This window comes from Eumetopias jubatus, unplaced genomic scaffold (genome assembly GCF_037043125.1).
Source record: "Eumetopias jubatus isolate StellerSeaLion01/CBP00866 unplaced genomic scaffold, mEumJub1_p1.0 scaffold_13, whole genome shotgun sequence".
In the NCBI taxonomy this organism is placed as follows: Eukaryota; Metazoa; Chordata; class Mammalia; order Carnivora; family Otariidae; genus Eumetopias; species Eumetopias jubatus.
The window spans coordinates 6084961-6606712 of NW_028274819.1; the positions used below are offsets into that span (position 1 = coordinate 6084961).

The 521752-nt window shown below is 49.1% G+C and overlaps 25 protein-coding genes, 3 non-coding genes and 1 pseudogene across 54 annotated transcripts; 12 read left to right on the forward strand and 17 right to left on the reverse strand.

The window, feature by feature from the left end:
• Window positions 1–14163: 14163 nt before the first annotated feature.
• CTSF (cathepsin F) lies at window positions 14164–19178 on the forward strand. The gene is made up of 14 exons (XM_028118306.2): window positions 14164–14474; window positions 14693–14791; window positions 15082–15166; window positions 15259–15320; window positions 15449–15524; window positions 16112–16225; window positions 16348–16493; window positions 16581–16677; window positions 16758–16838; window positions 17575–17694; window positions 17785–17849; window positions 17949–18039; window positions 18470–18528; window positions 18610–19178. The coding sequence occupies exons 1-14, from the start codon at window positions 14265–14267 to the stop codon at window positions 18682–18684; spliced, it is 1380 nt and encodes a 459-aa protein (XP_027974107.1). The 5' UTR covers window positions 14164–14264; the 3' UTR covers window positions 18685–19178.
• Window positions 19179–19448: 270 nt separating this feature from the next.
• ACTN3 (actinin alpha 3) lies at window positions 19449–32275 on the reverse strand. 2 transcript variants are annotated; one of them, XM_028118188.1, is made up of 21 exons: window positions 32129–32275; window positions 28386–28500; window positions 28086–28205; window positions 27683–27769; window positions 27514–27601; window positions 26952–27030; window positions 26786–26867; window positions 25962–26047; window positions 25544–25636; window positions 24864–25094; window positions 24591–24738; window positions 23318–23468; window positions 22633–22741; window positions 22396–22536; window positions 21966–22148; window positions 21356–21490; window positions 21080–21259; window positions 20532–20678; window positions 20378–20443; window positions 19691–19849; window positions 19449–19607 (listed from the first exon to the last, which is right to left on the reverse strand). In XM_028118188.1, exons 1-21 carry the CDS (start codon window positions 32273–32275, stop codon window positions 19449–19451), a joined length of 2706 nt encoding a protein of 901 aa, XP_027973989.1. The 2 variants fall into 2 exon arrangements, with proteins under 2 accessions (XP_027973989.1, XP_087874152.1); XM_088018026.1 differs by lacking the exon at window positions 32129–32275 and having other exon boundaries at window positions 20360–20443; window positions 28386–28410.
• A 730-nt stretch (window positions 32276–33005) lies between these two features.
• ZDHHC24 (zDHHC palmitoyltransferase 24) lies at window positions 33006–38733 on the forward strand. The gene is made up of 3 exons (XM_028118322.2): window positions 33006–33469; window positions 34743–35020; window positions 38176–38733. Exons 1-3 carry the CDS (start codon window positions 33189–33191, stop codon window positions 38469–38471), a joined length of 855 nt encoding a protein of 284 aa, XP_027974123.1. The 5' UTR covers window positions 33006–33188; the 3' UTR covers window positions 38472–38733.
• Window positions 38734–44281: 5548 nt separating this feature from the next.
• Window positions 44282–62710, reverse strand: BBS1 (Bardet-Biedl syndrome 1). The gene is made up of 17 exons (XM_028118202.2): window positions 62649–62710; window positions 62233–62309; window positions 62099–62133; window positions 59424–59696; window positions 59263–59309; window positions 59082–59120; window positions 58890–58962; window positions 56744–56875; window positions 56131–56237; window positions 54490–54610; window positions 54167–54325; window positions 52766–52835; window positions 52172–52330; window positions 49555–49688; window positions 48459–48593; window positions 47728–47814; window positions 44282–47505 (listed from the first exon to the last, which is right to left on the reverse strand). Exons 1-17 carry the CDS (start codon window positions 62693–62695, stop codon window positions 47419–47421), a joined length of 1782 nt encoding a protein of 593 aa, XP_027974003.1. The 5' UTR covers window positions 62696–62710; the 3' UTR covers window positions 44282–47418.
• A 691-nt stretch (window positions 62711–63401) lies between these two features.
• DPP3 (dipeptidyl peptidase 3) lies at window positions 63402–100426 on the reverse strand. Of its 5 annotated transcripts, none has more exons than XM_028118207.2 (18): window positions 100375–100426; window positions 98821–99095; window positions 88801–88890; window positions 88119–88256; window positions 87527–87601; window positions 86830–86923; window positions 83881–84011; window positions 83638–83768; window positions 83504–83562; window positions 80227–80421; window positions 79935–80047; window positions 79526–79618; window positions 78083–78145; window positions 77860–77984; window positions 77624–77744; window positions 76123–76302; window positions 66799–66961; window positions 63402–63949 (listed from the first exon to the last, which is right to left on the reverse strand). In XM_028118207.2, the coding sequence occupies exons 1-18, from the start codon at window positions 100424–100426 to the stop codon at window positions 63777–63779; spliced, it is 2271 nt and encodes a 756-aa protein (XP_027974008.2). In that variant the 3' UTR covers window positions 63402–63776. The 5 variants fall into 5 exon arrangements, with proteins under 5 accessions (XP_027974008.2, XP_027974007.2, XP_027974009.1 ...); XM_028118206.2 differs by having other exon boundaries at window positions 98821–99098; XM_028118208.2 differs by lacking the exon at window positions 100375–100426 and adding an exon at window positions 100066–100174 and having other exon boundaries at window positions 98821–99098.
• A 3291-nt stretch (window positions 100427–103717) lies between these two features.
• PELI3 (pellino E3 ubiquitin protein ligase family member 3) lies at window positions 103718–111408 on the reverse strand. 2 transcript variants are annotated; one of them, XM_028118259.2, is made up of 7 exons: window positions 111260–111408; window positions 110651–110722; window positions 108486–108615; window positions 107738–107839; window positions 106754–106948; window positions 106263–106451; window positions 103718–104937 (listed from the first exon to the last, which is right to left on the reverse strand). In XM_028118259.2, the coding sequence occupies exons 1-7, from the start codon at window positions 111406–111408 to the stop codon at window positions 104368–104370; spliced, it is 1407 nt and encodes a 468-aa protein (XP_027974060.1). In that variant the 3' UTR covers window positions 103718–104367. The 2 variants fall into 2 exon arrangements, with proteins under 2 accessions (XP_027974060.1, XP_087873585.1); XM_088017459.1 differs by lacking the exon at window positions 110651–110722.
• Window positions 111409–122411: 11003 nt separating this feature from the next.
• On the forward strand, window positions 122412–125443 carry MRPL11 (mitochondrial ribosomal protein L11). Its single transcript, XM_028118187.1, has 5 exons — window positions 122412–122608; window positions 122972–123067; window positions 123633–123726; window positions 123813–123972; window positions 125154–125443. Exons 1-5 carry the CDS (start codon window positions 122486–122488, stop codon window positions 125257–125259), a joined length of 579 nt encoding a protein of 192 aa, XP_027973988.1. The 5' UTR covers window positions 122412–122485; the 3' UTR covers window positions 125260–125443.
• An 11122-nt stretch (window positions 125444–136565) lies between these two features.
• On the reverse strand, window positions 136566–141332 carry NPAS4 (neuronal PAS domain protein 4). 3 transcript variants are annotated; one of them, XM_028117837.2, is made up of 8 exons: window positions 141158–141332; window positions 140291–140442; window positions 140004–140106; window positions 139624–139885; window positions 139333–139442; window positions 138850–138985; window positions 137293–138728; window positions 136566–136594 (listed from the first exon to the last, which is right to left on the reverse strand). In XM_028117837.2, the coding sequence occupies exons 1-8, from the start codon at window positions 141330–141332 to the stop codon at window positions 136566–136568; spliced, it is 2403 nt and encodes an 800-aa protein (XP_027973638.1). The 3 variants fall into 3 exon arrangements, with proteins under 3 accessions (XP_027973638.1, XP_027973639.1, XP_087873945.1); XM_088017819.1 differs by lacking the exon at window positions 136566–136594 and having other exon boundaries at window positions 137243–138728; XM_028117838.1 differs by lacking the exons at window positions 139333–139442; window positions 140004–140106; window positions 140291–140442; window positions 141158–141332 and having other exon boundaries at window positions 139624–139795.
• Window positions 141333–162203: 20871 nt separating this feature from the next.
• On the reverse strand, window positions 162204–162554 carry LOC114220222 (developmental pluripotency-associated 5 protein pseudogene; annotated as a pseudogene).
• A 12143-nt stretch (window positions 162555–174697) lies between these two features.
• On the forward strand, window positions 174698–181736 carry SLC29A2 (solute carrier family 29 member 2). 2 transcript variants are annotated; one of them, XM_088017679.1, is made up of 12 exons: window positions 174698–174726; window positions 174981–175062; window positions 176538–176698; window positions 176936–177075; window positions 177482–177616; window positions 178278–178375; window positions 178589–178673; window positions 179248–179384; window positions 179626–179731; window positions 179859–179944; window positions 180699–180928; window positions 181625–181736. In XM_088017679.1, exons 1-12 carry the CDS (start codon window positions 174698–174700, stop codon window positions 181734–181736), a joined length of 1401 nt encoding a protein of 466 aa, XP_087873805.1. The 2 variants fall into 2 exon arrangements, with proteins under 2 accessions (XP_087873805.1, XP_027974133.1); XM_028118332.2 differs by having other exon boundaries at window positions 180729–180928.
• Window positions 181737–191056: 9320 nt separating this feature from the next.
• Window positions 191057–191138, reverse strand: TRNAS-GCU (transfer RNA serine (anticodon GCU)). Its single transcript has one exon. It is a non-coding gene; the product is annotated as a tRNA-Ser (tRNA).
• A 460-nt stretch (window positions 191139–191598) lies between these two features.
• B4GAT1 (beta-1,4-glucuronyltransferase 1) lies at window positions 191599–193866 on the forward strand. Its single transcript, XM_028117842.1, has 2 exons — window positions 191599–192764; window positions 193007–193866. Exons 1-2 carry the CDS (start codon window positions 191709–191711, stop codon window positions 193196–193198), a joined length of 1248 nt encoding a protein of 415 aa, XP_027973643.1. The 5' UTR covers window positions 191599–191708; the 3' UTR covers window positions 193199–193866.
• Window positions 193867–194158: 292 nt separating this feature from the next.
• On the forward strand, window positions 194159–201393 carry BRMS1 (BRMS1 transcriptional repressor and anoikis regulator). Of its 5 annotated transcripts, none has more exons than XM_088017628.1 (10): window positions 194159–194268; window positions 196855–197000; window positions 197074–197164; window positions 197328–197455; window positions 197651–197730; window positions 197822–197918; window positions 198492–198584; window positions 199719–199783; window positions 200447–200486; window positions 200850–201393. In XM_088017628.1, the coding sequence occupies exons 2-10, from the start codon at window positions 196862–196864 to the stop codon at window positions 200855–200857; spliced, it is 741 nt and encodes a 246-aa protein (XP_087873754.1). In that variant the 5' UTR covers window positions 194159–194268; window positions 196855–196861; the 3' UTR covers window positions 200858–201393. The 5 variants fall into 5 exon arrangements, with proteins under 5 accessions (XP_087873754.1, XP_087873755.1, XP_087873756.1 ...); XM_088017629.1 differs by lacking the exon at window positions 194159–194268 and adding an exon at window positions 194275–194407; XM_088017630.1 differs by lacking the exon at window positions 194159–194268 and adding an exon at window positions 194425–194534.
• A 960-nt stretch (window positions 201394–202353) lies between these two features.
• RIN1 (Ras and Rab interactor 1) lies at window positions 202354–208331 on the forward strand. The gene is made up of 10 exons (XM_028117849.2): window positions 202354–202514; window positions 202654–202834; window positions 202943–203057; window positions 203157–203229; window positions 203376–203467; window positions 203590–204327; window positions 204544–204849; window positions 205136–205267; window positions 205412–205563; window positions 206492–208331. The coding sequence occupies exons 1-10, from the start codon at window positions 202429–202431 to the stop codon at window positions 206963–206965; spliced, it is 2349 nt and encodes a 782-aa protein (XP_027973650.2). The 5' UTR covers window positions 202354–202428; the 3' UTR covers window positions 206966–208331.
• A 9205-nt stretch (window positions 208332–217536) lies between these two features.
• Window positions 217537–219864, forward strand: CD248 (CD248 molecule). Its single transcript, XM_028118416.2, has one exon. The coding sequence runs from the start codon at window positions 217537–217539 to the stop codon at window positions 219862–219864; it is 2328 nt and encodes a 775-aa protein (XP_027974217.1).
• Window positions 219865–225185: 5321 nt separating this feature from the next.
• On the reverse strand, window positions 225186–225315 carry LOC114220566 (small nucleolar RNA SNORA18). The gene has a single exon (XR_003611591.1). It is a non-coding gene; the product is annotated as a small nucleolar RNA SNORA18 (small nucleolar RNA).
• A 10660-nt stretch (window positions 225316–235975) lies between these two features.
• TMEM151A (transmembrane protein 151A) lies at window positions 235976–239642 on the reverse strand. The gene is made up of 2 exons (XM_028117917.1): window positions 239568–239642; window positions 235976–237307 (listed from the first exon to the last, which is right to left on the reverse strand). Exons 1-2 carry the CDS (start codon window positions 239640–239642, stop codon window positions 235976–235978), a joined length of 1407 nt encoding a protein of 468 aa, XP_027973718.1.
• A 2516-nt stretch (window positions 239643–242158) lies between these two features.
• Window positions 242159–246483, forward strand: YIF1A (Yip1 interacting factor homolog A, membrane trafficking protein). Its single transcript, XM_028118252.2, has 8 exons — window positions 242159–242371; window positions 243062–243273; window positions 243438–243542; window positions 243666–243744; window positions 245216–245273; window positions 245442–245597; window positions 246081–246174; window positions 246274–246483. Exons 1-8 carry the CDS (start codon window positions 242341–242343, stop codon window positions 246418–246420), a joined length of 882 nt encoding a protein of 293 aa, XP_027974053.1. The 5' UTR covers window positions 242159–242340; the 3' UTR covers window positions 246421–246483.
• Window positions 246484–246848: 365 nt separating this feature from the next.
• CNIH2 (cornichon family AMPA receptor auxiliary protein 2) lies at window positions 246849–252938 on the reverse strand. Its single transcript, XM_028118253.2, has 6 exons — window positions 252612–252938; window positions 248798–248866; window positions 248335–248382; window positions 247965–248077; window positions 247692–247835; window positions 246849–247497 (listed from the first exon to the last, which is right to left on the reverse strand). The coding sequence occupies exons 1-6, from the start codon at window positions 252690–252692 to the stop codon at window positions 247470–247472; spliced, it is 483 nt and encodes a 160-aa protein (XP_027974054.1). The 5' UTR covers window positions 252693–252938; the 3' UTR covers window positions 246849–247469.
• Window positions 252939–253647: 709 nt separating this feature from the next.
• RAB1B (RAB1B, member RAS oncogene family) lies at window positions 253648–261274 on the reverse strand. The gene is made up of 6 exons (XM_028118154.2): window positions 261088–261274; window positions 259347–259419; window positions 258968–259063; window positions 258760–258855; window positions 255196–255327; window positions 253648–255100 (listed from the first exon to the last, which is right to left on the reverse strand). The coding sequence occupies exons 1-6, from the start codon at window positions 261099–261101 to the stop codon at window positions 254906–254908; spliced, it is 606 nt and encodes a 201-aa protein (XP_027973955.1). The 5' UTR covers window positions 261102–261274; the 3' UTR covers window positions 253648–254905.
• A 708-nt stretch (window positions 261275–261982) lies between these two features.
• On the reverse strand, window positions 261983–272137 carry KLC2 (kinesin light chain 2). Of its 11 annotated transcripts, none has more exons than XM_028118175.2 (17): window positions 272041–272129; window positions 271319–271514; window positions 270943–271217; window positions 268016–268246; window positions 267798–267867; window positions 266941–267163; window positions 266198–266285; window positions 266005–266106; window positions 265735–265908; window positions 265551–265650; window positions 264826–264875; window positions 264652–264719; window positions 264089–264197; window positions 263829–263987; window positions 263631–263755; window positions 263334–263391; window positions 262280–263222 (listed from the first exon to the last, which is right to left on the reverse strand). In XM_028118175.2, the coding sequence occupies exons 3-17, from the start codon at window positions 271168–271170 to the stop codon at window positions 262938–262940; spliced, it is 2070 nt and encodes a 689-aa protein (XP_027973976.1). In that variant the 5' UTR covers window positions 271171–271217; window positions 271319–271514; window positions 272041–272129; the 3' UTR covers window positions 262280–262937. The 11 variants fall into 11 exon arrangements, with proteins under 11 accessions (XP_027973982.1, XP_027973976.1, XP_027973978.1 ...); XM_028118177.2 differs by lacking the exon at window positions 272041–272129 and adding an exon at window positions 271898–272029 and having other exon boundaries at window positions 270943–271180; XM_028118172.2 differs by lacking the exon at window positions 272041–272129 and adding an exon at window positions 271898–272029.
• Window positions 272138–283059: 10922 nt separating this feature from the next.
• On the reverse strand, window positions 283060–426638 carry PACS1 (phosphofurin acidic cluster sorting protein 1). Its single transcript, XM_028117843.2, has 24 exons — window positions 426107–426638; window positions 325319–325406; window positions 313261–313350; window positions 311845–311970; window positions 308684–308828; window positions 308314–308405; window positions 308138–308218; window positions 305034–305093; window positions 304009–304169; window positions 303551–303644; window positions 298347–298427; window positions 296658–296773; window positions 296342–296477; window positions 295034–295138; window positions 294214–294320; window positions 293333–293487; window positions 293086–293196; window positions 292199–292301; window positions 291706–291748; window positions 289461–289503; window positions 289052–289187; window positions 286272–286498; window positions 284666–284785; window positions 283060–284512 (listed from the first exon to the last, which is right to left on the reverse strand). The coding sequence occupies exons 1-24, from the start codon at window positions 426454–426456 to the stop codon at window positions 284397–284399; spliced, it is 2886 nt and encodes a 961-aa protein (XP_027973644.1). The 5' UTR covers window positions 426457–426638; the 3' UTR covers window positions 283060–284396.
• Window positions 426639–428183: 1545 nt separating this feature from the next.
• SF3B2 (splicing factor 3b subunit 2) lies at window positions 428184–442187 on the reverse strand. Of its 2 annotated transcripts, none has more exons than XM_028118072.2 (22): window positions 442022–442187; window positions 441796–441842; window positions 441430–441507; window positions 440442–440690; window positions 440173–440223; window positions 438889–439006; window positions 438490–438590; window positions 438050–438146; window positions 437769–437860; window positions 437169–437384; window positions 436899–437036; window positions 436646–436726; window positions 436205–436432; window positions 434995–435144; window positions 434259–434348; window positions 434042–434149; window positions 433182–433289; window positions 432765–432907; window positions 432580–432681; window positions 429051–429150; window positions 428775–428960; window positions 428184–428430 (listed from the first exon to the last, which is right to left on the reverse strand). In XM_028118072.2, the coding sequence occupies exons 1-22, from the start codon at window positions 442152–442154 to the stop codon at window positions 428359–428361; spliced, it is 2688 nt and encodes an 895-aa protein (XP_027973873.1). In that variant the 5' UTR covers window positions 442155–442187; the 3' UTR covers window positions 428184–428358. The 2 variants fall into 2 exon arrangements, with proteins under 2 accessions (XP_027973873.1, XP_027973872.1); XM_028118071.2 differs by having other exon boundaries at window positions 441796–441845.
• An 8562-nt stretch (window positions 442188–450749) lies between these two features.
• GAL3ST3 (galactose-3-O-sulfotransferase 3) lies at window positions 450750–452594 on the forward strand. The gene has a single exon (XM_028118247.2). The coding sequence runs from the start codon at window positions 450750–450752 to the stop codon at window positions 452028–452030; it is 1281 nt and encodes a 426-aa protein (XP_027974048.2). The 3' UTR covers window positions 452031–452594.
• Window positions 452595–474148: 21554 nt separating this feature from the next.
• CATSPER1 (cation channel sperm associated 1) lies at window positions 474149–483515 on the forward strand. Of its 2 annotated transcripts, XM_088017818.1 has the most exons (15): window positions 474149–474315; window positions 474370–474613; window positions 474830–475070; window positions 475155–475556; window positions 476586–476798; window positions 478043–478156; window positions 478330–478480; window positions 478773–478864; window positions 478998–479141; window positions 479307–479370; window positions 479550–479622; window positions 479765–479825; window positions 481033–481108; window positions 483214–483328; window positions 483489–483515. In XM_088017818.1, exons 1-15 carry the CDS (start codon window positions 474149–474151, stop codon window positions 483513–483515), a joined length of 2184 nt encoding a protein of 727 aa, XP_087873944.1. The 2 variants fall into 2 exon arrangements, with proteins under 2 accessions (XP_087873944.1, XP_087873943.1); XM_088017817.1 differs by having other exon boundaries at window positions 474149–475241; window positions 475377–475556.
• Window positions 483516–486081: 2566 nt separating this feature from the next.
• Window positions 486082–487500, reverse strand: CST6 (cystatin E/M). The gene is made up of 3 exons (XM_028118260.1): window positions 487261–487500; window positions 486621–486746; window positions 486082–486272 (listed from the first exon to the last, which is right to left on the reverse strand). The coding sequence occupies exons 1-3, from the start codon at window positions 487498–487500 to the stop codon at window positions 486186–486188; spliced, it is 453 nt and encodes a 150-aa protein (XP_027974061.1). The 3' UTR covers window positions 486082–486185.
• A 6143-nt stretch (window positions 487501–493643) lies between these two features.
• Window positions 493644–495618, reverse strand: BANF1 (barrier to autointegration nuclear assembly factor 1). The gene is made up of 3 exons (XM_028118194.2): window positions 495262–495618; window positions 494418–494555; window positions 493644–494167 (listed from the first exon to the last, which is right to left on the reverse strand). Exons 2-3 carry the CDS (start codon window positions 494538–494540, stop codon window positions 494021–494023), a joined length of 270 nt encoding a protein of 89 aa, XP_027973995.1. The 5' UTR covers window positions 494541–494555; window positions 495262–495618; the 3' UTR covers window positions 493644–494020.
• EIF1AD (eukaryotic translation initiation factor 1A domain containing) lies at window positions 495305–500020 on the forward strand. Of its 2 annotated transcripts, XM_088017647.1 has the most exons (7): window positions 495305–495947; window positions 496399–496509; window positions 496776–496954; window positions 497097–497205; window positions 497306–497414; window positions 497586–497633; window positions 498139–500020. In XM_088017647.1, exons 3-7 carry the CDS (start codon window positions 496868–496870, stop codon window positions 498281–498283), a joined length of 498 nt encoding a protein of 165 aa, XP_087873773.1. In that variant the 5' UTR covers window positions 495305–495947; window positions 496399–496509; window positions 496776–496867; the 3' UTR covers window positions 498284–500020. The 2 variants fall into 2 exon arrangements, with proteins under 2 accessions (XP_087873773.1, XP_027973992.1); XM_028118191.2 differs by lacking the exon at window positions 496399–496509 and having other exon boundaries at window positions 495306–495947.
• A 13806-nt stretch (window positions 500021–513826) lies between these two features.
• On the reverse strand, window positions 513827–513934 carry LOC114220570 (U6 spliceosomal RNA). Its single transcript, XR_003611594.1, has one exon. It is a non-coding gene; the product is annotated as a U6 spliceosomal RNA (small nuclear RNA).
• Between the last annotated feature and the right edge of the window lie 7818 nt (window positions 513935–521752).

The following is a 521752-nucleotide window of genomic DNA, read 5'->3' on the forward strand; positions in this document are numbered from 1 at the left end:
GATACCCATCGACAGATGACTGGATAAAGAAAACGTGGTGGATATATACACAATGGAAGATTACTCAGCCATCAGATAAATGAAAACTTACCATTTACATTGATGTGGATGAAACTAGAGGGTATTATGCTAAGCAAAATAAGTCCATGGGAGAAGGGGAAGAGAGGAAAAAATAAAACAAGACGAAATCAGAGAGGGAGACAAACCATAAGAGACTCTTAATCATAGGAAACAAACTGAGGGTTGCTGGAGGGGAGGGGGGTGAGGAGATGGGGTAACGGGGTGATGGACATTAAGGAGGGCATGTGATGTAATGAGCACTGGGTATTATATAAAACTGATGAATCACTGACCTCTACCTCTGAAACTAATAATACATTATATGTTAATTAATTGAATTTAAATTAAAATATATATATTATTATGATGCAGTGTTTCCATACCATCGAATGCTATTCAGCAATAAAAAGTCACCACGCACTGACACTATATCATGGATGAACTTTGAAGACATGATGTCCAGTGAAAGGAGCCAGGCACAAAGGGACACATCCTGTATAATTCCATTTATATGAAATATCCAGAATAAGCAAATTCATAGAGGGAAAAAGTAGATTAGTAGTTGCCAAGGGCTGGGGGAAGACTGGAGGAAGTGAGGAATGACTGCTAATGGGTATGGGGCTAATTCTGGAATGATGGAAATATTCTATTTTTTTTAAAGATTTTATTTATTTATTTGAGAGAGAGAGACACAGCGAGAGAAGGAACACAGCAGGGGGAGTGGGAGAGGGAGAAGCAGGCCTCCCGCGGAGCAGGGAGCCCGATGCGGGGCTCGATCCCAGGACCCTGGGATCATGACCTGAGCCGAAGGCAGACGCTTAACGACTGAGCCACCCAGGCGCCCCTGATGGAAACATTCTAAAATTATTGGGGGTGATGGTGGTACAACTCTGAGAATATACTAAAAAACATTGAGTTATATACTTTAAATGGGTGACTCATATGGTATGTGAATTATATCTCAATAAAGCTGTCACATAAACAAAAAAATAAGTGGTAGAGATTGGGCAACTCCAGAGCCTGTGTCCTTCTGTTACTACATGGGGAGGGGAGAATGAGACACCTGATGATCCCTTTTGACATTGGTGCCCCCTTCCCTCTACCAGGGCCCGGTACTCATTGACTGTCTAGAGGTCCCCACTACCGACTGCGTTCCCCTCCTCCCCCAAGACTCTCCTCCAGTCTCCTAAATTTGTGTCAGCTCTTACCTCTGAACTCAGAGAAGAGACTAGAGCACTGGTGTGCGAGGGAAGAAGAAAAACCAACCTTACCGAGCATCAACAATGTGCTGGACAAGTCACTGTGTCAGGTAGGGAATTTCCCACAATCCTCTCATTTAATGCTCACGAGGATCCCCTAAGTCTCAGGGCTCATATTCTTTTCGCAGAGCCATGCGGCCTTGAAGGCAGTGACCTGAACCAACCTTATTTTTAGGTCTGCCATTTAGGAACTTGGGCAGATCACTTCTCTTGGTTTGTATCTGTCAGCTGAAAGGGTGGCTGGGGACCAGCTCCAAGGTCTGCTCCGACTCTGACATGCTCAGTCTCTATAAACGAGTCAATAAAAGCTACTCATGAAAGTGTGATGGATTCATAAAACAACAACTAACGTTTTGAAGGGTTCACTACATGCCAGGCCCTGTTCTGACAGTATTTCGGGCATGAACTCTATTCGGGCATGAACCTGCGTCACACCAACATCAGCCCCTGTTTTAGAGATGCGGAGGAGAGGTACCATGGTTGGGTTCCAGTGTTCATAGCACGATTCAGGGCAAGAACACAGGCTCTCAGGGAGCTTTGCTCCCTTAGACAACTTAATCTCTCAGTCTCAGAGGCCACGAGCTCAGAAGAGCTAGGCTCTGGTGACAGAGGAGCTCTCTCTGAAGCCCAGGACTGGCTCAGGTGTTCCTGGGAAATCTGTTTATAGAAAGACACCTGCTGAGGACCAGGATTTGGCCCTGGGGGAAGGAGGCTGCTGCCTGGAGTCTGGAGCCAGCCGGAGGACAGGGGCAGGGAGGAGAATGGCCAGAGGGCTTCCCAGGGAGGGGGGGGGAGGAGGCTGGCACTGAGCTACACTGTGGGCATGCAAGGGACCCCGGCCCCCAAGGCTCTGGACCAGGACTTGGGGATGGGTGTGCTCTGTGCTTCTCCCCAGCAGATGGAAGCCAAGTGACTGTCATTTTGCATGGGTCTGTATTCCCCCCGACCCCAGGAGAGTCTCTATGCCAGCTAACCCCACACCACCTGTGGACAGCTTGGCCTACGACCAGTCCCACCAAACTGTCAGATGCTGGTTTTCCTCGGACAAGCTGGTTTCTTGCAGCCCTTGCACACAGACTCCCACACTTGCTCCCCCAACCCCCACCCCACAAACGGTGGTACTGGCCTAGACTTGGGTCTAGTTTCAGATTTTTTTAAACTTTTTTTTTTCTTCAAGATTTCATTTATTTGAGAGAAAGAGAGAGAGAGAGAGCATGAGCGGGGCGGTGGGGGGGGGCAGTGGGGAAAGGGAGAAGCAGACTCCCCGCTGAGCAGGGAGCCCGATGCAGGGCTCCATCCCAAGACCCTAGGATTGTGACCTGAGCTGAAGGCAGGCGCCCTAGTTTCAGATTTTAAAATTGCTATACTTCATTTGACCAAATCCTCCAAAATAACAACTTGCTTAAAGCAGAGATTTAACTGGTTTCCGTTGAGGAAGTCTTAAGATGTCAGCCTCTCCTAGGCCTGAAGGCCTTGGATCACCTGCAGATGACCTTTTTAAATTAAAAGATAATTCCTGCGAAGGATGTAGCACACGGCACCGAGTAAGCACCAGCTCTGCATTATTTTTATTTTTTATTTTTTAAAGATTTTATTTATTTATTTGAGAGAGAGAGAATGAGAGATAGAGAGCACAAGAGGAAAGAGGGTCAGAGGGAGAAGCAGACTCCCCGCTGAGCAGGGAGCCCGATGTGGGACTCGATCCCGGGACCCCAGGATCATGACCTGAGCCGAAGGCAGTCGCTTAACCAACTGAGCCACCCAGGCACCCCCAGCTCTGCATTATTATTGTTGCTGTGATTGGATGACTCTTCTCAGTTCTACAACACTGAGTTAAGGTCATTCTGGGATTAGGGTGTAGCAGGAATCTTTTGAGGCTCTTCAAAGCTGCTGTAGCCTGGGATTTGGGCCACAAAGCAGGGAGGATATGAATCAATTTATGCACGAAGATCTGGAGCACTTGGGGGTGGAGGCAGGAAAGGTCGGTACCCTGCCCCTTAGCCTGATGATTCAGCCAGGGAGACCTGGAAGTGGACCGTAGCTGCTCACTCAAGGCTGAGAGACAGTCCCTGAGATAAACTCACCTCCAGGAAAAGAGTTGGGGCTCAAGACCTGGGGCCCAGAATCGCCAGCCAGCCAGCTAGCCAGCCAGCCAGCCATCTGGTCATTCAGCAAATACCAGAGCAAACCCACTAAGGGTCAAGGCAGCATCATTTTTTGACCCTTGTTGGTCTTAGTTCCTCACCTCATATCTTGTTACATCTGCTCAAATGCACCCATGTCCCAAATTAAATAATATTTTGCTGCAAAATTTTTTGAAAGGAATGTTATAGTTTTGCTTTTGAAATTATCTGATTTCACGTAACTTGTTTAAATTATGATTTGCTGTGGTGTTTTTAAGCAGTCACACTGTATATTCCAGATGGTCTTGGGTTGAGAGATTATATCTAACTCAAAAATCCTTCTTGGTTATACTGAAATATTTATGAATATCAAGTTCAGCAATATGGTTCACGAAATGACTTTATTCTATAGGCATTCAGTTAAATAGAAAGCAATTTTTACTTTTCAGAAAACTTTGGATTCAGTAAAAGTTTCTGAGATGGAGGGGGGCTCCTTTAGACGCGGTGGTCCTACTCTGAAGAAATAGTGTTTAGGTGGAGACTGGACAGTTGGGAAGGAATGTGATGTCTACAGGGCAGAAGTCTCTCCAGGTAGAAGGAACAGACAGTGCAAACGGGGAAGCACTTAGCTAGAGGACAGGGAAGGGTGACTTGTGGCAGGGGCATAGTGAGGGGTGGCAAGAGAGGCATGAGATGAGTTCAGACAGGAGTGAGGGACCAGATCATGCCCAGCCTAACAGGTCATGGGATGGAGCTTGGATTTCATTCTAAGTGCAGGATGTCACCTAGGCTGGGCTCCCCAGGGAGCAGATTCTGAGATGGATATTGGCAGGCAGGATGTCTGTTAGTGGGTGCTCTCAGGATCAATACCAGGGAAAGAGAGGGAAAAGAGGCAAGACTGGGCAGAGAGTGAGGCTGAGCTGCTATGCAGTCTCAGTGGATACTATTCCTGACCCTGCAGGGGGTTCTGAAGCTAGGGTGACCCTTCAGATTTGTCATTAGGTGGCAGGTGCTTGGGGCCGGGGAGCACAACCATCCCTGAGGAACTGACAGGGAGGGAAGCACTCCCAGTAGCTGGACACCAAGTTCATTCACAAAGGGGGATCTGGTCTGCACATCATAGCCCACACTCGGTCCCGTTTATGTTTAAGGAGGTCCCTCTGGCTGCCCCATGGAGAGTAAATCACTGCGGGCAGGAGCGGATCCAGTCAGGCTAGCCAAGATGGTGGCTTGATCCTGAGCCGCCGCCATGGAAATGGAGGTAAGTGGATAGATTGGGAGATATTGGGAGGTGAATCCAGAGCACTTGAAAATGGGTTAGATGTGGGACATGAAAGGGAAGAATCAAGGACACTTCCCATCTGTGGACTGAACCACTGGGGGAAGAGTGATGCCCTATGCTAAGAGGGCGGATTCCGGAAGTGTGGCGGGATTAAAACGATATGCAGTTTTGGCCAAGTTTGAGACCCAAGAGTGGACGTCAAGAAGCTTAGTGTGAAGCTCAGAAGCCAGAACACTGCTTTAATTTTTAGACGCGTGTAGGGGATGTGAATTCGGGCTAATTTTCATCCAGTGATGCCAGACTCCCCTCTGGCCTTGCCTCCCTCGCTCAGGGATTGTACTTTGGAAGACAGTGGCTGCGTAGGAGGTGAGCGGGCACAGGGATAGTGTCCCGTAACTTCTTGTAGGGATCTCGGCGCTCGCAATGTCCTGGACCAAACCTCAAGAGCGCCACCGTGTGGCGGTGATGAGTCACAACGGCAGTCCGAGACTCCAGGTCCCTGAGTGGGGCGGGAGGAGGTCGGCCCACAGCCAGAGCCTCACACGCCCAGCCCCCATCACTCGCTATTTCGGACTGAATAAATCAGTGAGGATTCTGGACAACTTAGAGCCGGGAGGGAGAGGAGGAGCCTCAAAATACAGACATAGCTAGGCAATGGAGTTTGAGGAATTATTTAAGAAGGATACAAGGGTTTTAGTATAAGAGTGCCATACAGAAATGGATTTATGTGGTAAATGAATTTGAAGCTACCATTCAAGGAGCGCGTATGAGAGGCTGCATGATCCCATGCAGTCTACAAGGACGCTGAGCCTCAGAGAGGTGAAAAGATGTGTCTCAAGTCACGTAGTAGTCAGCTTAGCCTACCAGTGGATCTCAACGGAGTCAGATCCAACAGGCCATTTAACAACAGATATTTTGCGGTGCCCTGTCTACACCCCCAGCATCTAGATAGTGCCTCGTGCATGACATGCATTTGGCCTATGTTTGTTAAATGAACGAAATGAAATTTATAGATAAAATCCTACCTACCCACATAATTTTAAAAATCAAGGGAAAATAAAATGGAAATAATTTGTGCTATAGAAATCTGCATTTCGGGGCGGCTGGGTGGCTCAGGCATTGAGCGTCTGCCTTCGGCTCGGGCCCTGATCCCAGGGTCCTGGGATCGAGCCCCGCGTTGGGCTCCCTGCTCCGCGGGAAGCCTGCTTCTCCCTCTCCCACTCCCCCTGCTTGTGTTCCTGCTCTCGCTTTCTCTCTATCAAAAAAAAAAAAAAAAAAAAGGAAGAAATCTGCATTTCCACATGTACATGCCCAGTCAGGATCACAAGAGAAGATATAACTGAAGCGATCGTTGTGAACTGAGTAGCTCCAGAGACACAATCTCCTGAAACGGTGAACGCCCTTTGTCAAGATCCGGACTCATACAAGGAAAATTCTCTTGATTTACCCTTCAGTAGCATTCTTGAATAATTCAGTGTATACTAAAACACATATAACAGCATTAAGGTACTCGGTGCAGATAATTAGAAACAGGTTTTTCCCACTGACTTAAATGACTGGTAGTACATTAGGAAGTTGTGTAGGACATGGAACAATTCTCGGTAATGTGGATCCATCCCAAACATCGAAGGACGTTAGGAATCTCTGGTCCCTATCCGCTAAAGACCAGAAGAGCCCCATCAATGTGATAACCAAAAATATCCCTACAAATTTCCAGTTCCAAATTTCCAGGGACAGCAGATGTCCCTTTGAGACTTCTGGTATGTTACAAGCCCAAACGTCTACACTTTGTTCTGTTGATCTTTCCCTCTTTCAGAGGCCCTCCCAAAGACCTGGGCTTCTACCCTCTGACTTATCCTTCCCTTTAGGATTCTCTCTGCAAGTGGTTTTTGGTTTTGTTTGTTTTTGTTTGTTTGTTTGTTTTTTGTTTTGTTTTTGCTAGAAGGTTAGAACTGATGTGATAAATGATGTAGTTTTGGAACATAGGTGAGGTTTGGTGGGGTGAGGTCTGGAGTTGACAGCCAAGAAAGAATTCTTGAGATGTTCTGGGTGCAAAATGGTGTTTTTTTTTTTTTTTTAGATTTTATTTATTTATTTGAGAGAGAGAGAGAATGAGAGATAGAAAGCACGAGAAGGAAGAGGGTCAGAGGGAGAAGCAGACTCCCTGCTGAGCAGGGAGCCCGATGTGGGACTCAATCCCGGGACTCCAGGATCATGACCTGAGCCGAAGGCAGTCGCTTAACCAACTGAGCCACCCAGGCGCCCCAAATGGTGGTTTTATTAAAACACGGGGACAGAACCCGGGGGGCAGAAAGAGCTGCTGCACCGGGGTTATGGGGTGTGACTGATTAGATACCTGGGAGTTGGGGCTAAGGAAAAAGGGAGTTTTTCAAACAAATTTTTGTATGCTAAAGAGGACCTACAAAATATGGGAGGCCTTGCCATGATCAAGTTAAGTTTGTGGCTCTCTCTAGCAAAGCATTAACATTAAAGACAGTTGGGAGTTTCCTTCTGGAAGTTAGGTTATTGATAAGAATGCTTTTTTCTTGTAAATCACGAAGACATTTGTAAACGGAGGGAGACACAGATCTTGCAGGACTGTGAGCTCTATGAGTTAATCATTTGTTTTTCCTTCCCTTAGCTTTAGGGCAGCCAGGAGTGCCTAAGAAACATCAAACATATCCCGCCGGGGAGGGGGAGATTGTGGGGTGTCAGCTTGTGCTTTGAGCTCAGCTTGCCTCCTGCTCCCTCATCGTAAATGAGGTACAGTTCTATCTTCCTGTTTCTACAAAAAAAGAGAGGTGAAGTAACTTCCTCGAATTCATGAGGCCAATCTGAAGTGGCAGAACTAGAATTAGAACCCAGGTCAGTCAATCTGACTCTGAAGCCTGGGATTTTACCATCTTTTCTAATCCCTTGTCACTGTCTTCCGTTTCCCAGTCCCAGAAGATTTCTGTTATGGCGGGAACCAAGGCTCAGAGGGGTCTGGAATGTGCTCAGACCATACAGTTGTTAATCATCATTCTCATAAATCAGGTCAGCATTTGTGGAAGGAAACCCCGCTGTTTGCTCCCTTGTCCTAGGAAGCTCGGTCCCATCTGGCCGTGACTTGGGTATTGCTTCATCTCCTGGATATTTTCATTTCTGGGCAGCATTTGCCTCAGTGTAAATGGTGCAGACCTTCTCAGACCCTAGGGGCAGAAGAGAGTGAAATAAACCCCTTAGTCTGGGACTTAAGAATGAGCTGCAAGCAGCTACCACTTCATTGAAAACTCAGGTCTTAAAAGACGTGCTGCAAATTGTACACACCATCTCAAATATTTTGGGGGCATGCCCTAATAGAACATAAATTTAAAAAAATGAAAAAAAAAGGGGGTTTCCTGGGTGGCTCAGTTGGTTAAGCATCTGCCTTTGGCTCAGGTCATGATCCCGGGGTCCTGCTCAGCGGGGAGCCTGCTTCTCCCTCTCCCTCTGCCCTTCTCCCCTGCTCATGCTCTTTCTGTCCCTCTCTCAAATAAATAAGTAAAATCTTAAAAGTATATACATAAAAATAAGATAGAAAAATAAATAAAATGAACTTCATCCCAGCGTAGAAAGTCATGTACGAAGGCGTACTTTTCCAAACACGAGTGCTCCTAAGATTCATCACATATTCCAGATTCCTTACCTAGACCTCCTGAAGCCGAACCTGGGACCTTGCATTGTCAATTCCTCTCCCACCCTTTCCCCCCACCCCATTGCTCCGAGGTGACGGAGCCCTTAGTCCATTTAGCTTGCTTGGAGGAACAAGGCTCCCTTTATGCTCTGGCTTTCAATAGCCCTGGGGTCTGCAGAGGCCAGTTTGAGAAACAGAATCTTTATTGGTATTAGAACTGGATTCAAACCCTGCTTCCCTTATTTACCATTTCTGCAACTTAGGGAAGTTACTGATTGTCTTGTTGCCTGTGTTTCCTGTCTCAAGGGGGCGGTTGTAGGGTTACATGGGCTAATGCAGGTACATAGTGAGGACACTGAGGGCCTAGCACATAGTTAGTGCTCACTTAATGTTAGCCATTATTTTTACTGTTAATATTTTGGTGTGCCGGGCACTCTTCTGGGGAACGCCTGTGGCAGGCAGACACTAAGGTGACCCCTACGATCGATCCCAACCTCCTGGGATTCACATCTTTGTGTAATCTGCCCTGTAGAGCCGCTTTTAGGCAACAGGCTTGAGCAAAGGAATATAGATAGATAGAAAAGGCCCACGGTGACCACCACTGAGCTGAATACACCCACCTCCATAGGCCCTAACTGACCAACAGGCTACTTACAACCAGGCACAGTTACCAAAAAAGGGAGAAGTCCCTATAACCCCTCACCTTCCCCCCGCCCTTTTTTAAAAAAGATTTTATTTATTTACTTGACAGAGAGAGACAGCGAGAGCAGGAACACAAGCAGGGGGAGTGGGAGAGGGAGAAGCAGGCTTCCCGCTGAGCAGGGAGCCCGATGTGGGACTCGATCCCAGGATCCTGGGATCATGACCTGAGCCGAAGGCAGACGCTTAACGACTGAGCCACCCGGGCGCCCCCACCTGCCCCCTTTAAATACGGCCCCCACCCACGGCTTCATTGCAGTTTCTGCTTCGCTGTCCCACCCTCCGCTCCGCTGCTGTATTCATACACTTCCATCTCCTTTGTTCTGCCTCGGGTTCACCGCCCACACCCCAGCTTCCTCCCTATCCAACAGGGAGAGACACCGCATTCCCCCCTCCCCTTGGGTGTGAGAGGGATCTGTGGCTTGCTTCTAGAACCCGTAAGAGTACACCACAGCAGGGCAGAGGTGAGACATAAGTGATAACATGTACGTGATTATTTACAATCATTACAAGATTGTAATAGCCTCACTTCCCCTTACTGGCTTTGACGAGGGAGCAGAAGGCTAGCTGAAGACAAACCACAAGCTGACACCCTGCGACCTCCCCCCCTCCCACTCCTGGGTGGGACCTGTGTCACATTCTTCCAGGAATCTCCCAACTATCTTATTGTTGAGGCGAAAACAACCTTAACTTGACAAAACGGCAACGCCTCTGATATCTTGTAGGTATCTTGTAGGTTAGTCCTCTTTAGCCTGTGAAAGTTCTTTTGAAACCTCCCTTTTCCTTACTTCCCAACTCCGAGTATGTAATCACCACTCCTCAAAACCGAGGTGCAGCAGCTCTTTCTGCCTCCGGGTCCTGTCCCGTGTTTTAATAAACCACCGTTTTGCACCAAAGATGTCTCAAGAATTCTTTCTTGGTCGTTGGCTCTGGACCTCACCCCACTGAACCTCACCTATATTCCAAAACCACATCAGCATTGAGGAAGCAAGTCCATGTTGGGAAGGCTCACGTGGCAAAAAACTGAGGACAACTGATTGCCAATCAGACAGCAAACAACTGAGGCCTCAGTCCGGCAGCCCTCAAGGACCTGAAGGCTGCCAATAACCACTGAGCTTCCAAGCGGATCCTTCCCCAGGCCAGTCTCCTGGGACACTGCAGCCTTGTGAAGCAGGCTTGTGATTCATTTTGTAATGTTTCACACAGTAACAGATAACTAATACACCACCCCTCACCTTCCAATCTCTTTGCTCCTGCAATTCTATCCCCTTTCTCCTGAATCATTAGTATCTCCCTTAACATTTGGTCACTAACACCAACCCGTAAGCATGCTCTAGAGTCTGCCATCTTTTTTTTTTTTTTTTAAGATTTTATTTATGGGGTGCCTGGGTGGCTCAGATGGTTAAGCATCTGCCTTCGGCTCAGGTCATGATCCCGGGGTCCTGGGATCGAGCCCCACATCGGGTTCCTGGCTCGGCGGGGAGCCTGCTTCTCCCTCTCCCTCTGCCTCTCTCCCTGCTCATGCTTTCTCTCTCTCTCTCTCTCTATCGCTGTGTCTCAAATGAATAAATAAAATCTTAAAAAAAAAAAGATTTTACTTATTTGTCAGAGAGAGCACAGCGGGGGCGGGGGTGGCAGACAGAGGGAGAAGCAGGCTCCCTGCTGAGCAGGGAACCCAATGCAGGACTTGATCCCGGGACCCTGGGATCATGACATGAACCAAAGGCAGCCGCGTAACCGTAGAGTCTGCCGTCTTAAACAATACTCCTCCAGTGCCTTTTACTTGGCTAGTTATCACCTCGTTTCTCTACTCTCCTGCATGGCAAAACTTCTTGACATCCTTGTCTCTAGCTGTTGTCCACATTTCTCAAATTCTCCCCTCAACCCACCACTCTCAGTGAGGTCTCCAGTGACCTACATGTCACCCAATCCGAAAGTCACGCCTCTCTCACCCTACTTGCCTTCCCTATGGCATTTGACACAGCCAGCCACTTCCCCTTCCTTGAAATACACCCTCCCCCACTTTGTGGACATGACCTTCTCAGTCTTCCCCCCCCCCACTCAATGTCCACTTCCTCCCTGTCTCCTCTGCTACCTCCCTCTTTCCTACTCAGCTTCTGAATGTTGGCATGCCCCTGGTTTTGATGCAGATAGGCCACGTCCAAGGACCCAGAGGGGGGGTCCCGCAGAACCAGCCGAGAGGGTCCCTGGCTTCACACAGGATGTAAATCAAACGCGAGACAGCTGGAGGTGAAAGCAGAGTTCACTGAAGATACAGAGGGAGCAGATACAGGTGGAATGTCCACGAGTCTCGGAAAGGAAGAAGCATGAGTCTTTGTTTGGAGGTCTGGAGTTTTTATTGAAGATGGCGTTCTGGTGTCTTCCATAAGTCACTTACACCCTGGAGCCGGGGGTCTTGGCGTCAAGGTATTTGGAGTCAGGGGTCTTGGAGAAGTTTATGACCCCGCCCAGTCACTCCTTAGATGTTATCTGTTGTGCTGGAAGACTCCAAAGAAATTATTGACTCCTTGGGCGCCTGGATGTTCAGTCAGTTAAGCGTCTGCCTTCAGCTCAGGTCATGATCTCAGGGCCCTGGGATCGAGTCCTGCATCAGGCTCCCTGCTCAGTGGGGAGTCTGCTTCTCCCTCTGCCTCTCCCACCCCCCACTCCTCCCACCCCCACTTGCGCACGCTCTCTCACAAAAATAAATAAAATCTTAAAAAAAAAAAAAAGGAGGGGCTCCTGGGTGGCTCAGTCAGTTAAGCGTCTGCCTTCGGCTCAGGTCATGATCCCAGGGTCCTGGGATGGAGCCCCACATCTGACTCCTGGCTCAGCAGGGAGCCTGCTTCTCCCTCTCCCTCTGCCTCTCCCCCTGCCTCTCCCCCTGTTCATGCTCTCTGCTCTGTCTCTCTGTGTCTCAAGTAAATTAAAAAAAAAAAATTAAAAAAAAGAAAATGTTTAAAAAGAAATAAAAAAAAAAGAAAAGAAATCACTGACTCCTTGACCTTCACCCAGAGGACATATATTAAGACCTGTGTAAGTCAGGGGTGCAGGAAAAGGAGCAAAGAAAAAAGCCCAAGCTTTTTCTCTCCTGGGGTCCCTTCAGTTTCCCTGTCTCGGTTTCAGTTTCCTACTTAGAAGTTAAGTTGTGAGAATTGCCCAAGGTAACATGTGCACCTTAAAAAAAATATCCCCTCTCCCCCACCGCTTCATTAATTATCATTACGCCTCTCCCCTCACTCCGGTGACAAAATGAGCCACCCTCTTCCCCATACACTCTTCAGGTGGTTCCGGCATTCAGGGGACAAACTCTGAGAAAGATGACTGTTTCCCACAAAAGCCAATGTGGATCTCCAGAAACCTGGATCTAGGAAAAGTCCACTGCCTCTGCTGGGGACTCAGGAATCCGTTTTTAATTCATTCAGCTTCAGACCTTTCAGGAGATGAAGTGTGTGTGAGCGTGGGTATGTGACCTGCCACAGACGCTGGTAGGGGGCCTGGGTTAACGATAGCAGGCATTTCCGAAATGCTTCACACCATTTATCTTTCTAGAAAATGAAGCTGTGCGTGCGCACTTCGGCAGCACATACACTAAAAAAAAAAAAGTAGAAAATGAAGCTGTGCATTAAATAACAGTTGGGTGACATCATGTCCACTCCAGGACATGGAGTGGACATGATGTCACTCCAGGGCATGCCGAAGAAGTCGTTAATTCATTCAACAAACATCTATTAAGCAGGTATTAAGTGTGTTGGGCACCATGCTAGATGCCGAGAAAGCGGCAGTGAATAGGACAAGGTCCCTGCCTGAGCAGCTCCTGGCCTACCGGAGGACAGCCACAAGTGAAAAGGAAATTGCAGCCCAGTGTGAGAGGAAGTTCAGGAGCTAGGCATCTAGGAGTACAGAGGCAGTGGCAGCTAGCCCAGCCAGGGGCAGTGGGGGTAGGTCAGGGACGGCTTCCTGGGGAAGTGTCCTCTACACTGTGAAATGAAAGGTGTCTGGGTATTGGGCAGAGGGAAGAACAGTGTTAAGTTTCCGAGGTGTGCAAGAGCTTGAACTTCTGAGGAGTTAACAAACAGAGGGAGACTGACATTTCAAGTGCACAGCACAGGGTGAGGACCGACTGGATGGCACTCAAGAGGCTTTAGACGGCGCATTAAGGACCTGGGATTGTCTCCTGTAAGAGACACAGAGGGTGCCCAAAGAGCTTAAACTGCATAGCAGGGAGAAATAAGCACCTGCTGGAATCCTTCAGGCCATCCCGTCCCAGAGCTCAGCCAGGATGGAGCTCAAAGCCGGCTCTGGTCTGGCTCCAGCGCTTATTTCTGAGTAGATGGAAAGTCACTTCACCTTTTTAGACCTCTGCTGCTGTAACAAGTCAGGTTTGGACCGGGTGACATTTACCATTAGTTCTCCGCACTCTCTAAGCCTAAACTAACCCTCTATCCCCTTCTGGGATTTCCTCAATTCCCTTAAACGTCCTCTTTCCTGCTTCCCTCCCCAGCTGGGAACACCTTGCAGGCCCAATTTCTCTTTCTCATCTGTCTCTCCACTACAGTGCGAGCTCCAAGCAGGCAGCACTATGCCTAACGCATCTATTCATGTATCTTCTTGCTAGGCCCTGGAACGCAGCTGTGAAAGCTTGAATAAACCAAAGCACAGTCCTACACCCGGCACCTTGCTTTAGTGGTTACCGAATGCTTTCGTGTTTGCGTTAGATCCCCACAACAGCCAGAGGCACTGCCAGTCCAGGGGATATTACCTGCCATCTTGCTGATGAACGGAGGAGCCTCTAAAGCCAACTGTGGGTTACTATTGTCATTCCCAGGCCAGCATCCTTTCCCCTCCCTAAACTTTAGTCTCTAAGACCTAAGAGGATTATTCCAAGACTGCAGCTCGGCCCGCGCGTCCACAGACCGACCCAACTGCTGCGAGGACGCAGGGTACCCACCCCACCCCTCCCCCGCTTTGGCGAGGACTCGCCTGCGCCGCCCGCGCGCCCCACGTGCCTCGCGTAAATAAGCGAGTGCGCAGGCGCGCCGGGCCCGCGTCCACTGGCCGGCGCCCCGCCGCCCCGGGAGCAGGGGGAGGGACGCCGGCCCCTCTGGCCACGGGCTGCTCCGCCCCGTCAGTTGGTCCGCGCGTCTGTCAGTCGGTGTGTCCGGGCCTCCGGCTTCGCCCTCGCCATGGCACCCTGGCTGCCGCTGCTGTCGCTGCTGGGGCTGCTCCTGGGCGCCGCTCCCGCCCCGCCCCGCCGAGCAGCCGACGCTCAGGCCCGGGAGGTGGCGTACCCGGAGCTGCTGGGGCCCGCCCGCTTCGCCCTGGAGATGTACAACCGCGGCCGGGCAGCCGGGACGCGGGCGACGCTGGGGGCCGTGCGCGGTCACGCCCGCCGGGTGAGGACGCGCCGGGGGTGGGGGTTTCCCGGTGCCGGTGCGCGGGGGGCCCTGGTCGGAGGGTTGGGAACTTTGGCCTGGACCCCGGGTGGGGGCGCGGGACGCGGGAGAGACGAACTTCTGGTGCTCGGGAAAGGGAGGGGGGATAGGGCGGGGCTGCGGGAAGGACGGGCTGAGGAGGGAGTGGATGTGCCTGCCTCACCCGCCCCTCCATCCAGGCGGGCAAGGGGTCGGTGTATTCCCTGAAGGCGACCCTAGAGGAGCCTCCCTGCAATGACCCCACGGTGTGCCAGCTCCCTGTGTCCAAGAAAACGCTGGTGAGTGATAGGGCTCTTGTGATTACCCCGCTCCCATGATGAGTTTGGGTCAAGTGATGCGGAGGCAGCAACTACCCTACCCTGAGTCATTTCCCAAGGCTCTAAGGGCCAGAGACTAAAATGCCCTAAGAGTGGGCACGACAGGGTGCTGACTTTGCCTCACTCTGCACCGTGGGGGTGATTGCCTTGTTCCTTGGAGGTGGTCTTCACATGAGGCCCTTCCAGCTCCATCTTGCCAAGGCCTTGCTCCCATCCCAGCCCCCCAGAATGGCTTCCTCCTCTCCCTTCAGCTCTGCAGCTTCCAAGTCCTGGATGAGCTAGGAAAACACATGCTGTTGAGACGAGACTGTGGCCCAGTGGATACCAAGGTTACAGGTGCTGGGAGAGCCCAAGGAGGCTGGCATAGTTCAGACCAGACTTCACGCAGGGTTCAACCTTGATTTCTTCTCTGTTCCAACCCTATTCAGATGACAAAAATGAGACTTTGAGTTCAGTCCTTCCACTGTTGAACAAGGAACCCCTGCCCCAGGTGAGGCGCCCATCTCCATCTGGCAGCTGGCGGCTGCTTTATTTCCTCTTTTCTTTCCCTCCCCCTGGCCTGGGCTCCCTGATGGATCTGTGAAGGATTCCTTGTAAAGACCCCTGTGTCCTTTACAGGATTTTTCTGTGAAAATGGCTTCAATCTTCAAGGAGTTCGTTACCACCTATAATCGGACATACGAGACGAAGGAGGGTGAGGACCCAGCCTTGGCTGTACCTGGCCCAATCAGATCAGGACCTTCCCCCCACTTGGTACCTTGGTGTTGGGGAGGGGAAGGACACACGAGGCAGTGCATCCACTCAGGGACCCCTTAAATCCCCAAGTTCTTGCCCAGTGTCACAGGAGTAGACCGCTACCTCAGGTACCTGGCCCCTTCTCCCATCTGTTTTTCTTGTCAGAAAGCATGGGTCTTCATCATTCTGGATAGAATGGGAAGGGATAAAGGCCAGATTTTCTCTGCTGGTGCCCCCACCTCCCCAGCATGGTAGTCTTTTTCCCATGACCCCCTGTCTGAGGATGCCCTTTGGAGCCCATTTTGGTTATGCCTTCACTCCTGGGATACCATAAATTCAGTCTGGCCCCAAAGTTGTTCCCACCTCCCCCTCATCACTTGCGGGTCTGGACCTCTCCTCACCTCCAGCCCTCCCCAGAGTTCTGTCCTTGAAAAGAGCTTCAGGCCTGATCCAGAGCCCACCTACTCCCCAGGGAAACCCAAGTGCCTTTCCTTTTATCATCTGCCTGGGATCCAAGCCTTTCCTCTCCTGCTCCTTGGTTCTCAGAAACCCAGTGGCGCATGTCTGTCTTTTCCAACAACATGATGCGAGCACAGAAGATCCAGGCACTGGACCGTGGCACAGCTCAGTATGGGATCACCAAGTTTAGTGATCTTACAGGTAGAAGTGGTGGCCAGAGCCCTCATGGAGCCTGGAAGAGTCAGGGTCTGCTCCCAAGGCCCCTGATCAGGGCTGCCTTATACTCTCCCCCGCCCCCATCCCCTGCCCACCTTTGCCCACAGAGGAGGAGTTCCGTACCATCTACCTGAATCCCCTCCTAAGAGAGAACCGCGGCAAGAAGATGCACCTAGACAAGTCCGCTAGCAGCGCTGCCCCACCCGAGTGGGACTGGAGGAGAAAGGGGGCTGTCACCAAAGTCAAGGACCAGGTTGGACCCCTAAGAGGCAATGGTGGGACATGAGGACTGCACTGGGGTTGAGAGGGGACCCAGCCCGTCTCTGCCCCTCTCTTGCAGGGCATGTGTGGCTCCTGCTGGGCTTTCTCAGTCACCGGCAATGTGGAGGGCCAGTGGTTCCTGAAACGGGGGGCCCTCCTCTCCCTCTCTGAGCAGGGTGAGCATCCCACTGTACACCCTTACCCCCCCGCCCAGCCCCTCCAGAGGGCTCCTCAGGACCAGCTTTCTGTCTCCTAGAGCTCTTGGACTGTGACAAGGTGGACAAGGCCTGCCTGGGTGGCTTGCCCTCCAATGCCTACTCAGCCATAAAGACTCTGGGTATGCATTCATGGGATCGGGGGGGCAGTGGGACTTGGCACGAACTGGGTTCAGGTCTTAATGCTGACCCTTAATGAAGACCTCGAGCAAGTCAGCTCTTTGACTTCATCTGTGAAATGGGGCTCGCCTTGCCCACTTCATTCATAGAATTGCTCTGAGTATCAAGTGAGGAGGTAATACATAAAGTCCTTGGTGCATAGCAGGGGTTTTGGTGTTTTTGCTGCTTGGAGGTCCATATTTCTGTAATACCACTAAGTCAGGCAGCAACACACCTCACCCTTGAGAGGAGGTATTGACTTAAACTGGCAATTCAGTTCAGTGGTGGGCTTCAGCGGCCATGGGATGAAAGGCTGAGGGACTGGGGTGGCTGTACAGAGACTGGGAGCCTGGCGGGTCTGGGCCACCCTGGGAGCGGACTTGTGTGGGCAGGACAAGCAAGCCAAGATGCAGAGCCCCAGGAGTGCTGGGATGAGTAAGGATCAGAAGTTGGGCATCGAGTCCCATCCCCTGCCATATTTCTCCCTGGTCGTCCCTCAGCCCCCTTAGTCTCTGTTTTGTCATCTCTAGAGGGAGGCTGTTGTTCAGAGGGCACGGCCTTGGTCCGGGGTGGGCAAGGACCTTAAGACCTCACAGAAGGGGCTGGGGGTAGCCCCTGGCCAGGAGAAGACAAGCGTGTGGTACACAGGGGTCCGTATTTTCTCTCCCACCCCACCCCACCCCCACTACCCCCCCCCAGGAGGCCTGGAGACAGAGGATGACTACGGCTACTGCGGCCACGTGCGGACCTGCAGTTTCTCCGCAAAGAAGGCCAGGGTCTACATCAACGACTCGGTGGAGCTGAGCCGGAATGAGGAGAGTGAGTAAGGGCCGGGGTGAGGGTGGGGCACAGGCCACCAGGTGGGGCTGGGGCCTGGCTGTCCCTGACGCTGTCCCTCGCCTTTCTCAGAGCTGGTGGCCTGGCTGGCCGAGAAGGGCCCCATCTCTGTCGCCATCAATGCCTTTGGCATGCAGGTAAGGCCCCAGCTCGGCTGCCCCCGCCTGTCCCTTGCCAGCTCCCTTCCCGCTTCTCCTTGGAGGTGGCCCCCTACTCTTTATTCTCCCCACCCCCAGTTCTACCGCCACGGGATCTCCCACCCACTGCGGCCCCTCTGCAGCCCTTGGCTCATCGACCATGCTGTGCTGCTCGTGGGCTACGGCAACCGTGAGTTCCACTGACCCCCTTTCTGCCCATCCCTCTCAGATCACGGGCAGAGGTTGAACCACAGCCTCTCAGGACCTCTGGAGAGGGAGATTGAGGGAATTCCGGGGAACCCTGTCCTCACCCCTGCTGCGGTCCATGGGCCAGGCAGGAGTCATCTGTTCCCTCTCTGGATGGGAATGCTGAGGCAGTGGGAGGTTGAACTCTTAGAGATAAATGACCTGCTAGAGACGGGGGGGGGGGGCGGTGGCGCTGGGTGCCCTCCCCCACCCAGAGCCACACCAGGTCTCCAGGAGGGTGGCAGGTGGGCCTGTCTGCCTTTCTGCTCCTTTCTCAGTAGGCCACAGCAGATAGTGGGAGAGTGCAAAGGGCTGGGGGTCCTGACTGGAGAACTGGGGACCCCTGACCCCCTGCACTCTGCACTGCTACCCAGGCTCTGGCATTCCCTTCTGGGCCATCAAGAACAGCTGGGGCACTGACTGGGGCGAGGAGGTGAGTCTTGTCTCCTTGGCCCCGGCTCTCCAGCCCCACCTTGCCCTAGCGCACTCACCAGCGCACCTGCCTTCCCGCCAGGGTTACTACTACTTGCATCGTGGGTCCGGGGCCTGTGGTGTGAACACCATGGCCAGCTCGGCAGTGGTGAACTGAGGAGCACCAGCTCTGGACCCAGTGCTGACCAGAGCAGCCCCTTCCTCAGCCTGACCTGCGTGTCCAGGCCCCTTCCCAGGAGGCAAGCTGGCTGAGGGACAGGCACCGGGTACCTCAGGGTGAGCAAAAGGCACTGGGCTAGGGCAGCACCCCTACCCCTCTCCACCCACCCCTCTCCTGAAGTTCCCCAACGGCACCTTTGTTGACTTGTGGTGGCTAGAAGGCCCTTGGGGTAAAGGATGATGTCCTGGCAGCTGAAGCTGGCTGGGGCAAGAACCTCGGGCTTGGGTAAGGAGCAGGTGGGAAGAAGATATTCTGGTCATAAACCCAGCTTTGTCCTTAGCAAGCTCTGGCTTCTTGCCCTGCCTTTTCCTCTGTCTGATGCTATAACTTTTCTGGTTCCCCCTGGATTTGGGGACTGTTTCCTTCCACATCTAGAGAAATTATTGTAACTTCCTTTTTCTAACAGCAATAAAGAGGTGTCCTAGGCCCCAGTGTGGTGTGAGTGCTTGGTACCTAAGGGCAAAGAGGGGTGGTAGGGACTCCTGGAGGGTTGAGGTTGGGCAGCTGGTCTTGCCCAGGAGCACGAGAACCCAAATTCTGCTTCGGGAACTGAAAAGAGATGGAGAGAAGCTCATGGATCGGTCTTTATTCAGAAGGACGTGGGTGGCCGTCCTCTGAGGCCCTTGCTCCAAGAGATGGATGGGATCAGCCAGAGGGAGCTCCCTCTCTCCGACTCATGTAGAGAACCGTAGGGGTTGAGGTCAGAGGTCACTTTCCCCGTAGAGGGCACTGGAGAAGGCCATGTAGTCCAGGGCTCCAGCTGGAGCCCCGGAGCCCTTGTAGGGTGTCATACGACGGATGCAGTACTCGGCCTGCTCGGCGGGGAGTTCCCGCCGCAGCTCCTCGGGAGTGATGTAGTTCTGGGGGAGAAAAGGTTGTTGAGGACCCACAGATCCTGTTCCCTGTCCCAGCCCGCCAGCCCCCTCCACCACCTGGGACTCACCTTATCTCCTGCCAGGATCTTGAAGGAGGCCACAACCTGCTCAGCTGTGTCGGTCTCAGCTGTCTCTCGGGTCATGAAATCGATGAAGGCCTGGAAGGTCACGATGCCGGCTGCGTTGGGGTCCACCATGGTCATAATGCGAGCAAACTCCACCTCTCCCTGCAGGGATAGAGGCCAGGCACCATGCCCATCGTGGGTGCTAAAGCCAGAAGGCTCCTCATGTCCCCTCCTGGGGACTGTCCAGCTTTGGCCTGACAACCCGGGTTACAAAGTGCTCTCTTCCCTCCATAGACTGCCTCAGCCTTAGCTCTGGCTTTACGGGGAGTCCCTTCTACTAAACTGAAACCTGCATCCTGCCCCTGGCAATACCCCCTATTGCCCTTTGATCCTGATCTTTTTTTCTGGAGCTCTCTGTAGTGCTGTTTTCTCCGGGTAAAAATGTTGCAAGCTCAGGCTTTCAAGTCACATACAACGAAGTCCCAATCCTAGCTGTGTCCTTGAGCAAGTTAATTTACTTCTCTGAGCCTTTGATAGCCCCTACGTGAAACGGGGTCATTCTGCCTCGCCCCAGTGGGCGTGATGAGGGGGAAATGCAATGCATGTGAAGGTGGGAGGGATACAGTAGGTGCTCACGGTGTAGGAGAGAGGCACTGATGGGCCTCCCGCGACGCGGCTGGGGGCACTCACCAGGTCATAGCCCATGGAGATGAGGCAAGCCCGGAAGTCGTCAGGCTCCATCATCCCATTCCGCTTCTGTGGCGCATGAGTAGTTGTCAGACTTGGTCCTCCAACCCCACCAGCCTCCAGGTCCACCACCCCACAGAACCGGGCCCCTGCTGACCCGGTCAAAGTGGTTGAAGGATGCCCGGAACTCGTTGAGCTGCTCCTGGCTCAGGCCCTTGGCATCTCGGGTCAGTACCTGGTTCTCCACCTCATTGATGGTGCGGGCGATGGAGGTGAGCAGCTGCTCCCAGCCTACACGGATGTGCTGGAGAACGGGTGACAAGCCAAGCCAGTGGGTGGCCGGTGCCTGGCCCCTAGTTCTAGCCTCACTCCCAGTCCGCTGTGTGACGCTGGGCAGGCCTTCCACCCTGTTGGGCCTTAGTGTCTGCCAGCAGCCCTTCCTGCCTTGACGTTTGATGACTTACTGTGTATTAAGCGTTGATCACCCAGTTGTGGCCAATCCTGGCCTGGCTTCAGTCGGCTACGTGACTCTGGATGGGTCACTTTCCCTCACCTGATCTCAGTATCCCCATGGGCGCATTGGGAGACCTGGCCAAGCTGAACCGGGGCCCCTCCTGGGGCAGACGTGCCAGGTCCGGCCATGGCTGCCCCAGGCTTCCCCAGCCAGCGCGGCCTCGCCGCCCCTTCTAAGCAGGTGCCTCTCACCTCCATGCCGTAGACTGTGTGCTTGTTGTCAAACACCAGGCTCTCCTGCAGCAGCTGGTGGTCACCCTCCAGCCGGTCAATGTTGCTCTTATAGTTGATGATGTTCTGCTCCTGTTGCCGCAGCCCAGCCATCTGTTCTTCCAGAGAGCCAGCCATCCCTGTGGCTAGGCGCCCCACCTCCTGTCGGGGGACCCAGGCAGGATGAGAGCTCCCAGCTCCCTGTGGCCCCGGCCCCGGCCTCACTCCCCCAGATGGGCCCCACCATCCGAGCCGTACCTCCACCTTCCCCTGGATCCAGGGCCCAACAGCATTGGCTTGAGCTGCAAACTGTCGCCGGAGCCTCTCGTTGAGCTGCTGCCGGGCGAGTTCTTCCTGTAGTGTCTGGTCACGGCTGGGCACCAGCTTTCGGACCTAGGAGGAAGGGTGCTTGTGCCTGGGGCAGCTCTGGGAGCCAGAGGATGGCTTTGAGGGGACATGGGCTCCAACCCCTAGCAGAGCCCCTGCTACTCTGAGCCAAGATGTCTGGGCTTACATGGACAAGCTCTTGGGCAAGTCACACGACCTCTCTAGGCTTGTTTCCTTATCTGTAAAGTGGGGCCGGTGATACAACTGGTAACTTACTGCGGTGGTTTTATAAAGACGTCCACACCCCAGGTTTAATTTCACTTCACATCGGGCCCGACAGGAAAATGCTGCTGTTATGGCCATTTTGCAGCAGAGGCCATGACAGGCAGGGTGACTTATCCAGTGCCCCACCAAGGCTGCGACAGACCCCAGATCCAAAGGTGGACTGGAGTCTCCATAGCTTGGGACACGTGAGGTTCCGGGGTGGTTAGAAAACACAGCAGTGGGTGAGAAGCAAGGAGAGGTCACAGGCACCACTGACCATGTCCCACTTGGTGTTGATGTCCTGTGGTGTGAGGCTGATGTAGGGATTGGTGGAGCTGGGCCGCAGTCCATATGTTTGGCAGATCTTCTGGATCTCACCCTGGATACCCAGGATGGCTCCTCGCTCTCGGTCAGCCTCTGGCAACGTAGCCTTGAATTGCTCATGTGCAGTCAGCAAGCTCTGGGAGCACAGGCGAGACCCATGAGCCAGCACCCTCCACTTCCCACGGGCAACGACAAGGGCAACAGTGTGCTGCAGGCCACCCAGTGGGTCTGCTGCAGGCCTCCTGTCTGCCAGCCCAGCATTTGGGAACTGCGGTTTCCCAACCCCATTCCCCAGGAACCCAAAGAAAGAGCTGATGGGATTCTAGGCCCACTTCCCTGTCCCTCCCCCAGTCTCCCTCCCCACTTGGAACCCCCACATCCACCTGGGTCTCCTCCACCGAGTGCACCAGCCACACGTCTTGCAGGTCCTCCACGGCCCCATCCAGCCAGTTGTTGAAGGGTGCTGCCCGCCGGGCAAACTCCAGCTGCAGCTGGTCGATGGTCTCCAGGAGCTTCTCCATCCGCTAGGGGCCACGGGGATGGCGAGTCAGCAGCCTGCCCAGCGGGCCCCTCACCAGCCTCTGGTCTCCAGCCCCCAGCTCCCTGGCGCCCAAACCCACCTCCAGCGCGTCCCTCCTCTTCTGGGTCAGCGTGCCCAGGTTGTCCCACTGGTCACAGATGGCCTGGCAGCGGCTATTCACTGAGGCTGCCTCGTGGTAGTCCAGCTCACTGGGGGCAAGGAAGGGGATGACAAGGGGGTCAGGCCGCAGCCTAGATTTCCTCCTGACTGCCCTCCTGGGACTGGAAGCTGTGCCCCCAGACGGTGAAGGCGCAAGGCAGCCAGAGCAGGTGTGGGTGAAGCAAGGCATTCCTGGGGGGTGGAGGTGGGGGTTCCAGGGCATTTCTTGGGGAGGGGGCGCCTGCGGGTCCTCAGCTCCAGTCCTCTGGGGAGCTTCAATAGGGAGGGGGAGTGGAATTGTGCAAGAGGGGCGGGTTTACAGGAGGAGGTGGGGAAGCTGAGGCTGATGGGGAGACTTTGAGCTAGCAGGCCAGGGCCGGAAGCTGAAGGGGGCGGCCAGGTTAGGGGTAGGCCACGGGGGTGGGGCAGGCCGAACACGGGTAGGGAAGAGTGTCCCGCTATGGGGACAGGGTTACTGGAGGAGGGACAGAGCAAGTGGTGATGGGGAAAGACGTGGAGGGAGAACTGGGGAGAATGAAGTTTGCGGAGGGCAGAGGGGAGAAGCCAGGTACGGTAGTTGTCCCCCGGGGGGCGGGGGGGCGGGCCCAGCAGCGGGCCACGCCTACTTGAGCTCCTGGGCCAACGCGGCGATGTGCTCCACGCGGTCCTGGTGCGCGGCCAGGTCGCCTTCAAAGGCTTCGTGGCGCCGCAGCAACGCCCGCACGTCCTGCAGGGAGGCCGACTCGTAGTCGTGCTGGCTCAGCATATCCTCCTTCCCTACTCAGAGAGAGGCCCGGCTCGGGTCACCCACCGGGGGCCGCGTTGGGAGCTGGGCTCGGCTCACCCACCCGGGGCCGCGTTGGGAGCTGGGGTTCGAGCTGGGTTGGGTGACCTTGCAGAGTCCTCCCTCATCTGTGAAATGCAGGTGATTACACCTGCCCAGCCTATCCTCAGGGTCTGCTCTGCGATGCCAGACTGATAAAGTTAAGTGAAGCTCCTGTTCCTGGGCATGGCCTGTAAATGGCTTCAGCGTCCCTGATCCTGCACGTCTCAGGGTGGCCCTGGTACAGTTTGGATCTTACTGGATCGCAAACTACCTCCCAAGGACTCTGCGCCCAGTGAGCCCCCGACCTGGTTTCCTTTGCTCACCAGTTTCCCCAGAGCCTGGCACAGTGCCTGGCACTTGGGAGACCTTCTAGGAATATTTGTTGGATGAATGAATGATGAATGTAAAAGTGCTTTGAGAATGAATTACATTACACAAATAAAACCATAATAATAATAATCTCAGCCCCTACTACTTATTGAATGCCTCCGCATTTTGCAGAGACGCTAATAGGCTTAAAGATTCAGAAACCTCCTCAGAGTCCCATAAATAGCTGTATATTTAAGGAATTCTTGCTATATCAAACCATTGTTATCCTTCATGCCCATAATCCATTATTAACGTTTGTTCATTATCTTTAGGCAGGGCTCATTTATCTGTAGGATTAAAATCCCTGATAGAATACAGAATGAATGTTTTCATACAGAGTGATATTATCTGACTTATGCGGTATTCTGCCATCAATATGCTCTGAGTCCAGCATAAGTGCTGTTAAGGTTGGGGACTCACCGGCCACAGGTACAAATAAAATGCTACATGTCCAACTAATCAGAGCAGACCTACAGAAGGCCAGAGCCAGGAGACAGGGGCCGGAGTTTACAGATGAAGAAACGGGGGTCCAGAGAGGAGCAGTGACGGCTACACAGCAAGTCAGGGTGGTTCTAGAAAAGAGGTCCCCACCTTCCTGGCAGAACACCTACTCCTAACCTGTGCACTTTGCCAGGACACCCCCCACCACCATACCAGTCTCCACCCACCCCAGGACAGACTCAAGCCCCATGAGGTGTACCTACCCCGGGTCCAGGCTTCGTGCAAGGAGGCCTTCTGTTGGAATTTCTCCGCCAGGTGCTGGAGCCGCTGCAGGCGCCGGATCTCCGAGAGCAGCCAGTCCTCATAGCCCTTCTCCACTTGCTCCAGCCCACGCCATGCGTTGGCGATGTCCTGTGGGGCCAGCAGAGGCACCTTCCATCATGGTTTGCCCATTGTACAGATGGGGACACAGAGCCCCATGTCATCCGGAGAATGTGGGCAGAGTGGGGGAGTCACCCCTCCCTGGCCTGGCTCACCGAGACGAGCTTGCCCTCGGAGGGCATGAAGGCGGGCCGGTGGCTCAGCCGCAGCTTGGTCTGCAGCGTATTGAAATTGATCTCCAGCTGGCACTTCTCCTGCACTCGGGGCGGCTTGTGCAGGCGCCGGTAGTCCCGAAAGTCCTCCAGCTTGCGCTGCATGGCACTCATGCTGGGCTCACCCACACGGTTCTCCAGCCATGGTATGGTGCGGCGGATCCATTCCAGCAGCTGCCAAGGCCAGGCAGGGGCAGCGCAGAGAGTTCTGAGCTGGCCTGCTCACCCCGCCCACCCCTTGCCACCCACACCCAGGCTGTGGCCAGAAGGCCAGGCCTCAAGCAGAATGGGGGGTCCCCACTAATCAGGGAAGGAGTCAGATGGTCAATGTTTGAGCCTGGTCAGGACGCAATATAGGCTGGCACAGAGCAAAGGGCCATGAGATTGCCTAAATATGGGTGAACAGATAAAGGAACGAGGGAACACATGAATGAATGAGTTCATGAATGAATGAATGAGTGAATCCGTGAATGACCAGGAGCTTGGATAGGCAGAAGGGGCAGGAGATGTGAAGATTGCAGGAGGAGGCAGGAGGCGGCCAAGGCCACTCTGAGGTGAGGGAGGCTCCGCAGGGAGAGCACAGGTACAGGAAGGGGAGGGGCCTTCTTAGGCCTCAGACTCACCTCACTGGCAAGCTTCTCGTACTCCTCCATCAGCTTCTCATTCTCCTGGTTCACAGCCAGCACCTTGCAGATCCTATTGGCGGCCGTCTCTGCCTGTTGTGGGAGGTGGAAAAGATGCGCACTAGAACAAGCCGCTGCAGACACCCCAACCCAGCCTTCCTCTGTAAAGCCCTTAAAACCTGGGTCCGTGCAAATAGGGCAGCACATCTTTTTAGTTGAGGAGGGAACTTCCAGGCCAGAAGCCTCTGCTCCTGAGTTCCCCAGAGACTGAGTATAGGCAGATGGGACAGCGGCACTCCCACCCACGTGGGACCCAGCACCTCCAAATGTTGGGATGCTGCCACGGTTGGGCCCCTTGGTCCACACGCCCAGCCCAGGCAGCAGCAGCAGCGGGGAACCGGGGGGCGGGGGCCCTTACCTGCTCAGCCCCGGCGAAGGCATGGTAGAAGCAGGAAACGTAGGTCATGATGGCCTTCTCATCAGGCTTTGGGGTGTTCACGATGTCTAGGGGACAGCAGTGAGGTATTTATTGGCCAAAGCCAGGCTTGGAAAATGGGCTCACGCCCCTAACCAGGCAGAGAGCTTCCTCGAGATGGGAGGGGTGGAAACATCTAGTCACAGCCAGAGATGCCAGCTACCCCAAACCCAGCGTCTGCCTCTTCCCTGAAGCCCTCTGTGATCACCCCAGGGCCCAGGAATGTGTTCTCTATGGGGTGAGAAAAGCGCGAGGGAGCGGGTGAGTGAGCAGATGCTGCAGCCCCCGAGAAGCACCAGCCCACACCGCCTGGTGTCTCTAACCATCCCATCACTCTGTGGGTCCATCTGTCTGTCTTTTCCCCAAGTTCCCATCCATTGGCGCCCACACATCTAGGGCACCAGACACAGTAGGTGCTCAGAAAACATTTGCTGCCTCAGTTGACTAAAGCCTTGCTTGGGCAGAAGGACAAGAAGCAGGACCTGCCCCTAAGGAGCTCCCATGCTCCCACGTTACCCAAGTAACTGAGATATGAGGCAGAGGGTGGTGCCATAAGGGAAAAGGCAGGAGAGGCTGCTTCCACTGGTTGGCCAGGGGCAGGGGAGCAGGACAGAGGGCTCCTGGAGAGGGGGGCCTGGGACAGGAAGGATTTTTACTAGAGGGAGGTGGAGGGGGAGAGCATTCCAGGAGGAGGGAAGAGCAAGGGCAAAGAAGTGAAGGCTGTACCATGCCTCTGGTCAGTAAGTGGAGTCCTCGCTTCCTCTCACCTTCTGCATCCAGCATCCTAGGGATGTCCAAGTATTTCTCAGCCACCTCGAAGGCAGCGTTTAGGTTGCCAATGGGGTCATCCTAGGTGGGAGGGAGCAGGGAGAGGTGAAATGTCGGCCACCGGCAGAGGCTGGGGAGTCGGGGCTGGGGGCGGCCGAGGCCTACCTTGCGCAGTTTGGCGTAGTCGATGAGGTCGGGGCGGTGTCGGTGGATGAGAGCACAGAGGGCCAGGCCATCCTTCCAGCTGGACAGAGAGAAGGGCAGTCAGGCCTGGATTCAAGCTGAGGCTGTGTCCCACCCTCACTGCAGGAGCATCCCCATCAGGACAGCCTCGTCAGTAAAATGCAGTAGTCTAAACTCCTTGGCTTGGCATCGGAGGCCCTTCATTACCAGATCTAGACTGTCTCCTCCAAGCGCATCATGATTCCTTCCCATACCCTGTGCTTGGGCCACACCAGTATCTGGGTGTTTTTGGCCGCCAGGTTTTTGCTCACAAAGTTCTCTCTGCTGGAATGCCCTTCCAGGGATGTCTCCAATGCGCGCTGGCTCAGGGATCCTCCCTCCCCCTCCCGGATTCAATTCCTCGTGGGCTGAGTCCTCCTATTCCCGGACACCGTTCCAGGAGCCTGGCTGTGCCGGGCCCTCTCGCGGGGCGCGCGGCGCGCGGCAGGGAGAGCCCAGCGGAGGCGCGCGCGCGTGCACGCGCATATGCCGGCTGCGGACAGACCTGGTGTGGAAGTTCTGCACGTTGACGTTGCGGTACGGTGCTGTTTTCCGCTGGCACCACAGAAGCAAGCCTTCCTTGGCGGAGGTTTCTGGGTGGGGATGCGGGGAAGTGTCGGCTGGGGAGGGGTCTGGGCCAGCCCTCTCCCCCGACCAGCTTCCCTGCCACTCACCCTCCACAGAGATGTCCTGAATGGCGAAGCGGAGGATGATGGTCCAGATCATGCCCAGGGTCATCTTCAGGTTCCCGTCGACAATCTCTGTAGGGTAGGGATGGGAGACAGGTTCCATCTGGTGTTGAAGGCCCGTGCTGCCCCAGCTGCCTCCCTCCCCTGCTCCATTCCTTGGCCCTTGACCCGCACGCCAGAGCTGGTACTTAGTCATTGTTCAATCATGGAACACCTGCTACTCCCGGGTCCTGAGCCAGCACTTGGGGCGCATTTGCCCCTTAACAGTCCCTTCTATGAGGCATGGACAGTTAACCCCACAGTTGAGAAGACAGGCTCCCAGAAGTGGCTTGCTGATGTCAGGACGACCCTTCCCTGGCCCCAGGGCCTCCCCCTGCCACCCCCTCACCTTCAGCACCAATGGACACCAGCTTAACCCCCTTGCTGGCAATGAAGTCCAGGGCCTTGTTGACATTGGCGATTTTGTGGAAGCGCATCTTGCCTTTGTCTGGCCTGGGCAGCCTCTCTCCTGGGTGTAAAAGGAGGGGCCGGGGTCAAAGGTCACAAGAAGAAGCTGAAGACATGGTCCTCAAACTTCCCCCTCCCCCACCACATCCCCTCCTGGTTCTCCCGTGTTTCCCCGTGTTTCCCCAGCTCCCTGGATTCCCCTAGGTCCTGGGGTCCCCATGCCCTGATTTGCACTCCTCACCTGAAATGACCTCCAAGAGCAACATGAGCTTGAGGCCATTGCGGAAATCCTCCTCGATGTTTTCAATCTGGGTGCCAGCCTTGCGCAGGTGTGAGTTGCACCAGGCAGTGAAGGTCTGGGGGCAGAGACAGCACTGAGACCCTCGCTCTGGGTCTGGGGGACATCAGGGTAGATCTCAGAACCCCCGCCCCAGAGTCAAGTCCTGGTTCAGCCACTGACTTGCTGTGCATCCAGGACCCAGTCCCTTGTCTCCCTGAGCTTTCGTTCTCCTGGAAAAGGAGACATGGGTTCTAGGGCCCGCACAGGTCCCAGTTTAGACTTGGGGCATGCCAGCTTTAGCCCGTCTCAAGCACTGGAGGGGCTTTTAGAAAATTGTAAAGCATATGCTCCAAAGTGTGGGGACCCTCTGACACACAAGGGCCAATGCAGGGTGATACTGCCCTTCTAACGCCCGCAAAGTTCTAGACCAAAGCCTACCCAGTTCTGAGGGTTTTGCCTGAGGGATTGTGCACCTGTATTACTGTCCTCTCAGCCCCACTGACCTCCCAGGGCTGTTGTGAATTGGCCTCCAAGTAGAACTCGAGGGTACAAGAGCTTTGCAAGTCATGGAGGACCAGCTGGTCCTGGAGGTGACTGCCTTCCCCTCTCCCTAGAGTCAGCCTCAGCCTCAGCCTCAGCCTCCATCTGGGACGGGAGGGCTGCTATGCAGCTCTGTCTATATTGGGGGTCGGGGTGACCTGAAGCCTGATATACATTTCCACCAACCTATGAAGCCCTCAAGCCCTGCATTCTGCCATCATCTGTAGGGTCCTTGGTAGAGTCTATACTTGGGCTCCAAGCCCAGCTGAGATGCTCACTCACTGTGACGTGGAGTATGCCCTTTGCCCTTTCTGGGCTCAGTCTCCCCATATATATTAATTAACTGGCCAGACTTCATGATGTCCCAAGGTCCTTCTTCCTCCAGTCTGGTAGGATTCTAGAATTCAGAGCATTCCCCCCACCACAAAGCAATTAATCCTGGGAGATGACCCTGGAAGTTATTTGGAATTATTTCCCTCACCCAGCCTCCCTTCCCGAGACCAGGTTTTCAGCTGCCCTAGAAGCTGGACATGAAAGATGATGCTTTAAATACGTGAGGGACTGTCATTGCTGAGGAAAGGGAGTGAGCTTCCTGTCACTGGAGGTGTATAAGCGAGTGCTGAACACTACTCGATGGGGCCCCAAGCACAGGAGAAGGTAGTTGGATTCTCTGTAGTTCCCTCAAGCCCTGGAGTCTGGGATGCTCTGGGTCTAGATGAAGCAGGGGGAAAGGCGGGACTGGGCGGGGCTTCCATGGTGGAGGAAAGGGCATTCTTCCGTTTGACAAACACTTAGTAAGATGTAGTCCCTGCCCTATGGGAGCTCACAGTCAATCAAAGGGTCGTGTTGGTCTGAGAAGTGCTGGGAGAGACTAGCGTCAGGGAGAAGAGGGATTCAAATCAGGTGGGGGACCTCTTGGGGAAAGCTAATATTTGATCTGAGCTGCAATGGAAAAGCGGAATTATTCGGACAGAGAAGGGCAGGCAAGGACATTTTGCAGCCACACAGGCAAATGCTCAGCAGTGAGAAACAGTTGCTAGGTCTGTGGGGTTACAGCTATCTGGGTGCCACTGGAATGAAGCTGGGGGTGTTGGGGTATAAGTGGTGAGAGGCAGGCCGGAGGGGCGGCAGGGGCCAGGTCATGCACGATCTTGGGTGCTAAGCCAGGGAGTTTCAACTTGATCCTGAGGGCAACAGGGCATCAGGGAAGATTTTGGGCAGAGGGAGGTGGGCAGAACCATGTTTTAGAAAGCTCTTCCTCGTGGCAGAGTGGAGGCAAATGGCTTGGCAGAGCAGGAGGGAGAGGTGAGAAGGTGGCGGCTGGGATGGGGTGAGGGGGTGGGGGGAAGAGGCGGGGAGGAAGGGTGTCAGGAAGGGTCAGAGGAATGGGATAGAAACACTCTTCTTGCTGAAGTGTAAGCTTCCTAAGGCAGAGGATTTATTTTGTTTCCTGCTGAAGTCCTGACACCTAACACAGTGCCTGGCCCTGAGCAGGAGTTCCCTAAGAAATACTGAATGAATGTTTTGGAATGAGGTTGAATGAAGAGGACTCAGGCATCAAGCAGGAGCAGGAGGGAGTGCTCCGAGACATGGGGGGGGGGGGCAGGTGTAGGGCGGGGCTAAGCTGAGTACAGAGATGCTCAGGCTGGAGGAGAAGGAAGCTCCGGAATGGCCAACTTCCAGGGATGCTGATTAATTTACAGAGCATCTACGTTGTGCAGCTGTTGAATGAATGGATGAAGTGGGTGGCTGTGGGTTGGGTTGGAAGGGTATTCCTGATATTTTGTTAAATGATGCAGGCAAGTTACAGACTAGTGCGTGCCTCATGAAGGGCATGTGGACCTGGATCTGAAGGAAACCTGGTGGGTGCCGAGCAGATGGCAGCTGGAGCCAGGGGCAGGGATGACATCACTGGGAGACTGCCAGACCCAAGGACCGCAGCCCTGCCTGGAGACAGGTGCAGGAGGAACCAGAGGGGAAGCATGTCACCCAGGGCACCCCAGCCTAGTCAGCTGAGCCTCCCGGACTCTGGGGTCATCTCCTGTCATCTAACCCAGCAGAAGTGCTCTGATTCTAAATCCTGGGATTCTCAGATCCTGCAAATTCCCCGGAGCACTCCTGTTCCCTGCCCTCTCCTGGAGTTACACACTGTTGGCAAATGCTCAGCAGGGTCCAATGACTTCACATGGTCCTCCCTCCCCCTGGCCGGCCACTCCCCAAAGTCTCCTCACTCCAACCCGGATCATTTTCTCTTTTGGGAACCCAGGTGTCCTGCCCCCTCCACTTGGGAAAGTCTGGGAGTGAAAATAGATCAGGGAGGGGGCCCCAGTGCCCTACAAGGCTGGGCCTGGGCAGCAGCTGCCCATGTGCCCCACTCCAGCTCCCCCAAGCCGCTGCCTCAGCACAAAGTGTCCATCTGGCCGGAGAGTCAGGTTACTGTGTAAGGGGACCCAGGCTCCCCTCCTCCTTAACCTTGTGGCCTTTTCAGCAGACTTAGGGCCCCTGAGGTGGGGAGGGGTATCTTGGGAAGGAGTGGGGGTGGGGCAAGCAAGGGGCAAAGACCCTCAGGTTGTCGGGGGGGGGGGTCCTGTTTTCTGACAATATATGATTTGGGTCCTATCTCTGCCCCTTCCTGGGCCTCAGTTTCCTCATTTGACAATTGGGATGGAGTGGCAATGAACCCCAGGGTGGAGAGAATAGAGAGGAGAGAGTGGGGAGGGGTCTGGGATGGTTCTCTCCTCTCCCACACTCCCAAGTCCACTAGGTGCCGGCTGCAAGTCCTCAGGGTGGGCTCTAAGATATTTAACTAGAGAGTCAGGGGCCTGGGGAGAAAGATTATTTTCCCGACACCCCCCAAACTTGGATCTCCTGGGCTTCACCCAACCCCTTTTCGCCAGCAGAAGTGGGACAGTGGGCCCAGGGTAATGAATTCCTGGGGGGTGGGACCCCAGAAACTCTCCTTGTTATCCTAAACCCCTCATGAGGGCTCCCAGCCCTCTCTTCCAGCTCTGGGAGACAGCGGAGGACTGATGGGCCGAGCTCGGGCTAGGCAGTGCCATTCTGGGTCTAGACGGGCTCTGCCCCCGACTTGCTCAGTTGCCAAGGACAAATCGCCCGGCTTCTCAGGCCTCAGTTTTGCCATCTGGAAATGGGTGAGCACTCACTTTCCGCTGCTGCTTCTCCCAGGCCGGGTCGAGCAGTAGGTCGCGGTCCCAGTCCTCCTCCTGTTCCATGTACTCGCCGCCCCCGCTGCGGCCCACGAAGGGCCCCTCCCCGACCCCCAGACCCTCGGGCTGCATCACCATCATCATCTTGCTCGGGCTTCTGGCTCCGCTCCGCTCGGCGCTCTCCGGAACACCCCGGCCGCGTTAAGTAGCGCCCGGCCCAGACCCGGATCGGATTCGCGCTAAATATGGGGGAGGAGGGTGGGGCCGGATGGGGGCGAGGGCGCTCGGGTCGGGACTAGGCAAGAGGTTGCCCTTGGACCAGAGGACTGCAGGATTTGGGGGCGCTGGGGTGGATCCCAAGGCGGAGATTCGGGGTTCCCGTTCTGGCTCCGCCTCTTGGGCGCTGTGTGACCGTGAGAAAGCCACGGCCCTCTCTGTTTCCTCACGTGTGCAACGGAGATAACGATAATAGTAGAGGCTGTAGAACGCTCTAGAAGCTGTCCCTTAGGCCTCCTCCTGACCCTCTCCTGGCGCCGCGCAGGTGGGAAACAGAGAGCCCTATCCCCATTTCACAGTCAGACACACCGAGGCGCCGACCTGTTTGAATGTTTTCTGGGGTGATGGAGACACTCGAGCATGGGGAGGGGTTCCAGGCCAGCTGGATGAGGCGATGCAGGGCTATTAATACAGGGGCGGCTGGGGGCTGAGGGGGAATGTGCTGATCCGGGAAACCCCGACGCCACCGAGACTGCAACTCAATCCTCCAAACCAGCCAGCGGGACCGGAGGGCGGGGCTTCTGCGGGAGGGGCGTGGCTCCGCGGCTGGGCGTGGCTACAACGTGCTGCCCTACCCGGCTCCAGCGCCGACGGGATTCCAAGCTTCTCCGTGGCTCATGCGGCCGTCCAATCACATGCCTGCATCTGCCGGCAGCTCCCGGTGACTCAAAACTCCCTTCGGAGCTTCTAATGGTCGTAGCAGGCGTCCGTCTGCCACTATCCCCGCCCCAATACGGAAGCGGAGGGGTACTCGGGATCCGACAGCCGGTGGGTCCAGGCCATGGGGCAGCCCTGGGCGGTGGGGAGCGCGGAGGGGGCGCCCGCGCGGCTGCCTCTCGTGCTCACTGCGCTGTGGGCCGCGGCTGTGGGCCTGGAGCTGGCCTATGTGCTGGTTCTAGGTCCCGGGCCGCCCCCGCTAGGACCTCTGGCTCGGGCCTTGCACCTAGTGCTGGCCGCCTTCCAGCTGCTCAACCTGCTGGGCAACGTGGGGCTCTTCCTGCGCTCGGACCCCAGCATCCGGGGCGTGATGCTGGCCGGCCGCGGTCTGGGCCAGGGCTGGGCGTGAGTGGGGCGCGGGATCTGGGGGTTGGCGCGGGGGTGGGGGGAAAAGCAGGAGCTTTGGACAGGGGGAGGTGCCCTAGGACCAGAAGATATTAGAACCAAATTACAATAGGATCGGCTTGTTAGAGCCAGAACACTCTTTTACAGCCTGGGATGGTAGATCCAGAAGAAATATCATTCATTCACTTAGAGATATTAATGAGCACCTACTATGTGCAAGTTACTGTTCCGGCCACTGAAGGTTCCATAAAATAGATTCCTGACCTCCTGGAGCTGATTTCAGTGGGGAAGGAGGCAGATGATAAGCTACAGCCATAATAAATAAGGAAATTATATAGAATGTTAGACGGTGGTATGGAAACAAAAAGTAGAGCAGGGTAAAGGGTGTGCAGATTGCAGTTTTAAGTAGGGTAGTCAAGGTAGGCATTTGAGCAAAGACTTTAATTTAAGGATGTGGGGGAGTTAGCCATGTGGGAATCTGGGGGAGAGCATTCCAGGTAAAGGGGACAGACAGTGCAAAGACTGAGGCAGTTATGTGCCTTGCATGTTCAGGAACAGCAGGAAGGCCAGTGTGGCTGGTGTGGAGTGAGAGAGGGTAGAGATAGAAAGACCTTGTAGGACATTGAAGGTTTTGCTTTTTACTGGCGGTGAGATGGACAGCCGTTGTAGGGTTTTGACTTAGTTTTTTTTTTTTTTTAAGATTTTATTTGTTTGAGAGAGAGAGGGCATGAGAAGGGGGGGAGGGTCAGAGGGAGAGGCAGGCTTCCCACTGAGCAGGAAGCCGGACATGGGACTCGATCCCAGGACTCCAGGATCATGACCCGAGCCAAAGGCAGTCGCTCAACTGACTGAGCCACCCACGCGCCCCTTGGCTTAGATTTTTAAGGATCAGCCTGGCTGCTGGGGTGAGACCATACCAGGAGGAACCAAAGCTGGAATCAATCAGGGAGAGTCATTAAGAGTCTCAAACAGTAATCCTGGGGAGACTGCATGGTGATTGGGAGGAAGTGAGAAGTTTGTCCTGGATGTTAGAGGCCAGAGAAAGGCCTTAGGACTTGGATGTCTGAGCTGCAAGAGCCCTCGGACCTGCAGGGCTAGAACTGGAAGGGCCCAGGAAGGGGTGTTCGGCCTGCGTTTATGTATGATGGAGCTGAGGCTTATTGAGGGCAGTGGCTGTGCCTGCTTCCCCAGGATGGGCTCAGAGGCCGACCGGGCATGGTAGGGGGCACTCAGAGCTGTTGGCAGAACTGACGCTGTGGTTCCTTCCCTGCAGTTACTGCTACCAATGCCAAAGCCAGGTGCCACCCCGCAGTGGGCATTGCTCCTCCTGCCGCGTCTGCATCCTTCGCCGGGATCACCACTGCCGCCTTCTGGGCCGCTGTGTGGGGTTCCGCAACTACCGGCCCTTCCTGTGCCTGCTGCTTCATGCTGCAGGCGTCCTGCTGCATGTCTCTGTGCTGCTGGGCCCTGCCCTGTCAGCCCTCCTGCGAGCCCACGCGCCCCTCCACACCGCCGCCCTCCTCCTGCTGCCCTGGCTCATGCTGCTCACAGGTGGGGAGCTTGGGAGGCGTCCACGGAGGCAGAGGCGCTTGCAGTGGGCCATTCTGGTGGGGGGGTGAGATTTCCTGCTGGTTCTCCTGGTGATGTCCAGGGATCTCAGTTCCAGTGTCATTTATGGAGGGTGAGGGCAGCCTGAGATTCAACTGGGTGTGCAGTACAGTAAAATACGGGGCCTTGACCCAGGTACAGAGTTCTGGCTAGGAGAATCAGGCAAGGATTCTAGGTGTTGGCAGAGAAGGAAGGGCTGGTGGGATTTGGGGGGGTGTTGGGATGGGGAGGGAGCATTCTAAGTGGGGGTACATTCTAAGTGAGGGTTGCAGACAGAACAAAGGTGTGGAGGTTGGGCAAGGAGTAGGTTCAGACTGGATGGTGGAGACCCTCCCTGAATGCTGGTGTGAGGAGAGAGCCCTGACTTGACTGGACAGTAGGGAGCCCGTGAAAGCCACAGGCAGAGGGAAGCTCCAGTCTTTGGAAGCTGGGAGGGGAAGACATGCATCAGGAGGCTGACTGAGAGGCCGTGTTCTGGATGACACGTTTATTCCTCTTTCTTCTGACACCCTCCCCTCCCTGAGATAAAAGCTCCACTGTTTTTTATACTCTTTGTTGTCTCCCCCTGAAATGCCTTCTCTCCCCTGACTCCTTCCTCCTGACCCCTCCATGGTCCCCTCTGTAACCTTGTCCTGCAGTTACTAAACTCTCTGAGCACTGAGTAGTCGCTGTGTCTCCTCCTATCCACGCCCGGCTCTGTCCCTACAGCCCGGAGGGGTGCTGGGGGAAGGGCCTCGGGAGGCCCAGTGGGCTTGTCACCGTCTCGCTCTGACCACACCGGCTCCCTGAGCAGCCCCCCTCCGCCTCCTTGATGACCCTGTTTCCACTGAGACACAAGCTCTCCAGCCACACCTTCCTGCACCCCGCCCCTCTGCAGCCATTGCCTTCTCAAGCCCTGGGCCCTGCTGAGATCGTGGGCGTCTGGAAGTCCGGGCTAATGGCCCTCTCGTTGCCCAGTTGGTCAGCTTTTGACCTTCTCTCCATTTGACTTCCTCCACTTACTCCCACATCCACCCTACAACTTGTCAGAAGCCAAGGCGTGTCACCTCCCAAATCACGCCATGAGCCATTCACCCCTCTCTGTCTGCTGCCCACCTCCTCTCCTAGCCAGCTCTCACACTTACGCTCCGTGAGCTCCGGCCCTCACCTTTCCGTCAGCACCTTCCCTCTTCTGCCCCCACATCCAGCTTCGAACCCTCATTTCTGCCATTCTCCTGCCAACATCTTAACCCTCTTGGCTCTCTGTCTTCCACGGTGCCTTCCCGTCTTCTCTGAGTCTGCCGCTGGTCGCTGAGAGCTAGGACTTGGTGGCGGTTGGTCCCATGCCACCTTCATGGCGCTGCTGACCCCAACGGGCCCTCAGTCACGTCTGGCCATCCTGGTTTCTCATGAGCTCGCTCCCCCGAATGACTGCAGCTCCAACCTTCCCACTCTCCTGTTCTCCAAGCCCCCACCTCTCTTGAAATCCATCACAGAGACAATGAGATGTCAGTTGCTACATCCAGAGTTGTCTCAGCCTCAGGTCCGGAAGCCAGGCTGACTGCCCCCAGCTTCTCCCGGTGTCTGGCCCTTCCTGCTTGGAAGCCTCACCATGGCCTGCTTCTCCTCCTGCTGACCCAGCCCCTCCACCGGCTTTCTTCAGCTTTTCCCACCTGTACAGACCCTCTCTTCACCCCACATCTTCCTCCTCCCTATTTCTTACCTCTTGGCTCTTCTCTTAGCAGCCAAGCTTCTTGAAGGACTTCCCCGGGCTCATAGGCTGCTTTTCCTCACCTCCCACTCACTCCTGTACCTGCCTGCTCCAAACTGGCTTCTGGCCCCTCCCCTTCCTGAGAACGCCTCGGTCGCCACAAAGCCCAGAGGACCCTTTTGAGTTCTCTTTGCTTCACGAGACCTTACTGCTGGCCTTCAACCTCCTGGAAAGGCTGTACCCTGGGCGTCTCCAACAACTCATACTGCAGGGTTTCCTCCTAAAGTTTTGGTTTCCCTCTCTTTTCTTGACCGGGTCCCAAAGGACCCGGTTTCCTGATGCTGAGGTCGTGGCGCTGCTCCCATCCCACTCCACACTCTGGCGGGTCTTGGAACTGCCAACCACCTGCAGATCTGCATGTTGGGCCTGGGCTTCTCTCCTGAGCTTCCAGAACCATCCACATACTCATCTTATAGGCACCTCTCCATCCTGCCTCAGGACCTTCAAACACAATGTTTTCTCCCCTCTTCACCTACCAAATACCTCCTTCAGATGCCACCCAAGATATCACTTAATTAAAACAGATGAAATCCACTTCCTTTAGCCTCCTAATAAGTCAACTTGGCATTTCCTCACATAGCCTCTCTTTTTTAATGAAGTAGAATTCATATAACATGAAATGCATCATTTTAACCACTTCCTCATATATCTATCATTCAGTGGCATTTAGTACATTCACAATGTGGTGCAACCATCACCACTATCTAATTCCAGAACATTTTCATCACCCCAAAAAGAAACCCTATTATACCCATTGGGCAGTCACTCCCTACTCCTCCCTGAGGCCCCCAGCTCCTAGTAACCACTCATCTACTGTCTGTCTCTATGGATTTGCCTGTTTGGGACATTTCACAGAAATGACATCATCTATGAGCCCTTTGTGGCTGGCTTCTTTCACTGAGCAGAATGTTTCATGACATCCTGTAGTTCATTAGTTCAGCAGATACTTAGTAGCTGCTGTGGGCCCAAAGGTGCTGTACTTTCCCATTGTAACACATATCACATCCGTAATTAAGTAACTGAGAAGTCATCTCTTAACTATCTGTATGTGAGCTCCCTGGGGTCAGAGCTGGTGTCCACCGTTCATCCTGGTGCCTGCCACTGCGTCTGGCATGTGGGAGGTGCTCACAAGTTTGTGATGAATGCAAGTCGGATGTTGGGCAGAGGGCTGCATCTGCCCAGGTCACCGGCGTGGGCTGGCCCGGGAGTAGCCATTCAGTGTTTACTGAGTGGAGGAAATGAGCCCTGCTTTGTGGTGGAGGGTAGGGAGTGGAAGAAGGGAGGGAGTTGAGCTTTGGGAGGGCTGAGCCCACGGCTGCTCCCTGACCCTCTTGCTTTCTTCTTGCAGGCAGAGTGTCTCTGGCTCAGTTTGCCCTGGCCTTTGTGACCGACACGTGTGTGGCAGGTGCACTGTTGTGCGGGGCTGGGCTGCTCTTCCATGGGATGCTGCTGCTGAGGGGCCAGACCACATGGGAGTGGGCTCGGGGCCAGCACTCTTATGACCTGGGCCCTTGCCACAACTTGCAGGCGGCCCTGGGGCCCCGCTGGGTCCTCGTCTGGCTCTGGCCCTTCCTGGCCTCCCCATTGCCTGGGGATGGGATCACCTTCCAGACCACAGCTGATGCGGGCCTCGTGGCTTCCTAACTTCAGGAGGAGCCGGAGCTGTTCAGGGAGAGGGTAGCAGGAAAGGGGGCTTCTAACTCCTTTCAGGCCCATCCCCAGCCTCCCGTCCCATCCTTGGCCTTGCCCCTGCCCAGCCTGGACTCCCAGTGTCCAGGGTTTGGGTCCTGCAGCTCTGCCTCTATTGGCCCCCCGAGTAGAGTGGACAGTTGGTAAGGGGCTGCTTGGCCAGCCTAGTCACCCCTTTGCCGGGTTAATAAAGTGCCCACTTGGTTCTTGGACTCTCTCCATCTTTCTGGGTTTCTGGTCCCTCGCTGTTGCCCAGGCTGCTGTTTCTGGTTTCCTCTGATTGTCACGCATGGGAACCACAGAATGCCTGAGGGCTTAAGGGGCCAGGGCTCTTCTGTGGCTTTGGTGTGGGGGTGCTGGGGCACCAGCAGACCAAGGCGGCGTGTGGTGATCCAGGGAATGAGAATCCAACATTCTTTCCCAGGTTCAGTGCTTTATGGTTAGAAGCCTCTCCACAACACTCACTGTGTCTCCCTCTGGCTACTCTGGTACCAGGGGCAGCAGTTATGAGGGTTGATGTGAGAAGATCATGGGGCAGTGAATGGAGGAGGCAGGATTTGAACCCAGATCTTTGTGCTTTCTCCTTCACCCTTGCACGGCTGAGGAAAGTGAGTAGCAAAATCGAGGCAGAGAAATCAGGTGGATGTTCAAGCATCTGCAGGATGGTGCTCAGAAGGCTAAGCTCTTCCTCTCTCGACTCTTCAGGAGCTACCTGTTAAACATTTTTATTTAAATATAGTAAATAGACTTCCAGTTAAACTTAGCAGGTTTAAACACATGGGTTTATCTCTGTTTCCTTTTAAAATCTGATAGTAAAGACATAAAACATATAAATTTACAAGGACAAAGAAAATAGAAGGGAGACAGGAATAGATCAAAGAGCCTGATGACATTCTGAAAGATGGGAAGTGGATGGGGGCTCATTTCCTCTCAGCAGAGAATTAGAAGTTAATTCCTAGAGGGAGGGGCCAAGAGGCAGCCAAACTGCCCCTCGCCCCCAGAGCCCTGGAGAGGCTCAGGAACTCTCCTGGCACCATGGAAGGCAGGGTTTGGGACTGACAGCAGGGTTTGGGACTGACAGACCCAAAGTCTGTATGAGGAGCAGCTAGGTTGTCCCTTACCCCCCAGGGCAGGGTTTGGGACTGACAGCAGGGTTTGGGACTGACAGACCCAAAGTCTGTATGAAGAGCAGCTAGGTTGCCCCTTCCCCCCCCCCCAGGGCCCCCTTGCAGCCAAGCAGCTACCCCTCTGAGGTACAGATGGGGGCTATTCGAAGAAGCTTAGGGTCTCAGGGGAGGGCTGGGGGTGAGGGGCTGGACCAAAAATGGGGTTAAGTGAAAAAGTCCACAGATGCTGCCTTGGGTGGTAGAGATGTCATCCAGTGACATGGCAGGCTTGTCACCCAGGAACCCTCAGAGAAGCCCATCCTTCTGAGAGGCGCTGCCCCTACCTACAAACCTTTGAGCTGCTAGGACTTGTTTTCCCAAATGGCACGTTCAACTGCTAGTTCTTAACAGTTAGGAAAGTGGTGTGCCTGGCGCTTTGTGCTGTACGGAAGCATGGGCAGACTTCTTGTCTTCTCCTCCGCTTTCTATTGTTTTTATTAAATAGTAAAGAGATGCAAGAAAATATTTATAAAATAAATTCCCTCCTTCTCCCTATTTAAGAAATGGATACCACTTCCTTTGAAGTCCCCACTGCCCCTCCCCGGTGGAGAAAACACTGTACTGTCTGAATCATTCCCTTGCTTTGCCTTGTAATTGTATTACCTAGGTTTGTATTGGTTTTGCATGTTTTTGAATTTTATATAAATGGAATCATACTGTTTATTCTTCTGTGACTTGCCTTTTCACTCAATACTGTTTCTGAGATTTATCCAGATGAACGTGTAGAGCTGTAGGGCATTCCTTCTCCTTGCTGTGTAGTGAGCCATTGACTATATACCACAACGTATTTTTCCACTGTCACCCCTATTGTAGGACTCCCTATGATCTATTCTTGGTCCTTGCTCTTTCATATAGATTTTAGGATCCACTTGTCAAGTTCCACAAAAAAAAAAAAAAAAATCCCGTTGAGACTGTGAATGAAACCCAACTGAATCTAAAGATCAACATCCATATGAAATTGAAATTGCATTTTTCAGTTCATGAACATGGTGTGTCCATTAAATGTTTTCAATAAAGTTGTATACTTTTCTTCATAAAGATCATGCCTTTTTTGGTTAGATTTATTTTTTTAAAGATTTTATTTATTTAATTAATTGACAGAGTGAGAGAGGGAACACAAGCAGGGGAAGTGGGAGAGGGAGAAGCAGGCTTCCAGCCGAGCAGGGAACCCAATGCTGGGCTCAATCCCAGGACCCTGGGATCATGACCTGAGCCGAAGGCAGTCGCTTAACCAACTGAGCCACCCAGGCGCCCTAGGCTTTTTTTGTCTTAAGTATTCTGCAGTTTACTGTGATGTGCACAAGTGTGGTTTCCTTTGTCTTTACCCTGAAGAAATTCCTTGGGTTTCCTGATTCTATGAATTGATCTTTTATCAGTTCTAGAGGATTCTTAGTTGCACTACACAGATTTTCTCTGTCCCTAGTGAAGCTCTGATGAGACCTTCCTATTCTATCCTCACATTTTCTATCTCTGTTTCTGCAGCTCTATCTTCTAGTTAAGTCTTTCTTCAGCTGCAAAACCAATCTATTGAGTTTTTTTCTTTTTTAAGTGGTTGTGCCCATTCATCTGTGAGTTTTACATGTCAAATATTTTATTCTCGTTTCTAGTTCTGTTTGGTTCTTTTTCAGATTTGGCCATTTTATATTCTCTCTTCTCTCTACTTATATTTCAGGGGTTTTTTGTTTTGTTTTGTTTTGTTTTTGCTTTAAATATATTGAAGACACACATCTTACACTGTTTAGTAATTCCAATATTTTAAGTCTTTGAGGCCTGAGTACGTGGGCTACTGTTTATGGTGGCTCCTCTTCACAATGTCTTTTTTTTTAAGATTTTATTTATTTGACAGAGAGAGACACAGTGAGAGAGGGAACACAGCAGGGGGAGTGGGAGAGGGAGAAGCAGGCTGAGCAGGGAGCCTGATGCGGGGCTCGATGGGATCACGACCTGAGCTAAAGGCAGACGCTTAACAACTGAGCCACCCAGGCGGTGCCCCCACAATGTCTTATTTTCTTGCAGTTTGTGGGTTTTGACTGTGAGTTCCTTTTTCTTGGCATTTTATCAAGGGGATTGTTTTTGAGATTGGGTCAACAGTAAATTCCTCCAGAGAAGATACGTTTCTCAGTCATCTGATGACAACCAAATCCTGCACCACTTTAAATTTCAGCTATGGGTCTTTTGGACCACCCAGGTATTGTCAATTTAGGTGTAAACTTATTCAGGCTGGCTGTGGTTAAAAAAATCTCAGGAGAGGTTTTTCTCCTACTTCTACCTTGCAATTGGCTTAGAGATAGACAATTGCCCTGCTGGTTCTGATGAGATTTCCCAGAACCAGCTTTTGGTTTTGTTGATTTTCTCTGCTAATTTCTGGTTTTCAATTTTAATTGATTTCTGCTCTAATTCTTTTTTTTTTTTCCTGCTTACTTTGTACTTATTTTGTCCTTACTTCCCAAGGTGGAAACTTAAATTACTGATTTTAGATCTTTCTTCTTTTCTAAAACATGCATTCAATGCTATACATTTCCCTTAAAGCACTGCTTTTGCTGTGTCCCACAAATTTGGTAAGTTATTTTCGTTTTCATTTAGTTCAAAGGATTTTCAAATTTTTCTTGAGATTTCATCTGTGACTCACGTGTTATTTAGAAGTGTGTTGTTGGGATGCGTGGGTGGCTCAGTCGATTAAGCGGCTGCCTTCAGCTTAGGTCATGATCACAGGGTCCTGAGATCGAGTCCCACATCGGGCTCCTTGCTCAGTGGGAGCCTGCTTCTCCCTCTCCCTCTGCCTGCCTCTCCCCGTTTGTGTTCTGTCTTGCTCTCTGACAAATAAATAAATAAAATCTTTAGAAGTGTGTTGTTTCGGGTGCCTGGGTGGCTCAGATGGTTAAGCGTCTGCCTTTGGCATGGTTCATGATCCCAGGGTCCTGGGATCGGATCCCACATGGCACTCCTAGCTCAGCGGGGAATCTGCTTCTCCCTCTCTCCCTGCCTCTCCCCCTGCTTGTGTTCTCTCGGTCTCTCTCAAATGAATAAATAAAATCTTTTTTATTTTTTTTTTAAAGATTTTATTTATTTGACAGAGACACAGCGAGAGAGGGAACACAAGCAGGGGGAGTGGGAGAGGGAGAAGCAGGCTTCCCGCTGAGCAAGGAGCCCCACGCGGGACTTGATCCCTCCCAGGACCTTGGGATCATGACCTGAGCTGAAGGCAGACGCTTAACGACTGAGCCACCCAGGCGCCCCATGGAATAAATAAAATCTTAAAAAAAAATAGAAGTGTGTTGTTTTGTTTCCAAGTATTTGGGGATTTTTCCAGCTATCCTTCTGTTAGTGACTTCTAGTTTAATTCCATTTTGACCTGAGAGCAATGTATTATTTCGATTATTTTAAATTGGTTAAGGCATATTTTAAGGACCAGAATGTGGTCTGTTTTGGTGACCGTTACATGTGAGCTTGAGAAAAATGTGTTTTCTGTTGTTGAAGCAAGTCTATAGAGGTCAGTTGTTGAGTGATGGTTTGCTGGGCTCAACTATGTCTTTGAAAAGATACTACAGTTAAAGATTGAACGAGAACAAAAAGAGTTGAGAATTAAAATAATGGAATTTAAAAAACAGTTCCAGGGGCACCTGGGTGGCTCAGTCGTTAAGTGTCTGCCTTCGGCTCAGGTCATGATCCTAGGGTCCTGAGATCAAGTCCTGCATCCGGCTCCCTGCTCCGCGGGAAGCCTGCTTCTCCCTCTCCCACTCCCCCTGCTTGTGTTCCTTCTCCCGTTGTCTCTGTCAAATAAATAAATAAAATCTTTAAGAAAAATAAAAACAGTTCCAGAGAAGAGGTGAAAGACAAAAATCCCTCAGAAAATAAAAAGACAATATGAGAAGAGAGAAGAAAAACATGATCAATCCTGTTCTCTCTGGAATTAACCATTTATCAGGTGCTGGGTTCAATGAGAATTCCAGAGAGAACAGAGAAAATGGGAAGAAATCACTCAAGAAAACAAAATTTCGTGGGAGTGAAGGATATACATCTCCACCCAACAGCACAACGAATAATGGCACACAGTCAGGCACGTCCTGACATTTCAGAACCTCAGAGAAAGAGAAGGTCAGGAGCAAAAATAGCATGGAACTTCTCAACAGCATTACCAAAAATGTGAACACAAGGGAATACTGCCTTAAAAATGATTTTCTTGTGTGAAAATTATTTTCAACTTCAAATTTTACGACATGCTATCACACGTGTATGAATGGAATAAAGATTTTTTTAGACCATGTTTTAAAAATTTTAACTCTAGTGACTTTTTAGAGAAGGTACTTGTGCGTATGCTTCACCAAATGAGGGGTAAAAGAACTATGAACGGTGAAGACGTGGGGCCCAGGAATCAGAGGATCTAATCAGGAGAAATGCTCTGCAGCAGTTCCAGGGAGCAAACAGTCCTCACTGAGTCAGGGGATGAAGGAAAGTGTCCGGATAAAAAGAGGAACTGTAAGACTGGATGGGGGAGGAATTAACAATTGGTATGTACAGAAAACTAAGCAAATGAAACAAAAAAATGTGGCAATTTTTAACTCCACAAAAAATTTAAAAGTAATTTAATTATATCCCAATTTTGACTCTGCAGTGGGTAACTTTCACATAGTAATAAAAATAGCAATTTAAACAGTGAGTATTGGTTTACCTAAAAATGGGGGAGAGAAGGGAGAAAGGTCCTGTCAACAGGAGAGCTCAAACCTCATCTGTTACAACAGAAAGCCAACAGGTGGTGTCTAGAATGAGAAATCAAGCAAGAGTAGTATAAACAAATGTATTTTTTTCCTTAGCTAGAGAACACGAGCAGGGGGCAGAGTAGGAGTAGAGGGAGAGAGAGAATCTTTTTTTTTTTTTCAAGATTTTATTTATTTGAGTGAGCGAAAGAGAGCACAAGCGGGGGGAGGAGCAGAGGGAGAGGGAGAAGCAGACTCCCTGCTGAGCAGGGAGCCCGATGCGGGGCTCGATCCCAGGACTCTGGAATCATGACCCAAGCTGAAGGCAGACGCTTAACTGACTGAGCCACCCAGGCGCCCAGGAGAGAAAGAATCCTAAGCAGACTCCTCAATTAGCGTGGAGCCTGACACAGGGCTCGATATCCTGACCCTGAGATCATGGCCTGAGCCAAAAATCAAGAGTTGGATGCTTAATGAACTGTGCCACCCAGGTGTCCTGAAGCATATTTTTTAAAATAAATAGCTAATGGGGAACCTGTCTGGCTCGGTCAGTGGAGCATGTGACTCTTGATCCTGGGGTCGTGAATTTAAGCCCCAGATTGGACTCAGAAATTACTGAAAAAAATAACAGCTAAGAGAACTGAAAATGATTGTAGCAAGAGAGCAGTGGTGGGGAATGGGGAGAGGCTGTTTTCTTGTTATAAACTAACTCCATAGTACTAAGTAGGTACATGGAAAAGATACCAACTCCCCTCATCTCTAATGTCCACAATCTCTTGGAGCTCCAACTAGTGAGGGCACTGGGTACCATGCACTGTCCCTGGTTTCATATTGCTTTACGTATACTTGTCCACATCGACGCAGTTCACATCGGTATGTAGTATTACGTCATACAAATTCTCACTGGGCACTGGAAGTCTCTCCACTTTCATCATCATGAATAGCTACGAACAGAGTCCAGATCATACTTTTTGTTCCAAGTCCACACAGTCATCACTTGATTGGGGTAGAAGAGATTCTACGGCCATGTGGCCCAGCCCCAGGGACAAGGGGCTCATTACCTTGTAGGGCAGGCCTTTCCACCTCTGATAAGCTCTCTCAGGAAGTTCTTCAGGTTAAGTTGCAATCTCTCTGACTGACAGTGACACTCCCTTTATTATTCTTTCCATTTCCAGGTTGAACCTCCTGCTTGTTCCAACTGTGCCTCACTTGGCTTGATCTAGAGACCCTTCACCATTCTGATCCAATTGATCTATGTCTTCGAGTGGCCAGACTGTGCACAGAGGAGGGGGGTGGGCGCTTTCTTTGGTCCAGACCCCATGCTTTTCTCTCTCTCTCTTTTTAAGTAGGTTCCACACCCAGCTCGGAGCCCAACGCGGGCTTGATCTCCCCACCCCGAGATCAAGACCTGAGCTGAGATCAAGGGTAGGACGCTCAACCAACCGAGCCACCCCCTCCCCCAAGGCTTCTCTTAACCTGGCCCCAGAATGCACTCCTTGGAAGAGTTAGGGAGTGGGCTGTGAGCTGTGTCACTCCAATCTCTCACTGGTGTCCTGGACACAGAGGCTATTGCCTGGCCACGGCAGTTAGGGTGGGGCCCTTGGTATCAAGGGCAAAAGCTCTGCAGTTACTCCTGTCAAATATCCCCTTTCTGGAGCCGTCTCCTCATTTCCTCCAGAGGGGCTGCCCAGCTCATAGGATGCTAGAGCTGAATCTGGCCAAACTGCCTCATTTTACATGTGGGGAAACTAACCCAGAAGGATTTGGTTACTTCCTACAAGCCTGAGACACCTACCACATGCTAGGCTGCACCTGGTCAGAGGAAGATACAGGTCCTCAAGGAGCTGTTCCGGGCTTCTGCTTGCTGTGCAGGGTTCCTGGCTCACAAGTGGCTCAGAGTGGCCCTGGTAGCACGAGCCTAACAGAGGCTGAGAGTGGGCCAGGCAGACCGGCCAGGGCTGCAGGAGGCACTGAAGGCCAGGACTGTGGGTCTCTGGTCCCTGTGGTCTAAACATGTACCTTCCCTCAGGGTTAAGCCTCACTCAACGCCTCTGGTCCATGCCTTTCCAGCTCATTCTCTCACACTATGGCCCTGCCCGGTGAACGTCCCACTTACGTGACTGATCTGGGCTCCAGGGCATAGGAGAGCTGTTCCGGGCTTCTGCTTCCTGTGCCACTTCCCCAGGATTCCAGAAACACCTCTCCTGTGCACCCTAGCCCCACCTCTGCTCTAACTGAGCCTTCCTCTCCGGGGACGCCCTTTCTGGGCATAAAATCCAAGTGAGGGGCAGAAGCTGTGTGGTCTTCAGAAGTCGGGGGGGGCGGGGGTCACGAGCTCCCTGCACGGGCACTCTATGCCTTCCTGCACCAGTTCCTCTCCTGGCAACCTTCATGGAGCATCACAGGCCTGAGACCTTGGTGGAGCCCAAATTTCAGGAAAGCCCCCTGTGGGGAGGCAGCTATTCCCTGGGCCCCCTGAATAGCAAGAGGGGGTCCCTTGTTTAGCTCACAAGGAGAGATCAGAGCATGTGTTTTGCCTGTAAGCTGAGCTAGCATCAGCCAAGCCTCTGGAACCCCAGGCAGCAACAGGGGGCTCAGTCTTGCCCAAGAAAAGCCTCTGATTGCCCCAGGTCAGGCCATAGCCAATTCTGGCCCGGGCCTGCAGCCACACACGAGTAATGTAACAAAGGAAAGCAGCAAAGGAGAAGGCTGGGCCTATGCCCCTTATCACACATTAACCACTTCAGAGAGCTTCCTTCGGACCTGGTGTGATTTCTGGAGAAAAGTGGGGAGGATGCAGAGAAGTCCCCTGTGATTTCCTGAGGGGGAAGGAGCTGAACCTCACTGACCTGCTTCTATAGGTCACCCAGCAGTCAGGGTGGTGAGAAAGGAGACACTTAGAGGAGAGGAGAAGGAAACTGTAGCCCCAACACACTGCTGCTCGGGGAACGGGCCTGGGGCCACTGGCTCTGCCGAGCTCACTGCAAAGGGCTGGATCTTCCTGGTCCTGATTCCGCAGGGGCTTCAACACCAGTCCGGGGGTCAGGCAGCTGCCAGCCCCTCGCTCACAGGCATGTTGATATGGGCGCTCAGCAGGGGTGCGCTCTGGCCTTCACGAAGCACGAGCACCTATGGAGGAGGTACCCACGGCAGTAAGGGCAGGCCCCCTGTCCTCCCTGCTCCCTGCAAACACAAGCCTGGCCTGGTCTGCACTGGGCCCAGTCACAGGCAACCAGGGCTCTGTCAAAGGGGACAGGGCTGCAGATACCCACTCTGAGCCAGCGGCCACCCGGGGACCTCGTCCACCTCACTCTCACTGTCCACCCCATGTAGTGCCAATGGGCCACCTACCTTGATAATGTCTGAGATGCCCTTGTCACTGAGACTCTCCACAAAGGTCTCCAGGGGGTAGATGAGTCCTGGCACCAGCAAGGGGACCTGAGTTTGGGGACAAAGAGGTAAGGAAATCAGCCCTCATGCCTGGACAGTGTTTAGCAGATTCCAGGGCACTCTCATGCCTGCTACAGAAGCTGAATAATCCAGGGGGCAGGCGGGCAGGGCTGACAGGCCCATTCACGGGGCGTGCAGCTCAGTGAGAGGAGTGGACGCTCCAGGACCAAATGTATGTCCAGGATTAAACCCAGACGTCTTGACTCCCAACCAAGTCCCAGAGTCTTTCTCAGTTTCTGGTCCTCCCAACTTAGGGTCAAATCTGGACCCTGGTGGGAAAGCAGGCCCTTCACTGTGGAAAATTCTCCTCGGGGCAGAAAGAAGCTCCCATTCCTACTGCAGGTATGGCTGTGAGGCAGGATGGGCTCTGGGATCCCTGAGAGAGGCACAGGTGGGAGCCTGACTCTGGTTGTTCTCCTAGAACCTTCTGTGTGGCTCCCCAAGACCTTTCTCAGGCAGCGAGGCAAGGCTTGGGCATTCTCCCCAGAGATCTCTGCCATGCGCCAGCCTGGTCTGGGGCTGTAGCCACCTGCCAGTTCCCTCACTACCGATCTGTTCTGGCTCTGTGGGCACCTCCTCAGGCCCCGGCCTGGTCTTTCTCACGCCATGTCTCAGTGAGGTGGGCCCAGTACCTTGAAGAAGGCCCGGGGCAGGGCATAGAGCACCTCGTTGTACAGGAAGCAGACCAGGAGCCCCAGGATGGGTCGGGCTGCTGAGGTGTTCTGCAGGTGAAGTGTGAGCTTAAAGGTGGGGCCCAGGCCCTGAACCTGTGGAGAAGGTGGGGTGGGTGGAGAAAGCCCTTAGGACCAGCAGCCCTGGGCACTGAATCTGATGTGCCCTGGTCCTGCCCTCCAGCTTTCTCAGCAATGTCCTTGTGTCACCTTCTTCCCCACCTGCTCTAATGGTTTGTCCTGCCCCTCACCAAGGGGCCCCTCGGAAGCCCAGAAGGCTGGCTCCTGCTTGTACGGGGATCAGCAAAGGCCCAGAGAGGGGAAGGGGCTTGATGCAGGCCACTCAGCAAGTCGGTCAGAGGCAGAGCTGGCCTGGGGATGCATGCCCCAACTGCCACCTGTGGCCTCACCACTGTCCCTGCCCCTGCCTTCCCAGGCTCTCTCCACTGCCCACTCTTGTCCTGTGGTGGCCACAGTGACTTCATTTTCCTCTCTCTTAGCCTTGGTTGCTCTGCAGCCTCTTCCTTTCTCCATCCACTTCCTTCATGGAAAGAGAAATCGGAAACCCAGTGGGTCAGACAGCACACCTCGGGGACCCACTGAGCACTGGCCAGAGCCCAGACGACCTCGTGGTCACTTGTGTGTGAGTGCAGGGGCTCCTCCTCCCGTGCCTGGGCCAGTCCCGGGACTTCCCTTCCCTGTACCAGGCGGTCCTAGCACCTCAGGCTGCCCGCGGTTACTGGAATGAACGGCTTTCTTCCTCATACCATAGCTGTGAGAGCCCCTCCAGTCCTGGGAAGAAACGTCCCAAGGCGACTCCTTGCGTGCCCTGCCCGAGATCTGGGGGCTTGTCTGAGGCACGGCACGGGCCAAAGGAGCTGGAGAGTATGGCCCACTCTGCGGCTTGGTTTCTGGGCCTAGGGGAGGTGAGAAGCAGGCACAAGGCCTAGTGGGCTCAGAATTGGCTCTGGGACTGAGGGGTTCCTACTCACCCTTGACCTCTGGCCCTCTGGCCCTGAGGTGGCCTGATTCCCCCCACACCAGGGTGTTCACTCACCACAGCGTGCAGCTTGAGGGGCTCCCGGGCCATCACAGACACAGGGTTCAGGCTGGACTCGAGGGCCCGCACGTAGGCACGGGCGGCCCGGAGGCGCAGCAGGTAGAGGTCGGTCTGGAAGGTCCGGTGCATGGCTGAGGAGAGGGACACAAAGGGCTGGTGCGGGGGGGTCAGGAGGGTAGGGGGGCAGAGGTGGGGGAGGAGGGTCTCCTGCGTGGGCGGCTGCTCACACACGCAAGAGGCAGGCCGGGTTTGTGGGGACGGGGAATGTGGGAAAAGGGAGGAATGAGGTGCAACAGGCTGGCTCTCCAGTGACACGGGCTGCTGTGGGCCACAGGCTGCTCCCTCCTTCCTGATTTCCTACCACCGCGCTACCCACACGCACGAGCCCAGTCTCCCGGACGGCTCCTGCGACTCTGCCTGAAGGGCTGGCACCCCCTTGAGTCTTGTCCCCCATCCTCCGCCTCTGCCCTGCCCCAGCGCGAGCACCCCAATGAGGAACCACCTCAAGCTCCCGAAGGCGGGGACTCGTCACTGCCGAGTCTGCAGTGCCCCACTCGGGCCCGACCCACGTCCACATCGCAACACAGACGCGCTGCATCTCCGGCAGCTTGGTGCCTGGGCCCGCCTCCCGCTTCTAACTGCCCAGTGGTCACCTCCATCCGGACATCCCACCGACACCTCACACTCAGCACTGTGGAAACCCACCTCATCGCCTTACCTCCGTCCCCACGCCCCAGCCACCAAGTTAGCCAGGTTCTGCCCTCACAGCTAGTCATCTGCCAAGGCCTGAGGCTTCTTCCCCAAAGCCGTCTCCAGAGCCTGCGCCCCCTCCATTCCCGCCGGGACACTTCCAGACTTCGCACCCTCGTTTCCCAGCCTGTTCCCGCTCCTTTCCTTGTGTGAGGGGCCTTCTGCCACTCAGAGGTTTTATGTCTTTATGGTACCCCACCCATTAATCTTTCCTTTTTCCTCTGGTACTTTTACAACTTATTTTGAATTTACCCAGAATGAATGTTTGTGCTTGGTGTGAAGTAGAATTCTGTTTTTCTAGAAGTAAGTTGTCCTAATCATGCTTTTTGGACAGTCTCTCCGCTCCCTGCTAATCTAAAATGACACCTTTAACACATACGGACCTCCCACATGGAGGAGGGTCTGTTTTTGGACTTTCTAGACGTGCCCTGGATCGGCGGCGGTTCCTGCAGTCCTACCACACCTGCCAATTCCTACGGCTTCATAGGTCATTCTGCTGACCAGCCCTCATTCTTAAATCCCCCCCAAATTTCTTAGATTTACTTAGAATCAACTGGTCAAGTCCTCAAAGTAAACCCTACTGGGATTTTCCCTGTAACATCACTATGTTCCTAGATTAATTATAGAAGCTATTAATTAATTAATCAACAGCTTTAAGGCATTAGGTCTTCCTACGCTGAGACTTGGGAAGTCTCATCATTAAAATATTCAGGTGGTCTTTTATGTCCTAGAGAGTTCTGTAACTTTCTTTCTTAGACTGCCATTTTTTTTTGTTAAATTTATTTCTACGGGTTTTGTTGCTATTGTGAATGGAAACTTTGCATTATATTTTCTGACTGGTTACAGTTGGTATATACCAAGTTATTGATTTTTTGGTATATTTCACATTCGGTCACCTTAGAGAAGTTCCTAATTATTTCTCAAATGTTTCAATTGCTTCTCTTGGATTCTCTAGGCTACAAGAGCCTGCTAGCTCTTTTATCCTCATAGTTATCCCTGAAAAGTATAAGCAAGGTCCCTTTATGAGACAGAGCTGGTTGAGTACTGTATTTTTCTGTTCGACATCTTTCCCAGCCCCCACCACCTAGAATCAACCAATATCCTAGCTTTGCATTCCAGGCCCTTCCAGAGCCAGCTCTGACCTGCCTTGCCAGTCTGTGCTTTGGCCATCCAGCCTTCCTGCACGGCACCTGTCACTACATGGCAGATGTTGCTTGAATCCAGGTAGGGTCCTGTGCCTCTACTCACACCTCGGCCTGGATCTCCTTTCCCCACCCCTTTTTGGCTGGTGGACTTGTAATCATTTCAGGGCGAAGTCCAATGTCACCTCTCTCTGAAGCCTCTCCCAGGCTCCCAGGCCAACTTCCTCACTCCTGTGAGCCTCACCAGAGACCTCTTTGCAGAGACCTCTTCTACACCCATCATGCAACGTGAAATTAGCGAGGGAGACTGAGCCCCTCAAGTCGGGCCTAGCCTATTTCAAGGCACCTGGCAGAACGCCTGGCATAATCCCAGGTATTGAGTGAATGGAAGAATGAGTGCAAGAGCGGAAAAAAACGAGTAGGAAAAGGCAGAGCCCTGGTCCAATTCTATTTCTCTCACGAGAATTTCTGCATCGAGAAGCAACTGTTCTATCCTCTGCATTCATAGGGTGCTCGCCTTCACCCACAGCATCTTCTACCTTGAGGCAGGTATTGTAGGCAGAGTACACCTCCTCGGCTGTCTCTGGACTTCCAGAGGCAGGAGACCTGCCTGGCTGCCCAGGTCTCCCAGTGCTTAGGGCACGAACCAGGGAGGGCTCACCCGTTTCTTGCTGCTTCAGAGCCACAGAGAAGGAAGAGGAAGGACCTGGTCTGAGTCTCACCGGTGCCAGCCTCCCGCTCTCGCAGTGTCTGATCCACATAAAGCCGGGTCTTTCGGGGCACACTGAGTTTCATCGCCTGGGCTGGTGGGGGGCCCACCACACCTCCTGCTTCCACAAACACTGCTGTACGCTTCAGGATCTTGATGATCAGGCCACCGCCTAGGAAAGTGGGCAGACAGAAATAGATCTGTCCTTCCTAGTTCTACCCAATATTCCCAGTCTCTCCTCCCCAAACCATCTGCCTCAGATAGAGCCATCTCTGTCCATGTCTGTCTTCTTGCCGAGATTCTGGGTTTCTAGAAGGAATAAAGTGTGTTTTAACAATGTCCTACCATTCGTTCAGCAGTTACTTATTGACTGTGATGTTCCTGGCATTGTGGCAGGCTCTGAGACTGGGGGGAACTGGAGACACTGGCCCGTGGGTAGCGCAATCACACCGATGATGAGCCAACCTCAGACAGGCCATGTGTCTGCAGGCCTTGCTTTCCAAACCCAGGCCTGCCTATGCTTCACAGCCACCTCTTGCTTCCCAGGATCTGGCCCATCACCTTGGTGCCTAACTCAAAAACCCCTGCCAGGTCTGAGTCTGCTCACCCCGAGTAGTGATGATGAGGGTGTTATCCTCCCGCCCGTAGCGGCCAAAGCAAAGGCTGGTCACCGCATCCTAGGATGGAGACACCAGAGTTTAGGGGGGGAAATATCTTGGAGAGGAGAGCAAGACTGGAGTGGGGTGATAAGGTTGAGAGACCCCAGATATGATATGATGAAGAGATGTGAGGTAAGGCCTGAGGCAATGCTGCCTCCAAAATATTCCCTGTATTTCTCATCTGCCTTCCGACCTCACTGCTACGGCCACAGTTCCAGAATAAATGTCACCGGGCTTCTGGGGTCAGCTTTCTAATAGGCCCTCAGCCTAATGTTTCTTCCCAGTCTGTCTTTCGCATTTCTGCCTTTCAAAAATACAAACATGATCATGTCTACTTTCTGCCAAAGAACTTCCAATGGCTTTTGTCCTCCTTGTTAGAAGAGTTCAAGGCTTTCCACATCTGACTCCAACCTGCCTTTTCTGTTCTGCTCTACCATTTCCCCAAACCCCACCTCACCTGTCTCCCAAAAGCCTGCGGTCTAAAACCAGCGGCTTTCAAACTTGATACTGTGACATAGGACACTTTATACATACATACACACAAGTTCACATGTGATATACTCTGAGCTTTCTTTTTTCTTTTGCTGGTTGTGACCCATTAAATTAATTTAATGACTCAGAACTTAGTGTTCGAAAAACTAGTCCAAACTCATCGAGCCACCTGGATTCCTTAATCAAGAATACTCATGCCCTTCAGCCTTTGTTCATGCTGTTTCCAGTCTGGAATGTTCTTCCTCCATGTATCCACTTGGCAAACTGTTTCGAGGCCCAGTAGAATTGTCACTTGCTCTCGGAAATGACTCATGAGTTCCACCCCCTTCTATCCTTCACCACTTCCCCAGTCACCAGGCCCTCTCTGTGCTTTGTCAGTATTCTGCTCTGCTTTAAGTCTTGGTTGTATTTGAATTAGCTGTGTCTCTGTCTGGCTGTCACCTTAGATTATAAATTCCCTGAAAGCAGGATTTAGACATCGTTTTTATCCCTCACACAACAGTGACTTGTGCTTACGAGATGCTCAACAAATGTTTCTGAAATACATCAAGGGGCGCCTGGGTGGCTCAGTTGGTTAAGCATCTGCCTTCAGGTCAGGTCATGATCTCGAGATCCTGGGATCGAGCCCCACATCGGGCTCCCTTGCTTAGCAGAGAGTCTGCTTCTCCCTCTCCCTCTGCCTGCACCCCCTCTGCCCCCTACCTCCGTTCATGCTCGTGCTCTCTCTCAAATAAATAAATAAAATCTTAAAAAAAATACATCAGAAGTCAAGGTTATCAGGTGGAGTGGGATCAGAAGAGGCAGCTAAGAAGCCCCAGAGGTGGGAATGGGGGGGCGAAGAAGAGTGAGCAGCTCACCGGGGTGCGGATGACATTGAGCAGGGCCTTATCATGGTAAATGCGGACTTCTCCATTGGCCAGCCCAGCCATGACGGCCTGCAGGCCCCGCGAGCGCTGCTCCAGGAGGTTCATGGTCAAGATGGCTGCTGGCATCTGCACTGTCCACAGCTTCTTACCCTGGGAGGGAAGAGCTTTTTACCTTGGGAGGGTTGAGGGCACAGCGTGGAAAGGGTGGCTGGAGTTTTCAGGGAAAGGGACACCAGAAGGAATCCCTTGCTAAAGGGGAACCAGGGAGACATACGTGGAGGGGGTGGGGGATGATGCTTGCCCGGAAGCCGCACCTTGTGGGTGAAGCCATGCAGGCTCTCTTGGGTGCTGCCCACCACCAGGACCTTGTGTACCCGGACAAGCCCCACAGGCTGGGCACTCAGCTCGATGCAGTACTTGGGGTGCTTGGAGTCTCTGTGGAATAAAGACATACTCTCCAAGCCCCAGAGAAACCTTCTCTCCTTCCCTGGCTGACCCTCCTCTTTCTAATCCCCACAAACTATCCCAGAAGGAATCTTGGACCAAAAGTAGATGACCATAGTATTATTTCCACCTTTACCACTTAGCCCCTGTGTGACCTTGGATAACATGAAGTGTGCTTTCTTTCCCGGTCTCCCTGCTGCCTTTACTGCAGTGATTTGTGTGAGAACCTGGCATTGAACAGTTTACAGTGAGTGTACCTTAGGCTAGATGAGGTGCTAGCGGACTTAGGCAGTTTAGCAACTCATCAGAAATGCACGAGAAGTCTGCTCTGTGTAAATGCACTGTTTTCAGTTTCCTGGCTTCTGAATCTTAGATTCTCTCATCCAGAAAGAAGGGGTAATTCCAGCCTACCAATCACAGGCTATGGCTCCCCTTTCTTCATAACCAAGTCTGATGATCATATCCCATCTGATGACCCATCTGAGAGCCTCCCTCTGGTCTCTGGGCCTCCTTCCAATCTACTCTCCACCCAGCAGAGCAATCTCTTAAAAATATAAAAGGCTCACATCATTCTTCTGATTAAAACCCCATAATAGTTTTCAAATTCTAAATCCTTACCATGTCCTAACAGGCCATGCATGAGCCAGATCTCGTCTCCACACACCTCTTTCCGCCCTCCTCCTTGCCCATCAAGCTTGAGGAGCACACATCATTATCTTTCCCATCTTGAATTTGCTCAAGTTTTCTCTGCCTACAACACTTCTTCCCCACTTTTATTTTTTATTATTTATTTATTTGACAGAGAGAGACACAGCGAGAGAAGGAACACAAGCAGGGGGAGTGGGAGAGGGAGAAGCAGGCCCCCTGCAGAGCAAGGAGCCCAGTGCAGGGCTCAATCCCAGGACCCTGGGGTCATGACCTGAGCCGAAGGCAGACGCTTAACAACTGAGCCACCCAGGTGCCCCTTCTTCCCCACTTTTAGAACAACTGGCTCCTTCTTAACCTTCCACATCATCTCCACAGACAGGTGTTCACTGATCACCCTGGCCCCGTTATTTCTACCCATGGAGCTTGTATTTTTTCCAAAGCACACAGGGACTATGTTTATGTCATTTAACAATACATCAATACACTCCTGATACCTTACATAATGCTTAATACATAGTGGGTGCTCAAAGATATTTCTTGAATTAGAAGATGAATGTTGTAAGGAGTATCAACCTAATGCGTAAAGAAGTGTTACATACCTATAAAGCCATACAGCAACAAGAGGCTATTTTTACTTCTTCCCATCTCTGACTGCACTGCTCACGTGTAATAGCCACTCTGCCCAGTCTCTCACTTTGCCAGTCCCATCACGTAAGCCTCCAGATGGCCCCCTAGGCACGTGAGCTCAGCCTTCTCTATGAAGTTCCCAGCTCTTTCCACTCCCAAATACCAGCTCCAAAGCCCCTAACATCACCCGGGTTCTGAGATGTTCCTCCTGGCCCCAGAGGCCACGATGCGGCTACCTTCTCAGGATATAGACGTTCCCGTTGCGGCAGGCAGCGGCAAGCCGGAACTCTACATCGAACTGGCCAGAAACCTCCAGGAAGACGGGCACACTGGGTAGGCTCATCTGCAAAGGAGAGGCTCAAATATCCCAGGTTTTCTGGCACCCTTGTCCTTCCTTACCTTCAAGTAACTCCTCTGAGTTGGTTCCTTGTCCAAATTCCCAATCTCCTGCCTCACTGTGGGTCGTAGTTCAAATTTGTTCAATTTTTCTGGAGGGAAACTCAGCAACATGTAGCAAAAGCCCACAGTGATGGGCTACTAGTATGTAAAAAGAGCAGGTTACATGATCCTCTAGCATTAAGTCATTTTTGTAGAAAAAAAGTGTATTTATAAGTTATATATCTGTGTCTCAATATGAAAATTCTGGAAAGACACACCAGAACTTTAATAGTAGATATTGTGGGTGGTGGTATTTTCTTGGACATATATTTTTTTCTTTATGCTTATCTACATTTTATAAGTTTTCTACAACATGTATTACCAAGAACCACGGGCAGGAGATGTGGGGGAACAGATGGAGGGAATGCAGCCTGGGCCTCAGCTGTGCCGAGGGCCAGGCCCCACACTGACCTTGGCCAAAATGGTGAAGGCCTCCGGGTCCAGCACCAGGAGCTCCTTGTTCTCAGTGCCCAGCACCAGGCAGGACACAGCATCCTCGTCAGCCAGGTTCTTCTTTAACGTGGTCATGGTTGTGATGACTGTCTGCAGAAGGACTTCAAGAGTCACCCAGGAGATCCCCGCACACCGTCCCCACAGGCATCCCCAGGAGACCAAAGGAGGGAAGAAAGAGGGCAAAGGAGGAGGAAGAGTACCAGAGATGTGACAGAAGTTTTATGTACAAAAGTGTTCATTGCAACAAACCTAACTTTCTAAAAAAGAGGCTTAAGTCAATTACAAATTTCCATTTGATCAAAAGCCATGTAAAAATCACATTTTAAAAGAAGCTTTTACTGGGGCGCCTGGGTGGCTCAGTCGTTAAGCATCTGCCTTCGGCTCGGGTCGTGATCCCAGGGTCCTGGGATCGAGCCCCGCGTCGGGCTCCCTGCTCAGCAGGAAGCCTGCTTCTCCCTCTCCCACTCCCCTGCTTGTGTTCCCTCTCTCGCTGTGTCTCTCTCTGTCAAATAAATAAATAATCTTAAAAAATAAAGAAGTTTCAGCTTCTAACGTTTTGCAGAACACTTCTAATGTATTAAGAAAAAATAGGTAAAATGTTAGAATAATCCTAGTTCAAAAATATATCTGAATAAAAAAACATGCTGGAAGGCATAAATAAATACTCATAAATACAAAAGCTGGTTATCTCTGGACAATGAAATCACAGGTGATGTTTAATTTCTTCATTGTGCTTTTCTAGAATTTCTACAGTGGGCACATGTTCCTTTTGTGACTGTGACTGGAGAAAAAAACAGAAGAGAAGAGGATGATCCCTTTTTTAGGAATTTCTCCTACGAAAATAATTTAGCAGGACCAAAATATTTCTTTGGATAAAACTGCTCATTGTGTGATTATCTTTAAGATTAAAAAAGAGGAATCATTCTCAACGCTTAGAGGAAAGAGGTTACAGAAACACGGATAGTAATGGTGTCCAATTATATAATCATGACATATGTATCTTGGAAAGATTTCCTCCCTCCCCCAAACTGCATCTTTTAAGCAATAATTAATTCACTTCATGATTTTGTAAGTACTCAAAGATGTTGATAACTGTGGATCTGAGCTGCTGATCAGCAGAAGAGAATAGCACTGGTCGAAGGCAGCCAAAAACTGAGGCGTGCATTGGCCCATGCATTTGGTTCAAGTGGCTTCTACAGGAAGTGGAGGGTTCCCATGAGGCTTCCTAAAATGCAAAGAGCAGCCCTGGGACTAGACTGAGGGTCAGCCCCCAGGTCAGTAACCACCAGAGTTTAATGAATAGGTTCATCAATAAAACCATTAAAATTATAACTAAGAAAAATATGAAGTGAATATAAAAGGGATACATTTCTTATCCAGTACACAAGAATAGTTACATAAACTATGAATGAAATAATTAATAATCAGTGAAATAATTAGGGGGCCATTAAGAATGGAGCTCTTTTTTTTTTTTTCCACTTTACAGGCACTTTTATTCCCAAGCCCAGTCTTTCTCTCCTCATTCCACAACAACTCTAACAATAAACTGAGAATCATTATGAATTCCTGATGGAAGTACCTCCACATTTTAATGCCTTATGGTCACGTGGTGGGGAGCCCAGCGAAAAAGAACATTCAGATTAATGACAGGGAAGAAACCTGAGGGAAAGAATGGAGTTCTTAAAGACTGTTTAAATGCTCAAGATATAACGTTTTGTACTCAAGGGAAGCAAATTATAAAGCATATTTATCAAGAAAATGTACCAAAATGGTATGAACGAGTACCTCTGGGTGGTAAGATTATAGTCATTTATACTTCTCCTTTATACTTCCCTTTATTCTCTAATGAAAATATGTTACCTTTACTCTTAAGACAATAAAAGTTATATAAAATTGTATATATATCAATTCAAAGCTGCACTGTCAACTGGAAATGTAGAAGGCTCTGCAGCTTTGTGACCAAAATGTGTGGCACGGGCTGGAAAGGAAACTGCAAAGTGAAACTAGTCACGTTTGGTTGTAGAATCTACCACCGATGTTACATTGTCTATTTCAAAAATTGTCCATATTTTTAACAGGGAGATAAAGAGAGAAGGGACGTTACCTGCCGCTTGATGGACCTGGACTTGTGCTGGCTCACAAATGCCTCCATTTCACTCAGCTCCAGCTGTAAAAACCTGCACACACAGACAACTGGCATCTGCATGGCCTGGGCTACTTCCCTCCACAGGCCGCTCCTTAGCCACTCCCGTCCCCCTGGAGCTTCGGGAGCCCTGGCCCTCCACAGGGCCCTTACCTGAGTGACTGCACAGACAAAGGCACCTCTGCCTTCTCCCTGAAAGGAGAGGGGCAATCACGGCAGATTTAGTTGAGGAACAGGACCCTGGGGGTCAGACGGAGAGCACTGGGATGAAGGAGAGGGGCTGGGGGACTGCAGGAGGCATGGGAAGCATGTGAAGGGATCAGTGGGTTCTCACCGGATGCCTTCCAGCATCTCCTTCAGGGTCAAGGGGTCAATCCGGTCCTATGACAGCAAGGAAAAAAGGTAAGCCTGTGAGCTCCACAGTCAGGCAGGGAATGAGGATGACTCGGTGGCCACCATTTTTGCCTTCTTATTCCCATCCCCGACATCACTTACCTCCTTGGCCTGGTTCCAAAGATCTTGTTCCAGGGGGTTTGGAGGCAACTGGGGCAGGCTGAACTTGAAGTAGGGCCTAAGATTCTTATACACGTACACACAAGGGCCTGAAGCGAGTGCGAGAGCTGGTGTCCGGGGCTCGTGCTGCTCCATGAGGAAGGTGGCGGCAGCAGCTGGCAGTGCAGGTAAGGGACTTTCAGTCAGCACTGTGGGTCCTTTGAGCACCTTCAGGCGGGGATGCTGCCCACCGGGGCCAAGGTCCCCCACAACCAGCTGTGGAAAGAGGCTGGCTTATTCCAGGCTCAAGGTCTAAAGACCCCTCCACTGACTCCTTTTCACTAGTGCACATTCATTCACTGCCACACTGGTGCACCAAGCGGGGGGCAAGGAGACTTTGTAATAAGGCTTGCAAGATGTGTGACCTTGGGAAAGTTGATTAAACTTGCTGACCCTCAGTCTTCCACCCACAAAATGGGAATATCTACCTCATGACACTTGTAGTGAAAATCAAATGAGGTAATGAATTACGGAATCTGGTGAGTGCTAGTGAGGAGTATGTGGCAGATGATGTTTTCAGTATTCATTCAGTAAACATTTCTTCAGAGTCTGCTCCATGCCAGGCACTATTCTGTACAGTGGAGAGTGGCTGAAGTCAGTGGGGTGCCGGAAACTCCTCTCTGGGCCTCTGAGGCCTGGCTTCCAAATGGGAACAGAGCTAAAGAAGCACACACACGCATGCAGATTGGGATGTGATCTGTGGACAGAGAGGAGAATCAAGCTCCTCGGTCTCTCTTTTCCGCCCTCTAATCCATCCTCCAAGCCACTGTGGCTGCCATGCAAGCCCATTCTCTCGAGTGAGGCTTTCAAGGCCTCTCTGATCTGGTCTCCAGCTTTTTTTCCATCACCTTCCCATCCATGGTATGCTCCAGCCAGAATGGGGGCTGCCACAGAATGTCTGGATTCTGAGAATGCACGGTGTACCAGGAGCCACACCAGGAACTACAGGCATCCTTTCAACAATTTATGAGATAGGTACTATTATTAGCCCCATTTCACAGACGGTTTAAGCTGTGGCTCAGAGATGTTAGGTAAAAGTCATTCAAGTAAGTTGGGGAGCTGGGACTGGAATCTAGGTTTGTCTGAATCCAAGCCAGTAGTCTTTACTACTATTTTATATTGGTTTTCACTCTCTGACTCCAAATTACTCTTTCCAAATATGCTACAAACTTCTAAGCCTCTGTGCCTCCACTTGTGCTGTTCCCTCTGACTGGAATGCCTTCTCCCTCCTTCCCTCCGTACCTTCTTGATACATTTCATTCATCCTTCAATACCCAGTGCACGTATTACTGCCTCCTGGTATGTCCAGATAGATCTCACCGTTCTCTCCCTGCGGCTCCCATACTTTTCATATATTTGATTTTAGCATCCACTCTTTTACTCCACAAATATTTACTGAGTACCTAATTTGTGCCAGGCACTGGGCTAGATGCTGGGAATCAACAAACTAGTCATTAAAAAAGTTATTACACAAAAGCATCTTATATTTCATGCTAGTTATTGAGGCTGTGATCTCTATACCTTTCACTGCCAAGCACACACTAGGTATTCAGTCAATATCATGGATAAACTAAGGCCAGTGTCTGTATCTCCTCCCGACTGTGTACTGATTCATTTCTTAGTTTTGTGTCTGTACAATGCCTGACACACAGTAGGGTTCGCTGTACGCTTGCCAAATTGCAGAATGCTTTATGGACAGGAATTTGGAGGCAAAAGTCCACTGAATTTCATTGTACTCACCACGAAGGGTACGATTCCAGAGCTATCTTCTAATGGCCCAAATAGCATGCCCACTGTGGGCTCACTGCCCACGGCTGAGCAACAGTGGAACAGACACATGACTGGGAATGTGACGGGCCCAGGTCTGCCCCTTTTTACAAATTCACTAAGCTTACTCATCTTCTCTGAATCTATTTTCCCATTAACAAATTGGGAATAAATAATATCTATGTATGTGAAAATGCTCAAAGAGAGTCTAGCCCAGAAATGGATACTAAATATAGGTTTAATTCCCTTTCTGTAAGCCCAAAATATTTCTTGATCTTTTAAAAACCTGTACCTTTAATTTTTAAATTAATTAATTTACATTTTATTTATCTTTATGTTTTAAACTTAAAATTCAACCTTTTTATTATGGAAAGTTTCAGTCATATACAAAAGCAGAGAGATTCATATAATGAACCTCCAAATACCTGCCATCCAACAACGAAGATTAGCTTCATGGCTAATCTTAAATCTTAAAATCTATGCCCTTTTAATAAACATAAAACTTTCACTTCCCTCTCTTCTACTTTCTCTCCAGATTCCAGTCCCCCCCGCCCCCCCGCACCAAGGGATGTGTCCTTCCAGCAAAGAATTACAAGTTAACAAAATTAAGAGGCTTTGTCTCAGTAGAATTCCCAGCAGCATTTGTTCTGCTTTCCTTTCTGCAGTCTGTATTACGGAATCGACAGGTTCTCTTCACCATCCACATAAAAATAAAATTTAACACTAAATGTACTTTTTCAGGGTACACATGGGTTCCAGATGATGCTGAACTCCTTTGGAGCCATCAGGAAAGCTCACTTCTGATGCTTCCTCGCGCCCCAATTCTCTTTCTGCCGGAGTGATATGCTTACCTTGTACTCCCCATCCCCATGCAAATCTGCCAGCGCTGGAAAACACAAGAGGGCCATAAGCCAGGGTTTCCCAATCCTTGAGACTTCGCTACAGAACCGTCATTTGACTCCATCTCCTGGTCCCAGAGACTTACCCAGGCAGGAGGAAAAGGTGTGGATGTTGGCCATGGGGTCGTAGTGTGCGTCCAGCCATTTCGAACTGGCCTCATTGCTGGCAGAGAAGGGAAGAGTTGGCGGCTGAGTCCCAAGGGAGGGGAAGAAAACTTTGCGGGAGCTAGTCTCTGAGAGTGAGGTGCGTAGGGGGCTCTGAAATGGGGGTACAGACGTCTGGGGCCAAGTCCAGGCTCCACCATAAGCTCACTGAGTGTCCTAGAGTCACTCACACACGCACATTCATTCACTCCTTGGGCCTCAGTTTCCCTGTTTGAACCCTCAGATCCCTTCAAGGACTGCCAGCGCTTTCTGAGAAGCGCAGGAGCCCAGATCCCGGGGCCCAAGCCTCCCTCTTTACATTTGTAGGAAAGGAGGCCTCGAGGACCCCGGCCTTCACCTCTCAGCTCTGCCGCTGTCGGAATCCGACGAAGACGCAGCAGCCATCTTTGCAGGCGTCGCCTTGGCAACCGGCTCCGGCCAGCTGCTGCGCAACGCCGAAAAGAGCCCGGGCTCTGGGAAGCGGGCTGGGAAGAGCGCGTACAAAGGTTCCGGGCGCTCGGCCTTCCGGCCCAGGGCCAATAGGCCGCGATGCGGGATATGCTGGCCTTAGTTGGGTTTCTGCCTGCGGGGGCGCAATCCCTCATCCCAGCTCGTAGGATTTATCTTTGCTCCTTCCCAGCCGGAACTTCTGGGCCCTGCACCTCTGGATTATTGGCAGGACCCTCTGGCCTGGAGAGCAGCCTTTCTAGTGTTTCTGAGGAGCAAAACTAATACTACACCCTCTTCCTCCTCATGGTTAACCCGGTTGAAAAGGGGCCATGTCCTTTCTTCCCACCTTATTCTAGAGGTCTGGGTTCAGAGAAACAAAGCACAGGGTTAAGAGATTAAATCCTAGGATTGACTGAAATTGAGAGTTTCCAGTGTTTAGGTTCCTGGAATATTTTAAAATACAGGAAATGCCACAAAGGAGGACTGTAAAAATTGTGCCACGTTCCTCCTTGTGGCTGTGCCCCCTCGTTTAGAGGTGATACCAAAATCCTGTTGTAGAGGGGAACCTAAAACTGACCTTCCTTCCCTTTCCCAGGCCTTAATCCCATTACACCCTGCTGAGAAGTGAGGCAAAGGCAAAGATTCACACAAATCGCAAAGATGGTGGTGATTTCTTACGTTTATTTTCTGGTTATAAAAGTAATACATGAAGAGCACTGGACTGGGAGAGGCTTTGAGTCCTGTAGCATCTAGATAGGTCACTTCTCAGAACTTCCATTCCCTTATCTGGGAAGCAGGATAAGGAGCCGGGCCTTGCCCACTCTACCAAGGGCAGTGCAGACCAAATGAGATAACACAGGAGAAGCACTCGGTAAACTGGAAAGTGCCGACAAATGGAAGGGGTTAGTGTCACCACCCTCGGCTGAGGTAGCACCAAGGTCCGAGCTCCTGCTCCTCCCCTAGCACACACAGGAAAGGGGGGGCCCCTTGCAGCCCTGGTTTGATGAAGTTGGGGGAGGAGCTGCATAAATCTGTCTCAAGCCTGGCCAGATGGGGCCTCACTGGGGGACTTCCAGAACCGGGCATCAGCTGTGGCCAGCTGGGTGAGGACCTCCTCCAACTCGGGCCCGTCCTCTGGAAAGCGCTCGGAGAAGGATCGGATGAGGCCAGCAGCCGAGGCCTCATACTCGAGAAGCTGAACTTCTGAGCCTGGGGAGACAGAGAAAAAGCAGCAGGAAAAGGTTTTAATAGGAAGCAGAGAATCACAATCATAATCATAGGTGCAGGTAGCTCTTCCTGAGCTCTTGTGCAAAAAATTGTATTCAGTGTTTTATCATCTAATTTAATCCTTACAATAACTCTATGAAGAAGGAAGCATTAAAGGGAGGATTCAATGAACTGTTGCATTCATTCATTCATTCATTCACTTAATAAGTATATACTCTGGTGCCATGTTAGGTTAAACACACAGTCCTTGGCCTCCAGGAGCTTACAGTCCAACAATTGCTTTATATCTATCTACTGTGGGACCTTGGGCAAGTTTCACAACCTAAGCCTCATTTTCCTCACCTATAAAGTGGGGGTGAGCACAGTATCTACAGTGATTAGATACAGTAATGCCTTGAGTGAATGCTCAAGTGCTAGCTATCACTGGTATCATTATCTCGAGCACCCAGCAGAGCCAAAAGGGTACCAATTTAACTCATGGGCTGTTCCAAGGGTCCCTTGAATACTCACGGGAAGCATTTCCCTCCAACATACTTCCACTGCTCTGCCCACTCACAGAGCCTTGTTGTGCTCTGTGGCACTGTGGGGTGTATTTAGCTAAGAGCACAGGCTTTGGGTTCAGACAGTACACGTTCAAATCCTGGTTCTGCCGCCCACTAACTGTTGACCTCAGGCAAATACATGGCCCCTCAGTGTCTCAGTTTCCAGCCGAAAAATGGGGGCAATAACTTCCCCCTGGGGTTGTTGGGAGTTAATCCATGCAAAGTTTTACCCAGTGACTGGCACACAGAGAAGTCCTCAAAAGTTACTCATCATCTTTACCATCATCACCATCATCACCACCACCACACCTTTGAAAACCCCACCCGCTCTTCAGGCTTAGTTTAACCACTTCCTCCTCAGAACCTTCCCTGATTCCCTCAAAGGTGAATGTGATCTTCCCTTCTCTAAGTGTTCTGACCACCATTTGGGCCTCTTGGGTGCTTATTAACGCTCCCTGGGTGTGATCATTTCTCCCTAGGTCTTATTCCTAATGGACTGCGGCCTACTTGAAGCAAGGGCCTGGGTCTGATTCACCTCTCCATCCCCAAGGGCCCACACAGGGCTGGACAATCAAAGCCATGATGTTGTAATGAGCACTTACTATGTGTCTGGCATGATTTGTCCATTTACTCATTTGACATGCATTGAGCAGCTCCTGTGTGCCAGGCCCTATGCTAGCTACTTGCTGGGGATATGCTAGCTAGTTTCTGCTAACGTGGAAGCAAGGCAGACAGGAAAATAGCAGAGTGACAGTGCATGAAGGGATTGCTTGAGGTTGAGGGGTCAGGGACAGCCTCTCCCAGGAGTTGTCATTTAACAGAGACCAAAATGACAGGAAAGACCAACCAAAGATTGGGGGAGGGCTGTGCCCAGCAGAGGAGACAGTGAGTGCAAAGGCTAGGGGAGTGGGGCGAGCTCAGGGTGTTGGAGAAATGGAAAGGCCATGAGCCTGGAGGCCAGTGAGCCAGGGGTCCCTGAGGCCTGGCAGGGGTCAGGGCCAAATCCCCTGGGCCTCTGGAATGCAACATAAAGAGTTGGAAATAAGCCTTTCAAATGTGTTTTCCTTGCCTGTAGGAGGTAATTATTTCATTTAACCTTCACAACTGCCCGTGACTGTGGGAGTGAGGAGCGCCCTTAATCTGACTCTAGGCTCCTCCGGTAAAGAGCTGTAAGCCTCGAATGATTCTGTCTCTGTGCCTCAGTTTTCTTAACTGTAAAATGTAAACTGTAACTACCTCATTGGGTTATGGTGAGGATTTATTTTATTCTATTTTATTTTTGTAAGTGAGCTCTATGCTCAATGGGGGGGGGCTTGAACTCACGACCCCAAGATCAAGGGTCGCATGCTCTGCTGCCTGAGCCAGCCAGGCACCCCTGTGGGGAGGATTTAAAGAGTGAAGCCATGGAAAGCAGTAAGAGCTTGAAGGAAGTAGCTAATTGTCAGCACACAATCCACACTGGCTTTATGGATGAAGACAAGGTCACGGAGCAGCTGCCTGGCACCGCCTCTGCTCAGGTGCCTCACGTGACAAGCGTCAGGAAAGATGGGTCAGGAGGTGAGAGGAAAGTGAATGCAGCACAGGCCTCTAATACAATGGGTGCAAGTGTAGGGCAGGCAGGGCCAAGGCTTTGGGAAAGAGAGTCATCACTTGAGATGGGAGGGGGCCCACGGGGCTGCTCATCTCTCTCCCGGGCTCTGCAGTCACATCGTCCCTTGGGTTCCACCAGCCTGCTGGGTTCCAACTCATGCCTGCCCCTCACCTTGTCCCCAGGCACCGAAAGGCCTGATCCTCCAGGAACATGCCTGGCCGCCCCATAAGCCTGGGGTCTGTCTGTTCCACTAGCCCCTGCTCTGCGGGTCTTCTGCAAACCTCTGGTTGCTGTCTTTTTTTTTTTTTTTTTTTTTAAGATTTTATCTATTTATTTGACAGAGCGACACAGCGAGAGAGGGAACACAAGCAGGGGGAGTGGGAGAGGGAGAAGCAGGCTTCCCGCGGAGCCCAATGCGGGACTCGATCCCAGGACCCTGGGATCATGACCTGAGCCGAAGGCAGATGCTCAATGACTGAGCCACCCAGGCGCCCCTGGTTGCTGTCTTATAAGCAGCACAGCCCTGCATGTGTGGGGTGGTGGTAACAGATGCCAAGGTTCGGGGCCTAGGGTTTGGCATGGGGAGGCCTGGGGCAGGGAGGGAGAGAGGCAGGAGTCACCCCAGGTAGCCTTTCCTGAGCCCAGGGATGGGTTCCAGGCGTCTTTTGTCCATCAAAGAGGGCTCGGGTGTCCATTACCTTCAAGGCGAGTGTTGGGCTGAACGATGAGCTTCCGAGATTCCTTGCGGAGCAGCACTGTGTCCCTGAGGGTGAGGAAGCACTCAGGGGACGCATCAGTGACCGCTGCGTACCCCTCATACAGGGCCCGGCCTCCGGCCACATCTCCTGTGGACTTCAACACCTGTGGGAAGGCAGAAGGAATTAGTGCCTATCATGGGCACCCCTCATGCCTCCATGGGGCTTTGCCAGGGGCCCCAGCCGGTTGTGCTCACCCTGGACGGTATCTGCTCTCTCACTGTGTTACTGTGCTGAATATGGGAGAAATACAGATCAAGGGCTTAGCTCATAATAAGTGCCTAGTAAAGTGAAGCTAATGTTTCTCATTTGGTTGTCTCATTTGAACTGGAGACAGAGCAAGCATTACCATCATCCTCTTTAAAAAAAAAATTTCACACATACAAAATATATAATATATATATATTAGGTTATAATATATAGGTTATAAAGAATATAATACATAGGTTATAAAAAACAATAAGACACCCATATAACTAGCACCCAGCTTAAGAGTTAGTTCCTTCCTTTTTAAAATTAAAAACATTAAAAAAAATTTTTTTAAAGATTTTATTTATTTATTTGAGAGAGAAAGAATGAGAGACAGAGAGCATGAGAGGTAGAAGGGTCAGAGGGAGAAGCAGACTCCCTGCTGAGCAGGGAGCCCAATGCGTGACTCGATCCCAGGACTCCAGGATCATAATCTGAGCCGAAGGCAGTCGCTTAACCAACTGAGCCACCCAGGCGCCCCCAATTTTTATTTTTTTAATTAAGTAGGCTCCATGCCCAGTGTGGGGCTTGAACTCACAACACTGACATCAAGAGTTGCATGCTTGGGGCGCCTGGGTGGCTCAGTCAGTTGAGCCTCTGCCTTCAGCTCAGGTCATGATCCCGGAGTCCCAAGACCGAGCCCTGCATCAGGCTCCCAGCTTAGCGGGGAGTCTGCTTCTCCCTCTGTCCCTCACCCCCCCCAAATAAATAAAATCTTTTTTTTTTAAGATTTTATTTATTTATTTGAGAGAGAGGGAGAGAGAACAAGCAGGGGTGGAAGGCTAGAGGGGGAGAGAGAGAGAGAAGCAGACTCCCCGCTGAGCAGGGAACCAGATGTGGGACTCGATCCCAGGACCCTGGGATTATGACCTGAGGCAGACACCCAACCGACTGAGCCACCCAGGCGCCCCTCAAATAAATAAAATCTTAAAAAAAAAAAAAGACTCGCATGCCCTACTAACTGAGCCAGCCACCCGCCCCATGTTAGCTCCTCCCTTGACTGCATCCTGGGGCTTCCTGTCTGAGGAAATAAATAGTCCTCGATTCTGTGCTTATCATTCCCTTATGTTCCCTGAATTCTGCTCTGGACCACGTTATTTTAACTTTTGCTTGTGTCCTGTGATTTGCTTTTTCTGCTTGAGGTATGTGTGAGATTCGTCTGTGTTCAGGCATGCAACCATAGTTCACCCTTCTCACAGCTGTCCACTGTTCCACTTATAAACACCCCACAGGTGAATCCCCTCCCATGATGGGGGCAGCTTGTGCTGTCTGCCATTCAGCAGTGCCATGGACACCCTGGATGCCTCCTGATGGACAGAAGGAGAAGATGCAGGTTTCTCCGGGAGAATCAATGGTCTGGAGGTCAGGTGAATGTTCCACCTTTCACAGGCCCACATTGCTCTCCAAAGTTGTTGCACCAGCTGATGCTCCTGGAGGCAGTGGCTGGCAGTCCTCACCGCTCTGTATGCCAGGTGGTGTTGGCAGTTTTCCATTTTTGCCAAGCTGGTGGGTATAAAGTTCATGTGGTAAGCTGTGCTTTCCTGATTGCTCAAGAGGCAGAACGTCTTCCCAAAAGTTGATGTGTTATTCATTTTCCTCTTCGGTTCATGAGTTTTGCTTATTTTTCTGCAGGGTTGTCTTTTCTTCCTCATTTTTTTTTTTAAGTTCTTCATATATTAAATACTAACCTTTTGTTCACACATTATGTGGTAAATACCCTATCTTAGTTTAAAACTTATCTTCCCACATTCTTTATGGTAACTTTTGATGAATAAAAGCTATTTTTATTTGTATTTTTAATTTTATTTATTTATTTTAAAAAGACTTTCTTTTTCAGTAATCTCTACATCCAACGTGGGGCTTGAACTCACAACCCCGAGATCAAGAGTCACATGCTCTACCGACTGAGCCAGCCAGGCACCCCCCAAAAAGCTATTTTTCATGTAGTTAAAGGGACCGATCTTTTCCTTGATGGCTAGTGCTTCCTGTGCTTAGAGAAATTTTCCTTCACTCGTAGGTCATAAACATATTCTCCTCTGTTAAAAATTTTGCCTTTTCTATGTAAGCTGTTAATCCTGGGATTGACTTTGTGTATGGTAGAAGGTAGAAATCCAGTTCATCTCTCCATGAGGATAACCTGTTGTCTCAGCATGACTTATTAAATGGTCCCTCCCTCCTTTAGGGGTCTGCAGTGTCCCTTCTGTCACATACCAGAGTCAATGCTGCTTCTTGATTCTGTTCCACTGGTCAATTTGTCTATTCCTGCCCCAGGGCCACACTGAACTTAATTATCTTAGAATAAATTTTGGTATCTGGTGGAACGAGTCCCCCAACTTGTTTTGCTTCAGGAGTGTCTTGGCTCTTACTGGTGATCCTTTAGGCTTCCATCTAAATTTCACAATCAGTGCACCTGGGTGCCTCAGTCAGTTGAGTGTCCAACTCTTGACATCGGCTCAGGTCATGATCTCAGGGTTGTGAGATCCAGCCCTGCACGGGGCTCCACACTCAGGGGGGAGTCTGCTTGGGATTCTCTCTCTCCCTCTGCACCGCCCCCCTACTCTTGCACACTCTTAAATTATAAATAAATAAATAATAAATTTCACAATCAGACTTGTCAAGTTCCATGAAAAACCCTCTTAGGACTTTTTTAAGACTTTAGAGAGAGCAGAATGAGCAAGAGAGAGCACATGCGTTGGGGGGTGGGGTCGGGGCAGAGGGAGAGGGAGAAGCAGGCTCTCCTCTGGACAGGCAGCAGGATCCCAGAACCGTGGGATCATGACCTAAGCCAAAGGCAGATGCTTAACTGACTGAGCCAACCAGGCACCCCCCTCCTGGGACTTTATTCAACCTTTGATGAAATCAATGTGAAACTTTTATTGATTTCATCAATTTGTTTGTAGATTCTTTTGACTTGCCTAGTCATATAATCTGCAACATGAAGAGTTTTATTTCTGCCTAATGCCTAAACTTTACATTTTTTGTCTTGTTTCCTTCCAAAAGCTAAGCCCTTCAGCAAACTGTCAATCAGAAGTGGAAATAGGGAGCATTTTTGTCTTTTTTTCTGATTTTAAAGGGAATGTTTTAGTGTTTGAACAGATGACAGTTACTGTACTTTCGATTCTGAGACATTCTTTATCAGTTAAGAAAATTCTTTTTTTGGGCGCCTGGGTGGCTCAGTTGGTTAAGCAACTGCCTTCGGCTCAGGTCATGATCCTGCAGTGCCAGGATCGAGTCCCACGTCGGGCTCCCTGCTCGGCGGGGAGTCTGCTTCTCCCTCTGACCCTCTTCCCTCTCGTGCTCTCTGGCTCTCATTCTCTCTCTCTCAAATAAATAAAATCTTTGAAAAAAAAAAAAGGAAATTCTTTTTGGGGTGCCTGGGTGGCTTAGTCAGTTGAGTGTCCGATTCTTGGTTTTCGCTCAGGTCATGATCTCGGGGTCATGGAACTGAGACCCGAGACTCCGCACTCCACTCAGCGGGGATTCTGCTTCTCTCCTTTTCCCTCTCCTGCTGCCCCTTCCCCATCTTTATTTTTTTTAAAGGTTTATTTATTTTTATTTTTATTTATTGATTTATTTATTTTTGAGAGTGAGAGAGAGAGAGCAAGCACAAATGGGTAGAGAGGCAGAGGGAGAAGCAGACTCCCCACTGAGCAGGGAGCCCTATGTGGGACTCGATCCCAGGACCCTGGGATCATGACCTGAGCTGAAGGCAGCCACTTAACGGACTGAGCCACCCAGGTGTCCAATGTATTTTATTTTAGAGAGAGAGTGAGTGAGCACAAGCAGGAAGGGCAGAGGGAGAGGGAGAGAGAATCTTAAGCAGACTCCAAACTTAGTGTGGATTGTGATGCAGGGGTTCACCCTCAGGACCATGAGATCAGGACCTGAGCGGAAACTAAGAGTCCAGCACTTAACCAACTGAGCCACCCAGGGGCCCCTCAAATAAATAAATCTTTAAAAAAAAGTTCTTTTCAGTTCTGAGTTTTCAAAAAAGTTTTTATCATAATGGATATAAATGACTTTCAAGAGCTTTTCAAAAATCTATTGAGATGATCATGGTTTTTCTCTTTTAATCTGTTAATACGGTTACTTTCAAAAATATATTTTCTAATGTTAGATAAACCTTGCATTTCTGGGATAAACCCACATTGGTATGTTCTGGATTTGGTCTGCTAGGATTTTGTTTAGAATTTTGGCATTTATATTTTCCTTTCTGGAACTATCTTTGATTTTGGTATCCAGGTCAAACTAGCATAATAAAATGAGGTGGAGAATATTCTCTCTTCTTCTATTACCTGGAAGAGTTTATGTAAAATTGATACCATCTGTTACTTGAATATTCTGAAAGATTCACCTATAAAACTCTGTAGGCTTAGTATCTTTTGTATGAAGACTTTAGATCATTGATTTAATTTTTTTTTATTTTTTAAAGTATTTATTTATTTGACAGAGAGAGACACAGCGAGAGAGGGAACACAAGCAGGGGGAGTGGGAGAGGGAGAAGCAGGCTTCCCACCGAGCAGGGAGCCCAACGCAAGGCTTGATCCCAGGACCCCGGGATCATGACCTGAGCTGAAGGCAGGCACTTAACGACTGAACCACCCAGTTGCCCCCACTGATTTAATTTCTATAATGGCTATAAACTGGTCAAGTCATCTATTCATGAGTGGACTTTAACAAGTTTTATTTTTCTCAGGAATTGTCCAGTTCACCAAAGTTGTGAATTTTATTGCCGTAAGTTACTGTTATATTTGTAGTTATGTGCCCTTTAAGTTTCTACTCTTATTTGTGCCTTCACTCTTTTTTTCTTGACAAATCTTGTCAGATGTTTGTCGATTTTATTATCTTTTCAAAAACCAACTTTGGGCTTTTTGGTCTTCTCTATACTTCTATTTCAGCTCCTATGTGTCCGCTAGTATATTTGTAATTTTCCTCCTTCTATTTTCTTTTTGTTTTTTTAGGTTAGGCTCCTTGCCCAGTGTGGAGCCCAACATAGGGCTTGAACTCACAACCCCAAGGTCAAGACCTGAGCTAAGATCAAGAGGCAGTCGCTTAACCAACTGAACGACCCAGGCACCCCTCCTCCCTCTATTTTCTACTTAATTTCCTTCTCTTCCCTGAATTCTTAAACTTGATGAATTTATGAACTGGGCCTTTAATCAGCTCTAGGAAATTCTCAGCCATTTTTTCTTTTAATATATGCCTTTTCCTACCTTCTCCCTCTCCTTTCATTTGGAGCTTTGTTTACATACCTTAGACTTTTCCACACTGTCCCCCACGACTCTTCACCTCTCTTAAATTTTCTACCTTGGTCTCTGTGCTACATACTGTATATTTTCTTTTATCTTTAGCTGGATCTCAAACCTGTTTATCCTGCCTATTTTTAGTTTCAGTGGTGTTACAGTTTATTTCTGGGAGTTCCATTTGGTTCTTTTCCAAATATCTGACATTTTGTGGGTCTGATCCTTACCTCTACTGATTTGAAGGTGGCAAAGTAGGACTCCTACTATGGCTCCCTCCAAGTAAGACCCAGGATTATAAGGATTCTTTTTTTTTTTAATTTTTTATTGTTATGTTAATCACCATATATTACATAATTTGTTTTGGTGTACTGTTCCATGATTCATTGTTTGTTCATAACACCCAGTGCTCCATGCAGAATGTGCCCTCCTTAATACCCATCACCAGGCTAACCCATCCCCCCACCCTCCTCCCCTCCAGAAACCTCAGTTTGTTTTTCAGAGTCCATCATCTCTCCTGGCTCGTCTCCCCCTCTGACTTACTCCCCTTCATTCTTCCTCTCCTGCTATCTTCTTCTTTTTCTTTTTTCTTAAAATATGTTGCGTTGTTTCAGAAGTACAGATCTGTGATTCAACAGTCTTACGCAATTCACAGTGCTCACCGTAGCACATATCTTCCCCAATGTCCATCACCCAGCCACCCCATCCCTCCCACCCCCGACCACTCCAGCAAGATTATAAGGATTCTTCAAGGGATGGGGGAGTCCTCCAGAGGGACAGTTAAAGAGAACATCTCTTCTTTCTCTCTTCCCAATAGTACTGAGCACACAGAAAGTAGTGGAGACACATTCATCAAGCCGACACATTAGATCCCACCAGCTTAAACCAGAGAGCTGGTAACATCAATGCCAATGGGAGGCAGGACAGATAATAGGGAGCAGGCTGGCCAACTGGAGAGTCATGCCATGCCCAAATGCCCAAATGTGGTGGCTGCTGCTCAGTTTCAGCCAGTTGTTTACATGGGATTTGAGCCTATTGATGCCAGTCCTTCCAAGAAGCCAGAAATACAGATTTATACCCAACCCTGCCAATTTTCACAATACAAGGTGGGCCAAAATGGACCGTGTTTGTGACCTTGACAGAAGCTTCTCCTCGTGGAAATTGCCTTCACCTTCCCTACTTGCTACTTGCTGTCTCATTGCTGTGCTCTTGGCTTTGGCTAGGGGGCTGATAAGACAAATAGCCACACCAACAACGCTTCCATATTCTGTATCTTCTATAAAAAAGCTATTGCTGAGGTGACTGTCCTGCTGAATGATTCCTCTCATACAGAGACCCAACTGGTTCACTCCCTAGAATGGAACATTCTGTGCTTGTTCACTACTCAGGCACAGTTCGATACTGGACTAGGATTTGGCAGATTTGATTCCTTCATCTAGTGACTTATTATCATTAACAAACTAGAATAATTCAAGATAGAAAAATTGCAAAGATAGAACAGAGAGTTTGCCTATGCCCCTTGTCCGGTTTCTCCGGTTAACGCTGTACAAAATTGGCACATTACTATCAACTAAACTCTAGGCATTTTTAGATTTCACTAGTTGTCCCATTAATGACCTTTTTACTATTCCAGATCTAAGACCCATATTGCATTTTGCATCTAGTGATTTTTTTTTAAGATTTTATTTATTTATTTGAGAGAGATAGAGTGTGCATGGACAGGGGGAGGAGCAGAGCAAAGGGGAGAGGGGGAGAATCTCCAGCAGACTCCATGCCGAGTGCAGAGCCCTATGCAGGGCTCGATCCCAGGACCCTGAGATTACGAACTGAGCTGAAATCAAGAGTCAGACACTTAACCGACTGAGCCCCCCAGGCCCCCTACTGATTTTTTTTTAAGATTTTATTTATTTGTTTGACAGAGAGAGACATAGGGAGAGAGGGAACACAAGCAGGGGGAGTGGGAGAGGGAGAAGCATGGACCCTGGGACCATGACCTGAGCCAAAGGCAGAGGCTTAATGACTGAGCCACCCAGGCACCACTACTGATTTCTTTTTTTAAGATTTTATTTATCTGAGGGGCTCCTGGGTGGCTCAGTCGTTACGCGTCTGCCCTTGGCTCAGGCCATGGTCCCAGGGTCCTGGGATCGAGCCCCACATCAGGCTCCCTGCTCCTCGGGAAGCCTGCTTCTCCCTCTCCCACTCCCCCTGCTTGTGTTCCCTCTCTCACTGTGTCTCTCTCTGTCAAATAAATAAAATCTTAAAAAAAAAAAAAGATTTTATTTATCTGAGAGAGAGAGCATAGCAAGAGAGAGAGAGCACATGAGTGGGGGGGAGAGGCTGAGCAGGGAGCCCAACGTGGGCCTCGATCCCAGGATCCTGGAAATCATGACCTAAGCCAAAGGCAGAAGCTTAACTGACTGAGCCACCCAGGTGCCCCTGCTTTTTAATTTCTTTCTTTTTTTTTTTTTTAAAGATTTTATTTATTTATTTGACAGAGAGAGAGAGAGAGAGTGAGCACAAGCAGGGGGAGCAGGAAAGGGAGAAGCAGGCTCCCTACCGAGCAGGGAGCCTGACGCGGGACTCGATCCTGGGACCCTGGGATCATGACCTGAGCTGAAGGCAGATGCTCAACCTACCAAGTCACCCAGGTGCCCCTGATTTTTAATTTCTAATTTTATTGTATTTTAATGGCCAAACACATATCTTTTATTAAAAAGTGCCTTAAATCCTTTCTGGAAATAGGTGGGAGTATAATCATGGAGGTATTTGCTGAATTGAAGGCTGGGCCTTTTATCAATTGAAAAAGCTGGCAGGACCCAGTTCCACTGGAAGGTACTGCAGTGAAGAGTGGGCCTTGAGTGGTTCTCAAACTTTGCTGAATGTCAGACTCACCTGGCAGGCAGGTAAACATGCAGATTCCTGGGTCCTGCTCTCACAATTTCTGAATCAGGTCTGGGGTGGTGGCCCAGGAATCTGCATTTGGAGGCTGCTTCTGGGTGATGCTGATGCTGCTAGTCCATGGACCACACTTAATGTCACATGGGCTTGGAATCACAACATTCTATTTGCTCAGTATGTCGTGTCATTTGCTTTTTGCCAGGTGAGGCAGGCGATGTATCCCATTTAACAGATGAGAAAAGTGGGGCCCAGCAAGGCAGAGTATGTTACCCCAGTTACACGGCTGGTTAATACTGACATCAGAACCCCAAACAGTCCCGACTCTAAGCATCCCTACGTGGGAGGGAAGCCGAGGCCACGCTGACCACTGTCTTTCACTTACTAAGCTCCAGGCTTCCTTCTGTCCCTCAACCCACAAAGCTCAGTCCAGTCCCCAAACCAGACTTTGTGCTTTGTTTCTTCTGCTCTCAGACCTTCTCATAGCTGGTTCCTGCCTGGCACTCAAATTTCAGCTTAAACGCCATCTCCTCCAAGAAGCCTTCCCTGACCACCCAGGCTAAGGAGGCTCTGCATTCCTTTTCCCTCCAATTTCACTTGCTATCGTATCACCAAGTTTTATTGTCTTTACAGCTCTGGTCATGATTTGAAATCATCTCATTCGCTTATTGTTTACATGTTCACTACAACATAAGAAACTGCTTACAACTTATGCTCAGTGCCTGGCATATGGTAACACTCAGTATACATACTTGTCTGATGAATGAATGAATGAATGAATGAATGAACAAACCAACAAACACAAGGACGATCAGAAGGTTACGAGGCAGTACTAGAGGGGAGGAGACAGGGTGAAGCTGGAAGGCAAGAGGGCTCCGCTTACCTGAAGTTTCCTCAGGAACCGCTCCAGGGCGGGCTTGCCCACAGGCCGGATCTTGTTGCGGTCAAGGCGGACCTGGGCATCTGGGCGCCCATCAGCGCCTGTGGTGGGAGTGACAGTAACGAGTCCCTCGCCAGCCTCCAGCAAGACCCTCAGGATCACAAACCGGGCCTGCATGTGGGCCTGCAGGAGCCAAGAAGAAAGGAATTATTTACATCCCTGAGATACGACATATCAAAAGCTTGGTCCAAAGCCTGATATACAGTATGTGCTCATTAATTGTCAGTTATTCTTACCCCTTCATTCTCCCTCACCCCTGTGGGTCTTTTTCTGCCTATTCCTCTCCCCTTAAATGTATCCTCTCCTCTCTGCTCATAAGGGAAGGCAGGCTGCCCTGGGAAACAGGAAGGCCATTTCCAGGCAGGTCTCAGAGCCATGTACCCCCCTTGCCAACCACCATGCCCTTTGCTGCTCCAGACCCCACCTGATGATAGCAGATACCCCCAGGGGTCCCCCACAATCCAGGTCACCAAGCACTTTCTCTTCTACAATCTTGTTTGCATTCAACAGTGGGAGCAAGTGGGCATCATGAACCCCAGTTTACAGATGACAAAAGAGGCCCAGAGAGGTGAAGTGACTTGCTCAGGGTCACACAGCTGTTAAGGGAGATCAAGGACTCAGACCTAAGTTTCCTGACTCTAAAACGTGTATTCTTCTGATGACATAAGATTGCGTCCTCGGGCGCCTGGGTGGCTCAGTTGGTTAAGCGACTGCCTTCGGCTCAGGTCATGATCCTGGAGTCCCGGGATCGAGTCCCACATCGGGCTCCCTGCTCAGCAGGGAGTCTGCTTCTCCCTCTGACCCTCTTCCCTCTCATGCTCTCTATCTCTCATTCTCTCTCTCTCAAATAAATAAATAAATAAATATTAAAAAAAAAAAAAAAGATTGCGTCCTCGAAACAGACTTGTATGACTTTTAAGAACATTCCTGTTGTTTACCCTATTTCCAAAGTACATCTCATAACTGAGCAGCCTAGCCCAACAGCTCTGGAGGTAGACTGCTTGGATTTGAATCCTGGCTCTGCTACTTAACAGCAAGTTACTCAATGTCTTTGTGCCTCAATTTCCTCATCTCTAAAATGAGAGTAATAATAGCACCTACCTCCTGGGGTTGACAAGGGGAACAAAGAGTTAATTCAAATAAAGTGCTTAGAACTGTGTGTTGCAGAGTTAAGTCTGATGCAAGTCAGCTATTAGCAGTCCTATAAAATCACCTCATCTGATTTCGCCCTCAGAGGTGGGCAGGGAGATTATTATTCCCATTGCACAGTCAGGGACACTGAGGCTCACAACAGTGTGACTTACCCCCATAAGCAGTGGAGTCTGGGATTAAACCCACTTCATGTGCCTCTTAGGTAGATAAGGTTGTCCCATCCTTACACCTAGAATCCTGACCTTGGCCCCCCCTGCAGGCCTCCCCCTGCCGGCTCTCTGCTGGCTCCCACCTGTCTCCAGCTGGAGGTCTCAGGGGTATAAAACTCCAGAGCAAGCAGCCCAGCCCGAACCATGTTGAGCCAGTTCACATAGATCACGTCTTCTGCATCAGCCCCCTCGAAGCCAAAGATCCTGGGGGAGGGACAGGGAGGTGGCAGGGGCAGTCAGAGGCTGCCTGGGTTCTGACCCCCGCCAGTACGCCTTCTGTCCACAAGGGAGGCCCACCCCCCATGCCTGCTGCCCGTACTCCAGAACTTGGCGGTTGAGGCAGAGGTAGAGGCCCACACTTTCAGCCCGGCATTCTTCGTAGCTAGAGGCGATGGTGCTGAACTTGCTGTCCCAGGTCTCCCCACTCCGGTACCAGCTCTGAATCTGGGAGGGGAAGCCCGGGAAGTAGGCTTAGGAGTAGCTGCCACCCCAGCATACCCAGCCCCCCCAGCACCCGGGGGCTCCGCCGAGGCCGCCCTCACCTGCTCCCCCGTCTCTGGGTTGATCACTGTCTCCTGGTCAAAGTTAAATGCTCCTTTCTCATCCTGTAGAAGGGTCAGGACATAGGGCAAGTGAGGGAAAGGTGCCTCTGCCCCAGCCCAGTACTTCAGCCTGGGGATTTGAGCGCCATCCTCGTGCTGCCGCCTCCAAACCAGAGTCCTCTGACCCTGGCTGCCCTCTCAGAGCCCCCAGCCACGTGAAAACCCAGACCCACGGTCTCTGGACCCCAGATATGTGCCAGTGGATGGGCTAGAAGGTGGGATGCTGCTCCCCTACGCGCTTCCCAGCCCCTCTCCCCATGCTGGCAGCATATACCTTCAATAAGCATCAGCCTCGCTATCCACTCCACATGCCAAGTGTCTTTCATGCTCCATCCATTTATTCCTCACAACCACCTCCCCCCAGGAAGGTTCTATTACCCCACTTCACAGAGGAGGAAAATGAAGTCCAGAGACTATGAGCCCCAACGTGGAATCAGAGCACATAACCTCCACGCACACTATCTCTTTACAGTAAACCCATTTCCAGAGGGCCTACGGTGTCAGGCAAGCCCTAGGGCTTTGCTTTTATTCCTCATGATGGCCCATAGTAGGAGTCAGGGTCCCTGTTTCACAGATGGGCCAACTGAGGTTCAGTAAGGAGAACTGACTTGTGCAAGGACACAGAGTGGCCACATTTGTCCCCATTTCCCTGTGACTTCAAAGCTTGGACAAGGACAAAGTTTGCCAGGCTGCTGCCCCCATTAGCTGCTCTCTGAATCGCCCTGACCTCCAGCCCCTCCTGATTCAGTGACGTGCCCCACCTCACAGGGAGCATACCCAAACCAGAACCCCGCTCTCTCTGATGCCCTGGCCCTACCCCCCACCCCCCACCCCCCGCTGGTCATCTCATCTGTGCAGCTCCGTGCTAGGGGTCCATCATGGGCTCTCCTCAGCCTGGCAGAAAGGCTGTCTGTCTTCTTTGTATTCCCTGAGTGGGTGCCCCAGGGGCTCCAGCCACTCTGATTGGCTGGTAGGAAGGGGCTGACAAGAAGTGACTCACTCCCTGTTAATACCTGGAAACGCACAGGTTCTAGGGAATAGTAGTCCAGAGACACACCATGCTTCAGCCTCAGGACTGGGAGCCTGCACAGACTGCGCCTCACAGCCTCCCTGTCCCTGGGCTGTCTGAGTCCCACCTCCAGGGCAGGCTTCCTTGGCCTGAGCCAAGCCACTCTTCCTGTGAAGGAGACCTCAGCTGGACTGTCCTGAGGACCCTGTACCCTTGGGGCTCCTGGGACATCTCGGGGGAGGGTGAGATAGGAACTTCCCTCCTTTAGGGGCCATTTTCCCCACCTAATCCAAAGCCCGTGAGGACAAAGACGGAAGCGGCTTCACCCTGATGGGGTTGATCATGGGGGAGGGGAGCTGCGGGCGAGTTCTCACCTGCACGAAGAGCTTGCCGCTGCCATGGCCCAGCAGCTCATGCAGTCCCACCTGCACATCAAAGGAGGGCCCCTTCCAGCGGATGTACAGGTCCTGCCAAGACAAGCAGAGGCCCATGCTGCCTACGGCCCCACCACAGCCACATGGCCTGCTGATGCCCCTGCTGCCAAACCGAGGGCCTGTGGCCGCCTTCCTGCCAGGCTCCATGGGGGCCCCCCGCTTGGCCCATCCCATCCCAACCTGGAGGAAGGGACTGCCTCCACAGTTTGACAGGTGAGCAAACAGGCCAAGTCTCAGGGCCACCAGGCCGGCTGCCGTGCTCTTTCCTCTCCCTGCACTGGGCCCCCTGACTTCTTGTGTCAGCCATCAGGCCAGGCCCGCCCCGAACCCGTGGGCTGCTGGTGCCCACCTTGTCCTCCTCCTCCAGGAAGGTCAGCTTCTCCCGCTGCGTGGCATAGGCCACAGCCAGCACGTTCCCCAGTGAGACATTCTTGAAGCCATCTGTCTGCCTCAGGTCGTCATCTGGAGAAGGTAGGGAGGGAACCAGGGAGAAGGGGCAAACATCAAGGGCCACAGATAAGGAGTCCAGACAAGAGGACCAGGCTGGGATGGAGAACTGAGCAGGGCATGGGGCCAGGGCAACTGTGTGCAGGGGGAGGGGCGACCCCTAGGGGACATTGTTGCAGCTTGAGGAAGCTCACAGTTGGGGATGTTGATGCCAGCAGGGATGCCAGAGCCAGAGAAGGTGAGAACATCCAGGGAGGTGAAGTCGGGGGTGAGGAACTTGTCCTTCTCGAAGGCCGGGGGCCAGGGCAGTTCCTTCAGCAGCTGTTCTGCACTTGCCACCAGACACTCAAACTTGGCACTCATGGCCTTGTTCACCATGGCCACAAAGCCTGTAGGGAGAGAGTGGGCTGTGGGCTGGCAGGGTTTGGGAGGGGTCCCGTACCCCACTCAACTCCGTGACCCCTCTGGCCATCATGCAGGCACTACATGTCTGCTGTGTGCAGTACCCTTTGTGGGCCAGTGGGGAGAACAGGGACCCAGGCCTGGTCTCATCTTCATGGAGGTCACTGAGGTGGGTGAGATATAGAGAAGGCTTCACTGGGTAACATCTGAGATGGATCTTAAAGGAGATGGCGGGGAGCACATAGAGGGTGGTGGGTGAAGATCAGATTCCCAATAGAAGGGACTGCATGAGCAAAAAACATGTTCTTTTGGGGGCAACTGAACTGTCCTGCAAGGCTAGAGCATCTGGCTTGAGAGGTGGTGACTGAGGCTGCTATGCAGGAGGCCTGGGACTGATCCTTTTAGGTTTAATGCGGTTGGAGATCCTAGCTTCCGGTTTCTGTTTCCAAAGTTGCACTCTGTAACACGTAGTTTCTATGAGAGCCTTCATAAAGAAAGAGCTTCCTGGTCAAATAAGTTTGGATAATACTATATGCTCTATCCCTAACTTCTTAGAGATTCTTAATGTACATTTGCATATTAGAGGTACTGAAGAGTCCTGCAAGCAAGACCCCTTACTGCTTAGCACTGAACCCTTCTTGGTGTAATTCCTGTGAACCCTGCATGAGCTATGCCTTGCAAAGGCCTGGCCTAGACTACTGTGCGGTCAGGCTCCTGCAAAGAATGGATTAACTTGGCCAAGGGTTACACCTGGCAAAGCTTCCCTGTCTGGAGCCACCGTGTCAGGTGGAATTGGCATAGCAGGTCAGGAAGATAAGATGATTAAAACAGCAAAGAAGAAAAAGCAACCTCCGGGATTGTTTAAATAAATTAGGGGGCAGCTATATGATGGCACGCCATGCAACTGTTAGTCATGTCGTACAATAGCAGATGTCATGGGAAATTCTAATATTACGCAGCTATTAAAAAGAACATGGGGGGATGGCATGCCTGTGCCTGGGTGGCTCAGTCGGTTAAACATCTGCCTTTGGCTCAGGTCATGATCTCAGGGTCTTGGGATCGAGCCCTGCATCAGGCTCCCTGCTCAGCGGGGAGTCTGTTTCTCTCTCTCCCTCTGTGCTCTCTTGCTCTCTTTCTCTCTCCAACAAATAAATAAAATTTTTAAAAAATAAAAATAAAAAAATAAAAAATAAAAAGAACATGGGAGAGTCTGGCTGGCTCAGTCGGTAGAGCATGTGACCCTTGATCTCAGGGTCATGAGTTCAAGCTCCAGATTGGGCATGGAGCCTATTTAAGAAAATAAATAAATAAAAATAAAAAGAAGATGGTAGGTCTATACATATTGATATGAAAAGATACCTAAAATATTCAGTGAAGAAAGCAAGTGGCAGAACAATCCATAGAGCATAATCTCACCTACCTGGATAAATTAAAAGTTTTGTGTGTGTGCTTAAACAAAGCTCTGGAAAGACCTGCACTCAACTGTGTGAACTGCGGTGACCTCTAGAGGGGAGTGTCACAGGGGACCAATTTCACATTTTATCCTACATACTTCTGTATTGTTCCAATTACTCAAAACAAACATGGATTTTTTTAAATCACACACACACACACACACACACACACACACACACATATTTTTAAGCATTTATAGCTCTATATAAAAATAAAAAAGAGGGGCGCCTGGGTGGCTCAGTCGGTTGTGTGGCCAACTCTTGGTTTCAGGTCAGGTCATGATCTCAGGGTCCTGGGATCGAGCCCCGCATCGGGCTCCCTGCTCAGCCTGGGAGGCTGCTTGTAGATTCTCTCTCTCCCTCTGCCCCTCCCTCTGCTTGCACTCTATCTCTAAAATAAATAAATAGATAAATCTTAAAATAAATAAATAAAAACAAACCCCCCCCACAATGTACACTCCCAATTTTAACCTTGAGGTGGGAGGAATCACGGATGATTTCTTTAGTATGTTTTCCAAAATTTGTGACTGTGAACACGGACTACTTTTCCTCTCTTTTTTTAAGATTTTATTTATTTATTTATTTTTTTAAGATTTTATTTTTAAGTAACCTCTATACCCAATGTGGGGCTCGAACTCACAACCTTGAGATCAAGAGTCACCTGCTCTACTGACTGAGCCAGCCAGGTGCCCCTGGACTACTTTTCTAGTAACTACAAGGAGTTAGGTAAAGAGAGGACCTCTGAGATCAAGGCCGCTTAGGATGGTCTGGGGTCCTGGCCCTCAGAAAGGCCTGGAGAATCAGGACCCAGGCAGGGAAGCTGCAGGTGTGCACACCTGTCCGCCCCTCTGGCCCCTGTACCACCTGTGCCCTGGGCCTGCATCTTTGGGCTCAGATCTAAGCCCCCCACCAGCTGTTGGGGCTTTCCTCTCTCCTCCCAAGCTAATTTCTCTGGCTTCTAGCAGTTGGATTTTCCAGACTCTATCCCCATGGGCTGGGGACGATAAGGCCTGGCACAGAAGTCTAAATCCTCAGGCTGGATGCCCTGCCTCGAACGGGTGGGGGTATGGGTATAGGCATGGGGGGCCAAGGCGGCCTCCCACCTGCCCTGGGATGACAGTAGCCAAGTCAAGTTCCCAGGCATGATGTTAATTATGCTCCTATTTACCCAGGACCTTTTATGTGCCTGGTGTTGTGTTGAGCAGCCGGCCTATAATACCTCACTTCCCACGACACCCAGAAGGGAGTGACCGATGCTCAGATATGGGGTTTACCCAGCTGGGGAGGTCACACAGCCTGTGAGTGGCAAAGCCGGGCTCGGAACGGCCACAGCCTGTGCCCGGATGAGACAGCACAGCAAAGTGGCTCAGAGCCAAGGTGCCAGGCTCAGCCACTCACCAACTATGCCTCGATAACCACTTCCATAAAGTGAGGACAGTAATTGTCACAGGACAGTGTCCAAACAAGCTCCTATAGCTAAGTGCCCAGTGCCTGGTAAATCATCAACATTGGTTCTGGTTATTTGTAGTATTATTGCCAAGGGGGGGAGGGGAGAACCTTCAGGGGGTACTGGGGTAAGCGTTTGCAAGCTGACCCCCCTCCTCCCAGGAGTTACCTTCAAACTCTCCACGGGAACCAAAGGGGTCTCGGTAGCTCTCGATGAACCCGATGTAACTGGGGGAGTAAAGGGCAGAGATGGAAGAGGGGCAGGCAGGAGGGGGGCAGCCGGGGTGAAGGCTGGTGCCTCACCTCTCCACGATGGGGCCTTTGTCCTGTATCCAGAAGCGGGAGCCCCTCTTGTGGGCCTCGATGGAGCCCTGGGTGAAACTTTCTATGTACTGAGCCAGCATCTGTTCCTGCTGGCTGTTGGCTGCATACGCCTGGGGGTGAGCAGGGGTCGGTCAGCCTCAGGCCACCCACCTGTCCCAACACCTGTCTTTGCTGTCCAGAGGGATCTGGAGCTTGCACCCCTCAGCCCCCAGCCAGCCCTACCTTGGCCTTCTCCAGGTGCTCCACCACCTTCTGCAGGATAGGGGCGTAGTCCCCCCGAGTCACCTGGAAATGGCTCCCCCGGAATTCGTAGCTCTTCAGCTTGGAAGTCATTTCAGAATGCAGAGCAGGCTCTGAGGGAAGAAGGATTGCTCAGGGAAAAAGCTAGCGTAAGACACCCCAGCAAGCTTCTCACCATGACACTCTTACTCTAAGATCTTCAATGACTCCCCACTGCCTACAGAAATTAGTATAAACTTTCATTTTCAAAAAATATGTATACAGTTAACTCATTTAAGCCTCACATCAACTCTGGGGGGAGTTATCTCCATTTTACAGATGGGGAAACTAAGGCACGGAGAAGTAAAGTAAGTTTCCAAAGGTCACACGGGCAGCAAGTGGCACAGCAGGATTCAAACCTAGGGTGGCAAACTGTATTTAGAAAGACAGTGAACCCCGAAATGTAAGGAGCCTTATAAAGAGATGAGACGGTGAACAGGAAGTAGGAGGTACGGTGAGAGAAGATGCTGGGGGGGGGGTTGGGGGAAGGGGACATGAGCCAAGGAAAGCAGGCAGCCTCTAGAAGCTGAAGCTGAGAGAGGCAAGGAAACAAATCACCCCCTGGAGGTCCCAGAAGGAACTGGAGTCTTGTTTCAGACTTTGGACCCCCAGAGCAGTAACAGAATAACTTTAGGTTATTTTATGCCACTACATTTGTGGTGATTTGTTGTGTTTTGCTTGTTGCCGCTGAGCAGTAGGATATATTTCTAGGTTATGTTGTAAAAGAAAAAAGAGAAACACAGTGTCTCCCACCTCCCAAGGTGACATCCCCCATCAGGAAGTGGGGGCTCTTGGCCCTCCTCCTGACGCTGGGCAGGCTTGTGACTCTAGCAGAAGTGATGCCACGGGACTGCCAAGGCCAGGTCATAAAAGGTGACACAGCTTTTGTCCACCCAAGATGGCTCTCTTGGGGTGTCCACCAAGCTACCCAAGGTGGCTCTCTTGGGACGCTCACTGGTGGAGGCCAGCCAACATGGGCAATGTGAAGAAGCCATGTGAGGCGTTCTGGCCCATAGCCCCTGCTGAGGTCCCAGCTGACAGCCAGCATCTTTCATCGGCCGTGGGAGTGTGCCTGCAGGTGATTCCAGCCCCTGGCTGCTGATGGCACCCCAGCCTCCAAGTCTCCCCAGCTGAGGCCTCGGACACTGTCACCAGGCACAAGCTGTTCCAATTGTGTCCCATCCCAATTCCTGACCCGCAGAGTCTGTGAGCGTGAAGAGGTGGGCTTATAACCCTAAATTTGGGGGTCATCTGTACACAGCAAGAGATAACACACCAAGTGCACTCAGGCAGCCTGGCTCCAGAGCCTCACTCTCCTCGGTCAAATCCAACAATGTGCCAATCCCTAAACTTTCCCTCCACCATGCTCTGGGGTTCACACCGTTCCCTCCATCAGAGGGTGCCATCTTCATCTACCCCCACACCAAAGATCTGAGCTTCTACCAAATGCTAGCCACTGGGGAGACAGTGGTCAGTGAAACACACAATTCCTCCTCTTGAGGAGCCGGCAGTCAACAGCAACAACAAAAAAGCCTGGGCAGTTACTGGGTGTGCTGACGGGAAAAGAGAAAGTCATGGAAGGACAGGGCAGGGTCCTGGAGAAGGTGATGAGCAGGTGTTCATCACGAGAATGTGTAGATGAGAGGGAGGACTTCGATGTGGGAAAGGGGACAGACCGTGCAAAGTTCTGGACGGCATATGTGACAGCACGGGGTTTTCAGTAAACTACCAAGTATGCCTGGGGCACAGAGTCTAAGTGGGAGGTGGGCAGGGATATGGGGCTGGGGGCTGGCAAGTGGAAAAGGGAGGGCCAGGTTGCAAAGGTCCTCATAGGGGTCTGGACCCCAATTTTCCTCTGAGAATCCTCCTCTCCCCACCTCCAATTCAGGTGCATGGGAGGGGCTGACCTCATCATCACCCGGCTCTGAGGCAGGCTTGGGATCAGGGTCCAGACAATCAGAGATCTATCTGTCCCTTGGCCACAGGGATTGGTTCACAGATAAATACGGGACCCAAAATAGAGAAACTAGAGCCACTCCCAGACCTTATTGAAGAAACTTCTGAGAGAAAGGGGCCCTCTTTCTGCTGGAGTGGCCAGGCTGGTGTCTATCAGGGCCTGTGTGGGAGGAACACGCCATGGATGAAGTGAGAGAAAGGACCCCAGGCACAGAGAGAAATCTCTCGGAACACGGTCCGAGCAGCTGGGTCCAGCTGTGCTTGAAGCCATCCTACTCCGGGCTTCTTAATTACCCAAGCCGGTTAAGTTCCCTTCTGGTTTAGGCAAATGTACAATAGTCTTCACCTGTGAAGAGTTCTGAGTGCTAGAGCCCGCGGAGGTGGATTTGGGCTTTACCCTGAGGGTACTCTGGGAGATATTTAAAAAGCAGACTATAGTATGTTCGCCACCTCCCCCTTTCTACGTTCTCCCGAACCTCCAAGACCCATCGGGTCACCTCTTCCACTAAGCCTTCACTGATGGGCGGTTTGGATTTCTCTTCTAGCCTGCCACGCGGCAGGTGGCCCAGGCTCTGCTCCCATTGTTCACACGGATTATCTTTTGTGCCACTGCCTGAAGGATGGGGACCGTCAGAGGCTTGTCGCCATAACATCCACCAAGTGGCATGGAACCCCTCTCCCTGCTCTCATGTCTCCCCCTGTATCTTTACTGTCACAGCCAGCCCTGCAGCTCGTGTCCCCCCCCAGGTACCACCGGACGCAGAGCACAGCAGGGAGCACGGCGCCTAGTAAGTCTGCAGTCAACGTGTGCCGGAACTATTAAGCCTGTCCCTCCCTGCGGGGCCCAGTAACCCCCGTCTTCAGTCCGGCCCCCTCCCCCTCCCTGGGGCCAGGAGTGCTGAGGAGGGAGTAGAAGGGGTGTGTGAAGCAGCTCACCCATGCCAAGCACAGAAGCCAGCCGCACCTCGTAGCAGGGCTTCCCATCCTGGCTGACGCCCTTGAAGAGTCGCGTGTTGTAGGCACTGAGGTTCTGGAAAAGACCAGGGCAGGGGTTTGGGGAAGAAGAGTAAGTCCAGAGGGGGCCGCAAGGTGGGAGGAGGGAAACGGGTTCACACCAGGGAGAGAAGGTACAGAGGCAAAGCAGGCTGGGGCGTCTGGGGTATCGTGCCTGAGTCCGCAGTGATGGGGAGAGAGCAGGTGGGCAGGCCAGGCCGGGCTCCCCGAGACGCTCTGCTCTATACGCTGAGCACTAAGTTTACTGAGTGCTGACCCCACTGTGTCAGCTGACCCAGGCCTACGCAAGGCAGTGCACGTGGAAACTGTTGCTGGGAGGTGAACCCCATAAGGGACTCCAGGACCTAATTGGAGCAGCTCTGATGTCTCCACTGTCCTGCCCTCAGGCTGTCACGAAGGCCTTCGGCCTGGGGCGGGCAGGGGCAGCTCCATCACTGGCACGTGTGGGAACGTCTTCCTCGCTGGAGCCAGGCCAACTCTTAGACAAGGATTCCCAAGTCTTTTCTGCCTCAAATGCCCAGGACGCCGTGTCTCCGGACCCAAGCTGAGATCTGGGAGTGGGTGCCAATGGCGAGGAGGCCCTGTCAACCCACTGTCCCAAGTTCCCCAACCCTCAAACCTGTGAGTCCAGAAAGTCTTGGGCCAGTTTGGCATCTTCCATGGTGCAATCCCCAGAGAAGTAGGTGGTGATTCCCTGTCGGGGAAAGGGACAGATGGGAGGAGGAGCTGCCGAGGTCGGGACACATTCCCCCCAGCCCCTGGCTTCCTGCACTTCCTCCCAGCAGCCTCCACCCTGCCCCCTCTCATCTCTTTCTCAGGGGAGAAAACCGTAACACAAATCACACACAGAGGCCCATCCCCAGCCTTCCTGCAGCTCTGCTCCACCCTTTTGCGGGCTGGCCCACCCTGAAGGCTCGCCATGTCCTTCACACCACGTGGCTGCCAAGGGGCCTCCAGAGGCGGGAAGCCTGGGCTCCCTCCTTTCCCATCTTCCCCTCCTCAGCTCCCTTGAGCTCTCAGCTCTTCTCTTCTTCCCTTCTGCAGGCTGTCAGAACCGGAAGGGCATCCAGAAAGCATTCCATCCAACTTGCTTCCTAGTTTACAAATGACAAAACTGAAGCCCACTGCCTCCTTACGCGGTATCCTTCCCTCCATGCCAGGTGACTCCAAAGGATGCCCTCCACTCTCCTGTTAAGGTTGGGGGGCCTCACCTCTTTCCCCAGCCCAAGGTGTCGAAGCCTCGGCTCCAGAGAGAACATGAGCTCCCTGCAGGTCTGCCAGAGGCTCCGGACTTCTTCCGGGTGCTGCTGAGCCGCCTTAGTCCCCAGGATCACACGTTCCAGCTTCTCCTGCAGGGGAAGAGGCCATAGGCTCGGCTACACCGACCAAGGCTGTCTTCTGGACCTTCTACACCCACCCCCCAGCTCTTCTCCTGCAGTCTAAGACCTGGCTCAAAGTGCGGCTGATGGACTAGCAGCATCGGTATTGCTTGAGAAATGTTGAACCTCAGGCCCCACTGCAGACCCGTTTGGTCAGAAGCTGCATTTCAACAAGACGGCCAGGCAACTTGTGTGTGTGAGTGCTGAGAGCCCGGGTGTAAGAGCGGCCTCTGCCTGAGATGGGCCTGAGCTCACAGTGCCAGTGAGGGACTCACCATGCCCGGGCCTCTCCACCATCGCCAGTGATGAGATGACCAGGCTCCATTTTCGCAAGCACTTAAGTTCATACATTCTCCCCTTGTATGCCCTCAGGTCAGCACAGTCAGGAAGAAACACTGCTTTCCCTTTATATGTGACAGGCATGGCAGTGACAGGGTCAAGGTTCCACTTAGGCCCCCACTCCCACCCCTCCGGCCCCAAATTCCTCACCTTCCCCAGCCCTCCCTCAACTCACCTTGGGCAGGTTGGGAACAAACTTGGTGTCGCCAAAGGACTTGTAGTTGCCCATGTTGGAGTAGACACCCGCAGCATACACCAGGAACGCCTGGGGGGGAGGTGGGCATCAGAGACCCGGAAACACAGAACCCCCCACCAAACTGGACCCCACCCCAGGGAGGTTCCCTCCTGAGATGTTAACACCCAGAGGAACCAGTATAGGCGAGACTGGGAAATCTGGGGGCAGGACCCAGATCCCAGCAGGCCCCAGTCTGGCCCCAACATACTTTCACAGACCAATCTTCACACACCCAGTGCCCAGCCAAACCGGTCTTCTCAGCAGCCCCCAAACACACCCACCTTTGTTCCCGCTATGCCCAGCACCCTCTCAGCCTCCCGCGGCCATTCCGTATGAGCCCTGAAGCCCAGCTGAAACACTGTCTCTGCCTCCTTCTGCAGAGAGTCTGTCTTCTGCCCCCAACCAGCCAGGCAGCTGGAACTGGAAGCATCCAATGTTAGAGTTGGAGGGGCCTTGATCATCTGCTCTATAGCTTTTGCAGGACAAAAACTTAGTCTCCCTTCCTCTGGCAACAAGACCTCAATCTTCCTCTTGGGAAGGGGGAATCTCCCTTCCCTGACTCCGGGGGTAGTCCCAGGCTCAAGCTAGACAGTAAGAGCCCTACCCAGGCATTTCCTAGTGGCAAAGAGCCTCTGTTTTTATACTAGGGATCATGGAGCCTGGAGCCCCTGTAGCTCCCCTGTTGGAGTGAAGAAAGAAAGCAGGGCTGAGAGATGAAGACTGCATCAAAATGGTATCCCTGAGCCCCTGAATCCAGCCGTGACTGAAGCCTGCGCGCTAGCCCTGGACTTTTCAATTATGTGAGGCAGTAACGCTCTCTTTTTTAAAATAGACTTCATTATTTAGAGCATTTTAGATCCACAGCAAAACTGGGCAGAAAGTATACAGATTCCCCATGTACCTGCTGCCCCCCGACATGAACAACCCTCCTTATTATCAACGTCTCCCACTGGAGCGGCACATTTGTGCCAACTGATGAACCTACCTGGCCACATCATCACCCAAGACCACAGTCTACATTAGGGTTCACTCTTGGTGTACACGCTATGGGTTTGGACAAATGGATGGCATATATCCCCTATTACATACGATACATTACTCTACACTATAGAGTCGTTTCACCGCCCTACATATCCCTCCCCTCAATGCCTGGCAACCACCGATCTTTTTTACTACCTCTAAGGTTTTGTCTTTTCCAGAATATCATATAGATGGAATCAAATGTATGTAGGCTTTTCAGATTGGCTTCTTTCACTTAGTAACATGCATTTGACTTCCCCCTGTCTTTTCATGGCTTGATACCTCATTTCTTTCTAGCACTGAATAATATTCCATTGTCTGGTTGGATCACAATTTGTCAACTCAGCTAGTGAAGGACATCTTGGTTGCTCTCATTGTTGGCAACTGTGAATAAAGCTGCTACAAACATCCATGTGCAGGCTTTTGTGTGGACATAAGTTTTTACCTCATTTCAAGATTTCACCTCAGTAAATAGCAAGAAGCATGACTGCTGGATCATATAGTAACAACAGATTTCTTTTGCAAGAAACTGCCGAACTACCTTCCACAGTGGCCATATGAGTTTGCATTCCCACCAGCAATGAACAAGAGTTCCTGTTGCTGCACATCTGCAACAGCATTTGGTGTTGTCATGTTTTGGATTTCGGCAAAGCTAATGGGTGTGTAGTGGTTATCTCATTATTTTACTTATTTGCAATTCCCTAATGACATAGGATGTGGAACATCTCTTCACATGCTTACTTGCCATCTGCATTTCTTCTTGGGGAAAGTATCCATTACTGTCCTTGGCTCATTTAATTGGGTTGCTTGTTTTCTTACTGTTGAGTTTTGAGAGTTCTTTATATTCTGGCTAGGAGTCCTTTATCAAATATTATCTTTTGCAAATACTTTTCCAGTCTGTGGCTTGATTTTTTATTCTCTTGACAACGTCTTTCACAAAGCAGGACTTTTTAATTATATTGAAGCCCAGCTTATCAACTATTTCTTTACGGATCATACTTGATGTTGTACCTAAAAAGTCATCTCCATACCCAAGGTCATCTAGATGTTCTGTTATCTTCTGGGAGTTTTACAGTTTTGTATTTAACATGTAAATCTGTGATCCACTTTGAATTAACTTTTGTGAAAGATGTAAGGTCCATGTCTGGTCTAGATTCTCTTTCTTTCTTTTCTTTTTTTTTTTTTTTTTTTGCATGTGGATGTCCAGTTGTTCCAGAACCATTTGCTGAAAAGACTATTTTTACTCCATTGTGTTGCTTTGCTCCTTTGTCAAAGATCAGTTGACTGTATTTATGGGGGTCTATTTCTGGGCTCTTTATTCTATTGCATTGATCTATCTGTCTACCCTTTTGCCAACACCACACTATCTTGATTACTGTAGCTTTAGAGTAAGTCTTAAAGTTGAGTGGTGCTGATCCTCCAACGTGGTTCTTCTTCTTCACTCTTTCCCCAATATTGTGTTGAAAATAAAATAACTTGCTGGGATTTTTAATCACATTGCACTGAATCGATAGATAAAGTTGGGAAGAAATGACATCTTTTTTTTTAAAGATTTTATTTATTTATTTGAGAGAGTGAGAGCACAAGCAGAGTGAGGGGAAGAGGGAGAAGCAGATTCCCCACTGAGCAGGGAGCCCAACATGGGGCTTGAATCCCAGGACCCTGGGATCATGGCCTGAGCTGAAGGCAGATGCTTAATGACTGAGCCACCCAGGTGCCCCTTAATTTCAAATCCTTATGGTTCCTTTCTGGTATATTAAAAGCAACTGACTTTTGTGTGTATATATATATTTAAAAATTTTCTTTATTTGTCAAAGGGGGTGAGAGAGCACAAGCAGGGAGAGAGGCAGGCAGAGGGAGAAGCAGGCTCCCCCCCCTGAGCAGGGAGCCCAGTGTGGGACTCAATCCCAGGACCCTGGGATCATGACCTGAGCTGAAGGCAGACACTTAACTGGCTGAGCCACCCAGGCATCCCCTGACTTTTTCATATTAACTTTGTACCCTGCAACCTTGCTATAATCGCTTATGAGTCCCAGGAATTTTTTGGTCAATTCTTTTGGATTTTGTACATAGATGGTCAATCATATTTTCTGCAAACAAAGACAGTTTTGTGTCTCCCTTCCTAATCTGCATACCTTTTATTTCCTGTTCTTGCCTTATTGCATTAGCTAGGACTTCTGGTACAATGCTGAAAAACAGTGGTGAGGGGACTTCCATGCCTTGTTCCTGATCTTAGTGGGAAAGCTTTGAGCTTTTCACCATTAAATATGATGTTAGATGTAGAGCTTTTGTAGATAGGCTTTATCTTTATCAAGTTGAGGAAGCTCCCCTCTATTCCTAATTTACTTAGTTTTATTGTGAATGGGTGCTGAATTTTGTCAAATGCTTTTTCTGCATCTATTGATATGATCATGCGGTTTTCTTCTTTAGCTTGTTGATGTGATGAATTATTTATTTCCAAATGTTGAACCAGATTTGCACACTCAGGATAAATCCTACTTGGTCATTGGTTTTTTTATACATTGTTGGATTTGATTTGCTAATATTTTGTTGAGGATTTTTGCATCTATGTAAATGAGAAATAATGGTCTGTAGTTTTCTTTTCTTGTAATGCCTTTGTTTGGTTTTGGTATTAGGATAATGTTGGTCTCGTAGAATTAATTAGGAAGGATTCCCTCTGTTCCTCTCTCTTTTTTTAAAGATTTTATTTATTTGACAGGAGAGAGAGACACAGCGAGAGAGGGAACACAAGCAGAGGGAGTAGGAGAGGGAGAAGAAGGATTCCTGCGGAGCAGGGAGCCCCATGTGCAGCTCAATCCCAGGACCCTGGGACCATGACCTGAGCCGAAGGCAGATGCTTAACCGACTGAGCCACCCAGGTGCCCCTGTTCCTCTCTTTTGAAAGAGATTATAGAGAACTGGTATAACGTTGTCCTTAAATGTTTTGGTATAATTCGTCAGTGAACCCATGTGAGCCTGGTGTTTTCTGTTTGGGAAGATTATTAATTATTGATTCAATTTCCTTAAGGCCCATGGGATTTATATTGATGTTTCATCTTTCATTTCTGATATTAATAGTTTATGATTTCTCTCTTATTCCCTTAGACTAGTCAGAGGCTTATCAATCGTGATCTGAATGTTTGTGTCCCCCATCCCAATTCATACATTGAACTCTAACCCCCAAAGTGATGGTATTAGAAGGTGGGGCCCTTGGGAGGTGGTTAGGTCATGAGGGCAAGAGCCCTCATCATTGGGATTAGTGCCCTTATAAGAGACACCAGAGAGCTAGTTCATCCATTCCACCATGATAGGACACAGTGAAGTCAGCAGTGTGCAAATTGGAAGAGGGCTTTCATCAAAACTTGACTGAGCCGGCACCCTGAACTTGGACTTTCATATGAGAAATAAATTTCTGTTTATAAGCTACTCAGTGGTATTTTGGTTATAGCAGCCCAAAGAGACTAAGACATCAGTTTTGCTGATCTTTTCAAAGAACCAGCTTTTGGTTTCATTAATTTTCCCCACTGATTTCCTATTTGCAATTTTATTGGTTTCTGCTCTAATTATTTTTCTTCTGCTTACTTTGGATTTAATTTGCTCTTCTTTTTGTTTTTTTTTCTAAGGTGGAAACAGACGATTGATTTTAGATCTTTCTTCTTTTCTAATATATGCTTCAATGCTATAAACTTTCCTCTAAGCATTGCTTTCACTGCATCCCACAAATTTTGGTAATTTGTTTTCATCTTAGTTCAATATATACCTATATATATGCATATATATAGATCTTAAAGATTTTTTTAGAGAGAGAGAGAGAGCATGGGGGTGGGGGAGGCAGAGGGAGAGGGAGAGGGAGTCTTAAGCAGATTCTATGCTGAGCCCAGAGCCCAACATGGGGCTCAATCTCACAACCCTGAGATCCTGACCTGAGCCAAAACCAAGAGTTGGATGCTTAACTGACTGCACCACTCAGGTGCCTGAAAAAAACACATATATTTTTAAGTAGTCTCCACGCTGGGCCATCAATGCAGGGCTTGAACTCACAACCCTAAGATCAAGACCTGAGTTGAGATTGAGTCAGCCGCTTGGGGGTGCCTGGGTGGCTTAGTTGGTTAAGTGTTTGCCTTCGGCTCAGGTCATAATCCCAGGGTCTTGGGATTGAGCCCCAAATCAGGCTTCCTGCTCAGCGGACAGCCTGCTTCTCCCTCTCCCTCTGCTGCTCCCCCTTCTTGTGCTCACTCTCTCTCTCTGTCAAATAAATAAATAAATAAAATCTTAAAAAAAAAAAAAAAAAGCCTGCCACTTCACTGACTGAGCCACTCAGGTGCCCCTTAGTTAAAAATATTTTTAAATTTCTCTTGAGATTTCTTCTTTGACCCATGTATTATTTAGAAGTGTGTTGTTTATTTTTTTAAAGATTTTATTTATTTATTTGATAGAGACACAGCAAGAGAGGGAACACAAACGGGGGAGTGGGAGAGGGAGAAGCAGGCTTCCCGCTGAGTAGGGAGCCTGATGCGGGGCTTGATGCCAGGACCCTGGGATCATAACCTGAGCCAAAGGCAGACGCTTAACCTCTGAGCCACCCAGGCACTCCTAGAAGTGTGTTGTTTAATCTCCAAGTATTTGGGGATTTTCCAGTTATCTTTCTGTTATTGATATCTAATTTAATTCCATTTTGATCTGAGAGCAGACATTGTATTACTTCCATTCTTTTAAATTTGTTAAGGTGTGTTTTATGGATCCGAATGTTTCTATCTTGGTGGATCGTCCACATAAGCTCGAGAATACATATTCTGCTGTTGTTGAAGTAGACTATAGATGTCTTGATACCCAGCTGATTGATGGTGTTGTTGAGTTCAACTATGTCCTTACTGATTTTCTGCCTGCTAAATATATCTGATAGAAGGGTGTTAAAGTCTCCAACGATAGTAGTGGATTCATCTATTTCTCTTTGTAGTTGCATCAGTTTTTGTCCCAAATATTTTGATACTCTGTTAGACATACACATTAAAGACTGTTGTCTTCTTGGAGAACTGACCCTTTTATCATTATGTAATGCCCTCTTTATCCCTGATAACTCTCCAGGCTCTGAAGTTTGCAAAATTAATATAACTACTCCCACTTTTTGATTAGCGTTGGCATGGTTTCTCTATCCATTTAAGTGGGCTTCTTGTAGACAAGATATATTTCAGTCTTGTTTTTTGATCCGTTCTGACAATCTCTTTTATTTTTTATTTTTTAAAGATTTTATTTATTTATTTGACAGAAAGAGACACAACGAGAGAGGGAACACAAGGAGGGGGTAGTGGGAGAGGGAGAAGCAGGCCTCGTGTGGAGCAGGGAGCCCGATGTGGGGCTTGATCCCAGGACCCTGGGATCATGACCTGAGCCGAAGGCAGACGCTTAACGACTGAGCCACCCAGGCGCCCCAATCTCTGTCTTTTATTTTTTTTTTTTCAATCTCTGTCTTTTAACTGGTACATTTAGACCACTGTCATTCACAGCGATCACTGATATGGTTGGATTAGTATCTGCCATATTTGTTACTGTTTTCTATTTGTTGTCCTTCTTTGTTCCTATTTTCGTCTTCCATTCTTTTTCTGTCTTTTGTAGTTTTAACTGAGCCTTTTACATGAGTCCATTTCCTCTCCTTTCTTAGCTTATCAGTTATACTTTTTTACTTTTTAGTGTTGTCCTAGATTTTGCAATATGCCTTTATAACTAATCCAAGTCCACTTTCATATAACACTATACTGCCCCATGGATAGCATGATACCTTATAACAAAGTACCTTATGATAACCTTATAATAACAAAGTAATTCTAATTCCTGTCTCCTCTCCCTTGCATCACTGCTGTCATTTATTTCACCTATATAAAAGCACACATAAGTTTAATATATGTATAAATATGTAAATTACATATAATGTAGATAAACATAAGCATACATAATCAAATAAACTGTTCCTATTATTTTGAACAAATGGTTATCTCTTAGATTAAGAATTATTTTACCTTCACTTTTTCCTTCTCCAATGCACTCCCTTTCTTACGTAGATTTGAGTTTCAGACCTCTATCATTTTTCTTTTCCCTGAAGAACTTTTAACCTTTCTTGCAAAGCAAGTCCACCGGCAACACATGACCTCAACTTTTGTTTGTCTGACAAAATCTGTTTTTCCTTAACTTTTGAAGGATAATCTCACAAGGTACAGAATCGTAGGCTGGTGGCTTTTTGTATTAACACTTCAAATACTTCAATCTACTCCCTTCTTGCTTGTGTGGTTTTTGAAGAGTTGGATGCAATTCTTATCTTTGCTCCTCTAAAGGTAAGATCCATTTTTCCTCCAGCTTCTTCTTCTAGGACTTTTACTTTGATTTTCTGTAGTTTGACAATATGTAGTTTTTTGGGGCATTTAATATTCCACTTAGTGTTCACTGTGCTTCATGGATCCATGGTTTACTATATGACATTAATTTGGGGAAATTCTCAATCATTATTGTTTCAGATATTTCTCTGTTTTCTCTTTCTTCCTCTTCTGGTATTCCCATTACATATATGTTATACCTCCTGTAGTTGCTCTACAGTTCTTAGATACTCTGTTCTGTGTTTTTCAGTCTTTTCTCTCTGCTGGTCAGTTTTGAAGATTTCTACTGAGATATCCTCAAGCTCAGTGAGTCGTTCCTCAGCTGTGTCAAGTCTACTAATAGAGACTATTAATAAGCCCAGCAAAGGCATTCTTCATTTCTGTCTTCTGACTTCTAGCGGTTTGGGTTCTTTCTTAGGATTTCCATTTCTCTGCCCATCTGTTCTTGCATGTTGTCTGCTTTATCCATTAGCGCTCTTAGCATATCAGCCATAGTTTTAACTCCTGGTCTGATAAGTCCAACATCCCTGCCATGTCGCAATCTGCTTCTGGTGCTTTCTCTGTCTCTTCGAACTGCGTTTTTTGCCTTTAGTATGTTTTGTAATTTTTTTCTTGATAGCCAGATATGATGCACTGGGTAAAAGGAACTGCTGCAAATAGGCCTTTAGTAATGCGATGGTAAGGTGTGGGAGCAGGAGAAGCATTCTCCAGTCCCACAATTAGGTCTCAGCAGTCTTTCAGTGAGCTTTTACCTCACTGAACTTTACATGTGCTTCTCAGTCCCGTGTCCTCACCTTCCCCTTTAGGTGGACAGGATGACGAGAACTGTCTGGAATGGGATATTTTCCTCCACCCAGGTCAGTTAGGCTCTGATAAAACCCTAGCAGGCTAGGTTCTAGAGATACAGTTTCTCCTGAGAGCAAACTGTGAAGAACAGAATGTTCTGGCATTTATTCAAAAATGATTCCCTTTCCCCTCCCCCTGCCAGAAGCACAAGGGGCTTTTTCTCTGAGATTCACTGTGAGGACCAAGATCCTGGAGGTAAAATTCCCCAAATTCCCAAAAGTGTGCAGGCCCCTCCTCTACATGGGTCCTCCTGGAGTTTTTAACTCTCAGAGCTGTCCACACGGAGCCTCCAGTGATTTGTCAATCACAGTTCAGGTTTTCCAACTGCACTACCGGTTCTGGGGGAGGCTCCTGCTCATGAATTTTTACGCTGGTGAGTCGTGGTTCTCTGTACCCACCTGTCTGTCTCTCCAATTTGGGGGCAACAGTTAGCCTTGTGCCCTCACTTCTCTTAAGGACATAAGAAAAGTTATTGATTTTTCCAGTTTGTTCCACATTTTACTTGCTTGGATAGACTGGTGACTTATAAGCTGCTTACATGCTGGACTGGAAACTGGAAGTCATGATTTTCATTTTCACTTAAGCCAATTTGAGATGGATTTCTGCTATTTGCAAGCAAAAGTATCCCACTGAGAACAGTAATACTTAGGTTTCACTTTCCCCAGCTATTAACTCTTTTAATGAGTAAGTCAAGGTCTAGAAATGGGATGTGATTACTAAGTTAAAGGGAGAAGAAACAGCCTGGGCCTCAGCTCAGAGATAAGCAATCCAATCCCTTTATTTTACATGTAGAAACACAGGCCATTTTCTCATACATTCTTGGTGAAACTTTTGTAAAAGATGGTTTAACAACATCAGTCACTTGTAAACGTACAGAGCCTTTGATCCAGCAATGCTACTTCCAGAAATAGATCCTACTCACACAGGGGCACAAGTATGCTCACTGTGGCACTATTTCTAGGAAGAATCAAGAACAATCCAAATGTCCAACAATAAGGAAAAGATTAAATTGATTATGGTATACACTGCAGTGGAGTGCTTCACGGTCAACAAAAAGGATGAACTGGATTTATGTGTACCCCATGTAAGTTCTCCAAGACATGGTGTTCAATTAAAAAAAAAAAAAGGGGGAAAGAAAAAAGCAGGACTCCTAAGAACATGGAGAGCATGATCTCATTTACATAAAAGACAAAATGAGGAACCAGTGCACGTGTGCATGTACCTGTGTAGGAATGCAATACACAGACAGAGGACTCAAAAGGCTGTACACCCCACCATCCAATGGGTGACGTTTGTGTTTCGTTTTGTGTCTTTCTGCATTGCAGCAATGCACTACAAACACATCTAAGTATTACTTGGCCAACAGACCCACAAACAAACAAAAGCCAGGGGACAGGCAGGGACCCACAACACGGCAGAGGAAGATCTGGTCCGGATCTCAGACCTCCTGATTCCTACCCTGGACTCACTCCTCTACCATCTCTGAGTGTCCATAGCTGTTTCCTTTACTCACAGCGGACACTATTTATCTTAGAGTCAGGTCACTGCAACCCTAGGAGGTACAGACCCTCATGCACATTTTCTAGATGAGAAGGCTGAGGCTCCAGGAGAGGTTCCTGTATTTGTAGCCCTTGGTCTAATCTATAGAGAAAGACCCTTGTACCTGTGTTTGTGGTCCCTCATACCCAGAAGCCACTCAGGAAATGCCGGATGACCTAAAAGAACTGACCTGATACTCCTCCTCGGTAAGGCCCTCAGCCAGGGCATGCTGGCGCAGCTGGTCGGGGTCCTGGGCACGGAAGAGGCGGCTGAGCAGCGCGTAGATGTAGGGGGCCTCAGGGGAGGTCTGCAACAGCACAGCCAGGCCTCCATACCAGGCGGCCCGTGACAGATGGTGGGCATAGAGGCGCTCTGTGGGCGACAGCAGGCGGAAGGCCTCCCGGCAGTCCAGGCTAAACACACCGATGTCATTGGGCAGGATGTACTGGGCGTCCGCCATGGGCCCTGCTGAGAACCATCACCATCATCACAACCATCATTTTCCACACACCAACTACACACCTAGCTAAGCACTCTCATGGTCTCATTTAATCCTCCCCCAAACCCATTCACAGATATGCTAACTGAGGCTCAGAGGTTAGGTGACTCATGCGAAGATATGACAAAATACACTGGTGGGTCATATTTGGCCTGGGGCCCCTCAACCTTAAAGACTGAATTCAACTACCTAGTATTTTTTTTTTATTATTTTTTTTTAAAGATCTTATTTATTTATTTGAGAGAGAGAATGAGAGACAGAGAGCATGAGAGGGAGGAGGGTGAGAAGGAGAAGCAGACTCCCTGCTGAGCAGGGAGCCCGATGTGGGACTCGATCCCGGGACTCCAGGATCATGACCTGAGCCGAAGGCAGTCGCTTAACCAACTGAGCCACCCAGGCGCCCTCAACTACCTAGTATTACAGATAGGGAAACTGAGTCCCAGACAGGCTAGGAGCTTCGCCTACTAACACAAGGCAGAGGTCAGAAGCAGAGACCTGCATCTCTAGACTCCCAGCCCAGGCCCTTCAGGCTCCCCTTCTCCTCTGACTTCCTAGCCTCCTCTTCGGAATTCTCCTGTAAGTTCTTCAATTCCACCCACCACTGTGTTCACAAGGATAGAGTTCCAGGCTACCAGCTGGAAGACCCAGGTTCTGAACCTGGTTCAACCCTAGACTCCTAAAACCAAGTCAGGTTTTTCACTTTTCTGTGCCTCAGTTTCCACCTCTGTAAAATGGGGGTGATAATAAGGTCAACCTCACCAGGAGGGTGTGCAATCTGTCTCACTCTCATCCTTCTGAATGCCTTTCCTTTGGCCCTCCATCCTCCTACCGTCTCCCTGTGCTTCGCCAGGGGAGCTACAGAGCCACATTAGTTCGGAGCTGGAAGAAAACTCATTTTACAGACAGACTGAGGCTTAGAGAGGCCACAAAACTTACCGAAGTCTCACAGTTCCGCTGGGACCCGGGATCTCCCACCCCAGCGCATTTTCCACACCACCCTCCCTTAACCGGAATGAGTGCCCAGCCTCCCCCACCACTCCGGATGCTCCGCCCCAATAACACAACCCTCGGGGTTAACTCTTTGCTGCCCGGGGTGGGGGGGGTTCCTTGGCCTCGGGGCCGCGATGAATGTGGAAGGGGTACTGGATGAAAGGCAGAAAGGAAAAATCTTGCGTTCGGTCCAGACTCGCCCTGTCCCCCGAGGATGACGCATTGTGACCCCGAAACCCGGGCGCCGCTCCTCACCTGCAGCAGCTGCTCTCATCGCAAACTCACTTCCTGCTTCCGGCTCCCCCATTCATTGGGGCTCCACGAACTCCGCCCCCCGCGGCCAATCGCCGGGCATCGGGGCCCGGATGGGCGTCAGCTCCAGCCAATAGGCGCACCTCGGCGCGCTCCGCCGGCCCGCGGCTCCCCGCTCCCGGGCCCTACTGGGTCGCCGGCGGGACGGCCCCTGCGGCCTTGGTCTTTGTCAGCGAGGGTGCAGGCTCGGCGGCCGGAAAACTGAGTGGCCGGCCTGGGCGCGGCCCAGTCCCGGCCGACCGGGCTGACAAGGTCCCTTCGAGTCCGGGCGGGGCGGCATGGGTGTCAGTTACGGAGCGGCAGGGACTTCCCCACAGAGCCCCAGCGCCCCTCTCCTTTGGGTCCCCGGACTTCAGTTTTGCAGGTGGGAACCTGCGCTCTGGAAGTGATGTGACTCCCTCTCTCTCACTGGATTCGAGGGTTAGGGGTGGAGACTCTTAGGACACTGCGAACCTACAAGGCCAGCTGCCGGGCCTGAGCTGAGGCCATCACACCCGTGCGGGGACAAGTGCTTCACCGCACCGCCATCGATTCGCCGGGGCTTGGAAGGCAGCCGCTAAACATCTCTGAGCCTCAGTTTCATCAGCACAAAGGGGCGAGGGGCCTGGAGTTGGTTGGTGCTTGCCCGATACCTGATGGAAGGGAGAGCTGCCTGTGACCCCAAGAGGCTGCCCAGGACAGAGCTGGGCCTGAGGTCCACCTTTGCACGTCTGGATGGACTCACAAGAGGACGACCTGGGTGGGGCATGGCATGTTCAAGAGCTGGCACCAGGCCCGGGCTCAGTGGGGACCACTGAGAGGGGCCTGGGTCAGCGTGGGCAGAGGCAGGCCATCTAAGGTCCATTCAGGCCCCCATCATCTACTGGCTGTGTGGCCTTGGGTGGGACACTTTACCTCTCTGTCTTCCTCAGCCAGAAAACCCAGCTAACAATTGTCTCCACTCCGAAGGATGCTGTAGCCCTGAGTGAACTGATGACTGGGCAGTCTGCTCCCTAGTGTTATGCCCAGAGGGTTTGGAGAAAGGGAATACCTGAAATCCACACACTCTCTTTGCCCTACCTTTGCCACACGTGTGTCTGGGCTCACAGCCGCATCTGCCCACCATTGATGCCAGTTTCTCATTTACGAAAGTGCCCAAAGCCCTGCTTGACACAACAGTGCTGCTGTGGGCTCCAATGACGTTTATCATCAAAGGGAGGAGCTCAATAAATTGTGTCCTTAGGAAAGTCCCACCTCTTCTTCCTGTGCTTCAATTTTTATTGTCTTTAAAATGGGTATACTCCCCTGACTTGGGTGAATTTGAGATGGGCACCAGTAAAGGAGGTAGTGCTCTCTAGCCATCAATGGGCAGCTCAGGCTAGCAAAAGATCCCAGTATTCCTGGCATTCTCAAACAAGCAGCGTTTTTATGTTCACAGTTAATACACGAGGTCCTGTGTTAACAGCTTGACATGGAGGATATTTCATTCTTGTAACAACCCTGATAGGGTTTCATTTTACCCATTGTAGGAGATGGGGAAACTGAGGTTAATAGGTTCATTGACTTACCTAAGGACACCCAGGCTATCCTCAGGTGTCCCTGAACTGGGATCTAGCCCTCCTGAGACCTTCCACCACACTGTCCCCTCCACTGGCCCCAGCGCACACACGCATATAATCATACGAAGTCTACTCACTGGAGTCACGACCATCCCTAGCCTTGGTTCTTCCCCATGGAAATGCAGGAAGGGTAGGTGAGGAAGTAACATTAAATACGTACTGTATTATAGGGCTCTCAGTACATTCATAGCCATCTGGTGATACAAGAATTGCTATTCCATTTAATAGGTGAGGAGACTGAGGCTCCAAGAGCTGGAAAGGGGCAGAGGTGGGCCAAGATCAGGGCTGTCTTACCCTCCACCACTACCTCCAAGTTCTCCCTGGGGTGGTACCATGCTCTTTGCTTGTCTCTCCTCCTTCCTCTCCTTGCTGGAAACAGAAGCGGAACATCCCCTACCTGGCTCCCAACAGGGTCAGAAGAGAGAACTGGATTCCCAGTGGTATGTGTGTATGTGTGTAGGAGTTGCAGTATTCTCACATCTGCCTGATCATGCATCCCCATCTTGGCTCCCCCACTGTGGCATGTGATGCTCCGGGAGCAGGAATCTCATCACATCCCCTGTTCACCACCCACATGAGCCCTCTGTCCTCTTGAGAGCCCTGGGTCTGGTCTCTGTGGCCCCCACCACCTCTGTGACCTGCAGCAGGCCCTCCCCTTGGAATCTATACTCCTTAAGACTCTAGCGGCTGTCTTCAACTGGGGATGATGCCCAGGTCAGGCCTGTACTTAGAAGCCTCTTTTTCAGAAATTTTTTATACTCCAGAACCTCCATCTGCCGGTCTCCCTAGCTTGCTCCCCCCCAGGAATGGTCTGAAAGCAATCCCAGCAGCACCCTGAGGCTGCCTTGGCTCTCAGGGAGAGGCGCCACTTAGCCAAGATGAGTAAGGGTCCAGTTTGGACTTGGTCTCCATGGCAACCGAGGGCCACCAGGCCTCAGCCCAATGTCCTCACCCCGCATGTCTCTTTTCTGCCCCTCCAACCTGGCCCCTTGGTCGGTCAAGCATGTTCCCTGCCACATGTTTGCACATGCAGTTCCGGTGACCTGAGCTGCCCTCCCCATTCTCCCACCCCCGTCCAAGGAAAGCCGCACGGTGTAATGGAGGAGGCCAGGCTAAGGCCAGGCAGGCAGTCGCAGGTTTGAATCCCAGCTTGGCCACTTTCTAGCTGTGTGACTTGGCGCATGTGCCTTAATCCTTCCGTAAACAGAAATGGTAACACCTCCCCTGCCCCCCGGGTTACTATGAGGATTAAACAGCAAAGCCTCCTGGTTCATGCTCCATTAACGTAGTTATGAGCAGAAGTAGCACCGCGCAGGGCATTGTGGGCACTTGGTAATAGCAGCCCTTCTGTCACACAGCCAGCACTCTGGGAGCACGAGTCCTCTCTTCTCCCTCCGCTCCTGACTGTCCACAAGCGAGGTTCCAAAGCCTCCATCCAGCATCTTCCCCATCAGCGCAGCCTGTAACCTCTTGCTCCAGCCTTCTTTCTGCCCCACTACTGCCTCTGCTCCAGTCGCTCAACCCCTCACTCAGGTCCCTGCTTCCTCACACCTGAGCCTCTGCTCAGCCTCCCCCCTGCCCAGAGCGCCATCCCCTTCGGTGGGGAGTTCCCACGCGAGCCCCCCCTCACTCTCCTGCCCGCTTGGGAGACCTGCTCCACAGCCCTTGATGACTCTCTGATCCTGGTATGCAGGAAACTGTGTTGTCGTCCGGCAATTTGGTCTGTTGTCCGCTAGACTGTGAATTCCACCGGGCAGGGAACCAAGTCTGATCGTCTCTGTGTTTCCAGAGCCCACTTGGCACGGAGTCCAGCCCATAGTGGGTATCAGCAGATGCCGGCCCCAGCCTGCTGCCCACCCGTCACTCATGCAGGGGCTGGCGGCACTGCACGCATGCTGGACACGTGGGATTTGTGAGGGCAGCTGAGCAGCAAGGTTTATAGAGGAACCCAGGGCAGCAGCAGGGTGAATATCTGGAGCTGGGTCGGCAGGCTCAGGGCACAGCCAGCCTAAGCTGGGGGTCAGGGACCCATGGCCCCTTCACTCCCCCAGGGACACAGTGTAGGCGGCATGATGTGGGACACCCCAGGAAGGGCCAGGGCATAGGGGTGGGCTTCCCTCCATCAGCCCAGGACAGAGCTGGTGCTGAGGGCCCCGTCATTCTGACTGGGGTAGGGGTTTCAGGGACCAGAGTTAAGAGGGGAGGAGCACAGCCCGTCCAACACGTCCATCTGGTGTGGCTATGCACCCGCGGGTAGAGTCCCACATGCAGAGCTCCCCTGGGCTGCAGGAGGTGGGGGACCTAGGTGGGCAGGTGGGCAGCCGGGGCCTGGGGGAGCCTAGTCCAGCGGTCCCTGGAAAATGAGGCGGACGCAGCCATGCTCGCCGGTGAGCCAGGCCCCACAAAAGGGGCAGGCAGCATGGAAAGCGTGGGTGCCATGGGGCAGTGGTGTCTGGGCCCAGTAGCGGGCAGTCTTCTCAGAACAGACGTGGCCGCAGGGTGCAAAGGCATGGCTGGGTGGCCCAGGGTCCAGACAGAGGCCGGCCTCCTGGCCAAGCCACAGGGGGACATAGGGCCCCACGAGGCGACAGAGAGGACACTCTCGCTCCTGGGGGCCCCGCTCTCTCCTGCAGCCCCAGCCGTGGTAGCCGTGGACGTGGCCACACCGGACGTAGACCCAGGGTTGCTGCTTGTCAGGCGCTGTGCGGCCCCGGGCCGGACTGGGGAAGGCCAGGGTGCTGAGGCCCACAGGGCACTGGGGCCGGGCCGCGTTCGCCTCCTGCCGCTGGGCCTCCAGCTGCTTCAGCGTGGGTGCCCTCAGCAGCCCCGCTGGTGTGCGCCACAGCAGAGTGGCCCCACACAGGTCAATGAGGGAGCCGTCCTGCAGCACATTGGACTCGTTTTCCACCTGCCAGAGACAGCAGAAGGGCCTTACCGCTCAAGAGGACACCAAAGCCCTGGCCGTTGGGCAGCCATCACCCCAGCCAAGCCACCTGTCCATCCTACCAAACCTCCCTGGAGAGAACACCCTGGACAGGGGGCTAGGGCAGAGGAGAGCGGAGGGCCGGGGCAGAGGAGTGAGGACGGAGGCAGAGGAGCCAGGAGGGCTGAGAAGCCACGTGGGAGGGCAAGTCAATGCTCCCAGGCATGCGCTGTCCCTCACAGTGGGACGTGGGCCTTGGTCACTTCATCTGTCAAATCAGGAGATCTGGACCAAAATGAGGTTTTCCCCAGGCTCTCCTCTAAGGGCACAAGTGGGAAACTCTTCTATCTGAAACACTGGGGACGCGGCCCACAGCAGCTGTCCTCATGGCTGTGGTTAAAAGCAGGACTCTAGAGCTAGCCTGCCTGGGTGTGAATTCTGGCTTCACTGCTGACTAACTCTGCATCCCTGGTCGAGTAACTCAACCTCTCTGTCTTAATTTCCTTGTCCTCAGGATGGGTGCTACTTCCCATGCTTCCCGTTATCTCAGGTGGTTCTCACGAATCAACCATTGCCAATGCTTGGAACGGAACCTGGAACATAGTAGGTACTCCACAAGTGGATGCTAGTGAAATTCACAGGCATAGCTTTTAAAAATAACGTTTCCCCAACTCTCCCGGTAGAATCGATGGATGCTCTGGAGAGAAAAGGCGTGCTCTTCCCTGAGATCTCGCCTCCACTGGCCCCATGTGCTCCTACGCTGGAAGGGCTCTGCATTGGCCCATTTGAGCAGCCTGGCCACATGACCCTGGGCTGGCCCCGACGTTTCTCTAGGACTGTCTCCTGGCTCCGAACCTTGGTTCTCTGATCTGTGCCATGCGGAGCCTTCACTGTCACCTCTGTCAGAGCTCCTCCAAGGGCCCCTCCCCGCTAGGCGAGGATAATAAGGCTAAATCCGTCTGAACGTGAAAGACACGTTACGGACCGTCAACACTTTAGGCTATAAACTGCTCACACATGGGCCAAGTGTCATCCTCGTAAGAGGCTGTGATTTTTTTCAGCTGCCGGCATCCCTAAAGTCACTTGGTACCTCAGTGTTTATGTCTGCTCTACCACACGCCACCCCACGGACCTCCAGCAGTATGTGGGCTATGTTTTGGGGACTATGGTCTGGCCCTCTCTGTGGGGCAAGTGGTGCATGGCCCCCAGACGGAGCCTGTTGGGGCTCCCTTGTGTAGGAGTGCAGGAGATCAGGGGCAAGGGCCCGGGAGGGATGAGGGGAGGGGGTGGGCATGGAGCAGGCCACCTACCAGCTTCCCTCGCTGCTGTGCAGAGCGGCTGTCCCTCAGAGTGTACACGTTCCCACAGACCGATATCTCCCTCCAGACACCAGGGGCCGAGTCCTCAGAGAAGCCGCCTGCTGGGTGCATCACCAGGACCCCATTGGTGGTTAAGCCGTCCATCAGGCCGTCGGGGGTCCGCCACTTGGCCGCCCGCTCCTGGGACCACATGTGGGATCAGATCATATCCCCGAGTGGCCCCTGGCAGGCTGTGAGCCAGGGATGCTGCCCCTTTACCCTCATGGTCAGAGGTGGCCCAGAGAGGACTGGAATGGACGCTGCATGGCCATGGGCATCACCTGAACTCTCGGAGCCTGACGGTGCTCATTTTTTAAGTGGCATCGCTAATGCCAGCCCAGGTCATGGTTAGGATGACTGCAGGGCGCTGCCCCTCCCTACCCTACCCCTCTGCTCACTCTCAGCTGAGGTGCTGGTCCCTGCCTGGGGGTGGGCTCACTCACTCCAAGGAAGATGTTGCTGGAGGCGTCGAAGCCAGCAGCATAGATGCGGGCAGTATAGGGCGGCCTGCGGTCACAGAGGATGCGGCAGGCATAGCGGGAGATGGTGCTCTGGGCTGAGGGGCCCTCGGCAGCCCCTCCTCCGGGGGATGTGTCTGTTACCACAAAGTCGATCATGTTCTCCGTGGAGCGACCGATCTGTGAGGAAGGGGAGAGCAAGTACAGGGATGCCATGTGTGCAGACCAGTCCCATGGGCTTCCCAACCCTCCCACCGGGTTCCCAGCAGCTGCTCTGCTTGCAGGGTCACCAAACAATGAGGAGGAGCCCTCTGGGCTCTCAGCTGGAGTCTCCAAATCCAGTCACTGGGGTCTGGGGGCTTCTCTGTCTCCCCCACTCAATAAAAATGAGTTGATTTATTTGATAGACCAGTGAAAAGGTGACACCCAGTCTGGGAGTGCCCAAACATTAGCAGCAAATAGCAAATTTTTTGTATGTACCAGATACCATGCCAAGCACTGCATGTATAATATCTCTGCTAATCTACCTGATAATTCCATGGAGTGGGTATGTTATCGGCCCCACTGTACAGATGAGGAAACTGAGGTCCAGAGTGAGTACATTAAGTGACTCTTGCCCAAAGTCACCAAGCTGGTAGGTGATGGAGCTGGGATCTGACCCAGGCAGTATGACTCTCATGCCACACTCTGAAACCCTAAGCTGCATGGCCTCCCGTGGCCTGGGTGTCTGGTCCTGGGTTTTAAATGTTGATGTAGCCACTGATTTGCTGTGTGACTCCAGGAAGTCAACAGCCTTCCTTGGACATCCCACTTCTTCATCTGGAGTGTAGTCGATTACACTGAATGCCCCCAAAGCAACTTCACCACGGCCTTCAGTCTTCCAGGTTCACCCTGGAATGCCTGCAGAGCTGCACATCGAGGCCTGGTGGCCCAGTGGCCAAGAGGCGTAGAGAGAGCCCTGAGCCATACCTGGAACATGTCCGTGTCACTGTCATGTGTGTACTCGACGATGACCGAGTGGCTCCGGGACAGTGTGTACGAGATGCTGTGCTGGCCGCGGTTACTCAGTGCCTGGTGGGGAGAAAGGAGAAGTCACTTCCCAGGGCATGTGGCCAGGAGAAGTGTGAGCCTCGGAGCCAGAGGCTGGAACCCAAGGCCCACTGGCCAAGCCCAGCGAAGGGGCAGCTCCACCCTTGCCGAGAATGTACTGTGCAGCCGGCACTATACGCAGGTTACCTTATTTGACCCCTATAGCCACCCCAAGGAGGAGACATTGTTATCATGCCCATTTTACAGTGGAGGGAACCGCAGCTCAGAGGGGAGAAGAAACTGGCCTAAAGACACAGAGCTGGACACAGGAGAGCCTGTATCTCAACCCAAGTCCTCTGAAGCCAAAGGCTTTTCCTTTGTCATTGCTGTGTGATTGTCACGTCCCTTCTCTGAGCTGTGGCTGCCTCGAAATAATGCTGATCATTTCCATTCAGTGGCTGGGGTCTGGTCATCAAAGAAACATTCTGCAAACCGTGACGCATAGTACATTACAAGGGATCTCCCCTCGGCACCATTTCTCTGGCAGCCCAAGGCAGCGAGTGAGGACACGGTGGGCTCCCCTGTTCCGGTGGGGCCGTGGGTGGGTAGGACCAGGAAGGCCGAAGACCTGGGACTTGGGCAGGGAGCGCAGGACCTCTGTCCAGGTCCGCTGGGACAAGCTGCTTGCCTTGGATACGAGCGGTGTGGAGATATGGTGCATGACGTCGGGCTTCACGCCATTGGCATGGGGCCGGCGGCTCAGCGCCAGGCGGCTTCTCCGGCGGCCCTTGTCCCCACTTGCCAGACACCCATTGTAGCTGTGGATGTAGGGGTTTAAAAAGAAGGGGTTGCAGGGAGAAAGACAGAGAGAGAGAAAAAGTGAGCCCCTGAGAGATTTGGAGGAATTGCCAACTTCTGGGCAGAGTTTCCCTTCATAAACAAGCCCTACAACCACCTGAAACTAGGAGACCCTACGCTATCAAATCAGTGTGCTTGGGGAGTAGGGTGAGGGGCAGAATATCTTCAAAAGGGCTTTCATTCAATTATCCAGTGTTTCCTGGACACCTGACTGGTCAGCTGCTGGGCTCTGGGGTGCCACAGAGGGCACACCGCAGGTCAGTTCTGTCCCCTCAGTGGCAGAGAAGGGGTGTCCTAAGCTTTTCAAGGAAGCTGAGCACCAACTGCACCACAGGCCCAGAGGCAGGAGAAAGGAATGCTCAGATCACGTTTCTGAGAGGGGTAACACATTTACTAGACCTTGAAGAACTGGAAAGGATTCACCTTTACAGCACACTGTCATTTATGACACCACAAGTACGAATGGAAACCAGTATGAAAGAAAAAACAGACCCACAATGCCACCACCTCCACATATCCATACATGTCAAATTTCTACCTTCCTTCCAGCTTTTATCCGGAGGGACTGACTGTGGAAGGCAAAGATGGGGTGAGTCACAGCCTTAATCACTGCCATGTACTGGAGCCTCCCGTGTTCCTGGTGCTTCACGTTATTAATTACCTAATGGAATCCATGCAATGTCCTGCCAGGCAAGTATATTTCTCCCCATTTTACAGATGAGGAAAATTGAGGCTCAGGGAGGTAAAATGACCTGCCCGAGGTCCCAGGCTAGTAAGTGAAAAAGTCAGAGATTTGAACTCGGGTCTGTCTGACTCCGGCCTCTCTTGCAGAAGCCCTTCCAGAGGGAAGGCTCACCCCAAGCGAAGGGCCTGAGGCTGGCAGGGTTTGGTGAGATCAGGGAGTGGTGACTTGGGTGTGAGCTTAAGTAGAGGCAGATGAAGCTAGTGGAAGGGCCCTAAACACCAAGCTTAGGAGTCTGGACTTTATTCTGCGAGACTAGGGAGCCACGGAAGGTTCTGGAGCAGGGAGTAGCAGGATGAGTCTGCCAAATACAGACAAAGACCACTTGAATCAGTGTTTTCTCGTGAGCTTGTTAAAATGTAGATTCCCTGGCTCCACCCATGGAGATTTGGATTCTGTAGGTTGGGGATGGGACTGTCAGCGGGTCTTTTCAATATGCTCTCCAGGTGGCTCTGTAGCCAGTGTGGGGCTTCACTGCTCTACTGAGAAAAAACAGCTGCCAAGAGGGCCTCCACCCTTAGGTCTGCACTTTCCCTCATCGGTGGCCTTGCCCTCAGCTGGAAAGTCTGCCCTTCCTTTGGGACCCCAAGCAGCTGTTTTTCTCCTGCGGGCAGCCCTGAGAGGGGCAAATCACTTTTGCCCTTGGAAGTTCTTCCCACTTATAGGGTGTGGGGCAGTTCCGGACACAGGCTCGGGGCTCAGATGGGCCTGGCTTAAATCCCGGCTCTTCCACTTATCACATGACCTCTGTAAAATGGTGCTAATTAATCAGGACCTACCTCGCAGGTTCATCGTGAGAACTAAATGAGATAAAACATTTAAAAATGCTTGGCACAGGGCTTGACATATATATATAGCAAGCCCTTGATAAACGTTAACTTTTTAGGAAAAAGCACATGGTATGTACATGTCAGCAAACAGTGGCCATTATTATTTCTAAATAATCATAATCATAGCATAGCTTATCAAATATCTTCTTCCGGGCAGATGGCAGAGAGAGAGGCCAAAAGGAGGTGTGGATGGGGGAATAAGAAGAGGGATCTGTGCCTGGGGGCAGTGCTACTGGGTGATGCAAGGATCCTGGTCGGGTGGAGACCAGGAAGGGATGAGGTCTAGCCACCAACTCACATCACTTCCCCTCTTCTGGCCCCAGGTTTCTCATCTGTAGCATGAGAGTCAGCTGCGGGTTAGTCAAAGTGCACTAGACCTAGAGTAAGAAAGACCTAGGTCCAAATCCCAGCCCTGCCACTTACCAGCTGTGTGCCCTTGGACCAGTCACTTCCCCTCTCTGAGCCTCGGTTTCCTCACCTCCTTCCTCACAGCATCTTTGTGAAGATTGAAATGAAATAATGTCCATGAAAGGGCTTGGCACAAGCCTGCCTCCCAGAACACTTGATATGTGCCAGGCACTGTCCTACGTGCTTTACAGAAATCACCTCATTCATTCCTCTGACAACCCTCTAAGGTATTATTATTGTCCCTATTTGTAAGATGGGAAATGGAGGCACAGGAAGTTAAGCAACTTGCAGAGGCAGGATTTGAGCCAAGCATTTTTGCTGGAGAACCAGAGTTCTTCACCCCAGACTACGTACGCTAGGTGCTTTATGAAAGGCAGATGGTGCTACTTTTTTTCTGATCAGAAACTTAGGTGGGCAGTTAGTTTTCTCAGCAATTTATAATTTATAAAAAATGGGAAAATAAAATAACAGGAATTGAGGTGGGTTTGGTCAATTCTGTCTCTCAGTTGGGAAGGTGAGACGGGACAAACAGCAGAAGGTCATACGTGGGGAGAGCTGGGGCCCTTGCTCTGGTTGCCCTGGGGGTGCCTGGTGCCCTGCCCCACCTGGACCAGTGTCACTCACCCCAGGACTATGAGTTCGCCATACTTGATGGGCTCCTCGCCTGGCTGTGCATCTTCACCAGAAGAGAGGACACAAGAGCCCTGGCTCCCTGGATGCCGGAGATCTGAGGTTCGGGGAGACCCCACTTCAGGGTTTCCTTCTAGCACCATTCTGGGCAGAGTGGGAGAGGAGAAAAAGAATTTTGCAACCTCCCATCCCAACCCCCTCAACGCCAGCTCAGGCCTGCTGCAGGGCCACCTAGGCTGAGGCCAAAGTGACCTTTCACCACCTCTGTTGCTATGGCAACTGCAACTGCTCCACCTCTGCCTCCTTTAAACTGTCCCGGGGTTGCTGGGATACCAGGGAAGGGAAATGGGTGGGATGGAACCAAGAGGAGAGGGCCCCACATTCAGAGGGTCAGGATGTTTGGTGGGGCCAGCCGGTGGACCCACATGGGGTGGCCAGAGGCTTCTTTCTGGCCAGGACACCAGTCTGGGATCTGCTTGGAAGGGGGACACCTCAAGAGTTAGAGAGGACCCTTATTCCTCATCTTAGACTCAGTTCCCGGATTTGGCTCTTGGCCCTGGTGCCTCTGAGTAACCCTTCTGTCGGGTTTTGGGAATCTATCCATCTTAATCATTCAGCCCCTTTGCAGGTCTAGGCCTCTGTCTGTCTGTCTTTTTTCCTCAATGACTCTCTGTCCTCCTGGGCTGTCCTTTTCGCCGTCTCTCTTCCCACCCTCCTCCCCATCTCCGTCTGTCTGGCCACATTCCTTTCCCCATACATCTGCCTCAGTCTCCCTACCTTGGCCTCACCCGGCGGGCAGGCCTCTGGACCCCTCCCGGTTGCGCGCCCCCTCCCTCCCCCAGGTGTCTGTCTGCAGTCCCAGGGCCGCCCGGGTCTCTGGAGGCCTGTGGGGGCGGCGCTCCCCCCTCCGGCTGGGGCTGCAGCAGAGCCCGTCTCCGCAGGAAGCCTGTTTGGAAAACATCCCCGCGCAGGAGGGACTGCGCCGGGGCAGGCCCGCGCCCCGCGCCCGGGGCAGGCACAATGACGGCCCAGCGCATACGCAGATACACACCCGGCGGCCCCTCGCCACAAACACGCGCGCGCACGCACACAGTCCCGCACAGCCCGAGCCCCGCGGGCAGTGCCCGGACGGACGCCAAGCCCACCCGGGACCCGAGAGCGCGCAAACAGCCCCCCGCGCCCGCCCTGGGACCCACTCCCCCTGCCACCCCCAGACACGCAAACACGCCCCCCGCGCCCGCCGAGGCCCGCCCGGCGCAGCCCCCGCCCCCTCCGCCCCGGCGGTCTCACCTGGCCGCGCTCCCGGTCCCGCTCGGCGCCGCTCCCTTCGCGCCTCGCCCCTGCTCGGCCCCGGGGCCGCTGCGGCGGGATGGGCCCGACCCACGGCGGCTCCGCTCTGCCTCGTCACGGGGACACCCGGGGCCGGGAGAGGGGGCGAACGCGAACCGCCACACTCCGCCCCCGTCCCGATGCCCCGCCCCGTTGGGCCCGCCCCCAGGAGCCCCGCCCCACCCGAGACTCCGCCCCTTGCGGCGAGGCTTAACTTTAGTCAACAGAGCCCTGCCCCTCTGGGGGAGACCACGCCCCCTCCCTCACCCCGCCCCAGACTCTGGGAAGCTCCGCCCACCACTGTCTCAGGAACTCCCTAGCCAGTCTTCGCCGGTTCGGGGACTCCCCGGTATCTTTGAGACTCTTCCCCGGGTTCAGGCTCCCCAGACCCCGCCCTCATTTCTGGGGACTTCCGGGTTGTCCCAGAGACAGGGGCGCCCCCTCCCTCATTGCAAGCCGGAGCCTTCGCACTGGGCGGGAGGCCCCTTTCCCCACCTTTGGCTGGGACTCTCCACCTCCAGTCTGAGACCCCGCCTCCCAAATGGGAACCCGCGGAATTAGAGGAGAGAAGAGGGGGCTGGAAAGAGAGAAGGAAAATACTAGAGGAATCGGAGGAGGGGGGTGTCCGTTAACAGGGAGGCCGAGGAAAATGCTGCAATTGACTCGACTCACAGTCTTCAGCCTAGCTCGGCCACTTTCTCGCTGGGTGACCTCTGGACGGTTCTGGGTCCCGCGGTGTCCGGGAACACCTCCCTCCTTCCCTCTAGCACGCACACCCTACCTGAGAAGCCACAAAGGGGATGGAGACCTTTGGGAGCACGCAGCTCCTTCTGGGCCTGGGCTTGCAAGAGTCTATCAGTCTATGCCAGGTGCCATGCCCCGTGCTTTGAGTAAAATAAGGCCTTTAATTTCTGGGAGGCAGGCACGATAATCCTCCATTTTACAGATGAGAAAACAGAATTGTACAAACCTAACTTGGACGTGGTTATCTTGCTAGAAAGGGACCAAGAGCAGATCTCAGCTGTGTGACTCCAAAATCTGGACTCCTAACTTCTATACCTTGTTACGATGAAGAATGGCAGGATGGGGATCAGAGGTGCAGAGCAGGAGGGACCCAGAAATGCATCAGATAAGATCCCTACAGCACGTTATTTCTCGGTATGTTTGGAACCATAACCAAGGGCTGGGGGAAGACCAGAGGATAGACCCTTAAACTGAGTCTTTGGAGTATTTATTGAGGAAATCAAGGAAGGTTGTACAGAGGAGGTGTCCTTTGGCCCCAGTCATGAAGGAGAAGTGAAAGTTTGCCCATACATTCCTGAGAGAGAGCATCCTTCCTCCTCTCCCCCAATCTTGTTGCTTGTGAAGCTCCCTTTCTCCTAGACCCCCCTGGGCCCCACCACATCCACACACCCCACTAACTCCCCCACCTAAAAATAGTCCATGATACCAACTGCTTTGCCAACTGTTTGGGGGCCCCAGCAGCCGGATGAAACAAGAAGGCAGTTAACAGCACGTCCGTTAGGGACAAAAGCACTCATTAAGCAAAGAGAGGCTCCCTGAGAGGCCACCACTGAGGAGGCTGGACTGCTGGGCTGTCAGCAGCAGATCATACAAATCCTACACCACAGGAGAGCTCCCATCCCTGAATGCCTGCTGTGTGCCCACCTCCATGCCAGGTATGCACAGCCACCGTAGGACACAGGGACAGTGGGACAGTCTCACTCCCCTTTGCATTCCCAGCTTCCAGCACATTGCCTGCCAGAGCAGGCCCTCAGTGAACACGTGCTCAATGACTATTAGAATCTCCAGTTTACGGAGGAGGAAACTGAGGCTTGGGGAATAGGGGAAGAGATACTTGCCCCAGGTCACACAGTGATGCAAGCACGTAGCTGAGGATTGATCAGAGCCCCAATGCTACCATCTGATTCCAGAGTGCAGGGAGGAAGGATTGAGAGAGATTCCCGGGGTGGGTACTGCAAGAGGCAGAGATTTCTCCTGTGGTATAGTGCACAGGGACCAGAGCTGCATGATGAGCACGGCCAGACCACAGGGGGCCTCTCGAAGCCTGGGGTGAGCCTGGTCCCAGCATTGTCCAGGTGGGGGAGAGGAAGGGAGAGTTGGGACACCATCAACAGACACAAGTGCCCAAGTTCCAGCCTTGACTTCCGGCTGTCTCAAGAACTCCAGCTTCTCAATCTCTCTAGACCTCATGTTCCTTATTTATAAAATGGGAATAATAAGGGGCACCCAGATGGCTCAGTCAGTTAAGTGTCTGCCTTCGGCTTGGGTCATGATCTCAGGGTCCTGGGATGGAGTCCTACATCAGGCTCTCTGCTCAGTGGGGAGCCTGCTTCTCCCTCTCCCTCTACTTCCCTGTTCCTGGTCTCTCTCTATCTATCTCAAATAAATAAATAAAATCTTTAAAAAAATGGGAATAATAATAATAGTGCCTACCTATCGTGGGATAAAAATTTGCAGTATTGTTCAACCCCTGCCTTCTCTCTCTTCAATCTAGATCTTGCAAAAAAAAAAAGGGGGGGGCAACAAAGAAAGGAACAAGAAACAACCTTTATTTCTTCAATTCTTGGGTTCAAGTGTCTGAAGACCAGTGGCTGGCATAAACAGTTTGGAAGAAGATTTGTGTATCTATTTCAGAAAAGATTTTGAAGGAAAACAACAAGGAACTCTCTGGGCTAAGAGATTTGGAGAGAAGAAGGAAGGGCTAAGATGCTGGGCTCTGCCTTTGAGGGCCTTGTAAGTGGGAATGGGGGCTGGGAAAAGATTGAACCCTCAGGTAGATTTGGGGATCCAAACCCTATTCCTTTAAAGAGACCAAATTTGATTGGATCAGTTTATGGAGCAATTTATGTCCCAGGACATTGTTGAGAACAATAGAGGACTCAACTAGCCTTGAGTGGAACTTAACAGCTAGGTGTGGCCAGGGAAAGAGTCAGTCAAGGAGAGCCCTGCCCAAACCACTGTCATCCCAGGGTGACTGTGGGCATATTCAAGGCTGCACTTCCTGAGGATCAACACAGAGGCTTTATATTTAGACTGGGAAGTTGGCGGGGGGGAGATAGACTTCACTAAGTAAACCCAGCCAGTCACTAATCAGACAAATGACAGTAACAAGCCTCAGAGGGGTAGACTAGTACTGAGTTGCTACAATATATTAATTAAAGTCTTCAATTTCCCACAACAAAAACTATAATTCAAGCAAAGAAACAGGAAAGGATGACCCATAGACTGGGACAAAAGCAGGCAGGCATTGTCCGGATGTGGGGAATTTGGCACCCTCACACACTGCTCAGGGAAATGTAAAATGGGGCAGCCGCTTAGGAAGAGTGCCTCATGCAGTTAAACATAGAGTTACCACATGAGCCAACAATTCCACTCCTAGGAGTATACCAAGAGAAATGCAATGTTAGAAATAAAGAAAGTCAAAGAAGTTAATAGCGCAAAAATCAGGAAGATGGTCATAATTGTGAAGGAGCTCGTGGGGGAAAGCATCAGGGTGCTGTCCGTGGTGCTGTTCAGTTTCTTGACTGAGTGGTACTCACCTGGGTACTTGTTTTATGATAGTCAACTGTACATTTACGTTGTGTAGGCTATTTGTTTGTTTATGATATTTTAAAATAGAAATGTTTAAAATAAGATGAGCTGGTTCGACCAAAGCCTTACACTCTGCAATTTGAACAGGCAAGGACTTGTTCCAGCTGAAACTACAGGGACTTTCTTTTTTTCTTTTCTTTTCTTTCTTTTTTTTTTTTTGCCCATGAGCATTAATAAGAAAGACATTTTTATTATGATCCAATGCACACACAGGCACACAAGGGAAACACCAGTGTGACAAGACAATACATATCTTTACTCCTTGTGATGCACTTGGCTATTTTCTATTCTGTTCCATTCTATGTATTAAAAATGATAGTTGAAACCCACTGATAGGCCACAGTGATAGTTTTTAAAAAGTCTTGTCTGAGATCAAGGTGTCAGCAGGTCTGGTTTCTTTTGAGGCTTCTCTTCTTGGCTTACAGATGGCCACCTTCTTGCTGTGTCCTAATGTGGTCTTTCCTCGGTGCATGTCTGTGTCCTGATATCCTCTTGTAAGGATATCAGTCAGATTGTTAGGGCCCAACCTAATCACTTCATTTTAACTCACCTACCTCTTTGTTTTATTTTATTTTATTTTAAAGATTTTATTTATTTATCTGAGAGAGAGAGTGTGCAAGAGAGAGAGCACAAGCATGGGAAGGGGTAGATAAAGTGGGAGAAGCAGACTCCCTGCTGAGTAGGGATGGGGGCTTGATCCCAGGACACCAGGATCAGGAACTGAGCCCAAGGCAAACACTTAACTGACTGAGCCACCCAGGTGCCCCTCACTTACCTCTTTAAAGACCCCATCTCCAAACATAGTCACATTCTGAGGTACTGGGGGTTAGAGCTTCAAGATATTACTTCGGAAAGGAGAGAATTCAGTGAATAGGCATCACCTTCCTGAGGGATAGGGAGGCAGAGGAGTCAGGAGGAAAAGGGAGAAAGAGTGTCCAGGTCTGTACATCTACAAATGGGGAGGCATTCGGGGCAGCAGGGAATGTACACTCTGGTTGGTTGGACAGTGAGGTAGGGAGTATGAGGTTGGAGAAGGTGGCAGGGGCTATGAAGTGTAGATTTTAGTTTGAAGAGTGATGAGCCCCAGCAGGATCCCTTGGGACACTGGAGGGAGATCCCAGAAAGCCGAACTTGATGAGTGTTTTAGATGGACCAAGACCCACACTCTGGGAAAAGAAGCTGTAGGTGTCACTGACAAGCTTCAGATGGGGCCTGACACTGGCTGAATTGGAGAGGATAGACGGGAGGGGCTAGAATGGAGGCAGAGAGGGCATAGTGGGGGCTGTTCTGAGTGTCCAGCTGACAATACTAGTAGTTAGCTTTCATAGAGTGCTTACTCTATGCCTTAGTCAGGCCTGAGCTAAGTACCCTGTCTACGTAATTATGTTAAATTCTCTCAACAGTCCTGTGTGGTTGGTACTTTTAATTCTTATTTCACAGTTAAGAAAACTGAGGCCCAGGGCGCCTGGGTGGCTCAGTTGGTTAAGCGACTGCCTTCAGCTCAGGTCACGATCTTGGAGTCCCTGGATCGAGTCCCACATCGGGCTCCCTGCTTGGCAGGGAGTCTGCTTCTCCCTCTGACCCTCCCCCCTCTCATGTGCTTTCTCTCTCTCTCATTCTCTCTCTCTCTCAAATAAATAAATAAAATCTTTAAAAAGAAAAAGAAAAAAGAAAACTGAGGCCCAGACAACTGTAGGGACTTGACTCAAGTCACACAGCTAGGGAGAAGTGTGTGTTTTGGGATGACAATCACAGAGGAGGTGGCAGAATTGGTGAGAGCCGTGACGACATAAGTGGGCGGGATTTGGGACAGATTGAATGCGGGGGATAAGGTAGAGGGGTGAACTGTATGTGGGCACTTCTAGGTCCCTAACTCCCTATATCTGCAATCAAAAGTGGAAGGGAGCTCAGCTTACTCCTTCTCCCTCTGCCTCCCTTTTCTCTGCCTGCCCTTCTATGCTGCTCCAGGGGACTCCCAGAGTACCAGGAACAGGGCTGAGCATTGTTTGTGTGACAGGTACAGATCTTAGTTCATACTTCCTGCATATAAGATACAGAACTTTACTTTTCTCTGACTCAACTTCATCTGTTTCCATTGGTGGAAATTTGGAGTTCCTTCCTCTTACCCCAGGAGGACACAACTGGCACCCAATGCTGTCTGTTCACACGGGTCCCTGATGAGATGGCCCAACTGGACCTCCAACCTAGGAAGGCCTCTGCTCAGGCAGCCTTAATCTCCAGGGCTGGCAGCTTCTCTGCTCTCTCCCCATTACACTTCAAACCATAGGAGCCTTTCTGCTGCACAAGGGCACAAGATTTCTGCCAAGCATGCCTTGGTCACTACACAGCTGTTCCCTCTTAAGGTCTTGCTGCCTCCTTGGGGAAGGGGATTAGCCACCCACTGACTCCTGGCCTTAGCTGCTTTTCTGGGATCCACTACTCACCCGGAGAGCTGGCTGCAGGCTTTGCAGCTGGGACCTCCTAAGTCTCTCTCCCTGTCACTCCACATCCCTCTTTGCTCCTCCTCCTTGCAGCCCAGTGAATCTTTTATACTGTGTACATTGGAGGTCACAGTATAAAGCCCCCTACTTGTAATGTATTGTTCAGGCTTCTTCATTTTCTGCTGGGTGCAGGCTGTTTTAGCTTGATTTCTACTTCTTCACTTCTTTTTCTCAAACTGTTCTCCTGCAGCTTCAGATGCCCCATCTCCTGGCCTTCTAACCTGCTCCTTCTTGGTTTCCTTTGCTCACTTTCTCTTCTCTTCTTTCCCCTCTTTATTTTTTTTTTAAGATTTTATTTATTTGACAGAGAGAGACACAGCGAGAGAGGGAACACAAGCAGGGGGAGTAGGAGAGGGAAAAGCAGGCTCCCCCCCGAGCAAGGAGCCCGATGCAGGGCTCAATCCCAGGACCCCAGGATCATGACCCGAGCCGAAGGCAGACGCTCAACGACTGAGCCACCCAGGTGCCCCATTCTTTCCCCTCTTTAAATGCTGACTTCTCTTCTTTCCTCCTTGGGTGAGCTCACTCCTGGCCTTGGCCCCAAGGACTATTAGTCTCTATGCTACAGATGCCAGCATTTCTGTGTGCAGCTCAGGCTTCTCTCCCAGACCAGGCCCTGTGGCTGGGTGGCCCACGGGCACCCTTGTTGTGTGCTGGTCTCAGTTACTGACAACCAATGTTGTGGCTGGACTGGCTTTGTGGGGTTTTGTTTGTTGTTTTTGAGAGAGAGAGAAAGAAAGCGGGGGAGGAGCAGAGGGAGAGAGAGAATCCTAAGCAGGCTCCACATCCAGTATGGAGCCTGAAGTGGGGCTCGATCTCAGGATACTGAGATCATGACCTGCGCTGAAATCAAGAGTCGGACGCTTGATGGACTGAGCCACCCAGGTGCCCCACGTTATGGTTTGTGAATGCAAGATGCCCTCAGTAATAACCATTAGGGAACTTTGGTTTATTACTCATAGGTCCTGGAAATTGCGTGGCACACCTGGGACCACACAGCCAGTTTGCAGAGGGAGAGAGAGAAGGGGGAGCACCATGGGTTCTGCTTTTATTGGGGTCCAGACTGGGGGCCTAAAATTTCACAGGCTCACCATTTATTGGTGAATTTAAAACAGAAGAGATGGAATTTAAAGCACACGAAGAGTAAAATCAAGCAGTTCGAGTGCTCAGTTACCAAGATCTCTAAAACAAAGGAGCCTCAGGGGAAGAGGGACTTGAGCTGAGCCTTTTTATCTAGACTTGTGGCTGGCAATGTATTTAGATAGCCATCTCTGACATGGATGTCTCTTTGAAGAGGATGCCTCTGCAGTGAAAGCTTAAGACAGGCCCTGACATTACAAAAAGAGAAACCAACTGTCAAAGCTTACACTATACTTCCTAACACAACTCACAATCTTCTACCTGCACTTATAGCTCCCATGTTCCAACACTGAAAGTAAAAGACCTTATCATTGATTTGCCCAAACTCTCCATGCCAGAACCCAGAGCATCACCCTGGATGCCTCTCTCCCCCTCCCCCAACCAATCACCCCCCTAAGCACTAAGTTCAGTTGATTGGCAAGGCAGCCTAGGGAGTGGTTAGGTGCGCCAGAGCCAAAGGTCTGGGTTCAAATTCTGACTCTGCCACTTTCTAGTAGCATAAGTTTGGACAAGTGATTTGACCTCTCTGGGCTTCAGTTTTCTAGTCTGTAAAGTGGGGAATAATAATAGCACCTACACTTGATAGGATTATAATGAAGTTTACATGAGTTACTATTCGTAAAGATGGACACAGTACATATTGCACAAGCATTTCTTGACTAAAATATATTTCTATCTTCTGAGTATCTCTTGAATTGGTCCCAAGCCACCAACATCTCTCCACTGTCTTCCTGCCCTGGCCTGATGGGTCTTCCTGTATCCAGGCTTGCCCTCCTCCAATCCCTCTACATACCCAAGCCAAGGTCAGCTTTCAAAATGCAACTACTTAACCCTCTCCAATGACTTCAACTGCAAGCCACAGCCTTATAAGGGCTGACAAGACTTGCATGATCTGACCCCCACTCACCTGTCGCACCGCCTTTTCACCACTGAACACTCTGACCTCACACATTTCCAAAGCTAGACTAGGGAGTTGTTTCCTTATAATCTGTAAGAGCTGGAATAATCAAAACTATCCTTTCATTGACAGAAAGTGGAAATTGGCAACAGAGCCCAGTGTCCCAGGGAGCATTCTTGGCTCTCTGAGCACCTGCCATGCCCATCTGTTTCCTGATTCCTTCATTTAGGAAGGATCTATGTCTTTATTTGCAAATAAATTTGTAAATAAAGGCTGGGCATTGTGGGGCACCCAGAGATAAATCATACCTAGCTGGGCATGTTCTGGGCCAGGCTCTCTTCTAAGTGCTTTACCTGAATTAACTAATTTCCTGGGATGTTGGTACTATTATTAGCCCCATGTTACTAGCGAGTAAACCAAAGCACAGGGTAGTTAATTACTTTGCCCAAGGTTTTACCACAAGTAAATCAAAGAGCCAGCTTGATTCCAGAGTCTTGCTAAGGCTAATGAGGTAGAGTGTTATAAAGAACTTGATAAACTTCAAAGGCAGGAACAATCACATTTAATTAGTGGGAGTTCAAAAATATTCGTAATAAAAAAATCTCACAGTTTACAGTGTGGCTTAACACAGATTATCTCTTTTTACTAGATGAGGCAATATAGAATCATGGTATATGGCACAAGGTCTAGAATCAGATAATATCAATATTTATTTCCCAGCCTTGTCACACACAGGGTAGGTATTTTTAACCTCCTTTTTGTGCCTCAAGATTCTCGTTTGAAAAGGGGTATAATAAAAGAATTTACTTCATGCCATTGTGAGGATTAAATGAGATAATAATGCCCTTCAAGCGCTCAGCACCGTGCCTGGAATGTAACAACTGCTCAAAAAAAAAAAAATTAAATGACGTAATAAGATGCTGGCTTATTTTTATTTTGTTATTTTATTTTATCAGGCATGATGTATCAAATATGTTCTGGGTTGTTAAGCCTCACAACAGCCCTGTGAAGGTTTTGTCCTAGTTGTACAGTTCATAGCACAGGCTTACTAGGTGCCAGGCATTGTTCTAACACACTTTGCTAACAATCCTCCCAACAATCCCTAAAGCTATGTCTACATATTATAATCCTCATTGAACAGGGGTAGGAAACGGAACATAAGTAATTTGAACAAGTTCACAGCCAGCAAGAGGAGCACCCGGGTAGTTGCTTCCCGGGTCTGTACTCTTAACCATAGTGCCTTTCAACAACAGGTGAGGAAACAGGCTCAGAAAGAAAGAGATTCTCATGCCTGAAAAGGAGCTCTATGTTCCTTTCAAACCCAAGGATTATAATCATATCCAGCAGATGGAGCCCCAGAGCATAGCAAGCTGCGAGATTTGCATAAGCGGTCAAAACTACCATGCCAACAATGCTGTGCGGGATTAAGGTCCTCCTCCTCCAGTTTAGCTGTCCGAGGTACTGCCTAGATGCTCTGGAGGAGGAATGTGTGTATCTGAACCATTGGGCCTTCCCCTATCTGCATATCGCGAGTTAAAAAGATTTTTTTCCCCTTCATATTACTCGGCTTGTCTTACTGGTTGGAGGATAGAAGGGCCGAAACAACGCTTCTTTTTATTGGCTTCGCCTGCCCATACCTAATGTGAGGACCCTTGACCTCTGACCCAGGATGGCGGCGCCCGAAGCTATCGCTCTTGCTGTCGCCTCGAGGTGAACTGAGGCCAGGAACCCCGCGTCATGTCGAAGCTGAATCGGGCCACTCGGGCCCTCAGGAAGCCTGAGGCCGGCGGCGTAATCCGGACCATCGTGCGGGCAGGCCAGGCCATGTCCGGGCCCCCACTGGGTCCCATCCTGGGTCAGGTGCACCCGTGGCTGGAATCCCGAGCGGGAGGTGCCGTGGGGCGGGAGCTAATAAGCGGTGGAGGGTGCGGGCTCCGGAGCCAGGGAGGCTTCGGTTTAAAGCGCGGCTGTACTGCCCACACGGTTTTTGTCTTTGCGTTCGTTCCATGGCCTCTTCGGGGCTCAGCTTCCTCGGTCCTTCCTCAGCGGGCTGTTGGGAGGATAGGGGGATGATGCATACAAGTCATCTGGCGCGTAAAGTGTTAGTTGGATCTGGGTAGCAAAAGGAGGATGGGAACGTAAGGAAGTGAAGACGGGGGAGGAGACGGATGGAAGAATCTCCTGCATATCCTCCCCACACTAACGCCTGTGCTTCCCACCCAGAGAGGTGTTTCCATCAACCAGTTCTGCAAGGAGTTCAACGAGAAGACAAAGGACATCAAAGAAGGCATTCCTTTGCCCACCAAGATTTTTGTGAAGGTGCACAGTCGGGACTCTGATCCTGTTTGGTTTTAAGTTTTTATTTTAATTCCAGTCAGTCAGTATACGGTGTTACATTAGCTTTGGGTGTACAATATAGTGATTCAACAATTCCATACATCACCCGGTGCTCATTGCGACAGGTGCACTCCTTAATCCCCATCACCTAGTGATCCTGTTTATTTTTCTTTCTCGTTATTCTCCTTAGTTCCTGAGGGGCTGGTCACCTGGGGTTGCTACTCTGCTTCTAACTTTGGGCGAGGCTCTTCCTATTATGAGTACCACTTTCTCCGTTTACGCAGTGGAGACTGGACCATATCTTTTCTGAGCCCATCCTGCCATATTGCAGTTCCTCCCTTTGCCTCTCCATTTCACTGGGGCTTCTAGAGCAGAGTTGGGCCTGGACTAGAGGTGACAAAGCTGTTAGCTACAGATTTATTTTCCCTGTGGTTTCGTGGTCTGTTAGAGGGACACCATTGGAAGATGAGTCAAGGGAAGGGAGGATGCTGAGGCAGTGTGGGTTAGGGGAGACAAGACATATTCTCATATTTTCTTTCCTGTTAAGCCTGACAGGACATTTGAAATCAAAATTGGACAACCTACTGTTTCCTACTTCCTGAAAGCAGCTGCTGGGATTGAGAAGGGGGCCCGGCAGACAGGTAAGGGTCAGGATGGGCACCCGGGATTCTGGGGTCTCTGGAAGGAAGCAGGGACACCTGAAGGTCTACTTGTTTCTTCCTCCCAGGGAAGGAAGTGGCAGGTCTGGTGACCTTGAAGCATGTGTACGAGATCGCCCGAGTTAAAGCCCAGGACGAGGCCTTCGCCCTGCAGGATGCGCCCCTGTCCTCTGTGGTTCGATCCATCATTGGCTCTGCCCGTTCCCTGGGCATTCGTGTGGTGAAGGAGTGAGTGTCTTGGGAAGGTGCAATGCGAGGGGAGGGCTTGGAAAGTTCTTGACTCTGGGGCAAAGCTGAGAGGGCCCATTACAGTGGGAGAGCCAGCTTCTGAGTCAAGGACCTTAGATTTTGGGGATGGGGAGCCTTATCCATTTGGAATAAGAATATTAAGTACTTGTTATGGGTTAGACATTGTTTCGGACATTGGATACAGCTAGGAATGAGATAGCCCTGCTTGGCCCCACTCTGAAGGAGCTCAGAGGTCAGAGCTGGAGGCAGATGCATAAGTGGATCATCAGGCTGCTGGATGGTCATTGTTGACAAAAGGAACTGCAGGTGTCTTGAGAACAGAGATTAGAGCTCCTGATTTGGCCTGGTGTTTCAAAGAGGACTTCATAGAGGAGGTGACATCTAAGCAGAGACTTGGAAAAGGAGGTCAAGGACTGGGGCAAGCATTCCAAGAAGTGGAAAGATCCTGTGAAGGACAGAAGGTGACAAAGTGAAGCAAAGAAGTGCAGTGAGCTCTGGCGTATGGTGTTAGAAGCGTAGTGGGGAACAGGAAGAGGTGAGACAGAAGGACCAATGGGAAGGCTGAAGGCCGTTTCCAGCTGCAAGTTCAGAACTGATCCTGAGGCCAACAGGGAGCCCTCTCCTAGAGCTTAGGATGACCTCAGGAATTATTTCTTTGAAGTGAGATGCTGGATGAGGGGGGGCATCTGACACAGACAACAGCGGGGGCAGCGCTTGGCCCTTTATGGGCCTCTTGCTGCTGACGTCACATCCCATGCTGAGGCCAACGGTTGTTTCCAGAGAAGTGGGGGTTAAGCACGGTACAGGGATAGACTTGACTTTTTGCAAATCTTTACTTTTACTAGGAGTGCAGAGGTGAGTCAGTCTGACTCCCGCTTGTGGGGAGGCACAGGGACACAGCCCGATGACTTCTTTGTACAAAGTGTTTGGGGGCCAGAGGAAGGGACATTTAATCTGGACTGGGGTATAGCTGAGGCCTCAAAGGACCGGTGGGGCTTTGAGAAGGGAATATAAGGTAGGGTTGGGGGCGGGGTGGCAAAGGGATGGAGGCTGGGGAGTCCAGGGAGGGAGAAGGGGCTCTGAGACAGTGGTGTGGGCGCTTGTGAGCTCCCCAGCAGTGACTGGCCACTCACTCACTCTCTCTTTCCCTGAACCTGCAGCCTCAGTTCAGAAGAGCTGGCAGCTTTCCAGAAGGAGCGAGCCGCATTCCTGGCTGCCCAGAAAGAGGCAGATTTGGCAGCGCAGGCAGAAGCTGCCAAGAAATGACCCCTGTCCCCCACACTCCAGGATTTTGAAGCTGGAATGGAGGCCAGTTGGAAAAGCTGTACCAAAGGGGCAGAAGGGAGGCGACACCAAGCTGATTATTATTTCCCTGACTTTAAATTATATATTTTTACATGTATGACAGTCTCAAGAGATAAAGCTTAAATAAACAACCTTTTGTCACCCACCCTTGGCTTCTGTCTTGGGACCCAAGGGGAAGACGACCAATGCCGATGGTAGCCAACGTGGACAGATATCAGCTGCCCTAAGGAGGCCGGGTCTTCATGCTGCTCTTATTCTGTGTAATCCGTTGCTCAGCCAAGCAGAGCACCTTGCCCAGGTTTTGAATTGGGGGCAGAGGTAGGAGTTAGAGCTCCAGCCTTCTGATTCAACGTCCTATGTGGTCCTCCCCAGGGGTGAGAGAACAGGTGGGGGCATGGATGCCGAGGCTTAGATGTACAGAAGCCGCAGAGGTTGCTTGTCCCTCCTTCAGAAATCTCTCCTATCTCTTTGGGACTTAGCACTTCCACAGAAACAGACTGCCGTGGGCACTAAGTCACAGCCCCAAGCAGACTTACTGCACAGGGCACCTTAGATCCCAAGGGCTACTTCAGCCCCCTCTGCTAAGCTGACCCTTGTCCTGGGGCAGGTGGTAGCTGAACATGAACTCTGGTGGAGTTCATGGCTGCGGACCCACAGAAGAAGCAAAGCTTCAGGAGGCACCTGCCCAAGTTGGGGGAGGTCTTTGGGAAGCCCCTGGCCTTTTGTTTTTCTCATTATCCAGAACGTCAAGGGTTCCTGTCTTCTCAAAGAGAGGAGGAGATGGGGCGGAAATGGGATTCACATTCACTAAGCATCTGTTCGGTGCCAGGCACTTTGTTTTACACTGAGATTTGGAAAGCATAGAAAAACACCTACAAGAACTAAAAACCTCATGTAATCCCACCACCCAGATAAGACTTCTGCGAATATTTTGGTGTATATCTTTTCCACGGTGTTTCTTTGTGTGCGTGTGTGTGTGTGTGTGTGTGTGTGTGTGTGTGTGTGTATACATATATATATATATAAATTTATATGTAAATATATAAGGTACGTAAATATGTAAGACTTTTTTAGAGAGAGTGCATGAGTGAGGGTGGGGGAGGGGCAGAGGGAAAATCTTTTTTAAAATAAACATGATTTTATTTATTTATTCAACACACAGAGCACAAGCAGGGGGAGAGGGAGAAGCAGGCTCCCTGTGGAGCAGAAAGCCCAACGTGGGGCTCAATCCCAGGACCTGGGATCATGACCAGAGCCGAAGGCAGACGCTTAGCCAACTGAGCCAACCAGGCGCCCCGAGAGAGAATCTTTGCAGGTTCCACATCCAATGTGGAGCCTGTTGCAGGACTTGATCTCGCACCCTGAGATCATGATCTGAGCCAAAATTAAGAGTTGGATGCTTAGCCAACTGAGCCACCCAGGCACCTCTATATATAAGACTTCTTAAGAAAATAAATTGGGGTCATACTCTGGATACTGTTTTGTTCTACTTTTACTTTTTAAAAATATTTATTTATTTATTTTTATTAAGTAAGCTCTACCCAACATGTGACTCAAACTCAACCCTAAGATCAATAGTTGCTCTACTGGGTGAGCCAGCTAGGTACCCTTATTCTATTTTTGCTTTTAACTTGGCAATTATTTAGAACATTTTCTGTTATTATCTTCCTCAAATGACTTATTTATTTATTTATTTAAATTTTATTTATTTATTTGACAGAGCGAGCACAAGCAGGGGGAGCTGCAGAGGGAGGGGGAGAAGCAGGCTTCCTGCTGAGCAGGGAGCCCGATGTGGGGCTGGATCCCAGGACCCTGGGATCATGACCTGCCGAAGGCAGACACTTAACAACTGAACCACCCAGGTGCCCCTCAAATGACTTTTTTAAAGATTTTATTTATTCCAGAAAGAGAGCAAGAGCACAAGCAGAGGGAGAGGGAGAAGCAGGCTCCCCACTGAGCAGGGAGCCTGATGCGGGGCTCGATTCCAGGACCCTGGGATCATGACCTGAGCTGAAGGCAGCTGCTTAACTGACTGAGCCACCCAGGTGTCCCCTCTAATGACTTTTAATGACTTCCTAGTATTCTGTCCTAAGAGGACCATAATTTATTTAACCAAGCCCTTAACTGTTGGGTATTTTATCATTTATGTCAAAAATATGTATACACCCAGCCTGTGGTGAACATCATTTGGGAAACAGTTTTGAGTGGCTTATGTATCAGGCACTGGTTTTTTGGTGCTCTTAGGACTGAGGACACAAGAATAAATGTGACAGACAGTTCCTCCCTTCAGAGATGGCCACTTAATAATAATTACACTCAAAAAATTAGTTATGGTCACCACTGTGACAAAAGAGAAGTATGACAGGCTGGGAGAGTGTCCAAGGGGAATAGCCAAGTCTGGGGATTCGGTGAGGAGCTCCCAGGGGAAGTGATTTGAAACTGAGGGATTGAAGACAAGACCTGAAGGATGACTGGGGCAGCTGGGAATGAGCGTAGCATGGGATCTCAGGTAGAGCTGTGTAGAACAATATTAACACACATCTAGTGGCTTAAAACATTGTAGGTCAGGAGTCTGGGCATAGTTTAGCTGGGTTCTCTGCTTCACCGTCTCACAAAGCTGCAACTGAAGTGCTGGCTGGGGCTGTGGTCTCATCGGAGGCTCAACTGGAGAAGGATCCACCTCCAAACTCATGTGGTTGTTGACAGCATTATTTTTTTTTTTTTCTGGGCAATAGGAGTGAGGGCCTTAGTTGTCAGCCAGAGGGCATTCCGAGTTCCTTGCTATGTGGGCCTTCCCACCATGGCCACTTGCTTTCTAAAAGCAAAGGAAAGAGAGTGTCTCCTCCCAAGAGGAGCATTAGTCTTATGTAACATGGTCACGGCCATATCATCATGTATATCCTGTCACCTTTGTCATTCTGTTGGTTAGATGCAAGTCACAGGTCCCACCTACACTCAAGGAGAAGGAACTATACAAAAATGTGAATACCAGGAAGTGGGGACCCTGGGCCACCTTAGGGTCTGCCACAAGAGCCAACAGCTTGTGCATAGTGGGGACCATGGTTGCTGAGTGATGCTCTCGATGTTTCTGCTCTTCCTCTCCCCTTGGGCATTGCACTAAGCTGTCTGAAATTCAGTGAGGCTATTTGACTTGCTTTGGCCAGTGAAATGTGAGCAGAAGTGATGTGTGCAGAATTATTTACTAGACAGCATGAGACTGCAGTGCATTTCCCCCCTGCTGCAGGAAGCAAAAGCCCATGTTGATGTGGCGATGGGGTGGGGGGCAGCTGCACTGGAGGTTTGCCTGTACCTCTAGCTGTTTTTGTGTGAGGGAGAAATGGACCGTGTTAGTTTAAGTCTGATATTTTGGGGCTTATTACAGCAGCAAAATTTAGCCCATCCTGATTGGAGACAAGCTTGTTAAGTTGAAAAAAAAATGGAATGATGAAACCCAGTGCAGTACATCTCTGGTTATTTCCTTTAGGGTAAATTCATCTTTCTTTCCTTCTTTCTTTTCTTTTCTTTTCTTTTCTTTTCTTTTCTTTTCTTTTCTTTTCTTTTCTTTTCTTTTCTTTTCTTTTCTTTCTTTCTTTCTTTCTTTCTTTCTTTCTTTCTTTCTTTCTTTCTTTTTCTTTCTTTCTTTCTTCTTTCTTCTTTCTTTCTTTCTTTCTTTCTTTCTTTCTTTCTTTCTTTCTTTCTTTCTTTCTTTCTTTCTCTCTTTCTCTCTCTCTTTCTCTCTCTCTCTCTCTTTCTTCCTTTTTTTGGGTAAATTTTTAGAAATGGAATGGCTGAGTTGCTCTTCGTTTTTAATTTCCTCAGGAATACTCTTATCTCCATTTTGTAGATGAAGAAAATGAAACAGTGGTGCCAAGTGCTGCCCGGGATCACAGCTGGCCCCTTGCTTCACTTGAGGAAATAGAAACCATCAGATGGAAAACTCCCAGAGCTTTGACCAAGTCTACAAACCTACCATCCTTCTCTTCTTCCTGCCTGTGAGAACGGACTTTTTTTTTTTGCTCCATCAGAGACAAATCCCTTCACCTCTGCTAAGGGCCCTCTCTTTCACATCTTACCCCACCACCCTCTGTCACCAGTTTCTCCCAGATGCAGCAAGGTGTGATGGTTCAGGCTGCACAGGAGCTTGTGCTCCTTAGCTGTGTGGTCTTGGGCAAGTTACTTAACTACTCTGTACCTTAAACTCATCTGTAAGCACAGGGAACATTGTGCTGGTAAGCACAACGAAAAGGTTGTTGTAAACATTAAATGAATTAATGCACATATAGTATTCAGAACAATGACTAGCATATTGTAAGTCCTCAATAAATAGTAGCTGTTATTATTCCTGGATTATTTTCTTGAGCAAACATGCATATTCCAGTATTGTTTTTTATTTTTTTAAAGACTTTATTTATTTATTTGACAGAGAGAGACATAGCAAGAGAGGGAACACAAGCAGTGGGGTGGGAGAGGGAGAAGCAGGCTTCCTGCTGAGCAGGGAGCCCGATGTGGGGCTCGATCCCAGGATGCTGGGATCATGACCTGAGGAAAAGGCAGAAGCTTAACGACCGAGCCACCCAGGCGCCCCCAGACTCCAGTATTATTTAAAGAAACAAGCGATTTCTCTGGTTTCACATCTCCCTTTAGCTACTGGCCCATTTCTCTGTTTTCTTTCACTGTAAAACCTAAAAGAATTGTCTAAATGTGCTGTCAGTACTTCGTCTTCCATTTACTTCTTAAGTTTTGTAACGCAGGGTACCCGGGTGGCTCAATCGGTTAAGGACAGACTCTTGATTTTGACTCAGGTCATAATCTCTGCATCGAGTCCTACGCTCAGTGGGGAGTCTGCTTCAGGATTCTCTCTCTCCCTCTGCCCCTCCCCCTGCTTGTGCATGCTCTCTCCCTCTCTCTCTCAAATAAATAAATAAATCTTTAAAAAAAAAGTCTCGTAATGCTTTCTGTCTTAAAGCCTCTTGTGTCTGTTATTAAATTTATCAACACTAATCTCTCTTTTGGTTAGCATTAATATGACTACTCTTTTTTCCATCATCTCAACCTTTTTCTATACTTTAGATGTTCTTGTAACACCTTTGTTGGTGTGGTTAGTCACCCTCCAAAACTGTCCCCAAAGATTCCCACCTCTTAGTCATTAACACCCACCCACATTGTTACAGGGTTGGCCTATGTCACCGATAGACTATGGCAGAAGTGATGTTATGTCACTTCCAAGATTTGGTTATAAAAGACCCCACAACTCTCATCTTGGTTGCTTTCTCTCCTTTGTAGTCACATCCTCACCCCCCTCCCCTGCTATCCCTGGTCCTTGCCACTACTGATCTGTTCTCCACCTCCGTAAGAGGGAGGTCTTTGTTCTCATTTCTAGAACGTTATGCAAGTGGATTCATACAGTATGTGTTCTTTTGAGATTATCTTTTTTCTCACTCAGCATAATGCCTTTTTAAAAAAAAAGATTTTATTTTTAAGTTATCTCTACACCCAATGTGGGGTTTGAACTCACAACCCCAAGATCAAGAGTCACACGCTCCACCAACTGAGCTAGCCAGGCACCCCTCAGTATAATGCTTTTAAGATCCACCCATGTTGTTGTGTGTATCAGTAGTTCATTCCTTTTTATTACTGAGTAGTATCCCAAGGTGTGGATGTACCACAGTCTGTTAATCATCCATCTGATGAAAGGTGTTTTGTTGTTTCCACTATCACAAATAAAGCCATTATGATTATTCCTGAAAGACATAATTTTCATTCCTCTGGATAAGTGCCCAAGAGTACAATTGCTGAGTTGTATAGTAAGTGTATGTTTAGTTTTTTAAGAAACTGCAAGATTTCTTTCCAGAGTAACTGTATCATTTTACATTCCAAGCAGCAATATGTGAGTGATCTAGTTTCCACACATTCTTACCAGCACCTGATGTTGCCATCATTATTGTTATTATTTAGTTGTTCCGATAGGTGGTTAGTGATATCTCAATGTGGTCTTAATTTATGTTTTCCTAATGGTTAGTATTGTTGAGTATCTTTTCATGGGCTTCCTATACATACATGTTCTTTGGTGAGATGTGTCTTCATGTCTTTTGTCCGTTTTCTAATGGATCATTTGTTTTTTTTTACTGTGTGTCTCAAGAGTTTTGGATAGGAGTCTTTTGTCAGATATGTGATTCACAAATATTCTCTCCCACTGGGTAGCTTGTCGTTTTATCCTCTGAACAAGATATTTCACAGACCAAACGTTTTGAATTTCAAAGAAGTCAGTTTATCAAATTTTTTTTTCTTTTTATGGATTATACTTTTGGTGTCACAACTAAGAACTCTTCATCCAGCCCCTGGTATCTAAGATTTTCTTTTGTGTTTTCTTCTACAAGTTTTATATTTTATATGTTGTTGTTTTGTTTTGTTTTGTTTAGCTCTCTGTCCACACCATAAAAACTTAATTTACTATGGCCGTGTCCTCTTAAACCATATCCAGAGTATAATTATGTTTTACATTTAAAGCTGTTATGATTATTCCTGAAAGACATAAATTTCGTTCCTCTAATTTTTGTAAAAGATGTGAGGCTTAGCTTAAGGTTCTTCCCTCCCTCACCCGCCCCAGCTCTAACGATACCTTATTTGTACCATTTGTTGAAAAAACTATTCTCCCTCCATTGAAGTGCTTTTGCGGTTTGAAAGGCCTATTTTTCTTTGGCTCTGAAAGACTAGGGGAATTCCATTCTGCCCCTCAGAGGGTTTGAGCTTAGCATTCTTCCCCATGCAAGTTTGAAATCTGGCAAATGTCTTGATGGGGAGACTGATCACGAGTTTGGGCAGGCTCTATGCCTCTTAAGGGTCTTTCTTCTTTAGCACCATGGGACCAGGGGGGATTCTCTTTGTCTTTTATCTTTCATCTCAGTCTCCCAGTCTTCCCACACCCTAGTCCAGAATTTAGCAACAAATTTTAACAAAAATTTTAACAAAACAGACCATGCATTTGGGGGCTCATCCAATTTCCAATCCACTACAGCAGCCCCTGATGGCCACCCCAAAACTCACTACCAATGGATTCCCTCTGCCTGGACTAAACCAATCCACCTGCACCCAGAATAGGAAAATTTCTCCAAGGAAGAAGATGATGGGATCATCAGCTCACACATGAAAAGGCTCTTTCCTCTCTGGAATTTTAGTTCATCTACTTCTTGTTTCTACATTCTCCACACAATGGCCAGAGGGATGACTTAAACATGTAATCATGTCATTCTTCTGCTCAAGAGTACTCAATGGATTCCTATTGCACGTGAAATCAAATCTGAGTTTCTTACCATGGTCGAAGGCCCTCGGTAATCTTTTCCCTCCTTTTGCTGACTTTGGTTCAGCCACACTGATTTCCTTGCTATTCCTTAAACAGGTCATATCCTTTCTTTTAAACACCTCTACTCTTGCTTTCCTTTGGCCTGGAACATTCTTATTCTATTTCTCACGTTTTAGGACATAGCTCAGTGTTACCTCCTTATTTTTTTTTTAAGATTTAAAAAAATTTTATTGTATTTAAAATTTTATTTATTTGTTTGAGAGAGAGAATGAGATAGAGCATGAGAGGGGGGAGGGTCAGAGGGAGAAGCAGACTCCCTGCTGAGCAGGGAGCCCGATGCAGAACCCGATCCCTGGACTCCAGGATCATGACCTGAGCCGAAGGCAGTCGCTTAACCAACTGAGCCACCCAGGCGCCCTGAGATTTAAAAAAAATTTTAAAGTAATCTCTACACCTAACAGGACGTTCGAACTCACAACCCTGAGATCAAGAGTTGCATGCTTTACTGACTGAGCCAGCCGGGAACCCCAATGTTACTTCCTTATAAAGGTTTTCCTTTTTTTTTTTTTTTAAGATTTTATTTATTTATTTGACAGAGAGAGAGGGGGGACACAAGTAGGGGGAGCGGGAGTGAGAGAAGCAGGCTCCCCGCGGAGCAGGGAGCCCAATGCGGGGCTCGATGCAGGCCCCAATGTTATCTCCTTATAAAGGTTTTTCTGACACCCACTCTGAGTTAGAAAACTCTAAACATGGAAAAATGAAGCTGCGGAGTCAGCACTTGAACTCAGTCTTTGATCCCAAAACTTGAGCCCTTTCTCCTACATTCTGCTCCCAGGGCAGAGTTGGTATTGGCGGAAAGGGACCTGGCTGAGAGTAGAGCTGGCTTCTACAGTGACTCTGGGAGTGCCATCGGGCAAGTCCTTTCCTCTCTCCCAGCCTCAGTTTATCCATTTGTTCTTAGCTGTGCTGCTCTGAGCCACAGGGACCTTGCTGGTGAGAGGAACAGAAACAGATCCCTCTCTTTCCAGCAGGGGGAGCAGTTTGCTTTCGTATTATTTTCCTCTGTGCTGGACCATGGTTGTGCCTCCTGGGGATCTCGGGTTCTCAATGATCCCTGGTGCCTCCTCATAAAAACGCACAGTCTACTATCACCCGCTACCACAAAAAGCCACCAGTGAGGTGCTTCTTTTTTTCTAATATGTTTTCACTTTTAAATTTTTCATTTATTTGGTTTTACTTTTTTAAAAACTTTTAATTTCAGAATAGATTTAGATTTCTAGGAATGTTAAATATATTCCATGCCTATTATGCCCCCCGTTATTGACATCTTACACTTATTGGTACACTTGTCACAATTAATGAGCCAATACTGATACATTATTATTAACTAAAGCCCATAATTTATTAGGATCCCCTCTCTCTTTTTTTTAACCTCTGTCCTATTTCTGTTCCAGGATCCCATCCAGAATAACACTGTGTATTTTGTTGTCATTTTTCTTAGGCTCCTCTTGCCTGTATACAGCTTCTCAGATTTTTCTTTCCTTTTTGATGACCACCAGGGAGGTTTTTAGATGGGACTCCAGTAGGTGTCTTGAGCTTATGTTTGCTTAAGATGCGAAACTGGGAGTTAAACCCTTTGCCTCCTGGGGAACTCAGGAACAAGTTGCTGGGGGTAGAAATTGATGACTTTCCACTCAAACCCTCGGGCTGCTCTTCAGAAATTGTCCTCTCCATCAAATATTTCTGGTGTGCCTGCTCAGCCCTGTGCATGGTGTCAGCAGGGGAGTGGAGCTAAGACAGGGTCCTGGGGCTTACAGTTCAGTTCTTCTGTCCAAGTTGGAGGACAGAGCACAGGAAGGCAAAGGGCAAGACTTCACTTTCCTGTTTCTCCCAAGGATTGATCCAAGGTGGAAAAGGGGTGACAAGTCCCTGGAATGTCTTCCTTCCCGTGGGACCCTCTCAAGGGGATGGCCCTGGAGCTGGGGGATTTTGAATGAGAGGAAGTTTAGGGGATTCTCCGTGTCATGACCTCAGCTCCTGGAGTCCCGCCCCATATTTCACTGGAGGAAGATTGGAGTGTCCTTCCTCTCCTTGAGAAAGAAACTTCTCTGAGACTTGGTGGTCACCAGTGCCTTCTAACTCACTTTAATAAGTTAAGTCTGTTCTGTTCTCCTCAGCTTATAAAGACCCAATTGAGTTCTAGCAGCAGCTTTGAGAGGTTAGCACCTTTTTCTTCAGTCCCGTTTTACCCGTGAAGAAACTGAGGCTCAGGTCTCACTCAGCAAATAATTGTTGGAGGTGGGATTTGAACCCAGGTCTTTCTGTCTCCTAGTTTTCATTCTCCCACCCCCCCCCCACCATACCCTGTGGCCATTGGGCCCTCAAGTTTGGAGGAAAACAGCATTTTGAAAGCTTTTTCTAGTTAGTTATATTCCATTCAGAAGTTGGGGGTTTGCTCTAGCTTGTGGACCTGGAAGAGAAGGGGCCCCTGCCCCAGCCCAAGCCTGACCTTCTCATGTAATCTGGAATGGGACAATTCGAGATGGTGATTCACCAGCTTTGGGAACAGTGGGGACAGCCCAGAACTCGGATGCAGATGATATAGGTACGTTGCCCACCTGCGTGGGGCAAATCACTTGTTACCTGAGATCCTCAGTTTCTTCATCCCTGAAATGGTGCTCATATGCCTGTCTAGTGGCTTTATGGTAGTGAACAAGGGATGTAAAACTGTTTGTCCGCTGAAAGCCCCATGCAGACATAACGCAGGGGGTTATCATTTCCAATGAGAAGATGCAGGGTCCCAAAGGGAAGTGGCTTCCCTGCAGGACCAGGCTGAAGACAGACTCATGTTCTGAAACTTCAAGCCCATGTCCCCGAAAATATCAGGTTGAATCCCCTGCCCATCCCCAGGCCCTTCTGCTCCTTCCCACACTGTGAGCACTGCCAGCCTGGAGCAGGCAGGAGACTCCGATACCCTCTAATATTTTATGCCAGAGCACCTTGAAGGCAAGAGGCAGCATTCTGCTTTGGCTCCAAACTCTCTAGCTTCCAGCACAGAGTAGGCCACACCCTGCACGCTCGTGTTGAGTGAAGGAATGAATGAGTGCATGAGTGAAGGAAGAAACCCCAGGGCTGTCAGTTGGTCCAGACTTTGCCTCCTGACCCGCAGGCTCCTCTCGGGGCCTCCCAACCTTCTCAGATGCCCACTCTTCCCTTTTCACAGCGGTGCACGACACCAGTGGTACCAAAAAGGCGAACTGGACTTTATTATAAAGTTGGCTACAAAGTCACCGCAGCACCACGCAGTGGCCACCTGGGCAGGCCCAGGCAGTCTGGCAGCCGGGTGAGTCCCGCACCAGGTACACGCACTCGTGCAAGCACACGTGTGACAGTGGCAGGTCTGCCTTCCTCCATCGGAAAGGAACGTAGCGTCTCTTCGCGCCCCCCACCCCAGGCGCGGGGCGCAAAAGTCACAAGAAGGGCCGCCAGGGCGGCAGAGTCCATCGGAATTGAAATCCCGTTACTGGTGTGTAGAGAATTCTACGTGGGTGTCAAGAGCCCCTGAGGGCACTGGCTGGCCCAGGTGGGCGCTGCCTTTCCCCCACCAAGGCCCAGGGGTGGCTTGGCCCCCAGGAGTGGAGAACTGGCCCAGGCCCATGGGGTAGTGCGGGGGGTGGGGAAGTGAGACTCCCCCATTCTCCGCTTGAAATCCCATTCAAGGAAACTCACTACGAGTGAATACAGATTGAAATGGAAACTGGGATTGCTTGAAGTCTCTAAATTTTAAAAAGAAGCTCCCCTCCCTTGCCCTCCCACCTCCCCCCCCCAAAATCCTGCAGGGCCTGGGGAATCAGATATATCCCCCTCCGGCCCCCAGAATCCCCCCAACAGTCCCGGGGGGGTGGAGAGCGGCTCCACGTCTTGATGACAATATGCCATACTTGACGACGTTAAGTCACAGACTTATTCAAAACCTTGGTTCCCCTCCACTTCCATCTGCAGAGAGAGAGAGAGGGTACAGTCAGTAAGTTCATTAGGAAAGATAGGTTGAGGATGTGGCATGCTGTTGGCACATAGCACGGCTTCAAATATGTTGGTCCAATGACTGAGTGGTCACCAGAGGCTCAGCAAGATAAGGGAGCCATCTGGGTGGATGGAATGAAACTATGACTCTAGTTCTGGAAAGGAGGGAGCCATGGGCAAGGAGCCTCTGATGGGCCAGGGCCTGAGTTTCACTTTCTTTCTTTCCCAAACTCTTACAAACTCTTGCTCTGTATTCTCTTTAGGAGATAAGAATACTGAGATAGAACTCTAATCCCTCTTCCATCAACTTGTTGTATGACCTTAAGCAAGTTTCTTTAACTCTGGGACTTTGATTTTCTTTATCTGTGAAATGGGTGGTGATGGCTGATCTAGGTTCCTCACAGAGTTAAGAAGCACAAGCCACTAACCAAGGATTCTCTTGCACTTTATGCTGCATCCTTGACCCCTGCCCTCTAGGCCTACTTGTTCAGAATGTCTATGCTAAGTTTTTTTTACTAGTTCTTATCTTCACTGCTATCCTGGGCAGCAGGTGTTGTTATCCCATTAATAAAATTAAGGTACGGAAAGGGGAATTTTTACTCATCTAATTATACAAGCATCTCATTGGCAAGACAGGGACTTGAGTTCCTGAACATTTTGGCTGGACTCACCTTCATGGAAGCTGTCTTGAACTTGGCTCTGGAGTTGATGCAACTCATCAGTAAACCCATCGTAGGGGAATGCTGAGACACCTGTCTCAAAGGCGGTTTCGTATGTGGCCAGGTCCTCCAGGAAGCTGTGGTCTTCTGGGGACAGGTTGTTGCAAGGCGTTGAGGCCCCTCCTGGGACCGCTGCCTCAGGATCTCCTGAACTCCATTCCCCATTGGGGTCTGGGGTAGAGAGATCCATGAAGATGTCTTCCACGGGCGTCTCTTCCAGGAATATGTTATCAGGGTCAGCCAGGAAATCCAGCTCCTGGCATTTCCAGGGTTTCAGGTCCAAGCTGAGCACAGGGGGACCAGCCCCCGGCAGGGACAGGTTGGAGTCCAGGGGCTCCAGACCTCCAAGTGGCTCCAGCCCACCCGTGCCAGCCTCAGCTGAGAAGGGCCTGTCCATGCCCTGAGCCAACTGGCTGATCTGCTGGATGAGGCGGTCTATCTCATTCTGCTCCTTCTCAGAGTAGTGGAAGAAACTCTGCTTGACTGGAGAGGCCTCAGGTGTAAGCAGGCCTTCGGGCACCAGAGGGACGTCCACAGAGAGGGGGCCCCGCAGCTGGGCTAGGGCCAGGAGCGTGCAGTCCCCATTACCAGGGCTGCTAGGACTTGGGGGCAACTTCTCATAGAGAAAACTGCATCCCTCCTGGGTGAAGTAAGTCTTGGTGGGATTGGGACTCAGTTGCTCTGGGAAAGTTTGGCTGGGGCTGTTGAGGTGTGCTTGGAATGCTGTGCTGGGAGGAGTCAGCTGCTCATGGGCAGGGCTGCCCAGAGACTCTGGGAAGGTGGCGGTGCTGGGAAGCAGCTGGTCTGGGAAGGCAGAGGTGCAGGGAGTCAATTGATCTTCATAGCTTCTGGCTGAGGTTTCGGTCAGCTGGCCTTGAAGTGGGCTAGTCAGTGGATCTGGGAAGGTTGCACTGCTGGGCGTCAGTTGATCAGAAAAGGTTGCAGTGCTTGGAGTCAGCTGTTCTTGGAGAGAGCTGGACGGAGTGGACAAGTGAGTCTGGAAGGGCTCGTGGAGGCTGAAGAGGAAGGCACAACCTCCTGGCTGGTGAGGTGTGTAGGGTGGGGTGCACACAAGATCCTTGCTCAGATCTGCTTGAAGAGAAGGCTCAGAGCCAGACGGGAATGCCAGGTAACTAAAGCCCAGCTCTTTTTGGGATTGGGGAAGCTCTTCTGATGTTGAGGCAGCACCCAGCTCTGGAGCGCTAGGGAAACTGGTGCTTCTGGGAGCCCCCAGGGCTGGGGTGAAGAGTGGGTTGGGGCTGGAGCACTGCCCTTGGGAGAGGATGTTCTCAGGGAATGAGGGCAGCATGTTTGGGGTGCCCAGGACATAGGCTGCTTGGGTGTTTTCAGAGTTCAGCTGCTGGCGGAGGCTCCAGGCTTCCGTGTCACTGGAAAGGAGAGAAGAGGCAGATGGTAAGGGTCTGGTGGTCTTTCCCAGAGAAGTTTCCTGATTTGTATCTCCTCTATGTCCACCTCAGCTGTCCTCCAAGCCCCTGCCTTGCAGCTCACCTGATTGGGTAGTTATTAGCAGTAATAGGGCCCTCTGGACCTTCTGAGTATAACAGGCAATAAATCCATGCCCAGCCTCCAGGCTTGGCCTGCAGTCTCACGACCATCTCTGCCTGAATATCTCCACTCTCAGCCACTGAAGGGAAAGAAGAGATGCAGAGTTAGGATGTCCTTCAGGCAACAACACTTAAACTCCCCCCTTGCTGACCTCTCCACTGAACTGGGATATCGATGACATCTCTATTTCTGACTACCCTGACCTGCACCTCTCAGCTCCCCACCTTGACCTCACCACTTGGAGTCCCCCAGTTCTGATTCTATTCTCACTTTGACTCCTCACCCTAATGTTCACCCTGTAGTATCCAAAATTATTGGCCTCTGGTATCTCCCCAGCTTAAGTCTTGACCACAGCCCTTCTTGGTTGGGCCTCCCATCACCTTTCCCAGCTCCCTGTCTTGTCCCCCAGCCTCTCTGGACACTCACACAGACGGTAGTGTTGAGCAGAAGCGTGGGCCAGGTCCTCGGGGTGCAGAAGTCCATACCATGATTTACAGAGCAGTTCACTGCGCTCAAAGCCCAGGTAGATTAGGACACTGGGAAGGTGGAAAGGGTGAGGTCAGCTTTCTGTTTTCCCTGCTTTATACCCAGGCATCTCACTCCCTCCCAGGTCCTCTGTCCCCTTACACCCCATCCTCCCTGCCCCTGACTCCAGAATCTAGGGTCCCCTCATCTCTGGCTTGCCTTCTTCCTGGAGTCTGAACATTCTGGGCTTACCTCTCGGATATGTCCAGTAGGGCCAGGTCCTTAGCATGACGGCTCTGGAACATGGCCAAGAAGAGTGAGGCAGGGCCAGGGCCAGGACCAGGGCGAGGTCTTGGTTCCAGTGGGGCACAGAAAGCTGTGAAAACAGGGTTTCCTGCCCAGTAGGCTCCAGGTGGATGAGCATGGAATCGGCCTCGAATAAGCACTAATTTGTTGCCTGCACTCTGGCGCCTGAGAGACTTGGAGGTGTTGAAGCGACAGCGGAAGAGGCGATCTAGGTAAATGGAGAGAAAAACTGATAAGAGAGTGGATGGTTGAAAGACATAGCACATAGGGAGGATCAGGGAAGCAGGAAGGAGGTTTGACTGAGGGAGGGAGAAGGGAGTTCTTACCAGTGTCCAGGGCAGAGGGCAGGGTGAGCTGCTGGCGCACAGTTAGGTGGTCAGCTGGGTCAATGATGTCGTAGATACTGTCACCCTGGGCAACCAGGTCCACCTGGAGAAAGGTGAAGAAGAGATGAGATGACATTTAGTGAAGGCAGCAAGAACCAATCCTTGGCACACAGCATCTGTCAGGGTCTAACCTCCCCTCCTCAGTAATTCTCAGATTCTCAAAAGTGGAAAGCTCATTGTGTCCCATATGTGCCCCAGCCCAAACTGAGAGGACCCTCACCACTCACCATGGAGTGGCCCAGATGTTCGCTCACACTCTCAGACAGATATAGCAGCTTCCCCTCAGCTGTGAACACAAGTAGAAATCCAGGTAGTGCCGCCACTATGTCTTCAAGCTCTTGAGATGAGAGAAGTCCTGTGGGGCCTGCCAGAGGAGTGCCTGCAGGTTAAGAAGATATGGTGGGTCAGGAGTAAAACTGGGAGGCAAAGCATGAGTGAGGAAGCATGGACTGCGTTTCAGAAAATTCAGAGGAATTTTTCATGAACCTGCCTTTACACACACCTGTTGACCCGTTGCCTACAGCTCTTGCCCAGGGAACCTGTTGCTGGATCTCCCTAGCCCGAGAGCCCTTTGACTTCTAAGTCGGGGCTAGGTCTTTCTTGGCCCCGAATTTCAGACCCACGGACAGCGCTCAAAAGCCGACTGGGCGTTCAGCACCGCGAGCAGCGCCTTGCAACCCGGTGGTGCTGTCAGCACCGCGGACAGCGCTTCAAAGGCTGAAGAAGCGCCCAATTTCAGCGCAGAGATCCATGGATGCACTTGCCCGGGTTTTGGTGACTCCATCCCCGCAACTTCCCAGGCTTCCCTCCCCGGGCTCCTGGAAAGCCTCTGCGCTTGTGGGAACTAGGGCCATTCTGTCCTGGCTCTCCTCCTCCCATGATTCTGGCACCGAGGACCCTATCCAGGCTCCTACCCTCATCCAGAACTAAGGTGAGGTCTGAACAGAGCTCGTGAGGAAAAGTAGGAAGTCCTGAGTTCCTTAAGTCTCCCTTCTCTCCCCAGCTCTCCGCCACACTGCCCTAGACATGCAGCAGTCTCCGTGGGTTCCCTTAGCTCCATTGACCCTGGTCTCCAGCAGCCCCAGTTTGCTCACCTCCAGCGAAGAAGACGCCCTTGCGGGTGTAGATGCAAGCAAGACTCATAATGTGCAGGTAGGACAGCCGGACCTTGTCCGCTTCGGCCAGAGGCAGCAGCTCCTTGAGGTTCCGGATCTCAGCGTTGATCTGGTCGCGGCGCGCCTTGGAGGCGCCCTTGGTGGAGCGGTACATGACTAGCGGCTGCAGAGCTCCAGCTCCGGTGCTCCGAACACCTGCGTTCCCGACTCGACGCACCGGTGGCTTCTTGCTTCTTGCTTCCCCGTCTCTCGCTCAGGCTCTCTCTCTCCTTCTCTCTCCTCTCCTGGGCTCCGCTCGGCTGCGCTGCCCCCGTCGCCTGCTTCGTTCCGCCTTATATAGCTCCTGCTAGGCGTGGGGGGCTCGCTTTGGAGAAAGGGGGGGCGGGAAAGCAGGAGGCTGGGCTAAGCAAGCTGCAGCGGGAGCCGCTGGCTGGGGAGGGGGGAGAGCTCCTCCTCCCTCCCTGGCTCCCGACGTCATCCCATGACGTAGAATGAGAGCGGGAGGGGGGACAGGAGGAGGGGGAGAACGGAGGCTGCGGAGGGGGCCGCGGCTGGCGGCAGCTGAGCCGAGAAGCAGGCGCTGCATTAGGAAAGCCTGAAAGGGGGTGCAGGGACCCAGGGGTCCAAATGTGTTCAGCTGAGGGAAGGGACAGGGCAAGGGTTAAGGCAGTCTGAAGCCCCGGGCAGGAGAGTCTGTAGAGAGGAGGGAGGGGCTGTTTCCAACATCGATTTTTCTCAGAAGATAAGGAAATGGGGGAGGAGCAGGTAGTCTACAAATTCCTCCTTGCTATTTGCCAGACAAAGGTCACGTTCACATGTGGGAGAAGTACCCTCCTCGGCCTCTGCGGGATAGGTCGCAGCTGGGGTTTCTCTCTAGGGATTACTCAATCTGGGATTCCCTTAGTCACTTTCAAAGAACAAATCTCCTCCCCCCACCCTTTCAAAACCCAGGCCTTGGCATTTAGCAGGGGGCATTACATGGAAGTCTAAGTCTCTAGGGTGGGGTGAAAAGGGGGTCCTGAGGGAGAGGGACCCCCTGAATTTGGCCTTGGTTCTATTTTCCCACAGCCAAGAATAGGAATACCAACACCAACGCTGTAGTCTGCAGTCATTCTCGGTTTCCCTGTCAACTAATTAACTGCAACCACTAACAAGGGAAACTGAGGCAGGGGCCCAAGGCACCGTGAGGATCTGGGTCTGCACCTAGGTATCCCTTCCCCCACCCCGTTGCCAGCCCCCAAAGCGAGCGGTTCCCCCCGCCCGACTGCAAGCCTCGGTCTCCCGGCGGGCCGGGGGCGGGGGCGGGGCCGGGGGAATCCCAGCTCCATATTAGGACAGGAATCCTCCGGCGGCTGCCGCGGCGGCGGCGGCGGCGGGCGGGGCCTGGCTGCCTCCGCACCGCTCCGGAGGGCTCCCCCCGTCTCTGGCGGGGAAAATAAGGAAGCAGCAAAGAAACGAGGGGGCTGTGCTGCACCCTCCGAGATCCCCGCACCTGCCAGGAACCCCGTAACTCCGTCGGGCTGTCCGCCATACCCCTCTCCAACCCCCTCCCCATCTTCGGCGCTAGGACTCCTTGTTCTGTCTCTTAACCTTCAACCCTCCACATCCTCCTCCTTCGGCCCCGACTAGTTTCTGAACCCCATTGCCTGCTTGGTGGTCTTTCTCAGCTTTGTACCTCCCCCAAAACGTTCCCCCTTCTGCTCTCTCGAGACTCCCTTCCTCTCTTCATCAGTTTTGTCTCCACATCATGTCACCTTTGCCCTCTATCTCCTTCTTTCTTTTTTTTTCTTTCCAGCACAGATGATTGATCTCTACAGGGGCTGAGGGGCGCCTTTCTTTCCCCTAGAATCCCATAAAAGAAGAAGAAGTGGTCTACGGGACATTTTATGTGAAATCTTATGGTAGAATAAGGATCTGTGTGAAATCACTAAGAGGCTGAAAATAAGACCACCTAAAAATTGGAGGGAGAGGGATTGGCCTGATTGTAGAAAGTCACATAGGAAGGGTGGGGATAAACTTTGACACCAAGAAGCAAAATTTGGGTTCAAGGACCTCCTTGTCCCCATGGGAAATGGTGGTGGCAAGAGAGGCAGAGTGGGAGCAGAAGACAGCTGAGGAGAAGGGTTAAGGCACCCTCAGAAGAGGGTGACTGGGCATCCAGTCGTGACCTTTTGTACCATTTTGGCAGAGGTTGGGGCCATCTCCATCATCCATCCTGTGTTCAATGGCACGGCTGAGATGAAGGGAAGAGGTGTTTGTGTCTGTCCGTCTGCCACTGTCTCTAACCCTATTTATCTGGATTACAGAGAAATCCTTCCTTCAGGAAGTACATCTCTGTTCCACTCCCATCTCTATCTGACCCCTGATGTACCCACCCACCCCTCCCTCAAACTTCTGTTTGGACAAGCCCTTGATCTTTGGACCCCGTTCTTGTACGAAAATCCAGGGCAGCGTTCCTGATTTCTTCACCCACCGATGCTTTAGCCCTGGCTGGGAGATAATCTTAGTACCCCTTTCCATGATAAGTACTATCTGTTGGTGGGGCCCAGCCAGTCTCCAGCGAGCTGAATAGAGAGGCAGTGAAAGAATGGGGCACTGACCACTGTCCATGGTTCTGAAAAAAACAAAAGAAAACAAAACAAAAAAACCCGGGAAGTAATTTGGCCATGGTCTGCCTGGACATCAAAATAGAGCTTGAGTTCACACAGGCCTCAGAGTGAGGCCCCAGTTAGCAGTCCACTTCTCCTCCAAGGACGAATATGGGAGGAGGTTTTAGGGGCCCAAGGTTTCTGAGCTGGAGGAGTAAAATAAGCATGAGAGAAGAATGAGCTCAAGGGAACCCCTGCATTTTTCCAGAATGGGCTGGAGGGAAGGCCCTCTGGAAGGAAAGAAGGGTCTAGAAAGGGACAAGGGAGGGGGAAGAGAAGGGCTCATCCTATTTCGCCCACTCTAATTCAAGTTGAGAAGCTCTGTATGCCCCAATGTCTCCTCTCCCTAGGCCAGCTCCCACTCCCCTTGCCTCCCACCTCCGTGAAGCTATTTTTAACTGTGCAGAACCAAAAATAGCTTGGCAGCAGCTTCAGGCCGTGGGAGAGGAGCTATTTATATCACCAGTGACGGTTCCAAAATAGCAAGCAGGAGGAGGGGGGCGGCTGGCAAGCTAGAGAGCTCCTGGCCGCTGCTAAAAATACTGGCAGTGTGAGTCATCCTGGCCTGGCTGAGTCACCCCACTCTCCCCCTCCTTGAATCGGCAAGCAGCAGCAGCAGAACAGAACAGGATAAGAATTGGAAGCTTGAGATGGGGGAGGTATCAGAGCCCATTGGCTATGGGAAAATGGGCAAGAAGTGAATTGAAAGAGGGGCTTTGACTGTGGTGCCTGGGTGGCTCAGTCGGTTGAGCATCTAACTCTTGACCTCAGCTCAGGTCTTGATCTCAGGGTCATGAGTTTGAGGCCTGCATTGTGCTCCACACTGGGTGTGTGGAGCCTATTTAAAAAAATAGGGGCTTAGGGGTGAATGTCTAGGAGGAATGGGGGGAAGAGGGGCCACCCAGTTAAACCCACGGTGTGAGCCTGCAGTATTCTCAGCTATGCACTGCTGTTTAGGGATGCTTGGGCAATTGAAGGGAGGGAGCCAGACTGAAGGTGTGCGTGTGTCTGTCCATTTGACTGTGACTGTATTTGTATGTCTGTGTCTGTGTGCACGTGTCTTTGTAGCTGTGTGTCTGTATCCCTGTATATCTATGCATTTGCCTATGCCTGCATCTATGTCTGTCTTTGTAAAAAATGTCTACCACTTCCTGTGTTGTTTGTAGTTCTATGTTTGTGTATGTGTTCATGTTTGCAGTTTTCTGTGTGCCTCCCTGTCCATGTGTGTGTTTGTGTCTGTATGTGAGTCTGCTCTCTGCCTTTCTTTCTCAGCCTCCAATGGAGAATGTATGCATCCCCAACCTCAATGCACCTTCCTTTGCCCTCTCTGATGTCACTTGTTGCCCTCTTGCACAAACTATCCCTTACTTCTCTCCACCCAGCATCTTCTTTTCTATCCAACCATTGACCCCCAACCATTTGTGAAAGTCTGTATTACATGCAATCTCTAGTAAAAAGATGGAGGAAGGGAGCCCCATATGACCTCTCCCTTTTCTCTTGAATTATCCCGAATCCTCCCTGGCCTGCAGGAGTAAGTGGTTTTCCATCGCTCCATATTTGGGGAGCTGAGGGAAGAGAAGGGCTTTCTTTAGTTCTAAAAAAAAATTCCTGGTGTGGGCACAGGCATGCGCAGCGCACACACACACATACACACACAACTGAGAGAGAGAATGAGAGAGAGAAAAAAATATCAAGGTCCCTTCTTTACTGAGACAAGCTCTTTGCATCTGTTGCCATGGCAACCCGCCCACTCCTTCCCCGAAAAATCACCAAGAAGAGGTGATGGCATTGAGGACGGATTGGCTGATTTCTTTCTTTATTATTTTTTTTCTGAAAAAAAATGTCTTTTTATAGCAAGAACAGGCCGTGAGATCCCCTGCCCCTGTCTTGCATAGCTTTATTGGGGACCTAGAGAGACATCACCCCTCAACCATTCTAAAAGAGAAGTGTATCTTTTCCAGAGATTTTGGGGATGATGGCCTCCTGAGAGGGAGATGGAGGGTGACTGGGGATGGGGGGTCTGCTTCTTTAGAACAGCATGGAGACTCCTGGTTAGGGCTACTTTTCTGGATATTTGGGCAAGGATCTTTCTTGACAGAGGGTTGTTGAAATGTATCTTGTCTTACCCTGGACAAATGTGTTTATGATGAGAAGGAGAAAGAGAGAGGAAGTGAAGGAGGGAGGGAGAGGAGGGAGTGGGAGGTAGAGAATCACTTTATGGGTCTTCAGAGCAGATGACAAGAGAGATGTCTAAGGATGCAAGATCTCAGTGGTAGTCAGACCAGACAGGTGGACAAGATGGCTCAAGAAAGATCCATTAATGCAACTGATGGTGCTAAAAGTCACCACCAGATTATAGCTGTGGCTACTTGACATGCACCTCAGGGAAGCTGGGCCATAGGTAAATGATCTAGGGAGCACTGAAACTCACCTTTCCTAACTTTGAGTCTCAAAGGCCTCCTCTAAAGCCTGGCCACCAGCCACTGCAGCCACATCACTTTCTCAAGTGAACTGTAGCCTCCTGCCAAATGACTGGATGGTGGAAAAGAAGGGATTCCTTGTTTCCTCCTGTGCTTGGCTTGCTACAGAAATGGGGTCACTTGAGGCTGGAAGTTGGAAAGCCAGACTAAGAATCCGACTCTAGAGAGAAACACCTCTTCCTTCCAGTGGACTGCTGCCACCCTTAGCAGGCAAGGGCACGGCCTTGGGAGGGGAGTTAGCTCTACTTGAAGTGACGGAACAGAAAGATGGAAAGGATTGAGATTTGCTCTGACCTGTTACACCAATTCTCATGGCAAATCTGACTATATCAGTCAGATATAGTTATAGTCATTTGATAGATGGTGAAACTGAGGATCAGAGACAGACAATGACTTACCTAAAGTCACACAGCAAGTCATTGGTGATTCTGGGCCTTAAGCCTAGTTCCTGCTCCCAGCTCTTTCTCTTGCACCATGGGGTACGGCAAGGGTCTGCAGACTCTGGTCAGCATGCCAAATCTGGCCCACTGAGTGTTTGTGTAAATAAAGCTTTCCTGGCTCACAGCTACATCCATTTGTTTATATATTGTTTATAGCTGTTTTCACCCTACAAGGGCAGGGTTGAGCAGTCACAACAGAGACAATATGGCTTGGAAAGCCTAAAATATTTACAAACTGACCCTTTGCAGAGAAAGTTTTCCATCTTTTAGGGTAGGATGAGTTCACACTAGGAATATCTTCACCTGTCTCTCTTTCTCAGCCAGAAGCTCTCTGGGCCCAGGGCATAGTAAGCTGTCATGTTATCTCCCTTTACTCTTCTAAAACCCAGAAAGCAGTAATGTCCCTACACCCCTCAAGGGAGGAGAGATCGGGAAGCCCAAGGGGCTAGGCTCCTTACTGGCTTCTAGCCCCCATGGAGCATCTCCATGCAGGAGTGATCGTCCACTTCCTGTTGCCATGGCAACAAGAGTTAGAGTTGGCAATGAAGAGTCAGGATACTCCATTCCATCCTTACCCCAACCCCAGTCTCAGGACTACATTTTGGGAAGGGGGGGTGTCTGATAGTTGGTGATTAAGGCATTCAGCAGGACAGAAAGTCCTGGTGGGAAGAAAATCATGGTATTATGGGGTCTTAGGCCTCTCAGAACCTTCAGTCTAGCCAAGGGGAAGAATCTTTATGCAACTTCTCAGAGAGGTTTGGTAAATTGCCCAGGGTCACACAGCTAGAATGAGAAGATTCTAAAATTAGAAATCAGGTTTCTTGATTTCTACTTCTTTCTACTTTTTAAAAATATTTTATTTATTTATCTGAGAGAGGGCACAAGCCGGGGTGGGGGGCGGAGAAGAAGACTCCTTGCTCAATGTAGGACTCAATCCCAGGACTCTGGGATCATGACCCAAGCCAAAGACAGATGCTTAACCAACTGAGCCACCCAACATCCCTACTTCTTCCCATTTTTACCAGGCTGTTCTTGGGTTTAAAACCACACCAAAGTTTTCTAACAGATTCCCAAGTACCTCCCCAGGCCCAGGTCTAGGGTTCGCCAGTCTGTCGAGTGAAAGCATAACCCTTATGTAGAGCTGGTCTGAGCAATGGCTGTCTTGTCTTCATCTGCATCTTAGCAGCCTGTTTTCTTTCTCCCAAGGCCTTTTCATTATGTGATCACTCCCCCAATCTACTTGCACAGGGAGATATTCAGAACATTTTATCTATTTATGGTTATGAAATCAACAAATCTCATGTGAAGAGGGTACATGCTGACACCCACACACTGAGACGGTCAGAGCTGGGTGAGTGGGCTGAGCCGAGAAGGTGAGGGACATGGAACCATGCAGTGGGTGGGAAGAGGAGAGTGTAGCCAGGTGGGAAAAGACAAAACTGCTCTGGGCAAGGACCTGGAGGCAGGGCTGAGAAAAGGGGCCACAAGTAATACAATGAAGAGCATGTCAGACCAGCCATGTTCCAAGGGGGTGGGGGGAGGAAAATCAATCACCTAAAATGTTTTTTGAATGCAGAGCAGGGACCCAACACTCCTGTAAGCTCCAAGGGGTAGACAGGAGTTCAGGACACTGGCCTTGCCCTTGAGGAGCTGGAGGTCTGTAGGAGGAGACAGACCCTCCACTGTTCATTTATTAGTTCAGCCCAGTTTCAGAGTCTTCTCCACCATCATCACCCCCCCCACACACACACACACACACACACTGGTGAATTCCTCCTTGCTCTGCTCGTCCTCTGGTTGGGTCTGGGGCCCTTCCCCAGTGCCCCTACTGCCCCCCCATTTCCTCATCAGTGCATTTCTCATCCTGTCTTGTCATTGCTTGTTTATTTGTCTATCTACCCACCAGCATCTCTGTCTGCTCTCCATATTCTCAGCATCTAGCATAGGACCTGGCCCAGAGCAGGGCCCCACGTATGTGTTTCATTCATGCACACACATCTGAGTGCTGGGTTTGTGCCAGGCTCTGTGCTAGGCACTGGTGATACAATGTGTGGAAACACAGGCCTGGTTTTAACTTCATGGAGCCTCCAGGCTGGTGGGAAAGTGGGAACTCCATGAAGTCAGTGAAGCCACAGCCGTGAAATGGTTGCTGTGAAGACAGGCAGAGTGTGTGGGGAGAAGTCAAATGAGGACTGACTGAGCCTGGGGAGTTCTGGGTGGCCTTCCTGAGGAGGTGTGATTGAGCTGAGTTGCTGAATGTCTGGTCGAGCTGTGCGGGGTGGGGTAGACAGAGGAATGCAATCATAAATGAGATCCGAGACGGGGACAGGTAACCACAGAAGAAGCCATCACAGCTGGGGTCTGTGTTAACAGGTGTGGGGAGTGAAGGTGAAAAGGGGGCAGCCTCTGCTAAGGACAGCTGAACCCCCACCTTGACCAGGAGGCTTGGCACCTGTTCTATGGGCAGGACTGCGAGGAAAGAGCCAGTAAGTCCTTTGTGGAAAGCAAGGTGAGTGGGAGGGTTCCTGAGGCTCAGAGAGGCAGGAGAGGGTGGGGGTCCAGCGAGAGGCTCTGGGGTGAGATGCCCATGTGGAGTCCTGGCTCCTTCACATTGGGCAAGTGACTTAATGTCTCATGACTCAGTTTACCCATCTGTTAAATAGGTATGTGAGGAGAAGAATATCTCCCATATCAAAGGATTGATGCAAAATTTTAATGAATTAAATCATTAAAGCACTTGGGAACAATGCCTGCCACATAAAAAGAACACAATAAACATTGAATGAAGGAATGTCAGTCATCATTATTTCACCTTTATGAAAAATAGAATTTTGAGCAAGGCTCTGAAGACATGGCATGTGCTGCTTGGGGAGATAGCACAGGCTCTGTCGCTGTAAATGTAGAAACAGAGCCTGGGCACCCACTGGCTTTTTGTAGCCTTGGCCCAGCATGGTCTGAGAGCAGCAGATGGGCTGGGCCAAGCTAGAGGCTGCAGCAATTCCAAAGAAAAAGACAAAGATGACAGCTGAGGGCCTGGGAAGGTTGAGGGATGCACACAAAATCATCCCAAGGGCTCTGGCCTGGGTCCCAGCACGATCCTTCCCCGGGTACCACTGGCTCCCACAGTCCTCAGCAAGTCCAGGATGGAGGCCCAATAAGCCCATTCAGTGCTCAGAGACTGGATTTTTCTAGAAGCCAACCTAACCAAGTTCTTCCCCAACTTAAAACACTTCTGGTTTCTATCACTCCCAATTACCCCAAATTCCTCCTGGCCCCCTTCCTCTTCTGCCCCAAGGTGCCTAGGCCACCATAGGCACCACCTTCAAGGATCTCCTTGTTATCACCTGAACACACCTTGCAACATGAGAGTTCACAGATGCAGCACTTATCTGCACCTTATATACCTAATGCGTGCATTACCTCACTCAAACCTCAGGGCAACCTGCCACATGTGGGCTCTTATTATTCCCTCTGGCCCTAGGCCCAGCAGAGAGGAAGTCTCCAAGGAATGGACACAGGAGCCCAGGAGAGATGGATGGGGCTCAAGGCTGGGGTGATCATGGGAAAGCAGTAGGCCTGGGACTGGCCAATGACAGAAGAAAAGCCTGAGGAGCAACCAAGAAGAGACTTCCAAGAGCAGGGGGAATGATGGTCCCCATTCCTGGAAATGCTGGAGCTGCAGGAACCACGGCAGGAAGGGAGTAGCGGCAGTTATGGCTTGTTGATGGAGCAGATTCAGGAAGCAGGAAAAGAACCCTGGGCAGATGGGGAGGAAACACCAGGAAGCTTTAGGAGAAAGGACCATCCGGCTGAAGGGAAAGCTCTCAAATCACCTAGCATAGACAGGGGATGAGTTGGAAGAGTCTTCTGTCAAGGATTGTCAGGATTGTTAAGGTCCTGGAGAATTGGAGGTGGGCTCAGCCTAGATCTCAGTGGATTGTGTTTGATGCCGGGGAGAGTCCTGGAGAGGAGACAGATTCTGGTTGTAGCTCTGCCACCAGCCTACTTGGGTGTTATGCAAGCTCCTTCCCCTCTCTGGGCTCAGTTTCCCTGTTTGCAAACTGGCAGTGGCAGTGGATTGGACCACTTGGCCTGGAAGGGACATCTGATCGCTGGCATTTTGAGCATCTCTGGGCCCAGGGCCCCGCTGACCAGTGCCTCTCAGGCTTTGGAGGTTGGATGCTGCTCCCCTGAGACCCAGTTTCAGGTGGGAAGAGCCCATGTGCCTAATGCTAGGGTCTGGGTGGACCTGAAGTCTCCTGGAGGACTAAGTCCTCAGCCCTGGACAAGTAGGGCCACCTTGGGCCTTGGAGGCCTGGCCTCTGTGGACATGGATGGAAGCAAGTACTGGCACCGACCCTGTGGTTTTCCTCCTTCAAATCCAACCCATCAGAGGCTATTCTTACAGGTCTGTGCCAAGTGCAACAGGGAACTTACCGTTGGAGGGATCCAATGGGCTCCAAGGTGTGTAAAACAGACCCCCAGGTCATCCTCAGAGTGGTCTGCAGAGCCCGTGGCTGAAGCAACTACTGTCTCCTTACAGTAATCCTTAGCTTCAGGCTGATGGAAGGAAAACACCCCAGCAGTGTCCCACAGACTGCCATAGAGGGATGCCACAGCCTGGAAAAATACCACATTTCATAGAATCCCAGACTCCCAGTTGGACTGGGAGCCCCTTAGTCATCCACCTTGGGTGACTGAGGCCCCAGTACAGGGAATGGAGTGGTCCAAGTGACACAGCCATCATTAGTAAAGGCAGACCCTGAACCAGGTGCCTGGCTCTGTGTGCCTCTCAGAGGCTGGCCGTGGGATCAAGATGCAGAGAAAGAGCCCAGGCCAGGAGGCAGCGTTCTGGGAACTAGTCTCAACAACGCACTGACTTGCTGTGTGACCTTGGCATATATAGTGTCTCTCGGAGGGATGACTCAGTTTCCCCTTCTGTGCATTAAAAGCTTGGCTCTGGCAATGGATACCCCTTGGAAGAGCTATTCAGGATTCCAGAGCTAACTGCTCCAGAGCAGGAACCTCTCTCCTTTGCCAGACTTGGTGCTCACAGCCAGGCTGGGTCAGATCCAGCTCTGGGTCCCCAGCCCTGGTCCAGAGTCAGGGCCCAGAGATGTCTGGAATGTATACAGCACCTTGGGTATGTAGAGTAGTACTTCACAGCTGTCTTCAGTGAGTTCTGGTCAAACACCCTTGTGGGTGCTACAGGGAGAGTGCAGGCATCATCAGGATTGGGCACGGGAGTCCAGAGAGCTGGGTCCACATGGCTCTGGGTAGCCTGGCCATTAGCCTGCAGGCCGTGCATCCATCCAGAAACTAACAGGTGCTTTTAAGCGATCTGGAAAAGGTTTGGCCCCAGAAATGTCCAGAGAGCTGGTGAGCTGTAGGAAGCCTTCAATGGAAGCAGACATTTGCAAGTAGCAACATGGTTGGTTGGCCATAGAGTCCATAGGGATCCCGAAGCTTGTCTAGAGTGATCAACGATCCAGAAAGCCCACCTAGGTCTGGACTGTCCTGGGGAAGAAGAAGCAGCTGATGCCGTGCTGGAAGAGGAGCTTTCTAGCTCTGCTGCTGGGTACAGGGCAAGGGCCAGAGGCTGGCACACTATGCCAGCTATTCTCAAGGTTAAGGAACACAGGACTGACCTCTGGCTAGGAAGTCTGCATCACTGGCTCTGGCTCACAGCTCTCCAGGAACACGCCAGGTGGCCCTGGTCAAGTCACTACTCTTCTCTGGGCCTCAGTTTCCCTTTCAGTTTAATGAGTGGGCTGGAGAAACTGGTAGGGACCTTTCAGTAAGATCCTAATCCGACCCCGGGCTGAGCCCGAGGAGAAAAAGGCTAAGGCAGGAAGCTGGAGGGGGCGTGGATCTCCAGAGACCCGGGGTAGCCCCGCGGGCAGTGACGTTCTCACCTGGTGTTTTCACTCTGTGGCCTTGTCCAGAGAGGATCCCCAAACGCGCTAGGCCTGGCATCTTGTTTCCTTCCAAGGCTCCTAAGGAAGAAGAGTCTCCCCTGTTGGAGGGAGGAAGAGGGGGGCGAGGGGCAAGGGCAGGACCTCCTTTCTCCATGGTTGAAATTTCCCTAAAGTGAGTGGAGGGCGCTAGAATGGGGGTGGGGTATATGGCGCGGGGGGCTTCCTGGGCCCAGACTCCGCGCAGGGCTCGCGGCTCAGGGGCGGGGGCAGCTCCCGGGCTCTAGCCGAGCCGCCACTCCGCCGGTTGCCTTTAAAAGGCGCCAGCGCGCGCGCATCAGCAGAAGGGCTGCGGCTCTCTTCCAAAATAGGCAAGAATTGGGAGGCCGCGGGAGACAAGTTGCTAGCAGCGCAGACGTCACCCGGGGCCTCCCTCCCCCCCCCCACCACCCCTGCCTGCATCACGTCTCCATGGCAACGGCGTACCGCGGCCGCAGATGAATGAGCTAGAGCTAGGAGAGGAGGAGCACGCAGAGACAAACGCTCCCCCTTTCAGCCCCTAGGCTGCCCCAGAGAAGGGGATGCAGATCTGGCGCTAGGAGGAAGGGGGCGCCCTCATAATCAAAAAGACTCCAAAACCCATTCATTCCCAAATGATCCTTTGTGTCCCTAAAATCCGGAAGCTACATGGTCCAGGGACCCCTGATCCTTTGGTTTAGGGCTTCTCAAGTCTCAGGGTTCCCCTTTACCCCCATCTCCCCTCTCATTCCGTCAGCTCTCTCTGCGTCTCAAACTCTGCGGAAAAATCAGACATCATGTGGCTTAGCGCCACCGCGTGGCCACTGGTGGCGCTGCGTCAGGTGTGCCTGTGGCTGGGGTCCCGCCGTCTATGTCGCCCTCTGGCGTTTGATAGTGGGAAGATCATAAACTATTTCAACAGTCTTCACACAAGGACCTCTAACTAACGAGGCATCATTGAGACCGTTGATAACGTTTGGCCAGTGCTCTTGATGTGTCTAAGTTGCTAAGTGCTTCATTTCATTCCCACAGCAACTCTGCATTTCAGATGATGATGATGATGAGGAGGTTACTATTACGATTTTACAGGTGAGAATAACAGGCTGATGAGAGAAGTCGAGACTTGCCTAAGATCCCACAACTGTTAAGGGGCAGAACTGTCACCTGAACTCATGACTGAAAAGTAATTGTGACACTCACACTTCCAAATGCATTGTCTTTGTCGATCCACCCCATAGTCTCTTGAGATAAACAAGACAACACTTTTTAAAATTATTCCCATTTTACAGGTAAGGAGACTGAGACTCAGAGAAGTGAAATGTTCTGCCCCAAGTTTCAGCAACTATGGATAGAGTCCAGGACTGTAGACCCATGATTTAGGGATTTTTAGGCAGTTGGATAATGGGGAATCCAGCACACCCTTGTGAGACCTTACCCCTTAGTAAGAGAGACTGAGGAGATAGCTCATCCAGGGTTACTCCTCCATTAGCAAATGCCCAAGGACAGGAGAAGAGCAGGGACCCTCCCCCACCTCCTAGAATTTTGAGAGTTCATAGGAGCTAGATGCTTGTTTATTTCCACATACATAAAAATGTATTCTGTGCATCAAATTTTAGTGTCGTCTTCTAAGATAGTCTTCCCACTTATGCAGGACCATTTGCACTTATCCAGTATTGGGCTGAGAAAATGCTTCCTGGTTTTAGCTTGCTGCTCTTAAATTCACCTGCCCTATTTTCCAGTGCCTAACTGTTCTCAGGCCTATTGTCTTCTTGTTTTTCCTGCAGAGATGCTGACTCCATGCCAGGCTCTGGTGGCTGTTGTTAGTTTTTTCTTACTGGTTTGTATTTTGGAACTCAGGGGTGTACCTTGTTATCTAGTTTTGTTGCAAAACTTTGACCATGTGATTTGATTTTATTATATAGTTACTCTGTTTTAAATGGAGATTCAAATCTGTGCCTCCACTGCTGCTGCCTTCCCCGTTATTCTTAGCTAGCCCACTTGGGGATGCCAAGGGTTTGAGTGTAAACCATTAAAGGGAATCCAAGGGGCTGGTAGTCACACTTTCTAAAGCTCCAGTTTAAAGGCACTGCTGCCAGTGTGGCTTAGATCTTTCAGGAATTTACAGTGAACCAGTCAGCAAAGAGCATGTTGTCCGCATATGGGTGACAGTAACGCCACTTACCAGACCCTGGATTTCCAAGGCTTTAATTAATGGCTTTCCTGTTCCCATTCAAGGGGAACCAACTCAGTCAACATCTTTCCTTCATCCTGGATGGTTCTGTTGTTTCCCCATGAGCTTCTTGACAGGATTTGCTGTCTTTATGGCAATCTAGAAAGGGCTGGAGAAATCCATCCAGAAGTGACCTTTACTTAGATTTACCCAGATGCGTCTGCAAATAGCTTCTCCTAAATGCTTTCCTACTGTTTCCTCCAGTAGGAAATGCTGGAGGGTATTGGGGTGTTCCCTGTTTTTGACCCCAAACTTTTTCTCCCAAGGTGCATTTACAGTTGCCTACATAGACCCACTCTGCCTCTCCTGACACGAATGTCCTCTGGAACAGCCAGTAACTCAAGGAAGTCTACAGGATTGGGACAATTTGGGACCAGTTGGCAAATTCCCTATGCACTCACCATTCCACCATTGGATTATAACCATCCATGTGTAATTTCTTAGCCATCCCATATCTGCCCCCAAGTGGCTCCCAGGGATGTGCTCCAAGCCCAGGGTTTTAGTGTCATAGCAGTGGGGGTGGGGATAGGCTCAGGGATGTGTCCTCTCAGTTGGTTTTCCACAACTGTTCAGTTCTGACTTCTACCATGCAGAGCCAAGAACCATCTCATGAGCATTTTCAATTGGAACCGTATCTAGTAAATTCTCATAAACCAAGCATACTTGGGAACTTTTTCACAAATAAAATCTCTGGTATTGGATACTTTCCATTTGCACCTCCAGACCCAGTTGCCACCTTCTCAAGCTTGCTTCGAGTGCTTCTCTATGATGGCATCCCGCCCCTCATCTATGGGTATTCTCTATGATGGCATCAGGGAGTTCCTTTGCCCATTGGTTGCCAGGTGATGTGGCCAACAGGAATCATTGGCAAGAAAATAGAAGGTTGGAGGAGAGTGAGGCAGAGGTATCTGAACTTCCTAGCTCCATCTCTGCCGGGTGACCACAGACTGGTGGCATTTCTTCATCAAAGACTGAAGTCCTGGGGCACCTGGGTGGCTCAGTGGGTTAAACATCTGCCTTTGGCTTGGGTCACGATCTCTGGGTCCTGGGATCAAGCCTTGAGTTGGGGAGCAGGGAGCCTGCTTCTCCCTCTCCCTCTGCCCCTTCCTCCTACCCATCCCTTGTGCTTGTGCGTGCTCTCCCACGCTCTCTCTCAAAAAAAAAAAAAAAAAAAAAAAAAGACTGAAGCCCCAGTCAGGCACTTCTCTCCCTGCAGCCTCCCTCTCTAGGTTCAGACTGACATGTGGCCCTCTGCTACCAGTAGTCTGACCCTTGTTTCTCTACAGCTACATCTTTGTTTCCCCAGGTTGCATGTGCCATCTGCTTCTATCTCAGGAGCCTGACAGATAGCCTCCCCTACACATCTTTCCCAGTGACTCATTGCCTTGAATTAAATTGCCTATTTCGGAACCAAAACATAATAGGAAGGAACAACAATGTAAAATGATTATAAGAAGGTAATAGAAGATTCATAAATGAAACCTAACATAACTGGAATTCCCAATGATGAGATTAGAAAAAAAAATGCAATAGGAAAAATATTAAAAGACACAGTATCACACTTTCTGATCTAAGAATTAGCCTTTATTTATATATAAAAACTCATAGGTTGAAAAAGCATGCATATCCTGGAGGAGGGGGGAATGGCATGAAAGGATAGAACAAAGCCTCAGGTACTAGATTCATGAAATCTGAAGGTACTAGATTTCATGGATACAGTCAGATTCCCATTGGCATTCATGGCGGGGGGCGGGGGAAACTTGTCATATAAGCAAGTAGGAAAACATCATTCATTCATTCAACAAATATTTATGCTAGATCCTGCTGGAGACATTTGGGATACAGTAATGTACAAATTAATAGTCTCTCCCTTTGTGGAGTTTACAATCTAGTGGGGACAGAGACCAAACAACAGACATAATGAATAAGAAAATTCAAAGATGTTATGTTTATGGAAAAAGAAAATGTGGAACAAAGTTGTGGGATTGGGAAATCTGGGGGTTGGAATTTTAAATAGAGTAGTAGGGAGGACTTGTTGACAAGTTAGGAGCTCTAACGGTAGGCCGTGTTATACTGTGGCAACAAATATGCTCAATTCTTCACTGCTTACAGCAACAAAGGGAGATGTTGAGGGGCAAGTTGGGAACTAGATATTGAGTTCAAGAGGGAGGTCTGAATTGGATATAAATTTTCGGGGAGATGGTATATAAGTGGTATTTAGAGTCACGAATCTGGAGTGAGCATGACAGAAAAGAGAGGGGTCCAAAGCCAGAAACCTGAAGAGATCAGGGAAGAGAGGGAGACTGAGAAAGAGAGACCACTGAGGCAGGAGGAAGAGGAAGGAATGTGTCCTAGAAGGCAAGTGCAGAAAGGATTTCCACAAGGAGAGAGCGGTCTGTCAGGTCAATTCTGAAGTGAGAATAGCTGAAGTCAGTAGATGAGAACTGAGAATTTAGGACTTGGATGTCATGGATGACTCTTTCCATGGATGGCCAAGCTGAAAGCCAGGTTGGGATGGGTTTAGGAGGAAACTGAGGAGAAATTGGAGATAAGGAATATCAGCAGGGTTTTTTTTTCTGCAAAAAGGAGCAAAAGTAGGGGTGGTAGTTGGCAAGGGAAGTGAGATCAAGAGAGTGTTTATATGTTTTTAAGATGGGAGGAATGACAATATGTCTATATACTGATAGAAAGGATCCAGTCAAGAGCAAACATTGCTAGAGGGGAGAGAGTGGAGACTTGCTAGAGCAGAGTCCTTGAGAAGGTGAGAGCAGATTGAATGTGGTGGACAAGGGGGGAACTGGCTTTGGACAGGAGCTTGGGTGCTTCAGAGAGCAAGAAGAGCAGGTGTAGGAGGGGTGTATGTTGTAATCAAGTGGGTGGAAATTCTGATTGCTTCTATTTTGTCAAGGAAGTAGGAAACAGAGTCATTAGCTGAGAATGAGAATGAGGGAAGAGGTGACAGCTTGTGGCCTCTTCCCCATCTTCAAAGCTAGCAGGGTAACATCTCCAAATCTCTCTCTGACCCACACTACTGTCTCCTTGGTCTCCCCCGATTTAATTTAATCACAGCTGCAAAATCCCTTTCGCCCTGTAAGGCTCTGGAGATTAAGACGTAGATAACTTGGGTTTCGCCTATCGCACTTGGTAAATAACTCAGAGCATCACATTCATATTGCATATGGTGCCATCAGAGTAAAAAAAATAAATTGAATTCTACTATTTCCAGATCTTTTCTGTGGAATTTAGGGCATTGATTGGGAAAGTCTGGGAACCTCAAGATTTCAAATGATAATATTTAGAAGAAATCAGAGAATGCCAAGTATCCTGAGCCCCCAAATCCCATGCCAACTGAAGCATGTGCTGCCCTTCCAAGGGAATGCCCATTCTCTTCGTGTCTGATCCCTACCTTTCCTCACTGACTTCAGACTTAAACTAAAACCCTGTTCCAGGATGCCTCAGAGGAACAAGTACAAAGTCTGATGCAGAAGAAAATACCAAGCTTTTTGGTTACCCAGTGGTACATATTATATAAGCAAGGCAAAATAAGTGCTTAAATCATTTATTTACCAGTTTTCAAGATAAAGAATTGGCATCTTATCATAATGCAATGTGGCCAGTTATTTTTTTTTTTTAATTTATTTGACAGAGAGAGAGACAGCGAGAGCAGGAACACAAGCAGGGGGAGTGGGAGAGGGAGAAGCAGGCTTCCTGCCAAGCAGGGAGCCTGATGTGGGACTCGATTCCAGGACCCTGGGATCATGACCTGAGCCGAAGGCAGACGCTTAACGACTGAGCCACCCAGGCGTCCCTGTTTTTTTTTTTTTTTTAAGTAAACTCTATCCCTAACGTGGGGCTTGAACTCACAACCCAACCCCAAGATCCAAAGGTGCATGCTCTACCAACTGAGCCAGCCAGATGCCTGCAATTGTTATTTTTTTTTTAGATGTATGTATTTATTTGAGAGAGAGGGAGAGAGAGAGTGAGATAGAGAAGTGCAAGTAGGGGGAGGGGCAGAGGGCAAGGGACAAAAACAGACTCCCTGATGAGTGCAGAGCCCGCCTTGGGGCTGGATCACATGACCCTGAAATCTTGACCTGAGGGAAAACCAAGGATCAGAGCTTAACCAACTAAGCCACCCAAGTACCTGCCCCCACAATTGTTATTCCTTTTTTTTTAAGATTTTTTTTTTTATTTGAGAGCGAGAGAGCTCAAGCATGAATGGGGAGAGGGGCAGAGGGAGAAGCAGACTCCCTGCTAAGCAGGGAGCCAGACGTTGGAGCTCCATCCCAGGACCCTGGGATCATCACCTGAGCTGAAGGCAGACACTTAACAGACTGAGCCACCCAGGTGCCCCATGCAATTGTTATTCATATTAAAACTCAATTGGCCTTGGGTGCCTGGGTGGCTCAGTTGGTTAAGCGACTGCCTTCGGCTCAGGTCATGATCCTGGAGCCCCGGGATCGAGGCCCGCATCAGGCTCCCTGCTCGGCAGGGAGTCTGCTTCTCCCTCTGACCCTCCCCCCTCTCATGCTCTCTCCATCTCATTCTCTCTCTCAAATAAATAAATAATATCTTAAAAAAAAACTCAATTGCCCCATCTTTGGCCTCTTCACAAAGGCATCAGAGATCTTTTGAGTGTGACCTTAGCAGCCTTTGGTAGCTTTTTACTATCTGGTGTGATAAGATATTCCAGCCTCCCGGTATTTCTGGATCAAAGATTATGCACCTTTTACATTTAAATTTTTATGAAATCCAATTTATCATTTTTCTTCTTTTATAGATCATGCTTTTGTGTCCTATCTAAGAAAACTGTCCCAACCTGAAACTAACGCCACATAATATGTCAATTACACCTCAATACTAATTTACAAAAAGAAAATCGTCCCTAACTTAAGATCAAAATTATTTTGTTTTCATTTTATAATTTTCATAGTTTAAAGCCCTTACACTTAAGCTAGCTGTTCCATACTCCATGATTTTGACCACAGGTGTGTGCAGTCTAGATTAGGTTTTGTTAAGAGAAACATGCACAGAGTTTTAATTAGAAATGGAAAAATGTTATTTTTATGATTTTAAAAAGGAAAATATTCTTGCTTTGATTTTTATTTAGTTTTTAAAGTTCATTTATTTGTCTTTTTAGTAATCTCTACACCCAACATGCAGCTCAAACTCAGGACCCTGAGATGAAGAGTCACATGCTCTTCCGACTGAGCCAGCCAGGCACCCTGATATTTATTTATTTATTTATTTATTTATGAGAGAGAGAGAGAGAGAGCACACATGCAAGCGTGAGGAGCAGAGAGAGAATCTCAAGCAAGCTCCACGTTCAGGGCAGAATTCAATGCTTGATCTCACAATCCTGATATCATGACCTGAGCTGAAATAAAGAGTCTGATGCTTAACTGACTAAGCCACCCAGGCGCCCCAAGTTTTATTTATTTTTAATTACACAAATGACACAGGAGAATAAACTGTACCCAAAGAGCAAAAGTACATAGAGTAGAAAGTGAAAGTCACTCTTGCATACATTGTTATTCATTCATTCAAGAAATCTGGGTTAGCTGCCCATTCACACATTACTTCCACAATCCAAGATTCATTAGTCTACATACAAAAATGTTGTATACAGTATGCTGTTGACATATTATGGCAATAACTTTACCATTTTCCCATAGCTACATTCTCTTATTCCAAAGACAGTAAAATGGAAATCTTTGTATCACGACAGACTTTGTACATGCAGAGGGTAACTCAGAAGATGCAGGTTCTGGAGACAAAAGAACCGTATCTTGTTGTTCCCCAAGACTAAAATGAGAAGGCTTTCCAGTGGTGCTGATGTCTTTCAGATGTGTTAAAAAGAAAACTGAAGTTGCAAGACAACTCAGGGGCTTTCTTGTTATGACTGCTTCCTAAAGATGTATGTAGTAAGAGTTTAGTTGTGTGTTTTTAAATCTAATTTCAAATTATCATCATCATGGGCCAGCTTCTTTTTCACTCTCCCCAATTAACTGAACATGGAAATAACGAGAAAGACACATATGTTTTTGACATAAAATCCAGAACGGAGATGCTAACAGCTCCCAGTGAATCACCAATCTTGATTTCATCTGAAGGGCAATGGGGTATTTCTCATCTGCTTCAGCTGAAAAATCATCTTTTTTTTTTTTTTGAGAGAGAGAATGAGAGACAGAGAGCATGAGAGGGAAGAGGGTCAGAGGGAGAAGCAGACGCCCCGCTGAGCAGGGAGCCCGATGTGGGACTCGAATCCGGGACTCCAGGATCATGACCTGAGCCGAAAGCAGTTGCTTAACCAACTGAGCCACCCAGTCGCCCTCACCCATTATTTTCTTACTGTGTCTCTGGTGTACTTCACAAATTCCTGCAGTTTTATCTCCAAAGGCAAAATAGATCAGTGTCATTTCAATAGATTTTAAGTCATCAAATACCAAATCATTCTGCATTGAAAGAGCTGTGCTTAAAACAATGTAACTTTATTTCTTCTACCATCTTCAGAACCTAGAGTTGTAAAATTAAGCAGAAGCTTACTTGAGGATTCCGGTCCACTGAGTGGGTCTTCCTTCTTTGGCTGCAGGATCTGACTGGTAACTACACACAGTCCTAAAACTACTATCTCCATGGTTTTATTAGCCCGTGTCGCTAGAAATCCTGTCCTTATCAATAGAGGGCGCTGAAGAGCCACTGAAGGAAGAAAGGGTTTTCCTGGTTCTGATGTGTCTCCCCTGCCAGTCTCTTGCAGAACCCCTTTCTCTAGTGCTCATTTCTCTCTCTCTCTCTCTCTCTCTTTCTCTCAATTCCAGTGGGAGGGCGCCTGGGTGGTTCAGTCAGTTAAGCATCCAACTCTTGATCTCAGCTCAGGTCTTGATCTCAGGGTCATGAGTTTAAGCCCTGTGTTGGGCTCCATGCTGGGCATAGAGCCTTACTTAAAAATAAAAAAAATAATAAATTAAATAAATTCCAGTGTAGTTAGCATACAGCATTATATTAGTTTCAAGTGTACAATATAGTGATTCAACAGCTCCTTATATTACTCAGTGCTCATCGTGATAAATGTACTCTTTTTTTTTTTTGCTATTTATTTAAAATTTTATTTTAATTAGCAAACCTGGGAGGGGGAGCCACATTAGAACTCAGAGACAAAGGTGGAGACCCAAAAATCAGCTGGTTTTTCCTTGTCAGGCTGGAGGAGAATTTCAACCAGACCACATCCATTCCAGCTCTGGAGACAGTTTACTCTTTAAATCCTGATTCCAGGTACGTTGGTTGCAAACTGGCTTCACTTCATCCAAGGACCTAGCTCTAGGGCTTTCATGGCATCCTCAAGTTTGAGCATCCCTCGTTCCGGTCGCTGGCGGTGCCATTCAGCCATGGACTGGAGCATCCACCTGGCCCTGAGCTTATACAAGTAAGAGCCATAAACCACGATCTCGGTGAGGTCCGAGGATTCCAGAACCTTTAGCTCGAGCATGACTTTGCTCACTTGCTCGATGTACGGGATTCGAGATCCAGCTGGGCCAAACATAGCTTCCAAGAGCTGCGTCTGGACCTGCAACACCTCGGGATCCTTCAAGTCTTTGGGAGCTTTCACACACGGTGGAATATCTTTTCGTTCTGGTAGCGTCCCCATCTGGACTGCCTCAAAACTAACCACACTCCAACCTAGGCTAGGCCTGAGTCGTCCCTGATAAATGTACTCTTAATCCCCATCACCTATTTCACCCATCCCCCCATCTACCTCCCCTCTGGAGGTATCTATCTTTGTAGATAACAAACTGTTTTTTTGGTTTGACTCTTTTTTTCCTTTGTCCATTTGTTTTGTTTCTTAAATTCCACATATGAGTGAAATCATACGGTATTTTTCTTTCTCTGACTGGCTTATTTCACTTAGCATAACACTCTCTAGATCCACCCATGTTGTTGCAAATGGCAAGATTTCATTCTTTTTTATATTATAAATATAAAATATTCCATTGTGAACATTCCATTGTGTATATAGACCACATCTTTTTTATCCATTCATCTATCGACAGACATGGGCTGCTTCCATAGTTTGGTTATTGTAAATAATGCCGCAGTAAACATAGGGGTGCATATTTCCCTTCAAATTACTGTTTTTATATTCTTCGAGTAAATACCCAGTAGTGCTATTCCTGGGTCTTAGGCTAGTTCTATTTTTAATTTTTTGAGGAACCTCCATACTGTCTTCCACAGTGGCTGCACCAGCTTGCATTCTTGCCAGCAGTGCACAAGGGTTCCTTTTTTTCCACATCCTCACCAACACTTATTTCCTCTTTTTATTAAGATTTTATTTATTTATTTGGGAGAGAGAGAGTGAGAGTGAGAGAGAGAGAGAGATCACGATCAGGGGGGAAGGGTAGAGGGAGAAGCAGACTCCCCACTGAGCAGGGAGCCCGATGTGGGACTCGATCCCAGGACCTCGGGATCATGACCTGAGCTGAAGACAGACACTTAACGGACTGAGTCACCAAGGCGCCCACACTTGTTGTTTCTTGGGGTTTTGATTTTAGCCATTCTGACAGATGTGAGGTGATACTCATTGTGGTTTTGATTTGCATTTCCTTGCTGATGAATGATGTTGAGCATCTTTTCATGTGTCTGTTGGCCATCTGGATGTCTTCTTTGGAGAAATGTCTGTTCGGGTCTTCTGCCCATCTAATGCTCAGCTCTCGGGCAGGCAGTTTTCTCACAATAGGTTCCTCATGGGCACAGCTTCCTTGAGCATCTGCGTCATGCAGACCAGTTTTTCCAGTGACCAGCTCCTGCTGAGGTCAGCTTTCCCAGCTCCCAGTTCCTGAGCAGGTGGTGGCCAGCAGCACACAGCAGCCAGCATCTGCCCCTGGCACATCCTCCGGACGGCTCTGCAGTGTTGCCAGCAAGGCACTTCAGTGACTCCTCATTGTCCTCTCCAGCGAGGTCTGGCCCCCAGTCTAGGTGTGGGAGTGCTCTTCCGCGGGCACTCTATCTCAGCCCTACAGGTGGGGACTACTCCCTAGATCCACTATCCCTTTGTTCTTCAGAATTCTCTGTAACTCCTACTAGTAAATCTCCCATTATCCCAATCCCCTGGAAATAATTCTTTATATTAAATTTCCCCTATTCAAATTACTATGTGGATCATGTCTCTTGGCTGGACTCCAACTCATACAATAATGTCATAATATCCTTTGGTAGTCTTTCGGGCAAGTCTGACTTCCTGGTTCTTTTTCAAACTGTCGTTATTTATTCTCCCTCATTTTTTCTTTACGATGAATTTCAAAAATCAGGGTATTTTTTTAAATCAGTTTTCAAATGCTATGAAACAATCCTTAAAATTTTAATTAGGATAACATTGAAATAACATGTTAAATTGTTGAGAATGGGCATCTTTGTGATAAGAATAAGTCTTCCTATCCAGAAACATGAGGCAGATCCTGAGACAGGTAATGCTCTCCATTGTTGCATCTCTTTATCCTTGCTCGTGGAAAATTGTTTCTTCGTTTGGCTGTGATTTCCTTAAGAAGGTCTTGTATGCCACCAAAGTGGTCCCCTGGTTGCTACTGCTGGGCATCCAAGATACGGAAACAGCTTGGGATTATTTTTTTGATAATTTCTCAGCTTGAGTTTAACACCCAATAGGCTAATTCAAGCTCCACGCCTGCCTGAAGATGAAAAAAACATTTTTTTTTCCCTAGCTGGGTCCACAGCTGAGACAAGCTTTCTAGTTGTCTCCCTGGCCCAGTGGGAAGCTTGCTGGTCTTCCTAATAAAGTGATTGCAGCCTTTAAGGGTCCTAGCTTTGTGCAAAGGTCCCATTTCAAACTCATCACATCTCAAAGCCTGAGGGTTCATTTTTTGTTCTTAAGCGAGGTTAAAAACCAAGCTTTCTCCCTTGGAGAGCCTGTAAGCAAGTGTTAGGTTGCCCCCTTGTGGAAACCCCAGACAAGGTTGAGATGGGCTTTTAGGTCCCAGCAGATAGGACCCATTAGAATGGTTAACACCTCCTCCCCACCACTGAGCTATCTATAATTATCTGAAAGAGCTCCTTCCTATGCTTAAGAGAGAATACGTTTATACTCAATGACACGAGAGTGACTCGGGTCGGGAGGACCCCTAGGATGCGAAAAATGTAATGTTCCTCGTTCCTATCCCTCTCTGCTTAGGTCATAACTACAGCTACAAGAAGGGGAGACCTGGACATATTGCCAACAGCAGCCCAGGTAGCTGCTCCCCACTGACAGCTACCACCCTGCTGGTTAACGGAAGGGCTTCCTGTGATCTGCGGGACACGGAAGACTGTGGCGCTGTCTCCTTAGGCAGAGCCTCGTGTTGGTCAATCTCATGGCACCTGGTTCTTCAGAAGGAAAGAGCATAGAGAATAAAAGAGAATTTGACTCCTTGCCCCAACCCTTAAAGAGACTTGTCTGGGAGGGCTGCAGACAGCCTGGAAAACTGCGGGAACAGAGGTCTGTTTCCTGGCTCAATGCATCCTCCCTAGATTCTGGGGGCCGCATGATGCATGGGCTCTGATGGATGCCATGCCAGGACTATCACTCCCAAAGTAAAACTGAATCCTAAACTGAGTGTTTATTAATCTTTTTCCTATTGCAGTGGCATATTGTAGTGCATGTCCTTCTTGAGAGTGCAGACGCAGAAGCAACACAGCCTGGTTTCAAGTCCTGACTCTGCCCCTTTATACTTGTGAGACCAGATAAGTGACTTAATGTCTCTGTGCTTCCTCATCGGTAAAATGGGGGCATTAACAACACCTCCCCCTAAGGTTGTGATGAATGAATGAGTGGACCCATGTGAAGAGCTTAGAATAGTGGCTGGCATGTACTAAGTCCTCAACATACGCTAATTTTAAGTCTATACAAGAAAAGCAAACAAACAACAAAGACCATGCCAAGCTTCTAACCCTTCCCAGCCCCTGCAACTGCCAACCTCTCAGCTCACAGGCTGCTTCTCTGGTACTCAGGTTCCTCTGTGCTTCTAGTACTCGAGGATTCCCGATTTCCTTTTCCTTCTTACAAGCTCGGCCTTGCACCACATTTGTGGAATCAGATATTTCATTCCACATCTTTAAGGATTGTAGTTGAAAACATTCAGCACTGGCCTGATCTTCCATTCAGACCAGAAGCTCTGCCTTCATTTCTCCAGCCTGTCTGCTGTCTGTCACTGAAAGCATCTGAACTGAATTAGAAAGCGTTTGCAAGGGGGCAGGCTAAGCTGCTGAAACAGGCCCCAGAAGTGTTTGATTCTCTCTCACGTAACAGTTTAAGGTGGCAGGTCCAGGTTGGTGGGGAGCTCTGCCCAAGCAGTGGGCATGACATCATGATTCAAGCACTGGGTTGACATGGGAGCTGCCATCTTCTGCATAAAGCTCCCATGAACCTCTGGTGGTGGCCAATCCAGCCCTCAGGATGGGGAAAAGGCATGGAGGCACACATGGAAGTTTCTACAGGCCAGTCCAGAAAGTGGCATGTGTCACTTCAGTCAAATTCTATGAGAGAAATTGAGCACATGGCCAAACCCAACTCCAAAGGAGCCTGCGAAATGAAGTGTAGATGGTGTCACGTGCCCCATGAAAAGTCTCTTACTACCAAAGAAGAGAAAGGATTTTTGTGGATAGCAAGTGGTCTCTGCCACAGAAGAGAAAGCACTGGGTCCTGCAACGGAAAGCCTAATTGGATTTGGAGACTGGGCAGGAGGAGGTCAGCGGCCAGGACCTCTCTCAGGAAGGGACATTTCAGGAGGGGTCAGAGTTACTTGGAGGATGAAACGCTCACATTGTCCTCAAGAATAGAAAATTTGGAGTATCCTGGGAAGCAAAAGGGTGGCATGGCTGGTGGGCTGAGGCGAGCAGAGCCAGCTGGGACTAGGGGGTGTCAGGAGCCCACCCCGGCTCAATCTTACAGGCCTTGCACAGACTCAGCTCTAACTCTGAGAACAGTGGGAATCTGTCCAAAAGTGTATGCGGGGAGCTGATATGATGCAATTTTCATTTTTAAAAAAAGATTTATTTATTTATTTATTTGAGAGAGAGGGAAGAGAGAGCATGAGAGCAGGGGGAGGGGCAAATGGGGAGGGAAAGGGACAAACAGACTCCACGCTGAGCAGTGAGCCCCATCAGGGCTCAATCTCAGGATCCTGAGATCATGACATGAGCTGAAACCAAGAGTTGGCTGCCTGACTTAGCCACCTGGGGCTCCCAATTTTCATTTTTATTTTTTAAATTTTTAAAAAGATTTATTTATTTTTACTTTTTAAAGATTTTATTTATTTATTTGAGAGAGAGAGAGAGAATGAGAGATAGAAAGCACGAGAGGGAAGAGGGTCAGAGGGAGAAGCAGACTCCCTGCTGAGCAGGAAGCCCGATGTGGGACTCAATCCCGGGACTCCAGGATCATGACCTGAGCCAAAGGCAGTCGCTTAACCAACTGAGCCACCCAGGCGCCCGATTTATTTATTTTTAAAGATTTTATTTATTTATTCATGGGAGACAGAAGAGAAAGAGAGAGAGGCAGAGGGAGAAGCAGGCTTCCCGCTGAGCAGGGAGCCCGATGTGGGGCTCTATCCCAGGACCCTGGGATCATGACCTGAGCTGAAGGCAGACACTTAACCAACTGAGCCTCCCAGGTGTCCTAAAGATTTATTTATTTGAGAGAGAGAGAGAGAAAAGACAGTGTGCATGAGTGGGGGCAGGGGCAGAGGGTGAGGGACAGAGAATCTCAAGCAGACTCCCCACTGAGTGTGGAGCCCTACGCAGGGCTGGATCCCAGGACCCTGAAATCGTGACCTGAGCCGTAACCAAGAGTCAGCCGCTTAACCAACTGAGCCACCCAGGCACCCCCATCCCCCCTTCATTTCACATTTTTTAAAAGGTCACTTTGACTCCCAGTGCCCAGATTTTGGTTTCTAAATACCATTCTCCAACAAAAGCAGCAGGGCTCCTTGGCAGAAAGGCTGATTCAGGGCTAGGGCAGGGAAAAGTCAAGATGAACCTGGAATGTTTTGTAGTAGCAGAAAACAAGGCAGTACTTAAAACAACAAAAGGATGGGGGCATGTCAAAGGGACAGAGCAACCAACTTGAAAGAACTCCCAGTGGCCAGGGCTGGAAAAATCTGAGCAGCAAGGTAAATAATGCAGTACTAGATTATAACTCAAAGTGTAAAACATATATGCATGAGTCCACAGTGACATAAATAAATGGGAAAGAAGAGACAAATCTTCCTTACAAAGAATTCCAGATAGTGTATGTAGCTCCTTTGACTATGGGCACATGTGGCAACGGGCTTCCCAAAGGATACACTCAGTATGGAAAGAGAAAATAGTAGTTTCACAGTGGATAAACTTGGCAATGTGGCAAGATATCGAAGTTAACATCGCCAGTGATGTCATGTTGATATCAGATACTCTTGGTAGAAGGGCATGTCACTGTTTGGGTATTTCCTCCACCCCCGCAGCCCACCCAATACAAGTCTAGACATAGTAAAAACAGAAAAACCCAAGTTGGGAAATATTCTATAGAATTCCTTACCAGTACTTCTCAAAAGTGTCAAAGTCGCGAAGAACAAGGAAAGGCTGAGAAAAAGGTGCAGGCTAGAGGAACCTGAGGACTTTAGTTAGTAATAATGCATGTTAGGGGCGCCTGGGTGGTAAAGTCAGTTAAACATCCAACTCTTTCTTTTTTTTAAGATTTTATTTATTTATTTGACAGAGAGATAGAGAGAGAGCACGAGTAGGCAGAGCAGCAGGCAGAGGGAGAGGGGGAAGCAGGCTCCCCGCTGAGCAGAGAGCCTGACATGGGGCTCGATCCCAGGACCCTGGGATCATGACCTGAGCCGAAGGCAGTTGCTTAACCAACTGAGGCACCCAGGCGCCCCAAGCGTCCAACTCTTAGTTTCAGCTGAGGTTGTGATCTTAGGTTACTGGGATCAAGTCCTGCGTCAGGCTCCACGCTCAGTGCAGAGTCTGCTTGGGATTCTCTCCCTCTCCCTTTCCCTCTTCTCCTCCCCCTGCTCACTCATGCTCTCTCTCTCTCTCTCAAATAAATAAAATCTTAAAAAAAAAAAAACAGTCGAATGCAAAATGTCTATAGGGCTGAGGTTGAGAAACCCTGATCCATAGAAACTCCTGCACAGATGTCCACAGGATATATGCAGTGGGTACAGTACCACTCAGAGCAGCATTTCTTAGACTAGAACACAAGTGGAAACAAGCCAAAGAGGCCTGCAACATTTATCCAACAAGATAAACACCGTGTGGCAGTGAATAATGCCATGAATAGTGAATGAAAAATAACCATATACATCATGAATGAATCTCAAAAATGTGTTGAATTTTTAAGAAGTAAGTTGCATTTGTATGAAGTTCAAAACCAAGTGAGCTAAACAAAAATCAGTTTTGGATGGATGCATCCAGAAGGCTGTGGTAAAACTCACAGCAAGTGCAGTGACCTTTCAACATGTTATTGAGCACTGAGCCACCCAGGCGCCCCAGGTGATAAGCATTTAGATACAACACCAAAAGAATGATCCATGAAAGAGAAAAAAGTGGTGGGGCGCCTGGGTGGCTCAGTCGTTAAGCGTCTGCCTTCGGCTCAGGTCATGATCCCAGGGTCCTGGGATCGAGCCCCGCATCAGGCTCCCTGCTCGGCAGGAAGCCTGCTTCTCCCTCTCTCTCTGCCCCTGCTTGTGTTCCCTCTCTCGATGTCTTTCTCTCTCTGTCAAATAAATAAATAAAATATTTTTAAGAGAAAAAAGTGGTAAGATGGACCTCATTAAAATTAAAACCTTCTGGGCGCCTGGGTGGCTCGGTTGGTTGAGCGACTGCCTTCGGCTCAGGTCATGATCCTGGAGTTCCGGGATCGAGTCCCACATCAGGCTCCCTGCTCGGCGGGGAGGCTGCTTCTCCCTCTGACCCTCTTCCCTCTCGTGCTCTCTATCTCTCATTCTCTCTCTCTCAAATAAATAAATAAAATCTTTAAAAAAAAAAATTAAAACCTTCTGCTCTGTGAAAGGATTTGTTGAGTGAATGAAGAGATAAGCCACAGACTGGCGGGAAATATTTGCAAAAAATCATATCTGTATTTAAAAAAAAACACCTTAGAAACTTTTTTAAAAGAGATTTTATTTATTTGAGAGAGAGAGAGAACAAGAGAGCTTGCATGAGAGGAGGTGGGGCGTAAGCAAAGGGAGAGGGACAAGCAAACTCCCAGGCAGGGCTCGATCTCACAGCCCCGAGATCATGATCTGAGCCAAAATCAAGAGTCCGATTCTTAATGGACTGAGCCACCCAGGTGCCCTGCAAAACACAGATCTGATCAAGGACTTCTATCCAAAATACACAAAGAATTCTTAAAACTCAGCAATAAGAAAACAAAACAATTCAAAAGTGGGCAAAAGATCTGAATAGACACTTTGCTAAAGAAGATCCACAGATGGCAAATAAGCGTGTGAAAAGATGCTCATCATAATACGTCATTAGGGAATTGCAAATGAAAACAAGAGGATACCATTACCTACCTATTGGAATGAACAAAATCTAAAACACTGACAATACCAAATGCTGATGACGATGTGGAGCAACCAGAATGCTCGTTCATTGCTGGTAAGAACGCAAAATGGTATAGGCACTCGAAAGTTTGAGAGTTACTTAGAAAACTAAATATAGTTTGACCACATGATCCACCGGTCATACTCCTGGGTATTTACCCAATTGAGTTGGAAACGTATGTCCACACAAACACATGCACATGAATGTTTACAGCAGCTTTATTCATGATCACCCAAAACTGGAAGCAGCCAAGATGTCCTGCATTAGGTAAGTGGATTAACAAACTGTAATAATCCGTATAATGGAATACTGTTCAGTATTAGAAAAAAAGTGAGCTATTGAACCACAAAAAGACATGGAGAAAACTTAAAGGCATATTGCTGAGTGAAAGAATCCATTCTCGGGCGCCTGGGTGGCTCCAATGGTTAAGCGCCTGCCTTTGGCTCAGGTCATGATCCCGGGGTCCTGGGATTGAACCCCACGTGGGTCTCCCTGCTCAGTGGGGAGTCTGCTTCTCCCTCTCCCTCTCCCCCTGCTTGTGTTCTCTCTGCCTCTCTCTCTCAGATGAATAAATAAAATCTTAAAAAAAAAACAAAGAAAGAAAGAAAGAAAGAATCCAGCCTGAAAAGGCTACAGTCTGTCTGATTCCTACTACATGATGTTTCAGAAAAGGCAAAACTATTCTGACAGTAAAAAGATCAGTACTTTCTGGAGATTCAGGGGATTGAGGGAAGGGCTGCATAGGTGACGTACGAGGGACTTTTAGGGCAGTGAAATTATTCTGTATAACACCATAATAGAGGATACATGAATGATGCATCTGTCAAAATCCATATAAACACAGAGTGAATCTTAGTGTAAACTATGGGCTATACTTAATAATGATGTATTGACACGGGTTCATCAATTGTAACAAATGTACCACAATAAAGCAAGATGTTAATAATTAGGGCAACTGGGGAACGGGATGGGAGGGTGAGTATATGGAACTCTATGTACTATTTACAACTGTTCTATAAACCTAAAATGGCACTAAAAATAAAAATCTCTTCTTTATTTTGAAAACTAAGCTAATGGTTTTCCGAGCCTGGCCCCAAAGCCCATTTTCTGCATGGACACACTGTATTATTTGTAAGGTTTGAAAATACACAGCATCTTTCAGTAACACAGCCACTGTCTAGGTGGAGAGACAGCTGCACTTGGTTTTGTTTGGAGCCTTGCCAAGACTCGGTCACCACTTCAGAAAGTCACATCACCAATAGCAAACTAGAGGGTCCTTGAGTGGCCGGCCCACCACTTGCCCGCATGGTGCGCACACTGGCAGCCGTTAGATTCACTGTGGTTAAAAAATTAAAAAAATAAAAATAAAAATATTCACGTGGTTTTATAAAGAGGGGCCCCACCCAACTGCTCCACTGTGCTTGAGCATTTGCATATTCAAACACACACTATTTTATTATTAAATACTTCTACTTATCCTGTGTAGTACAATTAGGACATTATATTGACATTTTTTTGGTGTAGAGATAGCTTTTATTACATATTAATTCACTGCAGGATAGCAACAAAACATTTGTTATATTTGTGATTGACTAAGTCTGAGAGTTGAGAACCTCTCCTTTAAATTGATATCCAAACTCTTTCCTCCTGTCCTAACCGGCAGACTCAGCCCTCTGATCACCCCCGCCCCCTCCCGCCCAGCCCCAGGCCTGCCAAAGGGATCTGTTTGTGTGTCTCAGAATGTACCAGCATTCCCAGGTCCCTGGTCTTGGTACAGGATGTTCTCTCCCTGAAATGCCTTCATTTTCTTCACCCACCTTCTCAACAAATGCAGTGTCCCCCAGGCTCAGTTCCTCATGACCTTCCTTTGAAAGCTGAGCCATAGCTGTGCCCTACCTGCAGTCCCTTTTACTTAATTTTCCTTATTGCTTTTTTAAGATTTTATTTTTAAGTAATCTCTACACACAACGTGGGGCTCAAACTCACAAGCCTGAGATCAAGGGTCACACACTGCCCCAACTGAGCCAGACGGGCACCCCTAATTAATTGTCTTTAAATGACTCATTTTTCAGAAGTTAATTTTGAATTTATATTAAATTATAAACAAATTTATCTTTTATCTTTTATACTTTTTCTTAAAGTATAGTTGACACACAGTGTTACATTAGTTTCAGGTGTAAAATAAACACATTTCTTTCTAAATTAAATAAATTATAAAAAATAAAAAATTATAAAAATTTAATCTTTCATTATTTTAACAAACTTATGTTTTAATTTATTAATATTTAATTTTTATTTAATTCTAATAAATTTATAAACGTTTATTATAGTATACATAATATTATTTTTCAAAGAAAAGTGCATGTCATTATCATAAATACGAAGCTAGCGTCAATAGCCCTAAAAATAAAGCAACAATAAAAATAGAGAATGAGGGGAGCCTGGGTGGCTCAATCGGTTAAGCATCTGCCTTCAGCTCAGGTCAAGATCTCAGGGTCTTGGGATCCAGTCCCTTATAGGGCTTCCCACTCAGTGGGGAGCCTGCTTCTCCCTCTCTGCCCCTCTCCCGGCTTGTACTCCTGCGCATGCGCTCTCTCTCTCTCTCTCTCTCTCTGTCAAATAAATAAAATCTTTTTAAAAAATAGAGAAGGAACATAAACATTAATAACCTCTGTTTAGATAAAGTTGTCAGCAGAAGCCCTGAAGCCATCTCTCTGTTAAAGAGGGAAAGAGACCAACAGGTGTTAGAAACATGTTAGCACCAAGTTGACTTTCTTCTTCACATATTCCAAAGGCTCGAAAGCAAATTGAAAAGAGAATAACTTTCTCTTTCAGTGTAATTTAATGCTGTCTCTTTTCTCCCTCAAATCGCTGTATGTTATTACAATCCATTTATTTACTAAGCATTTATCAAGCACCTGCTACCAACCAGGCAGGAGCGCTAGAAGTTTGCAATAATAAAACACTGAGCCAGACAAGCACAGTCTTTGCCCCATAGACTCACAGTCGACTGGAGAAACACACAGGTAATCCTGGTGTGTGGTCATAAAATTTCATTGCTTATGAAAATAATTTGTGATTTAGAGCCTCTCACTTCTCCAGCATCCCCCATATGCACGGTAAGTGCAGAGCAAACAGACCCACTTGTAAATTGCATGAATTAGAGCAAATTAATTCCAAAATTGCAATGGTCTATAATCTTTTCGACGTTTTTCACAGAAAAAAAAAAGTGGGAGGTGGGTGCCTCTTAATAGGTTTGGTGTGCTGTGACCTGGGGCCGCCCGAAAGTTGTTTGTTTAGCGGCAGGGTTGGGAAGAGCATCTCCGGGTCACCCTTTCCTCCAGAGCCTTTGCTTAACCCCTTGCTGCCCCGAATGCAGCTCAGCCACACTGTCGCCAGGAAGCCCGCCTGGGCTCCCCAGCTGGGCCCACGCCGCCGCAGTGCGCCCCAAAGGCCCGGCGCTTCCCCAGGCACCGGCTTGGAGGAGGAGAACCCGTCTGTCCGTCTATCCTCCAGACCAGCCTGGGAGCTCCGACAGCACCGGCACCTGGCCCTCTCCTTGGCCTCCCGAAGCGCCCAGCTCGGCGCAGCCAGCCAGGACCGCTGGCGACAGACTCTCGGGTTACCCGTGGGCGAACGGGCTCCTCAGAGGGCTCCCGCTTTACCCCGCGCTGCGCGGCTCTGACACCACCTCCGAATTGGCTTGGGGGGAAGAAGCCGCACCAGGTCCGCTGGCCAGCTCCGGGCGGGGGAGGGGAGCGGTACCTACTGCCTCCCCCACCCCGCCCGCCGAGCCCCACGGAGCCGGGAGGCCCCAGGGGACCTTCTCGGGTCAGCCGCCTCGAAGCCGCACGGGACCGCGAGGGGTAGTCGTGGGTCCGAGGACCGCGAGGTCGAGCAGGGTCCAACGCGAGAGTCTAGAGTCGGGGCCAGGAGGAGGTGGGGAGGGGTGGTGCGACCCTCTGTCCCCGCCCCGGAGGCGGAGCGAGGTCCGAGCCTGTGGAGCCTGACACCCTTGGAAATCAGTCCCGGCCTTCCTTCCCACCTCCCGCCTCGCCCCCGCCCCCGTCCCTTTCGGGGGAGACCCGACCCCCCTCCCTCTGTCCACTGCCCGCAAGACCCAGTCTCGGCGATCCTCCGGCCCTCGGGCCCCCGCGTGGGTGCAGGTGCAGCACGCCACCTCCCTCCCACCCCCGCGCATCCCGCTGGGCGGCCATGGCGCGAGGAGACGCCCCACAGGACAGGCGAGTTGGGGACCCGGTGGGGTGCAGACGGGGATCCGGCTGGCCGTGGGCAACGCAGCCCCGCTGCCTTCGGGCGCTCCAAGGCTCAAAGCAGACTGGATGGAACTACAGTTCCCATAAGCCGCATCCCTCGGATGCCTGAGCGGGAGTGATGGGGGTTGTAGTCCGCTCTGCGGAGGGGGTGGCCTGGGAGGCCGGGGGGGCGCGGCTGAGGCGTTGCGTCCTCAGGGTGACCTTCTGACTGATCCCCACAGCTACCACCTGGTCGGGATCAGCTTCTTTATCCTGGGCCTGGGCACGCTTCTTCCCTGGAACTTCTTCATTACGGCCATCCCGGTGAGACTCGCGGCTAGAGTGCCCGCCTCATGGCCACAACCACCATCAGCCTTGGACGTGCAGCCTTTGACTCCTCATTATGCCAGTTTGTGCGTTTGTCCGCTGAAGCACCGAGCCTCAGAGAGGGGAGGCGCCCCTCTCACAGATAGGAAAGGTCACGCTTTCAGGGATGCCCAGATCCTACAGGGGCAAGGCCACCAGCAGGGGGATGGGGGATGGGGTTGAAACTAGCGAAGAACTATTCACCCCCACCCCTGTTTGTCATTATTCCCCGGCTAGTCATTCCTGGGCTAATCCACTCCCAAAGTGGGTTATCCAAGACTTTGGTTTTCCTTGAAATAGCACAAATTACATTAATTCATCCAACAAACAGTCAATAATGTGCATCTACTGTGAACCAGGCCCTGTTCTTGGCACTGGGGCTATGGGAGGAAACACAACAGAGGAAGCCTCCACCCTCACGGAGCTTACATTCTCTCAAGGGAAGGCAGCAATCTGGGGTTTGTGTTCTCTTTGGGACTGGGTTATTCATATATATTCAATGCAACAACGTTCCAGATGTCTCTTCAGTGTCTGGCTCTCTGCTGGGCCCTGGAGACCCAAAGATGAGTCAACCCCTGGTCTTGAGAGGGAGCTGGGTGCCAAAGAGCTATTAATAATTTAATATGGCACCTGCCACCCCAAGCTCGGAGCAAAGTCCTTTGGGTCCCCAGAGGAGGGAATCATTCCTTCTGCTCCATAGAAGAGGTGATTTGTAACTTGGAAGAAGGGTAGGTAAAGCATTGGTGTGTGGGGGTTGGGGGGAAGTGGGAGGAATGCGGGAAGGCATTCCAGGTGGAGATGACAGCCTTGCAAAGGCACCAAGGCAGGGGAATGCCAGACTGTTCAGAGAAGGAGCCAGAGCGTGGGGTACCGAGAGCTTAGCGGGACGGAGCAGGAGATGCAACACAAAAGGGAGGCCAGGATCTGGTTCTGAAGGGCTCCCAATGTTCCAAAATCTTGGGGCTTTGCCCTGTAGGCAACAGGGAATTGTGGGCAGTGGGGAGGAAGAAGTTAAGCAGAGGCTTAACGAATGTGTGTTCCAGAGAGAAAGCAGTTGGTCAGGACCTAGGCCAGGGCCTGGCTTACAGTAGACACGCAATAAATCTTCAGCTGCTGCAGGAGTGGGGGTAGAGGCTTGAACCAGGGCACTGCAGAGGAAGGGTGATTCAAAGACAGAGCAAGGCCCAAGTTGGGGGTTCTTAGGGCTTGGGCTCTGTCCCAGACATCAGCTGCTCAATTCAGGGAACATTCATCGAGCTCCGACTGTGTGCCAGGTGCTAGGATCAGTGCAAGGACAGACAGCTCCTGCAGACTTTAACTGAGCAATCCCAAACATGGGAGGAGACAGAGTGGAAAGGCTGGGAGGCTCCTCCGGGTAGGTTGGAGGGTGACCCTGTACCCCCCCCGTGCACCCACCCCCGGCATCCTGACAGTACTTCCAGGGGCGGCTGGCAGGGGCCAACACCACCACCGGGACTCTGGACACCAACCACACAGGCCCTGCAGACACCTTCAACTTCAACAACTGGGTGACGCTGCTGTCCCAGCTGCCCCTGCTGCTCTTCACACTCCTCAACTCCTTCTTGTACCAGTGGTGAGAGGCCCCGCCCCTCGGGCTCTCCGCGGGCCATCCCTCTGTGGTACCTCCACCACCCCTGCTAAGGAAGCTCCATCTGGGCCCAGGGAAGACCTCCCATCCTTCCTCCACTCCCCCTGCATGCCCCCCACCCCGCCAGCTCCCACTGTCCACCCCTGGGCTCAATCTCTTGCCTACCTCCCCCTGCCGGGCCGGAGTCCAGCTGCTGCCCACTCTGCCCCTACTTATGAGCAGCATCCCTGAGATGGTGCGGATTCTGGGCAGCCTGCTTGTCATCCTGCTGCTCTTCGCCCTGACGGCGGCGTTGGTCAAGGTGGACATGAGCCCTGGGCCCTTCTTCTCCATCACCATGGCCTCTGTTTGGTTCATCAACTGTAAGTACTGCTGCCCTCCCCCACCTCCCCACCCTGCGCACCCAGAGCTTCAGCCCAGCCTCCTCTTGTAGCTGAAAGGGCCCAACGTATCCAAGAAGGAAAGACAGCGGCAGCAGCAACACTCTTATCCCTGATGAGAAATTAAGACCCAGAGGGAGAAGAAAAGTCACTTGTCCCAAACCCACCGTGACCTAAGATCAGGCCTCCTGGCCCCCAGCCCCTCAGACCTATGGCTGCACCTGAGAAGAAGGAAGAAGGGGAGGGGGCTTATTACACCGGGGTGCCCAGAGTCTCATGCCTGCCCAGCCTTGTCCAGAGTCTCCTGTGCACCCTGCCACCGCCTCCTCCAGGGAACCTCTAAGGCCTGCCTCGTTGAGTGGCAGCCCCCACTCTTCTCCCTCCACAGCCTTCTGTGCAGTTCTGCAGGGCAGTCTCTTCGGGCAGCTGGGCACCATGCCTTCCACCTACAGCACCCTCTTCCTCAGCGGCCAGGGCCTGGCTGGGATCTTCGCTGCCCTGGCCATGCTCATGTCCATGGCCAGTGAGTGGACTTGGGTGGCTGGAGGGCGGGGGTGGCCTCTGAGATTCTGGGGAGCAGACTGAGGGTGCTAGGAGGGAGATGCCTTGGGTTCTGGGTAGAGATGGAGGTGATGGGAAGCAGGGGGTTGGGTTTGGGGGTAGGGAGTGGTGCTCTTAGGCCCAGTGAGAGAGTGATCAGGTGAGGACTGGGTTAACTTGGGGCCAGGGGCAGGATTCCTGAGGATGATGCTGGGGAGTGGCAGCAGCCTGGGGTGCAGGGAAGGAGGGACAGGTTTAGGATTCGGGTAAACTTGGTTGGAATCCTGGTTCCACCCCTCCCCAGCCAGGGGCACTGGACAGGTCACTTCACCTGTGTCAGTTTCCCCACTGAAATGCTTCCTAGAGCTCCGTCCTCAGACTGCAAGGAGTCTGCAAGAAACATGAGCACATAATAGGTGCTCAACAAAAATGACAAGGAGGGAGGAATGAGAGAAGCAAAGGGCTGGGCTGGGGCCCTGCACAGGTTCCTGAGTTTGTCAGTGAGCAGATCGGAAGAGGCCAGGAGGTGAATCTGAGAAGTACATGATGGGAAGTGGGACAAGAGTTACCACCACCGCCCCCCCGCCCCCGTGGGAGCCAGTGGAACCAGCCGCCTCCACTCTGCAGCTGAAGTTTCTGCACAGGTGGCGTGGATGCCCAGACCTCCGCCCTGGGGTACTTCATCACACCCTGCGTGGGCACCTTCATGGCCATCCTGTGCTACCTGAGCCTGCCCCACCTGGTGAGCCTGGTATTGGGCTCGAGGCCTCACTTCAGAGCATCTCAGATACAGCTCTGGGTCTGAGGCCCTGAGAGCGGCCAGGGGAGGAGGAGGAAGGGACCTGATCCCAAGAGGAGTCAGCCACTGGGGGCCTCCAGCCTCTCAGTCGACAGGGTGGCGAGGGATCCAGACACCTTCGCCAGGCCAGGCAGGGCCAACACTTTCCTTCTACAGGAGTTTGCCCGCTACTACCTAGCCAAGAAACCATCGCAGGCGCCAGGTCAGGAGCTGGAGACCAAAGCCGAGCTCCTCCAGTCTGGTGAGCTCAGGACCCTGCTGGGGAAGGGAAGACCCAGGGGAGGCTAAAGCTACCTCCGCAGGGAAGCATTTCCCGTCTGTGATGCCTCCCCATCTAGAGTCCTCACCCCTAGTAGCCTTGTGTGAGCAGACACAGGAGAAATTCAGTGGGAGGAAAGTCGTCCCTGTTGGCTTAGAGCTTCAGTTTTCTCCTGTGTAAAATGAGGGGACAGTAGAGCTCCAACATACTAGTTCTGGGTCCAAATGCATTTGTTTGAATCCTGGTCTCACGACGTCCAAGCTGGGTAACCTCAGGCAAGTGCCTTAACCCCTCTGAGCCTTAACCCAGCTCCCACTGTCTGAGCCTCAGTTTCTTTATGTGGAAACCAGTAGCAGTGAGATAATCCATCTAAGGTGCTTAACTCTGCCTGACACACTATGTGCTTCATAGGTAGTAGCTTAGCATATTTCCATGGTTAATTCTCTTTGCCTACATCCTGGGCTGGAGGAGAGTCACTTGTTTTTAACTGCCGGGAATCGCCGTCCATCGAGCCTGGCTGTCACAGACATGATGCTGCCCTCTCCTCTTGCCCCAGATGAGAAGAACAGTATTCCAAATAGCCCCCAGAAGGTAGCCCTGACTCTGGATCTGGACGCTGAGAAGGAGCCAGAGCTGGAGCCAGAGGAGCCCCAGAAGCCAGGAAAACCTTCAGTTTTCATTGTCTTCCAAAAGGTTTGGCTTGGATATGGCCCCCAACCACCTGCTCTCTCCAGCCCTCTCTAAAGACCCTTAGAATAGAGTGGGGCCCTAGTGCTCCCCTTGTCCACTTCAAGGTGCCAGGGTCATAGTGGGTCAGGAACACAGCGAGGCCAGGCCTCGGGTGTCCTGCCCCCGGGCCAGGGCTTGGAGGTTGGGGCTGGGTGTTGGGTCCTAGTCGGCCCTGCCTGCTTACACCCCTGCCTCTGGCTCTCAGATCTGGCTGACGGCGCTGTGCCTTGTGCTGGTCTTCACCGTCACTCTGTCCGTGTTCCCTGCGATCACGGCCATGGTGACCAGCTCCACCAGTCCTGGGAAGTGGAGTGAGTGCTGGGAAGCAGAAGAGAGCAGGGCAGGGGTGGAGGAGAGAGAGGGAAGAGGAATGATGGGGAAGGGGAGGGAGGAGGGAGGAGGGAGGAGGGGCCAGGACGAGCCCTTTTTCTCTCCCAGGTCAGTTCTTCAACCCCATCTGCTGCTTCCTTCTCTTCAACATCATGGACTGGGTGGGACGGAGCCTGACCTCCTACTTCCTGTGGGTGAGCACACCTGGGCTGGGGGGTCTCTGATGGTTTCAGGAAGCAGTTGGGGATCAGAGGGTGTGAAAGAGCTCAGAAAGGTGATCTCCCCAAAGTCGGACCATTCTAGTTCCGGCAACAGAATAGCTGGCCAAGTGGTAGTGAGCACCTGACCCCTGGAGGTATGCAAGCCAGGGCTTGGACTGTGAACTCTTTGAAAGCAGAAGTCATGTTCAATTGACCTGGGTCTCCAGCATCCAGCCCAGGACCTGGCCCTCGGTGCCCAGCCCAGAGACCCTTACATGGAGGTTCCTGTCCCATGTGAGAGGCTGGACAAGGTTCCTAGTGTTTGGGTTGCTTTTAGCCAAGGTGTGGCTTCTCTAAATGAAATCTTCCAAGGAGAGGCAACAAATGAAGCAGGACAAAGAGGACCTGCTCTGATCCCAGCTGGGCTGGGGCCTGGATCCCCAGCCTCCAATCCCATTCAGCAGCACTGCCTGCCCCAAAGGGGTCTGTGGAACCCCCATGGGGTACTTGGAGGAACCCAGCTAGAAAGCCAAAGATGGCTGTGTAAGGTCTCCAGTTCCGCCATGCAGAGAGCGCAAGCTGGAGATCAGGAGGGGTGGGGGAGGCTAGCCCCAGGCCAGTCCTTGGTTGCTGAGTGGTCTTGGCCCAACCCCTCACTCTCCAGAGGCCTCAGTGCTGGGCCCTCACTGGCTCACACGGAGTAGGAGGCCAGGGGAAGAGACAGAGTCCAGGCGGGGTGGGCTCCCAGGGACGGCCCTCAGCCCAGCCTCTGCCACAGCCAGATGAGGACAGCCGGCTGCTGCCCCTGCTTGTCTGCCTGCGCATCCTCTTCGTGCCGCTCTTCATGCTGTGCCACGTGCCCGAGAGGTCCCGGCTGCCCATTCTCTTCCCACAGGATGCCTACTTCATCACTTTCATGCTGCTCTTCGCTGTTTCCAACGGTTACCTGATGTCCCTCACCATGTGCCTGGCGCCCAGGTCTGGAGGTCAGGAGGGAGGGCCTGAGGGCGGGGAGGTGGGCCTGCCGAGAGTGGGCCCATTCGGCTTCTGCCCAGCCCGGCGCTAGCTGTCTCGAGGCCCCGCTGGTGCTCCCCTGTCAGGTCAGGCCTTACCTGCTGAGCCGGTCCAAGTGCGGGAGCCTGGGAGAGGGAGCCTCAGCTGGGAGCATTCCTGCCAGCGAAGTAGCCCAGGGACTCCTTCTAGAGCCTCTCCTCTGGGCCTGTTTCCCCATCTGTGAAATAAATGGGTCGGACTACCATTCCTTTAGGCCCCAGATCCTCCCAAAATTCTCAGTTGAAGGTGGAGCTAAAGTCTTGATCCAAAGTGGGGGTTCATGGGCTATTTACTCTAGGGACAATGGAGTTGAGAATCCAGAGAGAGTAAAGGTGACAGGGAGGACCAGGCTGGGATGTTTTGTGGAGCATGAAGGCAGTGGAATCTAGAATCCTATTAATACTGGGCCTGCAGGGCCCGAGAGATGTCCTTGGCAGTGGCCTCCCTTTATAGATCAGGAAACTGAAGTCCAGAGAGAAGGGCCTAATTATGGTGACCCAGAGGTGGGGTCAGCCCAGACTAGAATTCAGGTGTCCTGTTATATGGGGGGCAGAGGGCACTGGGGCTGGGTCCAGGTTTGGCCCCATGTTTCCTAAGAGCTCCTACTCCTATGTGTTTTAGGCAGGTGCTGCCACATGAGAGGGAGGTGGCCGGCACCCTCATGACCTTCTTCCTGGCCCTGGGGCTCTCCTGTGGAGCCGCCTTCTCCTTCCTCTTTAAGGCTCTGCTCTGAAGTGCTCCATCCAGAGTTCGCCCACACCTCTCTTTTCGCTGTCCCTTTGGAGCTGAGACCCCAACGCAGGGGGAATGGCGAGCTGGGTTCAAGCCTCTGCTGGGTGGGGGCCCCTTGGTCTGGGGGTGCCAGGAGGAAGTGGGTGCTGCTCTCCTTCCCCGGCTGGTGTCCGCTTGGGGGCTGCAAGGAAGAATTCACCAGCAGTCATTCTAACCCTCACCCAGGAATGGAGCTGACGCACAGAGACAGACTATTTAGAGGCACACAAGACCTCATTCCAAGGGCGCCAATCAGGGAAAAGGGGGCCAAGGGCCATGACCCTTCCCCCCATCATGAGTATATTTGTTAATCTCAAGAAATGCACTTGCTAATCTGTGGGGATCAGAGGCCACCAGTGGGGTCTTGCCAATGGTGTGGCTGGTGTGGCCCAGCCTCAGGTTGAGAGTGGGAGTGGGGGGCTCCTCTTCTCCCCAGGCCTCAGTAACCCCAGGATCAAATCTCTCAGACCCCAGGGCAGAGGATGCCAGGGAAGCTGAGGGCAGCAGGGAAAAGGAACAGACATTAGGGATCTGAGGGTACTCACGGACCCTGTGGGCCCAAACAGTGTTTTCATTGCGAAAACTTAACTGTCTCCACTCCCCAGAGCCTCCATGGGTGCGCTGCACTTTACAATGTGCAAAGCTCTTCCATCCCCAAGTCACACTGAGACCCTTGCGGGGAGCCAGGCAGGGATTATGCTCTCCCTTTGTGCAGGTGAGGAAACCAAGTCTCAGGGGGAAATGACTGGTCCGTGGCAGAGCCGCGACCCAGCCCCCACCTCCCTGTAGGTGCTCTTCTTCCTGCCCACTACCTGCTTCTCTTTCCCTCAAGAGGCTCAAGGCCGGAGTCCTAAGCACTTACTCCACATTTTGGCTGTTTCTCCCTCCAACCTTGCTCCTGGGTCTAATAACAACCTTCTTCGTTTGTATAATCAATTCACTGAGTCTTTATTTCCAAAGTGCTTTCAGCTCTATCAGCTTTGATGAGCTGGGTGGGGTAGGGATGATTGTACCCATTTGACAGATGGGATGACTGAGGCCCTGAGAGGGGCAGGGATTCGTGGGCATCCCTATGCTGGGCCCTCTTGACCACACAGTGGTCTGTGCTCCTGGGCAGAGCACCTGGCTGCATGAACAACTATTGCTCTCCCCGTCCACCTCTGCCTCCCCAGCCCCACCCCTTCTCCAAAAATGGAGCCTCAGGGAGGCAGTCAGTGAATTTTCTGGAGGGATGGAGAAAAGGCCTGCTTCACCACACACCTGTACTACCCTGCCCAGCCCACAGAAAAGCAAAGTCATCAGAGGCACCGGCCTTTGGGCCCACATGCCCCACCCCCTGCCTTCCAGAACATTCACTGAACAGCTATTATATACCCTGAGTCAGCACAGGGTCCCTGCTCAGAGGTGAGATATGACCTTGGGAGCTGAAATAAAGCCACAGGGCAGGCCCCAAGGCCAAGGGAGTAGAATGTAACACGGGATGGGGTCTGTGAGGGACCTGCAGAAGTATGGAATGTAAGATTCCAAAAAAGGATGCTGTGGATCCCTGTGGGAAGTCAGGGTGGCCCCTCTGAGGAAGCGTCCCCCCAGCTGGGCCTCAAAGGACGGAAAAAACGAGTCTCCGTCCCTTCCCCCTCTGAGGTGGGGGAGGGGCATCCCAGGCAGAGAAAGCAGGGCTGGTGGAAGGTGTGGACACAGAACATCCAGGGAAGAGTGGGGACTTCTGGTGGGGGGGAGGTTGGGGAGCCCCTAGGATGTGAGAGAGGCAGAGGGGAGGGGATGAGGCTGGAGCAGTGGGTTGGGGACAAAGGATGAAGGGCCTTAGTGATGAGGTGTAAATAGGGGGTTAGACAGAGGAGGAGAGATCTGGGAGAGGAGAGCGCGGTTGCCTCTTCAGAGGCCCTTTAACTTAGTGGTTAAGTGCAGGTGAGCCGATCCAGCGTTCTGGGTTCAAAGCCAGGTCCTTTCATTTATAAGCACTGGGAATCGGGACGTGCCCATGTGTGGAGCCCTAGGGAGAGGTGGGGGCTGGAGTACAGAGGGACATCTACTAAACAGGGGTTGTAGTCCTAGAGGTATCTGGTGCCGGCCACGAGGCCTTGCCAGACCTTTGGTTGGAACTGGTGAGGACAGGACCACACACTTCCTGGGCCCCCTTCTCCTTCTCCACGTTCACAGACTCTTGTCTGTTGAACCCAAAGCTCCCTAGACCTGCCAGACCCACCCTCACAGGCCAAGCAACAGTCCCAGGGAACCCACTGTGCTGGTCTACAGTCATCTGGAGCAAGCCCGCACTGGGCTGAGCGGTGGACGATGGGCCCAGAAAGAGGACACTCACCCTTCAGATGTCCTTACGATGCCACAACCTGCAGTTCCTTCTTCCCATCCTCTTTCCTGGTAGGCCCAGCCCCAACCCGCCCATTAGATCACTATGTAGCCGGCTTTCGATGCCAGAAACAAATACTGTGGCTGATGGGCTGCACCTGTCCGTTCCTCTCCTGATGCCCAGTCCCCCAGCCCCTGCCACCTCCCCAGCTTGACACAGCTCTGCCAGCAGGCCCAGCTTCTCTCAGAAGCAGCCAGCTGCCATCAGCAAACACCTGTAGAGGGCTCTATGTGGCAAGTGCTGAGACAGAGCTGGAAGAGAGACACAAACATTTGAAGGCCAATCCTTGCCCTCGAATTTCTCACCCTTTTATGAGGAGGACGCCCCCTGGTTTGTGAATTGATTCAACTTTCCAGTTAAAAGGCAGAGGTTGTCAGGTGGACTAAAAGTGATGCAACTGTATGCTGTCTGCCAGAAACTCACTTTAGGGCAAAAAACACAAACAAACTGAAAATGAAAGAATGGGAAAAGGTATTCCATGCCAGTAGTAACCAAAAGACAGCCAGGGTAAATATACTAATATCAGAGAAAATAGACTTCACGTCAAGAATTATTTAAGAGACAAAGGAGGATGTTATATATTCATAAAAGGATATAATAATTATAAACATATGCATACCTAACAACACAATCCTAAAAAGAATACGAAGCAAAAATGGACAAATTTGAAGGAGAAATACACATTTCTACAAGAATAGTTAGACACGTCAATACCCCACTTTTTTTTAAAGATTTTATTTATTTGACAGAGACACAGCTAGAGAGGGAACACAAGCAGGGGGAGTGGGAGAGGGAGAAGCAGGCCTCCCGGTGAGCAGGGAACCCAATGCGGGGCTCGATCCCAGGACCCCGGGATCATGACCTGAGCCAAAGGTAGACGCTTAACAACTAAGCCACCCAGGCACCCCATACCCCACTTTCAATGAAGGAGAGAACAACCAGACAGAAGATCAGCAAGGACACAGAGGACCTGAGCACACCATAAACCAATGAGGCCAAGCAGACACACACAGAACACTCACTTACAAACAGCGGAAGGTATGTACCTCCTTCTCAAGTGCCCAAGGAACATCTCCCAAGATAGATCATCAATTAGGACACCAAACAAAACTGCACTACATTTTAAAAGATTAAAATCTTACAAGCTATCTTTTCCAATCACAATGGAATGAAACTAGAAATCAATAACAAAAAGTGGACACTTCCCAAATATATACCAATTAACACATTCTGAATTAATGGGTTAAAAAAGAAGTCAAAAGATATGGAAGCAGCCCAAGTGTCCATTGATGGATGAATGGAGAAAGTGCGCGCGCGTGCACACACACACGCACACGCGCGCGCACACACACACACACACACACACACACTGAAATATGAGCCATGAAAAAGAATGAGATCTTGTCATTTGCAACAACATGAAAGAAACTAGAGTGTATTGTGCTGAGTGAAATAAGTCAGACAGAGAAAGACAAATACCGTGCGATTTCACTCCTATGTGGAATCTGAAAAACAAAACAAAACAAAGAAACAAAAAGCAGAAACAGATCCATTAATACTGAGAAGAAAGTGGTGGCTGCAAGAGGAGGGGATGGAGGGATGAATGAAGTTCACCTGTAAAACAAATAAATCATGGAGATGAAAAGTATGGCATAGGGAATACAGTCGAGAATATGTTATAGCATTGGGGCACCTGGGTGGCTCAGTCAATTAAGCATCTGCCTTTGGCTCAGGTCATGATCTCAGGGTCTTGGGATCGAGCCCTGCATGGGGTTCCCTGCTCAGCAGGGAGTCTGCTTCTCCTTCTCCCTCCGCCTCTCCCCCCCCCCCCGCCGCTTGTGCTCTCTTTGTCTCTTTCTCTCCTCTCAAATGAATAAATAAAATCTTTTAAAAATATATTTAAAATTTAAAAAAAAGAATATTGTTATAACATTGTGTGGTGACAGGTGGTGACTGGATTACTGTGGAATCACTATGTTGTTCACCTGAAACTAATATACTGTATGTCAGTATATAATGTACAATACTTCAATACGGAAAACAAGAGAATCTACACAACGTATACTATGTTCTATGATTAATTTGCAGTTATTTTGCTATAAAGAAATAAAAGAACTACCTTTAAAATCCCCCCTCAAAAGAAAGAAATCAATCAATCAAAAGAGAAATTAGAAAATCTCTGAGTTACAAAAGAAAATGAAAACACAACACACTGAAATGTATGGGATGCAGCTGGAGCAGTGCTGAGAGGAAATCTGCAGGTGTAAATGCCTACATTAAAGAGGAAGAAAGGGGACACCTGGCTGGCTCAGTCCATGGAGCCTGAAGCTCTTGAACTCAGGGTCTTGAGTTCAAACCCCACTGGGTAGAGATTACTTAAAAAAAAAGAAAAGAAAAAAGGAAGAAGGGTCTCAAACTAATCTAACTTTACACCTCAAGCAATTAGAAAAAGAAGAGCACATTAAGCCCAAAGCTAGCAGAAGGAAATATAAAATAAATATTAGGGTGGAGGGAAACACAGTGCAGAACAGAAAACAGAAAATCGATGAAACTAAAAGCTGGTTATTTGAAACAATCAACAAAATTAACAAATTTTTGACTAGGCTAAGAAAAAGAGAGAGAGGACCTTAAAATTATTAAAATCAAAAACGAAGGTGGGGCCATTACTGTTGATTATACAGAAATAAAAAGGATTATAAGAGAATACTATGAACAGTTGTACACCAACAAATGAGAAACCTAGATGAAATTAACAAATCCTAGAAACACACAAACTACCAAAACTGATTCAAGAAGAAATAGGAAGTATGAACATACTTAGAACAAATAACAAGATTGAATCAATAATCAGAAATGTCCCAACAGAGAAAAATTCCAGGACCAGGTGACTTCACAGGCTAATTCTACCAATCATTTAAAGAATGAACACCAGAGTGCCTAGATGGCTCAGCTGGTTAAGCACCTGCCTTTGGCTTAAGTTATGATCCCAAGGACCTGGGATCGAGTCTCCTGTCAGGTTTCCCTGCTCAGTGGGGAGTCTACTTCTCCCTCCACCTGTTTGTTCTCTCTCTCTCTCAAATAAAGTCTTTTAAAAAATAATAATAGGGGTGCCTCGGTGGCTCAGTCGTTAAGCATCTGCCTGCGGCTTCAGGTCATGATCTCTGGGATGGAGCCCTGCATCAGGCTCCCTGCTGCGCAGGAAGCCTGCTTCTCCCTCTCCCACTCGCCCTGCTTGTGTTCCCTCTCTCGCTGTGTCTCTCTCTGTCAAATGAGTAAAATAAGTAAATAAAATCTTTAAAAAAATAAATAATAATAAAGAACAGGGGCGCCTGGGTGGCTCAGTCATCAAGCATCTGCCTTTGGCTCAGGTCATGATCCCGGGGTCCTGGGATCGAGCCCCACATCAGGCTCCCTGCTCAGCGGGAAGCCTGCTTCTCCCTCTCCCACTCCCCCTGCTTGTGTTCCCTCTCTCGCTGTCTCTCTCTGTCAAAAAATAAATAAAATCTTCAAAAAAAATGAAGAATGAACACCAGTCCTTTCAAACTCTTCCAAAAAATACAAGAGGGGGAATATTTCCTAACTCATTCTATGACACCAACACTATCCTAATGCCAAAGCCAGACAAAGAGATCACAAGAAAACTTAATAGTCAGTATCTCTTATGAATATAGATGTAAAAATCTCAACAAAATGCTAGCAAACGGAACCCAGCAGCTCATTAAAGGGATTATATACCATGACCAAGTGGGATCTACTCCAGAATGCAGTGGTTCAACATACAGAAAACAATTAATGTAATACACCACATTAATAGAATGAAAGGGAAAAGCCACATGGTCATCCTCACTGATGCAGAAAAAACATCTGACAAAACCCAGCACCATTTCAAGATAAAAACACCCAACAAGCAAGGAATCGATGGGAACTTCCTCAACCTGATGACGTACATTTATGAAAAATCCACGACTAATGTCATATTGGATGATGAAAGACTGACAGCCTCTCCCTGAGATCAGGAAAAGGCCCGCTTTTACCATTTCATCTGCTTAACTTTGCACTGCAAGTCCTAGCTATAGCAATTTGGCAAGAAAGAAATAAAAGGCATCCAAATTGGAAAGGAAGAAGCAAAACCATCCATATTCACAGATGATATAATACATACACATACAGAAAAACAAATCCTAAAGAACACACACACACACACACACTTAGAGCTAATAAGCAAATTCAGCAAAATTGGAGGATTCAAGATCAACATACAAAATTCAGTTGTATTTCTATACACAAAATTCTGACACCAATTCTGATGTGTGGGTTTTTCCCCCACACCAAGCAACCCTCTGACACCACCGGAGTGTCCTCCAACGTGACACAATTCCGACACCATCTACCTGGAGACAGCATCAGGTCCCACATCTTCCTGGCTCAGTCCCACAAGATGGCCCCCGCTTCAGACATCTGTGCTCCTGACTGACTGGCTATACATCAGAGGTTCAGCAGCCCCCTCACTGGATTTGATTAATTTGCGATAGCAAATCACAGCACTCAGGGAATGATTTTACTTGCTGGCTTACAGATTTAGTACAAAAAGATATAAATCAGGAAAGGCCAGATGGAAGAGATGCAGAGGGTAAGGTATGTGGAAAGCAGACCCCTTGCTAATGGTTTTCAACTCTGGTCTTTTTTTTTTTTAAGATTTTATTTATTTATTCATGAGAGACAGAGAGGAGAGAGAGAGAGAGAAGCAGAGGGAGAATAGGCTCCCAAAGAGCAGGGAGTCCGATGCGGGACTCAATCCCAGGACTCTGGGATCATGACCTGAGCCGAAGGCAGACGCTTAACCATCTGAGCCACCCAGGCGCCCTCACTCTGGTCTTTTTTTTTTTTTTTTTTTTTTTTATTTATTTGACAGAGAGAGAGAGAGAGTGGGCACAACCAGGGGGAACGGCAGGCAGAGGGAGAGGGAGAAGAAGGCTCTCTGCCGAGCAGGGAGCCTGATGTGGTGCTTGATCCCAGGACCCCGGGATCATGACCCAAAGGCAGATGCTTAACTAAATGAGCCACCCAAGTGCCCACAACTCTGGTCTTTGAATCTCTTATGCTCCACTCCATTCCAGCCAGTGTCGCTCCCCAGCCAGGCCCTTCTGCACAAATAGCAGGCAGGACCTTCCATGTAGCTTTCCTTGATCTTGACACCTCAGTGAGGGCATCACTACTTTCCAGTCTCCCCTCAAGCTACGACCACTGGGGACACTTCGGAAGCTTCTTATTCACTCATCAACAAACACACACTGATGCTGGCTATGTGGCTAGCACTGTAGTGTGTGGGAGGCAGAAGACACTGTGAGCAGGTGCCTGGGCAGACCAAGGGAGTGCTGCAGATGAGACTCAGATGCCCAGGGGCCAGGCGGAACAGGGAAGGGGTAGTGTTGAAACCTTGGCCAAGAGACAACTATTTGCAAAGGGTGAACTACTCTTTATGTTCCGGTCAATTGTCACCCTGTGGAAACGCAGGCCTGGCATTGCCAGATCTCAAAGAATTTAAAAGTTGGAAATGTGGATTTTATGTGAAATCTTCTGATTCACCAAAGCCAACAACTAATGTGATTCAAAATTGTTATTTTCGGGCACCTGGGTGGCTCAGTCGTTAAGCGTCTGCCTTCAGCTCAGGTCATGATCTCAGGGTCCTGGGATCGAGCCCCGCATCGGGCCCTCTGCTCAGCAGGAAGTCTGCTTCTCCCTCTCCCACTCCCCCTGCTTGTGTTCCCTCCCTCGCTGTCTCTTTCTGTCAAAGAAATAAAATCTTTAAAAAAATTGTTATTTTCAACACCGAGCAAGTCAAAGATGACCCTAATAGCACCAAATCTGACGTCTGCACCTCCAGTTTGCCAGGACTGTGCTAAAAGGGTTTTCACATACTTTTCTCCTCTCACCCAGCACAGGTCACCAGTGAAAACCTTCAAGGATAGTACCTGTCAAGTCTCCTGCAAGGCTTCATCCCTGGTGCCTAACACAGCCCCTAGCGCAGAGCAGTGCTCAGTATGTGGTATTGCTGGGGCTGCAGAATATAGGTCCCCTGGTTTCTCTTCAATTCAACAACCTTGACTTTCTGGGGCACCTAGGTGGCTCAGTCGCTTAAGCATCTGCCTTTGGTTCAGGTCATGATCCCAGTGACCTGGGACTGAGCCCCTCCTTGGGCTCCCTGCTCAGTGGGGAGTCTGCTTCTCCCTCTGTCCCTCCCCCCTCCTTGTGCTCTCTCTCTCTCTTAAAAAACAAAACAAAACAAAAAACTGCTTTAAAACAAACAAACAAGCAGAACAACCTTGGCTTCCTACAGTCTATGAAGATGAGGGCAAAACTTGTCCTGGCAATTGGAAGCTCTTCGCAGTCTGCCCCAAACCACCTTCCCAAGATTCACAGAGCTCAAATAGTTATCACATATAACTGATTTAGCTGTCGAAGTAGCTGCCCTTCCCCCACAGCCTCTCTTCTTCTAAAGTGCCCATGGATCAGTTATGCCACAAGCACTTATTAAGCGCTTTCTGTATACGTTGGCTGGTGTTAGTATATTCTAGACCTCCTGCTTAAACGTGTATGTGTGTATGTTGGGGGGTAGGGGGTGGGGGGGTGGACAGAAGATCTCCCCCTGGGAGAACTGCTAGGGGGAGGGGAATCTGGGCTGAACAGGGTGATGATTTCAGTGATCAAACACCACAGCACCACCAAATTCCACCACTTCCTGAGCGGGCTTCTCTAATTACCGCAGGTAATATATTGGCTCCCCATTTGGCATCAGCCAGAATTCCAATTCGGGTCTTCTACGTGCCACTGAACCCCGGGCTCTCTTCCTAGGGAGTCAGAAAAGTACACCCCCGTCACCTCGTGTAAAACACGACCGACGAGGATGGGATTCGAACCCACGCGTGCAAAGCACAATGGATTAGCAGTCCATCGCCTTAACCACTCGGCCACCTCGTCCCACGTAAAGCGCTCTTTTCCATAGGCCCTTATCTCTCATCTCCGCACCTTCTGCTCCCCCCCCCCCATCCATTCTTCAGTGTGGCCTTCACAGGACCTGACGGAGGGAGAGACAGCGGAAAGAAAGGGACTTTTTGTGTTCCTTCCCGCCCGCCGCAGCCGCGAACCCGCGCCATCCTTCACCAAGCTGCAACCAGAGTTCTGCCACGGTTTCCCCTCCCTAAGGCGGGGGCGAGCGCGCGGGTGTTTCAGAACGCGCCTGGTCCAGGGGGTCGCACACCGATCGGGAGGGAGGGGCGCGTGTATCCCTGGGAACACGGCAGGCGCGGCCGCGGGCACTTTCAGGGTTTGCACAGCGCGGGACGGCGGCGCATGCAGTAGCTCCTCCTCGCGCGCAGGGGGCGAGCTGGCGCGCCCCAAGGCCAGCTCGGGCGGGGAAGCTGCGAGGGGCTCGGCTCGCCTCGGCTCGCTTCGGCTGCGCTCGGTAGGCTGCGGTAAATCCGGGCTTGCGGCGGCTGGCAAAGGCTGCGGCCCGGTGGTCCCTGCTGCGCGCTCGGAGCCCCGAGAGCCATGCAGATGTCCTACGCCATCCGGTGCGCCTTCTACCAGCTGCTTCTGGCCGCGCTAATGCTGGTGGCTATGCTGCAGCTGCTCTACCTGTCGCTGCTGTCCGGGCTACACGGGCAGGAGGAGCAAGACCAGTATTTCGAGTTCTTTCCCCCGTCCCCGCGGTCCGTGGACCAGGTCAAGGCGCAGCTCCGCACCGCTCTGGCCTCTGGAGGCGTCCTGGACGCCAGTGGCGACTACCGCGTCTACAGGGGCCTACTGAAGACCACCATGGACCCCAATGACGTGATCCTGGCCACGCACGCCAGCGTGGACAACCTGCTGCACCTGTCGGGCCTGTTGGAGCGCTGGGAGGGCCCGCTATCCGTGTCGGTATTCGCGGCCACCAAGGAGGAGGCGCAGCTAGCCACGGTGCTGACCTACGCGCTGAGCAGCCACTGCCCCGATATGCGCGCCAGGGTCGCCATGCACCTTGTGTGCCCCTCGCGCTATGAGGCCGCTGTGCCCGATCCCCGGGAGCCGGGGGAGTTTGCCCTGCTGCGGTCCTGCCAGGAGGTCTTTGACAAGCTAGCCAGGGTGGCCCAGCCCGGGATCAATTATGCTCTGGGCACCAACGTCTCCTATCCCAATAATCTGCTGAGGAATCTAGCTCGTGAGGGGGCCAACTATGCCCTGGTAATCGACGTGGACATGGTGCCCAGCGAGGGGCTGTGGAGGGGCCTGCGGGAAATGCTGGATCAGAGCAAGCAGTGGGCAGGCACAGCACTGGTGGTGCCTGCCTTTGAGATCCGCCGAGCCCGCCGTATGCCCACGAACAAGAACGAGCTGTTGCAGCTCTACCAAGTGGGCGAGGTGCGGCCCTTCTATTATGGGCTGTGCACGCCCTGCCAGGCGCCCACCAACTACTCCCGCTGGGTCAACCTGCCAGAAGAGAGCTTGCTGAGGCCTGCCTATGTGGTGCCCTGGCAGGACCCCTGGGAACCATTCTACGTGGCCGGAGGCAAGGTGCCCACTTTCGACGAGCGCTTTCGCCAGTACGGCTTCAATCGCATCAGCCAGGTGCCCAGGGAGAGGGCATGGGAAATGGGGCAGGAGGAGTGGTGGGCTCTGGGAGCTATGAGTGGTCCTGGATGGAAAGGAGGCAATGAGGCAGGACAGTCATAGTTCACGAAGTGGTTGGATGGTGTGGAAGATCCAGGGTGCTTCCAGAGGAGTGGGGATGCTGGAGAGAGGCTTTAGGGATGTCAGTCTCGGCCCTAGCAGTCTCATCCAACTTCACTGACCTGTCTCTCCTCCAACAGGCCTGTGAGCTGCACGTGGCAGGATTTGATTTCGAGGTGCTGAACGAAGGTTTCCTGGTTCATAAGGGCTTCAAGGAAGCTTTGAAGTTCCATCCCCAAAAGGAGGCCGAAAATCAGCACAATAAGATCCTTTACCGCCAGTTCAAACAGGAGTTGAAGGCCAAGTACCCCGACTCCCCTCGTCACTGCTGAGCCCTTCCCTCTCCTAGTCAGAGAAGTCTCAGCCTCTTCCCTCCTTAGGCCATCCCTCAGGCCTGACAGGGGTAAGAAATGTCACTCCACTTTACAGTGGTAGCTGTGGTGTTGGAACACTGGACTTGAATATGGGGTGCTGGGATCAAGTCCTAGCTTTACCACTAACTAGCTGTGTGGCCTTGAGCAAATCCCATTTCCTCTCTGAGCCTCAGTTATCCCGTCTGTAAAAGGGAGGTGAAAAAAACCTACCTCACAGAACTGTTGGGAGGCTCAGATGAGATGCTATATGTGAAAACATTCTGTAAGCTTCGTACAAATGTGAAGTATTATTAATATTATTACAGTATTATTGTTGTTATTATTATTAACAGTCTGGGGTGGGTGGGCAGTAGGAGAGCGAAAAGTATGAATGGGGCAGAACTGAGAAGTCGGAGTACTTAACATAATGGGACTTTTTGGAAAGAAATCGGGTGAAGGCGTTGAATTTAGTCCTTAGCTTTTGGGCAGAAGCCTAAACTTCCTGGTTCTTCCAGGCCTCCGCCCTCGGGAGCTTTGGGGAAAGGAAGGGTCTGCAGATTCTCTGCCAGATCTGTGTCCTCAAATAGGTTGGGCTGGGTTATTTGCCTACCAACGACCATGTGTAAATAAATGAGTGTTCACACCTACAGCTGGCTCCATGACTCTCCTGAACCTGGCGGGCAGGGGGTGGGGTCGTGGCTTCTTCCCTTGAACACGAGGGACGGGGGGACGGAGGGAAGGAGGTAGCTGCGGCCCAAAGGGAGACGACCGCAAAGCAAGGAAACCACGAGGGTCTTTTCCGCCAGCTGAAGGCCTGCGTGAATTTCGGCCGGTTGCTATGGAGACCGACCCCGCGGTATCCCAGCATGCCTCGCCCCAACTGTCCAATTGTGCTCTCCGCCACGGGCGCCTCCTGATAACGTGTGCGGAAGTGCGGCGGGCCCCGCCTCCCGGAGTAGAGGGACTGGCGCGACGTTTCCGGGAGTCCGGCAGACGCGGGCACCTCTCAGGGAGTTTCAGACGTCAACTCGGAGGCCCCCTTCCCCGCGGTGCGTAACGCTCCTCAGGGCACCTGGTTCGGCGTCTCTGGCCAGTCGGTCGGAGCTGGCCCAGTGAGGGCCGAAGCGGAGACTTAACCGGCCGGACGCGTGCGGCGCCGCGGGGCCCCTGTTGGCCGCCGAAGAGCCGGTGACTCCCCCCGCCCGCGGCGCCGGCGCAGACGCGAATGGAACGGGGCGGGAGGGTCCTGGCGCGTCGCGCTGCGCAGGGGTCTGGATTGGCTTTCTCGAGGGAGAAGAATCGGTCTTCCGTAGAGGTCTGCCCTCGAAATGCTGACTTTCTAAAAATATAAATTACTTGTGTACAGCGCCTTAACAATATCCTTTTCCATCCTTTACGCCTTGCGATCTTTACAACACTCAGAGTAGCGGTGGTTATCCTCATTTTGCGCCCGGGGTAAGGAGGGGAGGTTGTGATTTAATTTTGCTCACTCAGTAGAATCAGAGACAGCTGGAGACAAAAGTAAAAAAAAAAAATATATATATATATATATATATATTTAACAATGAAGAGGAATTGCAAATTTTGGGAACTGCAGGAACTCGGGCTTGAGAATGGGAAAGATGAAGTTGGTTTGGAGAACTGAGGTTTTCAGGTCAGATTCAGATCATTTATGAAATCCTTGAGGAATGCGACTAAGCTGTGCCGTGAGCCAGTTATTTTACACAACTCGAATTGTGTCAAGGAAAGTTAACAGAATACTTTGGATTTGCAACCACTACAGGGTCCTGGGGTACCCTGGAAGGTACCAAGAAGTAAAAGCCTGCCTGAAAAAGTGTTCTTTGTTTAGTTTGTATTTGCACATCCATCAGTCGTGAAGTTAAGTACTGTGCTGGGTGAATGAGGTACAAGTGCATCCCTGCCCTGGGGAGGCTTACAGCCTGGTTGGACAGACAGATGTGAAGATGGGCAAATAGGAGATGTAAACAATAGGGCTTCTTGGAGAGAGTGGTGTCTACACTGATCTAAAGGACTGCAGAACCGTGCCCAGAGAAGTTGGAAGAACATCACAGTGAAATCGAAGCCTCCGGGAGGCGGAAAGATTAACTGTTGGGAGGACCGTTTAGTCTTCCTCTTAATTGATCTCTTGGCAGCATTTGGCACTGTCACCATCTTTCCTTCTGAAATTTTTTCTCCCCACGACTGAGTTTCTCTTCCTCTGCCTCTTGCTAATTTCCTTCTCCTTTTCAGGGCTTTCATCACCTGCCCCTTTGGTGGCCCTGGGAGTTCCATCATGGACCTCTTGTCACTCCACACATACTGCCTTGCTCGTTGCGCCCTCTCCTAAGGTTTGAAGAACTCTGTATGACGATGGCCAGATCTCTGCAGCCCAGATTTCTCTCTGAGGCTTAGACTCATGTGCCCCCACCCCTGCTCCTTCTCTCATTTTGGAGTGTGTGCCCATGCGATTCACTCTGCTTGGAATGTTCCTTCCCTGGCCACCTCAGCTCATCTGTCTGAGCCCTCCATGCTGCTGCTGTAGCAAGGATCTTTTTCTGTAAGCCCTCACTGTTGGAGCAAGCTCCGGTTTCCAGTCAGATGCCTCTCCCATATGCCCCCCGCCCCGACCCTTCTTAACCCTTCTCACACCACAGTCTGCTTCTCTGCCTCTCTCTCCCAGGAAGCTGTAAACTCCTTGAGGTCAGAGACTGTCTGCCCCATCGTGCCCAGGATCTACTGTAGTGTCTGATGGTACCTGGCATCTATTAGGTCTTCAATAAATCTTAGTTGAGTAAATAAAAGAAGGAATGACTAATAGTGTTTATTGTTGCTGAGAAGTCAACTAAGAGAAGTACTAAAGAATACTGGCATTGGGCACCAGGAGGTCGTCTAACGCCACATGATTCACGTCAGCCGAGGGCAATCAGAGAGAAATGGAATGGAACACCTGGGAGGTGAAAGAATAGGAACAGCCAGAGCTTTGAAAAGTGTCGCTGTGAGGTGGGAAATGGGGAGTGCTTAAGTGGAATAGGGTGAGGTTTTGTGTTTCTGCTGTTTCTAAGTGGGGGACAGTACCTGAACACATTTGAAGTTTCCCGGGCAGGAGCTGTCAAGAGGGAGGGTTGGAGAAACAGTGGAGAAGGGGGTACTGGTAGCATGAGGCTCCAGAGAAAGCAGAAGGACACGGGCGTTGACCCGGAGCACAGCGAGGCAACGGGAGGATTGCCAAGTGTTCTCAGGAAGAGAAGTGGAGGGCCTTCCAGGTGGAAGGATCAACAGGAGGGGTGGAGAGAAGGAAGGAATGGAGAGAACAGTACTTAAGGACTGACTGTTAGATGGTGGGGTGAAGCCACCGGCCCAGTACTTCAGTCCGCGCAGGGCCTTAAATGCCCCATTCACAAGTGTGGGCGCAGTCCCAGAGGCAGTGGGGGAGCCCATCCTTGCTGTTTCCCATCTTACCGACCATCACCTTGGCCAGCATTCCCCCGATGGGGATCACCAGCGATGTCCCAGGACGGGAGCACTTCCGGCCCCTGGGAGATGCGCAGACAGGGCCTGGTTTGACTCCCCGCATGGCCACTTTCCTGCTCGGAACTGAGGACAATGATAAGTGATGGTTCCCCTCCTTCTCCCAGAGCCCAGATGCCCGTCCAGCCTCCGAGCAAAGACACAGAAGAGATGGAAGCAGAGGGCGATTCGGCTGCCGAGATGAATGGGGAGGAGGAAGAGAGTGAGGAGGAGCGGAGCGGCAGCCAGACTGAGTCAGAGGAGGAGAGCTCAGGTGAGCCCCCGACGCGCGCACGCGGTGCCCGGCCGCTCCTCCGCAGCCAGCGCTGACTGGCGTCTTGTCCCAGAGATGGATGAGGAGGACTACGAGCGGCGTCGCAGCGAGTGCGTCAACGAGATGCTGGACCTGGAGAAGCAGTTCTCGGAGCTAAAGGAGAAGTGAGCGTGGGGCGTCCAGGGCTGGGTCTCCCGGCACCCGGGGTGAGGAGGCGGCCGGCCTGGCGCGGGGCAGGGGTGGCCAAGGGCCTGCTGCGCGGGCCTGGCTGGGGAGCGCCGGGCGCTCGGCCACGTGTTTGACAGACACACGCCTTTTCCCTCCCAGGTTGTTCAGGGAACGGCTGAGTCAGCTGAGGGTGCGGCTGGAGGAAGTGGGGGCCGAGAGAGCACCTGAGTACACAGAGCCTCTGGGTGGGCTGCAGCGGAGCCTCAAGATCCGCATTCAGGTGGCAGGTCTGTGGGCTGTCCTGTGCTCTGGGGCAGCCCCCAGGCCACCTACCTCTTCGTCTGCCAGAGCCCCTGGCTCTCTGCTCCCTGCTTTTCTCATCCCTCCCCTGACCGGCCCTGCTCCTGGCTCCCCCTTTGGGACACCCGGGTCCCTAGCCAAGCAGGGCTTCCCATCTCCCCTCCTCCCCCCCGTCACTGTAGGAATCTACAAGGGCTTCTGTCTGGACGTGATCCGGAACAAGTACGAGTGTGAGCTGCAGGGAGCCAAACAGCACCTGGAGGTGAATGTGACTGGGTGCTGGGGCGGGAGGGGCGCGGTCCGCGGAAGTGGCTTGTCCCCGCCGCCCCGCTGAGTGGCTCCGCCCCTTCCAGAGTGAGAAGCTGCTGCTCTACGACACCCTGCAGGGGGAGCTGCAGGAGCGGATCCAGAGGCTGGAGGAGGACCGCCAGAGCCTGGACATCAGCTCTGGTGAGGCTGCCCTAGGTGCTGCTCTGTCCTTGTGCATCCCGTCTGCTGCTCTGCCTGCCCTGGGAGCATGTCGGGGAGCCTGCTTCATGGGGTCACTGTGGGGCCCAAACAGAACCAGGCACAGAAAGGACCCAGCCCAGGGCCTGGTGCAGAGTGGAGGCTCAGCAAGAATGGGTCCCCCTGCCCTCCTCGGCCCCTGCTCTCTTTCCAGAACAGGAGGTGCCATTCTCACACCCCCACACCTACAACAGCCACAGTCCCCTCCATGTCCGCAGCGCCTGTGTTCATAAGGGGTCCTAGGGAGGCCGGAATGGTCATTGGCCCACTGGTCACTAAACAGATGAAGAAACCGGGCTGACAAAAGTACAAGGACCCCTCCCGCAGGCTCGCACAACCATGCCATCCGGCCCTGACCTCAGCTTCCACGCCCCCGGCCCCCGGGTGCTCTCCACTGCCCTGGGAGGGAGAGGAGGGGGAAGGGCTGGCCTGGCTCCTGTGAGGGACACAGCTGCAAGGGCGGGCTGTCCTGGGAGGGCCAGCACCTTGATCCTGACTCTGGCTCTGGGGACACAGAGTGGTGGGATGACAAACTGCACGCCAGAAGCAGCGCAAAGACCTGGGACTCCCTGCCAGCCAGCAAGAGGAAGAAGGCCCCTCTCGTTTCTGGTATCCTTCCACCCAGGGCAGCCCGAACCGGGCAGGATGTCAGGGTTAAGGGAGGCGGGGGTGGAGAGGGACTTGGAAGGCGGAGTCACGCTAGACACATAGGCAAATCCAACTGTCGGGAATTTTCTGTGAGGCCCTGGGTCTCTGCTGGGCCGTGTGGACCATAGAGAAATAGAAGTGTCCACTCAGTGACTCCCCCTAACTTGCTGAGTGAAGTCTTCTTCGAGGCTCTTCTGGTTTTCCCACAACATCCCCGACAGGTCCCAGACTTTCCCACCACCACCCTCTCCTCCGCCTGCTCTCACTTTCCACCCTCTTCTTGGAAAGCTTTGCTGCCTATCTCTGCCTGGTCAGGGCTTGTCTCACATGTTACGTCCTCTGTGAAGCCTCTCCTGGTTTCTCCCCAGTGGCAATGCCTTCTCTCTACTCTGCACCCCTGTGGCCTAAACTGGGGCACCCATATCCCATACTGTAGTTGCCCCCTGCCCCACCTTAGGCGTGAGCCCCTTCAGCTCAGGGCCTTCTGAGCCCTCATCCCTCCTGGCAGCGCCCAGCACAGACTGGAATGGAATCCGCACGCCCTCCACCCCCCGGGTACTCTGCGGCCATCAGACGCTCAGGACACGGGCCACCTAGTGATGGCAGTCGGGTCAGGCAGGGAGGGAGATGTCTGGGCAGCGAGGACTTGAGGGGTGAATGGGAGGCAAGGGCATGGAGACATCAGGTACAGAGCCCAGGAGGACAGAGCAGATGGTCCCCGGAGGGGAGTGGGAGACCAAAGGAGGGTTGTCTCCAGAATGGAAGAGACTGAAATCTGTGTGTAGAAGGGGCCAGATGAAGGGACGGAAGGGGACAGGGAGTAGAGGGAGCAAGGTCCCTGAGTGGGTGGGCTGGGTTTTCAACTCCTGACCTTTACACTGGAGGGGGGGGGAGGGGGAGCCGAGGGGAGGTAGGGGTGAGGCTCAGTACCCCCTCCTCCCAGACTCGTGAAGAGGCCACAGGCCCTGCCCCGAGAACCTGGGAGCCAAGAGGGAGGAGACAGAACCTGAGCTCTAACCTGGGTCCTCAGCCCCCTCCCCACTGTGACACCTGTCCCCTCCACTGGGCTTCCTGTTTCCTTGACCCCCATTGCAGGTCCTTACATCGTGTACATGCTGCAGGAGATCGACATCCTGGAGGACTGGACGGCTATCAAAAAGGTGGGGCCAGGGCCCCTGTTTCCCTCATGCAGGTCCCCATCCCTGACCCCAGCTTTGGTCTCTGCGGGCTCACCACGCCTGGGCTTCCTGAGGGCCTGGGAGCTCTGCTAAGCCCTCAGCACCTTCTGCCTTTAGCCCAGGGTTCCCTGGCATTGCCCTTTTTTTAGAGAGAGAGGAGGAGAATGTGTTTGCATGTGCAAGTGGTGCAGGGGGGAGCGGGTGCAGAGGGAGAGAGAGAATCCCAAGTAGGGGTCACTCCTAGCACAGAGCCTGATGTGGGGCTCGATCTCATGACCCTGAGATCTTGACCTGAGCAGAAATCAAGAGTCAGATGCTTAACCTACTGAGCCACCTAGGCGCTGGCCTGAGGCTTCCCTGCAGGAGGGTCCTTTTAATCTGTGTCAGCCCCTTCCTCCTTCCAGGGCAGGTTTTGATAGGATGGGAGGGAGGGAAGGCAGCTGTTCTGGGCTGGACTGGCCTGGTGTCTGTCAGGGGACCACATCAGAGCTTTGCTTAGAAAGGGTCTTATGCCCCCCCCCGCCCCGCGTCTCCATGCTGCACTGACCCAGCAGCGCCCCCACCCCAGAGAAACTGATGTGGAGGAGGGTACTTGCCAAGCTGGAGGCAGGCTCTCAAGGGGGGCTTTTCTTCTTACCCACCCAGGCCAGGGCAGCTGTGTCCCCTCAGAAGAGAAAAGCAGATGGTAAGAACCACAGGAGTTGTTCTGCCTCCTGCCACCCCCTCCCCCAGTCCAGAGTCCTGGAAAAGAGCCCAGAAAGAGGCAGTGGTTATGTCAGATCAGTGGCCCCAGTTAGAACGGTTTGGGGAGCAGATCGGTTTGGGGAGCGGGATCCACCGGGGTGGGGTAGGGAAGCTCTAGGTCGATGGGGCTGGGGGATGAAGCTCCCCACACCTGGGACTGGTCAGGGAGGGCTGGAATGCCGGGCCCATGGGTGCAGGCCGTAGAGCTGCCCTGGGCCAGCCTCAGGCTGTTCCTCTCAGCCCCCCATAGGCAGTGGTGTTCCCCTCCGGGTTCAGCTTTTCACCTGCAGTGCTTCTTCCTTAGGACCATGACCGTGCTGTTCAGAGCCAAGGGGCCCCTCGGGGCAGCTGTCAGCAAAGCCAGGATTCGCATTTTCCTGCTGTGGGAAGGCAGACTGACAAGCCCCTCGGGGTCTGTCCAGCCAGCTCCCCGGTGCTGCTGCTGGACCTTCCCCTCCAGCCATTGCTGGTCCGGACCCCTCTGCCCTCCTCGGGGGCCTGCACAGCTGTGGCCCAGAGCTGCCCTAGCCAGGCAAGACTGTCTCCTCCGTCCCCAGTGAGCGCACCACCTCCCCCTCCCAAAGGGCAGCCTCCTTGGTGCCCTCCTAGACAAAGAAGATGTGGCTCGTCTTAAGCCAAAGCAACATCCTTCCTGCTGACCGTGTACCAGTTGCTGAGCCAGTGAGCTGGGCCCCACTCTGTGGGAACTCTGAGCCAGACATTATATTTTGGGGGCCTGTCTCTCCTGGCTGTTGTTGGAGGTGAGAAGGCAGGCTCCCCGGGTCTTCTGAAGGAGGTTCTTGGTGTCTCCCAGATTGCAGGGACTGGAATTAAAATCTCTCCTGGGACTCCGGTGTGACCTGTGTGTGTCTGATTTACCTTGCAAGAGAATCAGGGCTCCCACGGGGAGTGCCTGAGTCAGGCAGGCTCTCCTGGAGTCCCTGGTACCTCCCCTCACTACCCGGCAGGAGCCAACCTACTCTGAGTTGGGGTATCGGGAGGGGCAGGGGGGACTCGCCCACCACACCTCCCAGAGGTGGGGGAGTGAGCCCTGGCTGACCAAGCGCTCCTGAGCCAAGTCCGAAGCAACACGTGGCACAGGCAGACCATGTGTCCTGGGGTGGGGAAGGCAGCTGTGTGCTCCAGGCTGGGAGACTGGGTCACGTCTGCACCTGCCCCAGTCCCTTGGCGGATTGGTAAGGCAGACTGGCAGGGCCTGCATGCGTAGGAGGCAGCTGGCAGCACCCCGTGTGCTGACGACCTCACAACCAACCCCCCCCCCCGCCCCGTTTAGCGCCGCGTGTTGGAACCACCCCCAGAACCTCAGTTAAGCAAAGGGGTTAGTTTCCATGGAGACAACAGCATCCTTTCTCCATGGCAACCTGAAATCCCAAAACCCAAGTTAGGCTCAGGACTGAGTCATCTGTGACCAGTAGGGGGTGCTCTCCCACCGGGCTGACCCCAGGGCCACGCACAGATGAGCCATTGACCGCAGACTTAAAGGTACCCCGAGGGCCAAACTGGGGCCTGGGGGACCCAGATGGGCCCTGCTTAACCCCTTCCCGCCTGCTTGTGTGGTTTGAGGAGGCCGGTAAGGCTCCGGGATGCACCGTGTGGAGGTGGCGGCCCCACAGCTGGGGCTCTCGGAGGGGCGCTTGCACGGACAGAACCCCTGCCCCCTGACGCTGGGCCCAGGACAGAGAGGAAGCGGGCTCGGCCCGGGCTGAGTGGACACACAAGAGTTAACTGGTGGGGCGTGACAGGGCGAACCGCCCTCAGGAAGTGTTACTCACCGCCGGGAATGTGAGCGCTCTTGCCTCGGGGGCTGGATTCCCTTCCTGAGTCCTGGGAGAAACCGGGAGAAACCAAAGGAGCTCCCAGCCATGGAAACCCCTGGGGAGCCGGGAGCTGGACCTCTCGGAGCCCCCAGCCTGTCCAACTCCGCACCTGGGCGCCCGGAGAGAGGAAAGTTAGTGAAGTTGGAAGGGCAGCCTGGTGGGGCGGGAGAGGTGGCAGAGCAGGGTCCGTCCCAGGGCAGAGGAGGGGGAGAGGGTGAAGGAAGGGTCCCACCCCCTGATCCCTTGCTCAAGTCGGCCGCCCGCCCGCAGGCCAGCCGAGGACCCGCCGTACGACGTGCCCGGGGCCAGTGGGCGGCAGGCGGGCGGGCCCCAGCGGCCTGGGCGCACCGTGAGCCTGCGGGAGCGCTTGCTGCTCACGCGGCCCGTGTGGCTGCAGCTGCGGGCCAACGCCGCGGCCGCACTGCACGTGCTGAGGACTGAGCCCCCGGGGGTGAGTCGTGCCCCTGACCCCGGCACTGGCCGGCGGGGGGCGGTGGGGGGAGAGAGGGAGAGAGGCCGGACACGGAGGTGCCGAGCCTCCGACCCCTGTCCTTTGCAGACGTTCCTGGTGCGGAAATCTAACACTCGCCGGTGCCAAGCCCTGTGCGTGCGGCTGCCCGAGGCCAGCGGCCCCTCCTTTGTCTCCAGCCACTACATCCAGGAGAGCCCTGGGGGTGAGCGGGACTGGCCCGGTTGGGGGGGAGGGGCTGGAAGCCGTCAGGGCCAGGCGCAGGGGTGTTTCCCAGAGAACGACCGCACTTCTCATCCCTCAGGTGTCTCCTTGGAGGGCTCAGAGCTCATGTTCCCAGACCTGATCCAGCTCATCTGCGCCTACTGCCATACCCGGTGAGCCTGGCCACAGGGTGGCTGGTGTCCGTTGGTCCCAGCTCCCTGGGACAGTGTGTCCTCCCAACCCCTGCAGGTCCTGTCAGCCCCCAGAGCCCTGAGCATCCCTCACACCCCTGGCTTTCTGTTTCCCTCTCTGGCCTCAGGGACATCCTTCTCCTCCCACTCCAGCTCCCCAGAGCCATCTGCCAGGCAGCCACCCACAAGGAACTCGAAGCCATCTCCCATCTGGGCATTGGTAAGGGCTCTTCTGCTACCCATTGCACAGATGGACAAGCTGAGGCCAAGAAGGAAAGGGAAGGCACGCGGGCACATGGCACCCTCCCCAAACCTCCCTGAGGCCCCAATTGGTTTCCCTAGAGTTCTGGAGCTCCTCCCTCAACACCAAGGCTCAGCTGGGCCCGTCTGAAGGCCAACTGCTGCCCCGGCTGAAGCCCCGGTCCCCGCAAGAGCTGGACCAGGGCACAGGAGCCGCCCTGTGCTTCTTCAATCCCCTCTTCCCCGGGGACCTGGGCCCCACCAAGCGGGAGAAATTCAAGAGGAGCTTCAAAGTGCGTGTGTCCACGGAGACCTCCAGTCCTCTGTCACCACCTGCCGTGCCACCTCCCCCAGTCCCCGTGCTGCCAGCTGCAGCCCCCAACCAGACAGAAAGCTTGCCCCCTCGCCAGCTTCTGCGAAGGGAGAGCTCAGTGGGGTACCGTGTGCCAGGGGGCGCCAGGCCCAGCCTCCCCCCGCTGCCCTCCCTCCAGGAGGTAGACTGCGGCTCCCCCAGCAGCTCGGAAGAGGAGGGGGTGCCGGGGTCCCGGGGAAGCCCAGCGACCTCCCCCTGCCTGGGCCGCCGGCGGCCCCTGCTTCGGTCCATGAGCGCTGCCTTCTGCTCCCTGCTGGCGCCCGAGCGGAAGGTGGGCCGGGCAGCCGCGGCGCTGACACAGGACCGACACACAGCCGTGGGCCAGCTGGTGCAGGACCTACTGACCCAGGTGCGGGCTGGCCCTGAGCCCCGGGAGCTGCAGGGGGTCCGAGAGGCGCTGAGCCGGGCCCGGGCCATGCTGAGTGCAGAGCTGGGCCCTGAGAAGCTGCTGCCGCCCGAGAGACTGGGTGAGACCCCAGGCCTGGGCTCCACAGGCTCAGCTCGCCTCTCCCCTCCCCTGTTAACTCCAGCTCTTCCCGTTCCCCGCCTCTCTCCCCCTCTTCTCCCGCCTCACCGAGATTCCTCCTCCTCTTCGTCCCTCTCTCTCCCTGACTACACCCCCGTCCCGGGGGCCCCTATTCGCGCCCCAGGTTCCCCTGACCCTGCCCACCTCTCCTCTGCAGAACACATCTTGGAGAAGTCGCTGCATCGCTCCGTGCTCAAGCCTCTCCGGCCCATCCTGGCGGCCCGCCTGCGGCGCCGGCTTTCCACCAATGGCTCCCTGGGCCGCCTGGCCGAAGGCCTCCGCCTGGCCCGGGCCCAGGGCCCTGGAGCCTTCGGGTCCCACGTGAGCCTGCCCTCCCCGGTGGAGATGGAGCAGGTGCGCCAGAAGCTGCTGCAGCTGCTCCGGGCCTACTCTCCCAGCGCCCAGGTCAAGCGGCTCCTGCAGGCTTGCAAGCTGCTCTACACAGCCCTGAGGACCCACGCAGGTACGCCCCCTCCTGTCCCCCTGCCCAGTCAGAGGCAGGCCCCCCAGAGATTCCAGAATGGCACAGCAGGAGGGGGATGGGTCCAACACTCCCATCTCAGAGATGGTGCAACCGAGGCCCAGAGACTAGAGCATCCTCTCCCCAGCCCCTGTCTGTGGTTGCCATAGAGACCACATCACTCCAGGCCCAGCAGGTGGAAGGGAGGGTCACTGTCTGAGACACGGAGTGGACACCCGACCCTGGAGCCCCAGAGGAGTCTGAAGTTTCCTCCTCTACCACCCCCCAGGGGAGGGCGCAGGGGCAGATGAGTTCCTCCCACTGCTAAGCCTTGTCCTGGCCCAGTGCGACCTTCCCGAGCTGCTGCTGGAGGCTGAGTACATGTCGGAGCTGCTGGAGCCCAGCCTGCTCACGGGAGAGGGTGAGGGAGCTCCTCCACGTGCCACCTCCCTGTCTGTGTGGGACTGGGGTGCTTAGGGGCTGCATGGCCCCCAGGAAGTGGTGGGAGGGTGGCCAAGTGTCCCCTACCCCCAGCCTGAGCTGCATTCTTCCCCTTGTGTCCCAGGCGGTTACTACCTGACCAGCCTCTCGGCCAGTCTGGCCCTGCTGAGTGGCCTAGACCAGGCCCACGCCCTCCCCCTGAGCCCCTCACAGGAACTACAGCGCTCCCTCAGCCTCTGGGAGCAGCGCCGCCTGCCTGCCACCCACAGCTCCCAGGTAACAGGGCCTCCACGCCAGCCACCCTGAACCGCCCAACCCCTGGGGCGCGGTGGGGGTGGCGGGGTTCTGGCACCATCCTGCATAGTCCCCTCCTTTTCCTAGTGAGACCTGGCAGGGGAGAGGCTAGTCCTACATCACCCTGTCACAGAAGCAGCACCCTGTGTGGACGTCCAAGTCTAGCTTTTCTCGAGAGAGATCCATGTGCTCTAGGGGCTCAGCCCTGCAGCTTGATAGAAACTCGGAATTAGGACCATTATTATCCCATTTTACAGATGAGGAAACGGAGACATGACATGGAGGGGGAAAGGGACATGGGTGGCAAGCTCCAGCCCCAAATCCTGGCTTCTGGCCCCCAACTGGGGCTCTGCCCTCCCCTGGAGTGAGGCTCCCAGCCTGTGCTCCCCTCACCCTCCTCTCCATCCAGTCAGGGGACCCTTCCTAGCCTTGGTTAAGAGTTTAGACCCTGTAGCCAGATGCTGGCTTTAAATGCTGGCTCTGCTACTTTCTATTTCCAGGAGCTTGGGCAAGTCACGTAACCTCTTTGTGCCTCGATGTCCTCATCTATAAAATGAGGCAACAGGACTTATCTCCTGGGGTCAATGTGTGGATGAAATGAGTGAATGCAGGACAAGTGCTTAGGGCACGGGGGAAGGTTCCGAGGAGGGTTGTCGGGCTCCAGAGAGCTGCTGGGGCCACCCTTCCTGCCAGCCTGCAGCTCTGACTCACTAGCCAAGGCAGACCTCTCCTTTCCTCAGAGCCCCACTTGCAGCTCCACTTGTCCAAAAAGCTTTCGTCTCTTGGCTGTACCCCTGGATTTATACCACTGCACCCTGTCCCTGCAAAGCCTACCCTGGGACTTCAAGCTTTGCAGCCAGATACAGACCAGGCAGGATTGAGCTCTTGCTTTGCTTCTCCTCCTACACAGCACCTCCTCCGAGTAGCCTACCAGGACCCCAGCAGTGGCTGCACCTCCAAGACCCTGGCTGTGCCCCCAGGGGCCTCGATTGCCACCCTGAACCAGCTCTGTGCCACCAAATTCCGAGTGACTCAGCCTGACACATTTGGCCTCTTCCTGTACAAGGAGCAGGGCTACCACCGCCTGCCCCTTGGAGCCCTGGTCCACAGGCTCCCTGCAACTGGCTACCTTGTCTATCGCAGGGCGGAGCGGCCTGAGACCCAGGGGGCCTCACCTGTGGCCTCACCAGAGGACAGCAGCGGGGAGCTAGAGGCAGGGGGCAGGGAGGAGGAGAAGGGGTGCGGGGGAGATGGGGACATCGAGGTCAAAGCTGGTCCTGGGGACAGCAGGGGAGAGTCTGAGACCATTGCGGAGAGGGCCAGGGGGGCACCCGCTCAGCCAGGGGGGCCAGAGGCTGAGGGAAGCCGGGCAGCAGAGGAGTAGCAGGAAGTGGTCAGAAGGGTCATTTGGGACAGAAAACTCTGAGCCTGCTGGGAAGGCCTTTCAGAGCTGTCAGCCCCACCCCTCGCAGGCTTCCCCACCCCAGGCCACTCCTGCGTCTGCCATCACCTCCGTCTGACACTTAGCTCTTGTGATCACACCTGCTGGGGTGGTGCCTGGCCTGGCTGCATCTGGAACACTGGAATCAAGTTGAGGGGGTTTGAGGGACCCCAACCATGGGCTCAGGCCCTCTGCCTCTCTCCCTTCCCTCCCTGCTAGAGGCCAGCCAGCCTTCAGTGCTGAGTGTGCCCAGCACGCCCAGCAACCCCAACAGGAGCCCAGCCTCTGGCAGCCCCTCCCGGCTGGGGTCTTCAAGGCTCTGAAAGGCTTCACCTGCTCCTGGGTGTCGGGTGGATTCAGGGAGCCAACAACGACTCAGAGCCCAGGCCAGCCGTAGCCCAGCTGGAGGACTGGCAGCTCCAGACTTCAGTGTTCTGGAAAGAGAGGGTGCAGTTCTGCCCTGCCTTCTCCCACAAGTCCCCTGGTTTCTCTGCACTGAAGTCTTCTGGACCTCACAAGAGCTTCTCGGCAGGCTGGGCATGGCTTATTACACACCGAGGTTTGGGAAAGTGACTCCTAAGATATCAATCGCACAGCCGGCCATTACAGGTTCCCCGTCCAAACCAGGTGTCAGGCTCCAACTAAGCGCCCTTTATTCTAAACCACCGATAGATTAACCCTAAGGGCCCTTCAGCCCCAAGGCAGGGCCTAGAGCGGGGATCCAATGGAGCGAAGAAAATGCCAATAATGACCACAAGGGGGTGCGCGTGGCCCAGGAAGTGGCCAGTGGGTAATTCCGAGGGGCGTGGGCGTCTGCAGGTCGGCCCTGAGGCAGATGGTCAGAGGCCCCGTGCTCTTGCAGCCGCCGGGCAACCTGGGGTCAGTGCAGGGGCCAGCACCGCCGGCCCTGGCCCTCAGCTCCCTTGGAGTCGGGGACCTGGGTGAAGCAAACTCCGGGGGTATCACTCCCTGGGAAGGAACTGTTCCCTGATGGAAGGAGGACCCCAGCCAGTCTCTGGGGCACTCCCTCAGGTGCTGAGCACAAAGGGACATCAGCCCACATGTGAGACAGACATGACAACTGGAAGGTAGAAATCCTGGACATTGGGATTTCTGACAGTCCAGAGACAGATACCACCAAATTTGGGGGCAGGGCTCCCAAATGTTTCTCTAGGACCACCAGCAGCTCTGACCTCCCCACTTCCACCCCCAGCTCCACGCTTCTTGCTGGTAGGCAGTCTCCCCTTCTGTATGTCTTTCCTCCCTATCCCACCCCCACCCCCCAGGGCCTTGCCCAGCACTGGGCACTGCATAGGCACTCAATAAATGCTGTCCCCTGATTGGAGTTTGATAAATAAGAGTGAAGGGCAGTGAGGTGGGGAGCTGGGAGGTTAAGTGGGGGCCTGGGTTCTGGGAACCAAACACAGGATGTCTCCAGTTCAGTTCCAGAGGAAAACCTAGAACGGTTGCCAGGGGTGCTCAGAGAACCCCGGATGTGGAGCTGGTCTCACGGGAACCGGGACAGGCAGAGGCTTTTGAGCCCCTTCCTGGGGGCCTCTGCAAGCCTCTCCTAACCCCTTGCTGTGCTCAGTCCCAGTTCCAGGCTCTGGGAATTTAGCATCCCCCCCCCCCCCCCAGCAGTGGCTTCTCAGAGCACTGCTGGGCCCTGCCTGCTACTGAGCCTTTTGGTTTTTCTTCTCAAGACATTGTGCTTGGTCAGGGGCCAAGGCCAGGTAACTCAGCAGGATTGAGGGTCACCATCCGGGGGTGGGGACTCCGAGCAGGGCAGGCAATGATAGGCCCATCTAAGTCTGATCTCATCCCCATTTTACAGATGAGCAAACAGGCTTGCCCAGGGAAAGTGGCTTAGTACAGGGCAAGGAGCTTGGTCACCGGGTTCTGTGGAGCTTCGGGATTCTGCCATCCTCCAAAACAGAAGCGCTCATTTACTCATCCTCTCAGGAATTATCGACTGTGTCCGAACGGACCAAGGACCAAGCAGTCCCAGCCCCAGCGAGAGGGAAACAGGCGTAATCTGGCAAGAACAGCGCGCCCTGTGCATGCGTCGGGATTCGGCGCTGCCCCTCCCTCACGCTGCCTCCCACCTTTGGCCTTCTGGAAGAGGAAGTCACGCGAGAGGTGCCGCACCTTGCCCAGCACGCAGGGCTGACGAGCAGGGCTGGAAGGCCGGCGTTTGGCTCGCAAGCAGCAGCGAGGTCCCTTCCTCGCTTGGAAATGTTGCTCCCTGTTGCCCCTCACCCCTAGAGGCGCCACAGCTCCCTGTGTGAGTTTATGGTGTGTCTTCCCCACTGGGCCAGAGCCAAGTCTGCCTTGTTCGCCTGTAAATCTCGGGGGCCTAGAACAATGCGTGGCCCGGAGCTGGCACTTAGTAGATGGATGTGGAATGACTGATTCGGGAAGACGCAGCCTAAACAGTTCCTCCGAGTTCCTGGGGCTGGGGCGGCGCATTCTCCATCGCTGCCGCCAGGGGGCGAGCATGCCCGTTCCCAGGCACATGCCCGGCCCCCTTCTTGCAGGAGGCCACCCAGGAACCCCGGGCACTCGGAGCTCCTACACCCGGCCAGGTGCCAGGGTGCGGAAGCATCCCCGCAGTGGGGCCCTGGGCTCGTCCTGCGAACAGGAGTCCTGCCAACAGAGGTTGGGAAGGAGAGCCGGGAGCCAGGGCCTGTGGAGTGGCCCGAGAGGGGCCCTGGGAGGGGTGGGGAGAAAAGCAGTCGTTGAGACCCACACCACCACCTTCACTCACCGTCAGCACAGAGCATTTAACACTCTGCCATGGTCTTGTGACCCATGTTCGCCCCCCTCCAGTTTAACACACAGAAACATCTGGACTCCTGTTTGCACACAGAATTTGTGACATCCGGTAGGCTCCGGTCATGTGCGGAACACCTGGGCACCCCCAGCATTAACAGGAACACTCAGAGTGTTGGGAACACCTGGAGACTGTTAGTCCCTCATGCCCTGCGGGATGGGACACGGTGACACACACACGGGCCCCTCCTCTGAGCCACACTCTGACAGACATCCCCAGATCTGCAAGCTCACAGACGTTCCCTCAACACCCTCCCTGCCTCTCGGGTTCAGAGTGTGACTCGGTGACACACATCCATGGGGACAGGCTGACACAGAGACGTGGTGAGTGCTACACAGGGATTCGGCGACATACACCTACCCGGGTAGCACCGCCAAGTCCCCCCCTCAGACACGGTATGTGGGCTTGCTTCTCACGCTGCACAGGCATAGGAAGTATACACACGCGCACACGCACACACAGGTGCACACACAGGCACATGCGCACACGCACACAGGCGCACACGCACACGTGCGCATACACGCACATACTTTCATACTTCTGATCATGTAGAAGAGGTCCAAGCCCTGATCCCGACTAATCTCACTCCAGCCCCAGCCCATCCCAGCCACACTCAGCCATTCCAGGCCATGGTGGACCCTGGTGGGGGCTGGAAGTTGCTGAGAAGACCCCCGTGGGGGGTGTGGTAACCCCAGTGGCCAGGAAGGAGGCAGAGTCCGGCAGTACTGGGCGGGGAGGCCTGAGCTCATCAGATTCCAGCCTGAGTGATTCACGGGAAGAGCCTGGGGAGGATCTGGGAGGGTGGGGGTAATGACCCAGGGGCTGGGGCTTTGGGGGCCTGGGTGGGCTTCCCACTAGAAAGGATCTTGGGTCCGGAGCAAGCCTCTAGTCTGGGAGGGGGCTTCCTGAAGGGTGGCCCAGCCTGAGGGGTGTCTGCTGGGTCTGGCCCCTGGGAGGGCCTTAGGACAGGAGCTGAGCCCACAGGATGAGACAATCGGCCCCTCCCGCCCTCCCCACCCGGGGCCTGGGCCCCTGACCCCACGCCTTCCCAGCCCCAACAGCTGGGTGTCTTTAGCAGGGGTTAGGCCAAGGGTGGGGGGCAGGGGTGGGGTGACCTTCACGGCCATCTTGGCCCCTTGGGCCCTCAGGCCGGCAGCCGGAGTGGACCCCAGAGGCCCTGAAGGACTGGACCCGGCTGGCCCAGTCAGGGCTGACAGGGTTACAGACCCTGGCTGCCCTGCCAGGCGAGGCCTCTTCCAGAGAGCCAAGAACACACGGCTGTCCCAGCGCCAGGGATGTTTTCCTGCTGAGATGGAGCCCTCTGCTCCTGCCACCTCCTGAGCCCCCTGCCTCCCTGGCTTGGGCTGATGCTCAGAGGACCCGGCTGCTCCTGCAGGGTGACAGGAAGAAAGGATGGGGCTGGAGGCAGGACGGGGGTTGCAGGAAGTGCCTTTCTTGGAACTCTGCACCAAAATAGCCTGTTCTGTCCCCACTCTAGGTCTCAGTGTCCCATGGGGGCGATAAGTGTCACCAAGGAGACCCTCACCAGGGAGGGGCCTGAGCTAACCTTAATCAGGCTTTGGCTCACCACCCCCCTCCCCTCTTCTACCCCCACTGGCCCCCACCAAGCCTGCCTCAGGCTCTGCTCCACTTTGAAGTCCTAACATAAATATGTCTGCTTGGGTTCCCCTTCCTGGCCCGGTCACAGCCCCCAGACCTGGCTCCCACCCCAGCCAGCCCTGGGGGTGTGTGCCGGGGGAGAGGAGGGAGACCTGGACCACCCAGGGAAGGGGGTGAGCCAGAGATGCTGGAACAGGAATGGGGAGACAGGGGGCAGACACCAGAGGCGGACAGGGAAGATATGGAAGTGGGCAGAGAACAGAGAGACAGACCTGAAAAACCAACAAGGTGACAATCCTGGGGACAGGAGAGGAGACAGAGAGACCCCAGAGAGTGACAGGAGCGCTGGAGACGCCTGACAGCAGAGAGGGAAGAGAGAGGCCGAGAAACAGTGCGAGGGACAGTGAGACCCCAGAGATCCCTGGGGCAGCGAGGGGGCAGGAAAAGAAGGGAAAGTTCCAGGGTGCAGGTGGAGACGGGGGTGACACTGGGGGAGCAGAGGGAAGGACACAGGGGCTAACGGGGTTCCCAGCATAACAGGATTTGCAGTGCCGAGACCAGGAGAGTCCCCAGCAAACTGGGACAAGTTGGTCACTCTCGCTGGCAGGCTTCTGGCAGATGCCTCAGGGACCACAGAGTCCCCACCCTCACAGCCAAAGAGCAGCAGAGGAAGGACAGGAACAGCAAAGGTCCCAGCTGTCCCCTCCTGGGATCCCCAGACTTAGTCCCTGCTCTGCCTCCACTCTGTGACCCGGGGCAAAGCCTTGTCCCTCTCTGAGCTGAGAGGACACTGAGCAGAGCGGCAGGGCTGGGCCCTTCTAGGTCTGCGGTGGGCTCCAGGATGGCCATCCTTGTGGGCAGATGTGGCCAGATGTTCAGGCCAGGCATCTGCCAGGAGAGGGACTGGGCCCCCAGCTGTGCCCAGGCTGGGCGATCCAGGGGAGCCCTGTGTTTCTCCCCTCACAGCTGTGGGCGCAGGTGTGGGCCTGTGGGGACACACACGCATCACCCAGCTGCGTGGACCCTCAGCAATGCCAGCCCCGGGCAAGCACACACACTCACGTGCACACGGGCGTGTACAGACACCCAGGTACACCCACCAGCACACCCCGTCTCTCTCCGCATGGACGCCACCCCCCAGCCCCCTCCAGCTGTCAGAATCCCTTACCCCCAGGGACCAGGCCTGGACACACCCCTCCTTCCCGGGCCCCACCTCCCCCCAAGCCTCTCCTCCTCCCACCCTGTCCAGTCCCCAGCACCCCCCCTTCCTGCGGTCTCTCCCATCCAGAAGCACACAGGGTGCGGCACCAGCACGTGGGGAGGGGAAGGAGGCCAAAATGGCTGCCCTCCCCACTTCTGCCCTGGGACCTCTCCCACGTCCCCTCCTGCAGCTCCCACCCAAGACCAGGCGCCTCCTGCCCACCAGTTGGCCCTTCCTCCTGAACAGCCTGAAGGCTGGGGTGGTTTGGGAAGGATTTAGAAATGGAGGGAGGTGGGGGGATGGGGACAAAAGACAAAGGAGGGAAGGAGGTGATTTGTACACAAAGCAATGTGCTGGCTCAGCAGGAGGCTGTGGCAAGGCTCTAGGACGCCTGCCCAGGGGGCGCCCCCCAATCATACTCAACCCCCCCATCCTGGCTGTTACACTGGGCTCTCTTCAGGCCAACCCCTCTGCAGGCCGCATTCACCCCCACCCCCACGGGCCCACACATTGCATCCAAAACCACTGTCTGGCCTGTCCCAGTAGCTGGAAGACAAGGCTCCTTCTGGGAAAGTGGGCTTCCGTTCTCAAGGCCGTCTTGAGGTGAGCTCTCGCCATAAGGGCCACGGTCAGAGCAGAGAACTCCAGCCTCCTAACCCACACTGGGAGCAGAGCTTGGTGTCCCAAGCTGTCTCCAGCCCTGCTAGGAAGACACCATGGCCTCGGGTCCCAACCAAGAAGACAGATTGGGGTACCAAGGAAGCATCACACATGATCCCTGCCAGTGGTAGTCCGAGCGGTCCTGCCCTCCTGGAACACACTCCTACCGATCCCGAGTCGCATCCTGAGCCCACCATCCATCGTGGTGTGGCGCATTATGAATTAGCACTTCTGCCTGAATCCCTGTGGCCAGCCATGCCTCTCAACATCTTCTCTCGTCCGCACACCGTACACTTAGCCATCTATCCATCCATCTACTTACTCCTTCCTCCATCCATCTATTATCCCCGGCATCCACCCATTCTCCTACCTCACCGCCCTTCCGCCCACGTGCACATTCCTGCGTTCACCCATCTATCCATCCACCCACCCATCATCCAAGCATTTACTGCATTCTTTAGCATCTTCTCTGCGCTAAGGGGGAAGCAAGATGAGTCAGGCTGAATGGGACTGGCAGGAAGAGTAAGACCGCAACCAGCCCCTCTCTGTCCCCTCACCCCCAGATCCCTGATGCTGTGCCACTGCTTCCCCATCCTGACTAGGGTAGGAAGTTCCTAGGCTACCTCGACTCCATCTCTCCCAACCTGGATGGAAGCAGGGGAATGCTAGGCACCCAGGTGCAGCTCCAAGCCGCATTCTCCACCCACAAAATCCTTAGTTTTGTTGGGGTCAGAGGTGCCCCCGCTCATCTCTACCCCCACCCCCTCCTGGCTCAGCAGTCCCTCTACTTGCAAGTCAGCCCAGCCAGACCATCTGGAATTTGGCCTTTGACCCTCTTCCTCCTGCTTCTCTTGCCTGCCCCCCAACCCCTCACTCCAACTGAGGCTGGAGTCCTGACCTCTGATCTGACCTGCCTACTCGCCAGACGGCTTGCAGCCTCCCCTCAGACGCCCCAGCACGGGCCATTGCCCGAATCATGACTGGGCCCGCCACACCCTTGGATCAGGCTCTGGCCAGCCCCTAAGGAGCCTCCAGAGGCTGCCTCCCCCAGCCCGGCCCGCCCTGCTGCCCGGCTCTCCAGCCAGCTCCCTCCCCTCTCCCAGACTATTGCAACAACCTCCAGTCCCCCCTCCACCCACCACACACCAGCCACAGGGAACTCCCATCATACCTCTTCTCCAGGGCCCCCGCGATGGAGGCCAGTCTTTTAGGGGTAGTTTACCTTCCAAGCCAGGCCCCTACGCCCTTTCTGACATTCCCTCTTCACTATTTACGGTCTCTCCAGACGTCCCTCACTCCAGGGGAGTCCTCTGTATTCTCCAAAGGCATCTTGAGCTCCCCCACCTCAGGGCTCTGTCCAGGCTGTGCCTTCTTGCTGCCACGCCTTCCCCCATCCTCACTTCCTGAGGCCATGCCCAGGTCTCAGACAGGGCTTGACGGCTCCTCAGGGCACCGCAGCAAAAAGAGAATTGGAACGGAAGTCAGGCAGCCTTGATTCTAGTCCCAGCCCTGCCACAGACTAGCTCGGAGACTCCCTGGGCCTCAGCGTCCCTACCTGCAAAAAGGTTTGCTGATTTCCAGGGATCTCCCAGTTCTGAAATGGTCTGACTTCTGGGGAAGGCTGGGCAGGTGTGAGGAGCAGGTGGGCTTTGGCTCCAGATAGCATCCTGGATTCCCCCAGCATGGCCCTGGGCCAGGTTCTTCATTTATCTGAGTCTTATTCATTCATTCATTTGACAGACCCTACTGAGCAGCATCGATGGGCCAGGAACTTTCAAGGGTCTGGAGATACAGTAGGGAACAAGACAATGATGCTGCCCTCATGGAGGCCATAGTCTCCTAGGGCAAGAGTTCTTCAGCGGGGGGGGGCATAACATTCAGCAGTGTCTGGAGACGTTTTTGATTGTCCCAACTGGAGGGATGCTACTGGCCTCTAGGTAGAAGCCAGGCATACTTGTAAACATCTTACAATGCACAATGCAGTCTGTACAAGAGGTAGATGCGGACCTGGTAAGTTTCACATACAGCTGAAGCCAGAGTACTTGGAGCAGAGGAGTGAGTGGGAGTGGGGTAAGAAGTTTGGGGGCAGACCACATCAGCCTGGAGGCCATGGCCAAGATGTTGGCCCATCTTCTGAGTGAGATGGGGGCCCAGAGGGTTCTGAGCAGGGGAGTGACCAGATCTGTCTTGGGTTTTAAAGGGATCCCTCTGGCAGGATGGAGAAGGCAAGACAGAGACCAGAGGAGAGGCCGTTGCAAGAATCTGGATGGAAGGGGACAGTGGCAAGGGCCAGAGGTGGGTGACAAAGAAGGTGGCGAGAAGCAGTCAGATTGTGGATCTATCCTGAAGGTGAAGTCAACAGGATTTGCTGAGAGATTGGAAGTGGGGTGTGGGAGAAGAGGGGTCAAGGATGATCTCAAGGCTTTGGGCTTGAGCCAAGGGAAGGATGCACTGCCCCATACTGACTTTCCTCTCATGAGAAGGGGGATCATTCTATACATTTCACAGATGTAGACCTTAAAAGAACGACCTTCCAGGCATATAGCAAGCGCTTCAAAAGCCCTCGTTCTCAGGCGGACTGTCCGGGTGGGCTGGGCCAGCCCTGGTACGGTAAGGTGATTAGCAAAGCTGCTCTGGTCTCCACCCCCGACCCAGAAGATTTGCTCAGAAGACTAAGGAACATTTGCCTCATACTTTGCAGCTGACAAAGTGTATTTACCAACGCGGAGAGCTGTGACACAATAGCCCTGCTGAGCTGAAAGGCCCTGACACATAACCCCATTTTGTAGATAAGAAAAACGGAGACCCAGAGAAGGTTAGTGACTTCCCGGCGGTCACACAGCACATCAATGGCAGAGCACTGAGGGACAGAGCCTCTCCTCCACGTCCCCACCCCCCGGCTCAAACTTCTGCTAAGAGTGCAGTGGGTGTTCATGGGTTAATCTGACAGCCAGCTCCCCAGGGACCATCCTGGATGATGGGCTCAGTGCACATGCCTCCAGAGGCCTCCAAGAGGGGCGGGCAGAGGACCCTGGCCAGGCCCACACAGCAGCCTCTGGGGGCAGGGGAGGCTCCACACATGTGACGCCTGTGTCACATACACATGTATGTGTCATTGTGAGCTTCATGCCCATACATGGCCTCTCCCCAGCCTGTCCCCTCCCAGCCAGCCCTGCTCACCCTGCCTGCAGCCTAGCCCCTGCCTGCCCCCACCCTCCCACCCCCACCCCCACCCCCACCCCCGCCCTCATGCACCCTGCCCTTTTGCAGCAGGAGCCCAGAGAAGCATTTCCTGTTTGGGGGCTGCCTCCTCCCCCTCTAAGCCCAGGTTCCCAGGGCCCCAGGCTGAGCAGAGGTGAAGGGAGGGCAGCCCCCTGCCCCTCCTCCTTCCCCCCACACACCCGGTCCAGCTGGAGCCAGGAAGCTTGGGGGTGGGGGGAGGTTGAGGCAGGAGTTTAGTTCATAAATGAGGGTTTGATGATACCCATGCCTGATGCCTGCGTGCTCAAGGTGGATTCCATTCAGGGGCTGCACGCGAACGTGAGGGGTGCCTTGTGTAAGGGCAGGTAGAGTGCCGCACCACTCACGTATGTGCGTCCGAGGGGGTTAGCGCGTCAGAGCATGTACCAGTCTGGGATGATGGGACAGTGTGTCAGGAGAGCGCTCCTGTGTGGGGAGAGGAGCACACACACACACATGTGTCATGTGAAGGGCATGAGTCAGAGCATGTTTCCACATGTATGACGAGCAGGTGGGCCCTGAGACAGTTCACAAGTGCGATGAAATCGCTGTGTCCAGACTGGATCTCGGGCGAGTCTGTGGGAAGGGACCTCACCCCACCGCCAAGAGCCCCAGACTGCCGGAATTTTTCTGAGGGTCTTCCAGCCTCCTGGGCAGGCGTGTCCCCCCTCTTCTCGACTCCCAGTCAGCTAGCTGCGCCTCCCCACCCTCCCCACCCCCCCACGCCCCCCCACCCCCACCCTCCAGCAACCCCCCCACCTCTGCCCCCCGCCCCACCGCTTCCTGCTCCAGCGGCCCCGGGGGAGCGGGAGCCGCGAGCTGGCAGCGGCCCCGGCCCACTCCTTACAAGGCCTGAGCCCGGCCCAGGCCCGCCCCCCGGCCCGCCTGCCAGAGGCCCCGGTCCCTCCCCCTGTCAAGAGCGGCCGCGAGCCGGCCCTGGGCCAGTCGGGGGGCATCGCGATGCTGCTGCGCCTGCTGCTGGCCTGGGCGGCCGCAGTGCCCACGCTGGGCCAGGCCCCCTGGGCAGCCGAGCCCCGGGCCATCTGCGGCCCCGGCAGCTGCTATGCGCTCTTCCCTCGGCGCCGCACCTTCTTGGAGGCCTGGCGGGCCTGCCGCGAGTTGGGGGGCGACCTGGCCACGCCGCGGACCCCCGAGGAGGCCCAGCGTGTGGACAGCCTGGTGGGCTCCGGCCCGGCCAGCCGGCTGCTGTGGATCGGCCTGCAGCGGCAGGCCCGGCAATGCCAACCCCAGCGCCCGCTGCGCGGCTTCACATGGACCACAGGAGACCAGGACACGGCCTTCACCAACTGGGCCCAGCCGGCCACAGGGGGCCCCTGCCCGGCCCAGCGCTGCGCCGCCCTTGAGGCGAGCGGCGAGCATCGCTGGCTCGAGGGCTCGTGCACGCTGGCCGTCGATGGCTACCTGTGCCAGTTCGGCTTCGAGGGCTCCTGCCCGGCGCTGCTGGACGAGGCGGGCCAGGCAGGCCCGGCGGTCTACACCACACCCTTCCACCTGGTCTCCACCGAGTTTGAGTGGCTGCCCTTCGGCTCCGTGGCTGCCGTGCCGTGCCAGGCTGGCAGAGAAGCCTCCCTGCTCTGCGTGAAGCAGCCTGAGGGTGGCGTGGGCTGGTCTCGGGCCGGGCCCTTGTGCCCGGCTGCCGGCTGCGGCCCGGACAACGGGGGCTGCGACCACGAGTGCGTGGAGGAGGTGGACGGTCGCGTGTCCTGTCGCTGCACTGAAGGCTTCCGGCTGGCGGCGGACGGGCAAAGCTGCGAGGACCCATGTGCCCATGCCCCGTGTGAGCAACAGTGTGAGCCTGGCGGGCCACAGGGCTACAGCTGCCATTGTCGCCTGGGTTTCTGGCCGGCCGAGGATGAGCCGCACCGCTGCGTGGACACGGATGAGTGCCAGATCGCCGGCGTGTGCCAGCAGATGTGTGTCAACTACGTCGGCGGCTTCGAGTGCTACTGCAGGGAGGGCCATGAGCTTGAGGCTGATGGCATCAGCTGCAGCCCCGCTGGGGCCATGGGTTCCCGGGCTTCCCAGGACCTAGGGGACGAGTTGCTGGATGACGGGGAAGATGAAGGGGATGAAGAAGCTGAACATGAGGCCTGGGAGACCTTTGATGGTAGCTGGACGGAGGTGCCTGGGATCCCATGGATGGAGGCCACGCAGCCGCCTGACTTTGGCCTGGCCTATAGACCTAGTTTCCCAGAGGAGGGAGAGCATCGGATGCCCTACCTGGACCCCACCTGGCCACCCCCACTTAGTGCCCCCAGGGTCCCCTACCACTCCTCAGTGGTTTCTGTCACCCGACCCGTGGTGGTCTCTGCCACACGCCCCACGCTGCCTTCTGCCCACCGACCCCCTATCATCTCTGCCACACGCCCACCCCGGGCCCCTGCCCCCGAGCCCCCCATGGTCCCTGCCAGGCACCCAGCTTTGCCTCCTGACCACCAGTTCCCCATGATCTCAGCCAACCATCCAGATCTGCCCTCTGCCTACCAGCCCCCGATTATCTCTGCCACCCGCCCAGCACGGCCCCCTGCTCACCAGCCCCCGATTATCTCAGCCAAATATCCTGAACTGTCCCGTGTGTTTCCAGACACCCAGGTCACTGATACCCAGACCACCGCTCATGTGCCCCAAATCCCTGCTAACCATACTCCTCTGGGTAACACTTTCAGTGCCCATCAACCCCTCGTCACCCCAGATGTCCCAGCCCACCAAGCCCAGGCCACCCACCTTCCCATTACCTCGACTGTCCAGCCTCCCCTGACCGCTACCTCCAGATCCCCTGTGCTCCCTGCCCATCAAGCTCCTGGGTCTTCTGCCACCCAGCCCCCAGCCCCCGACACTACCCTCACCTCAGAGCCCCCTCAGAGCCCCACTAACCAGACCTCATTCACCAGCCCTACACACCCCCATTCCAAACCCCCACAAGTCCCAAGGGAAGGTGCCCGTGACGCCAAGGTGGCTCCCTGGATGCCCTCAGCAGCGCCCACAGCAGGCCCAACAGCCCTGGGGGGGGAGGCCAGTCCAGCAGGCCACAGCCGGAGGGATGACCGGTGGCTGCTGGTGGCACTCCTAGTGCCCACATGTGTTTTCTTGGTGGTCCTACTTGCACTGGGCATCGTGTACTGCACCCGCTGTGGCCCCCACGCACCCAACAAGCGAGTTACCGACTGCTATCGCTGGGTCACCCACGCTGGGAGCAAGGGCCCAACAGAACCGATGCCCCACCGGGGCAGCCTCACAGGGGTGCAGACCTGCAGAACCAGCGTGTGATGGGGCGCAGCCCCCCCTCTGCAGGGTGGGGGGAAGGGGCGTGCGTTGGACACATGGCTCAGGCTGCACCAGGGACCCATGGGGGCTGCCCAGCTGGACAGAGGGCTTCCTGCTCCCCCCCCGGGCCCAGCCAGGCTCCTTTCTCAGTCAACTACCAGACTTGACTCTTGGGAACTCTGCTCCCCGGCCCAGCACTCACGACAGAGGAGACACCGAGGCCCCCAGGACCTCAGGGGGTGGGTGCTGGGGTCTTCTCCAATAAACGGGGTGCCAACCTCACCCAAAGTTCCTGACCCCCATTGATGTCTGAGGGGAGGGTCTGGGAGGACTCAGCAAAAAAGAGGGGAACTTCCTTCAGCTTGTCTGGGCCCCAAGGAAATAAGGTAAGACCCTTTAAGGGAGGGTATGCTTCAGAGATTCTTGGGTAAACAGGAGCCCAGAGAGGGCAGAGCCTTGCCCAAGGTCACACAGCGAACCCAGGAGTGGGAGGTTTGGCATGGAGTTTCATATTTGTTCCTCTTTTTTTTTTCTAAGATTTTATTTATTGGGGCGCCTGGGTGGCCCAGTCGTTAAGCGTCTGCCTTCGGCTCAGGTCATGATCCCAGGGTCCTGGGATCGAGCCCCACATCGGGCTCCTTGCTCGGCGGGAGGCTTGCTTCTTCCTCTCCCACCCCCTCTGCTTGTGTTCCCTCTCTCGCTGTGTCTCTGTCAAATAAATAAAAATAAAATCTTAAAAAAAAGATTTTATTTATTTATTTGACAGAGAGAGAGAGCATAAGCAGGCAGAGTGGCAGGCAGAGAAGCAGGCTCCCCGCGGAGCAGGGAGCCTGATGCGGGGCTCGATCCCAGGACCCTGGGATCATGATCTGAGCTGAAGGCAGCCGCTCAACTGACTGAGCCACCCAGGCGCCCCAATATTTGTTCCTCTTTTTACCAAAACTCCAAGAAAGTGGGGCTGAAAATGGGGGAGTGTTCTAGAATGAGGGCTTCTGCTCAACAGGAGCCAAATTGGGATTTAGGAGTCAAAGTTAAGCTCTGGGTCTGGTGATTTTGGGGAGTGAAGGGTATCTAGTGGGTGAGCTTCTGTCTTCTGGTACTTGCCATCCCATCCCCACAGGCTGCCCAGAAGTTGGCAGCTGGGGCCCAGGGTCACTCAAGGTTGCTGCCACTCCTCTGGGTTATAGGTGCTCTGAAGGTGCCCCTCCTCCCTGCTCTGGGGAGGAGGTGGGAATCACTGCCTAGCAGGCTGGGATGGGGAGAGCACGGAACCTGGGAGAGCTATCCCATCTCCAGCTCCCTTGGCCGGCTTCTGAGCAAGGCCTGGGCCACATTTTGCCCTTCTCCATGTGGGTGGTGCTGGGTCAGAGAAAACCCAGGAGATCAGAGCTTGAGCAAGTTGCTCAGTGCTGAGGTGTCCCATGAATCCAGAGGGGATGGTCAAATATCACAGTCTGCAGGAACCTGGCAAACTCCTTCATCCTGGGCTCACTGCCTTGGGGACCAGGAAAGGCGGGACCTGGGCTGGGGAGGCTCCGGTTCCCACTGCCTCTGTAATTTTTCAGTTGCAGTCTCTAAGGAGCCTCTAATTAGGACGGAGCAGAACCACCACGACCACCCAGACAGGAGAGGAGGGGTGCCCTATACCACCCTCTGGCCCCAGGGCCTGGGCCTGAGCCGGGCCCCAGGGGACCGGTAGAGGAGGGGCCAGAACTGGGGACGAACCGGGGGCCGTGGAGGCGGTGGAGGGAACGCTATGCACCGCCCCCGGTCCCCGCTCTCATGTTCCCCTAACTCAAACCAGACGCCCCCGCCAGATCCTGCCCAAGTGTTTAACCTCGGAGACGCCGCTGGAGAGATTCAATGCATGAGAGTGGAGTCGCGGGGTAGCCTGGAGGCCTGGGTCTGAGAAGGAGGTCTGGGCGCAGCCTGGGGGGTGACAAAGCCTGCTAGGATGAGACAGACTGGAGCTCCCTCCTGAGACCCTGGGCAGGGGATCCAGAGCACCCTCAGGGCAGGAAGGAGTTAAATGCACTGCTGTCGGAGGGAGGGGATGGGAGTGGGGAAGGGGGCCCAGAGCCGGCTCTTTGTCATCCCGTAATGAGCAACAGATGCGGAGCTGCGTGCGGGCCTAAACAGACTGCTTCCCAGGCCAGAACCCCCGCCTGCGCCCAGCCTGGGCTCCGCCCAGACCCGGAGCTGTGTCTTAGGCTCCGCCCATCGACTCTCCGACCCCTTCTCATCCAAGCGCGAACCTCGCCAGCAGGCGGATGCCCTCACTATCAGACAGATCCCGCCTAGCTACGAGCCACGCCCACCCACTACTGTCAAAGTGCCCCTCGGGAGCTCTGCAGAAGCCCCGCCCACCAAAGCCACAAGCCTCGCCCCCTGCCAGCTCAGAGATTCTCGCAGAACCATTGCCCTGCTCCTCTGCTCTATCAGCTCCGCCCACCAAGGCTATAAGCCCCGCCTCCTCAGGGCGGCTCGCGCAAACTGGCAGTTATTAGATCCCGCTTCCCGGAAGTATAAACTCCGCCCAGAGTTTACACTTTCTCCTCACGCCGCGTTGCGTGCCCCGCATAACAGAACCACAAGCTCCACCCCTCCTCGGAGCCGGAGACCCGGTTCACGAGTGCAGGGAATCCCGCAGAGACCCTTTCTCGGTCCGGAACAGCTGCAAATCCCGCCTTCCAGGAGGTTACGGGTTCCCCTTAAGCTCCTCTTCAGGCTCCGCCCCCAGTTACAAGTCCCGCCCATTCACAGCGGTTCAAATCGCAGGGGCGGGGCCCCTTGCTGGGAAAAGAGCTCCGCCCACGTCTGGCTAACACTTTCCCTGCACACTGAGGTAAATGGCCCACCTACAGAGTCCTCGGGTCCGCCCACTAAGGATACTCACAAACTCCACCCTGACGATCCCTTAAGTCCCGCCCACCCAGAGCTCCTCTTGCCGGCGGCATCTTGCAAAAGAATCTGCCCACGCAGAGAGCGTAACCCAATCTCTTCTCTCAGGCTCCACCTACTGTGAATGCATAGCCACGCCCATCTATAGGTTCCACTTTCGCGGGAATCTGGGGCCCGGGACTCCCAAAGTCGCTCACCGCCTTCTGAATATGCTCAGACTAGTGTGGATCCGAACTCCGTGTCCCTGACCAGGATGCCCCGAACCCGGCCCTGGCACCCCGTCTCCTTCCCTACTCACGGTTTCTGGTCGCCTAGATTGCAGGTTCTCTGGAGGGAGCTCTGAGATGAGTTCGAGAGCCCGACGGGAGGCGTGGATGAATGGGCCTTTGGCGCCACCTGCCTTCGGCGCCTGGGCTTGCAGGCACCGTGAACCTGCCCCTCTCCCAAAGCACCTTAAGGCCCAATAAATACTTGCTTAATTTATTAAATGTTCGTGTTATTCAGATATTGGCCGCTTCGGCAAATATTTGCCCCCCAGCAAAACAGCAGATCCACTCGCATGGGTCCTCTGTCGTATTTGGAAGACCCCAAGGGGGTCTTTGTTAGCTGAAGAGGCCCCCGCCAGTCTTTACAGCGCCTGCTGGGACTTTTGCTGTACCTTGCCCACGAACCCCGTTTCCCAGGGGCGAAAGCACGGGCTCTCACCTGAATCCTTAGGGCTGGGTCCTCCCCGTCCCCAACTAGTGCTCCAAAGTGTGGACACCTTCCTTAGAGGTGTGCCTTCGGCAGGAGGGAGTGAGTTTGGGCTCACAGACCCTCATGTAGAAGCTGAGAGTCACAGGTTTGGGAGCAGGATTGATCTCAGGGCAGACCTCTTTATCAGCGCTCATCACTACATTTGCCAATATTCGCCTGCTCACTCCCACACTAGACTGGGGCTCCAGGAGTCCAGGACACTCTGCAGTTCCGTACCAGGGGCTCAATGTAATGTTTTTCAAACATTACTGGGACAGACAAGGCTTGTGGCTTTGGTGAAGGGGGCAGCACTAACATCTACTGAGTTCCAGTAGGTACCAGCACCCAGCTGGACACCCTTCACTTCCTGCATCAGGCATTGTTCCCAAGCAACTCAAAGTCTGGGGAATAAGATGCTTTCCAGATGGGATCCCAGTTCTGGCGCCCTGGCCACTATGAATGGGAGTAGGGTTTGGTGCCAAATAATAATGAAAATAATACTTAGAATGCTGGCAGCAGCGATTGTCTGCCTCATCCTATTCTACGGGCTTTACATGTCTTTACCCACTTGAGGACCAGAACCCTCATGCAGTGAGTGCCACTCTCACCATGATTTGCAGATGAGGAAGCTGAGGCCACTTGCCCGAGTGCCTTGCGTCAGGCCATTCACCCTATTTGACCAAGTTAGTAAGTGGAGGTTTGAACCCAGATAGATTCTGTGATCCTCAATCCTAGAGGAGCCAGTCCATTATGATAGCCATGTCTCTGATTAGAAAATGCCCACCTCCCAGGAAACTTGCCTTCTTTTTTAAGTCAATACATTTTTATTTAAGGAATTTTACGTGATTCCTTCCACTGCCAATCACCGTAGTTCCTCCCAAGTCAGAGTCATAATCTTCAAAATAGCCCTTTTAAAAAGAACTTTTGTTCAATCCACAGTTGTCACTGTCAGTTCACAATTCTCCACGATCGGCTTCTTTGATCTCCACTTGGATATGGACATACTTCAGAAATTCCCCACCTATAATCTTTGGAATCCAATTTCTTTACTTTAGGGCCACATTTAGGGGAAGAGTAGATGGATCTTTCTGGTTCTCAATTTCAGGCACTCTCTAAACATGAATAAGTTCAAATCATATTCACCCCTGAACGATCACACCCTAGAATTGTACAGATTGCTGGGATACGTCAATACCTAAAACTTAAAATATTTCACTGCAGGGGCGCCTGGGTGGCTCAGATGGTTAAGCGTCTGCCTTCGGCTCAGGTCATGATCCCGGGGTCCTGGGATCGAGTCCCGCATCGGCCTCCCTGCTCCTTGGGAGCCTGCTTCTCCCTCTGCTTCTCTCTCTCTCTCTCTCCCTCTGTTTCTCATGAATAAATGGATAAAATCTTTAAAAAAAAAATATTTCACTGCAGGGCACCTGGGTGGCTCAGTCAGTTAAGTATCGGGCTCTTGGTTCCGGCTCAGAGTCAGAGTCTCATGAGTCGTGGGATCATGACAGGAGCCCCCCTGCCCCCCCGCCCCGCCTGTGCCAGCTCTGGGCTCCTCTGGGAGTCTGCTGGAAGATTCTCTCCCTCTGCCCCTCCCCCTACTCGTGCGTGCATGCTCTCTCTTAAATAAATAAAAATTTTAAAAATAAAATAAAATGCTTGACTGTTAGGCCTTTCGCACAGCTTTAGCAGATAGATGTCTTGTAGTTCTTTCCCACAGATTTAACATGTAGTTCTGTGAATTAAGGAAACCACACATCTACTCTATGAGGCATTTCCAGTGATGTAGGTCTACAGAGAAAGCCCCACTGGGACGAACTCAACAGGGGGAGCTTGCTTTTACCAAGGAGACTGCAAGGTGTACACTCCCGGGCTGATCAGGCTTTGATGATACTGGCAGACAAGGCATTACCTGTGACCATGTGGAATCCAGACGAGGGGTCCAGTCCAGGCGCAGTTTTAGGGCATCTGGCAGTGGCCAGGCTTTAGCATGGTTTTGGTGAGTTAAGGGATTTCTCTCTGGGAGGCAACTAGTCGTGGCTGAGAGCAGGCATTCTGCACCAGACAGCCTTGCTTTGATTCCAGCTCCACATCTCGAGGGCTGGGGAGCCTTAGGCAGGTCCTCTAATTGCTCTCTGTTTGTCTCCTCCTACGAAAATGGGCATACTAGAGTAGCCACTCTAGCCACAATAATCTGTCTGAGAGAAGAAAGGACTCATTAGGAGGAGAGTCAAGGTTTGCTGCTGGAGGCCAGTAAAAAACTTCAGGGTGACTGCCCAGACTTCTACAAGAAGTGCTGTCTGCTTTAGCTGGCTCGGGAGAGCCCTGAAGACAGAGTCCAGAAACTGATCGTGGGCGGGGGCGCCTGGGTGGCTCAGTCGGTTAAGTGTCTGCCTTCAGCTCAAGTCAGGACCCCAGGGGCCTGGGATCAATCCCTCCGTTGGGTTCCCCGCTCAGCGGGGAGGCTGGTTCTCCCTCTCCCTCTGCTGCTTCCCCTGCTTGTGCTCTCTCGTTCAAGTAAATAAATAAAATCTTTAAAAAAAGAACAAAACAAAACAAAACAAAACACCTGATCATGGGAGAGCTGAATCAGCACAAGATGAAGTCCCAAACCCACCAAATCCCTATAGCAGAGGTTCTCAGTCTCCCTTGGTTCGTGGTATCCTCCATATCCTGAGTACCTCAGTGGGTTTTTCATGGCGCTCCTGGGCCAAAAACATGCCTCACAGTTCCATTTAATAAATATGAGAAGTACTTGTATTTTTTTTTAAAGATTTTATTTATTTATTCATGAGAGACGGAGAGAGAGAGGGAGGGAGAGAGAGTGAGAGAGAGAAGCAGAGGGAGAAGCAGGCTCCCAAGGAGCAGGGAGGCCGATGCGGGACTCGATCCCAGGACCCTGGGATCATGACCTGAGCCAAAGGCAGACACTTAACCATCTGAGCCACCCAGGCACCCAGTACTTGTATTTTTTAAAAAGATTTTATTTATTGGGGCACCTGGGTGGCTCAGATGGTTAAGCGTCTGCCTTCGGCTCAGGTCATGATCCCAGTGTCCTGGGATCGAGCCCCACATCGGGCTCCTGGCTCAGCGGGGAGCCTGCTTCTCCTTCTGCCTCTGCCTCTCTCCCTGCTCGTGCTCTCTCTCTGTATCTCTGTGTCTCAAATGAATAAATAAAATCTTTAAAAAAAGGAAAATTCTGACTTTAAAAAAAAGATTTTATTCATTTATTTGAGAGAGAGAGAAAGAGGGAGGGATTGGAAGGAAGAGCATAGGGAGAGGGACAAACAGACTCCATGCTGAGTGTGGAGCCTGACGTGGGGCTCGATCTCACAACCCTGAGATCAGGACCTGAGCCAAAGTCAAGAGTCCAATGCTTAACAGACTGAGCCACCCAGGCACCCCCAAGAGGTATTTGTATTTTAATACCTCAGTAGTCATTTGAAAGAATAATACACATACATTGAAAGATGGAAGCATATGTTTATTCTTCAGTAATCACAATCACTTGCTAGGAGGATATGTGTGCCTGTTAGGCACTGCACAACTTTTCAAAACTTGGAATCAGATTGGACGTCGCCACTTTCTTTTTTTTTTTAAAGATTTTATTTATTTATTTGAGAGAGAGAGAATGAGAGATAGAGAGCACGAGAGGGAAGAGGGTCAGAGGGAGAAGCAGACTCCCCGCTGAGCAGGGAGCCCAATGCGGGACTCGATCCCGGGACTCCAGGATCATGACCTGAGCCGAAGGCAGTCGCTTAACCAACTGAGCCACCCAGGCGCCCCTGGACGTCGCCACTTTCATTTCCTGTTACACACTGACTTTCCCAATAGTACTTGCTTTTGATCGCGGCAGCTGCCAAAAACCCAGATTCACAGAGATATTATGTCATCAAAAGGCACGTAGTGCAATCCAGTGTTGAAACTGTGAACTGCCTCAAGCTAGCAGTCTGCCAGTTGTCTGACAGATGTCGGGTATTTCTGTGTTTCTCTCAAAGTTTTATAATATTTTATGACTTCCTGTGAGTTTGCTGCAGTGTGGCAGGCCCTACATCAAAGGAAAGGTCTTGTTGACAGCTGTATCCTCATGGAGGACACTTGGAGAGCTGGGAGGGAGGTTCAGGATTGGGGATGCCTACACCCCTTCCCCCCTTTCTCTACTCTACTGCCAGGTTGGCCCCATGGTGGCTGGTGATAGGGTGGAAACGGAAACCAAAAGGGCCTGTGGGTGCCGTGCAAAAGTCAGGTTGGGAAGACAATGTCACATCCAGGATGAATGATGGAAGTCAGCGAAGAGCATGCAAACCTGGAATTTGGGGGTGTGCTACCAGGCAGGAGAAAGGAACTCTTTGGGTCTTGACACATGGATTGTCTTGGGGGGTGCTCAGGGAAAGGTTGATTTTCTTGCTCTAACACAGACATCTGGTGGCAGCTTTTTCCAGAGGGTTCGCTCCAGCCTGGACCTAGCATTGGCCCACACCACGAAGAGTCAGACTTCCTTTGGAATACTTACGGAGAGAAGAATTGCAAGACTTGGGGAGAAAGGAATGGTAGAGTCAGTCTATCCCAACCATTAGCTGCCCAGTCCACAGACTGATGCTTCACCAGGCCCCAGTGATTCTCCATTCTCTGTGGCCACTGAAAATAGGCCGGTCAAAGAAGCCCCCAAAGGGCTGGGTGAAATGGATGCTGCACCTGGATATTTCACAATAATTTCCCCACTTCAAGGTTCTTAACTTTATTATTTATTATTTTTTTAAAAAAAGATTTTATGTATTTATTTGACAGAGAGAGAGAGAGCACAAGCAGGGGGAGCTGCAGAGGGAGAGGGAGAAACAGGCTCTCTGCCAAGCAGGGAGCCCAACACAGGGCTCGATCCCAGGACCCTGGGATCACCACCTGAGCTGAAGGCAGATGCCCAACCGACTGAGCCACCTGGGTGCCCAACTTTATTTTTTTAAGGATTTTATTTATTTGAGAGTGAGAGAGAGAGTGAGCATGAGCAGGGGGAAGGGCAGAGGGAGAAGCAGACTCCCGGCTGAGCGGGGAGCTGGATGGACGTGGGGCTCCATCTTGGGACTCCCGGGATCATGGCCTGAGCCGAAGGCAGATGCCCAACCAACTGAGCCACCCAGGCGGCCCTAAGGTTCTTAACTTTAATCACAGCTGCAAGTCCCTTTTTCCATGCAGGGTAACATGTTCACAGGTGCCGGAGACTAGAGAGTGGACACATTTGGGGCCACCGTTCTGCTTACCACACTTGGAGACCAGGAAGATCGTTCTAGGTTGGTGTGAGATCCCACTGGCCACAGGGAACAGGTCCTGCAGTGGAGCGTCCAGTAAGTCCGACAGAAGAGAAAGCCCACTTTTTGTTGTTGGCTTGTTTATGAGAGAGAGAAACTGCCACCTGAGAGCTTCCAGCCACTTTATGCTGCAGTCCAGACAGCTGGGAGGGGCCCTTGCTGCCTGTGACCCCCTAACAGTCATTCCTGGCCATGTGGCTGTGTGGCCAGAGGGGGACAGTGTGCTACCATAGCTGCATCAGGAGACATTTCCGGCTTTGGACCAACTGAGCCACCCAGGCGCCCTGACATGTTGTGCTTTTATAACACATACATTGAAATTCTTTTACTGAGGGGCGCCTGGCTGGCTCAGTCGGTTGAGCATCTGTCTGCCTCCAGCTGAAGTCATGATCCCAGGGTCCTGGGATCGAGCCCCAGTCGGGCTCCCTGCTCAGTGGGGAGCCTGCTTCTCCCTCTCCCTGTGCCTGCTGCTCCGCCGGCTTGTGCTCTCTCTCTCTCTCTTTCTCTGTCAAATTAAAAAAAAAAAAATCTTTGAAATTCTTCTACTGAAAGAATTCAGTATTTTTATTTTGGTCTCTTTCATTTTACAAGTTTCAAAAATAGCAGTCAAAGAGAAGAAAAATACGCCTGTCTTTTGGAGTAGGACCCCAGGTTACTGAAAACCAGTTGATTTGGGTCTGAGCTGACATTCTGGACAGAAACTCCTCTTCGGAGCAGACGTAGTACATAGAGCCTCAGGCCCGTGATGTGCATTTATCAATTTGGCCAGTCTGTTTTTCTTTCCTTCTGTGGAATCTGACTTCTAGGATCTGTTTGCCTTCACGTAGCAGGGCCACAGCACTCCTTGCCCACGCTGACTCAGGGATACGTCCAATTTTTGGCTGGACGCCTGATCCTCCTTACCCTTTCCAGATACACCCTGGCCACCTCAGCGATGACTTTCCTCGGGAGCTCCAGAGAATAGATGGCAGCATGGGTGACATAAGAGAGAAGATGAAACTTGTGGAAAAGGCAGGGGCCAGCCACCTGGGGGACGCTCTCGAAGGGGCCTTGGGTCCTGGGCCTAGATCTATGGAGGAGACAGAAGACTGCGCGGTTTGCCCTGGCTGGGGAGGCAGCTTACATTTCCCTGGGTGCCCTTCTTGGGCCCATTCACTTTCTGGGGATCATAAAGCTCCACCTCAAGTGAGGCCAAGTGAGGCAGAGCTCCTGTGGCTGGTCTGAGCCCTGGGCTAAGTGGCTGCAAGACTCCATCCTCAGGGCACAGTAACCCCGGATGTGGGAGGTGTCCATAGGGGCTCAGGAATCATTCACTTAGCACATACTGACTGGACATTTATGGTGAGGCAGGCACTGTGCCTTAATTCTGTGCTAGCTGCTGGTGAAGCATGTGTCTGTGTCATATGGAGTGTCTGTTCATAATTAATAATCATAATAGTACTAATGATGATTATAGCTGAATGTAGTGAGCATTTACGATATTGGGGCCCTGTTTTAAGCATGGTACCATATGATTTTATTCAATCCTTATGACAACCCTCTGAAGTCAGTAGGTTCTATTATTATCCCCCATTTGGTCTGAGAAGACTGAGAGAGAGGGTAAGTGACTTGCCCATGCCATAGTGGCAGACTTTGTCCAACTCCAAGATCTATATCTGCGACCATCTGCCTCCCATAGCTTTAGTTCTAACAGAAGAACAAATAATAAACTTGTACACACTTACATAGAAATTATTGCAAGGATAGCAGTGGGGCTGGTAGGGGATGGATTTAGACCATCAGGACTCGCACACAAGCTGAGCCCTGAGTGGTGAAGGGAGCAAGGGAAGAGCTAGGGGAAGGAAGAGAGCTCCAGGAGGTGGGACAGTGTGTGCCAAGACCCCGAGGCCGCAAGGAGCTTGGCTTGTTCTAGGATCAAGCAGCAGGCCCCTGTGGCTGGTGTTTTGTAAGGAAAGGGGGGCAGGCTCCAGGTAAGCCTATGGACATCTGCCAGAGTCCACAGGGATCTGAGGGCCGGGGCAGGAGCCTGGACTATATTTGATGTTTGGTAGGGGGCACCAGTGTATGTTTTTTTTTTTTTTTAAGATTTTATTTATTTATTCATGAAAGAGAGAGAGAGAGAGGCAGAGGGAGAAGCAGGCTCCCAAGGAGCAGGGAGCCTGATGCGGGACTCGATCCCAGGACCCTGGGATCACGACCTGAGCCGAAGGCAGACGCTTAACCATCTGAGCCACCCAGGCGCCCCACCAGTGTATGTTGAATCAGGTGGAGATGCGATCTGATTCACATGTGAAGATGATGCTCCATGGGCTGAAGGGGATGAGTGAAAGGGAGGCTCGTGGAGTCTGTGTAGTCATTGGAGGAGGGCCCCTGGGCACCTGAAGCCAGGTGGTGGCTTGGGATGGAGAGGATCTGGGGACTGCTCAGGGAGCTGCTGTAGGTAGGAATCCAGGTGGTAGATCTCACGTGGGTGGGGGGAAGGAGGTGTTCACGGATGAAACGCTACAGCTTGTGGGTCTTCTTCAAAATGTCCCAGGTGGAGCGGGGAGGAGAGGGGTGTGTGTGGGGGGGTGATGTGAGAGTGGTCATGATGGGTGATGGCTGTAGAGCTGGGCCTCACTGCACCCGTCTCTCCATTTTTGTGATGCCTGAAATGTTACGTAACAGAAAGTTAAGAAGGAGAAGGAGAGGGCTGCTACACAAATGTCTGGCTTAAGCAACGGGGTGAATGGTGGCACTGTTTCCTGAGATGGAAAAGACACAGAGGGGCAGAATTGGGTGCAGGTTGGAAGTCGAATGCTCTGTTTTGGCCATGCTGTGCCAGGCTTCAGTTAGAGAGTAAAGGCAGAGGCCTCTGGGATTTTGGAACAAGGCTCTGTCCCCTTCCTCAGACATCATTCTCCTTTTAAGAATTCTCCTGACTTGATGTTGGCTGTAACAGAGACTGAACACGTGAACATGAGACAGTAGGAGACCAGGAGATGGGAGCTGTCCAGAAGACACTGGGGTTCGTGAGCCTCTTCTCTACCTGGTTGTGCAGGCCCAGGGATCCCCTATCGTTGAAGTAGAAGTGGGTCCAGGGCCTATCAACTATCCATCACACGCAAAAAACCACCTCAAAACTTAGTGTCATGAAACAACAAGGATTTCTTATTTCTCACCAACCTGTAGGTCAGCAATTTGGGCTGGGAGCAGCCTGGGGATTCTTCTGCTAGTTACAGCCAGGGTCATTCCTGTGGCTATCTATGGTCATCAGTGATTTGATTGGGTCTCGCATACCCAAGATGGCCTCATTCCCATATCTGGAAGCTGATGCTAGCTAGCTCTTGACTAGGGACCTTAGTCTTCCTGCACACAACCTGTCATCTGTCAGGAGGCGAGGCTGAGTGTCTTCACAGCATGGTGGTCTCGGGGCTCCAAGACACCACAGGTAGAAGTTGCAAGGCCTCTCAAGACCCAACCTCTCCAGGTGCAAACATCACATCCACCACATTCTATTGGTCAAAGCAAGTCACAAGGCTGGCCCAGATTTAAAGAGCAGGGAAATAGATTCCACCTCTTGAGGGGGAAGCTGTGAAGAATTTGTGGCCATATTTAAGCTATCGTGGGTCAGAGGGCCCCAATAAATGACCTGAGCAGATTGTTCTGCCCCCAATTGGCCCACATCTGTCACGTCACCACCTTCTTCCCTCAAACCAGCACCATAAAAAGGTTGGTGTTCATTTTGCAGACCACTCTGTAGATGTCTATCAGTTAAGTATGGCATTTGGCTCAGTGGCTGATTGCATTTTTGAAGATAGTCGCTAGGATATCTCCTTTCCCACATGCCAATCTTACAATGTGATGTTGACAAGCTTCCATTGAGAGGTGGGGTCTTATATTTCCTCCCCTAGAAACTGGGTGGATCTTCTTAATAACCTTTACCAATAGAAGGGGTAGAAGTGGCATGTGTGACTTCTGAGGCTAGATCATAAAGGGCAATAACAGCTTTTACTCTCTTGATACACTTGTCCTTGGAAGCAGCCACCATGTTACGAGGGAGCCCGAGCTGCATGGAGAGGACTTCTTTGGGTGTCCCAGTCAATAGACCTAGTTAGGCCCTCAGCCATCAGCCAGCGCCAACTGCTCAACGTATGAATTAATGAGCCTTCTGATGATTCCGCCCCTGGCTTTAGAATCTTCCAGCAGAGGTTCCAGATGTCCCAGAGCAGAGATAAACCATCCCTGTTTGCTCTGTCTGAATTCTTGACCCACAGAAACCAGGAGAGATAATAATGATTATTGATGTTTTAAGCCACTAAGTTTTGGGGTAATTTGTTATGTAGCAGTAGATAATTAACATAGGATGCCAGTAATAGAAACAAGGAAAAAAAAAAAACAGTAGCTTAAAACAAACTAGAAGTTTATTTCTCCTTCTTATTGAGAATCTGGAAGTAGGCAACCCAAGGATAATATGGAAGCTCCTATGGTGTCATCAGAAGCCCAGGGCCTTTTATCTTGTTGTTCTGCTAGCCTCAGCACATGAGCACAATTCTCAAGGTCACATCCTGATCCAACATTGCTGCTGGAGTTCCAACCATCACATCTGCATTCCAGGCTGAATGCAGGATGAAACAAGAGAACAGAACTAGCCTTCACAGATACTATTTCTATCTCGAGGGGCATTCTTAAAAATCCTTTCCAACACCTTCTGCTTATATCTCATATCCTAAAATTAAGTCACAGCATCACACTATATGTGCAAGGGAGGCTAGAAATGTTGCCTTTTAGCTGGGCTCATTGCCATCTGAAGTAAAACTGGGGTTCTGTTGTTGAGAAGGAGGGGATAGTGGATCATAGCTAGCAGGTAGTTCGTGACTGTGGTGTTAGAGCAGGAAAATGGAAGAAGGAAATCTTCTTCATGGGCAGGAGCTGGAACCAGGAAACCTCCCCCCCCCACTCCCCCCACACAATGTCCATGCAGTTTCCTTAAATGCTTGGATACCATAGTTTTTTCAAGTTGCTTCTGAACAAAGAACTGACTTCACTCCCAAAGAAGCGAGGCAGTGATGCCCAGGGAAAGCTTTGGTCTAACAGCACCTTCCCCCATGGCCAGCAGACAGTTGGACTTCACTTAAAATTCTAGCATGTGGCCCTGACCTTGTCACTTACCTGCTCAGCCACGTTCATGGTTCTGGTTTGCCCGGGCTTACGGACAAATTCTGGGTTTGCTATCGAAGGCCTCAGCAAACTGTTTCACAGCTCTTTGCTTCTCCCTCCTCCTCATGCCTTGCTTCATGCCCTGCATCCAGGCCTTTGTGCGGGCAGCTCCCATGGCCCAGAACACCCTCTGCCCTGTCTCTTCCCCGGGGGGAATCCCATCTGTTCCCAGCACCTTCTAGAGCCACCACTAGTCCTTCTGGGGCCTTTGTGCAGGTGGGTGCAGCTCCATGCAGGGGCTTGAGGGGTAGCCCACAGGCTGGCCTCCACCCACACTTGTCCTTCAGCCCAGTGCCCTGGCACAGTGAACACCCTGCACGGCCGTACATGGGAAGATGCCACTGCCAGGAGTGAGTGAGGCCCTTCCTTTGCCCTTGTTCTCGGTCTTCAGATCTCATGGGCTGATGTGGGGCTGGCTGTTTCCCACCCTGTATCCTCTGACATGCTCAACGTCCACTCCCCCAAACACCAGTAGCCAACAGGCGCACTGAACTTGCACCACAGACCATAGCTCTTTCCTTCCACTTTGGTCTCTTAGTCCTCAGCCTGCCCAGCTGTGGAATTAAAACCCCCACTGGGCTGGAAGACGGACCACTTGGACAATGCGTTAGAAGCGACCCAAATACCAGTTGGTTGGAATCAGCTGCTCAGAGCAATTCAAACCTGAGTCTCGGGCCCTCAGCTGGACAGGGGGGCTCCCTTTCAGCTTACCCTGTTCCTGGGAACACTGGAGCCCAACCTGGCATCCCCTTCCAGAACGGAGCATTGAATCGCTGACCCCAGGTGACCCATTGTTCTTGTAGTGGCCTTGGACCCACCACTTAGGAATCCACGTGAGAAGACCTTCCATTTCATACCGTTTATTTTATCCGCATCTTCTCTGCTTCCTCCCTCCCCCACTGGCCCCTGAGAGGTGGTGGAAACCCCAGTTGGAAAGGGACCACTCTCTCCTCCCTGGAGGAGGGATGGTGTCCCCAGGCCAGGCCCCACCAATGGGAGAAGCAGGGGCCTCCATGGCGGAGTGGGTGCATCGTCCAAGAGGCTGTGGCCAAGGCCGAGGTCCCTCGGATGCCCTGCGGCCCTGGGCCCCGTGGGTCATCAGGAAGGTGAAGAGCAGAGAAGTCTGGGGGAGCAATGAGAGGGCAAAGCCTGGGTGTGTGTGCGTGGCTGACAGAGGCAGAGGTGGGCTTTGGGGGGACAGGAGCAGAGACCAGGAGATGCAGGATCCAGGCGGGGCCCTGAAAAGGAATCCCAGGTCATAGGGGAGCTGGATGTGGGGGAGGGTACACCAGGGAAAATCAGGGGGCCACGGGGGACAAGGCTGTGCTCAAGAACCGGGCTCCCAGTACAGGGGCTGTGCCACAGAGTCTGATCGGGGACGACCCTGAGCAGAGACCAGAGGGCAGGCAGGGAGGGGCAGGTCAGGGGAGGAGGGCGGGACTTGGGGCTGGTAGCGGGGCCAAGGCTGTGGAGCTGCCACATCCAGCTCCTCAGCTTCGCGGAGGCCAGCCCGACCGACCAGGCATGGCCCCAAACCACCAATTTGTGCTTCTGGGTTGCTCGAGGGCTCCCAATGTGGCCTCGGCCGTGCAGGGAAGAGCCCAGAGGCAGCCCTCAGCTGCACGCAACAGCTGTCCGCAGGACTCCTCCCCCATCCCAGGCTTTCTGAAAACATCCCTCCCCCGACCCCGCCCAACCGGAGAGGGCCCTAAGCTGGATCACCAGCCGCTGCACAGGGTGGAACGTGGTGGTGGTGGTGGTGGGGGGGGGTCATGCTGGGACAGTTCACAGACTCCACTTCAGTGGTGTTCATTCACCCCCAAAATGACCCTGGGTCGCTGCGCTACAGTCTAAGGACTCTACCCCACCCCCACCCCTCGTGTGCTGGTCCGTTTTCCCCTTCCTGTCTGGGACAACTACTCAGGCATCGAAGCCCACGGCGGGTTGGTGGGGAGGAGGCCACTCCGGGGACCACGGGGGTCTCAGAGTGCACCCTGCCCGTCCCCCTGGCAACCGCTGTCACCATGGACAATGAGCACCGGGAAGTAAAGGGCGTCCTCGTAGCATGGTGGGCTTTCCAGGGGCTCTGTGTCCTCCCCACGGCGCCCCAGCGGCCCCCCGCTCAGGCTCCGGAAGACCCCCGGCGTGGCCCGGCCCCCAGCTCCCAGGGAGAGGCGGCTGCGGCTGAAAGGCAGGCGGGGCCCGCTGGGCCGGGCGGGGGGCAGCGAGCTGCTGCTGAGGGAGCGACGGCAGCGCGGGCAGCCCCGGAGGAAGGCGCCGGAGCTGGCGCCCATGACCACAGCCTCCGAGTAGCTGGGCACCAGCTGCCGGTTGGAGCAGATGTGCCACTCCAGCTCGGTGAAGTCCACCGTGGCCACGCGGGAGAGCGGGGGCCCGCTGGGCACCGCCCCGGGGGGCGGCGAGCTGGCGCCGAAGAGCTTCTCCACCTGGTAGTGCACGTGGGCCGTGCCGTAGGCCGCCACGACGCGCAGTGGCCAGGACAGCGTGGCCGCCGACACCAGCCAGAAGACCCAGGCGCGCGCGTACCAGGGCGGGCTGCGGGGGTCCGCGAAGACCATGAGGGACTCGCGGAAGTCCACGTCCTTCAGGTGCATGCCCTCGCGGGCCTCCAGGTAGTCGTCCAGGCCCTCGTTGGCACTGAAGAAGCGGGCCCTCTGGGTGAGGTACGAGGCCTCGGCCTCGGCGCTGCCGAAGCTGAAGCACTTGGTGAAGCGCAGCCGCGTGGCCGCGTGGTCAGCCAGGCCCACGAGCTCCTTGGAGACATCGCGGACGCCGTGGGCGGAGTAGTCAAACTCGCCGCGAGCCGTGCGGCTGTCAGCCCTCTCGTGGTAGACCTGCGTGGTGGTGTAGGCGTCGCCGTTCCGGTAGCGGGTGATCTGGCGGGTGCGGCGCACGTAGTGGTAGCTGGTGGCCTTCCACCAGACACAGGGCGGCGCCTGCTGCAGCCGGTGGATCAGCGCAAGCACGGTGTTGGCGTCTGTGCGCGGCGCCTGGCACGACCGCACGTGGCAGTGCCAGCACTCGGCCAGGTAGAGGAGGTAGAGGAGGGAGACAAAGGCCAGCGGGATGTATAGGTAGCCATCAGAGCAGGGGCTGGCTGGGTAGGTGGGTGGTGGGCCCCCGGCCCCACGGGCCAGGGCTGCCTCAGGCCCCAGGACCAGCCGTGGCACTGTGGCCAGGCGACACCAGGCCACCACGGCGCCACAGGCATGGATGAGCAGCGTGAGGAGCAGGCACTTCCAGTGCGACTCTCGGCACAGGGAGCTTCCCAGGGATTGTTTCAAGGGCCGCTGCTGCAGGGTGGGCAGAGAGGGGGAGAGGCGGGGGTCAGGATAGGCCACCGGTTGGACCTGCCCCTCTGCCTAAGCCCTTGGGAGGAGCTGGGGCTCTGCCCCCCACTCCACAGAGGAAGAAACTGAGGCTCTGAGGGATTGAGCACCTTGCTCCAGACCTCACCCTTCTGGCTCTCACAGTAGAGCAGCAGGGATTCAAACTGGGGCCTCTCTGAGCCCCCCAGCCTGTCTTAGTAGAGGTGCCCCATCATCTCTCAGTCGAGGGCACCTAGGACAAAACAGACCCATCTCTGCCAAGAGAGGGAAGGGCCCCCTGACTGGCCGTTTAGAAGACTGATCTCTGGTCCCAGCTCTGCCGCTAATTTGCTGTGCGGTCTTGGCCGTATTCCTGCCCTCCCTGGGCCTTGCTTCCTGGACCTGCTGGGCCTTTTGGCATGGGGTCCTAAGGGTGAAGAGCATGGGCTCCATGGCCCAGGATTCAGTGTTGGCTCCATGACTTACTGGTTGACTTGGACAGGTCCCTCAACCTCTCTGGACCTCAGTCTCCTCATCTGTAAACTGGGGCTTTTGTGAGGTTTCAACAAGATCTTATGTGTCGCCTTCTCAGCCTGGGGTCTGGCCATGGCAATAAGTATTATTACTGTTACTCTGAGACTCCGTCGGGTCCCTTGGTTCCACTTAGAGACTTGGGAGAAGCTTTTAAGTAAGAGAGGAGGAAGAGCTGGGAACGGAGGAGGTGTGAGTCTGGGGGGGGGCAGATGGAGCGTTGTCCTCCACTCCCCATCTGTGCTGCGAGGGAGGGGGTGGGACACAGCTGCTCGGCAGGAGGGCCACTCCTTGGCCCTGGAGGGTTTGGCCTATCCTCCCGGGCAGGGCTCCCAGCCTGGTGCCCACCTCACCTCTAAGGTGCCTATGGAGAGAGAAGTGGGGGATGGGGGAGGGAGTGGGGAAAAGAAGGAGAAGGAAGAAAGAGGTGGCCTGGTGAAACAGCAGAGGTGGAAGTAAGGGGCCACCTCTCCAACCCTGGCAACATTGGGTCTTGAGAGACCCAAGAGGGGAGGAAATGCCCCCAGCCCAGCCCAGGACAGCCTGCCCTCCCCTGTAGTCACCCGCCACACATACACATCATCACCAGGACCTGCAGGGCCAGTCAGATGCACACACCCACACATCCACCCCACACCCCATGTTTATCACAGACCCACCAACCACAGATGTGCACACGGCCTGCTCATCCCAGACCCCGGACCCTCACCAGTGCCCAAGGCACAACCGCTCCCAACCGTCACAGGGTGCACAGGTGCACGCACTCACCCACACGCACACACCTCACACAGACCCACCCAGCACAGGACACACACATGCATATACCGGTTACACATTCACTGAAGCCCAGGTCCACACCAGACCCTCACCTGACCACAGTGCACATCCCCCAACCCCACCCCTACTGCAACCTGAAATCACACCCTAGACTCTACAGGAGAGACCCACCCACGACAGAACACGTTCACACATCGCCACATCAGCCAAGCCAAGCACCCACCAGACCATCACCTGACTCTAGCTCACCCGAGATGTGGGGAGCACGCACTAGCATTCACACACCCACAAGCACACTACATCCATCCAAACACATACACAGACCCACTCACCACCTATCACCCCAACACCCCACACAGGGCCCCACACCTCTGCAGATCCTTTTCTTGGCTAGGGTTGAGGAGAGGCCAGTCTGGGGGTCCCAGCCAGCAGGGTGGGCCCTCGGGCCCACCGCCGGGAGAGGGAGAAGGGGTACCAGATGCCGCCTCCTTTCCTCTTTCCCCTCCTCCCTGCGCTCCCTCCCCCAAGTCCCCACTACTGCTGCTGCATTGCAGGCGCCGCCCGGGCACCTCGTGAGCCGCTGGGCTGGGCTGGGCTGGGCTGGGCGGGGGGCCTGACCCCCGGGGCCTCGGGGGTGACGGGCAGCTCTGCAGAATGAGGGCGCGCAGGGGCCAGGCGCTGACGTCACAGGAGGGCGAGGAGGGATGAAGGGGCTCCCGCGGCGGGAGTCGCCCCCTCCTCCCTTCCCAGCCTCCCCACCTCGACCCCCACGCGAGCCCCTCGGCTCGCCAGACGCCGGCTACCCAAATGACGTCATTGGCAACTGGGGTTTTGAGACTTCCCCCCTCAGCCCCTGTCCCGGGCTTTGCCCCTTCCGTCGTCCCCCGCATCCCCGCTCCATCCCTGGCTCCGGCCCCCCGACACACAGCGCCGGTACCTCCTCCCGCAGCGGCTCGCCGTCCGGGATGAACGCGGGCACCTCCCCGCTGTCGCCTCCGCCGCCCTCGGGCATGGTGTCCTGGCTGCTGGGGCGGCCCGAGCCCGGGCCCGGGGCATGATAGGGGGGAGCGCAGAGGGCTGCGGCGCGGCCCCGAGGGCGTCCGCTCGGCTCGGCGGCCGCGCAGGGAGTGCGCCGAGCTCGAGGCCGAGCGCGGCGGAGGCGGCGGCGGCGGCGGCGGCGTTGGCGGCCACGGTGCCCGGCGCCCCGCCCTCCGCTGACCCCGCCCCCGCGGCACCCGCGGCGCCGCCGGCAGCGCCTGGTACCGCGGGCGCTGCCCCCGCCCCCGAGAACCCCAGGCTGGCCGACCTAAGCTTGGGTTCCCCTCCCGCCGCGCTTGCGCTTGCGACCTTGGCGGAGTCCTTGCTCTTGGGGCCTGTTTCTCCTGCTGTAAAACGAGGGGGGATGGATCTCAACGGTGGGTAATGCCCCCCGCGTCCTGTCTCTGAGGAGTAGGCTCAGGCCTAAGCCCACCCAGACCCCACCCTGGAAGCCTTGCTTGTAGGGAGAAGAGCAGTTACAACCCAGAAAGGTGTGATATGCCTCATTCGCTGGACAGAGGAGTTGGGCTTCACTTAAGAGCCCAGGCAGGTTGGGGGCCAGAACACCCAGGGTCCTAGGCTTCGTGACCTTGGGCCTGCACTCTCCACCCCAACCTCAGTTTTCCCACCTGAGAAATGGGAATAGAAAGGTGCACAAGCATTCATCATGAGGTACAGGGGAATGGGATCTGTCCTTCATGGGAGGATGCCTTCCCAAGGACTGGTGGCCGCACTGCTGCTCCCTGGCCCTCAGGGGGCCTCAGACCTTCACACCTGCCCCTGGGTCTGGGCTAGCCCTCAAAGTAGACAATAAGTTGGTGGGACATAGGGAGCTGCAATGCTAGGTGAGTTTGGGGTTGCTTTGCCGCTTTTTTTTCCCCCAAAGAGAAACTCAAAAACCATTCAGTTCAATATCCCTACCCATTTAAAGATGAGGTGATTGAAGTGATAGAGTAAAGGAGTGACCCAGGGTTTCATCCGTTTATTATTTATTTATTGGGCACAGATGTTTATTGGGTATCTTCTACATCCAAGTATTGTGTTTGGCACTGTGAAGACAAGGGTAGGAGTGGAGAATGACACTGGCCCGGTCCTAATAGAATTCATAACCAGGGCAAACTGGTGTACCCAGAAGGAGCCTGGAACCCAGCTTCTGGCCTCAATCCCCAGCCAGGTCAGTCCTCTGTTCCCTTTGTCTGAGAGGCACAAGTTAAACTGATTCTTAAAGAATAACTAGGCTTTGGACAAATGGATATGAGGGGGAAGGGCATCCCAGGTGGAGGGGACTTCTGAGCAAAGGCACGATTAGATCACGTGCGCTGTGTTTAGAAAGTAGGAAAGTCACCTGGTGTAACTGGACACTGGGTAGCTAGAAGCAGGTTGCAGAGGACCTGATTTTGCTCTCTAGAACGTGGTGACTAAAGGTGTCAGAGAGGAGGCCCCTTCTACCTCTGAAGAGGGTGAGAGTGGTCACAAACTGGGCAGAGAGAAAGGAACACACCGGGCCTCAGGAGTGAGGCTTGCGGGGGTGGGGGGAGCATGTCTCACTTTCAGATGGATTGCAGGGCCAGCAATGACTCAGGAGTTTCAAATGCAACTTCAGGAGGTGGATCAGCACACCTCCACCCCCAAATCGGTTGGACCACGGGAGAGCTGACGGGCCAGGCCTGGTGCAGGATCCTGTCCCGACTATACCACCCACTCTCTGGGACTTCACATCTTCTGGAGTTTTCAATATGTGTAATGGGTATGTGTGTGTGTGTGTCTTTCGGTCTGTCGAGAGAGAGAGAGAGAGAGAGAGAAAGAGAGAGAGAGAGAGAGTGTGTGTCTTTCTGTCTGTCTCAAGAGGCCAAACCCTCCTCCCAGCAGCAGGCCCCCAGGTTCTGCAGGACAGCGGCAGTGGCTGTAGGGCATTTCAGCACCGCACAACGGACAGCACCCTCGCCGGAAGGAAGGGTGGGAAGCGGGAGGAGGAGTCAGCTTCCGGGGCTCGCCGGGCCGCGCTGTCACTGCCCCGCCCGGCCTCCTCTAACACCTCGGCGGCTACCTGGGCTCCGTGCCAGAACTGGCGGAGTGGGTAGTATGGAGGACGGGAAAGGAAAGCTAGCATTGAGAGGGAGGAGCAGGAGACCCAAGGGGCGGGACTTGGTAGAGCCCCACGGACCCATTCCCTCCTGGGATACGTCCCCCGATGAAACTCCGTTCCCGTACTCCCGCCTCCACCAGCTCTTCACCTGGTGTAGTCGTGGCAGGACAAGCGGCAAGTGCTCCACTGCGCAGGCGCGGAAATAATTCTCCACCTCCTCCTACCTTAACCCATCTATTGGCTGTTCTGGCCCCGAACTAACAAACCCAGCATCCAATCCGAGAGCGCCTCGGATTGCTCCGCCTATCCCCCCTCCCGGAAGTTGACTACTGCCGAATCCAATTCGGCGAGGCCGCGCCAGCAACCAATTGGGAGAGAGGAGGGGTGAGCTAGCGCCGCCGACGAGCCAATGGCAGGCGACGGAGGATAACGCTGAGGACATGGCGGCCGTGGTCGAAGAGCTCGCGGACGTGTCGGGCCGCTCCATAACCCGGGTCGGTGCCCAAGAAGCGGAGCAGCTGCCTTATTAGTATTCGTACCCACGAGGCGGCGCAGCGGGCCCTTGGGGAGCGCCAGCATCGCGGCCATGGCTTATCACTCAGGCTACGGAGCCCACGGTGCGTGGGGCGAGGGGCGGGCGGGACGCGCGGCCCGACCGGCCGGATTGAGGGTCGGCGGCGCTGCCCGCTCACCCTGAGGGAGAGGGGCAGCCGTGACCGCTCCCCAGGGCGCCGGGTGTCTTTCGGGTTTCCGCCCTGCGTGACTCCACAACAGGTCCCGGACTTCGTCCTCTCGGCCCAACCCTGAGATCGGGCGGTGACAGCATAGCTGGGATTCCCATGTCAGACCCGGGCACGAACGGGGTCTGCCTTCAGAACTTCCTTTACCTGTCATAACCCTGGTAGGGGCCCTCACCACAGACCAGGGCCTTTGGGTACCCAGCTGTCGCCTTTCCCATCCGTGTTCATGCGGGATGCCCTCCCAGTTAGTTATCTTCACCTAGGAAACTTTTCACTCTTCCAAGGCTCAGTTCAGAGATCACTTCCCTCGACAGGGCCCCCAGAAACCCCCAGGTGGGCAACCACTTCCAGGCGCTGCCTCAGCTGTTTCTTTGCCCACATTTAGCACGTCTGGAAAAGGATCCCTCGCCAAAGTTCTTTCTGGGTTGCCTACCCTTATCCAGCCCGGGTTTCACTGATTGGTGGCCCCAGCACCCATACAGGGCTGTCCAACCTGGGGAAAGGGGTGGTGGTTTGGGCTCATGTTTGATATTCCTGTCACCTACTCTAGTACCTACAAACCCACAGGCTCCAAGCACAGGGCCCGGGCAGCTCCAGATCCCCCTCCCCTCTTCGATGACACAAGCGGTGCTTACTCCAGCCAGCCAGGGGCATACCCAGCCCCAGGAGCCGATGTGGCCTTCAGTGTCAACCACTTGCTTGGGGACCCAGTGGCCAACGTGGCTATGGCCTATGGCAGCTCCATCGCATCCCACGGGAAGGACATGGTGCACAAGGAGGTGTGGCCCACCCCCAGGGCAAGGGTGGCAAGATTTCTGGCCAGGGATGGGGCATCACGGGATCCCGCCTAATTCTCACAGCAGCCCTCAGGGAAGGAGCACACAGAGGAGCACCCTGAGGTTTGGTGTGCAGCTTGTCCACAGCCTCCTCTCTCCTCTCCCAGCTGCACCGTTTTGTGTCTGTGAACAAACTCAAGTATTTTTTTGCTGTGGACACAGCCTATGTGGCCAAGAAGCTGGGGCTACTGGTCTTCCCCTACACACACCAGGTGAGCTGGCGGGGCCCTGTGCCTCCCTCGGCCTGTCCCAGAGTTTGGCCCCCGGATCTCAACCGCCTTCTTTCTTTTCTTTGTATCTTTTTCTCCTGGCCTGGCTGCTGCTACTACCGCCAGAACTGGGAGGTGCAGTCCAGCCGTGACGTGCCTCTGCCGCCGCGGCAGGATCTCAACGCCCCTGACCTCTACATCCCCAGTGAGTCTTTCTTTGACCGGGGCTGGGGGCGGGGGGGGGGGGGGGGGGGGGCTTGTGCCTGGAGGCACCAACGAGGAGGGAGAGGCTCGCGCATTGATTCAGCATCTGCTCTCGGTGCTCTTGTGTGTGGTGGTTGCTAGACACCCAGGAGGCGGAGCAGGGGGACCGCTAAGGGGCTTCCTGGGTGTGCCCTCAGGGAACTCCTTGTTGAGACCTTCTTGCCTCTTAATTGGGCCCATGTCCCTCCCCTGGAGCCCAGGGTTTAGACCTGGTCCTGCAACTTCCGGTCACGGGACCTCAGGCTGGCTACTTTTACTCTTGTGTAAACCAGGAATGACAACAGTCTCTACCATAAGGGATCGCTGTGGAGATTCAGTGAGGTGATGTGCGCTCAGCAGGAAGCACGCTGTAAATAATAGTTACTGCCAGAGCCATTACTTGTCCCCCAAGTCCTGCACCAACATCCCTCCTCCGAGGAAGCGGTCGCTCCCCTCTGGGTTTCCACATGGCATGGGGTCAGGCTGCCCACCTTGGAGTGCACCTCACTCCTCTCTGTCCTGGGGCCTGCACAAGGCGAAGCCCGCGGTGGACACCCTGGAGGAGGGGTGAGTGTGCCCAGGCAGCCCTCAGACGGGTTGCCAGGGCAGCCAGTCAGGCCAGTTGCTCCGGGAGGGCCACCGGTTCTATCCTTCATTCCATTTTCTCTCAGAGCCACCTTGTAAAGCAGGAACTGCCATCCCCATTTTACGTGTCGAAGCCAAGGCTCAAGAGAGATGACTGTCTCTGAAGCCACATAGCTTATGTGTAGGTGGTAGAGCTGGTTTCCTGACCAGACCCTGTGCTCTCTGGTGGGAACATTAATTCTGGTGCTTCAAGGGGGGCAGAGAACAGGGCCAAGAAGTTACAGTTGGTGTGAAAGCCCAGTTCCCCCTGGCTCTGAGCTTTTGTGTAAACAGCAGAGGCAAACCAGGAGCCCTCTCCGTTGGTGGGATGGCCAGCGCCAAAGCCAGCGCCTGTGGCCAGACTGAAAATTACTGGCTGAGGTGACGTTATCCCCATGGGCCGGACTCTGGGGGGAGCCTGGGTTGTCTTCAAGCCTGTCTTTTAGTCCTGTAGTGTTGTGGGAGATCAGTCTGGCCCCTGCCTGTTGGTCTAGGATTAGCAATGGCCTTGGCCCCTGATATGGTGTGAGCCACAGCAGGAAACTTTGGTGAGTGTCCTAGCACAGGGACAGGGAAGGAGGTGGCTTGGTGGTCCTGGGGGTCAGGTAGCATTTCATGGGGAGAGAGGGCTGAGCAGGGACAGGCATCCCAAGCAGGGTATTAGGAGCTGACTATGGAGGTTGGCATGTGGGGATATGCAGGGAAGGAAGTATGGGGAGAAGGTAGGGAGTGTAAATGGCCTCAAATACCTAGCCAGGGGGCTCTGATTGAGGAAACCAGGCTGATGGCATCTTTCTGGTTCTTGGCAGCAATGGCCTTCATTACCTACGTGCTGTTGGCTGGGATGGCACTGGGCATTCAGAAAAGGTTAGTATCAACGCCCTCCCCCATTCCCACCAGCCCCCGCTCCTGACTGCTCTCCTCACCTCCCTAGGGGACCTGTGGCACGTCCCAAGCCCGGGCCGTGCCCTCAGTTTCACACCTGCCACAGGACGGCTGGTTTCTGAATGCGCCCCCTCCCCCCCACGGCCATAGGTTCTCCCCAGAGGTGCTGGGCCTGTGTGCAAGCACGGCGCTGGCGTGGGTCGTGATGGAAGTGCTAGCCCTGCTCCTGGGCGTCTATCTGGCCACCGTGCACAGTGACCTGAGCACCTTCCACCTGCTAGCCTACAGCGGCTACAAATACGTGGGGTGAGTACCTATGGGCCAGGCCAGAGGCAGGCCTGGGAGAGGGGCCTGCCGCCCTGGGTTCCTAGCCCGTGTAGCTGTAGTCTTGAATTATGACCCTGGGCACCCCTCTGCCCCTCTCAGGGCCCTAGCTCTTCTCTGTTAGAGGAACCAGCTGTTCTTAGCATTCTCCTCAGGAACCGTGTATTATCGTTCAGGTCAGGAGTGTGTGGAGAGTCATCCTGGGAACGCAGGGGAGAAGGGCTTTTGTGCTGAGTTAGTAAAGGGGGGTCTCCGATCGGCGTCCTAGGACTGAGTCCTAGGTCTTACAGATTGATTTTGAGTCTAGGACCCTGTGGAGACAGACTGGACGTAAAGGGCCCCAGTGGTGGTGGGTGGGGCCTAGGCTGGGTGGTGGGGCCAGTTTGAGGCCCGGACCCTTGGGAGATCGCCAGCCTTCTCTTTCTGCTCTCCCCCTCACCCCTACCCGCACCACACCCCCTGCAGGATGATCCTCAGCGTGCTCACAGGGCTGCTCTTTGGCAGTGATGGCTACTATGTGGCACTGGCCTGGACTTCATCTTCGCTCATGTACTTCATTGTGAGTCTGGGGCTGCCCCTCACGCCTTTCCCCCTGGGGTTGGAGCTGGGGACGAGCCTCTCCCTCCCGGCCCAGCGTCAGCTCTGTCCTTTCTTCCAGGTGCGCTCTTTGCGAACAGCAGCCCTGGCTCCTGACAACGTGGGGGGCCCAGCTCCCCGGCAGCGTCTCCAGCTCTACCTGACCCTGGGAGCTGCAGCCTTCCAGCCCCTCATCATATATTGGCTGACCTTCCACCTGGTCCGGTGACCCCTGACCCCCACTGGCACTGATTTTGCCATACATTGAAGATTTGGGATTTCTTTGATTGTATTTGACCCTTGTTCCTGGGGCCTGGGGTGGGGGTCTCTCCGTTGCCCAGGGTGTACCAGGCTCAGGGGACCCAGGGGAGGGCTTCCTGGAGTTGGTGGCCTTGATACTGCTTTGAAAGGCAGATGGAGGGGTTTCAGCAGGAATAAACAGCTGTTTCGTTGTGGCCAGGAAAGCAAGGATAGAGGGGAGCAGCTGTCGAGGAGACCTCAGAGGCCTCTGATCCCTCTGAGGGGTTTCCCTAGAGGGTTCCGTGGGCCAGTGGTTTGAGCCTAGCTGTACTGGGGATTTAGCTGAGGGCTGCCCCCTATACAGTCTCTTTGCCCCCATGTCCTCTTCAAGCCTTTCAGGAGCAGAACTGGGGCCCACGTATTTGCAGTAGTTTATTCATATTTTGTCACAAATGGCCGGGGAGGGGGTGCCGGACTCCTCCAGGCAACATAGAAAATAGGTCCAAGAGACAGGACAGTCTGGGATTGGGGCAAGGGGGGATGGGGGAGAGGGGGAGGTCTAGAGAGAGAGCCTGGGGGAGGGGAGAGGGCAGACTAGGGGTGGGGCTGCCCCCCTGCTGAGCCTGCTCATTCCCGGTGCGGGTACCCCCCCACCTGCAGGGGGAGCCTCGGGGTGGGGGTGGAGGGGGGCGGCCCAGAACTTCCAGGGTCACGCCCTGCCCCTTGGCAGGGTCCATGGTCCTCCCCTCCAAGTGGACAAGGCCGGAGGTTCCGCCCCTTCCAAGACTGACTGCCATGCCTACAGGCTGGCCGAGGAGCCCCTGCCCCTATTTAGAGCTCTGCCCAGCCCTGGTCCAAGGGGAGGGGGCTCTGAAGGCGGGAGGTCCCCGCAGCAGCAGTGTGGAGGGGTGGAGAGGAGGCTGGGGGCACCAGTGCCCCCTCCCTCCCCAGGGCTGAGGCCTCTGCGGCCGAGGGGCAGGGCTGGGGGTGCACAGGCGTCCGGTCCATTCTGGGCTTGCTCCCTGGCCGGCTTCCCCCTTAGAAACTCACCAACGTATAAACCATACTGTGGGAGGATGAGGCAGTGAGCCGAGTCCGGAGTAGGCCCAGCTACTGGTCACCCCCCCTGTCATAGCCTGGGTTGCCCTCAGTCCTTAGGGGGAAAGGCAGGAACTTGGGGCCCAACCATTCCTGGAGTTGGAGGCATGGTACCTGGAACATCCCTTCCCTGACTTCTGACTGCCATGGGTAGGGCCTCACCTGTACAGGTAATAGAAGAAGGAGAGCAGGTAGAAGGCGAGTTTGCACCAGGACTCCTTCTGGCAGTAGTTGAGGATGTCAGCATTCATGATGGAGACCGCATCATACATGACCTCAGAGCCATCCGCCGGGCGATGGAAGTACCTGGGGTGAGGGAGGGGCCTGAGTGCCCACGTCAAAGCTCCCACCCCCATCTCGCCCCTGCTCTTCCGTCTCACTCCCCCCAAGGCAGCTTCCAGAGGTGGTGGAGGAGGGGGATGCTGAGGCCCTCACCTCCAGAGGTGGTAGAAGAGGAGGGGGATGTTGAGGCCCAGGGTCACCCACTCTGCTGCACACAGAAACATCAGACAGAAGAGGCCGTGGATGGAGTATTCTGGGACCACCAGCTGGGGAAGGGAGGGTGAGAGGTCAGCTGCCTGGTGCCAGGACAGACCCCAGCTTCAAGGGCACAGAGGGGAGCTGGGATTTGGGAGGTGCCCCCCACCGTGACCTCTGAGGACTAAAGGGGCCTCTAGCCTCCCACTCCCTCCCCCGGTGGCAGACCAGATGAAGCAGGTCCCAGAGGGGTAAGGCCCCGCTCCGGGTCACACAGAGTAGGGCTGAGCTGGGCTAGGAGCCTCCTGCTACTAGCCCTGACACTGACCTTCCTCAGGAGGCAGCAGATGCGTTCGATGTTTTTTAAACGCTCGCGCTGTAGGGGGAGGAAAAGGTCACCATGGGGGAGGCGGAGGAGCGGGCATTGGGGGCGCCCCCGCCGCCCTCCCTACGTCCCCTGTCAACCTGCACGTGGCCGCCAGGGGGCGCCAGAGCAGACTCTGCGGCAGGGGAGCAGCCGCGCCGTCCCCATGGCAACCGTCACCATGGAAGGACCTTCACCCGCGTCTCCACGGCAACGGCCCAGAGCCTGGCAACGGCCGCCCCGCCAGGAGAAACCCGAGCCCTGAGCCCGCGCCAGGTGTTTCCTGGGGTGGGGACAGACAGGAAGGGGCACCGTCGCCAGTCCCACCACATACCCCCCTCCTTCCCGTCCCCCACCCCCCTTCGCCTGCGACAGACGGAAAGACAGACGGACTGACACACCTCGGCACAGCACATGTATCACTTACTGCCCGCGCTGGGTTCCCCTGATCGATGGGGTTCTTGAAGTCGGTCCGCAGCTCGTCAAAGGCTATGATCTGGGGGAGGGGCGTGTGCCCGTCAGGGTTGGGGCAGCAGCTAATGGCCCCCCACCCATCCTTCTGTGGGATAGGAATTCATACATGGGTACTGGGCCAGATGGAGCTTGCTGCAACGGTGGAGAAACTGAGGTTGAGGGAGGGGCGGGGCCTGGCCCAAGGTCACACAATAGTGTGGAATGGAATCCTAGTGTGCTAATGCCCAAGTCAAGCCATGTTCACGACGCTTCCATCCAAAACATCCCAAGAGATGGTGTCTTTTTTCTGCCCTTTGCTGACCACTGGGGTCTTGCCTGGGTGGGCTCCCTTGCGTGGGAGAGCTGTGAAGTATATTCCAGGGTGATCAGGGCTATTGGGGTGCCTGGTCCAGCGTTGGAGGTGTGGGGGGGGCAGAGTTCAGGCTGGACTCTGAGTGGGTGTTCGGTGAACAAATGGGAGAAGGACAGTCCAAGCAGCAGGAACAGCAGGCACAAAGGCAGAAGGTTGAAAGAACAGGAACATTCAGGAAGCTGAGGGTTCCATGGGGTCACAGTGAAAGTGTAAGATGAGTGGGAAGGAAGAAGGGAATGTGAAAGATGGACTGGAGATGCTGTGAACCCGGACCAGAAGTTTGGACTTTAACCCAAAAGTAATGGGGAGCCACTGAGGGGTATAAAGCAGCAGAGTGGGACAGTCAGGCTGCTTTAGGATGGATGGAGAAGAAAGTACACATTGGCTAACAGTCCCAGCCAAGACATGTATGATGTTTACTCTATGCCAGCAGGCTTTATGTTTACTGAATCATTTAATGCTTGCAACAACCTGATGACGTAGGGACTGGTATTATCATATCCGTCTTGCAGATAAGGAAACTGAGATGGACAGTCTAAGTCACTTGTCCAAGGCCACACAGCTAGTCAGTGGTAAGCCAGGATTCTAACCCAGTTAGACTGCAGTGTTAAAATTCTTAACCGCTTTATCATAGGCAGGACAGACCAGTGGAGAAATGGGGGAGGGGGGTGCTTGTCAATCGGCGTGATCAGCGTGAGGACAGCAGCAGTGAGAATGGAGAGGTGTGGAGGGATTCCAGAGCTATTTAGAAGCCAGACTCCAGTGGGCTTGAAGAAGAGTGGAGGCACAGGGGCCCAAGCTGCCTTTGAGTGTTGGGGCATCTGGTAGATGGCAGCGTCCTCATTGGGATGGGGAATTCTTGGGAGGTACAGGTGTTTGAAGGGATGATAAGACAGACCTGGGTGGGGGGCAGTGGGAGCTGGCATGATAGGAGGTCTGGAAGAAAAGCCTTCTGAGGTCCCCTCCCCTCAGCACCAGCTGGAGGACAAGGCACAGGGCCCACCACCCCCAAGCATCCCGGACCCCAGACGGCTTGGAGGGAGAGAACATGGGCTTCCTGGAGGGAGCCGGGGCCATCTGGAGCAGCACCCCCCACCCCCACGGACTCTGGGCAGCCACCTGCCTGCCAGGCACAGCAACAGGGTCCAGCAGGGAGCGGAAGGGTGTCGTCTGTCTGCCCCAGAGCTGGCACCACCAGCAGGCAGCGGGTGTGGTGCCTCCCACCCCCCAGGCTGCCTGGCGCTGACTCAGCCCCCTGGAACAAACAATCCCCCATGATGACAGCTGACACGCGTCACTCACCACAAGGGTTGCCTGGCGACCAGTAGGGACTGGGCTCAGGGTCTAGGGTGGGATCTGGGGTCCTGCCCTGGAAGATTCTGGTTCTTACCAATTTGGATTGAGGGCCACACCTCCTATGCCCATCCCACCCCCCTTAGTAGGCGGTGCTCTGGGCACTCTGATGGATATACAACAAACCCACTTTATCCACAAGGAAACAGACTCAGCAAGAGTGACTTGCTAAGATCACCAAACTAAAGAGCTGAGTGAACACCATGCTTGACACATAATAGGTGCTCAATAAATATTTTGTTGGGCCCTTGCCCCCAACCTAGGAGCCTCACAAGGGCAAAGCCTGAGTCTTGTTCATCCTTGACTCTCCCACAGCTGCCCAGAGCCTGGTTCTCAGGAAGCATCGGCATTGGTATGTTGGATTGAGGACTGCTCTGAGTAGCCCCTAAGGACAGGGGACCCCCAGAGGGGCTGTGGGAGGTCTCTGGGTGGGGAGAGGCCTGGAAAGGGGTTTCTTGATTTCCAGGAAACTTTCTCCCAGGAACTGGTTAGGTCTGTGTTCCCAGCCTGTGACCCTCAATTTCTTCCGATCTTTAGGACCCCAGCTCTCTTGCCCCCAGCCCACAGGATTGTCCACTACCCTGGGATGAGATAGGAGGCTCAGAGAGATCAAGACAGATTGGGGGGGGGGTTATGGAGGCAAAGAAAGAGAAAAAGACCAAGGGTGAGAAAAGAAAAAGCAATTAAGAGACCCACAGAGAGAGAGAGAGGGAGAGGCAAAACCAGGGAGAGCACTGGAGATCGGAGGGGGGGAATGTGTTGGAAGGTGCCTGTAGGGGCTCACTCCTTACACAGGAGGGGCGCAGTCAGAGTCCATGGAACCCTGATGTCGAGGAGACAGGCAGCAGTGGGGCCAGGGGGATGGTGAAGGGAGAGATTGGTCAAGAGCCAGGGAGGATCATGGGGCAGGCAGCAGGTCCCAGGAAAAGAGAGCAAGTGGGGAGACCAGGAAATAAGCAGGTGAGATAATGAGGAAGCGAGAGGAAGGAAAGAACGGGTTACAGGGGGAGAGACTGGAGAGAGGTACGGGAACCCCCCTAGAGGGGATGAAGATCAGGAAGGTGTGTCCTGGTGCAGAGGATGCCGAAATGGACAGACCAGGGCCGACCAAGATGGGCAGCCTTCATTGAGGGGATCAGGATGGGGCCCAAAACCTCAGGGGACAGAGGTGGAGGGAGGGCAGTCAAGGCGGGGGCAAGGGCCCCAAACAATGAGCTGGAGGCTGAGTGATAATAATTCTTGGTGAAAGGAAGGGAGCCAGGCAGAGGGGGGCACTGAGGAGAGGACCCCAGAGAGAATGAGGGAGAGGGACTCTAAGGGGAGGCGATTGGGATAAAGGATGAGAAATGGATACTCTGAAAGAGCAGGTGTGAAGCCAGGCCAGACTGAGAAACAGACCAAAGGGGACACAAGACAAAGGGGAAAGTGGGAAGGAAGAGGTGGGAAAATGGGAAGTGGGAAGGAAACCTGATGAGGGGAAGCCCAGAAAGGAGGGGGCAGGGAAGCCCAAGGTGAGCTGGTGGTGGGGACTAGGTCTCTGGTCTGCTTAGAGCCAATCACTGCTGGGTCAGGGAGGTGAGTGAGAGGGAAAGGGTTAATGGGTTCTGCGATCCGTGGGTCCTGTAAACAGATGCAGTTGCCATGGCAACCGGCTCCATCACTCCGGCTGGAAAAACCCACAAAGGGGGGGCAAGCAGACAGACAAACTGCCCGACAGACAAACGGGGGCGACTGGCTTGGGGGGGTGGTAGGAGAAGAAAAAGGAGCAAGAATCCCAGAATTCTGCCCCACACCCCAAGGCAGCATGGGGCAGGGGCAGGGGGTCAGAGACCAACTGACATACCCACAGACAGGCGGGGGCGGCGGAGGAAGGGGGCCCCAGGAAGGAAGCCGACGACGGGAGGGGGTGTTCATGGGGGCAAACAGAAGCTGACCGAAGGGGGATAGCGGAGAGGAGGCTCCAAGTTTCCTCGGACCCCGAGCCCATCTGCTCGGCCCCCTCCCGCTGTGTGCCCCCGGCCCCGCACCCCCCACCCCGCCCCCAGCCCCAGCCCGGCCTTACGTGCCAGATGACAAAGAAGATGAGGGAGGCGCACAGCACCAGGGTGAGCATGTAGCAGAACGCGGCGAAGGTGAACGCCATGGCCCCCGCGCCGGGCGGCGGCCCGGGGGGCGCCAGCGCGGGGCCCGGGCGCAAGGGGACGCCCCCCGGTCCGCGTTTAGGGCCGGCCGGGCATGGCCCGCAGGCCTCCGGGGACGCAGGCTGCGCGGCCGGGACCGGGGCCGCGGGGCCGTGGGGCGCGGGCCGGTGGGCTCGGGGGGCGCGTCCGCTGCCGGCTGCCCGGGCCGCGATCGCTCATCCTGCGATCCCTCGCCCGCGGCTCCCTCGCTCTCCAGCCCGCGAAGCCGGCGGGGCGGAGCCGGGGGCGGGGCCGCGGTGCGAACGGCCTCGGGCGGGGCCGGGTCTCTGTGCGCCCCTCCGCATCCACCGCCCGGCCCGGGCGCCACCCCCGCCCCAACCTCAGGGACACGTAGGCATGGACGCACATCCCTGGCATGCGCCCGCCTCCACCCCCCGCGTCACACGAGTTCGGTCCACTTGGAGGAGCACACACACACCCCTACCCTCACATACTGTATTTTGCACACTGGCCTGGGAGGCCAGGCTGAGGTCCTAAGTGGGAGGAACTTGGCACTGTCCAAGGGGGGCAGGGACACCTGGCTTGAACCCAGAGCATAGGTGGGAGAGGGGGCAGAAGGGGATGCGGGCCAGGCATGATGTGGCACGTCTGCAGCCCAACCTCACAGGCCGAATGGCTGTGCGCCTGTGTGGGTGTTGGCGGCGGCTCACCAGGTACTCGCTGATGGCCGCCTGCTCCCCGCCTGCTGGAACCGTGCTGGGCCCGTGGGGACATCCCACAGAAGCAAAAGCAGGCAGCACTCCTGGCTTGAGGAAGTGGGTCAAGGACTTTCAACAGCAACCCTAGGACACACAGCCCAAGCCAGGACCCCTGTACAGCCAGCTAAGCCCAGGGCCCCAGTTCGATTTCCCCACCCCAAGACAGCTCCCACCACAGACCACACTCAACCACCACAGCTTCCTTGCAAAAACCCTCGGCTCACCCGAGGGCCAGTGGAAATTTATTTATTTTTTGTCCTTTCTGTCTTTCCCCAAGTGGCTTTTCCTTGCAAAATGCCTGACATGACACCAGAGGGGAACCTGGGAGTGGGGGCACCCCAGAGACTTAAATACAAGCTGGAGGGCAGGGCACAGGTGGGACAGGCGAGAGACAGCACAAGGTACATGGCTTTTCAGGTAGAGACCAAAGGTTTGTTTTTTCTGCAGGAAGAAGCTGTGCCAGAGGGCAGGGGGCTAGGATCCTGGGTGGGAGGGGGTGAGGGGAGAGGCCCTGGACCCTGGGTTTGCACCCACATTCCCCGGAGGAGTAGTGGTGACAGGGTATGAGGACCTGCCCTCGTAGGCTCCAAAGAACAGAAGGGGGAGAATAAGCCAGATGTGCTGCCTCAGGGAAAGGGAAGAGGTGCTGGCAGAGTGAGGGTTAAGGCTGGTGCCTGGCCTCCGGCACAGTGGGCCTTCCACCTCTGCCTGCCATGGGGACAAAGGGGCACGGTGGGCAGGCAGCACATGGGCCTGGCTCTGGCAGGGCAGGGGGTGGCAAGAGCAGGCTCCCTCTGGGCTCAAGACACAGGCCCAGCATGGCTGCCTGCCCACCTGCTCTAGATGTGCTCAGACCCCACCGCAGCTGGACGGCTGGAGCTGTGAGTATGGAAGGGGTGGGAAGGAGAGGCAGGGAGAGGCAAGGGTGGGCTGCTGGGCCCCTGTGGCCCCCATGCCCTTCCTGAGGTCCAGCCCAGGGCCCTGGATCCTGGGTCCTGGATCCCCTGGTCCCATTCCTGGCCCCCGGTGCTGACTGCAGCCAGGGACTGTAGAGGCCAGGGAGGCTCCCAGCTCTTGGGGAAGGGGAGTGGGGGGAGAAGGTAAAGGGGTAAGGAAAGAAACCCACTGCAGCATACATGGGGGGCAAGGAAGGGAAACAGAGGAGCCCTCATCCCAAGGAAAGGTGTGTGGGAGGGTAGCTTTTAAAGTTACCTAGAGGCAGCAGCAGAGCAAGCCCACATCCCCACCCCAGCCAAAGGTCCTGGGTGTCCTCCCTTGGGGGCCGTGACAAAACCAGGGCTCAGGGCAGCAGGCAGATGGGCCAGAGGGAGATGGGGAGCCCAGGACACCCCAAAGCCACAGACTCAAATGCCCCAGGAGAGGGAGGCACCTCCTATCCCCTCCAGGGGCATCATCTGGAGAAGGTGCCCCCTCCCGTCCCACCCCACGTGCCCCTTCTAGCAACAGCCGCCACCAGCTGGCTTCACAGGGGTGCTGTCGATCTTGAGGTTGGGCCGCTCACCCCCTGAGGCTGCCCCAGGCCCCATCCGCTTTTTGATCTCAGCAGCCATGGTCATGAATGCCTGCTCAACATTGGTAGCGTTCTTGGCACTCGTCTCCAGGAAGGGGATGCCCAGAGAATCTGCAAACTCCTGACAAGGAGAGAAGAAAGAAGAGGAGGGGAAGGAGGGGTGAGGGGCAGCAGAGGCCAACCCACCCTGGGTGACCTGACCCAGGCCCCACCCACCTTGGCTGTGGTGTTATCCACCACTTTCTTGGTGGTGAGGTCGCTCTTGTTGCCCACCAGGAGCTTATTGACATTCTCACTGGCATAGCGGTCGATCTCCTGTAGCCACTGCTTCACGTTGGCATAGGATTCCTAGAGGAGCCAGAATCAAAAGTTATTTTGCTCCCAAATGCCCACCCCTACTCAAGGCCAGAACAGGGGCTTTTGAAGGGGATTTCCCTGGGCTCCCGAGAGAGACAGGAGCCCTGAGCTCAGGAACTCAGAGGAAGCTCTCTCTCCTCCAGGCTTAGATCTCCTCCCTGACCCACTCCATCTGACACCCTTAAGGCCAAACCTGGCACAGCACCAGCTGTCTGCCAACAGCTCCAATACCTAAACAGCCTAGGCCTAAGGGCCAGCCAGCTCTGCCTCCTGCAGCTAGTTTCCCCAAGACACAGAAAAGGCCAAAAACATGTGGGGAGCAAATGACAACAGGAGAGAAACCAGAGAGGAGACAGAAATAGAGGGGAATAAGTTAGCAAGAATCACAAAGTTCCTACAGTGGCCTTAAGATCCCTGAAAGGTATGAAGTCTTTTAGCCCAATGGTAGGTGGAGGGTCCTCACAGAGGAGATTCTGGCCTATGAGGGAGACATGTATCCTGGGAACAGAGCCAGACATTCGTCCTGCTTCTGGCACTATCAGCCTCCTTGCTCAGACCAGCTCTCCCAACAGCTGGTCACTCCCTACCCCCTACCCCTGGCTCGTAAACAAAGACAGAACTTTTAGGAACATGGCTGGGCTAGAGGCACGTTTTCCCTTCTGAGGAATCAGAGGTGTGTGGTGATATCCCACTGGGTTCAAACGTACACCTGCTGCCATGTCCCAGGCTGGACCCTGTGGACAAAGAAGGGACAAATACCTGGGTCCTGCCCTAAGGCACTCGGGACAGTGGAGGACTAAACCAGGACACACACACAATGGCAAAACAGGGTGATGAGTGCTGCCGGAGCTCCAGGACCGCCTCTGCCCGGAGAGACTACGGCTGACCTATGTCTGAGGGGACGAACTGGCCTTGTGTGGAAGCAAGTGGAAGGATGGGAAAGGTGCAAGGCGAGGAGATGACCTACACCAGGTCAAGCTTCGGGATGGGAGCAGGGAGAAGTGGAAGGCTGCTGCGACCCAGGCCCTGAGCACAGAAGGAAGGGGAAAGGAGGCAGGCCAGAGGATGGAAGGTCTTAGCCTGGCTAAACTGGACAACCAGGAGCCCAGGAAAGGTTTTCTTAGGAAGGGAGCAGCAGAAGCACACCTGTGTTCTGGGAAGACAGTCCGGACAGGAGTGTAGAGGCCAGATCAGACTGGCAAGAAGATGGTGACCAACTGGGAGGTGGCTGAAATAATCTAGGGAAGATGTGCCCTGAGTCAGGGAGTGAGGCAAGGAAGAGCACAGGATTTAGAGTCAAACCATTTTGGGTGAGCTCCAGCTCTGCCATTTACTGTGTGACCCTAGATTTGTCACATGACCTCTCTGAGCTTCAGCTTCCTCATTTTGATAAAACAGCAGCTCCCCGTCGGGCTGTTGTACGCAAGAGATAATGGAACGCAGGCCTGTCTTATAACAAGCGCTTAATTAGCAGGAGCTGCTGTCATCCTCATCACTGCTATTGTTACAAGGGAACGGACTTGAAAGAGAAGTGTGTGTGGGGGGAACAGAGGGGAGAAAGGGGGGAGGGAAGAGTTTTCTGGACAGGCCAACAGGAACTCTGTAACAAAGATGGGGATGCAGGAGCCAGTTTAGGGAGAGAGGGTGAGGCCAGTGCTGGACATGCTGAGTTCTGAAGATGATCTGGAGCTCAGCAGAGGTTGGCTAGGGGCAGGGAAGGGTAAGTTCAGAAGCCAACACTAGCCTTGCCCCTCTTAGCTATGAGACCATGGGCAAGTTACCTAACACCTCCCCAAGCATATTTCATCTGGAAAACAGGGACCCCACACTTACTTCACTGGGTGATACCATGAAGATTAGAATTACTACACAAAGCGCCAGCAGAGTAGGGGCGCCTGGGTGCCTCAGTCATTAAGCGTCTGCCTTCAGCTCAGGTCATGATCCCAGGGTCCTGGGATCCCACATCGGGCTCCCTGCTCCACGGGAAGCCTGCTTCTCCCTCTCCCACTCCCCCTGCTTGTGTTCCCTCTCTCGCTGTGTCTCTCTCTGTCAAATAAATAAATAAAACCTTAAAAAAAAAGTGCCAGCAAAGAAGAACACAGAGAATATCCAGAGTGATAACTGTGTACACAGGAATCATAGAACATAAGACAGAAGCCAAACTACAAAGTGACCAGACCCATGCACGGACAGTAGGAAGCACAAGATTGGGGGCGGGGGGGGTGGGGGTGGGGGGAGGCAGGGAGTGTGGTGGTGGTGGTACAGGGCAAACCAGTAAAAAGTCGCTGAAAAGAGAACCTAATGCAGCAAGAGGTAGGAGAGCTGGAGATAGTGAACCTTCCAAGGAGAGGGAGGAGAATGAAGGTAAAAGCCATGAGAGGTCAATCAGAGCAAGAACTGAAATGAGGTCATGGAACTTGGCAGCTAGAGGTCCCTGATGACCTCTGAGTAGAGCAGAGTCCACCCACAGCTTGTTGTCCAGAAGACATCATGAGTTCCTGGTGAGCCCAAGGGCCCAGCTGCCCCTCGGAGCAGGAGCTCCTCCAGGCCCAGGGCTGATGTAAGCATTTCCATGGCCCCAGGGCCTGGTCCCCACTAAGCAACAAGGTTCAGTAGAAAGAATAAAGCAAGTAGAATCAGTAGACCCAGGTTTTCTGTTGCTGCCACTTAACTGCACGGCCCCAAGGCAAGTCTCCTCACCACTCTGACCCATTTCCTCATCTGTAAAATGGGAACCTAATACAGACTTCTTTAGAGTGTTAAGAGGCCGTGACAAGTTCTATAAACCGTAAGATACGGTGGGACTGCTTCAGCCTGTTAATAGCACCACCACTGCTAGTGACACACGACTAATGCTGCCACAGCAGACAAAGGGCTCCTACCTCTGCTCACAATGCGCTCAGAGCGCAGGGCTCCCTCACCTCCTTGTCTAAAGCCCTCCAATCGCTTCTCCACAGTGTCTTCACACAGGAAGCCATGGGCCCAGCACAGCAACCGATCAGCTGACTAAACCCCTACGAAACATAGGTGCCTAGAAAGTCTAGAATAAGGTGGCAAGTTTAGCCAGGAGGTGTGAGGCCTGTTTCTGCCAACGCCCTGCAGTGGGGCCTCAGGAGGATGCATTTCTGCAGCTGTTTCCCTCCTAATGAAATGAGTCCAAGTACAGTCTTCCCTTCCAGGCATCACCCAGAAGAGAGGATGGGAAGAGTAAAAAGAAACAAGAACCAAAGACCTGGAGTGCCTGGCTGGCTTGGTCAGCAGAGCATGTGATCCCTGATCTCGAGGTTGTGAGTTCAACCCCAATGCTGGGTGTGCAGATTACTTAAAAAAATAAAATTCTAAAAAAACAGAACAAGACAAAAAAACAAAAACCAAAGACCTGAAGATGAGGAGACAAAACTGGAGATGTGACCCCAGGAGTACCTGGTCGGTGACATCGTACACCACAATGATGCCATGAGCCCCCCGGTAGTAGCTGGAAGTGATGGTCCGGAACCGCTCCTGACCAGCTGTGTCCCACTACAAGACAGCAGGAGAGAAGGGCAGGTCAGCCCTGGGCTACTTGCCCAGAGCCTCCACCACTCCCAAGATGGCTGCTTCTGTACCAGGGACTGGGAAGAGCAACACTCACGATCTGAAGTTTGATGGTTTTGCCATCCAGCTCAATGGTTCGGATCTTGAAGTCCACCCCAATGGTGCTGATGTAGCTCTCTGTGTATGTGTCATCCTGGAAAAGTAGGGACCAATGACCTAGGTGAACAGGCCCAAAGTCCATTTGGAAAATCTACCTCCAGGTTCCTGCCCTGGCCAAGCTTGTAACTGCTAAGCCCCCATTCTCAGCACCCCAACCTGCAGCCCTGTGTCTCTGTTCAGTCAGAGATGCTACTAGGAGGTCCTGCGACTTCATCCTTGGTTCCAAGGTCTTGCAACTGCTGTGCTCTAGGTTGTCCCCCTCCCTCCTGCCACCAGCCAGGACCCCAGGTGGATGGTATGGGAGGCTTCTTACTCACAGCAAACCGCAGAAGCAGGCATGACTTGCCCACGCCCGAATCACCAATCAAAAGCAGCTTAAACAGGTAGTCACTAGAAAGAAAGGATGGGAAGGCATGAAGGAAGGCAGGAAGCCCACCGGCCATGCCATCCTGCAATCACAACTATGGCCTTCTCCCATGATGTGAGACTTGCCTTGGTTTAGAATATTAAGGTGTTCACAGTACCCTCTCACAAGTCCTGGGAAGAGGAGGGCTGACCACCCCCCATATTATAGCTGGCCCAAAGGACTGAGTCTGAATTTCCACTTTACAGAGAAGGAAGCTGAGGCACAGAGAGGGACATGACCTGCCATCAAGGATCACAATCCTTAGGAGAAAAAGCTGGGTATCCTACCCTGAGACCTAACAGACTCCATGGTCTCTGGGCCAGTAGGGGCTAGTTGGGGAACCCCCTCCACTGCCCTGGGGCCTACCTGGCTTGGCAGGGGAGGCCCCAGAAATGGAAGCTAGGGCCCAGCCTAGAGCCTGTTAAGTGAGTAAAGAGTAAGAGCCTGGTATGAAGCCTCTAAGAGGTGGTCAACGAGTACCAATGATGGCAGTTAAAATGTACTGGGTTCCTACTTTGTACCTGGCCCTGTGCTAAATACTGCAAATGCATCATCTCATTTAAGCCTCACATCAGCTCTATGAAGTGGATGGTGTTATTCCCAACTAATGAGGAAACCAGAGGTCAGAAGAGGGAAGTGACTTGCCCTAAGTTACACAGCTGTTAACTTTAAGACTGGAAACCAGGTTCAGACTCCAAAGTCTCTGTGAGAGCCTGTTGGTTCCCTTCTGTGTCCCTTATAATCCAGCTCATGCGCTTCACCCTTCCCCAAGGAAATCTGAGGCCTGGATCTGGAGGAGAAAAAGGAAGTGGCAGAAGAGGAAGAAGACAACGGACACTTGGGGAAAACTGTCAATGAGAAGTCCGGGGCAGAGATGTGGGCCACCTACCCGCAGGGGGAGTGACCAAGAAGTGAGGAGAGTCTGAGGTACAGAGAATCCCACTGGAAGGGGAGAAACAAATGCCACATTCATCTAAACTTCATCGGCAGCGTGACGGCGAAGGGAAGGGGTGTGACGGTGGCGCAGGGGGCCTGCGCAAAGGTGAGGAGAGGGCGGGAAGGGACTGGCCTCCAGGAGCGGCAGGACAGCTAGACCCCGCAAGGGGCGAGGCGGCAGCCCGGGAGGGGAGGACCTCCGGGAGAGCAACCCAGAGCGGCACCTCGGGGCCTCCCGCGTCTGACCAGCCCCAGCAACCGGATTCCGGGAGAAAGGGAAAAACAGAAAAGATTTACTGTCAGACCTAAAGGGCCCGAATCTGGACCGGCTCCAAAACGCCGGGACCGTCGTCAGCACCCAGACGGCCACTGCAAGCAGCAGGTGGGGAAACTGAGGCCTGGAGAGACCGAGGCTGCGGGGTCACCTGACCAATAAGGCCTGTAAGGGGCCGGTGCTTCGGGCTCCAAGTAGTACCCCTTGGGGTCGCAGTGTCTGGGTCCCGAGTGCAAGAACTCGGGGTGCTGAGCTGGGGTCCTGGGGCCCCCGGGGGGAGGGGCAGGACCCGGATGTGAGGGAGGGGGGGGGGTCAGCGGAAGAGGGACCCGGATGTGGGGGCGCCGCTCAGTCCTGACCCAGGCCAGACAACCCCGGTAAGCGTACAGCCCCGTACTCGGGATCGAGGCTGCGCCGGACGGCGCGGGCGGGGCTCACTCACTATTCGGGGTTCATGGCGGCTGCGGTGGCCCGCTCGGTCGCTCCCAGTCAGCTCTGCTCCGCCTCCCGTTCCAAGATGGTGGCCGCTCCGCCCCAGAGGCCCCGCCCGCGACGCGCAGGCGCAAACACTCCCGACTTGGGCCTTACCGCGTTGCTTCTCGGAACTTGTAGTCTCCTTACTTTGCCCAGCTCTCTCTCTCTCTCTCTTTCTCTCACACACACACACACACACACACACACACACACACACACACACACACACCCACACACACACACACACCCACACCCGTTGCGCAGGCGCAAACCCGAGACAGCAGATCCTAGCCCACGCCCCATCGTCGCCGCGCATTGCCTTCTGGGGCTTGTAGTTCGCTCCCTATAGCTGTACCTGGGTTTGAGACAGCTCTCGGGGACCCGACGCGTTCCGACGATGAGCGGTCAATTTTGGGCTGGGGTTGACACATTTCACGTCTGTCTGGCAGAGGTAGTCATCCCTACCCTCGCAGTTCCCGTAGTTGTTAGCATTAGTTCATTTATTTGGGGTTCTTGGTGTGCTGGCACTCCTAACTCAGACGCAGCCCCCGGAGGGTGTCGTCACCCACATTTATAGATGGAAAAGGTCTAGTCTCGGTAACTCGCTCAAGATCAAACAGCTTAGGAAGGGGCAGAGTTCAAAGCCCGCGGTCTCCAGAGCCTCAGAGATGAAGGTTGTTAGAAAAAACTCAATCTGTGAGGCCCCCAAACCAACCCGGGATAGGAGCAAAATATCTGGGCTCCATCAGCGCGGGACCGTACGTGAGCGACACACATGCTCGCTCGCTCGCAACCTCTCCCGACCTCACCCCCAACCTAGAGACGCTGGGGGCCCTTGGCCTCCGCCCCAAAACAAGCCCGGCTCAGATTCAAACGGTCTTTATTTCTACAGCAACATTTGAAAATAGAGAGCGACCGCCTCACCCCCCCAACTGGGGCAGCCCCTCCTGCCACAGGGGCCATCACTGCCCCTAGCGAGAAGCGGCAGGCGTGGGAAGAGGCGTGGCAGGATGGCTCGACGGGCGGTGCCCGGGGCGGAGTCAGGCCGTGCCTGGGCGGGGCCGGGCGGGAGGGGCAGTGCATAAGGCCGGGATGCTGGGCAGGGCCCGGCGGTGAGAGGACCGGCAAGGGGAGGGCTCTCCGTCCTGGGGCACAGGGCGATGGTGGGGCTCAACTCGTCCCTCAGAGGCCAGGAGGAGCGTGAGAAGGCCCAGGGAACCCTTTGGGGAGGCGCCGCCCCCGAGATGTAGAGCCTGGAAGATACCACCGCGCGGAATGGGGGGTGATTAAGGCCTGGGCGGTACCACTAGAGAAGGGCAGGGTGAGGGGAGAACAGGGCAGTACCGTGGACTGAGGGGAGGGGCGCGGCCAATAACTTATTTCTCTATATACAGAAGCAACGGCCGGGGGGCAGGAGGGCAGGAGTGCTGAAGGGACGGCAGGTGCTTAGTGTTGGCTCGGGGCCTGGGGAGGGCGGGCCACTGAGTCTCTACCTTGGAGACCCTGGCCAGTCCCTCACCTGGCCCTGAACCTAAAGAGGGGGCCCTGCTGGATGGAATAAATAAGGGGTAGAGCTGGAGCGGGCAGGCCCAGCCTCCAGAGCTTAGGCTGAGATGACAAGGGAGGAGGTTACCCTGAGATTGAACAGAAAAGACGGGGGTCCTTGGGAGAGACAGGTGGGGCAAGCAGCAGGCCCATGCGAAGGGCTGGGGATGGGGGCAGTGCTGGGTGGAGGCTCTGGCGCTGCCCCTTCAGGATTAGCCCACGAGGGAGCTTCGTCGGGAGAGGTCCATGGAGCTGGAGCTGAGGGTGCGGCTGTCAGAGAAGCCTGTGCCTCCAGGCTGTGGGCAGAGGGGCCAGGTGGCTCAGCTTCGCGCTGCTGCCAGGCTGTACTTCCCTGGCCAGAAGGGGCCCCAGCAGCCAGAGTCCCTGAGCTGGGCCCCTGACCACGTCCTGATGCTCTGGCACTCCCGCCCACCTCCACGCATCACTGTGTTGGCACTGGCCACTTGCATGTCCACCCCATGCAGGAGCTTGGTTTCCCTCATTTGTCTTCCCAGTGTCCAGCCCAAAGCCAGGCCTGGCACAGAGCTGGAAAGGTTTCTAGATAAACAGATATGATTGACAAGCTTGGCAATTACAGAGGACATGCAGTCTTTGGGCTCTGGGGCCTGGGCCTCACTGCCCAGTGCCCCAACACCCACCCGGCCATACCTGGACTGGCTCTTCCACACTCTTGTTGAGGAAGTTGAGGGAACTGGCCCGCTTCATCCTGAGGAGAAAGGAATGCCTGGATTTGCCAAGGGTGGAAGTGGGGAGGATGTGGGAAAGAGTCAGGATGGGGCTGGAGATGGAGGCTGATGGGAGGGGAGCAGATTCGGTGGGTGGTGGAGCTTGAGGGAGATGAGGGAGTTCACCTAGATCAGGAACTCATCTGGGGTTGGTGGGCCATGGGGTGGGTTCTTGAGAGGCTCACCCTGGGTGGAGGGCCCATCCAAGGCAGAGGCTCACCTGGGGTTAGGAGGCTCCTGGGGGCTACCACCCTGCAACTTCTTCACCAGCATCTCACTGCTACGCCTCAGGGCATCTCGGAGCTTCCCAAAGGAGCCGCTACGCCGCAAGGAGCCACTGCCGTCCTGTGGGGGGATAAGTCTGTCTCTGCCACACTGACTACCCAGCCTCCTGGCCCACCCCAGCCCCTAGACTCACCCCACTCCACTCAGCTGCAGGCCCTGCCTCCTCGAGGTCAGACTCAGGCCGTGCCCCGGCAACCCCCGCCACGTCTCGGCTGCCCCGGCGGTCTCCCCGCCCACCGCTGCCATCTTTCAGCAGTTCCACCACCTTGGTCTGGCTTGCGGGGTCCAGGCCCTGAGGGAGTGGCAGGGCACATCAGGTGGAGCCCTGAATCCTGATGGGAACACAAGGGCCACCCAGGTCCCTGCCCACACCCCTCATGCCTGTTGCCCCACCTGCTTGCGGCTGCGGCTGGCACAGTCCTCCAGTGTATGTGCAGCTTCTAGCTTGCCCTGGCGCCGGTACAGGGCCCCCAAGCTGCGCAGGGTAGTGTTGACTGTGGGGCTGTGGACAGGACAGCAGGGCAGTCTCAAACTCCGTGCTCCCCAGGAACCAGGCCCATCCTAGCATCCAGCCCACTTTGGGCCCCAAGGAACCATCCAGCCAACCAGAATCTCTCCCCTCGTGTCCAGCCTTGTGCTCGGCCTACTTAGACTCTCCTGTCTTGGAATCACCCCAGGTTCCTAGGGTTGGGGACCCGGGCCCAGAGCCCTACGTGGGATGTTGCCCCCAGGACTAAAAGCTAGGAGACCCAAAGGCAAGAAAATTGGGCTGTCCCAGGGCAGAGAGCCTTTTTGGGACAGGGGGCCTGTGACCCAGGTCTTGAAAGACAAGTTGACAAAGAGGTGTGTGTTCTGGGGGTGAGCATTATGGAGTGTAGAGCCTGGACTTGGCCCCCACCCAGGATGCTGTTTCCCTACTACCTGCTCTATTTCCAGCCCTGCCCCGTTGTCCTCACCTGTCTACTTTACAGGCCTTATACCAGCTGCCATATTCTCCATAGGGGGTGCTGTCCCGGCGCTTGTCCTGGGGGAAGGAATGGTCAGGGGAGGTGGCACAAGTCCCTCCCCTCTACACATCCCTAGCCTCACCCTCCCTACCCAGACCACCCCAGCCCTGCCCATAGAGCTACCTTGCTCTCCTCCCGTTCTTCTGCATGCATCCAGATGGGCTTGTTGTCCCCTGGGGGGAGAAAGGGGGCTGTCACCAGCCTCCCATATAGGCTTCTCCTGGTTGAAACATAGGACTGGGGTCTGGGGAGGCGGTTAGGGGTACCCAGGAGGGATCAGGGTTGGGCTTTGTTGAATGAACGAATGAATGAATGAATGAATGAATGAAACAGTGAACAAAAAACAGACTCGAAACAATTCTGACCCTCTTCTGGAACAAGGAGATGACATGGCACAAGCCTGTGCTTGAGGGGCTTGCGATTGAGGGCTGGGGGGAGCACATCTTTAAACGCCTCAAGCCCACAGCCTGAGACACATCCTAGGCCTGAATGATAGGCCAGGCCGTGTGATCCCAGAGCAGGAAATGACTGACCACTGGGGGCCGGAAGGTGGCTTCCTAGCGGGGGAGACATTTGGGGTGGGCCCTCATGGTGAACAGGAATTGCCCAGCAGAGGAAGGGGAAAAGACTCTGGGCTCAGGGCATGGGCTATGCAAAGGGTGTATAACAGCACCAGCAGGACCCAGGAAGCTGTGTGTCGTGTATGTGTTTTCACACATGCACACAAGTGGCTGGCAACCAGCCAGACCCCACAAGGGCCCACCCAGCTGAAGTATTTGCCCTGGATGCTGATGGCTAGGCGGGCCTGCGCTGTGTGAGCTGGGGGCACATGGTGGTCAGAGACTCACCATTGACAGAGCCAAACTCCTTCTCATGAGCGCGGGTGAGGATCTCCTTGTACAGGGTCTCTGCATCCTGGTACTTGCCCTGCTTTAGGTAGCAGGAGGCCTAGAGGAAAGGGGCCACAGAGTGAGCAGGATGAAGGGAGCTGAGCCTTTTCCTTCCTCCCTCCCCACTCCTGGCCCAGGGTACCAGGTTGTTCTTGGTCTTGGCCACGTTGGGGTCATCAGGCCCAAGGCGTGTGGCATAGATCTCCAGGGCCCTCCGGTAGTAGTATTCTACCTCCTCAGCTTTGCCCTGGTTCTGGCACAGCAGGGCCAGATTGCTCAGCTGCTTGGCCACATCCGGATGAAACTTGCCCAGGACCTGGGATAGGAGTGGGAGCCAGCGGCTGGGCTCAGGGCTGCCCTAGGCCCCTGCCTGCCAGGCCCAGCTGGCCTGCCCAGCCCTGCCTGCTCCCACCTTCTCCCGGATTTCCAGTGCCCGCTTGCACAGTGGCTCGGCCTCTTTGTACTTGCCCCGCTTGCCATACAGAACTGCCAAGTTGTTTAGTGTTGCAGCCACCTGGGGGGTAGGAGAATGGAGGCTCAATGACCTGGGGCCCTGCCCAACACAGGGCAGGGGCAGATCCCACCTCCCACCCACCCTCACTCACAGCCGGGTGGTCTTTGCCCAGTGTCTTTTCACGGATGGCCAGGGCATCGTTGAGCAGGTGAGCAGCCTCTTTGTACTTGTTCTGGTCCCTGGGTGCAGGCAGAAGCATGGTGAGGGGTATCCTCTAGCCCAAGGCCCTCCCCCTACTGGTCCCAGATCCCTGTGGTCACTCCTCCGGGATTTACTGATGAGTGGACATGATTATTACCCAGAGCTTGGGAAGACCTGGTCAGCCCCCGCCCTCCAGGAGCTTGGGGTGACTTTGAACATTCACTTACAACTCACCAGGGCATTGAGTGCTGGGGGATGAGCCAGACTCCCCAGGATTCTACCCCCACTTCCTCATGCTCAGTGTACCCTGCTGCCTATTCCCCAGGGCCTTTGCTCATACTGTTCTTTCTGCCAAGGAAAACTTTTGCAAGCCTCTCATGTTCTGGGCAACTCATCTTAAGCCTTAACAACTGAGCCACCCGACGTCCCCCCTTCTTAAGCCTTAATGATCAGAGAAGCTGTGCTGTCCCCATCCATAGTTATGCCCAAGCCTTTCTCCTCCAACAGACTAAGCCTGGGGGGAGATCCAGGTACTCTGTGGGTTCAGCCCTCTCTGGGCATAATCTCCTTCTCTCTCCTGCCCAACTGCCCAGTCCTGGCCCACAGCAGGGACTGAGGGTTTGTGACCCAGGGCTGGAGCCTTCAGGAAGTGTGCAGACTCCCATGGATGACTGTGGCCAGAGGCACCCTCACCGATAGACCAAAGCCAGGATGTTCAGCATGGTGGCGACATCAGGGTGGTCGTGGCCTGAGGTCTTTTCCAGGTCCTCAAGTGCCTGCTTGCAGAGTGGCACGGCCACCTCGTAGCGGCCCTGGGAGGCGTACTGAATCACTAGGTTGTGCAGGGTGCGGAGCCGTGCTGGGATTTCATAGCCCCCGTGCTGGGCAGCCACATCTCCTCCTCCGGGGCTGGGGGCTGCAAGGCCAAGGGCAGATCAGATGTACCAACTGCCCATACCATAGCGATGCCTTTGACCTACCTGACATGTGGCCCTGGGCAAGTCACTAGCTATTCCGCCTGTTTCCCCATCTGTAGTGGGTAGAATCCCAGCCCCAATACCTCAAGCTGTGTGTTGTAGAGCAAGCCACCTAACCTCCCGAGCCAGTTTCCCATCTGCAGAAAGGAGACTCTGATATGTGTGCTCAATGCTATTAGCAAGGCAAGCACTGGCCTGGGGCTCAGTCCTGTGCGTGCATCCTCCATAACCTTCAGAGGAGGCTCAGAGAGGGAAAGAAACCAGTGGTCCCAGAATGACTAGTGGCAGAGCAGGACTTGAACCCAGGTCAGGCTGCTCCAAAGCTCTGAACTATGATACCTGTTTCTCAGAAGTTAGTGGGAGAAAAAGAAAAAAAAAAAAAAGTTAGTGGGAGAGAAGCAACATGTGAAACCTGCCTTTTAAACTCCAACATGCTGGGATGCGATGATCAGAAATGAGGCAGGAAAGAACATGGTGGCCTTCTGGTCACCGTTTCTGGTGACCTCTGGGTCCCAAGGACAAGGAGTCCCCTCCCCCACCCTCCCACCCCCAGAACCAGCTGCCCCTCTGCACCTGGGCTCTGCTCCTCCTCGTTGGGGAACAGGTCATCCAGAGAGTCTTTGGGAACGTCCCCCTTCTCCTCCTGGGGAGGACAGAAAGAGTGTCAGGGAAGGAGGGGCATGGCAGCCCACGTGTCCGTGGCTGGGTTAGAGCCGAGTCGGCTCCACGTCCCTCCCTGCTCCCAGGCCCCCCTGCCCAATGGCCTCACAGTGGCTGTGGTAGGGGCTCACACTGGGGGATGTGTCCTCATCCAGCTTGCGGATCTGGCTCATGAACAGCAAGTGCTGCTTCTCCTCCTCAAGCTGGGCCACAGCCTGCTCACTGCGCTGCAGCTTCTGCTGTGTCCCAGCCAGCTCCTCTCGCAGCCACTGGTTCTCCTGCACCAGGCGCCGCACCTGAGCCCGCAGCTTCTGCTTTTCTGACTCCACAGCCCCCAGGTGGCTCGACAGCGCCAGGATCACCTGTGGTGCCAGCCAGCCGGGATGAGGGTTAGAGTCTTGTCCACCCCCCAGCCTGGGTCTCCTGGGGTGTTAGGACCTGGCCCTGCCTATGAGGAGCTACAGGACTGAGGGCCACCAAGTTCTCCTCTCATCAAGGGAGTTCCCCCCCCCCAAGGCCCCAAACAGACCCTAGTCCAAGACCTGAACCTAGGAGGTTTGGGAACCCCAGCTCCTTCCTTCCAGGGTCAGGAGCCCTGGGTTCCTAGGCTGACTCTACTGGACTCTGAGAAAGTCCATCCCCTCTCCTGGGCCTCTAGCTAGTCCTCTGCATTAAAAACCCCAATTCCCACCTCACTGAGTTACCACGGAGAGGGCTAGGTGGGATCCTACGCTTTCCCTGAGCTAGCCATTCTCCCCCTTTGTCTCTCCTGGGGGTTGTACCTAAGCCCTGCTGCCACAGCCACTATCCCATTGCTCCCTGCCCCAGGGCTAGCAATTTCCTAAGAATCCTGACAAATGGCTGAAGAGCCACGGAAAGACCTGATTTCTGCCAAGGTGAGCCCTTGGCCTTATGCAGCTCCTAGAGAGGAGAGGTGTATGTGTCCCAAGCCCCCAGATGGTCTGGGAACCACAAGGGAAGGGGACCCAAAGGCCTCAGCTTCAGCCCCTCCCCCTCTCTCCAACCTCTAGGACTCTTCCTGAGCCTTTAGGCTCTTCCTGCCTTGGAGCCTCGCATAGGCTCTACTCTTTCTCCACCCTTCACAGCCAGGGTCATTCCTGCAGCCGAAGGAAAGGAGGGCACGTTCCCTCCACGCCATCTTCTTGCCCATCTGTGTTGGTGTCTGCACACACTAGGAGGGGGCCCCCTGTGTGTTTATCTCTGTACCTGGCAGCCAAGTGGCCAAGGAGGGAATGACCAGCACACTGCACTGCCAGAGGGCCAAGCAGTCTGCGACCCTGCACTTTCTAGTTGACTAGCAAATGCGTAAGTGACAGGTGTTTCCACAACCACCAGCTTTTTAAAAAAATTCCCTAAACAGCCTGGAAGTATATACAGCAGATGGCGTGAGCCCTATTTTAAAGACAAGGAAACCAAGATGATGCCACCTGCCCAAGATTTATGGAGCCAGACGGCATCTCAGCCAAGATTCGAAGGGGCCAAGACTCTACCCTGGAGAAAGTGTGTACTCCTTGTATACCCCAGTGCTTCCTTAATATCTCCATCTGCATATCGTCCTGGCGGCCCCAACGTAAAAGAGGACCAAAACACAACCCCTGATCATCCAATCTCTCTTGTCTCCTTCACTTGCTCTGGCCACAATCTGGGAGTTACTCTGCCCTCCTCTCTCTCCCTTACTCTGCCTCCAGGTCCTCCTGGACCCACCTCCAGAACATTAGAACTGGGCCCCTTCTCTCCTCCCTCCTGGACACCTCTGTAGTCCAAGCTACCATTTATCACTTGAATTCCAGCAGTGGCTTGCTAACTACCTGCTACCTGCTTCCACCCTTGACTCGCTATGTATGGTTCATTCTCTACACCTCAGCCAAAGGGAGTTTTTATTTTTTTTAAGATTCTTTTTTTAGGGCGCCTGGGTGGCTCAGATGGTTAAGCGTCTGCCTTTGGCTCAGGTCATGATCCCAGGGTCCTGGGATCGAGTCCCACATCGGGCTCCCTGGTCAGCGGGGAGCCTGCTTCTCCCTCTGCCTCTCTCTCTCTGTCTCTCATGAATAAATAAATAAAATCTTTAAAAAAAAAAAAGATTCTTTTTTTAAAGTAATCTCTACACCCAACATGGGTCTCAAACTCACAACCCCGAGATCAAGAGTCCCATGTTCTACTGAGTCAGCTAGGTGCCCCCCCAAAGGGAGCTTTTAAAATCTAAGGCAGACCTTTTGACTACTGAAGCCCTCCAAAGGCTTCCTGCTTTTCTGAGAATACAACCCAAACTAATAAGGTGCAGCATGATCTGGCCCCCACCTTCTCCACAGGCCTCTTCTGTCCCGCTCCTTCCCCAGGAAGCTCTGGTTAGACAGGTCTTCTCTCATTTCTCCCGTAACAAGATCTTTGCTATCTCAGGACCTTTGCACATGTAACCTCTCGCCTCCCTCCCTTTTCTGGAGGCCGGTTTGTTCCTTCCTTCAGGTCTTGGTTTAAATGTCACTTCCTCAGAAGTCTTGCCTGACCAATAAATAAGACCTCCTGCTATAAGCTATCACAAGATCTTGTTCTTCTCTTTGTAGAACTTATCAGGATATGTAACAAATGTATGTGTGTTTCTGACTCTCTCCCCAGTGGATTAGGGCAGAGATCTTGTCTCTCTTGTTGGACCTGTATCTCTGGCACATAACAGATTGCCTGGCACATAGTAGGCACTTGATAACTTACCTGTGAAGGAATGAATAAGAGAATGAAGGGGGGGCGGTTCTTAAGGATTTCTTTTTGATCTCCTATGCCATTCAGTCTCTGCTACCCATCAGAGAAGCCATGAACAGGGTTCTGTGTGGGGGCTAAAGGATGATCAGGCTCTCTTGAGGCAAGGCACAGCTGGGGTTTCCAAAGCCCATTCATTTTTCAACAGATATTTACTAAGGTCTTACCATGGGCTCCAGAGGCCACATGGTTCCCTGCCCAGATTCTGCTCCTACATTGCCAGGATTCCTCTGGAAGGCTCCATCCCTCCCGTGACCTCCCACCTCAGCATCCCAGACCAGCCTACCTGGGCCTCCCCCAGACCCAGCTCGATGGCTTCCAGGGAGCGACGCAGGAGGACACATCGCTCCTGTGAGCCGGGCTCCGCCTCGCCAGCTTCATGAGCTACCAAGGGAGCGAGAAGGGCACGATGCTCCCCGCGCAGGGTCTCCAGGCCTTGGATGACGGCCTTAGTGCCCAGCACTATCTCATCCTGGCTCAGCTTCTCCTCCCGCGGAAGCACCATCGTAGCCATGGCGTGCCGCCTGTGGAGGCGAGGGGGCGGGCAGGCGCGTGCCGGGCCTGGGGCCACACCGCCGTCCGCCCCGGGTTAGGTAAACACCTCGGGTCCCCGTACGCCTGGGTCCCCAGGGTGCCCGGGTCCCCCAGCCAGCAACCCGTACCGTGCCCGCGCTCGGCCTACAGGGGGCGCGCCCAAGCTCGTCTCGGCCCGGGAGACGCAATGCGGTGAGGCCGGTGAGGTTGGATCCGGATTCGGCCCAGACCACCGGCTCAGGCCAGCTGAGGCGGCTCAGTCTCAGGACTTCCCCGGGTACTCCCCTAGCCAGGACAGGGAGCGCTGGAGGTGGGGGAGCTGTCCTACAGGGATCGTGGAGGCTCACTCGCGTGCGGGAGACCCCGGCCCCTCTAGATCCAGCCCCAACCCCTTGGGCAGGCCCTTCCCCAACAGGCAGGCCGAGTCACAGAGCCCCTCGGGAGGCCCTTCCCCTACAGGAGCTTGAGATCTCGGCTTCTTCGTCCCCCCACTAGGCCGCGCCCACAATGACCCCTCCCCATAGGCCGGCGCGACGCCCCGGGGACCCCTCCCCTGAAAAGGCCTCGCTCCCGCCCCCGGCTACCCAGGACCGCGCCCCCTCCCAGCAGGCCGGCCTTGTTCTCCCACAGCCTGCGCCCACGACGACCCCTCCCGTAGGCCAACCCAGAGGCCCCTCTCCCGGCCGGATCGGCTCGCGCGGACCTACGCCTTCCGCTCGGACCCGCTCCTGCTCAGGTTCCGGCTCCCGCCCCGCTTCACCCGGACCCGCAGCCGTGAGCGGGTCCCACCGCCTCCATCCCGCCGGCCTTCCCAGCAGTCCCTGCGCCGCCTTAAAGGTGAAGCCTCTACCTCGGCGGCGTCGGAGGGGGCGAAATACGCTCTTCTCTTTCCGCAGGCTGCCTTAAAGGAGCGCGCAGGCAGGGCCCGCTCAAGGCTGGGAAGGGGGGACTGGGGCGGGGCCATCCAATGTGGAGGGCGGGGTCATTTAGGGGGGCGGGCACCGAGGGGCGGGGCATGGGCTCCCCAGAGGCACCGGTTCCCAAAGGCCACCACCCATGCCCCTGAGGCCTCGGATTCCTCGACTGTACACCGCCCCGAGGCCGCAGGGGTGTGCAGAGACTCGGGAGATCCTAACCCTGAATGCACCCAGTGCCACGGCCAGAGAGGACAGCGGGAGAAACCGAAGCGCAGGAAGAAGGCCTGGCCTCCTCTGAGTTCGGAGCGAGACTTTTGACATTTATTGACGTTTATCGAGGTAGTTGCCCCTTCCTGAGCGTTTACTGTGTCGGGCGCTTTGATGCTTTAAGTGCATGTACTCATTTAATGCCCACAAAGACCCAGTGAAGCGAGCACTGCTATTCGCGTCTCCCAGACCTGATCCCAGGCTCATTTGTCTCTAGAGACTAGTTATGCCCCTCACCCAAATCAGAACTGTTTGTGTTCCTGTGGGATTCGCAGTATCTTAGGGCTGCTTCCTGGGGGAAGGGCTTCTTGGCCCTAAGGGAGAAAAAGTTGACTAAGGGCAGCTGGGCATCTGCTGAAACAGACTCGTGCCCCTGTGGGTGAACACCACAAGTGCTGTTTGTTGACCAGTTGCCCAAGGCAAAGTGATTCAGGGCTCAGAATAAATGTCACCTCCTCAGAGAGCCTTCTTTGATCCCTGACTTCCCATAGAGCCCGCTCCTACACCTATTTCTCTCTGTAGCACTCATGCCTTCTAATAGTTTTCTTGTTGGTGGAAACTACGAATGATTTAAGTTGGTTTTCTGTTTTCTCCCTAGAATGCAGGCCAAGACCTGCCTGTCATGTTCACTCCCACAGTGGCCCCTGGCCAGCCACACAGAAGAACTTAGTAAATGTTTTGTTTTGTTTTGTTTTTTAAGTGTGGAAGGGTACACCTGTTGGCCTTGCCAAATCCCTTCCAGGCCCAGGTTTTGGTCTGATGCTCTGCAGCTCTGGATTGGTGGCTCCTCTGCCACTGCCCCCACTGCCCCTAGGTTGATGTCACTAATGGGTGACAGCAGGATAACCCCGAGGTACAAAACCTGCGTAACAGGGCGCCTGGGTGGCTCAGTTGGTTAAGCGACTGCCTTTGGCTCAGGTCATGATCCTGGAGTCCCTGGATCGAGTCCCGCATCGGGCTCCCTGCTCAGCGGGGAGTCCGCTTCTCCCTCTGACCCTCCCCCCTCTCATGTGCTCACTCTCTCTCATTCTCTCTCTCTCAAATAAATAAAATCTTAAAAAAAAAAAAAAAACTTGCATAACGAAGCCTGGCACTGGTCCTCGAGGATCTGGGGTGTTCCTCATGAGTCAGGGTGGGCTCAGACCCAGAGTCCACCAGGTTCAGTGTCCTGGTGGATGCAAGAATCTCCCTGGTATCATCTCTGACGGAGGGAGGTCCTACATCCCTAGGTCAAGTATGTCCTATGACCAGGAGCTCACTACATTCTGCTGTGAGACTGATCTAAAGTTTAGGAAGTTTTTCCCTAGCTCAGAAAGTACCTTTCTGCAGGTGCTCACGGACACCAAATTGAAGTTCTGTCTTCAGGAAGAACAGTCTCTTCTCTTTTGCCAATGGAGATATGTGAAGACCTCCGTGGTTCTCCACCCAGTCTTCTCCTTGCCTGGACTGGCAAACCCTATCCCTTTGCCCTGCTCCAGTTTCCTGACCCTTCTCCACTCCAATTTCTGTTTTTGGGGTGTATTTTAGGTTCAATCCAAATACTGCTCAGAATGTGGTGCTCAGTCCAGGGCTCAGAAATCCAGACAGGGAGTCAACTTCAGAGATCACAGAGGGATAGTCCCCACTTAATGAGAGTGCCACCTGTCCACCATGAAGTTGCAGGTCAGGCTAATTCTGACAGCCACCACACTGTGTCTGCTCAGGGTAAGCTTGTCAGCTAAAACCCTAGATTGTGTGCATCTCAGTTATATCCAGCCAGGTTCTTCCAGATCCTGTGCCTCTGCCGATTATATTTTCCCCAGTGATTTTTAAAGGTAGCTAATATAGTTCTACGATGCAAAATTCAAAAGGCACCCACAAGTCACAATGACCTATATATACTTCTTTCTCTCTGTCGGTTGTCCTCAGCCCTTCAGCTCTTCTCCCCCAGATCTCCTACTGTTACCAGTTTCCTGTGTTCATCCATTAGGTTGTGTCCCTTAGTGCAGAACTTGGATTTGTCCTTGTCAGTCTTCCTCCAGGGCCCTGCAGGTTAGAGTCTTTTGTGTTTGGGGTCTGTCTTCTTTAGCCCTCACATTGGCCTTTTCTCCCAGAGGAGTGCTGGCTGTGGTGTGATAATCCAACCTTCTATGCAGGGACACTCCATCAGATCATGACAGCATTCCCAACTCGACAGCAAGTTCCTGGAGAGGAAATGGAATCTGGAGCTCAGGGCCCCTTTGTCATTCTTATTGAGGCTCAGTTTTGGAATCTCTTGTGAAAGGGACTTCATCAGAAGGCTCTTCTAGAGATTGGGATTCTCGGTGGTGCAAGGGTGGGTCATGGGTATCTCTTATTATTTTAAAACTTCAGTGGTGCCCCCTGCTTTGCATCCTGGGTTGAAAGCCACTGCTTAAATGTTTTTGTTCAACAGGTAAGGAAACTGAAGCCCAGAGAGGGGAAGGCAGCTGCATGTGCAGAGAGAGCCTGCTGTTGTGGGGGAGCTCAGGCTCCCAGTGACCACCATGTCCTTCTCTAATCTACAGTCCAGGTGTGTAAGGGAGACTGACCACGTAGAGTAGAGGTCAAGAGAACTGAGGTCAGATTGCCTTGTTCACACCCACACGGAAGCACAGTTGTACACACCCTCAACACAGCCTCACGCAGGTCCACCCGGAGGCACTGAATGGACACGTCTGCCACACGCACATGGAGTGTGCATGTGTTTATAGGCCCATGTAGGAGCATACCACACATACCCAAGCACAAACACACATCCACAACCCCTGCTTTTTTCCCTTGTGCTTTCTCTCCGTCTAATAAAGGAGCACATTCCTTTTATCATCTTTTTCCAGGTAAATGGAAAGAACATTTTTCAGTCTCCCTTTATGACTTCTGCTGGATTCTTGCTCTGGCTCTTCTGCTCTCTGCAGGATTCCGTGCTTTGTGATTCTCTTTAGGCATCTGGCCCTGCTCCTCCCTGCGTGCTGAGGGGGTGGGGTGCGGGGGGAGGCGGGGTCTGCCCTGCCGGGTTCTCAGGCTCTTATCTTGCTTTCAGTGTTTAATCTTGCATGTGTCCAACCTTTTCAGCCACTTGGCTTTTTATCTTGTCCCTGAGGATTCTACTGTGCATCTCCCAGGGGAAGAGACTGTTACTTCATCCCGCTCTGTTCTGCATTTTCCCCGCAGCTGCTGGTCTCATGCCAGGCTGCTGATGGGTGCTCTGTTAATGGAGAAAAAAGGGAGGAGTCTATGCCCAGTGGTGATTCAGCTCCTTATGCCATTTTCCACAGAGCTTATCAGCTTGCCCCCGCCTGTCCCATGCCTGGGGAAGTTGTTCTTACTACTTTTAATGTTTTCTCCCTGAAAATCACTCCCACTGCTCCCACCCCTTCCCCTTGGAGCCTCAGAAGCACCCATCACATTGAAATCTGCTTGCTTGCTTTTTTTTTCTTTCTCTTTCTTTCTTTTCTTTCTTTCTTTCTTTCTTTCTTTCTTTCTTTCTTTCTTTCTTTCTTTCTTTCTTTCTTTCTTTCTTTCTTTCTTTCTTTCTTTCTTTCTTTCTTTCTTTCTTTCTTTCTTTCTTTCTTTCTTTCTTTCTTTCTTTTTCTTTCTTTCTTTTTCTTTCTTTCTTTCTTTCTTTCTTTCAAGATTTTATTTATTTGTCAGAGAGAGAGTACAAGCAGGGAGAGCAGAAGGCAGAGGGAGAAGCAGGCTCCTCGACCCTGAGATCATGACCTGAGCCGAAGGCAGACGCTTAACCAACTGAGCCACCCAGGCGCCCCTGAAATCTGCTTTCTTAAATTATTCTTTATCCTTTGGCTGCGTCACTACTTTTCTTCAAATTGTTTGGGGGGCACTTTTGCCAAGCATATCATCCACCTTGAAATGTCAGCAGGTTCACCCTTAAGTGCTCAAGACTGGAGGCTCCTTAAAGATCATGTCTCCTCCATGTGACCAGCAGCTCATTGCTTCCTGAGGGACCTGTTCCACTGTGAACACCCCTGGTTGTCAGTTCTTTCTGCCACTGAGTCAAGAATCAAGGCTGCTTAGAGCTCGCCTGAGAGGCTCCTGGTTCCTATCCTGGTAGCCACTTGGCAAATCTGTACCCTCTCTTCCTTGTGACCTCCCAGCCAGACTAGAAGTGTCCTCACCCTGCTCAGTGAGAGGGCACACAGACTTTGGGGTCATACTCAGCTAGGTTCAATGCCGTATTTCTCCCTCTGCCGGTTGTGGGGCTTTAGGCATGCTCTGTAACTTCATTTGTTTCCTCATCTGTAAAATAAAGTTCCTAATACTTACCTCTTTGGGTCCTTGAGAAAACAGAATAAAACCGCAGAGTTAAGATCTTAACATTAGGCCTTGTACCTAACAGTAACTGTTACTAGTAGTTACTTAGGATTATTATCACCACCAAGCTTAACTGTTTGATCGACCCTGTGCTAGTGAATGGAGAGTGGGGAGAAAGTATGTGAAATATTGGGCAGTTTCTTAAGGTGTTGTTGGAAGGAAAACACATTCAGGATGAAAGCGAGCAATAAAAGAGGCAGCAAATGGAAAAGGCGTGTCTGAATACAAGTGCTAAGCTGTTTCATGCTGGCAACAGATGCTCTATATGGTCAGGATGAAGAGAGCTCAGCCCAGCCAGGGCTGTTCTCACCTTCTCCCTCCCATCAGTTCTCCTGCGTGTTAAGGAAACCCCAATCTCCATCCAACCCAGATCACTTCCCTGAGCTCCATCCAGACCTATTTTTCAACTCCAATTGGACACTAACCTCTGAGCAGCACACACCACTATTGCCCTAAACTCACTGTCTCCTGCCCAAATCTCCTCCAGGGATGTTCCACCACCTGCCCATTCACCTAGAGCTGACAGCCTGTCCCTATCTTTGGCTCTTTCTCTTTTGACCCTGTTTCCTCACCATCCACCTAAACCTATTGCTTACCTCTTAAATTGAACTAAAGTTTCCATTTTCTGGCACCTCTCCTCTCTTTACCATGGTCTATGTCTCTGTCACATCTTTTCTAAATTGCCGCAACACGCTTCAAGCTCGTCTGGTCTTCAGTCTTGTTTCCTCCAATCTGTTGTCACAAAGTGATCTTGATGAATTCCCTCATCTCACTTTTCTGTCTAAAACCCTATCCCGGGTCTCCACTGATCTCAGGATAAAGTGCTCAGCCCTCACCCAGGCACAGAGTGAGGATAACCATGGCTAGAGGGCTCCTCAGTGCCCTGGCTACCTCCTTCTCTTCTGCCCTACACTCACCATGCCCATTGCTTTGTAGTCACGTTAAACCACCCGAGCGTTTCAAAACAAGCCAAACTCTCTCTTATCTCCCATTTTTGCTATTTCCTGTGTCCAGAACATCCATCACGTCAGGCATCTTTAAGATGCTGCTCAGGTGTCGTCTCCTTTGTGACATCTTCTTGGACAGCCCTTCCCCAGGCTGAACTAGATGTCCCTCTGGCATGCTCCTGTGCAACGTGTCATGCTCTGTGGCAACCGTCTCTTTGTCCACCTCCCCCGCTCGCCTCAAGAGTTCCCATATCGGTAAGAAGCCAACCCTGTTTTCATCATGTACCATATTAGGACCTTAATACATGTAGGATGTATGGATAATTGGGAATTTGGGATCTGAGTGGGGCCTTGAGAGATGGTCTGGAGTCAGATGACCTGGGTTAGAAATCTGGTTCCCTCTCAACCAATCTGTGTGCCTTGGACAAGTGACTTAACCCCTCACTCATCCTTTTAGCTGGCCTTTTAGTATTTGCCATGAGCCAGAGTGATGGGTGCTGGAGATGCAGCCTGAGTCCCTGCCCACCTGGAGCTCTCATTCTAATGTGGTACAAAGACATTTATTGCAGGTGACATTGAATGCCATGACTACAGAAAGGGCTCAGCTAGAGGCTAACAACTGCGCTTTGGGGCAGGGCTGTTGGGAAAGCCTCCCTGAGGAGGTGAGGTGTAGGCTGCATCCTAAAGGCAAAGGAAGTAGCTCTGTGGGGGCGGGGAGAGCATTTAAGTTGGGAAGAAACCACAAGTCTGGGCCTGGTATTAGGGAAGAAGAGTGTGATTACTGCAGGATCAGTTGTGGCTCAAGGTGAAGCAAGCGGGGGCGGGGGGGGAGAAAGCAGCTAGAAGTGAAGTGAGGGGTAGTGGGGCCAGACGTGCAGGCCTGATGGGTCATGGGGTGGGCAGCTGGAGGTAGCCACTGAAGGGCTCTAGCAAGGGAGTGAGGCACTCTGGCTTATGTTTGGGAACAGTGTCTGAGGAGTGGAATGGACAGGAGTCACTGTTGTGACACAGGACAACTCGGTGGCTTCTGCCTTGAGTAATAGGATGGACGCTGTGCCATTATCAAAACTGGGGAGGATCGAGGGAAATCAAGAGTTCTGTTTGAGCCATACTGGGTTTGAGAGGTCTGTGAGTATTCAAGTCATGTAAATATTTAGAAATGAGAGTTTACAGGCACCTGGGTGGCTCAATCAGTTAAGCGTCTGCCTTCAGCTCAGGTCATGATCCTGGGGTTCTGGGATGGAGCCCTACATCGGGCTCCTTGCTCAGCGGGGAGCCTGCTTCTCCCTCTGCCTGCTGCTCCCCCTGCTTGTGCTCTCTATCTGACAAATAATAAATAAAATATTTTTAAAAAATGAGAGTTTAGATTGAGGACAGGGGTGGGGTTGGGAGCTCTCTGACCGTGGGCTTCCTCCTTGGTAAAAAGGAAGTATCAGCTGAATTGATTTCCTGGGGCTGCTTGAAGGAGTCTGTGGTACAAACCACATGAAGCTATAGCAGCAGACTGGATAAAAGAAAATGCTTGTAGATGGTGTTGAGAGAGTCTTCCGTGCCATAGTCCCTGGACACAGCAGTGGGTGATGAGGGGAGGAGTTTAAAACATGGATCTGAAGTCTGCTGTCTAGAATCTAAATAATGGATATAGAGAAAAATCTTTATTTTATCTAGTCTGTGCTTAGTGGCTTCCTAAGAGCACAGTAGGGAAGGGGGTGTGAATTTATTAGTCAACACTACCTCAGCCAGGTGATCAAGGTTGACAAGTCATGTTGAAGGCAGGTACCCTTGCTAAGGATGTGCTGGCAAATTCCAGCCAAGGGGCAGTCTATAAAATACCTGACCAGTACACCTCAAAACTGTCAAGGTTATCAAAAATAGGGTTAAGTCTGAGAAAATGTCATAGCCCAAAGTATTAAATGTAGTGTGGTATCCTGGATGGGATTCTGGAATGCATAAAAGACTTTAGGGAGGGGCACCTGGATGGCTCAGTCGGTTAAGCATCTGCCTTCAGCTCAGGTCATGATCCCGGGGTCCTGGGATCGAGTCCCATATCGGGCTCCCTGCTCAGCGGGGAGCCTGCTTCTCCCTCTTCCTCTGCAACTTCCACTGCTTGTGCTCTCTTCTCTCACTTTCTCTCTCAAATAAATAAATAAATAAAAATCCTAAACAACAACAAAAAAAGACTTCAGGGAAGAACTAAGGAATCGGAGTTAAATATGGACGTTAGTTGATAATCATGTATCAATGTTGTTCATTAGTTATAATAAATGTGCCATACTAATGTAACATGTTAACAATAGGAGAATATGGGGGGGTGGTATACAGCAACTCTTTGTTCCATCTTTGCAACTTTTTTTTTTTTAAAGATTTTATTTATTTATTTGACAGAGAGAGACACAGCTAGAGAGGGAACACAGCAGGGGGAGTGGGAGAGGGAGAAGCAGGCTTCCCGCAGAGCAGGGAGCCCGATGCGGGGCTCGATCCCAGGACCCTGGGATCATGACCTGAGCCGAAGGCAGATAGATGCCTAACGACTGAGCCACCCAGGCGCCCCCATCTTTGCAACTTTTCTGTAAATCTAAAACTATTCTAAAATACATGTTTGTTTAAATTAGCAATAAAACAATCTGGAGTTGGTATACAAGTTAGACAGAAGTTCTTCCACCTTCTGCACCAAAATGCTCCTCTTGGCCTTTAGAGAATGTTTAAGGCAGCCCCATGGGCAGTTCTGCTCTGGTGCAGCCTTGACCCTCAGTGACTGGGAAAGCTGTCTCAACGTGTAAATCTGAGTTGCTTTGTGTTTGGAATTCTGGAAACCATTCCTATCAAACCCTTTCCCTCTTCTTTGGAGTCTATCTTCTTACTCTAGGGCCTATGGGAAAACTCAGGTTTTTGGGCTGAGGCATTAAAGTGCCTGAGTAGTGCATCTGGACTGGGGACTCCATTGCAGCAGCACAAGGCCTCTTCATTCATTCTGTCGACAGATACTCATTGTGTACCTAGGACAAGCCAAGAAGGATCCTGGGTACCAAGAACAGAGAAGATAAAAAAAATTCCCATTTTCTTGGCGCTTACATGCCAGCGGGGAGAGAGAAACAAATGGATAATTAAATGCCAAGGAGTGAGAAGTGCTAATAAGGAAATCTAAAGAAGGGGGAGAGAAAAGGGAAGTGCTATTTGAGACAGGTAGAACAGGGAAGGCTTCTCTTAGGTGACCTTTAAGCCAAGACTTCAATGGGGGAGCAAAGCCACACGGACCTCGAGGCAGGGGCAGGATGGGCAGGGGGACAGCTTGTGCAAAGACCCTGAGGCAGAGCGTGCCTGGTGTGTCTGAGGAATGCAGAGGCCAGTGGGCGAGGGGCAGAGTGAGAGGACAGATCAAACTGCCCTCAGGACGTCAGATCCCCGAGGCCTTGTGAGTTTTGATGAGGGTTTTGGATTATATTCCTGGGGGGATGGGAAGCCATCGGACAGTTTAAATGGCTAATTTACCACTATCTGATTAACATTTTAAAAAGCTCTCTCTGGCTATTGTGTGGAGAACAGACTCCAGGCAGAGAGGTGGAAGCATAATTAAGAGGCTATTAGAACAACCAGACACCAGATAACAGCAGCAGTGAAAGGGGTGGGGCGCTGCTGGGTTCTCCATCTGTCTTGGGAAAGCGGCCGACCGGATGGTGGGTATGAGGGACAGAGGAGTCGGTGGTGCCAAAGGTTTTGGCCTCAGCACCTGAAGAATGGAGCGAGAAGTCTGTGCGCAGGGGAGCATTTCATACTACAGGGCTGAGTGTGGGGAGGGAGAAGGCCAGAGGCTGGAGCCCTGTGTTTTCCAGTGTTCCAAGGCTGGTAGGCTGAAGGTACAGTAAGGGAGGCCAAGAAAGGGCAGTCAGAGGAGTGGAAGGAGAGCAGAGAGCTGTCCACAGGTCAAGTGGAGGTCAAGCAAGAAAACTGACCCTTGGATGTGGCACCTCAGGTCACTGGTGACCTTGGTAAGGCAACTTCTGATGGGGCTGTTGAGGAAAGAGCCTGAAGGAGCGGAAGTGGAGGCAGGAAACATGAACAACTGTAGAAGCATTTCACTTTCCAGGGAGCAGAGACGTCGCAGTCAGAGGGGATCCAGAAGCAGGGGATTTGTTTTTGACATGAGAGCTATTACTGCCTGTTGGCATGCAGACGGGAAAGACCTGGTAGAGATGACGGCAGGAGAGAGGGGGCAACTGCAAGAGCGAAGCCCCAGAGCTGGGAAGAGGGGAGGCCCCGGATGTGGAGGCAGACACAGCAGGCTGGGAGCTTGTGCCTCTTCCTGCCCCTCACCTTCCCTCATCTGCTCCGTCCTCTCATTTCTGAGCTGGGCCCGAGTCTATTTGTCCCCCACACCCCCCCAGCTGGGGACTTCTACCACTCCCGGGTCCCCCCAGCCCCTGCACTGCCTGAGCCCTCTCCCACTGCCTCCTGCCACCAGGCCTCTCATGGAGCTTCCACTCTGTCCCGAGGTAACACTCACATCCTCTCTAGCTCATCTTAAACACAGTTTGACTTCTGGCATTTCCCTCTCCCCAACCAGACTGTACACCTTGTTCGGTAAGTAACGTGCAGATTGCGTTTCTGGGACACTCTCACCGACCTCACTGGACTTTTCCCCTTGGGAAACAGGCATTATTTCCATGTTCCAGGCTCAGAGAGTTTGGTGTAGGGCCACACTGCTGGGTCCCAGAGCCTCCCTCCCTTAGGTCACTGGGCCACAGGGCTTGGGGAGGCAGTAACAGCCTGCCCTGCTTGGTCATCCACTCCTCTGTGGCTGTGTCCTGCAGGGCAAGGGTGCCAAGCCCCTCGGTCCCTTGCCCTACGCAAGCCCCAACCACTGGGCACTTCTTCACCGGAGGAAGGCTGGTGTGCAGGCCTCTATCCCGGGAGCATGTGAAGAACCAGGCATCCAGGGAGTAGGAGCAATGACTGTTTTCCATCTAAGTTAAGGGCAGGCAAGAAAGCCAACTCAGTGATGGACCCCAGCTCCACCCCCTCCACCTGGGCCTTAGACTCCACCAGCTTCCAGAAACTATGGCAGGACATCAGCCTAGTAGAAGGAAAGAAGCCAAGTTCTAATCTTTAATCAGAAGAGCAGAAATGCCCTCGATATGTCACTGTCTTGAGAGGTGGGATTTGGGGATGGTGAGTCCTAGAGAAAAAAGGGACTTTGGTGTGAGAAGAGTGTTACTTCTGTTTCTGGCCTCTGCTTGCCTCATACTGGGAAAGACACATTCATGCCTATTTCTCTAATTAAGGAAATGAGAACGTGCTTCTTTCCAGCCATTTGAGAGGAGTTGATTTTGAGAGGAGTCGGCTGTGGTGTGGAGGGGAGAGGGTTGTACAGATCCTGTGTCACAGTGAGAGGCATAGAAGCCCAAGCCTTGCTAGTTGGTAAGAAATCACCAGTTTATTGAATGAAAAACCCAACATCCACTCAGTCCCTCAAGCCCCACCCCTCTCCGGTCCCAACAGAGCAGCTCAGCCCAGAAGATGCTCTGGACAGCAGGGCTGAGCAGGGGGTAAGGGCTGGAGGAGTTTGGGGAGGTATGGAGAATGAGAAAAACACTTTTCAAAATGAAGTTCTGTGCAAAAACTTCTAGAAGGGGTGAGGGGGCAACGGTAAAGCTCTGAAGGTGCTTGGGGGGGGGGTTGGAGTGCTGCGGCTGGGATGGTGGCCCTGCGTGCTCAGCTTCTCCTGAGAAGGCTGACGGTCGAGGCTGAGGAGTTGGCTCAGACCCCCAGGACGAGAGGGAGGGACTGGAGCCTGCTGGACAAACACCCGGCTGGGAAGGTGGGCTCTCTGCCTAGGCGTGAGGAGGGGAAGCACATACTAGGGAGTGGGACACACATTGACACGGGAGGCACAGGGAGATGTAGGGTCACAGACAATATGCCGGTGGGGTCTGCCTCCCATCTGTCCCAGTCCGGAGTTCAGGAAGAGGCAGCGCTGGGGTGGAAGGGGTGGGAGGCGGAGGGGGGAGAGTCATCAACAAGGGGGAAGCCACAGGACACGGGCTGGTGCCCAAGCAAGTCACATGGAACCACCAAGAGACTGGCTGTGCAGAGAACCAAAGAAACACCCAAGGGTGCTCACGACATCTGGGGGGAACCTGGGGGTAAGGGAGGAGGTCGTGCATGGGGGAGACCGGGAAGGCCCCTCCACCCCAGAAAGACATGGCATTACCAAAGAAATGCTGTCCTGGCGGTGAGGGAGGGGTGGGGCTGCCCCTGTGACTGTGGAGGGAAGAGGGGGGCCCTTGGGTTCAGGGTACCCCTCCTACCCCCTGCTGGGAGAACCCACAGCATGGGAAGTGGCCCTGGGCCCCACCTGAGGGGGGCAGGTTGGGCAGCTGGCAGAGGTGGGGAGGGCTGGACTCCCTGCTGTGGGCCAGGATTCCAGGTTTCCTATTTCCAGGAAGGAACTGGTGCCTCGTGGGGAGACTGGAAGTCGGTGAAGGAAGGCCCAGAGGACTCAATTCCAGGGATGGGCACCAGAAGGCAAAATCGACATGCCTTGGGCCTGGAGCAGGAGGGAGAGGACTGAGCAGGAGGGAGGGGAGCAGTGTCCCCACTGGCAGTGTCCTTCAGGACTGGGCAAGAGAGATGCAGGCCCCCAGGCAAGGAAAGGGGATGCTGGGCCCAGGCCTGCTGGCCTCCCCCTGCCCGCAGGCGGTGAGGCTGGTGGCAGTGCCAGGAGGGAGAGTGGCCAGGAGATAGTGCCCTCAGGTGGCCTTGCTGCCACTGAATAGTCCCACTGGAAAGTGCTTGACATGGGTGGGCCACTGGGCCGCCAGCTGGAAGAACTTGATGTCACTCCACTCGACTCCGTCGATGGACACTGGGGTGACAGGGGAAGGAGGGGTTGACCAGGGCTGCTAAGGCCACCTCCCCAGGGTCCCTTGGGGAGGACCATCGCCTCCCTCCCCCCAGAGTCCCCTGCCCCTTTTTTTCCCGCCCTGCCCGGCACCCCTCCTCCCGTGTCTCCCCGTACCTCTCAGCATGGTCTGCTGCTGCTTGGCAGAGCAAATGAGGCGGCTGATACCCTCGATGACCTGGCTCTTGGAATCAACCTCCTTTTCTCGAGGTTTCTTGCTCAGGAAGATGGTGGGAACTGGAAAGCAAGGAGAACCACCTCCGTCACAACCCTGGGAAAAGCAGCTACCCCTCTCCTCTCTCTCATCCCCACTGGCCCCTCTTCCTGTGGGAAGGGGAGGTGATTTGCAGACAACCATCCTTTCTCCCCTGCTCCCTAGCTCTGGGGATGCAGGAAGCGCATACCAGGATCTTCCTTCTGCCCCTTCCCCTCACAGGCCTTTCCCTGAACCTCGGTATCTTTAACTGTGTAACGAGCACCTGGAGCCGGCTGGTTAGTCTCTGAGGTCCCTTCCAGCTTGAACATTCTAGGTAGCCTGTGGGGCAAGGTGCCTGTGCCCTTGGTCTCTCTTTCCTGCACACTCGCACCCACATAGGGCCGAGTTGGCCTGTGGGCCAGGAGGGCTTCACTCACAGGAGTGTTTGCAACGTCTCTGGCCCAGGGATATTGGGGCAGCAAGGAGAACACTGCGGAGCTGGCAGGCCGGCCCCGGGTAGGTCTCTGAGGTGCGCCTGTTGTTTTGGCTTTAGGCCTGCCACAGCCCCTTGCTTGCTCCCAAGGGGAACTCTATGAAGCAGAGGCATGAACAGAAAGAGGCCCAGCTGCTCTGGGAGTGCTCTGAGGGGGGAGGGTCCAGCAGGTAAAGAAAGCCCCTACCTGACAGTTGGTTGATGGGTGGGGCTGTGAGGGCCCTTGAGTCACCTGGCAGGCTTGCCCGCGATGGCAGGTGCACAGCCAGATCAGCAGAACAGACAGCAGCAAGCTCTGCCCTGGGGCTGGCCTGGCTGGTGGGGATTCCTGCCTTACTCTCTTGGAGCACAAGACCCGGGGCCACCCCAACTCTACCTCTAGGGCCTTAAGCCACCTCTCTTATCCAAAATGGGCTGTACTCCTCTTAATTCTTTTTTTTTTTTTAAAGATTTTATTTATTTATTTGTGATAGAGAGAGCATGAGCGGAGAGAGGGAGCAGCAGACTCCCTGCTGAGCAGGGAGCCCTATGTGGGGCTCGATCCCAAGACCCGAGATCATGACCTGAGCTGAAGGCAGACACTTAACCCACTGAACCACCCAGGCGCCCCTACTCCTCTTAATTCTTAAACAGCTATGCCCTTTTGCTCATGTGGGCTTGAGTGACTTCCAGGATTGGGTGCAAATGCTCTGCTTCATGGGGACACAGTGATGTCCTCCTCTGTCACATGGTCTACCCCAGAGTGCAGTGGCTTCATTATGGCAGCGCTAACAGCCCCAGCCCCTAAGGTGCTGATGTTCAGCAGGCAGGGACTGATTACTCACTGGGGACATCTGTTTCCTTGGTTACAGAAGGACTGGCCTCATCTCACAAGGTGAGCTAGGACCCTTGCAGAACCCTGGGCTGGACCACATGATATATGTGCTGCTTTGCTCTCATCCAAAGGTCTCCCAGAGCAGATTCTGTCCCAGACCCTGAGAGGAGACGGTGAACCCTAGTGGCCCCGATCGTCCCTGGCCTCAGATGTCACCTACCTTTCTTGTTCTTCTCTTTGGTGACCACAGTCATTGCCATGGTGCCGGAGAGCTGGGCCTCCCCACCATGGGGAAGGCGGGAAACCTGCACTGAGCGGAAGACGCTCTTGAGGGTGTTCTTGGAGCTGGCATCCCTCTTGTCACCTTCCCTCCTCCGCTCACCAGGGTGGCCCAGCCAGTAGTCCACCTGGAGGCCAATCACGTCCCCATATGGGCTGTTGGGGCTCCTGAGGAAGGGGAACAGTAATGGAGAGTAGGCTCTGCCCTCAGTTCCCAAATACATGGCCAGACTGGGGGGCCTGGAAGGGACCGCCAGGCTCTGGGACGGGTGAGGGGAGGTGGCAGGCTAAGTGGTTTTGAGTTCCCTCCAGGCTCACAGAATTGGTTTGTGTGGGAAGGGAGAGACAGGCTGATCGGAAGACAAAGCCAAGAGAGGGTAAAGACCTGAGGCACTGTGAGGGAACCGAATACAAAGTCACAGGGGGATGAGGGAAGCAGAGAGGAAGGAGGCTTTATGAAGAAAGTGTGCACACATATACACACTCATGCACACATGCGCATGCACACACCCAGCAAGCAGAGCCCAGGCAAAACCCAGCCAAGGGCTGGAGAGATTAAGTAGGGCAGAGGCGCAAGCACCTCGGCCGGCTCCACAGCAGCCCCAGGAGGGAGAGCTGATGGCTGCTGACCTGCGGCTTTCTCTTATTTATGGCACTTCTAGCTCAGGGATAATTTTAGCTCCGAGGGGAAAAAGGGCTGATGTTTTCTTGAAAGGAGGCGTCAGACACAATAGGTACACAGACTACAAAAGTCATCTGACATTTCTCTTTCTGCCTGGTTCCAGTGGTTCCATTAAAAAACAGCTTAAATGGGATGGGAAAGGAGGTCAAGGTAAGGGCTGGTCCCCAACCCCTCTGGGAAGTCTGGAACCATGAAGCATTACCGGCCGTATGGGCTTTCCTCCTTTCCTGAACCGTCCCTTCCGTAAATCAGTAGAGACTATGAAGGGAAATGAAAAGCGGAGGAGGGGAGGACAGGGTGAGGGAGGGATCCGAGGTGCAGCGGAGGCTTCTTGCCATCTAAGAACATTCATGTTCTTCAGGGACCATGTGACCCTGTCATTGGTGTTTCTTTAAAAACCACCGGCCAGTGCCTACCTTCTCTGCTGCTGAGGACCTTCCCCTCAAGCCCCTGCCGGCACTTTCCTCACCTCATGGCCGGCTCCCTCGGGCCCCCTCTGGGAGCACTCTGCTCCACCCTCCCTGTCAGCAGCTCCTGCTCAGGCCTGGCATGAGAGCTGCCTCCTGAGAGGCCACCGTGACCACCTGGTCTAAACTCTGGATACTTGAGACCCTAAAGAAATTCTTTCCCCTTTCAGAACCATCCCTCTGTTAATTTTTCATAGTGCTTGCTGCAACTTACACAGTTTGAATTTTTTGCTGCTCTGGCGTTGCCAGGGCCCAGGAGCCTGAGCTCCGGGACCAGGACGAGCCTTTCTTATTTGCTGCTACAGCTGCAGTGCCTCAAATGGCCACAGTGCTGACAGACAGACTGCGTGCATGAAAGGCGGCAGCAGCTCCCTTGTGCCAGGGACCAACAACACACACTCTTACTGAAGCCTCACAAAACTCTGACATGGCTATTTCACTCTACTCCCGGAGTCGGAAATGAAGCTTAGTAACCTGTCCAAGTGACAAAGGTTCTTTGCTGGACTAAACTTTAGAAACTTTAGTTTGGCTCCTAAACCTTTACATAGGCCCATTTCTGTACTTCCTTGTAAAAGCCATTTTTAGCAAGAATCTTGCTCAGACAGCAAGAACCCCCACCCTCCCTATCTGATCACCTGGTCAGGCTCCTCATCCCCCGCCACCCCCCAGGAGATGTCTGACACCCTGACTTGTCTCAGCAAGAATCCTGTTAGGACTGCTTAGAACCCCCCTTACCCCTGACGTTTCCTCTTAGGAATTTTCCATCCATACCCGCTCCCAGGGTAGAAATCCCCACTTGTTCAGGCTGTGTTTGGAATTGAGCCACCCAACCTGCAAAATACATGGCAGGGCTCCCTACACCTGTCTTGATGGTCACGCCCTGATGTGGTCTCCCTTACTGTGCCTTTTTTTTTTTAAGATTTTATTTATTTATTCGGGGGGGGGGGATGTGCAAGAGGGAGGAGGGGCATCAAGAGAGGAAGAGAGATAATCCCAAGCTGATTCTGTGCTGAGTGTGGATCCTGACATGGGGCTCGATCCCACGACCCTGAGATCATGACCTGAGCTGAAATCAAGAGTCAAATGCTTAACCAAATGAGTCACCCAGCCGCCCCTCCCTCACTGTGCTTTAACAAGTGTCACTGAGTAATTAATTCTTGAACACAAGCTAATATAGTGGACCTAACACAAAACCATGATTCAAACCCAGGTGTGTGGGACTCCCATGGCCACAGTCCACCAAGCTGGGCAGTCCCCCAGCAAAACCCCTGCACAGCCCTTTACAGGCTGCAAAGGGCCTCTCTGCCCTTTGTCTCATTCAACCCTTTTACCCCAGGAGACAGATGGGGAAGAAAGTATCCTGCATTGTACAGAGTGGTTCCACTTGCCTGGCTAGTGACCGAAGTCTCTGAATTCGAACTCCAAAGTTCTTGCCACTATCCTGCCTTCTACACTCAGTATGCCATCACTGTTATGCAGTGCTGCAGGCAGGTGGGGGGTGGGGAAGTCAGTCAGGTTCCTGGGCCCTGATGGAGGGGTTTGGCAGGAGAGGAATGGGCAAGAGCCCCTTACCCCACAACGGCGAGGGCACTGCTCATGGATGGGGACGAAGGAGGGGTGGCTGTGGTATCTCGGCTCAGGCCTGAGCTGGAAGGCGGTGATGTGGAGGGCACTGTAAGGCTGACCACCGGTGAGTCATCCCCATCGCCTGTCAGGGGGACAAACACAGTTGGCCAGAGGAAGCCACCCCTGAACAGTTGGTGACAAGGGGTCGAGGGCTCTTCTGTCTCAGCTGCTGCTAAGCCTTAGACACCTCCCCACTGCCCCCTGCCACCGCTTCACCTGGGAAGTGAGGGTGCCCAAACTCTGACTTAACCTTAGGACACCCAAAGTCTTCACCTTCTGACCTGATGGACTAGAGAGGAGGCCGAGAAGGCATCAATCACCTCACTTCCCAGGAGCACAAGGGCCCCAGGCTCACCTGCAGTGGAAGGAGAGTCTTCAACCAGACCCACCTTCACCACCTGGGAGAAAGAAGAGATGTTGCATTAGGTCCTCTCACTAAAGCTGGACACATTTTGATCCAGTTGGAAGCAGGTGATTAGACACAACAGCCATTACTATATATTATTTGATCAGAAGCTTTAAAAAATCTTTGCAAATCCAGAGCAGCCCAGATCTGATCTTTAAAATATGTAAAAAAGCCCAGTTCCAAACAATGAGGTGGGGGCACATGAGACCTCATGGCTCATCTCTGGGGAGGGCAAAGCCACCTTGAAGGCAGGACCCATTTCAGTATTCTGATTGCATTTCTTCTAAGACCACATGGGTAGGAGACCATCTTCCCACGTCAGAGAAGTGACGAGACACTGTGAGAAAGCTTGGTAAGGCAGCATGTTGCAGGGGGGAGCTCTCTGAATGTCTGACTGTGTGAAACCAAGCAAGGGAACGTGCTGATGTGCTGATACCAGCTTCCTCTTTTCCAGACTTGCTGGAATCTGGGAGAATATGGATAAGACGGTGATCCCGGGCACCCCTGCCCCTTCCCTACCTCAACGCAGTGTACTGATTTCAGCTTCCCAAAGAATTTTAGATTTCTCATAGAGAATTCTGGGAAGGAGAGAGGGGGCCGTCCAGTAGCCAGCAAAGGCATAGCTAGAAACAGACTATTTGAATGTCACAGCTGTGGCTTGAAGTGACAGGTAAATCCTGGTGAAGTAGCAGGCCCACAGCCTGGCACCTGGCAGAAGTGCTAGGGGGTGCTGTGAGGTCATGGAAACTGGACCCCAGGGACTGACGGGGAGTAGAGATCACGTGCAGATGGTCCCCTCAAGGGCTGCTCAGAACACAGTGCTGCTATTCACTGAGGTTTGTCCCAAATTCTCTATGCATCCTTATTTTAGTTCCCAGAAAGTAACACACTGACACTCTCAACTTCCTGGATACAATTCCCCTTGCTCCCCTGGCATTATATGAGGCTGCCAGTTCCTTTGTTTGTTTCAATTTAAAATTTTTTTTATATTTCTCTGTCGTCTGTGAGGCTAGAGTGGGCAGCAACCTACAGCTCCATGAAGATGCAAATCAAGTCATCAGCCTGGGCTATAGGCCATGGTCTACAGCCTCCAACATGGCTTACTGGAGTAGCCCCAGTGGCTAACAGGGACTGAGTGGACCGTTCAGACAGGAGGCTTTAGCAAGGCACAAGAAGGGGCAACCGAATTTCTCCAGGCTCAGGGATCTCCCACGATCACTCAAGACCATCCAGAACCTGGGTTAAGCATAGAATAGGCCCTTCGTCTGCATATGCCTCCTACCCACAGCTAGGAGATTACAGGAAAAAATACAAGCTGATTTGGAAGGGAAATTCGATTGTCTCATACATGGAAATCTGAAACTTCAGCCATGCTTTTGTGGTGTGCTTTGGCCCCACAGGATATCAGCTCTGTCACCTCTGGGGTCCCTCTCTTGGTTGGCCTCTGCCTTATGGCTCAGCTACTGCCAAATGAAAAGCCAGTACCACCTGACATCAGAGCTATCCAAGAGGTTTCCCTTTTATTTCCAAAATCAACTCATCTAGAGATTCTCCTTTGACTAAATAGGAGGGGAAAGAAGGGACCTTCGTTTCAATGGTACATCTGACCCTGAAGACGGAAATACCTACTTCTTGGACTTCTCTTCGGAGTATCATCTATCATTATTTCATTTCTGAGGCGGCTTTCTTTTCCCTGGAGCCCGTAGAAGCTATGCTCTGCACATCACTCCCTAGGCTGAGGCACTAGGTTCAGGGCTTGGTGTGATAAATATGAGATACCAGTGATGATCTGGGGATAGCCCATGATTCAGGAAAGGAGGACACTGAAAGGAACAGCTCAGTGCATATCCCAGCCCAGGGTTTCTTGACCTGAGCACTACTGACATTGGGGCCAGATTAATCTGTTGTAGGGGCTGTCCTGTGCACTGTAGGAAGTTTAGCAGCATCCCTGGTCTCTAACCACTAGATGCCAGTAGAACCCCAACTTCAGCTGTGACAACCAAAAATGTCTGCAGATATTGCCAGATGTCCCCTGGTGGGCAAAACCGCTTCTGGATGAGAACCACTGTCTAGATGAATCTTTTGTGTGTGTGTGTGTGTGCGTGTGCGTGCACGCGCACGCACGCATGAGGGTGGGGAGGGACAGGAAGGCCAGAATGGGTCGGGTACAGAGGAGTGGGGAGTCAGTACTCACACCAATGAAGGGGATAAACTTCTGGTAGGAGTCTTCATCAGGGCTGTTGGGAGAGAAAGGAAAGCCTTACAATTAGTGGGTGATACCGCATGGAGAGCTGTGGATACAAGCTTTTCATATTTTACTGTGGTGTCAAGGGGGTCCAGACACTACATGATACTTTCCATCACGTCTCAGGATGGCACAAGGAGCCACAGATGGAGGCAAAAGACCCGATTCTGCATGCTACACCACGCATGAATGTCAGCCCCTAGGATGGACTTCTCTCATACTACGGGGGAATCCATTTGGGTGGGGAGGCCCAGGACAAGGAAGAGAATGCCTGGATGGGAGGCAGTAAAAACTCTTGTCTCTTTCTGTTCCTCATATTCTCTTGGGTGCCTACAAAGGGAAAGGGGTGAGGGAGAGGGAAAATATGGAAAAGCAAAGGAAACTCAAGATTTATTTAGCCCACTCAACCTATTTCCAAGAAATCCCTTGAAGTCAAACTTACAACTTATGTCTGCAGGTCAGCATGGCTTCAGCCACAGGGAGCTGGTGTGTCACACCTGCCCCATTGACATACTGCATGACTCGCCCTACCACGTCCAGTTGCTCTGCAGAAAAGACAAAAGACAAAAAAACTACCAACTTATTTCAGCAGGTAAACCTGAGAACCCTCTTAAAGAGACCACCTTTCTTGAGACTGATCAGAAGACCCTAGGAGTTGCAGTAGAGAAAGGGTTCTAAAGATTCTTTGGTTTTGAATATAAGAAATGATGAACCAAAGAGCTATTCTCTCCCTTCCAATCTCTGCAGTTCCTCAGAGTTCTGCTCTTTCCTAGGCTGATCATGCTCCCACATCACATCTGTTTTGCTCAAACCAATCTCGTAATGTAGAGGAACCCCTCTACTCCACCAATCTCTGCCCATCACTTCCTTCAAGGTCTGATGATGCATTTACTACTCCTCAGCATTGCAGAGCTCAAGTTCACTCTAAGCCCTGCCACTTTTACTCTGTATTTCAGAGAAAAGACATGGTCGGCACAGTGTTATTCCCTCATCAACAGATTGCTTAGTAACTATTCTCAGTTTCTTATATTTGAGTTCTACAACTAGAAATGTCCTCCTTCCCACCTCCTCATGACCCTCCTCATTTCTAGATGTATAGGAGCAGAACAAACAGCACAGACTAAAAATATCCAGAGTGAAGAAGGACTGTACATAATGGGCCTCCTCCTAATAAATACTTACTGAAAAACTAAATATGCAAAGGGATTGGGAGTGGTAGAGCCATAGGGAAGAAAAGAAGTATGCTCTTCTGGCCTTCTCCTCTGGCCAAGACTGGCTCTCCATGAACCAGGTGGCATCTTGCCTCAATCCCTTGCAAAGGGCCATTACCTGACATGGGGGGCTCCGAGCGACTGAAGAGATCTCTCCAGCCAGAATCAAGGAAGGTACTGCTGTATCTACTGTCGACTGAGCCCAAGTATTTGGCCACAGGGTGAGAACCTGGTGGATGGAAACCACAGAAGGTGAACTGGTTAAGGGACAGAATAATGGCCTGGCCTTTGGTCTCCCTAACTGTCCCTTCCTAGGGCCCAGCCCCAACATGCTGCTTCAGGAATGAAATTTGCCCCATCTTTACCGAGGGGAATGATGAGAAAGCGCATGTAGCCAAGCCAGTCCGAGGTCTTGCTGGCCAGAGACTTGACAAAAAACCGGAGGATGGAGCTCAGGTAACTCTGGCCTCCCACTGCTGCCACCTTCACCGGCCTTGGCATGGAGGAGTTGCAGTTGCAGCTGGGGAGCAAGGGAAGAGTCACAACCACATCTGGGAGGTTCTCCAGCATCCTGCTCAGAGGTAGGCCCCAAGCTCTGACTTTACTTGATCTCAACAACCCACAGGGGAAAAACAAGCCAATAAACAAAATAATACAGAGAGAGGCAATAAACTACAGTGCTTTTACAACTAGGAGAGAAATCCAGGATCAAAGAGGGCAGGTAATTGTCTAGAAGGAAGAAAAGAATGAGCTTAGGCTAATGGGAGGCAATATGGCAGTACTGCCAGGGGTCAGCAGTGGGCATGAGCCCAGATGCCCAGAAGGCCCGAAGTCCTCGTTCCCATTGCCAGGGATGCCCGGCCCCTCTAGGGAGGTCGTGAGGAGGGCAAGCCCTGACTCTGGATGCCATGCGGCATGGCAGTTAGAGGGGTGAGAGTAAAAGGCCTTTGTAAAACCCTGGTTCTCTCTCCCTGGTCTTCTTCATCATGGGGTTAAGAAGATGTGGCAGGTCAAGGAGAGTCCAGGTGGGGGGCGGCAGGGAGAGCAGGAAAATGACATTTTCACGCCCTGACCTCAGGGGCCAGCAGGGACATCAGAGCACCATGGCCTGCCATGGCCCAACCACACAGCGACCGAGGATTTTTGGTCTGATGAAGCCAGACAGTCCTGTCACTGCTTAGAAGTCAGGGTGGGAGGATGAGGTCAGAGGGAACCCTAAAGGGCAGGAGATAAGTAGAGCCCTTACTAGCGCTGGATACGGGTGAGCAGGGCGGACAGCACGGCCTGGACCTCTACGGTGGAGCAGGTACACACGACAGGCTTCCGCTGGTCCTGGAGCAGCTCTGCCACATACTGGGGGACAGGGATGGAAAGGGCAGGGACACAGGTGAGGCCACGCAGCAGCAACACAACTCCCCCATAGGCACCAAGAGAGCAAGGCCCGGATAGAGTTGCAGGGCCCCGTCCTCTGTCCTTGAGACCGAAGTTGGGCAAAGAAGGTCAGGGTTCTGGCTGCCAGTGAAGAGAAGGTGGGGCTAGACCCCATGCAGACATGCTAACCAGGAAACGTGGGAAGGCTAAGGAATCTTTAGATTCTGATGCTGTCTCTGTAGGATATGTTCCAGGTGGCAGGGCTGCTAGGAAAGAGGGATTCTGGCACCAGGATCTAACTGGTGGACAGCAATGACTGGGAGCCAGAGGGGATTGGCTCTGCCTCTTCTAATTGCCTTCACGGGAACCAGGGGACACCTCTGGCATTTTATAGCACTCCATACCTCTCAAGATACCTTTACTCTGTTATGCTGACAGAAAAACCACACATAACCACCCTGGAAGGAAGGTAGGTTCAGTTGCTTTTCTAGAGATGAGGAAACAGGTACAGAGAGTTAGTGATGTGAGGTCCCACAGGCCAGAAAGTGACAGAAGTGGGACAGGAGCCCAGAGCTATAGGCTGAGTTCAGGGAAGAGGGGCCTGATACATTGGGATCATTTTCCTATTTCTCCATGTCCTGACTCTTGCTCCCCAGAACCTCTCCTCCCCAGCCCTGACATCTTTAATGCTTTACCTGGCCCTGCCAGTCAGCAGTGTTGACAAGGATGACATTTTCTGGGAGGGCGGCATCTGATACCAGGATCTGATTCAGTTGGTCATATACCACCTTTCTTGGAATCTGCAGGGACAGAAGGGCCTGTCAGGCAGTCCTCAGGGAGCTTGAGGGTAGGGCAGGGTGCACTAGGGTAGAGAATCTCTGGAGCAGGGGTATTCAGAGAAAACAGGTACCAGGAATTTCTGGAGGAGACCCAGTACCCACTGCTAGAGCAAGAGGGAAAGGGGGAGGATAAAGAGTAAGCAGGGTCCTTGAAGAACACACACTCAGACACCAGGAACCCTGACAGAGGGAGGGTAGATGAAGCTAGAAACGCAGTCAGCATCCCTGAAGGGTAATGATACAGCACGAAGTACCAGGAGAGGAGGAGGGAGGTAACAGTTAGCAGGTGCTCACAGAAATGAAAATGAGGGCAGTGGGGAGAGAAGCAAGGAGAGCAGCAGTGAGTGCTATGTGGGGAGCCCCACTGTCACAGGGAACAAAAGGTACTTCAGGAACAGTGATTAGCAAGAAGGACGACACCTCGCCCCAGGCACAGGCTATTCTGGTCTCTACCTCATTTTCAGCTCCGTAATAGCATCAAACTCAGGAAGCCACATTGGCACAAACTTTCCTCTTGATGATATTTATTAGGTAAATGAACAGGCTTGCTGTTCTCTAGAGGAAGAGTAGTTGTGTGAGCTATGTCAGTTTAGAAAGGTTCCTTCCCCAAGCCCCCAATACCACTGGCCCTCAGAAAAAGGACATAATTCCTGAGGTCCAATTTCTTCTGCTTCTATTCCATCCTGCTCTTAGGTCTTTCAATCAAAATATTTTAACATTGTTGACTTGCCAGCTTGAAATCACTATCACTGGCCCATAGTAGTACTGAAGGTATGAGCCCAGGTGGGAGACGTCCAGTGAGATTTTGATGGTTGCTGTCCTCTAGAACAACTGATTCACCACACAATCTCCAGACTGATGTCTGACGGGGGCAGAGGAGGCAGAACAAACAAGGTGTGGAAATGCCACTTGGGGCTGATGAGGGCTGCAGCGATGCTGGTGTTTCCTGCTCCCTGAAGATCAGCACCAAAGCCAACCCCACGCTAGTAGTAAGTAACACATGGTGGACTTCTCTGATTTAGATCTGTCTTCAAGACTTTTATTCATGGCATTTCAAAATATCCCTCCTTTTCTCTCTACCTAACCACCCAAGGAAGATGACAAAACAGAAATCACGGTCTAAGGATGCTCAGAGGGTCCCAGCCTTGAGAGACCATGGGGTACCTGTGTGCTGTGGCCCAAGTCGGGGGACCGCTCACTGTCAGAGCTGTTGGTTCTCTCACTCAGGGGCTTGGAGAGCTGCCGCTCCTTCAGGGGCGTGCTCCTCTTCTGCCGGGGTGTGTGCACCCCATCCATTTTGCTGCCAGAGATGTGGAAAGGAGGTAGTTAAGTAGCCCCTGTGATCCCAAGGCCATGGCCAGTTCCACTCTCCCCTAGGTCATGAGCCTCTGCTAAGTATGGTCACAGCCTTGTACTATCTGCTTTTTTTTTTTTTTTAATTCTACCCCATGTTTTAGGATTTTCTTCCAATATTGAGTACCTGGGGGAAGCAGAACCTTGGAGATCTGTTTTGCTGGACTTCATGGGGGTTTTGACCTTCTCTGGCACAACCAGACCCGTGCTCACATCTCCAAACATGTCCTGGTCAGTGATTTCCTGCCATGGAGGAAAGGAAACAGCAAGGGTCACTTCCCTGTCAGTGAGCACCCAGGAGCCTCATGGGTCCTGCCAGGGCCCATCACCATTACAGGGAGAGTCAATCACTCGCTCTTTTTTCCTTGGAAGCACATGGTTCTACAGCTCCTATCTCACCCGACGAGGAAGATGTCTGTTTAATTTAACTGAGTATACCCACTGTGCTGGGTACTGTCTCTTGCTATTCAATCTGTCCTTTGCATTTATAAACTATGTGTCAACGCACAAACCTGACCAATGATCCAGCTTCTTTAGAGAGGAAGGAGAATTTTAATCAGAAAGTGACGTGATTGGAATTTCATTTTGAAATGACCACTGTGCAGTAAGAACCAAAGTCGGGAAAGAGTGGAAGCTGGGTTTTTGGATTACTGGTGAACTATAAAGCAGAAGTGGAGAGTTTTTTTTGTATTTTTTGTTTTTTTTTTTAAAGATTTTATTTATTTATTTGAGAGAGAGAATGAGAGAGAGAGAGAAAGGTCAGAGGGAGAAGCAGACTCCCCGCTGAGCAGGGAGCCCGATGTGGGACTCGATCCCGGGACTCCAGGATCATGACCTGAGCTGAAGGCAGTCGCTTAACCAACTGAGCCACCCAGGTGCCCAGAAGTGGAGAGTTTTAAGTTACCCTGCATCAAACCTAACGTTGGGTTATACACCAGATCTTCAATGCATCATTATTTAAATAGGAAACATAAATCTGAAATAATTCTTCCTTAGACTCCATTCAACTACCAGGTCTCACTGTAAGGCTAATGCATAGTACACCCCCAGAGGGTATTTGGTAAGGTTCTCTGGTCCCTCCCACCCCGTGTCTAGTGTCCAGTCCCATTGGATGAACTTCTGCATATTCTGAGAGGCCCAGTTCAGATGTCCCCCTCCAGTAAGAATCACTCTGTCCTTCCCTCAGCCTCCACAGAGCCTCTGCACAGGTGTGCACAGCTTGGCTTTCCTCCAGGAGGGTGGCATCTTGATGGCAGAGACCATGATGTTCTCACCTTTGCATCTTCATTGCTCAGCACATGTAGCTGCCCAGTAAATGTGTGTGAGTCAGTGTCTAAACTGGGCACCCCAGGCAATTCATTCCATTTCTCTAGGGCTTGGCCTGCCCTCCTGGGCAGCTCCCATCTCTTAGGGGAAGGACTTGACCAATAATCACGTGGAAATTTAACATGTAGGCTGCCTGCTCACTCTAAGAGCAACACTGGAGGAAAGGATGGTTTTTGCGGGGAAGATACTGGTTTGTCATCTCTCAGAAGTAAATAAGGGTGACAGATAGTGAGAAGTTATCTAAATTAGCATTTAATCAGATCTAATTAAAGAACAGAATGTGGACATTTCTGGTTTGCTAATTTGGGGAATGACCTGGTCTCCAGGGAAGGTTACATTCCATGGGTAAGGATTCCAGGAGAAAAGAGAACACGAGACATTCACAAGTCCACAGACAGAGGCAAAATTCCCAGGGTGGTCCTGAAGATCTTTTGGCTTTATTTCTAAAGGTACAATAACTATGTTAAACAGGGGACTGAGCCACACATACCAGAGTGTCTGTTTCAGTCAAGCTGTCATCTTGATTTTTAATCCAAGCAGATTTAACTTTTTCTAGAGCAGCCAATTCCATCTGCAAAAATTATAACAATTAGTCATCACCAATCCAAGTAACTACCACTCTAACGGGTTTACTGGGTCCCTGAGAAGCTTAAAATACTTCCATTTAATTGGAAGACCTCATAAAATCTTTGAAATTTTCATCTTATAAGGAGTATGTTTTTGTGAAAACTAAGTACCAGAAGGGTCACTTATTTTTGTACTCATTAAATCAATAACACAGTGAGATGCAGAACCCAGCAGTTCTGACTCTCACAAGATGTCACAGGAAAGAGAAGGTCAAAGTTTAGATGGCTTTGTATGGGATCCACAAGGTCTCTGACTCTGGATGCAGTAAATACCTTGCCCAGGAGGGACATATGAGGCTTCTTCTGCTTGTCAGAAGTTGCTGAGAAGAAAGGAGAATCTTATAGTTCAGGTCTTTGACTTTGAGACTAAAGACATCCATGGTAGCCAAATTTATTTTGCTTGGTAGAAACATCTAGAAAATCCTCAAAACAAATGAATATACTAAGCAAAAAGACACCCAATGCTAAGCCATTTAGGTGTGAATTCTCCCTTGTCTCCAACTCTTACTAGCATTTCTCATAAACATTACAAATTTACTTTGTAAATACTGATACATAAAACTAAAATTTTTTTTAAAGATTTTATTTATTTGACAGAGAGAGCACAAGCAGGGAAAGTGGCAGGGAGAGGGAGAAGCAGGCTCCCCGCAGAGCAAGGGAAGCCCGATGTGGGACTCGATCCCAGGACCCCGGGATCATGACCTGAGCCGAAGGCAGTCGCTTAACCAACTGAGCCACCCAGGCACCTCTAAAACTAAATTTTTCATATTTGTAAATATGTGCAGACATCAGTGTCAAAGTCGTGAGAATTTGAGGGTTGTGGGTCTTAGATGTAGGGAAGGTACTGGCCTTAGTGAATCTTTTTGGAAACCAGGGAGTCGGGAAAGATCAAAGATATCCTACTTCATCCCAATTACTCAAAGTCCTTCCTCTGAGTAAATTAAATAGTACTGAGAAATATTGGGCTTATAAGTTCAAGGGGTCACTTGGCAAACTAATGAACAAGCAAAACAAAAGTAGGTCCTTTGTCATATTCTACACCATGGTTTCTCCACCTCAGCCCTGTTGACACTTTGGGCCAGATCCTTCTTTGTGTGGGGGACGTGTCCTGTGTGCAGCAAGATGTTAAACAGCGTCACTGGCCTCTACGCACCAGATGCCAGCAGCAGCATTGTCCCTGCCAGGTGTGACAATCAAAATGTCTCTAGTCACTGCCAGTGCCAAATGTTCCTTGGGAAGGAGGCAAAAATCACCCCTGGTAGAGAACCACTGCCCTAAACCATCTGTAGGATCAACCCAACGTACTTTAACCAGACCTTGTGACCCCAGATCTTGAGATGGTTTGCCTCAGATTACACAGCTAGTTCATTACACATTATCTATACGAATAATCAATGTTAATGGAGTCCAGAATCATGGAAAAGTCCTGGTCAGATTTAAGATGGAGGACGGGGCGCCTGGGTGGCTCAGTCAGTTAAGCGTCCGACTCCTGATCTCGGCTCAGGTCAGATCTCGGGGTCGTGAGACAAAGCCCTGAGTGGAGCTCTGTACTCAGTGGGGAGTCTGCTAGAGATTCTCTCCCTTCCTCCACGCCACCCACCCCCTCGCAGATGCGCTCTTTCTCTCTCCCTCAAATAAATAAATAAATAAATCTTAAAAAAAAAAAAGACTGAAGATGGTTTCACTCAATTTTGAATCTCAGTATGACAAATGAATTAAACACATTTAAAGAGAATGAACTGGGGACAATGACACCATTTTGCTGGAGGGTTTTAAGTAGCATGTCCTATTGTCAAGCCCTTTGATAGGTGCAGAATTGTTTCCATGGTAAAGTTGCAACAACTTTCCCTTGGGTTGGTGTTGGAACCTGCTGAGTATTTACTGACTCTTCTAGATGTTCCAAACAATCCCATTAGAAGTAAACTGCCAATTCTCCAAATTTCTGCTTCCATAAATACAAAGGACTTTTCTCACCCTTTCTCACCCCGGAACCCTGGGGCACCAGCTGTGCGGCAGCTGTGTCTAATTGTGCAGTACCGGAGGCGGATGCTAGCAGTCCAACGCACTGTGCCTGCCGGGTGGTGCTGGCTGCTGCGGGAAGGGGACATGCTCCTGTGGGGGGCGGGGCAGAGTGCGGTAGTATTTGAGGCTATCATTTTTATGAAGTACTAGTCTCTGACACCATTATTTATAGCGCAGTGGAAATAACTTTTAGCAGCAGGTAGTCTTGGCTGAAAGGCTATATCTCTTGACCTAACTGAAGCACTGTCAGAGCCTATTGTTATCAGCTTGCAAAACCAAATTATGTTGCTACTGTGTGCTCATAGTCTTGGGAATATTTAACAACTGTACTAATTTTTTAAAATAAAATTATTTGAGAGAGAGAGCGAGAGAGAGAGAAGGAGCATGCTCGAGTGAGCGTGGGCAGGGGCAGAGGGGGAGGGAGAGAATCCCAAGCAGACTCCACACTGAGTGCAGAGCCCCATGTGGGGCTCGATCTTATGACCTTGAGATCACGACCTGAGTCGAAAGCTTAACTGAGCCACCCAGATGCCCCAACAACTGTAAAAAATAATTTGTATCAGCAGAAATTCCTTCTGGTTCTAGTGATAAACTGAATCCTCTGAAATTTGGGGAACAAAAAAGATTAAGAAAAACAAAGAACTAAATAACAACACTAGGAAATCACAGAGAGAGAGGATAAAAGTTGGGTAGCACGTACACATCTCACATATGTACAATCTCAGTGTTTTTACCCTAACACATTTGGAAGTTCTCTGTGTAAAAGCACAGCTCACTTTGTCGTTCCCGAAGGGCCTTTCATACTAAAGGATTCCAAACTTCCACGTCCACATCGAGACATATGGGGCTCTTCAAAATAGAAATATCACAGAGAACCAGCAAAGCGAGTTTGAAATCTGGCCAACTGAACAAGGATTTGAAGGACTCACTAAACAGACATCTAGATCCTAACAGTTTCAGGACAGCAGGACTAAAACGGTTCTAACAGACGATAATGAGAAGAGCCACAGTGGCTTCTGCTACCGCATGCTTCCCAAGTGGTAAATCCATCCGCCCATCAATCAAGTGCCACACTAGAGGACTGGCCTGCATTCTCATCGTATCTACAACTGCCTTACAAGGCATGTGCTTTTTTTTTTTTTTTTTTACATGTACTTTGTAGATGAGGAAACGAAGGTCTGGCAACTGCCCCAGATCACACAGTCAGTGGAATGATGGAGTCAAGATTCAAACTCCGAAGTCTGCCTACAGAGCACGTGCTCTCAACCCAGTCCCACCTTGCCCCAGTTGAATGTTCTGTGTAGACGGGACCCTTAGGCCATCATATTGTAAAGACTGATACTCAATTGACTTTTGAGCTAACTGGGCTGCCATGCCAACTCTAAGACACCTGAGGCTCAGAACATCAGTGGTTTTCCCTTATAAATCATGTTAGTCATGTAACTGAGACTAAAGTTGAACTTGCAGACACGTTCTATCAACCCAGAAATGCCTTCATTAGTATAGAATAATGTATCGATTTAATAACAACGATCCCTAGTGTTTACTGGGTATCATTATTACATGTTAGTGTTATGCTTAATGTTAGTGTTATGTTATGTTAGTGTTATGCTTACATGTTAGTGTTATGCTTAATGTTTTGGGGCACTATGTCAGTTAAAAATTTAACTGCATTTTGTTACAGTATCCTCATTCCACATTCCTAGTACACTATGAAACAGTTCTCCTTCGGCCAGGTCCCAGGTTTCTTTCTAGAAGAGTCATTCCTTATATTTATATTTAAGATGGAATCTGGTTGTAGGGGCCAACGACCCGTCCATGTGGACACTGACGATTCAGCAGCCCCTGAGAAAGAGCAGCTACAAGCCACATAAACAGTAAGATGAGGCCTCAGTCCCGGATCAGAGTGCAGGCTCTGTAAGCGGCCTGCCAGAGGCTTCTCTGTTGGAAGGATTCTGCTTGTGGACCGCAGTTTTCCATCCCACATTTCCCCACTGATGCCACCTGCTGCCACTGTCCTAGGGCCAGACAGTGGCCACTGTGCCTTAACCAGGAAAAGGGATAAGGTGGGAGGCAGCCCCACCTGGTGGCAGCAAGCAGTAAAGCAGCCCATGCGCGGACTCGAGCTGCCACCGGGTCTGCAGACACCTGGGACAGGCAGCAGCCCTTCCGTAGATACAGTGCTTTTCAGGGGATGGAGGGCCTCACTTGCTTCACATATCCTTTCCTCACAATTAATACCTATCTGCAAGGTGAGTTTTGTACGCCCTCTCTTAGAGTGGAAAGAACAGGAGGACTTAAAGGATTTAGTCTCTTTGATCTACAGAAAAGACACTGGGCTTGCAAGAGCAAAACATAAACTACACTAAAATCATGCCCAGCATCTCCTTCCCTTTAGTTGTAAATGAGGGGAAGAATGGCTTCCCAGGGCCTGATGTAGATACAGCATCAACCCAGGCTCCAACCTCTGATCCACTGCTAGGGAGAGCCTTCCCAAGCAGGGACAGAGCATGGTCCAGGATGATGCTGGGCTCTGGTGGTGCTATAGGAGACAGCAACTCCTTCCTCTTGGTCAACAGGCAAAATGGAAACCTGCCCACTAAATTCCTAATTCTCTGAAAGTATTACCCCCTTCTATGAATAAAGCCTATGTGGTGTCTCTGAATAGACCCTGTGGGCTTCCTGCCCCCTTACATTCTTTCTCTATCTGGAAAGAAGAATTACTTACCACTAGCAAGATGCCATACTCCCAGCTACCACATGACAGATGTTGAGGGACAAATTTAAGGTACTGTGTGTTCTGGGAGGGAAGGCTCCACGTTGTGGCAGGAACTGACCAAAACAGGACACCCAAATAGCCACAGCAATGCCCATAAGAGAACTAAGCTCCCAGCCAGGACTCTGATTAGGATACCCAAGGTTGAAGCAAAATGAGAGTGCTCTTCTGAGGTCACAAGATGAGCCAAGAGCAGAGTGCCCAGAGTGTTAAGCCCCAACACTCCCCTGGCCCCTCTCCCCAACCCCCATAGCCACTGGTCTTGCTCACAGGGCTGGTGGTGTCTTTGCCGAGGCTGCCCTTGCTGTTGAGGCTGCCAATCTCCGTCTGTGAGCTGGACTGCGACATCCCCTCAAAGAAGGGCCTGCGGTGAAGAAGCACAGCCAGGGTCAGTGGCCACCAGGGCCCAAAGCAGCAGCTCATGGAGAGCCGGGTAGTGATGGAGTTCAAGAAAGATGGACAACCCGGGCTTGAAGGATGCCCGCTGAGGAAGGACGTGGCAGCGGTGGACAAGCAGGACCGGACCAAAGGGCTCCCGACTATCAGGACTTTTGTCAGCTAGAGGCAAAAACAGTGATCTTTATCCAGACAGCTGGAGATTCAACAAGGGTGAGGAGCCAAGATACCCTGATAATGGAGGGTAAGTGAGGGAGGGGGTCTAGGAGATTGCTTTGGCTTAGAAAGGAGAGATGCAGGGAGACAATTGGTCGAGGAGATTTGGGCCTCACTTGAGCTTGGGCTTTGGAGTACTGAGGATGCTCTCGGTCTCCTCCATCTCAGGGCCGCTGTCGCTGGGATTGTACATCTCCAGACTGTCGTACAGTTCATCCAAGTCCTCTTCCACTTCTCGAATCTGCTCTCGGGATACATGTTCCAGCCCAAAGCCCACCTGTGGGGGGAAAATCTTTGAGTTTGGGGTTACCTCTATTAACAACTATGGTAGATGTGCAACTCTTTCCTCCTGAACAGGTACCAGCTGGCCTCCTTAACTAGTCCTCCTTAAGGGCCACAGCTTCACATTCATCGGCATAACCTTGGTGTCCTTTTTGTGACCCAGTCCTGAGAGCAAGGATGTGGTGAGACCACCTTTCCTTTTCAGTGCCCCCCTACCACTCCATACTACGGGCCTGGCATGAGGGAGAAAAGCAGAAGTGCTAATGTACCTCTGCCAAAGAACAGGTGCAAGAAAACCCAGAAGACCGTGACCCTGTACAGGCTGGTTCTATTTTTCTGAGGAGCCCACAGAAGGACAAAGAAACCTCTGAACAATTTTCCTCTCCATCTCTTTTCCAGTGCACTGAGAAGAGAAGCCTGTGAACTGGCACCAGGCCGGTCAGAGCCCAGGGAGGACACTGCTTCTCTATTGATGGCCAATTCTTGGTTACTTTAGGGCTGACCACTGAGGTCAGTCTACCTCACAGGCTGTTGTGCACAATGTTCCCATTCTGATAGGAGGGAAAATTAAACAACAACAACTGGATGTGTTACTAATGTCCCATGCCAGAAGGGTGGTATTAACCAATAGTTGAGTATAACCAGGTTACCCCTGCCTCCAGGTACCGTGAATCCTTGGGTGCTACATGGAAAGCCTTTCTTTCTCTTTTCAAGTAGCTTAAAGCCCTTCTTTAGCTATTCTCTCACTTGGGGGTCCTGCAGTCCTGACTCCCAGTGGCAGGAAAGAATGCACCCCAGGAACGAGGGTGAAACTCAGGGAATTCTACTCACCATCAAACTTGGGAGTAAGGGGTCGTACCTCATCTGAAACTTTAAACCGCTTCAGGAGGGCCACAAACTTCTGTTTGATGTTAGGTTGCTGTAGGAACAAATTGCACAAAAGTTCTCAAACAATACCCACCTGTGGATGGCTTCCCAGGGCCTGATGTAGATACAGCATCAACCCAGCCAATTTAAGCCAACTGAGTGATCTAGAGCCCACTTTTGTAGAGAACTGTGAGAAGACATGAAGATGGGAAAACAGCTTCTACACTCTGGCACGTAAAACCCACCAGGGAAGCAGGCACGTGCATGGTTAATGCTGGAATGATTCCCAGGGCTGTGGGCATAGATGGAAGGAGGAGGTCTCACCCCTCCCTGGGACCCTCCACCACCCACACGTCTCAGCTCATCCCTTTCTCAAGCCCTTCAGATCCACGGTGCTGCTTGATGATTTCCACCTGCATATACACAGGCACCTCAAGCATTTTCTTTCTTTTTTTTTTTTTACCTCAAGCATTTTCAAGAATGTATCACCTTCTGCCTGTGTTTCCATCCTGGGTACCACTATCACCAACACCCTGATCATGGGCGTCTGAACCTAGAGTGTCTCCCCTCCCCTTTTCCCTCACAGCCCAGTGTTCACTAACTCCTATTCTCTTTTTCATCTGTAATACCACTGCTTTCCTTCAGGCCTTTCTCCCCACATCTCTGTGGGTCACTGCAATGGCCTTCAACCATCACTCCTCCACCCTCACACTCCCAGCCAGTTTCCAGTCTTGTTCTCTCCAGAGTCCACAGTGATCATTACAAATGCAAATCTCATCATGTTACTCCCCAAATTAGAGGTCTTCATTGGCCCCCAGTGCCCAGAGAAGAAAGCTGCAGCATCAAGCCTGTGTCTGTCTTGAGGGCTGCCCTGCCTGTCCCTAGCCTCACCTCACCATTGAACACCTCACACCCCCCATTCAAGTGGAAACTGCTGATAGTTCTGTAAAGAATGGCATGCTGCTGTACCCCTCTGGGTCTTTATATATGGTATCTTCTGCCCTGACTACACTTGGTGAAGTTCTATTTATCCTTAGAAACTCATCTCTCGGCATCTGGTCTGTGAAGCCCTCTTGGCATTCCTGCCCAGAGTTGGTCACTTTGCCCTGAGCACCATTGCTGTCCCTTACACCAAGCTCTATCTTCTAGCACCTACTCTACTATGTTGTAGCAGCTGGTTTAGAGGCTGTCTGTGTCCAGACACTGTGATCTCCTTGATGGCAGGGACTAAGCTTTTCTTATCGCTATGTCTCTAACTCCAGGCACAATGACGGTTCCTAAGTACTTCCTGACTGAATGATAGATTTGACATCTGGGGATGGAAGAGACTAACTTGCAAGTAAGACTGAGCCAGGCCTTCAAGAAAAAGCAGGGCTTCCGAAGGTGGAAAGGGCATCCAGAGCAGAGAAAAAAAAGAACAAAAAACACAAATCAATTAGTGTATCTAGAACAAAGTATTCTTGGTAGGGAGAGAAGAATGCATGTGTACAAAAGGAGACAGAAACTAAAGAACCATTACTAAGTCTCTGGTAATCTGACTGGAAAGTGCCTGGAGCTAAAAACAAACAAACAAACAAACAAACCAAAGAACAACCTTTGAGGGAGAGGATATTAATAGGAGCACTGAATTCTGGTCATATAATGGGGTAAGCTATGGTTCATAGGAGACCACAGGGAAAGGTGATTTATAAAGCTCCAGGAGGCACCCTATGGGAAAAAAACAGGGCCTCTCTGTGGTTATGGAACAAGAGAAAGAAGAACTTAACAGAAGGAGCTACAACACAGAGTGATCCTGCAGCCTCTTCCCATCCTGAGTACAACAGCATAAGATGTCTGAAGCCCTGGGGACGTGCCTTACCCATCCTCAGTACTCCAAAGCCCAAAGAACAAAACAGTTCTCACGCTCTCTAGTCATTCATTATTCAATGGGGGAAATCAAGGCCGCAGTCTTGAGGATTTACATTTAAGCCCAGTGATACCTAAGGATGCATGGAGAGATGACAGTGTGGTTTCGTGATGAATGCCAGGCTCAGATGCCACACATTTGGAAGGTCTGGCCTGCATTTATTTCACTCCTGTAGGTGATGGAAATCTCTGCTCTTGGGGTCCCTAGGCTAGTTCTGCACTAGAATCGGGATATGTCTGGGGAAAAATGAAACTGAGTTTCTAGCACTTTTGACTCTCCCACATTTTAGCACAGGAACTCCAGAGTCAATCCAAGTTAACCTAGACCGAGAAACAGACTCTGAACTACAGAGAACAAACTGATGGTTACCGGAGGGAGGTGGGTGGGGGGGATGAGTGAAATAGGTGAAGAGAATTAAGAGTACGCTTATCACAATGAGCACTGAGTAATGTACAGAATTGCTGAATCACTGTATTATACATCTGAAACTAATATAACACTGTAGGTTAACTATACTGCAATTAAAATTAAATTAAAATAAATTTAAAAACAAAAAAACTCTCAAAGTTAACCTAGAAATCCAGGTATTAAGTGTCTCAGTTCAGGATTCTAATTTCACCAAAAATAGTGACTCTTGAGGAAATCTTATATAGGAGACACAATTCAAAGGCATTTGGCTTCAAAGGTTATGGATCCATTAAGGCAGGAACTACACGCACTGTAATTAGACCTTACCAAACCCACAGTTCTAAGCACTAGCCTATTATTTCTGGGTTAAACGATTAAAAATCGTGATAGCCCTAGAGAAGACTGGGTCTGTCCATGTGGTAGGCAGGACGTAATTTGAAGTAGTCACCTGGAGAGGGGACAAGGGGTGTCTGAGGCATTCTGCTTCTTAAGGAAGCATTACCTGTTCCAAAGTCTAAAACAAGGTTTCTCAACCTATTTTCTACCCTGAGATAACCTGAAAAATATAATACGCTCCTGTAAGTAACACTGCTTCTCTACAACAGTGACTCTTAATTAGGTGGTGGTGGTGGAGGAGGAGGAGATAAAAGGGTGTATCAGAACCTCCAGAACCTCCATGTGCAGATTTTTAAAAAGACCCCGGAAGTTTCAATACACCACTCCCATCCTACCTCCAAATTGAAAATCTCAGCTAAAACATTCCCCAGACCTTTGAGGCTCACCCTTGTGATGGCAGAGGTTGAGGTTAGTTTCCTCCGGGTCTTCTTTACTTTCCGTAGATCTTCATCCTCATAGAACAGGTCCTAAGGGGGTAGGTGGATGGAATGAAGTTGGGAAATCCCAGGAGGGTCTGGAATCATTTCTCAGATACTACATGTGAGGGGTTGTGGAGAGTTACCTGCCCATGCAATGGATCATCACTGCCTTCCTGTTCTGATGAAAAACTTTCCTCCTCTTCCTCAGAATAATTGTCAATATCAGGAGAACGATCTGGAAAGAGACACCTTAGTAAGACAACCTTGCAATGCAAAGATCTGGCCTAAGAGAGTCTGGTTGGCTGGAATCATGGCTCCCATCAGGTGGAAATATGGCTGGGGTAGAGGAGAGGGCCACAGCCATTGTAGGCCACATTTTATTCTCAGGGATCTCTATAAACTTCTTTCATAGGAACATTTTAGGCCCTGGCTTGTTCAGCTTTTCCAGGATGGGGAGCAGGTGATGGGCTTGTTCTTGACCCACAGGGCCTCCAGATACTGTATACATCTTACCAGAGAGCTTGGATTTGATTCCTTCATGGTCAATGGGCTGGCTGGACAGAGAGTAGATCTTTATTTCTGCCACAGGCACAGAGACATCCTTCACATTGCTGTGCAGGCCAAGCACCAAGGCGCCTTCATTAGGGTGCTGCATCACCTGAGACCACAGGGTAGCAATGCAAATGCCTTACTAGAGGAGGTGAGTTACCATTTTCATAAATCCAAATGGTTGTGCAAGCCAATGGGAATGGCATTGTGCGAATACATTTTCTTTCTCACTATTTTTCAAATCCAAGGTTACTGTTCTCCTATTACCTTCAAGGTCTTACTTGAAATGCCAGCCACTGGTCAGGCCCCGTGCTTAAAAACAAAAATCAAGCCTCAAGACTGAAAATGATGGTTAATCTCTAGGACTACATTTTAGTTTTAGTCTTTGACAGAGAACTAGTTCTCCTAGCTGGGTGGAGCCACCCTGCAGATGGTGGTCACCTGTGTCTGGCAATGGGGAAAAGGACCTACAGGACGTGAGACAACGGAAGGGCTTGACACAGGTGGGGAAATGTGGTGTCCATAATACTTCACTCCCTACAGTCCCTCATACTGATTCAAAACCCAAAGAAGAAAGACCGAAAGGCTGGGACTATTTCACATATTCTATTTATTAAGGTCACAAAAATTTTCCTATTTAATGTACTAAAGTAGACATAAGTTAAAACGGATCTGTGGGCTGGCTGCATGGGGGCTGGGCATGTGGCAGCGGCAGAGTTCTGCAAGAGGGGGAAGCCTCCTGGTGCCAGCCACATGGGGAATTCCATGCAGAATGGGAGGCCACCAGATCCTGCAGACAGGACTGTGATGGATGTCAACTATTTCCGAGCGGCAGGATTTGAGGAGCAAGCTAGTGCTTCTCAGGAACAGGAAATCGATGGATGGAAAATCCCTGCTATTGATGACAAGAAATGACACGTTGACAGGACTTGAGTTAAATGGGGGCCTGCCCTGAAAATCTACAAGTATCATGTAAAACCTCTGCAGACAAAGCATTTAAAGAACAACGCTTCATAGTACAGCCAAACTAGGGTCTTAGACGTCAAAAAATACATAATGACATAATTTTGTTTCATGTGATGAAATTCTGTAAACATAATACACACGTGTATATGTAAAGAATTTCAGTCAAAGAAACGTCATCCTATCGAACAGATGAGGCAATTCATTGGCTGACTGAACTCAGCCAGGAGGAGCACGGATACCTTGTGGACAGGATGGAGCTTGTCAAACAGAGGGATCTTCAGTCTTTGACATGACTGAACAGCCCTCCCCACTAAAGGGATTTTCTTCACAGACTGCTTTCCCAAAATCCTTGAAAAAGGACCAAATTGAATGATTTTTTGGTTACCAATGTAGGGAGATTACAAACAAGAAAACTTGGGGAAGGGGAGAAAAGAGAGAGAGATGGCGGTCTTCCTTGAATTCCTCTGCTCCTGAGAGCTTGTGTTATTTGGATGGAATTGACAACACCCCTTTTCACAGAGGCTCCCTCACTTGACCTTACTAAGGCTTCGCTGGGATCCACTGTGGGGGGGATGTTTGAGATGATGATGTTGAGATGATGTTTGAGGCGTCATGGCCCCTACAGGAGCAGAACCTCTGAAAACAGAAACTCTGCTGTGTCTTGGGGATATCCAAATCTGAGATAATTTGAGCATCAAAATAAAAATGACAGTTACAGATTAAACCCCACTGAATTAAACAGGAATCCATACGTCCATAACTAATACAAAAAAATGAACCAATCAATAAATGGGAAAGAAGAGAAAGCTCTCTCTTTCAAGAGAAAGCGAACTCATATATATAGCAGGAATGATAGGATTAGAAAGTCACTGTCTGGCAAGCATCAAAATAATAGATTCAGGCAAGAATCATTAATAGATGCTAAAACTAGTTGGTGAAGTCATGAGGAGAGAAAATGTTGCTACAAAGTCTCAAAACATCTCCCTATAAAATATTTTTTCATTGGTAAATACAAAAAAATGTATTAATTTAGGTTGGAAATCCTGGCAGACATCATCTTAATCAAGCAATAAAAGCTAACCTCACCAGAAATGGAACAAATCGACGTGGAGCACTGCCTGTGTTGCACTGGGAGGAACACAGCATTACTTCTGTGGTAATTCTGTCAAAAATGTGTAAGTTGAATCTAATCTTCAAAAAACATCAGACAAACCCAAACTGAGGAACATTCTATAAGGTAACCAGCCTGTACACTATTTTTCATTCTTTTTTTTTAACCGATACTCTTAAAAAAAGTCAAGGGAATGAAAGACAAGGCAAATCTGAGGGACTGTTGAAAATTGAAGGAGACTAAAAAGGCATGAAAATTAAATGAACACGTAATCCTAGATTAAATCCTGGGCCTGTAAAGGACATTACTGAGACACCTGGTGCGATGTGAATAGGGACTGTGCGTTGGATGGTGATCTTGATCTTTATGGCAGGCATGGTGCTGACCACACAGGAGAGTATTCTTATTTTTAGGAAATTAACATAGTGCGGTATTAACGTGTAATAGGGCATCGTGTCTGATGAACCACTGAGAAGTGGTTCAAAGAAAATAATATGCATGAATGTTTATATTCATGGAAAATAAAGTGAATGTGGTAATAAGTTAGCACTGAAGAATCTAAAGGAAGGTATATGGGAATTCTTTATACTACTCTTACAACTTTTCTATAAGTTTGAATTTTCTTTTTTTTTTTAAATACACTCCCATGCATGGTTTTATTTATTTATTTATTTATTTATTCATGAAAGACAGAGAGAGAGAGAGGCAGAGGGAGAAGCAGGCTCCCAAGGATCAGAGAGCCCGATGCGGGGCTCGATCCCAGAACTCTGGGATCATGACCTGAGCCGAAGGCAGACGCTTAACCATCTGAGCCACCCAGGCGCCCAGTTTGAATTTTCTTTTAAACTTAAAGAAAAACATTTTGTGAGGGAGAAAGTACCTGGATAAGAAGAGGTATATCCTGAATTTCCAATAAAAGAACTGACTTGTAAAATAAACTAAAACACCCGGCCAATGGGCTGGGAAAATCATTTGCTGGGCTCAGCTGGCTGGGCCTGGTGTCTCTCTTGGGCTCTCTGACCTAAAGGCTGGAGACAGTTCCTCTTACCTCTGCCATGTTGATGAGTCCCACAGCTAGGGTTTTATAGCCCAAGATGGTCCGGTTCTTGTAGCGCTTTCTCCTTTGCAACATGATCTGTAGCTTGTTGGCATCTCGCTTCAGGAAATGAGGATACTGCCAAATATAAAAGAGTCAAGCACGGTTAATAAGCAACTGAGTCTTGGGGCACTTGTGTGGCTCAGTAGGTTGAGTGTCTGCCTTTGGCTCAGGTCATGATCCCAAGGTCCTGGGATCGAGCCCTGTATCTGGCTCCCTGCTCAGCGGGCAGCCTGCTTCTCCCTCTTCCTCTGCCCCTCCCCCTGCTTGTGCTCTTTCTCAAATAAATAAAATCTTTAAAAAAAAAAAAAAGCAAATGGGTCCTTGGTGGGTTCTGGTCCTGCTGGAGGATACAGTGCAAATTTTCTGTGCCTCACTGTCTTCTGTCTTTACAAGGCTGGGAATCAGGGGTGAAGGAGCCACCCTTAAGTCGCTGCTGAGGGTCTGATTCTGCTTGGTGCCTGACTTCCATTCTGCAGCTCTGTGGTAAACACATGTTCAGAAAACTGCCTCTTGGTGGCTCAGTTGGTTAAGAGTCTGCCTTTGGCTCAGGTCATGATCCTGGGGCCCTGGGATTAAGCCCCTTGTCAGCTCCCTGCTCAGGGGGGAGTCGGCTTGTCCCTCTCCCTGCCCATCCACTCAACTCCCCCCGCCACCACCCCGCCGGCTCGTGCTTTCTTTCTCACTCTCTCTCCAATAAATAAAATCTTTTTAAAAAAGAAAAGAGGGGTGCCTGGGTGGCTCAGTCTGTTAAGCATCTGCCTTCGGCTCAGGTCATGGTCCCAGGGTCCTGGGATCGAGCCCCGCATCAGGCTCCTGGCTCAGCGGGAAGCCTGCTTCTCCCTCTCCCACTCTCCCTGCTTGTGTTCCCTCTCTCGCTGCGTCTCTGTCAAATAAATAAATAAAATCTTAAAAAAAAAAAAAGGAAGAAAGAAAAGAAAACTGCCTCTTTCCTTGCCATGTGACCAAGTGTTTTCTCCATGTGCTTCAATTTGGGCTCCTGGGATTATGATGAGAGAGGGACATACTAAAGAGGATAAGGAGGAGAAGGGAAGGAATTGAGATTACAACCTGGGGGCAGAACGAGACTGAAGGGGACACATTCAGCTGGAGTGTGGGCTGCAGATTACCAAGGAGAGGTAATGGGGCTGAGGGCAGGCTAACAGCCTTATCCAAGGAAAAGGAAAAGAACTTGGGTCTCAGCATCCTCACTGTGACTGGCTAAGTGACTGCTCTGGCCCTTCAGGCTAGTGATAGAGGATCAATTCATTGGGCTATGGCTGCTCTTGGATAAAACAGTCTCCAGATTAAAGGACTATTTAGAGACTAGACTGGACATTAGCGACCTAAGATTGAGTAGACTCTTACCTGAAGGGAGAAGGTTAATTGGAGTTCTGTTTCCACCAGTCCACTAGCTGGAAGGACGATCTCATTGGAGCGAAGAATCCTTTTTGAACCCTGAAACCAAGAAAAAATAGGTCAAATATGTATCATCAAAAATCAGACCAAAAGAAATACTAAGTTTGCAAACAACTTTTAAACTCTACAAATATTCTTACCAAATATTTCAATGGTCTTTGTTAGGCTCATTAAAATCAAGCCACATCATAGGTATGATTTTACATGTATTATGTTGTGTGTTCATAAAAGGTTTTCACACAAAAGTGATTTATTTTTGCACGTGAGTTCTCCTAACACTCCCAAAGAAGAGCTTTCCCCATGCTCACCTCTGCCTCCCTTCTTCCTCTCAAATTGACACTTCACCTGCACTGTCTTGTCTTTGGGCCTTTCTTTTCACGTGCTTTTTTTCCTTCTTGGATGCTCACTCGTGCTTCTACATATACCTAAGGCACTCATCTTTCAGGTCTCAGTTTAATGTTTTTCCAGGAACCTTTCCTTTCAGCCCTACCTCTTCCAACCTAACAACGGGCTAGATACCCCAGCATTTTTAGCTCTAAAAATAAAGTTGGGCCAAACTATTCCTAAGGTGTAAAAAGAGATCAGCAGGAGGGCCTAAGGAATGTCAGTAAATTTGTATAAATTATTTTTTAATTGAGATTTAATTTAAACACGGTGAAATGCCCAGATCTCCAGTACACAGATCAATGAGTTGATAAATGCATATACCTGTGTAACCCACATCTGCCTCAGGACGTACATCATTTCTATTGCTCCAGAAAAACTCTGTGATCCTTCCCAAACAATTCTACACTGCTCTTTCAGAGGTAAGCACTTGTTCTGATTTCTTTCACCATAGGTTAGTTTTGCGAATTCTAAAATTCCATATAAATGGAGTCATATGGTATGCACTATTCTGGTTGGGCTTCTTCAAACATCTTTTGAGGTTCATACAGGGTATTGCATGTATTAGTAGTTCATTCCTTTTTATGGCCGAGTGGAATTCCATTCTATGAATATACCACACTTTGTCCATTCTACTGTTGCTGAACATTCACATTTGGGTCATTTCTAGTTTTTGGCTATTATGGCTCATGTTGCCATTTTGTTACAAGTCTGTGTAGACCTATATGTTGTTACTTTTTCTTAGGCAAACACCTAGGAGAGGAATTGCTGGGTCTTAGGGTAGATGTATGTTTAACTTTATGAGAAACTGCCAGACCAAAGTGTTGATACCATTCCCAACCCCAGCAGCAGTGTATGAGAGCTCCAGTTACTCCATATCTTCACCAGCACTTGGTGTGATGAGGCTTTGATTCATGGATTCTAATGGGTACATACAGTGGAATATCGCTGTGGGTGCAATTTGCATTTCTCTGATGACTATTACTATTAAGCACCTTTCCATTAGTTTATTGATCATTTGTAAACTGCCATTTATGAGGTGCCTGGTCAAACATTTTCATCCAGGTTTGTTTAACTTGCTTTTGAATTGTAAGAGTTTTTTTTATGTATACAAGTCACTTCTCAGATATATGTATTGTAAATATTTCCTTGCCTACTTATTTTCTTAATGGTATCTTTTGATGAAGTATTTATTATTTTTTTATGGTTAATGCATTCTGGGTCCTAAGAAATCTCTGCCTACTCTAAGATTGTGCAGTTACTCTGCTGTGTTGGAGCAGGTATTCTGCTGTTTCCCTTTAAAAATTTTATAATTTGGGCGCCTGGGTGGCTCAGTCGTTAAGCGTCTGCCTTTGGCTCAGGTCACGATCCCAGAGTCCTGGGATCGAGCCCCACATTAGGCTCCCTGCTCAGCGGGAAGCTTGCTTCTCCCTCTCCCACTCTCCCTGCTTCTGTTCCTTCTCTCACTGTCTCTCTCTCTGTCAAATAAATAAAATCTTAAAAAATTTTGTTTAATAATTTTAGTTTTTATATTTAGGTTTTATATCCATTTCTAATTTTTGTTTTTACAAAATGCAAATTTTGTTTATTGCAGGAAGGAAAATCTAAATAAATATTTCACAATGTTTTTGTAATGAGAATAGTATTAAATCATACCAATGAAAAATAATAAAGGAAATTCTGCCTCATCTGTTAGATAACACTTTTCATAATAACCACTATTACGAACAAGAATCTTGACAAAATTTTTACCTGACTTTATTGATTTGATTTTTAAAAATCTCTGTAAAATGAATCTCAGAAATGCTGAAAGAATTCAAAATGTGGTTTATATATAGCAGTGGTTCCAACCAGAGGTAGGAGACATTTGGCAATATTCAGACATAGTTTTGGTTATTATATATATATTTTTTAAGATTTTATTTATTTGACACAGATAGAGAGAGAGAGAGCACAAGCAGGGGGAGCGGCAGGCAGAGCAAGAAGGAGAAGCAGGCTCTCTGCCGAGCAAGGAGCCCGATACGGGGCTCAATCCCAGGACCCTGGGATCGTGACCTGAGCTGAAGGCAGCCGCTTAACCGACTGAGCCACCCAGGCGCCCCAGTTTTGGTTATTATAACTGGTGTGTGTGTGTGTGCGTGCGCGTGCGCGTGTGTGAAGTATTTCTAGAGGGTAGAGGCCAGGGTTGTTGCTGACCATCCTGTGATGCACCAACAGACCCCACATGTCTAGTGCCACTGCTGAGAAACCCTGCTCTAGCTGAAACCTCATCTCCACTGAATACATGGCTTCTTGGGTAACTCTCTCAAATGGTGGCCATTTTTCTCCCATAACCCACACACCACTGGATTAGAGATGGGGAAGGTGTCCTTGTTTTCATCACCAGCTCTAGAACATTCTCCCCTCCATCTCTCTAAAAACCCTATTCTAAATTGATGCCCTCAGTTCATATTACCCTCTATTCCCTGTTGTTGCTGGGATCTTTAACTGTAGTCATTCCTGCTCATTTCTTGATTTTAGCTCCTCACTCACTGTTCTCCCCAGTAGTACACCAGCCATAACTCTCTGTGGTTTCAATATATGCTCTTTCCTACATCATGGTTGTCTCAATCCCCTAATCCCTCTCTTCCGATGATCTTGTCCTCACACTTGTCTTAGCTACTCACCCAAACGATCATACTCTGGATCTTATCATTACCAATAATTACAACCAATACCTAATCTCAGTTTCATGCTCCCCACTCTGATTACCACCTATCTTTTCAGCTCATTCTCTCTGGTTTGTCAACAACAATAATCCTTCAGACCCACCAGGGCCTACAATCCAAGGATCCTTCCATTGTTTCAATTTTCCTCAGGCCCCTGTTGTCTGTCTCTCCTCCTTACCCAGCTTAAATGCCACAGTCAATCTTTATAAATATGTTCTTGCACACAACCTTAACTCCTGTGCTCTGCTGCTAGTTTGCCATACTCATTTGGTAAAAATTACAACCCTATTTAAATTCAACTTCAGGGCACCTGGGTAGCTCAGTTGGTTAAGCATCTGCCTTCGGCTCAAGTCATGATCCCAGAGTCCTGGGATCGAGCCCCGCATTGGGCTCTCTGCTCAGCGGGGAGTCTGCTTCTCCCTCTCCCTCTGCCCCTTCCCCGGCTCCTGCTCTCTTTCTCTCAAATAAATAAAATCTTAAGGCGGGGGGGAATCAGAGGGGGAGATGAACCATGAGAGACTATGGACTCTAGGAATCAAACTGAGGGTTTTGGGGGGACGGGGAATGGGTGAGCATGGTGATGGGTATTAAGGAGGGCACGTATTGCATGGAGCACTGGATGCACTGATTCACGCAAACAGTGAATCATGGAACACTTAAAAAAAAAAATCTAACTGCACCAGCTGAACATGCCCAGAGAGAATCATATAATCAGGCGAACTGGTCTGTCTTTTAATATATGACCCCAAAACAGTAATGAGCCGACAAGGCAACCTGACAATTTACTCTGTATTGTCTCAAGTCTTTCCACTTTTCTGCTGTACTTGATGATGGTTTTATACCTTCTCATTTTTCCTCAAACCTCTAACATCTCCTCACCTCTCCTCACTCTAAGCTGATAACCTTGATTCCTACTTTGCTGACAAAATGCAAGCAATGGGAAAAGGGCTCCCACAACTCCCAGCACACCTACCTACTTAGCGCATCTGTGCTCATGTCTCCTTCATCCCTCCCGTTATACAGATGAAGGCTCCTCTCCCATCTGAAGTCAACTGCTCCACTCGGGCATCAGAGCTCATTCCTTCTCACCTGCTCAAATGCTCTCCTACCCAGTCTTTCCTCTCCTGCATAATCAACTTTCCTCTTTCTCTGGATCATTTCCACTAACAAACACGCTGTTATTTCTCTCATCTTAAAAAACCAAAAACCAAACCAAATCAAAACAAAAAATAACTCTCTCATCCCCATGTCCCCTGCTCGATACCAACCTATATCTTGCCTTCACTTTATAGTGAACTCCCCAAGAGGTCTATTTTTACTCTCCTGAAGTCCTCTTCTTTCATTTTCTCTTAAATGCATTCCAGTCAATCTTCCTATCTCCACCAGTCCACCAAAAATGCTATCGACAAGGTCTCAAATAATCTTCACTTTAAAGAATCTGATGATCTGTTCTCATCTCCTTTGACTTAACTGCAGCCTTTTTTTTTTTTTTAAGATTTTATTTATTTATTTGACAGAGAGACTCAGCCAGAGAGGGAACACAAGCAGGGCGAGTGGGAGAGAGAGAAGCATGCTTCCCGCGGAGCAGGGAGCCCGATGCGGGGCTCGATCCCAGGACCCCTGGGATCATGACCTGAGCTGAAGGCAGAGGCTCAACAACTGAGTCACCCAGGCGCCCCTATCTGCAGCTTTTGATAGAGCCCATCGCCCTTGACTTCCAGCAACACTTCCTTCACCTGACTTCTAGAACCTCTACTCTTGGATTTCCTCTCATCCTCTGGCTACTCTTTCTTGGTCTCCATTTCAGGTCCTTCCTCTCCTCGCTGACTTCCTATTGTTGGAGTGCCTGGGGCCTCAATCCTTAGACCTGTTCTCTTCTCTACATTCACTCTACTTCTAATTCTCTCATCCAATCTTAGGGTTTTAATTAAATATACTCTTCAAATTATATCTCTATCCCAGACCTCCCTCCTGGACTCTAAACCTATATATTCAATTGCCTATTCAACATCTCCTCCTGGACATTTAATAGGCATCTCCAACATAATACGATAAGCTGAGTTTTGGATCTTTCCCTCCAAATCTGCTTCACCCACAGTCTTCTCCATCTTGCTTAATGGCATTTCCACCCACCAACTGCTCAAGAAAAAACTCTGGTGGGGCACCTGGCTGGCTTGGTTGATACAACATGTGCCTCTTGATCTCAGGGTCGTGAGTTCAAGCCCCATGTCAGGTGTAGAGAGATTGTTTAAATAAGCTTTAAAAAGAAAAGAAAAGAAAAAACTCTGGTGCCACCCTCATCTCTTGCCTGAATTACTGCTATGGCCTGTTAACTGGTCTTCCTGATTCCTCTTTCCCACCTATAAGTCTCTTCACCACACAACAGCCAGAGTGATACCATCAGTCCTTTGCTCGAAACCCTCCAATTCACACAGATTGAAAACCACAGACCTTGCAATTATCTGCGCACATCCTGTCCCCCCTACTTCTTTGACTTCATCTCCTACTGTTCTCATTCCTCTCCAGCCTCACTGACCACCTCCTCCTTCCTCTTGATCCTGTCAGACACATGCCTGCCTTAGGGCCTTTCTTTGCCTTTGCCCCTCTAACTAGACTGCTCTTTCTCCAGATATTGCATAGCTCCCTCCCTCACCTCCTTCAAAGTCTTTGCATAAATGTCATCTTCTCAATGAGGCCTACCCTGACCACCACACAGAATTTGTAACTTTCCTCATCTCTGGCATACTCCATCCCTTTATCTTCTTTTATTTATTTCCCCACAGGACATATCTCCTTCCAATAGCAGTGGCCCTCACTATGTGAATGCTCTATATCCAAATATGTGCTGTAAATACTTGTAAAAATTTCTATCCCAACTGCATTATCTGAACTGCATACCTGTTACACCCAATCTGCATGTGCAGGTAACAGGACAGAGTGCAGGGCAGTCACAGGGTCACAGTGAGCACTGGCATTTTTAAAGCATGGTGCACTACTGTTCTCACCTTTCCCACCCTTCTCCAAAGATTTGCTCTTCATGGGTCCCAGTATTTGCTTCTTCCAGGTGCCTGGGGCACTACCAACTTGAATCCAACTTCAAAATTATCTTTAGTATCTTTACATATCATCTTTAAGCTATGTAACAGTATATCTTCATTTGCAGTATAGAAGCAAAATAATTTATATCTGATACAATATCATTATGTACAACACATAAAAATACACATTAAGGAGTATTAACACATTAAAAATTAGGTTCCTGGTGTTCTATTTATTTAAAGATTTTATTTATTTATTTGAGAGAGAGATAGAAAGCACCCGCTCGAGAGACAGCATGAGCTGAGGGGGGAGGCGGAAGGCAGAGGGAGAGGGAGAAACAGATTCCCTGTTGAGTGAGGAGTCTGATGCGGGGGCTGGATCCCAGGGCCCCGAGATCATGACCTGAACCGAAGGCAGATGCTTAACCAACTGAGTTAATCAGGCGCTCCGGTTCCTAGTGTTTTAAATGCCTCGTTTTAAAATATAAGATTATTGGTGAATGGTCACACAGATATTTAAGAGCGTTATAGTAATATCTGAGGAAATAGGTGGAGATTTCTTGGATGTCTGAGAATTCACTGTTATTTTTCCCATTTAAATAATGGAAGATAGGCTGCTGCCATCCAACATGTTTCCCAGAATGGATTAGATTTCAAGGGAAGTCTGTAGATAATGTTCTTATTTATTATGTTTGTTGTCTCTTTCCTTCTACTACAATGATTCTTAAACTTTTCAGTCGCAGAATCTTTCTACACTCAAAAATTATATACCCAAATAGCTTTTGTTTATGTAGGTACATCTATCAATATTTACCATATTGGGAATTATAACTGAGATATTTAAAAATATGTATTAATTCACTTAAAAATAATAAACCTTTCATGTGTTTACATAAAAACATTTTTTATGAAAATATCTTTTCCAAAACAAAAACAATTTAGTAAGAAGATGCCATGGTTTTTTTAATAACAATTTTATTGGGATATAATTCAAATACTGTACAATTCACCCATTTAAAGTGTACAATTCAATGGCTTTTAGGATATTCAGAGTTGTGCAAACATTACCACAATCAATTCCAGAGCATTTTCATCATCCCAAAAAGAAGCCCCATACTCTTTAGCTGTCACCCTACTAACCATCTCATCCTCCACCCCCCAGCCCTAGGCAACCACTAATTTAATTTCTGACTCTATCAATTTACCTATTGTGGTTATTTCATATAAATGGAATCATACAATACATGGTCTTTTGTGCCTGTCTTTCATTTAGCACAATGTTTTCAAGGTTCATCCATGTTGTGGCATGGATATACTTTATTATTTTTTTTATTGACAAAAAATATCCCATTGTATTGATATACCACCTTTTTCATATCCATTCCTCAGTTAATGGACTTGGTTTGTTTCCAATTTTTGGGTATTATGAATAGATGCTGCAATGAGCATTTATGTGCAAAGTTTTATATGGATGTTTTCATTTCTCTTGGGTACCATCTAGGAGTGGAATTGCTGGGTCATCTGGTACCTCTACGTCACACCTTTTCAGGAACTGCCAATCTGTTTCCAAGGTGGCTGCATCATTTTACATTCTCAACAGCAGTATGAAGGGGAGGGTATACTTTTACATTTCTGCAAATCTCTTTACTGTCTGGCTAATAGAAGACAACTGGATTCCTCTACCTGCTTCTGTATTCAATTTGTTGCAAAATATTGTTTTGATTGAGTATATGAAAAAAATCCAGACTCAAGAAGATACAGAGTTAAAAAAAAAGGAGGAGGCTTTTGTAGCACTGTTATATATTAAAATTAACAGAAAAAGGACAACAGTGGAAAAACTGGGAAATCTGAATAAAGTCTTTAATTTAGTTAATAGTATTGTACCAATGATAATTTCTTAGTTTTGATAAATGTACCATGGCTAAGAAAGATGTTAACATTGGGAAAAGCTGGGCAAAGGGAATACAGGAACTCTATGTACTATCCCTGCATCTCTTCTGCAAATTTAAAATTATTTCAAAATAAGATGTTAAAAACAAAAATTTTATCCATTGGTCTATTTTGTTCTTTGAACGGATCTTTTACCCAGCATGATTTTGTAACATCATACATTGGTCATTTGGAAAACACTGGTTCATGAGTTAGGCAAACCTTTCAAATGTTACACATTTAAAAAAAACTTCTTTTATTAACATATATTATTTGTTTCAGGGGTACAGGTCTGTGATTCATTCTTCATAATTCACAGTGCTCACCATAGCACATACCCTCCCCAATGTCCATCACCCAGCCACCCCATCCCTCCTACCCCCCACCACTCCAGCAACCCTCAGTTTGTTTCCTGGGATTAAGAGTCTCTTATGGTTTGTCTCCCTCTCTGGTTTCATCTTGTTTCATTTTTTCCTCCCTTCCCCTATGATCCTCTGTCTTGTTTCTCAAAATCCTCATATCAGTGAGATCACATGCTACCTGTATTTCGCTTAGCATCCACGTCATTGCAAATGGCAAGATTTCATTTTTTTGATGGCTGCATAATATTCCATTGTGTGTGTGTGTGTGTGTGTGTGTGTGTATGTACATATATATATATGTGTATATATATATGTATGTATGTGTATATATATATTTATATATACCACATCTTCTTTATCCATTCATCTGTTGATGGACATCTAGGCTCTTTCCATAGTTTGGTGATTGTGGACATTGCTGCTATAAACACTGGGGTGCAGGTGCCCCTTCGGATCACTACATTTGTATCTTTGGGGTAAATACCCAGTAGTGCAATTGCTGGGTCGTAGGGTAGCTCTATTTTCAACTTTCTGAGGAACCTCCATACTGTTTTCCAGAATGGCTGCACCAGCTTGCATTCCCACCAACAGTGTAGGAGGGTTCCCCTTTTTCCGCATCCTTGCCAACATCTGTCATTTCCTGACTTGTTAATTTTAGCCATTCTGACTAGTGTGAGGTGGACACATTTTTTATTATACAATTTAAAAAATTATTATCGGGGCGCCTGGGTGGCTCAGATGGTTAAGTGTCTGCCTTCGGCTCAGGTCATGATCCTGGAGTGCTGGGATCGAGTCCCACATCGGGCTCCCTGCTCCTTGGGAGCCTGCTTCTCCCTCTGCCTTTCTCTCTCTCTGCCTCTCTCTCTGTCTGTCTCTCATGAATAAATAAATAAAATCTTAAAAAAAAATTATTATCATTACTATCACCACTGATCTTTTCAGAAAAGTCCTTAAGAATTGGGAAGCTGTGAAGCTTATAGTGACAGACACATTTTCCAAAATTCTAATTTTCACTTGAAAGATCAAATTTTATTTTTCATTGGCCAAAAATATTCTCAGTTGTTTCCCTAGAAGTGATAGGTTCACTTTGCTCATTTTCAAGAAAATATCTTCCAAGTAGCTGCATTTGAATAACCAGTTTGTCTATAAGGCCTTCTTTCACATAAAAATGGTGTTCCATAACAAAAGCAGTTATTATTTATTTATTTATTTATTTGAGAGAGAGAGCATGTGAACATGAGCAGGGGGAGGGGCAGAGGGAGAGGGAGAGAGAATCTTAAGCTGGCTCCATGTCCAGTGCAGAACCTTGGCATGGGGTTCCATCTCACGACCCAAGATCATGACCTGAGCTGAAATCAAGAGCCAGACGATTAAATGACTGAGCCACCCAGGTGCCCCCCAAAAGCAGCTATTTTAATTCACAACTGAATTGCACAACTATTTGTTTAAGACAATAGCCATACTTCACTATGAAGCAGAAGTGCTTAAAGCATGTTTGGGACACCTGGGAGGCTCCGTTGGTTAAGTGTCCAACTCTTGATTTCAGCTTGGGTCATGATCTCAGGGTGATGAGATCGAGCCCTGCATCAGGCTCCACACTCAGTGGGGAGTCTGCTTAAGATTCTCTCTCTCCCTCCCCCTTTGCCCCCCCAACCTTGTCCCCACAAACTCTCTCAAATAAATAAATCTTAAAAAAAGAGTGCTTTATGCATGTTTCCCATTTCTGTTTTATCTGCTCACTGCTGTATCCCCTGTGCCTAGAGCAATGCTTTGCATATAATAGATGCTCAATAAAAATTTATGAAATGAATGAATAAATGAATAGACAAGTCAATGGATAAAAGAATGTGATAACATCTGTAATTACTTCCAGCTGCTTAGAAGTAAAGCAATAAAAAATTCAGGATATTTATAAGTTTTTTGATATAATTTTAAATTTTACAGAATGTTAAATATTTAATCAGGAAATAAAGGAAATTATTTCTTTTGGCAAAGGCATTTGACTGCAGGGATGGCAAAAGCAGTGGGGAACTTTTGAAACCGTACCAACAGTGTTTGCACTGGAAAACAACAGCTCTTAGCAAAGGCAACAATTCCTGAAAACCGGAACCCTGCCCATGACCTAGAAATGGGTGCAAAATCAGGACAGGAAGCAAAGACACTGAAAGTCTCCACTTGCACATCGTTGCCCCATACCTGCATTTTCAAATCAGGGTGCCTGGGAGTGTTTCACAGAACTGGGAGGAATTATGTACAAAGATGAACAGGGAATCAGAATATAAAGTGAGACATGTAGGAATTCATAAGGAGTAATCAAAAGCTTTAAGTTTTGAGGACTAAATTAAGATAATGTATTTATCTCAGAAAGAAAGCTGAGGACCTCAGTGTATGGTACACATACTGTGAGAGGTACAGACAGGGATTTTATTTTATTTTTATTTATTTATTTGAGAGAGAGGGAGAGTGCACACAAGCAGGTGGGAAGGGGCAGAGAGAGAGAGGGACAAGCAGACTCCTTGCTGAGCAGGGAGCCTGATGCGGGACTCTATCCCAGGATCATGACCTGAGCCGAAGGCAGACACTTAACTGACTGAGCCACCCAGGCGCCCCTACACACATGGATTTTAATGAAGCCAATATTAGAACAATAAACTGCTGCATCATAACTGATCTAGCTAATAAAATATGCTGGTTAGTAGGGAGTTACCATATAGTTCACTACTTTTCAACGAGTAAGAACTAACTAAATACACCACTCTTAAGCTGAAGAATCCAATCATTATTTAATGACTCCAGAATCTCAGTAAGCTCTAGGGAGTCATCATTAGGAAGGACTTAACAGTGAAGGAAGGCCTAGTAGTGGAGTTTAATGACTATATATATAAATTACCTCCTTTTTAGTTTCTAGTACCACTTCTGCCACCTGGTAATTAGCTGGCAACAGGTAAATTCCTTAACCTTCCTGTAGTTCAGTTTTCCCTTCTTTCCTAAACTTCGGGAATGCTTAGAGTACGAATGTTTGTGAAATATTTTGGGTCCCTTGAAGATACTGAGTAAGTATAGGGAGTTTAATGGGTGGATTACCCAGAAGTTAAAATATTCCAGTAAATTTTTAATTGCTAAGTCTGAAACAATAATCTATAAATTTCTTCTATCTTATAGAAAACCTCCAAAGTGCTTCTCCAACCCATTGGAGCTTGGACCCAGAAATCCTGGGAATAAGACTGAAACAGGCAGTGGCCACCACAGCAATTTCTGAATCATTTATCAAACATTTTAGCATCATCTGTATCACCTGATCTTCAGACTAATCCTATTAGATATGCAGGGCAGGAAGGACCAAGTTTTAAATCTTCAGACAAAGAAACTAAGGTTTAAAGAAACTGAGTGGTTTAACTAAGAGACAGAACTGGGACTCATTAGTTCTCATGAACTCAGTCATCTTACACTATTGTTTCTTGCTTGCCTGAGGAGGAAGGGAAGGAGGGAAGAGTTAGGCCCCCATCAGTATTTCCAGAGCCCCAACCACAGGCAAAAAGTTATCCAGCTTCCTTGGACCCTGAATAAACAATCTTGCTCAACTCACCTGTAGCTTCACAGCAATGACCACTGAGTTAAGATCTTTGTCCATTTCTTTTAGCATGACGAGTTTCTTCAGGGTCAAGCTGAACAGCCTAGAAAAATTTTGAGAAAGACAAACCAGTCAAACATAAGGAACTTATGAGAAAAGTGATAGATGATGTTGGGGAAACACTGCTTTACCTAAAGAAAGAACATTAGAATGCCAAAATGTGTCCCCCTTTAGTAAAAGAGCACCCTCCTGTTTAATTCTGATACTTGAGAATTGTCAAAAGGTACATTATTCCACGAACCTCTGTGGATCCAATGATCTCAAGCTAAAACTGACACACTTTTCTACTTCCAATATGTGGGAGCAATTTCTGAGGGAGAGGGGTAAGTATACCAAGGGCAGGTATAGATGTTTATTTTGCTTCTCCAGTCCCTCTTCCACTTTACGTCTAATCATACCTGAAACATTTACAGATGTAAATCTGTAGCAACCAGGAGATAATCCACACAAACAAAATAGATACCATTTGCAGAAAATGACTGAAATGGCCACAATTTGGATTTCAGCTGAACTGTGCTTCAGGTATGCAGAAAATCTGCAGTGCCACAATGAGGAAGTTCCCTTACCTCAAAGAGGTAGGACTGTCCCTTGCTCTGGAGTCAGCAACTGTACTCTGACCTTGCCTCACCACAACAGGGCTACTCTGGTCTTCTAGTAGGAGTTGGGAGGGAAACTTTGGATACTGCGTTTCTGCTTCTGGTTTGAGTGGTTCAAGTCCAGAATATTCTCTTCCTTGGAGAGGCTCTGGTGAATGGGAGTCACACAAAGGATGCCGCTCACCAGAGTCATAACACGTCCTCAGAATTAGACTCCATTTTATGCATCCCCTCTCTCCAGTGCTGTAGCTCTCTGGCCCCTGCTTTCTGCCTGTCGTGCTTCTCTCCACTCCTTCCTCATGCTCTAAGCTCCAGGCATACTGAATTTCTTTTAGGTCCTTGGGTGCCACCCCTCTGGGCCTTCTACCAAAGGGCTGAGCACAACAGTATAGTTGCTCAGCAAATATCTGTTAAATAAAATTTTATAATTCCCTAATGCCTCCTCAGCCATTGACTCCCTCATCTGTGCTCCTAAAACACACTCAGATTTGTTAAACTGGAATCACCTGGGTTCATGCTCTTCCAAAATCTCCCCCTCAATGCCTACCCTCAGCATTATGTTTCTCTTTTCCCTTCAGGGTAGAGATGTGCTGACCCAAAAGGAACTCTGGTTCTGCCAACACCAAAGGAGTTATTATATTCCACATAGTTGACTATTAAGAAATGTAACTACATTGTTCAAATGACTTTCAAGCCTTGTCGGAAAGGAAAGGGAACATGACTGGATAGACAAATGGAAGAGACTAGATATGCCACATTTTGTTCCTCACTAAAGGCAGCTAATTATGGATGCTTTTGATGGGTTAGGTTTTTGTTTCTTTCCAAAGCAAACATTTTCTACCTTCAGTCTAATCTGCTGGGCTGAATAAACCCACTGCAAGATATAAAGAGTCACAGGAATAAATCTGGGACATGTGTTTCTTCCCCTTTGCTTGTGATCCTTTTTCACTGTTTTATACATTCCACACATTTAGTGAGCATCTCCTGTGTGCTGGGCACTGGATTAGTTGTTAGAATCACAGAGGATGTGGTCCTTAGCCTCATGGAGATGACACAATCCAGAGGGGAAGAAAAGTAATGACTTCTATAACGTAAACTCCTTGTCCTAAGCTCTTTTATGTCCCATAACGCTCTGGACCATCTTTCCTCTTATATAATATGTAAAAACTGTAGGATAATATGGCAGAATTTTGTCAGGAAGGAATAACACATCACAGACCAATAAATGTTTATTGAACAAATAAATAAACCTTTATGCCACAGCACCTTATGTAAACAAGAAAGCCAAGAATGATTTAATACCTTAGGTAACAAAGCAACAGCAAGACTGGATATGCTTAGTGTTTGCTTAGAAACTAGACACGCCAAACTGATTTCCATTCTATTGGCAATCAGTTCAATAGATCTTTTTATTTGTTTTTAATGGTATGACGCAAAGGATGTGGGGACTTAAATGCATTCTAGTTCTTCAAAGTATAAGAAAAATGTCTATGACTCATTAAGCATCTACCATGTAGCAGTTGCTTGATATATATTGCATTATTTCATGTAAGTCTCACAATAATTCTAAGAGGTGAGTAATATGTCCATTTTACAGATGAGGATACCAGAAGGATTGAGAGACTTGACCAAGATCACACAAAAAGTGGTTGAGCCAAGATGCAAATTTAGGCCTATCTTAGCCCAGAACCCTATTTGAGTTACTACAAGGCACTTTATTAGAAAGTTAGAAGAAATTATTTTAATTACAAGTAAATATTTTCAACATATATTTTAATAACAGAAAAACTCCAAGGAAATAAGATACATTTCTCCTTAAACCCACACTCACACACAGTTGACAGTCCCAGACAGTTCCAAGGATGACTAAGCCTGACTGAGCCTGGCAAATGTTCTGACTGGAGGTGTTGCAATGCATAAGAGGCTGAGGTAGATTGTAATCTTAGGTCTTCTTGTTACCCTATGTTTTATTGGTTGGGTACTTCTTATGCAGTTAAAATACAGAATCCAAGGCCTAAACAGAAGGGTCCTTCCCTGATCACTCCTGTTTTAATAATTCCAAGTGCTGGTGAAGATGTGGCATAACCAGAAGTCCCCTGTGTGGCTGGTAAGAGTGCAAAGTCATACAATCATTCAAGAAAACCGTTTGGTAGTTTATTAGTACACATTAATTATATTCCTATTCCTATGCCTAGCTCTCAAGAGAATCCAAGAACAATGAGTCTGAGATCATGACCTGAGCTGAAGGTAGCTGCCTAACCGACTGAGCCACCCAGGCGCCCCAGGCATGTTTTACATTTTAATAGGATTCTTCTAGCTGTTCTATTAGGACAGAATGAAGGAAAGCAAAGGGGAGAAGGGAAAAGTTGAGTTAGAAGGCAACTATCATAGTGCAAGCAAGAGACGACTAATGGCTTATAGGGTGGTAACAGCACGGCAGCAGGGGAGGTGGTAAAAAATGGTTTGACTTCTGGATATACTACTGAAGATGTAGGTCAGCTCCTGGGTTTTTGGCCTGAACGTCTGGAAAGGTGGGGTTGTCGTTAACTGAGATGGGAAAAACTCTGGGTAAAGCAGGTATGAGGAGCTTAAGGTCAAGACTTCAATTTTGGACACTTTAAGTTTGAGATGTCTTGACTTCAAAGTAGACATGTTGAGTAGAGAGTTAGATATATAAGTTTGTCTCCAGACTGGAAACATCAATATGCAAGTGTGGCATACAAATGGAATTTAAAGTCACAAAGCTGGATGAGATGATCCATAGAATGAGGGCACATACAAAGAGAAGAGCACCAGGGTTAAGCCCAAGAACACTTCACCATTAAACACAGACAGAGGTGAAGACGATGAACTAGCAAAGGTGATCAAAAACGATCAACCAGGGAGGCAGGGGGAACACCAAATAAATGTGATATTCTTTTTTTTTTTTTTAGAGATTTTATTTATTTGAGAGAGAGAGAATGAGAGACAGAGAGCACAAGAGGGAAGAGGGTCAGAGGGAGAAGCAGACTCCCCGCTGAGCAGGGAGCCCGATATGGGACTCGATCCCAGGACTCCAGGATCATGACCTGAGCCGAAGGCAGTCGCTTAACCAACTGAGCCACCCAGGCGCCCAATAAATGTGATATTCTAAAGCCAAGACAGAATGGTTGGCTGTATCAAATGCTGCTGATGGGTCATGACAAAGACTGAAAAGAGATGACTGAATTTAGTCACATGGACCTTAACAAGAGCAGTTTCACAGACTAGTGAAAATGAAGGCCTAACTGGAATGAATTTGAGAGAGGATGGGAGGAAAGGCACTGGAGATAGCAAATATAAAGACACAAATCTGTTTCAGTCCTAGCTCCACCCCAATATCCTGAGTAGTAAAATTCTTGTCCAACAGAAAATACAGTGCAAGCCACAGGTGTAACTTTCCTATCTGGTAGTCTGTAATTTCGCTATGTGCTAGGAAGAGGGTACCCAAATCAACAGCCCCCAGTAAAAACCTGGGCACTAGGTCTCTAATGAGCTTCCCTGGTAACAACCATTTCCTAGTTGTCACAATTCAGTGTATATTGTGTGACTCCCCTGGGAGAAGAGAGAAGACTCTTGAAAGTTTGCACCTGGTTTCCTCCAGGTTTTGCCCATGTACCTTTCCTCTTCACTGACTTTGCTTTTGTACCCTTTGGCTGAAATAAATCATAGCTGTGACTATGACTGTGTATTCTGAATCCTGTGAGTCCTCTTAGGAATCATCGAACCCAGTGGTGGTCTTGTAGAACCCCAACACAGAGTGGGCGGGAAGGGATAATTACAAAAGGGTACTATTGGGGTGATGGATATGTTCATTATCTTAATTGTGGTGATGGTTTCACAAGTATGTATTTATGTCAAAACTTGTCAAATTGTACACTTTAAATATGTGCAGCTTATTGTATGTCAATACTTCAATAAAACTGTTTTCAAAAATATTTTATTTATTTGAGAGAGAGAGAGAGAACGCACACAGGCACGAGACATTACGGGCAGGGGAGAGGGGCAGAGGGAGAGGGAGAAGCAAACTCCCTGCTGAGCAGGAAGCCTAACACAGGGCTTGATCCCAGGACCTTGGGATCATGACCTGAGCTGAAGGCAGACATTTAACCAACTGAGCCACCCAGATGCCCCTAAACTGTTTCTTCTTTTTAAAGTAAGTTTCTACCCAGTGTCCTAGAGTCTGCGAATTGCCTATCCAACATCTATTTTCCCCTTCCTACTTAGTAACAGAGCACCAATTTTTAGCTGAGCATGTTGCTTCTTAAAATAAAAGACCATGCTTTCCAGCTTCTTTTGTAGCTAGGTGAGAACACATGGCTAAAATTTGGCCAATGTGTAAGTGGACATACTAGGTACCACTTGTGGGAAGATTTTTTAAAGGGAGTCCACTCACCTGACAGATTCTTTTACCTTCTCCTGGTCTGCAATGCAGGCTGATGGCTTTAGCTTCTACAACTAACTTGGACCATGAGGAAACCTTGATAATTCAAGTCATGTGTCAGGAATGTAAATTAGAAAGAGAGGAGTCAGGATCCTTGACGACACCATAGGAGCTACTGTATCAACCGTGGACTGTTTAGCTCTGGATTTTTTATTTTTTTAAGTGAGAAAGAAATAAACTGCTATCTTACATAAATATCTTATTTTGAATTTGTTGTTGTTGTTGTTATGTGCAGGTAAACTTATTTTTAAGTGATATACTAGGAACAGATTCCCAAGGTGTAGGGTTCAGTCACCAGCTCTCAAATACTTTTGAGAGAATCAGCTGAATTATTCCCAATTTTATTTATTTAAGTTTATTATTTATTTTTAGCTATCTTTACATCCAACGTAGGTCCAGAACTCATGACCCAGAGATCAAGAGTCACATGCTCAGGGCACCTGGGTGGCTCAGTCATTAAGTGTCTGCCTTCAGCTCAGGTCCTGATCCCAGGGTCCTGGGACAGAGTCCTGCATTGGTCTCCTTGCTCAGTGGGGAGCCTGCTTTTCCCTCTGCCTGCCGCTCTCCCTGCTTGTGCTCTCCCTCTCTCTGTCTGACAAACAAATAAAATCTTAAAAAAAAAAAACAGTCGCATGCTCTTCAGACTGAGTCAGCCAGGTGCCCCTCACAAAGTCCATTTTAAAGGGTGATGGCCCTATCAAGAAATCTTGGCTTTAGCAACCCTCAGTTTGTTTCCTGAGATTAAGAATTCCTCATATCAGTGAGGTCATATGATACATGTCTTTCTCTGATTGACTTATTTCGCTCAGCATAATACCCTCCAGTTCCATCCACGTCATTGCAAATGGCAAGATTTCATTCTTTTTGATGGCTGCATAATATTCCATTGTATGTATATACCACATCTTCTTTATCCATTCATCTGTCGATGGACATCTTGGCTCTTTCCAGATAGACACTGGGGAGGGTATGTGCTATGGTGAGTGCTGTGAATTGTGTAAGACTGTTGAATCACAGATCTGTCCCTCTGAAACAAAATACATTATATGTTAAGAAAAAAAAAAGAAGAAGATAGCAGGAAGGGAAGAATGAAGGGGGGGAAATCGGAGGGGGAGACAAACCAGGAGAGACTATGGACTCTGAAAAACAAACTGAGGGCTCTAGAGGGGAGGGGGGTGGGGGGATGGGTTAGCCTGGTGATGGGTATTAAGGAGGGCACGTTCTGCATGGAGCACTGGGTGTTATACGCAAACAATGAATCATGGAACACTACATCAAAAACTAATGATGTAACGTATGGTGATTAACATAACATAATAATTAAAAAAAAAGAAATCCTGGCTTTTATCCTTATAGAAGGAAGGGAAGATACCTCAAAAGTTGAAAGAAAAAAAGGTTCTTTTCACGATCCTTAGAAGAACCAAATTCCTAGACTTCTGCATTTCAGAGAGCTCACTAGGAATCTCTGTGGTACACTGGGTTGGAAGCAGTTTCATGGTACACCTTGGGAACATGGGAGCTCGCTGAAGACTCCTCTGTATCTCTCTTCCTACTTGTCTCCTCATCTAGGGATGAGACAACAGGGCAGTTCTAGGTAAAAGTCTTTAACCAAAGGAGGTTTCAAATGGAACGTATGGCTGGGGTTCCCCAGCTAATCCACCTCTGGTATGTCAGTGAAAGGCCAGACAGAAAAGGTGCTCCTCTATGTGCTAGAACTCAAAGAAGTCAATGATCTGCCTTTCAAGTAAAACAGAGTATCACAAAGATGGCTAGAATCCAAAGGACTTATAAAGGATGATCCCAGGTTATTCAGCCCAAAAATAATCTTCCCTTCTGCAAAGGCATTTTGAAAATATACTGATAATAGGACTCATTTATTGTCATTTTTTAAGACTGCATTTGGAGGGGCACCTGGGTGGCTGCCTTCGGCTCAGGTCATGATACCAGGGTCCTGGGATGGAGTCGCACATTGGGCTCACCACTTGGTGGGAAGCCTGCTTCTCCCTCTTCCACTCCCCCTGCTTGTGTTCCCTCTCTCTCTGTCTCTGTCAAATAAATAAATAAATAATAATAATAAAAAAAAGACTCCATTTGGAAATGCTAGTGAAGTCCAGCATTAATAAAACAACGAAACATCAAATCAAGGTCCCCTGATTACTCAAAGTGCTTCTTCCTTCTGCATCTTGGTCTTCTCCTGATCCCACCCTTTTCTTTCCTTGTTGGGTAACCTTTGGTGACCTCTGTGTCTCGATTTTCTCACATAAAAGGAAAATAACAACAGTGCCTACTTAATAACACTGTGATATGGTTTAACTGAGAGAATGGAAGGCAAAACAGGGCCTGGCATATGGTAAGATGCTGTAACTGCTACACTTGGAACTGTCATCACCATCGTGATCATTCTTATTTGTTCACTGTTTAAGCCTGCTTCTTTGGGGGACTGACTTCCTTCCAATAAGGGTAGTGATGCAACCGCCATTCTAAACAGGGAGGGAGCTCCTCTTGGCCTCTACTCTCACTCCCTGCATCCCAGTCATTTCCTTTCCACTTGGCAGGCCCTTGAGCCCTTGAGGAGAATACCCTCACCGCCATCATCAACAGGAAGGACAATCAGAGTAACACTGATGGAGTCTATAACGGGCTTAAAGACTTTCTTTTTGCACAGCAAGATTTTCATCAACCTTTTACTGTGTTTATCTTCACTGTACTTAGCTTTATGCCAGAAGCTATAAGGTACATAGAAAAATGAGGCATGATCTCTGCTTTTGAGCAGTTTATAATCTAGTTGAGAGGACAGGATTTAAGTGTATCAAACAATTATCTAACAAATGTAATGGTGCATACAAAATTAAATACCAAATTACATAAAAGAAGAGAGTTTCTTCTTTAGCTCACAGCTTCAGTGAGGACATATTATTTGAGCCCAAGTAAATTCTCTCAAGAATTTTCTTTAGATCCCACTTGACTGAATCTGAAAGAATAAGGCTGTCTACTTGGTAAGTCGATAGAGAATGATATAAAAATATAATAACAAGAATCTTTTGAAGCCTTCTAAATTATTCTATTTTGTGCTTCACCATAAGATGAAGGAGAAACAGCCTCAAATGTCATCTACAAACGGTCCCCACCTGTATTTCACAGCTGCTTCAAACTTACTCCATGCAAATCAGAACTAGAGAGACTCACCAAAAGAGAAATAGTCATATTCCACTCCCACTCCCCAAATCTCCTTTCTACTAGGGTATCAGTGAAGAGTGAAGTGGCCATATTTTGGATAGGAAAGATGGAAGAATGGAGAAACAAAGATCTGGATGGAATAAAACACCGCATAGTCAGTCTCTGAATCACACTGATGGTCCTTTTGGGACCAGAAGACAAGTGACCTGAATGTTTTTTTTTGCTCCTACCAAGACATGACTATGTTATATGAGCAAATCAATTTTTTCTCCCTTTTATTTCTTTAATCACAAAATAGGAAGAAGCTCTACCTTCCCTCTGCAACAGCATGTATCAGGACAAAGAGCAAATCAACAGAAAAAAATTATGGAAAAGTTTTTCCTTTGTGAGGGTGATCTTCATTTTTACAATTGCTTCAATTTTAACAGGGCACTTGTAGATACCTGGATGAACTTCAATAACAATAACACAAAAGGTAAATTTCCGAGCAGTGTAATTTTACTGCTTAAGAAGTTACCTGAATATGTAGACATTGAAGTTATAGTTTTACATAAAATAGCACAGACTGTGAAACAATGAACTAAGGCAATATTATTTTAAAATTAGTAATTCAGGGCATCAGGGTGGCTCAGTCAGTTGACTTGTCGGACTCTTGATTTTGGCTTAGGTCATGATCTCAGGGTTGTAAGATTGAGCCCTGGGATTCTGCTTGGGATTCTCTCTCTCCCTTTCCCTCTGCCCCTTCCCCTGCTCATGGGCATGAAATCCCTTTCTCACAACAAATAAACAAACAAAATTAGTAACTTTAAAGCAGATTTTTAAAAAGCAAAGTAACTCAATTATCATCTCGAAAGGCACAACTTGGGAGAGATGGCTTGAATGAGATGCAGAGAGGAATGGATTTTACAATGACTGGGTAAAAGGAAAAAAGATTTCCTGTCTCTAACTGTCTCACAAAAAAATCAGATGGAACTAGGCATTGTTCAGATGGGGAAACACCAGAGAATGAGAAAAAATTCAGACCCAAACAAAAAACATAACCCAGGAATAGGCTTTGGCATGTTTTATTCCCTAACCATAGGATGTGACTTTCTGTGAAGCAGAGGTACATAAGTTTATAAGTAAACCCCTAACTTTCAGTTACTTAGCATATGTTTATTTGGGGGATAAAAATGCCAATTACTTGCACATATCAATGAGATTGTAACATTTTCCTCCCTTTCTACGATCTCCTTGATGATAATCTTCTGGAGGGGAAAGGACCTTAAATATCAGGGGAGGTGGGAAGGGGTCTTGCTATTAAAACTACACATAAAAATTCTAATGTCTGCAGCTCCTTCAGTAATTTAGAACAGACTTAAATGTAAGTCTATTATCTATAAAACAATTGCTATGTGAACTAGCAAGTGTGAAAAGTACCTAAGCATAAAGCCTGGCATATCAGAAGTGTTGAAAAAGGTTAAGTGCCTTCCTTAACCTTTGCTCAGAGGAAGCCTACATACCATCAGCATCTGACATGTACTAGTCACTTAAATTATAGTCCTTCAATATGACAGCCCCTTAATCCACGTGTTTCAGTGATAGAGGCAGAAGAGGTGTGTGGGAAAAACAAAACAAAAACCCTCCAAATTTTGGTCCAGCCAAAAATAAGTGATCTGAGTCAGGGGCAAGAACCAATAAAGTACATTAAAACAAAAGTATATCTGAGGGAGACTCCCAAGGCAAGCACGGTTGAATAACAGGGAATTATTAATACATCTTACCACATTAATAAGTTTGAAAGAAAAAATGCAATTACCTTATTAGATGCTAAAAAGGCATTTGATGAATTCAACATACATTCTTAATTTTATTTGTTTTTTTAAAAGATTTATTTATTTTAGAGAAAGTGTGAGTGAGAGAGCATGTGTCAGGGGGAGGGATAGAGGGAGAGAATCTTCAAGCAGATTCCCCACTGAGCATGGAGCTGATGCGGGGCTTGATTTCACAACCCATGGGATCATGACCTGAGCTGAAACCGAGTCGTACTTTTAACCAACTGAGCCACCCGGGCGCCCCTACATTCCTAATTTTAAAAAAGACCCTTAGGGAGGGCCTGGCTGACTCAGTCTTTAGATCATGGGACTCTTGATCTCAGGGTTGTGAGTTTGAGCCCCATGTTGGGTGTAGAGATTATGTAAAAATTTTTTTAATTTAAAAATTACTTTTTAAATTTTATTTTGTTAGTTTTTAACATCAATTGAAAATTAATTTTAGACATCAAAAGAAAAATACTTCCTTAACATAAACTTAAAAAACATATACTTTCCATAAATAGTCAGCATCAGGATTAAAGATGAGAGACCACAGCATTACTTCTGAAGACAGGAGCAATATAAGGGCCTATCTCTGCTATTCTTAAAAGCTGGCTGAAGTAATTAGAAATAAATGATATTGGGGCACCTGGGTGGCTTAGTCAGTTAAGCATCCGACTCTTGGTTTCAACTCAGTTCATGATCTCGGGTCGTGAGACTGAGCCCCACATTGGACTCTGAGTTCCACGCAAAGTGTGCTTGAGATCCTCTCCCTCTGCCCTTCCCCCCGTGCTCACTCTCTATCTAAAATAAATAAATAAAATAAAATCTTTTTTTAAAAAAAGAAAGAAAGAAATTATATCAATGCTGAAAGGAGGACAAAAAACAATCCCCATTTGCAGATATATGCCTGCGTACTGGAACTCAAGAGAATCAACCAAAAAACTAGTAGAATCATTATGAAAATATCAAAATAAATATATAAAAATAAAAAGTGTCCTAATTAAATATAATTAGGGGCGCCTGGGTGGCTCAGTCGGTTAAGCAGCTGCCTTCGGCTCAGGTCATGATCCCAGGGTCCTGGGATCGAGCCCCGCATTGGGCTCCCTGCTCAGCGGGGAGCCTGCTTCTCCCTCTCCCACTCCCCCTACTTGGTTCCCTCTCTTGCTGTCTCTCTCTCTGTCAAATAAATAAAATCTTTAAAAAATAATAATACTAATTAAATATAATTCGAAAGTAAGTAGAGATGAACACTGCAGTATTCAAGGGGGAAATGATTTCGTAATTAACTTAAAATACTTCAGAAAGAATTTTAATGATTGTTCAATCTAGGAGATGAATATACATGGGGGTTCATTAAACCCTTCTCTCCACTTTTCTGTAGGTTTAAAAAATTTCATAGGAAAAAGGAAGGAAGGAAGAAAGGAAGAAAAAGAAAAAGAGAGAGGAAGGGAGGGAGGATAGATGGAAGGGAAGGAGGAAGGAAGGGGGAAGAAAGGGAAGACAGATACCAAGAAACTTCTGGGGCAAAAAAAAAGACTAAACGAAGAGGGCTTCATCCCACTGGATAAAGTAGGATATTAACATGTATTCTAAAGCCCAAGTAATGAAAACATCGTGGTATTGGGAAAAGAATAAACAAAGAGATTAATAGAAGGAACAGAGTCCAAAATTAGACCCACATATAAACAAAAAATTTACTGTACGCAAGAAGTAGATGAGTTACTCAATTAATACATAGTACTGGAAAATTGGCTATTTGAATAAAAACAACGATGGCTCTCTATCTCATCCCTTACAGAATTGTATGCACAGATAAAATATAATTTAGAAATGAGGGTTAATTAAAACATTTTCAGGAAAACAAAAACTGACAGTTTACTACCAAAAGACTCTCATTAATGTGTATTATTTATCTACTGCTATGTAACAAAACAAATGGCTTAAAATAGTATTCATTTATTATCTCACAGAATCTGTGTGTCAGAAATTCAGAAGCATCTGAGTTGGATGGTCCTGGCTCAGAGTTTCTCATGAGGTTGCAGGCAAGATGTTGGCCAGGGCTGCAGTCATCTTGCTCACAGCTGTAGCATCCTCCTCCCAGGTGGCTCACTTACAAGTATTGGCAGTTGACAGGTGGCCACAGTTCCTCTCCCAGGGCTGATTCACAATCTCATGACATAGCAGCTGGCTGCCCCACAGAGGGAATGTTCCAAGACAGAGCAAGGCAAAAGTAGCAATGCATTTTATGACCCAGCCTCATAAGTCACACTCCGTCATTTCCTGAATGTCCTCCTGGTTACACAGGTCAGCCCTATTCAGTGTAGGAGGGAATCACTTAAGAGTGTGAATCCCAGGAGGGGGAGTCACTGTGGGTGCCTTGGAAGGTGGCTTGAACATTAATGCTACTTCTTAAGGATAACTGTAAAAACAAGAAAATGGTCCTAAAAGATTAAGGATAGGAAAAGAAATGGTAGACAAATAAAATTATAAAATTTAGGTAAATTTAAACAAACATGGCTAATATGAAACAAGAATGCCTATGTTTGATTTACACACTGTAAATATTACAGCATGCACGTGACAGGAACTGACTGACTCAAGTCAGAATTTTTTAAAGCTTCCTGAATTGTTTCAGAGGGAAAAAATGGAAAACAAACTCTTTTTTAAAAAAAGAGTTTGTTTATTTGTCAGAGAGTGAGCACAAGCAGGGGGAGTGGCAGGCAGAGGGAGAAGCAGACTCCCTGCTGAGCAAGAAGCCCAATGTGGGACTCCATCCCAGGACCCTGGGATTATGACCTGAGCCGAAGGCAGATGCTTAACCCACTGAGCCATCCAGGCATTCCCTAACATTAAACTCTTAAGTTTTCACACTCAAAGTTTGAGAGTAATCACCAAGAAAGTAAAAACCGAATACCTACCTTTCAAACTGGTAGTTTAAATGGAATGTGAGAAAAACCCTCCACCAATTCAAAAGGAAACAAAGAAAAAGGGTTAGAAATATCCCAGAAACACAGGAAAAAGAAATGAGAAAATACTCAGAACCCAACATTAATGAAACATTATATATCCAAACTAAAGAGGTTCTTAGAGGGAATTTTATTTTATTATTATTTTTTGGAGGAAACAATAGTCTTACGTGGTTATATTAGATAAGAAGAAGTGCTGAAATTAATGAACTAAGCAGCCATTAGGACATTTAAAGAAAAAGAACAGTTAAATAAACCCAAACATCTGGGGGCACCTGGGTGGCTTAGTTGGTTGAGGGTTGGACACTTGATTTCGGCTCAGGTCATGATCTCAGGGCTGTGAGATCAAGCCTCATGTTGAGCCCTGTGTGGGGGGGTCTTTGCTCTATGGGGAGTGTGCTTGAGATTCTCTCTCTCTCTCTCCCTGTGCCCCTCCCCCTGCTTGTGCTCTCTCTCTAAAATAAATAAATAAAATCTTAAGAAAAAAAACCCAAACACCTAAAAGAAAATGGTAAGGATAAAACACATTTTATAAAAGAAAATAAAATATATATGTCTTAGTAATAAAATTTAGAAACCTGGAATTGTTTTTAAAAGGACATACTCCAAATAAAGCAGAGATTCACAAGAGCATTCCACAAACCACTTATGCAAATAAAGTTGGAAACTTAGATGAAAAAGGCAGATTCCTAAAAAAACACAATATAACATTCATGACTAGGGAAGCTGGACAACACCTGAAAGGTCCTATAACCACTGAAGACACTGAACAGTAATTTTTAACTCTTCTATGAAAGAAAACACCAGGTCTGGATGATTTTTAGAGGCAAATTCTATCAAATGTTCAAGGAAGAGATAATTTTAACCTTATATACATTTTCCAGAGGATCAAAAAAAGCTAACACTTTACAGTTCATTTCATAAAATAACATAGATCCTTATTACCCAAGAAAGAAAAATTAAAGGCCAACCTAATTTACAATCATAAATGCAAAATTTCAAAACAAAATATTAGCAAATTAAACCTAGTAATGTATTCTAAAAAATAGACTATGGGGCACCTGGGTTCATCGGGCTCCTTGCTTGGCGGGAAGCCTGCTTCTCCCTCTCCCACTCCTCCTGCTTGTGTTCCCTCTCTCGCTCAACTGCATTTCTAAACACCAGTAACAAAGAAATAAAACATTTTTTGAAAAAGATACTATACACAAAGTAACAAAAAATAAAACACCTGGGATAAAACAGTAATAGTAAGAGGTAACAACTATTGAGCATTTACTACATATCTCTATGAAACAGAAACTCTTGTTAGCTCTGTTTTGCAGACGAGGAAATGAAGCCACAGAGAGGATGATTTACCTAAGACCACACAGTTAGTAAGCAGCTAAGTGAGGATTTAAACTCAAGCAGTCTGGTTCCAGTGCCTTTGCTCTTAACCACTACTCTAAACTGCCTTCCTTTGCAAGATGTGCAAGGCCTCCATGGAGTTGTAGGATACACTGTACATGTATAAATGTTTTGAGACATTAAACAAAAGAAATGCCATGCTCATGCATAAAGGAAATTCTAGCAAGATCTTAATTCTCTTCCAAACTGATACACAAAATACAAGACTGATCAAAATTCCAACAGGATTTTCCATAGATGTTAATTCTAACATTTATAAGGAAGAAGGCCAAGAATAACCAAGACATTCTTTTTTTTTTTAAAGATTTTATTTATTTGTTTGACACAGAGAGAGGGGGAGGGCACAAGCAGGGTGAGTGGCAGAGAGCGAGGGAGAAGGAGGCTCCCCATGGATTCAATGAGGAACTCGATCCCAGGACCCTGGGATCCTGACCTAAGCCAAAGGCAGACGCTTAACCAACTGAGCCACCCAGGTGTCCCAAACCAAGACATTCTTGAAGAAGAAAAACAGGTGGGTAAATTAGCCAATCAGATATCCAGATTTATTATTAAGCAATATTAGTTGAGGAAGTATTAGTGAAATAATAGAAAGATCAATGGAGCAGACCAGAGTGCCTAGAAACAATCCTATAATTATACAGAAACTTTATAATAAGAAAAAAGCAGTATTAAAGAAGAAAAAAGCAGTATTTCAACAACTGGGAAAAGAATAACTATGGAATGGGGGAAAATTGAATCCACACTTCACACTATACCTAAGAAATAATCTCTAGGTGGATTAAATGTGAAACACAAAATTATAGGAGAAATATGGGATATTATCTTTCATACTCTGAGGCGATGATGCGTTTCTTAAACAAGACACCAAATACATTGAGAAATTCAACCCCATATTAAGATTAGGAATTCTTATTCATCAGGAGATATCATAAAGAGTTAAAACACCAGTCATGAACTTGGAGGAGACATTTAAAACTCATAATACTGACAAAGGGTCTAGAATATAAAGAATTATAATTCAATAAGAAAAAGACTCACAAATAGAAATGTGGGCAAAAAACACGAACAGATGTTTTATATTTCCAAAGAGGAAACACTAATAGCTAATAAATACACAAAAATATGCTCAACTTCATTATGAATCAGGGAAATGCAAACTGAAATCAAAATATCATTTACACTCACAAAATTGGCAAAACTAAATGTGGGTGAAGACATGGTGCATTGGGAACTCATATGCTACTGGGGGGAGTATGACTGTTACAATCACTTTGAAAACTATTATGCATCGTCCCATGAAGTTGAACATGTGTAAAATCTGTGGTCGAGCACGTTCACTCCTATAGAAACTCTTACCCTTGTGTACCAGAAGATACATACAAAAGCATTCACAGCACTCACGGGCCTATACAACCTTGGGTAAACTACTTCATCTTCCTATACCTCTGTTTTGTCATCAGCAAAACAAGGACTGTAATACCAACCTCACTGTTGTGAAGACTCACATATACAAAAGCACTGAGAACAGTGCCTGGCCATGGTAAGTTCTCTATAAATTAGGTAGTATTTGTATTATGCTTACTCAGAACCCAAATGTATACTGTGTCAAAGAGTAGGCAGATAAACTGGGGTGTACTTAAACAATCAAGTGCTATCCAGCAGTGAAAATGGATGAACTAGGCTTACACTTCAACATGCATTGATCTCAAAACATAACACTGAGTGAGAAGTTGCAGAAGGCTACATATAGTATGATACTATATCAAATCTAAGCAAAAATAAACTACTAATTGTTTAGGGACATAACATTTAGGTAAAGCTATAAAGAGCATGTGGCTGAAAACAAGATGAAGTTGAGATATATGAAGGAAACGAAGGCAAGTATGTCTGGACCACATGAGTGAGGGGAGTGGTAAGATGGGAGGTTAGAAATGGAGGCTGGGCTATGAGGTAGAGACCTTTATTTGATGGTGGGAAGCGAATGAAGAATTATAAACCAGTGGATGATATAAAATGATTTGTGCAAGATCATCCTACTGTTATGTGAATAATGGCCTAGAGAAAAGGGAGGGTGGAAACAGGAAGACCAGTTAGGAGGCTGTTGCAGTGGTCCAGGTAAGACAGTAAGGTTTGATCTGTAGTAGTAGTGCTAGGGATGGGTAGAAGGGTGGAGTTCAGGAACATTCTGGTAGAACTGATAAATCTTGCTGATGGACTGAATGTAAGCTACAGAGGCAAAGGAAGCTCAAAGATGTTTATAGGTTTTTGGCTTGAGTAACTGAGGGTATGGATGGCGTTACTATTTACTGAGTTGAGGGACACAGGAGGAAGTTTAGGGGTGAATAAGGCAGAAAAGTCAGGAGATTATTAAGTTTATTAATATCCAAGTGGAAAAATTAAAGTAGGCAACTAGCTATATGAGTCTTGAGCTCAAGAGAAAGATGAGGCTAGAGATAGAGATTCAGGAGTCATGGCATAAAGATGGTATTTAGAGGAATGGGAATGGTTGAGATCTTCCAGAGCAAAGTTCAAATAAAAGAGACAAGGCCGGGCGCCTGGGTGGCTCAGTTGGTTAAGCGACTGCCTTCGGCTCAGGTCATGATCCTGGAGTCCCGGGATCGAGTCCTGCATCGGGCTCCCTGCTCAGCGGGGAGTCTGCTTCTCCCTCTGGCCCTCCCTCCTCTCATGTGCTCTCTCTCTCTCATTCTCGCTCTCTCAAATAAATAAATAAAATCTTAAAAAAAAAAAGAGAGAGACAAGGCCAAGGATAGAACCCTAGGCATGCCAACGCATGCATACAAGTCTGTCAGAGAGAAAGCTTCCAGTGAGGTAGGAAGAGGCTGTGCCCTCACAAACCTAGAAACCTAGAGAAGAAAGTGCTTAAGATGATGTGTCAAACAAACACTGCTGGGAAGTAGAATAAACAGAAGACAGAAAATGGATACTGGTGACCACAATATTAGGCATTTCAAAGAAGTAATAAAAACAAAAGCTTGATTGAGGGACTTTTCTCCATACAAATATAAGCAGTTGCAGATGAAAAGGAGGACAGGGGACAAGATTTCAAGCTGGAAAAAAGCAAAGTGGTACAGAAGGAACTTGGTCTCCATAGTGACTAGCATGTGAATCTAACAATTCTCATTTTCTAACATTTAGCTGCTTCTTAAGATGTTGGGACCAAATGGTCTTGTCTAAGGTCCTTGTGGTTCTCAGTATTCCCTTGGAAAAAGAGATGTTTATCTGAGAATACAAGGAAAAGAGGCGATTGGGGAATTGAATGGAGTAAGTCAACAAAATATAAGATTTTTTAAAAGTAGCTCTAGGGGCACCTCGTGGCTCAGTCTGTTAAGCGTCTGCCTTCAGTTCAGGTCATGATCGCAGGCTCCTGGAATTGAGTCCTGTAATGGGCTCCCTGATCAGGGAGGAGTCTGCTTCTCCCTCTCCCTCTCCCCCTCCCCCCTGCTCATATTTGCATGCTCTCTTGCTCTCTCTCTCTCGCTCTCAAATAAAATCTTTTATTTTTTTTAAAGATTTTATTTATTTGAGAGAGAGAATGAGAGAGAGAGAGCGCACATGAGAGGGGGGAGGGTCAGAGGGAGAAGCAGACTCCCCGCTGAGCGGGGAGCCCGATGCGGGACTCGATCCCGGGACTCCAGGATCATGACCTGAGCCGAAGGCAGTCGCTCAACCAACTGAGCCACCCAGGCGCCCTAAATAAAATCTTTTAAAAAATAAAAAAATATGGGGCGCCTGGGTGGCTCAGATGGTTAAGTGTCTGCCTTCGGCTCAGGTCATGATCCCGGGGTCCTGTGATCAAGCCCCACATTGGGCTCCTGGCTCAGCAGGGAGCCTGCTTCTTCCTCTCTCTGCCTCTCCCTCTGCTCATGCTCTCTCTCTCTATATATCTCTGTGTCTCAAATAAATAAATAAAAAATCTTTAAAAAGAAATAAAATAAAAGTAGCTCTATACGGTGCCTGGGTGGCTCAACTGGTTAAGCGTCTGACTCTTAATCTCAGCTCAGGTCTTGATCTCAGGGTCCTGAGTTCAAGCCCCATGTTGGGCTCCCCTCTGGGTGTGGAGCCTACTTAAAAAAAAAAAAAAAGTAGCTCTGGTATGACTCTAGAATTATATACAAGAAAAATGATATAGCATAAAAGTACCCAGAAAGTTTCAATTATATGCTACCATATCATTATCTCAGGACCATTGTACTATTTTTAAAATCACAAAGGTGAGGAGTTGATCCTTCTTTCCTCTGTAATGAGACTTGACTGACAAACTGAACAGCACATGAGGAAGAAATTTTTAACTCTGTGAAGTTCAAAAGAAGCCCAGCAACAGCAAGAGGCTATAAATGAAGATCTCTGCTCTATTCCCAACCATGACAGTAATTCAGCCATCCAGACCCTACCGCTCCACACAAACTGAAGAGCCAGAAAGGGAACCCAAACTGTTACTTCCATTCGTTTCCCTTTTTTATTTGCCTTCTCTTTCCTTTATTCCTCTCTCCCAACATGTAGCCTCTGGCAGATTCTTACAATGTTTAAATGAACAAAACAAGAAAACTGTGTAAGTCAGATCCAAGATGTCTTTCTCTTACAAAGACAATGAACATTTTCAAAAGTAGGTCATGTTTGGGACTGAAACAGCTTGCCATTTTACCTTTAAATGATACATTTTTAAGTACTGTATAACCAGCTGGCTTCTTTTTTTCCAGAGATAATTCCATCTTTTTCTTATCTCCCTATCCATCCCACCTGAAGGCAGTACCCACATTTTGCTCCAGAAACAAACAGCTGCTAGAATCCAACTTGACTTGGGAAAAGCTATTATTTGTAAGAAGTCAATAGTGGGGGCGCCTGGGTGGCTCAGTCGGTTAAGCGTCAGCCTTCAGCTCAGGTCATGATCCCAGGGTCCTGGGATTGAGCCCATGTCAGGCTCCCTGCTCAGCGGGAAGCCTGCTTCTCCCTCTCCCTCTGCCCCTCCCCCCACTCGTTCTCCCTCCCTCTCTCTCAAATAAATAAATAAAATCTAAAAAAAAAAAAAAGAAGAAGTCGGGGCACCTGGGTGGCTCAGTCGTTAAGCATCTGCCTTCGGCTCAGGTCATGATCCCAGGGTCCTGGGATCGAGCCCCACATAGGGCTCCCTGCTCAGCGGGGAGCCTGCTTCTCCCTCTCCCACTCCCCCTGCTTGTGTTCCCTCTCTCGCGTGTCTCTTTATCAAATAATAAAATAAACAAAATCTTAAAAAAAAGGTCAAGTGAATCCCTTAGGAATGCTCACTTCTTAATTTAGCTAATTTTAAATTCAAATAAGGATTTTTTTTCTATAGGAAGAAATCATAGCCAGTTGAATCTCTACTTTCTTATCTGGCTGAGATTTCAAGTGGGAATTTAGTCATTGTCATAGATTAATAGTATAATTTTATTATTACTATTGTCCACAATATACACATTCTGATTTTCTACTTGAGTTTAAAACCATGGATTTATTCACTTTTTTCCCCAATGGCCCAGGAAGAAATTACTTTCTAATAGGGAGAACTAAGATTCCATCTAACTGAATTATAACCTCCTCTTGATAATCTTTTTAAAAAAATTTTTTTTTAAGATTTTATTTATTTATTTGACAGAGACACAGTGAGAGAGAGAGCACAAGCAGGGGGAGTGGGAGAGGGAGAAGCAGGCTTCCCGCTGAGCAGGGAGCCCAAAGTAGGGCTTGATCCCAGGACCCTGGGATCATGACCTGAGCCGAAGGTAGACGCTTAACTGACTGAGCCACCCAGGCACCCCTCCCTCTTGATAATCTGTAACTACTTTTCCTTTCTCCCCTACAGTGCCATCCTTTACCCTAGGTCATGTAAATCATGTGTATGTTTGTGTGTGTACATGCACATATTCATTCTCTGTAGCACTCCTTGAGTGCCTTTCCACTCATTAGTGGAATATATGTATACCTATGTATTTTTTCTATTTCAGAGGCTAACGGGATTTCTTTAAGTCTTGGCCATACACACACAGAAAGAAGAGTAACAGGAGCAGCACTTACTCTGCCTTACACTATTCTAAATGTTTTATGTACATTAACTTATTTAATCCTCATTCTATGAACAGTATTATCATCTACATTATACAGATGAACAAACTGAGAGAGATTAAGAGAGATTAGTAAATGGGTAGACCAGAATATGAACCCAAGCAGGTGGGCTCCAGAGTCCATGTTCTTCCACTATGTAAGACTGCCTCTGAGGTAATGTGCCAAAATGTTCTATAGTGGTGAGGTTACAGGTGAATTTTTATTTATTTTTTTTGAAGATTTTATTTATTTATTTGACAGAGAGAGAGGCAGCGAGAGAGGGAACACGAGCAGGGGGAGTGGGAGAGGGAGAAGCAGGCTTCCCACCAAGTAGAGAGCCTGAGGCGGGGCTCGATCCCAGGACCCTGGGATCATGACCTGAGCCGAAGGCAGACGCTTAACGACTGAGCCACCCAGGCGCCCCTACAGGTCAATTTTTAAAACTGTTTTTCTATATACCCCACATTTGCTATAATGATCACAGATTAATTTTGTGACCTCAAAATCTTCTTTTTTTTTTTTTAAAGATTGTATTTATTTATTTGACAGAGAGACACAGCGAGAGCAGGAACACAAGCAGGGGGAGTGGGAGAGGGAGAAGCAGGCTTCCCACTGAGCAGAGAGCCCGATGTGGGACTCGATCCCAGGACCCTGGGATCATGACCTGAGCCGAAGGCAGACGCTTAACGACTGAGCCACCCAGGCGCCCTCAAAATGTTCTTTTAAGTAGTAAGAAAAAAAGTATCAATTTGTGAGGGTATAACATAATAATAGCAAGCATAGAACACTATGAGCCAGGCATGGCTTGTAATATGTGATTTACATATATTAGTTTAATCCTCAAAACAATTATGATCTTCATTTATAGATGAGAAAATAGAGGCACAGAGAAGTTAAACTGCCTGCCCAAGGTCATACTGCTAGCATGTGGCAGCCAGGATTGTCTAGCTTGAGTCTGTGATCTTAACTAGGTTATGCTGCCTAAATTAGGTATAAAACTGTGGTGCTAAGCTCCAGGCTGACTCTGCTGGAGTGCACTAATGCCAAGAAAAGAGGTGTTGCACATCCTGTCACTCAAACCAGATAAAAAGACAATTAAAAACTCTCCTTTGCCACTAAATTGCTGTATCTATTGCTACCCATTAGTTTAGGTCATCCCAAATAACCACCTCCTCTCCTGATTTCCCACCACTGAGTGAACTGCTGCCTTTCCCTGAGGCCACACTGCTTCCACCTCTTAAGAGTACTCATGCTGTGCTTCCTTGAATCACAGTCATCCCATACTAAATGTGTCTGAAGGACGGGGACTCTGTCTTACTCTTACTTGAACCCTAACTTCTAGCACAGTGGTTTGAAAGAAAACAGGAAATGTTTAGTTTGTTTAGTTAAACTGTAATCTTTACCATTCAATGTAAAGACATTTAAAGGGAAGATTTTTTAAGGGAAAACAAATTCTGCTTCACCACACTAAGTATAAAAAACCCAAGTGTTTTCATTCTAATAGACTCCTTAATTGGACAATACTAGCCCAGATTAGAGGGCATTTAAATTATCCCTTTCTAAAAACAGCGTCACAAATGCAGAATATTTTTCCCCCTTTGTTACTGGATAAGCAGGGCATGTTGCCAAATCTTTTTCTAATTAGGTCCTGTGGTTAATTTCGTAATCTGTCAGCATTTCCTTGCATCTTATTAAAAGTAAATAGAGTTGGACTTTTTCCATTGCTTCTGTGAAACTGAGGTAATCTTTCTATGGCAGCCTTACAGGAATAGACTCATCATTAAATAGCTGCTATCATTTACCTATCAGATGAGCAAATACCACCAACACCACCTAAAAACAAACAAACAGACAAACAAAAACCCTGTAGCACTGTGTGCAAGGCTATGGGAAAATGGGCATTCATACATTGCTGTAGGAACCTAATTTGGCATACCTCCACAGAAGGCAATTTCTACCCAACTTGCAAATGCATATAATCTTTGACTCTGGGTTTCTACTCTAGGAATTGATTGTACAGACACACATCATTTCTAATAGCAGTAGATTGGAAAACCTAAAATATCCACCAACAGGGGAGTATTAAACAAATTATGATTTATTCATAGGATGACAACTATGCAGCTATAGAAACAAATGAAGAAGCTCTCCTGATACTGATATGAAAAAATCTCCAAGATAAATTGTTAAGTGAGAAAGAGTAGAGAACAGTACACAGCATGTTGGCATTTATGTAAAGCAGGAAGAAAATGAAAATATACATTTAATGTTTGCTAGTATATGCATAAAGTAACTCTGGAAGAATTAACACACTAACAGTGCTTACCAGAATAGGGTAAGGATGAAAACTGGGGAATGTACTGAGGTGGTAATTTTAGAAACCTCATGATGATAGCTATATTAGCAGGCTCATACACTAATAGTCCAGATTAGGAGAAAGAGGCCTCTAAGAAAGAAATTTTTGGATAAAAAGGGCTACTCCAGGCAATAAGTAGTATAAGTGAGATATCAGAAAAACTTGAGGATATCAAAAAGGCATATTATTCTGCCAACAAGAAAAAAAGAAAAGCAATGATAAATCCTAGGGATGAAAACCAAAAAGTCATAAAAGAAACAGTCCAAACATGAGGCAAAGTAAAACATGATAAGATTTCAAGTAAAATCTATGAAAAAAGAAGCCATGTGATCTTTATCCCAGGGACTCTCCTTTGAATATAGAAAATGTAATCTTAGTACTACAAATACTTAGATTTGTAGGACTACAGTCATAATAATTATAGAGTGATAAATAAATGTTATTTATTGTCTTTCAGTTTATAGGTGGGAGGAGAAAATCTAATTAAGGTAATGGCATTAATGGAGCCAGAAATAGCGGTATAACTAAAACATTTAAGTCACAAAAGTTAATAAGAACAACAAATTTGAGAATGGTTTCCAAACACAGGCAGGAGGAGGAAGGAAGAAAATAAAGGGCTGCACATTAAATTCTCATCTTTCACATTAGAAAGTCAATAGATCTTTTGTAATTCAACAGAAAGAGGTAAAAATAAATGTGTAGTCATGTCCCATGGGAGGGGCTCTCCCTAGTTCAAGGGGTGATTCTTGGTTGGTCTAAGCCAAAGATGCCAGTCTTACTTTAAGAACAAAAAGAACTACAAAGACATCTTAACCTGTATCAAGTAATCATACTAGTAACAACATGGTATTATGTAAAGACTATTATATAGGGCGCCTGGGTGGCTCAGTTGGTTAAGTGACTGCCTTCGGCTCAGGTCATGATCCCGGAGTCCTGGGATCGAGTCCCACATTGGGCTCCCGGCTCAGCGGGTAGCCTGCTTCTCCCTCTGACTCTCTCCCCTCTCATGCTATTTCTCTCTCTTAAATAAATAAATAAATAAACAAATAAAATCTTAAAAAAACCTTATTATATAGTGTCAGATAAAAGACATAAATAATTATGTTAATGTTAAGGTCTTTAGCATAAAGAAATGCAAATAAAAAAACAAGTAAGTTAAAAACCCTGAAATCCAAGATTTCTTTTTAAGATTTTATTTATTTATTTGAGAGAGAGAGAGTGAGATAGAGCACAAACAGGGGGTGGGGAGAGGGAGAGGGAGAAGCAGACTCCCCACTGAGCAGGGAGCCCACTGTGTGGCCTTAACTGACTGAGCCACCCAGGTGCCCCTTGAGATTCTTTTTTAAAAGAAAAAGAGTATTCCTAAGTACTGACCACTGAAAAGGCCTAGAAGCAATAAGCATCCCTATTACCCCAAATGTGGTCTCTAAATACCACTTCCCATTAAAAGGAAAGTAAGGGATTGTAAACTTGGGGCAGGGAATGTACAAGATAAGCCTAGAAAATCTCATACCAGAAAGCAAGGAAGGTATCAAAGACTACTAGGATTGTATCAAAATGCCATGGAAGCCACCTTGAAAGAAATCTCAGTGGCTAAAGATGAGACTATTTGAACATCCAAAATAATGATGGCAACAGATTGAAAATCACTGAATATATAAAAATCCTTGAGTTTATAACACACATAATAATACATCATCTTTGAAGGTAGCCAGGGAACAAACTCATCATTCTGAGAACAGGGAAATAAAGAGAAAGAGTCAAACCCTCATTTATAGCATGTTAGCTAACTCTACTCATGGTTAGACAATGACTGCTGCAACTCCTATCACTATACCCTCAACATCTGTCACACACCAACAAGAGGCAGAAAATAAGACTTGCTTTCTTAGGTCTCAATTTTATCACAATTTCTTTTTTTAAAGTAGTCTCCACACCCAATGTGGGGCTTGAAAACTCACAACCCTGAGATCAAGAGTCACATGCTCTACCAACTGAGCCAGCCAGGTGCCCCAGGTCTCAGTTTTTTAAATTTAATTTTTATTTGTATCAAAATAATAATATACATTATTTTAAATACTGTAAGGCTTAATCAACAAAACAGTTTCCTTCTTTATCCCTTCTTACTTCCCAGTTGTCAGGAATAGAAGAGAAGTAGTAACCTGAAAGACTGGGATGCTCACTGGGTACTAACTCTTCCACATTTCTGACTTTTTTTTTTTAAAAGATTTTATCTATTTATTTGAGAGAGACAGTGAGAGAGCACACAAGCAAGGAGAGGGGCAGAGAGAGAAGCATGTTCCCTGCCGAGCAGAGAACCCGATGTGGGGCTCAATCCCAGGACCTCGGGATCACGACCTGAGCTGAAGGCAGATGCCCAACCGACTGAGCCACCCAGGCACCCCTTCACATTTCAGACTTTCAACTAATATTCCTATTATCAGGCCCAATGTATATTCCACATTCAGAGGTACCTAAAACTTTTCCTAGAACATTGCCTACTTATGGCTGAAAATGGGTTTGCTTCTCATTGACTTCCTCCACTGCAAATACTTAGTAGAGCAAGGAAAGTTGAAACCTAAGTTACTTATCATATATGCACCTGCTTTTCAGCTTTCAAAATTTTTTAAGTAAGATTCTGGCCCCACTGCTATCTCTTCTCCCTTTCTCTTCATCCTCATAGGTTTATGCCTTTTATTTTTTAAGATTTTATTTATTTATTTGAGAGAGAGAGAGAGCGCGCGCGCAAGTATGAGCGGGAGGGGAGAGGCAGAGGGAGAGGGAGAAGTAGACTCCCCACTGTGCAGGGAGCCTGACATGGGACTTGATCCCAGGACCCCAGGATCATGACCTGAGCCGAAGGCAGACACTTAACCGGCTGAGCCACTCAGGCACCCTTACACCTTTCATTTTTGAGAAAATTCCTTGACTATAATTTTAATGGGGTTAGGGAAAGAGCAAATACTATCTATCACATCTTCTTCATCTTTTCTAAAAGTCCCTCCCAGCAGACTTATGCTCATCTGTCATTGGCCAAAACTGGTAACATGTACCATCCTACATAGTTGAGGAGTAAGCAAAATTATCAAGATGAAGCAAAATCATCAGAATGTGGGATAGGGCCAGTCTTCTTAGAAGAACATGACCACAAAGAGAAACCTGATGTCTGAACAAAATAGAAGTTCTGAAAAAGAACAAGTAATCTAAAGTATAAACATCTAGTGAATGGATATGGAATAGCCTTCTTTAAACAGTGTAAACTACCAACCTATTGGGTGATGTAATTTATGCATAATAAACATAAAATTTACAAACATTGTACCAGTGTAACCATCACCATTATAAAGAACATTTCCATCACTCCTAAAAGTTCCTTTGTTCCTCTTTGCAATCAATTTCCTTTGTACTTCATGCACCAGGCAACCAACAATCTGCCTTCTTGTCACTATACATTGGTTTGCATCTTCTAGATTTTTATATAAATAGAATCATACAATATGTACACCTTTGTTTCTGGTTTCTTTCATATAGCATAATGTTTGTAAGATTGATACATGTTGTGGTATGTATCAACAGTTCCTTTTTATTGTTGAGTAATATTTCATTGTATTGGTATCCCACAATTTGCTTATCCATTCACCTGCTGATGGACACTCGGATTGTTTCCAGTCTTTGGCTATGATGAATAAAGCTGATATGAATACAGATCTTCCTCAACTTATGATGCAGTTATATCTAGATAAGGCCCCACTATAGGTTGAATTCAATTGTAAGTTAAAAATACCATAAGTCAAAAATGTATTTAATATACCTAACTTACCAAATGTCATAGTTTAGCCTAGCCTTCCTTTAAGGTGCTCTTACCTTAGAACACTTATGGGGCGCTGGGGTGGCTCAGATGGTTAAGCGTCTGCCTTCAGCTCAGGTCATGATCCCGGGATCCTGGGATCAAGCCCCGCGTTGGGCTCCCTGCTCAGCAGGGACTCTGTTTTTCTCTCTCCCTCTGCCTCTCCCCCACCGTTCATGCCTTCTCTCTAAAATGAATAAGTAAAATCTTAAAAAAAAAAAGAACACTTACATCAGCCTACAGTTCGGCAAAATCATCTAATATAAAGCCTATTTTATAATAAAGTGTTGACTATTTCATGTAATTTATCAAATGCTTTACTAAGAGTGAAACAGAATGGTTGTATGGGTACAGAATGACTGTACGTATATCTGTTGTTTATCCCTGTTTATCCTTGTGATTGTGTAGCTGACTGGGAGCTGCTGCTTGCTGCCAGTGCCCAGCATCATGAGAGAGTATTATACTGCATACTGCTAGCCCAGAAGATCAAACTTTAAAATTTGAAGAATGGTTTATACTGAATGCACATCACTTTCAAGTCATTGTAAGGTCAAAAAAAATCCTAAGTCAAACCATTCTAAGTCAGGGACCATCTTTCATAGAGAAATCTTTGTGCAGACTTTTGTTTTCCTTTCTCTCAAGTAAATATCTTTTTATTTATTATTATTTTTTAAAGATTTTATTTATTTGACAGAGAGAGAGAGAGAGAAAGCAGGGGGGAGTGACAAGGCAGAGGGAGAAGCAGGCTCCCCACAGAGTAGGGAGCCCAATGCGGGACTCAATCCCAGAACCCTGGGATCATGACCTGAGCCTAAGGCAGACACTCAACCGAATGAGCCACCCAGGCACCCTCTCAGGTAAATATCTAAGAAGGAATTACTAGGTCCCATGGTAAGTACATGTTTAATACTAAAAGAAACTACCAACTGTTTCCAAAGTAGCCACACCACTTTACACTCTCAATTGAAGAGTATGAAAGAAAGTTCAACTTGTTCCATATTTGTCAATTTTAGCTATGCTAGTGGATGCACACTGGTAGTTATTATGGTTTTAAACTGTTTTTCCCTAATGACTAATAATCAAAGTATCTTTTCATGTAACTTTTGGCCATTAGTATAGCTTATCTTGTGAAGTATCCATTCACATCTTTTTGCCCATTTTGAAAAATGGGTTTACCATCTTATTGTTGGATTACAACTTCTTCACAGTCCTTGTCAGACACATATATTGCCTATATTTTATCCCACTCTGTGGCGTGCCTTTTCCTTTTCTTAATAGTGTTTTCAAAGAACATTTTAAATTTTTATAAAGTCTGATTTAGCATTCATTTATTTTTATACTTTTTGTGCCCTATTTAGGAAATTTTTTCACACCCAAAAGTCACAAATATTTTCTATTTTTTCTTTCAGAAGGTTTATGGTTTTAACTCTTACTTTTAGGTCTCTGATCCATTTTTAGTTATTTTTTTGCATGGGATATAAAGGGCTAATGTTGATTTTCTTTCATATAAAAACTCAGTTGGTCCTGCACCATTTGTGGAAAAGACTTTCCTTTCCCCATTGAATTGCCTTGACACTGATGGGGCAAACTGCCTGTCTATATATGTGTAGGTCTGTCTGTATGCATGTCTGTTTCTGAACTCTATTTGGTCTCATTTTATCTACATGTCTGTTCTTTTGCTAAACTATAATTTTATGGTACTACAAGTAAGCACTCCCACCTTGCTCTTTAAAAAAAACTGGACTTGACCATTCTAGGTCTTTTACATTTCTATATACATTTTAGAGTTGGTGTATCAGTTTCTCCAACAAAAAGCAAAATTTTGAGGGGCACCTGGGTGGCTCAGTCGGTTAAGTGTCTGCCTTTGGCTCAGGTCATGACCTCAGGGTCCTGGGATCGAGTCCCATGTCAGGCTCCCTGCTCAGTGGGGAGTCTGCTTCTCCCTCTGCCTCTGCCTCTGCCCCTCCCTCTGCTCGTGCTCTCTCTTGCTCTCTCTCTCCCTCTCTCTTGCTCTCAAATAACTAAATAAATCTTAAGAAAAATTTTTTGAGATTATATGAAACCTATAGATTAATTTATAGAAAATTAGTATCTTTATGATATTGAGATTTTCAATCCATGAGCCCACTGCAGTCTTTTTTCATTTCTCTCAGAAATGTTTTGTAGTTTTCAGTATACAAGCTCTGCACACATTTGTTAAATTTATCCCTAAGTATTTCATGTATCTGGATGATAAGGTAAATGGAACTATACTTTCCCCCCCCAATTATTTGTTGCTAGTATATAAGCAATGATTTGGTTTTGGGTAAACCGACCTTGTATCCTACAACTTTGCTAAACTCACTTATTAGTTAGAAGCTTTTTTTGTAATTTCTTTTATGAATTTCTATATACATGATCATTTCATCTGCAAATAGCAATCATTTTATTTATTTTTTACAAATCTTGGCTTTTGGGGCACCTGGGTGGCTGTTGGTTGAGCGACTGCCTTTGGCTCAGGTCATGATCCTGGAGTCCTGGGATCGAGCCCCCTGTTGGGCTCCCTGCTCAGCATGGAGTCTGCTCCCGCCCCTCCCCCTGCTTCTTCTCTCTCTTGCTCACTCTCTTTCTCAAAGAAATAAAATCTTTAAAAAAAATAAATGTAAAAACTCAAATCTTAGCTTTTTTCATCTTTTTCTTGCCTTATTGCACTGACTACAACTTCCAGTACAATGTTGAATAGATGCAGTTAAAGTAGACATTTGTGCTTTGATAGCAATTCTATGAATAAAGTATTAAGTTATCATATGGCTTTTTTCTCTTTATTAACTGTTAATATGGTAAATTACATTGATTGATTTTTGCATGTTAATCAACCTTACATTAATGAAATCAACCCATTTGGTCACATGTATTATACTCCTGTATATGTTTTTAGATTTTATTTGCTAATATTTTGTTATGTATTTTGCAACTATGTTCATGAAAGATATTGGTCTGTGGCTTTTGTTTTTTGTTTTTTTTCTGTACTGTCTTTGCTTTGTTTTGGTATCAAAGTTAACACCAGCCTCACAAAATTAGTTGTGAAGTATGTGCAACTGGTATTATGTTCAACAGAATAAAACAGTGAATTCATCTGGACCTGGAGTTTGCTTTATGAAATGGTTTTTAATTACAAATTCAATTTATTTGGTAGATATAGGGCTATTCACTATTCAAATTTCCATTTATTCTTGTGTCAGCTTTGGTCATTTGTGACCTTTAAGAAATTTGTTCCAGGGTACTTGGCTGGCTCAGTCAGTGAAGCACCTACTCTTGATCTTGGGGTTACAAATTCAAGCCCAATGTTGGGTATAGAAATTACTTAAAAAAATTTTTTTTTAAGTTTGTTCCTTTCATTTTATTTGATAATTTACTGACATAAAATTGTTCATAATAGTCCCTTATTATCCTTCTAATGTCTAGCAGATCTGTAGTGGTGCCCCCGCTTTCATTCCTAATACTTATAATCTGTGTCTTCCCTTTTACTTGATCACCATAGAGATTTTTTGATTTATCTTTTCTAATAATCAACTTTTGGTTCAACTGATTGTTCTTCTATATTTATATTCTCTCTCTCAATGATTTCTGTTTGATTCTTTTAATCCTTTTCTACTTATTTAAGGTTTAATTTTCTTTTTCAAGAATTTCCAAGTTAAAGCTTATATAATTAACTTCAGATCTTTCTTCTTTTTTTTTTTTTAAAGATTTTATTTATTTGACAGAGAGAGACACAGCGAGAGAGGGAACACAAGCAGGGGGAGTGGGAGAGGGAGAAGCAGGCTTCCCGCGGAGCAGGGAGCCCGATGTGGGGCTTGATCCCAGGACCCTGAGATCATGACCTGAGCTGAAGGCAGATGTTTAACGACTAAGTCACCCAGGCACCCCAGATCTTTCTTCTTTTCTAATATAAGTATTTAATCCTGTAAATTTCCCTAAGCAGTGCTTTACCTGCATCCCACAACTTTTGATATATTTTCATTATTATTCAATTCTAAGTATTTTCTAACTTCCCTTGTGATTTCTTCTTTGATCCCTAGGTTGTTTAAAATGTGAAGTGTGCAAGACTGTTGAATCACAGATCTGTCCCTCTGAAACAAATAATACATTATATGTTAAAAAGAAGAAGAAGAAGAAGAAGAAGAAGAAGAAGAAGAAGAAGAAGAAGAAGAAGAAGAAGATAGCAGGAGGGGAAGAATGAAGGGGGGGAAATCGGAGGGGGAGACGAACCATGAGAGACTATGGACTCTGAAAAACAAACTGAGGGTTCTAGAGGGGAGGGGGGTGGGGGGATGGGTTAGCCTGGTGATGGGTATTAAAGAGGGCACGCTCTGCATGGAGTACTGGGTGTTATATGCAAACAATGAATCACGGAACATCAAAAACTAATGATGTAATGTATGGTGATTAACATAATAAAAAATCAATTTCCATATATTTGGAGCTTTTCTAGATGTCTTTATAATTCATGATTTCTAACTTCATTCTTTTGGAGTCAGAGAATATCTCTATAAGATATCACTCTTTTTAATTCTACTGAGATTTGTTTTATGGCCCAGCACATGGTTAAACCTTGGTTAATGTTTCATATGCATGTAAAAATGGAATGTGCTCTGTATAATGCTCAGTAACAATTACATAAAGCTGGTTATAGTGTCATTCAGATCTTTTATGTTTCCACTGTTTTTTATTTCATTTTCTAATCAGTTACTGAGAAAAGAATGTTAAAATCTCCAGTAATGATTACAGATTTCTATATTTTATATAGAAATATATATTTCTATATTTCCCTTTAATTATATCAGTTTTTGCTTCAGTATTTTGAAGCTCTATTATGGACATACACATTAAAGTTTTTTATATCTCCTTAATGTACTGACTCTTTTATCATACAGGGTCCTTCTTTCTCTCTAGTAATATTCCTTGTCTTGAAGTCTATTTTGTTTGATGTTAATATAGCCACTTCAACTTTCTTATGCTTACTGTTTACATAGTATATCTTTTTTCATCCTTTTACTTTCAACCTGTGTCTTTGTATTTAAAATTCATCTTGCCATAAAGAGATAAAAATACAAGAACCTTACTACAGTAAATTTCCATTTACCCCAAACCATCTTAGTGCTACTGTTGTTGTACTATAACTCTATACACATTATAAACCCAGCAACACAGTGTTATGTTTACTTTAGTGTCATATATCTTTTAGAGACATTAGAGAAGAAAAAAATACTTTTCCCATTTCACGTATTTACCATTTCTAGTGCTCTTCATCTCTTCCCACAGATCTGAGCTACCATGTAGTGTCATTTCCCTTCATTTCAAAAACTTCCTTAAGTGTAAGTCTGCTAGTGACAAATTTTCTCAGTTTTTATTTATCTGGAAATGTCTTTATTCTTAATTTCTGAAAGACAGTTTCTCTGTATATTGAATTCCTCATTAGTAGGTTTTTTCTTTTAGTATCTGCATATCTAGCCTCCATTATTTCTGATAAGTTAGCCATATTTGTAACACTGATGCTCTGTATATATGTGTCATTTTTCTCTATCTGCTTTCAAGATTTTTTTTTTAACCTTTGGTTTTAGCAGTTGGACTATGATGTGCTTATAACTCCTTTCTTTGTGTTTATTCTGCTCAGGGTACACTGAACTTCTTGGATCTGTAATTAATATTTTCTACCAAATTTGGGGAGTTTGGGGTTATTGATTTCTTTAAATATTGGTTTTGGCCCATTTTTTCCCCTCTCCTTCTAGAGTTTTTTTTTTTTCCTTTTTTAAGATTTTCTTTATTTGAGAGAGCAAGAGAGAGAGAGAGAGAGCATGAGCAGGGGGAGGGGCAGGGGGAGAGGGAGAAGCAGGCTCCCCGCTGACCAGGGAGCCTGATGCAGGGTTTGATCCCAGGACCCTGGGATCATGACCTGAGCCAAAGGCAGAGGCTTAACTGACTGAGCCACCCAGGTGCACCTCCTTCTAGAATTTCAATTACAGCTATATCAGACTGCTTCATATTGTCCTGTAAGTCTCTGAGGTTCTGTTCACTTTTCTTCAATCTTTTCTTTTCTCTCTTCTTTGAACTGGGTAATTTCTTTTCTTTCTTCTTTCTTTTCTTTTCTTTTACATTTTATTTATTTATTTGAGAGAGAGGGAGAGCAGAGAGGGAGAAGCAGACTCCCCGCTGAGCAGAGAGCCTGATGTGGGTCTTGATCCCAGGACCCCAGGATCATGACCTGAGCCAAAAGCAGATGCTTAATGACTGAGCCACCCAGGTGCCCTTTGAACTGGGTAATTTCTATTGTTCTATTTTCAAAGGCAGATTCGTTTGTCTATTATTTTTAATTAGTTAATTAATTTTCTTTTTATGTAATCTCTATGCCCAACATGGGGATTGAACTCACAACCCTGAGACCAAGGGTTGCATGCTCTACTGACTGAGCCAGCCAGACACCCTTTGTCTATTATTTCAAAACTGCTGTTGAGCACATCTAATGAGTTCTTATTTCAGTTACTGTTTTATTTGAGCCCTAAAACTTCCATTTTTTCTGTTCCCATTTCTTTATTCGATTATTTTTCCTTTAATTCTCTGATCATATTCTCCTATACTTCTTTGATTGTATCTATAATAGTTGAAGTCTTTGCCTGCAAAATCCAACATCTGTACCCACTTAGATACTGAGTCAGTTTCTACTGAATGCCTTTCCTCCTGAGTAGGAGTTACACTTTCTTGTTTCTTTATATGTCCAGTAATTGTAGGTTGAAAACTAGATAAGATGTTGCAGCAATTCTAGATTCAGCTGTATCCTTTTGAGGACTGTTGCTTTTTAATTCTAGTAGGCAGTTAACTTGCCTAGCTTCAAACTACAAATTTGTCTCTCCAGTGGTATACAACTGATAAATCTGCTCAGTTCTTATAGCTTCAAACTACTGTGTTTTTAGCCTGGCTCCCCAGGGTCTCCTCTGCATCTGTGTAATTTGGCAAATAGCCAAAGATTTGGGCCATTTATATGCAGATTTGAGGGCTTATGCTCCCTGTGATTTTGTGATTTCCCCCTAATTTTTCAAATGCTCTTCCAGTCTCAGGGTCTGTTTTCTGACACCCCAAGCTAGTAAGGTTTCAGTTTTCTACTGCCTGAGTTATGCACAGTTTAGGAACGTATTTAAAGAAAAAAAAATTAAACTTAGAGATTTCAGCTAGTATAAGTCTGCCTTTCAAGGACTTATTCCTCTCTTGCCTCTGCCTGCTTGTTTGGTTTGGTCGTTGTTGTTTTTAAAGAATGTATTTGTTTATTTGTCAGAGAGAGAGCACAAGCAGGGGCAGTGGCAGGCAGAGGGAGAAGCAGACTCCCCGCTGAGCAGGGAGCCTGCCTCAGGACTCAATCCCAGGACCCTGGGATCATGACCTGAACCGAAGGCAGATGCTTAACTGACTGAGCCACCGAGGCACCCTGTTTGGTTGGGTTTTATTTTTGTTTTGTTTTGCTGGGTCCCTTGGGGTCTCCCCTGCACATCTGGAGTTCAACAGTTGTGATGGTTAATTTTACATGTCAACCTGACTGGGCTAGGGGATGCCCACATAGCTGGTAAAACATTATTTCTGAGTGTGTCTGTGAGGGTGTTTCCAAAAGACACTAGCATTTAAATTGGTGACTGAGTAAGGCAGATGGCCCTCCTCAGTGAGGGTGGGTATCATCCGTTCCATTGAGGGCCTAAATAGAACAAAAAAGGTGGAGGAAAGGCAAATTTGCTCCCTCTCTGCTTGAGCTGAAGCATCCATCTTCTTCTGCCCTTGGCTATCAGCACTGCTGGTTCTTGGGGTCTTGAGCTTGGACGGGGACTTACACCATCAGCCCTCTAATTCTCAGACCTTTGGACCCGAACTGAATTACACCACCAGCTTTCCTCGTTCTCCAACTTCCAGACTGCAGACAATGTGACTTCTTGGCCTCCATAATTATGTGAGCCAATTCCTATAGTAAATCTCCTCATACATATCCTATTGATTCTGTCTCTCTGGAGAACCCTAATACAACAGTCAACCAGGAATTTGGCAGAATTTTTACTCGGATGTTGGACCTCACCCTTTCTGCAATTTTCTTTTTCTTCCAGGATTTCCCATTGAATTTCCAGCTGTTCTTCCATTCCTGACCTCTCTTCTCGGTCACCTCTCACCTGCAGGCTGCAGTTTTCCACTGTCCTTGCATTCTGCCATAGCCACCAGGGGGACTGGAACATGCCTTTTGGCAAAAAAAAAAAAAAAAAAAGCCACCAACTTGCAAGTCTTGCTCCTTGCAATTACAATTTTTTAGGAGTCAACACTCCTCCAGTTTCCATCTACTTTTTGATGTTTTTAGTGCCTTTCTTTCTTTCCTTCTTTCTTTAAGATTTTATTTATTTATTTGAAAGAGAGAGACAGCGAGAGAGGGAACATAAGCGGGGGAGTGGGAGAGGGAGAAGCAGGCTTCCCGCTAAGCAGGGAGCCGGATGCGGAGCCTGGGATCATGACCTGAGCGGAAGGCAGAGGCCTAACGACTGAGCCACCCAGGCGCCCCTCTTTTAGTACTTTTCTTATATTTTGTTCAGATTTTCTAATTGTTATCTGTGGGAGGGTTTGAGTAACCACTTCATTCTACCTCCTTTACTGGAAATTTCCCCTACAATTAAATATACTTTTTATATTTTTTTCATAACACCCTACCTTTAAAAGCATAGTGCTATATACAAAACATTTATAAGTATAAAAGTTTTAAAACAATGAACAATAACATTCCAATGGTAAAGTCCTGACTGTCTTTAGAAATTTATTAAGTCAAACAATTCATGTGCCACATGTAATAAAGGCAAAGGTAGAAAGGGCATGGGACTGTTTTTTCTATTTTAATGAAAGGAAACAACATAAAATGAAAGAAAAATAGGCCAGGTCCCAAATTAAAGAAGCTAGAAATTGAATTCTGAACCTAGAAAATGAGTCTTCTTCCTCCCTAGGACAACTCAGTCTGTTCTACATTTAGAAATTGGAGGACATGGGGAAAACAGAGATCTTCTTTGTTTTAGTTTTGTCTTACTTTGTTTTGATAGTCTCAGTGGATATTTTTGCAGGGAGAATAAAGAAAGAACATAGACTGAATAGCTACACTATAGATTACAGTATTGGATTCCAACTGTTGTATGGAAGAATTACTATATATCTCTAATAAAGTAAAATACTTGCAGATGATCTGCTATGTGCAATGCACTTTATATAATAGGAACAGAAAAATGGGATGAGGGAAAAGCAAATATGAATAAAATCAGTTTGCCCCGCAAAGATTTTTATAATGGATTCAATAGGCATGTTTAAAAAAGGAAAACAAGAGAAGTAAGACAAGAGGTGGAATGGAGGTAAAGTTAAGTGTTGCTTATAAGACTTGAGTACGTGATTTAGTGAACCCCCCAAAATTCCAAATCACAGTTAGTATTATGGTGTGAGCTGCTTTTATAAAAAAGTGTCTCTGTGTGTGTGTGTTTATAAAGTATTCCTTGTATACTGTGGAAAAAAATATCTCATTTATTTTGGAAATATATAAGAGAGTGAAAGAAACATCCCCATAAACCCCTAAAGAGGATCACGGTTAAAAGTCTAGGTGAAAAAATTATGTGAAATGTGTCTACTAACCTTTCAGCATGTACTTTTGTGCTTCAATCGCCCTCTTTTTAACCAAATGGATATTATGCATATCTCCCAACTTATATTAATTAAGTGGGTGTCTTTCCATGTTAGTTATCTTCCTGGACTAAAGCTGAAAAATCTGTCTCTCCCATGGTGTGCATCCAGGATGTCTCTACTCAGTCACCATTTTTTTTTTTAATTCTTGTTTTTATTTTATTGTTTTTAAAGATTTTATTTATTTATCTGAGAGAGAGAGACAGAGAGAGCACGAGCAGGGGAGGGGCAGAGGGAGAAGCAGACTCTCTGCTGAGCAGAGAGCCAGATGCAGGGCTCGATCCCAGGACCCTGGGATCATGACCTGAGCCGAAGGCAGGCGCTTAACCGACTGAGCCACCCAGGCGCCCCACTTGTTTTTATAGGGTTGCTGCTGTGTCCACAAGTTTAATGATCAGTCAACGATTGGCTAAAGGTTGTGCTCTCACATCTTAAGCCATCCAGGCTTCCAACCTCTATCCAAGGATCTATGTAGGGATTATAGAACACAAAGTGCAGGTGTACCCCAACTTTTACTTCTTCTTGCATCTCCTCTGTATATTCATTCAGCTTCCCAGCCAAGGAGGGACATATAGATAGCTTGGGACCTCTTTAGTCTTACCTACATGTGTGCGTAGGTTTCCAGTCAGTCAGGACGGCGCAGAGAGCTTTTTGAGCATTTCTGTAGCTGTGCCGCTTCCACAGTCTCTGTTAAGTTTTTGGCTAGTCTACCAGTCTATTGCGTGACCCAACTGGGACAGCTATTTGGGCAACCAGTACTGCCCTGATCACTTGCCACTGAGATCACAACTTTTACTGACAGTACCGATGGGCGTGGGCTTCTCACTTTCTGCTCCAAACCCAGTCAGCCTCCTCTGGCATCCAAGTTGCTAGTTTTCACAGTCTGCCCCACCCCGAGAGAACTACTACACCGGGGGAAGGGTAGTCCCAGGCAAGAACATCAAAAACTCCCTCTGTTATTACCCAGAGTTCACCAGTTTCTTATGGATGAATGATTACCAATTTGTTGTTTGCATTTGTTCTATTTCCAGAGTCCCGAAGTGGGTTTTTTGACTTTGTCCAGTTTATTGTTGTTTTGGGGGAGAGATGTGCCAACTTCCTCATTCTATCAAAGTCCTGCCTCTGTCCTCAGCTACTTTTGAATCTTCTTTCACCTTCAAGTGTACCACTCAGTCTCATGACATAAACTACATTATAAGTCAAATATGAGATCACAAAGAAAAACTAACACTCTTCATGTCCTGTTGTCTTCCTACATTATTATACCATGTATTTCTAGGTCCTGAAATAGCGAAATACAACTTTTTAAAAGATGGCTATACAACTCTACCTGGTCTAAAAGTAAACCAACTCTCTGTGTTTCAAGGCCTATCTTGGTATCGTGAGCAGGTTTCAACTTGACTCTTTTACAAAAGAAAGCTGCTTGGCTATTTTTTGTTTTCCTATAAGCTCTGTGTTCTCTCTATTGGCTGGCATCTGAAGTCACCCAAAAGCTACTGAAAGCAGGTTACCCAATCTATAGTGAAGATAGACTGCCCTGATAGCCTCCTATGTTTATCTGTATAAATAACAAACCCAGGATTTATTTTTCCTCGTTTAATAAATCTTGTTTTCTTCCTCAACATGATACGGATTCTTTTTATAATAGAAATGACTCATATTGCTGTACCTTACCCTACTAAACTGTAAAATATCACATGGTTTGCTCTGGTCATTTAGCAAACAGGTATTATTATTACTTTTGTTAGTCTTCCCATTCTTTGATAAGAACCCAACTCAAGAGAGAGCTAAATATAACCAATTATCAGTAAGAGGCAAATTGGAATCAAAGTTCAAGACTTTCCAACTCACTTCTATGATTATGCAACTCCCCAAATTAAAAGCATTTTTCAATATTGTTGCTATGTTGATACTGCTGAGTTTGTGAAAAAAAATTATTCCATACAACCCATCCTAAATTAATTGCAAATCGCTTTGGAACCTCTTAAAATGCTTTTTCCTCACAAAAATCTTCAACAGTAAACGGCTTCCCAAACTGAGTATTACACATTAAATCAGGGCAAACATTATGGCAACTAATTTCTCATTCATTTCTTCTCTTAGGTTGGTGGTACAAGATAATAGGCCTACACAAAAGAGCAGTAACTACTAAAAAGGACTCTCACATCCAGTGTAACTGAGTACACACAGGGAAGGCATCAGCTGTAAAACATCCAAGGACCAAATATCCACTGCTCTTTATGCTCAGCGGCTGCTCCAGAAGGCTTTCCCAGCAAGTTAGTCTCGCATGTGTTGGAGTAAGGAATAAGCCACCTGAGGAATGAGGAAGGTGGAAATGCCTCAGATAATGTCTCTTCCAGACAGCAAGATGTTTTAAATAATCCACACAAAGACTCTTGAGGCCAGTAGTCCATTACAAGCAGAGTTAACTGATAAGGCAGGATTGATTACAAGAAGGTAATTCAATTGCAAGACTCCTGACAACACCATAATCTAATACTGCTTGGGAGGGAAATCACTCTTTTTGTTTGGCATTTTCATTAACAGAACCACCTGGCTGCAGTTTTAAAAAACTCCATCAGGAAAAAGAAAGCCTCTTATTGTCTTTACTCCATATACTGACCCAACCTATCTATAAATAGAACAATTCTAGTCAAACCATACAGTTGGAGTCAAAGTAGGCTTAAACTTTGGTTTGTGAGTCATTTTATTTTCTCAGTGATGGCATGACTGATACAAATACCATTCATGGATTTGGAGTTTTTCCAGTGAAGGTGGCTAACATGAAGTGAACACTATGTAAAAACCCTGGACATTAATCAGAACAATGCAATGTCCAGGGCTTAGATGGCAGCTTGCTCGAACCCTCCTCCACTCTTTTCGGGAGTTCCATCTTCATTTGGCTTTAACTAATAGCTCTGAATTATAGAAAGCATCAGGTTGGGACGCTTGGGTGGCTCAGTTTGTTAAGTGTCTACTTTCCACTCAGGTCATGATCCAGGGTCCTGGAATTGAGTCCTGCATCGGGCTCCCTGCTCAGAGGGGAGCCTGCTTCTCCCTCTGCCTGCCGCTTCCCCTGCTTGTGCTCACTCTCTCTCTCTGATAAATAAATAAATAAATAAATAAATAAATAAATATCTTTTTAAAAAAGGCACCGGGTTTATATCTGATAGAAATTATTTGCTTCCTCTTTTTTTAATAAGATGCTGATTCATAACAGATAAATACATTCCACCTGGATTACAGAAACAGAATCTATCTGGGGTGCCTGGGTGGCTCAGTCGGGTGAGCGTCCCACTCTTGGTTTAGGCTCAGGTCATGATCTCGGGGTCCTGAGACTTGAGTCCAGCACTGGGCTTTGTGCTCAGCAGGGAGTCTGCTTGAGATTCTGTCTCTCTCTTTCCCTCTGCCCCTCCCCCTGCTTGTGCACCCCCGTGGGCGCTTTCTCTCACTAAAAATAAATAAATAAATCTTTTTAAAAAAGAAAAAGAATCTGTCTGTCTCTCTCTCTCTCTCTCTATATATATATATAGCATTTAAAAAATCTTTTCAATGTTAATTATATTAGAGATGAGGAAACACTTTCCAAATCCACCAAGAGAGAACTTAGATATAAAAAAAATAATATTGCATTATATATATTAAAAGTTGAAGATAAATAAATTTCAAGGCTTTATAAAATGGAATATTGCTGCATAACAGACAAAAAGTATATAATGTACACAAAATATATGAACGTGATGAATTTATTCTTTGCAGCATTGTTTATAATAGTAAGAAAGTCAAAACAACTTAAACTTCTTTCCTAAATAAAATCCATGAAGTACTTCTCCAAACATTCCTCTCATACTTGAGGAAAAAGTTCTTAACTAGAGGTCAGTCAAAAGTCTTGTTTTGGGGCGCCTGGGTGGCTCAGTCGGTTAAGCGACTGCCTTCGGCTCAGGTCGTGATCCTGGAGTCCTGGGATCGAGTCTCACGTCCGGCTCCCTGCTCGGCAGGGAGTCTGCTTCTCCCTCTGACCCTCTTCCCTCTCGTGCTCTCTATCTCTCATTCTCTCTCTCTCTCAAATAAATAAATAAAATCTTTAAAAAAAAAATCTTGTTTTGTGTTCTAGATCAGAAGCTTCAGTATCACTTCAGGAACTTGTTAAAAAATGCAGAATCCCAGACCTACTGAATCAGAATCTGCATGTTTACAGATCCTCAGGTTACTCCTATGCACATTAAATCTTGAGAAACAATGAATAGAAGGGATGGCCAAATAAATCTTGCAACTGATACTAAAATTCTATTCTCTTTCTAACACATGTTACATCTCTAATATAAGAAAGAGTGAGTAGTCGCCCTCTACTAACGTCCAAAGGACAGCCTGATACTGGCCCACATTTTTGTCACCCTTTTAATCAATGGCCTGGATAAGGAAATGACAGAGATGCTTATTGACTTGGAGGTAGCACAAGGCAAGAGGCTGCTAGTGCAAGAACTAACAGAGTCAAACCATCTTGACAGGCTGAACATTTAATTATGACAAATATATAAAAAGTTTTACATTTAAACTAAAAAATTCAATAATGAATGAATAAGATGTGTGATGGTTTGCTTGGTGGCAAAACATATGAAAAATCCTGGGAATATACCCATAAGTATGTCATGAATTTAATATAATGGGATTTCAAATCAGCAGGAGAAAATGATTAATTTAATAAATAGCACTAGAATAACTGGGTAGCTAACTGGGGAAAAAAAAAGAAATCTGGACCCGTACCTTACATCCTATATCAAAATTAATTCTGAAAGGATCAAAGATTTAAACATAAAAACAAATTCATTAAAATATTAGAAGAAAATATTTATGAAATAGCCTCAGAGTGGAGTGAAGCTTTCCTAAGCATGAACAAAATCCAAAAGCATATAAAATCCAGAGGCCATTAAAATTTTTTGATAGATTTTACTACATTAAGAAAAATCTGCATGGTAAACACCACAGTAAACAGAGCCTGAAAAAAATGACAACTCATATCAAAGACATTCAGCTATTTTAATGTGAAAAAACTCCCAAAATCATTACGAAAAAAGACCAACAAGTCAAGAGAAAGCTTAGCTGGGAGAGACCGAGGCTGAGAGATACCCTGCAATAGCTGAAGGGCATTCTTGTAAGTGAAAAAATTGAGTCATTTGTTGCCATAAATGGTTGAATCAGGATCAGGGGTGGAAATTCCCAGGAGTTAAATGTCAGCTAAACATACAAAAGAACTTTCTAAGAATGAGAAAGTCCATAAATGGATTCAGGCCAAGGTTTAAACAGCCAACTTCAAGGAAGTTTTTGGAAGGAGGGACCATGTTAGATGGGAAATTAAACTACGTGATCACTAAGGTTCTGTCAAACTCTAAAATTATGCAATTCTATCCCAAAGATTACATTGGCTCTGGAAAAGTTAAGAGCATGAAATCAAATAATGACAGGCTCTCACAACTCCAAAAAGACTGGAAACCAGGATACTCATCACTCATAACTTTTTATTATAAGTGCAGTGTTCTTGGGGGAAGGTGAGAGGATATGAATGATTTGTTGAATCATGATTCCTGTACTCAGGAGTACTATGAGTTTTTTCGTGGTAGTGGGGTTGGACAATACTGTTGCACTCACTGTTCTCCGTTAGGTTCCTCCATTATTGAAAACAGCAGAGTTTTGAAAGAGAGTGAATTAGTGTTGAAGGGTTAAGTATTAAGTCTCAGTAGTAAGGCTTTTTGTTGTATAAAACCCATAACCCATAACCCATGGGAGCTACCTAGGTATCAATGTCACTTTCACTATAGTCCTATGAGCTAAAGAGCACAAATAAATGACACAAAGAATTCAACTTACAAATGGGCTATATTCCAGAAGCTAGTTCGCAAGTCAGTTGGATTGAATTTGAAACAGCACTAAGAATGTGGAGAGCAGGGGCGCCTGGGTGGCTCAGTTGGTTAAGCGACTGCCTTCGGCTCAGGTCATGATCCTGGAGTCCCGGGATCGAGTCCCACATCAGGCTCCCTGCTCAGCGGGGAGTCTGCTTCTCCCTCTGACCCTCCCCCCTCTCATGCTCTCTCTCTCTCTCTCTCTCAAATAAATAAATAAATAAAATCTTAAAAAAAAAAAGAGAATGTGGAGAGCAGGAGAGAAGGAAAGCCAAGGTAAGGGTGGGTCCTTCAGTCAGCCCAGCAGTGCACACTCAACCCACAATGTATCTGATACTGAGCTTCAGCACTTTTTCCAAGTAGATAATACCAATGGAATATTAGTAGTTTATAAAGTGAAATAAAATTGAAGAACTGTTTTATTTACCTGGAATTTTAATCTTTAAGACAAAGGCTGAGAAGGTTAACAAAAATTTGTAAAGATTCTGCAAAGAACTTCTTAATGTATCTCAAAGCTCTAGAAGTTGGCAACAGTGAGTCTTTTTTGAGGTATCTAATTTCACTTCAAAATTTAGTACTTCCTTTTGCCTTAATAAGGACATATTGCTAAATACTTTTTAGCCATGATTGTGGAAGGTTTTTAGTTCAAAAGTATAATGAAAAAAATGAGTGGGGAGAAGAAATAAGATACTTTTGAGGTAAGAGAACAAAGAAGATAAGAAATAAGAGCCCAAAGAGAAGATAAGAAGGATTATCTTAAGTAAAATTACCCAAAATGCATGACAGAATAAATGTACATAAAGGCTGGGGTAGGGAGGGAATTCTCCAGGAAACGGAAAGGGGAAGATGGCACTGTGACTGAATTTCTGTACAGGCCATCAGGGGGCACCATGAGTCCAGGACAACTCTGCTATTGCCAGGTAGGTATAGGCAGGAGCATCTAACTGGACTTTCATATTTATAGGCTATTCCCAAATTGGGAATATTATACTAAACTGTAAACCATTAGAAATGTTTTCACAGGTTAACAGAGGGGGGAAAAACATTAAAAACAAACAAAATTAGTTATCTTCCACTTGTTCCCATATTTGCTTATCCAAATCAGAAAGGACAATGATTAGTGTCATTTGGCATCCAGAAGTAAGGAAGGGCAGGGAAAGCTGAAGAAATTTCTTCATGGGGCGCCTGGGTGGCTCAGATGGTTAAGCGTCTGCCTTCGGCTCAGGTCATGATCCCAGGGTCCTGGGATCGAGTCCCGCATCGGGTTCCCTGCTCCTTGGGAGCCTGCTTCTCCCTCTGCCTCTCTCTCTCTCTCTCTCTGTCTCTCATGAATAAATAAATAAAATCTTTAAAAAAAAAAAAAGAAATTTCTTCATGGAGTTCCCACTACTCTGAACTCAGCAGGGAGTCAGGATGGTCAAGGAAGCACACAGTATGGTTGAGACCCCTCAGACCCAGGCTATGGTGTAGGGGAATTAAGCCAATAGGGATTTCAGGCTAGGGCAGAGATAAGAGACCTGAAGCAATGACAATTTATATACACCTTAGGAATAAATATATTTTATGGATATGTTAAATCTAGCTTTTCATATCTCTGAGAAGTGAGAATAAATGTCGGGTATATATTATATGTCATAGGCATCTGAAAAAGAAGGAAGTCAAATGTCTTGCTCAGTATCACACTTAACCAGGAAAAGTATAACTGGTGTAACTGTTTCACTGGTCTAGTCTTTGTCCGTCAGACATAGATTCATGATTTTTTCAAAAAGCAGAAAGCACTGTTTTAAGGTACATCTAACAAAAAAGTCTGCTAAATATCTTAGCCTGGATGATACATACCAGCAAATTTGTTTCTTTAGAAACTACTTTGTGTAGCCCTTATACCTCAGACCTGCTGGCAGGCAGTATTTCAGACATCCCTTGACCTATATTATGAACCATGAGCCTTACTAGCTGTTCTGATGACCTCCAGTGAGGCCTCCAGTAGCAACTAGAGAAGCCAAAGAGGAAACAGAGGAGAGATGGCTGAGGGAAGCACAGAAAGGGGAAAAGCATAAGTACAAAAACGGAGAACAAACTGGTGTCGTAGTAGTTCACTCTACACAGAGTGCCACTCAAACTGTCATTCAATGAGATCCCTGGTCATAGCTGCTTTCATCTGTCCCTGCAGTGGAATAAGAATGGTTATTCATCTGTGCAATTTTAATAATACTGGCTTAAAATTTCTGTAACATAACCAAAAATGTTAGAAATGTGGTTTTTACGTTGACATTTGGTAGACAGCAGTTGATGAGGAGGTAATGAGCTTTCAGAATTGTGGGGGGCAGCTTTTCTCTGAGACACGGTGGGGTACACACTGCCAGGTGTCTGCCAGATATTTTCATAAGTTATTTCATTTATTCCTCACGAAACATCAATAAGGTATGTCTCATTATCTCCACTCTATAAACGACAAAACACACATAGAAAAGATAAATGACTCACCTAAGATCTCAAAACCAGTGAGTGGCAGAGCCAGATTAAAACTGAAGCCTGTCTGAAATGACAGCTGCTTTCCTCTCACTGAAAAACAAAAAGCAATTCCTCTACCCAGGAGTATATGGGCCACTCTGTACTACGAGAGATATCGCCTTCATTCATTCATTGAAAATATATTTACTGGGGCACCTGGGTGGCTCAGTTGGTTAAGTGACTGTCTTCGGCTCAGGTTATGATCCCGGGGTCCTGGGATTGACCCCACATCTGGCTCTCTGCTTAGTGGGGAGCCTGCTTCTCCTTCCCCCTCTTTCTGCCACTCCCCCTGCTTGTTCTCTCTCTCTCATAAATAATTAAAATCTTTAAAAAAACAAAATATATTTACTAACTGCCACCATGTGCTGGAGCACTGCTGAAAACACAGATACAACCGTGAATGAACAAGAGTCTGGTGCCCTACTCTCAAAAGCTAGCTGTGAAGCTGGGGTGAGGGAGTGATGCAGTGAATAAATGTAATAAACAAGCGGCAAAACATCAGAGAGTAATAATGACTATCAAAGAGTGAGACATAGACAGGAGAGAGGGGAAAGAGACCTAATTCAGACAGAGTGCTTAGGGAGGAACATAAAACTGAATGGGAAGGCAAGAACCAGCCATGCAAATAGCTAGGGGCAGAACATTAGGGGTAAGGGAACTGCAAGCAAATGCCCTGAGGAAGAAAGAGGCTTGGGTGAAACCAAAAATTGACCTGAAGCACCTGGGTGATACAGTTGGTTAAGAGTCTGACTTGGTTTTGGTTCAGGTCATGATCTCAGGGTTGCGGGATCGAGCCCTGTGTTGGGTTCAAGGGCTCTGTGCTCAGTGGGGAGTCTGCTTAAGACTCTCTTTAGGGGCACCTGGGTGGCTCAGTCATTAAGCGTCTGCCTTCAGCTCAAGTCATGAGGATCGAGCCCCGCATTGGGCAGGGCCTGCTTCTCCCTCTCCTACTCCCCCTGCTCATGTTCCCTTTCTCGCTGTGTCTCTCTCTGTCAAATAAATAAATAAAATCTTAAAAAAAAACCTCTTTTTCTCCCTCTGCGCCACCCCCCAATAAATAAATAAATAAATAAATAAATAAATCTTTTAAAAAATAGACCTATTTGGCTGGAGTAGAATAAGGGAGAGAGCAAGAGATGAGGTTAGATAAATACACAGAGACAGATCATACTGGTCTTGAAATAAAGGTAAAGAGTTAGTATTTTATTCTGTGATTGGAAATGATCAGAGTTTTTTTAAAGCAGGTGCCATGCTCTGACTAGTGTTTGTCAAAGGTTACTCTGGCTGCTAATGAATTGGAGGGAGGCCAGTGGGAAGGCCATTGCTGGACCAATGATGGTGACTTGGTTTATAGTAGTAGCAGGTGGCATTGAACAGACAGGGACAGATGTAATATATATTCTGGAGTTAGAATGGCTAGCACTTGCTGATGATTAGATGTGGAAGACGATGCAAAGGAAAGAAGCAATGACTTAGGTTTTGGCTTAAGCAACAGGATGGGTGGTGGTGCCCCTTTACTCTGGTCAATAAAGACTGGAAGAGATTTTTTTTTAATAGGGAAAGGATAAAATAAAGAGATCTGTTTTAGCAATGCTAAGTTTGAGATATCAGAGACTCAGATGGAGCTATCAGACAGTGAGTATAGAAATTCAGAGATCAATGAAAAATCAAACTGGAGATATAAATTTAAGAGACACATAAAAACCTAATGTGTTTCTTCTTTTTAAAAAAAGATTTATTTATTTATTTTAGGGGGAGGGGCAGAGGGAGAGAGAGAATCTCAAGCAGACTCCCTGCTGAGTGCGGAGCCCAATGCAGGGTTTGCTCTCACAACCCTGAGATCATGAACTGAGCCGAAATCAATAGTCAGATGCTTAACAGACTAAGCCATCCACGAGCCCCTTAATGTGTTTCTCTAATTAGAAGAAACTTTAGGGTAATTTCTTAGTGACCTGAAGATGGGGAAAGATCTTTTAAATAAGATATCAAGGGATGCCTGGGTGGCTCAGTCAGTTAAGTATCTGCTTTTGGCTCAGGTCATGATCCCAGAGTCCTGGGATTGAGTCCCGCATTGGGCTCCTTGTTCAGCGGGGAGCCTGCTTCTCCCTCTGCCTGCCGCTCCCCCTGCTTGTGTGCTCTCTCTGTCAAATAAATAAATAAAATCTTTAAACAAATAAAAAGGATCCGAATGAGAATTACAACATAATACTATTTATATAAATTTATAAAAAATACCATACAGGGATACAAACGTATCCAAAGAAAAATATTAAACACATGAGAAAAGATGCTAATGGGAATGGGGATGGGAATGGTAGAGACAGAAAATGAGAATAATTAATGAGAAACAATAAAACGAGAACAGTCTTATAATATCAATATAATGTTCTATGAACTGAGTCATATGATAAATTAAACTCTGCACTTGAGAACTAAAAGAAAAAGTAACAAACTTACAGGGCAAAGGAATGTTCTTTCTCTTTCAAATGCCCTTCCCAGACTGCCTGTCATTCTGTCAGTTGACGCATCAGGCAAGGAAGGGAGCCAGGAGGGTACCATGTCAGAGTGTAAATGTAGCCACACTGTAACTTGTACCCACCTTTACGGTGGCATTTATCAGACTGCTGAGATTATATGTTTACACAACTATCTTCCTACCCTGAGAATTAGATCTCATGGGTAGAACTGTATCATTTTCATCCTCATAAACCCAGAACTCAGCACAGTGGTTGGTACAAAGAATATATTCAATAAATGCTGACCGTGGGAGTGGTTTTGTTGCTTGGTAGAATGGATGAAAAATCAAAATTAGAACCCAACTGAACCATTTTCAACTCAGGTGTACACTTAGTACACCTATTATAATTCTTGACTATTAGGTAGCCAAATGAATGATCAATAAATTATCACTGGAGATGGCTAGATGTCCCTCCTAGCATTATTTCTTCTAGCATTAAAATGCATGTCCATTTGGATGACAGACACACGAACAAACATACCACAAAATTCAAGTCAACTCTATGGCTGCAAGGGAACATCAGAGATGCAACAGCAAAATCAGAAGTGTGAGTGATAAAAGCTAATTTTAAGTGAGGAAAAAAAAATAGAAATGTAACATCAGTCAGGTAATTCCCACTGCCTGGCAGTGGCTAGGTAGCAACAAACCTCTGAAATTACTATTTGACACTGTACAACATGTGAAAACCCTCCTTACTAACTTTTAATCAGTTTTTAAATCAACTTGATTACAGTATAACTCACATTCAATGAAATGCACCCATTTTAAATGAACAGTTTGACAAGTTTAAATGAATGCACCTTTGTAACCACCACCATGGTCAAAATACAGACTATTTCTGTCACCCCAAAAGTACCCTCATGTAGTTAGTCCACTCCTCTACCCTGGTTGCAGGCAAACATTGACTGCCTTCCGTCAAGATACCCATCTTTGTGTTTTTTTAAGCAGGTTTAATTTAATTTAATTTATTTATTTTTAAAGATTTTATTTATTTATTTGACAGAGGGAAAGAGTGAGAGAGAGAGCCCAAGAGGGGGTAGGGTTAGAGGGAGAAGCAGACTCCCTGCTAAGCAGGGAGCCCGATGTGGGACTCGGGGTCATGACCCGAGCCGAAGGCAGTCGCTTAACCAACTGAGCCACCCAGGCGCCCCTAAGGAGGTTTAATTTTATATTTGGAAAATTTCAAACATAACAATAGAACAATATAATGAACCTTATGTATCCAACAGTCAGCTTCAACAATTTTTAAAGCATTACCAATCCTGTCTCATCCATATCCCAGCTCATACCCCTGCCTGCATTGGTTTAAAGCAAATCCTATACAACACTTCTCTTCATATGTAAATATTTTAATATATATCTCTAAAGGATATTCTTTTTTTTTTATTTTTTAAAACATTTTTTTAAGATTTTATTTATTTATTCATGAGAGACAGAGGGAGAGAGAGAGAGAGAGAGAAGCAGGCTCCCAAGGAGCAGGAAGCCCGATGCGGGACTCGATCCCAGGACCCCGAGGATCATGACCTGAGCCTAAGGCAGATGCTTAACCATCTGAGCCACCCAGGCGCCCAAGGATATTCTTTTTTTAAAAAAAAAAAGATTTTATTTATTTATTTGAGAGAGTGAGAGAGAAAAATAGATCATGCACACACCTGAGGGGGGTCAGAAGGGAGAGGGAGAAGCTGCTTAGCAGGGAGTCTGACACGGGGCTGCATCCCAGGACCCCAAGACCATGACCTCAGCCAAAGGCAGATGCTTAACTGAATATCCAAAGGATATTCTTTTAAAACATATCCATAATACAATTTTCACATTTAAAATAACTGACAGTTTCTCAATATCACCAAATAATCAGTCAGTATTCACAATTCCCAGACTGCCTCACATTTTTCCCCTCATTTTGTTTGTCTGAATCAGATCTATATATTGTGTTTGGCTCATTCATCTCTTAAATCTCTTTTTATCCATACGTACCCCTTTCATCCTTTTCCCCCTCCCTTATAATTTATTTGTTGAAGAAACTGGTTTGTTTGTCCTATAAAACACTTACAGTTTGGACTATGCTGACTCCATCCCTAAAAAACATTTACCATGTTTCTCTGTTCCTTGCATTCCCTACAACCTTGTAGTAAGATCTAGAGGTTTTAAAAAATTCAGGTCCTATTTTAGTTGGCAAGGCCACTTTACTATCAGGAGTTATATATAATGTCTCATATTCTCTTTTTGTCTCACTTTTGGGAAAACATAGTCTTTTCCTCAACTAATTGAAAATAAAAGCAATTATTATAGTGTATAAGACTCATTTAATCAAGAGAAGTATAGGACATCAATCCCCATTAAACAGACTGTTTCTGGACTAGAGTTGTTGCTATAAAGGAAGAGTACTTCTTGAGTCACTGTCTGAAATTTTAGATGGTTCTAACTGCTATATCCACATATCACTTACTTGAAGTTACACAGTGTACATAAACTGCCATGTTCATCTTTTGTGCATGTCATAGCTCCTTGATTATATTTTTAGCTCCTGAGAGAAGAAATACAGTCTTACACCTCTACTCAGTCCCTAACACAGACAGCTCTGCACACAGACAGCACTCAGTGAATGATGATGACCATGCAATTCTCTGCTGAGGAAAGGCCCTTCTCTATCCTTGACGCAGTCCAGCTTCTTTTATTAGTCCTTTACAGCTCTCCTCCAGAGTCCAAAACTTCCACATTTTACCAACCAGAAAACAGGCACATAGAAATATGAACAGTGAATCAGTGGAAGGTTACAATAACTCAAAAATCACTGGTCATTTAGAAAAACCTGCGGAGTTAAGTAGTGTTTCCACTTTAATGCCTCTTCCTTTCCTTTGGGGAAATATGTGAGTCTAAACAATATGAGTCTTTGAGAGAAAGGGCTATGGACATTATGTAGACAAGGAACCAGAGGGCCCTGTAATGTGACCTTCCTGCTCTTTGGCAGAACAAGTCCCTGCTTGACAAAAACTAGGTTATCACAAAAGAGAGTAAGAATCAGCTTAATTAAAGAGATGAGCCACGAGGGGCGCCTGGCTGGCTCAGTAGATGGAGCATGAGACACTTGATCTCAGGAGTTGTGAGTTCAAGCCCCACGTTGGGTGTAGAGAATACTTAAAAATGAAATCTTAAAAAAAAAACAAAAAACAGAGAGAGGGAAAGAGGGAGAGAGAGAGAAGCCATGAGATTTGGGATGGGGAAGAAGAGAACTTTACATTTTAACCTCACCAAAGTCCAGTGGAGAAGCATGTTATTACTAGTTATGCAGAGGAAGTTAGAGTCATTAGCAGAACTACTGAGGCCTCTCCTTCCCACTTTGATAAAACCCTCTCCCACCTGCAGCAAAGTGTTGCATTAATAGCTACAGGGCCCTCCCTTGCCAGTCACCTCCCACTCATCTCTGTGCTTGGCTGGTTCTTTACTGCCTCCAGAAATAAAAGTTAGAACAGGATACTTGCTTGCTATGCCAGTAACCACTACCTGGTAACATAAAGTCCAGAGGCACAGGCCTATGCTCACAAACAGCATAACCTTCAGCAAAAGAATAGAGCTCTCCCTCATTCCTGCCCCCACCCCTGGACAAGCACAGATTAAATTAAGAATTCTCAAAATTCCCAATGGTGTCAAAAGCATTTAAAGTTGCCAGGTCAAAGATTCATTTTTGTAGCAGACAACCACAAAGGATTTCAGTGTTACATACAGTAGAAATGATTTTAAGAAATTCTAAATATGGACAGATCAGTAATTTAAAGTCTTTTTCTAATGGCTAATACTTTCTTGTCAGTTCAATATCTGATTCTAAGTCAGGCTCCAATTAAGGAAAGTAAGACCCAGTTTTCTGGTTCTACTGGGATTTACTCATGCAGGGATTACCTGTCTGCCAGTTATGAATCTGTTTCCAGTCAATACTGTGCTGGAAACTGTTGTGACTAATGTGTTTCAGAACAAGGAAACACCCAGATTACTAGGAGTCAAGGGCAAAGTAAAGCCCAAAAAAAGGAACTCTCACTCCTGGTCTGGAGCTTTTCCTAGCAGGCCACTGCCCCTGTTTCAAAACTGTGTGAAGTCTGCAAATCAACCTACCTAGGTTCTGATTTCCTCTTCCACAAAATCAAAAGGTAAGACCAGTTGATCTTTAAGAAATATCTCTATCCCTAAGATTCCACGATTCTTTTGACAAATATTATGTGCAAATTGCATGCTAAGCACAGTAGTGCACATAAAGAATCAGAAGTAGACTTGGAGGAGCTGCTAGCAGAAGACATGTACAAAAAAGATCATGCAAAGAAGAGGAAGTCCATGACAGAATGGTTGTATATAGCAAGGGTTTAAAATAACACAAGATACAGAGTTCAGTGAACAAAGCAAGTCACAGAAGAGAATGTACAATACAAAATTATTTCTGTATGTGTATGTATATATGTACCCTTTATAAACTATGGAAGGGAATTAGTGTAGCTAACTATCAACAACCATTATCCCAGGGGAGGACTCCCAAGAAATCTCCAATTTTTATTTTAAAAATTACTACTTATTTAACCTTTTCTCCTACTGTTTTCCTTTTGCAATCAGAAAAAAAAATGAAAAATTTAAAAGGAAGAAAACAAAAGAAGAAATTCAAAGCTGGCAATTTATAGGGCAATAACATCAACAATCCTTTATCATCATCTCTCTCTTCTATTTAGATGGAAAATTAATTCTCCTTTATTATCTATGGCAGAGATTACTGTATCGAACTATGAAACCACTATTGATAGAAATCAGAAAATAGAGCATGAAAAACAGAACCCCACTGGTAAGTATGAACACTAACACATAGAGTGGCAAATATCTGAAAAATAAGTACTAAAGTTGACAAGATATTTCAAGCAAAAGTGAATCATTTTCTTCTTAAATTACTTGGATACCTAAACTATCCCAGTTTTCCATTTTGTTTTACTTACATAGGCATACTTAGATTTTAGTTAGAATAAGACCAGAGACAAAAGATACACTGGTAACTCTACTCAAATGAGTGACTAATGCACACTCTCATTCACTTTGAATTACTTAATGTGACTTAGCTCTTTGACCCTGAAAATCACTCTGAATCTAAAACACCTTCAAAATAGATGATGGAATAAAATTATTTTTAAGATCCCTTTCAGTTATTTGGTTCATATTTTCTTGAATATGGGATCAAATCCCATTAAACAGCAAGTTAGTGTCTCAAAATATTTCAAATACTGGAATTTCATTATATCAAATGATGCCAAAAATAGAAATTTAATTGCAACAAGATTTGGGTCTGTGTACTAATGAAATGATGCTGCATTTTATTTTTATTTTTTAAAGATTTTATTTATTTATTTGAGAGAGAGAGAATGAGAGATAGAGAGCACGAGAGGGAAGAGGGTCAGAGGGAGAGGTAGCCTCCCTGCTGAGCAGGGAGCCCGATGTGGGACTCGATCCCGGGACTCCAGGATCATGACCTGAGCCGAAGGCAGTCGCTTAACCAACTGAGCCACCCAGGCGCCCCATGATGCTGCATTTTAAAAAGAATTTATCATACACCAAAGTTCATAGCAGCAGTACTCACAATAGCCCGAAGGTGGAAACAACCTAAATGTCCATCAAGAAAGAGAGAGATATGGAAAGAAACAGTCCCTCTTTCTCAGCTGGATATTCTGGTGACAGTCACCTGAGATCACAACAGACTACCTGAGACCATGGGGAGCCATCCACGACAAGTGAATGCACTGAGGATGGCAGGGCAGGAAGATGGAATGAACTGGGGTCCTCAATGTCTTTGCAGAGCTGCCAAGTTAACCTGCACTAGAGTCACCCTATCTCCAGACTCCTTGTCATCTGAAATACCATCTGTGTGTTCAAGTCATAGAGTTAGTGTTTCTGTTTCTTGAAGGTGAAAACATTCTAACTGATAGCATTTAACTTAAAAAAGTTTTACACTCCGCAACACTTACACAACAGTGAATGCCAGTTTGATCTCTAAAATGAAAACAAACAAAAAACCAAAACAAATTACCCTGTTCTTGTCATTAAAACATGAGAAAGGCTTTAGAACAGGTAAACAACAGATTACAAGGAAAAGTACAGTGAAGTGGATGCACACATTTAGCAATTCAGTAAGTAAACTTGGACCCAGGAGTGAGCCTGAATGAATGACTGTGCTTCATTTCAGGAATACAAATTGGAAGACAATGACTGAAAATATAGTCTTTATGTTCACAACAAGCTTATGAGGTAGAGATATTATTCTCATTTTACAAATGAGGAAACTGAAGCACAGAGAAGCTAAGTAACTTGCCCAAAATCACCTCATCTGTGCAGTTTGTCCTCCTGGAATTCTTCCCTCTTTTCACTTAGCTAACTCCTACGATGTCATCTTTTAGGTTTCCATTTAAATAAACATCACTTCCTTAGAAAAAGGCTTCTTTAATGTGTCCAGACAAGGTCCAAAGCCCCTGTTAAACACTCCACTGCATTCTGTGCTCTACTGCAGCACTGTGTCCACTCATGGTCATTTAACTATTTGTCTTCCCCACCAGGATGCACATGCCTTGAGAACAGTTCTGTCTTGTCCACCACCACAGGGTATTTCCAAAGCTGTGTAGAATGCCTTGCCCTTAAGGGGCTCACAGTCTGATAGAGAGATAAGTAAATAGTTCCTTATGATGTAATGTGGGTGGCAGAAAGGCGCGCATAAGACTCCATGGAAACACAAGACTGGGGGTGAGGAAGGCTTCCTGGAGAAGATGTCCCTTGAACTGAGCTCTGAAGGGTAGTAAAAGGAGAAAAAGCAGTAAGGAGGAAGGTGTTCTAAGCATACAGAGCTTAAGTATATGTAGAGAGATGAAAGAGGCCATGAAACTTTAGGGAAACTACCACTAGCTCACTATGGCTGCAGTTTATACCAGGTAGCAAAAAATGAAACTTGAGAGATAGGAAGATTCAGTTCTACATTTAAAGATAGCAAAATGTTGTACAGACCTCTAAGATAATCTAAAACAATGGATGTGATGGAGGCGCATTGTACGCCAGGCACCATGCTAAGCATGTCACATGTATAATTTTATTTCATCTTCATAGCCACCCTGAGTATTAGTATCCCCATGAGGAAGTAAGACCACACATAGCTAGTAAGTAAATGGAAAGACAGGCCTTGAACCACAGCCATAATATAGGACTCCAAAGCCCGTGTTCTTAACTACAGTCTAATACTTGTCTAGCTTACTATATATTGATATGATCTTACAAAGTCACACGTAGTTCAAATAATTATCTTGATTCTATTAGGAAAGTTGGCTATTTAGTGGAATCCCATACCTTTTTCATTAAGCACATACAAATCATAAACATAAATATTTCACATATTGGTTTTACTTAAAGTATATAATTAGTATTCAACAGACTTCCACAGATGAAAATCAAAAGAAAGTTATTCAAAGATACAAAATGCAGCGACCTGATTGATAATCCAGGGATATAGTTTGTTTTTTGTTTTTAAGTAATCCCTATGCCCAATGTGGGGCTCAAATTCATGACCCCAAGATTAAGAGTCACATGTTCTCCCAACTGAGCCAGCCAGGTACCCCTTGATTGATAATCCAATACAGTCTCTAGAACTATGATACCTCTACACCATCAAAAATTATGCTAAGCAAACATTAGAACTTCTCAGTCTAAGTCTCCTCTCACCTCATCAAAACTAACCTTCCTAAGGGGGATTAAAATTATTTATTAAACAACTCAATCAATTATTCAGAATAGGTGGAAAGGGAAAATGTAGTTAATACAGAGGAAAGATGGTATGACACACAAAATCTCTTTTCCCTACCAGCAAGTGCTTTAAGCATGGTAAAAGGACAGTATGATTGGATGTGTTTACAAGACAAGATATACACTCTCTGTGCCAATTCAAGTTAAAACAGAGCTAGAAAATGTACCACTTAGGGAAAGTCTTGGTTCAAAGAACTCAGTGTTTTAGGAAACCAGTTACCAGCAAAAATGCAAATGTACTAGGTCACAGTTGATGGGCTTTTATTTTTTTTTAAAGATTTTATTTATTTATTTGAGAGAGAGAGAGAATGAGAGATAGAAAGCACGAGAGGGAAGAGGGTCAGAGGGAGAAGCAGACTCCCCGCTGAGCAGGAAGCCCGATGTGGGACTCGATCCCAAGACTCCAGGATCATGACCTGAGCTGAAGGCAGTCGCTTAACCAACTGAGCCACCCAGGCGCCCCACAGTTGATGGGCTTTTAATAAATAATTAAAACACACTACTGGGGGATCTTCTTTGCTTTTTAAAATGTTTCATAATATATAATAGGAGTCCACAGACTGATAATAATCATTAAACACTTACTAGTGCCAGGAGTTTTAAGAACACAATCTCATTTCATTCTTACAAGGTCATTCTCAACCACATTTTCAGATGAGCAAACTAAGGCACACAGAGTTTAGAGAAGGCACTCAAGGGCATGTCAGCCAGAAGTGGGAGAGCCAGGACTCACACAGGTTTGTCTGACACCACAGTGCACACTTCTTCCACAATGCAGCAATGTCTTTAATGAGCTGACAGTTGCCTAATTTACTCACCAGTCAACCCTATCATTTAGAGACTTGTGGGCAGGTGAAAGGACCTTCCTGTTGTCCCTTGGCTAGTTTACAAGTGAAAGTGAACCCCATGTTTCCTACTCTTCAGGCAAGCACATTCTGTATTCATTTTGACTCATACCAAATCTTTTTAAAAAATATTAAAAATTTCCCCATAGCTACATTCAAAATAGACAAAACAAGAATGATATAAATGCCTGTTACTGTGCACTGAGGTGTGTATGCATTATGTTTTAGTGGGGGATAGGAAAAGAAAAGTCTCACACATTTCCTGTACATTACTTGAAACTACCATCATGTTTTCAGCCTCCTGCTGAAGTAGGGCATTGAAAGCATTAAAACAGGAATTGGCAAAACTTATTCTATAAAGGGCCTTCATAGTTGAGGCCTTGTGGCCATGTGGTCTCTGTTGTAAATACTCTATAGTTTTAAGGAGAAAAAAAGTAGCCACAGATAATACACAGATGAGCATGGTCATGTTCCAATGAAGTTTAATTTATGGATATATAAATTTGAATTTCCTATAATTTTCACATCACAAAATATTATCATTCTTTTGATTTTTTTTTTTTAACTACTTAAAAAGGTATGATTTGCAGGCTATAGAAAAAGGTAGTGGGGTGGAGGGCAATCTCTCCCCACCCTGCATTAAACTAAAAAGCACTTTCACTCGGAAGAGATCAAAGGAAAAGCAGCCAGCAACACAGAAAGACTATGGCCTTTTTCTTGACTCAGTACCCTTGCCACTGATACTGGAGGCCTTCTGGATCATCTCCCATTCTCACTTGGACAGGTGTTCCACTTTTGTGTTCTCACTGAAACTTGGGTCTATATCTATTCTAGCACTTACCATAACATACTGTGATTGATTATTCAATCATCTGTTTCCCCCCAAGCATGAGGGCAAGCAATGTTTTTATTTGTTTCTTAATTTGTATTCTTGACATAGAGGCTCACAAAAAAGTGGGGGGGGGATAAAAGAGGAACAAGCTCAGAAATTCATATCTTTATATAGACAATAGATATCAGTGCAAGGTCTTGAGAGTGGTTCAATGGCACATACCTTAAGACTTAAACCAGTGGTTTACCCACTTTTTGCATATGTTGTTTATGTCTCATAAATATGCACCAACCCCTCAATCTATTCTCTTTATTTATACCTGCTCAACGTCAGACATCTGATTAACTTGTTTAGACCAATCTAGATGAGAAAGATCTAGGCATAAATTTAAAATGACCCCAGGGTCGGGGTGCCTGGGTGGCTTAGTCGGTTAAGCGTCTGCCTTTGGCTCAGGTCATGATCCCAGTGGGGATCCTTGCTCAGCGGGGACCCTGCTTCTCCCTCTGCCTGCCATTCCCCCTGCTTGTGCTCTCTCTGTCAAGTAAATAAATAAAACCTTTAAAATATATAAATAAGGGGCGCCTGGGTGGCTCTGTCGGTTAAGCGCCTGCCTTTGGCTCAGGTCATGATCCCAGTGGGGATCCTTGCTCAGCGGGGACCCTGCTTCTCCCTCTGCCTGCCATTCCCCCTGCTTGTGCTCTCTCTGTCAAGTAAATAAATAAAACCTTTAAAATATATAAATAAGGGGCGCCTGGGTGGCTCTGTCAGTTAAGCGCCTGCCTTCGGCTCAGGTCACGATCCCAGGGTCCTGGAATCGAGACCCACATCAGGCTCCCTGCTCAGGGGGAAGACTGCCTCTCCCTCTCCCACTCCCCCTGCTTGCGTTCCCTCTCTCGCTGTCTCTCTCTGTCAAATAAATAAAATCTTTTAAAAAAATAAAAAATATATATAAATAAAAAATAAAATGACCCCAGGGTCTCCAGAAAGGCTTCATGGTACCATGGGGTTCTGCAGAGCACAAATAGAAAAACTACTGTCCTACAAACTAGCCTCAAAAATGAATGATGGTTTCAAATCATTTAAAGAAAATATGAAAAGCCACATTACCATATATAATAGATAAAATACGGAAAAGTCTACCTCATCATTATCACAGGAATAAACATCTTTCAGTCATGCAAAGTTGGATGGCTGACCCTCTACTGCAGGGTCCTTAACCTTTTCCATGCCATGAGTCCCCTTGGTAGAATGGAGAAGCCAGTAAACCCCTTCTCAGAACAATGCTTGTGAATGCATAAAATAATATGCATAGTTTTTAAAAAGAAACCAGTTACAAAATAATTTACCCACACTACCTCCCCTGTCACATCCTGACTTCTTTCCCTGCTTTATTTTTTCTGCTTAGCATTTGTCACTAACAACGCTATACACTATTTTACTTGTGTTTCCTTATTTTGTAGCTGTCTCCACAAATAGAACCTAATTTTTATGAGGGCAGGGAAGTTTATCTATTTTGTTCACCCCACTATTCCCAAAACTCACAAAACGTCCGGCATATAGCAATACCTAATGTATATTTGTTGAATTATTAAAATACCTGTCTCCTAAGAGCTATACTCTTAAGACAAATCAAAGCCAGTTCTACTAGAATCTATCATCCTTAAGAAAGATAATATACAATACTTAGTATTTACAAATGCCTTCTTGGTAGACACTGGAACCCTCTTATAAGCACAATCTCATTCATCCACAATAAACTTAATATCTAATGACCAAAGGCAAAGAAAGGACGTTAAGGTAGAGAAGGCAAATGTCTCAAGCTTAGTCAGTGAACAAAATCCATGGGCTACGTCTGCTTATTAACTCTGCCCCTTCACTTTACCCATTGCCTTTTGAAGCTATTTGCTGCACTGCTTAAAGCACAGAATCATTCTCACTGAAGGTAATCTAGTTATACACTAACAATGAGAGACACTTTCATGGGATCTGAACTTCCATGGGACCCAAGCAGACTCATTCATAACAAATAGCAACACACTCCTGTGCAACCAAGTTCTGGAATTTCCAACTTCTTGCCAAGGCAATTCTTTTTTTTTTTTTTTTTAAAGATTTTATTTATTTATTTGAGAGAGAGAATGAGATAGAGAGAGAGCACGATAGGGAAGAGGGTCAGAGGGAGAAGCAGACTCCCTGCTCAGCAGGGAGCCGGATGCGGGACTCAATCCCAGGACTCCAGGATCATGACCTGAGCCGAAGGCAGTCGCTTAACCAACTGAGCCACCCAGGCGCCCTTGCCAAGGCAATTCTTAAATAGAGGAAATGGTTTTCCTTTAAAATTCATCATAATCAACCAATCAATCAATAAAATTCACCTTAATCACAATAAATTAAAAGGTTAACAAGAATGTAAACCCTCAGACGTGATAGGCTACCTATACTGTTTTCTCAGATAATCCTAAGAGGAAGGAAGTTTAAAGCCAAGACAACTAAATCCACCAGAGAAACATAATAATTTCTACCAACTGCAGGGCCTTCACTCCGTAGTGTGATAACACATTGGAAAGGCAAACCAAAAACCAAATAAAAGGGGGGAGGGAGGGAAGATGAGGTTAACAATGAGGTCAGTTAATATGAAAGAAAACAGTGTCCTCTGACTGTTTCATAACTAAGAAAGCAGTCAAAACCTAACAGGAAGGCAGTTTTGGCCTTCCTTGGGTAGTTAAAACAAATGTCAGCCTGCTCTCCACCCCCACTATTTGCCCAAAAGCAGAGCTGAGAAAACGTGCTTTTATCATGAGGGATTTTGAGATACTCAATCCCATCTGCTTAAAATGTAACTTTCTAATTCCACTTAAACATCAAAATTTTTCATATTTGTGCATCTGCCTAGATACAGGGGAAAAATGTGAAGAAGCAGCTTTTTTGTGTGTTTGCTAATAAACTAGCAACAGCTGGTCATCAACAGAGGATGACTGAATGTTCCATAGCAATGATGTGCATTAACAGGATATCAAATTTTAAAAAAATGAAGAGAATGGGGTGCCTGGGTGGCTCAGTCAGTTAAGCATCTGCCTTAGGTTCAGGTCATGATCCTGGGGTCCTGGGATCGAGTCCTACATTGGGCTCCCTGCTTAGGGGAGAATCTGCTTCTCCCTTTCCCTCTGCTGTTCTCTCTCTCTGGCAAATAAATAAATAAAATCTTTTTAATAAATGAAGAGGGAAAACATTTCTCACATATGCTTAACTCCAGTTCAATGGGAAAATATTAATCTAGAGCAACCATTATAACCAACAGCTGATTTTTTATAGTGATCTAGTTCTAATCCTTAGCGATGTATGCTTCTTTTAAACTAACTAGGTAATTAAAAACTGTAAGATAATTTTGTGATACTTATAGTGCTGTTGCTTTATAATCACACCTAAAAAGAAAGCCCTGAAGACATAAGACTAAATAATACCCACACTCACAGAGAACTTACATCCAACCTTTTCTTCTAAAGCAAAGGTTTCAAATAGTGTTGTTCCAATATTAAAACATCATCCTTGAAGTACTCCATACCCCAGTAAATTTTAAAAATAGTTTAAACAGCTATATAATTGAAAAAAAACCTAAAATCACAAATTACTTACATTAATCTAAATCCACTTTTTGACAGAGTGAAAATTAGAAATAAACTAAGTACCTATTTAGTGGGATTAGTTAATTAAACTGTGTTTGGTCCATTCTATGGAAAACTACACAGCCATTAAAAAGAATGAGAGAGGCTTCTAAGTACAGAAATGGAAAAATCTCCAAGATACCCTGTTCAGAAAAAGAGTAAGCTGATCAACTCACACTGATTCATCTTATGTACTTATGTGAATCTGTATATATATTGTATGTAAATGCTTAGGAAAAGATCTGGAAGAACACATGCCAAATTCTTTTTTCTTTTTAAAAGATTTATTTATTTATTTGAGAGAGAGAGCAGAGGGAAGGGCAGAGGGAGAGGGAGAGAAAGAATCCTCAAGGAGACTCCCAGCTGAGTGTGGAGCCTGACACAGGGCCCAATCCCAGGACACTGAGATCACGATCTGAGCCGAAATCAAGAGTCAGACGCTTAAATGACTAAGCCACCCAGGTGCCCCCACACCAAATTCTTAATAGTGATTTTGTCTGGGGAGCGGGGAGAAGTGAGCAAGCTTTGCCAAGATTTTCACATTATGCTCTGTGTATGGCTTAAATACTTCATAAGGCTGTATTCATATCTCACTTGTGTATTAAGAAGTCTTAATAAAGAAAGAAAGGACTAGATGATTCTATGAACTAAAGAAAATTAAAACAAAAGATGAAAACTTGCTTGATATTAAAGTATGTTAATGACAGAGCAAGAGTTTGATTAGACGGTCTTCTATTCACTACATCTCAATGTAGATAGCCGTTAGTTCAGCTGTTATATTGACAGTAACAAGATAAATCATAAAGAATAAGATTTCTGAAGTGATCAAAATACACAAGTCATGATGATAGATGTTAACTAGATTTACTGTGGTGACCATTTTTGCAACATACACAAATATCAAACCGTTATGTTGTATACGTGAAACTAGTATGTCAGTTACGCCTCACTAAAAAAATATACAAGTCCGATCTAAAAGAACTGAGAGTTGGGGCGCCTGGGTGGCTCAGTCGTTAAGCGACTGCCTTCAGCTCAGGTCACGATCCCAGAGTCCTGGGATCGAGCCCTGCATTTGGCTCCCTGCTTGGCAGGAAGCCTGCTTCTCCCTCTCCCACTCCCCCTGCTTGTGTTCCTGCTCTTGCTGTCTCTCTCTCTGTTGAATAAATAAATAAAATCTTAAAAAAAAATAAAAGAACCGAGAGTTAAAAATGTACGCTTATGTCTTCCTATCAAGCTAAATGAAGTGCATTTTCTTTTCTTGTTTTATTATAAAACAGCCATGCTTCAACTGAAAGTACTTATCCTTTGGTACTGAAATCCAACTAGCCTTAAAGGCAAGTTCCAATAGCATATCTGAAAATAACCAATAGCACTGCAATTAAAAAGATAATATGTGGTTTTTGTACAAATGTGTTTCTCAGTGTGTTGTTATTGTGGAAAAATGAAGGGAGGGAATTTTGGCAGATTGGAGGAAATTGATCAAGAAGACCCAATCTCCCTCCTTTTTAGTGAATAAATAGAACATTTCTGGAAAAAAAAATAAAAAGATGCTTTACCAACTAGAGATAAGAGGACAAGAGACCCAAAGAATGTTGGGACAGATTCAGAAACAGGAAAGCCAGCATGTCTAGGATGAGTCAGCAGATGACTAGATCATCCTGAAACTGCCCAAAAAGTAGGGAGGTAAGTAAGACAAAAGAAATCCAAAATGCACTGAAATGCAGAGACCAGAAGTTTTTTAACTTTACTGAGATATAGTTTATATGCAATCAAGTGGACCCATTTTAACTATATATTTTGGTAAGTTTTGACAAATTTGTACACCTGTATAATCACCACCATATTCAAGATATAGAACATTTCCCAAACCCCAAAAGTTTCCTTGTGTGTCTCATCCTAATCAAACTGCCATCCCTGGCCCCAGTTAAACATTTTTGCCACTGTAGATTTGTCTTTTTTAGAATTTCACATAAATGGCTCTTCTGTGCAAGGCTTCCTTTCACTCAGCATGTTTCCAAGGTTCATTCATGTTACACCATGTATCACTACTTCATTCCTTTTTATGGCCAAATAATATTCTATTGTATGGACCACATTTGGTTTATCTGTTCATCTACTCATGGACATTTGGGTTGTTTCCAGTTTGGGATTATAATGACTAAATCTGCTATGAATATGCAAGGCACCAGCAGCTCTGATTGCTTTCATTTTCTAATTCGGCACTGTCCATACACTCTCAGTTCATCACAGCTCCTACCCTCACACTGGCCTTATAACCATGAAAAAAGCAATCAATCATTCAACAAATACATATTAAGGACCTGCTGTATGCCAGGAACTGTTCAGGCACTACAGTTGCAGCAATAAACAAGACAGTATAATCCCTCTTCAGTACAATTTACAATCTTTTTGGGGGGGAGGAGGGAAGAGTGGGAAAGAAGAGACAAAAATAAAGATAATTTCGGACAGGAAATGTAACACAAAAGTTAAAATAATACATTAACAGTGTGTCTAATTCAAATTTGGCAACCAGAGAAGGCAGATCTGAGCAGAGATCTGAATGACACAAAGGAGACAGCCATGTAACTATCTGAGATCAAAGCACTCCAGGCAAAGAGAACTGCAAGTGCAAAGCCCTAAGGAGAGAATGAACTTCTTTTCAAAAAGCAGAGAAAAGGCCAGTGTGATAGAAATGCAGTGAACTAGGTTAGGTGAAGGGGTAAGAGATGGGGCTGGAGAGGAAGGCAGAGGCCAAGTCAAATAGAATCCTATAGGCCATAATACTAAGTTTGGGTTTTATTGGAGGGTATTAAGCAGGAGCATAAAATAATCAGATATGCATTTCAAAAAGATCACACTGGCTGTGTAGAGAATTGTAAAGGGAAAGAGTGGAAGTAGATCAAGTAGGCGGCTACGATGCAGGTGGTGATGGCTTGAACTACAGGGAAAGCAAAAGAAACACGAGAGACGGGGATGGTTTCAACACATCCTTGAAGCAGAATCAATGGCTCTTGTTAAAGTATTAGATGCGGTAGGTATAAAAAAGAAGAATCTAGGATAATTCCTATGGGTTAGGTTTGGGCAGCTAGGTGAATGATAGTGCCATTTACTGAAATGCGGAAAACTGGAGGGGCAGTGGGTTAAGCAGCTGTTGTTGTAGGTTGCACATGAGTTCAAGCCCCATGTTGGGCTCCATGCTGGGTGTGCAACCTACTTAAAAAAAAGAAAAGAAAGAGAGAGAGAGAGAGAGAAAGAGAGAGAGAGAAATAAATAAATAAATAAATGGGGGGAACTGGAGGAAAAATAGGTTTGGAGTTGTGGGGAGAATCGAGAGTTCTTTGCTAGTTATACTAAATTTGTGATGCCAATTGACCATCCAAATGCAGATGTCAAATAGGCACTTGGATATGTGAGTTTGTGGTTAAGAGGAAAAGTCAGTGCTGGATATAGAGTAATATGGAATAATCTCTGAAACTAAGAACTATATTATACAATTTTGCTTCTGAAAGTAGTATACATATACCTCTGTGCACCAGGATCACACCAGATAAATAGGACCCCAAGTACAATTTCAGTTGGAATCAGAAGTGAGGGTGGGTAGGGAGGGATAAATTTTATATCTGAACACACACATGCATAAATAGTAAAATGCTGAATTTACACAATTTTTCAAGGTCAGACATAAGATTTCAAAGAAATTGTAGTTGTAGTGGACAGTCTTTGAACTACAGGAGCCCCTAGAGATACATTTCCATCTTTTGCTTGGAGTATTTCAGGAAAAAAGTTGGAGAAGCATCAGAATACACAATTAGTCAGTAAATATTTAACATACAGACTGGATCACTGTGTCTAAAGCTGTGGAGATTACAAAGACGGAGTAGTACCATTGTTAAGGGCATGGACTTTGCATACAGTCTTTAGAGTCAAACAGATCTAGGTTCGATACCTACCCCTGCTATCTATTAGCCATGGAGACAATAACCCTCATAGGGTTACCATAGGGTTAAATGATAGACTGAATACTTGCAGTGCACTTAGTCACAGCCTCTGATTAAACATTAACTCCCAATATTGTCTCTCTCCAGGGTCTCACTGGCTAATGAAATCTACAAAGCATAAATCTCTATAACTATATATATATATAAAATATGTATAACAATAATATATAAACTATGTATGAAAAATGCTAAATATGGTTGGTAGGATTGGTCAGGAAGCATTGAGATTTGGGCTGAAGAAGATTAATACAGAGAAACAGGAAAGCTTTTAGCTTTTATTTACTTTTATTTTTATTTGAGGGGGAATAATTAAAGAAAAGAAAGAGTGAAACCAATGTCGAGAAGATGAGAACTACCATTTCCTGAGAATTCCTGCTCATCAGTCCTTTCTTTTTTTTAAGATTTTATTTCATTTATTTGTCAGAGAAAGAGAGAGAGAGCAAGCGAGCACAAGCAGGGGGAGCAGCAGGCAGAGGGAGAAGCAGGCTCCTCGCTGAGCAAGGAGCCCCATACAGGGTGGGGGCCAACCCCAGGACCCTGGGATCATGACCCAAGCCACCCAGGTGTCCATCAGTCCTTTCTTTAAAACAACTTCCTCAAGCTATAATTCACATGCTATACAATTCATTCACTTAAAGTGTATTAATTCAATTGTTAGTGTATTCACAGAGTTGTGGAACCATCACCACAATCTGTTTTAGAACATTTTCATCATCCCAGAAAGAAACCCTATACCCTTCAGCAGTCACTCCCCATATCCCCTCTTACCCCATACGTCCTTGGCAACCACTAATCTGTTTTCTATCTCAATGGATTATCCTATTCTGGATGTTTCATGTAAATGGAATCATAATATGTGACTGGCTTCTTTCACTTGGCATAATGTTTCCAGAGCTCATCTATGTTGTACATTAATTATTACCTCATTTTTGTTGCCAAATAAATTCTACTGTATAGATAGACCACATTTTGTTTATCTATCCATCAGTTGATGGACACGTGCGTGACTTCTACTTTTTAGCTATTATGAGTAATGGTACGATGAACACTCATATACTAGTTTTGTGTGGACATGTGTTTTCATTTCTCTTAGGTACACAAGTAGTCCCCTCCCTTACATGTGGTTTTGCTTTCTGTGATTTCAGTTAACTGCAGTCAACCACGGTCCAAAAAGTGGATGATTCTCCTTCGGGTGTATTGTCAGAAGGTCAAAAGCAAAGTGTTGGCACTACATCACTATAACTATGTCACTCACCTCCCTTCATTTCATCATGTAGGCATTTTATCATCACATCATCATAAGAAGAAAGGTGAGTATGGTACAATAAGATTTTAGGAGCGAGAAACCACATTCACATAACTTTTATTACAGGACATTGTTATAAGTGTTCTCTTATTATTATGGTTGTTACTGTGCCTAATTTATAAATTAAAGTTTATCATAGGTATGTATATATAGGAAAAAACAGCGTATATAAGGTTCAGTACACTCCATGGTTTCAGGCATCCACTGGGGGTCCTGGAATACCCCCACGGATAAGGGGACACTGCTGTACCTAGGAGTGCAACAACTGCTGGGTCTTACAGTTAAATTTTGTTCTATCTTTTGAGGAACAGCCCAAACTCTTAGAGGCAATACAGTCAGCTCCAAATTTTCAAATGACAGTAACTAACTACCTAACACCTTTGGGCATCTAAAGTGCCCATACTTTCAAATTGTTTATATGATTTTTAAATTTGTACAAAAAGTCTGTAGGAACACTAAACTCTACCTCTGAAACTAATAATATACCATATATTAATTAATTGATTTTAAATTAAAAAACAAGTCTGTAGGAAAAGGTAAGCATGCAGAAAATAGAAGATCAATAGGCCAGTAAAAGAGAATGCTCCTTGAAAAAACCAAAGAGCTTCATGGGACAAACTGGATACAAAAGCCAACATTACGGACACTTATGAGAAATGAGAAAAAGAGGTGCTTAATATCAATTAAGTGCACCCATGTATTTAGGATGAGTGTGTATGAGTGGGAAAGCTGTACAACCAAGTGAAATGTTTTGCCAACTCTTCTATCCTCTCAGAGTAATTTTGGAAAAGACTTTCTTCTGCATTTTATGTCCTCTCTCATTGTCATCAATTTATTTTTCCCTTTGTAGTGTAGCTATTAGAATATTCTAAAGTACATGTATCTGTGAATATACTAAAAACCAATGAATTGTATACTTTAAATGAGCGAACTGCATGGTATATGAATCAGACCTCAGTAAACTTTTTTTTATAAAAGTACATGTGTGAGACTCTTAACTCTAGGGAACAAACTGAGGATTGCTGGAGGAGAGGTGGGTGGGGAGATGGGGTAACTGGGTGACAGGCATTAAGAAGGGCACGAGATATAATGAGCACTAGGTGTTATATGCAACTGATTAAAAATAAATAAATACATGTGCGGCTGGCGTTGTATTTCTATTTGACAGGGACAGTTTCTCCATTTCTGAAGTTACCATGAGTCAGTTACAGTAATAATGAAAAAGGAAGAAAAAAGAGAAAATCACATTATTTCTGGTTTATATAATAACCTTTGTGATGGACGTATTTACAAAACAAGGTAAAATTATAAAGCTACTAAAAAAGAGAACCATCTACTGAAGAAATTAACTTCAATAATTATAATGGACAGTTATCAGAGTATCAGAAAATATCCCATGTGAGGATGGAAAAGGAAAATGGGATAAAAAAACAAAAAAATATAATGTGAAGGCCAGGACTACATTCAGGAAGACCAAGAAAGTTCCACAACAACTAGCACCTAGTAAATGTTCAATAGATATTAGATGGAAGGACAGAAAAGAATAGATGGGTGAATGAGCAAGCAAATTTGAATAGAAAGATAAAAGGAAGGATAATAGGAAAGAAAAAAGATATTTAATAATTTTTTAAAAGCCTCTACTACACAATTATAGAAGCTATTGAAAATCAGTTCAACTTACATGTCAACTTACATGTCAGCAGGTCACCTGTCTGGGGAAGTTTACAATCCACGGACCAGAAACATCAGAGACAAAGAGCTGGACACAGAATCAACCAAAAACAGAAGAATCACAGAGAGTATCCACCAGATTTTGAGTATTTTGTAGAGTATGCTAAGAAGTAAAGACATGCCATTAAAATCAGCAGGCATTTATAAAGAGCTCTGGTAGCTTATCAAAGGATCATAAAGCAATAAGGCATGCAATAAGTGCTTTTTGATTATTTCAAGACCATGAATCATCAATGAGACCAGGACAGGAAAAGCCTACTCCCTCTATCTCCATGCTGTTAGAGAAATCAATTACACTCTCATAAATGTGTCTGAGCACAGACAGGAAAACCAGTTCAGTTTAAAGTGTATGGCAACCAAGACAAACTTAATTTAATGTTATAGGTATCCTCCTGAGAGGGGGGAAAATGAATGTTGGCTGACTATGTAAGGAATTCTCTGGAGTCATAACTTATCAAACCACTTGTGACATTTATATAGTAAGAACTTCACAAAATGCTGCACCAGTAATTGCAATTTCATAAACAGAGTATTACTGCTGGCTAACAACCTCCTTTATCATTTATTAATGGCAAATGGTAGGCTCTGACAGGAATAGTTTTCACTTAACACCAGGAATTGCCTTTGGAGAAAGCCAGAAGATAAGAAGAGAGAACCAAAGGTTCAACTCAACTTGAAGAAAAGAAATAAGGAAAAAAAAAAAGTAACTTTCAATAGAGTATGAAGAGAAAAATCATTGTTGTTAAAACAACACAGTTGAATGTTTGAAAGGTAAAGGTTGAGGAGAGGGGCTGGAGTAACCACAACTGAGGGACTAAAGCCAAGTGAGGACAAAGCAGGTTTACCCTAGAGTTTGAAAGAACTGCCTTCTTGCTACCATATGTGTGATTATCATACTACTATATATATGTTATTGTGCTATAAACTATGGATATATTTATTGAGAGATGTGCAAGAATACACATGACCATCCCAAAGAAGCTTTCCTAGATACATATATATACCCCTATAGTACTCATCATGCTTCACTGTCTCCTGTACTGAACTGAGCTTCATGAGGTCAAGGTACAGGCTTGTACCCCCTGAATCTAGCATGAAGCTTGGTATCTCACCTGAAACAATGTTATTTGTTCTAGTAAAAGAAATGACACTTGTTATGGACTGAGTTGTGTATCCCCCTCCTCAAATTCATTTATTGAAGTCTTAACTCCAATGTGACTATATTTGGAGACAGGACCTTTAGGGAGATAAAGTTAAATGAAGTCATAAAAATGGGACCCTAATCCAAAAGGATTGGTGTCCTTATAAGAAGAGACATTTCCCTTATAAGATCAACATTTCTCCTTCTCTCTGAGCGTGCACAGAGGAAAGGCCAAGTGAGGACACAGTGAGAAGGTGGCTGTCTGCAAGTCAGGAAGAAAGGTCTTACCAGAAACCGACCTTGACAGCACCTTGACCTTAAACTTCCAGTGTCCAGAACGATGAAAAAATAAATGTCTGTTGTTTTGTTATGGCAGCGCAGGCTGAGTAATACAACACTCAAACTAGAATATGGGTGTTCTCTTGGTCTCACTGACAGCTGTCAAGATGTACAGAGGCATCTCTTAGGAGGAGACTATGAGATGGTGTCACATGTAGGACATTAAGGCAAGGTCAATACTTGTCCTTCAAAGCCAGAATCAGATTCCTTATAAGTGGGTAGACTAGGCTAGGTCCCACAAGATAAAGAGCAAGCTAGTTACGCAAATTCAAGAGCCATACACCCTAAGGCAGATTGTTGTAGTTCTGACATTTTCTGTACTGATTTTCCTATTGGTTTTGGTACTAAAACATTTCCTGGAGCTCTCTAGCCGACCTCAGTTATGCCAAAGCACAAACAAGAGAAGATGTTTTCCTTTTGGCTTATTAAACAGTATCCTTGCAGTCAGGGTGGTATGGTGGTAACAGTCATGTAAGTAAGAAGATTCCAAGTTGAAGGTAAAACGCAGTGTCCTAGCCACTTCATTCTTTCAACAAATATTTACCAAACACTTACTATACAGCTGACCCATGTCTAACCACAAGGGGATGCAACAGCAAAACTCCTTGCCCTCACAGAAGAGCTTCCATTCTAGTTGGGGGAGGCAAGGAGATAGTAAACGATAAGCATAATATATAAGGAAATGATATAGTGTGTTAGAAGTTGACAAGTGCTGGGGTGTCTGGGTGGCTCAGTCAGTTAAGCATCTGCCTTTGGTTCAGGTCATGATCCCAGGGTCCTGGGATCAAGTCCTGCATCAGGCTCCCTGCTCAGAGGGGAGTCTGCTCCTCCCTCTGCCTCTGCTCCTAGCTCCCTGCCTGTGTTCTCTCTCACTCTCACTCTCTCTCAAATAAATAAACAAATAAAATCTTAAAAAAAAAAAAAGAAGTTGACAAGTGTTATGGACAATAAGAGGAAGGAATGATATGGGGGGAGGGGGCTCAGGGCAGATGTCACTGCGAAAGTGACCCTTAGGCAAATATTTAAAGGAAGAGCAAGAATGAACTGTGTGTCTACCCATAGAGGCAGGACAAAGAAGCAGGTCATGTCTGACTTTCTCCAGGAAGGGCAAGATTTCTGTATGACAGAATGGAGTGACCTACAAGGAAACAGTAGGTGGTCAAATTAATAAGAGGGGCAGGGAGTCCTACCACATAGGCTCTTATACACCACTTAGAAAGACTCTTGAGTTTTACTTTGAATTAAAAGAGAAAAGGTACTTCAACATCTTCCCATCAGTGAAATTTGGGAGATAAGATTGTGGAATCTTTATGCATTTTGTTTTGTACTGCAGAATTCCAGCCCCTGACAAGATACTCAGATGAAGACTTGAGGCAATGGCTAGAACACTAAAATCTCAGTAGTGATATACAACCTGGAAATGTACTTTGGGGGGCGCCTGGGTGGCTCAGTTGTTAAGCGTCTGCCTTTGGCTCAGATCATGATCCCAGGGTCCTGGGATCGAGCCCGGCATCGGGCTCCCTGCTCAGCAGGAAGCCTGCTTCTCCCTCTCCCGCTCCCTCTGCTTGTGTTCCTGCTCTCACTCTCTGTCAAATAAATAAATAAAATCTTAAAAAAAAAAAAAAAGAAATGTAGTTTGGTAGGACAAACCCAAACACCTATTTAAATAAAAAGACTGCAAATGCACCACATTCTTGGGAAATGCAGAGAGAACAACAATTTTGCACATAGAAAAACTGATACACAAAGAAAAGACTTACCCATGTTTTCAAAGGCAGCCTGAAAATGAAATGGGAAGAAAACCAAATGAACTCCAAATGACTGCAGCCACAAGACAATACTGCCTTTCTATGGCACTGAGGAAAAGTTAGCCAGAATATGCATCTCAGACCAAGGAAAAAAGGGACATGCTCTCAGAAACACACATATAAGATATTCTCACCTAGACTACTCCTTTCCACCATGCCTGTTCTTATTCCATTTTAAATAAAAAGGCTTTTGTCTAAATGTAAGCTTACAACCCAAATCAGGCTCTTACTAAGGATGTTTACAGGTACACTTCCTGCTGGGAAGAATACTGTAGCAGTTTATGATGGGATAAAACGAAACACTATCCATAATTCCATAATGCCCATCAATCTTTCCAGTGCTGAGATTCAATATAAACTCCCATTTCTGATTACTGCATTATTTGTGATCCACACTAATGGTTATATATCTGGACATGGCACAGAGGTTGGGCCAGGCAGAGAAACATGGAAAAATTATTTATTTTAAAGTCATTATTGAAAATATGAGGTAACAATAGTATTAAAGAAAATTTTAGAGAAAAAACACCCCCAAATGCAGTATCTTAAAACAATGATTTCATGTTTGCACTACCTTGTAGTCTTTTCCTATATTCACATATATTTTAGAGAGGCAGTGTCCATTGCACCAATGAAGCAATTTTCTAAACTTTGCTGGGGAAAAATTATAACACATTTACATAAGAGGGCTGTTGCTATCTACAATTAATCATTCTTATTCCCCCAAGAGGCTCCAAATGTGTCGAATGTAGAAGAGAAGCAAAGAGACTAAGGCAATAATTATTTATCCAACAATTATTTACTGAGCATCTACTAAGTGTCGAGAATTGATCCAGGCCCTGGGAATAGAGTAGTGAGCAACAGATACGATATCTCTGACTCCACAGAGTTTAAGTTCTAGTTGGGGGAAGAAAGACAATAAATAAGTTAGCAATCAAATTTTTTTGTTCTCAGAGAAACTTACTTTCTCTGAGAAAATTCTCAGAGAAACTTACTTTCTCTGAGAAAATTCTCAGAGAAACTTACTTTTTCAAGCTATAGAGTAAATGATAAAGACAGAGCAAAACAAATTCCAAAGCTTGTGATTCACAGGCTGTTCCTCATCAATACACTGAACACAGTTTTCTGACAGTACTAAACCCAGAAACCAGATTTTTCTAGATCAGGGGTGAGCAAATTTTTCCTATAAAAGCCCGACAGCAAATATTTTTGGGCTTTGAAGGCCATAGGATCTCTGTTGCAACTACCCAATTGTGTCATTATAGGGTGAAAGCAGCCACAGACAATGTGGAAACGAACGGATGTAGCTGTTTGCCAATAAAACTTACTTACAAACACTAGCTGAGAGTAAGACTTAGCCTGCAAGTCCTATCTGGCTCAAAAGACCACTCAAACACTGTTAACGAGAAATAGAGGGAAGATACACATGCAATCCTCAGCTGGAAAATTCCACTGAGTTTTCCTCTGCAGTGACTCATTTTGTCATTTCCTTTCCACTTCCATTGCCACATCCCCAAATCAGATTTTTATTACCTTTCACTTAACTCACATTCCCCTGCTTTTCCATATGCTGTTCCTTTAATGGGCATTCCCTTCCTCCCATTCACCACCTATTAAAATCTTCTCTCTGGGGGGCCTGGGTGGCTCAGATGGTTAAGTGTCTGCCTTCGGCTCAGGTCATGATCCCAGGGTCCTGGGATCGAGCCCCGCATCGGGTTCCCTGCTCAGCGGGGAGCCTGCTTCTCCCCCTCCCTCTGCTTCTCCCCCTGGCTCAGGTTCTCTCTATCTCTGTGTCTCGAATGAATAAATCAAAAATCTTTAAAAAAAAAATAATCTTCTCTCTGTAAAGTCCAGCTCAACTGACTGTAAATTAGATAATATTAAGGACTTACTCTTAATTATTTTAGGAAGGGTAACAGCATTGAGGCTGTGTATTTTTTTCTAAAGATCTTTTTTTTTTAAGATTTTATTTATTTATTTGACAGAGAGAGACACAGCAAGAGAGGAAACATAAGCAGGGGGAGTGGGAGAGGGAGAAGCAGGCTTTCTGTGGAGCAGGGAGCCTGATACGGGGCTCAATCCCAGGACCCTGAGATCATGACCTGAGCCGAAGGCAGATGCTTAACGACTGAACCATCCAGGCGCCGAGGCTGTGTATTTTTAAAAAGTGTTCCTATCTTTTAGAGAGACATATTGAAATTGTTGTAGAAGAGATGCTGTGGTGTCTGGGATTTGCTTCAAAATAATCTGGGAGTAAAAGTGGGGGAAGGGGGTAGGGATACAGGTGAAACAACCTTGAGCTGATAATGAAGCTGAATGATGAATTCACAGGGATTCATTATACATTTTCTCTATTTTTATAGATTTCTGAAATTTTCCATGACAAAAAGTTGAAAAAATTCCAGTTCAAATGCCTGATTCTACAGAGGAATTAATGTCTTTTTCTCCCGTACTACGTCAGCATGTACCTCTATTTATTACTTATTTCAATCTGCTACATACTGGTATTGGCTGTTTACACCAAGAAAGTGAGGAGTGAGCCCTTTGAGGACAGGCTCATATCATATTATCTTTGTAGCTTTCCCAGCATGCTTTACATATAATTGACATCTGATACTGTCTGCTGAAGTTATCTGAAAAAAAGGCCAAAACCAAAGAGACTAGAAAGAAAAACAGTAACAGGAGCACCTTTCACTCCTGATCAAAATTAAATCTGAAAGACTTTTATCATATCAACTGCACCATTTACATAGAGCTCTTGGGCTAGCTCTAGCTTTGAACTTCAGTAATCCAAACTAAAAGTAGAAAATAGAAACCATTCCCTTCTACATTCCGGGAGCCAGTGGAGAGGATGGGAGGACAAGGTGTTTGTTCTTAAAAAGGAGATGGCTGGGGCGCCTGGGTGGCTCAGTCGTTAAGCGTCTGCCTTCGGCTCAGGTCATGATCCCAGGATCTTGGGATCGATCGAGCCCACATTGGGCTCCCTGCTCAGCGGGAAGCCTGCTTCTCCCTCTCCCACTCCCCCTGCTTGTGTTCCCTCTCGCTGTGTCTCTCTCTGTCAAATAAATAAAATCTTAAAAAAAAAAAAAGGAGGTGGCATTATTATTCTCCACTACTGACTTCAAGGCCACCAGTATTCTCAATCTTCATCATCATCATCATCATCATCATCATCATCGTGGTCCCAACAGAATCAGAGTGGTTATCAGCTCAAGAGTTTCAGTAGAATCATGTGTCTGTCCTAATCATTATGCATCCATTACTTAGCTATGCTACAAATCCTCTCTCTAACATAAAAGAGAAAAAAAATCTTCCTTCAGCCATTCAATGATACTAATTATCACATATAACCTAGGTTGATTTGATTTGAAAGAGATTAAGGAAGTTCCAATCCGGTAGCTCTGGCTTCAGATTTTAAATGTCTTAAGTGCCTCCAAAAGACTAGCAAAGTCACACTCCTATATAAAGGTTCTCTCAACCCACGTTCCATAAAATGAAAATAAAAACTCTGCTTCTGAAAAATGGCCAGCTTTTAAATTTAATGCATCAAGTAAGAATACCCAGGATCCTGGAATGAGGAAATCTCATTTTCTGGGTCTACCACACACAGCAAACACTGAGCAAGACCCAGCACTCTCTCAAATAATCATTTATCTCAGAGCTCTGCCTATCAGCTCCAGTCCTATCCGTAGACTCACGCACTTGCCGTGTCTCTAAGCGTCTCCCATTTCCTGTTAGGTAATTTTACTGAATGCAAAAACACTCATTTCCATGAAAAAAGCTACCAACGCATGTCCCCATTACCATTTTTCCAACTTCCTTATCTCCTCTGAAGGCACATCTGATCTAAGACTCTAGGAATATTGAACACTACTCTCTCTTCCTCATTCCTGACCACTTTTTCTTTTTAAAGATTTTATTTATTTATTTGAGAGAGAGAGCACGCTTGAGCAGGGGGGAGGGGTAGAGGAAGAGGGAGAAGCAGACTCCCGATGAGCAGGGAGCCCGATGGGGGACTGGATCCCAGGACCCTGGGATCATGACCTGAGCCGAAGGCAGCCGCTTAACCGACTGAGCCACGCAGGCGCCCCTCTTTTTTTTTGAGAGAGAGAAAGAGAGTGAGAGTGTGCCCGCGAGGGTGGGGAGGGGCAGAGGGAGAGAGAGAATCTATTTATTTACTCTTCTTCCTACATTATTTTCTTTATTTTCCAAGTTTTCTTATTATGTTCAGTTAGCCAACATATAGTACATCATTAGTTTTTGATGTAGTGTTCAATGATTTATTAGTCGTGTATAACACCCAGCGCTCATCACAACACATGCCCTCCTAATGCCCATCACCTGGTTACCCCCTCCCCCCCACTTCTGTAACCCTCAGTTTGCTACCCAGAGATAGTATCTTAAGCAGGCTCCACACCCAGCGCAGAGCCCAAGGCAGGGCTCAATCTCACAATCGTGAGATCATGACCCCAACTGAAATCAGGAGTCAGACACTCAAGTGACTGAGCCACCCAGTTGCCCCAGGGACCACTTTTTCTTGTCCCTCTCTACTCCTATTCCCTAAGTCTAGGCTTCTATCTCTTCATAATTAAATAACCAAATCAGAAAATAGAATATGTGCAGCCATTAAAAAGGACAGAGTAAACAAAACCTCCTGGCTTATAGGCACTTATACAAGGTGCTTAGTAAGAAAAGCAAGATGCAAAAATCAATTTTAATATGATTCTATTTTTAAAACAATATCCCCAATCCATGATATGTATGTGTATATATATTTTTAAATTATACAAGAATAGAAAAAATATAGAAGGATAAAGATATGTTACGTGGCAGGGAATGATTCAAAATGAGAAAATAAAGAGAAGAGGGAAATGAGGCAAGCAAAAGAGAAAACAACAGACTTCAGTAAACAATACATATATATGATACGATCCCTTTTATGTACCTGTGCAAAAGTATATATATTTTTCAAAGTTTTACACAAAATGGGGGCGCCTGGGTGGCTCAGTCAGTTAAGTGTCTGCCTTTGGCTCAGGTCATGATCCAGAGGTCCTGAGATCGAGCCCCGCATCAGGCTCCCTGCTCAGTTGGGAGCCCGCTTCTCCCTCTCCCCAACACCCCACCCCCTGCTCCTGCTCTCTCTTGCTCGCTCACGCTCTCTAATAAATAAATAAATGAAATCTTTTAAAACAAGTTTTAAAAAAATGAATGAAAAATACTAAACAAATTCAACTGTACACATGAAAGGACTTTTTTTTTTATTACTATTTATTTATTTGGCAGAGAGAGAGAGACAGTGAGAGAGGGAACACAAGCAGGGGGAGTGGGAGAGGGAGAAGCAGGCTTCCCGCCGAGCAGGGAGCCCGACGCAGGGCTCAATCCCAGGACCCCGGGACCATGACCCGAGCCGAAGGCAGACACCCAACGACTGAGCCACCCAGGCGCCCCCATGAAAGGACTTTCTATTCAGTCAGAAAAATATTTTTAAATACCATGCTGGTTTTAAAACATGTCTACAGGGCACCTGGCTGGCTCAGTCAGTGGAGCATGTAACTCTTGATCTTGGGGTTTTGAGCTCGAGCCCTATGATGGGTGTAAAGATTACTTAAAAATGAAAAAAAATTCGGGGCACCTGGGTGGCTCAGTCATTAAGTGCCTTCGGCTCAGGTCATGATCCCAGGGTCCTGGGATCGAGCCCCGCATCAGGCTCCCTGCTCGGCAGGAAGCCTGCTTCTCCCTCTCCCACTCCCCCTGCTTGTGTTCCCTCTCTCGCTGTGTTTCTCTCTATCAAGTAAATAAATAAAATCTTTAAAAAAAATGAAAAAACTTCTTTAAAAAAATGTCTACAAATTCTTTTGACAGTCCCCTCATGAAAAGGTAGAAACAAATTCCCCTCCCCTTAAATATGGGATAGGCTTAGGGACTCACTTCTAATGAACAGAATGCACCGGAAACGATACCATGTGCCTTCATAGGCTAAGTAAGAAAAGGCAACATGGCTTCCACTTGGCTTTCTCTCTTGTGGTGCTTGCCCTTGGACCCCAGCCACTATGATGTGAAGACAAGAGCCACGTGAAAGGCCGCCTAGAGGTGTTCTAGCCACAGCCCTGGCTGAGGTCCTAGCCAACAAGCTAGCATCAGCCACCAGACATGGCAGTGAAAGGGCCTACATATGATTACAGCCACCCCACTTTGAGCCATTCCGCTCCTTGAGTGGAGCGAGAAGTCTTGCCACGCTCTGCCTAAATTGCAGATTTGTGCACAAAATAATATTGTTCATATTTAAAGTGACTAAGTTTTGGAGTGGCTTTTTTACACAACAGTAGATAACTGGAACAAATACTGTTTAAGATTTTACAGAGCAAACTGGGCCGCTTCTCACTTTCCACCTCTTTGTCTTAGGAGTCATGTGAAGAGAAGTTTACGACTTGTCTACCTGCTTTCCTGCTTCTACCTGCTAGTGCTCAAGGACACAAGGTGCTCAAGCGGCAAATGGAGAAGGCTGGACAGTTGGGAAGTCAGTTACAATGAGCAAATACGTTTAATTAATTAAACAAATAAGTAAGTATTCTGAGAATAATGAAAGCAAGCTTTCTCATTCTTGAAAAAGGTACTTAGAAACATAAAAAGGCTGGAGAGAAACCCGAGGTATTATACTGGAATAAAAGATATTAGTTTGAACTCATGCTTTTTAAAGATATACACAGAAACAGATATAGAAAGAAATAAGAGAGAGAGAAAGAATGCTGTATATGCATACTTATACTTCCTGGCTCTGTCTGTTAAGAGCACCTAGAAGCAATGATATCCTAAGGCAGTGAGCATAACAAATTCCCGAATCTTGATTTCTAAATACCATCCTCCATGAAAAGAACGAGGACTCTTTAGAGAAATGGCTGATTCTAGGGCTAGGGCAGGGAAAATACAAGATGATCCTGGAACATCTTGTTCTAGAAAATTGGGAAGTGTTCAAAGAATGATAAGGACATATAAAAGGGAAATAGCTTGAAAGGGCTCCCACTGACCAAAACTGGAGTAATCTGAGCATCAAAATAAATAATAATATTAACAAATTACAACCCAATGAGTAAATCACAAATCTATGAGTCCATACTGAAAAAAAGGGAGGGAGGGAGGGAATGAGAAAGTTCATCCTTACAGTAGAAGGCCAACTTATAAATGCAGAAGGAATAATGGAAACAAACAAAAATCATCATTTGGCAAACATAGTGTGGTTACTGATTTAGGCAGGACACTAATGATAGTAGCTTAAAGTTTGATGAGGAATGAGATACAGGCATAACCTCACATTGTCTCCACACAAAATACTTGTCAGTTACGAAAAGCAACGACTTTACAGTGAAGAAAAGTAGAGATACCTGGCAGCCACCATCATGACTGGATCATCAAGGTTAACATCACAGTTAATGGGATTGCTTAATATCATGTGGTCTTGATGTGAAGTACTGAGAATATTACAGCATCATTTCTGTGATATTTTTGCCAAGAAATCATGACCTCACTCTGGTCATGAGGAAATAATGGATTCAGCTTGCAGATCATCCTCCTGAACATAGGGCTGTTGACATAAAGGACAGTAGAAGACTAAGGGGTTACTACAGACTGGAGGACATGGAAAGACACAACAATGAAGTCCACTGCATGCTCCACACCAGGATGCTGGACCAGAATGGAAAAGGAAACATTGTTGGGGCAGCCGGCAAAATGTGAACAGGGCCTATGGATTGGGGAGCAGGGTTTCATCAGTGCTAATTATTAGAAAGACATGTAGTAGTTACTTAGGAGTGCACCTGACTGGGGGAAATACACACAGAAATAGTATGGGGTCATAGGGCAACACATATGAAACTCGTTCTCAAATGACTCAGAAAAATTAGTTTAGAGAAAGATAGTCTAATTGAGTAGATGTGGTAAAATGATAACAGTTTGGGAATCTGGCTGAGATGAGAGGAATGTGGAAGCTCCTCCCGATCACAGACTGGAAGAAAACAGTACAAGTATACCTCATTTTACTGTGCTTCACAGATAAAACATTTTTTACAAATGTAAGGTTTGTGGCAACCCTGCATCAAACAAGTCTGTTGGTGCCATTTTCCAAAAGCATTTGCTCACTCTGTGTCTCTGTGTCATATTTTGGTAATTCTCTTAATGTTTCAAACTCTTTCATCATTATTATATTTGTTATGGTGATCTGCAATCAGTGATTATGACTGTTAAAAGCTCAGATGATGGAGCATAGTGGGTTAAGCATCTGCCTTCAGTCCCGCATCAGGCTCCCTGCTCCAGGGGGAGTCTGCTTTTCCCTCTGCCCCCCCCACCTTGTGCTCACACACTCGTGCGCTCTCACATGCACGCTCTCTCTCTCTCCCCTTCGTGTGTGCGCGTGCACACACAGGCAAAAATAAATAAATAAAATTTAAAAAGAAAAGCTCAGATGATGATTAGCATTTTTTTAGCAATAAAGTATTTTTAAATTAAGGTATGTATGTTGTTTTTTTAGACATAATGCTATTGCACTCTTAATAGCCTATAAACACAACTTTTACATGCACTGAGAAACCGAAAAATTCATTTGACTCACTTTATTGCAGTATTTGTTTTAGTAGGGTGGTCTGGAACTAAATCCGCATTATCTCTGAGATATGCCTATATGTACCAGATACACACACATGCACACACACACATACACATATGTACCTGAGAGGACCTGATCTGTAATATATAAATAACTGCTATAAATAAATTAAAAGACAAACATACCAATTCATAAAATAGGCAAGATTTAAACAGATTCTTCACAAAAGAAGATATCCAAATGGCCAGTAAGCAGATATTCAATGTCATTAGTCATTAAAGAAATGCAAAATTAAACGAGAGGAAGTTACAATTTCACACTCATGAACCTGGGTTAAATTTTTTAAAAACCTAACAAAACTAAATGCTGGTGGAGATGGAGCAATGGGAACCCTTGGACATTGCTAGTCTTAGTTATCTACTGCTTTGTAATAATAGTGTCACAAACTTAGCAGCTTAAAACAACAGATGTTTATTATCTCACAGTTTCAGTGGGTTACAAGCCTAGGCACAGCTTAACTGGGTCCTCAACAAGACTTCAATCAAGGTGTCAGCTAGGGCTGTGGTCTCATGACAGGCTTGAGTTTCCAAGCTCACATCATTATTGGCAGCATTCAGTTCTTCCCAGGCTACTGGACTGAGGATAATGTTTCTTACTGGCTGTGAACTTGAAACTGCCCTCAGCTCCCTGCCACACAGCCCTCTCCATAGGCAGCTTACAACATGGCAATTTGCTTCTCCAAAGCCAGCAAGGAGAGAGTATCCTCACAAGATGGGCATTACAATCTGATGTAACATAATCACATACACATAATCATGTATATCCTCCCACTGTTTTCACAGTCTATTAGGAAGGAGCAAGTCCCACCCATACTCAAGGGGAGGGAATTACACTGGGCATAAATACCAGAAAACAGGGGCATGGGGGCCACCGTAGAATCTGTCTGCCATAGTAAGTGGGAATGTAAACCAATACAACCACTTTTGGTAAAATGGCAGTTCCTTTTTTTTTTTTTTAACACTATAGTAGTTCTTTTTTTTTTAAGATTATTTATTTGAGAGAGAGAGAGCAGAGCAAGCGAGACCATGAGTAAGGGGAGAGAGGCAGAGGAAGGGGGAGAAGCAGGCTCTCTGCTGAGCAGGGAGCCCGATGCGGGGCTTGATCCAAGGACCCTGAGATCATGACCTGATCTGAAGGCAGACGCTTAACCAACTGAGCCACCAGGCACGCCCAAATGGCAGTTTCTTATAAAATTAAACATATAGCTACTCTAAGACCTACCATTCTACTTCTATATATTTACCTCCAAAGAAATGAAAATGTCCATATAAAAACCTGTAGAAGAAAGTTCATAGCAGCTTTATTCATAAAAGCCAAAAACTGTAAACAACCTGTACGTCCATCAACAGAACAGATAAATTGTAGTCTCTTTTTTTTAAGTAGACTCCATGCTCAACATGGGGCTAAAACTCACAACCCCAAAATCAAGAGTCACATGACCACTGACTGAGACAGCTAGGTGCCCCTGTAGTCTCTTTTTCAATGAAATACTATTTAAAAACAAAAAATAATGAACTACTAACATACACAACATGGATGAATCTGACAAAAGAAGGCCAACGTAAGAATACATACTACTGTATATGATTCCATGTATATGAGGTTCAAGAACAGACAAACTAATCCTGGTGATATAAACCAGAACAGTTACTGCCTATGAGAGGTGGGGACTGATTGGAAGTGATCAATATGTTCTATATCTTAATTCAGGTGTTGGTTAGATGAATGTATATATTTATCAAAACTCACCAAACTATAAACCCAAGATCTGTGCATTTCACTGCATTTTAAATTTTACTTCAATAAAAGAAACATTTAAGTACACATTAATAGAAAACGAAGAGAGTTTAGCATGGTAGTTAAAAGAATAGATTCTGAGGCCCCACTGCCAGGGTTTGGACTTTGGCTATGCTACTTTTTTGGGCAAGTTACCTAGCCTCTCTACCTATCTGATAATTAAATGAGTTAACACATGGACAGCAATTAGAACAGCACCTAATATATATCAGGCACTCAATTAATGTTAGCTATTATTAAACAAAACTAAAAAGACAATTATTAATGTTAGGAAAAATTAAAAGTTGGCCAGGAAAGGAAAATCACAGTTTACTACATGACTGAACAGTGACTTGCCTTTCTATGGTCATAATAATAAAAACCGAAATTCAATTTTATTGGGAGAATGTGGTGATGGTAGCCAATCTTCCACATATGGAATTCACCAGATAACGTCCAAAGATTGTTTCAGAAACAAGCCTTGTAGAACTACTTGACTCTTCAAAATATATGAATACTGATTAAAAATAAATACAACAACAGGAAAAAAACTATTGGGGGAAGTGGACTATTAAAAAATAAAACCATGGGGAGGAAAATAATCAAGTGCTCAAACTCAAATGAAACCAAAATGCAGCTAAAAGGAGCATCAGTCTGTATAAGAAGCTGCAGTCTAGAGAGAATACTAACCAGAGGGGAATCACACTGAAATTCAGGATCATTTGACTATTAAGTATATTTCATATTAAAATTGGAGAGATAGTATCCTTCCTCTCTCACAACTACATTCCAAGGTCTTGTCACCCTTTTATTCAGTAGGAGGCCAGGCATTTCTTAATCCATTGGCCAAAAGGCCATACAGTGAATTAATATGAATGAGAATTTAATTATAATAATGTATCACTTATATTCACATGGACACTTTCACTGAGGAACATAAAACTTGCTTAGATTTTACCATAATCTTCAAAGCATTTCCAAGCAGTAAGACAAGGAAGGAAATGGAAAGTGAGTGGTTTGCCTTTCATTTTGAAAACCAGAATTAAGATATAGAAATCCCTACAGAGTAGTGCTCTTATTACCTTCCTATAAACACACAAGCTTTTAGAAAATAGACACCACTTTCTATCAACAAGTTATTGCTATAGTGGCTGTGGTAGAAGAACCCCAATGGGGCACATCCAGACTATTTAGGAGGCTTCATCTTTGTGACTATGCTTATTGTCCCTGCAAACTTGCAAACTGACATCAACGGCATTTTGTTAGTACTTTAAGATAAAGAATCTATAAACTGTTTCATCTGTTCTTCCCAACAATCTTGATGAGTCAGCCAGGTTTATTTTTATTTCTTTCCATTCTGATGAAAAGACTGAAGGTCAAAAGGTAATTAATCCCAAATTACAGAGTTTTTATTAAAGGAAGATTTAATTCTTCTGGCTCCAAATCCAGTGTTCAATCCACCCTGCCAGTATATTTGTGCCAACAGAAGTTTGTGAAAATGAATCATTTGTTAATTTTTAAAGTCTAGATTACAAACGGCAACATTTGAAACTGTTGGCTTACCTTAGGTTTCTTCCTAAAGCAAACAAAAATCCAAACACACTTGAGGCCATTCAAGCACACTTACATTTATGGACAATGATAACTGTAATAAAGGCAAAATGTCTTTAATAAGTGAGTCTTAATGTGGTAATGATGGTACTAATGCCTCTAAGGTGCTTTCTGGATTGTCACAATGATTGGGGACTTTATTGACATTCAGTGGTGGATAAACCAAGAATTCGAGACATCCTACCACCCACAATTCCTCTGAGTCCTGCACAATTAAGAAATGACTAGCTTCCTACATGTTTCCAACATTCATGTAAATGAAAACATTCCACCCAAGGGCAGAACCAGGTTTTGTAGGGTCTAAAGCTTATTCTAGTTGGACAGTCCTGTATAATAAAAAGCATACAAATTCACAATTACAAAATTAGCTCTAGTATCCTAAAATATCAAATACGTAGGAATACATCTAAAGAAGGATGTACAACATTTCTATACTATTAAGTGCAAAATCAACAAAGGAAGATCTAAGTAAATGGAGGGACATACCACATTCATTAATTGAAAGAGTCAATATTTTGGGTGCCTGAGTGGCTCAGTTGGTTGAGCGACTGCCTTCAGCTCAGGTCATGATCCTAGAGTCCCAGGATCCAGTCCCGCATCGGACTCCCTGCTGAGCAGGGAGTCTGCTTCTCCCTCTGACCCTCCCCCCCCATGCTCTATCTCATTCTCTCAAATAAATAAATAAATAAAATATTTTTTAAAAAAGAAAGATTCAATATTTTAAGGATTTAAATTCTCTCCAAAGTAATCTACAGATTCAATACAATCCTAATACAATTCTCAAAAAAACTTAAATTGAAAAGCTGGTTCTAAAATTTCTAAGGAAATGCAAAGAACAAAGGCTAGTAAAGGCGACCAAGAACAAACACACAGCTGGAAGACTTAATACCACCAGGTAATAGGCCTATTATAAAGATATAATAATAGGGGCGCCTGGATGGCTCAGTCAGTTAAGCATCTGCCTTCAGCTCAGGTCATGATCCCAGGGTCCTGGGACTGGGCTCCCTGCTCAGCAGGGAGTCTACTTCTCCCTCTCCCTTCTGACCCACCCCCAACTTGTGCTCTTGCTATTGCGAACACTCTCTCTCTAATGAATACACAAAAAATCTTAAAAAAAAATAAAGATATAGTAATACAGACGGGACATTTGTGCAAGCATGGACAAACTCACCAATGTACAAAACAGAAAGTCTAAAACAGACCCACATGTAAAATGTCATGTGATTTATGATCGAGGTCACAATGCAAAACAATGGAAAAAAGATGATCTTTTTAAATAAATGGTGCAGGGTTAATTGAATATCCATATGGAGGGAAATATATCTTAACCCCTCATACCACACACAAATATCAATTTCAGATGAACTGTAGATCTAAATGTGAAAAGTAAAGCAATACATTTTAAAAGAAAATATTAGTGAACACCTTTATGATATTGAAGTAGGCTAAGATTTCTTAGAGGACATAAAAGGCACTAAACATAAAGGGGAAAATTGAGAAACTGGACTAAATTAAGATTAAGAATTTCTGGGCGCCTGGGTGGCTCCGTCGTTAAGTGTCTGCCTTCGGCTCAGGTCATGATCCCAGGGTCCTGGGATCCAGCCCCACATTGGGCTTCCTGCTCCGCGGGGAGCGTGCTTCTCCCTCTCCCACTCCCCCTGCTTGTGTTCCTTCTCTCGCTGTGTGTCTCTGTCAAATAAATAAATAAAATCTTTAAAAAAAAAAAAGATTAAGAATTTCTGTTCATTAGGGGCGCCTGGGTGGCTCAGTCGGTTAAGCGTCCGCCTTCGTCTCAGGCCACGATCCCAGGGTCCTGGGATCAAGCCCCACATTGGGCTCCCTGATCAGTGAGGAGCCTGCTTCTCCCTCTCCCTCTGCTGCTCCCTCTGCTTGTGCTCTCTCACTCTCTCTCTCTCTGACAAATAAATAAATGGAATCTTAAAAAAGAATTTCTGTTCATCAAAAGACACCATTAAAAGAGTAAAAAGGTAAAATAAATAAATAAGTAAAAAGGCAATCCAATGGGGTATAAGAATATGTTTGTAAGAAAAAGAACTCCTACAAGCCAATAAGAAACAGAGACAACCCAACAGAAAAATGGGCAAACAACCTGAACAGACAATTCATAAAAGAAAATATACAATACTAATAAGCTTATGAAAAGGTACTCAACATCATGAGGGAAATGCAAATTAAAATCAACGGAGAAACCATCTTACCTCCAACCAGAAGGGCTAAAACAAAAAAGGCAAAGAATACCACCTGTTGGTGGAGATGTGGTACAACTGGAACCTTCATATTTGCTAAACTGAGCATATACATACCCCATAATCTGTCAATTCCATTCCTGCTTATATACTCAAAAGAAAGGAAATGAAATATATCAGAGTGCTTATATTCACCGACATGGACAAGCATGTTCATAGCAGCACTATCCATAATCACCCCAAACTGGCAATCTCCCATGACTATCACCACAGAATAGTTAAATAAACTGTGATGTATTCACCCATGGAACACTACACAACAAGAATATATGAACTGCAACTACATGTAACAATGTGGATGAATCACACAAACATCCTGTTGAGCAAAGTCAGATACAAGAGTGTGCACATATGAAGTACAAAGGCAGGCAAAACTTGACTTACACTGCTATTAAGTTAGGATATGTTCATTTTTGGTGTGTGGGGGGAGAGGTAGTGATTAGAAGGGGCAAGGCAATGTTTTGGGTTGTTGGTAATGTTCTGTATCCTGATGTCTGTGCTAGTTATGTGGGTATGTCCAGCTTGTAAAAATTCATCAACTGTACTTATTATGTGTACTTTTCTAAGTATATATTATACTCCAACACAAAGTTGTTTGTTTTTTTAAATTAGGTATAGGGCCATGAGGGAACCTCTGTACATGAAGGGCCTTAAGCTTAAGTTTCATTAGCTTCATAATTAATTTGCCTTTGGTCTCACCAGACATACATGTAAGTAAATAAAAAGCAGTTTATAATTATCTAAGCCTACACCTAAATAGATTTTACACAGAAATTTAAGTACTTTCTTCATCATTTAATATATATGGAATTTTCCAGGAATGTAACTACTATGTAAATAGAGGAAGGACTGTACTTTGTTTTGTACAGAACTTCGTGAAGATTTATTCAGAATTCTGGAAAATCATTATCACCAATAGCATTGCCACAGATAATCTGACTTATCCACACAATACACCTGTATCAGTGTCTATTTATAACTGTCATATTCACACAGGAAAAACTACCTGCAAGTACCTGATAGCTATACTTTCTGATGTGCCCCGCCATTTACAAATGTCTTCTGAGAATTCACATATAGAAATACATACTGTAGGGCGCCTGGGTGGCTCAGTTGGTTAGGCGACTGCCTTCGGCTCAGGTCATGATCCTGGAGTCCCGGGATCGAGTCCCACATCGGGCTCCCTGCTCAGCAGGGAGTCTGCTTCTCCCTCTGACCCTCTTCCCTCTCGTGCTCTCTATCTCTCGTTCTCTCTCTCTCTCAAATAAATAAATAAAATCTTAAAAAAAAAAAGAAATACATATTGTATTACAAATAGCCTTCCTTTTGTTTTTCCTTCATATTGCAATTAAGATATTGTAGACATGTTGGTAAGGTTTTATTATCTGGGAATTTCATTTCAGGATAGAAAAAGGGCCATAAATTCTAATTCCTGAATTTAATACCTGTTCTCATGTTATCCAAATCACAAGTTAAGTAATATACTTACTTAAAATGTAAAAGGATAATGAAAAAGAAAAAGGAAAACGCAGGTACCATTCCAAGAGCAATTACCTAAATATATCATAAACTTGATCTAGACATGGTGAACAGAAGAGGGAAATAAGAGTCCAAACTACAAGATCCAACTAAGCCCTTTTCCTTTTAAATCAGTAAGATCCAGTTCAGCATTCACAAGCAAAGGGCTCCATTATTTTCCTGCTCCCTTTCAAAAATAGCTCCACCTTCAAGATTATACAAATTAGATCATTCTGCAGCAGGATTCCTCCTTACAGAGCAGCTCCTAGGAAGCACAAGCAGGCTGTCTGCTGTAGCAAACTATTCATTTAAAAAAACCATGTTTTTGACTTTTCAGTTTTACTGGGTGGCAAAGAATATGTGCTATAGGTATTAGTGGCTTCTGCAACAGATTTCCCTTATTAAAACACATCAAATAAATAGGGATCACTGAGGATATACGAGACCAAGGAAATGTAAGAGCAGAATAATCAGGGATGTTGAGACTCAGCTGCTCCAATAGCTTCATCATGGCCTACAGCAAAAAAAGAAATTAATCTAGATTAACACAGTCAGTGCCAACCTATAGATTATTCATTCCATCACCCAGTAAATTCCCAAGGAAATTTATTCCCAGTTAATTACAAATGGCAAAAGTGGAAACAAACTCCCTCAAGAACCTTGACAAGTTCTGTTATACAGATCTCATTCTTACATAATGTCACTTAAGATAAAGTTTAATAACAATAACAATAAATTCTTTTGTAAAAACCAGAAAACAGACACAAGGAAGTTAAATTAAATTTTCAAGTCCTCTTTGAATTCTTTTGCTCTGTCATACCCCAAATCCAACCCATAAGCAAATCCTTTAGGCTTGAAAATATAGCTAGAATCTGATGAATTTTCTTCTCTTCCACCTCTACCACCCTGTTCCAAGCCAATATTAGCTCCCATGACATCATCACAACACTACCTGGACTCTTTCCTTCCATCCTACCCTTCTTTATAGGCTATCCTATACACAGTGGTCAGTGGGTATTTTAATATGAAAGTCATTATTATGCCTCTTCTCTGGCTCAAAACCCCCAATGGCTTCCCGTCTCACTCAATGTCAAAGCTAAGTCTTACAATGAGGCCACTGTACGAGATCTGGGTCCCCTTTGCTTCTCTGACTTTCTCTCCCATTACTCACTCCTCCTTCATTTGGCTCCAGCCTACCGGCCTCCTGGATGTTCCTGGAACCTACCAGTACTTGCTGTTCCCTCTGCTGGCTTAGCTAAATGTATGCTCCGCAAAGATTGCCCCCTTCTCTGAGGTCTTGTCGACCACCTTATTTAAAACTGTAATTCTTCTCGGCTCCACTTATTCCCCCTTCCTACTTTCTTTTTCCCCATCCGACATACTCTATCATTTGCTCATTCATTTGCTTATGGTCTGCTGCCCACCTGCCCTTAGAAGGTAGCCTCCACAAGAGCTGGGATTTTGTCTCTTTTACTGACTGTTCTCTCCTCGGTGTCTAAAGTGGTGACCAGCTTATGATGTATACTCAACAGTTACTTGCTGACTAAATGACTACTAGGTAGAGGAAAAGTTAAAGAGACTTAATCCAAATCCACATGATGAAGTAAAGCCAAATAAGAAACCAAATTCTAAAGTCAAAACATTTCTGGCATATGGTTTTGAAGAGATTATAGCAATTTGCTGACTTTTTTCCTGCAGATATTTATAAGAATAGGAGGAAATACCTGAATGAGCATCAAACAAAACAAAGCAAAACAAAACAAAACCCAAAGAGAGCCATCATTCCGAACAGTCATTTTTCTAAAAATGTTCTCTTAAGTGGACTCAAATAAGATGAAGCTTCAACAACTGAGACATGGCATTCATTCATCAGTAAGGCTGCCTGAGAACCAGGCCCTTCCAGAACATAAGTAAACTTATTGCTTGGCCTAAGTCCAAAGCATGCCAAACTAATTTTATGCCAAATCTTAGTTTAAGAAACCATATCCCATTTCTAGCCCAAATTCATTTCCCCAATAAAAGGATACTTTCCTTTTTCTCCATGGAGAGAAAAGCTGACTGAAAAGATTAAGGAGTAATATTTAATAATATTACAGCCATCCTTTTTTATGTTTTCTTTAAAGGAAGGACAGAGGGGATTATCAACAAGTAATAAAAACAAAGCGATAATGATATTGCATACAGTTAATGAACAATTCTCCCCATTAAAGGCAAGGGCATAAACAATTTATTGCACATTTTGGTGGCAGAGAGGAAATACAATTAAATCCATTAATAGCTACAAGAGTTTTTATGTTCCCAGAGGACCTTGGTTTCCAGAGTCGCTTATTCATTTTCATCCACAGCAAAAATGGTGCATGGCAGATATGACAAATGTTGTAGACTACTTTCCATGTATTTTAGTTTTGAGGAGACAATTTTATTAAACAATAGACTAAGATAGATTATACTGCCACATTCCATTGGATATGAGCTAAAAGTGCCAAACAAAAGCCTACTTGTGAAGACAATGTAAATGATGACTAATGTAAATCAAGTCTTTCACAGGTCAACAAATATTATACCATCAAATTCCAGCTTCACTGACATAACCCAAAAATGTTATGGTAATGATTTCTATGAATACAGATGCTCAAACATTTTACATTTTGTTTCTCTTCATAACAAATCAGCAAGGCAAAAAAGGGTGTACTCACTTTTTAAAAAGAGGGAAAATAGTGACTTGCCTAGAGGTAATCAAACAAATTTCACCAAACAATAAATATAGGGCTTTATTTACTAACCCATAATTCTCCAAACCAAATGCAAAACTTGACTTGTATCTCTAACTGCATCTTCAATAGGGTTTTTTTTTTTTAAAGATTTTATTTATTTATTTGAGAGAGAGAGAGAATGAGAGATAGAAAACACGAGAGGGAAGAGGGTCAGAGGGAGAAGCAGACTCCCTGCTGAGCAGGAAGCCCGATGTGGGACTCGATCCCGGGACTCCAGGATCATGCATGACCTGAGCCGAAGGCAGTCGCTTAACCAACTGAGCCACCCAGGCGCCCTTCAATAGGGTTTTTGACTCCCTAAGACTTTCGAAGATTAAACCCCTACCCAAACTCACCAGCAATCCCATCCTTGGAGTACAACCCAGACCAAGAAGTACATAAAATGTTTCTTCCTTGTCCCAGAACACCGCAGCTGTGAATCTCATGTATTCAGATGATACTGTCCATTACTCTTAGCCTTCATTTCCAGAGCCCATTCATTCTTAATATATTTGATTACCCAGTTTTTTTAGCCCATGGTCTATTTAAAGCAATAAAGCAGAAATAAGGCATACTGATAGCAGTAAGGAAAAATGAAGACAAAAAAAGCAAACGCATGAGTTTAAAAATATGTAACACATACCGGTCTACACTCCATTTCAAGCCCTGATGTTCACCATGAAGATACCATTCATCATGATAATTAATCCACACTTGAGAAGAAGTTAATCTGTGGTTTACATATTCTTAAGGAAGAACCAGAAACATGTAAATATATTTGTAGATTTCCAACTAAAATGGGGCAGGGGCGCCTGGGTGGCTCAGTCAGTTAAGCGTCCAACTCTTGATTTTGGCTCAGGTCATGATCTCAGGGTTGTGAGATTGAGCCCAACCTCAGGCTCCGTGCTCAGCTGAGAGTCTGCTGAGGATTCTCTCTCTCCTCTCACTCTGCCCCTAGTCCCCCTTTCTCTCCCTCTCTAAAAATAACAGTAATAAAATAAAATGGGATAGTGAAGTCTTGGTGTTTATTAAAGGAGAAAATTAACATATACATACAAAAATCCAAATGTTTCATCATGATAAACCTTAAATGTATTATCAGGTTTCTCCTATAAAAATAAAATAGAATTTTTCTATAGTTTGAGACATAAAAAGTAAAGCTTAAGGAGATAAGAGAAAAATACCAATTCCATTTAAACCCTCGTTTTCTTAGGAGTCACTTGGCTTTTATTAGTAATAAATGGCTAGCTGTAAACCGGTTTAGTTGCTCTTCTGGCTGCCAAACCAGAGCTAAAGAAGTCAGCAGGTAGAATAGGGAAGCTGTCAGGTCAAATTGGCTCAAAACAAAGTTGTGGTTTGCAGGCGGGGCCTGAACCATCTCTTCCGTTCATATAAGCTGGCAGGATGTAGAAACAGGATCCTGACCCAGCCACTGCTTCAGAAAACCAAAATATTTTATTTTGACTTTAAGCTTGGGGTTTGGCAGGATCTGTGTCTAAAGTGAACCCAAGACCTTATGATGGTCCCATTGCGGACATCAGAATATCAACCCTGACTCCAGAAAGAAAGCAGTTTTTAGACGGGTATCAGGGAGAGACAGAGAAGGTGGACTGGCAATAAAGATAGCAATAGTAATAGTAGTAACAGCTATTATTTTTAAGTGTTTTCTACGTGCCACATAAGCATTTACTTGCATTAATCTCATCTAATCCTCATAATTAATGAGGCGCAGGGACAATTATTAGGCCCATTTTGCGGATGAGAAAATTAAAGCATTAGAGAAGTTAAATAATTTACCCAAATCACTAAATGGTAAAGGAAAGAATCGGGATTAAAATTCTGGCTAACTGGCTCCAGAACTGGCAGTTATAGCCATTCTGCTGTTAAGTTTCTTGCTATCTATAATCTGGTAATAGAGCAGCATTTTGTCATTCCAACATGACAAAGTGTAAACATTAGATATTATTTGTCAACTATGAGAACGAGCCAGGGCTTGAGGAACACCAAGTTTAAAGAGAGAAATCGTTCTGGTGTCAGATAATCATGAATCATGAGACAAATCCCAACGCCACCTCCCTCTAGACTGTGTAGCCTTATAAAACGCCTTCAGCTCACTGGGCCCTGATTTCCCTTTCTGGGAAAGGATCTCAGTACTTGCCTCTGAAGGTTATTATGACACACAGTAAATGCTCCATTAGTCTGGTTTACTTCTTTTGGGTATCAACTCAAACTTCACCAGAGACCTTCTCTGACCACCCTATCCAAAAGAGCCCTTCCACCAACATTGTCAATTCCCTCACTGCACTTTATTTTTCATCATGGCATTCACTCATTACCTATTTATTTATATCAGAAATATATAAAATAAATACCCATTTATTTATATTTATATTACCTAAACATAACTATTTATTATCTGTCCCTCCACCTGAATGTATACTCTAGGAGAGAATGAATTTCTCTACTCACTTACAGCAGTGCTTGGCACACAGAAATATTCAATAATTGCTGAATAAAGCACTGTGTATAACAAATATCCATTCAATAAACATTATAAATAAAAAGGCACTCTTCATCTGATAAATGTATTCATTGAGCACCTATAAGGTAACTAATAAATGAACCAGATTATTTCAGATGATAGCACCTAAATGTGAAGATTTATAAATTCCCAGAATAGGCAGGGAAGGGTAGCTTTCCAAGGTGGTAGATTAACTGAGACCTAAATGATACTCACAAGCCAGCCACATGATGATGTGGGGACAAAGCATCCCAGGTGCAAGTGCAAAAGCCCAAAGGCAGAGGTGACCACGTCTAGGCCCAGCTTGCCCAGAGCCAAGTGAGCATGGTGGAGAATGACAGAAGATAAGGTCAAAGACACAGAAGGGGCCACATCTTGAGGTCTTTCCTAAGGCATGAAAGGGGGTTTTATTCTAAGTATGATGAAAAGTTATTTGATAGTGTCACTTATCTTCACCCACTAGCCTGTATACTTAGGAGATCAAGGAGACCAGCTGGTCTATAAACATTTGTTAAATGAATGAATTGGGAAGATTATGAAGAAGGGAGTGACATAATCTGATTTTCTTTTGAAACATCACCCTGAACTGCTACTAGTGGTTACACTCCAGGAGGAAACTAGGGTGGCAAAAGATGGGTAGAATTACAAACAGTAGAATGCAATGTGGTTTGAGAAGTACTGTAATACAGAGAAACGGAAGGATAAAGCTGCTCTGTAAACTCTGAAGCCGTTTGGTGTTGTTTTTTTTTTTTTAAAGATTTTATTTATTTATTTGAGAGAGAGAATGAGAGATAGAGAGCACGAGAGGGAAGAGGGTCAGAGGGAGAAGCAGACTCCCCGTCGAGCAGGGAGCGCGATGCGGGACTCGATGTGGGACTCGATCCCGGGACTCCAGGATCATGACCTGAGCCGAAGGCAGTTGCTCAACCAAATGAGCCACCCAGGCGCCCCCGTTTGGTGTTTTTAAACAGGAGACAGGGAAAGGTCAGTGAGGAGGGAACAAATAAATGACAACTGATATCCTAAGCCTTTTGTGTTTTCTATACTATTAAAAAAAAAAAAACTGCTACAAAGAATCTCTATCTCACCTATGAAAACAGGAACAAAAGGAAATTCAAGATAGACATACAGACAGACACACACATACACACACGAGATGTTTTGGAGAACAACTGTAAAAAAAACAACAACACCTTTTTATGTCTAAGCACAATACTCAGTCTAAATTTCCTCAGGGACAATTCATAAGCCAATTACATCCACAATGTGACCTGGTGGAAATCTTGCTCACAGTAAGGTTTTGAGAGGCAAGTTGTCATCTGGAAGAGTTACACAGTCCACAAAGAGAGGAACAGGTATTCCTCTAGTAGGAATCAAGTTTTAAAACATCATTCCCTTTATCTGTATTGAATCACTAAAAAACACATAAATTACAGTGTAATTTCTAAGATACACATCACAGTTCTAAAAATTTTTTTGCCAAAATACTCTATGGATATTACCTAGTGTCACGTTCACAGAACTAGAAGTACTGTAAATGCTGAAAGGGTTTGTCTGGGAGTTGGCAAGGACCACTGTTCCCAAAGAGAAAAAAGGAAGGACAGTATTCAGGGTCAGAAAAATGTGTGAGGCTACAACTAAACTCAGAGATTCTCACCTTGAGTGTATCTTTTTTTTTTTTTTTAAGATTTTATTTATTTATTTGACAGAGAGAGGGGGAACAAACAGGGGGAGCAGCAGGCAGAGGGAGAAGGAGAAGCAGACTCCCCACCAAGCAGGGAGCCCGACGCAGGGCTCGATCCCAGGACCCCAGGATAATGACTTGAGCAGAAGGCAGATGCTTAACCAACTGAGTCACCCAGGCGCCCAACCCTGAGTGTATCTTAAAACACTTTACGGTCTAAAAGAATCTATGTAAATATTAAATAAATAAATGTACCATTTTCAGTACTACTTTGTCAACCACCCACCACGAGGGAAACAGCATCTAGAACATTCCCCATTCACCACATTTGCTACCAATAAAAAGGAACAAGCAATTCTAGAACCAAGAAAGGAAAGTAATGAGTGGAATAAAACTTTAGTACCCCATGTCTTTATCCATTCAATATGTACTTTTTTTTCACAGCCTTATTGCAATATAGAATTTGCAAAGTTCACTCCTTTAAGGTATATAATCAAGTAGAGTTGATATGTATTTTTAAATATATATTTTTAAAACAACATTCACTGGTCTGTTCTGTAAGACATGTTTATTATATAAAGTTTAGAAATCATCACAAAAAAATAAGGACAAAAATTAATATCACATATAATCTAGTCATCTAAAAGCCACTTTATTTTTTTTTAAAGATTTTTATTTATTTATTTGAGAGTGAGAGCGAGAGCAAGAGAGAGAGAGAGTGAGAAAAAGTCAGGGGGAGGGGTAAAGGCAGAGGGAGAAGCAGACTCACCACTGAGCAGGAAGCCCGATGTGGGGCTCAGTCCCAGGACCCCAGGATCATGACCTAAGCCGAAGGCAGACACTTACCCAACTGAGCCACCCAGGTGCCACTAAAAGCCATTTTAGAATTAATGTTTCTAGACAGTTTTCTTAATAGGTATTGACTAAGACCTAAAACTGTGGGAAACAAACGGCAGGCAGGCACCAGGGAGCAAATTCCCTAAAAGAAGTGAGCATATTAAAATGTAAAAACATTTATAGGGGAACAACTAATAGAAGAAAACTAACAGGTCCTTGAAATAGTGAAAAAAGGGGACATTTTAAAATAATATGGAAGAGGACAAAAGTATTCAGCTTAATTAAATAAATAAGGAGAAACCGCAGATATTAATACTAGAAATACCATGGTTAGGCAATTTTCTCTTTAAAATAGTGTTATCTAGGGGCGCCTGGGTGGCTCAGTCGGTTAAGCATCTGCCTTCGGCTCAGGTCATGATCCCAGTCCAGCATCGGGCTCCCTGATCAGCAGGGAGCCTGCTTCTCTCTCTGCCTGCCACTCCGCCTGCCGCTCTCCCTGCTTGTGCTCTCTCTCCGACAAATAAATAAATAAAATCTTTAAAAAAAAAAAATAGTGTTATCTAATAGAACTTTCTGTGGTCCTGAAAATGTTCTAGATCTGCCTTGTCTAATACGGAAGCCACTAACCACATGAGACTAGTGTGACACGAAATGTGTCTAATACAACTAAGAAAGAGAATTTTAAATTTTATTCAGTTTTAATTAATCTTAAATAGCATGTGCAACTAGTGGTTACTGTATTGGACGGCACAGCTTTAAAGATAAAACAGCTTATGATGTTAAGACTTAAGTGGACATCAAATGGAATGCTTTCACAAACTGTTTTCTGGAAGATATATAAGCTAAGCAACAATTTATGATCACTTACTGGCCTTCTCTACTGCTCTTCTACTCTACTTCTCTATCCAACACAGAGGCCAGATATAGGTCTACCTAAGCGGCTCCCTGAGCTGTGACTGCAGCTCTTCTCTGGTCTGTAATAAGGTAAAAGGGAATGCAGGCCCAGCAGGCTTTCGAACCACACAACTGCCCTGTGAATGGCAGGAAGAGGAAAATACTCTAGAGTTGGTGTCTAGGCATAAACATCCTGATTCTCTAAAACCATCAGAAGCCATGCTGGTTATTCTTCCAACTAGGCCTAGAGAAGGGAAGATTCTGTCCGTGCTTGCCAAACTAAAACCAAACCACCTCACTCAATCCAGCCCAAGGGGCCTCTGAAAGACATTGTAAGACCAACTTCAAAATCTCTTTTCTCAAGAGCTCTAATACCACTCTGAACCCACACTGGAAAAAGACCAACTCTTATGAGCATTCCTACAGCTACCTTGGATGCCTAAAGTACTCCCAGAATGTGATGCCACAGATGCAAGCCAAGCCAACTCCAAATTTTGGAGGATGCACTAAACCTTCAAGTCCAGGCCAAAACAGGACAAGCTTCCCGGCTTGAAGCAGTGAAAAGACACAGCCCATATTCTTACTTGTACCTCCCTCATGCACACTGAGGCAAACATGCACAGTAACAGTAGCAGCTTACTGGCTCAGCTAAGAAATTGGAAAACTAGTTTAAAAAGAAATCACATAACCACTAATGTGCCCAAAAGATCTGTAAATCAATACATGTAAAACGGACTCTGTGAAAGTCATTCTCTTTCTGACTTAAGGAATCTGAGCTTCCACAGGGACAATGGATAATATTACCCTGATAGAGAGGATATTCTATTACAACACTCACAATGTGAAACTCAAATCTTCTAAGATACGAATATGCTTTTAAGACTTTTAATGCTAGGGAAATAATAAAAATTTCACCAGGTGTCTCTCTTACTTGATCAATTTCATTTACTTCATATCTATCATTTAAGAAGTACTGTCTCTTACAGACCTATAGGTCCTATTTTGTATTTATTTCACCCACATTTTAGAATGAATGGCAAGTAAAAGTATTCCCAATGAACGGATAAAAAAATTAAGGTGTGGAAGAGTTTGCCTTGGCATACAGTAAGAATATAAGAATAATATAGCCTGGCTTGCCTAGTGCTTTTGTGGTTAGAGGGGCAACTGTTCCTAAGTGTCTTGATGAAAGTAACACTTCTACTGCAGACTAGTCATGTCAACTTAGCCATGGCCATCTCCTTTGGTTCTAACAGTTTTATCCAATAAGGCTTAACTTTGGTATCCAATTAAAAAAAAAAAAAATGTGGTCTAAGGAGAAATGCAATTGGTAACTCCTGAACTCCTTCCCTAAGTACACATACAGATAAGGATATGCAAATGTGGTTTGTACTCAAAAGACGAAGGTGATACAGTTTGTAAGTGATATAACAGAGCACATTTTATCTCCAAATAATTGGTTTTATGCCACTGAGGAAATTTTGTACACCCGTGAAATTTATTTTTTTATTTTTTAAAGATTTTTATTTATTTATTTGTCAGAGAGAGAGAGAGAGAGAGAGAGAGAGCGCACAAACAGGGGGAGCAGTAGAGGGAGAGGGAGAAGCAGGCTCCTCACTGAGGAAGGAGCCCGATGTGGGACTCGATCCCAGGACCCTGGGATCATGACCTGAGCCGAAGGCAGATGCTTAACGACTGAGCCACGCAGGCGTCCCTTATTTATTTTTTTAAAAGATTTTATTTATTTGTTTGACAGAGAGACAGCGAGAGAGGGAACACAAGCAGGGGGAGGGGAGAGGGAGAGGGAGAAGCAGGCTTCCTGCTGAGCAGAGAGCCCGATGCAGGGCTCAATCCTAGGACCCTGGGATCGCAACCAGAGCCAATGGCAGACGCTTAACGACTGAGCCACCGAGGCGCCCCTACACCTGTGAAATTTAATAATTTTTCTGCCTCCACTACTGAAGAAACTCAAAAAGAGAAAAGAACATCAGGGAAAAAAACTTCACCATACAAGGACCAAAGAGAAGGGATCAACAATGAAACTCTAAAACTCTTCCCTTAACATCAAGCAACATGCCACCTGCCTATAATATCACCACACCACTAGCCAATACATGGGCCATAGTAGAGGAAGCACTACTTGGTAAGGAGAGAAAACAATGTCAACTTCTAAAGCTGTGAATTTCATGAACTATAACAGACCTACCTGCTTGTAACAGAATCTTAAAAGCTAACTGTATTTCCCAGTGATTACCTCGGGAGAGTGAAAACAGAGGCAAGACTGGAGGCTTTTTCGTTTTAAATTTCCATCTTTCTGTACTGTTTGAATTTCTAATCATGGACATGTATTAATCTTTTAACTTAAAAAAATGCTGTTAAACGGGCGTCTGGGTGGCTCAGTCGTTAAGCATCTGCCTTCAGCTCAGGTCATGATGCCAGGGTCCTGGGATAGAGCCCCACATTGGGCTCCCTGCTTGGTGGGGAGCCTGCTTCTCCCTCTCCCACTCCCCCTGCTCATACTCCCTCTCTCGCTGTGTCTCTCTGTCAAATAAATAAATGAAATCTTAAAAAAAAAAATGCTGGTAAAAATGTCAATGAATAAAACAATTTAGTTATTTTAAAGCCAACTATAGGTATTCTCTTCAACCATAAAAAGCTTACGTATATACATATACAGAGAGAGAGAGAGAGAGAGCGCCTTAAATCCACTATCATGTATACATTTTTAAGTGTACATATGTTACATGCTTGTGTCTCATTTAAGTTACATGAGACAAGAATGTTAATCCTAGGCTATATACAGAGTGCTGCATACAGGGTGCACATTGCCAATACATTCTAAACAACATGAACAAGTAAACAAGGAGACCTCAAATTAACCAGATGACTCTAGTAATTGGAAGGGCCAATAGCAGGGCATTTTCTCCCCACAGGGTGTTATTTTCCATCCTGCAGATAAAACAGCATGCTCCAAAGAGCACAAGTGTTCCACAAGGAGCTGGGAGGCACAAGGGTGATAGCTGAAAAACAAAGTCAGAGCAGGACAGCTGACAATCTCAAGGGCTGGTTAGTAGACATGACATAACTGCATGCTCCCAGCAGGTGAAAACAACAAGCCAACCTAAGTCTGTCACACCAAGTTAGCATAATAATTACCCATTTACTCAGGATGGTAGGCTGTTTCTTGGGCTAATAATTTATTACAGGGACTTTTCAGTGACCAACAGGCGCAGGCAAAAAAAATAAAAAAGAATCAACAGCAATCAGTGATTTTATTTATCTCCCTCTGTTGCACAGCAGCTTCTTAACAGTTGGCTCAATGCCTTTTCGATTTAACAAGCTAGAAAAGGCAGTTGTCCAAATGTCACCAGTCAAACAAACATAGCGATAGAAGTGAAGGAAGAATGGGCAAGCATGTATTACTAACACTGGACCAAGGTAGGAAGGGGTACAGGGCTTTTATGTTTGAAAGAGGTAGATTAAAATACTTCAACTATAGATGGACCCACCTAGAAAGAGAGAAGCCTGCTAAGGACCATTACACACTAAACTCCCACTTGAGTTTGGTGTTGTGCTAGGGCACTGGCCAAAGCAAACTAAATTAATGTGGCTTCTGATTACCCTGAAGGAAAGACAAAGAAAAAAGAAAGTGTAAGTCAGTGAAGTGAACGCTGAAACACAAAGGACATGAAGAGTAAGGGGGGCGGGGGGGGGCGGGGGCATGAATGGAAGACAATTTAGCATTATCTAAAAAAAGTTTCAGACGTATACTCTGCAAACAGCAATTCCACCCCTATATATAAAGCCAACGAAAAGAAATTTTTGCAAGGAACACCAGGAGTCCTGGACAAAAATATTTAAAGCATTACTGTTCCCGTTAACAAACAAGAAACAACCCAAATGTTCACCAAAAGGAGAATTATGATATATTCATACAATGAAATTCTATCCGTTAGTGAAAATATTTAAACTAGAGCCACTGTACCCCACTGACGAGTCTCACAAGCTTAATGCTCAGTTAAAACACAGTAACGACTGACTTAATTCACAGAACACATACAGTGTGACGGCACTTACATAAACTTCAAAAACACTCAAAACTAAAAAATACTGTTTAGCGATGCATGCATGCAATAAAACTACTTTTAAAAGACAAGGGAAATAATAAATACACAATTCAGGATAGTGTTTACCTTTGTGGGGGGAAGTAGGGGATATGGTCAGGAAGGGCATCCTGAGGGCTTCAACATAATTTATAATGCTCTATTTCTTAAGCTGAGTCATGTATAGAAACGTACTTTTCATCAGTTTGTAAAATACCCTATCTAGGAGATATCTCTGTGTGTGTATGTGTATAATTTTGTATGCAAGGAACGACTCAAAATAAAGGGAGGGGGAGATAAATAGAGTTGAGGCTGGTACCAGACAATACTTCCTAACCCCAACTTACACATCCATCTACCCAGGCTAGGCTAACAGAATAAGGAACCAGTCCAAAACTCCAAGGCAACAGAATCGGCTCAGTTTAGAGGTGACAAAAAGATCACCTCCAGGCACTTTTCTGGGCTTACTAGGTGAAACCAGCTCCAGTGTCTGTTCACCGGGTAAACTGTAAGACACTGCACACTGTCCCCAAAGAGTTGGAGAAACACTGCTTTGCCGATACAGAAAGAGAAAACATCACAAACTCAGGCATATTTTAATCAATGAAAGGAAAGTCCCCAGATGGTTCCAACAGAGGAATGGACTGAATTTAAGGAACAAGGCAGTAATTTTATGTAGCCCTCCAGGGCTGGGAGAATTTGCGACTAGCTACTGGGGAGGGAGGAGGGAATGAAAAAAAACACTTAAAGACACATTAACTAGGACTTTTACAAGAGCACAGAGGCCAGGAGAGAATGTGTGTATTCTGAAGCCCAAACGAACGTGCGCGTACTGAAGACTGGAAGCCTCAAGGGTTACTCTCTGGGCTTTACCTGGCAGAAGGTGACAACGGAGTTTGGCACACGCTGAGTATATTGGGAAATAATACTATCAAATGACATCTATACCACATCTCTGTAACATATGTACAGCCCACGGGCGCCAACGAGGCAAGGAAAAGAGTCTGTGACATTCGCAGGGAAACTGACCGCCAGGGAGGCCGGACTCGGTCAGATCGACGAGAGAAGGCCCCGGGCTGAGAGTCCAGAAGGCCCCAATCGGGGAGGGGAAAAGGGTGGTCCCGGGCCGAGGCAGAAGGTGGGGCTGCCAGGAGAGGGCGGGGTCCCCGCAGGAGGAGCCCTGGGAGGCCTGGCAGCAGCCCGGCAGGAGCCAGGCGGGGCAGCGAGGGGGAATCCAGGGAGGGGGCGCTCCCTTGGGCGCTGGGACGGGGAAGAATGAGAAGGCGGGGGCGCCTGTCACAGACCCGGCCCTGCGGCCCCGAGGGCCCGGTCCCCCCCGCCCGCCGCTCACCTGGGCACGCAGCTGGACGAGCTCCGGTCCACCTCCCAGGTGGCGTACAGGTTCATCTGCACCGGGGCGGGGGTGCGGCCTGGCCCCGGGCCGGCGGGAGGCGCGGAGCCGGAGGCCACCGCGACGGCCATGGAGGTGGAGGTGGACGAGGACGAGGAGGAGGCGGCCGCCGCCGAGGTGGACGAGGACGACGAGGTGGCCTGGGCCAGCTTGGGGGGCGTCGGCTGCTGAGGCGGCGGCTGCTGCGGCGGCTGCTGCTGTTGCGGGGACTGGGCGACCCCAGAACCCCGCTGGCCGCTGCCGCCCCCGGCGCCTCCAGGACCACCACCCGCCCCTCCGCGTTCAGCCATGGCCCGGCCGGGGGTGGGGGTCGCGGGGGTTACGGGGATCCGGACGACGCCGAGAGGACGCCCAGGCTTCTTCCACGGCGGCGGCGAGGGATCGACTCGTCTCCTCAGCCCGCCCGCCCGAGCGCGCGAGCGAGCGAGCGAGAGGCTGCACGCACGCGCGGGGCCTCCCGGCGCGCGGTCCTCGCGCTCGCCCGCCGCTGCCTGTTGCGGCTCGCGCCGCCGAGACACTGGGTGGGCGTGTCCGTGGGGGGCGGGGAGCTCTGGCTGGCGCCGGCCCCACCCAGCACCGAGGGGCGGGGCCCGGGCTCGCGCTCGCGTCCCTGGCGAGCCTGTGGGCGCGCTCCCCTCGCTCCCCTCGCTCCCCAGCTCCCCAGCTCCCCAGCTCCCCGCGCTTCCCTCGCTCCCGCACCCGGCCGGACACTGCCCTTAAATCCGCGGCGCGGGCGGCAGCTAGCCGGCCCGCTCCTCCCCTCCCCCGCCGTCCTCTCGGCAGCAACAGCTAGGCCAGCGGAAACTCCGCTTTTCCGGGGCGCGGCCCCGGCCAGGAGGAGGCTGCCGCGGGAGCGCGCTTCGGGCCCCTCGGGTCCCCAGAGCCCGCGTCGCGCCAGCCTACCTAGCCGCCCCCCCCCACCCACCCCCGCTCTGCGCCCCGGGGTTTCTTCACGACCTACAAAGGGAGCCGTGGCGACCCAGTGGTCGGCCCGCGCGCCTGTGGGCCGTGAAGTTTCCGTCCCTGCTTCTCTCCACCATAGGCGCGTGGGCTCAGAGACCTAGAGCCCAAAAGGCCCTGCCTGGCAAGGGTGAAAGAAATATAAAGCTAAGCCCTGGCCCGTCAGGAGCCACCCTTCCTCCTTTTCTGTCTTACTGCTCCCCTCCCTCAAAGGAGTCTAGAGTTCCAAGCCCCTCCATCCCTACCCTCAATTTCTTCCACCTGTAATGTCTTTCTCTGCTTTCACCCTTTAGTCTCTCTACCATCCTACTCCTCCCAAGACTTAGCTCAATCAACTGCCACGTCCAACATGGGATCTCCCACACCACACACACCCCCACCCTCCACCCCCCACCCACCCCCAGTCATCCATCATCTCCAAAAACCATCTTGAAGTCTCCTGACACCGGCACCTTGGTTGGTGCACTTTGGGCAGAGCAATACCACTAGTACAAGAGCAGAATTTCTTAGCACCCAGCAAATGCCTGTTGGGCCCCTGAAGTCCAACCTTGTCTAGCCTGTTGGGAAGACTTCTTGGGACCAGAGGACTAGAACCTGGAGAAAGCAAGCCCCCCACCCACAGAGACTGGGTGACTGAAACCCCTCAGGAGTTCACATGGACTCAGGACAATCAAGATTTTGAGTTGTGTTCTCTCCCAGGTATGGACTTGGGACTCTCTTGGCCACAGGTCTATTAGGAAGGCCTCACCTGGCCTACTTCCCAAGCCCACTGCACTTCCTCAGCCCAGCCAGGGTGCTAAGCTGGCTATTTTTAGTCCCCAAGGACAAAGTAGTAAGGTCAAACCAGACCTAGAGGTACTTCCCGGAGAGCCCTCTTACAAAAGCAGGCAGTAGTAAGACACAATTTCAGCCTGGCTTTGAGGACTGGTGAGTCTCAACTGCAACATCTGATCCAGGCGCATGCCCCTGGTCACTGAGGGAGCCCTGAAGTTGCAGAAAAAGCCTGTTTTAGTCTTTTTGCACGAGGGGATTAAAAGATGAAGGAAGATCAGAAGTGTTACATATGCATCTCTTTCCCTGGGAAACAGCTTTATTTACAAAACAGGTCTAAAATAAGAACATGAAATGACAAGCCCTTGGGAATTGTGGGAGAGCTGGCTCTTGGGGACCATGTGTGAAGCCCAAGCATCCAGACAAAGGGTCTAAAGGAGGGCCAGATGTGTGAGGGGGACCTAAAATTTGAACTCCTTGTATTTCTTGCTGCCCCCACGGCTGTCCTGGGGCTGAGCTTTCCGTTTCTTTTGCTAGAGGAGAGAAAGAGAAACAGGTTACAACAGGTGAAACAACCCACTGATCCCCAAGACAAGGGTGGGCAGCCCGACTCAGCCATGTGGGTCTGTGGAAAAAGCGCTAAAACTGGATTCTCAGACTTGGATCAGTTCCCCTCCCTGTGCCTTAGTTTTCATCATCCTTAAAGAGGGCAGCCCACCAGAGGATTTCTAAGGTTTCCAGCACCGGGGAAACTCAGGGCAGCAGACACTGAGTACACCCTCATTCTCGTATCAGAGGACACCACGCCACTGAAAACAGAGTCCCTGGTACCTAGTCCCTGGCTCACACCCAGCTGGGTTCCCCTGTGACCTCCTACCTTTTGTTTGGCAGCATGCTCGGCCACCATGTCACTAAAGTCTTCCTTCTCCACCTGTGCCTGCTGCTCCCGCACATGCTCCTCATACTTCTGGGTCATGGCCATGGGATCCAGCTCCAACTCTTCAGGTGCCAGGGCCACTTCCACACCTTGTAGCTCGGGAGCCGGGCCCTTCCGGCTCATCACCTGGAAAAGGGATCAGAGTCTTGTCATCTACAGAGAGGCTTAGAAGACTTCGTTTCTGCCCCCTTTCCCAGCCCCCAAAAGAGTGCTCACTGTGGACATGTCATAGATGTGGGTTGATCCCATCATGGCTCCCCCAACAGTGGCCGTTCTCTTCTCTGGTAACACAGTGAACAGCTGAGGTGTCTCACTTCTGCAAAGGACAATGCGGTCAGGGGCCCAAAAAGGGAGGGACATAAGGGTCTCCGGAACGGGAAGCAAAGAGAACACAAGCAGCACCTCCGCCCAGCTCCCAGAGGAATTCCAAGACACCCAAAGGAAAAATGATGCCTAGGCTGCCTCTGCAGGTCGTAGAGACCCATGAGAGGAAAGGACTGGGTCGCTGGGGAGGGGGATGGGGCTGTGCTGACTCCAGGAAATACAGCCTGGAAGGAATACAGGGACTGAGTTAAAGGATCCCCTGAACCAAGTTTAGGAGATCAGAAACTAAGATTCCCACATGTGAAGAGGGTCTAAGGGTCAGGCTGAAAGTTTCCAAAACAACTCTGGTACAAAGAAGATGGCAGGAGAAAAGAGATGACAACAGCTCCTGCCCAAAGTTGCACCTGGAGTCCTAACATAGAGAACTCAAACTTCCAGTACCTCCTATGGTGCAAGAACCATCTGAGCCAGTCTCGCCATGAATTTCAATGATTCCACTCAAAACACAAGAGCAAATCTACCAATATCAATCCAGACCTCTCCCCACCTCTCCCGCTGGAAGAGGTTAACAATCTATTCTCACACAGCAGCCAGAGTTAATACCTTAAAACAGTTGAGATCCTGTCATTCCTTTGCTCAAAATCCTCTGAGGCTTCTGATTATCTGAATAAACCCAACCTCCCTACGTGATCTAAAGGGTTCATAATCTGGTCCCTTACTTAATCCCTGTTCACTATACTCCAACCATATGACCCTTCCTCCTTTTCTTCCTTGAACGTGCAAAGCTTGAGACTTCTGCAGAAGGAGTAACGGGGACCAGAATTACCCTCCTACCTGAAACAACCAAAAAATAAAATGGGCAAAACACATGAAACAAAGATCTTCCAGTCACTGGACAGGGGGTAACAAAGGAGAGTAACTCATGAGACAGGAAACGAGGCGTGTCCTTCAGTTACCCTGCCTCCTGCATTGAGAGAGTCTGCAGGCCACAGAACAAGGAGAGGGAACCCACGTAGAGCCCAGAGGACTCTAGTCGACGGAGCTGAAGGGATGAAGCCGAGAGACCAGAGAGACCAAGGCAGCTAGAGATCACAGGGCAGAGTCCTAGAGAAGAGACAGCAGCACAGAGACTTGAGAACTCAGGAGACCTACAGAGGGTCCTCCTCAGGACTTAGGTGAGTAAAGTACCAGAGCCGGGGAAAGAAGCACCCAAAAGGACTAGTGGTAACAATGCCTGCTGCCCACATGGGCCTGGGAATAGTGCCTAACTCACTAGCCTTATTAAAAAATCCTCCTGGGCGCCTGGGTGGCTCAGTTGGTTGGGCGACTGCCTTCGGCTCAGGTCATGATCCCGGAGTCCCGGGATCAAGTCCCGCATCAGGCTCCCTGCTCAGCGAGGAGCCTGCTTCTCCCTCTGACCCTGCCCCCCTCTCATGTACTCTCTCTCTTTCTCACTCTCTCAAAAAAATAAATAAATCTTTAAAAAAAAAAAAAATCCTCCTGATTAACAGGGCACTGGGTAGAGTATACAGAACGTCCTGGGCCTAGTAGTAGAGAGGACTGCACACCGCTTCAGTCCTGCCTCAGGAACCTGAAAAGCAAGACCTGAATCAAACTGTTTCCAAGTACCTTCACTGTGTGCCTAAACAAACCCGAATAAGATTTATAGAAGTACAAAAGAACCCTGCACCCAACAAGGTGAATTTTACAAAGTCTGGCTTTCAATCAAAAATTAACAAGCATGTGGGGTGCTTGGGTGGCACCATCGGTTAAGTGTCCAACTCTTGGTTTTGGCTCAGGTCGTGACCTCAGGGTTATAAGATCAAGCCCCGAATTAAGATCTGTGCTCAGCATGGAGTCTGCTTGGGATTCTCTCTCTCTGTCCCTCTGCCCCTCCCACTCATGCTCTCTCTCTCAAATAAATGAATCTTTAAAAGGAAAAAAAAAAAAAAGGAAATACAAAGAAAAAAGATATTTTCAAAATGAACAGAGCGTCAGTGAGCAGGAGGGCAGCTTCAAGAGATCTAATACACATATAATTGGAGTTGCCAAAGGAGAAGAGAAAGCAAAGGGAACAGAAATGTATTTGGAGAGGGGCACCTGGGTGGCTCAGTCGGTTAAGTGTCTGTCTCTTGATTTCGGCTCAGATCATGATCTCAGGGTTGTGAGATCAAGCCTCATGTTGGGCTCCATGCTGGGCATGGAGCCTGCTTGGGATTCTCTCTCTCTCCCTCTTCCTCTGCACCCCCCCACCCCAAAACAAAGTACTAAAAGTAAAAAACTACTGTCAACCTAGGATCCGGTTCCTGACCAAAATCAAAAATCTTTCAAAAGGACATTTAAATAAAACAAAAAAAAATTAAAATAAAATAAATCTTTCAAAAGGACAAATGAAGTAGTTTTTAGACTGCCAACACCGAAAGAATTCATGACCACCAGACCCACAACAAGAAATGCTGAAGGATGTCTTTCCGGTGGAAGGAAAATGCTACCAGATGGAAACCTGGATGTACACAAAGAAATGAAAGAACACTGAGAATGGTAATTAGATGAGTTAAAATAGGACTCATTATTCAACTCTCTCTAAAAGATAAAAAAAAAAAAAAAGGACAACTGACCATTTAAACAAAAATAACCACATAGTGTAGGATTTACAACACGTCAAAGTAAAAGGCATGACAACAGTACAAAGGTTGGGAAGAGAGGAATGGAAGTACACTGCTGTTAGGCGCTCACTGCTCCGCAGAAGTGGCACTATCACGTGAAGGTACGTTGTGATAAAGATGGATACTATAAACCCTACAGCAACCACTAAAAATAACAAAACAGAGCTTTACAGTTAATAAGCCAACAAAGGAGATAAAATGGAGTCATAAAAAAAATGCCCAATTAATCTAAAATGAGGGCAAATGGCAAAATGGAACAAAGAACAGAATGGGCAAAGAGAAGATCATCTCAGGAAAAAGGGGTCAATTCATCAAGAAGACTTAACGATACTATACATTTATATACCTAATAAGACAGTTTCCATTGCAAGACTATGAGAAACCCCTGCCTGTCTTAGGCACTTACGGCTCCTTCTGCCCCGGATCACCCCGTGGTTAGATCTTTCCTAACATTCAGCTCTCGGCTCAGATACCTCAGTGAGACCTTCCCAAAGACATCCCCACCACTCAAATCCCTCCACATCCCATTACCTAGTTGACTCTGCTTCACCATCCTACCCCCATCCGAAATCAGCTTGTTCTCTGATGAACTGCTTACCTTGTGTTTTTCACTGCCTAGAGCAGTGCCTGGCACAGAGCTGGTGTTCCATAACTGGTTCACAAGGTGGGGGAAGGGGGTAATGAGTCAGTTGGCCAACCCAGAGGCCAAAGGGAAGAGCAAGACCTTCTCTCTCAGCCCTGCCTCGTTCTCTCACCCGTCCATCGCTTCCTCAATCTTCTTCTTCCTCAGCTCAATGAGTTCAGGGGTCTCCATTCCAGCCGGCACTGACGAAAACCCTCCAGGAGTGATGAGGCCACTTCAAAGAGAGAAACAACCTCTGGAGTAAAGAGAAGGCCCCCAGTGACAGACCACTTCAGAGGCAGACTCCGCTCTCCCCACCTGTCTGCAGGGGTAATAAAGCCTGTCTCATCCGGTTTGTCCTCATCACTTTCCTCCTCTTCCTCTTCTTCTGAAGACTCTTCATCAGATGGCTCCAGCTCCCCCCAAGGGGTCCTATCAATCTCTTCTTCCTCAGTCTTGGTCTGAAAGAGATCATTCATTCATTCGGCAAACATTTACTATATACCTATAACGCGTCACGTTGTTGCAAACTGAAGAGATATAAAAGTAAACAGACAATAATCTCTGCCTACAGAGAGCTCATATTCTAGGGGAGAACTTGCGTCAGTCACATCTCAGGAAAACGCATGCCCTTTTTCAGACTTTGAAACTTCCGAACACCCAGCTCCCTGATAATGAATCTACAAACCAACCTCTACACTTCATGACCTGAAGTAAGACAGCCACGGCCTATACCTGAAATTCAGCAGCATTGGTTCCAAACACGTCCCCATAGAGTGGTTTCCCAGTCTCGTCTACTGGGGGTTTGCCCCAGCCACCAGCATGGTACCCGAAGGAACAGCTCTGCAAGAGACCAAATGCAAGTCAGCTTTTTGGTCCAGACACACTACAAAGTACAGAATTAATGCTTGGTAACTCTGGAAATTATGATTTCAGAGAAGAATTAAATGTATTACAAGGCAAAAGTGGTAGCAAAAGAAATCCAGAGACAATAGGATGGGGAGATGGGAGGCACAGAGTCGACTAATAAACCTCAGGCTTCTTGGTAGGGTCCGTTATGTCTGAAAATAAATCAGGCACTTTTAAAAACAGGATGCTTAACTTCTTACTGATTTTTCCTAACTTTGGGAAGCTTTTAAGATCTATTTCTTTAAAGGGCCAAAAATTTTTACCTGAAGTTTAACAATTACTTCTTTTTCACTTTAATGACTTTGCTATTAAAAATTTTTTAAATCAATGCTCCACATTTAAAAATAAAAGCATAAGGCCATTCTTGAGATAAAATTATTTCTATCTGTCCAGCCATGTATGTATCAGAGAGATATCTGGAAACACATTCACCAAATTTAAATCTGCTTATTTCTGAGTGGTGAAATTATAGGTGATTTTTTTCACCTTTGGAAACTGTCAATTCTCACTGACTGTTTTATGGTGAGCATGTCAGGTTTTTTAGCAAACAAATACTACTATTAAAAAAAAAAAAAGACATGGGGTGGGATGAGAGAAGAACAACAACAAAAAAACAAAACCAAAAAAAAAACCCATCCTCTAGTTAAAAAAGCAGAGGCAGCTAAGAATGAAAGGCCAGTGCTCACCTCGGGGATGGGCGAGTTCAGCCCCGGAATTTTCAGGTTGGGGTACGACGGGGGTGGTCCATATCGCTGCATGGCAATCAGCCACGGGGGAGGGACCTTGTGAGCATTCTGCAGGAAAAAGAGAACAAGATACCATCTGCCCAACCCTGTCCTTGTCTCCTTCTGCCCCAATTCCCACTCTCTTCTTGGCTTCCCCAGTCAGGTAACTGGCACTCACTGGTCCTACTGGCATCCCAAGGGAAATCCTTAGCTCGTCAGACAGATCTCCTGGCTTCTTCTCCTTCAGTCGTGTCTCAAACTCTTTCCCCTGAGAAAAAAGCAGAGCACACCGCCTTATGAATGCCAGACACACACTGAGAATTCAATGGCAAGAGACTAGGGGAGCAAAGATGAGAAGTCCCAATCCACACCCCATACAAAATCCCACTGAGAGCTGCCCTAGTGCCTGTTGATTCTCATCACTCCTTTCCCTGGCTAGAGTAGGAAAAGGAATAAAGGCCAGGAAGGAGGGGAAAAGCAAGACTCACAGTGCTAACATTAACCCACTAGAAGAACACGGCCTGATTTAGGACGTGCCTTCTCATCTGTAAAATGAGGGCACTTGACAGGATGATCGCCAAGATCCTTCCATCTCAAAAATTCCCTAATATCGTGGTGACTGCTATTTCAAGGATCAGGAAAAAAAAAACAATACTATTTTCCTAAAAGCATCTACCACTTGGCGACTCTGCCCCTTATCCAGTCGTCACTTTAAAAACATGGACTAAACCTCTCCTCCAGAAAAAACTACCTCATTTTAAGATTTCAAATTCCACTCCATCCAGGGGAGTTAAGGAACAATCCTAAGGCTGAGGAAAGGAGCCACTGTACCAGCTGGGAAAGCCTTTCCAACCAAGAGTTACACAGCCATGACCAAAGGCCCAGTCTTCTCTCCCAAGCCCCCACACCCGAACCTCATAGTACAGGTCCCCGTGGATGGTCAGCTTTGGCTTGGTCTGCCACTTGAAGAAAGCATCGTGCAGTTTCTGGTAGTCAATGTCAATCTTCCCCATCTTGGGCCGAACTTTCTCTCGCATTTTGGACTTCATGGTCTTCTGTTCTTCCTGTGGGGAATTCCAGAAGACAGGTCATAAAAGGTATTCACCAAGTTTGACCCTTCATAGATCTGGCTCCCCGCTCCCAAACGAAATAAAGGGAAAGGCGCCTAGGCGCCTAGGTGACTCAGTTAAGCACCTGCCTTCGGCTCAGGTCATGATCCCCGGGTCCTGGGATGGAGGCCCGCATCGGGCTCCCTGCTCAGCAGGGAGTCTGCTTCTCCCTCTCCCTCTGCCCGTCCCCCTCCACCCGTGCTCTGTGTCTTGCTTTCTCGGAAGGAAGGAAGAAGGAAGGAAGGAAGGAAGGAAGGAAGGAAGGGGAGGAAAACCTCATGTATCTCATTCCAGAAGCTACCCAAATCATTCCTGCTCAAACCCCTCAAAATTACACAATCCATGTTGAACAAAATAGATGTGTCATGTAAAATCATCTTCAGCTATATACACTGATAAATATTTTTTCAAGCCATCTGATCAACAGACTGACCTCATTAGCTACCTCTGGACAGAACTAGGTGACTGGAGTCTAACTGGAAGACAGTTTTCATCATGTACTTTTGGACCTCCCAAATTTTTTGCAGTACACACAAATATTATCTATTCAAAGTATTTAACTCAAAAATTTAAATCTAAGAAGTTACACAACCACCATGAACCTCTAGCCACAAAGTGCATCAGGCTCACATTGGGAACAGGGAACTGCAGACACAGCCAAAAGCCACCTGCAGGAAAAGGAGTCACCATGCGCAGATCCAAGAGCTGGCTAAGTGCAGGCAGAGGAGGAATGAGGAGACAAGGGGGGAAACGGAGCCACGTGGAATCAGAAGTCTCAGCATGGGGCAGGAGAGCTAGCTCTGAACATCGAGGCCAGGTCTGCCTTTCACAAGCTGATGTCTTCTCCTCCCACCCTTCCCGCCCTCTGTCATATGCAGTGCTGATTTCTGGAGAACGGATAATTAGACAGTTAACAAGTAGGTAGGCTTTGGGAACCACATTCACGATTTTGAAATAGGCTGCTATTAAAGATGTGGATGTGCGGGGCAGATCTGAGCCCTGGCCAGTCCCTTACCTTCTCCTGCAGGGCCTCCCGCATCTCCTGGATGCCTGTGCGTTTGATGAAGTCTGGCAGCTCAAAGGGGGGCTTCTCAATGCCTCGTTTGCCCTGGAGGTACTTGCGCTTAAAACACCAGTGGCGTGGTACAGGCACAGAATTCCGCGTGGCCTTGAGGTGAACCAAGAGCTTGGGGTCCTGTGCGGTGACATCATGCATCTCCACAACGTCAGGCCGAGCCACAAGCTGGAAAACACAGCAACGTGCCACTAGAAAGCCCTAACCTCTCAGCTCTAAGACCCTCTCTTTCTCTTCCTCAGAGGACACATGCCTAAGTCACCCAGGCCTCCTTCAAAGCCCTCCTCCCCACCCCAAAACAAAACCCCTATGCATTTTTATGAGCTCCTCATGCGGTCTCCCAGCCACGCTCTAGATCTGCTAGATCAGCTGGAGTCTCACCTGCTTGAGCTCAGCCACGGTGAAGCGATTCATTCGGCGCAACTTTTTCTTGGACAACTTGGGGGCTTCTGGCTTCTTTTCCTACAGCAAAACCATCATTTCTTTTGAGCAGGACTATCAGGTGTGAATCCTACTGCCCGGCTCACCTCAAAGGGATTCTCCTTTGCAGGAGTTCACCATGGTCCCTCACTGGATGCATCTCAGCCATCTGTCCCGAGGCCCTACCTCCCCACCAGCAGCACGGGGGCCCCACCTGTTCGTCATCACTGCTATCGTCATCACTGTCCTTGTGCTCCTCCTCAAAGCCCTTCTTCTTGGGGGCCGCAGAGTTCTCCAGTTTGTCAAGTTTCTCTGGCTCCTTCTCCTTCTCCTTCTTCACATCATCAGTGAGCTGAGGAGGCAGACAATGTGGAAACCCAAGCCCTGTGTCCCTCCTTGGTTCCTGAACCCAGCCCTGAAAAGATGCCCTCCTTACCCTGTCTTTCCTCATCCCCGCCCCTTCCCAATGCGGGGCTCCTTGTACCTTGAAAGCCTCAAAAATCCTCTTGAAGAAGATGAAGTTGGGTTCATAAATTTCAGGTTCTTCAGTCACATACTCAATTTCAACGTCAGCTGCTGGGGAGTCAGAGCCACGGGACCGGGTTGACTCTTTCTCTCGGTCCCCAGAACTCTCAGATGACGCCCCCCGAACCCGCTGGGGCTTTTTCTTCTTCTTTCGGTTCCGACGCTTCCGGTTTTTCTTGCAAAAGAAGGAAAACCAACCGGGTCAGAGAATCCAAGCACCAAGCCTGCCCCCCCCCAATCTCCTCATCCAATTTCCCCAAGTGACGGAGGAAAGAGACCTTGAAGTCAGACTCTAACGTTCTGCTCCTCTCAAGCTGTAGGCCTCTCGGTAAATTCCTGCACCTCTTAGAACCTGTTTGCAGCTATAAAACGTAGGCACACACAGTACTCTGAACTCCAAGAATTTATGAGTATTAAACACAAGATATTTACAAGATGCTTAGGACGGGAACTGACATGAAATAGCAGCTATTATTTATTGAACACCCTGAAATGGTGTCACTTTAGTGCCCAAATACCATCTCCAAACATTCCTTCCAGATTCGGCTCCATCCCATACCTCTTTCTTGGATACAGACACGGTGTCCTCCTCAGTCTCTGAAGCTGACTGGCCCAGGGACGAGCGAGTGTCTGTTTCCATTTCCTCTTCCTCTGCAAAGAAGAAAGGCGGCCATCAGTCCCCTCACCCTAGTACCCTGACACTCGCCCACAGTAACTCCTCTTTACCAAGGGCCAGTTTCTCTCTCAAAGCCTCCTCAGGGGGAAAGGATGGAGGAATGCAGACTCAGCCTTGGCCTCTCCAGATTCTGCCCTGCAGCCCTCGGGACACAACACACTCACCCTGTTGAGAGTTCATCTCTTCCTGGCGGCTCTCCTTCAGCTGCAGGATCTTTTCCAAAGCCTGGGGGATCTTGGGTCCCACAGAGGGATCATCCATCTGCCAGAAACAACCCAGACACAGGAAATGATCTCAGGGTTTCTACCTCTTAAACTAGAAAGACTGCCAGCCAGGTGATGTAAATAGCAGCTAACAACAGTACTAACTGGACCCAATCATCCCTCAGTACCCCTCAGAGTAAACCTCAGAACACTGCCCCAGAAATGTCTCCCAAACCCTACTTCCTGCCCTACCCAAATATGCTTAACTAAATATGGCTCTCCCCCACCCCCCACCTCTGGAAGTCCTCTTATCTCCTCTCAGAATCCTTCCCTAAAAATCCAGAAACAGTCCCCTCCTAAACCACATTCTCCTGTGCCTAGAAAGAAATCACCGATCTCACCTCTCTATTCTCATCTCCAGGGGGTGGTGGGGGACCACGAGGCCGGGGAACTGGGGCTCCCATGGGCAAAACAGTGGGAGTGGGGCCCACTGGAGCAGCAACTGTGAGAAGAAAGAACTCCAATGTCAGAAGACACAAAACAGGCATTTTAAAAATTACCTTCCTTGCTAAAGGTCAGTGTGATGGCCTTAGGGAGAGGGGGGTGGCCAGAAGGAAGTCTGAGAGAGCTTTTGAGGTATTAGTATCATTTTGGTTTTTGGTCCTGGTGCTGGTTTTATGAGTTGTTCAGGTTACGACAATTCATTGAACTATAGGCCCTTCATAGAATACGTACTGACGTTTAGGATTTTTCAAACACATTCTTTTCCCTTCCCTTCCCTTCCATTTCCAGGGTCTTACCTCGAGGACCCAGAGGAGTACGAACACCAATCTGGCCCATGTCTTGTGGGGGCCGAGGCACTGGGGTGCCCATCTTGGCAATCTCCTGCTGCCGTTCCTGCTCCAGAAGCACAGCTGCCTACAAGAGAGATGTGAGAGTGAAGACACAGCTTGGAAATCCATTGGGCAGGCAGCCTCTAGCAAATGCAGGCTTTTAGCCAACAGGCCCAAAGAGAACAATCAGGTATCACTCGAGTTCACACATCCTCACCACCCCCACCCTTCCAGGCTACTGATCCAAATGGAGGAAGCCTCTCATCACAAAAGAAAATCCCTGGAAATAACACCAAAAAAACCCCGGGAAACTCCTGGTTTCTACCAGAGAATTTAACATTTAGCTACACACAGCCTTCTATTTTTTAACAAGAGTTCTCTTCCCCAAGAGATTAAGTTATTTCTAAGGAACAATGAATTCTTTTCTTACACCTGCTCCTCAAGATCTAGCACAATCTAGGGACGCCTGGGTGGCTCAGTCGTTAAGCGTCTGCCTTCGGCTCAGGTCATGATCCCAGCGTCCTGGGATGGAGCCCTGCATCGGGCTCCCTGCTTAGCAGGAAGCCTGCTTCTCCCTCCCCCACTCCCCCTGCTTGTGTTCCCTCTCTCGCTATGTCTCTATCAAATAAATAAATAAAACCTTTAAAAAAAAAAAAAGATCTAGCACAATTTAAGCAAAAATAGCACTTCATAAATAACTTCGTATCTATTCCTGTTAATGCCTACTTTCTAATACTCCCGGTAATGCACTAGGGAACAACTGATAGAACACCCCTCTGGGACTGAATGTCTTCTGTATCATTCTCTAACTACATCTACCATGTTCAGTCTAAATATAACACAATTGACTAAATGAATCCAGTACCTACTCTTGTAGGTACCTAAAACAACATCACAAGAGATTAACAGGAATCACCAAACTTCTTCTGTAATAGGCTAAACAATAAGTATCTTAAACTTTATGGGCCGTTGCAAAGACTGTAATATGTTCTTGGTTTGCTAATTTTCTTAACAATCCTCTAAAGATAGAAAAACCATTCTTAACTCGCAGGCCATACAAAATCAGGTCACAGTCTGCAGTTTACCAATCCCTGGGCTCCAGAAAAGATGGGATTATTTGGAAGATACTGGAACTTAAGGATGAGGTGACCTCCACAGAAAATTTGCATGGTGCATCTTGTTTTGGACACTAAGCACTAGACGTGACAGCCAAGGGACTGGACCATCAGGCCAAAGGTTGGGGGACATTACCCGCTTCTGCTGCTCCAAGAGCTCATGTTCCTTCAGTGAATGATCTCCCTGCTTAAAAAAGAAAACAAGCTCACATCAGCACCACCAGCCCCCAGGCCAGGCTGTCACAACTCTGCTTCCTGGGGTCCTCTTCCAGCTGAGGGCCTATGTTCTAGTCTTTGGTTCAGACCCTCCCAGAAGGCTCAGCCCCAGGATCTAGCTCTCTCTGAGGCTCCACTTCCCCTTTAGGACCCTGATGAGACCCACACCGAAGCTGCCATCTGCCCTACCTGCTTGGCACGCTCCTCTTGCTGCATCAGCAATGCTGCCTGTTGCTGCGCCAGCTTCAGCCGCTCCTCCTCTGACAGAGCCACAGGTTCACCCACCCGGAGGGGAGGTGGCGGCCCCAAGTTTGGTGGGCGGGGCCCAACTGCCATAGGAAAGCCAAGGCCAAGGCCTGGTGGAGGTGGTGGGGGTGGTGGAGGAGGCTGCAGAGGGGGGAGTCCCATGGGTGGTGGCGGCATGGGAATCCCAGAAAGCTGTGGAAAAAAATGTGAACATAAACTAGGAAACGTTTACCTCCTGCAGACATTTGCTGGGGATCTACTATGAGCCAGGTGCTAGAATTAAAAGTCAAATGACAAATAATTCCCGAATGCAAGAAAAGAATACTCTGTAGCAATACCGACAGAAGATGCTAACTTTGGGGCACCAACCAAGGAAAGCTATTGACTCTCTCCCCGGAAAACCATGAACGCAGGTTTTGCATACAATTTCAGGAAATTCGAGGACACCTCTAAAGGCCGCCTGGGAACTCCTCATCCCACACACAGAAGCCAACAGTTCCCAGGTCAGAGCCACTGTTCTAGAGAAAAATTCAAATCCTGGCTCAGAAAGGACATGAAAGTTGAGAAGGCTTAAATAAACTGGAGCTAGTGTGTCCCAATGACTCACTAAATGTAAAGGCTACGAAATCAAGTCAAAGAATGAGCCTTTATGTCTCATTGAACAAAATGGAAACTGTGCCCTGGGAAGGCAAAAAGAGTTCTTTCCAGCTGAAAGAGAATCAAGTCAGGCTTCCAGCTCACTTAAGCCGAACCTTGAACGACAGGTAGAATTTGGAGAAGCAGACATTGGGTAAGGTGATAAGGATCAGGACCAAGGGAGATCGGAACAGCTGCCATTACTCCCTGTCCAACCTGTTAGTTGCATCCCCAATACACTGAGAGAGGCTACCCTGAACAGAAGTCATCTTATAAAGTGGAACAACCCCCTTACCTGTGCCGACATGGGAGGGGGAGCAGCTTTGTCCCCATCTTCACCTCTCAGAACTGGCCGATTCAGCACGATGCCCGTCTGGAAAACAGAAAGGACTCCAGGTCAGTCCAAGAAGAGCTGTTCCACAAAACGACATTCACTCCCATTCATTCAACAAAATGTACCCAGTGCCTGTCTGCCGGAGCTTGAGCTAGGCACTGGAGAGAACCAACATATTTAGAAACGATTACCACTGGTCAGGTAATGGCAAAAACCAGCAGAAACAGCAAACCCCTGCTTGCTGTGTAGAACTAAGACCGAGTGGTGAGGGGTCACGAAGGCCTTCTCCAGACACTCGGCCTCCCCTGATGTCCCGCCAACACTCACCTGGCGGGTGTAGGTCTGCAGCCGCTCCACTAGCTCCTCGCGACTCCCTGCTGGGCAAAGCACAGGATCAATGGGGTAGGTCAGGGCGAGCAGGCCAGAGGGACCAAGTCAGGCCCCAGCGGTCCGCCTCCGCCCCTCCCCCCGCCCCCGGGTCTCCGGGGTAACCAGGCTCCGCTTCTCCCTTAGGCCTACGCTGCCCCATCTCTTGACCTCCCGAGTTCCTCACCCTGGATCGGAGCTCCGATCTCTGCCAATTTGGCCTGAAGCTCCTGGGCAGCCCAAGCGCCATAGTGCCCAGGAGGTGGCGGCGGCGGCAGCTGTAACTCTCCTTTGGGAGGCTCGGGATGCTCGGCCGCCATTTTAGCCGCAAGAAGGCGCGCGACCAACCCGGAAGTTCGAGCCAGATCTGGGGCCCGCTTCCCGGAACTTCCGGCAGCGCCGTACGCCACGTCCGCGGGACGATTGACAGGCCGTTCGCGTCGAGGCCCAGCCCCTGCGGATCTCCAAGGGTTCCCCAGCGGCCTGGCCGCGAGGCCTTCTGGGAGTTGTAGTACGCAGGTCCCGTTCTCAGCGGGTTCGACTCCGTGAGAACTGTGCCAGGCTGAAGCACCGGGAACGCTGGGAGCCGAGGCGGGGGCGGGGCTGCGGGGACAGATGGTCCCGCCCGAAAGGCGTGCTTTCCGCGTCTGACCTGCCGGAGCGCGGATCTCCAGCCTTCCGACCCGACTTCCAGCTCAGGCGTTTAGAGGCCGGAGCGCTTACGTTCCTCAGGGAGTCCTGAAGGACTGATTCCGCCGGCGGCCGCGCATTGCGGGCGCCAAGCGGGAGGTTGCAGCCGATGCCTGTGATAAAACAGTATCTGATTGTCTGCCCGCCCACCCCCGGCCCACGAATGGATGAATGGGCTGAAAGAGGATCGGAGCCGGAGAGGAGCGGGCTGAGCTCCAGCTGCCGACCTGGGGGAAGGGCCACACTTAAGCTCCTTTTTCCACCTATCAGGCCGGCTAAAATGTCTCCACTAGGCTTTCTCCCGCTTTCCTTTCCTTCCGTGGAGCTCCCATAACACGTACAAACATCTACCATTTGTTTAAAGTCTTTCTTGCTCCTTTGCCTCACCTCCTCCCCAAGAACGTGAGCCTTTTTACTTGTCTGGCAGCACCTGGTGTTCAAGTGGCGCTCAGTAATGATTAATGGGGAAAAAACACACAAACAAACGAAACGGTCTTGCGGGCGACAGGATTTGCAAATTTTTTAGTCCCGAAAATGAGCTCAGGGCTTTTTCTCCCCTCGTTCCCACCAGCCCACTGGCGGAGTCGACGCTGCCTCCCTTGCCCCACCACCACCAGCAGCAGCCGCCTGTGCGCCTGAGGGAGGGATGAGCAGATGCCCCCTGCCTGTCCAGCTTCCACCTCTCCCTAGCCTGACCCGTCAATTCCGTGTCTCTCCCCACCTCCGCCACTAGCTCTGAGATCCCCTTCCCATTCCAGCCCTGCCCTCTCACCGAAAGGTTCACTGCGGGTGTGTCTGTGTGTGTGTGTCTGTGTGTGTGTGTGTGTGTGTGTGTGTGTGTGTGTGTGTGTGGTGAGAGAGCTGGTAAAGTCTCATTTTCCCCACACACCCACACCCTTCCTATCTTCTTTCCAGCATGCTCCATTTCACTGACTGCCTCCCAAAGAGAAGTAGGTGAGAGCAGGGGGAAAAACAATGGGGTGCCAGGTTTAGGAGAACCAGAAAAGGACTGCGCCAGGAAGGTTGCTCACATTGTAGCCCTAGCTAGGAAATTCTCTTTCCTCCTGCCCAAGACGGGATCCTGCCTCCTTCCATCACCACCACCATCCCAGGCTCCAGATACTCCCAAAGGAGAAGCCAAACCCAGAAGGGACAGAAGAAAAAACAGTGGTGCTCTCCCCTCCAGCTTGTCAGCACACACAGGAAGAACCACTCCTGACCCAAAGGAAGCACCTTTCTGCTCCCTGTAACTGGAGAGCTGCTGGCAGGGCATCTGAGGCTGCAGGGCCCTAGGCATGTGTATGTGCTGGGGAAGGTGATAGGGGTCGCTGAGGCAAGATAAACTAAAGTCTGATGGGTGAGGAGGTAATGTAGCTAGGGCCAGAAAGGGACAAGTGCGGCCTCATCATAAGAGCCCTGGGACCCAGGCAGGGCAGGACCTCCCATTGTGCAGAGGGGAACCAGGGGCAGAGAGAAGTTGACATTCCCAAGAGGCCAAACTGGGACCACAAGCAGTTCTCCTGACTCCAAGTCCCCATTCCACTCTACCTCTTAACAAGGATCCTCACACAATAGCTACCTGTGTGGGGCTAGAATGGAATCCAATCCCTTCCAGTCCTGGTTTGGGCAGCTGTCCCAGCTCCAGGATCCTTGCCATACTAGGCCAAAAGGGGAGGAGAAAGCAGGGGTCCGTGAGAACCAATGAACTACATGTGGGGCTGTTGGTGTCTGGCATTATTTTGGGAGGTACTGCTACCCAGCTCCCAGGGGGTAGGAGCTAAGGCCTAAGAAGGCAGAAAATTCAGGACCACTCCCCCCCCACACACACACACAACTCCATGGGAGTTTACACAGAGCCTTCACATGTATCATCTCTGCAGTCTCGGGCAGCTCCAAGAACAGCTCTCTATTGGAGAGCTGAAAGTATCCAGGCCCAGGGACTTGGTTCTTGACGCTGGGTCTTAAGTTCAACAAGGGTTGAACTTGGGTTCTCTGATTCCCAATACAAAGTGCTAAATTTAGCTCTGGTCAGGAGTGAGTGGGTCTGGAGTCCAGCTGGAGAGTAGGAGTGGGTCAGCAGCAAGGGCTGGAAGGAAAGGGTCCCCAGGAGTGCAAGGGCAGATGGGACCAGACTTCAGGCCGGAGCTTCTCTACTGGAGGTGGACAGAGGAGAAGGAGAGGAGGGAGGAAGCATGTGGGTGCTTGTAGAGGTACCTGTGTCTCTAACTCCCCCAGGACCCACCAGCCCAAGGTTGGCCTGTGGAACCCGGAATGCCCAGCAACGCCAGAGTATCCAGATACCTTCTGGGCCTCAGTTTCCCCTTCTGTGGAGAGCAAGGAGCTGACCACATTGGTGTCCAGTCTCTGCAAGGTTGCCAGACGATGCCCGCATCCGAAGACGCCACCCGGAGATTGTTCCTGGGCAGCACGAGAGTCAGAGCTGCCCCCTCCCCTTCCCCTCCCCCTCCCCGGCACGGCTGCCGGGCCCCCGCCCCCGCCCCGCCTCCGGTGTGCGATGGGGGGCGGGCGGCCGGCAGAGCCGAGAGGATCAGAGCCGCCACCTGATCCCATCCAGGCGCGGAGAGGCGAGCGAACCGGCACTCGGCGCTCAGGGCCCCCGGCGCCCTCCGATCCGCACTGGATTTCGGGACAAGGGTTGGGAGATAGCGGCGACCACCCCCCACCCGGGTCGGAGGCAGAGCCCGCGGCGTGAGTACTGACTGCAGTGGCCGGCCTGGGGCTGGGGGACGGAGGTGGACCGGACCGGGACTGAGATCGGAGATCGGAGATCGAGGGTGGGCGAGAGAGTGTCGTGGGGGCCTAGTGCCCGAAGAGCATGGGGCGGGGTGGGGGGGGCGTTCTACCCCCTGGAGAGCGAGGGAGGCCCGGGGTGAGAGGGGGAATCTGGCTTATCCCCTATGGTGAGCAGATCTTGGTGACGGGATCTCTAGGGTAGGTGGGGATGAAATTGAAAGAATGGGGGCTGGAGGGGCGGTAGTGATGGAGAGAGGAGGATGAAGGCAATTCAGAGACAGGGATGACGTGGGGGTGGATGGCAGGGAGAGGGGGCTGGGGGGACCTGGCAGCAGGCTGGGAGGAAAAAGGAAGAAAAAGAGAGAGGTGGAAAGATACATGATCTCCTGGGCCACTTACTTGCAAACCCCTGAGCCCTTGGCCCCTTCCTTTCTAGTGCCCTGGGCAGTTTCCCTCCCTACTCATTGGGCTGTGCCATCCTCAAGTAAGGATGGAGTCTCCAGGTCATCCAACGGTCAGGTCCGGTGGTCCAGGCCAGGACACTCTCCTCCTCTAAAAGCACCTATATTGGCCCTAGGGCTGTGATGGAGAGAGAAAAGGGCTCATTTGGGAGTGGGTGGGTGTCCAGGCCAGTTTTCAAAGCTCTGGCTAGCTAGACCATTTTTTTTCTTTGGTTCCCTGGAGAAAGGAAAGCAATTTGCAAAACCAGGCAGCAGCCTGAGGTAAATTGTTCTGACTAAAATTAGCACTGATATTCTGATGAGGCTGGGCATCCTGACCTGTCTGGGACAGCTGAGGAAAACTCTCTCCATGGAGAAGAGACATGGGAAGCAGGGGAGTAGTTTGAAGCATGTGATCGGCCGGAGCCGGGGGGGGGCCAGGAGACCACCACCCACCCCACGGCATCCTGGAGATGACAGAGATTAAATCCAGCCCCAGCCAGCCCCTTTCCCCAGATGCCAGTGCTCAGACTCCAGCTCCAGAGGAGCCATCATGGAGAGAACTTGCCAAGGGAAGGGAGGCCTCCTCCAGTGTCCAAGCAGCACCCTCTCTCAAGACCTGGAATGTTTAGCCTGGCTGAATGCCCACCAAGAGGAGACAAGGTTACTGTTTTCAAATACCTGAAGGTCTGTCATGGAGAAAAATGACCCGTGTGGTCTAGGAGTGCAGCACTAGAAATCGTGTGGAGTGGAAGGTGCAAGGGGACAAGCTGAGGAGGGCACTAATGGTGGCAGGCTGATCCCAGCTGTGCCAGACACAACTTTTGAACAGCTTGATGCTGCTCAGAAAAATGGACCAGGCTGTATCTGAAGGTGGTGAGCATCCCATCACTGATGGTGGCCAAGCAGAAACTGGTGCCACCTTGGAGGGCTGGTGTCCAGGGAGTTCTTGTGCTGATGATTCCCTATTCCAAGGGGGGCCTCAGACTGGAATCTGGCTGGCTGGGTCCCCAGGGCTAAGACATGGAGGGGAGTGGGATGGAAAGGACCACCAAGCACTCTGTCGTCCTTCTCTGTGTGGCCTGGTTGAAGCATTCCCCAAGCAAAGTCCCAATGTAGCTCCCTCCAGGCTTGACCTCCTTGGGTGACCCAGAGTCCACTGAAAATAGGGTAGTTTTAGCGAGTTTAGCACAGATGAGAATAGGTTGCCCCCCTCCACTCTGCCCCCTTGAAAACTCCCATCTTGTCACCAAATCCTCAGGGCAGGATGAGTGGCAGAGGCCACAGGCTCTGACTTCCTCTTGTAGGCTTCCTTGCTCAGACAAAGCCAGCCCTTCTCTGCCCCTATCAATTCTTGAAAACACAGCAGGGCCTTAGGCTTTCTCCGCTATGCCCTTGGTTGACCCTCTGTGGCTGTACCCTTCACCTCCCTCGGCTCCAGGCAGATTAAGTCTGTCTGTAGGCTGGTGGAGGAAACCAGGTGATGGGGCCTGGAGAGAAAGGCAAGGCATAACCAGGACATCTTTCTACCCAAACAGGTTTAAATGTAATCCAGGATTAATGAGGGGCCGGGGGAGGTAATGGTAAAGAAGAGGGACTGGAAACCAAGCTCCAAGCCCCAGGAGAACGTGATGGTCAAAGGTTTTTACATTACCTCATCCCTCCTGGGACCCAGGTGTCCTAGTTCCATACATATATGTGCAGATGCCCACAGGGTTCCAGGCTCCCTCTCCCCTTTCCAGACATGTGTATGTGAGGCTGAAGCTGAACCCAGACCTGGAGACCGAGGCCCCTGAGACAGAGACCCTACAACAGTGGGGAGACAGGCATTGCTGCTGAAACTGACTTTCCACTAGCACTGCCAAAGGCCAGGCTGCCCTTGAGCCAAGGCATTCACATGGGGACAGGTGACTGGCCGGAAAGCAGGCCCTTCCGCCTCTCACTCCTGCCACTCACCTGGGATGGAGGCCCACCTTCTCCTGGAGAATCTCCGCAGGACAACAAGCAGAAGCACCTCTGTATTCACCACACACACACCCCCTCTCCCAGGCTGCCATGTCACGGCCTTGGCCAGGCACCTCTCACTGCACAGTCAGCTGATGGGGCGGCCAGGGTTTCAGGTGTCTGGGGATGAAATCCAGATAGGGTTCTGGGATTTCAAGTCCTTCCTTTCTTTCCCTCATGGATTTATTGGTCTTGGGCCTCAGGGCAGGACCCCAGCTAGGAAGACTCAGGGCTCAGAAGCATGCAGAACTGCCAGAGTCTAGAGCAGGGATGGGGAAATCAGTTCTCTGTGGAAGCAGCACACATAACATTTAGGGGGATGGGCTTTGAAACCAGAAAGAGCAGGTCTGAATCCTGATTCTGCCAACAGCCGTGTGACCGCAGGACAAGTAGCACCATCACTTACTCAGTTTCCTTGTCTGCAAAATGGGGAATAATACCTATGTTAGGGTGTGGTGGGCATTAAATGAAATTAAGTATGTAACAGTATAGTACATGTTGTAAGCCTACAGTACTGATCCCTTGCCCAAGTCAAGAGACTCGAGAAAGCCATAGGTCTGGTTAGTGGTTTCTGAGGAGCTCAGTCTCTGGGGAGTCAAGACCAACTCTTGGCTGAAGCAGTCAGGCAAGGAGTCCTGGAGGAGGGAAACCTTGAATTGAGACTTCTGTGCTTTAAGCCAAGCCCTGGTGCTAAGCTAAGTCTACTGGGGAGACAGATACAAATGACCACAACACAAAGACGAATTAGGGCCAGGCAGAGAAGGCAAGACAGGGCTCAAGGGAGGAGTGGCTACAGCTTGAAGGGCTGGCCACACCCCAGAGCCTGTAATTCCACCCAAGACTAAGTTATCTGGAGCAGTGTGGAGATAGGGTCTTGGTAATGGGAGGTAGGAATCCGATCTTCTCTGGCTTCTCTGCTCACCCCACCCTTTGGAGCTCTCCTTTGCAGCAGTCCTGCTGGGGCCCACAGCCCATCTCCTCTGCCTGCTGCAAACCTGTTTGCCTCCTTCTTCTGCCAGGCCTCTCAGGAATACTGGCCCTGCTACCAGAGCCCCAGGAGCCCCCATGAGTGCCGGTGAAGGGAGTCCTGGATAGCGAGGCCCCAGCTGGTCCAGGGGTGGGTACCCCATCATGCCACCCATCCTCCAGCACGTGCAGCAGGCCACCAAGATGATGAGCCGAAGGAAAATCCTGCTGCTGGTGCTAGGGTGCAGCACCGTAAGCCTCCTCATCCACCAGGGGGCACAGCTCAGCTGGTAAGGGGGCAGGGCCTTGGTGTGGGGGTGGGACCCAGGCGAGTTGCATTCTTGCCGGGTTGGCAACAGAACTGGGAGCTCTCCTTCCCATTCCTTCTATCTGCCAGGAGAGTCTGTCTTCTGCTGGGTTTTGCTCCTTCCCCCTATTCTTAAAAGTGCTTTTTATACATTCTCTTTAGATCCACACAACCTCCCTGGGCAGGGACTGGTCTTCATTGAAAGGTTGCTTGAAGGCACAGAGTTAGTCAGTGGCTAAACTGGGATTCTAATCCAGTCCAAGTCCTTCCCACGGCATTCTGAGTGCCTTCCCCAAAGGACTGCAAACAACTTCTCATTGCTTCTGCTGTGCTGGGCAAATGCCCTCACTTCTCTGAGCCTGTTTCCTCATCTATAGAATGGGAATGATGGTATGTGTGACCCAGTCAGCCATCCTGATACAGGATACCATGTGACAACTAATAGGAGCCCTTGCCCTACTCCTGGCTATGTGAACCCAACAAATCCCTGCACCCTTCAGGACCTCAGCTTCCCATTTCCTACATTATCTGCCCATGAGAATGGTGTGAATGGGCTCAGTTCTCCTTGTCGGAGGATTTGCTGGTCTTTAGGAGGGGCATCTGGGTAGATATAACCCTGAGCCCAAACCAGCCACAGACAGGAAATCTCAGTGGTGTTCTCAAAGGTGCTTAGAATAGTCCTCATTACATGATGCTTAGGATAGAAAAGAAATGAGAGTAACTCAAAGTCTGAAGGGAATTTACAGGTCATCTGTAATGATGCGAGCACCTTTGTTTCAGGAACACGGAAACAGAAATGAAAGCTTCATGAAAGCTAGGAGAGTATTCTCTGCTTTTTATACTAGCAAAAGTCTTGAGCCTAGAACAGTGCCTGGCACATAATAGATGCTCAAAAAAAATTTGTTGACTGAATGAACGAAGCTCCAGGGAACTAAACAGAATCGTGTTAACAAATAGATTGCCTCAAAGCCCATGCCACTCATCAACAAGATGAGGAGCCAGAGAAAGAGGAAAAATGAGAAAGAAGACAGAGAACAAGAGAATATGGTGACTTTATCTGAGTTGCCAGAAAACGTAAATGATTCTTTTTCTGGTCCTCAGTTTCTATAGGTGTAGAGTAGACTTTCTCAAGGATCTCCAAGGGCCTCTGTCCTTATAATAGTTATCTATTTCTGTGTGGCCAAATTACCTCAAAACTTAGCACCTGAACACATCAAACATTTATTATCTTGCTTCTGTGGGTCAGGCATCCATGTGTGGCTTAGCTGGGTACCTCTGGCTCAAGGTCACATGGAGTTGCAATCAAGCTGGCTGCTGAAGATGCAGTCTCATCTGAAGGTCTGACTGGAAGTGCTCGCCTTCCAAGCTCTCTCATGTGGTTGCTGGCCGCATTCAGTTCTTCAAGCGGGCTGACAGACTGAGGGCCCAGTACCTCGTGGACTATTGCCACCTGGTGCTTCCCCATAAGGGCTGCTCACAGTATGGCAGCTTGCTTCTCCCTGCCTGAGTTATCCTAGAGAGAGAGAGAGACACCAAGATAGAAGCCATAGTCTTTTAATAATGTAATCTCAAGAGTGACATCCCCCCGTTTCTCCCTATTCTATTCCCTAACGGCATCAATAAGTCCTGCTGATATTCATGGGGAGGGAAATACACAAGAGAGTGAATCCCCAGAGGCCAGCAGGGCTCACTGGGGGTCATCTTAGAGGCTGCCTGCCATACCCCTCTAGGGGTCCATGCGTATATAGCCCAGGATGGGCCGTTCTGTGCCCGTCTCACCGTCCTTGGGGAGGGGCAGGGGTCGAGACGCACCCCTCTCACACTTCCTCCCCCCTGCAAACTCCCCCCACCCCGGACTTGGCAGGTACCCCAAGCTGTTTCCTCTGAGCTGCCCGCCTCTGCGGGACTCACCGCCCCGCCCCAAGCACATGACTGTGGCCTTCCTGAAGACGCACAAGACCGCAGGCACCACCGTCCAGAACATCCTGTTCCGCTTCGCCGAGCGCCACAACCTGACGGTGGCCCTGCCGCACCCGAGCTGCGAGCACCAGTTCTGCTACCCACGCAACTTCTCGGCACACTTCGTGCACCCAGCCACGCGGCCACCACACATGCTAGCCAGCCACCTGCGCTTCGACCGCGCGGAGCTCGAGCGCCTCATGCCGCCCGGCACCGTCTATGTCACCATCCTGCGCGAGCCGGCCGCCATGTTCGAGTCGCTCTTCAGCTACTACAACCAGTACTGCCCGGCCTTTCGGCGCGTGCCCAACGCGTCGCTCGAGGCCTTCCTGCGCGCGCCCGAGGCCTACTACCGCGCCGGGGAGCACTTCGCCATGTTCGCTCACAACACGCTGGCCTACGACCTGGGCGGCGACAACGAGCGCAGCCCGCGCGACGACGCCGCCTACCTGGCGGGCCTCATCCGCCAGGTGGAGGAGGTCTTCTCGCTCGTCATGATCGCCGAATACTTCGACGAGTCGCTGGTGCTGCTGCGGCGCCTGCTGGCCTGGGACCTGGACGACGTGCTCTACGCCAAGCTCAACGCGCGCGCCGCCAGCTCGCGCCTCGCCGCCATCCCCGCGGCGCTGGCGCGGGCCGCGCGCGCCTGGAACGCGCTCGACGCCGGCCTCTACGACCACTTCAACGCCACGTTCTGGCGCCGCGTGGCGAGCGCCGGCCGTGCCTGCGTGGAGCGCGAGGCGCGCGAGCTGCGCGAGGCCCGGGAGCGCTTGCTGCGGCGCTGCTTCGGCGAGGAGCCCGTGCTGCGGCCCGCCGCGCAGATCCGCACCAAGCAGCTGCAGCCGTGGCAGCCCAGCCGCAAGGTGGACATCATGGGCTACGACCTGCCCAGCGGCGGCGCCGGGCCAGCCACCGAGGCCTGCCTCAAGCTGGCCATGCCCGAGGTGCAGTACTCGAGCTACCTGCTGCGCAAGCAAAAGCGCCGGGGCGGCGTGCGGGCCCGGCCTGAACCGGTCCTGGACAATCCTCCGCCCCGGCCCATCCGGGCGCTGCCCCGCGGACCCCAGGGCCACTGAGCTCTGAAGTGTCCGGGTCCTACCCTGCCCACCGGGAGTCCTGCCTGGGAACTGCCCCCAGCTCCCACCTCGTCAGGGCCCCTTCTGCTCACTACTTGGGACCGCATCTCCCAGTCTGAGCCTGCTTCCCTAGGGTGAGTTGAACCCCGCCTTCGTGGAGGGTGCTGGTAGGCCCGATCAAGCCCTGGGCCACCCTTTTCCCCTTCCTGACTGGTTGGTGACCTTAACAAGAGGTCTGAGGCCTGTCCGGAACTGCCCACCCTGCCTTTTTCTGTGGGTTGAGCCACTCACCTGTCTTTTCCAAGTGGGTGAGCCCAGGCCTCACGCAGAAGGGGGGTGAGCCCTGGGAAAGGCTGCTTTGCCTGTCAGCTTCCCCGGGGCTCTTGCTCTTCCTCCCAGGGGTCAGAGACCCCCACACTGTCTGTCTTCCAGGTTCCACCCTCCCCACAGACCTAAGCTGCTCCCAGACTCCCAGAACCGAGAGTTCTTGGGTTGGGCTTTTTGTTTGTTTGGTTTTTCTTTCTTTCTTTCTTTTTTTTTTTAATAAAATATCTTTAAAAGGCACAGGTTGTATGTTCAGTCATTGAAAGCCAGATTTCCCATGTTTGAGGATGAGGCGGACGCCCAAGAATAGCAGCTGTGACTGGCACCGTGAGGAAGAGGGCCCAGGCTCGATCAAGCTCCTCCACCACCCTTCCCAGAGGCTTGCAACCGTCACCAACACCCTCTTGACTGACTGGGCTCACCGACGCAGACTGGCCACCTCAGCTCCACTATTGTCCTTTGAGAAAATCTAAATCATGCCTTTTTATTCAGTTCAGCCCCACTTAGCATCATCTCTAACTTGGGGACATAGGTGAGCAAGGCAGATAAGGCTCATGGGGCTCGTCGGGAGCACGGGGAGACATTGGAACTGGAGCAGGACCTACAAATTGAAGGAAGGGCCAGAGCTGGGTAGAGGGAAAACAACCACTCAGGCTGAGCAGAGGTTGGATGGAGGATCATACCCGGTAAGGAGGTGTTCAAATCCCCTTCCCCCTTCTGAGTCACCAACTTCACCACCGGCCCTCCCCACAAGGAGAAGACATCCTGACTCAGATGAGGACCATTCCCTGACCCCAGCGTTCCTGAGCACAGCAGGACATCCCAACAGTTACAAATGAAACTCCCTTAAGACCAGCAGAGAATCAGGACTGTTTCTGTTACTTTCTTCAGAGCTATGTTGACATATCTGGACAAGTAATAAAAATAATAGCTAACATGGTCTGCTGTGTGCCAGCCACTGTTTAAGGGCTTTACACACATTCACTTTTACGAGATGGGCACCATCTAGGGGTGATGGAATTGAAACTTGGAGAGATTAAGTGACACTAGGAGTCCCACAGCTAAGACTTGAATCCAGACTGTGTAGCTTCAGAGTCTGTGCTCCGTAAGTGCCAACCCACTGCCATTTGAATAAAGACGGTCCCGTGCCCTAGGCTAGGCAGACTCCCGGGACTTTCCCCCAAAAGAATGTAAAGTGAAGAAACCAAGACATTGCTATCAGCTCTTTTATTTTTCACAGAGACAATCCTTCACCTGTTTGGATGATTGAGATTTCAATGGTTAGTCGACAGTTTGGATGACAGTCTCTGGGCTTGAAAAGAGGCTATTTTTATAGCACCCCACTTTGTACCAGTAGAGCTCTGGAAAAGGCAAAAGGCAATAATTAGAGACGCGCAAAGTCATAATTAGGTTTCTGGTGTTAAGCCACAGTAAAGAACTGTACTAGACTCAAAGTCATCTATCCAAAGAAAAGCATGCTCTGGCCCCCTGGCCAACAGGTGTCTGCCACTGCCCTCCTCTGGCCCTAGCCTCTGCCCATACCTTTGCCAAGAATATCCTTCGCCTTGTCCTGGGTTCTCCTGGAAAACTCAGACTTGCCTTTAAGATCTGCCTTGATAGACCTCTCCTGCCTTCCCAGCCCCTAAGGCTGGTGGGCTTTCTTTTATAAACTTTGCCCCACTTCAGCAGAGAGCACAATTTTGGACTCAGAAAAACCTGGATTCAAGAATTAACTGGAATCATCGGGAATCATCAGGCCCTGGGAGAGGATTTCTCTTCAGAAGCAAAGGCAGACCCTAAGTAGGCACCAAATCAAATATTAGCCTTCAGTGACTAAGCAAGGAGGGGAGGGGGGCTCCGGGACTCCTTGGTCCAAACACCTGCAGCTTCAGCTACAGGAAAACAGGTTCCAGCTTCTGGGTCCCCAGTGCCTTGCAAAGAGGCTTCTTCCAACACCCATGTGGTGCTGTCCACTCTGTGCCCACTCTACTCCTTTCCAGAGCTGGGCAGTGGGTGGAATGCGGTCGCTCCATCAAGGAGCTCACAATAAAGTCTGGGACAGATGTGGAAGCAGTTACCTGGGTGACAATGACTTACTGGAAGCAATTACTTGGCCTCCCCATGCTTTGGAGTTCAAACCATGAGTCTGCCACCTACCGGTTACATGACCCTGGTCTTAGCCTTTGAGGCTCACTTTCCTCACCTATGAAAATGAACCATTCCTAAAACAAACAAACAAACAAACAAAACAACAACAACAACAGAAGTTAACCATTTCTGTCCTGAGCTTTGTGAACAGTATTTGAGATAAGGCACTTGGCATAGTGCCCGGCACACGGAAATGTTCCCTAAAGTAGCAGGTGTGGTTTCATCAGGGCTCCTCCAGGACAGACACCCTTCGTGTTGTAGGCGTTACAGGTTGGCACATCTATTCCGTGGATTTACCAGCAGATAGAAGAAAGCATTTTGAGGTAAGGGTGCTTTTTTCTACCTTGCTCAAAGGCACTGTATGGGCAAGCAGCAGCCTTGATGGTTATGATTGTAGAAAGATGGGCAAAGTGGCTCCTGGGCCATCTGGAGAAGCTCCCTGGGGAAGGGGTGTCCCAGCTGAGAACTGGGACAGAGGAGAGTGCTCCAGACAGAGAGACCCACGCATGCGCCGAGGGTGAGGAAGCTGGGACCTCTGGGAGCCAGGGAGTGCTGGGCTACCCAGATGGGGAAAACATCAGCACCAGCTAAGAAAGGCCTTGAATGTCCCGCTTGGAAGTTCGGATCATCCTGTGTGGGACGCTGGGGTGAACGGATGGCTATGATGACCGTCAGGGGAGGCCGGGCTGTCCCCACAGCAGAGGGGTCATGATGTCTCACCATCTGCAGCCCCTTTCTGGCTGGCACAGCAGCACACCAGGTGGGGACCTCTGTTGTAGATGAAGAGGAATCACTGAAGCAGGCAGGGGAAGGGTCTCCAGTTGCAAACGCTACTGGGTGAAGGCACAAGGATAAGAACAGTGACACCAGCTGATGTCTCCTGAGCACTAATGATGGGCTGGGGGCCTTTCTCTGTGCCTGTGTATTTTCACTCATTTGATTCTTCCACCACCCTGTGAAGGAGGTATTCCTCTTTATCCCCCTTTCACAGAAGAGGAAACTGAGGTACAAAAAGGTGTGGTGCCCAGGCTCACTGGGCTGGGAGAGACTGAGCCAGGACAGAACCCAGAGTGCTCAGACTCCCAAGCCCTAGTCCCTGTCATTGGAATCTATGGCCCCACCCCGTCAAACTCAGGAGTCCAAATAGGCTCTGTTAAAGAGCCTCCTTACGGAAGCCTCCAGAGAGTAGGCTTGAGTGGGAGAGAGGAGCAGGGAGCCCACGCACTCTGGGTGCCTGAGGTGAAGCTGGCGATCCGCCAACATGATTGGGCAGCTTCTCAGGCTGTGCCAGAGGAGCGAAGAGGGACTGCAGGGTAGGAGCCCCTGGGGAGTGGGGCAGCCCCTGGGGGCATCCAGCTGAGGGACAGTAAGGGAGAAGGGGAGGCAATGAGGGGAGATGAGAGTGGAAGCCCCTTTCTCGATCTCAGAGACCTGAGATTAGCTCCTCTGACCCAGAAGGGCTGCAGGAATCTGAGGGCCTCGGCTAACCATGCCCTTTCCTCTCCAAAAGATCCCCCTGCACCCTCTGGTGGGCAGAGGACAGAACAGGACCAGCTCCTCATCCCCGCTCTCCACTCCCGTGCACATCTCATAGGATTTTCACAACACTCAGGCAACAGGGAAGCAGGACTCAGCCTAATACGCCCTTACAGATGGGAAGGCTGAGTCCCACAGAGGGAATGTGGCTTCCAGCGTGGCCAAGAGCCAGGGCAGAGACAGGAGTGGGGGCCCTCCCATGGGCTGGAACCACATGAGGCAGGATCCTGGGTCCTCTATCCCAAGTTTGTTTCCAGCCTAGAGCCCCCCTCCTGGGTGATCCCCAGACTCATCAAACCCATTATGTTCAAAACCAGACATCTCACCTTTTGCTCAAACCAGCTTCTTCAGTACACTCAGTCGCAGGGACTGGCAACCGATTCAAGCAGATGCTCAAGCCCAACATTGCTGTCTCCTTAACGCCTCCCTCACCCTTTTCCCAGCAACACCTGTCACCATATCCTATAGATTCTGACTCCTGAATAGATGGCATCTACCCACATCTCCTTCCCTACAACACCTGTGTTGGTCCAAACCATCAATTTCTCTATGGTTACTTCAACGACCATACTTCACTTACCTACTTATCTCGGACTCCCCATGGCAAACACAGTCTCCTCTCTGTATCCAGAGTGATCCTTCTTAAAGCAGCCTGATCTTATCATTCCCTTGTTTGAAATACTGTCCCCCGCTTGCCAGCCCACAAGACCTGGCCTAGTCTGATCCCCGCCCTCCAAAACAACTTTTCAGCTACATCTCCCATTGCTTCTCTACCCCCATCATGTTCCAGCCACACTGGATTTTACACACCATTCCCTGAATGCAATGGTATGCCAAGTCTGGCTCTTACTGGCTCTTGAAAGCTGAATTTTGCCAGCCAGTTTTTGAGCACAGTACAGTTATATTAAAAATTAATATTGAATTATTAAATTCTATAGACTCATCAAATAACGTATATTACGAGCAAAGTTAATAAATACCGACAACTCGTTACTTTCCAACTAGTTTACTAGATTTTACTATTGTCTATGCTCTTAAGGTTATTTATGTCTATTCTATCTGCCTGGTGGAAAGCCTGTAGAATGATGTGCTACTTCCTGCACATTTTTTCCAAATGGTACATTAGTAGCATGAAATCAGCCAGGGTGGGAATAATTACACCACAAATCAACAAACACTATAAATCAAATTGATTTATTGTTTTGTTGATTATCTAGATCAGGATTCAACAAACTACCAGCCACATCTGGCCCACCACCTGATTTTGTAAACAAAGTTTTATTGAACACAGCTACATTCATTCATTCACTTATTATTCTGTGGCTGTTTTTGCACAAGAGCAGAGTTGTGTGGTGCCTATCGGCCTATATGGCCCCCAAAGTCTAAGATGTCTACTCCTCTGTCCTTCATGGAAACAGTTTGTTACTCGTTAACAAAAACAAAAATATACAGACAATATTCACATCAGAACGATACACGAAGAGATAGCATTAAACATTTACCAGCACACCGCTGCCTAAAAGCTGGGCACATTCATACCTCCATTCTTTGCACATGATCTTCCCTTTACCCACAATGCCTTTTCTCTTTTGATCCACCTGGAGAGTTCCTACCCATTCTTTAATGTGTCCCTTTTCCATGCTCCTGTATCGGTTAGCAATGTGCTGTGTAACAAACCACCCCAAAACATAAAGGCTTTAAAAGACTTATTCTCATCAGGTTATTGGTCATCTGGGTGGTTCCGCTGATCTGGGCTGGGCTTGCTTGATCTCAACTGTGTTCACTCACAGTCCATGGTCAGCTGGCATGGTGGCTGGGATCCGGCTAGTCCAGGATGGCCTCACCCAAGATGACTCAGCTGGGTTCTATATGGTGTCTCCTATCTTTAGCAGATGAGCCTGGGCTTGTTCTCATTGCCCAAGTGTGGGTTCAGGAGTGCAAGGGGAAACAGGCAAACTCTCTTGAGGCTTTCAAGAGACGCTCCATCACTTCTGCCACATTTTATTGGCCAAAGTAAGTCACAAGACCAGTCCAGAGTCAAGGGGCAGGGAAATACATGCTGCAGAGTTCCAATATCAAGGGGTATTATGGATAAGAGGGGGCTATTTTTACATTCAATCTATCACACTACCTTCTCCTTTTTCCTCAAGCAAAGGAGCTGCTCTTGATTCTATGTTCACACAGTACTGCTAAGAAGCAAAACAAAACAAAACCTGTCATAAGCACTTTGTGAAGATAAGGAATCTACAGAGACATTGATTTATTTACCTTTGGTTACAAAGGGACAAGAGACATGGACTGAACTCTAAGTTTCTTCTAACAAAGTAAATGGCAGTTTGTGTATCTTTTGAAGTTACTCTTTAAAAGTTACTTTTAAAAGTGATACTTTTAAAGTATCAGCCAGGATTTGATCAGAGAAACAAAATTACCAGGAGTGGTTATATGTGCTAAAGATGTGTTGTAGGCATAAGACTCTACACAATTGTAAGAGCTGATTATGGAAGACTGTTGTCTTTTTATCTGGTGCTGGAGCCTAGCTGGACAGCAGGCAGGCAGTTGAGATGACTGCAAGGTGGGGGAAGTAAGAACCAACTGGCACTTATGAGGGTGAGCTAGACCTTACAAGATGAACCAGAACCCACATCAGTCCTTCTCTGCACGTAAGCCTCCAACTTTGATGATGCAGGTGACCTACAGGAGAAACAGGCACTCTGTCAGGAAGCCAAACATGCACCAGAACAGAAGTGACAGAAGTTGAAGAAAGATCTAGCATGAGCTGGAGGTGCTGTAGACCCACCTGCTGCCCCATGCCAACAAGGCGAGTCCCCAAATAAGCGTCGTTGTGAATGAGTTACAATTATGTCTGGTACCCCCAGACCAACCTTCCTAGTGGAAAAAGGAAGGTTTTCCACTCAGATTGTATGTTTTCCATACAACTCCTGTTTCACTTCTATACTTTCCAAATCTTGCACAAAATGTCACTTGTGGCCCACACTAAGTCAGGACTATGCAGGGAAGAGAAGTCTGAGAAACACAGTTCCAGCTTCACTAAAATGACACTGTAAAAATTCACTGTAGTTTCAGATGTTAATTTGATTATTACCCATGGAGACCAATTAGCACTTGAGGCCTTTAGGGATCAAAGGCCACATTCCTAAGGCCCTCAGATTTGTGCTGTAGTCCTTTCTCCCATTCCAGAATTTTTTGTGATATTAATGCTCAGTAGCTGGCAGAATCTCCCGTTGGTTTCCCGCTGCTCTACTGTGGGCTATTATGGTAAAAAAAAAAAAAAAAAAAAAAAAAGATGGGGGAGCAAGTAGAAACCCCTGGAATTGTCTTCCCAGTTATAATTTATAAACCAAAAACAATACCAAAACTCTGGAGAAAGTGCAGAGGTTAATACCACCATTAGGGATTTGAGAGAGGCATATCCTCTTACAACTTACCTGTTTGACAGTGGAAAAGCAAACTTAATGATGTGGCAATGCCAATCACAGCTACAATTCTAGATTTGATATTCTGATTGCAGAAAATCAATATAAATGCCAGCAACTGGCCTATGGCTGTTGAATTAGTAAATGCTTTCCTACATTCCCAGGAGTATGGGAAATTACACTGTTTCAATTTACATAGCAGGGATAACAGTATCTTGTTGTATCAGTATCTGTTGCAACAGCGTCTTACTGTCTTGACCCTGGCTGATGCCATTCTCCCGCAAACTGCAAGGTCCAAAAGGACTTTAACAGTCTTGAAAACACAGAGAACCACCATGCTGATATACTCAACCGATGCCATTATGCTAACTAGGTGCTGTGAGTAGGAAAGAGCCAACACCTTGGTGCCTTAGACATATGTGTGCCAGAGATGATCCCTGTGGAAGTTCAAGGACCTGACACATCAGGAGAACGTGTAAGGGTACAGAGATCTGGGGAATGTTGGATATCTCTTCTAAAGTGAGAGACAAGTTGCTGACCCTCACACCATATATCACGAAGAAAGAGGAGCAATGTCTGATATGCCTTTTGGATTTTGGAGCCCACATATATCTTATCTGGGGAAGCTGCTTTGACTCATTTACCAGGTAACCTGTACATCTCACAATGTTATGTTTGGATCTAAAAAAGGCTCTTCAAAAGCCCAGGCTGTAAGGCAAACTACCCTACCTTTATGGGCATTATACCTAGTAGGTCCAGGTGCCCAAGTTAGGTGTCAGCCAAAGATGCCAGGCAGAGCCTCTGGCAAGCCCCAATAGGAGCATCACAGCTAAGACCCTTGGAATTTGGGCCATGCTATCCTCTGCTAATGACTATTCTACATTCTAAAAAGCAGTCTCAGGCTTGCTACTGGGACTTAGTAAAGATTGAATGCCTGATTTATGGAACACCAAGTGATTATTGAACCCAAATGTTCCGCAGGTGTTATCTGACCCGAAGAATCACGAAACTGGATTTTCACAGTTGCATCCCATTGGAAATTGAAGTGGTATATGAGGTGTCCGGGTGTCTCAGTCAGTGAAGCGTCTGCTCAGTCGGTTAAGCATCCACCTTCGGCTCAGGTAGTGATCTCCAGATCCTGGGATCGAGCCCTGCATCGGACTCCCGGCTCAGCAGTGAGTCTGCTTCTCCTGCCTGCCACTCCCTCTGCTTGTGTTCTCTCTCTCTCTCTCTCTCAAATAAATAAATAATTTTAAAATCTTAAAAAAGAAAAAAGAAATTGAAGTGGTATATATGATACTGGGCCCAGGCAGATCCAGAAGGCACAAATAAACCGCATGAGCAGTGGTTCAGACTCCCATCTGCTCTTACTGCTTCACTTCCTTTCCCTCAGTTTACACTCAAAGGCTTCAAGGAGATTGAGGAGAAAGTACAAACCGGCTTTACGGGAGGCTCCGCACAGTAGGCCAGCCACAGCCAGAAGTGGACAGCTGCTGCACGACACCACCATTCACAGGTAGCCCTGAAAGGCAGTGGTGAAGGAAAATCCTCCCAATGGGCAGAACGTTGGGCAATGCAGATGTTATCCACTTTGCGTGAAAGGAAAAAGAAACTAAGGTGCAGATGTATATGAACTCATGAGCAATATTTGATGGGCTGGCCACTTGCAGAGACTTGGAAAGAACACAGAACTTGATCACATGATGGGTCTAAGAGACAGGTCTATGGATGGCTTCTTAAAATGCTCACAGAATGGGAAGATATTTGTGTCCCATGTCAATTCCTATTAGAAGGCAATCAGTGGGGGAGTCCTCACAAATTAGATAAGATGACCCGTCCTGTAGATTCAGTCAGCCTCTTTCCCCAACCAACTTGCTTTCCCAAAGGACCCTGTACAGAGTGTGAAGCCGCCAGATTTCTATACTTGACAGGAGATTTCTGTGCTCTTTGTCCCAGTTTTTGCAGGTTTTTTTTTTTTAATTTACTGTGGTAAAATATACGTAACAAAATTTACCATTTTAACCATTTTTAAGTGCATGATTTAGAGGCATCAAGCGCACTCACAATGTTGTGTAACTATCACCACTATTCACCTGCGGAACTTTTTCATCTTCCTAAACTGAAACTCTCCCCATTTAACAACAACTCCTCATTATCCCCTCCCCACAGCCCCTGATAACCACTATTCAAACTTCTGTCTCTGAATTTGCCTATTCCGGGTAACTCATTTAAGTGGAAGTGTACAGTATCTGTTCTTTTGTGTCTGGCTTGTTTCATTTAGCTCAACGTCTCCTGGGTTTATCCACGTTGTAGCAGGTGTCCACAGTTCCTTCCTCTTTAAGGCTGAGTACCATTCCATCATATGTACATGTCACATTTTATTCATCCCCCCAGCTGTCCGTGCACGTTTGTGTTGTTTCCACCTTTGGCTGTTGTGAATAATGCTGCTGTGGACATGGGTGTACAGGTATCTGCTCAAGTCCCTGCTCTCAATTCTTTTGGTACATACACAGAAGTAGAATTCTGGATTTTATCACACAGTTTTTTTTTTTTTTAAAGATTTTATTTATTTGAGAGAGAGAGAGCACGAGAGGGAAGAGGGTCAGAGGGAGAAAAAGACCCCCCGCTGAGCAAGGAGCCCGACGCGGGACTCGATCCAGGGACTCCAGGATCATGACCTGAGCCAAAGGCGGTGGCTTAACCAACTGAGCCACCCAGGCGCCCTATCACACAGTTTTTTAAAACATTCTCAAGTAGGGGCGCCTGGGTGGCTCAGTCGTCAAGCGTCTGCCTTCGGCTCAGGTCATGATCCCAGGGTTCTGGGATCGAGCCCCGCGTGGGGCTCCCTGCTCCACGGGAAGCCTGCTTCTCCCTCTCCCACTCCCCCTGCTTGTGTTCCCTCTCTCGCTGTGTCTCTCTCTCTCAAATAAATAAAATCTTTAAAAAAAATAAAACATTCTCAAGTAAACCAGTCTTGGTTTAATAAAGTGAACCATTTTACCGCATCATGGTTTCTTCATCTTCAAGAATTTTTGATACTAGCACCTCTCTGTGAAGAAAGCATTATGTGTGTGACAATATCAAGTTTTTGCTTGTTGGGTTTTGGTTGTTTTCTGTTTGGTTTATTTTTTTTAAGATTTTATTTATTTATTTGTCAGAGAGAGAGCGCAAGCAGGGAGAGCAGCAGAGGGAGAGGGAGAAGCAGGCTCCCTGCTGAGCAGAGAGCCTGACTGGGGCTCCATACCAGGACCCTGGGATCATGACCTGAGCCGAAGGCAGATGCTCAACTGACTGAGCCACCCAGGAGCCCCAAGAATCTGTTGTTTTTTAGTTTATTAACAAACAAACAGCATTTCAGCATCATGTGACATCACCAATACATCAACTTATTGCTCTGAGAGTAGAACCTCTTTACTTCTTCATTTGGTATCAGGCGCTACCATTTCACTCACTCTAATTTCACCTGCCAGCATTATTGGGTTTTTCTCGTCTAGACAGCGAGTTCTGCCACCAAATAACTTGCTCTTTGAACCTTTTTACCGAATGTGATCTTTAGAATAAAAGCCTTAATCGGTTTGCTTTGAGATACCAATTGATAACAATCAGCTCATCTACTTGTCAAATGGCTGTAATTTGTAGTTAAGTTCTTTTCAATATTGCTGAAGCCATTGTTGCCTTTGTAAATTGTAATTCTTTACTACTAACCCTACCAGATTTGTCCTTGGTCCTGAGCCCCCCCTCTTTCATTTCATACCTCATAATGAAAAAATCACCACATTGGACCATTAGACACACTTGTAAAACACAAATGCGAATAAGACATACAATAGAAGGGCATAATAAATAACTAAACAAGAAACTTGCAAAAATATGACAGCAAGCTAACATTCACTTCTAACTGGCATAATTCATGTTTTATAGTGTTTACATCAACAGCAAAACAGCAGGGAAGCAGCTGAGTCACAACGTGTAAAAATTATTTACTTGGAAGGAAAATTTCCTCTGATTTTCCATCATACCAGGAAGTTTGTCTGCTCCCATCAGACAGTCATCAGTGCATAAGGGGAGTTTGGGGAAGGTCATTCAGAGGGGCCAGGCTGATGTCATCAGTCTTCACCTCCTCCTGTCCCGGCAACACGTATTCACAAATGATCACCCGACTTCCTGAGCTCACCTTGAAAACTGAGGAAAGACTCATGGATGAACACAGTTCCACTGTGCAGTGCCAGATGGGGCTGAACGACCTCTAGTGGTTTCTGAGGCTGCTTGGTTACTGACCATCGCTGAAAGCCTGGGCATCACAGGGGACATGAAGTTAAAAAATAATGCTGCCTTTTTCTTTTCTTTTCTTTTTTATCACAATACAGAACCCCTGGCCTGGAAGCATCTCGAGGCCAATTCTGTGGTTCTGCAGAACGCTGGTTGAAAACTCTGCCCTAGAATATTGATCCTATTTGCTTCTCATATCCACACTCTGGCCCATAAGAAGGGGGAAAATGGAGGTTCGCATGCCCAACACTTTAAATCCAAGACTGGAAGGTTCTCACATTGTCTCTGTCCTCTTTAGCCACACCTAAATGCAAAGTTTACTGGGAAATGTGATATCTAATTGGGAGGCCATGTACCTAGGAAGACGAGGAGAATGGAGTTGGGGTACAACTAGCAGTCCTTCCACAAACTCTTTCCTTGTCTGCTGTTGGCAACAGACACTGAGCTCCTGGAGGGCAGCGGCATGTCTCTTATTACTGGGAACCCAGCACCCAGTGCCACTATGCACTTGGCTGTGTCCAAGCACTCAGCAAGCAGCTGTAGTCAAGGGAGTGACCTTGAGCTTCCAGAAGAGCTGCACTGGGCAGAATGAATTCGGGGCATGGGAACAGTTTTGCAGTGAATTTCAGCAGAAAGACAGGATAGCATGGTGGTTAAGGGGAAAGACTTTGGAGTTAGTACTGACTTTAAGTTCTTACTCATTGGGAACTCACTTATACTCTCTGAGCCATAGCACCTTCCTCTGTAAAATGTAATAATATCCATCATGTGGGATTATTGTGAAGATTAAATTTAAAGTACATGAAGTAGGTCCTCAATAAATAATGTCTGCTAGTTTTATGCTAGTAATAATGTTTGGAGTTAGTTAGACAGTTAAGTAGTCAGGGCCAGGGTCTCCAACAAGAAAATATGGAGTCAGGTCGGCTAAAATAAAAATAGCACTATCATCCTGATTTATAGCTTAGACAGGACCTCACTAACATTCTGCTTTGCAGCCTTTGCAGAAATGACTTCTGCAAAATATCCTAAAATAAGACAATTGACCACAAAGCATTTGTCAATATCATGGGCAAGGGGCAGTTAAGACATAAGCCCCCAGGAGTCAGCAAAAAAAGGACCATCAGCACAGAGACATTAACCTAATAGGTAGTCAGATACATGACCAAAGCCCTGATTTGGTACGACTCAGCACACCCCGATTGCTTAAGATAGTTCCGCAAAAGAGCTCATAAAAACCCCTAAACTTAGAAACTCTGGGGGCAACCTTCTCAGGCCCTCCCTCTCCAGGAGCTTTATACTATCGCTCAATAAACTTTGCTTTGCTGCCCACCACTCTTCGTCTGGTCTACCTCTTCACTCTTCAAAGCGGTGTGACCAAGAACCACGGGGCACCAAAGGCAGAGAAATCCTGCAACAATAATCCAAGAGGGAGGTTTCCACCATTGTTAATGATGGAGAGAGTAATAATACCAATTAACACTTACTGTGCTTTATGTAACTGCACTTTTTCGATCCTATGAGATAGGTGTTACTATCTCTATTTTACAGAAGAAGCTGAGGCATAGGAATATTAAGCAACTAGCCCAAGGTCACATACCTACTTACGCTGAGCTAGGCAGTTTGAACCCAGAGCTAACTGGTATCTAGGAAGGATTTCCGACTGGACCACGTGCCCTTTAAAGTTCTTTCCACCAAAAGGCTAAAGCAACTGCTGGGGCATATGATGTCACCCTGGACTTCTTTGTCCAGCTTTGCCAATCGGGGTCACCTTAGGCCAACCCATATCCCCCCAACACTTTTTTTTTTAATTTAATTTTTTTCATCATGCTAAGTGTACTCTTTAATCCCCATCACCTATTTCACCCATCCCCCACCCACCTCCCCTTCGGTAACCATCAGTTTGTTCTCTATAGTTAAGAGTCTGTTTCTTGGGCGCCTGGGTGGCTCAGTCAGTTAAGCGGGTCATGATCCTGGAGTCCTGGGACTGAGTCCCGCATCTTGGGGGAGGGGCCCTGCTCAGCAGGGAGTCTGCTTCTCCCTCTGACCCTCCCCCCCTCATGTGCTCTCTCTCTCTCCAATAAATAAATAAAATCTTAAAAGAAAAGAGTCTGTTTCTTGGTTTGTCTCTCTCTCTCTCTCTCTTTTTTTTCCTTTGCTCATTTGTTTTCTTTCTTAAATTCCACATATGAGTGAGATCGTATGGTATTTGTCTTTCTCTGATGGACTTATTTCACTTGGCATTGTACTTTCTAGCTCTATCCATGTTGTTGCAAATGGCAAGATTTCATTCTTTTTTATGAATGAATAATATTCTACTATTATATATACCATATAATATTCCATTATATATATATATATACCGTATAATATTCCATTTTATATATACCACATATTCTTTATCCATTCGTCTATGAGTGGACACTTGGGCTGCTTCCACAGTTTGGCTATTGTAAATATTGTAAATAATGGTGCAATAAACAATGTGACATATATCCCTTTGAATTAGTGTTTTTGTATTTTGTGAGTAAATATCCAGTCATGCGGTTACTGGGTCTTAGGCTAGTTCTATTTTTAATTTCTTGAGGAACCTCCATACTGTTTTCCACAGTGGCTGCACCAGTTTGCATTCCCACCAACAGTGCGAGAGGGTTCTGTTTTCTTCACATCCTTACCAACACCGGTTATTTTTTATGTTTTTTATTTTAGCCATTCTGACAGGTGTAAGGTTTTGATTTGCATTTCCCTGATGATGAGTGATGTTGAGCATCATTTCATCTGTCTGTTTGGCCATCTGTATGTCTTCTTTGGAGAAATGTCTGTTTGTGTCTTCTGCCCATTTTTTAATTGGATTATTTGTTTTTCGGGTGTTGAGTTTTAACAGTTCTTTATATATTATGGATACTAACCCTTTATCAGATGTAATTTGCAAACATCTTCTCCTCTTCAGTGGGTTGCTTTTTAGTTTTGTTGTTTGTTTCCTTTGCTACGCAGAAATTTTCATTCTGATGTAGTCCCAATAGTTTATTTTTACTTTTATTTATTTTCCTTGCCTCAGGAGACATATCAAGAAAAATATTGCTATGGCCGATGTCAGAGAAATTACTGACTGTGCTCTCTTCAAGGATTTTATGGTTTCAGGTCTCACATTTAGATCTTTAATTCATTTTGAGTTAGTTTTTGTGTATGGTGAAAGAAAGTGGTCCAGTCTCATTCTTTTGCATGTTGTCGTCCACTTTTCCCAACACCATTCATTGAAAAGACTGGCTTTTTCCCATTGTATACTCATTCCTCCTTGGTCAAGGATTAATTGACCATATAATTGTGAGTTTATTTCTGGGTTTTCTATTCTATTCTATTTATCTATATCCATTTTTATGCCAGTACCATATTTTTAATAGTTTTAATTACTACTGCTTTGTAATATAACTTGAAATGTGGAGTGTGATACCTTCAGTTTTGTTTTTCTTTCTCAAGACTCCTTTGGCTATTTGGGGTCTTTTGTGGTTCCACACAAATTTTAGGATTATTTGTTCTAGTTCTGTGAAAAATACTGTTGACATTTTGATAGGGATTGCATTAAATCTGTAGATTGCTGTGGGTAGTATAGACATTTTAACAATATGTATTCTTCTAACCCATGAGCATGGAATGTCTTTCCATTTCTTTGAATCATCTTGAATTTCTTTCATCAGCATTTTATAGTTTTCAGAGTACAGGTCTTTCACCTCTTTGGTTAAGCTTATGTCTAGATATTTTATTGTTTTCAGTGCAATTGTAAATGGGATTGTTTTCTTTTTTTAAAAAAGATTTTATTTATTTATTCATGAGAGACAGAGAGAGAGAGAGAGAGAGAGGGGCAGAGGGAGAAGCAGTCTCCCAAGGAGCAGGGAGCCCGATGCAGGACTCGATCCCAGGACCCTGGGATCATGACCTGAGCCGAAGGCAGACGCTTAACCATCTGAGCCACCCAGGCGCCCGGGATTGTTTTCTTGATTTCACTTTCTGCTGCTTCATTATCAGTGTATAGGAATGCAACAGATTTCTGTACATTAATTTTGTAACCTGTGACTTTACTGAACTCATTTATCCATTCTAGTAATTTTTTGGTGGAGTCTTTAGGGTTTTCTATATGTAGTATCATGTCATCTGCAAATAGTGAGAGTATTACTTCTTCCTTTACCAACTTGGATACCTTTTATTTCTTTTTGTTGTCTGATTGCTGTGGCTAGGACTTGTAGTAGTATCTTGAATAAAAATGGTGAGAATGGGCATCCTTGTCTTGTTCCAGACCTTAGAGGAAAAGTTCTCAGTTTTTCACCATTGAGTATGATGTTGGCTGTGGGTTTTTCATATAAGGCCTTTATTATGTTGAAGTATGTTCCCTCTAGACCTACTTTGCAGAAAGTTCTTATCATAAGTGGACGTTGTGCTTGTCAAATGCTTTTTCTGCATCTACTGAAATGATCATATGGTTTTTAATCCTTTCTCTTATTGATGTGACATGTCACATTGATTGTTTTGCAAATATTGAATTGAATCACCCTTGCATCCTGGGAATAAATCCCACTTGATTGTTGTGTATAGTTTTTTAAATATATTGTTGGATTTGGTTTACTAATATTGTGTTGAGGATATTTGCATCTGTACTCATCAGAGATATTGGCCTGTGGTTTTTTTTTTTTTTTTTTTTTTTGGTGATGTCTTTATCTGCTTTTGGTATCAGAGTGATACCTGATAGAGTGAATTTGGAAAATTTCCTTCCTTTTTTACTTTTTGGAATAAGTTCAGAAGAATAGGTATTAACTCTTCTTTAAATGTTTGGTAGAATTCGCTATGAAGCCATCTGGTCTTGGACTTTTGTTTGGTAGGAGTTATTTGATTACTGATTCAATTTCATTGCTGGTAATCGCTCTGTTCCAATTTTCTATTTCTTCCTGATTCAGTTTTGGGAGGTTGTATGTTTCTAGGAGTTTATCCATTTCTTCTCAGTTGTCCCATTTGTTGGCATATAGGTTTTCATAATACTCAGTTATAATTGTATTTCTGTAGTGTTGGTTGCTATTTCTCCTCTTCCATTAGTGATTTTGTTTATTTGGGTCCTCTCTCTCTCTTTGATGAGTCTGGCTAGAGGTTTATCAATTTTGTTGATCTTTTCAAAAAACCAGTTTCTGGTTTCATTGATCTGTTCTATTGTTTTTGGTTTTCTTAGTTTCAATATCATTTATTATTTCCTTCCTTTTGCTGGGTTTGGGTTTTGTCTGTTCTTCTTTTTCTAGCTCCTTTAGATACAAGGTTGGGTTGTTTATTTGAGATTTTTCTTGCTTCTTGAAGTAGGCCTGTGGTGCTATAAACTTCCCTCTTACAGCCACTTTTGCCACATCCTAAAGATTTGGACCATTGTGTTTTCATTTTCATTTGTTTCCATGTAATGTTATTAAGTTTCTTTTTTTTTTCTTTTTTCTTTCTTTTATTTATTTATTTATTTATTTTTATTTTTTCATTTTTTTAGTAATCTCTACACCCAAAGTGTGGCTTGAAACTCATGACTCCAAGATCAAGAGTCCCATACTCTTCCAACTGAACCAATCAGGCACGCTTCCATGTAATTTTTTATTTCCTTTTTGATTTCTTGGTTGATACACTCATTGTTTAGTAGCATGTTATTTTACCTCCATGTATTTGTAATTTTTCCAGATTTTTTTCTTATCATTGATTTCTAGTTTCACAGTGTCGTGGTCAGCAAAGATGCATGATATGACTTCAACTTTTTGGATTTGTTGAGACTTGTCTTGTGGCCTAATATGTGATCTATTCTGGAAAATGTTCCATGTGCACTTGAAAAGAATGTGTATTCTGCTGTTTTAGGAAGAAATGTTCTGAATGTGGCTATTAAGTCCATCTGGTCCAGCGTGTCATTCAAAGCCACTCTTTCCTTGTTGATTTTCTGTTTGAATGATCTGCCCATCGACATAAGTGTGGTGTTATGGTCCCCTACCATTATTGTATTACTATCTATTATTTCCTTTATGTTTGTTATTAACTGTTTTATGTATTTAGGTGCTCCCATGTTGGGCGCACAAACATTTGCAATTGTTATATCCTCTTGTTGGATTGTCCCTTTTTTTTAAAGATTTTATTTATTTATTTTTTTAAAGATTTATTTATTTATTTATTTGAGAGAGAGAGAATGAGAGATAGAGAGCACGAGAGGGAAGAGGGTCAGAGGGAGAAGCAGACTCCCTGCTGAGCAGGGAGCCCCATGCGGGACTCGATCCTGGGACTCCAGGATCATGACCTGAGCGGAAGGCAGTCACCTAACCCACTGAGCCACCCAGCCGCCCAAAAGATTTTATTTATTTATTTGACAGAGAGAGAGAGAGAGAGAGCACAAGTAGGCAGAGAGGCAGGCAGAGGGAGAGGGAGAAGCAGGCTCTCCACTGAGCAGGGAGCCCAACATGGGGCTCGATCCCAGGACCCTGGGATCATGACCCGAGCTGAAGGTAGTTGCTTAACCAACTGAGCCACCCAGGCGCCCCATGGATTGTCCCTTTTAATATAATGTCCTTCTTTGTCTCTTGTCAGTCTTTATTTTAAAGTCATTTTGTCCAATATAAGTATTGCTACCCCAGTTTTCTGTTGATATCCATTTACATGATAAATGCTTCTCCACCCCCTCACTTTCGTTCTTTTATTTTTTAAAGATTTTCTTTTATTTTAATTAAAAAAAAAAGTCCTACAGCCAACATCATTCTTTAAAAAAAAAAAAGATTCATTTATTTTGGAGAGAGAGAGAGTGCGCGTGCAAGCTCACATGAGGGGTGGAGGGGCAGAAGGAGAGGAGTAAGAGAATCCCAAGCAGACACCAGGCTGAGCATGGAGCCTGACGCAGGGCTTGATTCCACGACCCGGAGACCAGGACCTAATCTGAAACCAAGAGTCAGATGCTTAACTGACTGCGCCACGCAAGTGCCTTTTTTTTTTTAAAGATTTTATTTATTTATTTGAGAGAGAGAGAGAGCACATCAGAGGGGGGAGGGTCAGAAGGAGAAGCAGACTCCCCGCTGAGCAGAGAGCCCGATGCGGGACTCGATCCCGGGACTCCAGGATCATGACCTGAGCCGAAGGCAGTCGCTTAACCAACTGAGCCACCCAGGCACCCTGCAAGTGCCTTTTTTAATTTTTTTTTTTTTAAGTAGGTTCCAGGGCCAACATGGGGCCCAGTGCAGGGCTTGAACTCAAGACCTGAGCTGAGATCAAGAGTCAGATGTTTAACCAACTGAGCCACCCAGGCACCCCTAAAGATTTTATTTTTAAGTGAGGCTCAAACTCACAACTCCAAGATCAAGGGTCTCATGCTCTTCTGACTGAGCCAGCCAGGCACTCCTCCATCCCCTTGCTTTCAATCTGCAAGTGTCTTTCGTTCTGAAATGAGTCTCTCGTAGGCAGCACATAGATGGGTCTTGTTTTTTATCCACTCTGTCACCCTATGTCTTTTGATTGGAGTGTTTAATCCACTTATATTCAAAGTAATTATTGATAGACCCATATTTATTGCTATTTTGTTACTTGTTTTATGGTTGTTTCTATAGATTTTCTCTGATCCTTTCTTCTCTTGCTCTCTTTCATGGTTTGTTGGCTTTCTTTAATGATATCCTTGGATTCCTTTCTCTGTATTCTTTGCATATCTATTACTGGGTTTTGATTTGTGGTTATCATTCAACATATAACATCTTCTGTATATAGCAGTCCATATTAAGTTGATGGTCACTTAAGTTTGAACCCATCCTTTGCTCTTCTACCCACCACATTTTAGGTATATGGTGTCATATTTTACACCTTCCCCCTTTTTATTTACTGAATCCTTTGACTAATTTTTTAGAAATACTTATTTTTGCTGTTTGTGTTTTTACTTTTCTTGCTCACTTACGGTCTTTCCTTTCCACTCAAAAAGTCCTCTTTAATATTTCTTGTAGGGCTGGTTTAGCGATCATGAATTCCTTTAGTTTTTGTTTGTCTGAGAAACTCTTTATCTCTCCTTCTATTATGATTGATAGCCTTGCTGGATATTCTTGGCTGCAGATTTTTCCCTTTCAGCACTTTAAAGATATCATGCCACTTTCTTCTGTCCTGAAAAGTTTCTGTTGAAACATCCAAATAGCCTGATGAGGTTTCCCTCGTACGAACTGTCTTATTCTCTTGAGTCTTTTCCATTTTTTTTCTTTATCACTACTTTTACCATTTTCATTACTTTGTGCCTTGGGATGGACCTCCTTGGTTGAATTGGGCGGGGAGGGGGGTGGATCTCTATGATGCCTCCTGGATCTGGATAGCTGTTTCCTTCCCCAGATTAGGGAAATTGACAGCTATTATTCCTTCAAATAAACTTTCTACCCCCTTTTTTCTCTCTTCTTCTTATGAGATCCCTATAAAGGAAATTCTGGAGTCACTGAATTCTCTAAGGCTATTCTCAATTTGCATAATTTTCTTTCCTTGCCTTTGCTAAGCTTGGTAACTTTCCTTTACGCTGTCTTCTAGGTCATCAGTTCATTCCTCTGCTTCATCTAGCCTGCATTTATTCCATCAAGTGTATTTTTAATTTCATTTATTATGTTCTTGATCTCTTATTGGTTCTTTTTTTTTTTAATCTTTGTGTTAAGGGTCTCACTGATGCTTTCCACTCTTTTCTCAAATCCAGTGTCTTTATGATCATTACCTTATTTTGTGTGTGTTTTATTTTTGTGTGGAGCCCAGCGTGGGGCTCAAACTCACAACCCTGAGATTGAAACCTGAGCCGAGATCAAGAGTCAGATACCTAACTGACTGAGCCACACAGGCACCCCTATGATCATTACTTTAAATTCTCTATCAGGCATATTATTTATATCCATTTCGCTTAGGTCTCTTGCTGTGGTTTGGTCCTGCTTTTTCATTCGGGACATATCTCTCCTCATTTTGTCTAGCTCTCTGTGTCTGTTTCTGTATGTTAGGAAAGTCAGCCACTTCTCTTACTCTTACTCTTAAGAGTAAGAGCCTTATGAAGAACACATCCTGTAGTGCCCTGCAGTGCAGTGTCCCCTGGTCCCCAGGGCTTGGAAATTCAGGGAGTATCTCCTGTGTGTGTTGTGTGTGCTCTGCCGTTGAGTCCTGGCCTCTTTTTTCCTTCAGTCTCGTTGTCTGCAGAGGCTCTCTTTGCCTATTGTGGGCAGTGTTTAGTCCCCAGCAGGGGTGGGGCACATTTTAGCAAGGTGTACCCTGGTCTGCTTGCAAAATGAGACCTGTCCCTGCTGCCACCAGACCTGAGGTCCCACAAAATGCGCAGGTAGGGAGATGAGGTGTTGGTAGGGTTTGCACTGGTCTCCTGGAGGAGGGGGCATGCAGAAGTGGGATTGAGACCAGTGTGGCTGGGAAGGGCAGATCTTCCAAAGCATGAAAGGGTGGGGCTTGGTGTAAGCAAGTTAAGTAGTAAGTAGTGAGTGTTGGCCGCACTGGTTCCTGCAGGTTTCTGTTTTTCATGCTGAGGAGGGGGAGAGGGAAATGACACCTGCTAGTTTCTTTGTTCCTGGAGGGGTCTCCCCATGATTCCTGTCTCTCCTGGTCATGCTCTGAGATTAGCAAACCACTCTTCCTCCCATCTGCCCCCGGCATTTTTCAAACTTCTATATCTGCGGAGCTGTGCTGTCTCTTTAAGTACAGGGACTCCACTTCCTAATGCCCTCCAGGCTCTCCCAGAGCAGAGACTGCCGATTTTTAAAATTCCAGGCTCTAAGTCTGGCTGGTTGTAAGAACTCAGGAAATTTGGCCTCTCTTGCTTTCATAGGCAAATGCTTGGGGATTCATCCTCACCATTCATGGGCTCCCTAATGTGAGAGTCTCTTTTTCACCCTTCTCTACACCACTGGCTCCCTTCCCACTGTGGACAGTTATGGTCTGTTCCGCTCCCAAACCATGTCTTCATCTTCCCTACCTTCTTTGATGTGGCGTCTTCTCTACCTTTAGTTGTGAGTTTGTTCTACCAGTCTTCATATGGTTTTCTGGGTTATTTACACTGATGTGTAAATAACTAGTTGTATCCGTGGGATGAAGTGAGCTTAGGGTCCTCCTACTCTGCCATCTTCCCAGCTGACCCTTGGGAAATAATCCCTTCCCTTTTCTTGACTTCAGTTTCCTCCTTTTACAAGGAAGAGGTTAGACACAATGATCCTTGATTCTGAACTACACCCCAGAAGGAGGCATTTGGGAATTAGACCCGAGAAGGGGTCTGCTGGTGACATCATAAAGGGAGAATTCCATGAGAAGACTCAGGCTTTCCTAGAAGCGCCAGTGCCACCGGTTGGAAGGACAATTCAGGGAGGAGACTGTTGGGCCCACATCTTGAGATCTCCTCATTCCAGTGTTACCAGCATAGTCATGGATCAACCCTCGTTGGCTGAAACAGCTCAAAATGAGGCAGACACCAGTGATTTGGATGTGTTATCTCACCTTGGCTCACCAACCACACATCACAGGCCAGGCCATAGCAGAGTCCACCGCCATCAGGGGTACCATCACCACGGTGAGTCCCAGCACCATGGTGAGTCCCACCATCACGACATATCCCACCATCACAGTGAGTCCCACCATCATGGCAGGTCCCACCATCATGGCACATCCCACCATCACGGTGGATCTCACCACCTTGATGAATTCCAAGCCTTTCATGACAATGCCCCCTCCCACCATTCCCCCCACTCCCATCACTCCCACCACTCCCACCACCACGGTGAGGCCCACCATCAAGGTAGAGCTCACCATCTCACATCCCTTGCCGTGGCCCCTTCTCATGGCACTCTCTTCTCCCAACATTCCCTTGGTGAGGGCCCCTTTGATGGTGAGTACCACCATGGTAGGCCCCACCACCACGGTGAGCCCTACCACCAAGGGGGTTCCCACCACCACGGTGAGCCCGACCATCACAGTGAGGCCTACCACCATGAGGGGTCCCACCATCACAGTGAGCCCTACCACCATGAGGGGTCCCACCACCATGGTGAGCCCTACCACCATAGGGGGTCCCATCACCACGGTAAGCCCTACCACCATGGGGGGTCCCATCACCACGGTGAGACCTACCACCATGGTGGGTCTCACCACCATAGGGAACCCCATCACCACGGTGGGTCTCACCACCATGGTGAGGTTTCCCACCATAGTGGGCTCCATCACCAAGGTAAGCCTTACTACCATAAAGATTCCTACACGTATGGTGGCCCTCACCATCACAGTGAGACCCATCACCATGGTAGGCACCATCATCATGAAGCCCACCACCACAGAGGGCCTCTTCATCATGGAGAGACCTTTTCCCACCATTCCTATGTGGACTCCTACCACGATCGCTCGATACCTCACTTCTATGACGACTACAGCCACCACAGTGAACACCACCATGGCCACCATGGTCACCACGGCGAGCACCACCATGGCCATCACAGGGAGCACCGCCACGGCAAGCACCACCATAGTGTGCATCGTTATGATTATCTCCATGGTGATCACGGCTACAGGGAGTACCATCATGGTAGCTCCCGAGTCTTTGGCCCACGCAAGTCCCACAGAGTGGCCAAAGCCTCCTTTGGCTCTTCCCTTTCTCATTCAGTAGCCCTCCAACCTAGCATGGTACGGGTACAGCACTCAGCCTTTAGCTTGACTCGTTCCCACAGCGCAGTGCGCTCACATGTGTCCCTGAGGTCCAACAAAGTCCATCCTCAGGATTCCTCCTCTAAGACTTCCTCGGAAAGCTGGGCAGAAGAAGATGAGCAATTTCAGAAGCGCAAAAGTGAGTCTCTCTTCCCCCACCCCCAACTCACACAGCCTGGCCCAGATTCCAGGCCTGACTTGGGCCCTGCACTGACCTTCCACAGATCATGAGGCATGACTCTCAGCTGCATGCATATTCCATTGGCTATTCACTCACCTGACTGCTCACCATCCAATCTTCTATTCCTTAAATGATGCACCTCTTCAGGCCATTGGTAGTTCGTTTATCCAGTCCCTTCTGTGCCTATATGCATTCACTTCTCAAACATTTCTTCTTGTCTCATATGGGTCCCTGGCCCGCCTGGACCCTGGAAGCACAGAGAAAACAAATCCTGCCCTTGAGGGGCTCCAAGACTGGGGGGTGGTCACTTAAACAACCAATCCTAGACCACCCAGTGATGGTGGCCTATCCTCCATATCAGGACAGTTACCCCTGTAGATTGTATTTGTCCACATTTCCCCCCACTAAACTGTGAGCATCTTGACAGACATCCAGTGTCTGAAAGAGGGCCTTGTTTAAGGGCAGGGAGGGACCTTGGCTATTAAAGCACAATCCCCCAAGGTTGGCCCCAAGTGGTTCAGTAAACAGAGTAACAGTCTCACAAACAAGCAGAGAGGGATAGGTACCTAACTGGAGGGGAGTAGGGAAGGCAGCCAAAAGGAGGTGATGTTTCAGCAGAATCTCAGAGGGAGAGGGAGAGTTCACCAAGAGGATGGGGTAGTGTGGAAAATGGGGTTTTCCATGCATAAGTCGCCACGTGGGTAAAGAAAGGCCTGGAGGTATAGAATCATGAGCCTGCAAGAGGCACTTGAGCAGACCACAAATCCCAAACAAGTTGGCATCTTCCATGGAAGGGGCAGCAGGAGTCCAGTAGCCCCAGGATCCGGAGTAGCCCCAGGATCAGCACAAGATAGCATAGAGGCACTTCAGTGAGTGGATGGTAGGCAAGCAGGAGGCATGAAGATGAACCCCAACTTAGTCTGGGAGGGACGCCTGGGATCCCCATGCTGCCTTCCACACAGACTTGATTCTCCGTTCCCCTTACAGCCGCCAGAGCTCAGCGAGCCCACAAGAGGCTGCACACTGTGGACCTCTTCTATAGATTGTGGGAAAAATTAAGCTACCTCATTAAGGGCCTCCGGAGAATGCTTAGGAACCTGACTCAGTCCCTGCCCTTTGAAGCCTTCATCTTCCTCGTTGTCTGCCTCAACACTATCATGCTTGTGGCACAGACCTTCGCTGAAGTTGAGATCCGGGGTGGTAAGAGCTGGGGAGCCCCTTTCTTTTCTTTTCAAAAAAAAAAATGTTCTTTATTTATTCATGAGAAACAGAGAGAGAGGCAGAGGCAGAGAGAGAAGGAGAAGCAGGCGCCCCGCGGAGCGGGCACCTCGATGTGGGACTTAATCCCAAGACCCTAGGATCACAACATGAGCCAAAGGCAGCCGCTAAGCTGACTGAGCCACCCAGGCGCCCCTGAGGAGCCACTTTCACATGGAGAAAGCCATAGATCTTGTTCTAGGCCTCTTGTGGGCCTGGTCCAGTGCCGGGTGGCTTATGTGACTTAGTTCATTTCATCCTTACCCCTGGGAGGTAGACAACATTGACCAGTATTTAAGATGAGGCTCAGAGACCTTGCTGAGGTCAACGAGCCAGCCAGAGACACAAGAGCCTGCTAAACTGGAGAATGTGCTGTTTGTAATATAGCCACCAGGTGGCGCATCGACCCTAAACACGCCGCTCTGTGGGGCAGCGGGAGGGAACCCTGGTCGCCTAGAAAGGGCCAGGAGACTGTGGAGGGGTGAGAGTGGAAAGCCGGGGAAGGCGGCCCCTGAGACCCTTGGCGGCAGAGTGAGAGAAAGGCCTGCCACCGCGTAAATAAACGAAGCAGAGAATAAGATTGGCTGCATTCTCATTCTGTATTAAGTGAAGCCAATGTTCATGAAAACGCTCTCAGGCCGACTGGTACTGTTCCCAGACCAAAGTGGGTCTGCTGCTTGGTGAGTTCTATACAGACTACCCCCGGCGGAGCTGTCTCACAAGGTCATCTTTATTTGTAGAAATAAGGAGATCCAGGGGAACCATTTCTAAAGCTGTGCCCTCCTCACTAGGGAAAGCAGGCTCCTTCTAGTAGGGCTTGGGATGAATATTCAGAGAGGGTTTTTAGCATGGCAATGAGGCTGAGGCACTGTCTGATTCCGTGCCGGCTGTCTTCCTTAAATGTTTTTCTGTTCCAGCTGTTCCTTCCCTAGCTTCTAAACGGTAAGATTGACAGTTAGGCAGAAGCTGCTAGGAGCTCCCTGAGGTCAGGAGGTCAGGCCAAGTGACAGTATTATCACTGTTTTACGGACAAGAAAACTGAGGCACAGAGCAGTTAAGACACACAGCCCTTAGGGCAGAGCCAGGTCCTCCCTCACAGGGACTGTGCGTGAGATCCAGAGGGAAGGAGGAGAGATGGGCCAGGGCTGCTGGGGAGGGCCGTGAGTGAGCCCCTGGTGTCCCTGCAGAGTGGTACTTCATGGCCTTGGACTCCATTTTCCTCTGCATCTACGTGGTGGAAGCTGCGCTCAAGATCACTGCTCTGGGCTTCGAGTATTTTTCTGACCCATGGAACAATCTGGGTGGGTGGGGATGGGGGTGTGTGTGTGGTGGGGGGAGCCACCGGACTGCTAACGGAGGCTGGGGACAAAAAGGGGCACTGGCAGGGAGTGCTGGTGTTGGGGGGACTGCAGGTCTGGGCGAGGAGGCGCCTGGGCAGGAGCCTGTGACTCCCAGCGCCCCCCTGTGCCCTCAGACTTCTTTATCATGATCATGGCTATGCTGGACTTCATGCTCTTACAGTACAACTCCTTCTCCTTCGTCTACCACCAAAGCGTCTTCCGGATCTTCAAGGTCTTCAAGAGCTTGCGGGCCCTGAGGGCCGTCCGGGTCCTCCGGAGGCTCAGGTCGGCGGCGCCGCGGCTGCCCACGCCACCCTGCGGGAAGGGGGTACACGGGCCTGGGCTCCCAGGGCATCTGCTGTGACCTGTTCAAGGGATGGGGGACGAAGAGGCTGTGGGCTCCAGCCCACTTCTGATTAGCCCCCTGCCATCCGCTAGGATCAGTCATTTTCCAGAGAGGGCTGAACTCTCCCAGACCTCTGGCAAAGCGGTGCCCCCCCCGTCGGTGGTGTCAGTTCCGCCTGCTGGGCACAGATCCCCACCCCTGCTGACTCAGCCTCTCAACTTCTGCCCACAGCTTCTTGACCAGCCTCCAGGAAGTGACCGGGACTCTGGCGCGGTCCTTGCCATCCATCACCGCCATTCTCATCCTCATGTTTACCTGCCTCTGTATCCTGTGCTCTGGGGGCGGGGGTGGGAGGGGTGGGGGGAGCCTGAGGTGCTGTGATGGGCGGGTTTGTAGTGGCCGGAGCGGGGCTGGGGAATGGGACTCTGCGAGCCTGGCTTGGCCCTGAACAGCCAGTCCTCTTCTCTGTGGTGCTCCGGGCTCTGTTCCGTCATTCTGACCCCAAGCGCTTCCAGAGCATCCCCTCCACCATTTTCACCCTCTTCACCATGCTCACCCTGGATGACTGGTCCCTCATCTACCTGGACAGCCGGGCCCAGGGTGGGACAGGACCCGGGCGGGGTGGAAGGCAGGGGCTTGGCTGGGTGGGCAGACCCCGAGGGCTCAGTTACCCCATCTGCAAAGTGGGGCATCTGATCCTTGCTGGCAGGGGTGTGGTGAGGGTGGGCAAGGAACTCGCAGCTCAAACGACACCCTCTCTCCTAGGTGCCTGGTACATCATCCCCATTCTCATGATTTACATCATCATCCAATACTTCATCTTCCTCAAGTGAGGACCCCATCCCTACTCGGCTCCCCAGCTTCACCGCCACCCCCACCTAATCTTGGGGCACCCCTCCCCAGCCCTCTCCCCTTGGTCATGCCACAACGAACCCAGAGGAGGGTGCAGGGCCTCTCCTACAGCCTCCTCCTGGAGGGCACCCCACTATCCTCCCCCACCATCCCCAGCCTGGTGATTGCCGTCCTGGTGGATAACTTCCAGATGGCTCTGCTCAAGGGCCTGGAGAAAGTAAAGCAGGAGGTACTGAGTGGGGTGGGGCAGGTGGACCTGGGAGGGAACCACAAAGGGGTGGGCACAGAGGCTGGGGGGAAGGGAGGAGGGTGCTCCGGGAAAGGGCAGACAGGGAGGGGGCTCGGGCAGGACAAAAGCCGCTTCTTCCCAGAGGGCCGCCCGGATCCATGAGAAGCTACTGGATGACTCACTGACGGAACTCAGCAAATCAGGTACTGGCCCTCCTTCCGCAGCCAGACACACAATTCCAGGTTCAGTGGCAGAGTTTGAGGATCTGAGATTCAGGAGGACTTTCAGAGCTTAGAACTTTGGTCCAAAGAACTCTAAGATAATCTTCTGAAAAGCAATTAAACTGCTCATCAATTCCTGAAAGCCCCGTTTGTGAAATGACTAATTAGCCAAATTATGATTCACCAAATGCTCATTTCTTCTAATAACTTATAAAGGTTATAGCACTTGGTTTTACATGGGATGGTTTCGACTGCCTTGGAGGGTTTCATTAAGGTGTTGCACACACTTGTCCAGAGTCACTCAAAGTGGATTGAGAGTCATTAAAAATCAAGTTTCCTGGACACGTTCATTTTTATAAACTTGACTTTCTGAATGAATTGATTTTGAGGCAGTTGGTTTGCTTCCTGCTTAAAGATCTTCAGAACTTTAGATAATCTGAGCTCTAAGGATCCCACCTTAGGCTCCTCAACACTAGAGGACTAAGGGTCCCAAAGGGTCACCAGGTCCCTCACCTGCCCCTTCGATCAGGGAAAGACACTCAGTGCAAAAAAGCTGAAGCAAAAAGAGGAATTAATTGGCAGAAATTACTTAGCAAATTGAGGGCGTGGGGTTTTCAGGAATGGCTAGATCCAGGACTTGAATACTGGTCAGGATTTGGCCTCTTTCCATCCCTCTGCTCTGTGTCCTCCGCATGGTTTTGTGCTTGGGGTGGCTCTTCCCTTGCGGTGGGAAATCCTCACAGGTTAGCCATTCCTCTCATGCCAAGCAGAGACTTTCTCTTCTTCCTGTAGTTAGAGCAAAATCCCGGGTATGTGTCTTCTTTGCTTTGATCACCTGACTATTTTGGAACCAATCACAATAGCCAAAAGAATAGGCTGTTCTGATTAGCCAGGCCTGAGTCACATGTCTTTGGAGGTGGGCGGTGGGGTCAGCCCCCTGGTAGACAAGGTGGACCCAAAAGGGGCTAGGAGTGGTTCCTTGGGAAAACTGGGGGGGGGGGGGTTTACCGGAGGGACAGACAGACAAACAAATCTGATACACACACCACACCCGGAGAAGCCATCTCTTTGGGGGCATTGTGGGCAAAAACTCTTTTAGCCCCATCTGCATACCTCCATGACACATGGGGTGTCTTCTACATCCTCTGAATCTGGGCATCTTTTTGACTGTCCCCTTTTTTACATCCAGACCCTGAAGAGGTGGTGAGTGAACACACCAAACAGAAGCAGCTCATCGAGAAAAAATTTGGGACCATGACTGAGAAGTAAGGAGATGCAAAGGGAGGGGAGGCCCCGAGTCTACGGAGAGAGATCTGGGGTCTGGCCCGTGGGCTGGCAGGGCAAGGGACATTGCCCACCTCTCTGGAAGGGGGTGGGGCGCCGAGGCCCATGTAGAGCCTACGGGTGGGACGTGGAGACCATGAGTGGCTTCTGCTCACCCTGAGCTAGCTTGTGCCACCAAGAGAGTCCCACCAGCAGTGCTTACTGGGCCACGAGAGCCCCTCTGAGGCTGAGGGCCAAGGCAGGGCAGCAGGGAGTCTGCTCATCTGTTTCCTTAGGAAGCATCCCTGACCCTTGCTCTGGGTCAGGCCCTGCAAGTTCTTCAGGACACAGACTAGCCTGTGCCCATGAGAGCCCTATTGCCAATGACCTGTGCTGGGCCATGAGGGTGCTGGCCTTCGGCTAGGTGGAGGGGTGAAGAGGGAGGGTCAAGGAACAGCTTGGGTAAAGGCCTGGGAGGCAGATGGTCAACATTCCATTCCCGTCGAAGAGATTGGCCAGCTGGGCCAGGACAGCTGGGGACTTATGGCTGTGCTCATGGCTGGGGGACCTTGGCACAGACTTCCTGCTTCCTGGCTCTCAGGCCTGGCTCCTCAGAGAGCCTTCCCTCTGAAAGCTGGGCCCCGCTGCACCTCATCCAGACTGGCTCCAAACCAGCAGACCCCTAGGGCAGTCCGACTACTGGCAGCCTCCAGCCCCTCCTCACCCGCCGTCCAAGTTCAAGCCCCAAAGGCCCTCTGTGACCCAGCCTTTGCCAACCTCCCTCGTTTCCTTGGCTACTTCCTTGCTGTCCCCGCACTGTTTCCCAAGCGTAGCACATACTTCTCCACCTCTGGGCCTTTGTCCACACTGTTTTCTCTGCCTGGAACGTTCTCTGGCTGCCAATGCCAGACTCAAGTGTCCAAGATTTGGGCGAGCTGAGTTCCAATCCTGCTCGCTTCACATCCTGGCCCTCCTCGCCCCCCTCCCCCAATCCCAGCAACTCGGCCACTGGCCTAATGGGCCCTTGGCACCTCGGTAACACTTTCTACGGGGGTTTCTGGGCCTCCAGACTCTTCCCCATTGGTCTACCTCCACTATGAGTGCCCTTTGTTTTTGTTTGTTGTTGTTTTTGTTGTTGTTTATTTTAATCTTTCCTTTCTTTTATTCTTTTTATTTATTTAGAGAGTGGTCTTTGTTAGAAGCAGCTTAGGCTTTTCCTTCCTCATCAGACTTTACATCTCCAATTCACCCACTCTCTGTGGCCTCCTTCCCTGAGGCCTGCCCTGGCCCCCAGGACACTGCAGCTCTTCTGGAGTAACGGACCAGGAACCTTGCCCAGGCCTGGCAAAGCTTCTCGTGTCTTTCCAACTCGGCTCAATGACACTTGCTCTGGTAGCCTTTTCTGATCCCCAGGACTGGACCCTCAGCACTCTGGTTTACTCTTCTCACAAGCGTAAACACTCTTGGTTTGCCTTCTTGGCTCTGCCACAGACGGAGCTTCCTAAGGGCAAGGACTGTTTCTGGTTAACGTCTGCGTCCTCGGAGCGCCTGGCAGTGTTCATTGATTTTAGTGTCACTTAACGGATTTATAAAACGGGCAGGTGATGAGGGAGTTAACAGATGGGTAGTGGGCTGGGTGAATGGTTGGGGGCGGCGGTTAGGTGGATGGCTGACTGCACAACATGGTGAAGGGGTGGGTGGGGGGTGTCCAGGGAAGAGCAGGTAGATGGAGGGATAAGGGTGGTCAGATGAGGGAGTGAATGGCTAGGTGGGTGGGCGGATGAATGGGTAAGTGGGTGAGTGGGTGCACAGAGAGGTATGGGATAGTTGGAGGGGCCACCAGAGGGGTGGACGGGAGGGGGGAGAGATGGATAACCGGGAGGGTAAACGGCAGTTAGAAACTTCTCTGGCACCGGCACAAATGGGGGCTTTTTATTTGTGGAAAAGGAGATATGTCTGTCATGAAAGGCCCCACTCAGAAAAACTGTAATGGGGGGCTGGCGGAAGGCCAGTGAGAAGACCTGTGGGGGGGGGGGCTCTGGCAGCCCGGATGACCCTGCCGGGCAGGTCACCTCAAGCTCGCCCCTTCCCCCCTCCCCCCCCCAAGACAGCAGGAGCTCCTTTTCCACTTCCTGCAGCTGGTGGCCAGTGTGGAGCATCATCAACAGAAATTCCGCTCCCAGGCGTCTGTTCTTGATGAGATTGTGGACACTGCGTTTGAGGTGCGCCAGGCAGGACCAGAGGAGAGAGGGGCCACGTGGGAAGACCCCAGAGGGCCGGGCATGGGAGGCTCGTGCCCAGAGGGCCCTGAACAGTCACATGGGTGTGGGCGAAGGCAGAGGCCGGCACTGGCTCGGTCACCCGCCCATCCCACCCCCACAGGCTGGAGAAGAGGACTTCAGGAAGTGACCCCTGGATGCAGAGAGACACGGGATGCGGATTGCAGCCTCTGGCAAGCTGCCCACTGCCGTGGGTCAAGACAAGTCCCCCGATCTGCTGGAATGATCATCGGGCCTGCAGGGCTGGGCCCTAACAGAGTTTTAAAACCCCAAATGGCTCTGTGTCCTCCCTGGCTAAGCCAAGGCACAGGGCAGGGGAACTGTGCACGTGCACGTGTGTGCAATGGTGCTGTGTGTGTGTGAGAGAGAGAGAGAGGGAGTGTTGTGTGTGAACGGCGCTCTTCCTGGTCCTCTCCAGGGCCCGCAGTCTAGCTCGGGCCAGCAGTGCATTAGCAGTGGCCAGAGAGGTGACTCAGAATGGGGGCCAGGCTCAGTGCTGGAGGGGTGAGTGGACAGTCACCTTGCTTTCAGGAGGAAGGTCCATCTGGCCCAGGAGTTGGGAGAAAAAGACCTGACTAGAACTAGAACCCCCTGGTTGTCGGGGCCTAGAGGGCCAGTAGGCTCCAGAAATAGGGGCTCACAGGCCAGGAACTTGGGCCTACCAAGACCCTCGGAATCCAGCACAAGAGTGCCAACTCGATGGGGACAGCATGCCCCCAGAGGTCAGAGGTCATTGCCCTACCCTGCCCTGCTTGGGGTCAGGCTAAAGAAGCTCAGTGAGGGGAAGGAGGATGGAGGCGGCTCAAGTCCTCCTGGGCTCAGGCTGTTGGTGAGGGTGCAGGGAACATAAGTGGGGGCGTGGGAGTGAGGGTGTGCTGGGGGGGAAATGGATGAGCCCCTGTTAGAGGAAAGCAGGGAAGGAGCCCAGTGGGCACTCCCCATCCTACCTGGCCTAAGGCTTAGGTGAGTTCCTCTACTTTCCAGCCTGAACCTGGGCAAAATGCCCAGAGCCCCCGTGCCCACGGCTGGGGGGGTGGAGGTGAGGCTCCGCCCCAGGTCCCCAAGTGCCTGGGCCCAGGCAGGGTGCTGGAGACCTGGGGGCTTCCGGACCGGAGTCGGGTGCTGTCCCCAGCAGCCACCTCATCGCTGGTCGAGTGAAGCCAGGGCACAGGAGAGGCTGGAGGGGTCAGGAGCAGGACTCCGGAGTGGGGACAGAGGGGCGACAGCCGTGCCAGTCTTCCCCCTACCTCCAGGCTGGCCCAGGACCTGGGGAGAGACTGTGCCGAGGAAATGGCTTCTGGGATCGGGGCACAGATTCCGGGGGTGGAGAGGCCACCTGGCAGATATCTGCGGGCCTCGCCTCACCCACTACCTCCCATGTTCATTCAACAAGCATTTCCTGCCACTTCCCTGTGCCAGCTCCAGGCTGGAGGCTTGGGTGGGGTGGCCCGCGGGGGCCCTTCCAAGCCACGGCCACACCGCGCGGCCCTGGGCTGCCTGAGCTGCCGCATCTAACAGGCGGGGACAGAAGCAGGGCTGAACTTTCCCCCCGCATCCCTCGCTCCTGTCCAGCTCAGCCCCTTGACTCCGCAGACCTCCCCACGCCAGTCCCCTCTCTAGTCCCCCCCCGCCCCCATCCCTACCCCAGTACGGCCTCTGAGAGCAGAGGGCAGGGCCTGGGACCGGGGGCCGTTCCTCAGTAGGCCCCAGCTTGCACTTGTCGGTGTGTGTTGGTGCATCTGAGGCCCAGCTCTGGGTGCGGCATGTGGGTCTCTGGGGTTGTGTGTGTGGAGGTCTGTATACATCTCCAGGTTGTTTGGGGTGGAGGGTGTTGCTTCAGTGTGTGTGTTTCTGGGTGGCTAGGCTGTGTGTGTCTGTGATTTTTCTGGATATGTATATGGTGTCTGGGAGCATCCCAGTGTGTGCTGTGGTTTCAGTGTATGTGTGTGGTGTGTTGAGAGTTCTGTGTGTGTGTGTGTATGTGTATAGTGAGTATGATTTGCAAAATGTTGTGCAAAAAATGTTGCAGTTCTGTTTTCTTTAAATGACATCACATCACATCTGTCCTCCCATCTCTCCTGTGGGCAGATTTGACCTTGGTCTCCTTTTGGCTTCCTGTCTTGCCTGGGGCAAAGCACTGGGGACCCCCTCTGGCCTACGGCCCACAGCCTGTACTCGAAAGCCACTGTCCCAGCCCTATGGCCTATGGGGGCTGTGCCATCGCTGGCCTGCGGGCGGGTATAAGAACCTCACAGGTTGGGAGCTCAGCATCCGGGGGCCCAGCCGGCTGGACCCAGCCTGTGCCACCCTGGGTCATCCCGGGAGCTGAGAGGGAGCAGGGCTCAGGCACTCCTCAGAGTATTCACTGACTCCTGCCCCTGCTCAGTCTTGAGGCATCATCCCTCTCCTGTGAGTTTGTCTCCCACCCCTTAACTCTGAGGATATTGAGAGTCCTTGGAGGTTTGATCGACTGTGTCTGTGAGGCTGGGGGGTTTGGAGAACTCCACATTTGGGGACTGAAACTTGCACCCTCAGCACTGTATGGGCTGAGACAACAGAAGCTCAACTGGGGGTGGTATGGGCTCTCTTTGGCCTGGGGAAGGGGTGCTGCCACAACTGGGCATGGGAGATGGAGGAGGGGGAGGAGATGGAGGAGGGGGTGGGGGGGGAGGAGGGAAGCCCTCAGGAGAGTCCAATGCGAGAAGCAGTGCCAGCAATTTATTGTGACAGATAGGCCCATGGGCCTGAAGGGCCGTCCCACGAAGCACCTGCTCCCTCCAGCTCCCATGCCCAAAGGGGTCTACGGTATGGTCACGCAGTCATGCTTCAGAAGCTGGGAGGAATTCTCCCAGGGAACCACTAGGATCTCGAAGTCACAGCGCAGCTTCTGCAGGGAGAGCGCGGGCAGAAGGGGGGGTGAGGCTGGGTCCCAGGCCTGACTCCTCACAACTGCCACCCTAAGCCTGCGACACTCCACTCTGGGGTGCGAGAGGAACTGTCGCTGGGCCAAAGGGTCAATGAGTCAAATGGGCAGGACTAGATCCCAGATCTTTCTAGCCCGGTCCAGTGAGGGAGAAGCCCCAGTCTGCTCCTCCCCGCACCCCACCCTGGCCTGGGGGCTGAGTCATCCAGAAGACAGGGGCAGGTTCAGCCAGACATCGGCCTGGCCAGCCAGACTGGTTCAGGCTGGACAACCTAGCCTTGGGTGCTGGGAAGTGGGGTGCAAGGCCATTACCTCCTCCTGCACTCCTGTGGCAAGGGGGCAGGTAGTGATATCTACACGGTCTCCAGTGGCCACGTTCTTGCGACAGGCTGTGCTCCCCATCTCAACGGTCAGGTAGTACTTGATGCCGGCCACCAGCTGGGGATGGAGGGCAGGAGCGGGTCAGGAGTGTTGGAAGACCACCCTTGACCCAGACCTCTCACCTCTCTCGACATTCAGACATTCAGCACGGGGCCTGGGCCTCGCCTCAGGATTCAGACCCTGGATGGGGAAGTTCTGGTGGGGATCCCTGGGGAGTGGGGCAGAGGACTGGGCCACACAGGGAGCTGAGACCCAGGTGTGCACAAGCCCTGAAGCCCACTGCCCTATCTCCCTCCCTCCCCTCTCCCCAGTCCACCCCCCAGGGCAGGGGCTAGTGTGAGGCTAGTGAGTCCCTGTGTTAAGTCAGGGCTAGATCCTATTGAAATCTAGATATGTTGTTCCTAATACATTTTTTGGCATTAATTCAATTTAAAAAATACATTGTGTCGAAATGTCCTGAACACGCTTGTGGCATCCCCTTAACCTGGCCACCCTCCGGACACCTCCCTGCCTTGCCCCAGCCTGGCCCGCAGCTGCCCCCTCGGCCCTGTCCCCGCCCGCCTGGCCGCACCTGGCTCTGCGCCTTGAGGATGTTGGTGTCTCGGAAGTAGTAGAGGCTGTTGCTGCCCATGTTGTAGCTGGCCACGGCCGCCTGCGCGGCCTTCTGCACCTGCGGGTCACTGGGCGACAGGTTCGTGCGGCCTCCGACTAAACGCTCCCCGGGGCGGGCGCGGGCGTCGCGGAGCAGGGCCAGGAGGCAGAGGGCGAGCAGGCCCAGGCCCAGCGCCCGCGACAGGCTCGGAGGCGCCATGGCTGTCAGTCCGGGCCCCGCAGCGCGCGCTCCGCTTTTACCGGCTCCAGGCCCCTCCCGCCCGGCGCCCCCGCCCGTCCCGCGCCCCCGCGGTACGGCCGGCAGTCGCCAGGGAGGGCTGGCGGAGCCTGGCAGGGCTGAGGCCGCCTCCCCTCTGCCCGAGTGGGCGGTGGAAAGCCCCAGCACACCTGTGTCCCGCGATGCTGCCCTGCCCCCCAGGGACACACCCGGTTCGGTGAGGGAAAGGACAGTGACCGTCCCCAGCAAGTGCCCACCATTCAAACAGTTCAGGGAAGGCCCAACCAGTATGAAAGACCAACAACTACTAGCGAACTGTTACTACTGCCACCACTTACTAGCTGTGTAACCTGGGAGAAATGACTTAATGGCTCACTGCCTCAGTCTCCCTCTCTGTAAAATGGGTTGCTGTGAGGACTCAACAGGTCAAGTGCTTGGAGAAGGCCTGCTCCTATGAAAACAGTAGGAAAGGAGCCTGGTGCGCTGAGCGGGGCGCTGTTTGACCCTCACAGCCAGAAATGGGAATTAGTAATGCTTCCACTTCCCGAAGAGGAAGAAACCGAAAGCAGAGGTGAGAACGAATTTGCCCAAGGACACCAGGTAGTACATAGTAAATGATGACACTGGCTTTTGAGCCCAAGCAGACGACTCAAATCTGTGCTCTCAAACCAGACTGAGCCCACAGGACAAGAATGGCCAGGAAGTGGGGTGGAGCGTCGTAGAGGCTCTGCCATTTACTGACTGGTGACTTGGACAAGTCCCTTGGCCTCCCAAGGTCTCACCGTCATCCTCTGAGGAAAGGGGACAACCCTCACCTGCTAAGGTTATTCTGACGTTAACGCCTGGGACTGGGCCACCCATAGGTGTTCAGTGCAAGCTGGAGGCAGCAACAAAATAGGGCGCTCGCTGAGTTTTTTTAGAAAAATCTGGTTTAATAAACAGCACTGAAGTAGCTCCCACAAGAAGAGTCTGAACCTTGGTGGACTTCCTTATTCATGTTTTAGAGTTCAGTGTAGCTTATACTTTTAATCACATATTGCAGAGGGGAGGTGGGGCTTTTTGCCCTGGGACGCTGAGGTCTTGTCAGTGCTTAGGGCCTCCAAGGATCTCACTTGGGGCTTGGAAGAGGTAGTGGTTTACAGCACTTGACAAACCGTTGGTAGCTATTACGATGATGGATGATGAATATTCTAAGCAGGCATAATTCCCGGCCCCTCGGAACTCCAGGGCCAGGAAGCGCAGTGATTTCCTCTCAGAGAGACCCGGACCAGCTGCTCCCCACCCCCTGGGCCCAGCTGTGAAAACCAATCTGGGATTCCAAGGAAGAGTCACAAGTTGCAGGCTCAGGTGTCTGCCTTAAAGGGACAGACCCCAGTTTGTGGGAGAGCTGGCTCAAGTGTGGCTTAATGAGGAGGCCAAGGCCAGGCAGAAACCCAACCTCAGAGAACCTCAGGGAACCCGGGAGGGCGTAAAGAGACTCAGGACGGCTGTGCAGGGCAGAGGACGGAGAGGCAGCCCCCCTGGGGGGCTCTCCCAGGCCTGCTTTGCCATTACTTGGGAGCTCAGCCAATAGCTCCCTGGAAAAATAGCCAAGGCCTGGTCTCTGATTCACTAAGGGCCAATGGGTCCCTAGCTCACTCACTCCTACCCTACCCATCACTCCTTTGCACCGGTGTAGACGAGTACCACAACCTAATGTACAACCTCCAAAGACCTTTCACCCACTGGTCTATCATAAGCACTCTTCGGTAGTAAGCCTCAACCTCATTTTTTGGATGAAGGAAGTTAATCAGAGAGGTCAGGTCACTTGTCTAAGGTCACACAGCTAGTGTGGGCAAAGATGGATGGGGAAGGGAAACCAACAATTACTGGCTTCTACGTGCCAGGCCTTGCACCGGGCCTCCACACGCTTGCTCATCCTCATAACCGCTCGGCAGAAGCTGTTTTACTAAGGGGTTGGGGGGCCAAAGGAAAAGTGTCAGTGGTGGAGTCTGGTGGCACCCACGTGTGAGCATCCTACTGTGCGAGTCCTGGACCTCTCCATGGGGATATGAGGTCGGCTGTGTAGGGGGAGGCTCCCTGGGGGCAGGGGTGCTCCAAGAGGATGTTCTCAGGGCTGTGGGTCTCATCTGAAGAAGAGCCCTCAGCCTGGGACTCCATCCTGCTTGGACCCCTCTGACTTCCAGAAGGCGGCCTGGGCCAGGTATGTGTTCAGGGTTGGCCACGCCTACTGGCCATGGGGCGCAGTCTCCATTTTTACTGTGGCCCGGACATCCCAATCCAGATTGCCCGTGGCACCTCTCTCTTGCCCCTGGCCGAAAGAGTCTTGCTGACCAGTGTGGGCCCTCGACATCCTCTTCACCCTGGGATGAGGCTACTCAGGGCTTTTGTGCTGCCCACAGAACCCTCTTCTCCAAAACTTTCAGCTGGGCCACGGATATTCCCTCCCCCAGGGCTCTGCTCCCCTTTCCCTAACCACATCCCAGGAAGGAGACGTTAAGGCAAGGAAAGCTGCAATCCAACGATCCAACCGTGATTAAAAATCCCACCTGTGGAGGAGCGCTCCTAAGTGCCAGGGGCTTTAGTTCATTAGCTGCTTGAATCTTTACAAACCTGCACCAGGTGGCAGAGGAGATGAGGCTCAGAACAGTGAGCAAGTGGCTCCGGGTCACACAGCAAGTCAAGGAGGAACTGAGATCAGAACCAGGTCTGGCTGGCTCCTTCAGGCTATTATCAGTCAAGGCCAGAAGTGACAACAGAAAGAGCCCTGGGTTCCTGCAGGGAGGGGGGCAACAGGGAAGGAGGTTGATAGTCATGAGCACAGACTCTCGGCCTTTCACACCGTCTGGTCTGCTACTGAGGCAGAGTGGGAAGGTGTGTCTTGGCCTTGGGTCCGTCCTGTAGTTTCTCCTTACTTTCTTCCAGGGTCAGCGGGATCCTTTCAGGACCCCAGAGCATGGGAGTTGGGTTCACTCCAAGCTCTGGGCCAGATCTGAGCATTCATGACTAGACTGGCTGAGGGGGTCAAGTTCTGGCTGGGTGTAGCAGGAAAGGAACACTGGTCAATATTTGCTGACTTCCCATGTCCCCTGGCCAGGCACAGCCTGTTGAGCAGTTTGGAGGCTGACTTTTTTTTTTTTTTTAAGATTTATTTATTTTGGGGGATAAAGGCAGAGAGAGAGGGAGAAACAGACTTAAGCAGACTCTGTACGAAGCGCAGGGTGTGACATGGGCAGTGATGTGGGGCTCGATCTCATGACCCCGAGATCACAACCTGAGCTAAAACCAAGAGTCAGATGCTTAACCCACTGCGCCACCCAGGCGCCCCCTGGGCTGACATTTAAATAACCTCCCACGAATCCCCACTTGGGTCTGCTTTCTCCAACATTCTGGGCCTTGGTCCCTTTGTCCTGCAGGCTAAGTTGGGGCTGGATCTCTGAAGCCACACCGTCATATGGTACCTTCTAGATGCCCTTTGTCTCCTGCTGCTCTAGGACTGAACCAGGAACTTGTGTGGGATGCAATTTAGGACCCCGATAAAGGGTTTCAACCTACTAACATGTCACAGACACTGCCTGAGCCCCAAGCAAGAGGTGAGAAAGCAGACTCCAGCCCCTTCAGCCTGTGGGCGACGCAGAGAAGAGCCCACAGTGGGGAAGAAACAGGCAGCGCATCCCACAGCCTTCTGCTGGGTGGATCCCAGGGCCAGAACCACGAGAGGCAAAACCTGACAACCAGCACAGGTAGGAGCCACGGGAAGGGTGTTGTGGAGGAGGGAGTCTCCATTACCTAAAGAGAATGAGCAACAATCTGGCAGTATCAGGACTGAGGTAGGGGAAGGCCATGGCCTGCCAAGCTCCCGCCTAAGCACCCCAGGCCCGTGTGACAGCATCACAACACAAAGGGTCAAGGCTGAGGGGACTCTGAGGTGACCCTGGACCCATCCAGGAAAGCATCAGAAACATAGACTGAAACTCTAGGGACAGTCTGAATTACGAGCTCAATCTGGGAGTTGGGCCGGTGCCCTCCCAGGAAGTGGGCGCCATCCCAGGAAGTGGTAACACAAGCTGGGCCCTGCTCTGGCCACCTGGTACCGTCCCAGGGCAGCTGCTCACTTTCCAGACCCAGCCCTGCACTGAGCCCTCATTCCTACTATAACCGTCATGATCTCCAACTAATCACAAAATTGCTCTATTCCTGGGGCTTTACTTTCGGTTTCCTTTTTATCCTTCTACTGTTCAGAGATGTAGCTAATATTCAGAAAAGCACAAAGAACCTATCTGTTTAGTTAGCAGATACTTAGTCAATGCCCGTATTACCACCACACAGGTATTACCACCACACAGGTCAAGACGTGGAAACTGCCACCCCCACCCCCAAGCCCCCTACTCCTCACACCTGCCTCCTTCCCACAAAGGTCATTACACTTCTTTCTACTATTGATTTTTGCAATAAGCATTTCCTTGCTTTTTCTAGTTTTACCACCAATAGAGATTACTGAGCAAGAATCCACTTGTCAACTTTACCTGAATGGAATCACACTATTTGACATTTTGTTTCATTTGCTCAGCATTGAAATTCACCTGTCATTTGTTCGTTTTCACTGGTATGGACAGCCTTGGGGGTTGTTATAAATAAAGCTGCGGTGAACACACATTCAGGTGCAGGTGTACCAGTGTCCTTAGAAACAGCTCTGGGAGTGGAACCACCGGGTCATGGGACGGGTCTTATCTTCAGCTTTACTAGAAAACGCCCAACTGTTTTCCCAAGGGTTCAGGCCAATTTACACTCCCACCAGCTGGATGTCAGAAACTGTTGCTCCATTCCTTTATCAGCACTTAGTATTGTTTGACTTTAGAGTTTTTGCCAAGGAGTGTGTAATGGCATCTCATTTGCGTTTCTGATTACTGCTGTGACCGACCACCTTTTCGAGAGCTTATTCACCATCTGGGTATTCCTCTCGTGACTGCCTTACAGGTCTTTTACTCTTTCTCTACTGTGTTGTCGGCTTTGTCTTCATCATAGTTTCCTCCTCTGGATGCAGTCCCGTGTTGCTTACGTGTACTGCAAATACCCTTTCCCACCCTGGGTTAGCATTGCCACCCGTTTCGTGATTTCTTTAGACAGACAAAATTTCTATAATGGAGTTTAATTTATCAACTTTTCCCTACCCTGAGATCACAAGAAACTTCTCATGGTTTCCCAATTTTTGCATTTAATATCTGTCATTCTCTCCTCACCGGACTGTAAACCCTCTGAGGAAAATTCTGAAAGCAAGTAGTTCCTCAACGATGCTCCGTGGAAGGAATGAAGTCCAAGCAGGACTGGGTGCCATACAGCTAGCATTTCCTCTGGTCTAACCACCTCATTTTCCAAGTGGGGAAACAGAGGCTCAGGGAGGCCAAGTGACATGACCAGGGAACAAAGGGCCCTCAGGTACATGGGTTTTGAGTTACATTTTGAGAACCAACCTGGCTCCTTCCTAGCAGTAAATCCAGTCAAATTACTCAGTCTTTCTGAGCCTCTGGTTTCCTCACCTATAAAAGAGAAAACAATTACTCATTACTGTGGGAGAAAAAAATGTTTGCAAAGATCTTAGCCATGGGCCTGGTTCATACTGAGTGTTCAACAAAGTACCAGGACAAAAATGTCCCCAACGAAAGTGTAGCTCACTCAAGCCCCCATAGCTGTGACGTCCATGTTCTTTCTGCCTCCCTAAGAGAGCGCCAGGCAGACAACCAGAGCCCTGCCCACTCCTCCCAGAGGCCAGGTGAGCACATGACATTTGGCAGGTGAACTCTAACCCACATTTGACCCACCCTCTTCCTGGTATCCGACTCCCACTGACTTTTCCACCAGGTGCTGCCTAGCCCAGCTGTTGACTCGGCTGACATCTGGAACATCACAGCCCACCCAGATCCCAGAAAGGGATCAACCCACACTCTCTGCCAGATTACTAAGGGACACTCCAAGGCACCTGCCTGAGGCCCATGTGGCTAGGGTGGCTGCCCTCCAGAGTGGAAAGGAAGCTGCCAGTTTCGATCTGCACCGATAAGGAGTGTGGCAGACCTGCTCAGTCCCTGGGGAAGTCCCAGCCCACCCGCTTTTCAACACATGAAGCCCAGTCATGAAGGCCACTGACTTTATTGATTTAAAAAACTTTACAAGGACAGTGACTATTCGCCAAAAAAAGAGCCAAATAGCATAAAACAGACCAGTGGGGGTAGGGGGTGAAAGAAGGGCAGGAATCCACTCGGAAAAGCTGATAATTGTTGACACGAAACTGGCAGGGGAACAAGGGAGATGCATGCAAGAGCGAGGATTTCAAAAAAGTTGAAATGGTGAGGGGAGAGAACTCCCAGAAGACCTTGAAGTACATCAAAAGTGAGTACAACAACAGCAATCTCTTCCTTTGTAGAGGACAGGGGAGGAGTCCCCATGCGGCTGCAAACTCCGGAGACTCAATGCTGGGGCTAGGGACTGGGGGCTCCCCAAGAGAGCCTCACAAGAAGGCGTCGCACCACTCTCGAAGGCACCCGAAGCAGTCCCGGGACTGCTTGGCATTGGCACCACATGTGTCCTTCAGCCATTCCCGGAAGAGATCTTCATCTTTCTTTAGCACCAGAAACTGGCCAAGGACCACATAGGCCTGCAAAACAGGCAAAGTAAAGGGCATGCTGCTAACTGCTCTGTGGGACCAAGGAAGAACAAGAAGGCCACTTTTGTGGCATTCAAAGCGCATGAGCCTAAGAAGTAGGGCAGGCTGTGGCTGTCTCTTCAGATCACACACCACTGGCCCCCCCCAAGAGCTACTCTCACTTTCCTCAACCCCAAAGTGCCAGGCAGTATGGTAGTCCGCCACCCCCAGCCCTTCCCAGGTGCATGCAGCCACCCCACACCTTGTCAAAGCCCCTTTCCTCCAGCTTCTTGCCCAAGACTTCACCAATCCCGGCCAGGCTCCCCACTGGCTTTTCCCCCATGGGCTCTGCCACGAAGTCTCGGTGCTTTTGGGAGGTTGTCATCTTGATCAGCTTAATCTGGGAATCCCAAGAAAAGGTAGTTAGGGCTGAAAACCGGGAACTCCCAAGGGCCCAGTGCAATGTCGTTAAGAGAAAGCGAAACCAGCCATTAGGGCTGCTAACTCAACTCTCCTCAGTTCACGGATGTGAGAACTGAGGTCCAAGAAGAGCCTTTCCCCGGCTACGCAGAACCATGGTTCTCTGCGGGAACTGGGTTTTCGTGCTGCCCCAGAGGAAAAACCAGCCTGCCCTCACAGGTGGCGCAGGCGCGGTAGTGGGAAGATTTCCCAGAGTCGATAGCCGGGGCCCTCCCTGAAGCTGTCACTCCCTCTGTGACCTTGGGGGACTAAGAAGGCACTGAACCCGCCTGGAGCGGCTCCACGGCCTGAAAATCAAATGAAAGGTCTCTCGGCCCCGCTCGCCCGCACGCACCGCTCACAGAGCGAGAGCGCGCGGGCCCGGAGCGCGCACGCCGGCTCCCTCAGCCCCTCCGGGTCCCCGCTTGGAGTCCCGCCCCGCCCCGCCCCCAGTCCCCGCCCACCGCCCCGCCCCCTCCACGCGCCGCCGCGCCGCGCTCCGCCCTCTCCCCCACACAGCGAGCGGCCCGGGCCCTCTCTGAGGGCGCATCCTCTGGCCCGCTACGGCGCCAAGGCCCCTTTCCTCCCCTCCTCCCCGCACCGCCTCCCGCCCCCAGCTCGGGCCCTGCTCCGCAGCGAGCGCTCACCGGCAGCTCCGGCTCCTGTAACGGCTCCTCCCGCCACCCGGCTGCTCCCACCGATACCGCCAACCCACTAGAACTTTCTTCCACTTCCGCTTCCGGGTCGCCTCAAGAGCGGCCTTTAAAAAAATTCCGAATTGGGCACTTCTAGCCGCATAGAGCCATAGAGATGAGGCTGTCCCGACTTCAACAGAGTCCTTAGTAAGGCAGCGCTTTCGGGTTGCCTCGCGGGAAGCCCGGCTGCCTTCTATGGTCTCGCTTCTCGGGCAGCATGTCCGGTCTCAGGGAGCTGAGGCCTTCGAGAAAACGCCATTCCCCGCTACGCGGCATCGGGAACTCAAGAACTTAGCCGTGGCCGACTCGGCGAGGGGAAGAGTTCGAGGCACGGACAAGGCAGGGGAAGGTGGCCGATAGGCTTCCGAGATAGCACCGGAAGTACGGTGCTCGGAAGGGTCCGACTTAGGAGGACTCGCGTCGTCCTCGTTGTCACCGGGCCTGGAGGAGTCGGGTAGGAGTCGGAGGCGCAGGGGACTTGAGTTTATGGTCACGCCAGCGTCCTGACCGCCGGCAGGCCCCTTTTCTGTGCCCTCGTTGACTCAGTTGCGGTGTGAGTCGTGGGCGAGCCGCTCTCAGCGTCCAACCTGGAGAACGAGGTCGTTCGGGCAGCGCCCGTGGGAGACGAGGGCCAGAGAGTAAGTGTGGGTCTCTGAGCGTCTTTCTTTGCTCTAGCATAGGGAGGTAGGAGGGCAGGGGACGGCAGCTAGAGGTGACACTTCGGAGTTTGCTTTTGGAAACCATCAGCCTCGATGGTACCAGTCCTTGTCTTCTCAGTACCCGCGTCAGAAATCTAGCCGATGCAGCCGGCCAAGCCGGCCTACCCGATGTTTTATTAACTCGTTCCTGGCTCGGACCATCGCTCTGAGTCTCCTAATTGGCTTCTGACTGTAGTGTGTTAAACAACAACAACAACTGAGCATCTGTGGAGTGTGAATGTGCTACACGTAGAATGTACAAACGTGTTGAGGAAGATACAGTTTATCGCGCATTCCTTCCCCAGAGATTGCCAGCATGACTTCTGTAGAACATGTATTTAGTTTCTGTGATTATGCCAGTACATATAACATGAGGTTTTTTTTTTTTAAGATTTTATTTATTAGAGAGAGAGCACAAGCAGGTGGAGGGGCAGAGGGAGAAGGAGAAGCAGACTCCCCACTGAGCAGGGAGCGCACCCTGGAATCATGACCTGAGCCAAAGGTACAGGCTTAACCGACTGAGCCACCCAGGTGCCCCTAACATGAGTTGTTTTTATGTGCCATACACTGTACTAAATGTTCAGTTTGCATTATTTTATTCTACTAACAGTGATCAGAGTTAGCTACTATTTTTCTCTGAAGCTAGGGAAGTTGAACAGCTAGGAAATAGCCAAGGTAGGATTTGAATCCTAGTAATTAGGTTTTGGAGCTCACATTCTTAACCAGGAAACAGTCACTCCTCAGTAAAAGGTCTCTCTCCGTCTTCAGAACAGTCCCAGGTCTGAACTGGCCATCCAAGAAACTCAGGAGGAGGAGCTGACAGTCTCTGCATCCCTCACCCCCCTGGGACAGGACCCAGCATGTCTCAGGCCACCAAGAGGAAGCATGTGGTGAAGGAGGTGCTGGGGGAGCACATGGTGCCCTCTGACCAGCAGCAGATCGTGAGGGTGAGTGGCATTGGGCACAAGCTACTCTGCCTCCCCATCCTTCTACTCCCCTTGGGCTCCTAGGTTGGGGGTAGGGTGCAGCACAGCTGGATATCTGAGCTAACTGATGAGGCTGACTAGTTCTTGGTCTCTCTTGGACCAGGTACTCAGGACCCCAGGGAACAATCTGCATGAAGTGGAGACAGCCCAAGGGCAGCGCTTCTTGGTGAGCATGCCCTCCAAATACCGTAAGAACATCTGGATCAAGAGAGGTGAGAGAGGCAGCCTCTAGGAGACAACTATTTCCTGTGAGCTTGTCTTTCCCCGTTACAAGCAGGATCTACTGTGTTTTTTGTTCTCTCTTACCTGCAGGGGACTTTCTCATTGTTGACCCCATTGAAGAGGGAGAAAAAGTGAAGGCCGAGATCTCCTTTGTGCTGTGCAAAGACCATGTGCGCTCTCTGCAGAAGGAAGGGCTCTGGTAGGGTAGTCCCCTTGGTCATTGGCTGCCTCATTTCTGGGGAGACTGACTTCCTAGCTGTGAAATTGGAGGAGGGAAGATCATGGCATCCCAGGCAGGGATAGCTCAAAAGAGCTTTTTTGCTGATCGAGTTTTCTGTCCTTTCTGACCCTGGCTCTTCTCTTGGCACAGGCCTGAGGCCTTCTCAGAAGTGGCCGAGAAACACAACAACAGGCATAGGTGAGAAGCCTTAGGACAAAAAAAATACGGGTTCAGGCCTCGGTGCCTTAAGGGGGAAATAGAAACGTTCTTCCCATGTAGTGTCCCTGGTGGGTGCTCCTAAAGATGTGGCTATGAGTACGGCTTGAAGGTCAGATGTCCTGGGTTAAGATCATGGTATTACCACTTGTAAATGAATGATTTTAAGCAGGTTGCTTGATCTCTTAAGCCTGGATCTCCTCATCTATAAAGTGGGAGCTTTGTGAGGATTAAAGGAGTTAATGCTTGTGAAATTGCTTAGTGCAATATTCCGTATGTGGTGTGAGTCCACTTAGTGTTAGTTGGTGGTTGTAGAATCCTTATTATTAAAACCAGTGGTTTTAGCGCACTTTTGAGGTGGGGCGTGAGGTAGTCTTTAGATAGTTTTTCTTGGCCATGGGGTCCTCCTTTTTGTGGGGCTCCTTGATTGCAGATCTGGTTTTCCCAGAGGGCATTGGATTAACCCTGTCCCTTTTCCCCCATGCAGACAGACTCAGCCAGAACTCCCAGCGGAGCCGCAGTCATCAGGAGAAGAGTCCAGCTCTGAAGACGATTCTGACCTCTTTGTTAACACCAACCGCAGACAGTATCACGAGAGCGAGGAGGAGAGTGAAGAGGAGGAGGTGGCCTGAGTCCCCGGACCCACTTCTCTTGCTCAGAGACGAGTTCTTGGCTCCTCTGAGCTTGGACATTCTCAGGGTGTTCTGCAGATCTTCCCCCCCCTGGGATGGGGGACAAGACAGGGCCCCTCTCTGAACTGACCTTCTGCTCGAGGAGAATTAAACCCCTGGTGGGTGATGACTTGTGCTGGTGTCTGAGTGGCTCTCTGGAGGGAGGAGGGACTTGTGGTGAAGTTAAAAACTGCTCCTTGGTGGGTCCCTCAGGTGCAAGTCCTAAACGAGCAGGAGATGGGAATGCCTGGAACCTTTCCTAGATTCTCTCTCTCACTGGGCAGTCAGTAAGCCCAGGCCCTGTGCTGTGCCTTCTTGCATGTATTTAATAATACCTGGGAGCAATCCCTCTGTATTGCCAGCTTGCAATTAATACTGACTTGGGCATTCAGGAATACAGCTCTAGGACCTAGTGCCCCCTGCCTCTAAGAGACACTCAGGACGAATTTCATCGTGCCTCGTAAGCTGCTTTTTCTGGCTTTCTAGTCACCGTGACTGCAGGAGCGCCCACCTCCATACTGCCGTGTACATCCTCTGCTTGGTGGTCTCTTTGTGGCTAACCAGACCGCTACTGCTCAGCTCTCCTGCAAACCACGTCATCCCTTGAAGCTTTTATTTCTGGTTGTGTACTCCTTCATCGTCGGCCTTGATCTTCTAACCACTGTTCAGACATTGAACAGCTTATCTCCTGGATTAGAGTCTTCCACCCCTGCTTCTGCTGCCATTTTCTCCATCCCATGGATGGTTCTGTTCAACACTGTGACCCCCTAGTTCCTTGTCTTCCATTCCAGGCCTGCTGCCTACCTCGTTGGTCACTCCCTGCACGCCTGCCATGGATAGGAATTGCAGCCCCTCTTGAATTCAGATACCTGTACAGTCACCACCTCCTGGCTTTCTTGCTTATTTGCTCAACTACCTCCTCTGTATCTTCATCCACGTCCCCCCCCCCACACACACATTCTTCCCATTATTGTCCTATCTTCACTTCCCTCCTTGTGCAACATCGATTCCGTCCACACCCTCCACTCAACCTTGTTTCCCTCACCTGTATTTATCTAGTAAGACCCAACCCTGGGCAACGCAGCCATTCACTTCTGTGCCTGTGGTCAAGTAACTACCAGAGAAAACAGCCAGCCTAACTCACTGTAAATTCATATTTACAAACCTCAGGTGGACACTCAGCACTGCCTAGCAGATCTCTGGGATGTCGTATTTAAAAACTTGTGTGTTGTCTACCAATTTCCCCCTTCCCCTGTTAGGTGTTCACCACATACTTCATTAAGAAATGATAGCCATTGGAGGGGATTCTCACCTCCTCGTTACCAACCCTACAAATGTGCTTATAGATCGTCTTGTCTTTAACTTCCCCACATAATCCAGTGGGACTTAAACCTTTTCTCTTGTGCTTTGGAGCTTGGCTGTCCTCTTGCGTAAGGAGTTTATGCGAGTTTTGTTTTTTGCCGTCCTCTGTACTGGGTATGTCAGCATCAGAGGTGCTAGCATCAGAATCCCCCATCTAGAACGCAGTCTGAAAGACCTGTTGTTAATCGCACATCCTCTCCAGCTACCACTTCATTTTTCTCCTCGTTGTTCACTTTCCTTTATATTAGCTTAGTATAGCTTTAAATATATACATGTCTATATATTTGTGTGTATGTGTATATATACAAAAAATAAACTTCAGATTAGTTAAGGATACGTATGTGTGTGTATATCTAACTTGTCTGAAATTTATTTTTTATGGGAGGCAACTTTTTTTCTAAAGGGGTAGTCATTTGTCTCTATATCTATTGAATGGGTCATTCTTTACAGATATAAACTTTAAAATAAACTAAATTCCTGCATACATATGGGTCTCTTTTTGGAGTTTCTCATCTGTTGCGTTGATGTATGTGCACATACCGTATTTTATGGCATGACTGGTAATCTCATAGCTCTCTCACCCTGCCCCACTGTTCCTTGAAAATTTCATATTTTTTCTTACTTAAGAACTCTAGAAGGAACTTGTCAATTTCCATTTAAAAATCTTGTTGAGATTTTCATTGGCAGGGTTTTCAATCTCAGCTTGATGTGGAGAAAAATGCTATCTTAATAGTTTTGAATTTTCCTATCCAGAAATGGAGTGTGTACGTTCCTTTGTAAGGTTGTCTTCATATGGGTCTTTCACATTTCTGGTTCAATTTAGTACTAGGAATTTTAGTTATTTGTTATGAATGGGATATTTTGAAATTACATCTCTATCAACTGGCATTTAGGAAAGCTGTCTTTGTTCCCCTAGTTGATCTAATCAAAATTTTTTTTAAGATTGTTTATTTATTTGACAGCACAAGCAGGAGGAGGGGCAGAGGGAAAGGGAGAAGCAGACTCCGCTGAGCAGGGAGCCTGATGTGGGGCTCCATCCCAGGACCCTGGGATCATGATCTGAGCCAAAGGCAGACACTTAACTGACTGAGCCACCCAGGCGCCCTCTAATGGAATTCTTTTCTGCCAGTAGTTTTTCAGTTGATTCTCTTGGCTCTCTGGGCAGTCCAATCATGTCCTACTGGTGGTAGCTTTGTCCTTTATACTTGTTTCTTTTTAGGGGTCATGGAGGCCAGGGCCTCCAGTATAGTGGGTGGCACCTTCATTTTTCTCCCTGTGGGAACTGTTCTCATGAGTCATGTAACACAATTCTTGCTTTAGGTGTCTGGTAGATAACCTTCATTAGGCTAAAAATGTTTCCTTCTGTTCCTAGCTTACTGACGGCTTTTCCCCTTCATTTATAGTGATGGATCTCGCTGCCTATTGAAATAACCAAAAGACTTCCTTTTATTATTGTGCTGCTTTCCACAGACAGGCTTCCTTGTATTGAGCCATCCTTGCAATATCATATAAGCCCCACTTAGTTTTAGAGTTTGCTTATTTCTTTAGGATTTTTGTATTTACTTCTGGGACAATTTCACTTCTTATTTTAATGATCTCCCTTTCCCAATTTGGTAACAGCCTTATGCTAGCCTTGTAGAATGGACTTGGAGACATTTAATCTTTTTCTTTGTTCTTGAATAATTTGTAGAACAGGAGTTACTTGTTGCTTCAAAGTTTGGTAGGCTTTATTTATGAAAACATCTGTGTTTGGTTCCTTTTTAAGGGGTAGATATTTGCCTGCCTTTTAATTCTGTGGCCTTTTGTCTATTCAGGTTCTCTATCCTTAAGTCCATTTTGGCACTTTATGTTTTTTTAATCGTAGTTCACGTGTGTTTAAGCTTTTTCAGGCAAAAGGGTAATGCATAGTATTTGTATTACTTGGGACTTTCTTACCTGTAAGTGTCAAAATTTAACTCCCAAATAACAGAAGCAGACTAGGGCTCATTGACCAAAATCTAAGCGAACACCTCTAGGCAGAGCTGATCCAGAGCCAGCATGATTTTGTCAGGACTCCCTCTCATTTGTTTCTTGGATTATCTCCACTTTGCTAGGTGGACCAATCTCCGTCTCCCTACCATCGTTTTCTGCAGGAAGCTCCACTTTACACTCAGTCCTAATGGGCAAAGAGTTCCTTCGTAAGCATCTGTGTATTTCACGGAAGACCATTTGGTCGTCTTGGGTCACCGGCCCTCTCCTGAGCAAATGCTTTGGCCAGGGCTGAATAGGGAGGATGGGGTAAGAGGCAAGATGAGCCAAGCCTGATCCGTACGCACGGCCTGTGCTTCCCAGGGAAGAGAGCGGTTCTTTTACCAGAATAAGTGGACAAGGGGTGCGAGCAGATAAAACCAAAAAACAGTTGTCCAGTATTCTGTGGATTTTATTTTCTTTGACTAACGTTGCAAGAGGTCTGCCTGCATTATTGGCCGTTTCCTTCTGTTTCTTTGGGTTTATTTGCTCATATCTACCTTATTGAGCTGCATGCTTCATTTCAGTCTTGTTTTCTAATGTATTTATGGCTACAAATTTTCCTCTAAGTACTCCTTTGACTGTTACCCACTTAGTCATGTAGATCTGTGTGGTTTTTTTTTTTTTTGGAGGGGGGCATTATATCTGTAAGCCTGGCCTTAGTTTTTTTCTCTAGCCCTCAGTGATTGTGTGATTTACCTAATAGCCCCTATTTCCCCCCCTAAAACCTTTTCATCTCCACTTCTCCGTCTCTTATCAGCCATTTAGCTCCTGTGGGTTGTAGCTTAGAATCCTGGTGGAAGTAGAGTCTTTGTGTTCTGCAGAGTCCTCCCGTTGGCCATTCTCTGAAGCTGAATTCCACCTCTCTCCTCCCAACTTAATGGCAGATTCCAACCATGAGTGAATAGATCTCCCTGAGTGAGCTGAGGGTTCTCAGAGCCTCTTTTCCCCCATATCGTGGCCAGTCTGGATGACTGGTCACCTAAGAGTACTGACACCTCCTGCAGTTAGGTTTTGGACTTGTGGCCCTTCGGCCTCTGTATGTGTAACACCAACCTTACAGCAGGTTGTTTCCACCCGAGCTTCCCCACCCACCTCCTCCCTCATCAGCCACCCGTATACATGTGCCAAGGAGCATACACGGCAGTCTGAGCTAGCCACGTGTTTTTTCTCCTTGAACCTGTAAACGTGGTAAGAGACCTTGACTGCTTCTCACCGTAAAACCCTTACATTCCTGGAATAAAACAGTCATGATCTATTTTTCAACATATTGCTGGATCTGATTGATATTTGGGAGCATTTTGGCATTCAGGCTCATAAGTGAGATGGTTTAAGTTTTTTCTTTCCCATGCTGCCCTTGTCTTTTTATATCAAGGTTATGCGAACCTTTTAAAATGAGTTAGAGAGTGTTCTCTATTTTCATTACAAGTGTCTGTACCAGATTGGAATTTTGCATTTCTAAAGTTTTCGGTAAAACTTGCTGTAAAACCAACTTGCCTGGCATTTTTAGGGTGGGTGGGAAGATTTTTTATACTTTTTTTAGAGCAAGAGAACATGTACAGGGAAGGGACAGAGGGAGAGAGAGAATCCTAAGCAGGCTCTGCACTCAGCTCAGAGCTGACTCGGGGCTCAATCTCCTGACCCTGAGATCATGACCTGAGCTGAAATCAAGAGTCAGACGCTCAACTGACTGAGCCACCCAGGCATCCCAGGTGGGAAGATTTTTAACTAGATTTTTGTTGATAATAGATTGTTCAGGTTTCTGTTCTTGAGTCAGTGATATTTCCAAGGAAAAGTATTTTCCTATTTCCTCATTTTATCCGTGGTTTCAAGTTTATCACACAGAGTTAGTTGCAGAATTGCCTTGTTTGTAATCTTGACTATCCCCATTACGTCCCTTTTTATATCTAATATTATTACACTTTCTCCTTCTTTGAGTCCTGTTAGTCTTGGTAGATATTTCTTTATTAGTCTTAAGAGCGCCAGCTCTTTGTTGTCATTCTTCCTCACTGTTAGCTTGTTTCTCTGTCATGGATTTCTGTTCTTTCCCCTTTCCTCACGCTCACTTGGGTTTATTCTGTGGCTCTTACTCTAACCCTTGAGGTTGGGTGCTTCAGCTTTACTTCCTGCCCACCCCAGCCTGAAGAAAAGGTGAAAGAATTGTGTGGGCCCTATGGTGGAGCCACCACTTTGTCACATTTGCCACCTTCTGTTTCTCTCTACACACAGCACGCATGGTTTGTACATGGAGTTATGTCTCTTTAATCTCTTTTAATTTAGAACAGAAGCCTTAATGGTTTTGTGGGTGTTTTTTTCCCCCCATTAAATGGGCTTTTTTGACAAGCTCAGGCCAGTTATCTTATAAAAATGTCCTCCATTTGGAGTTGTGTGATTGTTTTTGCATACTTAGATTAGGGTATTAGGGTTAAACACTTTTAGCAAAAATACCCTAGAACAGATGTGTACTTACTTGCATATCATAAAGCACATGATGCAGAATGTCCAATTATTGGTGATGCTAATTTTGATCACCTGGTTAAAGAGAGAGTTCTAGATCACTTTTCTTTTTCCTTTTGTTTTAAAGATTTTATTTATTTATTTATTTATTTATTTATTTATTTATTTATTTATCAATCAGAGAGAGAGACAGAGCAAGCACAAGCAGGGAGAGGGGCAGGCAGAGGGAGAAGGCGCGTCCTGCTGAGCAAGGAGCCCAATGCGGGACTGAATCTCAGGACCCTGGGATCATGACCTGAGCTGAAGGCAGACGCTTAACCGACTGAGCCACTCAGGTGTCCCCTAGATCATTTTTCTATGAAGGTACTATTTTTCCTTTGTGGGACAGTCTTACCCTTTAAGGCCAAATGTCCTTTGATGCAGCTCTCTATATATTTGTATTTAGTTGTGGGGTTTTTTTTTTTGTTTTTTTTTTTATTGAGTCCCACATCAGGCTCCCTGCTCAGCAGGAAGCCTGCTTCTCCTTCTCCCACTCCCCCTGCTTGTGTTCCCTCTCTCTGTCAAATAAATAAATAAAATCTTTAAAAAAAAAAAAAAGAAACAAGCTTTAAAAAAACAAACAAACAAGATTTCCCACCGTAACCATTTTTTAGTATATTTAGTGTTGAATACATTCACATTTTTGTGCAAACAATCTCCTTTTGTGACTGGCTTATCTCACTTAGCATAATGTCTTTAAGGTTCATCCATGTTGTAGCACACGCTAGAGTTTCCTTCCTTTTTAAGGCTGAACCATATCCCATTTTATGTATAGACAACATGTTGCTTATCCATTCATCCATCGTTGGACTGTTGGATTCCTTCCACTCTTTAGCTATTGCGAATAATGCTGCTATGAACATGGATATATAAATATCTCTTTGAGACCCTGCTTTCAATTCTTTTGGAGATACATCCAAAAGTAGAATTGCTGGATGGTATGGTGAGTCTATTTTTAATTTTTTAAAGAACCACTGCCATACTGTTTTCTATATGTCGGCACCATTTTACATTCCCGCCAACAGCACACAAGGGTTCCAATTCCTCCACATTTTCACCAACACATTAGTTTCTTTTTTTTAATAGTAGTTATCCTGATAGTTATGAAGTATCTAGTGTTTTAATTATAGTTTAGTTTTGAGTGTTTTCTAATTTCCATTACGATTCCATTTTTGGTCCATAAATTATTATATTTAAATATTTAGTTGGTTATTTTTAATAATGTAAGCACCTGCAAACCTACCACTACAAAACAAAGGCTAGGACTATACAATAACCCAAGCAACCATTTGCCTCCAGCCTCCCATCCTAAACGCTGCCCATCCCACTTTCGTTCACCCACCCAAGGCAACCGACTTGAACTCCAGATGCCCTGGTCTCCTTTCCATGTGGTGTTCTTGTATCTACATGTGTTTTTTAAAAGTTTTTTTTTTTTTTTTAATCACATGAAAAGGATAATATGCTGAATGTCCTATTTGGGGGCTGACATTTCATTTAATATTACATTACTTTGATTCTCCTAATTGCTGTACGTTGCTGTAGTTCATTTGTTTTGACTGTCAATAATATCTCCTTGGGGGACTATATCACAATTTATCCATTTGCTCTTCTGCTGATGGCCCTTGGGTTCTTCCCCCACCCCCCCCCTTGTAAACATGCTTGTGGATGTGCCTGTTTGGGTGTGAAAGTTCCTCTTGGGACAGTTCTTAGGCATGGAATTTCTCAGAATTTTGGGTGATGCCACCAAATGTTTTCCAAAGTGGCTACATCAATTGACATTCACCAGCAGTGGACCTGAGGTGTATTTAATGATTTCTTCTTGTAGCCTCTCGGTTTCTGCTTAATATATTTTGAGTTTATGTTATTAAGGACAACATGTTTAAAATTGCTGTTTTTGTGAATCAAACTCTTCCTTATGGAGTGATACTTTCCATCCCTACAGACGCTTTCTATCTTAGTTTATCTGATGGTAAGCCTGGATTTCTTCTGCTTAGTATTTTTATTTTTGCCTGAGAAGTTATCTTCTATCCTTTTACTTTCAATCTGTACACAGCCCCAGGCTTTACCTGTCTCTAGGACATGTATCTGGATCCTTAAAAACTGAATCACTCTTTTTCTTCTAATTGATATATTCAGTTCATTTAACTTATTAGAATGATTGGTATATGGGGCCCATCTGTCATATTTGACAGTTTGGATGGATATAAATTTCTAGATTCTAAATTCTTTTCCTTCAGTACCTTGAAGACATTATTTCATTGTCTTCTTGCTTTCGATATTGCTGTTGAAAAATCTGATGTTGGTCTGATTCTCATTGCTTTGTATGTCATATGCTCTTTCCTCTCTCTGTTATCTCTGATATTTTTAAAGTTCTAGATGGTGTATGTAGATGTGAGTTTTTCCTTTTTCTTTTCCTTCTTTCTTCTTCTTCTTTTTTTTTTTTTAATAAAGGCAGACTGCCACATGCAGTGCCTCATACATTTGGATGTATCTGGGGTCTTAGAAGCTTGACAACCCTACATTCTACAAACGGACCTTGAGAGCTTGTTTGGAGGTTCTAGCAGGGAAGCACAGCTACCTTGACTGAAGAACGGTCTTCCTCTAAAGGGAAGGTCATCCTCTTCAATCAAGCACGTAGCTTCGGGAGGGACACACACGGAGCTGTCAGGGAGGAAGGGGACACACGCCTAGCCATCCAGATCAGCCAACTCAACGCTGGCGATCAATGGGGTGACAGATGTCGCAGCCAGATCACCCTCACTCACATCCTTCTTTTTCTCCTTTTGGCATTCTTTGGGCATTTTTTTTACCCAAGGTGCTTTATTTTGTATTACTCCAGGAAATTTATCTCCATTATTTCTTCAAATATTTTCTCCCTCCATGTTTATATTCCTCTCTAGAATCCCTGTTATTCAGACTTTAGCACCTTTACTTCTACCCTCCATATCTCTTTGCTTTTCTTGTACAGTTTTCTTTAGTCCTTCCTCTTAGAAGGTTTTTTCAGTCGAGTCTTCTGATTTCCCTGTTTCTTTCTTTCTTTTTTTTTTTTAAGATTTTATTTGTTTATTTATTTGAGAGAGCAAGCAAGAGAGAGCATGAGCCGGGTGAGGAAGAGGGAGAAGCAGACTCTCCTGCGAGGCTCGATCCCAGGACCCTGGGATCATAACCTGAGCTGAAAACAGACGCTTAACCGGCTGAGCCACCCAGTCACCCAGTGATTTCCCTGTTTCATGCCTAAGACATATCCCTTCTGTTGGATATCCCATCTGTGGTGTCCGTTACTTCAATTCAGGCTGACTTCTCTAGCAGGCTGAAAGTGCAGCTGATCATACCAGAAATTTCCTTCACAGAGGACTCTGGGAAGCCAGTGGCTAAAACTTCAGCAACAGCCCCGAGGGGCAAGGCAACGAGGGTATTTTCCCATCAATACGCACCTGTCATTGCTGGAGGGAGCTGCTCCTGGGGGCGTTAGCTTCCAGCCTGCCCTTGTGTGGGTAGGCCAGGCTTCGGTGCCAGGGAAAGTCCTCAGGCAGAGAGTTGCAGGCGGTGGCCATTGAAATCTGGCCAGCATGCACGGATCTGTTATGAGCCAAGGGAATATGTGTGGGGTTCTATAGAGTACATGTCTCGGCAACAGGAAGAAGACTGTGCATGCAAAGCCCTGAGTACTGGTGGAATATAATTTCCAAAGCTGAGACTAATTCCATGGGCTCTGAAGGAGACAGGGCTCAGTGGCTGCGCTTGGTTCCCAGCTTCCCGATCTTCCAAAGCTCCTTGTTGCGCAGGCCCTTCAGGCGTGGTCTCTTGTCTGTCGGCCCCTTTACTAAAAGGTTTTAGTAAAATTCTTAAATGTCGAGTCTGCTGCCTTCAACATACAAAGTAGCTAAATTGGTATAGGGTTTCTTTGTAGTTGGAGGTATCAGGCCAGCAATTTATCCTTAATAGTTGCCCAGATGTCCCCCAGGTAAGTGACCTGGCTTGCAGGACCCTGGATTTTGCCTTCACTCAAAGCCCAACCATCTCCCCTTCCCCATATCTGAGAAGCATGCAAAGCAAGGCGGACATTTGCTCAGTAGGAACCAGGGTCCATATCATCGACATAATGGCAAGTCAGGGTAGCAGCCGTAGCTTATAGGGTGCTTCAGCTTGATGCGTGGAGGACATACCACAAGAGACTCCGCCGTGCCTCCGGAAGGCGTAGGTGCCGCAGAGGGGCAAAGCACTAGCGATGTCCCAGGCTGTCCCCTGAGGGCCAGGAGTGGCAGCGATTTTTTCAGTTATTGCTGTGATCGAGTCTGCTGCTGCCAGTTTGTGTCTGGTATGTATGCCTTGCTCGCTCACAGTGAGGGGCCAAGTACCAGAAGCCTTTGTTCCTCACCAGTCCCGGCTGTTCAACATGGAGATAGTCCCAGCCATCACTCTGTTCTCATTAATTCTTGTATGAGCACAGCAGTCCCTTTTCAAAACTCCTGGGGGGGATGTGCTGTGGTTGCAATTCTGTGACCTGGGCCCAGGGCCCACAGGAGGTTCCTGGCTCCATATTCTATCAACGTTTCTAGAAGCTACCAGCAGAGGTCACAATTAGCACGTCCAACCGGCAAGTCAGCACCTACCCGGCTGCACCCAAACCATTCATTCCAACTGTATGATCCGCCAAGAGCAACAGCAGTCCAAGTCCACACCCCATGGGGAGTCACCTACCAACACATTATCAGTCCCCACCCCTCCAGCACATACAAAATGCAGGATGTGCTTTGGAGAGAGGTGGGGAGCTGCCCTCATCTTTCAGTTTTCAAGTGTCCAATCAGGGTGCAGGGAGACTTAGAGCAGTATCTGTCCTTCTCAGAAACCCTGTTTCAGAAAATGGCATGGGATTCAGGAGGCCATGGGACCATGTGAAGCAGGTGGAGTTGGGGGAGACCTCAGAACTCTAAAGGGGTATTCTCCCCAGAGGCCTCCTCAGCCTGTTCTTTCAAGTGTTTCCCTTCTAGGTATTGCTAGAGCTTTCAGACTCTTACCTCCCTTGCCTCCCCTCCCTTGGCTTGTCTCCAAAGCCTCTAAGTGCTTTCCTCTCCCATAATTAAGCACTTTGGTGATCAAGGTCTGCCTTATCAAACCATCTGTGGCCACATGTAGCTTTGTGAGAGGGGGCCTGTGCAGGGAGGTCCTCTGCTTTCTTGGTTCTCTCTGACCAGACACTTTTTGGGAACCCCCCCACCCTACCCCCAGTCCCCAAGGCAGAGCACATATTGGCACAGAAGCAAATTTACTCTTCTCAGTGTCTCCCAGAGCAGAAGCACAGAGGAGGGAAAGGCCAGGACCTTCTGAGGAAGGTCGGGTAATGTGGTGCATCCATGCTGGGCAGGGGCACGTTGAGTCTAGAAGGTACAGGGCTTGGAATGCCAGGCTAAGGGATTTTGATGAGAATCTCTTTCTCGTTTTTCTTTAAGATATATTTTATTTATTTGAGAGAAAGCATGAGTGGGAGGGGCAGAGGGAGAGGGAGAGAGAATCTCAAACAAACTACAGGCTGAACCCGGAGCCCCACGCAGGGCTCGATCCCAGGACCCTGCGATCATGAGCTGAGCCAAAGTCAGACGCTTAACTGACAGAGCCACCCAGGCTCCCCCGACGGGAATCGCTTGAGATGGCAGGATGTGGTACATCAGGTCTGGGAAGGGGAGATGGGTGTTGCAGGAAGGGCTGGGACCGAGGCTAGCCCGAGTGCAGCCCTGAGCAAGGCCGACTCTGTCTTCCCAAGGTGTTGGGGCTTCAGAGAAATGGCCACGGAGGAACGTCTTGGGCTCACCCCAGCCCTGTGAGCGAGGATGGCTTATCCTATCCAATGCCAAGGCGAGGACATGCAGACCAAAAGAATACAGGAGTTTATCACCAAAAGACAGAGGAATTTCCGGAAGATGAACTTCAGAAAGAATGAAAGTGACTCCAGAGATGAGACCTGCGGGGCAAGAAGGAAAGGTGGTGATGTGGAATTTGGTGGGGAGGAGGGAGGGGGCTCTTAAAAAGTCAAAGTACTGGAGAACACAACCCCTAGGAACAGAGAGGGGTAGTAAATAGGAGGTTCTAAAGGCTTCGTATAGTTTGAAGGGAGATAGATCCATCGAGTAAGCTTCGACTTTGTTAATACACTTGTTGAAGTGTTAGAGTAATCTCCAAAAGAATAGAAAATGAGTGTATGACTTCCAAGCCAGGAGAAAGAAAAGGCATTAAAAACTCAATCATGAGAAAGGAAAGCCAGGAAGGAGAAAAACAGTAAGGAAGCAGGATAAATAGAAAGTATTAGTTGTAGAGAATAGAAACTGCTCTGCTTTTCTTTAAGCAGAAAAGGAGTTTTGTAGACCATTTTAGGTGGCACATTTTGATGTTAATTGTACATGTCAGCTTGACTGGGCTAAGGCATGCAGAGAGGTTTTATTTCTGGGAGTGTCTGTGAGGCTGTTTCTGGAAGAGATTAGCATTTAGATCAGCCGACTGAGTAAAGAAGGTCCCCTTCCCTGAGGAAATTTGCAATTGTCTTATCAGATAAAGGACTAGTATCCAAAATCTATAAAGAACTTATCAAACTCAACATCCAAAAAACATGAAATCCAGTCAAGAAATGGGCAGAAGACATGAACAGACATTTCTCCAAAGAAGACATACAAATAGCCACCAGACACATGAAAAACTGCTCAACATCACTGGGCATCAGGGAAATACAAATCAGAACCACAATGAGTTACCACCTCACACCAGTCAGAATGGCTAAAATTAACAAGTCAGGAAACAACAGATGTTGGTGAGGATGCGGAGAAAGGGAAATCCTCTTACACTGTTGGTGGGAATGCAAACTGGTGCAGCCACTCTGGAGAACAGTACGGAGGTTTCTCAAAAAGTTAAAAATAGGGTCACCTGGGTGGCTCAGATGGTTGAGCGTCTGCCTTCAGCTCAAGTCATGATCCCAGGGTCCTGGGATCGAGCCCCGCATCAAGGGTTGCTGCTCGGCGGGGAGCCTGCTTCTCCCTCTCCCCCTGCTCATGCTCTCTCTCTCTCTCTCTCTCTCTCTCTGTATCTGTGTGTCTCAAATGACTAAATAAAGTCTTCAAAAAAAAAAAAAAAAGTTAAAAACAGACTACCCGGGGCGCCTGGGTGGCTCAGTCGGTTAAGCGACTGCCTTCGGCTCAGGTCATGATCCGGGAGTCCCGGGATCGAGTTCCACATCGGGCTCCCTGCTCGGCAGGGAGTCTGCTTCTCCCTCTGACCCTCTTCCCTCTCGTGCTCTCTCTCTCATTCTCTCTCTCTCAAATAAATAAATAAAATCTTTAAAAAAAAACAGACTACCCTACGACCCAGCAATTGTACTACTCGGTATTTATCCAAAGGATACAAACATAGTGGTTCGAAGGGGCACCTGCACCCCAATGTTTATAGCAGCAATGTCCACAATAGCCAAACTATGGAAAGAGCCAAGATACCCATCAACAGATGACTGGGTAAAGATGGTATATATAGATACAGATATAATGGGATATCACTCAGCATCAAAAAGAATGAGATCTTGCCATTTGCAACGACGTGGGTGGAACTAGAGGGTATTATGCTGAGCAAAATAAGTCAGTCAGAGAAAGACAAATACCATATGATTTCACTCATATGTGGAATTTAAGAAACAAAATAGATGAACATAGGGGAAGGGAAGGAAAATTAAGATGAAAATTGAGAGGGAGGCAAACTGTAAGAGATGCTGAACTCTAGGAAACAAACTGAGGGTTGCGGGAGGAGAGGTGGATGGGGGATGGCATAACTGGGGGATGGGCAGTAAGGAGGGCACGTGATGTAATGAGCACTGGGTGTGATATGCAATTGATGAATCACTAAATTCTACCTAAGAAATTAATTTAAAAATTTTTAAATTTATAATTAAATAAATAATTTTTTAAATAAAGAAAAAAAAGAAGGTCCCCCTCCCCAGTGCTGATGGGCATCATCGAATCTTTTGAGGGCCTAAAAAGAAAAGAAGGTGGAGGAAGGGTGAATTTGTTCTCTGAGCTGGGACATCCATCTTCTCCTGCCTTGCACATCGGCTCTCCTCAGGCCTTCGGACCTGGACTGGGACTTACACTGTCGGTTCCCCGGGTTCTTGGGCTTCAGACTTGGACTGAATTACACCACGGGCTCTCCTGGGTCTCCAGCTTGCAAATGGCAGATTGGGGGACTTTACAGCCTCCATAATCATGTGAGCCAATTCCTGTAATAAAACTCCTCATACCTATGTGTATACCCTGTTGGTTCTGTGTCTCTGAAGAAGCCTGACTCATACACTCATGGAATCTCAGGAGGGTCAGAGAACCAGTCTCCGAGGTTCTACAGCCAGGAGAAACACCAACTTGAAGCTTCCAGTGGCCTCAGTTGGGGAAGCGGGGCTCCTGGGAGTATCTCGCTGGGCTGGCCCAGGACCTCAGCATCCATACTCCCACCTCACTCTCCTCTGGGAGGTCAGTAAATGTTAGCACTTGCGTTCAGCATCATCGCCTCTAGTTTCCTTAGACCTTTTATTTGAAATAGATGATGTATTTTTATCAGATAACGGAGGTCATTACATGGTTTTCTTATTTAATTGTGTGTGCGATGAATTATGTCAATAGATTCTCCGTGGCTCATGACCCTTACACTTCTGGAATAAACCTCATGCTGTATTCTTTTGATAGGCTGCTGGATTTGATTTGATTTGTTTGTTTGTTTTTTAAGTCATCTCCACACCCAGCGTGGAGCCCAAGGTGGGGCTTGAACTCACAACCATGAGATCAAGACCTGAGCTGAGATCAAGAGTCAGACGCTTAACTGACTGAGCCACACAAGCACCCGGATTGGGTAGGTTATTTAGAGGGTTTGCATCTATATTATTTACAAGCAAGATTCATTTTTGCAGCATCTTTATCAGATTTGGCCATTACCATTTTATTAACATCATAAAACATGTTAGAGTGCTTACCATCTTTCCCTTGGACCTGGAATAGTGTAAATAGTGTTTGAATGATCTGCTATTTAAAGGTGAGATAGAACCATCTGGGTCTGGTGCCTTTTTCTGATAGTTTAAAGAATAACCACAACAAAGATTTACATTGTGTTTATTTTTTTTTAAAGATTTTATTTACTTATTTGAGAGAGTGAGAGAGAGAGAGCTCGTGCACAAGTTTTGCGGGGAGGGGCAGAGAGCGAGGGAGAAGCACATTCCCCACTGAGTAGGGAGCCTGGGGATCATGACCAGAGCAGAAGGCAGATTAAGGAGCCAAAATTTCTTTGATTTTTTTGTTGTTGTTGTTCCTTCATAGTGAGGGGCCTTTAATTTTTTTGCCTTCACCATCTTTAATCATCTTTCCAATCTCTTATTTGGTAATTAATCAGTTCATGAACTCAAATTGTTTCAAGGTCGATCTTGGCATTTTACATTATTCTAGGAAGTTATTAATTTCCCCTGAATTTTCCAGCTGGTTGTCCTTTTTCTCAAAACATTCTCTAGTGAGTACTTCGATTTCTTCCGGATCTGTGATAACGCACCCATACCCGTCCTCTTTCTCAAGCCTGGGTGTCTTTAAGGTTCTTTTTTTTACTGTGAATGTTTTAATCAGTTTTGTTTACAAAAATATGGAACACTTCACCGATTTGCTGCGTCATCCTTGCGCAGGAGCCATGCTTATCCTCTCTGTATCCTTCCAGTTTTAGTATATGTGCCGCTGAAGCGAACACTTTACATTTTCTCTTTAAGATAGATTTGTTTATTTTGGAGGGGGGAGGGGCAGAGGGAGGAGAATCTTAAGCAGATTCTGTGTGGCGCTCGGAGCGCAACGTGGGGTTTGATCTCACGAGCCTGAGGTCACAGCCGGAGCTGAAACCAAGAGTCAGACGCTCAGCCAGGGGCCCTGCACTTTTAAGTTTCTTACTGAAGAATATTCATACAATAACGTACACAACTAATAAGTATACAGCTCAATATATTTTCACAAAGTGAGCAAACACTCCTGTATCCAGCATCCAGATGAAGAAATAAAACATGCCCAGTCCAGCTCCCTTAGTTGCCCCTCTGTGCCCCTTTTCAGTCTCTACCCCCAGACACAATATGCTGACTCTTTTTTTTTTTAAAGATTTTATTTATTTATTCATTTGAGAGATCGAGAATGAGAGAGAGAGAGAGAGAGAGCACATGAGAGGGGGGAGGGTCAGAGGGAGAAGCAGACTCCCCGCCGAGCAGGGAGCCCGATGCGGGACTCGATCCCGGGACTCCAGGATCGTGACCTGAGCCGAAGGCAGTCGCCCAACCAACGGAGCCACCCAGGCGCCCCACAAGATGCTGACTTCTAATAGCATAAATTACTTTTGCCTGTTTTCGTAGTAATGGAAGCAATGCGTACCATTTTATATCTGGCTTCTTCTGTACTGGTTCTATGAGAGTCATCCATGGTTTTTATTCCATTATATGAATATCCACCATTTATTTACCCATCCTACTGTTGATGAACATTTTGGTTTTTTCCAGTTTGGGATGGTTATAAATAGTGCTGTTCTGAACATTCTTGTTCATGGTTTTGGCTGAACATGCGTACATTTTTTTGTTGCTAAGCCAACGTATTTTTGCTCTCTCTTTTTAAACAAAGTTTTATAATAGGAATTTTCAAACATCCTCAAAAGTAGACGGAATGGAATAGGGAACTCCCCAGAACCCATCACCCAGCTTCGATAACCGTCATCTTGGGAGCCCTGCCTCATAAACGCCCACTCCCCATATTTTTTTTTCTTTTCTTTCTTTTTCTTTTTCTTTTTTAAGATTTTATTTATTTGACGCAGAGAGAGAGGGAGCAGAGGCAGAGGGAGAAGAAAAAGCAGACCCCTCGCTGAGCAGGGAGCACGACGCGGGGCTCGATCCCGGGACCCTGGGATCATGACCTGAGCTGAAGGCAGGCACTTAGCTGACTGAACCACCCAAGCCCCCTTTTCTTTCTTCATTTTTCAATGTCGGAGGAACTTAAAGCAAATCCCAGATCTCATCCCATCCTCCTGGTTGTACGTATTGTAATACACGTATCATATGCATTACATATGTACATGTTTATTACATGTTTCTCTAGCAGATAAGAATTTTTTTTCTTAACATAACCATCCTGCCCGTATCATACTCAACAACATTCATACTTTGATTTTCTCATCCAATAGTCTGTGTTCAGATTGCTCTGATGATCTTAAAAATGTTTCTTTAATTCTGTTTGCATGAGGGTCCAAGCAGGGTCTACATTGTGCATTCCTGTGGATGTCTCTGTGTCTCTTTCATCCACCACAGTCTCCTCTCACGTTTTCTCATGCCTTTTACTTTTGGCAAAATGAGTTCACTTGCCTGCGGACCGCCCACGCCTGGTTTGGCTGATTGCAGCCGAGTAGTGATGTCTAATGTGTGCTGCTCCAGCCCAGTTTTCATGTAGACCGCTAGGGACGTTTAGAAGCTATTACTATGGAAAGAACACTTCACAGGTGATGCTTCTGTGTCACATCAGGAGGCGGGTGTGATGTGAAAATTGACTCGTGGGTTCAGAGGTTGTTGGCAAGATGCATCAGTGATAAGGTCCCCTACCAACCTTCACGTGATGGTTTTAGCAGCTGTTGTTGGTCATGTTCGCCTACATCCTTCATTAACGAGGCATTGCAGAATGGTGATTTGTCTAATTAGATCATTCATTCTGTATTCTTAGCTGGAAGTTTTCTAAAAGGAAAAGCTTTTCATTATCAGCTATTTGGTTAGCCCAAAATATAATTAAGTACAGGAGAGGCAAGAAAATTCTGGATTTTCTTTTTTTCTTTTTCTTTTTTTTTTTTTAACACCAATTTCAGCATAAATATTTGGTACCCGTACCAGCCAGAGCCCAATCAGGAGATAAAAACCGTAGCAGCTGCTTCAACAGTGAGAATATCATCTAAAGAAATGTTAAACAAGGTCTTTAAGAATTGAGAAGACAAGGGCGCCTGGGTGGCTCAGTTGGTTAAGCGACTGCCTTCGGCTCAGGTCATGATCCTGGAGTCCCGAGATCGAGTCCCACATCGGGCTTCCTGCTCAGCAGGGAGTCTGTTTCTCCCTCTGACCCTCCCTCCTCTCATGTGCCCTCTCTCATTCTCTCTCTCAAATAAATAAATAAAATATTAGAAAAAAAAGAATTGAGAAGGCAAAAAAGTGAACACTGAGATATCACGGGGCAACTGGGGGAAGTGGCTACCAACCCTAGACCTGAGGAAATAAAGGGAAGAATTCGGGATGATTCGACTTCAGAAGTGGGTAAGGGGGCCCCACTGAGCACTGCTCAGCTGAGCCTCAAGTGCCAGAAAACCAGCAGCCTCTAAAAGCAGAGACTTAGAGGGATGGGATCTTGACACCTTCATTACCAGCATTGTGCCCAAGCAACCTCTAAAAGTGACCAATTTTTAAAAGTATTATTATGAACTCATGATTTCTTTTAATGTATGTGAGTGTGTTTGAACCCATACAGTCACGGATATTTTTGATGCTTAAATTGTCCTATCTCTGGCTGGTGGCGGTCCCTTAAAGGTGGCTGTCAATCTGACAAGACCTCAGCAGTGTTTCATAGCTTTCTTGCTATCTGGCATGAAGAGACAGTCCAGACTTATTTTTGCCTATTTCCTGCTCCAGACCCAGAGTCAGCCTTTCTCCAAAGAGCCCTGTTTCCTTATAGCGGTGAGGGTCATTTTAAGACTGTAATCTGAATGTTGGGTTGTCTCTGCTTTAAAGTCTTTGCGGTGGACAGAGCTAAGAAGAATGTATTTCTTTTGAAATAAAACATGAATTACGGGGGTGCCTGGCTGGCAAGCCTGTAGAGGGTGCCACTCTTGATCTCGGGGTCATGAGTTCAAGCCCCACATTGGGCGTAGAGCCTACTTAAACAAACAACAAAAATTATGATTTCATACTGATAGTTGTAATTCGAAAGTAAGATTACAGGATTGTACATAATTTTAAAATCTGTATCTCTGTTATGAAAAAAGAATTTTTGGCTCCTAATAACATTAATTTCTTAATGGCTCTTTTTATCCTCAGTAGATACCCCAGTAGGGATGCAAGGTCAAAGTGATGTATTTGAAAATCATTCAAGGGGCGCCTGGCTGGCTCAGTCTGCGGAGCATGTGACTCTTGATCTTGGGGTCATTAGATTTATTTATTTGAAAGACAGAGAGACAGAGAGGGGAGGGGCCAAAGGAGAGAGAGAATCCTGAAACAGACTCCCTGCTGAACGTGGAGCCCCATTCAGGGCTCGATCCCAGGACCCTGAGATCATGACCGGAGCCAAAATCAAGAACCAGCCACTTAACCGACTGAGCCACTCAGGCGCCCCCCAAGAATAAAATCTTTAAAAAAAGGGCGCCTGGGTGGCTCAGTTGGTTAAGCGTCTCCCTTCAGCTCAGGTCATGATCCTGGAGTCCTGGGATTGAGCCCCGCATTGGGCTCCATGCTCAGGGGGGAGCCTGCTTCTCCCTCTCCCTCTGCCCCTCCCCCCTGCTCCTGTGTGCACACACTCTCTCAAAAATAAATAAATAAAATCTTAAAAAAAAGTCTTAAAAAAAAACTTCTTCACCCCCAGGAGCTGCTGTCAAAATCTCATTGCTTTAAAAACAAACAAATAAATAAAATAATTCAAAAGAATTCTTTGTTATGCTGTGTTGTTATGCGATCACCTTGATATAAAATTGGGTTCATTTGTTTATTTACACTTTTAGGGATTTTCTATTAATTTACATGTTAAAAATAATGTAAAATATTTACCTGGTTCCAAAGTCAACATTAGAACACAAGACACATCAGAGAAGTCCAGACTTCTTCCATGGCTCCACTCAATTTCTTCTTCCATTGTTTATTTTAGATGAGATAAGATTATCGGTATATTTTAATCTCCCCCCCCCTTTGCTCACTCAAAAGTTCAGAGGTCTGTCTGGCTTTAGTAATCTTGATTCTTCAAGCTTTTGCTGTTAGAATTTTGCAAGGAACATGTACTCCTTTGTACAGAAAGCAACTGGACTCTAAAAATAGCTTTTTTATTTTTTAAGGAAGTTTTTTTTTTTTTAATTTTCTTTCTTTGACACTGCACGAGCACAAGCACAAGGAGGCGGAGGGGCAGAGGGCAAGGGAGAAGCAGACTCCCCGCTGGGCTGGAAGCCCCGACCGGAGGCTGGATCTCAGGACCCTGCCAGGACGCTGGGATCATGACCTGAGCCGAAGGCAGACGCTTAACAGACTGAGCCACCCAGGTGCCCCTAGAAATAACTTTTAAAAGGATGTCTTCTGAGACCGAAAGCCTTTAGGTGGAGCCAAGCCAGAGCAGGGTCTGCACTTGGGTGGAGCGGTGGGGGTGGCAGCCTGCAGTGGATGTCCGAGGCCCAGTGGGTGCTGCAGTCCGCGAGGAAGGCGTCCCTGTCGCCCAGAGTCGGGGACCGGGGAGGCCTGAGCAGCCTGCACCGGCATCATGGGGGCGGGGCGGGGGAGTAGACGGTTGGGAGCAGGGGGAGTCTGAGCACAGCGAGGGGTTATTGTGGGGGTGGAGTGAGGTCAGCGCTGGGGGCAGGGGTGGCAACCAAGCCCAGCCAGGAGCGCTGGAAAATGCTTGAAGTGGAGAGACGAGGATGTCGGCAACGACAGGAGACGAGATACATCCTGGAAATTGATCCGAGAAGTCAGTATCTTGAGGAGAAAGGGAGGCAGGCTCCTCACGATCAGAGAAGGGAGTTAAATGTGAAAAAGAAGAAACGGAGAACGAGCCCCAGGGTGCTGGATGGGAATTGGAGCTCCCAGTGTCACCGTTTTCAAAACACGCAGGTATAGAGAAATGCATCCAGATGGAAACGTGATCTGTTTGTTGCCTAGCTCCGTCACTGAGGGGGCTCGAGAGCGGGGACACCGGCGTAGCAGTGAGCACACACCACCACCCAGATCCTGGGTTTCAATACTGCCTTCGCCAAAAGGAACCGGGCGCTTTGGGGGAATGGCTGATCCCAGGAGCGGGGCAGAGCAAGTGGAGGGGGCCTGGAGCACTTGCTTTACCCGAAAGTAAGGACAGGCTTAAGGAAGGATGGACACGTCAAAAGGACACTAGGGCCAGGTTCCGGGGGCTTCCGCTGGCAAAACTTGGGAAATATGAGGTGGGAGCTCTTCTCTCCATCTGGGAGCCAAGGAGGCGGGCTTGGCGGGGCTAGGGAACACACCCAGGAGCGCGCAGACGATGAGCTGGGGGAGACCTGGCCCAGTGACCCAGGAGGGAAAGGGAGTTTGAATGTTCCTCCTGCTGCCACACACCCCCCTCTTCTGGGAAACAGTCCCTTCTGGGCCCTTGCCGTTGAAACCCCAGAGGCTGGACAGCGAAGAACCAGCCTCTCGCCCTGCTGCCGGCTCCTTTGGCCACCTGAGCCGAGCCCTTCCCGAGGATGCTGGCTGGGACAGGTGGGGCAGGGAGCCTAGCTCCAGGGCGCAGTCGTGGGCTTGGCACGGAGGGGCACCAAGGATGGCACCTCGGGGGCAGACAGGTAAGAATTCTATCGCCAGGCTGCACTCTGAGGGCAGCCCAGAGGGGCACCTTTCTCCCATTGCACCGGGATACCTGGGTGGCAGGGCCCTGCCTGAGCCCCCAGGATACAAAGTGGGGTGAAAGCTTCTAAGTTCAGCCAGCCCCGTTTAGAAGGGGGCCGAGAGAAAGTAGGGATCCTGCTGGATCAGGAAGGGGGCAGGCTCTAGTCCTGTGGGCTTGGCAGCCCTTTCCCCACGATGGGGAAACACAGAACAGGCCATTGACGGCCAGGTGGAGGCACACGCTGGGTTATGGCCACTGGGACTTGACAGGGTCAGGAGGACCTGGGAAGGGTGTGGGTGCAGCCCAGACAGAGCAAGACTGCTAGAGCAAGGAGGGGAACCATCCCGCCCCTGCTCAGTGCCCAGCTCAAGCCTGCGTCAGCCAGCTGGACTTTGTGCTGGGTATCTCCTCACCATGTCCAGAAGGGCCTCCAAGAGCTGAGCTGGGCAGGGAGTGGAGAAGGGGTCCTGGGCGGCCCCTGGTCAGACAGCTCGTCAGTGGAAAAGCAGCCCTGATGGTTCCTGCCCCAGCTGCCGCCCCCCCACCATCCCCAGCTAAGAGCTCACTGACCTTCGCCCCAGCCTCCACAGCGGAAGTGCCGCCCCAGCTGGCGAGGGTCTGGGCAAGCATTGCTGGTGGGGCCTCACACTGAGCCGCAGAGCTGGGACGCACCCTTTCCCCGGGTTCTGCCCACACTCCGGGCTCAGGCCTCAGAGGATTTGGTGGTCCCCAGCCCCTCCTACCTCCTGGGAGCCGATCGGACTCCTTGCTGCCTCCCAGCCCCAGCCAGGTGCGCGGACACAGCCTGAGAGGGGGCTAGCGAGCATCAGGGCAGGGAAGGGGCCTGCAGCCGGTATGAGGAGAGAAGGCAGGCCGACTGCACCAACCGGGGGGCTTCCTGGAGGTCATCCCGGAGTGTCACCTGCAGCCTTTCCTAGTCCCTGGCTCACCATCTACTGTCTACTCAGTTACCGGGGTCAGAGTTAGGAGGCATCTTGGGCTAAACCAAATCAGTGTGACCCTGGTCCACTGCCGCTCCAGACGCCTTGTTTCCAGCTCTGACGGTGGTGACAACCTCCCCAGGGACGCCTGCCTGCAGAGGGTGAGGTAGAGCTCCGCCACAGCCCGGCCAGGCTGGGAGCCGCACCAGGCACAGACCGCGCACCCCACCGGATGGGCCTCGCCGGCTTCCAGGAGAATGGCGCCCCCAGCCCAGGTGCTCCAAGGCTGCAGGCACCTCCAAGGGGCCGGAGAAGCAGCCAAGGCGAAAATTAAATCGGAGTGAGACCTCACGTGAGGGAGACGACGAGCTCAAGCACGATGTGACCGCTTGCTGGCTCGTCAGGCAGCCATCACGAAGAGCGACCCGCTAAGGCAACCGTCGTCCTTGCTCATGTTTTTTCCAAGATGACTTAAACCATCCTTCTACTTAGTGTTTGCTTGCGTTAAACACAAACTGCGAACCTGGCATGAACCTGGGCCTCGGCAGGGGCGGGACATCGGCTCTGACTCCCATGGGAGCCACTGGTCGCCCTGCCCTCGATTCGGGGCTTCGCCACGTCCCAGCGTCCTCCGGAGCTCACCTCCCTGGGTAACGGCACGCAGGCCAAGTCTCCACGCAGAGCAAGGGTACAGGAGCGTGGCGTGGCACCCCCACGTAGTCCTGGGCCCCAGGGCAGTGATTTGTGTAGCAACGGAGGCTGGGAGAGACCAGGGTGACCGAGGCGCTAAAAACACCTCCACTTCTCACCTGAAAGCCAGCCGTGCAGAGCACAAGGCGGGACCTCTGACAACCGCCCAGGACCCGAGCAACGAAGCCAGGAGTGGTGGTGGTGGGGGGCTGAGAAAATAAACCGACTGGCTTCTTTGGCCGGCCCGGGGCCCAGGGCGGGGGTGGAGGACTGTCCTAGAGGATCTGGACGGTTCTCTCCCTCATCTCTTTTAGTTATCTGTG

Excerpts from the sequence above, each read along its gene's own strand:
- GAL3ST3 (XM_028118247.2), top strand. The coding sequence starts at position 450,750 with ATGGGCCGTTCTGTGCCCGTCTCACCGTCCTTGGGGAGGGGCAGGGGT.
- RAB1B (XM_028118154.2), bottom strand. Across the intron at positions 259,064-259,346 it reads GCCTGCTTCTGCGGTTTGCT|GATGACACATACACAGAGAG; the intron begins GTGAGTAAGAAG and ends CTACTTTTCCAG. Across the intron at positions 258,856-258,967 it reads AAACCATCAAACTTCAGATC|TGGGACACAGCTGGTCAGGA; the intron begins GTGAGTGTTGCT and ends GCTGTCTTGTAG.
- CST6 (XM_028118260.1), bottom strand. The coding sequence starts at position 487,500 with ATGGCGCCTCCGAGCCTGTCGCGGGCGCTGGGCCTGGGCCTGCTCGCC. Across the intron at positions 486,747-487,260 it reads TCCTCAAGGCGCAGAGCCAG|CTGGTGGCCGGCATCAAGTA; the intron begins GTGCGGCCAGGC and ends CTCCATCCCCAG. Across the intron at positions 486,273-486,620 it reads CCACAGGAGTGCAGGAGGAG|AAGCTGCGCTGTGACTTCGA; the intron begins GTAATGGCCTTG and ends CTCTCCCTGCAG.
- CATSPER1 (XM_088017817.1), top strand. The coding sequence starts at position 474,149 with ATGGATCAACCCTCGTTGGCTGAAACAGCTCAAAATGAGGCAGACACC. Across the intron at positions 478,481-478,772 it reads CGGGTCCTCCGGAGGCTCAG|CTTCTTGACCAGCCTCCAGG; the intron begins GTCGGCGGCGCC and ends TTCTGCCCACAG. Across the intron at positions 483,329-483,488 it reads TTGTGGACACTGCGTTTGAG|GCTGGAGAAGAGGACTTCAG; the intron begins GTGCGCCAGGCA and ends CCACCCCCACAG.
- NPAS4 (XM_088017819.1), bottom strand. The coding sequence starts at position 141,332 with ATGTACCGCTCCACCAAGGGCGCCTCCAAGGCGCGCCGCGACCAGATC. Across the intron at positions 140,107-140,290 it reads AACATCTGGGCCACTCCATG|GTGGACCTGGTTGCCCAGGG; the intron begins GTGAGTGGTGAG and ends ACCTTTCTCCAG. Across the intron at positions 138,729-138,849 it reads GCTAATAACTACCCAATCAG|TGACACGGAAGCCTGGAGCC; the intron begins GTGAGCTGCAAG and ends TCTCCTTTCCAG.
- BANF1 (XM_028118194.2), bottom strand. The coding sequence starts at position 494,540 with ATGACAACCTCCCAAAAGCACCGAGACTTCGTGGCAGAGCCCATGGGG. Across the intron at positions 494,168-494,417 it reads AGGAAAGGGGCTTTGACAAG|GCCTATGTGGTCCTTGGCCA; the intron begins GTGTGGGGTGGC and ends CCTGTTTTGCAG.
- BBS1 (XM_028118202.2), bottom strand. The coding sequence starts at position 62,695 with ATGGCTGCTGCGTCTTCGTCGGATTCCGACAGCGGCAGAGCTGAGAG. Across the intron at positions 54,611-56,130 it reads AACGTCTATATCCTGAGAAG|AGACTCCAAGCACCCCAAGT; the intron begins GTAGCCGCATCG and ends TTTATTCCACAG. Across the intron at positions 47,506-47,727 it reads GCATCTCAGACATTATCAAG|GTGCTCGTGCTTCGTGAAGG; the intron begins GTAGGTGGCCCA and ends CCTCCTCCATAG.
- EIF1AD (XM_088017647.1), top strand. The coding sequence starts at position 496,868 with ATGTCTCAGGCCACCAAGAGGAAGCATGTGGTGAAGGAGGTGCTGGGG. Across the intron at positions 497,206-497,305 it reads GAACATCTGGATCAAGAGAG|GGGACTTTCTCATTGTTGAC; the intron begins GTGAGAGAGGCA and ends TCTTACCTGCAG. Across the intron at positions 497,415-497,585 it reads CTGCAGAAGGAAGGGCTCTG|GCCTGAGGCCTTCTCAGAAG; the intron begins GTAGGGTAGTCC and ends CTCTTGGCACAG.
- SLC29A2 (XM_088017679.1), top strand. The coding sequence starts at position 174,698 with ATGGCGCGAGGAGACGCCCCACAGGACAG. Across the intron at positions 175,063-176,537 it reads TCTTCATTACGGCCATCCCG|TACTTCCAGGGGCGGCTGGC; the intron begins GTGAGACTCGCG and ends GCATCCTGACAG. Across the intron at positions 176,699-176,935 it reads AACTCCTTCTTGTACCAGTG|CATCCCTGAGATGGTGCGGA; the intron begins GTGAGAGGCCCC and ends ACTTATGAGCAG.
- DPP3 (XM_028118206.2), bottom strand. The coding sequence starts at position 100,426 with ATGGGGGAGCCGGAAGCAGGAAGTGAGTTTGCGATGAGAGCAGCTGCT. Across the intron at positions 86,924-87,526 it reads AAGACTTTCTGGACTCACAG|AACCTCAGTGCCTACAACAC; the intron begins GTTTGAGGGTTG and ends GGTCTTTTCCAG. Across the intron at positions 63,950-66,798 it reads GCCCAACACTCGCCTTGAAG|GCTCAGAAGTTCAGCTTCTC; the intron begins GTAATGGACACC and ends CTGTCTCCCCAG.
- B4GAT1 (XM_028117842.1), top strand. The coding sequence starts at position 191,709 with ATGCAGATGTCCTACGCCATCCGGTGCGCCTTCTACCAGCTGCTTCTG. Across the intron at positions 192,765-193,006 it reads GCTTCAATCGCATCAGCCAG|GCCTGTGAGCTGCACGTGGC; the intron begins GTGCCCAGGGAG and ends CTCCTCCAACAG.
- PACS1 (XM_028117843.2), bottom strand. The coding sequence starts at position 426,456 with ATGGCTGAACGCGGAGGGGCGGGTGGTGGTCCTGGAGGCGCCGGGGGC. Across the intron at positions 293,197-293,332 it reads CTTTCTCATCATTCCCCTCG|GTTCTCACCCTGTGGCCAAA; the intron begins GTAAAGATGGGG and ends TCCATCCACCAG. Across the intron at positions 284,786-286,271 it reads CAAAGAGAAGAACAAGAAAG|TTCCCACCATCTTCCTGAGC; the intron begins GTAGGTGACATC and ends CTTGCTTTCCAG.
- KLC2 (XM_028118176.2), bottom strand. The coding sequence starts at position 271,170 with ATGGCTACGATGGTGCTTCCGCGGGAGGAGAAGCTGAGCCAGGATGAG. Across the intron at positions 264,720-264,825 it reads AAGAACGGGAGGAGAGCAAG|GACAAGCGCCGGGACAGCAC; the intron begins GTAGCTCTATGG and ends TCCTTCCCCCAG. Across the intron at positions 263,392-263,630 it reads CAGGAGCCTCCTAACCCCAG|GATGAAGCGGGCCAGTTCCC; the intron begins GTGAGCCTCTGC and ends CTTTCTCCTCAG.
- SF3B2 (XM_028118071.2), bottom strand. The coding sequence starts at position 442,154 with ATGGCGGCCGAGCATCCCGAGCCTCCCAAAGGAGAGTTACAGCTGCCG. Across the intron at positions 439,007-440,172 it reads TCTTGGAGCAGCAGAAGCGG|GCAGCTGTGCTTCTGGAGCA; the intron begins GTAATGTCCCCC and ends TCTCTCTTGTAG. Across the intron at positions 435,145-436,204 it reads GGGAGGCCCTGCAGGAGAAG|GAAGAACAGAAGACCATGAA; the intron begins GTAAGGGACTGG and ends AATTCCCCACAG.
- MRPL11 (XM_028118187.1), top strand. The coding sequence starts at position 122,486 with ATGTCGAAGCTGAATCGGGCCACTCGGGCCCTCAGGAAGCCTGAGGCC. Across the intron at positions 123,727-123,812 it reads GAAGGGGGCCCGGCAGACAG|GGAAGGAAGTGGCAGGTCTG; the intron begins GTAAGGGTCAGG and ends TCTTCCTCCCAG. Across the intron at positions 123,973-125,153 it reads GGCATTCGTGTGGTGAAGGA|CCTCAGTTCAGAAGAGCTGG; the intron begins GTGAGTGTCTTG and ends CTGAACCTGCAG.
- BRMS1 (XM_028118266.2), top strand. The coding sequence starts at position 196,823 with ATGATAAGTGATGGTTCCCCTCCTTCTCCCAGAGCCCAGATGCCCGTC. Across the intron at positions 197,165-197,327 it reads TTCTCGGAGCTAAAGGAGAA|GTTGTTCAGGGAACGGCTGA; the intron begins GTGAGCGTGGGG and ends TTTCCCTCCCAG. Across the intron at positions 197,919-198,491 it reads GAGCCTGGACATCAGCTCTG|AGTGGTGGGATGACAAACTG; the intron begins GTGAGGCTGCCC and ends CTGGGGACACAG.
- RIN1 (XM_028117849.2), top strand. The coding sequence starts at position 202,429 with ATGGAAACCCCTGGGGAGCCGGGAGCTGGACCTCTCGGAGCCCCCAGC. Across the intron at positions 203,230-203,375 it reads TGCGCCTACTGCCATACCCG|GGACATCCTTCTCCTCCCAC; the intron begins GTGAGCCTGGCC and ends CTCTGGCCTCAG. Across the intron at positions 204,850-205,135 it reads AGCCCTGAGGACCCACGCAG|GGGAGGGCGCAGGGGCAGAT; the intron begins GTACGCCCCCTC and ends ACCACCCCCCAG.
- ACTN3 (XM_028118188.1), bottom strand. The coding sequence starts at position 32,275 with ATGATGATGGTGATGCAGCCCGAGGGTCTGGGGGTCGGGGAGGGGCCC. Across the intron at positions 27,031-27,513 it reads GTGCAGAACTTCCACACCAG|CTGGAAGGATGGCCTGGCCC; the intron begins GTCTGTCCGCAG and ends CTCTCTGTCCAG. Across the intron at positions 21,491-21,965 it reads TCAACACCAAGTGGGACATG|GTCCGAAAGCTGGTGCCCAG; the intron begins GTCAGTGGTGCC and ends CCTTCCTCCTAG.
- YIF1A (XM_028118252.2), top strand. The coding sequence starts at position 242,341 with ATGGCTTATCACTCAGGCTACGGAGCCCACG. Across the intron at positions 243,543-243,665 it reads TCTTCCCCTACACACACCAG|AACTGGGAGGTGCAGTCCAG; the intron begins GTGAGCTGGCGG and ends TACTACCGCCAG. Across the intron at positions 245,598-246,080 it reads AGCGGCTACAAATACGTGGG|GATGATCCTCAGCGTGCTCA; the intron begins GTGAGTACCTAT and ends CACCCCCTGCAG.
- CTSF (XM_028118306.2), top strand. The coding sequence starts at position 14,265 with ATGGCACCCTGGCTGCCGCTGCTGTCGCTGCTGGGGCTGCTCCTGGGC. Across the intron at positions 15,167-15,258 it reads AGTGGATACCAAGGTTACAG|ATGACAAAAATGAGACTTTG; the intron begins GTGCTGGGAGAG and ends AACCCTATTCAG. Across the intron at positions 16,494-16,580 it reads TCACCAAAGTCAAGGACCAG|GGCATGTGTGGCTCCTGCTG; the intron begins GTTGGACCCCTA and ends CCTCTCTTGCAG.
- CNIH2 (XM_028118253.2), bottom strand. The coding sequence starts at position 252,692 with ATGGCGTTCACCTTCGCCGCGTTCTGCTACATGCTCACCCTGGTGCTG. Across the intron at positions 247,836-247,964 it reads CTCTTCTACCACCTCTGGAG|GTACTTCCATCGCCCGGCGG; the intron begins GTGAGGGCCTCA and ends CCCTCACCCCAG. Across the intron at positions 247,498-247,691 it reads TTCTTCTATTACCTGTACAG|TATGGTTTATACGTTGGTGA; the intron begins GTGAGGCCCTAC and ends ATCCTCCCACAG.
- TMEM151A (XM_028117917.1), bottom strand. The coding sequence starts at position 239,642 with ATGCCCGAGGGCGGCGGAGGCGACAGCGGGGAGGTGCCCGCGTTCATC. Across the intron at positions 237,308-239,567 it reads GCGAGCCGCTGCGGGAGGAG|CAGCGGCCCTTGAAACAATC; the intron begins GTACCGGCGCTG and ends CCCACCCTGCAG.
- PELI3 (XM_028118259.2), bottom strand. The coding sequence starts at position 111,408 with ATGGTGCTAGAAGGAAACCCTGAAGTGGGGTCTCCCCGAACCTCAGAT. Across the intron at positions 108,616-110,650 it reads GGTCCAAGGGCACACAGCTG|CTACAATGGGTGTCTGGCAA; the intron begins GTAAGTGGCAGG and ends CTACATCCACAG. Across the intron at positions 106,452-106,753 it reads CCAGCAACATCTTCCTTGGA|GAGCGGGCGGCCAAGTGGCG; the intron begins GTGAGTGAGCCC and ends ATGTGGTCCCAG.
- ZDHHC24 (XM_028118322.2), top strand. The coding sequence starts at position 33,189 with ATGGGGCAGCCCTGGGCGGTGGGGAGCGCGGAGGGGGCGCCCGCGCGG. Across the intron at positions 33,470-34,742 it reads GGTCTGGGCCAGGGCTGGGC|TTACTGCTACCAATGCCAAA; the intron begins GTGAGTGGGGCG and ends CCTTCCCTGCAG. Across the intron at positions 35,021-38,175 it reads CTGGCTCATGCTGCTCACAG|GCAGAGTGTCTCTGGCTCAG; the intron begins GTGGGGAGCTTG and ends TTCTTCTTGCAG.
- CD248 (XM_028118416.2), top strand. The coding sequence starts at position 217,537 with ATGCTGCTGCGCCTGCTGCTGGCCTGGGCGGCCGCAGTGCCCACGCTG.